Genomic DNA, 506,217 nt, shown 5'->3' with positions numbered 1-506,217 from the left:
CGACACCGTTGCATGCACCACCTCTTTCGTCGCAATTTCTGGCATGAGCCCGCTCCGCCACCCAGCCAACTGCTGGCCAGCCTGTCCACGTGAGCGGCTCCAGACCGCTGAATCCGTCTCGGCTTCGGTGTCGTTCGGGCTGGCGCCAGGGCGGTGATGTTCCATCGCTGCCAGCACCGTCGTCGCCATCACCACGGTCTCCTCACCGCTATTGTCGGCCTCACCCGCCAGCAAACTCATGCGACCCGCAGGCGCCATGATCGCCAACGCCATGCTTGTTCCTCCCCGTCCGCTGAGCGCAATCGATCCGCTTCGGCCAGTCTCGGGAACGATTGGCACCAACGCCGTCCCGAACCCCACAACCCTCTCGCAACCATCTCAGCAACCCCAGCAACCGCAGTATAACCCTCGCCTGCTTGATGACTGGGAGGCCAGATCGCCGCTCTCCGAGACCCAGAAGCTCTCTATTCTCTTCCTCAAGGAGAGGGAGGTCGATATGCAGCTAGGTGTAAGGCTCGTTCCTGCCTTCTTCGGGTCGCATCCCAATCCCTGAATCTCCACTGCCTTGGTGAACCTGTCTCTGAATATCGCTGCACCGCTGATCCGACAATACTCTTGTCCATCCTCGCCCAGTCGATCGATTCCAAGATCAGCAGCGACGATGGCAGGCCCAAAGCAGCCCTATCCAAGGAAACCAGCGCTTCGTCGCTCTCAACCACTGCGACCGATGTCGACCTCCTCTCTCCCAAGCCAGCCTTTGGCGGAGACCAGCCCCCGGGGCTTTCCGATGCCGCAGATATCCGCGAAGCAGTGGGCCAATCGCTGCTTTCCGAGCCCATCGAGAATACCCGCCAGTTCCTCGCATGGTTTTCGCGGATCGAAGAGGAGATGGAGAAGGAGCAGGAGGACATTTACAGGTAGCCCGCTTGGCCACGCCATGTTCACCTTGGATGTTTGTTGCCCCAGTTTGCCGATCATTGAGCTGCTCGCTCAATCTCAGTGTTCTTGTGAGCACGAATGTCGTCCCGGAGGCTCCTTAGCTCAGCCCTGGTCCTTGCATTGTCATGACGTGCTGCCTCCTCGCATTCATTTCCATCACTGTGCGTCATGGAACTCATCGAGGCATTCACACATCTGCGAAAGGCTTGCGGAGACTTGACGACCGTCCATCGACACGCTCTAACTGCCTGGTACACTTTCTCTTCATTGTTTCACCGCCCATTCGCCCTCGGCCGTAACCCTGGTCGCCTTGCAAACCGCCAGACTGCATCTCGACTCGATCCACGAATACCAGCGCAGCTGCAGCGACTTTCTCGTCAATATCGATGCAACAAAGCAGGAGCTCGCTGTTCTCGCCAAAAACTATCGCTTTGTCGAGGACAGGACAAAGGCCCTCCAACTTGCCTGTGAGACACTGCTGGACGAGCAGGTGAGCCGATCCCCCTGCCATCGCCTACAGCGTACCAGAAGCCATCCCTGGACCTGTGCCCACGCCTCGTGGCCTCTGGTTGCGGTTCTGACTCTTACCACCGTCGCGGCTGCCCACCTCTCAAGAACCATCTCGTCGAGATTGTCCGCGAAATCAGCGAGCGTCTGCAGTTCTACAACGAGCTGGAGCATGCCATGAAGCTCTTCAGCTCGCCCGGAAACTCTGTCTGTCTCGACCCGCAGTTCACGCCGATTCTGCGCAAGCTGGACGAATGTCTCGTCTTTTGCACCGAAAATGTACGAACCTGCACACCAATGCACTGCCGACCCGCTCCGCCGTCCTGCTCACCCTCGGATCCGAGTCTCTGGCCTAACAACCGCTGCTGGACGTCACTTCCAGATCCAGTACAGGGACTCGGAGCTTTATCTCATGAAGTTCCGGCAGTGCATGACCCGCGGCATGTCGCTCATCAAGATGCACTGCGTTGCCTCGCTCCGGGCACTGCTAATCGACATCAAGGAGCGGCTGTCCAACAGGGTAGCGACTTATTCTGGACCATAGCACCCGGCTTGGCTGAACATCCATCGCGCTTGTTGCCGCCATTCTTCTGATTCCTTGATTCTCATCGACATTCCCCACTGTCGCACACTATTCTGACCACCGGACTTGCAGGCGCCTGACGATGTGCTGCCGCCGAGTCTTCAAGTGTCCATATTTTACGTCAAATTCAAGACCCTGGCGGTCAGCCTCAAGCCGCTGCTCTCAGAAATTGAGATTCGCTGCCACGGATATAAAGAGTACGCAAACCCGGTCTCAGAGGAGCCTGGGGAGCGATGGCAATATCCATGGCAAACCCCGTCTGTCGCTGCTTGCCAAACTTTCCTCTGACTTGTCCACACCACCCTTGCATCGAACGGTACGAACCACTCGCCTTTATGTTGGAAGGTACCATCAGCTGCTTGCCGACTGCCACAACGCCTACTTTAGCGTGCGCCGTCAGCTCCTCAGCCCGTACATCATGCAGCAAATCAACGAGATCACATCGGCCGACAATATCCTTGACTATGTACGTTGCTGCGCCGTGTACTGGGTCGTGCGAAGACGGTGGCATCGCCCGATCGAGCTGCACTCCATCGCATGCTAACAGCTCGACTCGGCGACCTCCAGACCCAAAAGGGATGTGCATATATGATGCGGCTTTGTATGGACGAGTTCTCGTTGTTCTATCATTACTTCACCCAAGGAGAGACTGCACTTTTGTAAGTGGCACCGTGAGCGTGGTCGTTGTACTGAGCTGATTCCATTCGTCGACGGCGTCGCTCTGCATATCGTCGAGGTAGATTGCAAGGTTCGAGCGGCAGCACCAGTCGCGATACTTTGTTGAATTGCTCGTCACCTCTCGTATCCAGGGGCTTCCTCGAGTCGCTGTCAAACCTCCTCTACGACGAGCTCCGTCCCAAGGTTCTCGCCCAGACCCGTATCGATGTTCTCTCGGAGCTGTGTCAGACCTTGCAGGCCCACGCCAGCGCCGCCAGTCTGCCGGTCCCAGTTCCTGCATCAGAGCCCGAGGGTGACCAGCAGGTGATCCAGGAGGATCAACTGGCCGCCATCCGCCTCATCGCGATGAAGATCCTCCAGGACGCCCAACAGCGGCTGGCCTTCCGCGCGCAGGCGTTCATCAAGAGCGAAATTGAGGGATTCAAGCCGCGCGACCAAGAGCTTCTGATTTTGGCACGAGGCGGTGGCCGTGAGTACATTCGCAATCAATGCTGCATCGACGCTTGACAGGAGACCGTGTCATGGCCCTGCGGCCATCGAATGGCTCGAGTGGCAACATCGTATCTCTGTCTCTCAGCTTGCTGACCGAGCCCGCGGGGCATGCTTTAGTGCCAGATCCACACATCATCAACTCCTCCGTTAGTGTGGCAGCCATGCTTGGTCCACACAATCACCAGCCGAGCTCGAGCTTGAATGATGTGCCTGCCGTCCTACAGGTCACCGATGTCAGCGAAGCTGTATCCGAGAGCAACTTCCAGACCGCCAGCGCATCCGAAACCACACCTGCGGTCCCCAGAATCAACACCTCCATGCGCAAGAACAGCGCCACAAACTCGTTTGGCGCGCTGGTCTATGGCGGCGGCGAGTGGTATCCGACTCTCCAGAAGACGCTCTATATTCTTTCAAAGCTGTGGCACTGTGTCCCGGTACGTCTGACAACATCGTGCTTGTGGTGGCTGCGTGTGCATGTCAATGTGTACATCTGCCCATGTGTCCAAAGCGCCTTGCTGTGGGGGCGTTCGGCATTTTCGAGGGTAGGACAGGCGAGTTTCGAGTCATCATCGAGCTGCCGTGCCGAAGCTCACCCAGCCATCGGAAACGCTCATCTTTTCGCAACCACATGCTTTTCCAGGATAAAATCTTTGAGGACATTGCCGAGGAGGCCGTGGATCTTTGCCGCCAGAGCCTGATCCGCGCTGCCGAAGCCATCACAGCTTCGAAAAACTCCAAGCTGGACGGACAGTTCTTCTTGATCAAGAACCTGTTGATGCTGCGCGAGCAGATTGCTCCGTTCGACGTCGACTTTGTGCGCAAGGACGACGTCCTCGATTTCCCGGGTCTCTCGGGTGAGTTGTCGACGTGGGGTCTGGGATTGTAATCGAGTGGCTGGACAACGCACTCGGAAATGCTGCTGTCGTGTCCGCGATCAGCTCTCTGAGAGCGGGGTGCGTCGGGGCAGCACATTCGCATTATCCAGCAACCACGGCAGTCGCCACCGTGCCTGTCGAGGCGATTCCACTTTGGCTGGATGCGGCGGCAAGTGCGCCCTTCCGCGCCAGCCTGTTCTGCTTCACGGAAACACTCACCAAAGGTTGAGGCACATACCGACCACCAAGAGCGCTGCTAAACGCTAACCGTCCCGCTTGGCTGACCCTGGTAGAGGCCGTCTCGACACTCATGGTAAAGTCCTGGTCCATCTCGAACCTGACGACTATCAGCCGAGACTTGATCACCGCCGCATCGACACCTCAGCTCCTCGAGAACTACTCTGATGCCAAACAAGGAGTCGACAACGAGCTCAAGCGAGTCTGCGAGGATTTCATTCTCGAAACGACAAGGGCGTGCACCGAGCCCATTTCCAGCTTCATGCTCAAGGTCCATGCCTTCAATATCAAGAACGATGCCAAGCCTGCTAGTGCTCGGGAGCTGCTGATGCGACAGCCGTTTGCGACGCCTGGTAAGTTGGCGAAGCGGCGGGCCGCATGTCCAAGGACGGTGGCGCACATACTTCCAGATAGATCCTCCCAATGTGGGCCTTACCACGCTGCACTACGAGCGGCCACCACGCATCTGCGTGCTCGCAATGCTGCTGCGTTCGGCTCGACTCAAATACGATATCGTATGACGGCTCCATAGACCAAGTCCAGTTGGTGGTCGCGAGTCTCCAAGAGCTGCTCAAGAGCCGACTCGTCTCGACCCTCTCCAAAATGTCGGACTATCTCGGGGACAAGAAAACCGAAGGCATCCTGATTCGTGTGCTTGCGGTAAGTGTCGGAGCACCACCGCCAACGGAAACGTAGCTTGTTGCCCTGGACCTGCCACAGAGGCGCTTGGGAATCGGTCGTTGCAGATATTCGCTCTTGGAGGATGGCACGCCGAGCTCATCCTTTGCCATATGCATGCTCCTCCCGGCTGCGCGGCCTGCAACAGAACAATGTCCTGGAGCACTATCAACGCTTCTACCAGGTGGTGTTTGCGTCCTACGACTCGGAACTCTCTGGGACGATCATGACGGCAGGCGAGGCTGAGGCCCTGATTGACCAGATCTGCTCAAGCACCCAAAAGAAGCGAACCCCGAGCACCGACAGCTTCATTTGATCGCTGCGTGTTCGAATCACCTCAGCGATTCACAGGTGTGCAGACTCGGCTCGACTTGAGTCTTGGTTGGTTGCGCACCCCTCCACTCAAGCGGATCGATCCTATCGAGCCGTGACCTTTGTGCAGCTTCATCGCAGCCCAGCCCAGGCATATCTGCTCCTCCTTGCTTCTGCGTTTGAGTGTGTGCATTCTCTCTTGGCAGCAGCCACTCGCTCGCTTCGTCACTTGGTATGGTCGCTCAATCCCAGATGATCGGCTTGAAATCAATGGGCCAGCCCGCATTGCATCGGCATTGCATCGGCATTGCATCGGCATTGCATCGGCATCGCATCGGCATTGTATCGGCATTGTATCGGCACCAGATGCACTTGCGACCCGGTCCATTGCTGCAACATAGATGCTACTCTCGAGCTATCGAGGTTGGTCCGATACTTGTCCTTACCAAGCGACCGGTCCAGCCATATCCTCGCTGTGATCCAGCAGCTTTTGTGAATCTCTGATTGATCCCGGCAGACGAGCAGGCGAGATGGGGAGCGGAAAGCACAATCGAGGGCAGCAATACCCTCGGCTCAACCCGGCCGATAGAGCAGAATATCGGGGCTGTTGCTGCCGATCCAGAATGGTGTCATCATCCGCTCGACCCATCGATCACTGCAAGCGCCCCTCTGCCTCGGCCGAGCAAAGAGCTGCACTTCTTGACCACCACCCTTACTCGTCTGGGTATCGGTTTTGAAGCAGCCCGCCTGCCCGCCTTCCTCGCTGGGCCCCTTAATTCCTGGAGCTTGCATCGGACCGCCTCTTCTGCCGTCCCTGTCGCCGCTCGCCCATCCTGCCTCTGTCGCCCATCCCGTCGAGTCGGCTGCACAATGTCCAGCGATAACATACAGAGCACCTCGCGGCAGTCGTCGACTGGGCGCCCTCGCTCCCGGTCGGCAAGTGCATCGGTCAGCTCGAGTCGAGGCTGGAAGCTGGCCGAGAGCCCCGCAACGAGCACCCCCGACACCCCGCAAAAGCGGCGGAAGCTCAAGCCGCAGCTGCTGGCCACAATCGAAAAAACCAAGGTCCGGGGCAACGGCTACTTTGCCAAGGGAAGCTACTCCCAGGCCCTCACCGAATACAGCCAAGCCGTCTCCCTGTCACAGGTGTTTGTCGATGCCATGATGGAGGACGACTATCGAGAGCTTTCGTTTGTGGTCGCCAAGTCGGACGAGCCGCTCGATCCTCGCATCGTCGTCTCGACCCTGTTCAGCAACCGGGCAGCGACTCGGTGCCAGCTGGGCCTGTACCATGAGGCGCTGGAGGATGCCGAGCTGGTCATCAGGCTGACGCCGCTGTGGGGGAAGGTGAGTCCTGGACGCCATCATCATCGTGTTGGGCAGCGAGAGACGGACGGACGGAAGCCATCATCCTGGATCAGCGACGGCGCAATCGCACATTCACATTATACCCGATGCCGTTTTGCTTCTCTGTTCTCCACCCCATCCCCACCCGAACGCCTCTCACGGAACTCACAGGGATACTTGCGTCGCGGCGAAGCGCTGATGGGCATGCAGGACCATCGAAATGCAAAAAAGAACTTCCAGCGGGCTCTGAGTCTGGTAAGCCTGGTGCGAGGAGGCCATCCACCGAGCGACGCTACTGTCTTTGGGACCGAGGGCAGTCCCAGCCGCTCAATTCCCCGATGAGACTAGTGCTCCTGGGCTCTGGGCATGGTGTTGGTTCTCTGGACGATGCTGTCGTCGCTGACAGGACTCGTATCCGCTGTCTGGTTTGATGCCACAATGCCATCCACATGCTCCTGGAATCCGGCCTGGATGAATCTGGAATGTCCTGATCCGATCGCACCGACTCCAGCTGCAAGACGACGAGCACATCAAGGAGCGGATACAGCTTGTGGACATCTTCGAGGAGGATGATCGAATGGGTGAGTCGATCCGGGCCAGCTGCCATGTTGGACCTGCTGGCCTGTTGGGCCAGGCCACATTCTGCTTAACGGCATCGCCATTCGACTGACCTCCGTCGTGGTGCATCAGGATTCCGCCTGCATCAGCTCTCCGTGGGCAGGCACATATGCGAAAAGCGGGCGTTCTTTGCCCCCATCCAGAACTTGATCTGGGACTATGCCCTGCAGATGAAAAACTACATCTACATCATTGAGCACAAGGCCAGCAAGGAGTGCCTCGTTGTCGACGCTGTGGGTGATCCTATCGCACTGCCGGCACTGGAGCGCACCTGTGATCGAGATCAGACGACGGTGGATCGTTGGACTCTCTCTGACGACAGAACCTGCCTTTGACCAGTGCTGGGATATCGATGGCATCATCAAGTATACGGATCGCTTCGGCCTCAAGATCGTCGGAGCCATCGTCACGCACCACCACATCGATCATGGTATGGAGGGCTGCGAACCCAGCATCCATCGTCGGCGCTTTCCTTCACTATATCTCTGCCTAATGCTTCGGAAAAGGCTATATGAATCGAATCGAATCTTCCTAGATACTCTTCGCTCCCTGGCGCTGGCATCATGCTGACGCAGTTCTTTCCTCTGGACGCAAACAATTCCCTGCATCTACTACGACGATGCTGCAATCCCTCAGTCGGCGGGATACCCCCTCCGCCTTACGATCAGTACCGCATCCGAGTTGATGGACTTGCCAAGTTGCTTCGAAAGCTCCCCACAATCAAAGCCTACGTCAACCCCAGCGACATTCCGCAAGTCACCCAGGCCAACCCAGAGCTCAAGGCCGAGCGGCTCATCGAGACCTCTGATGACGCCATACTGTTCCTCCCGATGTCGAAAAACGAGAGCAGCAGCGACAGCAACAGCAACAGCAAAAGTGGCCGGCTCCAGTTGGCTGCAGCCGACACGGGCTCAACAGCGACATCGGAACCCCACCCAGAGTACATCTCCATCAAGTTCATCCACACCCCGGGCCATACCATGGGCTCGCAGTGCGTCTTGTTGAACCAGACCCGCCTGTTGAGCGGCGATACCCTCTTCATCGGCACGTGCGGTCGGGTGGACTTTAGCGACAGCTCGGTCGAGAAGATGTACGACTCGCTGTTCAATAAGCTCACGAAGCTCCCGCCGTCGACAGTGGTGTGGCCGGGGCACTCGTACGGAGGATCGTTCACGACCATCGAGGCGGAGACCGCCAACGGCATCTTGAGCCCAAAATCCAAGGACGAGTTCATGGATCAGTTCTGCAAGGCGCATGCCAGGAAGCACAGCCCAAACGACATGAGTCTGTAGAACCCCAGAGAGACCTTTCCTGTGTGCGTTGCAGCTTACGGGCGATCCAATAAAAAACGGGACACCCGGGTTTTTGACCATTCATCGAATATTTTGTTACCCAATGTTATCGCGCGCTGGCCATGACCATTCGCCACACATCCAACTTTCGCACCGCCGCATTGCGATGCTACGCCCTCATCCATAGCCTGCGCAAGGTCGCCTCCATATTCAGTGTATCCAAGAGCACCATCCATCGATGGCACCGAGGATGCAAGCTGGATGACCCATCCCGGGTCCCAGCTCGCAGATCCACTTTCTTCGAGCAGGCATGTCCAGTCATTCGCACCCTGATTGAACAGGACCCGTTCCAGACTGGTCCTGTGTTGCGATGCAAGCTCGAGTCCATCCTCCAGAGGAAAGTATCACTCTCACTCTGCCACACTGCCATCCACCGAGCAGGTCTCTCACACAAGAGGGCAACACACCTCTACAAGTCCAAGCGACTGGATGAGCGAGTGGCACAGTTCAGGGACCAGGTCCGCTCCATCGACCCGCGGCGATTCGTTTTTGTCGATGAGACGGGGATCAGGAGATCCATTTTCCCTCTTTACGGATACTCACCGAAGGGTGCTCCGCTTCGCCAGCGCAATCACATGAAACACAAGTCTGTCTCGGCTGCATTTGCCATCAACCACTCTGGTGTGCTGCATCGCATGTACATCCCCACATCATTCAAGACACACTCGATGGTCGAGTTCTTTGAGCGAGCGAGCTTCCCAGACGACTCTGTGATTGTGATGGACAATGTCAGCATGCACAAGACAATGGCTGTCCTGGACTGCATCGAGCGCCGAGGATGGTCAGTGATCTTCACCCCACCTGCTTCACCCGACTTCAATCCCATCGAAAACTTCTTTGGGGTTGAGTCCCCACCGATTTGGGGTTGAGTTCCTCCAATTTGGGGTTTAGTCCCCCAATCAAGCCGCCATTTTCACGCTCAAATCCCTGGCTTGAACCTCTCGGCGATTTTTGAACAGGGTCACTTCCCCAACCAGCCCGCAACGACGGGCTCCTGCTCTCGGGTATAAATGCCACACCTTCGTCCTGCTGCTTTCTTCCCTCATCTCGCCTTGATCTGATCATCGCGCCATTGTACGATAAAGAGAAGTCTCTGCTCTGACCAGTACCACTGGCAGGCATCCAGCATCCTCTGCCCCCATACCTCCGAAGCGTAAGGGTGCCGGTGATGGCCAGCCTCGGCCACCCAGGCCCAAGAAAGCCAAGTCACAGTCGGAGCCTGTCTCTGGTTCGTATTCTGATCTCACGCATGCTTGTTCATCTGTTGCTCCGTCGCTCACCACCACTGCTTCTGCAGATCCAATGGATGTCGATCCCACCGAGCCTGGTCCATCTACTTCCTCGAGTACCGGCAAGCGATGTCGCCAGTGCGATGGCACCGATCACGAACGTTGCAACACCAACAAGTGTCCAAAATATCACCCCCTCAAGAGTTCTGTCGTCCCACTCGTGGATGGAAGGTCATCCGCCCCTCAGTTCAGCTGCTTCAAGCAGACGATGGATGGCTGTTGTCTCAATCCCGCTCTCCGCGACAAGATCCAGGCCACCGTCGCAGCCATGACCCAGATTCAGTTCGAGGCATCCAGGCTGCTCAACCTGCACATCCTCCGGTGCATCGAGCAGGATCTTCCCGTCCCCGTCATCTCCAAGACCACCCCTGCTTTCATCCGTCAATGCTTCAAGATCGTCCAGGCCGGTGCCCTCTCCCCGACCGGGGACAATGAGAAATACAACGAGCATCTGGTCGCTTCCTTTCGCGACTACCAGACCACTCGGCACGCAGACCTGCCTCCGGCCCCTCGTCTGCCTGATGGTGCTCACAGTCAGCTTCTCACACTGGCTGTCAATGCCTATGCCACCAACTGCACCACCCACCTCGACCTGGCCTACTGGCGACTCCTTCGCCGCTTCTGCGCTGCCGTCTTCCCAGCCAACAAGCACAAGCACGAAGCCATCGAGGCCTGTCTCGAGCTCTTCGAGAAACCAGGGCAGACTCCACCCAAGGCCGATCTCGAGTTCCTCTATCCCGAGTTTGGCCACATCCTGGACGAGTTTCGGTACAGCAACGACCAGGACCGCTTCCGGGCCCTCCACCGCCTCTCATACCATGTGAGAATCCTCGCCCGAGACAAGATGGTCGACAATGTCCACAAGTGGATCGACTGTGACATGCCCGCCCTCCGAATCACCGAGCTGCAGCGCCAGGCCAAGCTGGACAAGCTCACTGCCAGAGGCATTCCCTCCGACGACAAGAGGTTCACCACGGCCAAGTCTGAGCTCGGCACCACCAAGTCCAAGATCAACAAGCTGGCATCCAGACTCAACTGGGCACTCAAGCAGCTCGCCGTCGACACTCCTCCGGCCGTGTGCACGATAGTTCCTCTATGCACTGCAAGGGCCAAGTATGTCAAGATTGACACCGTCACTCTCTGGGAGCTCCTTGACACCGAACAGCACCTTGGACTCACCAGGGACATGCTCAAGGAAGAAGGTGATGACGGCATCAACAACCAGGATCGTCTCTGGCGCAGTTGCTTCAAGTTGCGTAGTTCCCTCTTCCAAGAGCGGGACGTGAACAAGAAGCTGTTCAACTACGAGATCAGCACCGATGGCATTGGATGCACCATCGGTCTCGTCAAGTTTGTGCGTCGAACCGATCGCACCGAGACCATCGAGCCTCCTCCGACTGCCGAGCAGCGCATCCAGGCCCACATCGGTGACCCAGACCCCAACAGGACCACTTGGATTGGCATCGATCCTGGAGTCGGCTCCATCTTCACGGCGGTCATCCAAGCACCGGGCCACCAAGACGAGGTGGTCTCGTTCTCCAATGGCCACTACCAGCAAATGTGTGGCCATACGTCCAACACCAAGTGGCACAACACCATGAAGTATCGACTCAGCATCGAGACCTGGATGTCGACCACTCCCTCGCCCAAGGTGTCGTCCTCGGAGGCTTTCAAGGTCCATCTCACCCATGTCCTGCGACCGGAGCTTCGGGTGCAGCTCGACTTCCACCTTGGCAAGAAGGCCCGTCACCATCGCTTCACGGGCCACAAGAGGCGCCAAGTGGCCGTCGACAAGATGTGCAAGGCCGTCCTGAGGCACGCCCCGATACGGACCGATGTGGTCATCGCCTTTGGCAATGCATCATGGCGGCAGGGCAAGGGCTATGCATCCAGCCCTCGGAGGCAGCGGTTTGCTCGGTACTTTGAGCAATTCGAGCACCACCGACGCCGTCCCAATCACCATCATGGAAGCGCCAAGGTGGCCTCGACGAACGAGTTCAACACCTCGCAAGTGTGCTCCAAGTGCCTGGAGCCAGTTCGGTTGGAAGGACTCGATGCGCCCAGTGTTGCGAATTCCCACTTTGTCAGGAGCTGCAAGAATCCCAGCTGCCGGACAGTGTGGAATCGCGACGTCAATGCGGCGCGCAACATGATCACAGTATGCAGGTCGATTGTGGAGATCGGAGAGCGACCGGTGGTCTTCACTCGGAGGCTGCCAAAGTGATCTGTTTTTATTTCTTGTGGCTTTGCTAGACGCAAGCACAGCACATACTACATGTTCATGGAAACGGCTATATTGTCCCGTTTTTTTCTGAATAAAGTGTAATAGCACGGTTTTGTTCCCTCGCTTGACCCCTGTGCTACAGCTTCGGAGTGCACTTTCAGTTCCATTGTACCTGGCACTAACAGCGAGACTATGAGCAGAGTGCGGTGGATGGCCATGACCATCGCGCTTCCACTGACTGGTTCTGATGGCGGTGAGTCGGCGAGCTGCTGCATCCTGCGGTTTTCCCGGCGTGATCGCATCGGGTTATGGCGAGGCAAGCAGTGGGATCATTGCTATCCCTGCACTCTTGCTAGTGATCTACGGACCAGCGCTGCATAACTGCTGATACGAATGGGCAAAGCTGTATTGCGATACGGGAAAGCTGCATCGCGAGCATTTGTCTCTGATGTACTGCGCCCTGTGCGGGCTCACCCAACCCAGTGTCCGGTGCGAGAGCGCAGGCCGGCTCTTGGGTCGGTGGGAGAAAGTCGTCGTGGAGCGACAGCAATGTCAGAGCCATCAGACAGCACGCACCGTCAAAAGCCCTGGAGAGCAATAGACACTGCCGCCGCCGGGTCTGTCGAGTGCGAGCGATCCATAGCTCGAGTGCCCCGAGGGATATCCTCGATGAAAGTACGGTCGCACCTCTCCAAACCCGATGGGACGTCCTCGGATGCATCCGGCCGGCCTTGGCAGCAGTTTCACGTTCCCAGGCCCGCAAACTTGGCTCGCACGACCGCCTGCACCGGCTGTGTGATGCCTTCGCCCGTTGTGCCCAGCGACTGGCCATGTCGCCAGCCCATCGCCAGCAGCATCTTTTCGCCGATTCCTCCGACGGGAGCAGCATCCTGACCGACAACAGTTCCAGCAGCCGGCTTGGTGGAGTCATCAGCACCCCCGCCACCGCCGCTTCGTCTCTGGGCAGCTTTGGTGTGGACAGAGTCCTTCTTGGAGCGGACTCCCTTGCCCTTGCCGCCTTTGCCGCCAAAAGTCTGGACATTGCCAGTCATGATGCCGCCAGACTGCTCGATTACGCGGTCGGCAATCGTTTTCCAGTTTTCGGGCACACGACTGCTTCGGTTGCGGCACAGGATTGTGAGCTTGCGTTGGCCGCTGCCTCGCGCCTTGACCCCGATACCGTAGTGCTTGGCCATCCGAGCGACGAGGGTGCGCATGGCGGCCGGCATGGGTGCCAATGGAATGCTGAGGAACCCATCGGGATCGACGACAAAGTCGTGAATTTGCTGGTTGCAGCGCCGGAGCATGTTTGCAGCCTTGAGGTCGATGGCGTGTTGGCTGCCTTTCTTGCCCTTGAGGGCCCGCATCATGGCTTCGACCTGTTGCTGCATCTCCAGCCGCCGCTCCGCCTTCAGCGCACGCTTGTCCTTGCGCTCTTGTTTGAGAGCCTTTCGGCGCTTGCTCTTGCTCTTGCTGGGTTGGTCGGGAGACGGCAGACGAGGGTCACCATGTCTTGGGAACTTGCCGCGCAACACCTCGCGGAACTTTTTCTCGAGCTCATAGGCATCCAGGTCATCGTCGTCACTTGCGCGAGTCCACTTCGAGGGGCCACCTGCAAAGAATCGATCCTGCGCAATGAAGGTCTCTTCGTTGTCACGATCAAAGCCTGCAGCATCGTATGAGAGCGATGCCATGAGCCGCTGGTTGTAGACCGAGTCATCGTCAACATCGCCGTCATCGTCGTCATCGTCATCGTCATCGTCATCGTCATCGTCATCGTCGTCATCGTCGTCATCGTCGTCATCGTCGTCGTCAATGTCATCATTGGTGACCTTGTCGTCGCTGCCGTCGCTATCCCCATCTTCAGTTTCGAAAGCATGAGCGCCGCTGTTCATTTCCGTGGGTATGTCGCTGGCGTCTACCGACTCGAGGTCGCCATCGTCTTCGTCAGTGACTTCACCACTGGGTTTAATGCCTTGATTATCCTCGAGGTCGGTGCCAACGTCTTCGTCGGCTTCGTTATCAACATCAGCGCCATCAATGACCGACGCGCTACCCAGGGCCAGCACATCGCCCGAGGCTTCTATTTCGTCCTGGCCACTAGTAGCATCTTCGAGCTCCTCGTCCGTGTCCCGGTATTGGAACACGCCCTGGTCGTCCAGCTCCATGTCCAGGTCGTCCAGCAGCAAATTGTTGATTTGGTAATATTGTTCAAACGTGCCTGACTCTTCCTTGCCGGAGCCTTCTCCGTCGCCCTGGGGCATCGACAATGACGCGAGTGCAGCGTTGTGAGATAGCGTAAAGTCGTTGTCATCTGATATGTTCGCCATGTAATCCAGCATGACTGCCATTTCGTCCGAGTCCACGTCGGATTCGGCGCGATAGCTGGGGTGCTTCTTCCACTTGGATTTGGCTTTCTGCTTTTGCTGCTTTAGCTTCTGCTGTTTTTGTTGCTTCCAGTCGGCAGGCTGCTGTTTGTGGCCCTTGGCTGTCTGAGAATGGCGACCCGCTTCGTGCGGAGACCCCGATTGCTGGGCGTGGGATGCGACGGGCTGCTGGTCGGAAAGAGCCGCAGCCTTTTGCTTCCGGCCATGGCCTTCTCCTGGTGCGCTATCTGCATCGTGCTCGAGACCGGCAAAGGCGTTGCGAGACAGAGTGCGGCCTTGCAGATCAACAACTTCGTATCGACCGCCATGGCCGATATGACCGATATGGTTGTCATCGTCGTCGTCGATGAAGACAAAGCCGGGGCCGTCACCGGGGGCAAAGCCAGTGTTCCGTTGGCGATCTCGCAACTTTTGATTCCGCTTTTGGTTGTTGCGGGGTTTGTGTCTGGGATTGTTCTGAGTGCGACCAGAGGTCTGTGGGCTGGGCGGCTTGCCACGGACTGGATCGGAGCCGCTTCGGTTGCCCGCTTCGTCGCTATACCCGAGCGAACGGTCCGGCTGCTGGTGTCGGACCCGGTCGATGCTGGAGCCGATGGGACGTGCTTGGGGTTTGGGCCTGCTGCTCAAGCCGGAACTGGATCGGCCAGCGTCGGCTTGGACATTTCGGGAGTCAAACTTGCCGCCCTCTCTCTTCGAATTGAGGGGTACAAAGTCATCAGATGCGGATGCTTGCCTCTGCGGCAGGGCGACTGTGCTTGAGGCTCTGCTGGAGCCTCCGATGGGAGGCTTAGCTTTGCCTTTGGAACTGGCTCTGGAGGAGGAAGCTTGCGAGGGCGGCTGGATAGCTGGGGTTGCAACGGTGTTTGCTTTGCCGCCCTTGGCTTTCGAGTGCCGTTTCGGCTGTGGCAGGCCTGCGGGGATGGTCTGCAGCTGGTCTGCCACAACAGTGGGGTCGCCCAAGCGATCGATTACGAATAAATCATCCATGTTAAGGCTGGGTGGGTTGAGCGGCAGGATCGTTGGGGTGCGATCGAACGAGGGCAGTGGGAGCAGTGTGGGGCTGCCGACAGAATGTTTGGGCAGAAGAACGACGCCCGAGCGCTGACTCGATTGGATTCAAGCCGGGCTGGTTGCGATGGTTGGTTTGCGATGGCTGGCGGTGAGGTCTGATCAAGTCGGGTTGATCAAGTCGGGCAGGAAGCCAGGAGGCGCAGCGGGCGAAGGATCAGCAGCAGGCGGGGTCGCTGCGGCGCCGGTCGAAACCGACATTGAGAATGCGGCTTGGGCTGTCGCAGTCGCAGTCGCATGGTTGTGTTGGACGGGCGGGCGATGGCGAAGGTGCGCATCCGAGAGCACTGCAACGGCCCAGCATGCACACTGCTCGGAGGGAGACATGGTCGGCTCGGGCTGCCATGCCCATGGCTCGGCCAATGTCGTTGGCTTGGCCAATGCCCCTCTCGCTCCGGCCACCGTTTCCCCGCGATCAGCAAATTTGGGCCAACGGGGAAGGCTGGCATGGGCAAGTCGCCATCCACCCAAAAAGCCAACCAAGGGCGACAGACGATCCTGTGGACCGGTGGTGGTGGTGGTGGTGGTGGTGGTGGTGGCGCGGTGGGATGATCGCAATTCGATATCCACAAGTGGTGGATCTTGGGCGTATCTTTTGTCGCAGCTCTGCCCCAGAGCCATCCGCCGCCTCCGGAAAAAGAAAGGCTGGCTGGCCACAAGAGGCACAGAGGGTGGGCTTGTTACGGGGATATCCCATCACAAAGCCAGATCCCGAGACGCCCAACAAAGGCTTGGCCGCTGTGGATGAGGGGCGACTTGGTGAGCGCATCTGTCAAGGCATGTCAGTTGCCAACACTGGACGAACAACCAGCACAATCGATTCAGGCAGCGACTCTATTCGTTAGGGAAAGTAAATATGTTTTTATTGTACCAAATAGTCAACAGGATAAGATCCTGTCGCTCCGTCAGGTTGGATTAACGACCAGAAAGAGTACTAAACGAAGGAGCGTTATCGAGCAGGATTCATAGGGTGTTAGAGAAGAGAAAGTAAGATTCATAGACGATTCCAGTTGCAGTTTAGCATCGTGCGTATATCATAGACAAGTCGCGGATCTAAGGGCGAAGAGCGGAACTGGTGTGGGCAGGGTGGGAAGAGTGAGAGGGATGGGCAGAGTGGGAAGGATGAGCACTCTGGGAAGGATGGGCAGAATGGGAGGGGTGAGCACTCTGAGAAGGATGGGCAGAGTGAGAGGGATGGGCACTCTGGGAAGGATGGGCAGAGTGAGAAGGATGAGCAGAGTGAGAGGAGTGAGCACTCTGAGAAGGATGGGCAGAGTGAGAGGAGTGAGCACTCTGAGAAGGATGGGCAGAGTGAGAAGGATGAGCACTCTGAGAAGGATGGGCAGAGTGGGAGGAGTGAGCACTCTGGGAAGGATGGGCAGAGTGAGAGGGATGGGCACTCTGGGAAGGATGGGCACTCTGGGAAGGATGAGCACTCTGGGAAGGATGGGCAGAGTGAGAGGGATGAGCAGAGTGAGAGGAGTGAGCACTCTGAGAAGGATGGGCAGAGTGGGAGGAGTGAGCACTCTGGGAAGGATGAGCACTCTGGGAAGGATGGGCACTCTGGGAAGGATGAGCACTCTGGGAAGGATGGGCAGAGTGAGAGGGATGAGCAGAGTGGGAGGAGTGAGCACTCTGGGAAGGATGGGCAGAGTGGGAGGAGTGAGCACTCTGGGAAGGATGGGCACTCTGGGAAGGATGAGCAGAGTGAGAAGGATGAGCACTCTGAGAAGGATGGGCAGAGTGGGAGGAGTGAGCACTCTGAGAAGGATGAGCACTCTGGGAAGGATGAGCACTCTGGGAAGGATGGGCAGAGTGGGAGGAGTGAGCACTCTGGGAAGGATGAGCAGAGTAAGAAACATGAACGCTCGAGGAACCCTGGGAAGGCTTGTGGCATTTGCTCTTGGTGACGGCGGGGGACGAAGCAGTCAAGGTCGCAGTGGCCGTGGCCGAGATGGCCGAGCTGGCCGAGCTGGGAGTGACCGATGAGACGGCGACGCTGGAGCTGCCTGCTTGTTGGCAGATGGATGTGTGAGATGGATGTGTGAGATGGACGCGTGGGTGAGATATCGCAAACACTGGAACAACCTCGCCAGCATATCCACTGAAACAGACTTCCACAACGACATTCACTTCAGCAGCTACGGCAAAGTACACCACAAAGTCCCACCACCGAGCCCACCACCGAGCCCACCACGAACCATAGGGAGGAATGTAGGCAGCATTGACGGCGGTCGCGGCGAGAGCCGAGGCGAGCAGGACAAGGACCTTCATAGTGGTTCGACGACGGCGGGTTGGACTGCGGTGAAGAGGCCGGGGGAAGGCGAGGGCCGGCCTGCCGTGGTTTTATATCTCGGCCGCCATCTCCGCCCGCCCCCCAGCGACCTGTGTCGCCGTCGCATGGATTGTGGCGACAAGCAGCCTTTCGTTTTGCCATGGGCGCCATGAAACCTGTGCGATTCTGGTGGCTGAAGGCGGCCCAAAGGGGACACTGCGCCACGGCTCCGGATCCATCCACCCGCTCACTCGATCCAGCCACTCGATCCATGCGTGTCACGACATGCGCAGCTACGCCTGCGCCACGCAGCCGTCCATCGCCATCTCCCATTTTGCTTCATTCCTCCGTCCCTGATGCATTTGATTGCGTTCGTTCCCATCGTATTCTGCATCGTCATGATCCGCACTGGCCGCCGCTGGCCCGAGACGTCCCGGCCACTGCTCGCGGGCCGATTCGCTCTCTCAGCCTCGCCGGTGCCCATGCTGGTTCCCACAAGCAGACTCGCACATTCCAGCTCGACCGTCATCCAGATTCCGCAGTTTGCCGACTCGCTGTGCAGGCTGTTTCCCTTCGCGGCCGACCAACACAACCCCGTCGAGATTGTCAATCGCGGGAAAGACTACAAGATCCTCAACCCCGATCGCAACGTCCTCCACGACTGCTTCCGCTTCAACCGCCCGAAAAATGCCTGGCAGACCTATTCGGCCATGCGTCTCGAGGAAAAGCTCAATCTTCTCAGCGCCGACGATCACACCACGTTGCTTGGATATCTCACCCGCCATAGCCGACCGAGGCTTGCCGCCATCCAGGCCGACCGCGCCTTTGCAACTCTCTGCCAGTACCACCGGCCCGATATCCGCGATCACAACTATGTGCTCATGTGCCATCTCCGAAACCAAAACGATCTCCCTCGTCTCGCCGGGGCCTTCCGCAAAATCTACGAGCACGGCAACAAGCCCAACAGCCGGTCATTTGCCCTGCTGATGCAGTCGCTTGTGCATGATGGCCAACTCGAAGCCGCCCACTCGTTGTGGCACGAGATGTGGTCCGAGCTGCCATGCTCCGAGGCCCAGCCTGATCACTGGGCCATCATGATTGCCGGATACGCCAAAGCTGGCAACAGGAAGGCCGTCGAGGATCTCCAGCGGCAGTTTGCTCGACTGCGCTCCGACCCTGCCAGCGTTGTCCAGGATGCCACCATCCGGGCGTACGGATATCTCGGAGATCATGCTGCATCCGAGGAGCTGTTTTCCAGCCTGGCCAAGTCCAGCAGCGATCCGGCGCTGCAGCCACGTCTGGAGAGCTACGACGCCATCATCCATTCGGCCCTGCTGAACAACAAGCCAGAGGTCGCCGAATCGCACTTTGCTGCCCTCATCAAGCGCAACGCGACGCTCAGTCAAGCCATGTTTGGCCACACTCTTGACGAAGCCCGCACCCGGGCGCTCTTTGATCCGTTTGCCAATCTGGACGAGGATTCGGACGACTTTGTCGACGACCCCGAGGGCGTGGCTCCAAGGGGTCTGTGGCTCGCCGGCATTCAGCCGCTCTCCAGTACTTTTTACCATCTCATGGAGCACTATGCCCGGAAGGGGGACATTGACCGAGTCACGGAGCTCTACACACACCTGCGACTCTCCAAACTGTGGCTGCACGACTGCATCTTCCTCGTTGTTGCCACCTATATCGCCCGCAATGACCCTCAAAATGCCCTGCGATGGTACAACGCTGCCGTGGGTCCGCTGCGCTACCACCCGCCAAAAGCCCTGATCGCCTGGGCGAGCTCGGTTCACCCCGAACGCATCCGATCGTAGAAAGCCTGTGACTCGGCGACGCAACATCGATCTGTCGATCGCCTCGACAAGTGTGTCGGATCCTTCGGTTGGATTTTGCCACTGACGCAATCGTGCTGACGGCATTGCACCGTTACCCGGCACGATCTCAGTGGCTCTGGCAATTCGTTGCTCTGTCGGAAGCGGAGCCATGTCCCTTTAGGATTGATCCCAGAACGATTTGCTATCCAGCCTCCAGATTCTGGATCAGCGACTTGGCATCGCATATCTTACCACGGTTCGGCGGCGCGAATCGGCGCTATTCTGATGCAGAGCCATCAATCGATCTATCCTCGCAGGTGAACCAACGGCAGTAGATATGGACGAAATCTGGACAGACATGGAAGGAGACATGGAAGGAGACATGGAAGGAGACATGGGAAACCTTGAAATATACAGTAATGTGTATTAACACGCCGTGTGGCAGCCGCTTGCAGAACAGTTAGACACCACGGAGCTCAGTCTCACAATCGATTCTTGGCAGAGGCTGCATATGGAGCCAACATCGGACTCGAGGGACGTGGAATGACTTGGGCCAAGTGACTGGCACAGACGAGCGATCAACGCTCACAAATCAATTGCGCCCTGTGCGGGTGGCCGCGCTGGTCTCGGGATACTTGATCTTGAAGGACGAAGACGGGTCCAGGGGATCACCCAAGAAGCGAACGTGGTGCAGATAGTTGAGACACTTCTCGACAACCTCCTCCAGCGAGGGACACGGCGCCGGGTAGATCGAGCGGGTGTTGGCGTTGTCGATCTTGAAGGACATGTCCATCATCATGTGCATGAGCGGGAACAGGGCGTTGCTCTCGACGGCGGGATGGGAGTGGAAGGCCTCTTTGAACTGCTCGCGGGTCTCGAACAGGATCGGCCAGCCATGGTTCCTGACAATCTCAAACAGCCGGGTCTCAGTGAGGACACTGTGGCGAGTGAGTGAGTGAGTGAGTGAGTGAGTGAGTAATCAGAGTCAGGATCCACCATTCACAACACACCACACCACACCATATCACATCGCACTTCCCACCATATCGCACACCATCATACCACATCGCACTCCACACATTCCTCACCTGTGCTCCGAGTCGCTGATGTGAAACACAAACTTGGACAGGGACTCCTCCGAGCCGGCAATCTCGGCAACCACCTTGGCAACATGGTCGACGGGATCCATGGTCATCGTGACAGGAGTGGCGTGCGAGGGAGCAACACCAAGCTGGATGCATCCCTTGACATATCGCCAGATGTAGTCATCAGAGTTGGACACTGGAGCGATGGAGGGTGTGAAGGTGTCAGTTGGTGTCAATTGGTGGGTGAGTGGCACTCGGCAATCGAGACCATCGATTCATGGCCAGTCCGTGGGAATGAATGAGACATTTCCACCACACCACACCACACCACACCACACCACACCACATTCGACTCACCTCCGTAATGGCTGTCGCCAGCAATGACGGCTGGGCGAATGATCGTCACCGGCACTCCCCTCGATCGTGCCTTGTTGACCAGCTGCTCAGAGACCCACTTGGTCTGGCCATACCCGCCAGAGATGTTCCAGGCCGAGTAGATCTTCTCCTCGAGCGGCTTGTCTGCCTTCTTGGCCATCGGGATCGTGCCGATGGTCGAGATGTAGTGCAGCGGCTTCAGGTGGTGGGTTGTGGCCAGTCTCAGGGCCGTCGTCGTGCCGAGGACGTTGGGTCCCCTGAGTCTGTCATAGTCAAACAGCCAGTGGACCTCGGCGCCGTTGTGGACAATCGTGTCGGTCTCCTCGCTGATCTCCTTCCATCGCTCGTCCGAGAGTCCCCACTTGTCCTGCGACAGGTTGCCGCACAGTCCAACGAGTCGAGACTTGAGGTTGTGGTCGAGGAAGGCTCTCTGGCTCGGATCGAGGACCAGCTTCTGAGCCGTGCTGATGATGCGCTCGACAGCCACCTGCTCGTCCTTGGCTCGGACCAGGCAGTAGATCTTGGCCCGAGGGAACTTGTGGGCCAGCTCAAAGACCAGGAAGGCACCGAGGAAGCCAGTGGCACCGGTCAGGACGATGCCGCGAGGGTCCTTGGGATAGACAAACGGAGGAAGACCCTCGGCCGTCACACTCGCATCGTCGAGCTTGGCGGCCTCGGCAGCCAGATCAACAGTCGGGGGAATGAGGGGCTTGTCGTCGAGGATGTCGACAACCAGCTGGGCGACATCAGTCGGTGTCATTCCGTTCGACAGGAGGATCAGAGGCGATATCTCGACATTGAACTCGTCCTTGATGGCGAGGGCCAGACGACCGACACTCAGCGAGTCAAAGCCGACGCCGCCGATGTAGTAGTTGCGGCCGTCGAGGGCGGCAATGTCGATGATCTGGCTTCCAAGTGTGGAGATCTTGGCGGCAGTGCGGGACAGGGGAGTGTTGGCGAGTTTCAAACGAGGGTACTCGACCGACTTGCCGAACTGATCGACATTCTCGGCGATGCGCCTGAGCTTCTTGAGGTCGCGCTTGCCCGAGTCGTTGAAGGGGAACTCGTCGAGCTCGAAGCAGTTGTGGATCGGGAACTTGGCGACGTTTGTCAGCGCAAACATGTCCTCGGTCAGCTGCAGAAGCTCGGCAGGAGTGGGGTTGACCTCAGAGCCGCTTCTGCGGACAAAGAGCATCACGATCTTCTTCTCGGAGGTCTGGATGAAGGTGCAGTCCGAGATGACCTTGGACATGTTTTCGTTGGCCAGCTCCTCGAGGGCGTTGAGGTCGACATAGACGCCGTTGACCTTGATCTTCTGGTCGAATCTGGAGTGATGGTGTGAAGTGAGGGAATGGATGGCGTGAGTACTCGGGATGCAGTGGTTGGATGTGTCCTCAGGGTACCAGATGTGCACTCGCCATCAATGAGAGATGCAACACCCGGCCATTGATCACCTTCCGACGACAGTGAACTGGTTCTCGCCAACCATCTCGACCCAGTCCATGGTGCAGATTCGAGGTGAGCCATCTTCGAGGAAGCCGAACGAGGCGAGCTTGTCATTCGGATCGGCGGTGGTGAAGTTGGGATGGTCCTTGATGGGGTCATCCTTGTCGACAGCCAGAACGAGCACACCACTCTTGGAGACACTCTGGTCGACAATGTTGCCTTCCTCGTCAAAGAGGAGACAGCGAACGCCAGGCTTGGCCAGCTTGTAGACCAACTTCTCCGGAGTGGGCTCGGATGGGATCAGCCTCAGAAATGCCGAAGCACCTATTACAGCCGACTGATATTGTCCGCATCTGGTAAGTCTGCGTGCGCCATGCTCCTGGGTCTTTTCGAGCCAATTGCCGACTGTACCGTACCTCACTCGATGCGTATGCTGACTGCATTTCAGCATTTGGACACAGTTGTTTTGCTTGATCGAACAACGAGACAGGTACGAGCTCCGAGCCCATAACGACTCTTTTGACGTTTTCCCATTTGATTTCGGCGTTGATCGACTGAGCAATCCCAAAGACCATTCTCACAAATGACGGAGGCTACCGGCGGAAATGGTCATCAGCTTACACACTTTTCCAGCAGATGTGCTCGTATTCTAGTGCGCTTCAGCACAGGCCATAGCTGCCGTCGGGTAGCGGCAGTGCATACTCACCATGAACATGAACTCGAGGCCATCATTCAACAGCTCGATGACACTCAACACTCGATCCAGCTGGTTCTGGCTTGGCTTCGGAAACCAGAGAGATCCCTTCACATTCAGGGCACCCATGCAAAAGCCAAACGTTCCCAAGAAAGACGGCCCCTGGGTGTATGGAATCATCGTCAGCTGCCGTCCAGAGACACAGTGAGTCCGAGAGGACGAGCGAAACCAACCTGCGTCAATCCTACGCGACAGTAAGTCAAGCCAACAGAAGCACGGGTGGTTATCGCCCCAAAGTGAGAATACTTGTATCTGGTGAGGGAATCGAATAGCCCGCACGATTCAGTATGGGTAAATCATGTCAGCCCAAATCATTTGCCCGTTCACTTACGTCTTCGGAACGCCTGTCGAGTCGGACGAGATGATCAGAAAACCGGCTTACTCAGTACTGAAGTCTGCTCACTCAGGAGACTCGCAGGCAAGGTGGCACTTACCAGTCGTGCCGGAGGTGCATATGTAGGTAACAAACTCATCCAGAGGCTCGCATGCTTCGATAGAAGGTGTGGGTGCAGGTGCGGTACCGGGCTCCAAGAGCAATGAGGCGTCTAAAGCCATCACGCCTTCTGTCTTGCCCGGCTCGATCATATGGTAGAGAATGTACTTGACAGCATATCTGCGATACACCCTTGTTAGTTTCGCCAGAGACACAGTCACTGCGGCCGACCCAAGTTGCTCGTCATCCGCATAACTCGCTCCTTGAAACAAACCTCTGACAAATGACGCTGCGAGCATGTCCAGGAAGGTTGGGTGCGAAATTGATCGTTTTCCTGCGGATGCAAGCAAAACACATGAGATGCTGCATCGCCCGATGATTACGGAGACTGGGATCCGGCTTGGAGAGCGGGTCGCAGGGTTTATGTGTATGCTCACTCGTCACTGAAGCTCCCGTTGCAATCGCACTACCTACTTTCCAAGCATCCAGACGGCAAACGAATAGAAGAGCCAGTGCGCTTCGGTCTCGCAGTTGGTGCCGATGACGTCGTGGCCCTCGTCGTTCCAGCCCGGAAGGAGCTTGAGCTTCTGTGCAAGCGAGAACGCAATCTCCCAAACCTGAAGATAGGTATAGAGCTTTGGAGTGCCATTCTCATAAGTGTTGATCATGGGGGTCTTGGGCTCGTCTCGGGCTGTGTTGATGAGACACTCCACCGGGTGAAGCCACGGACCAAAGGCGGGGGCTGGTTGAGCGGGTTTTGGCTGGGACAGGAGGCTCTCGCCTGGATCCTCGTTGCAAAGGGTCTCAACCGAAGACGTTCTCGTTGGCATCGTGGCGAGCTCAGTGGACTTGGGCATATTTGGTCGCTAGGCAGCGAATGGGCTGTGCTCGAAGCGGTGGTGATGGCGGTGGTGGTGGTCGCGGCGAGGAGTCCGGTGGCTGCCGATGGGTCTATATAGGCGTTGCTATTTTGAAACTCATTCTGTTTGGGACCGACGAGTGATACCAAGCATCGCTGAAAATGGACTCACTTGGAGTGCGCACGCCGGGCATCCGCAGACAAGACCTGCGGCTTTTTTCTTTGACAAACTCTGATTGCTCATGCCGCTCGCTCTTTCCCGCACTGCAGTCAACCAGCTGGACCAATGGGCCGCAGGTCGAAGGAAAACATTGGCCTTGTGACGCTGCCGCTCTTTGCCAGACCCGCCTGTGACTCACTCAGCTGCCCCGATGGCTCAAGGCCATCAGCCTGGAGGCCATCCCCTGCAGACCCATCCAGGCAAGGGTCGCTCCTTTGCACGATCTGTGCTTGGGCACTGCCTCTCGCAAGCCGCCCGTCTGCGTATGTCAGATCCCGAGGGTACCGCCATCGACGAGGATGCAGTGGCACTGAGCCTCCATCGCCAGGGGGGTCGAGTCGGGGCCGCTTGCTTCAACCACCGCACTCGCACGCTCTCGTTGATGGAGGATATGAATGAAGACGACCATGGCACGGTCGGCTGCACCGGTAGACTCCCGCAGTTGCTCGCCCCGGAACTGCCATTGTTCCGAGGCCTCTGATTCACCGTCGATCGTGGGTCGACCCATCCACACTTTCTGACGCTGGGCACCGGTTCGTCCTTTGCCCTGCCCGAACCCATGTATCCTCGTCTGGATCGGCTCAGTCCTCAACCAGATTGACCCAGAGTTGATATTGGTGTGCCAGGGAAGCTCGGCGGCGAGATATGTCGAGCAGCTCAGATGCGGAATAGGTGAGATACCTTTCCGGCGGACGTCGCATCGATAGAGCACTCCCGCTCCCCACTCCCCATCGATGAGTGACAGGGTCGCTGTGTCGATCACCCGACCGTCGTACCTTCAGACATGCATCTCTCACTGTCACTGATCGAGCACATATCACTCCACCAGCGGACGCTGGCTTCTGGGAGAGACGTCGTCTGGAAATTCTCCCTTCTAGAGAATATGATAGCCGCGCCGGCATGCGAGTCCTGGCAAGCATCCAGCCCTGGCCCAATAGGCCGGAATCAGTCCTTTGGATGGGGCCCGATGACTCATATGACACTTCAGCCCGTGCCATTCATCTTGGCGGCACGGTATCACCCGACTCGCCGCTCATGGTGCGATATGTTGGCAAACCACTCGGCCGTCCGTAATCTTTATGACTCCAGTTTCTCACGGGACCTCATATATCGCGACGGCGTCCCATCATAACCGACAGATAGGAGCTGCTGGGGCATTGATATCCCATCTCAAGAGACACTCACTGCGCTTCCAGCGCAACGATGGGCAATCGGACCACACGAGTAGCGATATCGTGATCGACTCCATTGAACAACTCCATGTGTCGGTACTCGGATGCCTCGCATCTGCATTCGATGGCGCCGGTCCCTGACCTTGTTGCTCCCCACTCACCCCTGTAAATGCGGAGTTACAGCTCAAAATGGATGTATATCAGCCAAGAGTCTATGAGGTTGGTCTTTCTGCCGCATGTGTCGCTTCTGGTACAGCTTGCTCACCCGCTCTGGCCAGATCATTGCGGGTATTCCATGAAGAGACACATCCCAATATGCACAGTCAGCAAACCAAGGAGCAGTGCTCACTGTTTGGTCGGTATGAACGAGAGCGACATGGATGGAAGCCGAATGTCCAGACTCGAAACTGCCTCCAGCACTTGTCCCGGACACCGGTTTGCTCTGCGCCGCAGGACATCACGTCAGAATGACCCATAGGCGGCTATCGAGCTGCGATCTTGAGTATTCATCTCGCCCCCATCGTGCTCGGCTCTGCTACGCTCTACCCTGGATCATACAGGTCTTTTGAATTTCACCAAGTCGTCCGAAGGAAAGGCTCGATTGAGACTGTGGCTGCAGCGACCACTCTGCTCGCAGACAGACATCTCGATCCGCCAGGAGGCGGTCGAGTTTTTTGCTTCTCCTCAGCACTGCGAAACACTCAAGTCCCTGCAGACGACGCTGAGCGGGCTTCGGGGAGTACTGGTATGCACATTCGATGCTGGCGGTACTTGCGGTACTCACTCTGACGATGACGAATCGGCACACAGAAAGCACTTGCATCTCTATGCGGCCCAGCAGTTGCGTATAAGGAGTGGCACAGTCTGGCCCAGGTGCGAAATGAGCGTTGTTTGCATCACAGACTTGTGACTCCCTGCTGATGAGTGGTCCTGGCACCATCAAGCTATGCTTCGCTGCAATCCAAGCACATGCAAAGCTCCATGACCACCGCAGCATACCATTTTTCGAGTCGGTGAGCCATGGATGCATCCGAGTGCATACTGTCTGACGAGTGATCCATTAAGGAGGCTGAGGTGTCGTCACATAGAAGCCTCGATTGTGTGGAAGCCAATTTGCGTTTCGACCCGTCGATTTCATCGGCCACTCACTCGCCGCTGGTCTGCCATCGGCAGATCTCGTCGATGATAGAACAGGAGGCCATCTCCCGCGTGTTCTTCTCCATCCACGAAACTATTGACTTTGATGCCTCCGAGGTCGAGGGACGCACTGTGATCTGCTCGGGTGTCGATCAGGAAGTAGACAGGCTGCGCTCTGAATACTCCAATCTCGAGCAGCTCCTGGTGAGGACGGCCATGACAAACTACGCATCTTTCGCCCGAATCATTCATCAGTTGACTCACCCGACTCACTGCAGTCGCAAATCGCCCGCGAGATGACCGATCGTTTGGATCTGTGGCCGACCCCATGCATCAACGTCGTATACTTTCCGCAAGTGGGTGTGCCACAAGTCCGATCGAGCCGCTGTTGCTTCACATAACCAAAGCATAAGTGCGAGTCACTCATGTCCCACACGCAGCTGGGCTATCTGATTGCGATAGCGTCAGCGTCCTCGGGGACAGTCGACGGTCAAGTCGAGTCACTTCTGACGCTAGAACTGCTGGTGGGTAGTGACAAATCTGCGAATGCTGGATTCGCGAGTGCCAAGCCCGAGCGCACTGCCCACGTTTCGCTCGAGTGGCCCGGAATCGATGCGACAGCATCGACTTGTGGACTAGTTTCACCCGGTCTCATTTCCTTTGGGTGCAGTTCGAGACAGAGGCTTTCCGATACTACAAGAATCCAAGAATGCGAGGTAACCAGCGAAGGGATGCAACCAGCGCGCAAAACACATCGCACCAGCCATCGGCCTAGCATGTGCACCAACACAACTTGGCTGGGATGCAGAGCTCGACGACTCTGTCGGAGATCTGCACTCCATGATTGTCGATTCCGAGCTCCGCGTCGTCCAGGCTCTACAAGACGGCATTCTTGTGCACAAGCACACGATGCGCGAGGCTCTCGAAGCACTCTCCGAGCTTGACTGGTATGCAGGTCGCTGGGTATACTGACAAAGTGCATGTCCGGCCTGCCAATGGGCATGTGTAAACTGGCCTTTCAGAGATTCAAGTTTGCCCAGGCATTCTCGGCTGCCTCGATAGCGGTGTTTTCTGCTAACGAGAACGACGGCGATGTCTCAGCGCCATGTCCCTGGCAGAGGCTGCACAGCGATACGGATACATCCGGCCTGAGCTTAGCAGCGACCCTGTGCTCGTCGTCCACAACGGTCGCCATCCGCTGCTGGAGCAGTCCGTCGGCACTTTTGTGAGCAACAGCACGATCTTGGACGCTTCCGGTGGCAGACCTGCGTCTGCACCTGTAATGCTGCTCATGGGTGCCAACTTTTCAGGAAAGAGTGTCTACATGAGCCAGGTACAGGTGTAGAGGAGTCCGCAGTTGGATTGGTGTCGATAGCCTCTTCTAAAGTAGCCAAGACACTCATCGCCTAAATCTCCTCTTGGTTGCCCCACAGATTGGATTGATCACATTCATGGCACACATCGGAAGCTTTGTTCCAGCAGACGCTGCTCTCATTGGCATCACCGACAAAATCTTGACACGGATGGAGACTAGGGAGAGCCAAAGTCGAGTGAGTGGTTCAAAGCCGAGCTCCAGCCCTTTACTTCTGTGCTCAAATGGGCCCCGACTCTTTTCCGTGGCAACGCTCTGCGTAACGATCCAATCGTTGGGCTGGAGCATGATGCGACCAAGGGCAGCGTTCACTGATTGACAAGAACCCGCCAGAACTGCAGTTCGTTTCTCCTGGATGCCTACCAGGCTTTGCAGTGCCTGAGGCTCTCGACACATAGATCCTTGATCCTCATCGACGAGTTTGGAAAGGGCACCTTGACCACCGGTAAATCGAAAGTGCTCCACGCCTGAGACTGTAGCAAGCTTGGAGTAAGCGAACTCACAATGATGGCCGGACGAAACCTCGTAGATGGGGCCGGACTCTTTTGTGGAATATTGAAGCACCTGACACAACGAGCCCAAAGCTGTCCACGGGCGGTGGCCATCACCCACTTTCACGGCAAGTATGATCATCGTCGACAGGCACCTGTCAATCGAATTCTTCGGGAAAGCCACTTTGGATGCTTGAGCTCGACAGTTGCTCATTGCAAAAGTGCCTCGGGGCCCGCAGAAATCATGTCCAAGAACCTACTTTCAAGCGAAATCAGCCTCGGCTCTGTCAGCTGCCATCACATGCACATCATGCAGAACCCGACTCGGACAACCGAAGGAATCGTTTATCTGTACAAGTGTGTGTGCCGCCGACCCTGCTTCTGATGCTTCTGATGCTTCTGATGCCTCTGATGCGGCAGGCCGCTACCATAATTGTTCCCGCTGTTGCTCAAATGCACCCATGCACCTCTTGCCTGTCCAAGCCCAGTACTGCAACGCAGCTGACAACTGCGACTCGCCCACACTAGAGTCACACCCGGCCCTCCTTTGTCATCTTGCGGAATTCACTGCGCCAAGTTGGCCGGTCTTCCAGGCAGCGTCACGGATCGTGGTATGAGCGACTCAGCTGCCTCATGCATCGCACTCCGCTGATGACGCGCCTCTTCCAGCCCAATCCGTCGCAGATTCCCTGGCCGCAGGAGCATGCTTGGTTCCGCGGTCAGACCGAGTTGGATACGACCCAGAATCAATCCGGCTCGCACTTGATGCTTTCAGAACGATCGATCTGGACCAAAGTGACTTGACCGCTCTATGGGATCAAATTTGACACCGACACTCGCTCAGGGTGTCGTGGAAACACAGTCATACCCCCAATTGTGCATCGTACACTCCCTGAGCTCATTCATCTCGAGTGATATTGCCGAGGACCGCATTCATGTTGCTGCACACACACACAATGATCACGTGGGCTTGTGAACCCACCGATCTCCTCAAAAAAGCCGTCCTGCAGCGCCATTCCGCCCCTTCTCGTTTCTGCTGTTCGCCCGCCTCCCCGAGACGCTGGAAGCACCGAGGACCGCCGGTGTGTGTCTGTTTTCTGCGTCCGCCACAGTGTCTCTCTTGATTTCCCTGCATGGATCAACCTCGGCATCCCTGACACCCAAGCGATCGCTCCATTGTTGTTGCAGATTCCAATTCCAATTCCCAAGCGCAACCAACTTCTGACCGGCTTTGAGAATGATGGCGCTTAGCTCAGTTGCATCCACGGATCTCAGTACGCTTCCGATCACCGAGGCGGACCGCCTGAGGGCTGAGGAGGTATGTTGTGGCAGTGCCACGGTCTGATCATGTCGACCTGGCTCATAAGGAGAAGGATCTGCAGCATCCGGCACGACACCAGCAGGAACTTTGCTCGATGCACCAGTTCAGATCGGTCCAGTTCAGATCGGTCCAGTTCAAATTGGTCCAGTTCAAATTGGTCCAGCGCATCTACCCAGATCATTGCTTACGCTGATGAAGGTCGCTGGAGATGAGCGGCGTGTTCGACCCAAACGGCTGGACTGCCAGTTGAGCAAGCCAGCAGCCGCTGTTTTGGAGGCCCCGTTCTTGGGCAGTCTTTCTCTGAATGCTCATGACCCCTTCTGCATCTGCATCCACAGGAAAAAGAAAAGGCCAACAAACTGTTTGCCAACAAAAAGTATCATGAAGCCGCTGAGCGGTACACCGATGCAATCTCGTTCAATCCGACCGTGCCAGCATACTATGCAAACCGCGCTTTTGGTAGGCGAGCCGGGCGATTCACAATATCGGCATCGTGGCGATGCCACCGCTAAAGCCTCTGGCACTGACCATGTGTGGTTTCTGTGTGGACAGCCTACATCAAAGAAGAGTACTATGGCGCCGCCATCCGCGATGCTGACAAGGCCATAGAGCTTGACCCAGGGTAGGCGATCCGCTGTTTCCATGGTCTCGAGTGAGTGGTACTGATCCTGGCATCGACCTGACAATCCCCTGGCCGATTGCATCGATGTAGGTACATCAAAGGCTACTATCGGCGAGCAGTTGCCAATATGGCGCTGAACAAGTTCAAAGGTACGAGCCGTGCCACCCAACGCTGTTGTATTCTGCCGTACCGGCCCGCGGCAGGCTTGGTAGCATCCCACTCACACTGTCTTCGTTCACATGCTCACTCATGTCATCTCCGATGCATTCCAGAGGCCGTCAAAGACTTCCGGGCGGTGGTCAAGGTTGCCCCCAAGGATGCGGATGCAAAGCAGAAGCTCACCGAGTGCGAGAAGGAGCTGCGCCGCCAGGAGTTTGAGAAGGCGATCATGGTCGACGATGAGCACAAGGTCAGCATCATCAAGCAGCTCGGCGATCTCGAAGCCATCATTGTCGAGCCAAGGTGAGCCTGGTGGAAGCTGGCACCGATCAAGCATAAACGCTCCATGTGGTGCTCTGGTCGAGAGAGGGAAGCAGGGTGCGGACACATCCGACTTGCGCAATCGGCTTTGCATACAGAACGCGCGGCACAGCCACTCCCAGCTCATCATACGCCTGTGTGTGAACTCGATTGGATGCACTACCGCCTCCGCAGCTACGATGGCCCTCATATGACGGACGACGGCATCACGCTCGAGTTTGTCACCCAGATGATGGAGCATATGAAGAAACAGAGCAAGCTGCACAAAAAATATGCACTCAAGCTGATGATCGCGTGCAAGGAGCTGTTTGAGAAGCAGCCCCCAATCGTCAAGATCGACATTCCCGAAGGCGCCAAGATCACGGTCTGCGGCGACATCCATGGACAGTTCTATGACCTCCTCCATATCTTCGAACTCAACGGACTGCCCTCGCCCACAAACATGTACCTGTTCAACGGCGATTTCGTGGACCGTGGCTCGTTCTCGGTCGAATGCATCCTCACGCTCCTGGCTTTCAAATACCTGTACCCCAACGCCTTCTTCATGTCCCGCGGCAACCACGAAACTGACGACATGAACAAAGTCTACGGCTTCGAAGGCGAGGTCAAGGCAAAGTACTCGGACCTTACTTTCAAGCTGTTCTCTGAGATCTTCAATGCTGTTCCGCTCGGCAACCTGATTGGCGAGAAGATCCTGGTCATCCATGGCGGTCTGTTCTCGCGCGATGGTGTGACTCTCGACGAAGTAAGCCCGCACATTGATTGCAACTCTGCCACGACTAGACATCACAGCCGTCCGCTGCTGTGTCCTTGATCTCGCTGCAATCCCTGCGCAATGCCGGGCCTATCCGTCTGACCCAAGTGCAGTATCCGCTGAATTCGTTGCACTGACTCTCACGACAATGCCCTGCCTGTGCGCTCTCGACCTCCCTAGCTTTATGCCATCGACCGCTTTAAGCAGCCCGGCAACGAGGGTCTCATGTGCGAGCTGCTGTGGAGCGACCCACGAATGCTGCCCGGCCGTGGTCTCAGCAAGCGTGGCGTTGGCATCCAGTTTGGCCCAGACGTCACCGAGGACTTCCTCCGGACCAATAACCTGAAGATGATCATCCGCAGCCACGAAGTGAAGGACGAAGGATACTGCATCGACCACGACGGAAAGTGTAAGTGATGCTGCTGTGTAGTGGCAGCTACACAAACAGCCATCGACCAGTGGAAGGCGTAACAATCTTCCTGCTCTGATGCACATCTACATGACACCGGCACATGCAGGCGTCACCATCTTTAGTGCGCCCAACTACTGCGACAGCGTTGGCAACAAGGGCGCCTTCATCACCATCACACCTGATCTGGAGCTGAAGTACACCAAGTTCGAGGCCGTTCCGGTAAGCGATCCCTCGGTTTGACCGAGATGACAGCACTCTGGCACATTCTGGGGCCAATCGAACAGCGACGCCGCTATCTGAGGGATACTTCTCATTCGTCATTCTACTCCCAACGTTACCCGGAACTCGCGTCCACGATCAGCACCCGCCCGTGAAACCGATGCAGTATGCTGGACGGTTTGCAAGCATGTTCTAGAAGGGCGATCAAAGTCACAAAGCTTCGGCCTGGTGTCGCCGTGTACAGCCAGCGAGTTGTTGGGATAAGGCACGAACCATCGCCGAGCAACTACTGGAATCACCGCTGTGGCGAAGCATGTGCCAGGTCGAAGAACACAAATATGCCCGCACGGATACGTCATCCGCCCAACTTGTTGCGGCCAGCCAAAGCCAACACGACCAGAATCGGCAGCCGACATCCCAGTGAACTTTGGTGGCCTTTGAGCAATGCGCTTTCTTCGCCCACCTATGCCTGCTCTTCCTGTTTTCTCTTTTGACACCCTCTTTGGACTATCTTTGCATCGACCCTGGACTCTTCCCTGTGCCACTGAGACTTTCTTTCGCTTCACAGGAGCTTCTTTCACTTGAATCTGATATTCATCGCCCTTCCTTTCTCGAGCCAATAACTTGCTGCATCATGGGTTTTGCGCCAAAAGCTCCTGAGTGCGTGCGGGTTTGTCCCGAGCAGCGCTTGTTCTTATATTTGCAGAAGGATCGCCAATGGCTTACTTTTTTTTTGTTGTTGTTGTTGTTTTGAGCTGAGCAGCATCGCCTTTGGACATTTAACTCTCGACAACCGTCGTCGTTTTGCGTGCTCGTTGTTGTGTGGGTTTCTGGATCAGAGGTTGAACGGCACAACCAAGACAGTGACAATGAAGAGAGTTGACGCAAAATGCAGACACGGCTCCCATAGCGTTGGCTGCCGGTCATTACGTGGCATCGACATCTTGAGACCGGCCGCGAGCGTTCGAAGACGACGCAGACGGGCTCGATCTGTATCTTGATCTCGGGGTGCTGGCCGGCTCTGTGCTCAGGCAAACTCCTGCAGCACCGCCTGGACTGGCTCTGGAACCGAGTCCAGCAGAGAACGAGGGCTGACGTTATCGGCATCGGCGACGTCCAGACCGGCACCTGCGACACGACCGGTGGATGCAAAACAAGCGCAGATCGGAAGCCGAAAGTGAGAGGGACGTGGGCAAGAACCAGGAGCATTTCAAACGAGCAATGCGGCGACGACTGTACCATGAGCCAGAAGATACCGAATCGACTCAGTGTTGCCAAGCTTGATGGCCTGTGACGGGAACGACACCTTGGTGAGCGATCGGCAAACGTGCAGCTCGGCAGGCAATAGTGGCAAGTAAAGCGATCGAATGAACCCAGTCGAGCGGTTGAGGACTCAGTGGCCAACAAGCAACCGAAACCCCGATAGAGCAAGATCCTGCCCACCTCCAAGAGCGGGGTGCTGCCTGTCTTGTCCCGATGATTCAGGTTGGCGTTGCTCTGGGCAAGGATATCGATCATCTCCAGGTCAAGATTCTTGGTCGAGGCAAGAAAGACGGCAGTCTTGCCGCTGGCATCGGGCAGATCGACAGAGCATCCCTTCTCGATCAGCAGCTGGACGACGGCGGCGTGGCCGGGCGCTGGAGCCTTGGTGTGGCCGAGGACAGCAAGAGAAATGTAGGAAAAGTCGAGGAAGGATTCCTTGCGATTCAGGGATGGACTTGGCTCGGCAGAGAGAGCCTAGCCCAGCACATATCGACCGGGCAAAGGCACGGGATAACGTCAGCTCTTGGATGCATGGACAGCTGCCTGCTCTGATCTCCATGTGCTCTGCAGGCTGAGCACTGGTTCTGTCGAAAAAAAGCCTACCGCATGAACCTGCTCCAGATCGCCGCTAAAGCACGCCTTTCCGAAAGGTGACAGCATCTTGGCTGGGTCGAAGAAGAAAAACACCCCAGCGTACCACTTGCGGATCGCCGCTCCGTGGTTCTTGCCCATGAAGGTGGGCCGTGAGAGGAGACGGCGGACCTCGCTGGGGATGTATTGGTTCGGAGCCGAGGAGGACGAGTACATGGCAGAGCTGTGTGGGCCGAGGTGGTGCTTGGCAGGCGGCAGCGACGAGGAAGGAGAGGATATCGTTGTCGAGATGAGGGTGGAGACGTGGGCGAGGACGAAGGTGCGGAGAACGACCCACAAAGGCAAATCGCGAGACCAATGATCGAGCTGCCATGATGACCGGCAGCAGCAGTCGTGAGGACGACTCAATAAGGGCCGCTGGTGAGCCCCGTAATATATTTTGCCCGAGACGGAGTGTTCGATATCTTCCTGAGGAGCCATGCATCGGGGCCATGCATCGAGGCCATGCACAAATGTCCAAATCGCAACAGCAGTGTCGCTCTCAGACAACCGCCTCCATCTACATGTTCGACCCCCGAGTTCGTCGTTCACCGAGCCAGCAGTCCAGACATCCATGCCGACATCAAGGTGTCACCGAAGGGAGCACGGTAATTGTTGATTCTGGATTGAGGAGCAGCAGCTCTTGGTCTGCGTCTGCGTCTGTGGTGGCCAGCGGCCGGTGTGGCCAAAAGTGCTGTAGAAGCTCAATGAGCCCTGCGAGAGGCCAACCGAGGATCATCGCATACAATGGGATTGTCCCCGAGTCCGCACTGTCACCACCACATTTGTCTCCAATGCTTTCGCAGAGCTTGATGATGTCTTGCTTGCAGATCGGACACAGCCGAGTGTGTCGAGTGAGCCATTCGCTGATGCTGAAGGACCAAGTCAACTGCGTCAGTGCTGCAGTTGAAAGTCTGAACTGGTCCACAGTCCAGCCGACCACAATTGATGTGCTTCTCGACGTATCGCACCACTTACCACTGGTCATGGAACATGTGGTGGCAGGGTAGCCTCCGAACATGATTCCCACACTCAAAGTCGTCCATGCAGATGACACACGAGTCCTGAACGACTGTGCAGAATCCGCCTGGTGACGATACCTTGGTGGCAGGAGCAGAGGCAGCGTCAGGCGGTGCCGAGGCCCCATTCGCTTGCTCTGCGGCCAGACCCAGATCTTGCTCGGTCAGGACCTTGACTGGGATTCCGAGGCTCGTCAGCTCCACTGTCACGGGCGGCACAACGTCGCTGGAAACGTAAAACGCCAGTCGCCGATAGTAGTACATGTTGCGGCAGAGGAGTCCAAGACCAAAGAGAAAGGTCATGATCCAGGTGCTCATCAGGAACTCAAACAGTAAATTGATCAGCAGATCGTAGACGCCGTGGGTGAGCGGGTTGAGCTGATACAGGTTCTCGTGGACCCACTCGGGGCGGAGACCGAGGCTGATGCTCACGATCAGAAAGGCATCAGACTCGCCAAGCAGACGCACGGCCGTGTATGCCTCGCGGAGAATAGTGCCTTGGTAGTGGGAAAGGAAGGCCGACCAGATGTGGATTTCTTCAGCAATGCCAAGCGACTTCATCCGGATGAGCCCTCGGAGCCCATTCATATTGCCCGACGGGTGAATGGCCATGCGGTCGTAGATGAGAACACCTGAGAAACCGGCATTCTGGAGATTCCAAACCTTCACCTCGAACGAGCAAGACCCTCTCTCGACGAGAGCGACCCAGCGGATAGCCTTTTGGGTGGAGATGGCCGGCAGATCGATGTTGAAGGGGTAGCAGGCGCCAGAATCAATGGCGATCAGTGGGAATGTGCCCACGGAGGAGTAGTCGATCGGAGTGCCAAACTCGGCCTGGATGCCCATCATGGTCTGGTGCTCTGCCGGAATCTGGATGAGATCGTCGCTGATGGTGATGTTGACGAGCTGGCTGTAGTCGACCGTCTGGATGGCAGGAGAGGAAGAGCCGACATGGGAATGAACTGTGGATATGCCCAGCAGCAGGCCGATCCATCCGTGTGCTAGTCGGTGCATGGTGGTGGTGGTGGTGTGATGAGCAGAAGCAAGCGAGAGATGCAGAGCAGACTCGGGCTGTGGGTCTCGCACACCGTATCTATAAGGAAACGGGGAGGCGCAGGGTCTTTGAACCGAATAATGCCGATATCAGGTGGCATCCAACGAAACAGGGCGTTCTGCACAAAGCCAAAGGCAGGTCGGTGCTCCGCGACAGTAGCCGCTGTCTCTATCGGCCATCGGGAGAGGGATGAATATGGCGATCGGCAGGAGAGGCTATGCGCAGAGAGCAAACAAGACCAAGAAGACAATGCCAGACTCGACAATGCAGGACGACCGCAGTGTACTCGGGCCAATCACAGTGCCCAGCAGCCAAGCGCACTATGTCAAGCAGATGGACCATCCAGAGCCGCCCTGGTTGGCGAGCGAGTGCTCCATTGTCCCAACGCACGACCGACCGCAGCAGCAGGACCTTGTACTCTATCGCCGTCATCATGTGCCCCCCAAACGGATGTCGATCCTTGCGGACCATGAATCGGGTCAGATGTCACAGTGCGGCAACACAGAAATCAAATATGCCATGTTGTGTTGCGCTACTGGTGATGGCGATACGGTTGGACACGTTGGTTGGGCATGTGTGTATTGAAGATCCAGAAACAAAGAAGTGATCTTTGGCCTCAAAAGCAAGTGTCCCGTTTCGCGAACGCTGGTATCTCGATGAGGATCACCAATCATTATCCTGCCAACCCTGTCCAGATCGAGCAGGTCGGCTGGCGCTCTCGGCCTCCCAGCGCTTCAGTTCCTGTCCGTTTTCGCTCCAGCCCCAGAATCGGACTGGGGTGTTGATGATTGCACGTCGACGAGGGCCATGGTCAAGATCGCCGTGAAATTTGATGTTGGAGTCCACAAAAGTCGTCGCAAAGCGCGGTCGAGTATCGAGCATGGTTTGATCGGATGGGATGCCAGGGTGGTTGCATCAGAGCAGACACGAACAGACGAGAGGAGGGATCAGCGATCTTGCCAACTTGCTCCAGCTGTATCAATCGCAGCACAACGATCGAGAAGCCAGCAATGCGAGCGAACCAGCGCGTCGCCACAGCCAGGATGGCGATCTGAGTTGCCATTTGAACCGATCCATGTGTCTCGATTCGAAGCCGGTGCGACGATTGAGTCGCGACACCTCGTGCTGGTTATCTGGAGACACCGTCGACTCCAGTATGCCGGTCGTGCGATGCCTCGAAAAACACGACCTGGTCCAGAGTCCTGTGCCATACTGGAGCCCAGAATTGACCGACAAACAGGACAAGCTCGAACAGCTGACGAGCAGAATCGGCTGGACACTCAGATATCACGACTCATCATAGGGATTGAGAGGAGACTTACAGTAGGATCGTTTGCAGGCAACAGCAAAGCCCAGGGCAAAGAAGAAGGGCACTTGGACAAGCATGGAGCGGGTCAGGTACTTTCTGGGGACGGTAGGCGAGAAGTGCTCTGGATGCGGACAAGAGTGTTAGTATCGCTCGCAAAAGATGCATATCCAGATCCAGATCCGGATCTGGATCAGGACAGAGCTGATGCGGAGGTCGATGTCGCATGAGGAAGCTCAGGGCGTCGATCCGCCATGGCTCGGGTGATTGCATGGACGGGCGAGGATCAGCAGTCAGCAAACACGGCAGAGGGACAGATATGAAACAATCACACACCCCAGGCAATGTGGGCGGCAGGGAAGCCGAGGCCGATGGAGCTCATGACGAGGACGTCCGAGGCACGGAAGTAGGAGACCAGATCCTTGACGTGGGGCTCGGTCTCGATGACGGTGTAGGGAGTGTGGTCCGAGTCGGGGAGGCCGCTGAAGAACTTCATGATGCCGGCGGGTGCTGCAGATGTGAGCTGAGGGCGAGCTTTGGATCGGACGGCAGGGCAAATGGCCGGTCGAGGATGATGGATGCAGAGCGTCCGACGGCCGATGCAAGCGATGCGATGCGATGCGATGCGATGGACAGCGACGCAATCCAAAGAGCGCCCAAATGCCAGAAAAAGGAAAAAATCGCTTTCGAGGGCGAGGGCCGGTTGCAGCCAGCCGGGTGGTTGCAGCCGGCTGGATCGCGCACCGCCCACGTGTTCGGCGTCTGTGCTTGGCTGGCCTCGGCTGCCCCATGTCCGTCGCCATGTCCGTCGCCATGTCCCGACGAACGCACTCTCTGGCTGGACCGCCACTTGTCGCCAAGCAGGCCTCCGCAGGTGGCTGTTTATTCATGCACTCACTCGTTCGTTTCTTGCTCTCTGCTGCACCCACACACCCCGCAACAACCACTCCTCGGTTCCGATTCCACACAGCCAACACTATCAAGCTGACAGAGCTGCTCAGTAGTTCTCCTTGGCGACCGTGGGGAGGACCTCGTTGTCCTTCTTGATGACGCCCAAGTGCAGGATGCGATCTCCCGCCATCGCCACCGGATTGGAGCTGCGTCCGATTGTCTGATCGAGGGGCCACACAAGAATGTAAGATCGACATTATGATCTCGCACAGACAGACACATAGCCATGCAGCCCAAGAGCATTTCCCCTCCCCATGATATCGTGTGGAGTCTTATGGTAACCCCTGTATCCGCTCCGGCTCGCTTCGCTGTCTGTCCAACGCACACGATCTACGAGGGAGGGCTGTCCACTTACCACTCCGTGACTCGGCGAGTAAATCTCGTCCACGATGTTGCCAAAGATATTCTTGATCCGAGCAATGAGGTCGCCCTTGCGCACGACCGTGTTGACCGACGGATACACCTCGAGCACCCCTCCCGTTTTAGTGTAGATCCAAAAGCCGCGCGAACATATGATGGTGTTGGGCGGTGGCGGGATCACCGCGCCTTCGGCGGAGTTGGCGTTGATTCCGTCGGATTTGAACATGTTGAGATAGGACAGAATGCGCATGACACCCATGTACGACCACTGCACGTACTGGTTCTGGAGCAGCTGTGGGTTGCCGATTTCGACCGTGATGGCCTTGATACCGCGGGAGCTTGCAGCCGATCGAAGGGTGCCTGAAGTGGTGGAGATTTCAATGAGAACATGGGTTTCCGTCAGAGGCGAGCCGTGGTTATCTTGAAAGATCATCTCTTTACCAAGCCTGCCGCAGCACGCTCATTCCTCTGCCTCAGCTAACACTGATTGCATCCGTTTGTTCCCTCGCACTCCAATACATACCGTCTTGGCCACTGTTGTGAAGAATGATTTGCGGTTGCTGCAGCTTTGCCATGATGGCACTGACGGGGTCGTTCATGTCACTTCGTACATAGTATGAGTTGATCCGACCAAAGCTGGCGGTGTGCAGGTCGATCAAAAAGTCAAAGTGGTTGATGATCTTTGTGATGAGCATGTGTGCGTAAATCTGGCTGGCGGTGCCGTTCTCGTTGCCAGGGAACAGGCGGTTGAGGTCCTTGCCGTCGCTGAACTCGCGAGTGAAGCGCAGATAGCCCGGGACATTCACGCAGGGAACGGCCACAACGGTGCCCTTCAGCTTGTAAACATCAATGTCGGTGATGACTCGATGGATGCAAGGCACACCGTTGAGCTCGTTGCCGTGAACAACTGCCGTGATTCCCACCTATGAACCACAAAAGTATCGAGCATATGGTTATTCTAGCGATTTGAGGCCTGGCACCAAGAGGGAGACCCGGCCAGAGTGTGTGCAATCATCACTGCCTTTCCAAGAGCAGCTTTTGAGGCGCCGCACCAAGCGACTGTTTGCCACCTTTGATATGGCGTGCCTACTTACTACGGGTCTGATGCCAAGATAATCCATCGGGGCACACATTATGGGATAGCAAGTGGATCAGTGGCGGTACAACTCGGCGCCAGCGGGGTGTACATCCACTATCCGCACCCACGGATGCAGCAGCAGGGAGCAGGGAGCAGGGAGCAGGGCGAGTGTGTATCTGGAGGATCGTGCCCCACAGCCTGGCTGATGTGCGCTGTCATTTTGCGAGCAACCTACCCTTCTTCGCTGCCTCGCGCAATGATGACGGGCACCCGGAGCCACTCGGACAGGCCTTGCTTGACCATGTTGATCCAGAGCGTGCTGATTTTGCCGGTCGGAAACTCGGAGATTGCCAAAGAGTCGCGCACCGTCGGCGGAGGCACTTCGCTCTCGTTCTGGAATCTGGCGCTGAACACGGGTGGGCGATAGTGACGGGCACTATCCCAATACATGAGCGGCAGGATCGATGAGGCCTCGTTGAGATCCGAAATGCTGTGGGTGGAGTCGAGATCCTTGCCAAAGCCCCAGGCAGGCTGATCATCAAAGACAATGATGGAGCCCTTGCGGTGGATCGGTGGCCGCTGCGGCTCGCTGGTGATGGAGTCGCGGCGAGGACGGCGGATATCGGCTTGGATGATCAGAACCGTGGCATCTTGGTGTCCTGCAGATCACAGAGGAGGGGATTATCATCAAAATATTGATAGTCGGGTCGTACCGCAACCCGCCTCTCAGCGAGATAGGGCGACATTTAACAAGATCCAGCGATAGTTCGTGGCTGGGTCCGCACCTTTCCTCGACGGCTTGTCTTGCCCCGGGACAGGAAGCATGCCCTCAAAGTGCCGCGGCTTTGCCTCGTCCAGATCAGCCTTATTCAAGGGTGTCATGGCAAATCCCGTTGGATCGGACTCGTCGTGGCGCTCGCACGTCAGAGTTTCGCCAGGCAGGATCGTGCGCTCGCAGATGTCGCCGTCGAGTTTGACCTTGATGCCGCCGCTGATGACATAGACGATGGTGAAGGCGCCAAGGAGGATCTTGCTGGTTGGATTGGCGGTTTCGTCGTCGCTGCCGCGAGAGCGGGAGGACGAGCGATGGCGGCTTTGCGGCGTCGGAGTAAAGTTGTGGTTCTCGTTGCAGATGCCGTCGTCGCTCAGACCGTGCGGGCAGATGGTCTCGAGGCTGACCGACACCTGTGTGTACTTGCGATTGGCCATGAACGTAAGCAGCTTCAGCGGCGAGGATTTGACGTGGCAGGCCGTGGGCCAGGAGCCGTTGTAGGTGTATGGTACCAACGGCTTGAGTGGAAAGGCTGTCTCCTGGTCATTGTGGTGCAAAACGGCCGGCGCACTGATCGGTGTCTTGGTATGGGCGATGTAATCCTCGCCAGGGAGCAGAACCAGAGCCATATCGTAGCCAGGAAGCACCGAGAGCGAGCAGTTGTCGCGTACGGTACTCAAAGACAGTCGCCACAGGAACTGATCCTTCTCAAACTGGCGCTTGGGCGGATAGATGGCAACCTCGAGAGTCTCGCCGAGACCGTTCTTCCACGGAACCGTCCCGGCGTTGTCGATTTTGTAGACAGTGACCTTTGGGAGATCTGGCAGGAGGGAGGCAGGATGGCGACGACAGAAGGCAATCGAGCGCCGCCCGTTGAATCGAAGATGTAAGTGTGCGGCAGCATAGGAACGGCGCGGATGGTGCCACGAGCAGCCCGGAAAGTGTATGTGGGAAGACGGGTTCGATGGAGGACAAGCCGCATGAAGGCCGTGTCTCATGAAGGTCGTGTCTCATTCAAGAACCAGACCAACGGGAAGCGCTACCAACACCATGAGCACACTGATCCGCGACCATCGTGAACGCAGTCAAAGGGACATGAGCCGGTGCGGGAGCTATTGCGCTCGACAAGAGTTCCCTTGGCCGAAACAACACACAGAAAGCATCAGGGCGGCGGCAATCGCGCATTCATTCCATTCCGACACCAAGGTTTGCATACCAACTTTGAGACCCTCGTCCTGTCGCTCGAGAGACGGATCGTTGCCGTCGCCGCTGGACGAGACCTTTTTCATGTCTTGATCGCCGCCGTCGTCAATAGATGCCTCCTGATCGAGATCCACCAGAGTGTTGTTCATGGCTTCAGCGGAAAGAGGTGTCGTGGCCGGTTGGGCTAAGGGCTCGTCAGGGGATGGCTGGCCAGGGAAGCGGGCGAAACGAGTGGGCGAAGAAAGGACCGGTGCGGGCTGGGCGGCAACAGAGCTGGATAGATTTGGATCGGGCCCGGCGGATGGCTGAGCGGATCTCTGAAGTACTTTGCCGATCTGACGAGAGTGCAAGAACGACAAGCTGGATCAGAGACAGAAAGTGTGTGGAGTGATCGCGTGGAAGCAAGGATCAGTGCAGGGGATGAGCAAGAGAGTGTAGCGGGCGAGAATGCAGAAATCGCGGGGGGGAATGCGATAATGGAGCGATGCCGGGATGTGGAGTGCGTTGGACCAAAAATGAGACCCAATGGACGAGTGGCAAATCGACACCAAGCGGGCTGTGGGAGAGCAGCAAACAGAAGCAATAGCGAACCAACGGTAGTGGCCGAGTGGGGTAGTCCTGCAGATCGGAGGGCACGGAGCAGATGTGGGAGAACCCAGGAATGTGCCAGGGAAAGGGGGAGGCCTATGGGCGATGAGGGCAATTGCGGTAGTCGGAGCCGGCGATGATGCCGACAGCGGTGATTGGGGAGCAGGGTTTGGAATCAAGCGGGAAGCAAACCGCCCTGCCCCGCCCCGCCCCGCGCGGCCAGCGAGGAAGTGATCGAGAGGATGGGAGACGGACGGGAGGCGGATTGCCCGAAGGCAGGAGCAGGCCGATGCTGCAGAGAAGCTCTGGAATGACGATGGATTTGTCGGGACACACCTTGGCCGCCCAGCGGCGGATGGGTTCCACGGATGCAGGCATGACAGGGGAGGGAGCCTGAGCAACTTGGTTTTGGGTAAAGAGGAGGCAGTTGGATGATTGGAGAGGATGAGAGTCGAGCGATGGAAACGACTCTAATGGAGATAATTGCAATGGAAGCGATTTCGATGGAGGAGATTGAAATGGAGGCGATTGCGGACGATCTGCCGCAACAGGCGGTCGGACGACCGAGCCGAGCAGCCAGGCCGTGTGTTGATAGTGTTCGATATTGGTTGTCCGCAACAGTCCTCAAAGCCATATGTCGATGGGGATCCTGTGCGAAAGCGTCCGACAGCCAGACGGACCCAAACATGTCATTTGCACCGGAACCAAAGCACATTGCAACCACTTTAATACCAGTGTATGGCTCGGGTGAATGAGGATAGGAAGTGGCTCCAGCACAGGCCGGGGCTGTCGCTGCTGCACGACAAACCGAAATCAGTGGGCGGCATCAGGAGAATCCACATGCATTCACGGCTATGCATATCATCAAGTGCATTCACCCAGTGACGTCCACACATCCACATCCACATCCACATCCACATCCACATCCACATCCACATCCACATCCACATCCACATCCATATCCACATGGAGAGCCCCCATGAGCAGCCGTCCAGTGACACACACGTGACTCTTGATGCACTCGAGCCTGCCGACGCGCACTCGAGCCAGCGCCCGTTCATCAAACCCCATATGGGCATATGGGGGCTTCATTCGCGGCGCGCTCTCGCCCTGCCCGCCCTCGTCTGCTCTCGCCCGCTCTCGGCTGTCCTCGGCCTCGCCTCCTGGCAGGATTGGCTGGAGTGCGGCTGGCTGCTTTGGCTCGGCCGTGGTTTGGGCCGGTTTGGTCCGGTTTTTCTTTTTTCACTATCGAGAGCGCCTGCTTTTGTGTTGCTTGCGGCGCTGCCTTCTCTTGCCCTCCATCTCCCGTCTGCTCTCGCATCAGGAATTCGACAACGATGGCTGCTGTTCGTGCCTCTGCCCAACGCATCGACTGGACCTCGCTGAGCGCCAAGCTCAAGCCCGAGACCGTCGCCTCCCTCAACGGCTTCCGAAGACGGCACGCTGAGCTGACCAAGGTCGTTCAGGAGCTCAAGGAGTCCAAGGGCGCCATCGACTTTGCCCACTACCAGAAGGTCCTGAAGAACCAGAAGGTCGTCTCCGATGCCCAGTCTGCCTTCAACTCCTTCAAGCCCGCTTCGTATGACCTGAAGGAGCAGCTCCGCATCATCGACCAGGAAGAGGCCAAGGCTGTAAGCATCGCCAATCCCGTTTCTCCTCGTTTATTCCTTGTGATCGATCCACTCTTTTCGCATCCCGCTGCTGCGTGCACGTTGCGCCATACCGCCTCCCTTTCCACGGATATCCTCCATTTCATTCCCTGTGTGTGCTCATGTGCCGTCGCGCTGCCCAACTGCAAGCGCACGCCCAAAATGGTTTCCTCCGGCAACATATCTGGCGGATCGCCCACCGTGTCGAGTTGCTGTAACGGACTACATGCGATCGGGATATATGTGGATCAGAGATACGGTTCATCCCGGGACATCGGTTACGAGCACTGTGATCGAACGCGACACCGTCTCGCCTTGGGGCAACCGCACGGACGACGGAGGCCGAAACACCACAGTGTCGTCGCGTCAACATGGCCCCGTCAACGTCGCTTCCCTCCAGCCTTGCGGGCAATGGGCCTCTCTCCCACCAACTTGGTGTGGCCCTCTGTGAAGGATGCGCGGCGACATGGTATTCGGCAACAGTGGACACATCAGCGTTTGGCCGGAGCCGACCGACACATCGGGCGAGCGAATGACAGGGACATGCCTGTGCATCTGGATACAGCTGGACATCCCCGGATCTCAACGAGGATAGCCTGTTGCAGAGCTGTGATCATATCATCAGCACTTGCTTGCTCGATGTGAGCCGGCGACACCTCCTCCCCCACAATGTGCAACACCTCATTGTATGATATACATGCTCCACCCCCTTTGTTATGGTGTACCGTGTACAACAACGCTAACCGCTGGAACTCTGCTGTCATCTGTAACCCCCAGGTTGCCGATGCCCAGAAGACTGCTGCCAAGATCAACGCCGAGCTTGTTGAGCTCAAGCAGCTCCTCACCCACATCGAGACCGCCAGACCCGTCGACCAGCTCACTGTAGGATCGCGTTCCACCCAGCTTCACGCCTAGTCATCGCAGATGAGAGACACCGGTTTCAAACCTCTCAACACCCCTGTCGGTGTCACTCGGATCAATCTGGCTTACTCGCGTGTCTGTTTCTTCTCCAGGTTGATGATGTCGCCCAGGCCTTGCCCGAGCTCGACCAGACCGTCGCCAAGATGGTCAAGCGTGGACAGTGGACCATCCCTGGCTACTACGAGCGGTAAGCAGCAATCAGTCTGCCCTGCTTGCAGCAATGTGACTCGCACCGGCCGCCGCTTGATCTTTGCGGCCTGCCTGCCTGCTTGCTTACCCAGTCAGTCAGCCATCCCCGACCGAGATCCGGACTGTTGCTAACTGTATATCTACGCCCTGTCCGTGCTGCAGCTACGGAGAGTTCGTCGTCGGCCTCTAAATGCACCACCAGAAGCCGTTGCGAAAGCGTGTCTTTCATCGCGTGCCGGAGCCCATACCGCCAATACACTCATGTATTTTTGTCGTGACTCGCGAACCGTCTCGTGGACTGGCCCGAGGAGAGCTCTCGGATCCCGAGTGCGATCTCTTTGTCATAATGGAATGCCCTCTAATACACCCCCACATACATTGGGATGCCCCGATCGCCGATCCACCTGTGCATCCTGTGCGCCAGCACCGACGTACGCCACAGCTGCGGTCTTGGCGCACCGGGATGGGCACCCGCTTGGTCCATTTCCACATGGCCGTGTGCACCGCAATCGCAGTTCTGCTCAGCAACCAGCGTATTTATGGCGTTCATCTACCTTCGCCTGACACCATGGGCATGGGCATGGCCACGCACAACGCTCTCCAAGACACCACTGCCACGGCACATATGATTTGCGGGCATGTGTTGCTGCACTCCATGCATCATCTGGGCGTCTGGGCATCTGGGATCCCCATTTTCAGACGGGAGCGTCCTGTTTCTGTCTGAACACACTGTAATAGTGGAAGTCGTTGATGAACTGGTTGATGTTCTCCGTCCACGACTGGGTATCCTGTGGATCGTGAGTGGCAGCGAGGGAGAGCAAGGCACCGATCAGGTTTCGCATCGGACAGATCAGGTTTCACATCGGGCCGAGTGATCACACCGCTTTGTTGCATGTTCTCCATGGCATTACCTTGATTGCTACCAAATAATTCCGCAGCCGCTCGGTCTGTGCCTGGGTCAGCTGTCCTGTTGCATACTTGTCCAAGAAATAGCCGACGAACTTGAGAATTCAATTCCCGAGGCGCACCGAAAGGGGGGGGAGGGAAAGCGTGTTTGCACGAATTAGCAAAGAACCCCAAAAACTCAAAGTGAGGTTCACGTCGGGGAGCAGCAATCGTTCTCGGCTGCCGGGACGATCGTGCCGAATACCCAAATGCTCAATACATGCGGCGCTTGAGTACCCGAGACTTACGTTGTCCTGGAACAGCGTCAGGTTGGTGAGCACCATCTGCCCTACGCACGAGACAATGTCGTCGCGCAGAAAGTCGACGGACCGCTGGAGCAGGATCTCGAAGAAGAGCTCCACGAATGGAACAAGCATGGTTTGCTGGAAGTACTCCTGAGGAAGAACGAGGGCCGCAACACCTCAGTATCGATGGATGCGGATGGATGCGGATGGATGCGGATGGATGTGGATGGATGCACCATGCACAGCAAGCCGTCCGTTCCCAGACATTGACTCGACTGCTGCGCAAGTGCACACACAAACCTTGCTGAAGAGATTGCACTTGGTATTGAAGCTAATCAGGATCGACATGTTGTTCTTGAAAATCTCGACGTTGGACGTTCCAAGCGATCGTGCCAGTATCTGGACCATCCCCATAAACACAGAGCGCAACAGCCGCAGCGCCGTCGGATTCGAGTCAGCCGCTGCGCGACCGAGTCTCCAGCAATCTCAACCCCCCCCTGCTTGGACAACCGTCATGCTCTCGGACCTGACTTGCGCAACCACCACGGACTTACCCCGAGAAGCCCATCAAATTCTGTCGGATGCTCGATCCCGTCGTGGGCTTGGCCAATCATCCGGCCGACGCTCGACCCGAAAAAGTATCGCCAGTGGTTCAGGATGATGACTTGGATCAAGTTGTAAAATCGAATCCGGAGCTCCTCGGATGTGGTGTTCTGGAGGAGAAGAGACGAAAGTGAGCAAAGAGCAATATCAAGTTGTGCTCGCGACTCCACAACCAATGATACACCATCGTAACATCAGCAGCAGATCATCGGCACACCACCAGCGATCGGATTGCTCGAGCCCACCTCATCCTGAAAGCATCGAGGATGTAGATCCGTCACGCAAAGCTGGATCAGATCCGGCAAGAAGACCTCAAATGTCTTGGACGGATCCTGCATCAGACTCGTCAGGAACACCACGAACTTGTCCAGCACCAGATGGCCCGCTTGGTTCGAGAGCATCTGCGTCAGGCGGTTCTGGGTTGCCAGCAGCTGCAGGAAGAGCTGCACCGTCTCGTGGATCAGGTGGATGTTTTCCTTGCTGACTTGCTTCTTGTGGGACTCAAAGAGGTTGATGGTAAAGTCGAGGAGCGTGGGAAGTATATCTGGAAGGTTGTCGCATGGCCGTACATGAGTGAGTCCCAGGCAAGTGCAGCTCAGCCCAGCCCGATTCAGATGTATCCAGCCCAATGCACTCCAGTCTAGTCTCCAAGCTTCAAGCGTTCGCGAGCTAGCCGAATCTGCGTCCAAAACCACTCACCGTCGTCATTTGCAAAGGTCGACAGCAGGTTGAATGTGATCGGTACAAACTCCCGAATGGCACTGTAGACGACATTCTTTGCAGGCGTGCCCTCCGAGTTGACTGCACTCATGCACGACGAGAACGCCGTCAGGCAGTTTATCATGGCGGACCTTGACTGCGCTAGATTCGGAGAGACAACCAGACAGCGTCAGCATTGCCATCGCTCTCACAGTCCGCACTCGCGGCGCTGTCCCCCCCCCCTCTGCACATAAATGCTGTCGGTTCTGTATCGGATGAGCCCTTTGCGATCAAAATCGACTTGCCATTGCCAGTATTTTGACTCAGACTGCCCAGCTCTCGTCGGTATAGCGTCGATAGGGACTGAAAGAATTGCAGAAACCCCGATCCGCGCTGATTCCACTCCTGGTAGAAGGTTATCGTTAGCAGCGAAAGCGGCACGGTCGCTCCCACCGATGGCCAGCGGTCACCTGAAGCACTGCCGCTCCAACACCATTCTCGGCATTGCCCGCTGCTTACCGCGTCCGTGTTCTTGGCATCGGGTCCCAGGAGCACAAAGACATTAGTTGCAAAAGTATATCCCAGCCGAATTTTTTCCGAGTTCAGCGAGGTATTGGGCGAGACCGAGGCCAGGCTGTGCAGATTGCACAGGAATGACTGCACAAAGGCAAACTGGAGGGTGTTGCTGTATCGCACGGTCGAGGAGAGGGAGACGAGCAGCTTGTAACTCGCGATGACCGAGTCGGCATCCTGCAGTTTTGGTAACACGCGGACGGGTAAGAAGAGCATAATATCAGCGTGCATGGCAACACAGCACAGCACAGAGCACGGCCAGCTGTCCTGGGCAACGGCGATTCCCCGACATCACACAGTATGCACGCATTCTATGTGGCTATGCATATCTGCTTGTCATGGACAGCGACAGCACCCTCGGTGCACACGATCGATGGCACCGCCCTTACTTACAGAGCTTTCTGTGTACTTGATGCACGTCGTGAACAGCTGCTGCATCAGCGAGTGACACTGCTGCTGGTACATGGGCTCTTGGAGGGCACAGTTGTAAAACGCCGAGACCCAGTGGACATATATCGACAGCGTCCCGAGTGTCTTTGAGGTTCTATGCGGTGCATCCGTGTCAACGATCGCACAAGTGATAGTGGAGGGTACTGAGCGAATATAGGGCCTGGGAGGAGCAGCCACCGGTTACACCCGCCTTCCTCTCCGTTCTCAAACTCAATGGCACTATCGGCTTACAAGCTTCCGTGTGACTTGCGCTCGTGACAGATATCGAGGATCGACAGAAACTTTTCGATCAATGCGCCGGCGTGAGACAGTCTCTGCTGGAAGGATCCCGTAAAGATATGGGCAATTCGACTGAAGAGCATCAAGGAGAGCTCGAGGTCACGCAGGGCTGTGGTAGTATCCAGTATGTGTTCGTGATCGCAGAAACAGAAAAATAGCAGGGAGAGTGGTGAGATTTGGGATGGCCTTTGCAAGAGGCGTCGGCGGCATAGTGTGGCAGTGCTGGACAATGGATGGTGGTTTCACTTGGTGCCAATCAGCCAGCCAGCCCTTACCGTACTGGACATTGGCGCCGCCTGCAAAGACACAGTTACACTGCTGGTTCAGCCGAGTGAACAGATGCAGAACTATCTGGTCGGGGTAGAGCTCGCATGATTTGGCTGTCATCCCAATGGAGACAGATTAGTGAGCTGGTAACATGAGTTTGCATCGAGAGTGAGAGAATCCTAGGCGTGATGCCGCCGGTAGCAGTAGAATGGGCTTGCGCGTGCCGCTCACCAATAATGTCGAGACAAGGCTCGGAGAACTTTTGCCAGTCGCTCTGAGTCTGAATATGAGCATGCCCGAGTTAACCTCGTCTCCAGGGCGGAGCCACTCGCACGTTGATGGGCGAACCACTGACCTCTCCCGGGTCGATGTCGACATCAATATCCCTCAGCTCGTTGGCATTGTCCATGAACTGCAGCTTTCGATGCACCGACAGTGTGAGACTGCACAGACCGTTCTGATACCTGTCCAAACAAACGTACACCAAGACGGCCCCCTTCTGTTAGCAAGTCGCACCAACAACGTACCAGCAAAGCACTCACCCAAGTCGCCTGATCCATCATCGCGATCGCGACACAGTTGCTGCCAGTGGGTGTACGCACTTTGTGATACTCTCGGAGTTGCCTCCGTCCTTGGACTTGCTTGACATGAGGTGTTCAATCAGGCCATCCCAGATGCCGATGCAAGCGACAAACGACTCTGGAGAAGGCTGAGCAAGTAAATGGAGTGGATGTGGTGGATGTAGTGGATGTAGTGGATGTGTGGATGAGCAAAGCCTCCTTACTCGAACCTGCAAGCTGACACCAATGACAGGTATCATTCTTCCTCTCCAATGTCCACAGTAGCCATGTGTAGCTATACGCATACACCCACACACTCACACACTCACCCACCTGAACCAAGGTGAACTCGAACAAGAGCTGCAGGAACTCGGTCATTGGGAAGCTGGGTGTAGCCTCGGCCCGTCCGATCTGCTGCGCTACGAAGCAGACCAGAAAGTCTGTGAACTTTTCGCGGTACCTAAGACACGGCGGGGGATACAATGACAAGTGAGTATGGCCCGGGCGCAGGGCAGAGTAAAGCCAGCCCAGCAGAAGCAAAGAGACAGCACCAGACACCCAAAGTGGTGCTACAAGCGACACACTTGAGCCGACCTACCTTTCATCCACATCGCCGAGGGCACGACCGCCGGGCGTGCTCGAGTCCGTGATCAGAAAGCGCAAGAGCCCGCACACCTGCTTGGCCATGATCATCAGGTACTCGACAAAGTGGGTCGGAATAAACGCTCTCGAGAGCAGCTCGTTGAGGCACGACATGGCTGTCGTCCCGAGGGCCACCTCGGCATCGTCGTTGAGCTGGGCAAACTTGAAGATGATGCCCAGGAGCGGGCCAAAAAAGTCCGATTCCTTCGCGAGCGAGACCCACGAAAAGGACTGCAGGATGATCTCGAGGGCCGTCTGGGCCGCAATCATGTTCTCGCCCGTGATCTTGCCCTTGTGCAGGATCTGGCTCTCGTTCCGGCGCATCGACCCGGGAGACTCGACCGAGAGATGGGCCAGGGTCGGGGACGAGCCAATAGATGGCAGGCTCAACTGCGCTGGGCCTTTCGAGGGAGACAGCAGGCCGATTCCATACTCGGCTGCGCTTGGAGCATCGTCGGCCGGGCCATCAAACGGCAGCAGCACCGCGTTGACGACACAGTGGTCGTAGATCTCGACCAGGGTATCCTTGGCAATGGCGATGACGTTTGCGACCTGGTATCCCATCAGCACCTTGAGTTCGTTCTTGCGCGACGAATCGGCATCCTCGCGGGAGGAGACAAACTCCTCGACCACGGTCTTGAGCAGCCGTAGCCGCAGCGAGTTGCATGTGTCCTTCTGGATCGTATACAGGTCGTGGAAAAAGTTGGGCCACTCGCGCGGGTATTCGACCTTGCCGATATCCACCACAAGCTTGATGATTTTGTTGGTGACGTAGGCGGCAAAGAACCGGTTCTCGGTCTTGAGGGTGTTCCAGAGATACTGCTTTAGCTCCAGCCGAGTCGACGAAGGGAGCTGTTGCCACCGCTCGACGTGGAACTAGCAGTGCCGTCGCAGCATCGCGAGAGTACCAGCCAGCCCGTTTGAATGTTTGGATGTTTGGATGCATGGCGATGTGTATGAATTGGGGGCCCACAGAGCAGAATGGCAGCGCTGTCAGTATGGCGGCATGGATGAGGTGCACATGTCAACAGACCGGATCTGCCTCTGGCCGACCGACCGACCGCATGGGCGTTTGTAACAATCGCCCACAAGCAAACCATGCTCTCGCTGCCGAATATCGAGCGGAGGAGGCCAAGTCGATACCGCCATCATGCCGGGCCGATGCTATGCCAACAAAGCATCGTTCACGCGGGTCATGGCCATCGGCCCCGTGGTCGTCTTGTCTGCATCCGACGGACAGAAGCTGGTCCTGGTCCTGGACAGCCGCAAGCGACAGCATGTCGATCGAGAGCACCTACTTCGTACACCGAGAGGCAGTACCACTGGATGTAATCCTTGTTGGCCTGGGGAAGCAGGCCCTGGCAGATGGCGATGGCATCGGGCAGAGCCTTGATGACGATCAGCTCGTTTTCTGTCAGGAAAGCACCGATGGCGGCGCAGGCGAGCAAGGCGAGATTATAGATGGGTCAGTCGTACATATCACGGACGCTCGACCGCTGCATCGTCGCCCAAGAGATGCCGCCGATCGACCCAGCACCGGTTTGGGAATCCCAAGCAGAGTGTAGTGCGAGCAAGACCCATCCGATCCGGGATGCAACGTTGCTGACAGGGTGCAACATGGAGAAAGCCTGCATCGGTGCGATGCTTGCAGATCCGACTGGGTCGATACGGTCTGCAACGTCTGCGTCCAAGACAGGAGGGTCACCGTGCGGATGAAAGCGCAGGTGCGGATGCAGTACGGCCGGTGAAAGCCAGCCCAGAAGAGACCAGGAGCAAGCAGATGCACACCTATCTCCTTCTTTCTGGTGGCCGAACAGAGCGAGTTTTCAAAGTAGTCAAAGAGCAGGTTCTGGAGCTGCTGGATGTCGACCGACATGGTATCGTAGCGATCCTTGCGGGACTGGAGGCCGGGGGGGCGAGTGGTGGCGGGATGGAAGGGTGCACCCGGCCGTATCTGGAGGGGAGTTGGCGGCGGGTTCGCGCTCGTCAGCGGCGGATCGGGATGGAAAGGATTGGATCTGGCGAACCGGCGGACGGGAGGGTATGCTGGACCGGCTTGGCTGCTTGTCTGCCGAAATGAGGTGGAATAAAGGCGCCCTTGAGGTTCGTGGAGACGCAGAGGGTATTGTAATTGCTATTGCTATTGCTGGACTGACGGAGAGAAGGACGACGGATGTCCAAGACCCAGGCTGGCGATGTCCTGGGAGCAACGGCGGTTTGCCCAAATGCGGGGGCGTGACACGGGGCGAGCCGAACGCCCCTGAACCGAAGATTCGCCCACAACCAAGACGCAAACAAACACTCGAGGCCACGGGGGCTCTGCGCGGCCAGGGTGGGTGGATGTGCGGTTTCTGGAGGCCAATGAGGCCGGGGGGGGGGCAAAACAGAACCGAGCAACATGAGCGATCGAACCAAATGGCTCGCCAATGGGCCGGTGGAGTGGGGACATGTACAATTCTGGAGCGGGGGACATGCACACATTTGTGGAGTATGGCGACCAAGTCGGTGTATTTGGTCGTCCAAGTCGGTGTATTTGGCCATCTAGACGATCTGAAAGTCAAAGCCGCCCTTGATATGGGTAACAGGAAAGTCGTAGATCTCTCCAAGCGCTCCCTTGGGCTTGATGGTACCCTTGAGGGCAAGCAGCACCAGGGTGGCCCGCAGCTCGAGCATCGCAATGTCCATGCCGCCGCAGACACGAGGCGGGGCACCCCATATCAAGTCGGTGCCGGTCGCCTGGACAGAGCCGTCGAGGAAACGCTCAGGCTTGAAGCGATGGCCATCCTCGAGGGACTCTTGAGAGGTGACGGAGTTGCCGTGGATTGCAGCGGTCAGCAGGAACCCCTTGGGGACTTGGTAGCCACCGAGCTCGGTGGGCTCGTGGAGTTCACGGAACATATGCATGACGCCGAGAGCACGCAGGCGGAATGTCTCTTTGATCACGGCATTGGTGTATTTGAGGTTGCTCAGGTCGCTGGTGGTGAGGTCCGACTGATAGGAAAAGCCGGCGGCAAGGGCCTCCTCGCGGATCTTGGCAAGGACATCGGGGTTGAGCGAGAGATTGTAGAGCAGCTGGAACAGGGTAGTCGAGGTGGTATCGAAAGCAGCGAACCAGAAGCCCATGACATACCGGGCTTGCGACACGCTGCCGGAAACAAGGTTGTGCTGGAGCGCAAAAGAGATAAGCTGGGCCATGAAGTTGGAGTCTTTGAGAGCGTCGAGGTCGGGCATGATGGTGTGGATCTCGGCCTCAATGATTTTACAGAGGCGGCGATGCGAACGGATGCCCTTGGCGAAAGTGGGCGAGAGCAGCGAGCTGGCTACGACTGAGCGAATGCCAGCCGAGACATCCGCAAGGAGATCAAAGATCTCGGCTTTCTTCTCGGGAGAGACGTCTTTGATGCTCATGTTCAAGATGATGGAGAGCGGAATGTTCTTGACAACGTCCTCGGCGCGAATGTAGCGGCCGGCGGCACTAACTCGGTGCCACTCGTCGATTTCCTCGCGGATGATGCGCACGAACATGGGGGAGACCGAGGCGAGATAGCCCTTGTTCAGGAACTGGGCAAAGTTCTTGCGGAACTCGGTATGGGTCTTGCCTGTGGGACCTATCTGCAAAAACTGCTTGATGGTCTCAAAGCTATGGACACCGCCGCTCTTTGGCTCGACACGGAAGGCCTGCGAGGGGGGCGGATGGTTCCATGACCAGGACGGGACGATGGGGAATCGAGGATGACGGGGACGAGAACGAGGAGGAACGCAGATATGAAGAATGGAGATATGAAGGCATTTGGGGTTACATGCTCGCCACGGAGATGGTCAGCGCAGCAAACAGCGTCGCAGGAGTGGGATAAATGTGCAGAGAATGCGGTGGAGCCAACGGGCTCAGCCCATCTGGGGATTGCTGTTTGCCTGGCAGCATCCAGTCAACGCACCTGGCGACAACCCTCATCCGTGGTGAGGAAGAGAACCTTGTTGCCAAAGATCGAAGTCTTGAAGGTCGGGCCGTAGCGCTTCAGGCGCTTCTCGACGAACTGGCGAGGGTTCCAGATAAAGTCCAGGGTTTCGCCAACGACGGGAAAGCCGTAGGAGCCTGGGATGTGGCTCTCGGCATAATAGTGAGCAAAGAGGAAGTAGGTGCTTGCTCCGGCGATGGCGAGGGGAACGGCCACTCTCCAGGCGGAAGGGTCGATGCTGGCGAGGCTCAGGTCGAGGCTGAACAGCGGCATGGTGACGGGATGAGTGGGAGAAGGCAGAGGGCCAGGGCGAAGAGAAGGCAGAGGGCCAGGGGGAAGGTGCAGGCTCAAATACGGTGGCCGTTTCCCAAGATGACGGACCTGCTGGGGAACCGAATAGCCTGTTGGTTGATCGACAGCGACAGTGGGACCAGATGGCAAAACGGGAAGGGTGGATCCTGTGCGCGGGTCGGCTTGGCAAAGAGCGCGGATCGCGGAAAATCGGGATGGGTGGGTGTGCGATGTGGTCGATGGATTGCTGTGCGATGTGGTTGAATGTGTTCATGATCTCGATCGCCAAAAACCTGCTCTCCCGCCGGCCGAGCACACGCCAGAACGACTGCATCGCATGGCGGCTGATGCCTCGGGCGAATCGGAGCAGCGCGGGCAGACGGATTGGATCGGCAGGGCAGTTCGGAATGTCGTCGCGATTGCACCGGGGATGGAGCATCGGATACCAACGATGCATCATCTCAACAATACGACAAGTCACAATCCCAGCGACAGAGCATTACACCATTACATCATTACTTCATTACATCATTACACCATTACATCATTACACCATTGCAGCATCACAACATTGCAGCACCACACCATTGCAGCACCACACCATTGCCGCACTCTAACATCACACCTCTCCAACACCACAACCACCACAGCATTGTATCAACAGTGCGGCCCTGTGTCCGGCACGTTCGCCAATACCGCCCCGCCCATCAGAGGCACCATCAGACACAACGCCCCCCCCATCAGACACAACGCCCCCCCCCATCAGACACAAACGCCCCTCCATCAAAGCCACCGATTCGCCATTGCGACAATGCCGCGCCTGATCGTCAGGAGCGTTTCTGTCCACTCACATACAGCGCTTCCATCACCCCCGCCCTCCTTGGTCCTCTGGCGCCTCTGACCCTCCTATCCAGCCATCCATTTCCCTGGCAACCCTGGGCTGCACTTTTCCATCATCGTATCCATCCCTTCCATCATCACACCCACCCCCTCCATCTACCATCGCATCAATCCTCTGGGTCGCTCCGACTCTTCGTAACCGCTTTGCCAACAACGCTCCTGGGATCACCCCTCCCCGCATCCATCCCCTCCATCGCATCCATTCATCCCCTCTTCCATCAATCCCTTCCTTCCTTGCCCCTGGCTGCCCTGGCACCCTCCCGACCATGCACTTTCACTCCCCTGGTCGCACCCGTTCGTCTTCCCGGCCAGCCTCGCCTGGTCCGGAGCGACTCCCTGGGCCCCCGGTCGATCTTGCCGACCTGCGTCCTCAGTTCCTTGCCCCAGGCCACACCCCCGACCAGCGTCGTCGTCGTCTCTTTGACATCGAGACCGCTCCCACCTTCTACCCGACCCACGAGCAGTTCCAGAACTCTCTGAGTTACATCGAATCCATCCGTCCGCATGCCGAGCGCTATGGCATCTGCAAGATTGTCCCTCCCAAGGGTTGGGCCCCGCCTTTTGCCCTCGACACCAAGGCAAGTCCTGCCCCTTCCTGTTCTCCCTCCACCACAACCTCCTCCTCCTATCGGCGGTGCTGATCAGTGCGCCGGGACGCTGCCCATCACCAAACTCCGTGTCGAGCCTTCACAGCCGCTCCCTTTCTCGTCGGCCCCTCCCCTACCCCGACCACTCCTCTTGGGAACACACGGATCCATCGCCGATTGATAGGGGGCGACCTCCCGGATATCTGGACTCTGCTCTGGATGGGGCGATTGGCAGACGTGGAGCCAACTCGATGATCAGCCGTGACCCGTACTCCTTCCCTGTATCCGAGCCTGCTTTCAGCGACCGAGCTTCAGCATCCTTGATCTGGCTGCTGTGATCGCTGCTCCCCCGTCGATCCACAGTGCTGATCTTAGTATCCCTCCATATGGACCTGCACTTTCGTGTGGATGTGCATTTCCGTATGGATCTGCATTTCCGTGTGGATATACATTTCCCTCATAGATTTGTATCTCCCCCTTGCTATTATCCCTTTGACCTGGATTGCTCGCCAACCATGTTCGTAATGCGATCCCATAGCTGACTGCCCGACCTGCCTTTACTTGCTTATCTGCGGTGGCGCACGGCCCTCTCCGGGTTGTCGTTCCCCAACCAGACCTTCTTTGTCCAGCCGAGGATCCAAAACCTCAGCCTGACCGAGGGCCAGAGCCGCTCCATCGTCATGTACCTCGATCGGCTGCAAAAGTTCCACGCCCAGAGCGGCCGCCCACTCTCCAAGGTGCCAACCGTCGAGGGCCGTCCTCTGGACTTTTTCCGTCTCCAGGAAGAGATTCGGCGGTGGGGCGGACATGACGAGGTATGCCGCTGTTTGTCGCCGTTGCCGTCGCTGGTCTTGGCCGAAATGGACTCCTCCCCTCCAACAGCAATCCCCTCGGTCGCCTCTGCTCCAGCGGCCCGCTCTGCGGCAACCTTGGCTGCCGCAATGACCTTCTGCCCACCAACCAGTCCCCCCCCCCACCGACAAAATTGTCGGCCTGTCCACCAATGCCACTTTGCACACCGTCTCGCTGACCCCCCCCCTTCGTCATCGTGTGTTGTCGTTGGTCCGCCGCAGGTTACCACACAGAAAAAGTGGACCACTGTCAGCAAGGCCCTCGGCCTGAACGCCAGCACCTCAACCCCGTCCGTGATCAAACTTGCGTACATGCGATGGATCCTGCCCTACGAAGAGTACATTGACGGATACGAGAAGGCCGTGATGGAGAAGCGGAGGGAGAGAATGGAGAAGGGTCTGCCCGACATTCACGACGCCGATCCGTACAGCGCTCGACACGCCCGCAATACCCGCAAGAAAACCATGAGCAGCCATGCCAAAGGTATGCTCGCTCAGCTTCCTCTCACTGCGAGATTGGGTGATCTCATCCGGATGGACCCCCCCCCAAACAGCGGCCTGAGTGTCGTCCCGTTTGCCGCCAGCCCCGAATGAGTTGGAGCCGGTGTGCTGCACAGGACATTCGTTGCAGCCACGGATGCGTTTCTGCCACCCTGCCAACCGTTGATGCCCTGCAATCTTGCATGAGACCGTTGCTTCTGTCGACGGAAACGTGAGGGCTTTCGCCTGGACTGCCGCTGCGCCTGAAAAACTGACACCTCCCTGCACAATTCGCACCCTGTTGCATCACTCGTCCCATCCATGGTCGCCCCTCTCTTTTGGCGGCTGTTTGGTGAACGATCATCCCTCCGAACCATGCATCGCAATCTACCCTTCGCCAGAGACCGTCGTCAGCCCGCCCAGAGAGGCATCGAATAGCGAAGTCAAGCCCGTGCCGGGACAGGAAGTGAGTCGATACTGCACATACGATGCATTCTCAGAGCAAATCTCCGTACGCCAACGCATGCAGAGGGAGCGACATTGCCAAGAGCCGATACCTCTAACATGCGACGATGTGTGGTCCGGCGACGATGTGTGGTCCGGCGCCACCCATTTGCTTTCCTCCAACCGCAAAGCAGCGATGTGAAATCTGCCGCATGGGCGACCGTCCATCAAGCATGCTGCTGTGCGATGAATGCGACCGGGGCTTCCATATGTCCTGTCTGATTCCGCGCGTCAAAACCGTTCCGCAATGCGAGTGGTATTGTCCGAAATGCCTCAGCCAGATCGGCGACGACTACGGCTACGAGGAGGGCAAGCTCAAGACGCTCTCCGAGTTCCGCACCCTTGCCAACACCTTCAAGGCTAACTGGTTCCACAAGCGCCGGAGGGAAAGCAACATCAAACTGCAGCACGACCATCGCGGGCCGCTCTACATCACCGAGGACGAGGTCGAGCGGGAGTTTTGGCGTCTGGTCGAATCGCCCTACGATGAAGTTGTGGTCGAGTATGGCGCAGATCTGCATACGGTGGATCACGGGAGGTACGTGTAGCTGTCGTAAACTTGACTGCAGCGTGCGCTCGTCGATTCAAGGCAGGTCGTGCATGAGCGCTGTGGCTTGTCCTTTGCTCGGCGGAGCCTGGTGCCGACATGGCCGTCGTTGGCATCTGCGCGATCTTTGGGGCCTTCTCGATCACCTTTCCAAATTGCTGCGAGCGCCACTCGGAGCATCCGTCATCCTCGCTGCGGCGTCTCTGACATACTGCATCCCCCCCTGTTCCACGTCCCCAGCGGCTTCCCGACGGTGGATCGCAATCCAGATGATCCATACTCCAGTCACTCATGGAACCTAAACAACATTCCAACACTGCCCGAGTCGCTCCTTCGCAAGGTGCGCACGGACATCTCTGGAATGATGATTCCGTGGATGTATGTTGGCATGGTCTTTTCGACCTTTTGCTGGCACACCGAGGACCACTTTACATACTCGATCAACTACATGCACTGGGGTGAAACCAAGACCTGGTACGGCATTCCAGCGTCAAACGCACTCAAGTTCGAGGACTCGATGCGCAAGGCCTTCCCGGACCTCTTCCGGGCCAACCCAGACCTGCTCTTCCACCTGACGACGCTCGTGAGCCCCAAGGTTCTGAAGCAGGACGGCGTCGCCGTGTACGCGTGCGACCAGCGTGCGGGCGAGTTTGTCGTCACCTTCCCGCGGGCCTACCACGGCGGATTCAATCACGGACTCAACTGCGCCGAGGCCGTCAACTTTGCCCTTCCGGACTGGCTGCCGCATGGATACGAATGCGTGAAGCGGTACATGGAGTTCAAGAAGCCGCCGGTGTTTTCGCACGAGGAGCTGATCGTCAAGCTGGCCGTGGATGCGTCGCCCAAGCTTGCAAGCTGGTAGGCAAACCAGTGTCGACGCGCGCGTATCTGCATTCCACTGCCCTGTCTGCACACCGCTGTGGTATTGGCGCCCTTCATTGCCGCATATTGACCAGTGCGCTGCCTCGCATCCAGGCTTGCACCCCATTTCCGAACCCTAATCAACGCCGAGGCCCAGCAGCGCACACAGTTCTGCAGCCGCAACCCTTCGATTCCCACTGTTGTCGTCAAGGCATCGGAGGTGGAGCCCGATGACAACAACTGCGTGAACTGTTCCCGGCTCTGCTATTTGAGTTGCCTCAAGTGTCCCTGCGATCTGAGAAGATCCGCGTGTCTCACGCACCCAGAGTCGGTAAGATCTATGACCAAGGACGCTGGGGTTGAGCACCATATGAATACGTGAAGCTGGTGCGGGCCTCTCGGGTACGAGCTTGAGAGAAGGGGAATACGAATCCGGATTCTTGCCAATCTGTGTGTCTATCGTGGAGGCCCTCAGCCCCATGCCTGGAAGGAAACGGTGCATGTCTCCAAAACCGACAGACTGAGATCCACGCTCACATCTATAACTCCACACGTACGCATTCCCTTTCAGCTCTGCTCCTGCGACAAGTCAAATGCGTTCCTGCGTGTCCGCCTGAAGACAAGCGAGCTCGAGGCCATCTATGACGAGCTGGTCAATCTGTCGTCGGACTCGAGAGTGTGGCACGAAAGCTACGTCGACCTCCTCAATCTCTCCAGCAAGGGCCACAAGCCCAGAATCGACCACATCAAGTCGCTTCTCGACCCCTCGGCGCCACGCCACATCTACGGGGTTGAAATCAAGAATCTCGAGCACATGGTCGCCCAAGGAGCAGCATGGATCTCCCGCGCGCTGCCGTATTTCGACCACTTGGTCAGGGCCGACTTTCGGCACCCTCCAGCCCAGAAACTGCCGCCCGTTCCGCTAAGCGATCTGGAGAAGATCTACAACGAGGGACTGGCGCTCGCCTATACCTTCCCGGAGCTGGAGCAGCTGACCCGAGTGATGGACGACGTCCGGCGGCAGCAAAGCGAGATCAATGAGCTTCTGAATCGGCCAGCGCTTCCAGACTCCTTCACGGAGGCGCTGAATGGGCTCTACCAGGAATCGCTGGACTCTGGTGTGCTTATCCCCGAAGCGAGCGCCCTGATCCACCGTCTCGACGGGATCCAGCAGTGGCACCGCAACGTCCGTGGGTTCGTTGAAGCACCGTACCAGATCGAAAGTATCGTGCTCCACAACTGGATCAACGAGGCATCGTCGTTACGGCTTCCGGCCAGCTTCGAGCCGCTGCGCTCTCTGCTGCGCATGCGAGACCAAGCAGAGGCATGGAAGCGACAGGCGATTAAGCTGTCAGAGACACCGCCGCTGAAGATCAGCCAAATCGAAAAGATCATCAGGAACGGCGAGTGGCTCCCCATCCACCCCAATCCGCAGTACCAAGAGTTTGAGAAGCAGCTCAAGCGAGCCCAGACATGGTCGCTCAACGCCCTGCGCATCTACGACAAGCTGACCAAGTTTGAAATGGGCAAGCCCACCCGGTCCACCCGACCCACCTGGCGGCCGACGATGGGCGAAGTGTTGGAGCTCCTGCACAGCGCAAAGGAGAGGACCCCGATGGTGCAGTTTGACGAGGTGCCTCTGTTTCTACGGCACACGGACGAGGCCCGACAGTGGATCTCCAAGGCTTGGAGCACTCTGTCGTCGACCGGGCGTGAAAGCGAAGACATGACAGCCAAACTGATCGAGCATCTCCAGAGCGTCAATTCAAACATTGACGATTGTATTCGCAATGCCCAGAGTGGAAACCGAGTTTGCATCTGCCGCGGCCACGACAGCGAGTACATGGTAAGCTAGAGGGTCTATGATATCCGAGTGCGGTGCTCTCCCCCACCCCACCACAGTCCTGTCGGCCACTGCACCAAGGATCGGGCACGCCAGTGTTGGAGCACCGCCCCCCTCATCAATCTGTGTCCACTTCCCCCCTGACTGACACTGCGACTTTCAGATCCAGTGCCGGATCTGCGAGGAATACTACCATCTCAAGTGCCTCCGCATCGTGGACCGAACACCAACCGACCCTCGACAATACGTCTGCATGGTTTGTCGCATGGACACACAGGTGTATCGCCATGCAGCATGGCCGAACCTGAGGACGTTCGAGTCGTTGTTGGTGGATGCAGAGTCCCTAGCCATCGAACCGCCAGGCCAGCGGAAGCTCAGCAACGTTGTCATATCGGCGTCCAAGTGGAGCGATCGGCTCGCCGAGCTCTATAATGCGTACCTGTCCGCGGAGCCATCTGGTCGCCAAGCGCATCTTGAGATCCTCAAGGCGGCTCTTCGATGTACCCTCGGTATGACAGTCACGCTCTACCACCAAGTACTGCCGATCGTCTCAAAGCTGCCGTCCGCGGCGGCGTTGGGCCCGGAATCCGGATTCCACAATCGCGATCGCGACACCTACGATGACATGGATCAGCGCGGGCTTCGAGAGATCCGCGACGGCCGCGACGGCCGCGAAGTCCGTGAATCGCAGGAAATGCGGCCAGCCCGAGATACCCGCGATGGCCACGATGTCCGCGATGGTCGGGAGACTCGCGAGGGCTATGGCCGTTACTACCCGGCCAGCGCGGCCGACACGCCCATAGAGGATCTGCTCGAGCGCAAGCGTCCGCCTCCCGATGATTACGCAGAGAGACATTCGCCCGTGGTGAGCCACTGATAGCATCTGGTCCGCCTGTCTGCCTGTTTGTCTGTCTGCCTGTCTGCCTCTCTGTCTGTTTGGCTCGATTCTTGCCCGTCGACTGACTCTGGGGTGATCTGCCAGGATAAGCGACCAAAGCCCCACGAAGGTGATCGGCCGACTCTCCCGCACTCGTCCCTGCCCCACTACTTCCGCCAGCCGAACTCAGGGCCGCCTAGCGGGCAGATGCGTTCGCCAGTCGCGCCGAAACTCACCCCCGACCCCGAGCCATCGGCCTGGCCAGAATCTCTAGCGAGGCTGCACTTCACGACGATCTCGCCCGCTGTTGAGAGCCAACGACGACACCCACACCAAGTCCGACACTCACCCCATCCGCATGGATACTACGACGCCATCCCGAGTCCCCAGCAACAGCAACAGCACCAACACCAGCACCAGCACCAGCACCAACACCAACACCAGTACCAAACACAGTACCAGCACCAACATCCACACCATCACATGCATGGCTACAGTCCCAGCCCCGGTCCTGGCTACGGTGCGAGTCCCAGCCATCAGCAAAGCCCACGAATGAGCCACCCACCCCGTTTACTCGACCGCAATTCCCAATGGGAGAACGACCCACAGAGCCGGGGTCAGGGGCCACCACCATCTTCAAGCCCTTACTCTCCATACTCGGCGCATCCACCGATCAAGCGAGAGCCATTCGTGTCTTGAGCAGCCGGGACATGCGACACTGCTCAACAACACCCCCCTCCTTCCTCCATCTGACACTCTGTTCCAGTCTGCTGCGCGCTTGCGACGTTCTTCCTGTCGACTGTAATCTTTCCCTCTTTCCCCTTTATTGCGCTCCACCTGCTTTTTCTCGATATCCGTAAGCCTCACCGTGTCCGTGAAACGAACCAGACACTCATGTTGGTGAGATGGAACACTTGCTTCAGCTTTTCTCTCTGAATCCTGAATACACACATGCACGCCCATCGCCAGTCGGCCTTCCGCAGCATCTCGCTGCCCCATATCGCTGCGGGCGCAATGCGATAAGCCCATCCCAGCCGGAGATCATCGGTGCGGAGTCACAGCGGGCTGTTCGTGGGTGCCCCCAGGCAACTGCGGCAAAGAGCCGGATGTTCGAAGGCAACCTCGCACGGCATGGTGTGGGGCATGCGCCCCCGTCCAGCCACGCCTTCACCGCAACCGGACCACCCGCGCCTTCACCGCAACCGGACCACCCGCGCCGCGCCCCCCCGTATCTGGTGGGAACTTCGCACCCACGGCAATATAAATCGGCAGCATCGGCGGCCTCAACCCCATCCCATCACCGACCGCCTGTGCTTCCACATCTCCCCGGTCTTGAGACGAAACACCGATCTCAGTTATCCGCCCGCTCGCCATCATGGACTCCCCCACTCCCGCCGCCGTCGCTGCTGCTCCGTCCACCGCGGCTCCGTCCAAACCCGCCATTGCCGTTCCTGGTCCCGGCGGTCGCATCTATCAGAACTATGACATCAATCTTGAGGGTGCAAGAGAGCAGATCTCGGACATTGGTCTCGCTGTTGTCCCCAACGTCCTCAGCCCGGATGAGTGTGTCTCGCTGCGGGACGACACCTGGAGGGAGCTCAAGCGCATCACTCGCAGCCAGTTCGACTATGAGAACCCTAGCACTTGGCCGCAGTATCGCAGCAAGCTCAAGCCCCTCAGAGACATGCTGATGCACTGCGGCGATATTGGCCACATGCAGTCGCTGTGGGACGCCCGCCAGCACCCCAGTGTCGTCCAGGCGTTCGCCCGTCTGTGGTCCACCACCATGGACGATCTCATTTGTTCGTTCGATGGACTGTCGGCGCATCTGCCGCTTCCCAATGACGACAAGAAGATCGCCGCCGGGGCCTCGGGCACCCGAAAGAAGGGCCTTCACGTCGACCAGGGCCGCACCAAGGATGGCCTCCAGTGCATCCAGGGCCTGATCCCTCTGTACGATGTCCACTATGGCGACTCGTCGCTGCACCTCATCGAGGGCTCGCATCTCCACTACGACGACTACTTCAGGCGCTATCCCTTCCGCAACGACAGCGACTTTGTGTTTGTTAACCACCCCGAGTTCCACCTGAACCGCGGCTGCCGCGAGACCTTTGTCCAGGCCACCGCCGGCTCATTGATATTGTGGGACTCCCGTCTCGTCCACGAGGCCGGCTCGGTCCTGCCCCAGGCGCTGCGGGCGATGCCCAACAACCCTCGCATGGTCTTGTACATCTGCATGATACCGCGCGAGAAGGCCACGGAGGCAGATCTCCGGGGCCGCATCAACGCCTTCAAGGAACTTCAGACAACGTCGCACTACCCCGTTCCGCTCCAGGTTTTTAGCCCCATCCGCGGCTACAAGAACTTGAATCCGGTGCGACGACCGTTCTTGACGCCACTGGGCAGACGGCTCGTTGGATTCGAGAAGTGAGTCGACATCGAACAGGCGCGGGGGCAGAAGGGAGCGATTCGTGGGGGAGACAGGAGGGGGGGGGGACAAATCTCGAAACATTTGCTGGGATAAGTAGGATGAAAGCTTGCAATGGTTTGTGTGTCATCGTGGCTTGGTATGCGGCACAAAGTGGGGTTGTTGAGTGAAAGTGAGAATACGATATTCATTTTGGAAACAAGCAATTGGCTGTTTCGGAGAGGGAGTGGGGTATCATTTTGATCCAGAGAGTGTTCGGCAATCGCATTCCGCAGAGGGGATGGAATTGGGTATGAGGAAGGGTGATATTGGTGATGTTGGTTAGGTTGGTGGTTGCTTGGATCGTCGTGGTGTTCGGGTGAGAGTAAGAGTGAGTATTGGGGGGGGGTGCCCACCAACTCTGCGCTGATTTCGCCCGATGGACCAGACGATGTCTCGCTCGACTCGGCCCTCGGTGTTGAGCTTGAAGGTATTGAGTAATGGTCGGTCCCGGCGATGGCAGGTCGCTTGCCCTCTGCTTTCCTTTTGCGCCGGTACTCTGCTGCTCGCTCGCCGTTGTTCTTGGCAGCGAAAACGGTGGCGATCGAGAGCAGGTCGTCGGAGAGCTCCCTGGCAAAGCCGGCCTTCCCCCGCTCGCCCTCGAGAACCACGAGTTTCGTGCCAGCTTTGCGAAAGACGAACTCCAGGAGTTCTCGTTCAAAGCGACACAGCCGGCCGTGGTAGGTAACCACAACCTCCGAGACAGATCCTGCGTAGACGAGTTCCACAAAGATGTTGAAACCCTGCGCCCCCAGTTGAGGTCGGAATGGACGCACTTTTGAACGGATGCTGGCCAGGGCGAGGAGGATACTCTGCCCCGATTCAAGGTGGGCTCGTCCTCGTCGTTTCGTTTTATCAGCAAAGCCGGTGGAAATAAGACGGTGTCCAGAGTGGGCATGGGCCATATGGTGTCAGCCAGGCACACGGCCATTGACGAGAATGCGGGACTCGATTCCATGTTCGATTCATGCGGCAGTGCACGTGGCAGTGCAAAGAACAACGAGTCCAGCCAGCAAGCCATCGGATCGAGCCAGGCTTGTATGTGTGTGTGTGCCTTCGATGGCCAGTGCTTGGCTTGCCAGTGTTTGGCTTGCTTCGCCACTTCCCCCTCTGTCTCCTGTCCATCGCCATCACCCACTTGCCTCCATCCTGTCTCCGTCAACATGGCCAGCATGAACGAGCCTGCTTCAGCCACAGCATCATCTGCCACTCACCAAAGCCAAACTGAAGCCAGAACAACCTCGTCGATCCCCGATAACACCCAGCACTCACTCGAGCACAACCCAGACATCTTCACCATCATCTGCTGCAACGACAGCTTCCAGCTCGCACTCGACCACAGCACCATCAAGGCCCTGCTTCGAGTGTGCAAACGAGTCCGTCCTCTCCTGAGCTCCAAGGTGCCTTGTTTCCACACCTGGTGCCAGAAGTCAAGACTGTGTCATCCAGATGGACAGCTAAAGTTCGGCCTCACACCAAGCGACCAGATCGCCATCTCGCTGCACTCCGACGATCCAGGCACAGCCGACCGATCCTGGCTTGAAGATCTAGCCGATCAGGGCAACGCCGCAGCCTCGTACTTCCTGGCACGGATCCTCCAAGCTGAACAAGCTTGCAAGCCAAAAATTAGCTGGCCCAACAGAGAAAGATTCAATTCGAAATCTTCCGGCCTCTGGAGAGCGCAGCTCACGCCGGCCATCAAATAGCCCTGTTCCACTTGGCTGAATGCTATCGCAACGGAGTTGGAGTCGATCGAAACTATACCAAAGCTTCCCAGTTGTATCGTAGTCTTGCAGAACGCGGAATACCTCAGGCTCAAGTCGCCCTCGGAAGTTGCTACGAGAGCGGCGAAGGTGTCGAACAAGACTACGACTCAGCTATCGAGTGGTACTCAACGGCTGCTGACCAAGGATATGACAACATTCGCCTCCACATTGCATTCCTTCGTGGCTGTCTCGTTCATCGGCCATGGTGTCGAACAGAACGATGTCGATGCCCTTGACCACTGGCAGGAAGTCAGCACCCAGTCCACCGATCCGATCATCAAACCCATTGCCACGCATATGGTCGGATGGATGCACTACCTCGGCCGGGGTACCCAGCTCGACAAGCAGGAAGGCATCAAGATCATACGAGAGAACGAATCGGACGAGTTCAAGCTCGGGGAAGCGGAGTGCTGGACTGGTGGCTGGACTCCCTCCGAGTCACCTGTCGCCCACAAGTTCTTCGAATTGTGCCAGCTGGGATTGGAACATGACTGGCTCTGCAGTCATCTTATGGCTGTATGTCTGCTCCATGGATTCGGCACCACTCGGGATCGGATAGAGGCAGTTAGCATCATTGAGCAGCTCGCCAACAAAGGTCACAGCGACAGCCAGTACTGTATCGGTAGATGTTACTGGGAAGGCGCGGGGGTGTCGAGGGACTTCAAGAAGGCCTTCGAGTGGTACAGCAAGTCGGCCAACCGAGGCAATTCGTATGGGCAGTGGGAGATAGGCAAGTGCTACTACTGGGGACACGGAGTCACCAAGAACCACAAAAAGGCAGTTGAGTGGTATCGCAAGTCTGCCAAGCATGGCAATCGATACGGACAATACTACCTCGGCATCCGATACCTTTACGGCGAAGGTGTCCCCAGGAACATCGACACCGCCGTCTTCTGGTTCCGCAAGTCTGCCGATCAGGGTCTCGATTGGGCCATAAACAGACTCAGCGAACTCGGCAAGTGGCCCTGATCTCCGAATCCTCCAAGTTCTACTCCCAGTGATCCAAGTCACAATTATGAGTTGATATGCGCCCAAGCAAACTGCACTGCCTTCATCCGTCCCAGCCACCAGAGTCCCACAGTATATTCGACAGTAAATACATCCATGACTTCCACAAAGCAAAACAGTGCTGTTCCATATGAATCGCTGATGTTGATCGACCAACAGAAGCATCCGATGATTCGGCAAACTACACTCTACACTCGACACTCGGCATCGATCCTGGCTCTGCAGCCATTGATGTGGAGATACTCAGTGCCACCCAGATCGCCATCGCAACATGGCACTGTTGAATGCAGGCAGCAAGTCGATCAGCCTCTCCTATACCGAGACGTCCATTGTGGTTGTTTCCGTCGATCTCCACTATTCAGGAGTTCTGAGAGCGTAATTATCCAATTACACCCGCAATCGTCGATATCCACTTTACCGACTGGACATCAGATCCAGAACCTCACCCACAAGGCTAGAGGTGCCGCCGACAAGCCGGTAAAGCATGGAATGAGTCTGGGTCGATACTCGGCCAAGACGGTGGCGAAGGCGTTCAAGACCTTCGTTCGACCCATGCTCGAGTATGGACTGACCCTCGAAGTGCTCACGAAGCAGCAAGCCGTGATACTCAAACGAGCACAGATGCACTGTCTGACCCGACTCTTCAGAGTGGTGCGGAACACATCCTACGGAGCGATGCACCTCGGATGCGGCCTCATCACCCTGCCCAACCGCCCCAGCAGCTGATCGTGCTGAAAGAACAGCGCCAGCCGGACTACCCGATGAAGGAGCTGTTCAGGAACGGCTACTACCAGCTCACAGGACTACCAGTCAAGCTGCAGATTCACATCGATGACGCGCAAGGCTTCGACAGGTCAAAGGAACTGACTTTGGCCCGCATCAGGATGACGACCATGTCGGGACTGTGGGCCGAGCGAGGGCCCAAGAGATCGATACTATCACAACATGATGGTAAGATGGACCCTTGGTGCCTTTCCTGGACACCCAGATGAAGCAGAGCGAGAGGCCAGGGATGACGGCTCTCATCTCCCCCAAGCTGCCCGTTTGGTTGATCACTGCCTCCCTTCCCTTCATCATGTACTGCTAGGACCAACCAGCCCTTGAAAGGTTTGTCTGAAATACAAAATAAAAAACAAGCTTGTCCACTATCAACATCCGACCGAGGCAGCACCACGCCTCTGATCTGGGAGAATACTCTCGTAACTCAACACCAGCTGGGCGAATCGCTCCCAAGCACAATCGATGTCGCCTCTGTCACTCATGAGCTGGCCAGTCACACGCCCGATTGCTGTGCCAGTTGCGTGTTCAACAGCCGCGCAGCCAATACAGCGGGACGTGTGTCCTTCGCGATTCGGCGGATGCGGCGGCTTGTGATGCTCTTGGTGAGCCGCACAACTCCCCAATGGTGCGCGGCGTGGCAGTGCGTTGCTTGCACCACAAACGACGCCATGCAATTCTGTCCCACGAATGCCAGCCAGCTTCTGGGATATTGACCCCATCGCCACCCCTGTTCTTGCCGTCGATTTCGCCCTCTTCCCAACCACCCAGGGGGCAGCCCTCTTTGGCCGGTCTCTGCCCGTCTCCGCCTGCTTCCCCAAGTCCATCGGCTCGTCTCCACCAGCACCAGAACCATGTCCGAGCCAGCCATTCTCTTCTCCTACAACACGAACCAACCCACCTGGCAGATCCAGAGCCCCTGTCTGCCCCTCAACATGCTCTCCGCGGTTATCGGCCAGCGCCTCTCCCAGCACGAGCTGCAGAATCGCCTCGACGTCTTGACGCAAAACCTTACTGCCAAGAACAACGTCTTCCTCTTTGCCATCATGTGCCTCGGCTTTGGATCCTTCCTCGGCGGCATCATCTGGATCATTGCTGCAGGCGCCAACTTTGGATTTGGCCTGCCGCCTCCGTTCATGATCATGTTTCCAGGCATCATAGTGGCAATGATCGCGGGCAGCATCCGGCAGTTGTTTTTCTCTCGAAGTCTTGGGAGGATTGACAGCCAGCTGCCTGGACTGCTGCAGCAATTCAATCAAGTTGATATCCCCAAGGGTCTCCTGTGGGATCAGCACTCGACCAACGAGATTATTGAGACACACTACCAGAACGGCCGCAGGGTCAGTTCCGCCACTTCCAAAAAGACCTGGGTGGTGTCCCTCACCGTCCTGAAGCATCCTGGCGTATGAGATGACAGCTTGTACCAGCCTTTGATTGCCGGGGATGACAGTCCAGGGTCCGTGTCTGAATACAGAGCCGTTTGCCAGGCTGGTGTGAGTCCATACAATACCCTGGGACATTGGCGGGTTGGGGTATACGGAGGGGCTGGAGAGGTGAGGCGACCCTTGGCCAACACAAAAGCAGGCAGTTCCCCTCGGTTTGCCTGCCGAGCTCCTCATCGTTTCCTGCTCGACAATCGCCAGCCATGCTGACCACAACCAGCAACCAGCTCTATTCCTGCCCTGCCCACGGCACCGACCACGACCTGTTCCTTTCATACCAAGCCCAGACCGATGCCGACACTGTCCAGGCTTTGAAGGAGGTGCTCACCTCGGTCGCCCTCCGTCGATATGGCAAACCCCTCTCCGTCTTCCACGATGTCGACTGCCTCAACAATCCCAGCGACCCTCAAGCCGGTTCTATCAGTGCCCTCCCCACCAGCAAGGCCGTCTTCCTCCTCCTCAGCAAAGCCTCGATGGACATGATGAAGGACAAGGCCCTCTCCAGCCAAGAGGACAATGTAGTCCTTGAAATCAGGACCGCCCTCGACCTCAAGGATGCCAAACGCTCTCTCCCTGTCCTTCCCCTCGGTATCGCCACCAAGGAGACCAAAGATGGCATCGATGTCTTCACTCCCTTCCTGCCCTATATGGTGTCCCTCCCCGACGACCCTGCCCTTGCCCCCCTCAAGCAGATCCTCGGCAGAGTGAACCAGATCCAGTCCTTTGGCTTCCGTCCCGACCAGATGCACAAGCGAGTCTACCGCCTCCTCAACCTCGTCCATCCCATCCCACCCAACATGGATCTCATTACGGTCATCCATCGCAAATACTTTTGCGACTCCAAGTTCCGATTCGATCCCGCCCACCTCGACACTCTGCTCAAGCAACTCACCCTGACTGGCCGCGCTGTCATCTCCGGCATGGGTGGCATGGGCAAGTCTGTCCTCGCCATCCAGATCCTGTTCTTCATGATGGGCATTCTGAATGCGAGCAACAAGGACGACCTCCTCGCCATCAAAGCCGAGACCATCGGCATCAAGCCGCAGTACCGCCAGGTCTTCTGGCTCAACTGCTCGACTGAGTCGACCGCCATCGATGGGTTGTGCGAAATGTTTGATGGTGCAGTTGAACCTGACGAGATCAAGGAGTATGCCTCGAGGTTCCTCGCCAACACCCACGGCTATCTCCTGGTGCTCGACAATGTCGACGACATCGGTGTGGTCGACTCTGTGTTTGAGCACTCCAAGTCGGTCGGGTTCAGCGGCGATGTGGTGGTGACGACCCGGCTGGCCTCGCTGCCTCCTGGTGCATTCGTCAGTGCTCTCGAGACCAAGGCACCGAGCTTCCAGCACGATCTGCTCCGTCTCGGCAACTGGGACGACAAAACCACACTCGACTATATCATGTCGTCGTCGCCAATGATTGTCCAGCGACTTGTGTCAGACGAGGCCAAGAAGTCCCTCGACAACATCGTGGCCAAGATCAGTGGATATCCACTCGTCATCCAGACATTCATGACGTTTGCCGAGAACTACGACACTCCCCTGTTGGTGCTCGAGGCCACGTTTGCAGGAGCATTGGAGCTGCAGGATGGCGAGGACGACACGCGGTCGTCGCTCAAGGTGATTGTGGATCTGTCGCTGGACTCGCTGATGAAGCGAGGAGATGAGGGCATCGAGGCAGCCAGGCTGTTCGGTGCCCTCAGTTTGGTTGCGCCGACCAACATCCAGTTTGAGTTGATCAAAGCGATCGCCGTGAAGCTAAGGGCAAGAACCACGGCCACGTTTATCCTTGAAGAAGATGCTGAAGATGCCAACATCCAAGATATATTGGCGGATATACATGATGAGAGTGAAAGGCTTCGTACACTGGAAAACGCGATAGCAAGCATGATTGAAGGCGATATTGATGGTGAGTTGCACGTAGGTCTCGAAGAGCAGTTGATGGTGTCAATGTATGGAACTAACCTTCAATCACTCCACAGTCGCCGATTTGATCAAGATGATGGTCCAGAGCGGTCTTCTTCGAAGCGGAACCGAGGGACAGTACTCGACACACTCACTCACCCAGCAAGTTGCTCGAGAATATGTCCAAGCACACGAGGTGTTGGATGTCGAAATGATCGAGGATGGTACGGGTGAAGTCCTCCTCGAACTTATCGATATAACGGACTCGAAGGCACAGTTATTGAGCGAGCACCTCGATCAGTACGCCCAAAAAGCAGTGCCGCAAGTGTACACCAAAGAACTGCATTACCTGATCGATTCCCATGTTGCTCTATTGGCCCACGAGAAGCCTTTTTACACCAAGGCAATGGAGACGTACAAGAGGGTATTAGAGCGGATTGTGGCCTTCTATGGCACCCGCGAGCACCTCGAAGTGGCCAAGGCGTTGAATAACATGGGTGCAGTGTCAAGATCACAAGGACGTCTAGATGATGCACTTGCTTTCTACCAAGAATCCCTCGACATGAAGGTCAAGGTCTACGGCACTCGCGAGCATCCCGGTGTTGCTCAGACGCTTAACAATCTGGGCTTGGTAGCCAGCGACCAAGGGCGCCTGGACGAGGCACTGACCTTCTACCAAGAATCTCTTGATATTAAGGTCAAGGTCTATGGTACACGCGAGCATCCCGATGTTGCCTCGATCCTCAACAATATGGGCAATTTGGCTTGTGACAAGGGTTACTTGGACGAAGCCCTCACGTTCTTCCAAGAAGGTTTGGATATCACCACCAAGATCTATGGTTCCCGCGAGCACCCCGATGCCGCCCAGGTCCTCAACAATATGGGCTTGGTGGCCGTTGACCAAGGGCGCCTGGACGATGCATTCGCTTTCTTCCAAGAATCTCTTGATATCAAGATCAAAATCTACGGCACTCTCGAACACCCCGATATTGCTCAGACACTCAACAATATGGGTATGGTAGCCAGCGACCAAGGACGCCTGGACGAGGCTCTGGCCTATTACCAAGAATCACTTAATATTAAGGTCAAGGTTTATGGTACCCGCGAGCATCCCGTCGTTGCTACGACACTTGGAAACATGGGGAATGTTGCATTTAAGCACGAGCACCTAGAAGAGGCGCTTGTTTTCTTCCAAGAAGCATTGGCGATTTGGAACAAGACTATTAAGAACACCGAGCATATTCACGTCAAAACGGTGATGTCCAACATCGAGATCATCAAGAACAGAATTCGCGAGCACTCCCAGCTCCGTCAACTCTAACCACGCAGAAGGCGTCAACCACAGCTTGTCTTTGCATGAAATGCCATCATTTCCTTATTTTGAGGCACCGATATGACAACTGGCCAGGTGAATGCAATTGCCGAGCCCCTTGAGGGAGTCGATTGAAGATGAATGCTGATTAGGGCACACTGCCTGGTGTCGGATCGAGGGAGGATGGTCTTGGTCGTGCTCATCATCTGCGGCTGCAGGACGAGAATCGATGAGTGAATGTTGATAATGGCGTTGTCGAGTCATCGGATGTTGCTGTCGATCGATATGAGCGATGGATATGGGACAGCATTATTTGAATATGAGATCTATTGGGTTTCTTGGATGCCAAATACAACACCACTCGGCAAATATCGATTGATTGTAACCACTTTTCTGATCCACTCTTTGGTATCACAGTGTCTGGAATGGGTGTTTGCCGCGCGGTTGCTCGGACTACGGCTCGGTGATGATGATATGGCAGTTGGGAATGATCGATGATCAGGGCCACATGTCGAGTTCGCTGAGTCTGTTTATGGCCCAATCGAGGCCCTGATCGGCAGACTTGCGGAACCAGAAAACGGCGGTGTCGATGTTCCTGGGGACACCTTCGCCGTAAAGGTATCGGATGCCGAGGTAGTATTGTCCGTATCGATTGCCATGCTTGGCAGACTTGCGATACCACTCAACTGCCTTTTTGTGGTTCTTGGTGACTCCGTGTCCCCAGTAGTAGCACTTGCCTATCTCCCACTGCCCATACGAATTGCCTCGGTTGGCCGACTTGCTGTACCACTCGAAGGCCTTCTTGAAGTCCCTCGACACCCCCGCGCCTTCCCAGTAACATCTACCGATACAGTACTGGCTGTCGCTGTGACCTTTGTTGGCGAGCTGCTCAATGATGCTAACTGCCTCTATCCGATCCCGAGTGGTGCCGAATCCATGGAGCAGACATACAGCCATAAGATGACTGCAGAGCCAGTCATGTTCCAATCCCAGCTGGCACAATTCGAAGAACTTGTGGGCGACAGGTGACTCGGAGGGAGTCCAGCCACCAGTCCAGCACTCCGCTTCCCCGAGCTTGAACTCGTCCGATTCGTTCTCTCGTATGATCTTGATGCCTTCCTGCTTGTCGAGCTGGGTACCCCGGCCGAGGTAGTGCATCCATCCGACCATATGCGTGGCAATGGGTTTGATGATCGGATCGGTGGACTGGGTGCTGACTTCCTGCCAGTGGTCAAGGGCATCGACATCGTTCTGTTCGACACCATGGCCGATGAACGAGACAGCCACGAAGGAATGCAATGTGGAGGCGAATGTTGTCATATCCTTGGTCAGCAGCCGTTGAGTACCACTCGATAGCTGAGTCGTAGTCTTGTTCGACACCTTCGCCGCTCTCGTAGCAACTTCCGAGGGCGACTTGAGCCTGAGGTATTCCGCGTTCTGCAAGACTACGATACAACTGGGAAGCTTTGGTATAGTTTCGATCGACTCCAACTCCGTTGCGATAGCATTCAGCCAAGTGGAACAGGGCTATTTGATGGCCGGCGTGAGCTGCGCTCTCCAGAGGCCGGAAGATTTCGAATTGAATCTTTCTCTGTTGGGCCAGCTAATTTTTGGCTTGCAAGCTTGTTCAGCTTGGAGGATCCGTGCCAGGAAGTACGAGGCTGCGGCGTTGCCCTGATCGGCTAGATCTTCAAGCCAGGATCGGTCGGCTGTGCCTGGATCGTCGGAGTGCAGCGAGATGGCGATCTGGTCGCTTGGTGTGAGGCCGAACTTTAGCTGTCCATCTGGATGACACAGTCTTGACTTCTGGCACCAGGTGTGGAAACAAGGCACCTTGGAGCTCAGGAGAGGACGGACTCGTTTGCACACTCGAAGCAGGGCCTTGATGGTGCTGTGGTCGAGTGCGAGCTGGAAGCTGTCGTTGCAGCAGATGATGGTGAAGATGTCTGGGTTGTGCTCGAGTGAGTGCTGGGTGTTATCGGGGATCGACGAGGTTGTTCTGGCTTCAGTTTGGCTTTGGTGAGTGGCAGATGATGCTGTGGCTGAAGCAGGCTCGTTCATGCTGGCCATGTTGACGGAGACAGGATGGAGGCAAGTGGGTGATGGCGATGGACAGGAGACAGAGGGGGAAGTGGCGAAGCAAGCCAAACACTGGCAAGCCAAGCACTGGCCATCGAAGGCACACACACACATACAAGCCTGGCTCGATCCGATGGCTTGCTGGCTGGACTCGTTGTTCTTTGCACTGCCACGTGCACTGCCGCATGAATCGAACATGGAATCGAGTCCCGCATTCTCGTCAATGGCCGTGTGCCTGGCTGACACCATATGGCCCATGCCCACTCTGGCCTAGCCCTGCATCTTAGTGCCCATGATGTCGTCGATCGGCTCGGTGATAATGATTTCTCGCACTTCTGAACAACGAACCACCATCTCCATCGATGCCACCTGTTCATTTCCCCCCCCCCATACTCTAATCCACCTCAGCCCTACCCACGCAACTCATGGATCGCTTTCAGCCGATACCCCGACCGGTAAGCAGCATTCTCGGTGCTCGTGCCTTTCAGCTGCGTTGGTATAGTGTGAATCGAGGAAGGGCGTCCATGTGCATTTGTCTCAGGTCTGCAAAATGTGACACAAAGCCAACAAGGACCTTTAGCTCAGCGGTAGAGCAATCGACTGCAGATCGATAGGTCCCCGGTTCAATCCCGGGAGGGTCCTCGCTGCCCGGTTAGCTCAATGGTAGAGCGTGGGACTTTTAATCCCAAGGCTAGGGGTTCGAGTCCCCTATCGGGCGCCATATCGAATTTGCTATTTTGCTTCTGCCTCCCACATATGAACCATTTTGCCGCTCACTTTCATTTTTGAACTGGCTGCACTCGGATCGTGTCTCCAGTCTCTTTGCCCTGACGTATCTCGTCGACACTCGAGGTCTCCATCCTCCTCTCTGGCGCATTTGTCGTGTATTGTGACTGACCTTCCAGGCTGCGAGGGCTTTGACAACCAGGGACCATCCCAAACCCCGCTCACGACATAAACTTGCGCTTCTTGACAGCCTTGCCATCCTCCTCGGCAGTGCTCTTTTTGGCCTTCTTCTTGCGCTTGGTTGCCGCGATGGCATCTAGCACATCCACCATGGCCTTGTCTTTCTTGTCCTTCTTGCCTGGAGCTCCAGTAGCAGCTGGCGCCGTCTCATCCTCCCCACTGCTGTCCGGGGCATCGTCGATCTCCATGCGCTGAAACGATAAGTCGTCGCGACAGTCAGTCAACTTGGGTCCGAGGACAAGTGACCCGACTAGAAAGCATTGTCGACCGCTTGGTTGTGGGACACTGGAGCCTTACCGCAGAACCGCTGGCTGCTTTGCCCTTCTTCCTAAAGATTTGATCAATTTCATGGGTCACGTTCTGGAGCTGCCCTTCGGTTCCATCCGTGTCCAACCGAAGCTGGAGCCAGAGACATTCGTGGTTAGCCGTCCATTTCCATGTCCATTCCACACGATGTTTCCTCAGCGGCAACCGCTCCGCTCGCCTGCAAAGCTGCGCCATCGCTTACGTCAATGCCGGTGTTGTTATCTGTCTTGCGTTTCCCCTTCTCTTTCTTTGGCTTAGCTGCAGCTGCAGGCTCAGAGGCCGAGTATCCCAGCAGCTCCATTGTGCCCTTGTATCGTCCAGCCTCCTGCTCGGCAACCTGGATGAAAATTGGTCGAGTAATCGACCGCAATCAATGATAGGTCCAATCTGAGACGTCAACGCCAACGATGCTTTCACTCAGGCAAGGGGCAGGTCTGCCGTGGCCCAATATCAAAGTCACTCACCTGAACCTGGGCCACGTTGCTCGCACCGGGGGCTTTCTTCTGGAAGGCTTTGTCCTCGAAAAAGTCCTTCATCAGATCCTTCTTGCGCTCGACCCCCTCCTGCCGCTCAGCCCACTCCTCTTGGTCCTTTTTGTACCGGTCGATTTTGCAGTTCCGGAGGACAAACTTGCCATGGAAGTTGTCGGCAAGGGTCTTTTCGTGAAACAGCAGCTCCTCGGCAATTTTTTTCTGTTGCAGCATCCGGTACATGTGTCAGCAAGTTGGATCATCGATGAGGGAGGACCGCTGTCGTCTCATCGAGTGTCTGTGATTGAGCGTCTTGGGAACATTCAGCTGTAGCCTCGGCTTACCTTGAGGTTGATGTCCGAAACAAGCCAGATCTTGTCGATGATCCGGCTGCCGTACTTGTCCTTGGCGATCTCTCCGTACTTGCCCTCGAGCGCAAAAATGAGCTTGCGCTTGACTTTGATCGACACCATTGCGCCAGCAAAGACCATGTCGAGCACGCGACTGGCTATCGGATCGAACATCCACTTGAAAATCTCGTCGGTCGGCACGGCCAGCAAACTTTGTTGGTTGATGAACGCAAGGGCGGCAAGGGACCGAGCCAGGTCAGGGCGCAATTTCCCACAGTGTGGAGGCGTCGAGCAGCACTTGGGGAATGTGTGGGGTTTACCTATCAATCACAATCTTGTTGTGTTCCTCGGGGAACTCCAGCAGCTTTTGGAGGAATAGGGCACCTTGGATCTGATACTTGCGCGGGGTACTCGGATCGGCAAAGGCCTACAAGTGAACAAGACAGATCGCCGTGATCAGCCTCGCTGACGACACGAGATGAAATCGACGAGTGGAGCCTCCGTGTTGGCAGAGCGACGCGTGACCTGGGCAGGTGTCGGCCAACTTACCGGATATCGGAGCATATGAAGCAAGAGGGGCACAAACTGCTTCCGCTGGTCTGTAGTTTTGCAGTCGAATGCGGAGGTTATCGCCTGAGGCGGTTTGGTGGTGTGATAGAACATGTCAGACGCCCGAAATGCTGTAACAGCAATGCTCCACCCGTGCTGGCTGCACCTCCTAGCAACGCGCGAGTGACATGAGTCCGGCAGTCATTCGCAACATTGGGCCCATAGCCGAATTCCGCAACTGTGCCAAGCATACCTTGATGATTTCCTTGTATCCGCTGTTCTGACTCACACAGCTCTCCAACAGCTTAACGACCACGCCGCTTCGGTTGCCAACTGGTGATATGCACAGACGCGTTAGAGCAGCTGTCTCAGTTCGCGCAAAGCTCGGCCGAGGATACTCGCTTACATATCAGCCGGTCAAAGCTGCCTAGCAGCTCGTCCAATAAACTCTCAAGTTGGGCTGTATTCTTGACGCTGGATATCAGCTGCTGAACGACAAAGTTTGCCAGCGGATCTTTGGATAGCTCCTCAACTGATCCTCGGAAATATGTCGAGTAGAGATGCTGGTAGACCTCCACGCTGGCAACCTGCAACATGTTTGACGGCAGTGAGCACGGGGTAGGAACAAATCGCTAGTTTCGACACTATCACATCAATTTCGATGGAGCAGCTCAGTCACAGAACAATCCATGGCAGTCGAAAGCCAAAGTACCTTCAAAATTTTTTCCATCAGATGCGATCCGATTTGGTGCCGAATGAGGTCCTCGACAAACTGCACCTTGTCCCCACGCGGAGTAGCTGTCGGATATCGCAGATGATGTGACGTCAGAGCAGATGATGTGACGTCAGAGCAGATGATATGATGTCAGAGCAAACGATCGAGACGGCCGTTCACCACAGCGGACCCAGATCGCTGGGCGATATCGGTAGACCATACGCGGCGACCCGTGATGGTTTTTCAGACCCCAACGCTGATTCTTACAGTCTCCGTAGCCGAGCAGTCTGCCGATGAGCTTCTCCGAGACACCGTCAACGGAGATGAGCAGCTGCAATGCCATCATGCACGGGGTATCACAAGGAGAGGGGTTACAAAACATTCCTAGGAGCAAGCCCGTGGCTCCCACCTATCGAGAGATGGCATAGAAACAGTGGTCTGCTTCTGCGCTTTCCCCAACTCCCCGACGATTTGGCTGCTGGAGCATACCTGGAGAACCGGGTTGGCGACTGGATGGACAGCAAGCTCCTGCAGCTCCTTCTCGGGCAAGCTGTCGGCCACATGCTCACTAATATCCTTGAGCTTGTCGTAAAATTCTCGTGGAACGACTCGTTGGCGAGCTTGGTGTTGGGGCTTTAAGAGCAAACCCGCACAGCAAGGTCAGTACGTCAGCACTGCACTCGGCTGAAATATGCCCAAAGACTTGCTCAGCTGTCATGTCGGTGCCGTTGCCCAAGCATACAAATTAGTCAAAGTGTGGCTTACTCGCTCGCTCCAAGCATTATTGTGTCGCTGATTGTATTTCTTGGACTTGTTACTGCGTAGCTCTGCCTCGTTGTCCACCAGTGCCTCGCCCGACAGGAGATTCAGCAGCGCTCGGATCAGGTGGGATCCAAAAGGATCCGTCATCAAAGCCACCCAGTCGCCTTGTAGTTGCTGTCAAGCGCAGTGATTGTCAGTGAGTCAACAACCAGAAAAACACAGATGCACTGGCGGGGAACGATGGCGGCGAGGGAACATGCGGTGTCACTCCCGAAATTGGGCGCATTGTCAAAACAACATACCTCACACAGACCGATAAAGAACTCCTTCATCGTAGGGAGCTCTCCTACGTCTGCGTCTCCAACTGGCTGAACAGTCGACTTGCCGGTGGCCTGGATGATGCAGAGTGTTAACGCAGCCTCGGCCTGGATGTCCGGCAGAGTTGATGGGACACACAATTTCATATTCCCACCTCGCGTTCGACAATGTCAGAGCCAAGGTACATCAAAGTTTGGACAACATGGGAGGCAAACCGATGCCGAAGTAGCAGTGTAAATCTGGATCAAACAACACTGGTCAGGATGGCGTTCTGATGATGATGCACACTGAGGAGCGCTACACGATTCGTCCCTGACTAGGGGCACGTGCACATACTGTCCGTTGAGCCGGTCGGCAAAGAGTCGAATCTGGAAATCGTTCGAGGCCCGCAACAGCTTCTCCAGAATTCGAGATGTATCTGGATCCGTCGCCAGCATCAGCTCCTTGCCCTCGACTTCCTTGTAAATATTTTGGATCATCAACGCTCGGTCTGGGATAGGGGGGAGACGATAGAGAACTTGGTCATTGTTTGCTTCACCAGAGTCGCATGGTAGCTTCATGGATCGGACGAGCAGATTCGCATCCCCACCTTCCTCGCTGTCCTCCATTTCTTCGGACTGGAGCATCTTTTCAACGTGGTTGAAATACTCGGCCACTTCGACGGGCAGGCCACCAAAGATTGCGTATTCTGGCGTGAAGCGACTTCCGCGATTCTTTTTATCACCCTCGGGGCGGCCGTGCTCGGCAGTGTCGTGGCTAATCTCCTGGCGATAGTCCTGACTCTGCTCGTGGTTGAAGGAAGGCGCTTTCATGAAGGGCTTAGCATCGGAGGAGCCGCCCTTCCCTCCATGCCGGTAAGCCGGCTGCTCCTCGTATGCTTGCTCCTTATATTCTTCGTGGTACACTTCTTGCTCCCCAGGCTGCTCGGCATAGGAGCCCGCATGGCCAGTCGAGTAGTTGCCTCTGTCGCTGGTGCGTTCTCGGAAGCGCCCGGGATCGGTGCTTCTGGGTGCCTCATGGCGAGGCATCTGGATCTGCTTCTCCTTCTCCTTGGCTTGCTTTCCACCGCGCTTGCCTCTCCTCTTCTTTGCGACAGCCTCAGCCCCGGCGCTGGCTGCATGTGTCGGCTGCGATGCCTGTTGCTGGGGAGCAGGGCTCGGCTTTGCGGGGGTTGCTGGGATCTTGGCCTCGAGTGCGGCCTGCTTCTTCAGCTTGGCGGCCTTTCCACCTCGCTTTCCTCTCCTCTTTTCTTCAGTCATGGGCGGTAGCTGGCGACTTTGGAATGCTCGGCCCTCGCTGCTGGCGGGGTTGAATGGGCTGGAATGGGCTGGATGGGCTGGATGGGCTCGATGCCCTTGGGGCCGCACCAGCAGAGGCGACAAAAAAACGAGACAATTCAAGCTCCGCAATGAATTAATTGCGGCCGGCCACCGGCAAGCCACAACCCAGCCAGCCGCGGTCTGGTCATCCAGCCGGGACGGATCTTTGGCCAGGGTGAGCACACCATCAATTTTGGTTCAATACCGCTCGCAAGCTATAGCAGCATGCCGATATATCCTCAGGATTCGGGTAGCCATCAATATCTACGCCGTAGAAATCGCGAGAAGGAGCCAGCGACATCACTCTGGTCTCTTGGTCAGATCGCTGCGATCAGCTTGGCACAAGAAAGCAGCCGATCGCAGTTTATTCACATGTGATTGCGTCATCGTTAGGACGGCTGCCGCTGTCGCCACTACGACTTTGATGTGAAGTTCCACACGGAGCATGAGATGCTCGGCATTGGGTAGCGCTATAGCGGCTCGGACGAATGATCTTGCCAGCCGCTAATCGTAGAGATGAACGAGTCCATAGGCCAGAGTCCAGAAGAGGAGATAGCTGAACAGGCTTCCGCTCACTTCTTCCAGCCACACCTGGGTGCGAGAGGTGAAGTAAATCTTGTGATCCCACCCAGCCTTGGTCAGGATAATGAGCGCCGTCGTCACAACCGAGCACACCAGGTAGAAGAGGAATCCGGAGAGTCCTTGCAGGCCCAGGATACCGGCTGCGATGCCAGCAAAGGCGGCAAGCGACGAGCGCACGTAGATCAGGTACTGGGTGTTGTTGCGGATGTTCCTCGGCGAGAAGGCCTCGGAGAGCTTGAATTCCTTTGCCTGCGACGGTGCTGCTTGCATTGTGGCCGGGTCTGTTCGATTAGGGGACACGAGGGTCTGGGCTCGGCGAGGTTGTTCGCTGGCTTTGGTTGGCGACTGCGGTGAGGGCGCTTGTATCTCGGGGCGAAGCCAGGAAGGAGGGGAATCGTCAACGGCGCTGTCCCGGTGCAGAGGAATTGGTGCCCTGGCGTGAAGGGAGCGGATGTCGTGGTGGGTGACGAGATGAACGACGAACACAGATCTCCCTTCCAAATGCGTCGCTCGCGCCTTCTCATGGCCACCTCCGCGAAACCCAGCAACACTCCTGGCCGGCCAGACGGCAGCATTGATTGCAGCATCGATTGCAGCCGAGACAGAGACAGAGACAGCCTGCCGCATGATAGTCCCGCGACAGCCCACAGCGACCGCACATGCCACTGGATGATATTGACGTGATAGCGCATCCGGGACGAACGGGACGCTCTGTTTCCGAGACCGGATGATGACTCTCCGGTCTCATCTCTTGCGGCACGAACTATATTTTCGGGTTCACACTGGCAAGCCTTGGCTCATCACAAAGTGAGCGACTTGTCGCATCGGGTACCGTTGGTATGATGCTTGGCGACTCACTGCCTCCAGTATTGGGCCCACTGCGAGGAAGTGTATGGTTAGATGGGTTCAGCCAAAGAGACTGCCGCTCCGGCTTGAGTCCAGAGGCGGGGCCATCCCATGCCGCAAGACACTTGCCTGATGAATTCTCTCAATGACCTGTGGGAAGAGCGCGCTGACACTCTCCTGAATCAGGCCTTGGAAGTACTGCATGGCCTCGTCTTCGGTCAGATCCAAGCGGAACTTTTCTTGAACCTTGTTGTGATCGCATCGGAGCGCAATGTTGCGACGGTCGGTACAGTTAGGAACGGAAATCATGGCATTCCGCTGCGAACAAGGGCGTTAACAGCCTCTCGCACATTCGGTACCTTCATCACAGCTTTGTCGGGCTCGATGGCAATGTCAGGGATGTTGGCATTGACCATGAGCGAAAACAGGTTCAGGATCAAACTGGCCGACTTGCGGAGACTGTTGAATGCCGTGAAGCAGTAGCTCTGGAACTTTTGATAGTGCGGCGACGTTGCTCCGCCCATGGCCTCAACCATTTCCTTGCAGAGCTTCATCGGCGGCGGGAACGGCTTGGGATCGCGTCCAAGGATGAAGCCAAAGTCGACGTGGAAGAGATTTCCTGCGTTCCAACATGTACATAAGCACGCATCAACCAGAACGGCAGCTACAGGATCCGCCATGTGCCATCCAGCGTGCGTGCAATGCAGTCTTCATACGGGGTACAGAGGGATGAGGACAGGCCCCTTACCAGTTCCAGTCAAGAGCAGATTATCGAGGTGGCGGTCTCCCACTCCAAGTAGATAGGTGATTACACAGTAGCCAGCTATATTACAACACACCGCCAGACATGTCAGTAAACCGACGATTCCCATATTTGCCGTGCTATGTTGCTTACCGCAGCTCTTGATATACGTGTCCATGACTTGGGGAGGGAGGCCCATGGTATTGATGGAACCGCCCGTTGGGTTTTGCTCACGCAGGAAGGTGATCAGGTTGTTGTTGTGCTCGGCAAGCACCGTCGCCAGAGGCAGCGAGGATATAAACTGCACCATGCCTGTTCCACGGAATCGGTAGCAATCAGCGATGAGCCGGGGGGTGCCGTTGCTTCATCAGTGCCAAAAAAAACCAGCGAACTGAATGCCGCGACCGCTTGCACCTCGGCCTCGCTGCTTTCTACATCCTTGCCAGGCACAGATGCCAGCGACGTATACCATGGTCCGATCCAGTGGCCAGCACTTTGTATGGCGTCAGCTTGAGATCCAAGTTCTCTTTGCGCAGCAGCTTGTCCATCAGGGTGATGATCTGGACGACAAGTTGGTCCTGCCTCAGATCATCGCCTGTCTTGAACATAACCTATGCAGGGGCACCAGTCATGAGTCTGACCAAGTTGATCGTCCCGGATACGAGCATGCTACTTACAGGATACTCAGATCCGTCCAGACAGGTAAAGGTCAGCCGGAGCGGAGCCAGGGCACTCTTGAACACCCCGGCCTTTTCTGCTCAGGGAAATCGCGGTTAGTCTGCTGCCGCAGATGATGCCAGTTTGGTGAGGGTTGTATGGCTGGCCGTACCTGGGATGATGCCCGTGATCTCAACACTGGCGTCAAGCGGGAGCGGCATTGGCGGGAAAGACAAGAGTCCATTTTTGGGATCTGCGATGAAATTGATGAGCTTCTCGATCTGACATCAAGGTTATTGGGTGGGATTAGTATTGCCTCAAAGGCACCATCGAGCTTCGCTCTCGGCATCAGATCTGCGAGCTTCCCCGGCCGATCCAATACACACCTTCTTTGTGCGTGCCTCTCGAAGATTTCGGACTTCCCGAGAGAGCTTGTGGAGCACCGCAATCAACTCTCCTTGCCGCTTTAGGACATTGCGTCTGTTGGCGCCATCGGGCATCTTGCAAAAGTCAGAAGCGTTAGCATCGACAACAACAGCCTCGAACGGATATGTGTACTATGGTTACCGAGCCTGTGCTGTGCGCGGGATCATAGAGATAGGGCGTAGCTTCCAGCGACCGCATCTATCCCAAGCACTGGGGATCTGCCGGTTGCTGTAGTGACCGCTGGCGTACCTCGGTCATCGTGGACATGTAGTGAAAGGCAATTTTTCCGTACATCTTGCCGTAGGTCTTACATTCGCACTCGACCATGAGATACCTGTGGCAGTCCGCAGACGCTCAGCAAGCCCGTCTAACGATCCGACTCTCACGGTTCGAAATGCGCTCAGTGTCGGCAACTCGCTGTCTACCAGTGGAAGCTGCTGCCCAGCAGTGGATTCTTGATGGAGCGATCAATCAAAAACTCTGCGAGAGGAGACTCGAGCTTTGCCTTGCGATTCAGCTGCCCGTCGAACTTGAGAGCTTGCACAAGTTGCAATAGATAAACTTGCAACTCCTGTCGTATCGGGTTGGATGCACTGTGTCAAGACGGCCCAAGCCACGCCCTGATCTGGACCAGCAAACCCACCTCATCGTCTGCCTTGTGGAGCTGCATGACCGCATAGTGCCGAACTTTGGTGTCCTCAAATGCGGGCCCAAGAAGCTCAAGGGCGTCTTCGATATCGATGTCGACCCAGCCATGCAGGAGCTCTGTGGCTTGCTTGACCTCGACAGGATCGGACCAAGCAACACATTTGAGAAACTTTGTCAGAGCCTGTCGAGCACCGGTGCAGGCAAAGATATGGATGTGTCAGCGACTATCGGCAACTGTCAGTGATGCAGAATCGCGGACCGAGTCGGGATCACGCTCAGCGAGCAGCCTTACCTTCTTGTCCTTTGTTAGATAGAACCGGAACTTCCACAGCAAATCCTTCTCTTCGGTCGAAAGCGCTTGGGTCGGCGGATACCTGAGCACTCGCTGCGACAAGGATGGCAGGGAGACACATTGCACAAGACAGAGTCCATGTTGTGCTCTCGCGTTAGACGCACGCTCGGACAACATTGCATGTTCTGTTGTCCCGAACCGACCGCGCAGTCGGCTGAATCGGCAACGCTCAGTCCACAGACAGTCGGAGAGTCCCCATATCACTGCATCGCCTCAATGTGTCTGTGTGATGCATGGCCATCATCGAGCTGTACCTGCAGATCGTCTCTAAGCTTCGCATTCGGTTTCAGGTCGCGATCGAGTGGTCCATTGCGATGGCTTCGAACAAGCCGGCGGTGCTTGTCTTCGACGGGATTATCGCGGAACATTTCCGGGTCGTATATACCGGGAGAATCGGTCTCGCCCCTGGGGAAAATGCTGGGCGGAAGGCTGTATTGCTGAATCAAATTCGAGGAGAGGCGCATCAGTTTCTACCGTGCACCACTCTGAGCGGCTGCATGGCTGCCTACCTTTTCGTTGGACACCACCGGAAAGTCAAAGAGTGGAAACTCAACATAGAGATAGTTGTTTTTCGAGCTCATTGTCTCCTTCTGCAATATCAGAGTCGTATCGTTTAGTTTCGAGCCAACTGTGTGAGGGAGGGCTTTCGTTGGCTGTGCAAGCCGAGTCTCCAGGCATACTAACGCTGTTGACTTTCTCGATCTCGCGAAAGGCTAGATGATCGAGCCACTGGGATTTCGGCAGGTCGCCCTGTTCGTACTTTCGCATCAGCTGAGAGAAATAGGCCAGCGAGGTCCACAGAAAAGACAACACGAAATAGAGTGAATCAGTCAAGAGTCGGATACCATGGGACTGAACAGATATGTGGCGACCTTTGGTTTGTTGCCCACCGTTTCGAGACGATCCATGGGTGTCGATTTATCGTCCAGCTTGCATGGTGTCAATGTATTGACCAGACCGTCTCCTTCGACACCGGGGAACAGATAGAGCTTGTGTCTTCCTTTCTTGAGCACGCTATTCGGCGCAGCGACCAACAGTTAGCCACAAGGCCACGCCGGACCAACGGCTCGACCAGACGGCCGTTCCAGAGGCAAGAGATGCAGGTAGCCACCGGCTGCGAGCATGCTCTTGGGAGCAACGATGATGGGCACTTACTGGCTGTCTTCGAATAGAGGAACGGTAGACCCGCCGATGGGTCGTGCTTTCTTTGTCGTATGGATGGCCCAGACGGTAAAGGACAACGCCGAGCTCAGGGGCAAATCCCGATATTTCACTGGGATGACGAGCCACTCGTTCCATCTTGCTCGCCAAGGCATTTGAGGATTTGTGGGTGAGGGACAATTGCAGGCTACAAACCGGGAATTCCGTTCAAGGCCGTCGCCGTCACCATCGCCCAACCGATGCGAGCTGAGGGTCTGCACTCACGATTGGGAGCTCTGGTATCGGGTCCGCATGGGCATGGAGAGCGGCTTGTTGTCGGCAAAGAGCTGCAAGGTGACATAGGTATCGCTGCAGAGAGGCATCGGGTCAGGCCGAGGAGAGCATCATCAGCAGTCGACCAGGCTCGCTGCGAATGTCTGGCACAGTATCCAGACCAGCCAAACGCACGCTGGCGGCATACCTTGGCGACAATTCTGGACACAGCCTCAGGTATGGGTCGCTGATGACCAGCGACGGCTCAGCGCCGGTCAGCGAGCCTTGGAAGAAGCATCTGCAAGCCAGGGCAAGGAAACAGCGGTAGGCTCTCTGGTGAGATTAGAGCCCAGTGATTCCGGGCTTGGGTGCAGGCCGGATGCCCCGAGGCCACCCAGAGGAATGGATTGGTGGGCTGACGAGCAAGCACATCGATATTTGGTGCGGGTAATGGCGACCAGACATACACTTTGACACGGAGGTAGAGCGAGAGATCGCCCACGAGGCAATAGGAAAAGTCCTTGAGCTGGTTGCTGTTGCGTTCCTCCATCTGAGAGGTATTGGACTGGCGAGCGAGCGAGCGAGCGGATGAGCGGGCGGCCAGATGGCCAGACGGACACAGGGGAGATGGAGGCAGAGGCGCCAGAGCAGGGCTGGCCGCCTGGCTGGAATCATGATCGCGGATGACCTGCGTGCTGGCGATGCCCGGCCGATGTATCGACCGATACAGCCCAAGGTGATAGCCGGTAAGGCAGCAATGGAGGCGATCGGGAGTGGCTGATATTGGGCTGATCACATCCACTATCGAAGAGTCCAACAGAGCCACATGCAATTCAGCAGACTAACTCTGAGTGAAGACATCCAGTCGCTCTCCGGTCTTCACAATCGACCTGCACCGCTCAAAGCACCGCGCAAACCGCTGCCTCCTGGGACTGGATGCATAGCCCCTGCATTGAAGCCATAACGCATTTCCGATGGCAATCACCGCCTCGGTCTCCTTGGGCATGGCGTTTGGCCATGGTTGCAATAGGTGTGTGCGTATTGAGGTCCCAGAAAATAGTCCTGGTCTAAACAGGATGTCCCGTTTCAAAATAGGAACACTGTAACAAGCTCCCCGCTGACAGCGATCTTTCATCAGCAGCCCGATGGGAGATCACCGCCCTTGCTCTGCACGGAGAGAGAGGAGCTGTTTGAAACGCCGAATGTTCTTGGTCCTGAAAGAGAGCACAGCTGTTCTATCAGAATACACCCTGGTGCTCGTCACAATGTGCAGTGCGCGACAGCCAGACTTACGCCTGGTGTCTGAGCTCGAGCTCATCGGACTTGATCTTGGCGAGTTCCAGCACATCTCGGGGTATCTCAGCGAGTCGGGCAACATTCAAACTGTTGAGTGCAACCGATTCTGTCAGCCAAGTTGGCGGACTATGTTGTTCCCAGGCGCCACGATCGCCGCCAGCTCGTCACCCAGACCCGCGATCAGCAGGAACGTACCCATAGGATCGCTTTGCGAGGCCCGGTGTAAGCTTGTAAAGAAACACAATCTTCTCGATCTCGACGCTCTCGGGGTGATCTGGCAGCAGAGTTGCAAGCACCGGGCAAGGCAATTGGGATGTTGGTTAGACCCCAACTCGGATGCATGTCTCGCCAGATCGAGTATCAGGCACACGCCGAGACACGCCAGTGCATTGACGGGTACCTCCGTCCGCATCGTTATCTTGGATCTCGATGAAGCCCATGTGGAAGCAAGAGACGACGCTGCCCTGCTCGTCTTCGCGCTGCAGATCGCCAAGGGAAGGGTAGTGCGTGACGAAAAGCACACGCGCATGGCCGGAGAGCAGGAACTCGGCTGTCGCCCAGGCGATTGCAGTTCCATCGTGCGTCGATGTTCCTCGGCCGAGCTCATCGAGGATCACAAGAGACTTGGGGGTAGCCAGCCGCAGAATGTCCGAGGTCTCGGCGAGCTCCTTCATGAACGTGGACTCACCACGGACCAGATTGTCGGCGGCTCCCATCCGACAGAATATGGCATCAAAGAGTCCAATGCGGGCCTCTTCCGCGGGGATGTACGAGCCCTGCAAAGACACAATCGGGCGGGTCAGCAATACAATCTACGATCGATGCTGGCTTGAGTGTAGAGTGAGAATCAACTCACAATCTGGCACATCAGGACGATCAAGGCCACCTGACGGACATAGCACGACTTGCCGCCCATATTTGGACTGAATCGATCCGAGGGTTTCAAAGGGCAGGCAATGAGGTTGGTCAGTCAGGAGCACACACAGCTTGTCGAACAGCATTGGGATAGCGCACAGCATACCCTGTAATCAGCATAAACCGCGATCCGTCCTGGAGTGAAAGCGAGAGACAGGATCAGCGCACTGGTGAGTTTGAGTGCATGTCGACGGGTGGATTGAGGAAAATCCGGGCGAGACTTGCCTCGATCGATATGTCGTTGGCCACAAAGCCATCCACAAGCTGCTCGACGATTGGGTTGCGGCCGTTTTTGACCTGGATTGTCGCTGACTCGGAGGCTATCGCGGGCTTTACGTATCCTGGCTGGGACGCTATCACGGCTGATACACCGTGCAGCGGTAATGCTCGTTAGCAATGGCGCTGGGGTTTAGCGTCGCCGTGCGCTGTCGCTCGAGGTCGCAGTGACATCCACCTAGCGAGAGTAGACAGTCCAGCATGGCCAGATGATTGACTACGGAGCGGAACGTTTTCATGTGCTTCTCTGAGATTTCGCTGGCGATGTATCCAGTGTCAGCAGTGCTCACAGGCCGCATGTCGCCTGGTACAAACTGAGTCATTTACGTCGCTCAAGAAACGACGGATAGATACCGGAGAAATGCCTGGTATAGTTCGTTTGAGGCATTGTGAAGGCGCTCCTTGTTTCTCTCCAGTCGACGTAGTTCCTCTTCAAAACAGACAAACGATCAGCATGGGGTTGATACGAGTGGATGAGGGTTTCCAGTCCAGTCCAGTTCAGTTCAGTTCAGTTCAGTTCAGTTCAGTTCAGTTCAGTCCAGTCCAGCCCAGCCCAGTCCAGTCCAGTCCAGTCCAGTCCAGTCCAGTCCAGTCCAGTCCAGTCCAGTCTGGTTTGACCGACAGAGCCGAGGTTCTCGTCAATAGCAATGTGCATGTCTTGGATCAAGTCAGTCCAATTGAATAGACAAGTCGAACCGGTCTTACCGTTGACAAAGGCGTCGCGGAACCGAGACACTGCCTTGGTTCTGTCGGATTGGATAGACGCCTCGGTATCAGGGTGGTGGTGCGATAGCTGCAGAGTTCGAGCCGGAGCCCATCAAGTCATGCTGCTCGTCGGCGTGGCTCACACTGATATTCTCTCCCAGTTCTTTGGGATCCTTGAGACCACCGAGTTTGGAACTTCGATCAAGTACTAACACGACACAGCGGAGCAAAGCAAGTGTTTCAGGTCCAGAGTCCGAGAACCAATTGTGCATGAATGGGAGCGCAACCGTGGCTCTGTGAGGGCCAGCTTGTCCACAGTGCAGCGGTATGCTCTCATTGAGTCCGACCGGGTGTCGGCACAGCGGATACGATCGCCGAACTTACGTCGTTTCCAGAAACAGATACAAAGTCCATGCTTGGGATTCCAAACTGTTTCCGCAAGTCCACAACGTGTGCTCTCAAACCCGTCGCAATGTCGGTCGCCTCCTGGATCACAAAAATTTCATCGCCGTGGTATATGGAGCAATGTGGATCAGTGGCAACGGGATGCTGCCGAATTCTCCATCAGTAAGCGGTCATCTGCAGCGCACAATCCGTCTACCTGCTTGAGGTCTTGAATACTGCGCATATGCTCATCACATCGCCCGCCGATCGTATCGATGAGGAACTGCGATTTGTCATCGGCTTGAGCTGCCTCAAGACTCATCTTGGAGACCAGAAACATGGCTGGGGCATATCCCTCGGCAACGGCGTCAAATATCTGTCGGAGCAATTCAGACGGTGCGTCTACTGCACCCAATTGCTCGGACTGGTTCTTGATTTGGCCGAGGGCCATCGAGGCTACAGCACCAAACTTTCTAAAGCTATCGAGTGCCGAGTACAGCTCCACTGGACGAGATCGACCGTAATGGATCCGCGACAAGGACTTTTCGAGATCTGGACCGAATCGCAGGATTACTAAGCAGTGACAAACGGTAGCTCAACTTGACAGTGTCTGTACCTGGTATCTGGCAGATGAGTCCTTTCATCTTCTTGATCGCCTCGTCACCGTTGGACGTGGCCAGCAGAATCGCCTCGACAGCCTTGATTCTCAACTCGAGCAAGGCGGCATCCACGAGCGGTCGCGCGAGCCACCTGCGGAAAAGTCGGCTGCCAAACTTTGTTTTAGTTTTGTTGAGTCGGTGGAACAGACTGCCTTCTTCGCGACCATCGAAGCTATTGTTGAAGATCTCAAGGCTCGAGAGGGTGGTGGCCTGAAGCAGCATCTGTCCCAGGGTCGAAAAGTGGCTGAATTCGGCCGTAGCGGAGAAGACATTGGCCAGGTCGAACGGGCGCAAGTACTCGTAAATTGCGTGCATCACGACGACGACATCTTCGGGGAGATCGTGGATCTGCGAGTAGAGCGATGCTGTATCCACGGCTATGAGCAGCTAGCACAGGCAAACCGTGTGCGCAGCGACGTCTGGCGATATGCACTCCTTGGACGACTGCAGCCGGGGTTTCGCTTGTGACCCTGCATACCCTGCGTGTATCCCACAAGACTCACCGAGGGACGAGGCTTTAGCGACATCGCTATCCTCAGAGTCTTCTCGCTGCATCTGAGCCTCATAGAAGCTCAGGAGGGTCGACTTGGCTTTGGGATATGGTAAGAGCTCGCTTTTGAGTCGCTCTATCCGGATCTCGTCGCTGGGCCTAGACATCCGGTCGATTGGTGGGAGCATCATGCGTTTGCCACCAGCACAGGAATCAGATACACAGAAGCGATAGGACAAATCACACATCGGGATGTCAGTGCTGTCTTGGAAAGCACAAGCTGCACCTGAATCTCAAATTAGCCACCAGCTGCTCTGTGATCTGCGTCATGGGTTCGGCTGGGAGCAGAATCTCGCTTGGGCGGATGTGATTCAGACGGTTTTCCAGCTCGGCCCGCATGAATCCGTCCATGAACTGGTCATATATGATCTCTCCAGTCGACACGTTCAAGGCCTGGGGACACCAAAAGGGCCGTCAGTGGTCAAATCGCAGCTCGAAGGATATGTATCGACAAACACAGTCGAGGCCGAACGACGCAGCTGCAACAAGTCACGGTACCACAACTGCAATCGACACTTGGCCATAGACAGCTGACGTTTCTTTCGACTCTCGAAGCGACAAGATATAAGGCGCCGACGAGTCGTCGGGCTCGTCGTCTGAGTCCGAAAACTCATCGATAAATGTTCCCTTCGTGAACACTCGATGTAGCTTGCGTATGAAGGGTGCGTTGCGGTTATCGCCCACGGCTGTGGTTTTGCCCAAGAAGAGCGATATTAGGTCGGGGGGGGGGCTGAACGGCAGCGACAGCGCGCATAACATACCTTTCAACGCCGCGCTTTCCATCTGCTTGACGACACCGACTGTGTGAGCAGACGCGCTGATGGGTCAGAATCGGCATTGACAGCCTTGATCGAGACGCAAGTGCTCTCAGCAAACCATGGAAAGATGGGATCCATCGCACCTTTATAGCCAAGATGCACCAGTCTGTTATAATGTGGGGATTAGTGCACTGCAGCGACAACCCGGGCCCATCGATCGGAGACACAAAGGTCCATACTCGGGCCGGCAACAGACAAAGCCAAAACCACCCGCGCAGGGCCCAAGCGCAACCTACTTTTTGAGATGGACGTTCAATCGGAAAGTCGGCACGGATGCTGTGAACATGCTGTGGTCCATGTGTGCTTGGATGTTGAGTTCTAAGCCGATACAACAGGATTGATGAGCGTACTCCGGCACAGCAGCAACGTTTGCCCATGCTGAGCGAGAGTACCAAATCACCGCCGCGAATTGAGGGCAGCAGTATAGTCGAAGCGAGCGTCGGGTTGCGCGGCTTGCAGACGCATGTCCGTACCTTTGGCTGCAATCTGCGCCGCCGAGTGACAGACATTGTTCGTCAGAGATATTCGACAAAGCAGGACATGCAGCGCTAGGTGCTATTGGCATCCAGGGCCACTTGCCTTGGCATCTTCGTCAAAGAACCGATATCGGTATCCAACTTCCATCATCAAGATGCAGTCTGGGTGGCTCTGCTTGATTTCCAGGAACTGCTGCTCCAGCGGGGTATAGTTGCGAGAGAAAGGTCTCCTTCCAGCAGGAGACTTTTCCGACGCCCGCTCAGATGCCCGCTCAGATGCCTTTCCTCGGCTTCGTTCGAGGGATGACACCATGGCCGGCTTTCCAGTTTGCTCCGGGTCGACCATCTGTGCCTCGCGGAAGATTCGATCTAGTTTATCGGAGGACGGTGATGCCATGGACTCGTCGCCGATCACCAAGTTGATCGAAGAAGACACATCGTCAAGATCGATCGCTGTCTCTTCGGGAGTCGATGTGCCAGTCGTCTCGCCCCGGCCAAAGGCAAACTTGTGCAAGCTCCGTGTGCGTGGCGGCCGTTTGGAGCTCCGATCGGGATGGATTGCCGCTGTCGATGCAGTTGCCGGTGGATCCTTTGGAGCACTGCCGTGCGAGCCATCGCTGAGAGCATCGTCGAGGACTATGGCTTCGCCGGCGCTGAATCCGACACCGACGGGCTCCGCTTCCGTTGACGGTTTGGTCGTTCTTGAGGGTGGTTTCGGGAGAAAGAACGACGATATCGTGGGCTGCTGGAGTGCAGCCCTCTTGCCTCCGCCGGCCGAGGGCGAGGACGGGGTCTCCCGCTGTCGTTTCATTTGCTCCTGACGCTGCCGGCGGAATGGATGGCTTTGGACAGGCAGATGCGGGGCAGATGCGGGGCAGATGTGGGGCAGATGCGAGGCAAAGCCTGGTGGTCACAGCCATCCTGGGCGCTGCGCATCGCGAATTGGAATGGCACTGCTTCGGATGGACAAGGGCTTGGCCAGGGGCACCACGAAGCACCAAGGTTCCCAGCAGCCAACGCAGTCCACCAGCATGCATCATATCCACCGGGATGGTGCCATTTCTTTCATCCAAAGCACTCCCTCAGTTGCTACATATATCCATGATTCCATTCAGACTGTGTCAGTGATATCAAACAGAGCGCGGTATCACTTCTTCCCCTTCATTGTCTTGGGCAAATCGCGAGTCGAAGCCAGCTTCTTGCCGTCCTTGGACAAGCCCTTGTCTGGAGAGGGCTCTCTTTCTCTCGGATTTGGCATTGCCGGCTTCCTGTTCTTGTCATCCTTTTCTCGCTTCTCAAGCCCGACCTGGACCTTGCCCAGTCGCATATTCATCTCGGTGATCTCATGCTCCAGTTTGCCCTCGAGGTAGGCCATCACCAAGGCAATATGAGGCACGGCGGTCTGCCCAATAATTTTTGCTATGTTGGTTGGGTTGAGATTCACCGGCCGTAAATGTTGGGGCTCGGAGGACATCGGGGCCGGCTCCGGAGCAGGCTCTCCAGATGCGATCTCGGTTGCGGGCGCATCTGGGGGCGGCACGACTTCCACCAGCATATCTGCCGGAAACAACTCGTCGCTCCTGGGAGGATGAGGCATCTCTCCGCCGTATGGCTTCAATGGGGGAACAACGATGTATGAATCTATGCAGACAAGGTCGTAGGACAGAGTGAGCCCGACGCCGACTATATACAAAGAGCGAGTATCTCAATTCGGTCGTGAGAATCTGGGCACTTACCTTCAATCGCTTGGAGCTCGGCCTGTCTCGCAAGCTCTTGTTCTCGACACCGCTGCTCCTTTTCGAGTTCCTCTCGCTTGATAGCTTCGACGGCCTCCTGAATAACGATGACAACCCCGATAGTTTCAGAGGAGGCAAGCGCAGCGGATCACAGGCACCAGCAAGCTGCAGTCGTTCGAGGCAATGTCGCTCCAAGAGGAGCCGCATACCAGCTCAGCCTGGAGAGCCAATCGCTTCTTTTCATCCTCTTCGGCGAGGAATTCTTCCCATTTCTCGGCTGCAATTCCATTCGCCAGGGGCTGGAAGTCGAGCTCTCTCTCGGTTTGGCGCCGAGCCGCTGTTCGCATCAATTCTTGCGGTCTATAGAACACCAGCGATATCAACTTGATGTGCTTCAAGTAGCTGGACAGCAAACCAACAGTGTCAGCAGTACACCCGAGGCGAGACATGGCGTACTGGTCTTCTTTGGTCGACACAAGCGGCGTCACAATCAGTCACTCCTACTTGTCGGTAAAGTAGTCGATCAGCCAGACGGCCTCTTGGTTAGAGAGCGGGCCACGCTCCGGCCGTGGCCCGCCCGAGTCTCCATCAAATTCAAACTCGGAAGTCGAGTTCTGGATAGAAAACGATGCGGGGCTCTTTGGAATCGCCACGCTGCTTCGGCGGCGTCGGGGTGACCCGTACATGTCTCTGTCGTTGCGCGAGGGCTGGGTCGATGTTGTTGGGGCCATGAACATGTAGAGAAACGTCGTGAAGAGATCCAGCGCAACCTCGGGCCCAGAGTTCAGCGGGTTGACTCGTATGGTCTCTGGAAATGTAGAGCGATATGTGTGTTCGTCGGAGCAACCGAGCAGGCATTTGTGAGTAGGCACAGACGAGGTTCGGCGAGCGGCGATCTTGCTGCTGTCCACGCCACTCGGAATGTGGGTTTGGCCGCCTGCGACACGCCTACCAACGAATCGGACATGTGTGCTGTAGAGCATGGTGGCCCAGAGGGCAATCTGGTAGGCCGAGAACCCCTTCTCGTAGACATGTGTGTGGCATGCGAAATCAAGTGGTTAAGGACGATTGCCGGATTGGTCATGGCTGGGCGGAGCAACTGGAGATCCGCCTCAGAGTAAATGCAAGTCAAACAGTCGGCGCGGAGCGATCTATCAGCGTGCCTATGGCGCCGGACGGGATGCACGCAAACTGCATGAAAGGATATCGAATGGCCTCCATCATGTAGTGGGTGAGCACCACGTCGCGGAAGATGTCGTCCTCGCGGTGGCGGTCGTATTGGATGGGCCCGTCAGGCGGCGGCAGAGACGGGCGAGCGAGGATCCAGCTGGGAGAAGGAGGCTCTCTCTCCAGATGAAAGGCATTCGAGACAGCGTCGCTGGCAACGGGAGGCAACAGCGAAACGAACGTGGGAACGCGATGTTGGTCAGCCGGCTCGCGCTGTGATCCCAGCAGGCTTTGTGGAGATCTGCAGTGAAGACCGACAGACTTACCAGTAGTCGTCCTGGCGGCTTTCGCGCAGACACGCCATCAATGATTCGGTCGTGTCGAGGTCGAGACAGAGTCCGGCGAACTGACTTGCATAAATGCGGCGCTGCTTCCGCTCATTCTCGAGCTCCTCAGGCGTCTTTGGGTTCTCCTTGCGGCTCCAGTAGTAGTTGAATGCCGTCAAGGAGCTGTGAACCTGGTTGAGCTCGATATTGGAGATGGATGCGAGCTCATCGGTTGTTCCGGCGTTCGGGTTGAGGCGGGACTTTGCCGACTTTTTGCTCTTGCCCTTGGAGCTGATGCTAACGTTGGAGTGACCTCTGGATCCGGGGCGCATGGTGGTGGTGAGATGCGGTGCCAGCGCTGTTGCGGGCGATGCTGGCGCTGCAATGCAAGGCCGAGTCCAAGCGCGGGCTTTTTCACAGCATCGACCGCGATTGCAGCAACGACAGCCTGCCGATACTGATGCCGATATGGCCATGCCCGAGCATCGAGGTGCATCTGCATGGAAATCGGGCTTCTCGCGGTCTGCCGAGGGCCTTCTCGCCCAAGCGAGGCGGCGGCTGTTGGCTCTGCGCGTCCTGGGCGAGCCCGCCTTTGGGCCATCGGCGATCGTGCGGGTTCCTCTGCCATCTGTCTCGACGATCCGCCTTTCGCCATGGTGTCCCTCGGCGTGCAGCACCGGATAGGACAGGAAAGCTATGGCTCGGTCGAGGTGCAGGTCGGCAACAGCAAGCAGTCTATCGATTCGGCCGTCAAAACGCTGATAAAGTCCCAGGGGGTCAGCCCTCTTCTCGAGAATCCCTTGCAATCGGCGGTGGCAACGTTGCTGGGTTTGCTTGAGTCGGAGCGCCAGGAGACCCAGCTCGCTTCCGGTTGGTACCAGGCCGAGATTCGCACGCTTGTCTGATACAGCGAGCGGAGAGCAAATGACGACGGGCTAACAACTCTCATCCAATATAGCCCTTGCGCTGCCACAGGAGCAGCAAGCCGAAAACACCAAGGGGCTCATGCACCTGTACGGGGAGAGCACTGCGGCCTACCATGTACCGAGCGGAGAGGTACCCGATTGTTCCGCTTAGGCACTCGCTTTTCATGGCATCGTCAACCGAGCGTCGATGGGGCGTCGAAGCAGAGCAGTAGTTTTGATGCTTACCGATGCAACCCGGCACCGTCCAGCCCATATTCCCGGTCGCCTTGGCATATCTCGTCAACTCGTCGGACTATTCGATACTGGACACTCTACTCAACCTCGAGCGCACATACGGCCAGGCGATTGAGGCCATGTGGGCCAAGCGCGACGAAGGCATTGCCGAGATCCAAGTCAGGTATGATGTGCCCCGCTGACCTGCACTCGGCAGCCAACCGGCTCAGACAGACAGACCGTCCACCTGGTCGAGGGATATCGGATTGAAGAGCCGTCGCCAGCGCCTACTGTTCCCTGCTGTTGAACTTGTGCTTTGCTACCCACAGACACAGCCGGGAGATTGGAAGCACCGAACATACTCGCAGAGAAATCGGCTTGGCTGAAATGCTCTCCCGTCACAACGAGGTTAGTGGTTGCTTCAGCACCGGCAAGCTGGTTTGCCAATATCGACTCTGTTGGTATCTTCGCCTGTTTATGAGCGTGTCGATGACGCAAGGATATGAGCAGTGGTACGGTATGGTATCTCTACCAATGCACGCCATCGACGAGCGACTGATGGAACCGTCGCCGCCTGGATCATACAGGAACTGGATATCTTCAGAGCCACGATAGCAAGCGAGATTGAGGAGCTGCACAAATCCCAGCGCCAGGAGTATCAGGACTTTGTGGTCAAGGTCTACGAGGAAATGCAGCACCGCCTGAATGACGGAGCCGACAAAGGAAAGAAACTGCAGCAGTCCGAAGCAATAGCAACATTGGCTCCGGAGCCGGGGGCCAAGGCCGATCGGCCGGCCAGCGCCCTCGATCCCTCCGAGGTGATTACAACGGCCATCAAGAAGCTCGAGCGGCATCCGTCGATGGAAATCATGAAACTAGAAGGGGACGAGCAGCGGAGCCAAATGATAGCACAGAAAGCCGCTGTCCAGCCCGGACCTGCAGCCGAGGAAACTGATTCTAGTCCACAAGCACCCATTTCCCCTCCTCCAAAGCCCGAGGTATGCTTCGCTTTCCCAGGCTAGCAGCCGACTTGAGGGCATGGCCGCTTGCAGAGCTGGCACCCGCGCTGCATTGATCTGTCTGAGTTGGCTGATCTTTCATGATGCCCATACGCGTGGAATGGCTATGAACTTGCCTCTCTCGGACGCTGCTCTCCCAGCCTCCAGTCGACCCTCGTTTGGAGAAGAAGATATCGGAACTGTCGGAGATGGGGTTCTCCAAAGAAGAGAGCAGCGCTGCCTTGGAGATCACCGGACAGGACCTGGTAAGATCCCATGCGACTCTGGCCGCGATCACGCCACAGGATCGACATCGATACGCAATCTACCCGGTCATTCTGCAGCGATTGTGTTGGACCGCCGGTTGCTGACACACAACTCACTCCGATCATGCCAACCTTCAGGAGCGATCTATCGTGCTCCTGCTTGAAAATCCAGGCGTTGTTCAGCAGCACCTCGCCCAACGACAGACTCGCACACCGCAGCTGGCCCGGTCGACACCCAACCTACAGCAGTCCGCAGCTGGCCGCCCGAGCACAACAGCCGCACTTTCACGCGAAAGCAAGGACTCCGTATCGACGCCGCCGCTGCCGGCTCGTGGCGGCGTCAAGAAATCCCCCTCGACCTTTCTCGGCCGAGTGTTGTCCAACAGTGGTGGGTCGTCAGTAGGCTCTCCTGTCCAAACACCGCCCGAGTCGCCGTCGCTGGCGCGCAGACCCTTCAATCCTGTCGCCTTCCTCAAGGAGCAGCAACAAAAGCTCCAGCAGTCGTCGGCTGGAGCGGCGGCGACGTCGGGACTCAAGCACGTCTCGAGTATCTTTGGCAAAGCCTTTGAGGCCCTCAATGAGTCGCTGGGACTCGATGACGTTGACGGATCGGAGAAGCAGCGGTGCGTTGTTCACTTTGCTTTGTTTGAGTGCCCAAGGCGAGCTCTGGTGCTGAGGATTTGGGCGATGTGATCGAGGCAGGGTGGCATCGCGCATTGTATCATCTGCTCTGACCTTCATGGCATTGCACAAATCCCCCGGCTGTAGCTCTGCCTCTGTAAACTCGCCTTCCGGCGACACATCCAACGACAGCGGCGAGAGCTTTACCGTCCATTTCGGACAGCGGGTCCGAACTATCTACAACCTCCGGCTGCAGGTGTCCAGGATATCGGCGCAGTTTAGTCGCAAGCTGGAGCCGGAGCAGCAGGTGGCGTGCTTGACGCAGACCACGACGTCCCTGTACTCGGATGACCTGAGTGCGGCTATCGTCCTGCTGACACCACAGCAATTCGCGACCTATGCGTCCGGCAACTCAGCTAACAAGGGTAAGTAGGGCGCGAAGCCCCTGCGGGTATTTTCGATTGCTCAAGGCAGGTTGCAGCAGCAGCAACTGACCAAAGAACCCTTGCTGTCGTAGAACTGATTCGCAAGTGCCAGCGCTCGACCGAGTTTCATTTCAACGAGATCGACATTCAGCTGAAGGAGATCGAGCGAAGGCTTCCCCAGGACGAGAGGGGCCAGCCACTTCTGGAAGAAGGTAAGGAGCGAGGCGGCGCGGGCGACTCGCACATCAGCATGATTACAGCGACATGATGTCAGCACCGGTGCAATCTGTGCGATGTGGGCGGCTCATCCGGGGTCGCACTCCTACGGCTGCTTTCCAAAGGCGACTTTTTCATCACGAAGCACTCCAACCTGCCTCTGATCCATGTGGTCTTTCATCTCATCATTGGCGACGAATGTGAGTGGCTGGTTGATATGTCGAGCATGGCGACCTCGGTGGGCGTGGTTGATTGTTTGCTCGTTTGTAGTCATGGCTGCAGATGCTTGCTGGGGCGCCGGCGCGGCTGACACAATTTGCAACGGCGACCAGCGCTTCGGGGCGAGATGTCTCCTAGGTCACCGATTCTTGAAGGATACCGGAATATCCTGCGAACCTGCCACCGCTGTGAGATCTACAACGTCTCGGTGCCGCTGCTGCTCGTGCCAGACTTTGACTCAGACCCGCCGGCGTGCGTGGCCTCCGAGGCTCTGGTCCAGCGCCGCGGCGAGTACGTGATGAAGGCGACCAAGGGCTCGATGATGGAGCACACTCGATCAACGACGGCTGTGGGAGGCAGCAGCGGCAACGGCACCGCCGGCAGCTCGTTCACCGCCAAGCCACGAACGATCATCTTTTCGGTCCCGCGAGGAATTGGGCCGGTCGTCTATGCGGGTGTGAAAGAGAGGCTGTCGGAGATCTTTAGAACAACCTGATCGCAGCAGCGGACGTCGATCCCAGACCGATGAGAGTCGTCTTGGGAGACCCGGAGGAAGCCGACCGACAAGCATGCATTGTGCGATCTAGATTTGGGGCCGTGGGAATCATTTGCTCCTGTATTGTCCGTGTCCATGCGTGTACTGGATCTCGAATAAACACTCATCACATTCACAGATGTCCATGCTCAGGAATTGCCATCTCACGACCTCATGCCGTTCCAAACCCAGCGCCCCAGACTGGCGATAGAGGCGGTTGCGACGATGAGTCCATGCGAAACCACGGCGGCTGAACGACGCATCACATTCAAGGTCCGTGTTCGCAGCTCGCTTGATCCTTTCTGTTGTTCATGTCCACCATGCGAGCGCGAGCGCCGCAGTCTAGTTGAATCGGATCGGGTGTTCGGCTTCCCGGAAGGGCAGCAGCGAGCCAAAGGGCAGATGCTGCACCACCGGGAACTTCATCAACACCTCGGCAATGTACATCTTGAGGATGCCGCTATTAACTTTGGTCCAGGTGGGCACGCCAGAGATATCGTAAAGCAGTGGCGAATGCTCGTGGAACGGTCCGCGCTTCGTCTGGATTTGGTGAGGTTGTCGATGTTGATGGGATGTGAACGCCGCAGCGACGGACTGGGTAAGCCACTTGCGCAAGAGCCGGGTCCTCAAACTTGCTCATCGCATCGGACTGCTGGGAAGACGTCTCCAGCAATCCGACCAGGCTCTGTTGGAACCCGCCCAGACCTACCTCGTTGATGAACTTGATGCACCCAAAGTATAGATACTCCCTGTAAAAGTGGTCAACGAGCTCGACCTGCATGATGGACTTGGGCCGCAGTCTGGGATGATCTGGCGGGAGAAGGAATAGGCTCCGTGGTCGGTCATGCGATCGTGGTTGATGTTTCATTTGCAGCGAATGGCGCTTCTGCCAGGGTCTCCGATCTCGATATGTTCCTTTCAGGCTTGCGGTTCTCTTACCCTGAAGCTGGCCGCTGCCCCAAAAGTACGGCAGGAACTGGTGATCATCGAGGCCCCACACACCGTGCGAACCCGCGGGCTCGAGCGAGTACGTCGTCTGTATCTTGCGGACCAGATCCAAATACTTGACAAACACACGGGTGACCAGGGCATGGAAGTCGTCGGGTCCAACGACCTGCAGGATGTCGAGACACAGCAGGAATGCCACAAACGAGAGCTCGTGGCCGGATCCATAGTCTAGCCGCACAGAGTGCCCAAACGAGCCCGTAAAGTACGGCGTGAGCTCCTTGAGAACCTCATCCCTGTCGAGGGCAGGCGGGACCAGCGGCAAGAGCAGCGTCGAGACGTTCTGAAGGAGATCGGGTTGGAGAGCGGGCCAGCAACGGCCATGTATCCAGGAAGGGAGAGAGAGGCCTGACCGTCAGTCCAAGCCTAGCCGTCTCGACAGCCGGCTCATCGCACTGCCAGACAGAGCATCGACTCGTACCGACTCCATCTTCTCGTACCAGATCTTGAAGGCTCGGTTTCCGAAGCGTTTTGGGCCCTCCAGCGGCGGGATCTCGTCGACCCAGATGCTCAGCGTCGTAAGCAGGCCAACAAGATCCGACACAGCCTAGGGGCGCAACCCAGAGAGATTCAGCACACCATCCTGCATTGCCGTTTGGTTCTCACTTTGCCCGGTTATGCTGCGTTGCAGCGAGGACGTCTCTGGTCTGTCCGCGGTGGCGGCCCAGACAACAATCGCTGCCGTGCTGGCCAACCTTGGACTCGGCGCACGGATCCGAGATCTTCTTGTTCTTGACATGGACGTTCAGCACCTGCACAAACTCGACGAACCGGGCGCAGGCCTCGGACTTGAGCCAGACGGCCACGTCCTCGGTGGTGTGGATGCGCTTCGTTGGCACCTCGAAGGTGTGGTTGCTGTCGAGGGTCACGGCCAGACGCTGGTTGACGGGCTCGGGCGGCAGAGTGATAGGCACTGCCTGGCGGGGCGTTGTTCCCGGCGGCGGCATCTTGGGCATATAGTCCATGGCTGGAGAGGGATACGTGGTCGTCGACTGGGAGCGAGATGCAGCGATAGATGAATGACACTGGCAAAGGCGAGGCCTTTCGCGGGTTTGAGCAGACAAGGACAAGACAGGGTCCGGCGCCAGAGGGCCAAGCGGCCGAAACGGACATGGGGGCGGCTGGGTTGGAGTGGCATGGCAAACACTGAACATGATCATCGGTGGGTGTGTATTCAAGATCCAGAGCGAGGCAGCATTCGGGACCCAGAGAAAGCGACGGCCCTGGCTCAAAACGGGTACGCTGTTGAACAAAAAGTCGAGCAACGACAAGACAGGTCAAAGCGAGCAGAGCAAGAGCGGAAACAAAGAGCGCATATCATGGCACGGAGAGAGGGGGGATGGGGCGAGAAGTACACGAATGGGAGAAAGGAGATGAAGCAAGATTTTACTGCGGTGATCCAATAAAAAACGGGACACCCGGGATTTTGACCATTCATCGAATATTTTGTTACCCAATGTTATCGCGCGCTGGCCATGACCATTCGCCACACAACCACTCTCCAGAGGAAAGTTTCACTCTCACTCTGCCACACTGCCATCCACCGAGCAGGTCTCTCACACAAGAGGGCAACACACCTCTACAAGTCCAAGCGACTGGATGAGCGAGTGGCACAGTTCAGGGACCAGGTCCGCTCCATCGACCCGCGGCGATTCGTTTTTGTCGATGAGACGGGGATCAGGAAATCCATTTTCCCTCTTTACGGATACTCACCGAAGGGTGCTCCGCTTCGCCAGCGCAATCACATGAAACACAAGTCTGTCTCGGCTGCATTTGCCATCAACCACTCTGGTGTGCTGCATCGCATGTACATCCCCACATCATTCAAGACACACTCGATGGTCGAGTTCTTTGAGCGAGCGACCTTCCCAGACGACTCTGTGATTGTGATGGACAATGTCAGCATGCACAAGACAATGCCTGTCCTGGACTGCATCGAGCGCCGAGGATGGTCAGTGATCTTCACCCCACCTGCCTCGCCCGACTTCAATCCCATCGAGAACTTCTTTGGGGTTGAGTCCCCACCGATTTGGGGTTGAGTTCCTCCAATTTGGGGTTGAGTTCCCTCCAATCAAGCCGCCATTTTCACGCTCAAATCCCTGTCTTGAACCTCTCGGCGATTTTTGAACAGGGTCACTTCCCCAACCAGCCCGCAACGACGGGCTCCTGCTCTCGGGTATAAATGCCACACCTTCGTCCTGCTGCTTTCTTCCCTCATCTCGCCTTGATCTGATCATCGCGCTATTGTACGATAAAAAAAAGTCTCTGCTCTGACCAGTACCACTGGCAGGCATCCAGCATCCTCTGCCCCCATGCCTCCGAAGCGTAAGGGTACCGGTGATGGCCAGCCTCGGCCACCCAGGCCCAAGAAAGCCAAGTCACAGTCGGAGCCTGTCTCTGGTTCGTATTCTGACCCCACGCATGCTTGTTCGTCTGTTGCTCCGTCGCTCACCACCACTGCTTCTGCAGATCCAATGGATGTCGATCCCACCGAGCCTGGTCCCTCATCTGGTCCTGTCAAGCGATGTCGCCAGTGCGATGGCACCGATCACGAACGTTGCAACACCAACAAGTGTCCCAAATACCGGCCCCTCAAGAGCTCCGTCGTCCCTCTCGTGGATGGAAGGTCATCCGCCCCTCAGTTCAGCTGCTTCAAGCAGACGATGGATGGCTGTTGTCTCAATCCCGCTCTCCGCGACAAGATCCAGGCCACCGTCGAGGCCATGACCCAGATCCAGTTCGAGGCATCCAGGCTGCTCAACCTGCACATCCTCCGGTGCATCGAGCAGGATCTTCCCGTCCCCGTCATCTCCAAGTCCACCCCTGCTTTCGTTCGCCAATGCTTCAAGATCGTCCAGGACGGTGCCCTCTCCCCGACCGGGGACAATGAGAAATACAACGAGCATCTGGTCGCTTCCTTTCGCGACTACCAGACCACTCGGCACGCAGACCTGCCTCCGGCCCCTTGTCTGCCTGATGGTGCTCACAGTCAGCTTCTCACACTGGCTGTCAATGCCTATGCCACCAACTGCACCACCCACCTCGACCTGGCATACTGGCGACTCCTTCGCCGCTTCTGTGCTGCCGTCTTCCCTGCCAACAAGCACAAGCACGACGCCATCGAGGCTTGTCTCGAGCTCTTCGAGAAACCAGGGCAGACTCCACCCAAGGCCGATCTCGAGTTCCTCTACCCGGACTTTGGCCACGTCCTGGACGAGTTTCGGTACAGCAACGACCAGGACCGCTTCCGGGCCCTCCATCGCCTCTCACACCATGTGGGAATCCTCGCCCGGGACAAGATGGTCGACAATGTCCACAAGTGGATCGACTGTGACATGCCCGCCCTCCGAGTCACCGAGTTGCAGCGCCAGGCCAAGCTGGACAAGCTCACTGCCAGAGGCATTCCCTCCGACGACAAGAGGTTCACCACGGCCAAGTCTGAGCTCGGCACCACCAAGGCCAAGATCAACAAGCTGGCATCCAGACTCAAGTGGGCCCTCAAGCAGCTCGCTCTGGACACTCCTCCGCCGTGTGCACGATAGTTCCTCTATGCACAGCCAAGGCCAAGTATGTCAAGATTGACACGGTCACTCTTTGGCAACTCCTGGGTCCAAAGAAGCGCCTTGGACTCACCAGGGACAAGCTCAAGGAAGAAGGTGAGGACGGTGTCAACAACCAGGATCGTCTCTGGCGCAGTTGCTTCAAGCTGCGTAGCTCCCTCTTCCAAGAGCGGGTCAGGGACAAGAAGCTGTTCAACTACGAGATCAGCACCGATGGCATTGGATGCACCATCGGTCTCGTCAAGTTTGTGCGTCGAACCGATCGCACCGAGACCATCGAGCCTCCTCCGACTGCCGAGCAGCGCATCCAGGCCCACATCGGCGACCCAGACCCCAGGTCGCACCATTTGGATTGGCATCGATCCTGGAGTCGGCTCCATCTTCACTGCGGTCATCCAAGCACCGGGCCACCAAGACGAGGTGGTCTCATTCTCCAATGGCCACTACCAGCACATGTGTGGCCATACGTCCAATACTGAGTGGCACAACACCATGAAGTATCGACTCAGCATCGAGACCTGGATGTCGACCACCCCCTCGCCCAAGGTGTCGTCCTCGGAGGCTTTCAAGGTCCATCTCACCCATGTCCTGCGACCGGAGCTGCGAGTGCAGCTCGACTTCCACCTTGGCAAGAAGGCTCGTCACCATCGATTCACAGGCCACAAGAGGCACCAAGTGGCCGTCGACAGGATGTGCAAGGCCGTCCTGAAGCACGTCCCGATACGGACCGATGTGGTGATCGCCTTTGGCAATGCAGTCATGGCGTCAAGGCAAGGGCTATGCATCCAGCCCTCGGAGGCAGCGGTTTGCTCGGTACTTTGAGCAATTCGAGCACCACCGACGCCGTCCCAATCACCATCATGGAAGCGCCAAGGTGGCCTCGACGAACGAGTTCAACACCTCGCAAGTGTGCTCCAAGTGCCTGGAGCCAGTTCGGTTGGAAGGACTCGATGCGCCCAGTGTTGCGAATTCCCACTTTGTCAGGAGCTGCAAGAATCCCAGCTGCCGGACAGTGTGGAATCGCGACGTCAATGCGGCGCGCAACATGATCACAGTATGCAGGTCGATTGTGGAGATCGGAGAGCGACCGGTGGTCTTCACTCGGAGGCTGCCAAAGTGATCTGTTTTTATTTCTTGTGGCTTTGCTAGACGCAAGCACAGCACATACTACATGTTCATGGAAACGGCTATATTGTCCCGTTTTTTTCTGAATAAAGTGTACTGCGGTGTGGAAGAGAGAGAGGGAGAGCGAAGAGATCAGCAAACGTTGATCTGCGAAACGGAAGGAAGGACTCGAGCGACAGGCGAAACCAAGATCCAAGGATGGGATAGGATGTAGGGGCGGGATGGGGGTAGCCGAGGCGCAGTAGCACAGAGTGCAGCAAAATGGATGAAGAAAGGACATCTGCAAGTGCAAGGAGGGGGCGAGGCACAAGAAGAAACGAATAGGCAGCGGCGAGCGGACAGAACCGTCTTCAGCCGAAAGAGCGCGAGATAACATGATCCAGCAGAATCGAGATGAATATCGAGTGGGAGAGAGAAAGAAAGAGAGAGAGAGATATCCAGAGCAGTCAAATGGATGAAAACAAACGTAGTGTAGTAATTGTAATTGTAGTAATAGTAGCTATGACGAGAATGGGAAACAAATAACAGAAAGCAGGAGCCAAGCGATTCAAAGGAGCGATGAATGGAAGGAAGAAAAAAAAAAGGCCAGACTGGAGAAACAAGACCGTCCCCCCTTTCCAAAAAAAAAGGTTATGTACAATCGCTTTTGTGGTTCTAGTCGACGGTAGTGAGGGGAGGGGAGTTGACGATGCCAGGGTGTGGAGAGGGTGCGCAAAGGGTTCGCACTCGGTGCGGATAAGGTCAGAGGCGGAAGGAACAACAGACGGCTGGGTGGGAGGGGAGCGAGCCACACAGCCTTCAAGAAAGCCCATGACAGCGGCTCTGCGTGGGCTTCCCAGAGAGGAAACGCAGCGAGCGCACCGCTGGGGGGGGGCGGGAAAGAGATTAGGCCGCGCCGCCGGCAGCTTCAACAACGCTGTTGTTCTGGGCTTTTTCACGATCGGTCCAGCTGGCGTTCTCGCGCGTGTAGAGAACGTTGCTGCAGGGGCGGACGGCAATTGTTGGGGGAGGGAAAGGCTCCTCCTTGCCACGGTTGGGGCCGTTCGAGTAGAAGATCTTGGGGCGGTAGGAGGGGTCTTCCAGCATCACACTACAGAACGAGTCCCGAGCACGGTGTGTGAGCACGCAATGGTTAAAAGCCTGGCCAAATTTGGCACCTGGAGGTGATGACTGCCAGGGACAGGGTCGGTCCACAACCGACGGAGGCGGACGAGCGATGGTCGTCACCGGAAACCGACAGGGCAATCGTCTATCGAGACCCACCTCGAGTTACGGAACTTTTCGATGAGCGCGGCCTTGCCCTGGATGTTGGCATAGTTGAGAATGGCGCGCTTCTCGGAGTTGAAGCGGCTCCACTTTTGACCAACGACTTTCTCGGCAAAGGAAATGATAGCCTCGGTATCGATAAAGTTGATGAAGGCATAGCTGTGCGTTGTTGCAGCACCAGATGTTAGTAGTGTGCGCGCAGGATACAGGATACAGGATGCAGGATGCAGGATACAGGATACAAGCCAAATGATACAGGACACAGAATACAGGATACACTTACCCAACGTTGCACTTGTTTTTAAAGTCCATGCGCAAGTAGAGAAAGTCAAACTTGCCGTTGTGGGTGAGGTTGATGAACTGCAGCAGCATTTCCTGCAAAAATAGCAATCCCAGCAAGCCAGAGTCAGCGACACGCCACCAAGGCACATAAACGAACGTCCCCCCCCCGCCTGCCTCGTGAGGGAAGCAGACACACAGAGGCAGCCAAGTAGGGGCTGTGTCATGGACAATCGTGGATGTAGCAACGCACCTGAGTGTACTTGTTCGGAATGTTGCGGATCATGAACGTTGTCCTTGTATCCAGCCCATTGGCTGCAGAGGGGGGGGGCAACAGCAATGTCAGCAACGATAGCAAGTGCGACTGGCGTCAGAGGAGGAGTGAAAAAAGCTCAAAGAGAGTGTGGCAAATGCGCTCACCCCACCCTCTACGACTTACCGATGTTATAGAGATTGAGTTCGTTCCATTTTGGGGTGCTGGAAACGCTGCCGCCGCCTCTGCCGTTACCACCGCCGCCGCCGCCACCACCGTTGGGTGGACCTCCGCTGCCGTTTTGCGGATTGCCCGGGACCATGAGGGCACCGGGGTTGGGATAAGGAGGCGGCATGGGCATGTTTGGGACATAGCCGTTGACTGCCGAGTGGCCGTGCGAGTGCTTGCGCGAGAGCTGGCCAGCGCTCACGTTTCCATTCTTGTAGGACATTTCACCCATGCCGCCGCCGCCGTGGTTGCCATGACCGCCGTGGTGACCACCATGGCCACCATGGCCACCGTGGCCACCGTGACCACCCTTGCCGATACCCTTGCCATAGCCGGGCTCAATGTACGCGGGTCCGGGGTTGCCGATGCTAGGATCGGCGACAAGTCGATCTGGAGTCATCACATAGCCGTTGCTGTTCAGGCGGTGGAGCCGATATGCACGCGAATCATCGTCGTAGTTGCCAGATTGATGTTGCTGCTGCTGCTGTTGTTGCAGTTGCTGGTGGTGCTGCGACGGATGCATGCCCCCGCGGCCTCCGTTCTGGCGCGGGGGGTTGAAGACAACCGATTCGCTCTGGCCACTCGGGAATCCGCCCGAGGGAACCAACTTGACCTCCTTGGTGTAGAGGCCGTAAGGGAGATCGACGACGGAGGACGAGTGGTGGTGCGACTCTGAGAACGAGAGCGGGCTCGACCGACGACTCGACGAGATCGAGTCCTTGATGTACTGCGATCCGGGAGCCATGGCGGAGGTGTCGAGCGGAAACAGGTCGCCGGGGTTCACGCTGGCACCCATGCCCTCGTGGAGATCCAGGCGCGACTTGGAGTACTGATCGCGCGAGTACATGCTGGACTTGAAGAGGAGGTCTGGATCCGAGGTGCGGGGGCCCTTGTTTTCTGACATATCTGCGTACATACTCATCTGGCCAGCAGCGCCGTAAGCATAAGGTCGCTTTGGCATGCCGACGCCGGGGCCGTCGGACTGGATGGCAAGACCCATGGGCTTTGGGCCGATATCGAGGCCGGGCGGCAGGAACTGCGGCTTGGACGGATATGCGGGCATGCCAACGCCAAAATCGCTTCGTCTGCTGTGGCTGACGTTATACAGCGACACGGAGAGGACGCTCATCTGCAAGAGCAAATGCCCGATGAGTCAGCATCCAGTATCCCCACAACTTGAGCCCACGGATGCCAGCAAGACGGCGCTGCATGTCTTACATTAAACTCGAGGCCCTCGAGCGACTGGAGAGCGTTGTGGGCCGCGCGGGTGTCAAAGTACTCGACCACACAACAGGCTCGGTGGGCTGAGGACATTTGGTGGGTGCCGTAGCCGAGATCGTAGATGTCGCGGACATCGCCAAACCGCCGGAACAGATCCTATCGTACAGAATAGAGCCATGAGCGTGAGGATCGAATAGAGTCAATCGACCGCAGCTGCAGAGCCAGACGCAAGCGCATCGCACACACGCACAAAGCAGCAGCATCAGCAGAAGGCGTACCATCGAGACCTGGCTGTCCAGAGCTTGGGTTGACAGCCCCTGGATCAGCAACACACCCTGGTTGCTGAGCTGCTCGACACGGAGCGGATCCAGGAAGGCAAAGATGGTTGCCACATCGCCATAGTAGACGATTTCGCCGTAGCGCTCGATGATGCGTTCGAGAGCGTGCATCGCCGAGCGAAGGTCAAAGTAGACCACCATCAGGAAGTGATCGATGCGGAAGATGTCGCGGATGTATCCAAATTTCTGATGGACGAAAGTGAAAAGGCAGCAAGGATGAGTTGTGAGGGACAGAGATGGAGATGGGGTCAGCTTCCGGGGAGAAGATAAGCGCGGGTGTGTGGACTCGGTCATACGGCTGTTTACTGCCTACCTGACACAGGTCGACGAGGCGCATCTGGTCCTCGTGGAGTGACAGATCAATCTGCAGAATGCGCGAGGCCACGCGAGTAGATTCGCGGAGAAAGGTTCCGGCCGAGGAGCGCCGTTGGGGGGCAGGTGCCGACTTTGGGAGGACAGGGACATCGTTCCAGTCGGCGAGGCTGAGGCTGCCATAGGAGACGGGCGAGGAAGGCTGGCTCTGGGAAGTGAGCTCGGCACGCTGGGTCTCGCGACGGTCTAGCAGCTCCGGGCCCAGACCAATGTCGAACAAGCCCTTGGAGTCGTGGCGAGTGAGTCGAGACGAATCGGTGTCGGTGGGCGAGGGCCTGCGGTCTGGAGCGCGGGGGGGGGGTTTGGGCGAGATGTTAGAGTCAGATATGCATCACCAGGGCCCGATCGTGCCTCGATCGAAAATCGGATGCAGACACGACAGCAACGCACATACCATTGAGCGAAAGGGCCGACAGGCTCAAATCGTCGACCGTGTCCTTGGAGTTGACCGAGGACCATGGGGAAGTAAACGAGACCGGGGTCTAAAGCCAAAGAATGCAAGACAAAAGACAGACGAGAGGCAGGTTGCCCCACTGGGTCAGAAACACGAGCGATGCAAAGTTGGTTCGGACGCAGCACACCAAGGCGGCAGAGGAGGTGGAGTGAAGTGGGTGCGAACGGGAAGATGCGTACGCTGGGAGCAGTTGGGAATCCAGAGGGCGTATAGGGATCGTCTATACTAAGGGGCTTCAGATCATGTCGATCGAGCAGCGAGCCAGAGGTCTGGAAGGCCCGAGGTCGTGGTGCGGGGAGGGCAGAGGCAGAGGATCAGAAAACACGCCGGGATTCACAAAACACCAAAATGATCGAGACGGGTTGCGGCGGTGGTGGCGGAGGAGTTTGAGCGTTGCTAAGCGTGCTCGCCTGGTACGGGGGTATCGAGCAGAAGCGAATAGGATGGGTGCCATGAAGGCGGGTGCAGGACGGCTGAACCAAGAAGCTGGCCTGGGCAGCAAGAGCCACAGGGCCACCAACCAGGAACCAAACCAAGGCGCGGGAAGGGGCAAGAAGCAGGAACGAAGCTGCGGCCAGGTCGGGGATGCCGCCACAGCAATAATGCCACGATGCTGGTCGCAAGTAATGGGAGATGTGGGTCGTCGGCGATGCCGTGGGGAGCACACGGAAACGAAGCCAGACAGAGACGACCCAGAGCCCGTCGGCCTGCAGGGTCGAAGGTCAACTTGCCTTGTCCTGATAGACGTTCTTTGGCATTGGCTGGTCGTCGGTGCTGAACGGGAACAGATTTTGCTGGCCGAGGGGCTTGAAGGGATTGAAGCTTTGGTCGGGGGACAGGGGATTCCAGGTAGCAGGGGCGTTGGGAGTCATGGCTCGAAGGTTCAGAGGGTGCAGAGACAAAGCGAGCTGGGGGCAACTGGGACAGCAAAACGAGGCGAGCGGTTGACGAAAGGATAGCCGAGTATTCTGCCGGAGAAGGATGGCAACCCATGACGTCCAGGTAAATACAGCAAGTCTGGAATGCGCCCCGAATGAATGCCGAGTCCGCCTCGGATGGGCCCCGGCAACGGGCCCGACAGATGCTGGCGGCGCAGAAACAGCCGCCGAAGCGACGGGCTTGCAGTTCCTCTGGCGAGTGAGCAAGCGCAAGCGGGTGGCAACTTACAGGGCTCTAGGGCGTTGTGGATAAGGGTGCTCTTGATGATGGCACCGGTGTGGGATTTGGCTCTGGGCAGGGAAGCAGAAGCCAAGGCGGATATTGTGCAATCAAATGGAAAGCGCTGGTTTCTCGAGCGGGAGGATTCTTCCAGGTTTGCGTCGAGCTTTTGCTGGCCACTTCCTCGTTCTTCTTTTTTTTTTCTTCTTCTTCTTCTAAAACTGATAATCAACGGTATCCAAAACTATCGGGCAAAGGGGCACGGGTGAGGCGAACCTTTGCGGACGGATTGAATAAATACGAGAGGGGGATAGTAATCAAAAATGGACGATAGAGACCAACCGGTGGGAACAGGGCGAAACGACCGAGGCAACACACGCACACACACGCAAAAAAAGAAGGAAAGAAAGAAAAATAGGAAGGAAGGAGACAAGAGTGGCGGCTCTTCTTTCTATTTCGTTGAAGGTCAAAAACGAGAGCCGCGACTGGGAGGGAGGAGAGCCAAGGAAACTAAGGAATGATACCAAAAGGGCGAGCAATCCAATGGCAGCGACGGCTGAGGACGGGGTTGGCAGGGCGAGCGAGGCGGATGGATGGCAGACTGAGGCGACGGGCCAGAAGGGGCATCAACCGAGGGACAGGGAGGGGGTCGGCCGTGTACTCGGCAGGACCGTTTGGGCGGCAGCGACACCCAGGAAGAAGGGCACGAGAGAGCGGGAGCTCAGACGGGGACGAGCCGGCGGGGTGGTGGTACTGCAACAACAGCAGCACCGGGGATATTCCAAGGGCGGCGACGGGGACGGCCCACGGAGGCAGAAATTAAGGGCTGCGGCGTGCCGGAGGGGGGGGGAGGAGAGAGATTAGAAACCAAAAGAAGGCGAGTTCTCCGTGCAGGCCCGGCGGAACGAAGGAACCAACTTGGATTTGAGACGACGCCGAGCTTGAGCCGGGAAGTGCTTTTGCCGGCTGGCGAAAAATTTTTTTGGCTCGTTGCCCAGCGAAAAAAACGGTGGGAAAGCCACAGGCAGACCAACGCAGAAAGAGCCAGCTGGTGGCCAGCTGGTGGCCAGCCGGCGGGCTGAGCGAGGACGGTGCGAGGACGGTGCGAGGACGGTGCGAGGAGCGCACAAGGCTGGGAGAGAACGCTCTCGCTCTCGCTCTGGCCCACATGGGTCTGTGTGTGTGCTCGTGTTCTGTGTCGGACTGTGGCGCGGCTGCCGCACTGTCGCAGTGCAGCATGGGTGCCCTTGCTGTTGTTGGCGGATGCCACCCGCCCTCCTGGCCCTCGCCGTGCATCCAGCCTCACCCTGCGTCGCTGCGTGTCTGCATCTGCTCATCATGCATCGTGCATCGCCCGGCGTCTCCCTCGCTTTCTGCCTGCCCTCACCCTCTCGCCATTGCGCCTCGCCCGCACCTCGTCTGCTCTCGCCCGTTCTCGCCCTGTGCGCTTGAAAAAAATCCAGTGTAACATGCCTCAGGTGATGCCCACGCGCCGCACAGAGCAGCACGTGATATCGCCAGGGAGCGAATTGCCAGCAGCCCGAGGCGGTCCTTCATGTTCAGGACGAAACGGGACGGCGGTATCCTGGGTGTCTTCCACATCGGCCGCCGCATACTGCTGGTTTGAGGGAAGCGCAGCATCCAGATGCAATGCCTGCGACCATGGCCCCTACGAGGCAATTCCCAAAGACATTCACGGCATCTGTCTCCTTGGACGCGCTGCTTGGCCATGGTGGAATGGGTGTGTATTGGCATCTTGAGAACAGGGACAATCATGGCTCAAAAGACAATGCCCCGCTTCACTTGGGTGCCACTCGCACGTCTGGCGCGCTCAGTCGGCGATTTGGAACTTTTTGAGGTTGTGCATCTCCTCCAGTATTCGCTGCACCTCGTCGTCGTCGTGCTGGGACAGGCTGCTTGGCAGAGCACAGCATCGATCAGAGTGATATTTGCATCGTATTGCCGAGATCGAGGTGGGGGGCAAAAGTTGGCGTGGCTGGATAAGAAAGTGTTCACATTCTTGCTTCCGCCTTCCCATCGTCGCCATCGCGAGATTATGTTTGATCGTGTCCACAGTCAAGACTGCCCAGAGCGAATACTCACGTTGGAATCAGGGCCTTGGCCTCCTCGACGGTCTCGCAGCACAGATTGGCCAGCTGCGCCGCCTCAAACTCATGGTATGGCGGAATCGGAATCAATCTGCCAGCACGAGAAGCGGCAGTGTGTCGATCCAGACGAACAAGAACAGGAACGGGTGAGTCCAAGGCGAGAAACCAGGAGCCCATAGGGCTCATAGGGCTCATAGGGGGCCCAGAACACCAATTAGCTACTACCCGCACACGCATCGTCGCTGCAGCGAGGGAAGAGGAGTCTCAATGCAGTCCCGCGCTCGCCCAGAGGCAATACAGTACCCTCGGATCTCCTTCACCGTCTGCTTGCTCGTGAACTTGCTGAAGCGACTACAGTAGTCCAGCGTCTTTTGCATTATGCTGTGTTCCGGCGGGAGCGATGTGTGCCGAGTAGAGGGAGGTCAGTTGGGCGATGCGGGACAGCAGATATCGATGCTGGCACCACGCTTCTTGCTTCTCGGTTTGCCACCATCGTCGTTGCCATTTCCATTGCCATCGCCATCACGATATTTACTCTGAGACTGCCGCGCTTTCGGTTCCAAAGTTCTCGAGCTTCTTTTGCTTTGCGCCCTCAAGCAAGACACGGACTTCCGAGATCAGCACGCACGGCGCCGAGTTGAACTCTGCCGAGGGGACACGAGCACGACGCAACGGTCAGCAGCCGCCGAAGCTGGAGGTCATACGCCACCAGTCACATCGCACCCGATCCGGCTGCCTCGATTCCATAAGCCGTCTGTTCCTGATTGCCCGATTTCGAGGAGGCGGAGGAACAGTAGGAAGAGGAAGACCAACACGGCCAGTGGCGGGTGGCAGGGAGCGTCGTCCTGAAGCCACCCCTCAGGCTGATTTTACCTTCCCCGAGCTTCAGGAAGGAGGCATCCTCCTCCTCGATCTGTCCCTTTCGTTGTCGTCGCGACATGTGGATTCGAAGCAGATCGCAGGCGGACAGATGGAGCAGAGCTGAGGAGGCAGAGCAACAGATGGCCGGCGAGAAGGGCAGGTCCGTGGTCAGGTGATGTGTGTGTGTGTGGCACGTCGTTGGTGTGTGGCGCCGTCGGCACCAGCACCAGCATCAACACCAGCACCGACATCAGCATCAAACACCAGCTCCAACACCAACACCAGCGCCAGCATCGGCCCCGCCATGTCGATCCCCAACTTCCGTCAGATCTACCACGAGTTCCGCTCGCCCAAGGAGGAAAAGGACATCTCCAATGCCGCGGTCTTCAAGTTCTGCGCCTTTGTGCTGCTGTGTGCTGCCATCACGGCTGCGAGAAAGTCGTCCTTTCCAGCCGTCTGAAGCCCAGGCACACAGACGGGGATCGACTCGATAATGTATGGATCGCCAATAAGAAACGAACGCTGCCGTTATTTGCCTGCCAGTCCGCCGCCGGCGGTCGCATCGATCCGACCCGGTCCCGGTCCCGGTCCCGGTCGCAGGCTTGGTTGGCTGGACTGCCAGCACCTCTCCGAGAGCGAATCTGATTCTGCTGGAAGGCTACAACGAGGCCAATGGAGCCGGATACGCAATAAACCTTGCAAGGCCCTTGCAGGATCTGGCTGGATATGCAAATGCCTCGATGGTATGCCTGGGCGCAACGACCGGGCTGGTGGATGGAGAAACCTGCACGGTGACAAGCAAAGGGACAGCCCCAGCGGTGCGAGTGCTCATCCAGAGCCTGCCGAAGAGGCTGTGGACTGCCGGCGGCTACTCATCGAGTCTGTTGCGCCGGAAACGGCGGCAGGCGTCCAGGGGATGCTGGATGGCGCTGATATCCGGCAATGCAACAGAGACCGGCGTGGGGGATTTCAAGAGCCGATGCGAGGCCTGGTCGCCAGTCTCCCCCTCTGTTGCCCATCAGACCAGCCGGCCCAGCGACGATTTCACCACCGCCATGGCGATGCAAGGAGGCTCGACCGAGGCCTTGTCCGAGAACGAGAGGCTGATCAGGGAGGTCTATGGCATCGAAAAGGTGAGTGTCGGCCATATGCCCAGGGCTGCTCTTTGGTTTGTAGGGATGCAGACCTGGATGTCGATCCTCATCGATCCTCATTGATCCTCGCCGATCCAATCGGCTCACAGCGTCTGGTAGCGCTGCTGAGCGTTGCCAGTCAAGCCATCAATGTACTGTCGAAGGATCAGCCGATGCACGATGCCAAGGAGGTCTTTGAGCGGCAAGTCGGCTCGTTTCTTGAGATTCTGAATGTAAGCAGCGGACACAGCCGAGCATCGGCTCGACACAATCGATCGGTTGTATGGTGGCATGCCCACCCTCCGTTGGCACATCCCCCATGCTAACAGCGTATCATGCACTTGCCCATGCACTTGCCCATGCGCTTGTCCAGGAAATCCAAGCCGGCCTGCGCAAGCATATTCGCATCCTGTCGACCCAGGGCATCCTCAACTCGACCGGCACCACCATTCCGTATCGCGGCACCACCGCCGGCCATGAGAAGGACCTCGAGATCCTCAACGACGGCATCGAGATGATTCTGGAGCGGTTTCGGGCATCCATCCACCGGCTGGGCCAGCTGGACCTGGCACCGCTGCCTTCTGCACAGCGAAGCTGGCCGCTGCATCGTCACCATGGCGGCCTTGGAAGGGAAGGGCAAGAGAGCCTGGACGGCATGGAGGTGGAACAAGCCAGCGAGCAGGAGCAGCTGGGGATTGATTTTTGAATACAGCGCCGATCAAGTTGTCGCCGGACAATGGACAGCAGCCATGTGGACCTCGTGGGCGCCTGGCTCGACACTTGATCGAGTCGCTTGCATACCTGCCCTGGCCGGCTGCTGATCCCATGGCCTGGCGGATGCATGGCCGATGCCTGGTCGGTGCCTTCGTCCCCTGCGGGTCAAGCCAGGCCGAGCCAGGCCGAGCCAGGCCGGAGGGCAGCCGACCCTCTTCGGACAGCCAAGGGCGATGATCACGCCACGCACGATGGACGAAAGCAATGGCGACGAGGGGCAGATGGCGAGCAGGACGGGTGGTATTGCGCGAGGGGCAACAGAGGCCGACCGCCTCGAACGGAGTCGAAAGGCAGCACCGAGGAAATGACTGTATTCGATTCAACTGCCCTATTGGCATGTGCGAGTTGAATTAATGTCTATCACATCCAATAACATCAAATACATCGAATGATATCAAACACATTCAATAACATCAAACACATCGAAGGATATCAAATACATCCACATCCACATCCACATCCACATCCACATCCACATCCACATCCACATCCACATCCACATCCACATCCACATCCACATCCACATCCACATCCACATCCACATCCACATCCAATCCATCCCATCCTACTTGGCGATCCCCCCCGCGTGTCGCAGCAATGGTCACAGGGCCTGACCATCTGCCCCGTCATGCCGGCCAAGCCCGTCGTTGCTTGTGCCGCTCTCTCGTCGCCCCATCGCATACCAGGATCACTCGCATTTTGCCTGCCAGAACGACTCTCATTCGCCCACTGGGATCACTCGTTCGCCCTCGCCCCCCCCCGCTCAGCCTCTGTCGCCCACTCTCACTCTCGCTGGCTTTCCCAGGCTCCCACCAACCAGCATCCGACCCCCCCCCATTCCTTCCCACCAGCCGCAGTCGCCCATCACTTTCGGCTCAGCTTCGCCGTCGCATTTCCCACCGTCCGCATTCGTCGCCAGAGCAATCCACCTCGCCTGTGCCGCTGCGTCCCGCTCGTCGCCATCTCCCCTCCCTCATCTCCGACCCTTGTCTTGCTTCCCGCTCCGTCCGCGTCTGCTTTCGTCCACGCTCGATTCTGCCTCCTGCCCTTTTGTTTACCAACTCAGGCCCCAGTGTTTTCGCTCATCGCTCTGCCTTCCGCCGATCCGGTCCAAGTCTCCATTTCAAATCCGCACCGCACCCGTCCTTCGAAACACTCCTGCTTTCTTCCTCGTCTGTTTGCGTCCGCGTCGCATCACTCGCCTGTCCAAGTTTGTCCTGCTGCTCAAGTTCGGCCGACTCGCCCCGCAACCCCCACAACCACCTGCTCGGTCACCAAGCCAACCTTGCCCCCTCCATTGTCCGCCTGGTCCATATCTGCCCTCTCCTCTCCCATCTCTCTCACCCACATCCTCACCCACTCACCCATACCCCTCCTCGTTACCGACAGCGTCTGAATTGCCACTTTCTGCTCCACCCGAGTACCTTCTCTGCCTTCCCTTGATACGAATCTGACTTTCTGTCCGGACTCTGTTCTGCCTGAGCACCGTTCCCAGGTATGTTGCATGCGTGTCGCTGGCCTCGCTCGGCACCAATCCTGCAGAGCTCCCTCCCCACTACAACGGTCGCGGCATTGTGGATGGACGGGCGGGCGGACGGATGCAAGCCTGTTCAGAGGCGAGCAGGCCCGATGCATCCAACCCACCCAACACTTCGTTGCCATCCAAGCCAACTCACATACCATTGCTTTCCAATGATGCAATCCTGAATGCCACAATGTCCCAATTCGGGCTCTCTGTTCGTGCTGAATGCCATGTCGGTTGAATTGCCTGGGTCTGGCCGTGTCCCGAAAGACTACCGTCCCCTGTTTCCTCGCCCAGCGAAACCCAAGCCTCCACCCAAGCTCTCAAGCTCAAGCTCAAGCTCAAGCTCTCAAGCCCAAGCTCAAGCTCTCAAGCCCAATCCCAAGCAATGCTCTCGTGGGTTTCTTCCGTCTTTGGTTCCCAGCCCGCGGCCTCTGCGCCTGCCTCTGCCCCCAAGACCCCGGATACCCCCAAGGTTCCCGACATCGCGGATGCATCCAGTCAAGGCCAGGTCCTCCGGTCTGCATCGATGGATGAGTCGCCCACCCTCCAGAACCAAGTTCCACCCAAGCTCAAAGTCTCAAACGACGAGTGGATCTTCCTGGCCAAATCCGACGACGAAATCAGCATGAAGTCGCTTCCGGACCAGTTCGACTCGGACTCGGAAACCGAGCTGGCGTCCGGACCCGTCATCGAGACCACCCCGCCGGGCCCGGCCAAGACGCAGTCCGGCGACGAAAAGCAATTCCAGGTCAAGAAGACCCGCCGTGGCCGAAAGCGCAGAGGCCCTGTCTCGCCCACCGATGCCAATGGCCCCGCCCCCGAGTCCGCCGAGGCCGGTGCGTCGCTGCCTGCAACCCCGGCTCGGCATGCTGTCCGGGGCAGCAGCGGCTCTGCCAGCGCAAGCGGCTCCCCGGTCGGCCCTGCTCATCTGGTGCCTTCTGTGGGCTCGGGCGAGTCTGGCCCAGAAAGCGAGCCCGACCAAGACCAGCAGGAGCTGGACCTGTTGGACCTCGTCGACATGGCCCGCTCCCGCGGAACCCAGAAGCAGCGCCGCATGGACGCGCGAGCCGCATGGCTGGCTCAGCAGAAGCGGGTTGTCCGCCCGTCGTAACGACAAGCCGGGTCCTGCCAAGTCAAGCCACGTTTGTCCTGCCCTGACCTGCCCTGCCCTGCCCAGTCTTGTCCTGCCCTGACTTGTCTCCTGCTTGGTTATGGGGCCTGTCTTGGCCTTGACCCGTCCAGCTCTGCATCCTCCCCCGCTCCTGGCCTTGTATCTTGAATCCTTTTTTTTTGACCCGCGCCGGTGTTGTTTCGTGCGTCTTCTTCGTGTACATTGTTCCCGCTGCTTTCAGACCGCCGTTTCTATACCACTTGTGGCATGCTTTGGAGGGTTGTGGACCGCTGCGGCGTGTTCGCTCGTGCCCCTGATCAACGCCATTCCCAAGGAATGCCGACTTTTGCCGCTGCAGCCATACGACCCTCCCTCCTCCCAATTGGTGTCTGCGTGCGATCCCTCTGCCTTTTCCTTCTCTCTTGCCATTTTTTAAAAAACCTTCTCTGACCAAATATCCTGAAAGAAAATAACCCCCCTGCCAGCAACCCAAATACAATAACGAAAATACAACAGTCGCCGGGTATCCACCGCCCCCCACAACTCTGCACCTTGAGCTGCCGAGCAGAAAACATCATCCATCCGTCCATCCGTCCATCCATCCATCCATGTGCCCACGCGCGGTATCCGAAGCCGCAGTGTCATCAGATGCCGCAGCACCGTCGGATACCTGCGGCGATTTCGCCGAAACTTTGCCGCTCGGTCACCCCGCACTGGCGATTTCCGCCTTGGCCTTGTGTGGCGGCTGCCCCACCGCGCCGCAGCGCCGCACCTCGCAAATCCAGCCAATCAGCGGCGGGCGGCAGCGACCGCGCACGGCCACTCTGCACGGCCACAGGCCGCGATTTCCTTCCATGGCCTTCGGCGGCGCTGCCACGCACTCCGTGCGCAGCCGTGGCTCGCTAGGGCTTCCGGGTGTCGCACTAGGGCTTCCACAAATAGCCCTTGCCCTGTATGCTGCTATAAAGGCGTTGGCCCTCTGCCATCGCTTCTCCCGATTCCATCTGCCGAGCAAGTTTTTTTCTCCCTCGCTTCCCAACGGGCGCCTTCCCCTGTTCCTGCTGCCTATCCGCCGCATCTCTCAACCACCACCACCTCCTTCTCCTCCTCCTCCGACAAAAACACACACAGCCATGAGTGACTGGGACAACGTTACCGTCATCCGCAAGCGCGCCGAGACCCCCAAGACCGTCAAGTCCGATGCTGCCCTGAATGCCGCCCGTCGCTCCGGTGCCAGCATCGAAACCGCCAAGAAGGGCAGCGGCTCCAATGCCACTGCCGTCTACGACGCCGGCAAGATGGCCAAGGTCGACAACGAGACCGAGGTGAGTTTCTTGTGTTTCCCGCCGTCGGCGACATCTTTCTGTGGTTGTCCTTTTGCGTGATCTCGTCGGATGAGATCGGGTCAGATTGGACCGATCTGACCTGACCTGACCTGAACTGAACCGACCTGACCCCGGGATGCACGGGACGAACTACGTGTGTGCGATTACATTTCGCAGCATGGCTCTGGCCCGCTCGACCGAGTGCCCTGCCCCCTTCTCGTGCAATTCGCGCCGATCTGACTGTGCTCTGTCCTTCAATTCCCCCCCCCAGGACTTCCACGTCGAGAAGGTGTCCATGTCCGTGTCCAGGGCCATCCAGCAGGGTCGCCAAGCCAAGGGTCTGACCCAGAAGCAGCTTGCCACCATGATCAACGAGAAGCCCACCATCGTCAACGACTACGAGGGCGGCCGAGCACCCAACCCCAACCAGCAGGTCCTTGCCAAGATGGAGCGTGTTCTTGGTCTCAAGCTCCGAGGCAAGAACATTGGCGAGCCGCTCGGATCCAAGTAAAGAACGGTCTTTCCCATCACGGGGCGTCCCTCGACGCCTTGCATATCCGGGGTCTCTCTCCCTTCCCTCCTTGCCCCCCTCCCACCGACGCTCTGCTCTGCTCTGCTCTGGATCTATTATCGCTCCTTTCGTTCTGGCTTCTCTAATCTGGCATATAAAGTCCACTCCACCCACCCATATGTAAATAGCATCGCATCGCTATGCGGGCGCCATCGCTTGCGCTTCTGTCCGATCCCTCTCACCGTCTGGTTGTGTATCCACGCAGCTCTCTTCTCCCTTTCCCCTTCAACCGGTAGTTGCCTTCCCGTTCCCCGACTCTCTTGATGGAAGATTAGTTTCTCTTTTCTCTGTTGCGTCGCACGGGCCTGGCTTATCTGGCGGGCAGTTGAATACAACTTGTTCGGAACGAAACGAGAGAGACCGTCTTTGTGGGCAATCCAAGTGGATATGGTCGATTCGGTCATCTGAACAGCAGTATGGGTTCTCGATATCGAGATGGTCGGGCGGGCCCAGTCTCTTCGCCACCAGCACCAATTGGCGCACTGCGAAGCCAAAAATAGACCTCCTGATCGATATTGCATCATCCCCATCCAGAGCAAAGCCAGCCCCCGCTCGGTTCATTTTTCCCTCTCGACCTCGATCTCGATCTCGATCTTGATTCTCGCTACCCTCAAGCATCTCACTGAATCCGCCCCGTCCCGTCCCGTCCCGTCCCGCCCGGTCTCGTTTCGCCAGCATCGATCGCATGGCTCCTGGACCAGCACCCGCATGGCAGGCACCGCAGCCCACACCATCCATCGGGGCTTGCTCGGCGCTCAAACGCTTCCCCGACCACCGCGAGGCTCTGGCTCTGCTGGTCAAACTCTCCAGACATGTACGCATTCTGGGGACATCCGTCCAGCCATGACATTTGAAACCAGCACACCATCGTGGCCCTGTGGCCCTGTGGCCCTGTGGCCCTGTGGCCCTTTCTCATGTCATCCTCCGCCTCTCACCAACTCTCACTCTCACTCCTGCTCACAACCCAGGTCGAGCCCATCATGAAGAAGCGGAGCTGGACCGTCCCGAAACTCTCGGAAATGCTGCCCAGCAATCCGGCCTTGCTCGGGCTCAACATCAACCGAGGCCGAGAAATCAAGATCCGGCTGCGGCCAGCCCACAACGAGCGGTCGTTTCTCGACTTTAACGACCTGCTGGGCACAATGCTCCATGAGTGAGTGAGCCCGATGTGTTGGGTGACTTGAACGTACGAGTCGAGGATACGCCAGATCCAAGTTCGAATTCGTGGTCGCTGTATCCTGATGCTGTTTCCTGATGCTGTATCCTGATGCTGTATCCTGATGCTGTATCCTGATGCTGTGTGCGATGCCGCCCTATCCTCGTCCTCTCCGCTTTCTCTGCAAGACTCACTCATATCGGTAAGCGCCACAACGGCACCCCTCCCCGGTAGAGCTTCATCTATGCCGTCGCCTCCGATACTCTGCATTTCATTCCCAGGCCCAATCTCACACCCGGGGGAGGCGACTCCCTTGCTCCATCCCCTTCCTCTTCCAGTCCGCGGGCCTCACGATGCCCAGTTCAATGCCATCCTCGACTCCCTGCACGACGAGTACGATCTCCTGCTCGCCTCAGGCTTCCACGGCAACGAGGGCTTCCGGCTCGGCGGACGGGGCGTGCCGTTGTTCCAGGCTCGGTCTGCGGCCCTCGCTGCCGCCGAACAGCGGCTCCATCATGGTCGCTTTCCTCTGACACCACGATCCACACCAGGCACCAATGGCTCGGGTGTCGTCGGAACCGGATCCTCGGGCCATCGATTGGGCGGCAGCAACGAGATGAAGGAACTCGAGACCCTGCTCAGACCAGGAGAGCTGTTTTTGCTCTCTGCGGTCGAGAAGCGCCGGATGAAGCTGCCCGAAGGCGGATGTCGGTGCCTCGGCGGTGGCGACAACAGCAGCAGCAGCAGTAGCAGCAGCGTCGTCGAGATTGATGATGCGGACATGCTGGAGATCATCCGCATTGTTGGTGCCGCTGACCCCGATGAATATTCCCCTGATGTCCGTGTCATTTACGAGGATACCCCCGCTCCAGGGACCCACCAAGCTTCGGATGATCTCCAGGTCATCTCTGTCAACCTTGGAAGTCGGCAGCGACCTTCGGAGACCGGTCCAGGCAGCATCCCTTTCCCTGTGTACGTCATCGATGACGACCATGATCATGACCATGGCCACGACCATAACCATGACCATGATCATGACGACCCCAGAAGCCGGTCTGCCTCAGGACGAACGGGTCGCAGCACAGGACACATCCGACAATGGTCATGTCCGCAGTGCACACTCGATAACTCGCCGTACCTTGCGCTCTGCGAAGCATGCGGGTTCGAGATTGCCCCAAGTGCGGTGGCGGCTCTGTTGGACATGGGAATATCATGAGGCACCGCCATACATCGACCGGGAATTCGTCCGAGGCCGTGGCCGTCATCGCATGCAGCTCTCCATATATCCCTCTGGCCAACCCCATGATGCTTTCCTCGCTGGTTGTCGACCCAGATCGACACAACACGCAGTGTCGACAGAGTTGATGGCTCTGGACTCCTCGCAGTCGCTCTTCTGGGTGATTGTTACAACCCCGTTCGACCCGCTGTGCATCCCCAGGTAGCGGCAACATGAGACAAAGGCTCCATTACCGAAAATTCTGATCCAAGGGCCAAGCCATGCCACCCAGAGCCACGACGATATCCGGAAGCTGGAGTGGGAGAGGGGACGGGAGGCGGGGGGGGGATGGCAGAGAGAGAAAGGGAGAATCGCTCTCGTCCATTGCGAAAGGAACTGTCTGGTCACTCCTGTTGCTGTTGTTGTTGCTGGGGCGGCGACAGCTTGTCGTGAAGCGTATGGCAGAAACAACGGGAGGGAGGGTTCGATACAAAGCACGAGGGGAGGGCAATGGCTGTATTGGCTGGGATCAGTGGACGGGGTTGCGAGCACGGTGCTCCTCGATCTTTCGCTCGAGATCGGGGCGGAAGTGGCGGATCAAGCCTTGGACAGGCCAGGCAGCAGCATCGCCCTGTTTGGGAAAGCGGCAAGTGGGAAGGGTTTCGTTGGAGCAGGAAGGAGAAATCAGTCATCTGCTTCTTGCCCTTCTCAACACCCAGGCTATGGGAAGGTCCGCCCTGTTCCCACAGTCCGACGGACAGCACTTTCGATCGACCGCCGCTTACCAGAGCACAGATAGTGTGTCCTTCGATCTGTCGGGTCAGCTCCTCCATCATATCGATCTCGGCGCTCTTGGCCTGGCCAGCCTCGAAGCGCTTCATCATCTTGGCCAGCCAGGTGGTACCCTCACGGCAGGGTGTGCACTGGCCGCAGCTCTCGTGCTGGTAGAAGGCCGAGAGACGGGAGATGGCCTTGACCATATCGACGCTCTTGTCCATGACAATGACGGCGGCAGTGCCGAGACCAGACTGGTGGTCACGGAGATCGTCAAAGTCCATCAGCACGGTCGCGCAAATGTCCTTGGGAAGGACCGGGACGGACGAACCGCCGGGGATGATGCCCTGGAGGTTGTCCCATCCGCCGCGGATGCCACCGCAGTGCTTCTCGATCAGGTCCTTGAGCGGGATCGACATCTCCTCCTCGACCGTGCAGGGCTTGTTGACGTGGCCAGAGATGCAGAAGAGCTTGGTGCCGGCGTTGCGCTCGCGACCAAACGAGGCGAACCACGAGCCGCCACGGCGGCAGATGGTCGGGGCGACAGCAACGGTCTCGACGTTGGCGACGGTGGTGGGGCAGCCGAACAGGCCGACGTCGGCAGGGAACGGAGGCTTCAGTCTGGGCTTGCCCTGCTTGCCCTCGATCGACTCGATCAGAGAGGTCTCCTCACCGCAAATGTAGGCACCGGCGCCACGGTGGATGTAGACATCAAAGTCGTAGCCACTGCCGCAGGCGTTCTTGCCGATCAGGCCAGCCTTGTAGGCCTCGTTGATGGCAATCTGGAGGTTCGAGGCTTCGTTGTAGAACTCACCGCGGATGTAGATGTACGCGGCGTTAGCGTTCATGGCGCGGCCAGCAACGAGACAGCCCTCGACGAGCTTATGGGGGTCGTGGCGGAGGATCTCGCGATCCTTGCAGGTTCCGGGCTCGCCCTCATCGGCATTGATGACGAGGTAGCGGGGACGGGTATCGACGGGGCCACCGGGGGGCTTGTTCATGAAGCTCCACTTCAGGCCGGAAGGGAAGCCGGCACCACCACGGCCACGGAGGCCAGAGGTCTTGACCTGGTCAATGATCCACTTGTCGCCCTTGAGCAGGATTTCCTTGGTCTTGTGCCAGTCTCCGCGCTTCAGAGCTCCGTTCAGCTTGAAGTCGTGGCGGCCGTACAGGTTGGTGAAGATACGGTCCTCGTCCTTCAGACCGCCGTAGGTGCGCGAAGTGGCAGCAGCAGGGACCACTGTGGCGAGGCCTGCCCGAGGGACACGGACGGCGGCCGAGACGAGGGAGGCCTGCGAGGCAGCCAGGGAAAGGCTTTGTCTGGATAGGAGCATGTTTGGGCTGGGATCAAGATGGGCAAGAGTTAGTGCTCGAGATTGTCACAGGAGATCTGGTCTGTTGGGACGGGTTAGCAGCGGCCTGGCCAGGGCGATCACACGAAAGCGCAAGTGGAGCTGCAGGTGAAATCGATGAGGCTAACAGGGAGGTGATGAGAGGGCGGTCGCTTGGTAGGGGAGGAGCTGAATCGCAGGCGATTGTGGGAATCCGATGGTTGACACAGCCCGGCCGGGGTCGATCGAGCAGACAGGATGAGGCACGGAGTCGGGCCCGACGCTGGACTGGAATGCTTTTTAAAGGCGCATTCCATGGCTGCGCGGAAAAAACAGGCTCGGGTCGAGTCGCTCCGGTCAGGATCGGCTTGGTCGCCTCACGATTGTTGCCTCCAGTCCGCTCCAGATCTCCGTCCTGCGATATCGCGTTGGTCCTCGCAACGCTGTCCTGCGCTTCGAGTCAGCGCTCGACGCTTGTTGACCGGTGCCTGCGATCCGTCCATTCCTGCACAAGCCTGACGATGTTCTATCGGCGCAGGCGGTGTCCAATGCCGAGGCTGTGATTGTCTGCACCCTTGGATTTCTCCGCGTCCACGCCGGACTTGCAGGGATTTGCCGACGCGGGCGGGTAGAGTCTATTCCGTGCAGCTGCCCAAGCAATGATGCAGCACTGTTGCAAGCGTTGAATCGAATCGACTCGTCCGGAGAGTGAGGGTTGTTCCAGGATTGTTTGGGCGTAGATCCGTCGATGCAGCTATGATCGCAGTGGCAGGCTGTCGGATTCCAAGGTCTCGCAGCGGAGCTATGTGCGGAATCCGGCGCAGCTGCAAGATGCATAGCTTCCGGTGCTTATGACCAAGTGCTCGACGCGAGGACGCATGGCGAGAACGCAAGATCGAGGGCGGTTGCCACGAGGGCGTCGCAATGGCAGCCCGGGATGGCCATCCAAGGATCCAAGAGGCAGGCATCACAGGCATGCCCCCGAGCGCCGTCGAGCAAGACCGCAAAATCGCCCCTGGCCGGGCCGCTAGTGCACAGAGCGAGTGTTGCCGCATGGAGGGCCGGCGGCAGAGTCGGCGGCGTGCTTACCCAGATGTCAAACTTCGAGGCGGGCGTCGTCCCAGATGCAAGAGAGCAGGAACCAAGCGGCGCTGGCCTCTGTTTTCGTTTTTTGCGTTTGCGCGGAGGGCAAAAAGGCAAAGGCGCATTCCAGCCCGGGTCGAGTGCGGCTCGAGCCGGCTCCAGCCGGGCGTGTCAGCAGCGCGACACAGAAATCTGTCCCGGGTTGGGTCGGAGTTGGCTTGCGAGCCGCACCGAACCAAGTCCCACGACTCCATTGATATCCACCGACCAACACTGATATCATCGAGTCGATGTCGTTCGAGTCGAGGTCGTTCGAGTTGAGGCTTAGTCTCCAGTGGCACTTGAATTCATACAGGAGCCCAGCGATCGTATCGTCCCGCTCGTTTTCCTTGGCGGTCTCGTTTCCTCGCATATCGATCCGAGCTGGGTGTCCGCCCGCCTGCGTCCACCAACGTCCATATGGGTGGCATTATTCTGCATCTTTCCGTGTCTGTCATCACCCCACATCACCCCACACCCGCTCGGATCCGTTTGTGCACGGCCTTGTCCCCTCACTGTTTTGGCGCGGGCCGCAGCGAACGCTGCCTCCTCTGGTCCTGCCCAGCATGATACATGAACTGCGTGGCCTCCAAGGACGTCGCCACTTTTTGGCGGGAATTGACAGCTCTTGGCAACTCCGTTGCCTCTGTCTTCCCTCCGTTTCGCTCAGCATTTCACTCAGTATTTCGCTCAGCATTTCGTGGCCCGCGGTATCGCACCCGTCGTTCCCGCGCTCTCGATCAGATGCGGCTTACTACATCTGACGGAGTACTCGGAGGCGACGCGGCCTCTCCCATTTGCTGCATGGCCCCCACTGCTGCATCAAAACGATCATCCCGCCGCGGCTCGGGTATAAAATGGCCGCCTGCTTCGATCTAGTCCTCGTCACCACCCGCAATCTAAGCACCTTCGCCTCACCAAGCTTGCCTTGACACTTCTCTTTCCACCTAATCAACCGAATCTCCTCTGCCCAATGCATCTCATCAAGTCTGTGCTTGTTGTCGCCGCCGCAATCTTGTTTGCAGCTGTGCCCGCCGAATCCCGTGAGTAGTGGTCCGGCTTGAGTGGGATATTGGTGCTTCCGTTCGGTACTTCCATTCGGCGCTTCTGTTCGGTGCATCAGATCGCACGATGCTTATGCCGTCTGGCTGGCACTGCTCTGATCTATCGTTGACAAGTCCTTGCTAGCCTGTCACTTCATTGCTGCCCTTGCGCTGATCCACCCGTACTTCTTCCCGATCGGCACCAGAGTGCAGCAACGAGTGCCCCAAAGGCTACCTCGCTGTAAACGGTGTTTGCACCCGATATGGCTGCCGCGACGGATACTACTTTGAAACCGCCACGGCCTGCGACTGTGTGCCGTACTATCTTGCCACCGCTAACGGCTATCCTAACAGCTGTGGCAGCTCGTACTCGTGCACCCGCTGGACCTGCCTTGCCGACAACCTTGACTGTCGCTGCCTGACGGCTGTGTGCTAAAGAGCCGCTGCGATCATTGTACCCAGCATCGATGCGCAATAAAGTGTTATTTCGAAGCGATCTGCCTGCGACAGGAATCGATTGCGCAGACAAAGCCAGTGGGTAGAGGGATGATTCTTGTTCATACACAGCATATGTTTTCAGAGACTGATCGCGGTCTCCAGTGGGAGCGACGAAGCCGGTGATGCGCTGAGAGTAACGATCTCGGCCGGCCATTTGCGATAGCAGTTACCGCCTTGAAATGCCACATTCTACGGACTGGCCGAGCCTGCGCAAGCTTCCAAAGATCCGGCTTATTCAGCCTTGGGCCTCGGGATCGTACGAGTTGGATTTGTGTCTGTGTCGCATCGAATGACAGCATCCGAGTCGAGTTAGCTCGCGAGAGGAGGCTACGACATGCTCTCTGCACATCAAGCCGTCACAGTCGACTTGTGATTCATTTCTATTCATCCATGGGAGGGGGCGACACCGTCATGTCCCAGCACCAAACTTACTTTGGAACAAACTTGAAGTCTTCGGGGGCTGGACCCAGCAGCATCTCGCTGATCTTGACCCAATCCTGTGCGTTCGTGCTGCCCATCAATGTCTCCAAGTCGTCGCGACCGACGAATGGCGGGGGTCGCTGACCAATACGCTGCGGGAGTACCTCCAGGAGCCCGACGGGAACGTAGCGACACAGGAACGACATCCACTCGCACAAGAACCGTCGGGTTTTGTTGACGCCCTGAGTGTCGGAGCCCCAGTGCTCGAGGCCATGGCTGCAAAAGTCGCGGAGAATGTCGAGCCGTTCGCGCGAGGAAATGTCCCAGGTCCGGCGCTCCTTGATCTCGGTCATGAGCCATGGCTTGATCAGAGCACCTCGCCCCAGCAGGACGCCGTCCACCTTGTACTGTTCGATATTGTGGTAGTACTCTTCCTGGTTCATGCAGTCTCCGTTGCCAAAGAACGACATGGAGGATCCGGCGAGCTTGGCGCACTCTCCAATGTACTCCCAGTCGGCAGCCCGGGTATAGCGCTGCTGCTTCGACCGCCCGTGCAGCGTGACGTGATCCACGCCCCAGCTGACCAGCTTGGGCATCAGCTTGTGAGCCGTGGGTTTGTAGTCGACGATACCCATGCGAAGCTTAACAGTCACCGGTTTGGTCATGACGTGCTTCATGCCACGTACATATTCACCGACCTTGGTCGCCCGATCCATGAGCTGGCTGCCGGCGCCCATGCTGCAAACGCTGTCGACGGGACAGCCCATGTTGATGTCCACAAAGTCCACGTCCAGCTCGTTTTCGACAAACTCGGCAATCTTGACGATCTGCTCGACCTGGTTGCCGGTCACTTGGATGCCAAAGATGTCTTCAGAGACGTGCCGGCGAACCAGACTCCACTCGGTGTTTTGTCCTGAAAACAGGTTGCCCGCCAGGGCCATCTCGCCGCAGGTAATATCCGCCCCGAAGCGCTTGCAGATACGGCGGAAGGGGAGGTTGCCGACCGTCGTCAGAGGGGCGACGTAGAGTTTGCCGCGGAAGTCGATCTGCTTTCTCTCCTCCTTGCGTAGCTTGGTCTCCCAAAAGTCAGCCTCAAAGCGGGCGAGCTTGCGGCGGTGTTCTTCCAGGGCGGCATCAAAGATCTTGACTTCTGTGTCGTTGACGCCGAGATCATCGTCCAAATTGTAGCCAGACTCGGTCTTGGGCACAGGATCGGCCGCGAGCCTGGCGGTGGGCTCGGTAGGGTCCGATTGATTTTGAGACGAAGTATCCGAAGCATCAGCACCGCCAGCAGCGACGACGACAGCAGCTTGCTGCTCCTTGACGATCCGCTGGCGCTCGAGAACAACATCAATGAGCGCGCGTTTCTCCTTCTTAGCCTGGATGTTCCACTCGAGGAACTCGTCAGACTTTGGAGTCGGGTAGGTCTTCTCGCGGATGAGGCGCTGGGTCTCCTTCGACACTCGGTTCTTGATGAGATCGCTGAGCTGCGGCACGGATGCAGCCTTGGCCTCGTCGACGACGTCGGTCAGATCAGGCGTCGTGTGGGCCTGCGCGAAGCGGCACTTGATGCCGTAGGGGCACTTTCCAAAGGTGTCAAAGAGATGACAGTTGGGGCCAATGTCCTTCTCCTTGGCGGCATAATATTCCTGGATGTTGTGGGTGAAGCGGCACTTTTCGCCACGCAGACACGGCTTGCCCTGGAACAAGTCTACGCACAGCTCCAGATCGTCCCGGGAATAGGTCATGGGCCGGGTCTTGTTCTGGCCCTTGAGCTTCTTCTTGTGCTTGGGGTTCTGGTACTTGGCCTTGGAAGGCTTGCGATCCGTGCTGGATCCGCGCTCGTCAGCATCGTCGTCGGCAGTAGCTGGGGCTGCAGCATCGTCCTTGGGCTCGCCTGACTCGGGCTGGGGCTCCTCGTCGGCCTTGCGTTTGGCGGGAGCGCTTGGGGTCTCGAGTTCGATACTCTCTTGGAGATACTGTGCTTTGATCCGAACAACGCCTCGCAGCTCGGCGGCAACGGTATCGCTGGCCATTGGTGCTCAGCTGTCGATGGAGGAGGGAGGGGGCGATCGATCTGGGGCAATGTGCAGCAAGTCGGGTCAACCGAATGCAAGTCGCATTTTTTTTTCTTCTTCTGCAACACATGATCTCGCGTGTGTCCGATCAACGAGCGGCGGAACCAGCGACCAGCCCGGCCCTCTCTGTGTGGGTCTGGTGTTGGGCGGATCGGCCCATATCGAGGACCGCCGAAGCGGCCCGCGGCCCCAACCATCCGCAGGAGCCAGGTGCACGACGCAATCGTGCCTGTTGAGGATATGAATGTGTATTGATTTCTCAGAGGGAAGGAAAGAAAGGTCTGTCGGACGACCCCACAACAGACCAAAGATCGCCGTATTGGCCGGTCGCAGCATCGACCCAGCCGCATTGCCCGGAGGCACGAGGCGACCAGGGCGGCCATTTCTTCCGAAGAACCCGACTGGGTGGCCGCCGCCCTCTCGCCTGCTGCCCGTGCTTGGTCGAAAGCAAACTCGTGTTAGCAGTTGATGGTCTTGAAGACGTTGAATCCGTCCAGGGACGTGGTGATCATGGCGCCGGTGATCTGCGGGTGCCAGTGGATCTCCTTGATGGACTTTTGGCCCTGGTGGATGAACAGGAGCTGTGGCGGCACCGTGACCTGCTGGCCCTGGGCTCCCGAGGCAATGGTGACCTCCTCGTGGTCGGCTTCGAGCGCCAGATCCCAGATGGTGACCTGGTCATCGTCTCCGGCGACAGCAAAGACCGAGCTTTCCGAGGGATGCCACTCGATCGAGGTGATGGACTTGGAGTGCCAGTTGAAGGTCGCGGCAGGCTCCGGCTGTGCTCCTGGGCCAAGGCTCAGCCACTTGCGCAGATCCCAGATCGAAAACACACCCGAGTCCGAGCCAGAGGCCAGCAGATGGTCGGCGGTTCTGCAGGTCGAGACGCAGAGTTTCGCGGTCAGCATCCACTCGACTACACTGTCACTTATGCCACTTGTACCACTCCACAGTCCGCAGATCGAACACCTTGGGCGACGATCACCAGCCTGCTCTCTGGTCAAGCCTACCTGTTCCAAGAAATCACATTGACGTCGCTGTCATGTGCCAGGACACTGATCTGGGCCTTCTGTTTCGTTCTCGTGTCCCAGACTTTGATGGTGCCGTCGACCGAGGCCGAAGCAAAGACGCCCTTCTGTGTCGGCGACCACTGGATATCTTCGACCGAGTCTTGGTGGCCCACAAAGGCTTGGCTTTCGGTGACAAAGCTGGTTTCGTTGCTGGTGGTCATGTAGATCTTGTTTGAGCAATCGCCAGTAAGCAGCCTTGCGGATGGGGGTTGGTTGGTCGGAATCGGAGATTTCGCCGCAGGTGTACAACACGCCGTTTCAGGTCGGGGAAGGGGGGATGTTGGTGTCCGCAAGCAGCGAGGTGCCATCCAGAAGTAGCATATACTGTCAGTGGCGTGGCCGGTTGAATGCATCGGATCGGTGCTGGGTTCTCCGTTCCGTGGATATGCCTTGCTTGCTCCTGATCAAGGTGGGCTTACCTTCCAACACCAAGGGTCGACCAATCCATGGCATAGCCCTCCGTCTTGTGGTTGTTGACGGTGTAGATTGGCTTCAGATCCCGCGGCGCGGCCATGCCGGGGGTGTCTATCGAGTCCACGACCTCCGAGAGGTTCCAGATGTGCACCTTGCCAGTCTCGGCCCACGTCGAGACAATCTTGGCCTCGGGATGGGGCATCCGGCGGATCCGGTTGATGCCACCAAAATGGGGCACGGTCTTGGATTCCAGCAACGGATCATCGTCGAGGTCGTCGTTATCGTCATCGTCGTCGTCGTCCATGTCTTTCGGTTTTTGGATCGTATCCGGCCCAAGCACGGAGCATGGCATGGAAAGGCAGTATCGGGGTTGCACAAGCAGCGGGTCAGCTCGTGCTGTGTCTCTGGCGATCGCTTGGATTCCGGACTCGCACTACAGAGGCTGATGGAAGGCTGTGGCGATGGACTCACCGTTGTCGTCGTTCTTTGTTCGATGCAGCTGCGACATCTTCATGACGTAGATCTTGTTGTCCTTGGCTTTCTCCGCCTGCGAGCCGGCAACGATGTAGGCTGTGGCGGGATAGGTCGTGCGGTTCAAGCCCAGCTTGTCTGGCAGGATGTCAAAACTGAGGCACGGCCATTCGGCATTCATGGTGTGCAGCATGTCATAGGCGCTGTTGTCGGCAACGAGGACTTCGTCGGGACCGAGCTGCTGACCGGGCAGATACACCTATGAACCCGTCGCCGGATCGATTCCAAAGCACCATGTCACCACAGAGCATGATATAAATAAAGACGAATGATGCAGCACCAGAACGAGCACGTCAGAAATTGCATGGACAGCGAGGGCCCGAGCCCTTTGCGCCATGTTGACGGCAGCGTATGTGCCCTTCGAGTCGATCTCGATTGGGGATGGCTCCAGGACCGAGTCGCGAAAGGCACACCTACATTCAGCTTCTCCTCCTCCTCTTCCTCGTCTTCCTCCATGGGAATATCGTCGCCCTCGTAGTCTTCGTCGTCGCTATCGGGGGCCATGACGACTTCGCCCTCGTCGTCGTCCTCGATTTCGTCTTCCCAGGCATCCTCAAACTCGCCCATCTCTTCCAGCTGCTCGGCGGTCAGGCGGGCTGGCAGACCCTCGGTGGCCTTGGCGTCCTTTCGCGGCGAGTCTCCCATGGCCACATCCTGGGTCTCGTCGGCCTCGGCAATTCTCTTCTTTTGATTTGGCGGCATCGGTGCGTGTGCTGGGCGGGTGCTTGGAACGCTGACGGGTTGCTGGCTGTCGACCAGAGACCAAGACCAGGCCGGTGCTCGCGTCTGCGAAAAAGAAAAACGAGTGTGGCTTAGCCGGCAACCTCAGCCCGGCCAATCAGCGGCCGGTTACGGCTTCCTGCTGGGCCGACAACAACAACGGCTGCGACGATGGCCGGCACGTTTGCCTGTCGACACAATCCATCGACGAGAGCGGCTCGCCATTCGGCATCGGCACAGACCACTCATCAGAGAAAGCCACTCGTCTGCCGCGGCGATACGATCGACACGTTCGGCCGACACAGTCCAGCCATGCTGCGAATCCTCTGCCTCCACGGATACACCCAGAACGCTTCCGTCCTCCGCAAACGGACAGGCGTCCTGCGCAAGGACCTGAAGAGCCTTGCCGAGCTCGGTGGGTGCCGCCGGGTCTGCGAATCGGCTTGGTGGTGTGGGTTCGACCTGTCTCGTCTCGCTCGACTTGATGCGTAGATGGAAACCGCGGCATTTGGAGCCGCATCGTGCCCTGGCCATGCCGAGCCATCCGGCCCCAAACCCGCCCAGATATCATCCCTGTGGCTCTCCTCCCACCCCACTCATCCTTCGTCTGCATCCTGCCAGTGTACGTCTCTGCTCCGTTCGAGGTTGCCCAAGCTCCTTCGTTCAATCCGCAGGTATTCCGGCCTCCACCCACTGAAGGTGCGTCCGTCGCGCCAGCCGGACATCTCACAACCCCATGCATCCCCTGGCATTGGGATCGACGCCTCCATTGGCACTGAGATCGACGCTTCCATTGGCGCCGGCATTGACATAGAATCGCCAATCCGTCTGCTTCCTACCCCTCAGACGAGAAGCAGTGCACCTGGTGGAGGGCCAATTCTGAGGGTACCTTCTACGAGGGATATGAGGAAACCATCGAGTATTTGAAATCGTATGTTTTCACATGTGATTTCCGAGGCAGCAGTCGGCATCATTGGCTGAGAGCCGGGGCTGAAGACGATTTAGGCGACCTCGACCATCAGCACCGGTATCGTGGGCAGTCTTTGGAGACAGAAGACCACGGCCATGACGGGCCGCAATCGGCAGTGTGTCTGACGCTGAGTAAATCTTGCGCTGCGTGGCAGGTTCTGGCAGGAGCATGGCCCCTTTGACGGCATCTTGGGATTCAGTCAAGGTATGTTTCGGACCGAGCCAAATCCAGGCCACTTCGATGCCCATTCCGTTGCGCTGCTCTCTCACCGAGTGTCGGAGGGAAAGTCCCGATGTGCTGAGCCATGTTGTTCTCCACAGGCGCTGCGCTGGTGCCCTTGATATCGTACGAGCTCCTGCAGGCTGGTCTCGCTCCCCGATTTGTGGTCATATTCTCAGGGTTTCGATCGCGCTCGACGCAGCACCAGCAGATGCTCGTCGAGCACAGCATCTCGATCCCGTCGCTGCATGTCATTGGCAAGAGCGACGCCCTGATTGTCCCGTCGCGATCGGAGGAGCTCTCTCGGGTGTTCCATGACCCCAAGGTCGTCTTTCACGAGGGCGGGTAAGCAAACATAGCATCTGGCGTGTACGAGATCCGGCGAGACTCCTATCGAGAGCGGCAAGACAGCTCGGACCAGGTCGTATCGATATACGAGCACATCTGGAGTGTGCTAGGCCTAGTTCGCCTCGAACTTGCTGCACAGGACACCAGGCAGATCCAGGAGCATCCCGTACTGACTTCCACTCAATGTCCTCGTTGTCGCTCTGAATGCGCAAAGTCACTTTATTCCCACGGATGCCGACCAGAGAGCCATCTACAAGGAATTCATCGGCCAGTTTGCCACCAAGAGTTTGCTGTGAAAGGCCAAGCCTGCCGCAAGAAAGCCAAGATTGTTGTGAACAGGCCACCGGGCCTGTGCCCTCATCCCAGCATCCGCCGCTTGGTTCCTCCCCCGTTGCGAAGCGGTTGGGTGACTGCCGTCGCTCGGATCTTGTAACGATGAGTATCTTACGAATGGATCTCAACAGTGCTCTGGCCATCGTTGCCAGTCGACAGTAGGGTCGTGGCCGGGCTCGGCTGATCCATGCCATTCGGAACCGAGGCAGAGCCCTCTCTGCGCTCGCCGTTATCGTGTCGGGATGACTGCAGTGACCGATGCACCTCCCTGAAAAACCCGATCCAGGTGCGACTGCTTTGGGTGGCGGCAGTGCCGATGTTGTCGTTGGCATCGGCCCCGCTTGCGAGCGTCGTCTCGGAGCCGCTGCCAGAGGATGTGCCGGCCTGGAGTTCGACCACGTCCTGCTTGCAGATGGGGCACAGGCGGGTGTGCTTGGTCAACCAAGGATCAACGCTGAGATATGGAATGGGTGCCGCCAGACCAAGCGATGCCGGATCGGTGATGTCCGGCCACCACACCGGAACAACGATATCAACCGACCGCGATACAGCCATTCCAGACAGCATCGCCACAACGACGATGAATCCAAGCGACCGTTTGGCAGAAACATGGACGAGATAGGGCAGTTAGCAACCTGGTGACACTGTTTATCCGGGCTGGGACACCGTAACCAGGAGTGGCCTGTGATTCAAGACCCTCGCTGTTGTGGAAAGTAGCATCGGGGTGGCAGCCGTTGCCAAAGGGATGCACATGCGTTCATCGCATTCGGTTGGCCTGGACTCACCAAGTATCGTGAAAGTAGTGGCGACACGGCAGCTCACGGACCCGGCTGCCGCACTCAAATTCCTCGATGCATATCGCACAGCACTCTTTGCCGATGCTGAGGCCAAGCTCAAGGAGCCGCTCGTTCTCGGCCAAAGATTCCTCGGAGCGCCGGGCATCCAGGTCTTCGTTGGTGATGACTTTGATGGGCAAATCCACTGTCTTGAGCTTGGGCGGCACGGGGGGCCCCTGCAGCTCGTAGATAATGATGCGGCGGTAGAGCAGGTAGTTTCGGCAGATGGTCACCACCAGGCAGGTGAGAATCGATGCCCATCCGCAGAGGACAAAGACCGTGACCAGGAAGAAGATATCACCCCAGAACCCAGAGTCACCATGGGTGAAGTGGTCGGCGTTGTCGCGGTACCAGGACGGGGCAATGCCGGGCGATGCTGTGACAACCAGGCGGCTCTGATGGCCAAAGAACCCTTGGATGGTGGTGTGGGCTTCCTTGAGCAGCAATCCTTGAAAGTGTGAAATGAAAATGGACCAGATGTGGATCTGGTCTTGCAACTTGGGCTCTGAGCTGGCTGCCATGCGGACGGGGAGGTCGATTCCGGAGAGCGACCGCCGGCCGTCGTTGTAGATGACGGCTCCTGCAAAGCCGGCCTTTTGGATGTTGAGTACCTTGACATCGAACGGACACTTGCCGCGCATCACCAGCGCCAACCACCCGAGCGAGGCTTCCTCGCTGGCCGAGAGGTTATGTGGTTGGGTCCTAATGATGTTGCTGAAGCGAGAGTCTTTGTTGTTTGGCAGCGTGACGGAGAAGGGCTCGCAAGCATCCGTCGATAGTGGATAGATTGGGAAAGCTTGGGTCTCGGTCAAGGGAACCCCAAAGAGCGCAGGGATGCCGACTGTTGTTTTGTATCCCTCCGAGACCTCCAGGACGTCGCTCGTGATGGTGAGGTTGACGGTGGTGTCGAGTAGAACTGGTTTGTAGCTGGCACGGCAGCTGGCGATGCTGAGCCATGACACAATAGCGAGTGTCAGGATGAGAGACATGATTTCGACCCTGGACATGTACTGAGTTCTTGACAAGGAAGTAAGTGATTCTGAATCGAGCTGGACAGCAGGCTGGTTCGGTCAGCGCGGATGCGAATGTGGCTGCTGCTGCGATGGTCAGAGCGCTGGCGATGGGTTTCCAGGTTTGGCTTGGTGCCGCTGAAGCAGGATGTATATCGACAGAGTCGTCTGCAAATCGTAAATGTCGGTGCCAGCCAGCCTGAGACGGATGGGAGATGAAGTGGGAGGCGACCGTCGTTGCCGAGGGTGTATCTGCTCTTGGGGGCTTATCAGCCGCTTGCCCTCGCTGAGGACTCTGAGAGTTTGGCTGATTGCTGTTCGGAGGAAGGAAACGGTTCGGTGGATGTGCTGCCCTCCAGCACCAAACATTTCTGAGCAGACGTTTCCAAATCGAAGCGATATGCCCTCGAGAGGACGCAGGATGCCTGCGAGGGGGGGGGATACTGTGCGATCCGAGACGACGCAAACCTAATGCCTGACAAAGCTGCATGCGTTTGTGTGGCGATTGGAGAGGACCCTCGAGTATGCTGTTTGAGTTGGTGGGGACGCACTACCGCTAAGCAAAGGGATGATGCAGCAAGAAAAGTGATGTCAACTCGATAGTCAGAGAAGCGGGCGTTGAGCACACCGGTTGATTCAACTGTCGATACAGTGCCAATCAGCGATGCAAAGGCAAAACAACACTCGATGGCGGAGGAGGTGGCAATCTGACTGTGGGAACGATGTGGCCAGGGCGAGCTGCGATTGCGGCCGAAGGCGTGATGAGCCCTTGAACACTTTGGTCATTGTCCGAATGGTTTGTTACCCAATGTTATCGCGGGCTGGTCATGACCATTCTGTGATGCGGTGCAATACCATCATTCATAGCCAACGCAAAATAGTCTCGACGAACGAGTTCAACACCTCGCAAGTATGCTCCAAGTGCCTGGGCTGACCACTTTGGCAATCTCCGGATGAAGACTGCGAGTCGCCAGTCAGATCTGTCCAGATCCATCCTGATGTTGATCGGGGTGGGGCACGGTTGCTGCCTGCGCCGGTCTGTGCCCTCTCTCACCCCATCTGCCCGGATTCTCGCTTCCACACTATGAACCTGCACAACCAAGATCGTGAAATTCGGGTCGACGTTGTTCCAGGGTAACTTCACGCTCGCTTTATTGCATGATGTACTCTGCTTGTTCTCGGTCTGCACGCCAGTCGTCACGGCAGCCTCCTTCTCACGATTAATCTTGCATCGGCCATTCTGAAGCCATCGACTCTTCGTCGGCGAGGAAATTGTCACATCCTTGGATGGCGTCGAAGACTCGAAGGGCGTCTCGAAGGATCCTGGCTCCTTTGTGGTGACCACCCTGCGTCTGCTCTGGACATCGAACCGAAACTCCCGCCGTAACCTGAGTAATGCGTCCATGCGCTTGGGAGAAGGTGTTGGTGTTATGAGCACCAATTGAGACTCTTTCAGCCTCAGCGAAGCATATTTCGACAGCAGTACTTCCTGCACGCATGGGACATTGCACACTTCGTTCGCCATATCCTGCCAAAGCCAAAGTTGCGGCCTCGATCGATCCATATGCTCACTCCTCCCTTCATGCCGCACGCGCTTCCGTTCTGGGTATCCGAATCGAAAAACCAAGGTATTGGATACCACACCATTCGTGCCATCTCCATCCAGCGCTCCGAATCCAAGCTCTACTCCGCACGGGAGAGTCTCTGTCTATCGTGCCGGCAGCGCGGGAGCGATGGCAAGTTCGAGTTTCACTTCACGGTCCGTGGCGAAATGCTCTCGCAAGCCGGCTCCCTGTTTGCGACGGTGGTCGGGATGCACAGGTAAGCATTGATCCAGGTCAGCACTGGTCCAGATGTTCGCTGGTCTGCGTCTTCGCGGACACAGGCAAATCCGTCAGTCTGGACCTCCAACCGCACCTGGCTGACACAATTCCCACGCGTCGTTCATGTCGATGGTCCGTGGTGCTTGTCTCCATCCGCCGCACTCCATCCGCCGCAGGGCCTATTCCTCGAGTCGGGTGTATCGCGAACCCAGGCTCCGCAGCTTCGTAATCACCAACGGCAGTCTGAACCTCCTTCCTGGCGAGAACATTTGCGAGATCGTCGAGGGTGTTTGGAATCTCTCGAGCGAGAACGGCAACCTCGGGGTGCTGCACATCACCAACATCCGAGTGGTCTGGCATGCCGTCTCGGACGAGACGCTCAACTGTAGCCTCCCGTATCTTCAGATGGTGAGCGGGTGCCAGGATCGAATGAGCTCTGAGCTGATCCGAGACTTGAAATGCTACCCCACTTTCTCCCACAGCCGTTCTTCTCATTGATATGCTGTCTCCGCTGTCCCGCTGTCCCTGCGTTCCGTCCGTTCCCGAGACCAGAAACGCATAGTGACGCAGGCTTCAAAATACGGGACGGCTCTTGCGATCCATTCGGTCTATGAGCAGCGAACCATGGTTCTCGGGTTCCGCATCGATCCCGCCGAGAAACTCAAGAGAATCGCCGATCTGATTCTGAGACTCTGCGAGATCTATCACGAGATGCCGATATTCGGAGTCTGGTTTGAGGTCGATCCACAGTCCCAGGTCGGTGCGCTCTCTTCCTCTTCCAAATCGCGATTACAGTTGGTGGATATGTGTGGTCCAAGTGCATCCCGGTTATTAGACTCTTGCGATCCGATATTCGCTTCTGGTGGCTTCGAGTCACTCCTGCATCGAAACTACATCGACGCTGGTCCGGCACAACTCTGATCCAGACGCTGACTGAGTGTGTATATGCCGTCTAGGTCACCGAGCCCTCCGTACGCCAGTTCAAGACCCCGCAGGAAGATTTGGCCATTCTCGAGCCATCGCCGGAGATGGGCCACTTTGAGGTCGAGGACCCCACCCCTGGGCACGATGTGTCGCCACCACCGCCATCAGCGCCGTCGATCGTTTGGTCACCGGAGCTGGGCCTGGCAATCGAAATGCCTGCGCCAGAGCAGCCCTCAGTTTCCCAGCTCTGGAAGAATGCGTAGCCCGAGGTTCAAGGCAGCCCAGAGATTGTGCCAGCGGCATCGCAAAGTCACCCCGCGCCGATAGTCAGCGACGGCGTTGTTGTCTGGATTGTAGATTGTAAATGCACCCGTGTACTTGTCACCCGCAACCACCATTTCACAAGACTCAAACCTCCCCGCCAGTTGTCGAAGGGGGGTCAAAGTCCTGCTCTGTCTCCGACACGCTTGGATAGTTTCGGCAACACGGATTTGTACATTGTTCCCGCCCTGCCGATACGAGATATACAGATCTGACGAGCAAATAAGCAGCAGCGCAGCATGGTGTTTTGGTGTGCCATGATGCAAACGGCCCTCTTTGCATCAGCGACAAGGGCAGGACTCGGATCTAGCACTGGATAATCTCGAACGGGCCAAGCGGCTGGTTGTTCTTGAGCCGCAGCCGCTTCTCAGTCCGGGCTCGGTCTTTCAGATTGACTTGGCTGCGGTCCGCCAGGATCTGGGTCCCTTCCTTGCCGTGCATCTCCAGGATCTTGCGCCACGAGGTTCCGTGAATCCTGATCCCATCCTCGAGTGCCTGCACCTCTTGCTGGGTCCACGGGCGCGACTTGCGGCGTCGGACGATCTGTCGGCTTGAAGGGCTGGCTTTGCGATCCTCGCGTGGGCTATTGGTAGCAACCAGTGGGGTGAACTTGGGATGAAGCGGGAAGGGGCTCACGGCATACTTTTCGTCGTCAGAGGGCGGCGCTTCGCTGTCGCTGGGAACCGACATGATCGATGCTCGAGATTAGGAAGCGGAGCCGTTTGCAACGCGACGGAACTGGGTTGTGGCCCTATGTTGCAATCCCACGATACAGCCAGAGGAGTAACAGCGACAATGTGGATGTCTGCCCAAGGGACCGATCGCACCCACCTGATAGGATCGTTGTAGCTGTGGTCTGACTCGTTCTCGGACTGTGAGTCGATCAGCAGCGGCCGGTGAGGGTGATGTTGGCCATGTGGAGACTTTGGCGGGCTGGTGTGCGAGCGTCGGGCCATGGATCTGCGCTGCGGGGTGTGCACCTCCTCCCCGCCAGAGTCCGGTCGTTGCTGCATTGGCTTCTGCCGTTGCGGCTGTGACTGTTGCTGCTGCTGTTGCTGCTGCTGTTGCTGGGGTGATTGCCCTGCTCGCTCACGATCCAAGGCAAAGAACAGAGCCGACTTTTCATAGTACTCGTTGTCCGAATCGTCATACTCGTTGACCTCGACTGGGGCGTTATCGATCCTGGGCGAATCGCGGTGAGCAAATGCTGCTCGTTCGGGCACCGCCGGTGGCTGCGATCTGGCTGTGTGGCTTGATTCTCGCTGCTGCCGTTGGAGGATAGATGTCAATACCGAGGTCGACTCCATGCCAACCAATGGACAGAATGCGGTGAGAGGCTGTACCTGCAGCAGCAAAGGGAGTTCCATCTCGCCGCAAGTCAGGGCCAGAAAGGAGAATATCAGGTCAAAGAACGACACAACGGCAGCGGCTTGATCAACGGTGTATTCTCCGGATAGGATCTAGGCAGGTGGGGGGGGGGCGAAACAGCATGGGTTAGCGGTGGAGTAGTTTGCTGACTTGAACAACATAATGGACATCACGGATGCCGTCATGTATGCCGTCATGGACGCCGTCGTGGATGCCAGTGCGAGCACCAATACTGGCAGCAACATGGGCGTCACATCGGAGCAACCGACGGTGAGGTGGCTGGTTCAAAGCGAATGTTCGCTCTCCATACCAGATCGCGGACGTTGTTGCTGACGGCGTAAAAGTCGCGGGCGGGCATGGTGAGATGAGAGCTGGAGATGTCGTTGAAAGGAAAGATCCGATCGAGCAGGTCCTTGTCGGGCTCGGATTGCTTCAGACGGCGATAAACCTGCCGGACGTCAATGGCGGGTCGTCAGTTGCTGGTGGCTCCGGACGGCGCTGTGCCAAGCGAGGACGACGGCCGCTCCTGTCATTTGACAGTAGGGCATCCGGCTGGCTGTGCGCTATCGAGACGTTTGGCTGACAGGCAGACCCCGCCACCATCATCAGTCCGAGGAAACACCACCGCAGTCCCTGATCCAAGCTCCTGCCATGTCGATCGGTGGTATCGGCTTGAAGGTCGGTGATCCTTGGGCTGATCCGATGGCAGTGGTCTGGATCAGGATGGCCCAGCGCGCAGCCCTACCTGATATTTGAAGTGAGTCAGGAGGGCATAGTATTCCGGATCATCCCGCTCTATGTTCGGGATGTGCTTGTGCGAGACAAAGATATTGTAGGCCTCGGTCCAGACAGCGCCGCTGTTGTCGTGGGGCTTGTCTTCGAGCAGCTCTCTCAAGAGCATCGCCAACTTGAGTATGTGTGCCCGCGAGACCAGCACCGGATCAAAACTCTCAGGTGTGCGGAGACACTGCTCGAATGCGGTGCTGGCTGCAAAGCAGAGACGAGGGACACGGCAGGGCAATGGCAAAATCAGGTCAGGTCAGCAGGATCAGGAAACGGCCAGCAGAAGCCGATGGCCGACTGGATGAGGGTCTGAGATGGATTGGATGTCGATCGATGTCATGGATCGGCAGCAGTGAAGAGAAGCAGGGCGATCGACGATTGCGGGGCAGCATATCCGCGAGCGATGGTGGGAGAGGGGATGCTGGAGTCCATATGGATCGGGCCGGATAGCTCTCTGGACGCACCGAGGATGCTCTGGAGGTTGTCGTTGGCGACGCGCAGGGCCATTTCCTCGTCCCGGAGCCCAAGTTTGCTGGCGAGATAGCCTCGCACGGGCTGGCCAGTTCCGTCGGGAGCATGGAACTTGCGCACCAGCAGCACATCCAGAACGATGAAGAGCTTGAGATCGAGAGACAGCGAGATCGCATCCATGATCAGACTCATTCTCTTGCGGCACTGTCGTCGTGGCGGATGCGGTGCGAGCTGGTGGACGGGGAGGAACCGGGTGAGGCGGCCTGGGAGGGGGGAAGACGGAGAGCAAGGGCACGACGGATTTGGGCGGCAAAGAAAAGGCAGCAAAGCCGGGACGGCTGGCGAGGCCGACCAAAACCCAGACGCTGCCTTGGCCCTCCCGCCGCCCGGGGACATGCATTGCATCGGATCTCATCGCATCGCATTGTATTGCATAGCATCGCATTGTATTGCATAGCATCGCATTGTATTGCATCGCATTAACCCGGCACCGCCCGGGCATCCAGAGCAGCGGTCCATGTCGGGGCCGGGAGGGAAGTGTTCCTGTCCAGTCCCAGGCAACGACGTGACACAGGCCGGCTGCAATGCAACAAAAACCGTCGCATCGGGGCCAGGACAGGACCGCCCGGATCAACCACCGTCAAGCGCATCTCCAATTCACTCACTCCCGCTGCCCGGCTCGCATCGATAGTCGAAACAGCCATGTCCACCTCGTGCGGCATCGACGAGCCCGTTATGGTCAAAGGTCTGAAACCAGCCACGGCTCCTGGGGCGCTTTGGCTATCGCTGGTGGACCGATGCTGTCGATTGGCTCTGTTCATCGTCGCCGCCGATTGCGATGCACTGATTCAACTTCCTGCTCGGACTCGCTGTGTCTTTCGCCCGATCCGCCATGGTCTGCCCCGTCGACAGAAGCGAAGCCCGACTCCAAGATCTGCGCCAAATGCAAGATCGAGAGGGCGGTTGTTCTGGCCAGACGAACGATCTGGTGTCGGTCGGTATCGTATCCGCACGGAACCAGCGGCTCTCCGCCATCCGTTTCGGCAGCGCAATGTACCCTCTAGCTATCGCTTTACTCAGAATCAACTCGTGGGCTGATCCTTCCACCTTGGCAACTGTGGACCTTTCTTTCTTTGGCCTTATCCCATCTCCACTCGGACAGATCTTGCTTCATCAGCGCACTCATCCACCGCTTCCGCATGAATATCCTCAAGGGCAAGCTGGTCCCGAGCGTCATGGGCGGCCTCAAGATCATGATTGCCTTCTCGGGCGGGCCGAGCTCGAGGCAAGTCTCTGCCTGTTGTCTAGGGAGTGGGGAGGGCGATCGCTGTCGTTTTTCTCGCTCTCATTCAGCTCTCGGCACTGGCAATGGCGAAGTGAATCACTAGGATTGTGCGGACTGCCGCCTTGTATGGGCAAAGCTGTGGCAATTTCGCCGGGCTGTTGAGTACTAACTCGCTTGCCGCAATGGGGCCGTCACAACCATAGCACCCTGTTGCATGCGGTCAAGGATTTCCACAAGTCTGGCGATCCACGAAAGCCGATGCGATTCGGCGAGATCGTCGTTTGCCACATTGACGAGTCCGAGGTTATCCCGCTCAGCGAGGCAGAACGAGCGCTGATGGAGGAGGGCTTCGCTGCGATCGAGGACAAGTACTACAAGGTTGCTCGGGTGCCGCTCGAAGACGTCTTTGGCGAGGGCGATCCGGACAGCTGGCTCTCGTTCGCCGAGTCGGCCACGGCGGAAGGTATGTCAGGAGCACCACCATCAGATCACTCTGCGTCCAGTGTGTGTTGTTGTTGGGCACTGCCGCTGCATCACACTATCTTCAAACCTATACAAACCCCGACTCGCAGACCCGACCGAGACCAGCACTGTGTTCTGCAACACACACGCACACCCCGGTCTCATCCGGCTCATGCTCCATTTCTCACTTGCATCTAGATGTCGCCAAGATGCGGATGGTCCTGTCGTCGGGGTCGCTCAGCAACAAGGAGAAGCTCCGGGCTGCCTTCGGAGCCATCACCAAGATGACGTCTCGTGAAGAGCTGCTGCGATATCTGCGACACAAACTGCTTCTGCAATGTGCTCGGCGCGAGCAGTAAGTGCGATCTCTAGGCCCGTCGGTCTGCGCATAAAACTTGTCGCTTCAAGTCTGGCTCTAGTCTCCATGTCTATGGATCAAGCAGCACCGGTGTTTTCGGCTGAAGCGAGGACTGTGCAAGAAAATGCAGAGGCTTTGTTTCGGTTCTAACAGGGGTCATCTTTTGTGGCAACAAACAGGTGCGCTGTTCTTCTGCTTGGCGACAGCAACACCAGGCTGGCCATCAACGTGATTGCGAACACGAGCAAGGGACGGGGATTCGCCCTCCCTGTCGACGGTGCTATCGAAACGAACTGGTACAAAGGTGAGTGGCTCTCGGGCTGAGGCGTGGGTCTGTCCGGTTGCGACAACCATAGCCGTCCACAGTCGTTCACAGCCCACCATCCAACGCCGCTCGTGTGGTCCTATCCGATCTCCTTCATCAGATGTGACAGTCGTTCGCCCTCTGCATGACGTGCAGGCCAAGGAAATCGGCATCTTCAACCATTTCATGGACATTCGGCCTCCACTGTCGGTCTCGCTGACCTCAAAAATGCCCGTCAAGGCCAGCATTGACCGCTGCACCGAAGGTACCGCCATCGCCACAGATCTCCTCCGCTCAGCTCCCCGGGCCTAGGAGGGCGCTGATATGCTGTCGCTATCAGAAATCTAGATCGCTGCAATGTGCTTCGCGCCGCCCGGACTGGATGGTCTGACGGTGATCGCAAAGGCAGCTGACCGCCTGGTATGATGGTGCTCTCCAGAGTTTATCGTGGCGTTGCAAAAGGACTTTCCGTCAACGGCAAGCACTGTCACTCGCACAGCCCACAAGGTGACCACTCGGTTCACCGATCGCGATATCTTGCGCTGCTCCATTTGCGAAGGGTAAGTGGCGCACATGCCCATCTCATGCTGGGATGCTGCTTGCTGGTGCTGTTTGTCGCACCGGCTGTGGAATCGGTTCATCTCAAAGTCAACGATCGTGCATTCGCTCACTTCCTCCTCCTTATTTTCATGCGGCCAATACTCTACCCCCCTCCCTCTTTGGCCTCGGCCCTCCAGTCCCGTCCAGAATGATGCGCACCGCTGGCGCAGCCATCGAACCGTTGCAACTCTTCCGCCCCATCGCGACGACACCAGCGACAGCCCCGACGACCTCATCCGGCAGCTCTGCTACTCCTGTCAGAACCTGGCACGCGACATCAACCGCGACTTTATAGCCCCGACCTTTGTTCGGGACGAGTCCAATCTCGAGCGCCTGCGTGCCCGGATTTCTGACTTTATCCTGAGTGATGACGAGCAAGGCGATCAAGGCGATCAAGGCGATCAAGGCGATCAAGGCGATCAAGGCGATCAAGGTGATCAAGGCGATCAAGGCGAGCAGAGCGAGAAGAGAGCGACGGCCACCGGTCCCGCAGATGACGCGGTGATCAGCACGGCCGTCAGTCAGCCGCAGCAGCCGGCTGTGCGAATAAATGACATCGAGGACAGTCCAACAGGCACGAAGGCCCACCATGGCAAGCGGGCACCCAAGATTCGCAGCTCTCGCCGCTGAGCGAATCGTTAGTAAGCAAGTAGTGTAAGCAAGCGAATGAATATACACCATATTTATGTTTCCTGGCGAAAGAATCGCCTGGGGAGGCCTCTCCAGGGAGTCACTCCGTGAGATGCCATTTCCATTTATGATGAACTATATATTTCCAAAGTGAACAGCAGCAACAAACGAAAACGTAATCGAAGCACAACAGGCGGAGTTCTAGTGTGTATGCGAGGAGAGAGAGGGTGAAGAGTGGAGCCGAGTTTAGACCGGCCGCGAGGCAGAGTGGCGGTCGATCGGGTCCGTGTAAATGAGCGGGTGGGAGATGGGGAGAAAACGAGAAGATGGTTGCGGAAGGGCGGATATATATGGATCAATAGTTTGGAGAGATGAATAAATGGATGAGCGGGAAATGTGCCTGCACGCTGTTGCTTCGTAGTTCAGGTGTTTTGTTGTGTTGTGTTGTGCTTTCAGAGTCTCTATGAACAAACTACAGATGGCTTGCGATGAAATGATTGCGGTAAAGAAACAATATTGGGACGTGAACATGGATAGAGAAGGAGATATAGGAGCGAGAGATAGGAGAGAGAGAGATAGGAGAGAGAGGCAAAGGCAGTAGAGCACAAAGTAACAAAAGAAACCGAGGGGGGGAGGATTGATCCTGCGAATGGCCGCGTGTGCGGCGGTGCTATTGCTTCGGCGGGTAACCTGTGAGGAGCGGGAGCTTTGTCCGACTGCACGACATTGCTGAGAGCGAGAGTTGGTAGTGGCGCAGTACGATCTGGCAGACATGCAAGTCTGCGACGGGGGGGGCGAATAGATTGGGGTCTTGGTCGAGAGTGAGGGGCGGTATTGATGCTGGTACCGGAGGTGCTCGGAGGTTTTGGGATGTTCCCATCCATGACGGATAAGAATGGCGCCGGGCGAAAGGAAGAACATATCGAAGAGACACCGTATTGGGCCAAACTGGGTTTGCTGGAAGGGGCTGATCACGGCGGCAGTCGTTTCGCAACTACCTGCAGCAGGAAGATCGTCATTGACCAGGAGTTGGGACGGAGAGAGCAGACAAATAGAGACGCGCGGGAGAGGGAGACGCTGAGAGGAGAAGTTGAGGTAAGGAGGCGCACTGGTAGATCAAATGTGAGGCTTGTGTCAGACTCCGAAGGGGAGAGCCCCAGGCATTTAGGAGATGATGCAGTGCTTCTCACGATCGCGGGACCGGTTCTCGCGGTCGTTGCGGTCGCCGCGGTCGCTGCGATCGCTGCGTTCGTCACGGGCATATGGACTTGAGAATGGTCCTGGGATCAAGCTGGTGTCGGCACCCTCCTTCATCCAGGTCGACAGCAAGCGCCAGACCGTGATCCAGGCCCAGTCGACTTCGTGGGACCACTTTCCGCCTGAGGATGAGCAAGCCAGGATGAGTAACGTGGGAAGATGGTTGGCGGCAAGCGGAGGGAGGGATGGATGGAGTGATAGATGGAGGGATGGATGAACAACGGGGTTGGTAGTGGTTGACTACAGCAGGAGGATGGACACAGCCTGCATCCCTGTCGTCGCCACCAAAGCGCCTTCCGACTCTGCCTGCTCTGACTTACGGATGATCAGGAACTCACGGACGGTACCGACGAGATTCCGACCCATCGTATCGTACATGTCCGGGGTGACCTTGTAGACTGCGGGCAGAGGGGGGAGGACGGGAACGAAAGGGTCAAATCGATGCAGGCAGATTCTCCGTTGGCTGGGGGAAGCGCTATCATACGATGTGGGGGTCTTTGATCAATCGAGCAACAGCACAGTACGAGGCATGTGCCGCAGTGTGGATCAAACTCCGGTAACTTGCATCGGATACGTACTGTGGAAGTGCCGGTATCCGAGGTGGCGGGCGGCATCCATGCCGAGCTCCATGCGATCGACATCGCGGACAATCTTCATGAGGATGCCGGAGAGGGCGGCACTCTGGCGAAAGACGTCCGGGAACATGTGGCGGTACTCTGGGTTGGAGACGAACAGGTTTTCATAGAAACGCATGGTGAACTGAGTGGCTGGATTGGGCTTGGTGTTGGTGTTGCCGGTGACCTCGGAGCGGATGGATTGGGTATCGGAGTAGGGCTGCACATACGAGCCCATGGCCGGGCAGATGCCCGGATGGGAGTCGACGCTGCCGGCAAACGAGCGAGAAGACACCAGGCGATTGGGGACCTTGTCGGGAATGGTGTTGTAGGTCGCGATTTGGACGACCCGCCCATTTGCGGGGCTGGGATACACCCTGTGGATGGACGTGGCGGAGGAGGTTGGCGGATGGCGAGAGAGATTGGGGCTGGTGTGGGCCACGGGGCAAAATTCGGGCATGGGCTCATGAATAGGGGCCTGATGGATCGAGTCTCCGCAAGACGAGGTCGTGGGAGATGGGTCCCGGTCTTCAGGGAGCGGGGTCAAGATCTCGTTCCAGGTCTGAGAGTGTCGAGCCAGGCGGAAGAGCAGAACAGAGACGATGGTCGGTGAGTAAGGCGGGACAAAGCGCAGAACAACGAGGGCATGGTGGGAGCAAGACACACGGCGAGGCACACGACGAGGCACACGGCGAGGAGTGGCAGTAGCCGGGGGATAGAGTAGATCGAGATGACAATGTGGTAACAAGGCGATTTGTTGGGTTCCATGTCGATCGAAAGAGCAGTAACATCACGCGTGGTGAATACGCATGGTACGGCGGTGGTGAGACTGTTCGCAGGCACTAACCTGACGGATGATGATGCACTCTTCGCGAGTGGGATAGACGTAGTTCCCGCGGGAATTCATGGCGTCGAGCGGCGTGGGATGTGGGTATGGGATGTGCGGACGGGTGGTCGTGGCAGCAGGGTCAAAAGTCAAACGCTATGGCGATGGGCGAGGGCAGACCAGAGCAAATTATAGGCCAGACGGGGTGCCAAGACAGGGCGATTGCGGACGAGGCGATGGACGGTGGGTCGGAGCGACAGGATGACTCTGGTGCTGGGGCGGTGGGTCATCTTTTATGGGGGGGGGCCCATGGAGCGATGAAAATTTCTGACAACGGCCACGGGCGCGGCGGGCAGAGTTGGTGCTCGGCCCGGCGGACAGTCCTTGTGCCGGGGCTTTGTGCGGTACCGCAGTGGCGGCGTCTTTGCTGGGGAGGGGCGACAAGGCGCCTGGCCTGGGCGAGATTGATGTAGATGTAGATACATGAGTGAGATGTGGATTAATGGGTGAGATGTGGATGGGATGTGGATGAGATGTAGATACATGGGTGAGATGTAGATACATGGATTGAATAGATTCATGGATAGAAAGATAAGATAGATGCACACTGAGTGCTGCGCTTAACCATACCAGCAGGCAATGCCGGGTGGGCGGTGTCAATGGCGCTGTGGAGGAATTTGTGGGTGGCGGGCGGGTTGCGTTGCGGGAAAGGCGTTTGGATGCGCCGGGGATGCGGCTTGGAGGCATTGCGATACCGGTTGCCGTTGAATATGGGGCATCGAAAGCAGACGGCGGTGCTTCGGGGTGTTGACCACTCGATGCTAACAACAGCGATTTAACACTCAAGTAACTCTGGCGCTTAACACCACCCACGGCGCTTAACACCTCCCACGGCGCTTAACATTGCCCACAGCGCCTTGCACCCAGGAGGTACAACGGCCCCGAACGCTGCAGCCACTCGTGGCCAGACACCCACCGGCGGCGCACCGCAGCAGGTTTGCTCATCGTCCGTCACGCCCGTTGCCGATCGCACCACGTTCGCCGCTCTCGGGCCAATGTTGTCCGGGATATGCATCAATGCCTGTTGTCGCCGGCGCTGCCCCCCTTCCAGACATCGGGCCACGGCCCGCCCCCCAACCGCATCGTGCGTCCGGACGAGCGATGCCGAATGCATCATCCCGCAGCACCAGCAGCACCAGCAGCACCACCAGCACCACCAGCACCACCAGCAGCTCTGGGCCGCTGTCAGCCCGGGCATTATCGCTGTGCTCCTTTGGTTCTTGCTGCAGATCCGCCTCAATTTCTTGTCACCCGCTGGCGCCCCTGCTCTCGGCCATGCCTGCGATTTCTGGGCTTGTCTGCTGCTGCTGCTGCTGCTGGTCGCCTTGCTCGCGCTGGGCCGTTTTCCCGATGCCGAGTGCAGGCCCCCCGGTCTCCCCCAAGCCCACGCCTGGCTTCGATCACCGTGCCTTGTCGCCAGGACACCCCGCCCAAAGAAGGCCGGCCCTTTCCCGTCTTCGCTGGCCCGTGCATATGCCACCGCAAGCATCCCGCCAGTCGCCCACCAGCTTGCTTGCTCGCTTGCTTGCTCGCTTGCTTGCTTGCTCCCGCCCAGACGCACAGACACCCAGCCGGCGCACAAGGGGCACTGCGTTTCGCCATTCTGCCAGCCTCTCCGTTGCTGCTGACCGAGCATGACTCAGGGTCCGTCATGGCCACGTGTGCCTGCCCCTCACCCCTTTCCGGCAAGCGCCGCGCACAAGCCCTGTGGTGCCAGCACAGCCACAGAACCAATCACGTGACAAGAATGGCATCACATGATGCAGCGCATGCACAGGCACACTCCCGACACAGAATCGCTTCATTTCCCGCCCAGCCTGCGGGCCGCAGCCGCCGTCCATCCGTCCGCCCGCCCTTTGCCCATGAATGCGCTTCTTTCGCCCTCGTCGCAAAAATATCGCACCCGCTCCTCCCTGGCCCGTCGTTCTGGCCCGTCTTTCCGGCCCAACCACTGTCCGTCTCGGCTCCCTTTCGACCGGCACCGCGGTATGTGCTGCCGCTCTGTCGCCGCTGCCCAGTTTGCTAGGGCTCGATCCTGTCTGTTCTTGCAGCGCTGCGTTTACGCTGCCTGTCGCCGCCTTCCCCCTGGCTCCGTTCCGCCTCTGCGCTGGAGTCAGAGTCCATAGCCAAGCAGGGCGCTCGTGCCTGCAGTCCCTGGCTTCGCCGTCGGCAAGCGCTCTCGATGGCTTCTTGATCTCACCCGACTCTGCTCATGGTTCCGTCTTGTCCAGTCCACCTCTCCTTCCTCAGCCCGCCATGAAGCTGTCCCTCTTGTCTCTGGCTCCCAGCTTCGCCACCATCTGGGTCGGCCTCCTGGCTCCCTCCTCCGTTCAAGCCCAGGCCACCAACATCTCTGCAGCCCTCACAGACCTGTGTTCGCAGATGCCCGGCATGCCTGGCTGCACCCTGATGAACCTGTGTGCCCAGAACAGCAACGCCATCGCCAGCCCGTACTGCTCGTCGCAGTCGCTGTTCACCGACATCTGCGTCACTGACGGCATGGGTCGCATGTCTGGCTGCTCCTCCTACAACTCGACCTGTTCCTCCCAGACGTCTTCCTGCGTTTCGCCCTCTGGGATGCCCACCAGCCAGGGTCTGGCCCAGCAGATCTACTCCATCTGCACCTCCATGTCCATGACCAGCTGCCAGGCGTGCCCGACCCTGTCCCAGCCAAAGTCCTCGCCCCCGAGCTACTCGGACTGCGACATGTTCACCACCTACTTCAATCTGTGCAAGGAGATGCCTGGCATGCAGCAGTGCGCCATCTATTCCTCATTCTGTTCCGCCCATCCCGAGTTCACCCTCTGCCAGGTCTCCACCGCCCTTGACCCGCCCACGATGAAGATGTACTTCCACACCGGCATCCTGGACTATGTCCTCTTTGAGTCGTGGGTGCCCAGAACAACTCTGCAGTACATTGGCTACATCGTCGCCACGCTCCTGGTAAGCTTTGTGTACGAGGGCATCGTCGCCTACTCTCAGGTCTTGGAGAGCCAATGGAACCACCAGCTTCTGAAGGCCAAAGGTGAGTCGCTCCCGCCTGCTCGACTGTCCAAGCAAAGCCCTGGTCTGCTTCCTTGACAAGTGTCCTAACGATTTCTGCTGTTTATCGCACACAGGCGCCTTTGATCAAGAGCACTCGGTTTCCGCCAAGGGGCTGTCCGGAATCCAAAAGACCCGCATCACCCTCGTCCGCGGTGGACTGCGCTTCCTCACCACGACCCTCGGTTACTCCATCATGCTCATCACCATGACCTTCAACTACGGCCTGTTCTTTGCTGTCATCTTTGGCCTCGTTTTTGGTACCATGGTCTTTGGGCAGTGGAGCAAGGAGGCCATCACCAACCAGAGAATCCGCTTCTCCCAAGAGGCCAAGACCCAGTTCACGCTCACCTCGCTTCAGCAGGAGGACATCTCGGGCGACGACCATGCCTGCTGCCACTGAGCCCAGACGCCGAAGGATACCTGATCATTCGTGCTACACCTGTCTTACCCCCCTTTCCTTGACCACTCGACCAAAGACTCGATTATGGTGCTGTGATATGAACCCCTTCCATAAGTACCTTTGCCTCACTCCTTTACAACTTCCCAAAGCCATCTCCTCGCTTCCCCCGCTTTCCCACTCTTCCGTGGCCACGTTTCCGTTCTTACCACCGTTTCCCACACCCTTAAGCGCACTCGATGAGTCGCCGAGTGTCTGCCAGCTCGCCAGCGACACAGATGCTGGTTTCGGTGAATGCCGAGTAGCCGAAGGGTGAATAAAACTTTTCGATATGGCTGGATTGGCGGTGGTCCTTGATCCCACGAAATCCTCATATGTGCAACCGATGCAGCTCCTCTCAAAATACATCGCAACAAGTGTGAATCCAAGAGGGAAGTATCGTCTCTGGACTGCGGCTCCCTTTGCCTGTCGTTGGTCCGAAACGTGGCCGATATCTCAACGGCGACCGCTCGGGGAGCACTGTGGCTGCATCTCATCCTGATGCTGCTATGGGCTCTGGCACTCGGGGATGCCCATGGACAGCCGAGCGAGCAGTATCCCTGGTTGAGTGACGGCCGTGTGTGTGTGTGTGGACATATTTGTCCAAAAATGGCAACTGTTCTCGGCCTCGATTCCCGCCTTGCGACGAACCGCCAACCAACACGATTCTTGGGAGTCGTCTCCATCGCCGTCCCATCCGTCTCGTCCTGGATTCTGGATACCCGACTGCACAAACGCCAGCACCCAGAGCTCGACAGCGGCGCATCAATCGTCCGACAGTCCGTAATTACTATTTCAACTCACGCTCGGTCTACTGAGCCTCATCCCCAGCCGCATCCACAATCCTCTCCCCATGGCCAACAACGTCACCTCCAGCCTCGAGTCCATTCTGGGCCTGGTGCCCTGCGTGCTCGACTACATCGACTGCACCGAGGATCTGGCCTTTATCCAAGAGATCAAGGAAAAGTCGAGGCTAGTTGACGAGGCACGAAAGCGAGAGCTCGAGGAAGTCTCGTACCAGGTCAATGGTAGGGCGATCCCGATTTGCCTTGAATGGCCTTCTTTTGCCTTGGATGGCCTCCATTTGCCTTAGATGCTCGCCGAAGGCCCTTCACCGGTTCCTCTGAGCCTCATGGCCCCGGCCATTGGCTTGCTGGTATCGGGAGGATATATATCTGGTCATGGTCGAATCGCCCCACGGTCCGATCTTTGGCTCGAGTCTCTCTCGACGGCTGATGTTGACTCAGTTGCTGACCCGGAGACCCCCTTCCCAACCCAACTCTGGGCCCTTTGCTCGATGCCATCAATTTCACCCAATGTCGGTGTGGTGCGGTGTGGCACCTCGGCAGGTCTCACCCTCAAGCTCAATCTTGCTCAGGAGACCGTCAAACAGCTGAAGGCAACCCACGAGTCGGAGCAGTATATGGGCAAGATCATCGAGCTCGGCCGCAACCAGCTCAACACCGAGAAGACCACCCAGGATATTGAGAAGGCCATAGGATATCCTTTTTGTTACCTTCCTCCCCCTCCCCGCGTCGTCCCTCCACCGTATTGGCTGCCGACTGTGTTCTCGCCCGCTTGCATGGGCCCGGCACTCTGGCTCAGAGCGCAAGCATCGGTCGTTGATATCCTTAACTCTCCGTGTCCGACGGGCCGCTCCTTTCTCGAATACAGATATGGAAGAACAATATCGACTCATGACCGAGGAAATGAATCGTCTGGAGGAGGAAGAACGCACGCTACGGAACCAGCCCCCGCCCGCAGCAGGGTAGGTATCCGGTTTCCTCTGCATCCCCGAGAGACTGTGGTTCGACCAGGGCCGCGGTTCGTTCCTCCCTCCTCAGTTTCCTTTGGGTTTGCGTCGATTGGCATCTCCCAGAGGCCAGGGTGCTCGCTTGTATTGACTTTGCTACTTATTTATGTCCATTCGTCTCCATCCAGACTGAAGCTGAACATCTACCGCAAGCTGGGAGTTGATATGATCGAGGACGCCCGCGGCCATTTCAGCAGCTGCCAAGTGCGGTCGCCCATCCAAAACGATATCCACACCGTCGAATTCGACCCACAGTATTCCCAGTTCTTCTACGCCAACTACATCTGGGAGCTGGCATCAACATAAGCACATTCTTTTTTTTTTGCCTGCTTTTCTTCTCAAAGGCTCACTCCCTCGTTGCTGCCCCATACCTCCACACCTTCCCCTCGCTCACACACTCACATATCTTGACGCTGGGTCGAGCGTGAGAGAGTGAAGAGAGAGTGAATGTGCGGCAACGAAGGGAGGCATCAAAGATGAATGTCGTCCTGGCAGCGTGGCCGCCGCTCACTGACCAGCCCTCTGCACCGTCTGCACCGTCTGCACCGTCTGCACCGTCTGCACCGTCTGCACCGTCTGCACCGTCTGCACCGTCTGCACCGTCTGCACCGTGCTCCCCCTCTCTCCGGTTCTGTCGTCCCGCTGTCGCAATGTGATCTCGCTATCTCCATCCTGTTGACTGGCCTCTTTATCGCTCCTGTTTTTCGCATGGATGTCTCTGGTCGGGGTCTCTGGTCGGGGTCGGGGTCCTCCTCTCTCTTTCTCTGTGCATTCTCTGACCTCAGTCCGAATCCATCGCAGCGACAAATGAAAGCATAGATTTTTGAAAATCATCTTGGCCCTGGGGAATGGCCGCCTGCTCCCCCTACCCATTGGCACGCGGGCAGTGTCGTGATTCATGGGCCCTGTCGGATTCAGGATTTCTCAAAAGAGCACGGATTGTCTCTGCCCCGGGGAGCTGTGTGAAGAGATGTAAAGAGGTTGCTCAAAGTCAGAAGCGGCCGCTGGAGACGGGTGGGCAAAGGCGAACGAGTTGCGCTTCGACCACCAAAACGGAGGTTTCCCACGGCCTGTCCACCAAGATCTGCTCCGTTCCTCGCATTGCTCTAGCACGACTACCACCATTTCTCCAGCGGCTGCAATTGTGTCTCTCCACTGTCGCATTCTTTGATCCCTGCACCATGCCTTTGACCAGGCTTCAAGCTCCCCGACACCACACGGGTCTCCTCTGGGCGGTTGTCATCCTGGGCCTGTGGATCGCCCCAGCCAGTGCGCTTGCTCTCCGCCAAACGACCATCTATCTGCGAGACTTGGTCAACATCTCGATTGTTTTCCCTGGCGGCCACGTTGCCGACAGCACCATGGGTATTCCTTCCTCGTTCGGCCCCAAAGTCAAAACCAGGACCCAAGTATCGATCCAGTCCCTCTGGGATGCGTGTGCACCACTGCCCACTGCCGACCGACTGGACCAGCAAGACTCGACGGGCCAACAAGACAAGTCGCTGGCCGACACTCGTCCCAAAGAGCGGGTGGCCTTGGTGCCGATTGGCCCCTGTGCCTACGACGAGATGGTCCGGAACCTGCAGCAGGCCGGGTTCGCCGGCGCCATCGTCTACGACGCATACGAAAGCAAGCGCATCTTTCGCATGGACAGTGCTGGCGATACCTCCGACATTCGCATCTGGTCGCTGCTCGTCTCCTCCCGCTGGGCCCGTCGGGTCGACATCTTGCACTCACTCAGTTGGATCGATGAGGCCGACAACAGCAACAGCAACAGCAACAGCAACAGCAACAGCAACAGCAACAGCAACAGCAACAGCAACAGCAACAGCAACAGCAACAGCAACAGCAACAGCAACAGCAACAGCAACAGCAACAGCAACAGCAACAGCAACAGCAACAGCAACAGCAACAGCAACAGCAACAGCAACAGCAACAGCAACAGCAACAGCGATTCGCATGCACCGGCCCCTCGACACATCCTCCTCACACTCTCGCCAGGCGTCTCCGAGTCCTGGCTCCAGGCGCAGCTGCCCAACTTTGACGACGTCGCAATGACATCGCTATTTCGGATGCGTATCTATTGCATCTTGATGGTGGTGCTGTGGGGCTTGACGCTGCTTCTCACCGGGGCCGTCTATCTGCGAAACCGCTTGCTGTATGGCGAGTTGTTCATGGCCGACCAGGTCGAGACCGCCCCGCTTCTCCGTCCCGGCGACATCACCAAGTTCCCCTTGAAGATCATCAAAGGTCCCAGCGGCATCGACGGCATCGACGGCATCGACAGAAACATCAATGGCGACAGCAGCCACTGCAGCAGCAGCAGTGGAAGACGCAGCAGTGGTGACAGACTGGACGATCTTCCAGACGGCGATGTACATCGGCCGAGTCATTCGGGAGAGTGCGCCATGCCGGCCTGCGCTATTTGTCTCGAAGAGTTTGAGCGCAACTGTATGGCCATCGAACTGCCGTGCAGCCATCTCTTCCATCAAGAATGGTGAGTCCGAGTGACAAGAGGGCGTGGTGTGAGGAGGCCGGCGAGTGGTGTAATGATATCGGATAGGGAGGGGCCTCATAGCGAAGCCCATTGCCGCCTCAATAGCTGACTGGCCGCTGTCTCTCTGCGCTGCAGCCTGGAGCCCTGGGTCACAAGGCATACCGCCCAGTGTCCGCTCTGTCGAAGGAACCTCTTGATGGTGGTAACCACGGCCTCGTAGGCGATGGCGACGTTCATCTCCCGATCACTGAACGCCCGTTCCATACCCTGTTCAGCCAGCCCCACAACCGACAACAGGCACGGAAAAGAGCTACTCTCGCTGTTTCCAGCACCCCGGGGTTCCCACGAGCCAGTGCGCCTCTCTGTCTTATCATGTGGGACCGAATAACAATACTTATTGAGAAGTGGCCGGGACCCCAGCCGTATTCCGCTGCTCCTCGCAACTGCTGCTAAAGCAGATGACAAAGCTTAGCCCAGCACAACCAAGCGGAAGCAGGGCCGGGAGGGGAGGGACTGCCATCGCGCCATTACGCCTGTTCTGAGGCTTTGAAAGCCTTGTACTCCTCGTGCAGCTTGACTTGAGCATCGTATTCCTTCTGAAGCTTCTTACCCTTGGACTTGGAGATCTCTTCTCCGCCAATGTCGTGAGTGGGAAGACCCTGAGCGGCGGAAGAGATGGACGTCAATGCACCGTTCGTGAGGCGACATTGCACCCATCAGCACTCTCGGTCACATCCTCAGCGACAGCCGAGCACATTGAGCTTCCTGCGTCAACATGCTGTTACCCACCTTCTCGTCCCACTTCGAATACAGCTTCAGACCTTCTTCGTTCTTGAACATCTGCTCGGGGGGAGTCTGGCCCTTGGCCAGCTTCTCCAGCTTCTTTGCATGGGCCTGCTGAAGACGGGCCTCCTTCTCTCTTTGCTTCTGCTGCTCACGCTCGAGCTTCTCCTGTCGCTGCTTCAGCAACAGTTCCTTGTCCACAAGCTTGACCAGGGCGCCCTTGCCGTCTTCACGATCATCGAGCGCCACGCCCAGCTCGACGAGATCAATATCACGCAGCTTGTCGCAGAGCGCAAGCAGCTCGCGATGATCTGTTGACACGGTGTGGGGGGGGGAATAGCCATAGACGTAGGGAGTGTGCACAACGTAAGCACAACGAAGAGCCAAGAACAGCATTGCACCTGCGTGTGTATTCTCAGCACCCGTCGTTGGGCCATCTGGTAACTGCCGTGATCCACTTACCAGCCTTCTTCTGGGACAACTCGCGAATACCGTCACGGAAGCTCGAGAGGGCGCGCAGGTACGGCATGATGGCCTCGTCGGACTGAAGGGGTTGTAAAGGCACATGGGTTGATGAGCATGGTTTGGTCGTGGGCAATAATCCAAGTCGCGCTCGTCGATATACGTCTCGGTGTACATACGCTAGCCGCGGCGGATGCTGCCGAGTTGCCAATGTCGGCGTTGCCGTCACGAACGATGCCAAAGATTCTGCCGAGGCGAGTGATGTATTTGGCAACCTTGGCCAGGAGATCGGTGTTTGGGGTGTCCTTCTTCTCGGCAATGTACTTGTTGGTCACGGTGATGAGGTCACGGATCTCTTGCATGGCTGTGGGAGTGTCAAAGTTGTCGCAGAGGGCGTTGTGGATCTTGACCTGCGAGACCTCGAGGCTGAAAACAGGAGTACGGCATATTAGTGAGGAAGGCTGAGGGAGGGAGGGCGAGCGGTCCACGAATCGAGCTGTTGGTCATGAAACTAAATGCCATCGTTCTCAGTAGCCGACTGCGGCGTCTAACCTGGCAAGGAGTTTCTTCTCGAGATCGTGGAAGTTGTGGTTGCCGGTGAAGACTTCGGGGGTGCTCTTGGCGTCCTGGATCAGCGCCTTGACGTTGTCGAAGAAGTTCTGTTGCAGCAAACGCAGAGGGGTCAGGTGAGGGAGAGTGAGGAAGAGTGAGGGAGAGTGAGGGGATTTCTGCAGCGTATGGCGCGGATCACGGCCATGTCATTCGTCTGAATCGCACAATGTGTTTGGATACCAGTCTGTCCCTCGACACGCGGGTTTACAACGCTTGCTCCTTGTGCGCTCCCGTTCTTACGTTGATCACGGATTCGTAAGCGCGAGCTTCTTGCATCGAGCTCTCTTTGAAGTCCAGGACAGAGTTCCACTGGTGCAGCAGGAATAGGAATCGAATCTGCGTCGCAGAGTGCTTAGCAAGGGCTTCCTGAATCTTGACAAAGTTCTTCAGACTCTTTGACATCTTCTGGCCCTCAATATGGAGATGGCCCGCATGGATGAAGTAGTTCACCCACTGGTGGCAGTTGTAATGACCCTGGAAGAGATGCAAATATCGGTTAGTCGGCGAGCTGAGCTTGAGCTCCTCAAACTGCGCTGCCGCCAAAGCGTATACCGCTGTGCGGAGGGCAGTCGGAGGTCTTGTCAGTAGACACTGAGGGTCCTCAAGCCACCACTACGTCGACACGGGCTGGTCTCTCGCCCGTTGAAACACATCAGCGACAACAGAACCGCAACGCATCAAGACGTGCTGCCCTTCCACACATTCTTGACAGTGCCTGTGCGAGCTTTAACGAACAGCAGTATCCGCTACTTGCGATACACTGTCAGAGAGTCTCGCATTGGGGGGTGGGACCGAAGGGCCATCGTTGCAGCCAAAATGTTGCCACTGAGGCGACAATTTCATGAACCTTCCTGGTCTCCCTCCCCCAATATACTCTTGGATGTCGGGTACAGCAAGGACAGTGGGCGGATGCACTGCCTTGTCGATCGCCAGCGCAGCACCGAAGCAGAGCTGCCCGGACCATCCGTGCACCTTGAGTGCCATGTATGGCTGCCAGAGACAGTATGACCATCGCTGGACCACAGAGCCGCTCCCTGTGCAAGCCGCAGGTCCGTTTGCCTCAAGCGGATGCCAGCGCTAGTGCCAGTGCCGGTGTCGGTGTCGGTGCCTACCTCTGACTGGGCTATTTCATTGTCATGGTGCGGGAAGGCCAGATCGCTTCCGCCGCTGTGGATGTCGAGTTTCTCGCCCAGGATCTCGCCAGCCATGGCCGAGCACTCGATGTGCCATCCGGGCCGGCCCTCTCCCCAAGGAGAGGGCCAGGCGGGCTCTCCTGGCTTGGATGCCTTCCAGAGAGCAAAGTCCGACGGGTTTCGCTTGCCTTGCGGATGGCTGGTGGAGAGGTCACCCTCGCCCTCTTGCAGCAGCTTAACGTTGCCAGCAGACCAGGGTTCGAGCTTAGCATAGTTGTGGTCTGGATGCTTATCGAACTTTGCCGTGTCAAAATAGACGGATCCCTCGGATTGATAAGCAAAGCCATTGGAAATGATACGCTCGACAAACGACACAATCTCGGGAACGTATTCGCTGACACGCACGAGGACATCGGGGCGACGGATCTGCAGCGATCACGAGTGACGATGACGATGGCGATGCCATTGGAATCAACAACAAGCAGGTGCATGGTGCGGTATGCGGCAGTAAATATGCAAAAAGGGACTTTCAATCGCAGCGGCCATGCTGAATCATTCGGATGTCGTCGCGTCAAAGTCCAAGGCAAGCTAGCATACGCAATCAATGGAAAACAGTCTGACTTGAAGCAGAAACTGGCATCGGTATCGAACTTACATTCAGGGCATCCATATCCTTGAAGTACTCGTTTTCCCAGAAAGCAGCATAGTCGCGGAAGATGGCGGGATCGGTCACGGTCGAGCCCTTGATTGAATCAAGATAGAGAGAATAGACATCTCTGCTGGAGTCGAGCAGCGCATGGGCATGCTCTTGCCCTGAAGTGCCGCTAGCGATTTGCCGCTTGGCGAGCTCGATGGCTTCGTTGGAAGCAGCCTGTATGTGGAGGGTGGATACCAATGAGAGACGATCCATAGGAGCGATGGCCACGTCTGGGTTGACACAGCGCACGCGGGAACGAGTGTCGCCGGGCATTGCCTACCGCCGCCTTGAAGTACATCTGGAATTTGGGCTCGTCGGCTGGGTTTGGACCGCCACCGGTCTCGATCTTGGTGGCAAAAGCATCCCACTGCGACGCAGCGTTGGGATCGAACTTGGCAAGGCGCTTCTCCACAAAGAAATTCCATGCCTTGGAGACATCTTCGAGAAGCTCAGGAGTCAGGGCAGAGGCAGCAGACTTGGCTTGATCAAAGAGGTACTTGTAGCGGGCGTGCAGGATGATCTTGGACAGGGGGATATCATCGCGACTGGGTTAATGCTGTGGTATATGCATGAGCCGCTCGCAAGCGAGACCAGAGGAGATGCGTGCGACGGTCGGGTGGATCTAGATGGGGTTCAAAGCAAAAGGTGCTGTAGCATGGCAGGCGTAGCAATCCGGCGGATGCTCTGGGCAGCACACGAGCCGCTCGGGGGGGCTCATCGCTACCTTGTCGTCGATGTCGGTGATGTTCATGACATAGTTGATATCGTACCCAAAGTAATCTTCCATGATTCTGCGGAGAATGTCAAAGGTGATGTAGGCTCTGCGGTCGAAATGGTCGTTTGGTTGAGCACGGTGACCACAGTTTGTCGTTACAATAGTATTCGGAAGCACGTATGAACCGAGACAGCATTCGGGATCGAGTGTTGGATGATAGCGGGAATAAATGAGACGCGATGATAAAGCGGAAAGAGAGGGGTGAAGATTACGCAGCACATTCGGAAGTGCGTTAATGTGATGGAGGCTTGACGGGAGCTCCTCCAGGACACGCCAGATCATCGGATCCGATTGATGCGACAGGCAAACTGGGAGAAGGACGTTTCAGAAATGCCTCTGCCGACGTGCCCTACCTGGCATGACCCATGTGCGAGTCTGAGTAGACCGTGGGACCGCAGCAGTACCAAGATACCAGCTTGGATCTGGCCGGGATAAATTCCTCCTTGCCCCGGGTGAGCGAGTTGAGGACCCTGAGGTTGGCCTGGGAGGGCTCGGGCTTGTGCCACTTGGGCTGCTTGATCTGGGAGGCCGACGAAGACATGGGTGCAAGAGCGATCCAGACGGAAATGCAGAGAGGTGCAGGTGCAGAAATGCGCAAGACAGAAGGGCGTGCAGCCGGCAGAAACAGGAGGGACGGCCGAGCGATGCGTCGACGTGCAAATCCGATCATGCACCGGGGGGGGCAGGACGCAGATGAGGGAAGATGGGCGTTGGCGAATCGGCCAAGGACAGCGATTTTTCCACAACGAAGGCGATGAGTCCGTGCGCAGCCACGGTCACGGGACGAGGGCGGTGTCTCTGCGGGGCTTGTGTGAGCCACAGATACACAGGCGCAGCGAGGACGAGACGTGCGGCGAGAGATGCAGCGAGACACACACACACAAGGCAATCGCGCAACTGGTGTGACGCTGCGATGGTGGGACAGTGCGACGACGGTGCGTCGATGGTCAAACCGCGTGGCAGGCAGCACTCCGGCCGCTGGTTCGGCACTCAGCATCCGCATCAACAATCGGCCGGTTGATCGTCAACAGCGGAGCCAGATGGACTGGCAAGGCTGGAGACCGATCAGGGCTTGACCAGCAGAACGAGGCCAGAGCACGAGGAGGTGGTCGACTTGTGGGATGACGTGCATATCTGCAGCCAGATACAAAGATATAAGAGTGTCAAACATGCCCATGTGTTCCCACCGAGTGAACTGTTCGCTCATCGAACAGTGGATTTGCAAGCAGCTTGCTGGGCGAGGCAACAGCACAGCATCGAGGACAGCCGAGAGGAAGCAAGGGCACTCATTCAATGCAATTTGGCAATCAGCCAGGCCAAAGACGCTCTCCCCTGGCTGCCCAGACGACAAAAGGTGCTCCCTCACACTTTCCCCTCGTCGTTGTCTCGTTCGCCCTTTCGGCTCTCACCCCGCCTCTCCGCCATGCTCAGGGCCATCTCCTGTTGTTTTGGAGGGTTCACAGACCCGGTCGACGACCGAGATGTCTCCCAGCAGACCCCTATCTACCTCTACCAGCAGACCCACCCACCAGCAGCCCAACAGAGCCAGCCTCCTGTCTCCGAGCAGACCCAGGATGTCGTCGCCCAATCTGCTGACACTCAACCCCAGACCCAGACCCCTGTTTCCCAGCAGCCAAAGTTCCCTCCTCCGCCCGATCCGTTTGGCCCTTGGCTCCATCCCGTCGAGTGTCTCATCAACATGGCCCGCGATGAACCCGATGCCCTTCTGATCAACACTTACGAGAACGGTGCCTCGGAGCGACTCAGCTATCTCCGTGTGTGGAAGCAAGCCTACTCCATCGCCCAGGCTCTCAAGGCTCTCCCTGGCTGGAACGACGACGGCCACGAGGCCGTCGGCACCTTCTGTGAGGCCGAATCCAGCTGGATGATCTATTCGTTTGCTGTGTGGATGCTTGGCAAGTGAGTATCTCTGGTCTGTTGCAGCGATGTGATGTTGGGATGTGGAGCTATGAACATCGATTCAAGCAAGGGACATGTTCAACCCTTGTTCCGTGCCATGTCAAGGGTCGAGTCTCACCTGTCCTTTGAACTCCATCCAGGAAAACACTCAACTTTGCCCTCAACCTGCCTCCTGCCGTTCGCAAGGCCCTGTGCGAGAGGTTTGTGCTGGTTGCTATCGTTAGGATGAGCAGGCTGGTTCCTGCGTCCTGGGTTGAGCCAGCTTCTCTTCTGAGCTGGTCGACTGAGATCCTGACACTCACATCACCACCAACCGACAGACATGCGATCAAGTACATCCTCCACCACTACACCAAGCCCGGCCGCACCGAAGGCGTGACTCTGATCGATGCCGCCACCTTCCCTGTGTTGGACGACGTTCCGTCTCCATGTCTCGAAGTCTGTGAGCCGCTCGATGAGTTTGTTGCCTTTCAGTGCACCTCCGGAACAACTGGTATGTGAGTGGATGTGGCTGCTGACAAGCCAAAGTCCAGCCACAAAGGTCGAGCATGGGCAGTCAAACTCGGGATGGTGGCTGCATAGTTACGGTAGATAGCGAATTACCTGTTAGAAATGTATTTGACCTCTGTGTCTCAATCCTCGATGCTGCTCCCCTGATCAACCCAAAAGGCATTCCGAAGACGTAAGTGACCCATGGCATTGCATCCATACTCCTCACTCGGATCGAATGAAGGATCTCACACTCAGTGCCTTCTTGTGGTTCTTCAGATTCAAATTCCCTCACATTGGCGCAATCGCTGGTCGAGGTGCGCTGGGACTCGAGTATATAAGAACCGGGCTGTGCCAGGTAAACCGCAGGATTCTGAACAACAACAAATTTGACCCATCCATCTATAGATTGAGAACTAACGCGGAATTACCATCAGGCACCTGCTTTTACCGCAACTCTCACTATAATGCTCTGCACCCTGAGCCTCAAAGGATCCTTTTGGTTTCCAGAGCCCACACCCAACACCGTCGACAAAGTCAAGAGTATCATCGGAATGCTGAACGATGGCTTGTGGTATATGTATTTGGTAAGTTGGAATCATCAGCGACAAAGTACATTCGTTCCAGTGCGGACGTGTGGTACTCATTTGATGTTCTCCTCACAGACGCCCTCGTTCATGAAGATGATCATCAACGTTGCTCAGAGTCAGAATTCGAATGTCAAGTGGAATACGGTGAGAAAAATCGGCTTAGGTTCGGAGTTCGTCCCATCAAGCGTCGTCGCACAAGTCAAGAAGGCATTCCCCAAGGCTGGAATCCAGATCCTTTATGGATCGAGCGAGGTATAATTCGATTTGAGCAGCCTGCTAATGAGCTGCCCCTGAATTGTTTCTGATGAGAGCTTCATCTACAGGTTGGCCTTATTGGTGCCCTCTCGGTTTGCTTCCTCCCAGCCACCAGCCAAATCGTTCCAGACAAGTTGGTCTACAAGCTGGCCAAGCCTGGAGTGCGCTGTCTCCTCTTCGACGAGGAGGGCAACATTGTCGACCAAAAAGTCTCCAAGAGCGGTGTGCTCGTCTTTGCCGTCAACAATGACGACCCTGTCAAGAACCATCCCAACTTTGTCAACGCCGATCCAAACAACAAGCTCGCACCCTTCGGTTTCCTCGAGGATGGCTCACCTCGAATCTGCACCATGGACTGGGTCGAGATGGTCTACGAGAACCAGTTCACTGTCATTGGAAGGTAAGGTCAATGGCTGGGCGTTGCATCTCATTGATGGCGAGTGCACATCTGGTACCCTGAGGACACATCCAACTACTGTATCCCGGATACTCACGCCATCCACTCCCTCACTCCACACCATCACCCTCCAGATTCGATCAGAAGATCAAGGTCAACGGCGTCTATGTCGACCTCAACGCCCTCGAGGAGTTGGTTCTCGAGCACATGCCTGATACCATCAAAGACTGCACCTTTGTCCAGACCTCCGAGAAGGAGATCGTGATGCTCTACGTTCGTCGGAGCGGATCCAACACCGATATTGTTCCAAGCGAGATGATTCGTATCGTCGAGGACTTTTTTACCCTCAAGAACGTCGCCAAGTTCCCGATCCACAACGTCTTCCAACTGCACCAGTTCCCCCTCAACGACTCGGGCAAGCGTGATCTCAAGAAGCTCAGGCGTTTCGCCGAGCATGCCAAGTACTTCGGTAGGTCAGTCGAGTACCCTCCACTGACACTCGTCAACACTCCCCTGTCCCGCGCTGCCGCCAAGATCTCCACACTTGGCAGCCAGATCATCGACAACCCCGCCCTCGACGGCCGCAACTACTACATCGGCGGCGTCGGCTTTGACTCGCTGAGTGTCGTCCGTCTGGCCCTCGCCATCAAGGATGAGCTGGATGTCGAGATATCACCGATGATATTGCTGTCGAACGGAATGACGCCGCTCGATGTCGCCCAGCTGGTTGTCGACATCCTCGACGACAGACCGATGATTCCCCCGACTGTTGATCTGGCTGCCGAGGCCGCCAAGCTCGACGATGCGAGTGTGACGGCCGAGGGTCTTCCTCCGTTTGTCTATCCCAAGGACCCTCGCGGCATCGTCCTGACCGGTGCCACTGGCTTCCTCGGTGCCTTCTTGGTCTTTGAGCTGGCCCACAAGTTCCCTCGGGCCAAGATCTACTGCCTGGTCCGAGCCAAGGACGATCAGGAGGCTGTCGAGCGCATCATCAGCACGGCTCAGAAGCTGGTTCTCGATCCGAGCCAGAGAGCCTTCCTTGACCACAACCTCAAATCTCGACTCGTTGGACTGTGCGGCAACCTGTCGCAGGACAAGTGGGGACTCTCGGACGAGCGATGGAAGGAGATCGGCGAGGAGACCGACATGATTGTCCACAACGGCGCCGAGGTTCACTGGCTGTTTGACTATGACAGACTCAAGGGACCCAATGTCCTCGGCACTGCGACGGCCCTGAGACTGGCCACAACCCACCACCTCAAGGTGGTGCACTACATCTCGACCATCGGCACGATCCCGATGGCCAAGAAGTCAGACAAGCCGCTCGAGGAGAAGATCTACTCGGCCTGGAACATCTCTGGCGGGTATGGCCAGACCAAGTGGGTCTCTGAGCAGCTGGTCAACAAGGCACGATCCAGGGGAGTGCCGGTGACGATCATTCGCCCAGCCGTCATTGCTGGTGACAGCAAATACGGAGGTGAGTCGAGTGTGGTGTGGTGTGATGTGATGTGGTGTAGATGTCTCATTCGCTCACATGGACTGGCCATGAATCGATGGTCTCGATTGTCAAGTGCCACTCACCCACCAATTGACACCAACTGACACCTTCACACCCTCCATCGCTCCAGTGTCCAACGCGGATGACTACATCTGGCGATATGTCAAGGGATGCATCCAGCTCGGCCTTGCTCCTTCATATGCCACTCCCGTCACCCTGACCATGGATCCCGTCGACCATGTTGCCAAGGTGGTTGCCGAGATTGCCGGCTCGGTGGAGTCCCTGTCCAAGTTTGTGTTCCACATCAGCGACTCGGAGCACAGGTGAGGACTGTGTGATGTGGTGTGATGTGGATATGGTGTGCGATGTGGTATGGATGGTGGATTCCGACTCTGATTACTCACTCACTCACTCACTCACTCAACCACTCACCGCAGTGTCCTCACTGAGACCAAGCTGTTCGAGATTGTCAACTCCTTTGGCTGGCCCGTCCTCTTTGAAACTCGTGAAAAGTTCAAGTACATCCTTTCCACCAACCCCTTGTACAACCAAAATGCCCTGTCCCCCCTCATGCACATGATGATGGACATGTCCTTCAAGATCGACAACGCCAACACCCGCTCGATCTACCCAACGCCCTGTCCCTCGACTGTGCTGATTGCCAAGAAGTGTCTCAGCTACTTGAACCATGCTCACTTCCTTCCCAACCCCATCACGCCATCGAGCGAGCTGAAGGACGACGAGTATCCCGAAGTCAGCATCTTCACTCGCACCGGCCGCAACTGATCAGCGGACGGTGATTCAGCAATAGATTGATCAGGTTGTTTCGTCCCTCGTGCGTTCTGCTTGAGTCTCTTCTTTCATTTCCTTTCTTTTCATCTATAAACGGCGGATCACTCAATTGATCCGATCCCTTCGCTTCCAACATCCCGCAGCTTGTGGATGTTCATTCCTTTAGTGATCATGGACGTCCTTGGTCTTTGGTCGAGTCATGTTTGGTCGAGTCATGTTGGGCCTTCTGATGTGAACACGGTTGATTTTTCTTTGCGACCCGCTGTGGCAGGCTCTGAGCCATCTCGACAGACAAGGACCCAGTCTCAACCAGTGTTTCATATCCCGATTCCACTCTCCCGGCTCCATCGACACAAAGGAGGCTGTGTCTGCTGAGACTATCGGGAGCAGGAGTGCGTCCTCATCAACATCGATGACTTCGGAGCTGCCCTCCTGGGATCTATAAGAGTGACTGATTACCGGAATGGTGTATTTTACGGTTCGTTTGTCCAGGGTTGAAGCAAAATTGTTGTTTCCGTCGGCAACATAGATGTTTGGCGAGTGAGCATCATATCGAGGGCCGCGATTCATGATGGAGCGTCCACTGCCTGCATCCAGATTCTGTATCCATTGCTTTGTCTTGCCAAGCATATGGACTAAAAACCAGGCCCACTTTTCTTGATACACGATCAAATGATCTACTGCCTCAAAACATCGTGCGTTGGGCATGGCCTTCGCCTTGAGGCTGCCAGGATGCCTGGTGGATGGCTGATTGAGAGCGGCCAGCCATCCATGTCTCCGATTCTCCACTGGCCCTCCCAATCATGCTCGGGCAGATCCTGGTCCCTTGCCCCCGTTTTTTTACAGTTGGCCATTCGAGGGCTGACTGGCTTGCTGTACATACGGCACATCCCAGCAGCGGTCAGTGCATGCTGAAGCACGACAAATCTTCCGAGAGAGCAAGCGGACCCATTGATCCAGTGGAATCTACTCGTATCTGCATCAGTGCCAGCGGCCACTCGCATCTGCCCTCCCTCTTGCATCCGCTGGGTGAGGGATTGCTGCTTTCAGCCCTTAGACCACCCTCACACGCCCTCTCGGTCCCCTCATTGCTCACTATCTCATTCCGTCGACTGAGAATCGTTGCTGGGCATCATCGTACCCATTGGCTCTCTGGAGTCTTCGCGCACCATTTTGACCTGAAACCGGCTGTCTTCCATCCAGATCCTGCCACATCGAAGAGGCGACCTCAAGGAGCGCATTTTATGCCTCCAATAGAGTGGCCATGCACCCGTTTCCGCTTGAGCGCACATCGCTGACTTCAAAGAATGGACAGGCCGAGGAGAGAAGCGAGCCAAAGGATGAGCCGCGGCGGCAGCAACACCATTCGCCAGCTATCACACCGGATTTGGAACAGGAGCCAGCACCAGCAGCAGTACCAGCACCAATACCAGGGCCAGCATCGACATCGTCATCATCATCGTCGAGGCCTGCATCGACGCTGTCATCGGAGCCACCATCGCAGCAGTCTTCGCCCGCGTCGGCATCGCCGCGGACTTCTGATGCCTTGGAACCCAGGCATCCGGAAGATGCATCGACGGCATTCCGGGGGCTCGGCCATCTTCCGGCCTTGACGAACGCCCCAAAGCCTCCGCAGGACATGCTTAACGAGCCCAGAACCTCGCTGGCCCTCTCCAACATGGCTACGGCCACCTCCTCGCCTCGCTCCTCACGGACCTCGCCGCCCGTGGTGTTGAGACGACCACAAAAGCCTGATCTTCAAAACCAATTGACGCCTGCATCGGCAGATTACTCGACCGCAATGCGGCTGCAGTCAAAACGGCGCTCCTTCCATGAGCCGATGGACGTGGCTCTCCCCATCTACCACCGCGAGCCCTCGAGCGAGCATCTCCCTCCAAGCGGCGCCGTCGCGTTGGATGCCATCATCGGACGCAGAGAATCGGTCCGCCGAAAGAGTCTGGCGGTCAGTCTCATGGACCAGGACACCAGCAAGCTGTGGAAAGCACAAGGTGGGCTACGGAGGTCGAGAGCAATCCCCAAGGGACAGACGGTGGATGTGGCGAGGGCCATCATACCGACGTATCGGCGCTTGGGGGAGTGTCACATTGCGAGTGGGTAGTGTTCGTTGATGGGCTACCAGAGCCGGACGGTCTGTGGGCTTCGAGCCCATGTGGTATCGGTGTTGAAACATGAGGGGTGCCTGTGTGCACCGCTGTCAAAGTATGGGTGGTGAGAGCTTGACTACCAAGCAACGACAGGCCAAGCGACTTGGCGCTGCCGGAATGCAGATCACATAGCTGCGTGCCTAATGCGAATACTTTTGCATCGCTAATTGCAAGCAGAGGTCAAGACAGAAGAATCTCACATGCGAATGCGGCGCAAGTCCAGCATATTTGCTGCCTCCGAGGCTCAAGGAGGCTTCAAGAGCATTCTCACCCGAGTGAACGATACCTACGACCTGAACCAACTCACACCAACCACGGGGTTTATCACCATGCTTAATTCGTCCCGCAACTCTTGTGCGCGATCTTCTGCGGCAGTCCGAAGTATATCGGGCGATATTGGAGCAACATCCGCAACGGAGCTGGCCGTCGTGAAGCGTTTGGCGCCGCGGGACAACATGGAGAGCTTTTCGCCCGAGTCCCTGCCACCATCGGCACCGATAGCAGCCGGACGTGGGCCGCTCATTTCGATCCCCGATCCGGAGGAGGAGCTTCTGCAAAAGCACCCAGAGAAACTGGGCGATGAGATCAAGTCGGCACGCACACTGGGCATCAGCGTCGTCCACAAGCGCTCGCAGCTGACGACAGAGGCCCTCGAGGAGCATAACAAGAGCCTATCCAGTTTATCGAGCCTGATACAGCAGAAGCTCACCGACCACCACAATTCGCAGGAGAACCTGCCCCAGGAAGACCGGGTCCGAGCTAGCTCTCGTTCCTACCACAATCTCATCGAGGAACTGCGACGTGGTATCATTTCTCCACTACAGACCTCGGACGAGCATTTGAACAAGAGCCACAAAAGTCTTGCAGATGTAGTCGACCGGAGGAGTGATGAGACGCCAGAACTGAATCAGCATATGGAAAGAATGGCGAAAGCAAAAAAGATCGAAAACTGGATTGAAACAACGCACGATGCTGAAGACTGGCAGGCCGGAAGTGCGCCGGCTCTGGTGATAGAAGGCGTCTCTGATCGAGCACAGAGCCTCCCAGAGCCACCGAAACCGCCAGCGCAACTGTCCGCATGGTCAAATCTGTTGGTTGGATCGCCCACGACCCCGTTAATGCGCTCACGAGAGCCATCCATCAACCTCAATTCGTTACAGAGCTTTGGTTTGGACGACAAGCCACGTCTCAGTGTCAACGGTAAGCCCGCCAGCCAAAGATGTACAAGCGCAGATGTGCAGATGCGAAAAGTTGAAGAGCGGCTGCAAGCCTGATAGAGTTATCGTCCTTGGTCCGCACTGACTCATATATGCATCTATCTCGACGCAGCAAACTTGGGCCAGTCTCCGGACGCACAGTCTCAGGATGTGTTTTCTCCACACGACACAAGCTTTCGGACCTTCGACTATCCAGGCCATCCCAACATCCCGACCATCGAGATCGCTGGCGATGTCGAAGCAGAGATGTCCGATGCTGATCAACCCGACGGCGGTCGCGAGCGCGAGATCAACGTTCTGGATTCTCTCGCCGAGCATGGCGTTGTGTTCCAGTCACTCAGTCCTGGCCTCACCAACCGTGGCAGATCCAGCAGTGTCATATCGTCCATGTCGATCAAGGCCGGAAGCAGCCGCGTCAGTACCCATAAAAACCTGGAGATCCCGAGCGCACCTGTCTATCTGGACATCATTAGTCGCATGAAAGCCACGCAGTCACACGAGCACGGCGAAACGGAGAGCAAGCTCAAAGACATTGGAAGCGTGGTGAAGGTTCTGACTGAGCTGAAGAAGGCCGGTGAGAACCTCGAACTCGCGGTAAGAGTCTTTCCTCATGAGCCCTCGATGGCAACAGAGTCCCGCAAATTGACTGACGATCCTTCTTGAATGCAATCCCAATCGCTGGTCGGTGCTTTACAACATGGCTCGGATCCTGGTCCAAATTACCAGAAACAAACAGGTACTGGGGTACTGGGTGTTGGCGCGGCTGAGCCAAACGAAGGGGTATGGGTATGGGTATGGGTATGGGTATGGGTATGAGGGGCTCGCACTGCTCCTCGAGCTGCCAGACGAGGCGTGGTACTTGCTGTTGCTGACATGTCACTTCTGTTCTCCTCAACCCCCCCCCAGACACATCCACCTTGCAGATGATCCTCAAACTCAAAAAATGGGCCAAAGAAAAAGTCAACGCCAAGGAGAAAGAGCGACCGCGCAAGGAGTATCTTGCCGCAGTCGAGGCCCAGTCAGCCGTCGACGTCCCCCAAAACATCCACCTGAACCTCATCAAGGAGACGGTCCCGCTCATCGAGGGATTCGTGAAAACATACCGTCTGCAGCTTGGTGAGCGGCATGAGTACACGGTTGGATGTACGGAGCATCTCAAGAAGCTCCAGGACAAACTGGCAAGCGGCAGCTTTACCACGGACGACCTGATGAACGAGGAGGAGGAGACTATGGCAGCCAATGCGCTGGTCTTGAACATGCAGCACAAGATTCTAGCACGGAGCCACGCCAACCTCGGCAGCCATGGCAGTGTTGCAGACCACACAAATATTGGCAGCCGCGGGACTCTGGCAAGCAAGGCCGGTCTGGGAAGCAAGAATAACCTCGGCAGCAAAGGCAACATTTCGAGCCACACGAGCCTGGCCAGCAGTAGCGATATCATCGTTGCCAGCGCAATCTACCGGCGAAAGAGCAGTCGCAACATTGAGCTGCTTCAAAAGTCCCAATCCAGGACCAACAAAGTTGCTCCCATCAGTGAGTCTGGCGAGACACACGAGCGGAGAGGCGAAACCATCGTCCGGATGGGGTCGGGCACCGGATCCAGCAGGAGAGCACCTGTTACCCGAAGATCCACTCTAGGGGTCATACAAGGAGACGAGCAATTCAGCTACGCCACGACCGGGGACTGAGATTTGCAGTGGAGCCGACCTAAAGCACCCAGGTCTGTGCGAGCCAGGAGAAACATGTATCATACGGCCTGTTGGGGGGGGCCGAACGAGTCGCTTTGTCAGGAACACTCGATGTACGAAATACACTTGGCCCCGATCGAAGGGAGACGTGTCCGATGCCCGCCCTTGTGCAGCAGACAATTGCAGGGGTTGCATCACTGCTTTCGCAACCTAGAAGCCCAGAGGCATAAGTGGCTGGGGCTGAGCCCGGTCGCTGGGCACACCATGGCTAGCATTTCCAAAGTCAGACGCTGTCGATATATTGTGTGCCGCACCAAAGGATCGTGCCGCACCAAAGGATCGTGCCGCAGCAACGAAGCCCAACGAGATGCCAATCGCCATGTTGCAGACACAATGGTTGTCTCGACATTCTCATCAATGAGGATTGAGCTCCTATATTGCTTTGGGTCTGACGCGCTCTTGGTGCGGCCATACGCTTTCCGCATATCACGCAGGCGAGCACAAGCGAGACACTTGAGCCCCGTTCCATACCCTCTGGGTGTGTACCTAGGCGCTCTTCAAAATCTCAACGCGGGCGCGCAGTCGGATGGCATCGGCGTTCAAATGGTACAGGGCATCGTAGAGGGCAGCCTTGAAGCTTGCAGGACCGGCAACACGTCCAGACTCAACAGCAAGCTCGGCAGCAACACCCATGGCGACGATACCAGCAACCGTGGCGACAACATGGTCCTTCTCGACCGCGGCAAAGCTGGCCACGAGGGTCGTCGTTGAGCAGCCCGTGCCGGTCAGGGTTCCGAGCCACTCGTTTCCGTTGGAGGCGGCCACAGTCTGAGCGCCATTAGAGATGTAATCGGTCTTGCCCGAGATGGCAAAGACGTTGCTAAAGCGCTTGGCCAGGCTCTCGACAACAAACTCCGGCTGCGAGAGCGTTCCAACACTCTCGACACCCCGCATCTCGACGCCACCGCAGCCGGCAATGATGCCAACCTCGCCGGCGTTGCCCTTGACAATGTCGATCTTGTTTTCGGTCAGGAGCTTAAGGGTGGTTTCGGTGCGGTAGGATGTCGCGCCAGCACCGACTGGATCCAGGACGATCGGGATTCCCTTTTCGTTGGCCTGGAGCCGCGACGTTGCGTTTGGTTATGTGTTGGAAGCAAATTGCGGTTGTAAGCATCGAACACAGAGCCATATCGATATGCGTCGTGCAGACAGGGAGGGTGCCTGTAAGCACCGGGTATCATTCAAGGGCCATACCTGCTTGGCAGAGATGTGCATCGATTGGACCTTGGGGTCGTCGAGCGTGCCAATGTTGATAACAAGGGCATTGGAGATGCCTGTGATTTTGGCAGCCTCGTTGTGACTGGACCGAGGGGACAGCGCAGAGAACGTCAAGCGATGTCGGGCCCGATCAACCCGGCGGGTCGCATGTGCATGCGTTCGTGCGCACAAGCGTTCGCAGGCAGTGTCATCTTACGCATGGGCCATGACAGGAAGACCGCCAATGTGCAGAATGACATTGGCGGTGTCGTTCATGACAACTGTCGGGCGAAGGAATGAGAATATGATGGTCAGGAAGCATGACTTGTGCAGAGTGCTCGTGCGAAGACATTGACTCTGTGCCTTTGACATGCGCCTTTGACATCGCACATGGTCCGTTCGGTCAGATCGTCTACAGCCATGAGAAGCGGGGCACATTCGCCGCAGAGAATATGCAAAGACATCGACAAGCGGACTTCCAAGCTCGCGGAAACACTCTCCAGATCGACTCAAGTGCCCTTATAAGAGCCGTCTCGGACCCTGGCGATGGATCTCGGGAAACCCGACATGGTGGTATACATATTCAACCGCGTCCCTGCCAGAGGCGCAGACCTTACCGTAGTTGGTGATGTTGTGCACGAGAGGCTTTCGCTCACGCAGCTGAATGAATGCGTTGGCAATCTTGTCGACGAGCGCCTGTTCGGCATCGGGGCGCTTCCAGACGAGCGATCGCTCAACGGCGGCATGGGCCGTGCCCGAGACGATCGGACGGATCTTGGCCGCCAGTACCTGCGAAGCGGCCTTTGGGTCTTCCTTGGCGATGATGGCCGAGACGATGGCGACGCCAGAGAGTCGCTTGGCGGGCTTGTGGCCGCTCTTCTCGACGGCCGATTCCAACAGAACCTGCTCGACATTGTCGGCATTGAGGCCACCAATGGTCACGACAGGAATGTCGGTGTAGCGGACCGACTCAAGGATCGCCTTGACACCGACAGGGCCAAGGAACTGGTGGTCGTCGGCGTGCTTCTTGGTGCCGGTCGGAAAGACAGCCGAGGTGCCGATGTAGTCGGCCCCCTTCTGGATGGCATCCCAGGCCTGCTGCGGGTTCTCGACAGTCACGCCGAGGACCTTGGTCGAACCAAGGAGGCCACGGGCAATGTCCACCGGCATGTCGCTTTGGCCGATGTGAACACCGTCGGCGTCGACCGCCAGGGCAACGTCGATGCGGTCGTTGATGAAAAGCGGCACACCTGCAGCTCGGGTGATCGCAAGGACCTGCTGGGCGGTCTCGACGAATTCTTTGGTAGAGACATTCTTCTCGCGGAGCTGGACGAGGGTAGCGCCTCCCTCGATGGCAGCCTTGACGGACGAGGCAAGCGTGGTGCCAGCGGGAAGCAAAGAGCGATCCGTGACGAGATAGAGGGTGTAGTCAACTTGGGGTTTGGTCATGACGAGCAGATGAGCAGCAGGAGGATAGATCTGGTTTTGGGCCTGGGTCGATGAGCCGCAGACAAAGGTTGCGTCAGCGAGAAAGCCGCCACGAGCTTCGGCCACTGGGGGCAGAAACTGCATGCATCAGAAGGCGCGACAAGTACCAAATGAGATGCCGAGGGCAGACCGAGCGTCAGCGGTGGATCTGGCGAGTAGATGATGGGGGAAAGCCGGACGGTAAGCAACGAACGACCCGGCAAAACGGTCAGCGAACTGGGTCAGCAGGCTTGACGAAACGGCCAACCGTGGCGAGGAGAGAGCGAGGAGATAGCGAGAGGCTACGAGAAGCCGCGACGAGCGACCGAGAGCAACCGAGAGCGACCGAGAGCGCAGCAGAGCCGTCGCACCGCCACCGCCACACAGGCCGCATCGCCGCGATCGGATCGCCGGATGGCCAAAGCGCTTTCCTCGCCCGCCGTCGTCGCTCTTGCCGTCTGCTGTTGATCTGCCCACCCGCCGCCGTCAATCGACCCTCGATCCCAGCCCAGCTCAGCCGCGTCTTCGTTGCGGGTCGTCGACTACTTGAAGCCGCTCATCCAGAGACTCATCTCCTCCGGCTCATCTTTGAATCAGCCAGCACGCCAGCCACACAGCCATCCTTGATCATCCGTCTGCGCGATGGCCTCCCTCCTCGTCACCATCCTCGATTGGGTCGTATTCCTGTGGGATCAGTACTGGATCTGGGCCAAGTACCTATGGTGCCTCCTTCAGTGGGTAAGTATTTACTCCAGGCCTCGGGCCACTCGCTTGGGATTCCTGTTCTGCTCTGTGACTTACCAAACTTCCATATTGGCTGGCTGACGCTCCCGAACCCAACCGCGCCAGTATGCTTTTGAGAGCTTTCCGAACGAAACAGACGCCTGGGCAAAGTTCCGCCAGTCCGTTACCGTCATCGGTAAGAGTGCCACCGTCAATTTGCTCTCGCTCGTCGGCACTCACCGCCGATCGATGCGGAATGCCCCGCTTCGCCAAAGCGCGGTCACTTGTCAATTGGCGCTCTAACAATATTGTCGTCCGCTGATACCGCGCCGCCGCGTCTCTGCAGGCGATGATATCGCCTGGGGATATGGAGACTCGGTCGGGATTGGACAGATCCCAGGTACGAACACGTCGCCTCAGCAGCCAAAGCATGCGCATGAACGGCACTAATGCTGCAACTCTACCGCGCCGCTGTCGCTACAAACCCGACGAACGAATCAGGTATCGCAACGTATCTGGCAAAGCTCCTCTCGAAAGAGAGCAGTCTGAGGCAGTCGTGGCGGTTTCACAACCGGGGATATTGTGGTTCAACGACTCGCGATTGGTAAGTCACCTTGAAAGACAAGCACGCTGCGAACTCCGAGATGGCATATACTAATGGCGTTCATCTCTCGGTGCCCAGGCTGCCGCAGTCTGAACGGGTGGGTGTCGTTATGAAGCATGGGTGTTGGCTTGGACGCTGACCTAAGATCGTCGCGCCGACAGGCAATGATCGATTGGCTGGAGGCGGTGATGTGGGGCTCGTACACTGACGCCTTGCGATCCACAGAAACCTGGTGTCAAGTCCCTCCAGCTGTTCGATAAAACTTTTGCCTCCAAAAAGATCGAGGAATCAGCCGCCGTTATCATTGCCCTGGGCCTCAACGACGCCAGGTGGATTCCCTCATCGTTGCCGGTTGGGCATATTTGGGGCTTGCGCTTGATGTAGATTGTCAGCCTGTTGCCCAGACCGCTGTTCAGCTTTGCTCATGAGCACCAATATCATAGACCGCGAAGCGGGGAAGCACCGATCTCGCCAGAAGAGACCCTGGAGAACTTGATCGCCATTGTCCGAGTGCTCCGAAACAAGGGCATGGATGTCTACGTGTCCACGTTCCCAACGATGGGAGACTTGAAGCTCGATGGGAAGGAAGTTGCAGAGCAAAACGCCCGCAGAAACGAGCTCGTTCAGGAGTGGCTCAAAAAGTAAGATTGCTCTCGGCACAGCAGCGGAACAAACGACAGTGTCGATATGAAAGTATATGCCAACTTACCCTTTCTGACTGTCTTGATGGGTGGATCAACCAGCAACCAGACCGAAGGTGTCTTTGTCGGACCACGCCTTGACTCGTCCAACTATGAGTATCGACATCCCTCGTTGTTCTATAGAGATAGATACTTCTCGCTCAAGGTAGGCTGGTTAGACTGGCGTGCTAACCCGCGGTGATACGTTGAAGGGATGGTTGAATGCAATTCGGGCGGTTGGTGTGGGCGGCCAACATCATGTAGGGGGACAGCGGACTTATCGGTGCGCACCAGCCAGCCAGCACCGAAGTCCATGATATATAATGAGTATGTGCGCGGGTTATGATACTGAAACACGGTGTTGAATCGAAACTTTGCAGGGCTATGAGAAGTTTTCCAAGGATCTGGTCGAGATCATGCTCAGCCACTTGGTCAAGCGTGAGTTTGCTCTCTTCCGGAAGCATCTGAAGATGTGAGGGGCAATCTGGCGAGCCAATGTCCCCGCAGCCCGTCCTGGTGACTGCCTCTCCATCAGTGAAGCCGCCCCCAGCTCAAGGGAATGCAATAAAGATTCAGATAGACACTTTATGAAGACCATCTGCTCACTGAAATTAAGACAGCGGCGTTTATAGAGCACGAGAGAGAGGGCGAGGAAGGACATGTATGATAGGCTCGGGATGATAATGCTGGAAGCGATAGAATCCGAACGACAGAGGGAGCATCGCTGAAATGAGCGAGCGTTTAGTTCTTGATCGGGACACACTTGTAGGGCTTGTCACCGCACTGCTTGGGATCGCCAAGACCGAGGGACTGAGCGAGGATCTGGAAGACCTCGGTGTTGTCAACAACACGACCGCAAAGGTCGGCGATGGGGCCGTTGCAGTAGAGATCGACGGCCTGGAGGGTGTGGACCGAGGTGACTTCGCCTCCAGAGTTGCGGCCGTTGAAGTTGAGACCCTCGGGTTCGTCGGGGTCGACGCTGTTGACGGCGACGTTGGGATACTGCTTCTGGAAGAGACCGGTCAGGGCCTTGTTGCTGACGGCGGGGTTGCGGCCAAGAGGGTTGCCCTTGACATTGTTCTTGCGGATCTGGAAGTTATCGCGGCTCTGGGGGCCATCGACCTTGCCGCCAGCGAGCTTGTACTGACCCTGCCAGTTGGTGGGGTTGCCGTTGGCGTCGATGACAATGTCCATCCAGCCAGCAAAGTCGTACTCGCCGATGGCCATGCGCTTCTGGATCTGGAGCGAGTAGTCGGACGACTGGACGCCGGTCTGGCCGTCGAGGATGCTGCTGTCCGAGGTGGGCTGGTTGTTGAAGAACTTGGTGTCGACGGTGCCCCACACATCGTAGCCCTGGGCATGGTCGGCGGTGAGCAGGATGGCGGTCTGGCCGGGGTAGTGGGCGGCATCGTGGTCAACGACCTTCTTGACGGTGCGGTCGAGCTCGAGGAGATCGGCCAGACCACGGTCATAGTCCATCGGGTGCATCATCTTGTCGATCGAGGCAGCCTCGGCCATCAGGAACCAACCCTCGGAGCAGCGGGCGTCCATCAGGTTGATGGCCTTCATGACCATGTCGTCAAAGTTGGGCTGTTTGAGGGCGCTGCCGGTCAGGAAGGGAGAGTTCTTCTTGGTATCGAGGTTCTCGGTCCAGAGGTTGCGGTCGATCCAGGTCTCCATGTGGCCGTTGGTGAAGACGCCGAGGAGGGGGCCGTTGCCCTGGTAGGAGGAGAGCTGGTCCTTGTCCGAGACAAAGGTGTAGCCGGCGTTGGTGTAGTCGGCATAGTAGCCGGTGGTGGCATTGCAGGGGCTGGCGCCCTTGCACCAGGCGTTGCCGCCGCCGCCGAGGAAGACATCGGGGCGGACGGGAGGGGCAGACCAGGGGTACTTTGTGCTGTTGGCGCCGTTGAGGGCCTGGCCGGCAATGACGAGCGAGTCGGAGCGACGGCGGGTGTGCGAGAAGACAGCAGCGGGGGTGGCATCCCACAGGGCAGAGGTGGTGACGACACCGACGCAGACGTTGGGGCGGAGACGACGGAGCATCTCGGCGAGGGTCTCGACCTTGGGGTCGTCGAGGGTGTCGGCCGAGGTATCGGCATAGACGTTGAGGGCGTTGACCCAACCCTTCTGGCCGGTGTGGTAGGCGGCAGCCGAGTTGGCCGAGTCGGTGATGATGGAGTCGATGCCGTTGGGGGAGACCTTGCCGACGCTGCCGAGGTTCTCGAGGTTGAGGAAGCCGGCACCCTTGGCGAACTGATATGCGCAATATGCGATGCGTGGTGTGTGATGTGTGGTATAATGTGTGGTATAATGTGTGGTATAATGTGTGGTATAATGTGTGGTATAATGTGTGGTATAATGTGTGGTATAATGTGTGGTATAATGTGTGGTATAATGTGTGAAATGACCCAAGGCGGCGACAGAGTTAGAATGTGGAACCTGATTTCGTGGTCACCTTGGGCCACGATCATGGCCTTGGTCTGAAACTCCACAACAACAGCCACAACTACAACACTGATAGTCTTGACTCTTGCTATCGGCTGAACAGGCCGCTCCCACTCCCACTCCCACTCCACCGATGCCGCCAGACTGCTACGCAATCCAGATTCACACAACGTACCTTGCCGAACTTGGTGGGACGCGAGATGAAGCGCGCGGCGCTGATCATCGCGGGAGCCATACCGTCACCAATGAACATGACGGTGTTCTTGGCGAGGGGCTTGCAGTAGTTGCGAGTGGACCAGCTGGCCGAGACACGCTCCTTGCCAACGGCAATGGTGACCTGATGGTTCAGTGGAGAGTGGGCGAGGAGCGAGGCGAGGAACCAGATGGGGAACCAGATGGGGAACCAGATGGGGAACCAGGGAAGAGCGAGATGCCGAGTCAGCATTGGGCAACAGGCCGCCGTTGGCTGGCGATCTATGACACAGGCATGCCTGCGAGTACTGAGTGCTGGCAAGCACCGGCAGGCACTGGCAAGCATCGACAGACCCATCCAGCGACGCACGCACACGCGAGCACAAGACCTACGTTAAAGTCACCAGTGGTCGGCAGAGCAATGTCACGCAGAGCCAGACGGGTCACACCGACGGGGGTGGTCTTGGGAGGGTTGGCAAAGTACTCCGAGGCGTCCTTCGAGTAGGTGAAGTTCCAGGTCTGGGTGGTCCAGCTGGTTCCAAAGAACTGGTCCATGGGAACGCCGTTGATCTCGGCGATGATGCCATCAACAGAGGGGGAGGCGGCGTTGCCGTCGTTGTGCAGCTCGATCGAGATGTCAAAGTGCTGGCCAGTGACAAACTCGGCGCCATCGACAGGGACAACGGCCAGGTTGGAGCCCTGAGGGAGAGCGCGGTAGCGGGAGAACTGACCGGGGGTGGGGTTGGAAGGCTGGTACTGGGCAGCGACAGCGCTGACGGCCAGCGAGCCGACCAGCGAGACAGCAAGAAGCTTCATGACCATGGTGAAAGCGAGACAGAGTCTAGAGTCAGAGAGCCAGGTAGCAGAAGGGAGTCACTGTCGAGGCAGGGGACTGTCGGGCAGAGCTGGATCCTTGGCGGCTGGAGGGAGAGGATTCGACCATGTTATATATCAGCGGAGGCGGGGGGGATGGGCCTCGACTTGGGGGGAAGTGATGCACATGCAAGGGGAGGGGCGTCTCGGATGGCCACTCGCGAGGAGGCTTGGGAGGAGCGTGCAAAGACAGGGTTTTGCTCCTTCTTTCTGTTCTTGGGCCGGGCGAAGTTCGATCCTCAAGCTTGTGGATTCAGAGGCTGGATGCACGCGCCGCCGGTGTTTTGGCGAGCCAGAGACAAGCCGAGCCGAGCTGTGTACAGAGGCAGGAGAGGCCTTGTGATGCAGCACGGGCATCGGGCTAAAGTACACAGCCAGATCGAGAGGGCCTGCGCGTTGAACAGAGGCGCATGGTGCGGATCATTGGGAGTGGGGATGATGTATTGTGACAGGTTGGGTGTTGCAGCTGGAGTGGATGGAGTGGATGTAGTGGATGTAGTGGACGGAATGGATGCTGCGGATGCTGCGGATGTTGTGGATGTTGTGGATGTTGTGGATGTTGTGGATGTTGTGCTGGTCGGTTGGGCTGTTGGATAGTGTGTGTTGTTGGTTGGCTCTGCCACTGGAATCGCCGGTGACTGTGGCAAGAGGCAAAATTGTCAGCCATGGGAGTGCTGTGTCGGTGGGAGATGGGCTCTGTGAACAAGAAGCGCTCCGTGGGCCATCCAAGGCCGCTTGATCTTGCGACTCGTCCCCTCCCCCCACAAGGACACCCCGGGGGTGGCGGGTGGAGCGCTGTGCTTGGTCGGGAAAGGCGATGACCGCGCGGCACTCGGGGCCGTGATTGAGGAGCAGAACGGAGCCGCATCTCCACGGGATGCGCTGCTTGCCTACGGCGCATGCTTATCCTCGGTGCAGACGGCTCGCTGGACATGCTGGTCGCTGATGTCGCCGAGTTCGTCGGCAAGCAGAGAGTGGATCGGGCCCCGCGTGCGAATGGGAAGGGTACCTCGATGTATATACATGCCAAACCTGGGCTTGTTGGGTCGCTCATGGGCCGCTCAACATCAGCCCACATGCCGACAGCTCAACAGAGGAACCCCAAGCAGGCCAATCCACGATCGAGCTTCTCCCTGACAGTCGAGGGCGTGCGATCGGCTGTCGTTGTCCTGTCGGCCTGTGTGGGCGGGATCGGTTGTGGTGACGACGGAGCGAACACCCCGATTGGCTACAGCCGAGTGCACACGCTCAGCAACAAGAGCCCGCGTGCTTCCGCTCCAACGCACGCCGACGGTCTGTCACAAAGCGACTGAACAGGAACGCAAAACCTAGCTGTATATACAACGTGACGCCTTGTGCGGGTTGCGCCGATGGCCAGCACGCAGGCCGCTTCGCCCTGGCATCCTGCTCCAGCAGTCAAGGTGCCCGGCCTCGTTCTGAAGCTGGACTCACCACAGCAATCGATATGGTCGTCTGGCCAACGCTGCCCCCGGTGCCGCGCGGTCATCGCCTTTCCCGACCAAGCACAGCGCTCCACCCGCCACCCCCGGGGTGTCCTTGTGGGGGGAGGGGACGAGTCGCAAGATCAAGCGGCCTTGGATGGCCCACGGAGCGCTTCTTGTTCACAGAGCCCATCTCCCACCGACACAGCACTCCCATGGCTGACAATTTTGCCTCTTGCCACAGTCACCGGCGATTCCAGTGGCAGAGCCAACCAACAACACACACTATCCAACAGCCCAACCGACCAGCACAACATCCACAACATCCACAACATCCACAACATCCACAACATCCGCAGCATCCGCAGCATCCATTCCGTCCACTACATCCACTACATCCACTCCATCCACTCCAGCTGCAACACCCAACCTGTCACAATACATCATCCCCACTCCCAATGATCCGCACCATGCGCCTCTGTTCAACGCGCAGGCCCTCTCGATCTGGCTGTGTACTTTAGCCCGATGCCCGTGCTGCATCACAAGGCCTCTCCTGCCTCTGTACACAGCTCGGCTCGGCTTGTCTCTGGCTCGCCAAAACACCGGCGGCGCGTGCATCCAGCCTCTGAATCCACAAGCTTGAGGATCGAACTTCGCCCGGCCCAAGAACAGAAAGAAGGAGCAAAACCCTGTCTTTGCACGCTCCTCCCAAGCCTCCTCGCGAGTGGCCATCCGAGACGCCCCTCCCCTTGCATGTGCATCACTTCCCCCCAAGTCGAGGCCCATCCCCCCCGCCTCCGCTGATATATAACATGGTCGGATCCTCTCCCTCCAGCCGCCAAGGATCCAGCTCTGCCCGACAGTCCCCTGCCTCGACAGTGACTCCCTTCTGCTACCTGGCTCTCTGACTCTAGACTCTGTCTCGCTTTCACCATGGTCATGAAGCTTCTTGCTGTCTCGCTGGTCGGCTCGCTGGCCGTCAGCGCTGTCGCTGCCCAGTACCAGCCTTCCAACCCCACCCCCGGTCAGTTCTCCCGCTACCGCGCTCTCCCTCAGGGCTCCAACCTGGCCGTTGTCCCTGTCGATGGCGCCGAGTTTGTCACTGGCCAGCACTTTGACATCTCGATCGAGCTGCACAACGACGGCAACGCCGCCTCCCCCTCTGTTGATGGCATCATCGCCGAGATCAACGGCGTTCCCATGGACCAGTTCTTTGGAACCAGCTGGACCACCCAGACCTGGAACTTCACCTACTCGAAGGACGCCTCGGAGTACTTTGCCAACCCTCCCAAGACCACCCCCGTCGGTGTGACCCGTCTGGCTCTGCGTGACATTGCTCTGCCGACCACTGGTGACTTTAACGTAGGTCTTGTGCTCGCGTGTGCGTGCGTCGCTGGATGGGTCTGTCGATGCTTGCCAGTGCCTGCCGGTGCTTGCCAGCACTCAGTACTCGCAGGCATGCCTGTGTCATAGATCGCCAGCCAACGGCGGCCTGTTGCCCAATGCTGACTCGGCATCTCGCTCTTCCCTGGTTCCCCATCTGGTTCCCCATCTGGTTCCCCATCTGGTTCCCCATCTGGTTCCCCATCTGGTTCCCCATCTGGTTCCCCATCTGGTTCCTCGCCTCGCTCCTCGCCCACTCTCCACTGAACCATCAGGTCACCATTGCCGTTGGCAAGGAGCGTGTCTCGGCCAGCTGGTCCACTCGCAACTACTGCAAGCCCCTCGCCAAGAACACCGTCATGTTCATTGGTGACGGTATGGCTCCCGCGATGATCAGCGCCGCGCGCTTCATCTCGCGTCCCACCAAGTTCGGCAAGGTACGTTGTGTGAATCTGGATTGCGTAGCAGTCTGGCGGCATCGGTGGAGTGGGAGTGGGAGTGGGAGCGGCCTGTTCAGCCGATAGCAAGAGTCAAGACTATCAGTGTTGTAGTTGTGGCTGTTGTTGTGGAGTTTCAGACCAAGGCCATGATCGTGGCCCAAGGTGACCACGAAATCAGGTTCCACATTCTAACTCTGTCGCCGCCTTGGGTCATTTCACACATTATACCACACATTATACCACACATTATACCACACATTATACCACACATTATACCACACATTATACCACACATTATACCACACATTATACCACACATTATACCACACATCACACACCACGCATCGCATATTGCGCATATCAGTTCGCCAAGGGTGCCGGCTTCCTCAACCTCGAGAACCTCGGCAGCGTCGGCAAGGTCTCCCCCAACGGCATCGACTCCATCATCACCGACTCGGCCAACTCGGCTGCCGCCTACCACACCGGCCAGAAGGGTTGGGTCAACGCCCTCAACGTCTATGCCGATACCTCGGCCGACACCCTCGACGACCCCAAGGTCGAGACCCTCGCCGAGATGCTCCGTCGTCTCCGCCCCAACGTCTGCGTCGGTGTCGTCACCACCTCTGCCCTGTGGGATGCCACCCCCGCTGCTGTCTTCTCGCACACCCGCCGTCGCTCCGACTCGCTCGTCATTGCCGGCCAGGCCCTCAACGGCGCCAACAGCACAAAGTACCCCTGGTCTGCCCCTCCCGTCCGCCCCGATGTCTTCCTCGGCGGCGGCGGCAACGCCTGGTGCAAGGGCGCCAGCCCCTGCAATGCCACCACCGGCTACTATGCCGACTACACCAACGCCGGCTACACCTTTGTCTCGGACAAGGACCAGCTCTCCTCCTACCAGGGCAACGGCCCCCTCCTCGGCGTCTTCACCAACGGCCACATGGAGACCTGGATCGACCGCAACCTCTGGACCGAGAACCTCGATACCAAGAAGAACTCTCCCTTCCTGACCGGCAGCGCCCTCAAACAGCCCAACTTTGACGACATGGTCATGAAGGCCATCAACCTGATGGACGCCCGCTGCTCCGAGGGTTGGTTCCTGATGGCCGAGGCTGCCTCGATCGACAAGATGATGCACCCGATGGACTATGACCGTGGTCTGGCCGATCTCCTCGAGCTCGACCGCACCGTCAAGAAGGTCGTTGACCACGATGCCGCCCACTACCCCGGCCAGACCGCCATCCTGCTCACCGCCGACCATGCCCAGGGCTACGATGTGTGGGGCACCGTCGACACCAAGTTCTTCAACAACCAGCCCACCTCGGACAGCAGCATCCTCGACGGCCAGACCGGCGTCCAGTCGTCCGACTACTCGCTCCAGATCCAGAAGCGCATGGCCATCGGCGAGTACGACTTTGCTGGCTGGATGGACATTGTCATCGACGCCAACGGCAACCCCACCAACTGGCAGGGTCAGTACAAGCTCGCTGGCGGCAAGGTCGATGGCCCCCAGAGCCGCGATAACTTCCAGATCCGCAAGAACAATGTCAAGGGCAACCCTCTTGGCCGCAACCCCGCCGTCAGCAACAAGGCCCTGACCGGTCTCTTCCAGAAGCAGTATCCCAACGTCGCCGTCAACAGCGTCGACCCCGACGAACCCGAGGGTCTCAACTTCAACGGCCGCAACTCTGGAGGCGAAGTCACCTCGGTCCACACCCTCCAGGCCGTCGATCTCTACTGCAACGCGCCGATTGCTCGCCTCTGTCGTCGCGCCGTTGACAACACCGAGGTCTTCCAGATCCTCGCTCAGTCTCTTGGTCTGGGTGATCCCAAGCAGTGCTACTAAGCTCTGCCTCTCCGCTCTGCTCTTTCCTGTGTCCACTATTCATGCCCCCCCCCATGACGCTTAATCATATAGTTGTCGTTAACTGCAATCCCCGTGTCCTCTGAGCCTCCTAGGCCTCAATGTGGGCTCTATAGTGATTTTCGCCAGCAGCTCATGGGACCCACTTTCTGTTTGCGTTCATGTTTCTGTATGGACCGCGCTGCTCCCCAGCCAAATATAGACACGCCTTCATGACTCTTTCCCGTTCTTTGTGTGTCCTAAAAATATATATCTCTGTTGACTTACGCCCCTCCTGCTCGGCACTCTGCCGCTCGCCTGCCTTCGCTCTCCGTCGTGCCCTTCCAGCTCGGCTCGGTTCACTGCTCTTCCCGCTCCCCTGGCAGCCATGACGTCCCTCGATTCGCCTCCGATGCACATCGATGGGCTCCCCAATGAAGTGCTCGTGCATATCTTCTCGTTTCTCGCCTTTCGCGAGCAGTTCCCGCTCCTCGCCCGGGTGTGCAAGCGCTGGACCTGCGCAGTGTATCTCACTCATGTATGGCCCTGAATCGCTCGCTGCTTGCTCGGCAAGTCCACCGAAGTTGGCTGATCGGCTTCCGTTTCCCACGCTAACGCCACCAAAACACACTCACTCCACCGCATGCAGACACTCGTTGTCCCAGCGACTCCGCATGTAAAAGCCCAGAACATCAACGTTCTTCTTGCCCGGTATCCCCTCGTGAAGAGGCTGTTTCTGATCCCAAGCCCGAGAACCCTCTCGGAGCATGATCCGGACCTGCTTCACCAGATCGCAGCCCAATTCAAGGGCCATCCCAGTTTGATGGAGCTCTACTGTGGTAGCGACTACCTTGTGCCGAGTGCCCTGACACTCTGTCCCAGCCTCGCGATCCTTCGGCTCCCCCACATTCATCGTGGATATGACTCTGATGACTTTGACGGAGACGACGATTATGACGACCACGACGTCAATGCGACTGCCGGTCACAATGATGAACTCAGCGGCCAGATGAATGACTCCGCCATCGATCTTACCTCGATCACCGAGTCTCCCGCGATAGCTTCCGATGCTCCTTTTAGCCAGCTCACCCGCCACAATCACTGGTCGAGCGCCCACAACGAAGCCAAGATCAACGGCCGACGGAACCTTGGCATGATTCTCAAGTACGCCAAGTCTCTGCGTTCGATTGATATCGAGTCTCCGATCTTCTGGCGCCGCGATGCCCACCCCGGCGTCATTGATAACAATCAAATGCTGCGCAACACTAGTGTCCGGGATTCCCCATCAACTCTGGAGCACCTCCGTATCTCGTCCATGGTCAATTGGTCCTTGTCGAATTTTATCCGATGGCTTAGCCGGACGACTCCTGTGCTCCCTCAATTGCGCACCTTCATCTTTGATGCCGACTACACCGAAATCCCATCCGGTTTGTGAATCCGCTGCGCATGCAGTGATATGTATTTGTTGGTGGCGTTGGTGATTTGCTGACCAACGTGATGGTTCGGAAGGGGTGTTGGGTGAAGTAATGCATCGACGACGGCATCCACAGATTCGGGCTCTGCCCGTGTCTTGAGCGAGGATACACATCCCGATAGCATTACTCCCAGAGGCGATGCACTTCACACTGCTTACATCCAGCTTCGTTTCCAGGCTTCATTTCGTCGTTGTCCGCGGGCTGTCCTTGCTTGTCGTCGCTGAAGATCAAGTACGCCACTCTGTCAAAGTCGGCTGTCCACGACATCACGGCCCATCTCCGTCAGCTGGAACACCTTTCGATTGGCAAAACGGACGTGTGTTTCCCAAACCCATTCCAACTGCAGCAAGCCAGCGCCAGCAACCAGGATCCAGACGGTCCAGTTGGATATGGTCATCTGATCGAGTATTTGACCAGCTCCCTTCCACAGCTTCGGTCCTTGCACTTCAATCAGTGCCAGTTGACCTCTGTGCCGCTCTCTGATTTCCATGGGTCGACCGAGCCACTCACTTCGAGCTCGGCCCGAGGCTGCCCAGACAACGGATCCCATCCCCTTCAGTCGCTCAAGATATTTGATCATGGCATCGACCGTCCGACCTCGTTCGTGGTGCTGGAGACGTTGTTGCGATTCAAGCGACTGTCATCGATCCGAATCGATGTCCCCAGCGATCTCTTGCATGGCCAGAGAGCCGAATATCTCCGGACCCTGATCTCGGCCCGTAGCCAGCTTCGTCAGATCGAGTTTCGGTGCTCGTCACAGCGCTTCGAACACACACAACCTGTCGACACGACATTCGATCTGGAAGGCATCCAAGTCGCTCACGAGGGTCCTGTGCGGCCGGCGCTGGAGGCGTTGTCAATCTGGTCTTCGCCTGGGTTTCCCTCGATGCTCCTGAACGACCTCAGCGCTGCCACGTTGACGCGATTGCATCTGAATTATCTCCCTGCGCTCTCGACGATGATGACGATGAAACCGCTCTCATTCCCGTGCCTGCGCGAGCTCGAAATCAAGGCTATCACGCTCCTGGCGCACTCGATCTGCCTCAGTTTGCTGGAGTACTTGGTCCAGGATGCGCCCAAACTCACGTCCCTGAAGCTCGAGGCGCTGCATCGAGAGCCCACGCCTCTGGACCACACCGTTGTGTCCAGTCTCGGTGCTCGGTGCCCAGGCCTGCAAGATCTCAAGCTGTTCCACTTTACTATCGACATTGCCGTCATCAAGCAACTGCAGACAATGTGGTCCAGTCTTCACACCCTCGAGATCACCGGGCTCAACGCCGTCCCAACCATTACTCTGGCCTGGGAGCGAGAGTTCATGACCTTTCTCTTCAACCATCGCGGTCTGCGGCATCTCCGACTGTCGGCTGGAGTGATTCTGATTCCAGGCCTCAACTTGGCATGTGGTGGGGCCGCTGCTGAGCCAAGAGGCGATGTCGTGAGCCCGCTACCATCGGACCTGTCGGTCTTTCGAAGATACTCACACCTGGTGCGGGAGAAGGCGTGGTGGCTCGAGGAATGCGTCATCCGTGGTCGATAGCCAAACAAGCGCAAGCCGACTGATGGACATTGGTTTATGGCGGTGTCGGCGGCGTCGGCGGCCTGACCGGTGCACCACCTCGAGGACGGACAAGCATCGTTGGAAAGCGGCAGCCACCCAGCTGTGGTTGTGGTAGTGAATGCACTTCCCTGCTCGGGTTTCATGGGCTCGCCGAGAGGCGAAGGCTAGACGCAGCACATTTGAACAAGGATACGCCCTTCGTAAAACGAAACGGAACACTCGGCTATGGGCCAGGAGTGTCGCCTGTTCCTCGGTCCAGAATATACATCCATCTGGCATACAGTGTGGAATCGCGCCGTCGATGCGGGGTCTTGACTTGGGGGCTGCCGAGGGATCGATTTCATCACATATGGCTCGGTCTAGCAAAGCCATCACAAGCTACATGTTCAGTTCAAACAGGGCAATGTCCAATTTACTCCTGCCCAAAGTGCAAGATCTGTTGCTACGGAGTCGTGCCTTCCCCTCGACCGACGGATCTGGTACTCTGTTCATCAAACCTGACGAGCCCAGAGCCACAGTGCACTTCTGGATGAGCGGTACTCCTGAATAAACGGAGCTCTTGGATGAACTTTGCTCCTGGATGAGTAGAGGAGCAGCCCGACTACAATCCACGCATCTTTTCGTAGCACCGCCGAGTCGCCACTCTGATTTGCGGATGCTCACAGCGCAAAACGACCAGAAATGTGTGTTTCGGGATCCAGAGCGCATTAGGCACTAGTTTCAAAAAAAAACGGGACGTCCCCGCTTCGTATTATGTAATGCTGTACACTTTATTCAGAAAAAAACGGGACAATATAGCCGTTTCCATGAACAGGTAGTATGTGCTGTGCTTGCGTCAAGCAAAGCCACAAGAAATAAAACAGATCACTTTGGCAGCCTCCGAGTGAAGACCGCCGGTCGCCCTCCGGTCTCCACAATCGACTTGCATACTGTGATCATGTTGCGCGCCGCATTGACGTCGCGATTCCACACTGTCTGGCAGCTGGGATTCTTGCAGCTCCTGACAAAGTGGGAATTCGCAACACTGGGCGCATCGAGTCCTTCCAACCGAACTGGCTCCAGGCACTTGGAGCACACTTGCGAGGTGTTGAACTCGTTCGTCGAGGCCACCTTGACGCTTCCATGAGGGTGATTGGGACGGCGTCGGTGGTGCTCGAATTGCTCAAAGTACCGAGCAAACCGCTGCCTCCGAGGGCTGGATGCATAGCCCTTGCCCTGTCGCCATGACGCATTGCCAAAGGCGATCACCACATCAGTCCGTATCGGGGCGTGCTTCAGGACGGCCTTGCACATCCTGTCGACGGCCACTTGGCGCCTCTTGTGGCCCGTGAAGCGATGGTGACGGGCCTTCTTGCCAAGATGGAAGTCGAGCTGTACTCGCGGCTCCGGTCGCAGGACATGGGTGAGATGGACCTTGAAAGCCTCCGAGGACGACACCTTGGGCGAGGGGGTGGACGACATCCAGGTCTCGATGCTGAGTCGATACTTCATGATATTGTGCCACTTGGTGTTGGACGTATGGCCACACATGTGCTGGTAGTCGCCATTCGAGAATGAGACCACCTCGTCTTGGTGGCCCGGTGCTTGGATGACCGCCGTGAAGATGGAGCCGACTCCAGGATCGATGCCAATCCAAGTGGTACGGTTGGGGTCTGGGTCACCGATGTGGGCCTGGATACGCTGCTCGGCAGTCGGAGGAGGCTCGATGGTCTCGGTGTGATCGGTTCGACGCACAAACTTGACGAGGCCGATGGTGCATCCAATGCCATCGGTGCTGATCTCGTAGTTGAACAGCTTCTTGTCCCTGACCCGCTCTTGGAAGAGGGAACTACGCAGCTTGAAGCAACTGCGCCAGAGACGATCCTGGTTGTTGATGCCGTCATCACCTTCTCCCTTGAGCTTGTCCCGGGTGAGTCTAAGACGATGTTCGGTGTCAAGGAGATCCCAGAGAGTGGCCGTGTCAATCTTGATGTACTTGGCCTTCGCAGTGCACAGAGGGACCATCGTGCACACGGCCGGAGGAGTGTCGAGAGCGAGCTGCTTGAGTGCCCAGTTGATCCTGGCGGCCAGCTTGTTGATCTTGGACTTGGTGGTGCCGAGCTCAGACTTGGCCGTGGTGAACCTCTTGTCGTCGGAGGGAATGCCTTGGGTAGTGAGCTCGTCCAGCTTGGCCTGGCGCTGCAGCTCGGTGACTCGGAGGGCGGGCATGTCACAGTCGATCCACTTGTGGACATTGTCGACCATCTTGTCTCGGGCGAGGATTCCCACATGGTGTGAGAGGCGATGGAGGGCCCGGAGGCGGTCCTGGTCGTTGCTGTACCGAAACTCGTCCAGGATGTGGCCAAAGTCTGGATAGAGGAACTCGAGATCGGCCTTGGGTGGAGTCTGCCCTGGTTTCTCGAAGAGCTCGAGACAGGCCTCGATGGCTTCGTGCTTATGCTTGTTGGCTGGGAAGACGGCAGCGCAGAAGCGGCGAAGGAGTCGCCAGTAGGCCAGATTGAGGTGTGTCGTGCAGTTGGTGGCATAGGCATTGACAGCCAGTGTGAGAAGCTGACTGTGAGCACCATCAGGCAGACGAGGGGCCGGAGGCAGGTCTGTGTGCCGAGTGGTCTGGTAGTCGCGAAAGGAAGCGACCAGATGCTCGTTGTATTTCTCATTGTCCCCGGTCGGCGAGAGGGCATCGGCCTCGACAATCGTGAAGCATTGGCGGATGAAAGCAGGGGTGGACTTGGAGATGACGGGGACGGGAATATCCTGCTCGATGCACCGGAGGATGTGCAGGTTGAGCAGCCTGGATGCCTCGAACTGGATCTGGGTCATGGCCTCGACGGTGGCCTGGATCTTGTCGCGGAGAGCGGGATTGAGACAACAGCCATCCATCGTCTGCTTGAAGCAGCTGAACTGAGGGGCGGATGACCTTCCATCCACGAGTGGGACGACAGAACTCTTGAGGGGGTGATATTCGGGACATTTGCTGGTGTTGCTTCGCTCGTGGTCGGTACCGTCGCACTGGCGACATCGCTTGACAGGACCAGATGAGGGACCAGGCTCGGTGGGATCGACATCCATTGGATCTGCAGAAGCAGTGGTGGTGAGCGACGGAGCAACAGACGACCAAGCATGCGTGGGGTCAGAAGACGAACCAGAGACAGGCTCCGACTGTGACTTGGCTTTCTTGGGCCTGGGTGGCCGAGGCTGGCCATCACCGGTACCCTTACGCTTCGGAGGCATGGGGGCAGAGGATGCTGGATGCCTGCCAGTGGTACTGGTCAGAGCAGAGACTTTTTTATCGTGCAATAGCGCGAATGATCAGATCAAGGCGAGATGAGGGAAGAAAGCAGCAGGACGAAGGTGTGGCATTTATACCCGAGAGCAGGAGCCCGTCGTTGCGGGCTGGTTGGGGAAGTGACCCTGTTCAAAAATCGCCGAGAGGTTCAAGCCAGGGATGTGAACGCGAAAACGGCGGCTTGATTGGAGGGAACTCAACCCCAGAAGCGCATCGCACATTCAATCAGCCGTGGGAAGACATCTGGAAGCACCCTCCGAACGGCAGACTCAAACAATATGACCATCCCGGCCTTGAACCCTCGGACGCATTCAGCGCTCCTGCCTTCCTGTACTGGTGCTTCACAATCCCAAAGAAGTTCTCGATGGGATTGAAGTCGAGTGAGGCAGGTGGGGTGAAGATCACTGACCATCCTCGGTGATCGATGCAGTCCAGGACAGCCATTGTCTTGTGCATGCTGACATTGTCCATCACAACCACAGAGTCGTCTGGGAAGCTCGCTCGCTCAAAGAACTCGACCATCGAGTGTGTCTTGAATGATGTGGGGATGTACATGCGATGCAGCACACCAGAGTGGTTGATGGCAAATGCAGCCGAGACAGACTTGTGTTTCATGTGATTGCGCTGACGGAGTGGGACGCCCTTCGGTGAGTATCCGTAAAGAGGGAAAATGGATCTCCTGATCCCCGTCTCATCGACAAAAACGAGCCGTCGTGGGTCGATGGAGCGGGCCTGGTCCCTGAACTGTGCCACTCGCTCATCCAGTCGCTTGGACTTGTAGAGGTGTGTTGCCCTCTTGTGTGAGAGACCTGCTCGGTGGATGGCAGTGTGGCAGAGTGAGAGCGACACTTTCCTCTGGAGGATGGACTCGAGCTTGCACCGCAGCACAGGACCAGTCTGGAACGGGTCCTGTTCAATCAGGGTGCGAATGACTGGACATGCCTGCTCGAAGAAAGTGGATCTGCGAGCTGGGACCCGGGATGGGCCATCCAGCTTGCATCCTCGGTGCCATCGATGGATGGTGCTCTTGGATACACTGAATATGGAGGCGACCTTACGCAGGCTATGGATGAGGGCGTAGCATCGCAATGCGGCGGTGCGAAAGTCGGATGTGTGGCGAATGGTCATGGCCAGCGCGCGATAACATTGGGTAACAAAATATTCGATGAATGGTCAAAATCCCGGGTGTCCCGTTTTATATTGGATCGCCTGTAAATACAGGGTTGTCCTGGCTCCTTTTGTTTTCTTTCGCACGGAACGCCTGGGCTCCGCACCACCGGCATTCGATTGTGCATTATCAAGCGTACGGCAAGCCGAGCCCGAGAGCGCGCTGGGCAAAGTCGACCGACGCAGCCTCGACCGATACAGCGTCCGGCGAAAGTCGCACTTGAGCAGAGACGGCGAGCGGATAAATAGTTCTTGGCATGGGGCGCCGAGGAAATGGGCGTGACGATCAAGCGGGGCCCCGGCCGAGGCTATGGCCAGACAGGAGCGTGTATGCCAAAGAGATTGTTGGCAGCAGCATCCCGGGCGACGCATAGCAGAGGGCGGCAGGTCGGGGCAGAAGCGAGGACGGCAATCAAGGCAGCAGCCCCTGCTTCCTGAGGTAGTCTCCAAAATCGGCATAGAGTTGTAGTTTCTCTTCGTCGGAGAGGCTTGTGATGGCCAGATGGAGTACCTCGCCGACGGTGGTCCCGCCCGTGCCGATGAACGATTGATAGTACATGTACGAGAATAGGCCCATCAGGAACTGGCAGTCCATGCGGTCGGTGATGCCGCCGTGGCCGGGTATGGAGTCACCAAAGTCCTTGATCTTGAAGGCGCGCTTGAATCCCGAAGCGAAGAAACCTCCGAACGGAGCAATGAGCGAGGCAAAGCAGGCCATGACCACGGCGTGAAACTGGACGGGCGCAACCTTGACAAAGGTCAGCTGGTTGAGGATCGGAACGGGCTCGAGCAGCGAGTGCAGGGTGGCGGGCAGTAGGATTTCCCTTGGCACAAAGACTGGGTTGGGCGTGCAGTCGATGGTCGAGAGCGAGGTGGTGTGCAGATCGCGCACCGGGCAGATCATATACGGGTACTGCGACAGGAAGCCCGCAACGACAAAGCCAAAGACGAGGGTGCTGAAGAGGGCGCCGACAAAGCCCTCCCAGGTCTTCTTGGGACTGAGCCGGATGAGGGGCGTCCGTCCAAAGAAGAATCCAAAGATGTAGGCCATGATGTCGTTGCAGATCACGAGCGACACTGGCAGGACAAACCAGAACAGGCCCTCGAAGATGTTGTTGATGATAAAGTGCGACTGGCAGATGACGAGCAGCAGCGTCATGTGCGTCCAGCCGAACTGGCTGAACTGCGCCTTGTAATGGCCCTTCTTCAGGTTGATGACGAAAAAGATAAAGCCCACGCAGTAGAGGGCAAAGGAAATGAAGCGGTGGTGGGTGGCGAGCGGCACGAACTGCAGAAAATCAATGTAGAGCCGCTGCTTGCAAAAGTGGATGATGCTCTCGCCGTAGAGGAAGTAGTTGGTGCTGCCGAGGAAATACCAATGCATCGAGCGGAACCACGAGACCTTCTTTTCCCGCGGCAGCCGCACGTAGCCGATCGAGATGACTTCGAGATAGACGAGCGTCTGGATGACAATGATCAGCAGGACGACCCAGATGTGGCCCGCAGCCAGGACTCCGGCAAAGCCGCCGATCATGATCAAGGTCCACAAGGCCCGGACCCACCAGTTCCGCCATTTCTTTCCGGTCGGCTGGTCGACGAGCAGGGTTTCGCCTTGCGGTGCTGGGTCTGCGGCGGCATCGCCAGAAACGGGGCCGGACGGGGCCGGCGTCGATGCGGACGAGGGGCTTTCCTGGGACGGCGACGTGGAAGCCGCCTGGGCGGCGGGCTGCTTGCTGGCCATGACGTGCGGATATGCTTGGGCGACGCGATAGCAGACGACGGGGCGGATGCGAGTTGGGTGCCGGCCGGATACGATGTGGTGCGATGCGGATGCAGATGCGGATGCGGATGCAGATGCGGATGCGGGTGCAGATGCGAGATGGAGGCAAGAGGGCGCTGGGCGGACGGGATGGATCGGCGGCCAAGGTTGATCGGCGGTCAGATGTGCTTTGGCCGACCGGAGCCAATCGCCGCCGAAATAAATCAAACCAGGAAGAAAAAAGTCACGTGGGCGCTTGCTCCGACAGAACCAAGACCAAGACGATCGGCACCAAGACCAAGACCAAGACCAAGACCAAGACCAAGACCAAGACCAAGACCAAGACCAAGACCAAGACCAAGACCAAGACCAAGACCACGACCACGACCAAGACCACGACCACGACCAAGACGATCGAGCAGGAGATATCTCCGCCGGGACAGGCAGCACCCGCACAGACAGCAGCGCAATGGCCGACGTTACTGCAAACGGCATCGCCGCCACCACCACCAGCGACAGCAGCGCCCCTGCTCCCCGCGAGAAAAGATCGGGATCGAAGCGCAACCGCTCCCAGAGCCCCCAACCCGAGCCCAGAGAGGGCCAGTGCAGCTTCTGGGTCAAGGTCGGCAAGCACCTGCGCCGCATCTGTCCTTGTATTGCAGCCGTGCTTGCATCGCTGATATGCCCAGACGGCCGTATCTCCCTTTCCCTCCCGTCTGGCTGCCCATTCTGACACCCACGGCTTGCGCTGCATCAGAAAAAGAGAAGATACTGCAATCTCGGAGTCCGGCCTGGAGACCGATGGTGCGGCGAGCATGCTCCCCAAGACAAAACCAAGAAAGTCCATCGAGTGCCGTGCCCATATGACGGCAAGCAGTAAGTGCTGTCTGTTGCTGACGAGGCAGCTTGCACTCTCCGTCCTCACTAGCAGCGATATCCGTCAAGATGTCGCATTCCCGAATGTCGATAGCGATGACAAAACGGAGCACGATGCTTGGCTGTCAACTCAAACATCCCCTGGGCCATACCAGCACCATCCTCAACTCTCAGCTCGAGGCGCATATGAAACGTTGCAACTCGAGGCCCAAGCCACGGCCGTCCTGCTTCCGCGAGAATTACAACGTTGGACTGGGCCTCCCAGAAGCAAACGACAGCGACAAGACGGCCCGCGATCTGATGATGGAGATGTCCAAGGAAGAATTTGCCAAGCTCGTCGAGTTTGTCAACTCGGTGTATGACAAGGTCGTTGGCACCGACTTTCCGACTGTCATTCTGGACCACAAGGCCATGGATGCCCGAAGGTGCGTTTGTCGTGGCCATGGGAGTAGTTCGGATGCAAGGGATGGATGGATGGGCCAGAATGGATTCCAGAATGGTGGACAGCAATGTCCAAACCGTCGATCCTTCTAGCCGAGAATGCAGGCGGCATGTGTCTCAGCAGGCTTGATCAATGCCACAATGGTTCTGTCACTGCGAACACCATGGCAAGTTCCCCCCCCCATTCTGGTGGCAACATCAATGGAACTAATGCCGCTGACAACACACTCTCTACAGAAAGGAAACGCATGACGGCAAGCATGCCATTCAGCAAGCCTCCTTGATCGGACACATGGATCGCCTGGGGTTCTTGGAGCCCGAGACTGTCTTTGTCGAGTTCGGCTGCGGAAAAGGTTCGCCCCCCCCCATCTTCTGCAATCCTCCAGGTGCACGATCGAACTGGCCGCCGTCGGACTGACTCTGTACTCCTTCCTCGTATGGGCTTTGAAGGCGAGCTGTCCAACTATGTCCACATGGCCGTTGGCGATCCGTCCTACTATGTCTTGATCGACCGCAAGAACTTTCGCATGAAGGTATGTGTGGAGTGAGCGCACGAGGCGCCCTGGCGTGTCAGTCTTGGTTATTGAGGATGTCCGCGCAACAATATGCGTCCAATCTGATCTCGGACGATCTGATCTCGCACGATCTGATCTCGCACGATCTGATCTCGCACGATACACTCATCCATCGGTTTACTTTGGCGCCTGTGGCTATCAATCCGCCCGTTCTCGCCATGGCCGCATCCCAGTTCGATCGAGTGCTGAAAACAATGGTGTCGTCGTGGGAGCGCTATGCGATCGACATCAAGGATCTGGACCTGTCCAGGATCGAGCTGCTCAAGAATCACCGTGTTGTCGGCATCTCCAAGCACCTCTGCGGATCGGCCACGGACATTACTTTGCGCTGTCTGACGCACTACCTGAGCGACGACTCGTCCGCGTATCGTATCGTTCCTGCTTCTGTCCGGATTCTGTCGGCTGCTGGCGTTGCGGCAATACTCGGCCAGTATTCATCGCATGCAAGCGACATGGGTACATGTGGTAGCTTCAGCATCGTTCGCACAGCGCCTGCCACATGTTATTTAGACCCGACGTGACGTATCGTCATACTTTTGCTTGCTTCTGATCCTTCGTGCTCAAACATTGCCCTTCCTGCAATCGCCTTGATCAATCCTCTCTGCTTCCTCAGCAAGCTCGAAGGCGTCACCATTGCGCTGTGCTGCCACCAGATCTGCAAGTATCCCATGTACTGCAACCACAGCTTCCTCAGCGAGCACGGCATCACCGAAGATGTCTTTGGAAAGATGTGTGTCATGAGCACGTGGGCTGTCTGTGGCCAGCGACCAGCCGACGACGAAGCCGGCGACGATAGCAAAGGCAGCAATGAGGGCCTTTCGCATCAACAGGCATCTCGGGATACTCCCTCGGCCGAGAACCGAGACACGAGTGACAACGCCGACGAGGACCCGGACGAGGACGATGAGGGAGAAGGAATGAATGAGCGGCACCATCTCGAGGGCATCCCGCTTGCGGATTTCCAAGTCGAAGGGTAAGCGTGCACGGCGCGGTGGTGTTCGTGGATAGATGGCCCCGACACTTTTGCAGCCACATGCCGTCTCCACCGAGCGCTTCGTGGCCACAAGTGAGCAGCACTCGCTCATATCACATCCGTTTGCCCGTGCTGAGGACTACCCTCCTTCTCACATATGATGTGCCCATCACCTTCTCTACCTTCAAAACAACAACTGTGCGCTATCGGTATCGACAGCACCCACTGGTCAGGGCTTTCATTCGAGGACCGTGAGCGCCTCGGCTATCGATGCAAGCGCATCTTTGACGTCGGCCGCAAGCGATACCTGGAAGCCAATGGCTTCACCGTTCAGCTGCAATACTATGTCGAGTCCAAGACATCGCTCGAGAACCTGGGCCTGTTTGCGACGTATAACCCCGCCAAGTGAGAGTCGGAAGTGTCACACGACTCCGGCAGTGACACGGCTCCGGCAAGTGGCAGGGTCTTCTGGCGCCCCTACTCTGTCGCTATGGATATGCGGCGATGTCATCAATCGGAGGCCATTTACTTGTCACCATCGTTGGCAACGGCGGCTGACGACAACAGTGGCAGTGCGCTGGCACAATGAAGCCTCCCATTGACCGACACCACTCGCCCATTGCTGCATGTTCCCAGTCGCAAAATATGAGCGTCCCAGTTGCTTTCGAAGAAGTGTATTCACACGTGCATGATATGGCTATGCCGGGTCCAGGGTCCAGGGTCCAGGGTCCAGGGTCCAGGCTTGGGCTGAAAGGGAATGAGAATAGATAGAACAAAAAACAACGAGGGGAGGGGACGGAAGACGGTCACGACCGCACATACTCAAATGGCGGGAGGGAGAGGGGGAGCAGAGGCACAAAGCCAATCGCCGCATGACGGTTGCTCAAGCCTCTCCAGCGACCATCTTTCGGATGTCTTCGAGCGGATCGGCACCGATCGGCATCAGGTTGAACTTTTCGTTGAGGACCTTGACGATCGACGGGCGCAGGAACGCCGGGACGGTCGGACCCACGCGGATGTTTCGGATACCCAGCGATAGGAGCGAGAGCAACACGACGACGGCCTTTTGCTCGAACCACGAGAGCACAATCGACAGCGGGAGATCGTTGACGCCGCAGTTGAGAGCGCCCGCCAGCGCCAGGGCAATCTGGACGGCCGAGTACGAGTCGTTGCACTGGCCCAGGTCGAGGAGGCGCGGGATACCGCTGTCGCCGACATTGCTGTACTGCAGATGGTTGATCCGATACTTGCCGCAGCCGACGGTCAGAACTACAGAGGTGTCTGGCAGGGCGGCCGCGAGGTCGGTATAGTACGAGCGCTCACCCTCGTAGCCGTCGCATCCGCCGATAACATAGAAGCGGGTGATCAAGCCTGCCTTGACGGCATCGAGCACGGTTCCGGCGGCGCCAATGACCACCTCGCTGCCCCAGCCGACGTTGTAGCTCTCGGTCGCAGCCGTAAAGACGTTCTCGGGATAGCTGAACTTTGTCTCGGCGCCGAATCCCCCGAGCTTGGCTGCCATCTCAATGACGACCGAGTAGTCCGAACCGACAATGTGGGGGATCTTGGGCCAGCCCACGGGTCCGGCTGTGAAGATGCGGTCTCGGTACTCGTCTTTGGGCTGGGTGAGGCAGTTGCTGGTCATCAAGATCGGGCCAGGAAAGTGGCCAAACTCGATCGACTGTCGCTGCCAGGCAACACCAAAGTGGCCGGCAAGGTGGGGCGACTCTCGTAGCTTTGGATATCCGTGGGCCGGCAGCATCTCTCCGTGGGTAAAGACGTTGACGTGCACGCCGGTGCGGAGCTTGTAGTCGGCACACTGGGCAAGCAGGTCTCCGAGGATCTTGAGATCATGGCCGGAGACGAGGATGGCCTTGCCGGGAACGGGCTTGGCTTGGGCCACGGCAGGGCTCTGTGCGCCAAAGGTGTTGTTGGACTGGTGAAGCAGCTCCAGGGCGGTGATGTTGACCTGGCCACATCTCATGAGCATCTCCAGCACCTTGTCCATTTTGGCCGCCTGCGGCGACAGCAAAAACGCAAATGCTTCGTGGACATAGGCGTAGATCTCGGGGCGCTCGTTCTCGTACTGCAGCGAGTGATCGGTGTAGGCACAGAGACCCTTGAGACCATACACGAGCATTTCCTGGAGACCAACGAGGGCGTCGTTCTTGTTGGCACGGAAGCGACTGAGCACGCCGACCTTCTTGCCCTCGGCAACGAGGTCCTCGATGTCCAGGAGGGCATCCTGGCTCTGCTTCTTGACATTGGGCAGGGCAAGAACCTCGGCCGTGGCGCCGTACTTTTGGCACAGCTGTTCATATGTATGCTTGAGCTGCTCGGTACAGGTCGACGCGGTGCTGATGAACTCGGAGATCTTGGCCTCGTCAAAGTTGACGTTGGTCAGGGTCGAGAAGGTGGCAAGCAGGGTGAAGCGGTTGATCTTGGCGCTCTCGCGCTCCTCCGGAGCAGCACCGGGCAGTGTGCGGATGCGGTGCGCATACCAACTCAGTTTCTTGATGCACTCGATCAGCAGGTCTTGGAGGGCAGCGACGGTCGGGGTCTTGCCGCAGACGCCGATGGTGGTGCATCCTTTGCCTTGATTGGTCTGTCCGCACTGGAAGCAAAACATGGCACCCGAGCCCATGACGTCGGCAATGGGCTTGCCCTGGTCAACGCCGTCCTTGGCGATCAAGTCCTTGAGCTGGTTGTCCTCGTCCATGGAGCGGGAATACGCCTCGACTTGCCAGCGTGCGGCGTCTTTAAAGTCGCTGACGAGCGCATAGGCCTCCTCCGATGTCGACTCGTGGGCCTTCTGGAGGGCCGACACAATGGCGGACTCGTGGTAGACTAGTACGGTCGCCGATACAAGCAGCAAGAGGTATATCGGGTCAGAATGACCAAAGCCGATCAAGAGGCAGGCACATGCATATTGTCCGGCTGGTGACGGTGGTCGGTCGCACTGACGATGCGCACCAACATTCATTCGGAGTGTAACTCTGCATCCGCAGCACAGCGTCATATGGGAGGGGCGATAGTGTTTGGAGCTGTGAAGGATGTCGCAAAGAGCGATCAACAAGCAAGGGCCCAACGATACCCACCGGGAATGAGACCTCCGAGTCCACAGTAGAGATAGTATCCGTCGTTGTCGAGCACCTCCGACACCCTGGTCGGGAACTCCAGGATCTTGTCAGCCGGAGTGATGAACTTTGCTTGGTCGTGGGAGCATGCGGGAATGATCTCGACCAAGCCTCGGTCAACAAAGTCCTGGAGCTCGTCCTTGAAGAGATAGTCCTTTTGGGCATGGCGCATGCCATAGTACAGGCGGATACGAGATACTCCACAAGATGGATCCTGGTCAAGGAGGTGGGCACGGTGCTGAAGGATTCCTCGGAACACGGCAACACCAGTACCGAGAGCGACAGCGAGGATGGGTGTCTTTGGATCGGCTGGGAGACGAAGCAGGCCTTTCACAATCCTGGCCTCGACCACGTCGACATTGGGCTGGAGGTCCTTGAGGTATCCCGTCGCGACGCCCTGGAAGACAACGCTTGGATCCGTGGCGGACGACCATGTATCGCTCAGGAAGCAAATCTGGATCTGGTTGGGTGAGACCGAGGGTGCGGAGCAGATCGAGTAGAATCTAGAAACCAGTGATTGTGAAAGATACCGGGTTGGCGATGGAAGCCCGTGGTACTGTCGCAGAAACAAATGCCGCGCGGACAGCGCATGCATGGCACCCAGCGTCCAACAGAGGGTGTGGAGGCCGGAAGCCATGCCCACCGAGCGACCCTCCTTGTCTCATGCAGCGTAGCCATCAACGGCAGTGGAAGCATCCAATACTGCGCCAGTGGAAGCAGGCGTGAGCTGAACTCGGGACAGAGGCGTGCCTTACCTGGGCTGAAGCAAGGGGATGTTGCCCAGGAGATCCTCGAGGGTAATTCGAACACTCGGCCAGCGCTCGAGCGCATCGACCAGAGAGAAGGGCTGGCGCCCGGGGCCGCCGCCAGTCAATCGGGAGTACTCGCTGCTGGCGGTCATGTCCTCGGCAAAGTGTTCAATCTTCTCGGCTTCACCGGCGTCCTCAGCGAGGGCGGCGATACCCTCGAGGAACGAGCGCGAAGGTGGGGATGAGATGTCGAGATGCTGCGACAGCAGGCGATGGACCGACAGGAGGTTGGGAAGCCTCATGTCCTCGCCGATGGCATCGGTAGGGTCCAGCTCGACCTGAGCATTGGTGTCGAGACCCATGCGCTTGGCCAGGCGCTCGACTAGATGCGGGGAGTTGTGGCACTTGATCTGGATATGGTCCGTCAGGCCATAGCTCTGACCCTGGGGCAGATCAAAGGTCATGAGGTACACGGGACGCTCATAAGCAGCAGGGGTCAGGAGCTCTCTGCCGCTGACAGGGAGCTTGACGTAGCCATCTTGCAAGCGCTCGGCGATTCGGAAGACTTGAGTGGAAGGCTTGATGCTGTAGTGGCGGGGCAGCGACATTTTGGTATTGGAGCCGGTAAGCTTGACCCAGAGAGCTAGCGCGTGGGTGATATGCCAGTAGAGTGTGCAAGTCAGGAACAGGAGTAACGACAGCAACAACGGCACGCAGGGAGGGAGCAATATGAAAACAAGATCCGTTCGCAGCGGGCCTGAGACCGCCGAGACTTACTCTTCATCCAGGGACGGAAGTTGGACTCGTGGCCGTGCTCCGAGTACTCATCGCTGAAGACAGCGGGGGTGACCTCGAAGGCTCCAAGATCGAGCATCCGATCGCGGATGCGCTTGGCAGCGAGACAGAAGTTGCCCTTGGTGGTCTTGTTGCCCAGACCGAAGACGGTGAAGCGGGTTTGCTTGAGCTTGAGGGCATGGTTGGCGGGTATCGATGGAGGAAGGACAGAGTTGGTGAAGGGTGTTGGCGGGCGTGGTGCCTTGATGCGCAACGTGGGAAGACGAAAGCCCGTCGAACAACTCACCATGGAAGCCGGGTGGGACTCGTTGTTCAGCCAGGACCAAAACTTGGCAATGTTGTCGGGGAACTCGCCGTTGTAGAAAGTGGAGGTGAGGATGACGACGAGCTCCTCGTTTGGAAGGTCGGCTGGGTTGTATTCATTGCCGGTGCAGAGGCGGGCGTCGAAGGAGCGAGCCTTGGCAAAGGCATAGACGATCTTGGCGAACGCCTGGGTGGTTCCTGCAGCATTGAGGAGCAGGCGCGAGCAGAATGAGTCGGCTGAGACGGCTGAGACGGCGCGCGAATATGCGGCACGATGGGGAGCAGAGATACATACCGGTCTGCGAGCCGTAGAGAATAAGAAGCTTGGGGTTGGCCATGGCGGAGGCGCGTTACAATCAGCGTTACGGAGAAGGGCGATCAAGGCAAGACCAAAGGACAGGCTCGCCCGGCGGATCAATGGAGGAAGAAGGGCGGTGTAGAAGACCCGGAAGCTGGACGGTGGCCAAGAGAAGCGAGACAAACATGGGCTGTTATACCCTAGAGTGAGTCACGACAGCCGACGGACCCGACCGAGCCACCGCCGGTGGCGTCGTCTGCGCAAATTGTGCGGGCAAGGCGGAAGTAGTCATCAATGCGGGGCTTGTCGTGTGGGGGTTGTTGTGTGGGGGTCGGGGCTGGGCAGACATGCACTGGGGAGTATGCAAGACGGAGACGGGTGTGCGAGTTGCGCGGTGTGGATGTGGATGTGGATGTGGATGTGGATGTGGATGTGGATGTGGATGTGGATGTGGATGTGGATGTGGATGTGGATGTGGATGTGGATGTGGATGTGGATGTGGGTGTGGGTGTGGATGTGGTCCATGGTCTGAATGCACACGGCGAGCCCAGTCGAACAGCCGGGATGCATTGCTCTGTCCCGCCCTGGGCCGAATGGTCTTCGCGCCTTGGATCGACGCAGCCGGGGTCATGCCTTGTTGCTGTTTGGAGTCATTCGCAGGGCGGGCAGACTCCACCCTGTCTGTCCGTCTGTCTGCCCCAAGGCCACCCCGGTCCTCGGGGGAGAGGTTTGCTCTCGCAAACAAGAGAGCACTGAGAGTGTTGCTGAGAGCGTTGCCGGGAGCGTTGCCGAGAGCATTGCCCGACTCCCAGGACACAGGCCTGCGGATGGACTCCCTCTTGCTCAAGATGAGTCCGAGGTCAACCCGGGGCGACACAGGCCGGCCTTGTTGTGCGCGACCTGGAGCCCGGCAATGCCGCATATCGAGACTGCGGTGTGTCCTTCGTTCGGATGTTCGCAGCCACATGTCTGGCTGGCGCACCAAGACGCCACGCCATTTGGTCGTCGATCTCCTCAGCCATCGATATCCTCCAACCAACGAGGGAGAAATGGGAGGCAGCAACACGATACATACGCCTCAAGTTCTGGAACACATACACCACATTGTATGTGTGGCAAAAGGTCATGATGAAATGCGATGTATTTTGGTATTGAGCATGGCGGCCCATCGTGCACGGTTCTGTTGCGACAAAGCCCTTGGCGGACCCAACTCTTCCCCTCAGATCGGAGTCCTGGACACCTCTCAGGAGGGAGCACCCGCGATGGCTTGGTAGATCATGATGCCGTTGAGGACGGTGATGAGGGCGATTGATACGAACGAAAAAATGAAAATGAACCACGAGTTGGCAAAGCTTTTGCTGCCAGTCAAGTCTGTCCAGCAGCAGAGTCATAACAGAATCTGTTAGTAACGGCGTCCCCATGAACTTAACCCAATCACTGCTGCTCGCCAGCGACACCAGCCCAGTCCTCATTCCCACATGTTGCGTCGATTGAATCGGGCATGGTGACACTTGCCTTTCTCGGTTCTGAAATGCACCGACATGACCTTCTTGGACGACGAAAACCAGAGCAGTGGCCACAGCGCAAACGGCAGGCAGCCCGACAGCACGACTTGGGAAAGTACCAGTAAGCCATTGAGACCGGCGTCGCCCTTGACGATAACCACGATGACGGCCGGGATAATGGTGACGGTTCGGGTTGCCAGGCGACGAACCCAGAGCGGCCACTGGAGCTTCAGAAAGCCCTCCATGACGATCTGCCCCGCCAGCGTGCCAGTGATCGAAGACGACTGCCCGGAACATAGAAGCGCCAGAGCAAAGACCGTTGCTGCCCACGGGGCAATCAAACTTTTGAGCAGCTCGTACGCCGAAGGTATGTCGCTGATCTGCTGGTTGGTGTTGTAGAACAGCGCGGCCGAGACGATCAAGATGGCCGAGTTGACGTAGAGGGCAAAGGTCAGGGCAATAAACGAGTCGATGAACGCAAACGACAGGGCTTTCTGAACCTTGTTGGCAAAGCCGGGCGGGTTGATATATCCGTCGGCCAGCTTGGCTTCGAGGGGATCTGATGATCGGATCCGCCCGTCCACAGATTTGATGGGCACTTCGGGTGCCATGTCTTCTTGGTTTCGGCCGCTCACCGTCACCCGGGTTTCTTCCTGGGTACCCGACATGTTCTCGGTGCTGCATTCCTGCATGCGAGCGGGCTGCTGAACATCAACGGACTGCTGGAGATCCACGGACTGTTGGGGATCCACGGACAATGCACCGTCGACCGGGTCGGCCTCCTGTCGCGGAGAGCGATACTGAACCAGTCTCGAATGGATAAACAGGTTGTGAGGCATGATCGTGGCTCCGAGGATGCCCATGCCGACGTACAGAGTTGCCGGGTCGGTGAAGATGCTGGAGTCGAGAGGAAGGTAGCCCTTCAGCACATCCAGAGCGCTGGCCGAGCTGCGATTGAGCAGCATTCCGTAGCACACACCGACAGCCAGCACCATCGCAATGATGATGAACTCAAAGATGCGCAGGTATTTTGCCTGGAAGGTCGCCAGGACTACCAGCACATCAAGGGTCGTGAGCAGGATGCCCCAGACGAGAGGGATGCCCAGGAGAAGGTTCAGCGAAATGGCGGCGCCGATGACCTCAGCCAAGTCTGTGGCGATGACACCGAGCTCGGCAGTGACGTAAAGGACATAGTTGAGCCAGGGGTGGAAGTGCTTGCGACATAGCTGGCCCAGGTCGCGGCCGGTCACAACCCCGATCTTGGCGGCGAGGCCCTGGAATAGAACAGCGAACACATTCGAGAAGAGGATGACAAACAGCAGCTTGTACTGATAGGAAGATCCGCCTGAAGCGTAGGAGACGAGCGGTGGATAAGAACGGCATTGAGTGGGTCGTCGTACGGTTTCAGGTCATAGAGCAGGGCCAAGACATATCCGCAGGAAGGAGCAGCGTTCGCAGCTGGTGGGATTGGGGGGGGATGGGGCAGCGGCGGTCGTGTAGCCAACGCCAACGCACCTTGGAGATCAGTGGCCCAGTTTCCTGGATCTACAGATACGGAAGCCAGAGATCGAGTCAGAGTCGGTACGGGTTGTGAGGCATCGACAGCGCCATCTCTGCAGCCAGAGTAGCGGGGGGCTTCAGCCTGCTCAGCCGACACTTGCCCATGTATCCAACAGCAACGATATACCCTGGACCCATGAAGGACAACAGAGTCCTGACCCAGGAGGCCCAATCAAGACAGACTCGGTTGTGTCGTGGGCCGCGCTGGCTGGATGCCAGAGTGCATCCAGGAAGAACCTCGGGCTCGGCTGGAGCCAACACAGAGGGCATGGATGCGAGCGGAGCAGGAAGCAGCAGGATCGGGGTGGAAGCGCTTTGGGTTGAGAGAAGAGCAGCCAGGAGAGTGGCTTTGCTGTCGAGCACAGAAGGAAAGCAGCGACTCGGTCTGCACCCGGGTGACTCAGGTCGAGAAGGAATGATCGAGTTCGCGAACAGGCGGGTGGGGCTGGACACCCAAACGCAAAAATGCCGCGGGGTGCCTTATTTATATCCGTGCGCATGCCTTTGCCGCGATTGGGCGTGATTCCCGGCCCTGGGCTTGTCAATGGCCGATGGCTCCGTTGGCGCGGCGCACGAATGAGCCGCGGCCTGCCGGCTGCGGGGCTTGGTGGGCCAACCCGCACCATTGGAACACGGTCGTTGCCGCAGCGATTGGCTCGCGCATTCCGGAATCAAGTCCCCGGCAGCCCGGATGTTGCTGTCGCTATCAATGTCGCTATCAATGTCGCTATCAATGTCGCTATCAATGTCGCTATCAATGTCGCTATCAATTTCAATATCACTGCTTTGAATTGGGATGCGCCATCTTTTTATTCAATAAAAGAACCAAAAACCAAAGCAATACAAACAAATTACTGAAGCCACCTGGTCGATCTCTTTTTTCCTTCTCTCTCTTGTCACTGAGAGTGGAGGAAGCAGCGAACCAGAGGACGACAGCCTTTCTTACGCGCTAGGACGCTTCTATCAGTCAGCGTTATCTTGGAGGAGGAACGGGAATGAGAAAAGGGGAGTGGGGCGTGGGCGTTGAAAGTCGGGCATGGGATACAAAATCACATATTGGACAAATAGACAGGAGGGGGAGAAGGGAAGAAAACAAAGGCAGGCACACAAACCATACATAAGCGCATAGAAGCTCTTGATGGAGGAGGAGGAAGGGACGGGAAACTCAAGTTAAACGAGAGAACGCTGAGAAAGGACGGGAATACCGAATATATCACAGAGATTTGGACAGCGCTGAAAACACACGAGTCGCAAACGCTGTGTTTAGAATAGGGCTATAAGCTGAGTTTAGATTGTCTTGACGCCACCCTTCGATCTAACGACACAGACACTGCGAGTGGCGGGCTTGGTGGGAGTGGCAGTGGAGGTGAAGGTAGGAGCGTTCGACGAGGTAGCAGGAGGAGTGCACTTGGTGCAAGGGGTTGTAGCAGGAATCGAAGTCAGGGATTCAGTGCAGGGGGTGGAGGGAACATTAGGGGTGGTCGTGGGGGTGAAGGTCGGGGCGTTGGGCGAGGTGGCCGGGCACGAAGGGCCGCTGCAAGGAGCCGAGGTGGTGGGAGTAAAGGTGACGGTGACGTAGGACTGGGTGCAGATGATGGGGCTGCTAGTGGGAGTGAAGGTCGGGGCGTTGGAGGAAGTGGCAGGAGGGGCGGTGCACCGGGTGCAGGGGGTGTTGGAAGGAGTGGAAACGGGGACCGAGGTCAGAGACTTGGTGCATGGGGTGGTAGTGGGAACGGCGGGAGTGCTAGTAATGGTGTAGGTAGGGGCATTGGACGAGGTCGAGGGAGGAATGGGGCACTTGCTGGGGCGGACCGTGGTGGTGACCGGGGTCGGGGTGGACGTGTAGGTAGGGGCATTGGAAGAGGTGATCGACGGAGTACTCTTTGTGCAAGGAGTAGAAGTGGGAACGGTAGGGGTGCTCGTAGGAGTGTAGGTGGGGGCGTTGGATGAAGTAATGGGAACAGTGCTCTTTGTGCAAGGAGTAGAGGTGGGAACGGTAGGGGTGCTCGTAGGAGTGTAGGTAGGGGCATTGGACGAGGTCGAGGGGCAATTGCCGTTGCAGGAAGCGGTAGTGGTCGAGCTCGAGGGAGGAATGGGGCACTTGCTGGGGCGGACCGTGGTGGTGACCGGGGTCGGGGTGGACGTGTAGGTGGGGGCATTGGAAGAGGTGATCGATGGAGTGGCCGAAGGAGTGGTGGTAGCAGTCTTTGTGCAAGGGGTCGAGGTGGGAACGGGCTTGGTGGGAATGCATCCAGAGAAGGGAGCCAGATTGATCTGGATCGATCCGTTCAGGCAGTCCGCAAAGACGTTGCCGTTGATCTGGCCAGAGGGACCGTCGATGTGAGCCTTGGGAGCCAGGATGGTGCCATGGAACGAAACGTCGCCGATATGGACCCAGGTGGCCTCGTAAAAGTTCCAGATGATGTGGTTGCCGTTGGGAGCAAGGGATTCGATGTTGATGTTGGCAACGCCTGTGGTGGTGCCGTTGACGTTGAGGATCAGGGTGCCGTTGAAGGAGCTCTGAGAGTAGAAGAGGCCATCACACTGTGCGAGAAGGTTGCCGTCGATGGAGACGACCTCGGTGTCGAGGCCGCCGTGGAGGGTCAGCACACAGTCCTGGACACGAGCGGGGCCAGAGGCCCAAGTGCCGGTGGCGGGGAGGCTGGCAAGGTTGGACGAGAGGGTGTTGAGGTACTGGAAGGCTGAAGTGAAGTCCACAGGCAGCTGGTTCGGGGCAACTTGGTAGGGCTTGCATGGGTCAGTCTTGGGATAGAAGGAGGTGTAGTCGCTGGCGGGTTGGTCGGACTGGACGAGGATCAGATCGCCATAGGCAACTCGCACAGGGAAGCTGGGGATGCGAGACACGGGGCAGAGAGTAATGCGTGAGAATCGAGTCGGTCGCGAGGTAAGCTCACGAAAGGGCTGTGTCAGGCAGCAGCAGCGCGGGTGCACTGGGTACGCCGACAGTACCTCTTCATATCACCACCAACGGTGAGGGCATAGCGCAGGCCGGGGTACATGTTGTGGGCGCTCAAGGTAGAAACGATGGCGGGACAGCTCGTGGGCAAGCTACCAAAGTTGTGGAAGAGCTGGGCACCAAAGTCAGCAATGACATCAATGTCGCCGCCGATGGCACCTCGACCCTGGACATCTGAGCCGCGATCGCGAGCAAACAGGAAGGAGCAGTTAGCACCAATCGACGCGCCAAATTGTCTGCGAAGTGTGTGGGAAAGAGCGCGCGGCGGGGCAAAAGTACTGCAGTGACCGATCGAGGGCGCCTCGCCGACTCACCGGAGGTCGAGTTGAGGTAGTCCCTGGCGAGGAAGAGGTTGTACTCGCCCAAGGGCAGGGTGTAGCTCTGTCCATTGTAGGTGATCTGCGGACCCCAGACGGTGGTGTCCTTGCTGCTGCAAGCCAGCTCGGTCGCAGAGGCTGATGCCAAGAGGGCACCGAGGAGGGCAAACTTCTTGACAAGCATGGAAAGCGGTGGGGAGGATGGAGGAGCGACGGAAGGGGAGGAGAGAGGGGGGTTTGGATCGTCTGCGCGGCGTCTTGGACCTGCGAAGATGACGAGAAGGGAGGGCCGCAGCGGCCATTTATGCGGAAACCGGCTATATCGCGCACCCACAACGAGGACGTCGAGCAAGGCCGACACAGCAGCTCACCCGCGCATGCACCCACAAAGCCACGAGCCCACCGACCAACAAGCTCCCCCTCCTTTCCGATACCACGAGTACCCGAGGCAAGCGGCGCTCCCACAGCAACGCTCACCCACCCACAGCAACAAATGCACCCATCCACCCACCCACCAACAGCGACAGTTCGTTTGTGGGTGGGAGTCGGTTGCGTCCTATGAACAGGCGCAACGGCGCTTCCGACCAGCAACCGACAGCCCACAGCCGCAAACCCAGTGCGCCGGGCCAGGTGCTTGCCAGACTCGGGGTTTGCGAGGTGCGAGTGCTTTGGGGGACAGACGGACGAGTGTCCCTCGCAGGCAAGGCGGGCTGTGGCGTCAGGGCTGTGTCCATGTTCCCCCTTGCCGGCCAAACAAGGGTGCCGCCAGACAAGCGGCGGCGCGGCACCGCGAGGCGGGCAACCAAGTTGTGGCGGCCGACGGCGGTTGAGTCATCCATGATGCGGGCCGCAAGGCCGGGGCTGTGCCGCGCGGCTGTGGGGCGGAGCGGGGGGTGACCTGCCCATGCACCAATCGCAGCGGCGCCCCGTGGTAACATGGCTGCGTGCCATGGCCGACCCTCGCTGGGCAAAGCGCATCAAAGCGTATCAAAGCGCACCAAAGCGCACCAAAGTGAGCAACATCATGCCACGGCATGCCTGTCATCCTGCAAAGAGCATACTTGGTGAGCAGTCCGTCGACGCCGTGCTCGCTACTGCTGTTGCTGATGTTGCTGATGTTGCTGATGTTGCTGATGTTGCTGATGTTGCTGATGGTGCTGCTGCTTGCCGATTGTAGACGGCTGTCCAATTCCCACACCGGGCTCGACTCGTTCAGATCCGGGATCTCAGTGCTGCACCGATGCTGCACCGATGCTGTACCGATGCTGTACCAATGTTGGCGAGTCCCTCATGGATGCACGCTCTGGCCGCTCTCCCTGCTGATCGCTTTGGTCGCTCCGCGCACACCACTCGCCGCCGATGCCCAGCGAAGCTCGGGTCCGGCTATGCCCAATCGCGTCTGTTGATGGTCAGCTGTGAGGGAGCCAGGCCAGACCGCTGGCTGTGGAGTAGCAAGGCTGTGTTCGCCCGTCTGGTCCAGCAGCACGATCGCCTGCAACAGCCCGGATCGACGCAAATTTGCCCAAACACGCATGTTGGCTGTGCGTACCCCGAGGCCCGCCAGCGACGAGCAGAAGGACAGGCAGACAAAATTGTCGCAGAGAACAGATGGACTCTTTGGGCAGGCGATCAGACACTCGGATAACCAGCAGAGTCGCTTGGGCGGATCAGGTACCGTGGGCTGGCGCAGAGTGTATGGACAAGCGTGTGCTGAGCCACAAGAGAGCCCGAGCCAAGGCCAAATTTGCAGACAGCCCCTTGTGCGCCCGACAATGGCTGCGACAAGGCGAGACACGGTGAGACACTGCGAGACATGCTGAGACACTGCGAGACATGCTGAGACACGGCGAGACATGCTGAGACATGCGTAGACACACTGACAGTGCCGTGCTTGCTCAGATCGACTCCACGCAGCAGCTATCGATCAGCAAGATGCGATCAGCAGGACTGCCGCTCAAGCTGGCCGGCGATTGCACCGAGTCTCAATCTCAGGAGCAACCGATGATGTATTGGGCCATGTTCGCTGATAGCATGTCAAGATGCCAGAGCCAGGGCGGCCAGGACTTGATGGTCTGCTCAGGCACTTGACAAATCAGTCCCGCTCAGCCTCACTCGGTTTCACTCGGTCTCACTTGGTTTCACTCGGTCTCACTCGGCCTTGGCCTTGGCCGATGGCGTGCGCTTCTTGAGCAGTCGCCCGAGTCCCCAGGCACCCAGTCGGTAGATCCCGAAAGTTACGGCAGCACCGGTCAGTCCGAGGATGGCCATGGCCGCCATGACGGCGTTGGTGTTGTCGGGGAAGCTGTAGGCAGTGGTATCGCCGATGGCCAGGATCTCCTCAACAATGCTAGCGCCCTTCTTGACGCCGCCCATGACCTGGAATGTCTTTTGGAAGTGTTTGGAGCGGCTTGAGAAGGATGGGTCGCGCAGGATGGTGTGGAGCTTGTCCTGGATCAACTGGATCGTGGCAGCCTTGTCGGATGAGCTCATGATGTTCTTGTCGATCATGAGGCCGAGGCCAAGACGAACCGTTTGAGCCACATTGTAAGTTTGGTCGCCTGTGATGGATGAAGCGGAGTGTTAGCGACGGCGTCGTATGCAGTTGGTCCCGCACCATCTGTTCAGATCGCCTCCGTGCCAATGCTGGCATACCCACCAAAGAATGGCATTTCAAGCATCGGCGTGCCCGTCCAGAGACCCTCGGAGACGCTGTTCCAGCCGCCGTGGGTGAAAAAGATCTGGACTGCGGGGTGGTCAAGCACGGCAAGCTGCGGCACGAAGCTCTCGATCCGGACATGTTCGGGCCACTCCTGGTCGCCGAGCAGTTCCCTCAGGTTGTTCTGGAACACCTTCTTGAGCGACCACAAGGTCTGGAACTCGGTTGTAGCACTGAATGCCTCGTAGAATGCCAGCAGCGTCTCGTTTGAGGGCTGGGCGACAGTGCCGGTCGAGACGTAGACGACAGGGCGGCTGGCGTTGTCGAGCCAGTGCTTCAGGTCGGGCTGAACATCCAGGCTCTGTGCCTCAGGAACCCAGATACCGGCCATGCGTGCGCTCGGGACAGCGAGCTGTGCGGGATGGAATCCCCATGTGTTGCTGATGAGGTTGACAACGGGCTGAGCCGGCTTTTTGACCGCAGGTATATGCTGGGCCATTTCTGCTTTGACGGTGTGGTAGAGCTTGCGGCGCTCGCTGCGTCGCAGGTTCTGCAGGCCGACAGAAGCGACCTTGCTGAGTACATTTACGACGGCAGTGAGCACCGAGAACGTTGGATTCAACTCTCCATCAAAGGAAGTGATATAGAGGCTGTTGACAAAAATGCTGGCCGGATCGTAGTAGTTCTGGCTGACGGCAGTGTACACTGTATTCAGAAAAAAAACGGGACAATATAGCCGTTTCCATGAACATGTAGTATGTGCTGTGCTTGCGTCAAGCAAAGCCACAAGAAATAAAAAACAGATCACTTTGGCAGCCTCCGAGTGAAGACCACCGGTCGCTCTCCGGTCTCCACAATCGACCTGCACACCGTGATCATGTTGCGCGCCGCATTGACGTCGCGATTCCACACTGTCCGGCAGCTGGGATTCTTGCAGCTCCTGACAAAGTGGGAATTCGCAACACTGGGCGCATCGAGTCCTTCCAACCGAACTGGCTCCAGGCACTTGGAGCACACTTGCGAGGTGTTGAACTCGTTCGTCGAGACTACCTTGACGCTTCCATGATGGTGATTGGGACGGCGTCGGTGGTGCTCGAATTGCTCAAAGTACCGAGCAAACCGCTGCCTCCGAGGGCTGGATGCATAGCCCTTGCCCTGTCGCCATGACGCATTGCCAAAGGCGATCACCACATCTGTCCGTATCGGGGCGTGCTTCAGGACGGCCTTGCACATCCTGTCGACGGCCACTTGGCGCCTCTTGTGGTCCGTGAAGCGATGGTGACGGGCCTTCTTGCCAAGGTGGAAGTCGAGCTGTACTCGCGGCTCCGGTCGCAGGACATGGGTGAGATGGACCTTGAAAGCCTCCGAGGACGACACCTTGGGCGAGGGGGTGGACGACATCCAGGTCTCGATGCTGAGTCGATACTTCATGGTGTTGTGCCACTTGGTGTTGGACGTATGGCCACACATGTGCTGGTAGTGGCCATTGGAGAATGAGACCACCTCGTCTTGGTGGCTCGGTGCTTGGATGACCGCCGTGAAGATGGAGCCGACTCCAGGATCGATGCCAATCCAAGTGGTACGGTTGGGGTCTGGGTCACCGATGTGCTCCTGGATACGCTGCTCGGCAGTCGGAGGAGGCTCGATGGTCTCGGTGTGATCAGTTCGACGCACAAACTTGACGAGGCCGATGGTGCATCCAATTCCATCGGTGCTGATCTCGTAGTTGAACAGCTTCTTGTCCCTGACCCGCTCTTGGAAGAGGGAACTACGCAGCTTGAAGCAACTGCGCCAGAGACGATCCTGGTTGTTGATGCCGTCATCACCTTCATCCTTGAGCTTGTCCCTGGTGAGTCCAAGACGATGATCGGTGTCAAGGAGTTCCCAGAGAGTGACCGTGTCAATCTTGACATACTTGGCCGTGGCAGTGCACAGAGGGACCATCGTGCACACGGCCGGAGGAGTGTCCAGAGCGAGCTGCTTGAGTGCCCAGTTGATCCTGGCGGCCAGCTTGTTGATCTTGGACTTGGTGGTGCCGAGCTCCGACTTGGCCGTGGTGAACCTCTTGTCGTCGGAGGGAATGCCTTGGGTAGTGAGCTCGTCCAGCTTGGCCTGGCGCTGCAGCTCGGTGACTCGGAGGGCGGGCATGTCACAGTCGATCCACTTGTGGACATTGTCGACCATCTTGTCTCGGGCGAGGATTCTCACATGGTGTGAGAGGCGATGGAGGGCCCGGAAGCGGTCCTGGTCGTTGCTGTACCGAAACTCGTCCAGGACGTGGCCAAAGTCTGGATAGAGGAACTCGAGATCGGCCTTGGGTGGAGTCTGCCCTGGTTTCTCGAAGAGCTCGAGACAGGCCTCGATGGCTTCGTGCTTGTGCTTGTTGGCAGGGAAGACAGCAGCACAAAAGCGACGAAGAAGTCTCCAGTAGGCCAGGTCGAGGTGGGTGGTGCAGTTGGTAGCATAGGCGTTGACAGCCAGTGTGAGAAGCTGACTGTGAGCACCATCAGGCAGACGAGGGGCCGGAGGCAGGTCTGCGTGCCGAGTGGTCTGGTAGTCGCGAAAGGAAGCGACCAGATGCTCGTTGTATTTCTCATTGTCCCCGGTCGGGGAGAGGGCACCGTCCTGGACGATCTTGAAGCATTGACGGATGAATGCAGGGGTGGCCCTGGAGATGACAGGGACGGGAAGATCCTGCTCGATGCACCGGAGGATGTGCAGGTTGAGCAGCCTGGATGCCTCGAACTGGATCTGGGTCATGGCCTCGACGGTGGCCTGGATCTTGTCGCGGAGAGCGGGATTGAGACAACAGCCATCCATCGTCTGCTTGAAGCAGCTGAACTGAGGGGCGGATGACCTTCCATCCACGAGTGGGACGACAGAACTCTTGAGGGGCCGGTATTTGGGACATTTGCTGGTGTTGCTTCGCTGATGATCGGTGCCATCGCACTGGCGACATCGCTTGCCGGTACTCGAGGAAGTAGATGGACCAGGCTCGGTGGGATCGACATCCATTGGATCTGCAGAAGCAGTGGTGGTGAGCAACGGAGCAACAGAGAAACAAGCATGCGTGGGGTCAGAAGACGAACCAGAGACAGGCTCCGACTGTGACTTGGCTTTCTTGGGCCTGGGTGGCCGAGGCTGGCCATCACCGGTACCCTTACGCTTCGGAGGCATGGGGGCAGAGGATGCTGGATGCCTGCCAGTGGTACTGGTCAGAGCAGAGACTTTTTTATCGTGCAATAGCGCGAATGATCAGATCAAGGCGAGATGAGGGAAGAAAGCAGCAGGACGAAGGTGTGGCATTTATACCCGAGAGCAGGAGCCCGTCTGCGCGGGCTGGTTGGGGAAGTGACCCTGTTCAAAAATCGCCGAGAGGTTCAAGCCAGGGATGTGAACGCGAAAATGGCGGAGTTGACGTGATTCACACCCAGAAGCGCATCGCTCGCTCAATCAGCCGTGGGAAGACATCTGGAAGCACCCTCCGCACGGCAGACTCAAACAGGGTCACCATCCCGATCTTGAACCCCTCGGACGCATTCAGCGCTGCTGCCTTCCTGTACTGATGCTTCACAATCCCAAAGAAGTTCTCGATGGGATTGAAGTCGGGTGAAGCAGGTGGGGTGAAAATCACTGACCATCCTCGGCGCTCGATGCAGCACACCAGAGTGGTTGATGGCAAATGCAGCCGAGACAGACTTGTGTTTCATGTGATTGCGCTGGCGAAGCGGAGCACCCTTCGGTGAGTATCCGTAGAGAGGGAAAATGGATCTCCTGATCCCTGTCTCGTCGACAAAAACGAATCGCCGCGGGTCGATGGAGCGGACCTGGTCCCTGAACTGTGCCACTCGCTCATCCAGTCGCTTGGACTTGTAGAGGTGTGTTGCCCTCTTGTGTGAGAGACCTGCTCGGTGGATGGCAGTGTGGCAGAGTGAGAGTGATACTTTCCTCTGGAGGATGGACTCGAGCTTGCATCGCAACACAGGACCAGTCTGGAACGGGTCCTGTTCAATCAGGGTGCGAATGACTGGACATGCCTGCTCGAAGAAAGTGGATCTGCGAGCTGGGACCCGGGATGGGTCATCCAGCTTGCATCCTCGGTGCCATCGATGGATGGTGCTCTTGGATACACTGAATATGGAGGCGACCTTACGCAGGCTATGGATGAGGGCGTAGCATCGCAATGCGGCGGTGCGAAAGTCGGATGTGTGGCGAATGGTCATGGCCAGCACGCGATAACATTGGGTAACAAAATATTCGATGAATGGTCAAAATCCCGGGTGTCCCGTTTTTTATTGGATTGCCTGTAATGCATGACGCAGGGAACGCCGATGAGCTCGCTGAGCACATCGGCTGCCTGGGAACAGACAAAAGACCAGAAGCTCGTCAGGATCGATTCGTTGCAACCCAGCCACCCGCCTGCAACCTAGCTCACACATGGGCATTCAATGATGATGATCGCGCCGGTAGCACTCACAAGGCCGACAAAACCATCGCCGATGATGAGATCGACTGGGCCAGACTCTGCAAGCGCCAATCCTTGCTCCAGAATGGCGGTCTGGAGCCCAAAGTCTCGACCAACATGCGGACCGCTTTGACGGTGTTGAGGACGTTCGAGATCATGTCCGACGACTGGGAGATGAGATTGGAGATCATGGCCATGTTGTCGCTGAACGAGGGAGGCTCTTGGAAGGTGTGGAAGCGAATCGTCGAGTTCTGAGCATACTCAGGGACGTTGTAGCGAGTGGTCGTGACAACGGTAACATGGTGGCCACGGCTGGCCAGCTCGAAGGCGAGATTGACCAAGGGATTGGCATGGCCGGGGGAGTGAGGATCACGACGCTCTTTGGTCCGAAACCCAGACCAGGGTTGTGAAGGCGGTCCGCTCGGACGGCGACGAGCAGCCCAACGAGAACGGCCAGTGCAGCCGACAGCCAGCGAGAGTCGATCTTGAAGCGCATGTGCAGGAAGACGAGCAGGGATGTGCGTCTTGAAGAGGGGCGATTGTTGAGGTGCCAAGGTTTTTTGGACGAAAAAATGGGTTGCTGGGGTTGGCTGCGGGAGGATCTGCCCACGACCGCCACCGAACCCACGACGGTCTGGCTGCGTGGTTGGCTGGGCCTTGGGCAGCAGCATCAACGAGATCCCCAGCGGCTTCGACCCCGAATCAACGCAAGGGTGCGAGCGGGGTGATGTTGTTGGGCTGCGGGGTGATGTTGTTGGGTTGTGGGTGGCTGGCCGCATTGGAGCAACACATCGGCCCGAGGGCACCGGCAATGCGCGGATCCCGCCGCTCTCGCCTGATCTCGATTTTTCGGGAATCTCGAGAGCCGGCCGAGGCAGGAAACCTCACACCTCCTCCCAGCACCCCTTCCTCGCTGAGAGGGACCGGTCCCAGACCCACCCGACCGGCTCGCTAACCGAGCCATGCCAGAGGCGACTCTCGCAGTGCCCTCTCCCCCCGAGGCGCGAATCCCAAGAGACAGCCACTCGCCATCTGTCTCCCCCTCCCCCAAGACTGGAAGCGCTGATGGCGAGCCCTCAACAGGCGTGCAAGGAACAAGGCCTGAGCACCTCTGATGAACAGAGAGACTTCAAGACTCGCCGCGCCGAATGAAGATTGGGCCGGGAGGCAAACCTGGCCCAAGAGGACGCCCCTCCCGCAGATGCCGACCAACCTCCAACCGAAGCCATCGACCTCAAAGGCCTGATCGAAGCCTGTACCCAGGACCAGTCCACCTCGCCCGCCTACCTCGGCCACTCCTCCAAGCCTTGGAGAGAGAAGGTCCGAACTGGGCCGGGCTCGAGGCGCGCTGTCTACCCGAGATCTCAACTACCGCGCCGCAGAGATCTTGGAATCTCGCGAATCTCCCCGCGGCCGGGCCAAGACCCCAAGGGGCCTCCTCAGGGTAGCACAGCAATCAGCTAGCTCCATTGATGAGCTCAAGTCCCCGCTCAACACCGTGGTTGAGGAGATGTTCCCCAGGCTCCGGAAGACAATCATCCCTGAGCTCCGGCACACTGTGAAGTGCCAAGTGTTCAAGATGACAGCCACCTCGGCCTATCTGTTTGCCAAACAAGTCCCCGAGATCCAGCTCCGGTGCCCCAGCATCTTCGACCGTGGCCCTCAAGACATTCATCAAGGAAGGACTTGGGTTCTCGAGCTCGACCGAATTCATCTTCAAGGCGGCGCGAGTGCAGCGGGGGGGGGAGACCGAGAGAGTCAGAAAAAAAGCTGCTGCTCCCCCTCCCCGAACAACACGGTTGCACCAGCCTAACACTTGGAGCCATGCAAACAAAGAAAGCCCGAGAAAGCATCCACTGGTTCGATGGCTCAGATAAAGCTCTGGAGTGATTCTCTAGCATCGAGCCGTCTGGTAAGACCGTCTGAACCACAATGACAAAATAGCCTCGTTGGAACTGAGATGCTATCGCATCCGGTCCAGCCTGATGGATGCATCCCTTGACTCCCAGTTCTATCAGGACACACGCTGGAGCCAATTAGTGCTGCTGAAAGAGCAGCGTTATCCAGACTACCCGATGAAGAAGCTGTTCAGGGACGGTCACTACGAGATCCCCAGGCCATCTATCAAGATGCCGATCCACGTTGAAGATGCACAAAGCTTCTACCGAACGAAGGAACTGACTCTGACCCACACTGTGAGGGCGACCATGCCAAGAATATGGGCCGAGCGAGGGCCCAAGAGAGATCGATACTACCACACCATGATGGTACGATAGATATTGGGTATCTTTCCTAGGCGCCTGTATGGCCACTATCGACTGTGTCACCTGCACGACGGATCAAGGAGAGTTCGTTGCGATGTGTTGAAGCCACACCCAGAGCTGCGTCGGAAGAGGCGGTTCGCGGCAACGGACGGTAGACGAACTCAAGCTGCGGCACCCCGAGTGGCAAGAAAGCGGCCACGAAAAGGTCGGTCCGATCGATAAGCTCCTGGACCTGACGAACGTAGTTGGCTACTACGAGCTGGATGGCATGAGAAGATTCAACTGGCAAGACCCAGATATCCATACCCTGTGGCGAACTCTCCGAAGAGTGTTCAAGACGCTGATCATCGCCAAGCGGGCAAACCCCCCCAGGCGATAGGCGACACGGCTGAAGCAGAGCGAGAGATGAAGGATTATGGCTCTCATCGGACGCAGACTGCCCATTAGGCCAATTAGGACTCGATTTTTCAATTTTTCTTTTTCCCAATGTACTGCTAGCGCCGACAAGGCCTTGATAGCTTTTAAGTGAAACAGACCCCTCACTTGGCTTCCACTTCCACCAGAACACATACTGAAGCCAAGTGAGGGGTCTGTTTCACTTAAAAGCTATCAAGGCCTTGTCGGCGCTAGCAGTACATTGGGAAAAAGAAAAATTGAAAAATCGAGTCCTAATTGGCCTAATGGGCAGTTTGCGTTCGATGAGAGCTATATGCCCTCGTCTCTCGCTCTGCTTCGACCATGCCGCCTATCGCCTGGGGGGTTTCCACCCCGCCTTGGCGATGACCAGCGTCTTGAACACTCTTCGGAGTGTTCGCCACAGGAGATGGACATCCGGGTCTTGCCAGTCGAACATTCTCATGCCATCCAGCTCGTAGTAACCCACTACGTTCGTCAGGTCCAGGAGCTTATCGATCGGACCGACCTTTTCGTGGCCGCTTTCTTGCCACTCGGGGTGCCGCAGCTTGAGCTCGTCCACTATCCGTCGCCACGAGCCGCCTCTTCCGACGCAGCTCTGGGTGTGGGTCCGGCACATCGCGACGAACTCTCCTCGGCTCTTCGTGCAGGAGACACACAGCCGATAGTGGCCATACGGGTGTCCGGGGAAGGCACCGAGGGTCCATCTTACCATCATGTTGTGATAGTATCGATCTCTCTTGGGCCCTCGTTCGGCCCACAGTCCCGACATGGTCTTCGTCACGGTGCGGGCCGAGGTCAGTTCCTTTGACCTGTCGAAGCCTTGCGCGTCATCGATGTGGATCTGCAGCTTGACTGGTGGCCCTGGGAGCTGGTAGTAGCCATTCCTGAACAGCTCCTTCATCGGGTAGTCCGGCTGGCACTGCTCTTTCAGCACGATCAGCTGCCGCCAGTACTCGTCGAGGTAGAACTGGGAGCCGAGGGATGCATCCATCAGGCTGGGCTGGGTGCGGGAATATCAGCACCAGCGAGACCATCTTGTCGTTGTGGTCCAGACGGTCTTCCCAGACGGCTCGGTTCTGGAGGGCCAGCTGTTTGAGGCGGTTGGGCAGGGTGATGAGTCCGCATCCGAGATGCATCGCTCCATAGCATGAGTTTCTTATGATCCAGCACAGCGACACCAACAATACACTTACACGTCTGAGTATCACGGCTGGCTGTTTCGTGAGCACTTCGAGGGTCAGTCCATAGTCGAGCATAGGCCGGACGAAGGTCTTGAACGCCTTCGCCACCGACTTGGCCGAGTATCGGCCCGGGACGCTTTCTGCCACCGTGTTGATTGTGCTCTTGATGGCTTCCCATGCTTGGTTCATGGCAAGCTGTGCGTACGCCTGGCTGATGGGTATCTCGGTGCCATCGTGGATGGGCTGGAGAAGCCTCTCCATCTCGTTTAAGACTAGGCCGCTGACTCGCTCAATGGCGCTCTTGTATGTTTCCCACACCTCCGGGTTCTCGAGGAGTCTGAGGTTCCAATGTCAGTTGTCGGCTTTTGGGTACACACTCCTCGTGAGCTTCACAGTGGTCCAAATCAGGCGGTGGTCGGATATGAGGTATTGTCCCTCCATGCCCACCGCCCAGGATGTCTGTCCGACGACCTCAACCACCCGTCCGCCCGCTGACGGGGGAGAGAGTGGAAAACACCGCCCCGCTGACCCATGCCCGCCTCGATGTCTCTATATATTCCACCAACCCTGGTCGTCCTCTCCGCCTGCTCGTCCCGTCGTTTGTCTCGCCCCATACCTCTGCCGTCTCAGCAATGCTCACCATCGGTACCATTGCCGAGGATGCCATGTCCTTCGCCCAAAGCCACAGCACCCAGCTGGCAATCGCTGCCTCGGTGCTTGTTGTCTCGGGCATCTACCTCGTCCGGGAGCCACCTGGCACCCAGCGAAACCAGATCCCTGGACCCAAGGGCTGGCCCATCGTCGGCGAGTTCTTCACCGTGAGCAAGTATGAGTCCCATTTCCGAAGCCGACCTGCAGCGCCCCGGCGTCATCGTTCCCGTTGCTCTGGGTCGGATCCTGGTATCTCTTATCCAGCGCCACTCACACCCACCTCGGTCCTCGGCTCGCCGCAGACACATCTCCGAGCAGACTCTCCATATGTTCTATTACAATCTCGTGGAACAACATGGCCCTGTTACCCAGGCATCCATCATGGGTCTCCGCGATATCTCTGTGTCCGAAGTCGACGAATTCAAGGAAATCCTCAAGGGCGGCGACCAGTGCGCTTTTGCGCGGCCTCCTCGATTCCACAACACTCACAGGTTCGCATTTGCCGGGGGTCGAGGCGTAGCTGCTCGCCGTGCTCGAGGAGACTTTGGATGCCCAAAGAACCCTCCCCAATATCGCTACTGTCCGTCGTATGGTCCGTCGTATGGTCCGATGCAGGTCGAGCCCTTTGCCGCCTTCGATCAACTGGAACTCACCCATGAGCATACTCCGCGTTTGCTCGCCATCGCCAGGGGAATCGCTTCCTATTCCTTGTTTTTGATTTACGAAGCGGATCTCTGGAAGCGGCACCGAAAGGCCATTCAGCCATGCTTTGGTCCCGCGCAACTGAGAGCGACGGCCGAAGGCGCAAACCAAGTCGCCGATGTGCTTCCCAGAAGCTCGGGACATCGTCCCGGGTCAATCTGCACCTTGTCGCCAACGCGGCAGTGCTCGATATCCTGTGAGTCGACGCATCTTGCTTAATCCTGCCGCAACGCAGAGACGGTGCAGTGATAGTGGCTTGTCGGTGCCTGACCCCCATTGCTGGCTTGGTTCGCCTGCGAGATAGCGGCTATGTCATCTACTCCAAGGACCTCGGAATGACCCGTCGGCTGGATGACAAGGCTGCCCTTGAGGAAGCCTTCAAGCCCTACAGCCACATCGTCGAGCTCATCGTCAAGCGATTCATGTACCCCGAGTGGCTGTGGGATGTCATGGGCATCGGCGTCAAGGCCTGCGAGGCGGATGTCAAGTTCGTCAAAGATATCGCCAGAGACACGCTCCGGGAACGTCGCAGCTCGTCAATTCTGCACGAGCATCAAGATTTGCTCGACCGCCTCACATCGATGGGTCTGGAAGGAGATGCTGTAAGGATGTGTGGAGCAGCGGGATCTGTGCTGTGACCGGTCGGCTCGGTGATAATCACTTCCAGTGTCGCAGCTATAGCCACTGACTGGATCCGACCGTCACTCAACAGAAATTCACCGAGGAGGAAATCCTGGACGAAATATACGGTTTCTTCCTTGCAGGACACGAGTGAGTATAGTGCCGGCCCTGTGGGTTATCATTTGCAAGGCGCTGCCAAGTTGACATCACACTTTCGACAATATCACACTTTCGATGACATCCTGACCACAATCACTCGGCCTCGATCCCTCGACCAGGACCACGGCCAACATGATCACCTTTATACTGGTCGAGCTTATGAAGAATCGCCATGTCTACGAGCGCGTGCAGAAGGAGATCGACACTATTCTTGGACCCGACGGGGAACCAAGCTATGATCAGCTCTCGCAGTTCACGTAAGCCGATAGCAGGCGGATGCCCAGCAACCAGAAAGGCTCGCTGACGACGTACGGTCTATTTGCCAACAGGTATCTCGACATGGCCGTCAAAGAGACGCAGAGACTCCACCCACCAGCGCCGCTTATCCCGCAATCCAATAAAAAACGGGACACCCGGGATTTTGACCATTCATCGAATATTTTGTTACCCAATGTTATCGCGTGCTGGCCATGACCATTCGCCACACATCCGACTTTCGCACCGCCGCATTGCGATGCTACGCCCTCATCCATAGCCTGCGTAAGGTCGCCTCCATATTCAGTGTATCCAAGAGCACCATCCATCGATGGCACCGAGGATGCAAGCTGGATGACCCATCCCGGGTCCCAGCTCGCAGATCCACTTTCTTCGAGCAGGCATGTCCAGTCATTCGCACCCTGATTGAACAGGACCCGTTCCAGACTGGTCCTGTGTTGCGATGCAAGCTCGAGTCCATCCTCCAGAGGAAAGTATCACTCTCACTCTGCCACACTGCCATCCACCGAGCAGGTCTCTCACACAAGAGGGCAACACACCTCTACAAGTCCAAGCGACTGGATGAGCGAGTGGCACAGTTCAGGGACCAGGTCCGCTCCATCGACCCGCGGCGATTCGTTTTTGTCGACGAGACAGGGATCAGGAGATCCATTTTCCCTCTCTACGGATACTCACCGAAGGGTGCTCCGCTTCGCCAGCGCAATCACATGAAACACAAGTCTGTCTCGGCTGCATTTGCCATCAACCACTCTGGTGTGCTGCATCGAGCGCCGAGGATGGTCAGTGATTTTCACCCCACCTGCTTCACCCGACTTCAATCCCATCGAGAACTTCTTTGGGATTGTGAAGCATCAGTACAGGAAGGCAGCAGCGCTGAATGCGTCCGAGGGGTTCAAGATCGGGATGGTGACCCTGTTTGAGTCTGCCGTGCGGAGGGTGCTTCCAGATGTCTTCCCACGGCTGATTGAGCGAGCGATGCGCTTCTGGGTGTGAATCACGTCAACTCCGCCATTTTCGCGTTCACATCCCTGGCTTGAACCTCTCGGCGATTTTTGAACAGGGTCACCCCCCCAACCAGCCCGCACAGACGGGCTCCTGCTCTCGGGTATAAATGCCACACCTTCGTCCTGCTGCTTTCTTCCCTCATCTCGCCTTGATCTGATCATCGCGCTATTGTACGATAAAAAAAGTCTCTGCTCTGACCAGTACCACTGGCAGGCATCCAGCATCCTCTGTTCCCATGCCTCCGAAGCGCAAGGGTACCGGTGATGGCCAGCCTCGGCCACCCAGGCCCAAGAAAGCCAAGTCACAGTCGGAGCCTGTCTCTGGTTCGTCTTCTGACCCCACGCATGCTTGGTCGTCTGTTGCTCCGTCGCTCACCACCACTGCTTCTGCAGATCCAATGGATGTCGATCCCACCGAGCCTGGTCCCTCATCTGGTCCTGTCAAGCGATGTCGCCAGTGCGACGGTACCGACCACGAGCGAAGCAACACCAGCAAATGTCCCAAATACCGGCCCCTCAAGAGTTCTGTCGTCCCACTCGTGGATGGAAGGTCATCCGCCCCTCAGTTCAGCTGCTTCAAGCAGACGATGGATGGCTGTTGTCTCAATCCCGCTCTCCGCGACAAGATCCAGGCCACCGTCGAGGCCATGACCCAGATCCAGTTCGAGGCATCCAGGCTGCTCAACCTGCACATCCTCCGGTGCATCGAGCAGGATATTCCCGTCCCCGTCATCTCCAAGTCCACCCCTGCTTTCATCCGCCAATGCTTCAGGATCGTCCAGGCCGATGCCCTCTCGCCGACCGGGGACAATGAGAAATACAACGAGCATCTGGTCGCTTCCTTTCGCGACTACCAGACCACTCGGCACACAGACCTGCCTCCGGCCCCTCGTCTGCCTGATGGTGCTCACAGTCAGCTTCTCACACTGGCTGTCAATGCCTATGCCACCAACTGCACCACCCACCTCAACCTGGCCTACTGGCGACTCCTTCGCCGCTTCTGCGCTGCCGTCTTCCCAGCCAACAAGCATAAGCACGACGCCATCGAGGCCTGTCTCGAGCTCTTCGAGAAACCAGGGCAGACTCCACCCAAGGCCGATCTCGAGTTCCTCTATCCAGACTTTGGCCACGTCCTGGACGAGTTTCGGTACAGCAACGACCAGGACCGCTTCCGGGCCCTCCATCGCCTCTCACACCATGTGAGAATCCTCGCCCGAGACAAGATGGTCGACAATGTCCACAAGTGGATCGACTGTGACATGCCCGCCCTCCGAGTCACCGAGCTGCAGCGCCAGGCCAAGCTGGACGAGCTCACTACCCAAGGCATTCCCTCCGACGACAAGAGGTTCACCACGGCCAAGTCGGAGCTCGGCACCACCAAGTCCAAGATCAACAAGCTGGCCGCCAGGATCAACTGGGCACTCAAGCAGCTCGCTCTGGACACTCCTCCGGCCGTGTGCACGATGGTCCCTCTGTGCACTGCCACGGCCAAGTATGTCAAGATTGACACGGTCACTCTCTGGCAACTCCTTGACACCGAACATCGTCTTAGACTCACCAGGGACAAGCTCAAGGAAGAAGGTGAGGACGGCATCAACAACCAGGATCGTCTCTGGCGCAGTTGCTTCAAGCTGCGTAGTTCCCTCTTCCAAGAGCGGGTCAGGGACAAGAAGCTGTTCAACTACGAGATCAGCACCGATGGAATTGGATGCACCATCGGCCTCGTCAAGTTTGTGCGTCGAACTGATCACACCGAGACCATCGAGCCTCCTCCGACTGCCGAGCAGCGCATCCAGGAGCACATTGGCAACCCAGACCCCAACCGCACCACTTGGATTGGCATCGATCCTGGAGTCGGCTCCATCTTCACGGCGGTCATCCAAGCACCGGGCCACCAAGACGAGGTGGTCTCATTCTCGAATGGCCACTACCAGCACATGTGTGGCCATACGTCCAACACCAAGTGGCACAATACCATGAAGTATCGACTCAGCATCGAGACCTGGATGTCGACCACTCCCTCGCCCAAGGTGTCGTCCTCGGAGGCTTTCAAGGTCCATCTCACCCATGTCCTGCGACCGGAGCCGCGAGTACAGCTCGACTTCCACCTTGGCAAGAAGGCCCGTCACCATCGCTTCACAGGCCACAAGAGGCGCCAAGTGGCCGTCGACAGGATGTGCAAGGCCGTCCTGAAGCACGCCCCGATACGGACCGATGTGGTGATCGCCTTTGGCAATGCGTCATGGCGTCAAGGCAAGGGCTATGCATCCAGCCCTCGGAGGCAGCGGTTTGCTCGGTACTTTGAGCAATTCGAGCACCACCGACGCCGTCCCAATCACCCTCATGGAAGCGTCAAGGTGGCCTCGACGAACGAGTTCAACACCTCGCAAGTGTGCTCCAAGTGCCTGGAGCCAGTTCGGTTGGAAGGACTCGATGCGCCCAGTGTTGCGAATTCCCACTTTGTCAGGAGCTGCAAGAATCCCAGCTGCCGGACAGTGTGGAATCGCGACGTCAATGCGGCGCGCAACATGATCACGGTGTGCAGGTCGATTGTGGAGACCGGAGAGCGACCGGTGGTCTTCACTCGGAGGCTGCCAAAGTGATCTGTTTTTTATTTCTTGTGGCTTTGCTTGACGCAAGCACAGCACATACTACATGTTCATGGAAACGGCTATATTGTCCCGTTTTTTTTCTGAATAAAGTGTATCCCGCGTGTGGCCAGCCGCGACACACACATTCGGGGCTATCCTGTGGCGAAGGGGGTAAGTGCAGCGGATCGCTCGAACCGTCGTTCGCCTTTTGATGTGATGCGCTCTCGATATACAGAGCCAGAGTCTTTTTATCGCCCTCTTGTCGGCCCTTTGAGCGAGGGATCCTGAACGGATATGGGTCATATGCTGTTGCCGATATGTGCATCAACCCTTCGCTCGCCTCTCCGCGACCGGGGGCTTCGAGGACTCACCCGTGATTTGATCATCTGTCACTTGAACCGCAAGACCAACGTCGTCTTGGTTGTCTCGCACCTGCACCGCAACCCCAAGTACTGGAAGGATCCCAATACCTTCAACCCCGATCGCTGGAGCGAGCCGATAGTGCCTGGCAGCTTCTTGCCATTTGGCGATGGTCCGATGAACTGCATCGGCCAGAAAATGGCCAACATCGAAACCAAGGTGAGAGAAAGCAGAGCAGCGACGTTGGTACAAATATCTGTCCAAGCCGACGTATGCGCTGGCCGGGCATGATCGATCATCAGAGATATTTGCTAAGGACATTCATGTGCCCACTTTGCACCTCTCGCTGGTTGACCCACTGTTGACACACTTTCGCTTCTACTGCTTCCTTTGGCTACAACAAGGTGTTCCTTATCCGAACGCTCCAGCGGTATAACCTCAAGCTGCTCGACCCTAGCCAGCTCCGCATTATCTTCTCGGCCACCCAGGGCTACAAGGACGGCGTCGATGTCTTGGTCGAGAGACGAGTCCAGTAGTTGAAGATGCCAAACCCCTCTGGGACCATTTCAATGTCCAGTCCGTCGCTAGCCCGCCAGCTGTGACTCGGGTGGTTCCACCTTCGGCCTACCTTCCGCTTCCTTCTCCTACTCTTCTTCTTCTCTTTTGATTCTTCAAGCCGGCACTGTCTTTTGTAGTCCATTGCTCTTGCGCTTAGCGGCCTCACAAAATTCTCTCGGCTTCAACACACAAAAGCGACCGATTTGATCGAACTCGATGGTCTCAGTTCTTCAAATACATGTGCGATTTTGACAATTCAATCAGCGTACTTGATTGCCGCGTCGCCGCAACGCAGAGATGGGTGTGATGGATGTGATGGATGTGACGACAATATGCAAGGCCGGAAAGCGGCATCGGAGCATCGCTTGGATCTCGGAGTCGAGATGTCCTGATTTTCTTTTGGCGCGTGGGCGGATATGACGATGGCTTTATTGTTTGAAACTGATTGAGCCAAACACCTTGCTCGCATATTCGAGCGTCGGGTGGCGCTTGGGAGCTGCAGCGAATGGCCACGCCAGAAGACCATAAGCATCCTCGCAAGGGCAGTAGCGTTGTGAGGTGCGGGATCCCCGATTGCTTGCGAAGTGCGTGGCCGGTACAAAAGCCCATGCACAAGTTGAGCGACGGTCGCTTCTTTTCATTCGCGGATGCAAGCGCACAATCAGCGACTGGGATCGGCGTCGCCGTCAGCATCGTCGAACTGGTTTTCGTGATCGAGCTTGCCCTTCTTGCGGGGTTGGACATCGAAGACCGCCTCGATATGGCGCATGGCAGCCTGGTTAGTGGGTGAAGACGAACAGCTTAGCCATAGGATACATCCACCCGGACGGTGGCATTGCTCGATCGGTTTGGTCTCGAGGCGGACGCAAAGGCGATGCACATTCGGGCGAGAGGGTGACCAGGTTCGTGGTTATCGGTGTGCGCTTACCTCGCCCACCTCGCTGAGCTCGATATCATCACTCGGACCATAGATCCAGCCGTCCCCGTCTGTGCAGCGACAAAGTTAGTCCACGATCGACACCGCCTCGGCCGGTCAGCACGATCGATCTCACCTTCGCCCTCATCCTCATCTCCGTCCTCTTCGGCGTTCTTGTCAGGATGAAGTGACGCACACTCAGAGAGCGCAAGATAGATGCTATCAACTGGCACGGGAGACAGTGTCAGTCAAGAGCCGCCGGGGGGGGTGACAGTGAGGTCAGTAATATCCGCAGAGTGCCACAGGAGCCCTTCGAGGCAAGTAATTTGAAACGGAAACAATGGCGGCCTGGGCGGCACGGAGTTTGGCTTACGTGCAGTAGCATCGTCGGGAATCAGTCTCAGCTCGAAGCACGGCATATCGTGCATGTCTTCGTACTCGTCATCGTCGCCGGCTTCCTCGCCAGCCTCTTCGTCAGCATCATCGTCATTGGCGTTGTTGCCGTGGCTGGGCTCGACCTGCATCGCTTGGGCAGAGGCGGCGGTGTCGAGATCGGCAGACTCTTCGACTTCTTTGAACGGAAGGATGGTGGGAATGCGATAGCCGGCGGCATCGACGACCTCGGCGCCATCGAGCTGGCAGTAGATGCACGGCGACGAATCCACTCGATCGCCGGAGCGGGAGAGTGCATGCACCAGGATCGAGGGATAGTCAATGGCGATCGAGGTGGAGCTCTCGGGGTCGTGCCAGATCAGCTCGCTGTGGATCCGGGAGCAGAACAGAGTGTGTGCAGGGTCAGCTTCGACTATGCTATCAAGGACATTTCGCATATCATGGGGCTCCTGTGCGGAGCAGAAGCAGGGTCGGTGGAACAAGTGTGTGAACGTACGATTCGACGACATAGAGATCGCCCTTCTTGGAAGTGTCGAGCGAGAGCGCTGGAGGGTCGGGGTTGAAGGCGAGACGGACGTTCTTGTGGTGGAAGCGGATGATGGGCTGCGGAACAGAAGGATCAAAGTCCCGCTTGAGCGGGTTCGATGACGAGAAGAGCTCGGGCAGGCCTTGGTAGATCTGGATGGGCATGGTGCAGAGGGCTGGATGGAAGGAGAGGATGGCTGGGTGGTGGATTGGGGCTGGCCAGGTCATTGACCGGACTGTTCGCCAGATCATTCGCCAGATCATTCGCCAGATCATTGGCCCGCAGATCGTGCGCAGCCCAGCCGCATGGTGGCCGGCCACGCGCCAGCCGGCCACGCGCCAGCCGGCCACCTCCCGGCTCTTGGCGGCTGGCGACAGTCTGGCCACTTTCGCCCTTTCTTGCCCACCGACCACATCCCATCTGGCCAGCCTGCAGCTTGCCCGGCCCAGCAATGAACCACCCGATGGCCTTCCACGCCCAGCATGACCATGCCACTGGCCTGGCCCTGCACCATTCCACAGCCCAGTCGCTGCCGATCATCTCGTCGGCCACCGGCTCGCTGCAGGACATCCTGCCGGCTCCGGCGGCCGCTGGCGACCCCGAGTTCCCGCTCCTGCCCAACGGCGACATCCAGCTGCATTTCAGCTCCGTGCCGCCCAACTGCAACCACTCGCAGTGGCAATGGAGGGTCACCAAGACAAACACCCGCAAATCGGGCACCTATGTTAAGAACGCAAAGTGCCTCGGCGTCATGGTCTGCAGCGACTGTGGCGCTCTGCGCAAGATCGTCAACCATACCAACAACGGCTCGTCCGACAGCACAAAGTAAGTCTCGGCCGGCCCTTTGAGATCGAGCCGCCATCACCCTTTGCCGCCCACCGAGCGTCCCACCGAGCGTCGCCCACCAGCATTCCCCTGTTCTATGCTCCGGCCAACAGATGCATTTGGCTTGCATTCGGCACCAGCACGGATCCCGCGTCTCGCTTCTCATATCTGCCTTTGTTTTGTCGCATGGCAATTCCAGAAAATGCACGACCCACGGATGCAGCGGCGTCCTGACCATCAAAGAGTGTCCCGCACGGCAAATCCACCGGGTCGAGGCCGACGGATCCTACAACTATATCCACAGCGGCCAGCACAACCACGATCCGCCTCCGAACGTGCGTTATCAGCGCACCCTCAACCCCATGCGCCCGGCCAAGCCCCTGATGCTTTCCATCATACGCCCTGAGCCGCTGGGGCTGTCTTCGGTGCCGATGCTACAGAAGAAGAGGATCCTAATCGGCACCACAGGCTCCGTGGCATCCGTCAAGTTGCCCATGCTGATCAACGAGCTGCGGAAAATCTTTGGCGTGAGTTGCAGTGCGAACAGGGCCTGTTGGCGGCTGCCGTGCTGCGACCAGCTCCAGTGTTCGAGCAGCGCCTGGACTGCATCTCGCTCTGCTTGGAAGCCTCAGCGATTGCACGGTTGCAGTGCCATGACGCTGACTCTTTCCAAATTTGCTGGCCCCCAGGACTTTGTTGAAATCCGGGTCGTGGCCACCACTCCGTCGCTCCATTTCTTCAAAAAAGAAGACATCTCTGTCCCTGTGGTGACCGATGTGGATGAATGGAATGTATGTCGCCATCGCCCCGCCTTGCCCTGCCGCCGCAGCTGATTTCCTGTCTCTGATTCTGTTTACTCGTTACTCTCTTTGCCACTCCCACACTGGAGCAGGCGTGGAGTCAGATGGGCGACCCCGTGTTGCACATTGAACTTCGGAACTGGGCCGACATCATGGTTGTGGCCCCGCTGGATGCCAACACCCTTGCCAAACTGGCGGCTGGAATATGCGACAATCTGCTGGTGAGTGGGCCGGCTCATTTTCGAACAGCCAAGCGCGTCTTGACAGGCCGCAACCCCTGTTTGCCGGTTGGTCGTGCTCTGGAGACCCATCGTCGACCGGCGCGGACAGCTTCTGAGCTACTTTGTCGTTGGAGTTTGGCGGCCGTTTGAACGCACTACACCGCTGACGATCCACTGTCCTTCCATCGTAGACATGCACTTTGCGAGCCTGGGATCCCAGTCGACCGGTGGTGGTTTGTCCGGCTATGAACACCCACATGTGGACTCATCCGTTCACTCAAAAGCATCTGGATGTTCTCGCAGCCGAAGCAAGCTACATCATTATTCCACCGATTACCAAGACTCTGGCGTGTGGCGATACAGGTGAGAGTCGCTTCGCTCGCCAGTTTGGATGTCGCATTCGTTGCGGCTTACGTCGTTTAGGCCGCTGCCGTTGCTGCTTGATTGTGTCGCGAGGCCGCGCGTTCCTCGTCACTTGCTGATCTGCCTGGGTCGAAACGTGCTGTTCTAGGCATCGGTGCGATGGAAAACGTCGACAGAGTCGCCCAGAGAATCTACGAGATCTTGGAAGGCTGAGGGACCCCCCCCCGGAGAACCGTCAATCCGAGTCCCGCAGCATCGTACAGCCTCGCCAGGATTTGGGACGAGCGCCGAGCTCGTCGTTTCGGGCATCCAATGCGGGCGCCATCCTGATCTGTATCATGCCCATATACATCGCTCGCGCGACGAAATAGCACATTCTCCTGTTTTCGGTGGAATTCAAGCGCCTCCATCATCCACGGCCGTTTGCTGTGTGGCTGCTTTGTGGGTGTCAAACGCCGCCCCGCCACGTGAGTGGCTGCGCATGATCGCCCTGCGCCACGCCGCCGAGGTACAAAAACCCGACACCGCCGTTCGTCTCCTTCTCCTCCAAGTTACAACGGTTGCTCTATCTTGGGCGGATTGATGGCATGATGCTGTTTCGACGATCCGCCCATAAATATGCCACCAAGATGAACACCGAGTCTCGCAGATCGCTCATGCGACGTGCCCTATTCGCAGAGTGTTTTGAAGGACTCGAACAGATCTTGATCATGGGGAAAGCGGCGATCCACCTTGCCCCACGCGATCTGCCATGAGCACCATGTGGGGGGGGGTGTTGGGCAATCGGAGGCCGAGGAAGGGAAGGGAATATGAGCGGGACGGTCCTCCAGCCGCATCAGCCCGCCTCGCCCGGAGCTTTGCGGCTCTGCTTGGCCACACCAGCACTCATCGTTCCTGTGGAGCAACACCCGCTGTCGAACCAGCCCGCTGCCATGTTGCGTCGCTCGCCACCTCCCGCAGAAGCCGCCACCGGTGCGTATTTCTATTTCTCCATCTTGGCCTTGGACGCACTTGCCGTTGCTCTTCGTGCAAGCCCCTCCCGCGTCCTCGATCGCTATGGAGTATTCGCCATATATCAGCGATGATGAACCCGGCATCGGAGCCGAGGAATACCTTGATAGAGACTATGAGGCTGAATTCCTGTCCATGTCCGGCGAGACCCCGCTCCCGTATGCTGCCTCCGAGACCAGCGAGCCTGCAACGTCGGCCTTGGGCAGAGCCGGTGGCCTCGTCCAGGTGCTCTGCAACCCGGGCTTCGAAAGTACTGTTCGAGAGGGCATCCTCGGCCGTCTTGACCTGGTCTCCCTCTCCCGACTCTCCCGACTCTCGAAGGCTCTGCACTTGCTCTTTGAGGCCACCGACAGGTCGCCCTGGATTCCGGCTCTGTGTCGCTCGATGGCCCTCGCGCCCGGCTGTCTCCGCGGCCTCGGGCTTCCAGTCTCCACCGAGGTGGAGATACTCAAGGGCCTCGTTTGCTTCTTGAGTCGGCAGCGGGACCAGGACGGCTATCCGTATCCGCCCTCCCTGGCCGCACACCAGACCGAGCTCAAGATGTGGGATGCTCTATGCTTGAACAACGCCATGCGGCTCCGAGTCCAGAGAATTTGCAAGGAGAAGAACGCCATGCCGAGCCGATTCGCAAGTGCGTCCTTGAACCTTCCCAGTCTTGCCTCGCTCGAGGCTCGACCAAAAACTACATTCTCGTTCCTCGACAGCGCCCGCCTGCTCGACGATATAGGCCCCGAAAGACCCGTCACCCTGCTTATCGTCCGTCCCAAGCGCCACCCGCTCTTTATCCAGTCGCAGCTGCTCCGCCTGCTGCCCTTTGAGCGATTCCTCCTCGAGAACGATCTAGTCCAGAGCATTTCGTTGGGCAACTGCACGTTCTCGTCCATTGTCGGATGGCCACGACGCATGAGTCGGGTCCTAACCCTCAGCGCCATCACAAACGACTCGCAGGGCCATGTGTGGGACTGGGGCGACTTTCCCTCCATGCCGGCTCTCGAGGTCCTCAAGCTTCCAGAGTGTGTCGAGTCGTTCGTTGGATTTCCGGCATCCATGAGACAACTCAAGCGCCTCCACACCGATCACTGCGCTCGAGTGACATCCCTTATGGGGCTGCCTGCAAGCTTCTGGTGCCTGGAAACCTTCAATATTCCCCCCAACGTCACGAATCTCTTTGGATTTCCGCCTAACGTTCCTCTACTCACGAGCCTGCTGATGCGACACGTCAAACAGCTCACCAATCTGCAAGGTCTTCCGATAATGATGGGATCTCTCGAGAAGATCACGCTGCCATCCTCTCTGACAAGCATGGGCGGGTTTCCCGGAATCACAAACTGGATCCAGTGCCTGGACATGTCCGTGTGCACCGAGATGCACGACATGAGCGGCTGGCCGCGAACCTTCAGCGGGCGGATCTCCAAATTGATATTCCCCCCAGGGCTCAAGAATCTGCACGGGTTCCCGCCCGTTGTGAGCAACATCGAGTGCTTTGGGTTCCTCAAGTGCACCAAAATCAAGTCATTCCGGAACTTCCCAAAACAGCTCTCGGACCTGAAGAGATTGGAGCTTCCGCCGTCCATAACGCCGAAATTGCTAAACTGCATTTCGTTCTCGGGGCTTCCTGAGCTGGAAACGATCGCAGTCGACGCGAAAACGGCGACGAATGAATACGTCCAGGGAGTCATCGATGCGGTGCGCCAGTTCCATCCTGGACTCATCGTCATCTACCAGGAGTAGCTACTGTCCGTTTGGCCCTTCGCGCGGTGGTCAGTGCAGTCAGTGCAGTCAGTGCAGTCAGTGCAGTCAGTGCAGTCAGTGAAATCAGTGAGATCAATGAGATCAGTGCAGTCAGTGAGTACATTAGCTCCTTCAGTAATTCGTCCATTAGTTCATGCAGAGTTGGTGCAGTCGCTCCTCGGTGTTGTTCACCACATTAGTAGCCTGCGGGGAAAGTCGCAGGAGCGTCATTCAAGACCTTGACGAGTCTGACTGCACAGCAGCTTGAAAAATGTGTGGACAGCGCCGGTATTGCTTTGATATGGAAGTGCATTTCATGTTCTCGATATTGCGCCCCAAAGCCAAGAGATCCTATGCTGGCCCAGGCTGCGATGCCCCTCGCTCAATTGATATGCGCGATTGGGTCCTGCAGCGACACCCGGTCGTCCGGCAGCATCCGGCATCGTTTCGCCGGCGGTGCGACTGATGCACAGCGTCGTACCTCGTTCTTGCTTCCCGCGGGCCACATACAATCTTGGAGGTGATCATGCCGCGCTCATGATTCAGAGTCCCGGCCGACGATTCTGCCAGGAGCCGCCGTCCGCCCACCATCCCACAGGATCGGAGAAAAAGCCCCCCCCCAGCGAGCACGACTTCCTGCCCTCAGTCATTCGCTGAATTAAGGCCTGTCCTTGGTCTTGTCGCGCGATCCGGGACAATCTCGCATCTATCTGACCCATTTTGACCAACTCCAAAGCAATTTCATCTTTGCACTGTATTTGCCTACTCTCCCTTTCGTCAATTTCCTTTGCCCTCATTGAGAACCTCTGAATACTGGGTGCACATAGGCGCTTGTTCTAGCCACGCGGCCATATTATCTTGAAGCCATACCAACCCACTGACTTGCCTGCTGCGCGACGGTCTGCCTGACCAGAACCAAAGCCAGTATAGCCCGAGCCGACTCCCACATGAAGGTTGAGCCATACAAAGAGCTGAAGGACTCGGCCGATATACCCAGTCCGCTCGGGTCAATGACCTTTGAGCTGTCTGCCGCCGACCTCAGCACCATCTTCAATCCCTCCAAGAACCCAGAGCATCTGCAGACCCTCGGCGGCATTGAAGCGGTGGTCTCGGCCCTCAAGATCGATGTGAGCCAGGGTATTACTTCCAGCACTGTCGACGAGCGGAAGCGCGTGTTTGGAGAAAACACCCTTCCTCCCGTTGTCTCCAAGTCCCTCGGCCAGCTGATGCTTGCGGCGCTGTCAGAGAAGATCATGGTGAGTCGGCACACGATCGATTGTGTCTGGCATTCCTGTGTATTGGGTGGGAAGACCATACATCGGATATCATGCATTATTTGCCGCGCGCTGTCGCGTATTTCGACTCGGGGATGATCCAGCCGTGTCCTGGGCTGATGCAATCAAATTGAAAAGACGTCTACAGAGCGTCTCGAGGGCATAGCACTCACCTCCTGATGCGCCTCTTCACCCACAGATCATCTTGTCCATCTCTGCAGTCGTGTCGCTTGGCGTTGGCCTGTACGAGGACTTTTCGCCCAGCAACACCGAGGGTATGACCCACTGGATCGAGGGGTTCGCAATCCTTGTTGCTGTCGTGATTGTCGTCATGGCCGCGAGCATCAACGACTACCAGAAGGAGAAGCAGTTCCGGAAGCTCAATGCCCAAAAGGACGACAAGGTCGTCAAGGTAATATGGACAGCCGTCTGGTTGAGAGGGCTCGTCCAGAGATGGCTCGCCACTGCTCTCGAATGCTGCGATATAAAGTGTCGGAGCCTCAGTCTGACATTCGGTTTATTCACCTCCACTCGCAGGCCATCCGCGGAGGAGAGACCAAGCTCATTTCGGTTTACAGGTATCCCACTGCAAATACATAGATTTAAGTCCGTCCTTTCCGTGGCGCATCGACTTGGCTTCGTAGACAACTCGCTCAGATCTTTGACGTCGATCCATCTTTGGGCCCGCGGGGGATGATTTTTCGTCTTTGGCGCAGCATACTGGTTGGAGAAATCCTGGTCCTCGAACCCGGCGATGTGATCGTCGCCGACGGTTTGGTTTTGAGCGGTCTGCTCAAGTCAGACGAATCGTCGGCCACGGGCGAAAGTGACGCCATCAAAAAGTCGCCGCAGGGCGACTGTCTACTTCTCAGCGGCAGCAAAATCCTCGAAGGCACCGGCCGCTATATCGTCACGGGTGTTGGAACCAACTCGTTTTTCGGAAGGATCATGATGGGTACGACAAGGGCAGATGCTGAGGAAGCCCAGGCTATGATGCACGATCGCAGGAATCTCCGCGACTTGCCGTTGCGCTCCGAATGCATACCGCGCATATGAGTAACTTGGAACTCTCCTTACTCTGTGATCTGCTGCACTTCCCTGCGACTCTTTGTGCCGCTGTGGAACTATCGACTCCGGCGCCGCGATCAGCAATGCGAACCGAGACTGAGGAGACCCCGCTTCAGATAAAGCTTGACGGCGTTACCGAGAACATTGCCAAACTTGGATCTGCAACAGCACTTCTGATGCTCCTCTGTCTGCTCATCAAATACTTCATCACCGTCACGTCAACAACCGGGTTTGGCTCTGCCCCAGGGCAGCAAAACGCCACTATGACAGCAACTGCAATCATCAACATCCTGATCTCGTCCATCACAATCGTCGTCGTGGCCGTGCCGGAGGGTCTGCCGCTGGCCGTAACTCTGGCACTCGCCTATGCCACAACCAAGATGCTCAAGGACCGAAACCTTGTTCGAACCATTTCGGCGTGCGAGACCATGGGGAACGCAACGACGGTGTGCTCCGACAAAACAGGCACTCTCACTCAAAACAAAATGACTGTTGTCCGAGGCGTTATCGGATGTAACCTGCATTTTGGCAAGGCCGATATCAAGGACATTCCCAGCCGGGTTGGCCAGGTGGAAGGCGTTGGCTTTCGTGGGCTGGATGGTGCTCGCCTGCTTCGGCTGGTCATCGAAAACGCCGCTCTAAACTCGTCTGCGTTTGAGGGCTACAACGAAAAAACGGGCGAGAAGGGCTTTGTGGGCTCCAAGACCGAGACCGCACTGCTCGACTGGATTGTCAAGATGGGCTCGGACTATTCGCAGCTCAGAGCAGATCCCGCCAACCGAATCGTGCACGTCTACCCGTTCTCGTCCGAGCGCAAGTCCATGACGACGCTGATCATGGCGCAGGACGGTGATCACGTTGTGTACCGAGTCTTTGTCAAGGGTGCCTCGGAGATTGTGCTCAAGTACTGCAGCCGTATTGCCATCCTGAGTCAACTGGACGACGTGGAGCCCCCACGGATCGAGCCTCTGGACGAGAACCACATCCACGACATGGAGCGCCTGATCAAAAGCTATGCACAGCTCTCGCTGCGAACCATCTGCATGGCTTACCGCGAGTGGTCCAAGCCAGAGTTTGATTCCTGGATCAGCGGATCGATTCGTGAACGGATCCGAGAGGCCCGCCATGAGGAATGGAAGCAAAAGATTGATCGACAGATCGAAGAAAACGGCGGTGTGATCATCCCCATCGACGACGGCACTATCGACCTTGAGTTCCAAGACACGCCTCTGACAGACGAAGAGGTTCTGGCCCATCCCCTCGCTCTGGCTGAGCTGGGCGGATGCGATTTGATATGCACCTCTATCGTTGGAATCGAGGACCCGCTCCGCCCTGGTGTCAAGGAGGCTGTTCGAGACTGCCAGCGCGCTGGGGTGTTTGTTCGCATGGTATGACTTTTCAGCGACTCTGCTTTTGCACCTTCGTCAAGTGGAATCACATTGCCCCCCCTCGAGCACGGGCAGACGGTTGGTGCTCGCTTGATTTACATCGCTCTTGCATCTCTACATCATCGATCGTCTGTGTTGCAGGTCACCGGCGATAACATCATCACCGCCAAGGCGATTGCAAGCCAGTGTGGCATCTACTGTCGCGGCGGGGTGATCATGGAGGGGGCGCAGTTTCGCAACCTGAGTCTGGAAGAGATGGACGCCATCCTGCCGCGACTCCAGGTGCTCGCTCGCTCAAGCCCGACCGACAAGCAGCTGCTGGTCGGTAGGCTCAAGCACCTTGGCGAGACCGTCGCAGTCACGGGCGACGGCACGAATGATGGTCCGGCCCTGAAGATGGCCGACATTGGCTTCTCCATGGGCATCGCCGGCACCGAAGTGGCCAAGGAGGCTTCGTCTATCATTCTGATGGACGACAACTTTGCGTCCATCGTCAAGGCTCTCGAGTGGGGTCGCTGCGTCAACGACGCCGTCAAAAAGTTCATCATGTTCCAGCTGACGGTCAACATCACTGCAGTCGTGGTGTCGTTCATAAGTAGTTTGATGGATGCAAACGAGGGCTCGGCTTTGACAGCCGTGCAGCTGCTCTGGGTATGTCATTGCGCCGCGCCGACGCACCCAATGGCGAGCAAAACCAACAAGCAAAGACTTCTCCCCGCCCCAAGAGCACTGTGAGAAATCAAGCCTGCTTGAGCCTGCGCTTGGGCATCTGAGCAGCCACTGTGGTGAGGCTTCGTCGCTAACATACTATACCATATTCTCGGCAACCACGCACACAGGTCAACTTGATCATGGACAGCCTTGCTGCCCTGGTCTATGCCACGGAAACACCAAGCCGCGACTTGCTCGATCGCAATCCGGACAGCAAAGCGGCATCGCTGATCAACATCAGCATGTGCAAGATGATTCTGTTGCAGTCGGGCTTCCAGATCGCTGTCAATCTTTCCATTTTGCTCGCGGGGCCCACGCTCTTCACTCTGCCAGAGCTTCGCAATGCTGGCGGGATCCTCAACTCCTCGGTCTTGGTCACGGACCCACTTTATCCCATCATCAGCGCCGAGAAAGTCGTTCTCAAGACCATTCTCTTCAACACCTTTGTGTTCTTGCAGATCTTCAACCTGATCAAGTAAGAGAGAGAAGGGGGGGGGTCTGCGGGCCGGAGTTGGCATATTGGACAGCGTTGATCTCGCTGTCAGTGGGTGCAGTGGCGCACATGAGGAAATCCGTCTCGACGTTTGGGCAGCACGCACTCACTGTCGCAATACTCTGTTGCTCTCTGGTCTCCATCCATCTGTTCCCCATCCGTCTCCTCACTCTGTTGGCCACACAAAATTTGCTCTCGCCTCCCCTAGTTGCTGCCGCATTGACAACCAGCTCAACGTCTTCCGAAACTTCTTCCGAAACCCGATCGCAATCGGCATCGTCATCTTCATTGCCATTGGCCAGGCTCTCATTGTCCAGTTCGGTGCCGTGGCCTTCCAGACAACGCCTTTGAGCGGGGTGCAATGGGCGGCCTGCATCGTCATCGGATTCATCTCGATTCCGCTGGGAGCCATCATCCGCCTCATTCCCAACGGAATCTTCATCTGCTTCCGGTCCCAGGAAGCTTCCCCAAAAGTGCTTCCGCTGGGCCTCTCGGGGTATCAGCTGGAGCGAACGTCCGTCGCACGATCGAACCTCAGTCTCGTGGAGACACACCCACACCTCTCGCGCACAAGCACAACGACATACAATGCTATTCGCGGCCACAAGCGAACCTGAGCCGTTCTCGGGCTGCCGCTCGGTGGTATCGTTGGGGGGCCCTATTGTCCGTGCAAATCCCCCTCCAACGAGAGCACAGATCCTTCGGCCTCGCCTCGCTCTTTCTCTCTCAACACTAGATCTTGTGGACACAGCGCTTTGCACAGCAATTCAATAGACGACGTTTTCCGAGAACCAATAGTGGGCTGTCGGGACAGCATCTTGCTTCGGCATCAGCCGACACTCTCATTCTGGCTACTGACTCTGTGTGCAATTCCTGGGGAGGAAGGAAAGGGGGGGGGCATCAACCCCCACTTGGTCATTCACCATTTTTCAAGATAGTAACCGCAAAGTTATTTCTGTTCTTTGTATTCCAGACGTGCATGACGTGCCGCGCGATACCGTGACGTCGCGAATCGGCTGCTCATGACGAGCAATTGAGCGATCATGGAAGCCGGGCTGCCTCCTGCGTCGATCGTCGGGGTGACGGGTCTCCGATGGGCGGAGACTGGATCAGGGCTCGAACGGTTTCAATCACGCGATTGGCATCCTGTTGAGGCGTGACATGAGACGACATGAAATACACAACGTTGCCGAGGGGACGGGCGTAGACGTTGTGCTCGGTCCGAAGCGATTCCACGATAGCTTGGGCAGAGCAAGAGCCGTATCCTGCGAGTGCATCAGAGCCCAGGACATGGTACATTAGCCGTAGACAAGAGGCACGGATGCCGATATTATTGGTCAAGACCGAAGCCATGCCGGGCTCCATTCGTCAGTCGAATTAACTGTGCACCAGAGCACTCACCCCTCCCTCCCGCACACACTTACCCTTTCCATCCTCGGCAGCGAGTTCCACCGCCAGAACGGTACCGAGTGAAACAACGCCGTCGACGTTTGGAAGTCGCGATATGGCCAGACATTCCTGGGGTGGACACAACCGGGCCGCAAAGTGACGATTGATTTGCATGGCGATTTCGAGTGTTTCACCCAATATCATGGGAGGGGACAACAGACGTCCGCATGTTGACGGGTGTATGAAGCCGAGTCGTGGCGTTAGACGCATCATCGAACCAACACACACCGGATTCGATACTCTGTCGGCCGAGCAGACTTTGCCTCGATCGCGCACTCGATATGCAGCGCAGCTCAGGATCGCATACGCAGCAATCGCTGGCCGACGTACCTTCTCACTCCAGGTGTCGCGGATGGCTCCACGTTTGTAGAGGTCTTCGAGAAGATCCAGCGAGCGCGTCCCGAGCTCGCATCCAACGGGATAGGCCGTGTAGCTATGGCCATGAAGGAGAGCTTCGAGCTTCTCGTCACCAAGGAAGCTCAGGTAAACTTCCTCGGACGTCAGATTGACGCACAGCGGAGTCACACCGCCGGTCAGGCTCTTGGCATAGACGGCAATGTCAGGCTGAGTCTGGAGCAGCTCGCGGGCAGCCGAGGGATAGCCGAGGCGATACAGGCCCGTAAACACCTCATCAAACACAACGGGCACAGCAGCATGCCTATGGGTCTTTGGCAGCGCGCGCACCGACTCGACCAAGACACGCTGGAACAGAGGATCGATCCACTGCATGCCACCGGCGCCGAGGAGCACGGGCTCCAGGGTGAGGGCACCGAACTGGTGGCCGGACTCGATAGCGCTGGCGAGGCGCGCGGAGATGTGTTCTCGATACAGCCGAGCCAGAGCCGAACCATCGCGCAGAGTCGAGAAGACGTTGTCTCGGGTTGGAAGGACGAGATCGGCGGCGATTTCGGGCGTGCCTGCATTCTTGATGCACTCAGGAAGCCGCACGAGATACTCGCCGTTCTTGAGAACGACCGTGGGAGGGTCAAACCAGAAGCCGCGACCCTTGTACCTTGAATTCCGAATGAAACCGGTGGGTCGTGTGCGAGTTGACGATGCCGTTAGTTGGTTGGGTGTGTCAGCAAGGTGCGTTCGAGCGAACCAATAAATGGTGCGACAGGCGAGACACGACGCTATGCACGCCGTCAACGTCTATCGGCAACTCAGCTATCCGCGTTGGCACAAGCAGAAGCCGTAATCACGACCGAGCGCGGGCGACATGCACGGCGATCGCAGCCATCCGGGGTGTCGGAGAGCACCGGCTCGAATCGGTCTGTTGATGCGCACACTTACCAGTTGACCTTGTCGTTGAAGACGCTCTGGTCCGCGGCATCCATAGCGCCAATGGTGTCGCCGTGATATGCACCCTTGATGCCAATGACCTCGAGAGCTTTGTTGGTGGGCGCCGCAGCAGGGTCCTCTCCCAGCAGCTTGGCTTGGCGCTTCTCAAAGGTCTTGAAGGCCATCTTGAGGGCAACCTCCATGCCGGTGCTGCCGTTGTCGGTGTAAAAGACGCGTGTGGCCCACGAGTCGCCAAGCTGTTTCAGCAGCTTTTCGGCCAGCTCCAGCGCCGGGCGATGGACAACCTCTGGGAAGATGAGGTGGCCGTATCGACCGGCAGCATGGGCGGCAGCCAAAGCCAATTTGGGGTTGCCGTGGCCGAGAGCCTGCGTCCACCAACTGGCACAGGCATCAAAGAGCTGCACAGATGCTGCCGAGGGTGTGCCTGCGACAGAAACAGCCGACGAGGGCTGCTTGAGCGTCGTGTAGTAGTCGCCATAGGCCGAGTCGATGACGGTGGTCTCTCGAACGAGGCCATGCTGGGTGAAAGGCCACCAAATGGACCGCTTGCCGCGCTCCGCCATGCCCTCCAATTCCTGGATGCGCTTGTCGTGCTCGTCGATCAGCCGCGAGACCATGGGCCCCAATCGCTGAGCGGCCGTTTCGTAATAAACCATCATGTTGGTGGCATCGTGCAGATGCTCCTTTTCCTTCTCTGGCGGGATTGCGAGCAGATCGACAGGAGCATCGACATTGCGAGCGATGATGTCGTGGTTCTTGTACTGTTTGTTGTCGAACATGAGAACGGACGAGACGGTGTATCCACGCATCACAAGGGCTTCGTATGAAGAAAGGGTTGTTGAGATCCCGCCGAGCGCCGAGTCGCCGATCAGGACAATGGGCAGTCGCAGCGGACGATAGACATCGGACTGCAAGTTGCCAGAGGTCGACGGACTGTTGACGCCTGTTGGGCACAATACATTACAGGGCGATGGTCAGAGGAGCCGCCATGAATAGGCGATCGGCCGTCAGAAAGGGTCGATCAATAGCAGGCCGATGGACCCGCGAGACGATTCGGCAAGTCCACAGATGGAATATGCGCCCTTCCCCCGTGTTCTGCTGCAAGCCCTCACCGCCGGCTGTTTCTACGATGACGAACGGTGACCTGGATGCCGTTTGGGCCGATACATCATTCAGGAACTTCTGGACCGACTCAAGCAGCTGCGAATCCGAGATGGGCTTGTTTTCCTATGCAGAGAGGAGCCAGAGTGAGCGATCGCGGTCGATGCACGCTATGTGCTTGGATGGCAGCGGCCTCAATGGGTTTCATCGAGACGGTGCCGTGCTGGGCATGGCATACCCAGATAGCGGTCAAATGGGGACTGGCTGGTTCGTTGTAGGTGTATAGAGTGGCGGTTTCTGCGCCGGAGCAGAACATCTTGACATGTCTATCACGTACGACCGCGTCAGTTGCCGATCGGTACCGCCATCGTCACAGATAGCATGCTGTGATTTGGGAGAAGCCCAGTACACCAAAGATCATTGATTGCCGGAGCTCCCAAGCCGTGTGGGACTCGATATCCGCACACCAGGGCACACCAGGGCACACCAGGGCGGACTGGGATGCAACCGCAACCAACCTGGCGTCCGAGTCCCGCGGGAATCCGGTCTGGATCGGCTTTAGATAGAAGGCCTGGCGATTCAGAGCCAGGGCTGACTTGGTCAGCGCCGTTGAGCAAATGGTCTTGCCGACATCGGTGTTGGCAGCGAAGATCTGGTAGACCGGGAGGTTTCTCGAGATGGAGTTGATCCAGCGCGCCGACTCGGGATGCGGCATGGCTCTGGCGACAGTGAAAGGAAAGTGGATGGGGGAGAGTGAGGATCGGTGCAGCGGGATATAGCAAGCCCACAGGTCGACGCCCTCCCCCCAAAAAATCCGATATCGGATCTGCTGCACAGCGGGTCTCACCGTGGGTTGTTGTCGGGGTGCGATGGAGGCTGGGGGAAGGCAACGGCACCAGATCCCCAGCCCCAAGGGAGCCTGGCATCACTGCGCACGCAACACGGACACGTGGTTTGGCGCGAGCAGCAAGGGCCGCGCGGCGATTGGCTGCACGGCGGTGCGCAGCAGTGGACCCGAGCGCCGTTCCGTGTCATTCGGTGTCATGGCGGCTCAACAGGCCGGGTGCAGATGTGGCAAGCGAGGATGGGATGTGAAGGATGGGATGCGAAAGATGGGATGCGAAGGACGGGATGTGAAGGATGGGATGATAGTGGTGTTGCCGTCCACGAAGACCAGCAGGGGAATCCGCTGCCGACTCGCATCCGTGTTCGATGGCTGCGAGCCAGCAGCGGCGCATTCAAAAGTCAAAAGTCGAAAGACAAAGTCAAAAGTCAAAAGACAAAGACAAAGTCGAAAGCGCTCTGTTCGGGATCCAATCCGCATGGTTGATTTGCTCGCCGAGTGCGACACGATGGGACGGCTCACTCGTGCTCATGCTCACCCACTTGCCTTATCTCCTGCAATCACGCCGCCACCATGACCACATTCGCTTCTGCAATTCACTGTTGCGATTCGCTATTGCCTTTGATACGATGTTCACACGATCGCCGTCCCCCTCGTCCTCATCTCCATCGCGGCATCCACAATTACATTCTCAATCACTCTTCCCCACAGCCGCCTCGCCCGCTCTCGCTCGCCCCAGGCATCCCAGTCCCACAGAACGCCCCATCGCGCAGCCCCTCTGTTCCGTCTTCCGGCCGCCACGTCCCGTTGCCTCGCGGGTCGCTCCTTCCGCGCATATATCTGCCGCCCAATCTGCCCACCCGCCCGTGGTGTTCCTGTTCGACCATCGCCCTGAGACTCCCCCCGAGGCTTTCCGATCTGCCTCTTCCCATTATCCGCGCTCCACTCATCCCATCCCATCCCTTCCCGATCCCATCCCATCTTGATCCAAACCTCGCCTCAGCCATGTCTCGCTTCGCCGTTATCAAGACCCGTCCTTCGTGGCTTCTTGCCCGGACCTTCTCGACCACCCTGAGCACCCGGCTCGCGACCATTGGCCAGACTGCGGCAACCCCAGACAACGGCGCCGCCCACTACGCTGAATCCCCGCTCCGAAACGACTGGACCAAGACCGAGATTAAGCAGATCTACGACTCGCCGATCATGGATCTGCTGTACCATGGCGTACGTACCCTGCAGCAGCGCCGTTGCCAGTGCACCATCATTGTTACCTCGACTCGCCCCCGACTCGTGTCGCTGGCTGCTCTCAGCGATCTCGGCGATGCTGTTGGCCGATTGATTGCATATGCCTGCAATGTGTTTGCTCTCGACCTGGTGAGCCATACCGTCTTCCAAGCGACTAACGTGGTTTTCCGCCGTTATGTTGACTGTCGGTCACCTCACATGGCGCTGTCGATGCTTCCAACGACACCGTGACTGCTGCCGATCACTGCGACTGTGTATCCATTCTCCATAATGCTTACGTATCCAGCAAAACGTGCACCGAAAACACCATGGTGCTCGCGAGGTCCAGCAGTGCACGCTCTTGAGCATCAAGACCGGCGGCTGCTCCGAGGATTGCTCGTACTGGTAATCCCTCGCCACAGCATGCACACCCTTGGTGCTAGCGCTTCGGCACTTGATCATCGCCCTCAGATTCTCCGTACTGACGTTTCTTGTTCATATAGCCCCCAGTCGTCCAAGCACGACACAGCGGTCAAGGCCAGCAAGCTCATGACCGAGGACAGTGTTCTGCAGGCTGCCCGCAGAGCCAAGGAGGCCGGCAGCAGCCGTTTCTGCATGGTATGTTGCAGGTCTTGTTCCTGCGCTCCGCTGTCCGCATCCGATGGTTTGGCTACGCTACTCCGATAGTGTGTTGGTAGACAGCCCTTTCCAAGAGCGGTCGCTCAGGAGTTACTATAGCCCGCTTCCTTGAATCGTGGTTCCATGCTGATGCTCCGAGTCTCGTGCTTCTCTCCATCTGTTCCTTACACACATACCTCGTCGCCAATAAAAACCACCGTGCGTTTCTCCAGGGTGCCGCCTGGAGAGATCTCAATGGCCGCAAGACCAACTTCAACACCATCCTGAACTACGTCACCGAGATCCGTGGCATGGGCATGGAAGTGTGCTGCACGCTTGGCATGCTCAACGAGGAGCAGGCAAAGGCCCTCAAGAACGCCGGCCTCACCGCCTACAACCACAACCTCGACACCAGCCGCGAATATTATCCCAAGGTAGGTTCGCCCTCCTCCCGTTGCTCAAGCCTCGTCAGGCAGCGCCCCGGTGACTGGCTGGTGACTCATTCCAAACCCGCTGTGTTGGTCCGTGACCGTGCTGTGTTGGCGTGTCATGTTCCCTCCCCCACCAGATCATCACCACCCGCACCTACGACGAGCGCCTGGACACCATCGCCAACGTCCGGGATGCCGGCATCTCTGTCTGCTCCGGTGGCATCATTGGTCTGGGCGAGACCCCCGAGGACCGCGTCGGTATGCTCTGGCAGCTGGCGACCATGCCCGAGCACCCCGAGAGTGTGCCAGTGAACGCCCTGCTTGCTGTCGAGGGCACTCCTCTGGAGAAGCAGGAGGTGAGTGTCCTGCTTGAGAGCTTTTGACGGGTCCTCTCCTGTGTTCTTGAGTATCTCCAGCACTCAACCGACTCTATCGCACTGCTGCATTTGCTGCTGTTCGCCCGCGTCGACTCCCGGTCGTTCATGGCCGGAGCTTCTGTAGCGACAGCCGGGTTGCAGACGCCACAACTAACGCTCAATCCACCATCCATGTCGATTGTTTGATATTCAGCCCGTCAGCATCTGGGAGATGATCCGCATGATCGCGACCGCACGCATCATCATGCCTAAGGCCATGGTAGGTTCCTGATCACGCCACGGGAAAGGAAAGTGGCCGCACCGGTCGAGGGAGGTGCCCCCTGTTGCTATACGCAGAAACAAGCGCACATGTGACTGACGGACATAACCGCTGCCAATGACCAGGTTCGGCTATCCGCTGGTCGCGTTCGCTTCAGCCACGCCGAGCAGGCTCTCTGCTTCATGGCTGGTGCCAACTCCATTTTCACCGGAGACAAGCTGCTGACGACTCCCAACAACACCTTCACGGATGACGAGCTCATGTTCCAGACCTTGGGTGAGTGACGGCGTATCTAACACAAGCTGCTTGAAATCGCCGAGGAGACGATCAACATTGCTAATCTTCTGACTCGTGCAATCTGTGTTGCACAGGCCTGATTCCCAAGAAAGTCAACCTCCAGCAAGGCTCTGATAAGGCCGAGAAGCCGGTGTATGCCTCCAAATGCTCCTCGGGCTGCTCGCACTGAGCGTCCATCGCGACAATCGATCCAAATGCCTGTCCAGACTGCAGTAGGCAGCAGTCGGCTGTGATCCCCTTTACTCAGGGGGGGGGAATGAGACACTGGCCCACATGATCCTAACTCAGGCTCAGAGAGGAATGCTCCTGCTGGCCTCTGCCAAACACAATACACCCACGATCTTCTGGATTTGAGGCGGCAGTCGGCATCGCTGTCGATTCAGAGAGCCGGGCACCCGCCGATGCTGCCAAAGCTGCGTGTTGGGATCGGCTCTGCACCACACCCGCCGCACGGTATGCGTTGTGGCAGGTATCACCACAAGTGGTATCATCATGAGGACGAGCCGCTTGGCCGAATATCAGCCAGGCAGCAGCCAGGGTCATGATGGTATCAAGCTCCCTGCTCTGGCTGCATTGTGGCTATGCTGTGGCTCGCCGCATCGCACCGCCACCAATCGGTGTCACCCAGCCGTCCAATCCCGACGCGCCGCTCCGATCTGCTGCTCGAATCGGTCGGCTTCACCACATCGAGTCCCACGGATGGTCTCGCACATCGGCCTACATAACCCCAGCCGCTGCTGGTCGAGCCGCATCAGCCCAGCCCATTCCAGTTCTGTTCGGTCCTCCTCTAGCACCCGTCTTGCCTATCAGTCAGCCAGCCAGTCCGGCAACTCGCACCTGCCAAACACAATCCAGCCACAGATGCTCATCAAGTTTGTCGTCGACCCAGCGAGCGTTCCTCAAGCCGAGCACCCTGCCGATTCCCTTCGCGAGGATGATCACTTTCTCTACAAACGCAAGGGCCCCAGTGGTTCCAGCGGCGCTGGCAGCTCGGTCGTCATCGTTGGTGACCCTTCGTCACCAAGCTCAAGTTGGTCCTCGCAAGATGTCATCAACTGTAGGTACAAGACCGGTGTCGTTGCTGTTGTTGTCCGTGAATGGGCCCTTGCACTGACCGGCTGGTGTGCGAATGGATTGCACCGAGGGTTGTGTTTTGTCCTGGCCGGCAGGCCTCGGTTCCTCCATTGTGCCGATCCCGGCCACATTCTCTCCATCTCATCGCCCACTCTGCCATCCTCGCTCCGATGAACGGACTGAAATCGAATCAAATCCTATGAAATCAACTGGAATGAAATACAGTCGGATGGATCTGCCTCGGTTTATTTGGACTATCTGTTCTGATAGGTTTTCTGTTTTATTGCCGGCGCACAATTACCGATCCTTGCAGTACTGGAGTCGGAAGGTGGCTCGAGGCCCGCCGCACCGCAGCCAAGGCCCGTGTGGCAGCCGAGACGGCCAGAGCTGCCAAGATTGCTGGAAAGCGCCGGGCTGTTCCCGCCCCGGAGGGCCTCGTTGTCGAACAACCAGTGATGATCGCCGTCGACCCGCTCGAGCCCTCGACAAGCACGGCCCCGGCCAAGATCGTGCTGATTCCGGCCACGACCGACTCGCCGTCGATACAAGCCACCAATCCATCAAAAACTGCCCAGCCCGACGCCGGCCAGCATTGGCTTTCATAGCCACATTGAGCCTCACAATGTCTCGCCGTCTCATTTCGCCCCCCACCATAACACCTCTTATTGTGTGCCCACGGCCATGTCTCTCGTTTCTATTGCTCTTCTCGCTATGTATAGTAATGTATATATATTTCCACGGATACTCTGCGGACAGTCCGTCCATATTATCCATGCCCCCATCATTTACTCGCAATCATTGCCCGCCCCAGGCTTCATGCGCTTGGCTGGCTCGCTGTCCGGATTGGTCTGCATTGGCGGTCGCTGCTTGCGCTTCACGAGGCTTTGGATATCGTTGGAACGGGACTCTACAACGGAGGTGCTCGCTATTGAGGATGTTGCACTTCCGTCGGGAATGCTGCTGGTTACGACAGTATTTGGCGCCGTTTTGCTCTTCTTCTTGATCAAACCCTGAAGACTGGTGATTGTCGTTGCTGGGGCTGTGCTTGAGTTGACCGCAGTTTCATCCAAACCCTTTGCTTTGGGGACGTTCTCGATGCGAATATGGGAGCATGTGGTGCCCGGGGTCTCGCGGAACAGTTTGATCAGGCGGTCGCTGGATTGAACTGCATTCTGTTGGCTACTGTAGCATCCACTCCCAAGCTCCTTGGTGATGGCTTCGAATGCCTTGTGATCGCACAGGTTTGAGTCGGTGCATCCCTCTCTGGAGCGATCCATACCGCAACTCGGCTCGTCGGCGTTGTGGGCGGCTTGCATGCGCACCACAAAATAGCAAGTGGTCTGGTTCGACGACTCGCCTGAGCACTCGAGCATGTTGACCAGGGACTTGACCGTCAGCGTTGGCTTTCCGGATGGTTTGGCTGCAGTGCTCAGGGAATCGGCGATGATGCGGCCTTTCGGGTCGTCCGGGAACCGGGGAACCAGCACTGCCGCGGACCCGTGTGCTGGCCAAGGCAGCCCCCAGTTCCATTTGAGAACACATCCGGGGGCTTCAAAGAAGCGGCGGGCGAGCGCCTCGCCCTCGCCGGGGACGAGCCAGAATGCCTCGGATATCGGCTGCGGATCCATTTTGGCCATGGCTTGGTCCAGAGTCGACTTCCACCACCGAACGAGGCCGGCGCCGGGATTACTGGCGCGGTACTTTCCAGGGTTGAGCTTGGAGTCTGGGAACAGGTACTCAGGCATCGAGCGAGCGAATGTGTGGACCCAAATCTCCGGAGCCTGCGACTTGTAGCGATCGTAGAGGTGCTGGATGTAGCCAAACAGCGTCGACCGGGATATCGAATAGAAATCCTGACCCGCCGAGGCCTCAGAGCGAGCAAGGCTGTGGTCGAAGAATCCGGTCGAGTCGATCTTCTCGATATAGGCATGCACAGACCGAGCCGAGTCGGACCCGGTCTCGCAGACAACAAACTCGGAGACCTTCATGCCAAAGACAATCAGCGGAGACGAACCGACCTTGGAGATGAGCACCAGCCGATCCAGCTGCTGCGACGTGGATGGTTCCTCAAATAGCTGCGCTGGCGGATCCAGTCTTGCCGCGATGCAGTCTACACGCAGGGTGTGGCTGCCCAGAACATATTTCTGAATGGAGGTGCTGACGAACTGGCTCAGATCGCCTGTATAGTCGACGGTCATGGCTGCGTGGCTGCGTGGCCGCGTTGCTGGTCCAGATGCTCAGCGGGATCGATCTCGAGTAGGGTCTTTCCACCTGCCAGATGTCCCAGTGGATTCGACTTGGACGACAGATGCTTCCAGAGCGATGCGAGCAACGCTGGTTCGGATGGCAAGCGGTGTCGCGAGCCATGAAACGGGGCGGGATGTCATTTGCCCAATTTCGGAAATCACGTGCTGAAATCCAGCCCGGGTTTCTGATCAGCCACCAAGGGTGTGCCTGTGCAGAATCGCGATGCCGATGCGGCGCGCAACATGATTGCTGCGTGCATGGCGGTCATGGAGACTGGAGAGAGATCGTGAAGATCGGAGAGCGATTACGAAGATCAGAGAGCGGCCCGCGGACTTCGCTTGGAAGTGATCCGCTATGGCGTTGTTGGACAGGCAATCACATACTCCGCTGGCAAAAATGCAAATCGAACAGTGTCCCGATTGTTCTGCATATCATGTACAAGAGCACCGCCGTCGACCAGCGCAGCAAATCTGACTCCCTTGTGCATCGTTGATACTTCCGCCACACATATATGCACGGACACCTCTGCTCCGTATTGCCGAGGTCGGATGGGCAACCAGAGCATCATGGTACATGTGATTTGCTGCAACAGCTCCTGCAGCCGCCGCAGAGATTGTGCAATCAACCTCGTCAGCGGTGACGAGCCCGCCAGTGCTGAGCGACCGCCTCGTGCATGCTCGCGGCCAACACCCGCAATGCTGCGGGAAGCGAGCTGCTGGTTTCAGTGGATGTGATTGGGCCTGAATCGGCTCGCTGGATCCGACGTTGGCAGGACATTACATCACCCCAAGCCACTCACCCTTACGGAAAAAAAGCACACCGATGGGTCAACTGCCTGGCGGTACTCGCAGCACCCAGCGGCCTTGGTCGCTTTCATTCCCCAGCCAGAGCGCTCGTCTGTCGAGCAAATCCCTTTCCTTGCGCTCTGTGCGCTTCGGATAACCGCTTGCATTCGGAGCCCCGACGACGCTCTCGACTCAGTGCGTTTGCGCGTGGCCACCAGTTTCGTGCATCTTTGGATATCGGCTCAAAATGCCCGACAGCATCCGGGCCATGCACCAGGGCCCCAAAGATGCCAGCAATGGACCCAATACCGATGCCGGAAAGGACAAATCTGGCAAGGCCAGCAACGTCGACCCTCACCCCAAGCCCGGCGACACAGACAAGCGGCGAATCTTTGTGAACATGCAGCTGCCTCCTCCGTACGGCGACGAAAAAACGGGCCAGCCCATGAAGATATTCCCGCGCAATAAGGTCCGAACATCGAAATACACCATGTTTTCGTTCCTGCCCAAGAATCTGTTTGAGCAGTTCCGCAGCGTCGCCAACTTTTATTTCATCAGCCTCGTCATTCTGCAAATGTTTGGACCCTTCATGAACGTCTCGCCCGTCTTGACTGCGGCGCCGATTGCCTTCATCATCGCCGTCACGGCAGTAAAGGTGATGGTCTTGAGAACTTCGCCGCGTTGAGTCCGCCGTCTTGCGCGTGGGAGTCCATGTCGATCGAGCCAGCGTCGCCGCTGTTGGAGCGATGGAACAACTACCCACCACCACAGACTTTCTCTGACTGACCCCGCCGCCATGTTCAATAGGACGGCCTTGAAGATGTCAAACGCCACCGAGCCGACAACAGCGTCAACAAGGCCAAGACATACAAGCTTCACAACTGGGCCAACCACAACATTCACAAGAAATACCAGCACACTGTCCACCGCAGCGCGCGCCAGGAGAGTCACTATCCGCCCTTTATCGCCAGGAACGAGGACAGCGACAATCCGAATGCGCTTCCTCCCGACTTCAAGCCGGGCCAAGACCAGCACTGCTGGAGGCTTTGTCACTGGGAAGACATCAACGGTGAGATTCGTTGTCTTTGCGGAGTATCTCACACTGCTGCCGACACACGCGATGCAATCCATCCATGTAGCCAGACGGTTTTTGCCGGAAGTGGAGCACTGCGTCGAAGCCATCAGGCACTCATGCGGTGTGTTGATTTGCGGCCACTGACGCTCCCGTCGTGCCTTGAATCGCAAACGGACTTGATCCATGCGGCTTGGCAACGCCAGTCGGTGATTTTATATTCCTGCGCAACAACGACTCTATTCCGGCCGACCTGGTCATTCTCGCCACCAGCGAAGACAACGGCATCTGCTATGTCGAGACAAAGAACCTGGACGGCGAAACCAACCTCAAGGTGCGATTTGCCCTGCCCGACTTCAATTCGATCCGAGCCCCGAGCGACTGCACAAAGCTCAAGTGCTTTTTCGATACCGAGCCACCGTCGCCGAATCTGTACCAGCTCAACGGCGCAGCGACGCTGAATCCGGCGGTCAAATCGATCCGCGAGAGCACGGCCTCGAGACGCGGACGGTGGTCCAAAATCGCCCCTCCGGCTTCTACCGAGGGGTCGGCCGACAGCGTCGACAATGCAGAGGGCTCAAAGAGCAAAGTCATCCCCATCACTATCAACTCGACGATGCTCCGTGGCTGTGTCCTCCGCAATACTCAGTGGCTCGTCGGCATGGTGGTCTTCACCGGAGCCGAGTCCAAGATAATGATGAATTCAGGCGACACACCATCGAAGCGGAGCCGCATTGACATCCAGATGAACGTTCAGGTCAGTGCCACACCATCGCCGAGTAGCAGACAGTGAGGTGTGCGCGCTGGCGTGACTTGGTGGAATATTTACCGACATGAGCGGCTGCAGATTCGGGCCTTGGCTAGGTAGGAACGCGCAGAATGCAAAGGGAAGCTAGCACCCTCACACATATTCCGATCCTCCCCCGGCTCCGGCCGACACTGTCATTGACTCTCTGTAGGTTCTGCTCAATTTCCTGGTCTTGGTGGCCATGTGCACCATATGCGGCATCATTCAAGGTGTCTATGCCGGGTCCTTCATTTTCGAGGATGCGCCCTTTGCCCCCGAGGGAGGAAAAGACACTCTATCGAGCTCGCCAGCCTTCTCGGCCTTCTTGACTTTCTTCAACTGCATGATCATGTTCCAGAATATCATTCCAATCGCTCTCTACATCAGTATTGACATTGCCAAGAGCGTGCAGGTACGGCTTGCGAATGTGTAGAGTCGGTCGCTTTCGATTTCGAGAAGCATTTGCATCTGACCGCCGAGAAATCACACCCAAGAAATCACAACCGAGACAGTGAACTCTGCGCCGTCGCATCCCTCTGACTCTTCAACGACTTTCTATTACCACTCTTGCCTGCCAACGTCGATTGCTCTACGCCCCATCTGCCATTCCAAAGTCACTCTTTATCAATTTTGACGAAGACATGTATGACCCCGAGTCCGACAAGTCGGTCGTGCCGCAGTGCTGGAACCTATGCGATGACCTTGGTAGGTGGCCTGCGTACTTTGTTGACACCCGCGCATTGTGCATTTGTGGCATCGCTGTGGGTTTGCGGGAGACATATTCGCAACATTCGTCATTACTTGCGCACTGACACGAGCGGAAATGAACTCTGCGACTACCTGGCACGCTCTGCGACGACCCGACTCGCTCTGTGATCGCACGACACAGGACAAATCGAATATATCTTCTCGGACAAGACCGGCACGTTGACATGCAACGTCATGGAGTTTCGCAAGTGCAGCATCAACGGTCTCAGCTACGGATGCGTCTTTACGGATGCTATGGAGGGCGCCGCCGCGCAGCACGAGTCACCGGCCGCGATCGCCGCAATGAAGAAGGAGCAGGAAGAAGTGAGGAAGCGGACCGAGGAGAACATGAGGCGCAAGATGGAGGCAATGTTCGACACCAAGTACATCTCGCCCAAGCTCAGTTTCGTGGACGAAGACATCTTTGCCGACTTGGAGGAAAACGACGTTCAGGCCGTCAAGATCCGCGAGTTCTTTACGCTCCTTGCGGTGTGCCACACCGTCCTAGCCGAGAAGCTGCGCGACGGAGGGATCAAGTACAACGCACAGTCACCCGACGAGGCGGCGCTGGTTTCGGCCGCAAAGGACATGGGATTCACGTTCCTGAACAGAGTCGAGAACCAAGTCGAGGTCAATTTGCTGGGCGAGTCCCGCATCTACACTGTCCTCCACATCCTCGAGTTCAACTCGGATCGCAAGAGAATGTCGGTGATTGTGCAGCGGCCCGAGGGCGAGCTCGTGCTGCTGTGCAAGGGCGCCGACAGCATCATCTACGAGCGACTGTCGTCCGCGGTCGATCCAGAGCTTAAAGAAATCACATCGGTGCATCTGGAACAGTTTGCCAGCGACGGACTCAGAACCCTCTGTCTCGCATACCGGATCATACCCGAGCACATCTATCGCCCGTGGGCGGCGCGGTTTGCGCAAGCACAGGCCCTGATCGTCAACCGTGACCAAGAGGTGGACTTGATCAGCGCCGAAATCGAAAAGGACATGGTTCTCATGGGAGCGACAGCGATCGAGGACCGACTGCAAGATGGAGTCCCGGACTGCATAGCTACCCTAGCTATGGCTGGCATCAAAATCTGGGTTCTGACGGTAAGCGAGGACGACCCAGATCAAATGTCTCCTCATGTTCCGTTGCAGCACCGCGGTGGCGGGTGTGGGTGTAAATGCGGTGGCGATGACTCGAAGGACGATGAACCAAGGCTGTATCCGCGAAACTCGGTGTCTCTAGAGACAGCAGGATGCTTTGGCGCGGTGGTGGTATGTGTTTTTCCACCCACGAATTCCTCATAACCATGGATGCCTACAATCCTGTTTTCCCTCCCTCGATAACACATCAGGGCGACAAGATGGAGACTGCGATCAACATTGGATTCTCGTGCAACCTTCTCAAAAAATCAATGACCCTTATCGCCATCCGGGCGCACACGATGGAAAGCACGTACAACCAGCTGCTCGAGGCTCTGCAGACCTTCTGGGCCCCCGATGGGTCGATCATCCAGGGCGAGTCACATGCCCTCGTCATCGACGGCGAGTCTCTGCGATATGCCCTGAGTCCCCAATGTCGCTCGTATTTGCTGGAGCTAGGTTGCCGCTGCTGTGCGGTCGTTTGCTGCCGCGTCAGTCCTCTCCAGAAAGCCAAGGTGGTTTCGCTCGTGCGAACAGGACTGGTACGTGTCCTTGTCCACGTCCCCGATGATAGAGCGAGGTTCACTATAGCTGCATGGGTGCTCGCGATAGAGTCGCGGGATTTCCGAGCCTAAACCCAAACCCAAACCCAAGTCCAAGTCCGTGCACTGACATGCTTCGACGTGAATATCGACAGGGGGCCATGTGTCTTGCCATCGGAGACGGCGCAAACGACGTCAGCATGATCCAGGAGGCCGATATCGGCATCGGCATCAGTGGCAAGGAAGGATTACAGGCAGTCATGGCGAGCGACTATGCAATCGCCCAGTTTCGGTTTCTGTCGCGGCTGCTACTGGTGCATGGCGGGTGGGCATACGTCCGAACCTCTGAGATGGCCTTTCAGTACTTTTACAAGAACGTCGTCTGGCTTTTCATCTTGTTTTGGTACCAGTTTGACTGCGGGTAAGTCTATGGGGGCGGCATCCTATCTCCGAGATGCGGCGCCTGGAACGACTTGGAAGTGCCTCTGGGCTGCAGGATTCGGAAACACCTCACGACTTGAGTGCCACGGGTGCTCTGCCTGCTGGCAGCCACCCACCCACTAACCGTCGTCTGTCCCGCTAACCATGGCTGTGGAGCTAATATTGTTCATCTGGCTATCTATCGGCGTCGATCGCCTTTGGACACAGATTCACTGCCGACTACATCACAAACTTTACTGTCGGCATGTTCTTCAACACGTTCTTCACGGTGCTGCCAAACATGTTCCTCGGGATCTTTGACCAAGACGTCAACGATGCTCTGGCAATGCAGGTGCCACAACTCTACGGGAAGGGAATCCGTCAGTCGCTCTACACCATGGAGCGTTTCTGGAGCTACATATTCGATGGCGCCTACCAGTCGATTGTGTGCTACTATTTTGTTGTTCTACTGTACTTTGACGCCACAAACAACTCCGAGGGCTACGTCGGCGACCATGACTCGATGGGGAGCATCATGGGTGTGGCTGCGGTGATCATCACCAACATCTACATCGGCCTCAGCACTTTCGGTTGGACCTTTGTCACCTTTCTCGGCTTGCTGGGCTCACTCGGGATATTCTTGGTGTACGCGCTCATGGACACCACGAACCCCGACAGCACGTCATTTGGGCAGCTGCAGTACTTGTGGTGCCAGCTCAACTTCTATGCCATCCTGGTTCTGATGGTCACAACGGCGTTGCTGCCCCGGATCACATTCAAGTTCATTCAGCAGCTATTCTGGCCTTCGGATACCGACATCGTGCAGGAAATCCAGGCGTATCTATGGAAACGCGGCGACGTCGTTGATTTGGACATCGAAGCTCGGTATGCTGACGGCGCAGAGGTCGACGATGTTGTGTCAGATGAGCAGCTTGCCAAGATCACGGAGAGCTCGGCAGGGCTTTTGGAGACGCTAGCACGGAAGACTGCCAAAGAAAAGGCCGTCAAGGACAAGGCCGTCGAGGAGCCGCAGCCAGCGGGTGGAGAAGCATACAGAGAAGGAAGCGAGCCGTCGATGCGCAAGGAGGTCTCGTCGGCCACAGGAATTCAAAGTCGAGCAGCAAGCGATGGCGTGATGTCACGCAGGACGTCCTCGCTGGTCAAAGACTCGACGAGCATCCAGAAAGACCTGGCGGCTCTGGCCAAAGAGCCCTCGAGCATGATCAAGGAGTCGTCTGGCATCATGCGGGATCCATCGGGCGTCATCAAAGAGACATCCGGTGCCATCAAAGTGCCGTTCGGTGCGCCGGAAGCCCTGGCCGCTTTGGACGATTCCGTCGCGCCCAAAGAAGCGGCTCTTGGACCAGAGGCCGCACGCATATCCAAGCTCTCTGCTGAAATGCCCCAGCCGATTACAAATACGGCCATCGGAGAGTCTATCAGCTCGCCGAGCGCCAAGCATAAGGGGCCGGCACCGCTCACTTTGCTTCAGACCAAAAGATCGCAGTTTGTCAAATCCGACTCGACGCCGTCGAACCTTACGCCATTTGGACAGAGTCAACCCAGCGCCACGACGCCGACACCGCTGAGAACCCCCGATGGGTTTGCATCCACCCTGGAGCTGAGTTCGCCAATGGTGAACAAGAGCGTGATGGGCATCAACATCCAGACGGACTCGCTCGCTCGGTCCGTCTCGATCTCGAACAAGTCGCCGCGGAACCGAGCCGATCTGGCCGGAACACCGCGGGCGACCGGTGCGTCCAAAAAGAAACTCGCTATCTCGACCATGTCCATCAACAAGCTCGACAAGCAAATGAAGGCATCCTCCATCGTGTTCATGGGCACCGACGGGCTGACGGAGACGCCCCATACGGGCTTTTGCTTCTCGCACGAGGGAGGCATGACCAGCGTCATCACGCCGATCAGCGGGACCAAGTAAGTGACTCGGCTCACAACAGCGATAGATGCCTCTGGGGCGTGCGATGCGGGCTTTTCTTTTTGGGGTGGACGCTGTCCTGTGGCTGAGTTTGGAGTGGTGACTGACGAACTTGGTGCCGATGCTGCCGGTTGAACGAACCAGACCCAGCTTTGGCAATAGCGAAATGGCCACACCAATGCCCTCGAGCGGATTTCGGCCGCCGCTGCCGCCCTATATCGCAAGCTCAGCGACAACACCGATGATTGCCAGCCCCCTCAAGCAAAACTCGTTTGGGGCAGTTGGATACCGGGAGGCCCGGATCTCGGACTACTCCGGACGAAGCTCGGAGGTGGCCCAGGAGTCGGATGCGGGGGTTGACTTGGCGTCGTCCTACAAGCGATCGAATCTTCGCAGCTCGGTGCATACCGAGATGATCGTCGAAGCTCCGGCGCTCCACGAAATCGACTCGGAGAGCGATCTGACACCGGAGCAGGCCATCCGGCCTGAGAAAGTGGCTGGAGACGCGAGCGAGCAGCCAGCGACTCAGGAACAGAAATGATGGGGGAGGGAGGTGCTGATAGGACAGGCACAATGCCGGCCGAGCGGCCGCCGGAGCGAAAGTAGCCAACACGCGATATGGATTCAGCTGAGACGCCGCAGTGGTGGTTGTGGTGGTTGTGCTGGTGGTGCTGGTGGTGCTGGTGGTGCTGGTACTTCGCTCCCACCCAGGAGTTCCCACGGGCCGATGGCGACTTGGGTGCGGCATTGGTGCGAATCCGACACGTGTCCGACACCGCCACAGCGGTCTGTGCAGACACACTGTGCAGGGTGGCGCGCACCACGCCCTGACACAGCACTGACACAGCACTGACACAGTGCCGACACAGTGCTGACACAGCGCACCGCCGCACGCGCGTCGCGTTACTGCTGCGCACGGCCCCGATTCGGCGCTGCACGCGCACGCAGATCCGAATCTTCCAATCGCCTTGGCCTTGGCCGCCTGGCGCCGATTCGCCTCCTGCGCCGAACCGATCCTTGCGGGCGAGTCGGTGGGTGGCTCTTGGTCTGCCGATCGAGTCCGCGGGCTTGCTCTTTCCTCCTCTGCATCAACAGCAATCCCATCTCGCCCAGGAAGATCTTGTCTCGCCCTGGAAGATCCTGCTTCGCCCTGGAAGATCCCGCAAAGTCCGTCTGTGCATCCCCAGCCACACCCAAAGCCAAGCCCCCAACAGCCCAAGCCAAACTCCCAACAGCCCAAGTTCTTCTCTGATCGCCACTGCCCAGCTTCTCCCATGAGCCAGCCAAGACATCATCGATCGAATCCATCCGAGCAGGCCCCGCTGCTGCCTGCCGTCCAGGAGAAGCGCGAGCCCACTCCGTTGCCGTGGATGGGCGTCATTGTGGTCTCCATCGTCCTCTTCTGCAACAGGTGCGTCGCCGAATCTGTCGCCAGAGCCCATCCGTGCATCTGCTGTATCCCGTAGCCTGGACGCTCTGCCAAAGCTCATCCCCACCAATCGTGTGTCTCCAGCTTCGTCACCACAGTGCTCTTGCCCTTTGTCACATTCATGGTCGAGGACTTTGGCGTGGCCAAGCGGGAAGAAGATATCGGACGGTTGAGGTGGGCATTCCAGTCCGAGGGGTCCCTTTGCAAGCCCTGGGGATTTCCAATGCCATTCGCTTGCCGTAACCTTATCCGCCACATCCTCCGAGTGCTAACACAGTCCTCTTGCAGTGGCTATATTGTCGCTTCTTACATGCTCGGCCAGCTGTTCTGCTCCTACCCGTGGGGCCGGCTGTCGGATACATGGGTAAAGTACCGGCGCTGCTCGTCTGCGGCCAAACGCCGTGGCCTGCCTGCCTCGCTCGATATTCGATGAATGTCGACCTGCTGCCATGTCCTGCTGCTCGTGTCCTGCTTCTTCCACTATCGGCCGATTCTGGACGAGCTGACTTATCTGCTGCGTGCATCCCTCTCCGCCGCCACTGTCTCGTGCTATTCAGGGTCGTCGTCCCGTCCTGCTGATGGGCCTGTTCGGCGCCAGTATCACCTGTCTTGCCTTTGGCTTTTCGCCCAACTACCATGCGGCCCTGGTCTTGCGCATGTTCTGCGGCGCCATCAACGGTGTCGTCGGCGTCACCAAAAGCTATCTCAGGTACCTGACTCGGCCGCATGCATCCTTGGCTCGGCCACATGCGTCCACGGCCGGGCGACGGTGCTCCACAGCCAGCACCGCCGCTCTCTCACCTAATGTTTGCGACAAGTCACAGTGGATGTCTGGCTTGCCTGCCAGCATCTTTGTCTGACAACCTCTGCTTGGTTCTAACTTCTGCCTCATCTCTCTGGCTTACCATCATCGATCGGCGTCTTACACTCGTCCAACCGCCCGCTCCCTTCAGCGAGATCACGGACGAAACCAACCAGTCCAAGGGCTTTGCGCTTCTCGGACTCAATCGTGCTTTTGGACTCATTGTTGGCCCTGCAGTCGGTGGGTGTTTCAGAGCCCATCTCGCATGACTGTGTGTCGACCTCATTCTCAGCAGCGACGGCTTTTGGATTTTGGTCACGGACGGCCGAGCGCAAAGCGATTAGCTCACGAGCATTGTGTCGGGCAACAACCGCTGACCATCTCCCCCCCCATACGCCTTGCCTGCCAGGTGGGCTGCTGTGTCTCCCAGCTAAAAAATATCCCCAGTACTTCCCACCTGGATCCTTCTTTGACAGATATCCGTACTCGCTCCCGTGCATCGTCGGTTTCGTGATTGCCATGTCGGGCTTTTGCGCGGCCTGGTTCGTTATCAAGGAGACGCTGCCCCCTCGGACTGCTCTGCTGAGCATCGACGACCGCTCCGAGTCGGATGAACTCAGCGATGCCGAGGCTAACCAGCTACTGGAGGGCCCAAATGTCCAGCATCTCCCCGAGTCCCTTGCGGTCGAAGGCCCCGCCCTCCATCGGGTTGAAAGTACAGCCAGCGATACCGACTCGATGTTCCGCCAGCTCATATCTGATCCCAACGCCAGGCGCTCGTCCGAGACTCAGTCACCTTGGGAGCGACTGAATCCCTTCAACCAGATCCGCCGGCTCTCCTACCGCCAGGGCTCTGGTCTAGACAGCTCGCGGCTGCATCGCCTGCACTCGACGTCCTCGGCTGGATACGGCGACCGTGACGAAAGCATCATCGATGTCCCCGTACCGCCCTCGACCTCAATCTTTGCAGTTTGGCGATACAAGATCCGCCAGGCCTGGCGTAGCTTTGTCTACTCGACCTTTGCACCGCGGTCGCTCTTCAGCCGCCCGTCATACGATCAACCCGACTCGGTCATGACGCTCATGCAGGACCGGCGCGTGTTCATCAGCATTGCCCTGTATGCCCTCATCTCGGGATTCTACATCCAGTGGGACGAAGCGCTGCCTATGTATCTGCGGCTGCCCTACGCCAAAGGCGGAGTCAACTTTGACACTACCCAGATCGGCTTTGTCTTTTCCTTTGGCGGTCTGACGCTGATCGTCTATCAGCTCTGGCTTTACGCTCCAATCGAGCGGCGGCTCGGTGCGCTGCTCACCTTCAGGACCGGCATCTTGATGACCATTCCGGCCTTCCTGATCCTGCCGTCGGTGTCTTGGCTCTATGTGACGGCTGGAGTCGATCAAGCCATCGGAAGCGACGAAGATGGCACAAAGCCCATACAGTGGTCGCTGTGGACGATGCTCTTTATCCTCCAAGGACTGCGGACCATGTTTGGGTTCCAAGGTAAGACTGCTGTGCCTCGAGCTCGTCAGGCGCGCTTGAGGCCCTTCCAACATTGCCACGGCTGCAACCACGGTCGCTCTGGGCAAGGACCCGAGTTGCTTGAAGTATATACCCGGATGCCTGGAGACTCCTGTGGCGCTGTGATCGACTCTGTCATTGCGAGACACGCATTTGCACCCTTGATTCTAATGCGACTGTCGCCATTCTACAACGACCTGTCGGCTCTGCACCGCGGCCCTCTGTTGTCCTTGAAATGCTCTGATGTCAACCATGCAGCCATGACAAGCACATTCATCATGGTCGCCAATAGCACCACCGCTCGCTCCAGAGGCTCCATCAACGGACTTGCCCAGACCTTTGCAGCCATGGCTAGGTAGGTGCACAGTCGCGGCCTTGTGTCTCGATCTCGCCGACAACAGGGTCGCTGATATGCGGGCGGCCCCTGCTGATCCACCCTCGCCCCTGATTTGGTTTGATTTGGTTTGATTTGGTTTGATTTGGTTTGATTTGGTAACCTGTGCTCTCGCTCGACAGAATGGTTGGTCCCATCATCGGTGGCACGCTCTTCAGCTGGTCTCTGGACTCGAGTCGGGTCTTCCCCTTCGACTACCACTTTGAGTTTTACTTCATTGCCCTGTCAGCGGTGAGTACCGGCCAGATCCGCTCATGCAGAGCTTGGATGGCGCCTATGTTGTGCTGTTGTGCTGTTGTGCTGTTGTGCTGTTGTGCTGTTGTGCTGTTGTGCTGTTGTGCTGTTGTGCTGCCCAAACCCCTCCGCGTTCCAAGACGCTGACCACTATGTCGTTTCGACGGACAGATCTTCACCTACGTCGTCTCTCTTTACATTGACGATGAAATCAACCACCGTCGATTGGAACTGATCTGAATTACTGAGTGTCGATGCTAGCCTCGGCTCAACAGTCCTTCCTCTCTCGTTTGACCAATGGCCGACGCGGCGCAGCACTTATGCATGTCGTCTCCTGGCCAAGCATTTGACTGGCTTTCTTTCCGGGCCCCTCTTCCCCCCGTTGTCTTGGTCCGTGGCATCTGTTTATGGAGGCCGTGTCGAGCTGGGCCACACGGGGAGTCTCCGAACAGCCTCTCTTGGCAGAGGAAGGGAGAGGAGGGTGAGGAAAGAATACGAACCGTAATATGATGGGATATACCGTGGGTTTGAGCTGGTTGGCATATTTATTCTCTCACTCTTCCCTCTTCAATCACGACTCATGCAGCCTCTTCTGCCCGTACACTTCATGAATATATCTCAGGGGCGAAGGCACTTGCCTTTCCACCCGCTCTTCATCAGCCGAACCGAGTCGGTTCGTTCCTTGATGCGAGATCTGTGCTGCGGTAACCACTTTGTAGAGGTAGGTGCAATATGTGCATCATATCATATATTGACGCTCCAGTTTCGTGTTGGCAGAAGGAGCTGGGGACGTGGTGCATGAACTCGATTAGCTTGGTGGAGTGGAATAAGGAAGGAGTCCATTCGGGATCAAGTGCAAACCCAAAAAGAAGTTTGGAAAACGAGGAGGGAGGGAGGAAGGGAGAACTAGTTACAACTCAGTGGGTAAAGTTGGTGGTGACAAGAAAGTAAAGATGGACAGAATGCTCGATAGCCGTCGATAGAATCGATAAAATGCTTGATAGCTGTCGACAGGATCGATGGGATGGATCAATCGGACGGATCAATCGGATGGATCAATAGGACGGATCAATCGGATGGACCGATGGGACGGATCAATCGGATGGATCAATCATCAAGACCCAGTCTCGATGGAGAGAGGAGTGCGGTTCAAGGTGTGCGAGTGACGACGACGGCGCAGGGTGCGTGGTGGACGAGGTGGTCGCTGACGGAACCCATGAAAGCCCTGTGAACGAGAAAGACATCCAATGACAGGTCAGTACACCATCTGGCAATGACCTTGGAGTCAAATTGCCACCACCAGGCCAGGGGCGGCGCGGATCTGCGATGGCGAGAGCATTCGACTATTTGGCTGCCTGGCTAAATAACCGCCTGGCTGAGTGACTGACCTCTTCAAAGCACCCATGCCGCGCGAGCCCATGATGATCATGTCGGCCTTGATCTCCTCCAGCTTGACGATGATTTCGTCGCGCGGATCGCCGCGCAAGGCGATGGCGCGGCAGGAGATATTACGCTTCAGGAGTTGGCCACCGAACTGCTTCAGCAGCGAGTGGGACTCGAGCTTGTTCTGTCATCCAATGATGGGGGGGGGAGAGGAGAAGCAAAGGAGGAGGGATGGGGAGGGAACTATGTCAGATAACGATGCGAGTCGCGTAGACACCAGCCTCCGGACTCCAACGCATATCTCCGTCAATGCTACAAAGGGGGTTTGGAGGGTGAACTGGTACACGGGCACACTTACGGCCTCCTCGATTTCGTCAATGCGATCGGAAAAGTCCATGTACGAGAATGCCGTCGGGCGGCTGGCTCCGGGGAAGGGGCGGACGTTCAGAAGGACAACCTGGTCACGGGCAACGTCAACGACGTTCTCAAGGGCCCAGTCAAAGGCATATGCGCTGTGATCTAGAGCACGGCGACAAAGAAGTCCGTGTTAGTCACAGACAGGAAAGGAGGCGGGGAAGGGAAGGAGAAGCCGGTGATGTACTGGCAGTAACGGTGCTGAGAACCACGAGCGTGAACAAGGGCGACAGCAGTTACTCACTCGAGTTGTCGATGGCGATGGCAATAATTCGCTTGGGCTGCTGCTCGAGGTTGGGTTTGACAATCTCTTCATGGACAGATTCGGGAAGCGTCGCGACAGGAGCAGGAGCAGGAGCAGGAACAGGAGCAGGAGCAGGAGCGGCCGGAGCAGCAGAGCTCTCGAGAGCAACCTGAGCAGGGGCGGCAGCGTCGTCGGAAATCATGGTGGCGGGAGCAGGAAGAGCGACTTGGAAGGAGTTGCGGGATCGATGCGATCTGCAGGAGAAGGTGCTGGAGATGGTGAGGCAAGCAAAGGTAACAGTGCTGGGAGCAATGTGCGCTGGATGGTGGAACCTGGCTGATATTTATATCGGCAGATGACCCAGCGTGAATCACCTCCAACTCACCAACAGTCAGCGCGGGAGACACGCCGGGAAGAGGCCCGGCGAGAACAGCCGAGAAGAGCTGCCCATGTCGCTCACGAGGCAGCCAGCAGACAGCGCTGAGATCCTGACATGTGCTGCATCGGCCTGCATCGGCCTGCAGCATTGGAGGCCGATGCAACCGCAACCGCAACTGCCTCCGCCGCCGCCGCCCCTCCGCTTCCGAGGTTTGGATTACGATCGAGCAGGGTCAGGGCCCGTCGACAAGTGGACAGATACTGAGTTGTATTCGGCTCGCAACAGCGGATCGCAACAACAGATCACAACTCACATCAACGGATCGCAACAACGGATCGCAACAACGGATCATGGGCTCGCATTCGCAGCCCATCGGGACGAGGCTGCTGTGACGGTTACTCTTGAGGCCCCAAGCTCAGGAGCGGCGAGTCCCGGTGCCGCATCCGCACTTTACTTGTACGGGACGGTCAGATCCATGCCGTTGTTCAGCGGAACGATCTGGTTGGGGTTGATCTGGATGTGGCTCTTGTAGTAGTGTGCCTTGATGTGGACCATATCGATCGACTTGTCGATGACGGGATAGGTCTGGTAGATCTGGCGTGCCCAGCGCACGATGTTGGGGTAGGACTTTTCAATGAGCTTGAGGTTGCACTTGAAGTGGCCGTGGTATACGGGATCGAAGCGGATGATGGTCACAAAGAGACGCAGATCCACAAGAGTGAAGCGGCCACCTGGCGGATCGCAGCACGGCAACAATCCGATGGGAGAGGACAGTTAGCGGCACGGAGTGGTGATGCCGGCGAGCAATGACTCTCGGCTGGCTGCGGTAGAGTGACAACAATTGCTCGCTGCCGATGCAGCCGTCATGTACCAACGAGGAACTCTTGGCTGCTGAGGATGGCTTCGACCTTGTCGAGAGACTCAAACAGATTCTTGCAGTGGTTCTCGTAGACAGCCTGGGCGGTGGCAAATCCGGTCTGCAGAATACACAGTCCGACGCAGTGTCAGCCCCCGGATCCTATCAAGGCCTCATCAGCCAGTCGGCAGAGGAGCCGTACGACTCATGCTGGCCACACCCACAGACCTTGTAGACGCCGTTGTTGATGTTGTCATAGATGAACTGGTTCATCTCGTCAATCTCGGCACGGAGGGACTCGGGATAGAGGTCGTCGACCGAGGGATTGACTCGCAAGGCGCCAAACTCCGAGTTCAAGAACTTGATGATCTCAATGCTCTCGTTGCTGACGATGGTCTTGGTCGCCTTGTCCAGAAAGATGGGGACGGTATAGCGGCCCTGATAGTCGGGCAGGACGGTGTGGTAAATCTGGCGCAGGTTCTCGGCGTTGAAGATGGGATCCAGATCCGAGCCGGGGAAGTTGGAGAAGAACCAGCCGTCCTTGGGCATAACGGGATCAACCGTGGTGATGGTGATGGAGTCCGTGAGACCCAGGAGGAGGATGGTCATGTAGACGGACGAAGCCCAGGGGCAGGCTGTGTCGAGACGCAGCGGGTCAGCCTGCTGGCGGCAAGATCACAGCAATATCAACAGCGATAGCAACAGCAACAGCAACAGCAACGACCGGCCGGCTCGCCAGCCTCACCCTTGGAGATGTAGACATGGTAGCGATCTTTTTCGACGGGATACTGCTGCGAGTCCCTCTGGACAGCGCTTCGGAAGCTGGAGACCTGTCGTCGGAACTCGCCGTCGTTGCTGGCCCACTTGTACTGGAGAGACCCAAAGGGCGAGCCAGATAGATCCAAGGAGCAAGGCCAAACATGAACAAGATCCGACAGGAGCGAAGCCAAAGCATCAGATAAGCGGTTCTTTGCTTGTCGCAGATGAGACACCATGGAGCCAGCCGCAACCCAGGACCGCTTACCAGGGCGGCATCGGCCTTGGCAGCAGTTGCAGAGGTGCTCATGGTCGCAGCAAATACTCGAGAGGGGAAATGTCGGATGGTGGGGCGGTGGAGGGCAGAGAGCAGCGGACGCATCGCAAGTGCGGATTGCATCGAGGATGGGTGCCGCGTGAATATAAATTTGGCTTGTGATGACAAATACATCCAGGGCCGTCTGCGGCTTTCCTCCTCCTCGGGCGCTGCTGCTGACATTCTGCGCTGACGCATGCACGCCCGACAAGTGGGTCCAGCAGACCGACGGGCTATTTCGATGCCCGGCCGGCCGCATCGACATGGATCGACACAGATCGACATGCATTGACATGGATCGATGCGGGTCGATGCGGATCAACGTGGCCTGCATGATATACGCATTGCCTCCCGTGATATCACATTCTATCGCATTATATCGCATTATATCGCACGGCATCGCACGGCATCGCATGGCATTGCAGGACTCCTCGGTCCGTTCGCGCGAATGCTAATCCAACCACCGCTCGGCGGTATGATTGTCCCAGGCCGCACCCGCTCTATGTACCTGCCCCGCGACACAGCCGCGACTGAGCATTGCTGCTGCCGTCCACGTGCCCGGGCCGCGTCCTTGTCCCGCCTGCCTTCTCGCCTGCCTTTCTTCTCTCTCTCCTGATCTTTCCCCACCGCCTCGGTCTCATCTGCCGCTCGCCTCCATCCATCCATCCAACCGTCTGTCGCCCCTGCGCTGCCCCGCCTGCCCGCGATGGAGATTCCCCAGCGGGCTTCGTTTGCCCACGTCGACCATATCATGGTCGCCGACTTTGACATCGACAAGGGCGCATCGCTGACTCATCAGTATCCCACCAAGACCGGAACGCATGAAAAGTAGAGCATCGCCCTTCTCACGACGTGCTGTTTGAGACTTCGAGGGCTGCCGACCGTCGTATACTCGAGCAAACGGCCACCTTGCAACTACAGCTACAACTGTGACAGCGTGCTGCCGCCACAGAGATACATGTGTGAACGGTTCGATAAAGCCGATACCTTCGGCTGGCTCGGCTCTCACACCTCACGCTCACCCCTGTCGCTTTCTTCCCGGCTCTTGCCCCCCCCCTACCAGCATCCTGGCTGAACTGATGCTGCCCGATGGGGCTCATCTTCGAGATGAAGACTGGACCATGTTTTTCATCAACCAGCCAACGCCATCCGATAGCGTATGTTTTCCCGGCCGTGGCTCGCTCGGCATCGGCACCATGAATCTCGCTCTGATCGTCAGGCTCTTTCCTCCCCCAGGACCAGAAATATCGACCCCTGGTCGCCAAGAACTCGAGTCTGTGAGTGCCGCAGATATCTATCTTGTCGGAAACACTCGTGGGCGGCTCGTTCAAGCATCGCGGATACCCAACAACCCTTCGATCCAATCCTCTCATTACTTGCCGCCTCTGCGTCGTGCCTGCCCCTGGCACCCATCTTCTGTTCTGGCGCTGACTGACTGTCTGTCTGTCTGTCTGGGCTTTGCTTTGGCTATGCTCACCTCGCATGCCTTTCTGGATGTAGGAGCGTCCGTCCGACGATTGGAGTTCACGCCTACCGCTGGAACCCTGCCAACCGAGGTATCGATGCCGGCACCCATTCATCCTCAGCCTATCGCGTTTGCTCACTTCCGTCAGACGACCCAGTCCCGTCTCGAGTATTGATCTTGGTCTCTTTTGCGCTTCGCCGATTCTGACCATGTGTCCCTCTCGCTTGCGTCCCGCTACAGAGTGGGTCCCGATTACGCCGTCGGGCCTTACTGTCGTAAGACTCGAGCACAAGCGTCTCGGCTTGTGGGTCGAAGGATGCTCGCAAAAGCTCGCGGAAATGTAAGCAGGCGGCTGCGGCGATGTATGGGTGCTCTCCAGACCCTGCCATGATTCACTCAAACACACACCGAAAGCGCTGACGCATTTCATCCGACAATTGCAATCGATGGGCGTTCAGCACCGACGTTTACACCGAATACCAGCTTGTCGAGCCCCTATGTGTGTGCGTCTTTTCAGAAAAGACAATCTACGGTCAGTAGCAAATCTATCATTACTATTTGCGGTGTGAGGTTGGATCCTCTCTGCTCCTGCGACTCTTGCTGCAATCGTTGAATGTACATGCTACCACACGCTGCCGCCGTTGCTTCGATGCTGACTCCAACGGGAAAACTCCCCATCGCCGTCATCGTCACCGTCACAATCACCACCGCCTTCGTTCCGACAGGCTTCCGTTTTGAGAATGAGGACGACGAAATCCTGATGCTCAATCACATCGACGAGCACATCTCGACCACAGGGCGGTATGCGCCAGAAGAAGGTATGCCTCGTCTAATTCATCGATCCAGCCCCATCCACCAGCCGCAATCAGCTTGACCAACATCGATGGTTCTTCCGTCCCAGATCTGCCCCCTCCCCCACCCTCGGGCAAGCAAGGCAAGCCCCTGATGTATGTCCTGAACCTCGTTCGAACAAAGCATATTGCCGGCGCACGACGAGGCGCTCAAATCAAGGCTATGGCTGTGGCTTCGCGCCATCAGTGGGTGCATGTGTTCAAGGTATGCGCATCCCTAATGCAAGACGGTATTCCTTTGCCGAACCTGCCCATCCAGATGCTGGCTCGCTCTGAACCGGCATTGTTGCGTGTAATTCACACTTTTCCGACGCCTCCGCCTGCTGCTCCAGCCTCTCCTTATCATGGCTCTTGAAGCCTTCTTCAACAGCCCGACCGAGGACATCATCGCCGAGCTCTTCACCTCAATCAACAACATGGACCTGTCCCCAATGCCCCGTCTGAGTCTGATCGAGCGCATGATCATCCGTAACTCCGAGGACCGCACTCTGTTTGAGGAAAAGTTCAACGAGGCCGAAGAGCGTACGCGCACGCTCTCGCTGCCCCGAAGCCAACGGAGCGACCGAGCCGACAAGAAGCCTGAGGGTGGCGACTTCATCCTCAACCGCATGAAGAGCATCAAAAAAAAGAACCCCGGCAGCCACTCGCTTCAGGCCAACATCGGAACAATCGAGCGCACCAAGCAGAAGAGCAAGTTCAACAAAGATCTGCTGTATTTCGAGGCCCGGGTGGACTTTCACGGAGTCCGAGTGCCCATCAGAGTCCCTTTGGCGGCCCTGCCAGAGGAGATTGGCGACGTAAGCAGCCGATTCGCCTCTGTGCACCGAGCGTCCGATACCCGCAGTGCTAACTTCCAAACGTGCTTCCCTCACACTTTGGTTCATCCGCAGTTCTCAACCGCCAAGTTTGTCTCAACGCTCCTGGCATCTGGGATCATGATACCGCCTGTCAACGACCAGACCCAGTACCAAAACGGCGTCCCTTACTACTGGCACCCTCACTTGGACTGCGGAAGCGCCACACACGGACTGATTGTGCTGCTCAATGCCCTCTTGACCGAGAAGCGCGTGCTGTTCATGGGCTACCAAAGACCCGCCGGCGATGTCGCCAACTACGTTCTCGCTGCGTGTGCGCTCATCAGCGGAGGCGGCTCGCTTCTGAAGGGTATTTCTGGACGCTGCTTCCCCTATATTGGACTGGCCGGACTGGACACGCTTTTGTCGGTGTAAGTATCGGTCATCCAATGGCGCTACAACGCCGGCAATGTGTCCGAGATCGCAACGGTTGGCTGTCCCGCGATCTAATTGAGCATATCACCGCTGTCCAGGCCCGGTTACATTGCCGGCGTCACCAACCCAATGTTTGAGGAGCAGACGGGCTGGTGGGATGTGCTCTGCGACATCAACACCGGTAAAATCAAGGTGTCGCCCAAGCTGGAGATCCTGAGCGGCGAGCGCGAGCCCCCCACGCTCCCCAAGGATGTGGAGTGGTTCAAGGCCGGTGCCTGGGAAGGAGACGCGGATTTCATCAAAGAGGTATGTCTAATTGCCATCCATGAGGTCCGTTCTTGGCTGCCATCAAATCTTGCGTCCGAGGCAGCCTTGGCTGCGGACTACTCTCTAATCCCGGTACTCCCCTCCATACGCCGCCCAGATTTCCAACCTGATTCAGTCCCACATGGGCGAGATGTACATCCGGCAGCGCTTCTACGACCGCATTCGCCGCATCCTCGATGTCGCCGCCACCGTCGAGCGTGATTTATCCGAGGACGGCACCACCGAGATTGGCCTCAACAAACGCGATCTGCGCGGCAGTACAGCCACCGAGGGTCTCAGCGTCGGCTTTGGCACCTACTTTGTCGACGACTACGCCAAGAAACGCGAGGTGATGATGCTCAAAAACACAATCGAAGGCTGGAGGAAGACCACAAGCTATCAGAGGTTCAAGAAGGTGGGCATGGTTGCGCGCCGTTGAGCTGCCGAGCTGCTGCTGCTGCCGTTCACCAGGACACATCCTCGCATTTCCGGACCTTGCTCGTCGGCTCTTATTCGTGTGCCCCCTCCCCGCGCATATCCCACACAGTCCTTCCAGACAGATCTGCTGCGACGCAACATCCATGGCATCGACCCGCGTTTCGTCATCTCCTGCCTCAAGATCGGCCGCGGTCTGACCGAGGCGCAGGCTGTCAAGATCTTTGTGGCGCTGCAGGATGAGATCTGTGCAGGCAGCGACGCAGCGGTGCTGGAGCTGCTTGCACTTCTACCGCAGGCCATGGGTGGCTTGTACCCGATCGCCACCGGACTGTTCCATCCGCGCTGGGAGGTCCGCCGATCCACCGTCAAGATATTTGGTCGCCTGGAGTGGCATGCGGTACGTCTGTCCTCGAGGCCCTCCCTCGTTTGCGTGGTTCGGGCGCAAGCGTGCTCTCCCTGTTGACTGTTTCCATTGCTGTGACTTGCCGATCCTCTAGAACGGCTCAAAGTTCATCCAGCAGCTCAACCCATTCATCTACCTGGCTTACAAACGCACGGCGCGAGAGATCGCCATCGCCGAACCCGAGCACTTTGAGACGGACTCGAACGAGAGCCTCTCGCTCGAGGAAGATGCTCCTGTCGAGACCACCAGCTTCCAGGCCACACAGGCCACACAGGCCACACAGGCGCCGGTGACCGTCCAGCCCAGCCGACTTACTGCGTCGCACTCGGGGTCTAACCTCCAAGCAAACGTGACCCAGAGCCAGCCGGGATCGCTTGCCGTGCCGCTTCAGATCAATCGCATTTCCGCTGCTCGAATCTCGCGTGCCTCTGGCATGTCGTCGCGGATGCGCCAGACGGTCAGCATGCTGATCGAGGGTGAGCACGCCCAGGAGCTCCAAAAAGTCCTGCAAGCCTCGATCTCGACCACCAAGATAGAGCCTACGTCCCAGCGAACATCGGTTGTGGCTGCCCGGTCCGAGACCGGGCCCCAAGTCGAGCCCGAGTTTGTCCCCCCGCCTGTCCCTGACCAAGGCGAGGCCTATCCGGGATACCAAGCCCCTGCACAACCTGCCACGGCCTACTACCTGGAAGGAGAGGGCCAGTTGTCCTGGCAGAACAGCATCAAGGCCGGAGCCGCTATCAAAAGCTCTCTCCATTCCCCCGTCAGCGCTGGATCGGGAGACGACATCAAGGGCGCCAATGGTGCTCTGCCTGACTATGTTATCGCTGCCATGTCCGTGAATGCCACTGGGCCAGCCCAGCATAGCCCAGCTCCCCTCATGTCTACCCCTGGGCATCAGTCGCCGCAGCTGCAGCTTTCGTCCATCCGACCAGCGCCGCGCCCCGGTCAAGCCGAGTCCAAGGATGCTAAGGGCAAGCCGAAATGGTTCTCGTGGAAGCGCAAGGACAAGGGGTCGGACCAGGGAAGCAACGCCTCACTCAACAACCCGCCGGCTGACAGCGCACAGTCCGAGCAAATGAGCGAGGTTGTCAAGAAGATCCTACAGGCCCAGCAGGAGCGGCAGGACGCCCTCAAGACCAAGCTCGAGAACCTCAACCAGCGCGACCGAGAATCCCCGCGTATCCAGATGGTCACGATGGAGCCGCAGGCCTGGCACTCGCCCAGCATAGCCGCTGCCCACCTGCCATCTGAGTATGCAGAGCCCAAGCAGCTTGACAGCGACCACGATGATAGTGCGCTGGCATTTGCAAAGCCAGTCTTTGCGAGCTCCTCGTCCTCGACTTCCCTCCACAGCCTTGGAGGACATGGCGCAAGCAAATTCGATGACGATTCGCTGTCCCGAGCCAATCGCTCCCGCTCGAACAGCGTCCAGAGCGGCCGCAGCATCAACACCCAGAACTCGTACACCGCCCCTGCTGGCCCTGTTCCGCCCGTACCCTCTTTGCCGACGGTGACTCCCAAGAAACTCAGCGTAGCCGTCAAGCAAACGGTCACGCCGATGTCGATGCGAACACCAACCCAGACCCAGCGGGTGATCCAGCGCAGCGCATCGGACACCACCTTCTCGTTCTCCAAGGACAAGCTTGGAGGCGACATGACCTTTGCCGAGGTGCAAGCCAAAACCATGGCCGAGAGCGGCGAACACGCCTATGTGCCTACGCCGCCACCTCTCTCAAGCGGAATGCATGATCCCTCCTTCGAGTCGCTCTCCAGACGAACGGGCGTGGGAAATGCCTCTGTCCTCAAGTCCGAGCGGCCTGTGAGCAAGGCTGCCAAGGTTGTTACTCCGATCACAATCCGCCGCTCGCAGTCTCAGTCGAGTACAGGCGCACCTACGCCCAAACTGTCGACCACTCCGGGTCCAGGTCGCGCCCCAGAGAGCCGGCCCTCCCCGGTTCTCATCAAGACCAACTTTGCGCCCCCGGTCATGCGTCAACTGAGCATCAAACAGGTCGAGACCCCGATTTCTCAGACGACTCATTCCCCGCTGACCACCACGCCGATCAACAAGTACCCTACCCCTGGCTCGGAGCGAGGCGAGTCCATCGAGGCCTTCATCGACCACGCCTTTGAGCTGGGCCCACCGAGCGCACATGTCGAACCTACTCGCCCTGGCCCCGCCGTTGAAATACCTCACTCATCCGAGGCGTCGTATGGCCAACCGCTCACTCGCAAGAACACGGCGACAGCAGCTACAACGCACGCGGGACCTGCACCACGGGCGGCTCCACAGACCGCTGTAGTGTCGGCGCAGCCAGGGATGGTCAAGCGCTCCCTCTCTGTGTCCTCAGCCACGGCAACGATCAAGACGATAACGCCGGTCAAGCTGAGCAGCTCGACCCACGTCGCAAAGCCCCATACCATCGTCCACCACCAGCATCCGAATCAATACGGCCCTGTCGACGGCACTGCTGCCGGCCAGCCCGCTGGCGAGCGCATTGTGATAACCAAAGGGTCTACTGCACCCCGCGCAGTCGGGATGCAGAGGTCCAACTCGGGCTCCTTCCGAGACCCCAAATCGTCCTAGCGAAGCTCTGACTGTCGGCTATGAAGCGGCTCTCTCAACCCGGCTGTCCGATATCTGCACCGCCGGCTCGACCAACCACCAATGGTGTCTATTCCAAGTGATTCCAGTTGCGAGGTTTCCTTTGCCGACGGTGGTCTCTGCTGCGACAATTTACTGCCCTCTATTCCCACGCCTTGGGGTCGTCAGCGGTCCTTCGCACCCGCTCTCGATCTTTCTCACCCCCCGCTTCTCCATAACAAGTCCTATAGACGCTTTCTGTCTGCGTGGCTGTCTTTCAAGCGCCCAATACTTCTTTCGCTGTTCTGTCACTGCTGCTAGCCCACTGGTGGTCCCTCGCTGGTTCCGAAGCTGCCCGGAAATCGGGAACGGGGCCAGACAATTGGCGGAAACCGTGTGATTGTCAAAATACAACCCAGCTGTTTGCGACCCCCTCCCAGCTCCTTTGGGCTCGCCGATACATGGACACATCAAAGGAGCCCGTCTGGGATCACTGGTTGCGGGTCAGGCGATTCTTGGAGTGGGCCAGGCGCTGACACAATTGGCACCGGCATGAGAACCCGTACATGTGCTGAAGCCAGCCGTTGCGCTCTTGATCGCTTTTGAATTGATCAATGTCGGTGTACGAGATGAGCAGCTCCTCGCCCTTGCGGATGTCTCTGACAGTCTGGATCTCGATGGCGTTCGAGTCTCTCCAGAAGGGATGGGCGTTAGGCACGCAAGAGTGGTTGAGAAAGGACGACAGGATATACAGGGCTGCCCCGGCCTGGTCCGGCAGAAAGACCCGAAAGACGTTCAGATTCAGCATGGTCATCTTGCGGGCGTACCAGGGCAGAGAAAACAGCTCGGCCTGGCCGGGCTCGGTGAGGATGCACTCCTGGATGCGCCGGTACGACGATTGCCAGGTCTCGGGAATGTGCGCCGGCTCGATCTCGTTGCCGTGGACGAGCTGGTTGATGAGGACCATCGAATCGAAGCTGCCCTTGGTCGTCAGATCATGTAGGATGCGCCCGATGATGTTGGTGATCAGGATCGGGAAGGAGCCGTCCTCTTCTATGTGCCGGTACTGGAGATCGCAGAGCTCCTGGTAACGGGGTCTGGTGTCGAAAAACTGCGATGCCGATGCCGATGCCGATGCCGATGCCGATGCCGACAAGACAAGACAAGACAAGACAGGACACCACAAGATAGGAACTATGAGGCCCAGCTCGGCTATCGATAGGACGGCGCAAGTGGAGAGCAGAAAGCCCACTCCGAGCAGAGGATATCAAGTGCGGCAGCTACTCACGGCTTTGTATTCCATGCTCAACTGCGAGAGGTCGCATGTGCACTGGGGCGAGCTGGGGACATTTGGTTTCCAGCAGCGATGGCATCGGTTCTTGCGATTGGAAGGAGGTGCCCAACCCATGTTAGAAGAAAGGGTGATCCGCATAGCTCCCGGGGCACCCGACAGCGAGGCACCGGTGCATCTCCAGAAGCAGGGCCGCTGGGGCGAATAGAGTGATCCAAGCCCGCCGAATGACACTCCCTCCTTCCGAGATTGCTGCAGAATCGGCGCAGAAGCCCCTGGTCACCTCGGTGTCTCGCAGGACCTCCGCAAATGGGTTCTCCACGATGATGCTTTCACCCGCAGGAATGTTCCTCATCGCATAGATGCCGCGACCCGAGGTGGGTGAAACCAGCACGTCGATCGCATCTGCAAATGGGCTCTTGGACAGGTTGCGCTCGATCTGGAGCCCGAACGGGTGGTCGGCATCCGGGTGAAGCGACGATAGGCTTCGTTGGGTTTGTCCGGTGGTGTGGAAGCAGCGTCTGATCCGAATATGCGGCGATGCCCGGGTCAGTCTCGGCGACAGCATGTTGGCGAAGGAGGAGACGGCCGATGCATTCCAGATCCAGGGCGAAAGCCGGGCCAAGATCGCGCGCGGAAGGGATCAGAAACCTCTTGTCGCCGATGGATCCGCTCACTTGGACTGGGGCGCGGGCTCATGCACCCGCAAGTCATGGCGGGCTTGCAAGTCCTCAGGAGAGCGCACGCACCACCGCTGCTCGCCTCCACGCCTTGGTACATCCGGTGGGCTGCTACTGCACTCCATGCGCAACTTAGCTACATCGCTGAGGAGGCGGCCTGGCGATCCCTTTGCTGTCCGCGACGGCTCCGAGTTGCTGCATCCCCGAGCCGTACCGGCATCAGACTATGATGATGCCGGCGAGCTTGTTCCCCGAACCAAGCCCGGAATCGTTGTGCATGGCCACATCATCCCGTCCTTCTCGAGACGTGTCGATCTCACCCAGAGCTTGCAGGGCATCAAGGGCATCAAGGGCATCAGCGCGGACGCTTTGGACGCAGAGTGCAAAGGTGAGAAGCCGAAGCAAATGGCACTGCTGCTTGACCGGCCCTCATGTCGCCATTCGCGCTTTGACCCGGATTCCCACCCCGCACGGCAGCATGGATCCGGAACATCGATGTGCTCTTCACGGCCGGATGCATCGCATCACACTCGTACGAGTCCGAGCAGACGCTGCCCGTGCGCATCAACGTCTTCCCACCCGCATCCGAGACCTTCCCGAAGCGCCATGTCGTCACCCTGGCAAGCCCCACAACCGACATATTTTTCCACTGGACCTTGGAGATGACGCCCTTCAGCTTCAGAACATACATCCAATCGCAGGGCTGGCGGCTGGATCCGCATGAAATGGAGGAGGCTTTCGATGGATTCGGCGAGACCATCTGCGACCGTGTGCGCGAGTGCCTGGTGTGCCCCAAGAGGTAATGGCCATTCCCACCAACTGTCGCATTCCCACAGTCCTCCTTCGGAAACGTAACGCATCGCGGCTCGCTGGTGCCTTCCTCCAGATTCGGGGTGTACTTGCAGATCAACAACGTCGATCGGACCGCCACGCTCACCTTCTTCGAGGTCGTGCTGGAATACCGACGTATCAAGCTCATGTCGGTCGATTTCCGCGAAACCGATTGGGAGAACATCAGCGCCGATATCCGATATGACTACGACCGGATCAAGGTTTGACTTGATCGCTTCCCGCGTGAAGCCCCGTTGCTAGAGGGGAGTTACTGGCGCACGATTTGAGCCGGCCTTCATGGCCGTGCCGCTGCAAGATGTACTGATGGCCGTCTGTGGACTCTCTCTTGATCTCAGAACCACAACTCGCTGCTCCGGACCTCGCTTGTTCAGACCGTCGATTTAGTCTCGAAGCATCACCCTGAGCTCTTGATTCTGGCCGCCTGTGACGAAGAGCCCGTGCCTGTTCGTCAGGCGCACACTTGGATCGAGCTCACGCAATCGCTGCTGAGCCCGCGAGTGCAGAAAGGCCTCTACGAGAACGGCCGGCCCGCGGCAGCAGGCCGCATCCTGTCGATGGAAGAGCGAAACATGCGTCTGAAGCTGTTTCTGATGGTGACGGAGCCTCGAGAGGACGATGTTGAAGGTGCGTGTGATCCGAGCACGAAATCCGTGGACGGGCAAGATACGCAGTGCTGGGTGCGCAAACTAACCGCCGCTCTTCCGGACATTGGACTTACAACGCGAAGCCATCTATTCCAAGTCGGCTGAATGCAAAGTGCATGGCGAAGGAGAGCCGGTCCGCGAGCGGCTGGTATTCACTATCCATGCAAAGGTGATGACGGGCGCTGGCACCATAGCATCGACAAGGCATGCCTGCACCCATCTTCCTGGACAAACATCCTTCCACGAGTCACAGCGACAACACCGAGAGCAAGCTTGCTCACGCCGGCCTTATCACTTGGCATCCATTTATCTTGCACAGGGAGAGAGCCGAGAAAGCGCCGTATACTTCCTCACCATCACCAAGAGCGACGATATATTCTTCCACTTTACTTCACAGGACATCACCCGCAACAAGTTCCTTGATCTGACGAAGCGTCTGAAGGTTCTCCGGGGAAGCGATGCAGACACTTCACCAAGCGACGAGCCGTTCCGCCATTGCCGAAAGACCAAGGAAGGTGATGCGGCCAAGTGCGAGACACTGGGATTCCACCCAGACGAAGGCATTGGAGGCGTTTTGGGTGTGATTGCCGGCGACTGTCTGAGCGGTCTGGAGGAAGCCCCTGACCGGTAAGCCAGCGGGCGAAGCGGCTGCAAGAATGGCGACAGATTCGATCGATGCTGCATCAAAGTTGATAAGTCATGTCTGCCACTCTGGTTGTGCGTCTTCGCCAGCTTCTGTCCGCAGGATCGTCGTCGACTCGCTATCCTGGATGCGCTTGGTCGCGCTTCTCGCCATACTCTCTTCTCATACACACACAATTTGCACTTATTTTTCGATGATCGACTCGTGTATGACGGCCATATTTGGGCGAGAACCGCATCACAAATAGGTACGAGTCAGAGTTTGATATCCAGCATGTGCCGCGAGTCCACGCCGAGCAGGAGACCTTTGGCTGGAAGCGGCCGGACCCAAATCCGCCCCAGCCACGGCGAGCCGTCTTGAGATTCAGCGAGCAAGTCCTCTTTACCACGACGACACTGCTGGAGCTGGAATTTACCGAAACTTGTGTGGAGTCTCTCAAGGAACAAGTGCAGAGCCGATATGCGCGGATCAAGGCAAGTTACTGGCGATGTCGGCTGAGGGGGGGAGGGCTGTGGCTGTGTGTCCAGGAGGATCCGGCTGACAAACTATGCAGGGGAGCGAAAACACAATCCGCTGTGCTATTTGCATCAAAGGACTCACTTGCCGGACGACCCGCTGCAGACCGAGGTTGATGCGACGCAGGCAAGGCTCGATCTTTTGTGCGGCGTCATTCGGCGACGCAACCCCACTCTGGCCATTCTTCTCAACAAGATCCCGGTCCCTCCGACCTTCACCAAGATCCCGGCCTCGCTCCAATCGGTATCAGCGTCGATGTCGATGCCGACGCCTGGAGCCAAAATGTCGGCCTTAGGTGGCAAGGGCTCTACGCGGCTGCCGTCGCCCGAGCGCATACGACGAGACCACTGGGACGACGCTCCGGCCCATCCGATCCTGATGCATCCGACCCGCATCCCGATTCAGCTCAAGGACATTCTCAGGCCGCCTCGGCGCCGCGGAGTATCCAGAGCAGCCACTACCCGGGCTACGAGCGACTACCGGCACCACTGGAAGCGTGAGGAGGTTGGCTTATCGAGCTACCCGCTCAGCTACGGCGACATGGGCGTGGGGGGCAGCATCCTGCGGTCGTCGGTGGATCCCACAAGACGCACGGACCACAGACGAGGTCGTAAAAAGCCTCCCAAGGTCGTCCAAATCCAGGAACCAGTGCCAGGCGCCCACGAAACCAAGAAGGCACCCTCGTCCCCCTCGTTAGTGTCGCGGGTGTCCCGGCCGCTCTCAGCCCTGTCGGAGACGATGGAGTCGGGTAGGAGCGGTCGAGGCAGTAACAACCATGGCGGTAGTGGCGACCGAAACCAGACGAGGATGTCTCCGAGCCCAGGACATTGGTCGCCGAGCAAAGGACATCGATCGCCGAGCCCGAGAGGTCGATCGCCCAGTCGACCGGCGGCCCAAGCCCGAGATCGGATCCGAGAGGACCGCAAGTCCCCCGCGATTCCCATGAGCCCAACCAAACCTGAGCGACCCAAGTCAGCACCGAGTCGATCTGGCCAGGCGGCGGCGGCGGCTCCGATATCCTCTCGGATGTCGAGGCGGTCAGCAGCAGCAGCAACAGCAGCAGCAGCAACAGGATTGACGGCAGTGTCAATGAGGCAGTCGCCGATATTGTCTCCCGCCCTGCGTCCTGTTGCTTCCATTGCCCGGCCCGCTCCAGTATCGCCGATTCTCAAGTCTGCGTCGCCGCTGGTGCCACCGGCCACGAGCCCGGCTGGGACACCAATGACGACAAAACGAAGAGGAGTGACATGGAGCCGACCAGGTTCGGCGGCATCGAATTGGGCACCGGTCACAGCACGATCGACCGTGGAGACGGCAAGCAGACCCACTTCTCCTGGCGGTGTTCGGGATCCCAGTCAGCAACTTGAAACGGGGTACTTCGATCGGCGCGGTGCAGCCGTCAAGGGTCCCTATCCATCGCATTCGCACCAAACAGGGGCCGAGAGAGCGCCGAGGCTGGGGCGTGGCTTCTCCCCTGCGCTCCTGTCGGGACCAGAAGGACACCGGTTTGACTGGGTGAACACGTAGAGTAGGACCATATATAGAGATGTATATGCACGCTATAAAAGATGATCATGCACCGAACGAACGAACGGCACGCCACGCCACAGGCACGGCGCAAAGGGAAGCGGGACAGAGCGGGGCGAGGAGGGGAGGGGGTGAGGGCGAGGCTAGGCGAGACGAGGAGGGACGGGATCCAGACGAGCGCTCTCATCGGGCAAGCTGGAGGGGGTGGCCATGCCGTCAGATCCAAGCAGCAACAAGAGCACCAGGCGGGCGACGAGCGGAGCAGGCATCCTCAGCGAGAGGACAAATAGAGCTGGGAACGAAGATACCAAAGCAAGCACAGACAAGAAAAAGAGAGGGGAGGGGGGGGGTAAAAAACAAACACAAAAGACGAGCAGGAAGGAAACAAACGAAATAAAGCGGGAAGGGGTGGGGGAGGAGGGTTGATGAAGGACGGAGCAAGCGGAGGAAAGCATGGGTCGTGGACGCAAGACGGAAGCGAAACTACATAAAGTACATAACCTTGGTCAGCTCGGGCTTGACAGTTCCGTAGTTCATGACGCGCTCGCCAAAGCTGCTCATGCCGCTGCTGGCGACCGAGTTCAGGCTCATGGTGCTCATCTTCTTGCGCAGCTTCATGGTGACGTCGTTGGCCGAGGTCGCGCCGCCAGGGCCGATGGGTGAGGCGATGGCGCCGGTCATGGAATAGACACTGCCAGCCTCGCTGACGCTGGCGCTCTCGCTCCAGCCCTCACCCGTGGCGTGGAAACGAGCACGGGCGGCGACCAGGTGGGCGTAGTAGGCAGGAGGACAGACCGACACCGAGCGCGTGGCACGGCAGTACAGGTAGCACAGTCGGTAGGTGAGCTCTTGCAGGGCGTCGGGGAAGAAGCGATTCTCGTCGTAGAGAACGTGGTAGTGCGTGGGCTTGGAGGTGCCCTGGAGACCAGGGTGGGAGCACAGGTAAAAGTCAAACTCGGACGGGTGGGTGACACCGGTCTCGATGATTGTGCCGGGCAGGACGTTGCCGGACTTGTCCGAGTCCTCCTTGCGGATAGGGAAGAAGCGAGCGTGGTGGCGCTTCTGGACAATCACGTAGGTGATGGTCGGGCGATAGTTGGGATCCAAGACCGAGCAGGCGCGCTGGATGGCCTCGACTTCGTTGCGCAGGACCTCGCCGAACTGGCCCTCGGAAACGCCGTCGCGATAGAAGAGAATGCGATCGGGCTTGGCACCGCAGGTCTGGTAAAAGGTCTTGAGCAGCTCAATGACCATGCCGGTGAGATCCTGGATGCTGTCCTGGCGGCCCTTTTGAACGCGGATGGCGGCGGCATAGCGCGAGCACTGGGCATCCATGGAGCCAACGAGAGCAGCAATCGACTGGGTGGACGAGGATCCGGGGGCGGGGTGCTGGATTGGCGAGCAGATCGTGAGTGGGGAGCGTGATCATTGGTCATAACAGAAAGAGCATCGATTGTGAGTATCATGGGCGACAAGTACAGCAACGTCCGACCGCCAACTTGCAGGCAGGGGGGGGGCGCGAGCAATGCTGAACACACGATCCAAAGCCACTTACAGTTACATCGGCGCCAAAGACAATGGTAGGGCGTTCGCTGATGAAGGGAAGCTGCGTGTTGGAGAGGTACGAGTTCATGCCGCCGAGCTTGACGTTGATCTTGAGACAGACGTTGGCACAGTACTGGCGCTTGGCCGCAAACATGTGCTTGGCCTGAATGCACTGGGTAGCAATGCCAATGACCGTGTCGGAGACACGCTTGATTTCGGCATAGAGCGGCACACCCGTGTTGGGCAGCACGCAGACAATCAGCTGGGGCCGCTCCTGGAACGAGTTGCCGGCCACCATGTAGGCGTCGATGAGGGTCTTCTCGACGTTGCCCTGCGGGTTGGCATACGAAATCGGAGGCTGACGGTTCTGGATAAAGACACCGCACTCTTCGCAGGTCTGCACCAGAAGCGTGACGAACTTTTGGACGGCGCCGACGGGGTAGTCGGCCTCAGAGCCAAAGGCAACGACGGACCAAGAGCGGATGATGACACCCTGGGCCACCATCTTGTCGCGGAGGTTCCAGGCGCCTTCACGTGGGGTGATGACGGGCTCCTTGGAGGCGGGATGGTACGAGATCGAGGGCGCCGGCAGCACACGGGCATTAACGATCGCCATCTCGTGGCCAATCTGCACACCAAAGTCCTTGAGGTAGTCGTTGTCGCGCTGCTGCAGAATGGTGATGCCGGCCGAAATCTTGTTGGAGCGGACGTGCGGGGGCTGGCAAGTGAACTTGATCATCTCGGCCGTCTGCGCACGCAATGAACACCGACGCAGCACGAATGAAGAACCGGGTCAGAGAATGTTGTTGCAGACAAGCGAGACCAGCGGCAGGAGACAGGAGGCAGTAGGGGCAGAGGTAGCAGGCAACTGGGGGCTGTTGAGCAGTCGCAAGCAATCGCTGAAGCGATTTCGAGCACACACAGGACGTCGCGGGCAGTGGGCATCGGACCACAGCCGACCATGGCAACATTTGCTTACCTGGCGCTCGTTCAGCTTGCGCAGATGACGCTGGCCCGGGATGATCTCGCAAACCTCCAGCGGAAGGTAGACGTGCTTGCTCGGATCGCCGACAACCAAGCACGGCAGATGAGGGAAGTACAGGTGGCGGTTGTATTTGGCCTGGAAGTAGCTGGCAACCGACTCTTCGGTGCCGGTCGCGCCCGTGGCAGCATCTTGACCGACGACGAACATGGTGCGGTTGGCGGGGGTGCTGGTGAGCTTGGCGATGCGGTATTTGCGGCGGACCTGGCCACGATGGGTGACGACGACCTTGAGGCCCTTGAGGGTCTTTTCGAGCTTCTGGCGATCCTTGTCTGAGAGGATGGAGCGAAGCTCGCCGGCGGATTGCTTGCCGAGGATCTTGGCAACAATCTCGACGACGGGGCCTGGGTAGACAAAGGAAGGGGGAGTGGGGTGAGCAGAGCAGTTTAACAAACGGAGACGATCGAAAGTGGCACGGCTCGATGGCGTTTGATCGACGTCGAGATGGGGGCCAGGTGAATGAATGACATAGACGAAGAGGAAAAGAGGGCCAAGGACAGCGGATGAAGGATTCAAGATAAGCTGCTTGCTAGATCGTCGAGAACGCAACACATACCCGTCTGATAAAAGGCGGTGGCGGAGACATCGAGGTTGATCAGCATCTGGCCGCGGGCAGGACGCAGACTCTGGTGGAATCCCTGCCAGAGCTGAGCACCGTTCGCAATCATGGCGGCCGAATCGGAGGTGTAGAAGCAGCGGCCGACGGTGGTGTACATCAGAGAGGGACGGTGGCGGAGGAGAATGTCGAGGGCGCCGATGGCATCCAAAGGAGTTTCCGAGAGACGGCCATCCAAGAACAGGCTGAGGCGGGACATGTTGATTTCGCCAATCTTGGCAATGGTCAGCTTGAACTTTTTGGAGCTGCGGCAGGGAGGAATCGTAAAGAGCAGCCCGATAAGAACGCTGGCAATAAGCACGGGGTGACCCGGCGAAAGCGACCCCTAAATTTCGGTTTATGGACAGCTGCGCCTGTCTGCTGACGCGCCACGAACCTCTTGCGACCATCGACCAGATCCGTCGAGGTGTTGTCGGTAGTCGACAGGGTGGGCACAGGCTGGGGCGAAACTGGGCTTCTGGGCTTGGTCGGAGAGCCAGTGCCAGTGAGGCTAGGGCTGAAAGCGACCGACCGACCGAGAGGGGACGTCGATCAAGTGGGCGATATCAAGGCGGTCGATGGAGGGGCAATGGAACAGCCGAGGGAAGGGCGTGATATGGGGTCGGGTGGATGCACAGCAGAGCCGATTTGAAGTTGGTGAGACATATTGTGAGCGTTTGGGCCAGCGAGGCGAGTGTGGGGAAAACGGGAACTCGCCCCGGGGCTCATCAGGAGGTACTGGGAGAGCGCTCACGGGTGCAACATGCGGCAACAGCACACCAGCAACGCCAAACGAACCTCTTCCAATCCTCGTCCTCATAGTAGTCCAAGTAGTAAACAACGGAATCAGACTCCATGGGAATGGGTCTGGATGTAAACATGTGCTTTCGTCCGTCATAGATGGGTCGAACGCCGTTGAGGGTGCCGGCGATGATGGAAGCCTCCTCCCAGAGACGGATGACCCTTCTGTTCTTGGCGGGAGGAACATCGGGGTAGATCGTGACCTCGTACTGGTGGACGTTTTGGTTCGGAAGGGTCAGGATGGGGAAGAAGTTGGAGCGGACCTGGATGGGCCGTCCAGAGCCACCGATGCCAGGTCGGGTGGGGAACTGGAGCATAGTGCTTAGAGGTTCTGGGAAAGGGGGGGGGTTGAGGCCTTTGGGGGGGGGTTTGATTCCACTCTAGTGAAGGGGCGAACAGGGGTCTGTAGGGAGGCGGTGCGAGCGTTGTGTCAGCGATAATCAAGAGTGCGGCATGACAGGGCTGCGAATCAGAAAGCGACGGAACAGAGGACAGAAGACAGAAGAACGGAAACAGAAGCATGGCGGGATGCGATCGGAAGCCATCGCAGGGCCGATGATGGCAACAGCCAGGAACGCACCTGAGCGGAGGTTGGGTTGGGGAGAAGCGTGAGCGGCAGAGAAGATATTAGTATGGATGGTGCTGAAGCTCGCCGGGGCAGAAGACGATGGGAAAACGGAAGCCAAGGACAGACGAGACCGAGGGAAGGGCGATGGAGAAGGCAGCCAACAGGGTCCAGCGGGGAAGAGGAGCGGGAGAGAAACGGCGGTGGGAGCGAGGAGCAGACGGAAATGCCCAGCAGAGCGACGGCGGCCACGAAGGTCACGACGGCCACGACGGCCGCGACGGTAAGGCACTCGGGGATAAACAAAGGTCGGACATGGCAAAGACGGATTGGGCGATCGAGCATGAGCGGCATGGGGAGGGGGATCCGAGGATGTCCAGGCGGCAAGAGGGGATATGGACGCAGAAGGGCGGCCACATTGGGTCGTCCGTATGTGCAGCCAGAGAGCCAAGCCAGGGTATCAAATCGAAGGTATGAAAGGCATCAAGAGCATCAAATCAAATATCAAAAGTATCAAGCCAGAGTATCAAGCCATCTGGGAGCGTTACCTGTTCCAAAAGGCCCTCCGTTCACTCAGGTTGCGCTCGGGATGGAATCGAAAGGCGACGGCGAGGCAAAGCCGAAGAAAAATGGCGATCCGGCGGCGTGGCCTCGGTGCGCTCTCGGTGCGCTCTCGGTGCGCTCTCGGTGCGCTCTCGCCCGGCCCGGCGAGGACAGCGCAACAGAATTGTGTCACAACAGAAGCCGCACAGAGAAAGCAGGCTCCCCACAGTCCGAGCCACGGCACACAATGGCGCCAAAACTCGCGTCCGTGAAACCGTGTGCGGCGCGCGGTGCCTGATTTGGCAAGCAGCTATGCAGTGCTGTCCGAACGAAGTACAGACAAGATCGCGTTACTGAACAGGATAATGTGCCATGTGCGAGGAAATGAGACGGCGAGACATTGTGAGGCTCAATGTGGCTATGAAAGCCAATGCTGGCCGGCGTCGGGCTGGGCAGTTTTTGATGGATTGGTGGCTTGTATCGACGGCGAGTCGGTCGTGGCCGGAATCAGCACGATCTTGGCCGGGCTGTGCTTGTCGAGAGCTCGATCGGATCGACGGCGATCATCACTGGTTGTTCGACAACGAGGCCCTCCGGAGCGGGAACAGATAGTCCAAATAAACCGAGGCAGATCCACCCGACTGTATTTCATTCCAGTTGATTTCATAGGATTTGATTCGATTTCAGTCCGTTCATTGGAGCGAGGATGACAGAGTGGGCGATGAGATGGAGAGTGTGGACCGACGTGAGATGGGATTACTTGGATCGGGATCGGCACAACGGAGGAACTGAGGCATGCTGGCCAGGACAAACACAACCCTCGATGCAATCCATTCGCGTGTGCAGGAACATCCTCGGGGCTGTGGGTGGCGAGGCCGATCGAATCGGGTGGCAGTGCGACACAGCCACTTGCTCAGCCACCACGGCCCTGTGTCGCCAAACGCGTCTCCACTCCGCGTTGGTGCGAGGGTGTCGTGTCCTTCTGCGCACACACAGAATGTTCCAATGTCGTTGCATCCTGTGCCGCGCTCTCGCCACATGACCCAGAACGACGAGGCTGCGTCTTGTGCTTTTATGGAGCTCATCAACAACTTTGTCTCACGATCGGACCTCCTCAACCTGAAGCAATGGAATCTCTTGTTTGTCTTTGTCGATGTATTCGCTCTTGAAAGCGGAGCCGGTCAGTTTATGCAAGCCCCGTCCAGGTTCCAACTCGACTTCAGCAAAACCAATGTGCTGGTCAACATGGAAGGATTCGACAGCACCGGAAAGTATTCACTTGTGCGGTCCACCAGCTCTTGGGCCTCCAGTCTCTTTTCCAGAACCGCGCCCCATCCAAACGGTAACTCCCTCACCCAGAAAGCCATGGCAAGCGACGACAACTTCACCATCTTGGATTGCATTCCACTTGGACAGTCACTTCGCGCCATCGAGCTGACCCCCATAGACCCTCGCTCTGTCCACAGCACCATGGGTCGATTTTCCACCTACATCCAACCGGGTGTCCTCCAGCATCTCGGCGACAACGTGGCGGCTTTTGCAAACCAAGTCCTCCTGCTGGATCCAGCCTCGATTCCGCCCACTTCTTCTGCCACACCTACCAACTCATACGGCACTGCGACTTCGATTGTGATACCGGGACAGTATTATGCCTCGTTCTTTGATTGGTTCATGGTCACCACATCCTTCTCCACCATCGGTATCGCCACAGCTGCATCCGCGGGGTGCTCCGTTGTCATCATTGCTCTCGTTGGATCGATCTTCAAGCGTCGGATCAAGATCGGTACTCGCACCATCCAACATGTCCTCAAGGATCTGCTCATTGGCTTGGCTTGGCTGGTTACCAAATCAGTTGCTGCATTAGCTGCTGTTTTAATAATGACACTCATTTCTGGCTCGACTTTGCCATGGAATTCACCATTCCGATTCGCATACTACATGGTGTTCCAAGGTCTTTCGGCCGTCGTCCCTTGGGCTGCGATGAATGCGGTATTATTCCATTATGAGATGAAGCGATCCCACCATGATGGCCAAGATACCCGCCTGACCTGTTCGTGTCGTTACTCAAGCCAGTACCTCCATCCTACGAGGATATCGAACTCGCCGATAGGGAGCACCCCGAGCAGCTCCCGATGTATGAAGTCCCGGTAGCGCCGCCCGGCAATCTCGCTGCGACCAACACACATGCCTCGAATAGTGTCCCCGACTCTGCCTCGTCCGAGTCGCATTCCAACGCCGATCTGGTGTACTTTGCCGGGCCTCTTGCCAACTCGGCTCTGTCGACTGCTGGAACATCCGAGTCCGTCGATGCCGATGCTGCTGTGGGTTCTTCTGCCAGAGCCACCGACACAGTGCCAGTCACCTCCATCGGCCATCCCGCATTCTCGAACGATCCTCCTGCTAGACCCCGCTTTGTCTATGGATACGCCAACTTTATCGATCTTGCGGTCCTCGCCATCTTCCACACACTCATGTGCATCGTCTCAGTGTTCATCTTCCCGGACATTGCCCTCATCCCAGTGGCCAGCCTCATCGTGGTCACAGTGGTCCTGTTGCTCGACCTGGCCTACGTCCACCTCGAACAGCGATTGATTGAGCCTGAAGACAGCCCGCGAAACAATGCACGCACACATCAAGGCACTGGGCCGTTTGGCAGCGAGCGTCGACGATGTGTTGCAACACTCATTTACTTTACTTTCCGACACGTTATCCTGCTGCTGCCGCTGCTGGTTGTCTTCCCGATATTCATGACTACGAGCGAAGTATTCGCTTATAACTGCAGTATCGTTCACTCCCAACCCCAGCATCGTCCTTCCTGTGTACAGTGTACTGTTGCTGATGCCGAATCTTGATCCGTTGATGCTGTCGCTCAAGAGCTTCCAGAAGCCATTCGCCATTACGCACCGGCATTCTCTATGCCGTCCTTACATTTGGGATGGTTTTGCTTATTCTGGCCTAGTGCAGCTGATCCCCGACGAATGCTGCATGTCTTCTCATCCTATCTGTCACGAACTGAACTTAGGGCCTGCTCACACTGTCCCCATTCGGGGTTTGGTTTCGATCGTTGGAGGATGCGACTCCAAATACAATTGGACGAGTGACATCGATGGTAATCGACTCTTGCACCTCTTGATTCCATGATTCGGAGAGTTGCAGAGAAGAGGACAGAGCTTGGCTTGTGCTGATACGCCGAGACCCTGGATGAGAGGGATTGAAGGACTGCTCTTCCCTTCCGGTCGTTCGCGGATGCCGAAGGAGGGCTGTTGGGTGGGTGGATGGAAGGCAGGTCAGCCCACGCCACCCATCGGTTGTGGAACTGCATTAGTCCTTGGTGCTACTGCATTAGCCTGTGTTACTGCATTATCGGAGCAGAGACAGACACCCACAGATGCCACCAGCGACAGCCGAGCAGCGACAGCCAATGCCAGAGTGGCAGGTGGGACCACTCGCCCCAGGTTCCACAGACGCGAACCCCGAACCAGTCATGGCCATTCCGATCGGCGAGGGGGTGAATCTGCATGCCATACCACATCCCACATCCCACATCCCACATCCCACATCCCACACCCATCCCGCCGCATCTCGTCTTGCCTGCCCCTTTCCCTCTCCTCGTCCTCTTCCTCCCCCGATCTCCCCTGCTCCGTCGCATCCGCCACCAAATGGCCTCGAGCTCCAGTCTCCCGGCCAAGTCGTTGATGGATGTGGATGTCGATATGGATGTGGATGACACAACCTCGAAAGGCCCTGTCCAGCAAACCCAGCCCGAGCCGTCAAGGCACGGCACCCTCCAAACCAGCCGACTCCCTTGGTCCCTGGCTCCATCCCATCGAGTGTCTCATCAACGGCGCCCTGCGACGATGCCCGATGCCCTCCTGATCAACACATACGAGAGCGGTGCCTCCGAGCGACACTCCTATCGCCAGGTGTGGAGGAGAGCATACTCGATCGCCCAGGGGCTCAGGGCCCTCGCCGGCTGGGACGACTGCAGACCACGAGGTCATCGGCACCTTCTGCGAGTCCGAGGTCAACTGGGTGTTCTATTCCCTTGCAGTGTGGATGCTTGGCAAGTGAGTGCTTGCTTGGATGCGATCGAGGGCGAGTCCCGCTGCATCCTGTCGTCTGCTGCTTGCTTGCTCCACACATCCGCCACCAGCACTGTCGATCCAGTGCCATCGTTCATGCTCTGTCCTGGCTTGTGATGCCCTGACTCTGCGATTCTCCCTTCTGGCTCTGTGATCCTCCCGACTCTCCTCGCTCGTTCCTGACCACCATCCAGGAAGACAATCAACTTTGGTCTCAACCTGCCTCCGGCTGCCCGAAAGGCTGTGTGCGACAGGTGTGTGGTCTGTGGGCATGTCTGGATCGTCTGTGGGCATGTCTATTGTCTATGAGATAGTTCGACCTCAGAAGTGATGATGGCGGCAGAGAGGGTGTCGATTGATAAACAGCAGCTGACAGGGCTGCATCCATCCAGATACTCGATCAAGTATATCCTGCACCACTGCGTCAAGCCCGGACGCACACAGGGAGTGACTCTTGCGGATGCATCGACATTCCCGATGCTGGACGACATTCCCGATGCTGGACGACATCCCACTGCCCTCGCTTGAGGCGTGCGAGCCACTCGATGAGTTCATTGCCTATGCATGCACTTCTGGAACAACAGGTATGGATGGCTGCCAGAGCATCCGCCAGCTATGTGTCTGGGTGGAGTGCTTGATACATCGGATGAGTGGCGCATCTGATGGCATGGCACGAGCGAGCAAGTGTCTGTGGGTCATCACAGGATATGCATGATGCTCATGGTGGTTCTTGGTGCTCCTCGACAGGCATCCCCAAGACGTAAGTGGATCGAGACAGTGTACTGAGCACAGTCCGAAGCGATTCAACGGAGATCACTGACCACTCTCTGTTCATAAATGTGTATCAGATACAAGTATTCGCACTTTGGTCCAATCACCCTTCAGAGTTCGGTTGGAATCCTCAATGCCAGTGTCGGACTCTGTCAGGTATGGGCTACTTTCGAGAAGGCTTGATATTATGCTTGATCATCAACTTACTCCTCAAACTCCACAGGCACCGTCATTCACTATGACGCTGGGTCTCTTCTTGGCAACTCTCAACCTCCGAGGGTCAGCATGGATTCCAGATACAACTTCAAATCCTGTCGAGAAAGTCCGAAGCGTTTCCAAGATGCTCAACGATGGTCTCGAGTTCATGGGATTGGTATGTAGGGAACTACGCAGTATTCCATTTGTATCGAGCTGTGACTAACCAAGATGCTCTGTTATATTATCAGCCTCCCTCGTTCCTCAAATTGATCATCGGAGTCGGAGTGTCGGAAAACAGGCACATCGTTTGGCGAAGAACAAGAAAGATCCTTCTTGGGTCCGAAATTGTGCCTCGAAGCGTCGTTTGTGAAGCCAGACGCCGCTTCCCAAATGCCGAGATTCAGTCCGTTTATGGTTCAAGTGAGGTAAGACATAATCAAATTGTAAAATTAATGTGGTCCTAAACCATTCGACTGACTCCAGCAACGATATGCTTTGTCAGTCTGGTTTGATAGGTGCCGGAGCATACTTCAGTCTCCCAGCCGATGCCACCGAAGTCCCTCCCACACTTGTGTACAAGCTCTCCAAGCCAGGAGTCCGCTGCCATATCATCGACGAGCACGGCAACTTCATCGACAGAAGGTTCTCCAACAGCGGCGTCCTTGTCTTTGCTGTCGATCCCGACCATCCGGTCAAGGATCATCCCAGCTTTGTCAACGCCGACCCGGACAACAAGATTGGATACTTTGGCTTCCTCGGCGACGGCTCTCCTCGTGTCTGCACCATGGACTGGGTCGATATGGTCAGCGAGAACGAGTTCACTGTGGTTGGAAGGTGAGTGCGATGCAGAGGCACTGTGTCGGTATGTTGGCTGCGATGTGGCATTCATCTCCTGCCTCACCACCACCCACCCAACACTCATCCAATTGCCATGTATCGACCTCACACACTTCTCACCCACATCACCCACATCACCTCTCACCACATTCCCATCTCACCACATCATCCCTCCGCATGCACCACTCCAGATTCGACCAGAAGGTCAAGGTCAACGGCGTCTATGTCGACCTCAATGCCCTCGAAGAGCTTGTCAACCAGAGCCTGAGCCACTCGATCGCCGACTGTGCCTTTGTCATGACCTCCGAGAAGCGCATCGTGATGCTCTATGTCCCCCAAAGCGGCCCTGCCATCCTCCTGAGTCCCGCCAACATCATCCTGATGACCGAGGAGCTCTTTGCGCTCTCGAACATCGCCAAGGTCCCGATCCACAACTGCTTTGCGCTCGAGCGATTCCCCTTCAACGACTCCAACAAGCGCGACCTCAAGAAGCTCAGGCTGTTTGCCGAGAATGTCGAGCAGTACACTGCGTCGGTCGTCTATCCGGCTCTCAGGATCGACAACACTCTCCTGTCCCGCGTCGCTGCCAAGATCTCTCAGATCGGCAGCCGGGTCCTGGGCAGGGCCGCCCTTGATGGCCGCAACTACTACATTGGCGGTGTCGGCTTTGACTCGCTCAGCGCCGGCCGCCTGGCCCTGGCCATCAAGGACGAGCTGGATGTCGAGATCTCGCCGCTGATCCTGCTGTCGAACGGAATGACACCCACCGATGTCGCCCAGCTTTCCATCGACATGCTCGACGACAGACTGATGGTCCCGCCGACCGTGGATCTGTACCAGGAAGCCGTCAGGTTCGACGATGCGGGTGTGACGGCCGACGGCCTCCCTCGGTTTGTCTATCCCGACGATCCTCGCGGCATCGTCCTGACGGGGGCCACTGGGTTTCCTCGGCGCATTCCTGCTGTACGAGCTGGCCAGCAGGTTCCCCAGCGCCAAGATCTACTGCCTGGTCCGAGCCAAGGACGAGCCGGCCGCCATCGACCGCATCTTTGACACGGCCAGCAAGCTGATCCTCAACCAGCAGCAGATGCACGACCTCGAGCACAACATCCGTCCCAGGATCGTGGGTCTTCCCGGCGACCTGGCACAGGACAAGTGGGGGCTGTCGGACGAGCGATGGCAGGAGATCAGCGAGCAGAGCGATGTGATTGTGCACAACGGTGCCGAGGTCCACTGGCTCTACAACTACGAGGCACTCAAGGGCCCGAACGTCCTCGGCACGGCGACGGCATTGAGACTGGCCACGACCCACCACTTGAAGCCGCTCCACTACATCTCGACGATCGGCACGCTGCCGATGAAGGGCTCGGCCCAGCCGCTCGAGGAGCGAATGTCGCTGAACTGGAACCTCTCTGGCGGCTACGCACAGACCAAGTGGGTCTCGGAGCAGCTGGTCCACAAGGCACGATCGAGGGGCGTGCCGGTGACGATCATCCGACCGGCCGCGATCGTCGGCGAGAGCCGATACGGAGGTGAGCGAGTGGTGATGTGGTGATGTGGTGATGCGGTGATGTGGTGATGTGGTGATGTGGTGATGTGCTTGGTGAGTCCTCGGCCGACACTCACTCACTTTCTCCATCTCTCTCGCCACCAGCATGCAACGTTGATGACTACATCTGGCGATATGTCAAGGGATGCATCCAGATCGGAATCGCTCCCTCCCATGCAACCCCCGTCACCCTGACCATGGACCCGGTCGACCATGTGGCCAAGGTCGTCACGGCGATTGTGGCCTCGGAGCAGGCCCTCTCCAACTTTGTGTTTCATGTCAGCGACTCGGAGAACAGGTGAGGATGTGGCTCATGACATGCTGGGGGAGCAGCGAGTGAGAAGGAAGGGCATGGATAGAGAATGGATGGGACAGCACCGGCTCACCACACCAACCCATCACACACCAACCCATCACACACCAACCCATCTCACACCGACACCCCATGCTCAGCCTCATCGCCGAGAAGAAGATCTTTGAGATCGTCAATGCCATGGGCTGGCGAGTCATGTTCGAGACACGCGAGCAGTTCAAGATCCTGCTCCACTCGGCTCCCTCCATCGAGACCAACGCCCTGTTCCCGCTGATGCACATGCTGATGGACATGTCCGTCCAGGTCGACAACCCCAACACCCGCTCGATCTATCCGACACCGAGTCCCCCGGCCGAGAAGGTCGTCGAGCGATGTCTCCGATTCTTGGACCGTGTGAAGTACCTCCCTGCTCCGCCCGAGCCTGTCTCGCCGCTCCAGACGGACGACTATCCCGAGGTCAGCGTCTTTGGCCGCACTGGCCGCAACTGAACGGCACAGATGTGCTGGACCAGGCTGCACCGATGGGTTGTCCTGAGGCATGGCCAGCAGTGACCGGCAGTGGCAGTTGATGCACTGCACTTGGACGGCCCTCGGTGCTTCACCCAGAGGTCTCACCAGTCAGATCCTGGTTGCTCGACCACACCATCGATCCAGTGTCCTCGACTGAGTCCTCGACTGAGTCTCGCAGCAAGCACACTCCTCCTTCTGTCGTTGCTTTGTATTGTGCTTGTTCTTTCCATCTCCGCCCCAACCTTCCCCTGGGCTGTTTCCCACTTGATATCCACTCGCTGTTCTTCTCGTTTGTCGGTTGTCTTGTCTCGGTTGTCTGTTTGGCAGAGTATGACTGGGAGTATTGCACCATCATCGCCTTCATGCCACTCAATACAGCGACGCTTTCTTTGACTCGGCTGAGCAGTCATCGCCAAGTCCCAGATTTCCACCCAAGCTACTCGAGTCGGCAGACTTGGAGTGCATGTTCGCTGTGGTCATCATGAGCCCATTCAGGGAACTTGCTATCTGCTCCTGATCGTTGGCCTCATGCACCGTCCCAATGACATGTGCCTGCTGGCCTTGCTCCTTCGGACGAACCCTGGCAATATTCGCGACTTTCCAGGGCACTCCGTCTCGCTGGCCGGCATTCAAGACGCATACAAGCACACCGATGCTGCCACCAGTGTCCGAATCGTCTTGATTGCCTCGGCCACCGTCACCGGCTCTGTCTGCATCCGTCGCATTTCACACATTGCCCTTGCCCGGTCCACCCATGTCGCATCTCTCGCTTCCACCGCCTGCACAGCCCACTGCATCCCCAGCCTGTGCTTCGCCCGCTCTGCTCCCACCTGCGATATCGAGCCACTTGCTCTTTGGTTTCGTCATCGACATCGTCCTCCACTCCGAATATGCCCCGCTCCCGCTGCTGCTCAAGTGTACCAGCCTCGCAAGGCTGTATCGATATCGATACGATGACGGCCACTATCTCTGGAAATGCCACATCTCCAGACTCATCCAGGTCCCGATAGCTGACCTCTGCGATGCCCAACTCCGACGATCGCTCAAGGCCGACAGCAGAGACAGCGACTCCATCGGCCTGGATGAAGTCTATGGCCATCATGGCATCGGCCGACGAGACTCCCCCTCCTCCGAGACCAATGCGCTGCTGCCATCCAGGCTGAAGGAGGCCAGCATGTCCTTCAAACACATTGCCCTCGGCTGCTTTCGCTTCTTCGCCCGCACCTCTGCCAAGAGTGCTCCCTGCGAAGATGCCTTTTGGAACCTTGTGAGCTCGGACGAGACGCTCTTCCGGGCAGCGATGCGAGCCTGCTTAGAGCGACACCATCTGCTGATGACCCGCTGGCCGTATCTGCATGCTGCATGGGCAAGCGAGTTTGGCAGCCTGGGTCGAGATTCCGTCAACATCTGGAACAGGAGCATTTCGTCGCTGCCGGACTCGATGGCCTCGTTTTCGGCCCTGTCGAACGTCCGGGTCGAGAACAACCGTCTATCCAGCCTGCCCCACACCATCGGCAATCTGACGGCGCTGACGGGCCTGTATCTGCAGAACAATCGCCTCGAGGCTCTGCCGCCGTCCTTTGGATTCCTGCGTTCCCTCGAGCATCTCAACCTGCTGAACAACAGGCTGACAACCCTCCCAGAGTCGTTCGGGCAGCTCCGGTCGCTCTCGGAGCTGTTTCTCCAGCGACAGGCTGGCCTTGCCCGGCTGCCCGACTCGGTGTGCGAACTGACGTCGCTCGTCAATCTCAGGCTCGAAGACAATCGTCTGGCCACCCTGCCGGCCAGCTTTGGCCGTCTGACGTCGCTGCAGTTCCTCCATCTTGAAAACAACCGGCTGGCCGGCCTGCCCGAGTCGTTTGGGGATCTGCGTTCGCTGCGGTACCTGCGGCTCGAGAACAATCTGCTGGCGGCTCTGCCCGAGTCCTTTGGCCGGCTTGTGCACCTCCCCGAGCTGCATCTCGACAACAACCGCCTGGAAGCACTCCCGGAGACCTTTGGCCAACTGGCGTCGCTCTCCGAGCTCCATCTCGAGGGCAATCGGCTGCGGCACTTGCCCGAGACGTTCGGCAATCTCGCTTCGTTGGTGCGGCTGTACCTGCAGGATAATGAGCTCGAGCGGCTCCCAGAGTCGATCGGCAGGCTCGGGTCGCTGCGGTACTTGTACCTCAAGAGCAACAAGCTCCGGGCCCTGCCGCCGTCGCTCGGCGAGCTGACGATGCTCCCCGAGCTCTACCTCCAGAACAACGTGCTTGAACAGCTGCCGGTGTCGTTCTGCCGGCTCGGGTCGCTCACGAAGCTCAATCTCCAGAACAACCGACTGAGTGCTCTTCCGGACGAGATCGGCAACCTGTGCAGGTTGCGCATCCTGAACCTGCAGCACAACCGTCTCACGGCCCTTCCAGCATCGTTTGTGCATCTGCGGGCGCTTTCGAAGCTGTGCCTGCAGAGCAACCGTCTGGAGACCCTGCCCGACGACCTGGGCTCCTTGCAGGCTCTGACCGACCTCTACATCAACGAAAACGGAATGCAGACGGTGCCGCGATCTGTCCAAACACTTTCGCCGCGATGCAGGGTCTTCTTCTACAACGAAGTGCGTCCGCTGGATCTCCGGTCGAGCAGATACTGATCTGGACAATGAGCCGAATTGTGGCTGGAAGAGCGGGATGGACATGATGGACATGATGGACATGATGGACATGGAGATGGACATGGATGTACAGCGTGTTGAAGGAGACATGGTATCTCAGACACAAACACGCCTGGCCGAGAGCGACCAAGTGGGCGACATCGTTTCCATTGGCCCCGTGGAATCTGTCTGTGCAAACCCCGATATCTCACCGGCCGAATCCATCGTCATCGAGCGAGCGCCGATCGATGTCGTTCAATGTGGGCGGTTGCATTCACCAACCAACCGCGGACAAACAAAAGTATCAAGGCGGCCATGCTCGGAACAGTGCATCCCCTTGGCCGACTTGGGCTGCTGAAACAGGGCCTGGCGTCCATCCCCAGAAATCCAGCCCGCCGTTCCGCCACCACAAGCCCAGCGGCGACTCGGGTGGATTGCAACACCGCCAGCCGGCCAATCGACAGCGCAGCAGACAATGTACCTTTGTCGAGCGCGGGTCCTGTTGGGCGTGCGCTTCAGCAAACGTGGCCCCGAACCAAGTTCGGCTTGCCGGCTGCTGCCGCTTCTCAGGCTCCTCGTTCCCTGCGCCCAGGCCGCCGTTCTGTCCCTGATACATCTTGCTGCTCTGCGTCCTCCGCCAACTCCTCGTCCTCTCTGCGGTCCGGTCTTTGACTCGTTCGCTTGCTCCTCGTCCCATGTCTCCAGGCGACCCTCGCTCCAGAATTCTGTTAGTCCGGATGTCACACAAATCTCTCCAAAGGCGGCTTTGGCTTCTGAGCAGGCGGGTGCTGCCATTGATCGTGCTGTCGCTGCTTCTGACTATCGGCATCGTCGTCCTGGGCAGGGCTGTGGCCAGGTAGACACCGTCCCCTGCTCTGCATGCAAGAGTGAAATAGTTACCAGCCAGATCCCGCGACTCCTGATCACCCGGATCGCTGCATCCCTCCCCCTGGTGGAGCTGTTCCTGGCTTCGCTCGCGGCTGCGGCGCCTCCCGCCTGTCTTCTGACCCATCGATACCGCCAACATGTCCAGGGAGACTCCAAACGCAGACTTTGTGTATCAGCCCGAGTTCAGAGTGAACAACACAGACTCTCCGACTGTGCCCGTTGGTTTGGCAAATCCCACGGTTGATCGACTGCTGGACCTGTTCGAGTTTAGCGACAAGGTCCAGCTCCGGGAAAACGACATCTATGGCCTGTCCAAGCGCTGCCAGCTCTTCCGTGATCTCTTCGGCACCATCTATGACTCCCGTGGTGGCCTCTATGTCGATGCTGTCTTTCAAGCCGGTGGAGAGGAGAAGTTGAGGAGGGTTCGGGATGCTGTGAGCAAGATGGAGTCCTTTTTGTATCCCTACTTCAGCAAGGACTACCACATCCAGACGCTCACCGGGCTCCTGAGGAGCTACAATGGCCAGCGTGGCATTGTCATCTCCACCGGCAACACCCATTATCGGTATGCCCTCCATCTGATTCAATCCCTCCGCATGGTCCTCAACTGCACTCTGCCTATCGAGGTATTCTACAACGGTGTAAAGGACCTCAGCGCCAACAGAGCCGCGGCGCTGAAAGCGATCTCGGGTGTCCGAGTTGTTGATCTCTCCAAGATGCTCAACCCAGTCGGCATCGGCGGCTGGTCCATGAAGCCCTTCATGATTCTGTTCTCGTCCTTCAGCGAAGTGATCTTTATGGATGCCGATGCCCTGTTCCTGCAGGACCCAGCGGTGCTCTTCCAGCAAAAGGGATACATCGAGACTGGCGCGGTGTTGTTCCGGGATCGCACTTTGCTGCTGCAGGACATTGCCGGAAAGCGGGTCAACTATACCCTTAGCATCGTTCCGAGCCCGTCCGACAAGGTTGTTCACGGGCGCCTCTTCCGCAACATGAGCACGGACGAAGGCGACTCAGGCGTCCTGGTCTTTGACAAGGCCCGAACCTTCCATGTTCTGCTTCTGAACAGCAAGATGAACACAGACTACTTCAAGAAGGACTTTTACAAGGCCTTTCATGGTGAGTGCAGAGAGTCATGGCATAGCCTGCTTCTGTGCCGCTGCCGCTCGTTTGGGGGTCACTATCGGCCGACAGCGGTCGTCGCTCGAATTGCATCGCTGGAATTGCATCGCTGACGTGCTCTGGGCGCCACCATTCTGTGTTCAGGCGATAAAGAGACCTTCTGGATCGCATTCGAAGCCATGAAGACCCCTTATTTCATGAGTCCGAACGGAGGCGGCGCCGTAGGGTTTCTCGATCCAGACAACAACTATGTTTGCGGCGGGCTCTACCACCCCGACGAAAACAGACAGCCCCTCTGGTTCAACGGTGGCATTGTCCCCAACAAGCGCTTCGAAGGCGACGACGCATTCAATCTGACACACTGGGCGACAGACTCCACGTGGCACAACGTCAGCTGGATCACCGATACGGAGACCAAGCCGAGCTGCATGAGGCCTGCCAAGTCTGAGGATATGGGCTTGCTCAAAGGCCCATATGCCGAGGCCGCCAAGGGAATCATTCGGGTCTGGAACGAGGTTGTCAGGCCACTGACGACCTGAGACCTTCTTCAACAAGCGGTCAAGTTCTGTATACTCAGTGCTGAGAGCCTGTTCGGGTTCTTTTCTGTGCTGTCAGCAAGCATATGCTGCAGTTTTGTCATCAAGTCATGTCATAGTCTTGGAGCCATGCAGAGCAGCTCATCATGGTTTCATCACATCCACAGCTGCAGAGTCCCCGCTGGAGGAGGAGGCAGCGGCGGTGTTGTCCACTTATTTATGAATCAAATCGATCTATATCGCATCATATCGAGACTGCATCAGGAGAGCGAGAGCGAAGCAGCCGAGCACCCCAGGGCCAGCACATACTTTCTCGTTTGAGTGATACAGAAAGCGCACTCAAGGACAGGGGATCGTTTCCAATTGACGCTTTTGCAGCGTAGTTTACAGGCAATCCAATAAAAAACGGGACACCCGGGTTTTTGACCATTCATCGAATATTTTGTTACCCAATGTTATCGCGCGCTGGCCATGACCATTCGCCACACATCCGACTTTCGCACCGCCGCATTGCGATGCTACGCCCTCATCCATAGCCTGCGTAAGGTCGCCTCCATATTCAGTGTATCCAAGAGCACCATCCATCGATGGCACCGAGGATGCAAGCTGGATGACCCATCCCGGGTCCCAGCTCGCAGATCCACTTTCTTCGAGCAGGCATGTCCAGTCATTCGCACCCTGATTGAACAGGACCCGTTCCAGACTGGTCCTGTGTTGCGATGCAAGCTCGAGTCCATCCTCCAGAGGAAAGTATCACTCACACTCTGCCACACTGCCATCCACCGAGCAGGTCTCTCACACAAGAGGGCAACACACCTCTACAAGTCCAAGCGACTGGATGAGCGAGTGGCACAGTTCAGGGACCAGGTCCGCTCCATCGACCCACGACGGCTCGTTTTTGTCGACGAGACAGGGTTCAGGAGATCCATTTTCCCTCTTTACGGATACTCGCCGAAGGGTGCTTCGCTTCGCTAGCGCAATCATATGAAGCACAAGTCTGTCTCGGCTGCATTTGCCATCAACCACTCTGGTGTGCTGCATCGCATGTACATCCCCACATCATTCAAGACACACTCGATGGTCGAGTTCTTTGAGCGAGCGAGCTTCCCAGACGACTCTGTGATTGTGATGGACAATGTCAGCATGCACAAGACAATGGCTGTCCTGGACTGCATCGAGCGCCGAGGATGGTCAGTGATCTTCACCCCACCTGCTTCACCCAACTGCAATCCCATCGAGAACTTCTTTGGGGTTGAGTCCCCACCGATTTGGGGTTTAGTCCCCCAATCACGCCGCCATTTTCGCGTTCACATCCCTGGCTTCAACCTCTCGGCGATTTTTGAACAGGGTCACTTCCCCAACCAGCCCGCGCAGACGGGTTCCTGCTCTCGGGTATAAATGCCACACCTTCGTCCTGCTGCTTTCTTCCCTCATCTCGCCTTGATCTGATCATCGCGCCATTGTACGATAAAAAAGTCTCTGTTCTGACCAGTACCACTGGCAGGCATCCAGCATCCTCTGTCCCCATGCCTCCGAAGCGCAAGGGTACCGGTGATGGCCAGCCTCGGCCACCCAGGCCCAAGAAAGCCAAGTCACAGTCGGAGCCTGTCTCTGGTTCGTCTTCTGACCCCACGCATGCTTGGTCGTCTGTTGCTCCGTCGCTCACCACCACTGCTTCTGCAGATCCAATGGATGTCGATCCCACCGAGCCTGGTCCATCTACTTCCTCGAGTACCGGCAAGCGATGTCGCCAGTGCGATGGCACCGATCACGAACGTTGCAACACCAACAAATGTCCCAAATACCGGCCCCTCAAGAGTTCTGTCGTCCCTCTCGTGGATGGAAGGTCATCCGCCCCTCAGTTCAGCTGCTTCAAGCAGACGATGGATGGCTGTTGTCTCAATCCCGCTCTCCGCGACAAGATCCAGGCCACCGTCGAGGCCATGACCCAGATCCAGTTCGAGGCATCCAGGCTGCTCAACCTGCACATCCTCCGGTGCATCGAGCAGGATCTTCCCGTCCCTGTCATCTCCAAGTCCACCCCTGCTTTCATCCGCCAATGCTTCAAGATCGTCCAGGCTGGTGCCCTCTCGCCGACCGGGGACAATGAGAAATACAACGAGCATCTGGTCGCTTCCTTTCGCGACTACCAGACCACTCGGCACGCAGACCTGCCTCCGGCCCCTCGTCTGCCTGATGGTGCTCACAGTCAGCTTCTCACACTGGCTGTCAACGCCTATGCCACCAACTGCACCACCCACCTCAACCTGGCTTACTGGCGACTCCTTCGCCGCTTTTGTGCTGCCGTCTTCCCAGCCAACAAGCATAAGCACGAAGCCATCGAGGCCTGTCTCGAGCTCTTCGAGAAACCAGGGCAGACTCCACCCAAGGCCGATCTCGAGTTCCTCTACCCGGACTTTGGCCACATCCTGGACGAGTTTCAGTACAGCAGCGACCAGGACCGCTTCCGGGCCCTCCATCGCCTCTCACACCATGTGGGAATCCTCGCCCGAGACAAGATGGTCGACAATGTCCACAAGTGGATCGACTGTGACATGCCCGCCCTCCGAGTCACCGAGCTGCAGCGCCAGGCCAAGCTGGACGAGCTCACTGCCCGAGGCATTCCCTCCGACGACAAGAGGTTCACCAAGGCCAAGTCTGAGCTCGGCACCACCAAGTCCAAGATCAACAAGCTGGCATCCAGGCTCAAGTGGGCTCTCAAGTAGCTCGCTCTCGACACTCCTCCGGCCGTGTGCACGATGGTCCCTCTGTGCACAGCCAAGGCCAAGTATGTCAAGATTGACACGGTCACTCTTTGGCAACTCCTTGACACCGAACATCGTCTTAGACTCACCAGGGACAAGCTCAAGGATGAAGGCAAGGACGGTGTCAACAACCAGGATCGTCTCTGGCGCAGTTGCTTCAAGCTGCGTAGTTCCCTCTTCCAAGAGCGGGACGTGGACAAGAAGCTGTTCAACTACGAGATCAGCACCGATGGCATTGGATGCACCATCGGTCTCGTCAAGTTTGTGCGTCGAACCGATCGCACCGGGACCATCGAGCCTCCTCCGACTGCCGAACAGCGTATCCAGGCCCACATTGGCGACCCAGACCCCAACCGCACCACTTGGATTGGCATCGATCCTGGAGTCGGCTCCATCTTCACGGCGATCATCCAAGCACCGGGCCACCAAGACGAGGTGGTCTCATTCTCGAATGGCGACTACCAGCACATGTGTGGCCATACGTCCAACACCAAGTGGCACAACACCATGAAGTATCGACTCGGCATCGAGACCTGGATGTCGACCACCCCCTCGCCCAAGGTGTCATCCTCGGAGGCCTTCAAGGTCCATCTCACCCATGTCCTGCGACCGGAGCTGCGAGTGCAGCTCGACTTCCACCTTGGCAAGAAGGCCCGTCACCATCGATTCACGGGCCACAAGAGGCGCCAAGTGGCCGTCGACAGGATGTGCAAGGCCGTCCTGAAGCACGCCCCGATACGGACCGATGTGGTGATCGCCTTTGGCAATGCGTCATGGCGACAGGGCAAGGGCTATGCATCCAGCCCTCGGAGGCAGCGGTTTGCTCGGTACTTTGAGCAATTCGAGCACCACCGACGCCGTCCCAATCACCCTCATGGAAGCGTCAAGGTGGCCTCGACGAACGAGTTCAACACCTCGCAAGTGTGCTCCAAGTGCCTGGAGCCAGTTCGGTTGGAAGGACTCGATGCGCCCAGTGTTGCGAATTCCCACTTTGTCAGGAGCTGCAAGAATCCCAGCTGCCGGACAGTGTGGAATCGCGACGTCAATACGGCGCGCAACATGATCACAGTATGCAGGTCGATTGTGGAGATCGGAGAGCGACCGGCGGTCTTCACTCGGAGGCTGCCAAAGTGATCTGTTTTATTTCTTGTGGCTTTGCTTGACGCAAGCACAGCACATACTACATGTTCATGGAAACGGCTATATTGTCCCGTTTTTTTCTGAATAAAGTGTAGGATACTCTGCGTCGATTTCAATAACGGTGACCTTCCAGCTCCTGAGCGAGATCCGGGGATGGTGGCCACAGGTCAAGAGATCGACTGGCGACGGGACGACCAGGGAACCCATTTGGATTTGGATTTGGATTTGGATTTGGATTTGGATTTGGATTTGGATTTGGATTTGGATTTGGATTTGGATTTGGATTTGGATTGTACTGTATTTGGATTGCACTGTATTTGGGAAGGCTGAGCGACGTACATACTCCTCCCTGATGCACTATATAGCGCATTGATGATCTATAGAAACAAGCGATGACTACAATAGAACGGGCGCGGGGTGATCAACGTGGTGCAGGGATGCGGCAGAGAGTAGAACAGGGTGGTGGGATCTTCTTGGCAAGATGGGGCGCAATAGGGATCGACACGGCGGAAATCAGCCATCACGGTACTTGGAGAGCGGTTGCTACTCGATGATACAGCATCACCACTGGTCCCTCCCCCTTCTCGAGCCACACCACGGGCTCCCCCTGCCCACTTTTGAAAGTACAGAATACAAAAATGGGTCCAGACAAAGAGAATGTGTGAATCGAAGGGGTGATGGGAAGGAGGAAGAAGCAGGTTCGACATATCTCAAATCTAACAAAATTCACACCGAGAAACGCCCGGTGTGTGAGGCAGAGCAGTCGCAGACATCTCGAAGGGGGGGGGATGAGTCTCGCATGGAGCACCTCAATCTCGGCAAAGAATCAGAATCAAAGGAACAGGGTGGGAATGGCGGCGAAGCTTGCTGTTTGGAGTCCCCTTGTTCGGAGAGAACGGACGATGGGCCTTCGAGATTGGGGCAGGAGAGAGAGATCGATGCTTCCCTTTACTTGGTGGTGCCTCGGCTCAGGAACGAAAAGAGTGTCTGCGAGACACTCCGCTTCAAACGCGGCTTTGCAGCAGTGGGCGTCAGCGGCTCGGGACTCGGAGGCTGCTGGTTCCGGTTCTTGGGATCGATCTTGACCTTGGTAACAGGCGATGTGCGCTGGCCCCAGCCACCTGATGGCAAGCATACACAACCGAGTCAGTCGCATAGTGGTTCACAACATGAAACGAGAGCTGAGTTGCTCGGTCATAAAAGTCGACATGCATCAAGGGATGCACGTCAAAGGAACGATGCAAGAGATGCCATTAAGGCTGGTGGGACTCTGAGACAGCACGCCATCAAGACTGAGATTGTCGGACAACACCATCACATCTTGGATGCAAACGCCATACCTGAGCCATTCATGTGGATTGCATGGAGCGTGGTGTGGCGTTCGAAAGCAGCCAGGAGACGCTTGGTGCCCGCAGCTTCGATGGAGTTGCCTAAAAGTCGGTTGTTGGTGGAAGTGGGCGAATCGATACGCAGAGGAGCGTGTGAGCGATGCTTGCAAAGGTACATCCAACACACCCACCCAGCCACAGCTTTGCTGCCAAGAGCGGACAGATCGCGAGACGCAAGCGTCTCTGCTGCAGGAACTGCCATAGCCTGTATGCTTCAGACATGCGGGAGCTGCCTACCGATTAGATTCAGTGACTTGATCCGGGTGCTGGCCGTGAGACACTCGGCGAGGAACACCGCACCCTTGTCCGTGATGTCGTTCTCTGAAGATCGAGGGTGTGCGTCAGGAGTGCGCATGCGCTTGGTCTACCAAGCCCACATATGTCGCCACCTTGGGCGGAGTCCAGCAGATCCGGTTGGTGAAGGTGTACTCACGGGTCAGATCGACGTCCGTCAGGGAGGTGCTGCCACGGATAGCAAAGCCAATTTCAATAGCACCGGCGTCTCCAAGAGAGTTGCCTGGTCGTTCGAGCCATGTCACAGAGGGAATGGTGAGCATCACATGCGCAACTCTACGGCAAGAGCAGCACAGTGTGCCGCAAGCATCGGTGCATCAGCCGGACCAAAGTGGGCGCTCTACTTCCAGTGCCATGCTCTGGCAGCAGACTCTCTGAGTCAGGACGAGCCAAGCAAAGCCGCAGTCGCAATCCGCTTCAATAAGGACCGTGGCACACTCACAGTTCAGTCGGAGAGAAGTCAGGGTGGTGTTGTGATGGACGAGGGTGTTGGCGATTGCCTGAGCTCCAACGGGCCCAATACAGTTGGCTGCGTACAGGAGCGACGGTGTGGTTGAAGACGTCGTGGAGCAGTCAGTAAGGCTCACTAGGGGCCGCAGTATGAGCAACCGAGGCCATGAGGCGACCCACGACAGCATCCCAAAGCTGACGCCACTCACAGCTGAGGTCGAGTTCCTTGAGGGTGGTGTTCTTTGACAGGGCCTGGGCAATCAGCTTGGCGCCTTCGTCGTTGATGCCGTTGTCTGTTTTGTTGTGGGTTACGGTACAGGGGATTATCAGCACACCGACGAGTCCGCTGCAATACTGGGCAAGATCTACCCTGAGCTAATGCAAACAGAGAGGCAGCATCGCAATCGTGTATCCTTACAGCAGAGCGTCAGTGATTGGAGTGACGAGTTGTGCTCGAGCAGCTCCATAGCAAGGGCCATCTCGGAGTCCGAGAGCTGAATCAGCGAACAGTTGCTGTAGCCCCAGCTGCCAAGCAGAACCTTGGCCTGCAGCGACTCTTCAAAGATCTTGAGGCATTCCAGGTGCTTTTCCTTGGACTCTGTGAGAATCTCCTCAGACTCGGAGGCTGCTGGGTTGTGGAGCATGGGGTGGAAAGAATGAGGCCAATGACGAGGACGGAGCCGACGGAACGGTGGTAGAGTGTGGCGATCTAACAGCGCGGAGATGGAATCTTGGCGAAACACGTTGGCTCTGCGAGAACATGATTCGCACGTACCGGTTGAGCTGTAGCCAGACTCTCGGCGTGGATAGCTGATGTCCGACTTGAGATCCAGGTCGGAAAGCTTTCGCCAGCGGTCCTGGGCGGCCACAGGGCGGCGGCGCACCTCCATGACGGATTTTTCCTGGGAGGACAGGTGGACCTTGCACGGATACTGGAGCTGGTCTTCGCGCACAACGCTCTTGGTGGCGGGGCGGCTGTACTCGTTGGAGCTCAGCATCTGCTGGCGAAGCTGCAGCTTTTCGATGGCACGCCAGAGCTTCATGCGCTGCTCCCAGTCGGCAATGCGCAGGATGATCTTGAGGTCCTCGCTTGTCATTTTGAGCAGGTGATTTCCAGTCAAGCTATCTGTTGACAGAGAAACGCCAAACACGGACAAGGACGGACAAACATAGTGGCAGATATTGGGGATCATGACGGGTACGGCAAATACAGCCATGGAGGATGTACCGATACAAGGACATGGAGTGGGAGAAAGAAACTATCAGCAGGTGTCGATCGGGACTGGAGACAAGGTTGCGCTGGACAGATCGGTGGCGAGCGACATGCTGGTCGACAAGCAGAACCCAGAGGACAGTCGCGGTCTTACTGTTCAGGTTGGAGGAGTGCAGCGAAAATCCGTTGAGATGCAGCCAGGTGGCGACATGCAGACCGGTCCAGGTGCGGACGTTGTATGGCAGGGTGGTGTGCTCGATGGGGATGTCGGTCTCATCATCGACGCCATTGTCGGCTACCGAGTCGTTCAGGACCTCTTGCAGAGTCAGCATCGTGTGCGATATGCGGCTGGGACTGGTGTGGCTGGATGCAAATGGGCGCAGGTGCAGGCAGGTGCAGGCAGGTGCAGGCAGGTGCAGGCAGATGGAGGCAGATGCAGGCAGATGGAGGCGGGTCGACTGCGAAGGAATCAGGAAGCAGAGACGGGCTTGGGGAAACAGGAGAGACCCGATCGCAGATCAGAAGGAAGTCTGGGCGGACGGAGCACGCCGCTAAAAAGGACGGTGCCGGAGGACAGGACAAGGGCGAAGGGCCGGCGCGGCGCAGCGGACGTGGACGCGGCTGTGTGACGCGGCTGTGTGACGCGGTCGCACGCAGCGCGGCAATGGCAATGACAGCTGGACTGCGCTGTTGCTGTCGACAGAGACTGCGACGCTCGCCGTGTGTCACCGCCGCCGCCGCCGCGGTCGCGCATGACGCCACCGCCAAACACGTTTTGGGCTGCCGCTCGCGTCGCACCGCCATGCGCGTCCCACCACGTTCCTGTCTCGTTGCCTGAGCCCCCAAGCACGCTCCTGGCCCCGTCGTGACTGTTGACGATGTGCCTCCAACGCCACCGCATTGCTATCGCCAGGAGGCCGTGGCCATGCTGCAGATCGACCACATCTCGACTGCATCCCGGCACGAATCTCGACCACATCTTGACCACATCTCGAACGCACCCCGGCACGCATTCGTCGCTCGGCTCCAAGGCTGCCACGACCCTCATGACCAGGGCCGGACAGGTCGCCACACCATCCTTCCCCTGCAACGTGCTTGCTCAGCATCTGGCGCGGGCCGTCTGCCGCTGCTTGTTGGCCCGTCAGGCTGGCGGCCCAGCCGTGTTGGTGTGCCGCTTGCGCAGCCAGGCCCACCCATCTCCAGGCCGGGGCGATCTGTACTTGCATCGGTCCAGCGGTCGTGTTTGCATGATCTATGCCTTGGCAATCTCGCCAATCTTGCGGACAAACTGCTCAATGGACGTTGCCCTGACCTCCCCCTTGGATGACTCGCTCTCGGCACCCTTTTTGGCAGCCCTGTCGCCGCTCTTGCGCTTCTTGTTGTCGCTTGCTGCCGGTTGCGGGTCTTGCTTGGATGCGGCGATGGCATCCTGGGCCTTTGCAATCACGGTCTTGCTCGCTTTGCTCTTGAAGATCGCGTGGACCTCGGCGTCTTCGGTCTCGAGAAGCGCCAGCAGAATCAACGACAGGCGCTGTGTGTGGTGCGGGTCATGCGCCGCCTGCCCGATCCAGAACGGAATGTGGTCCTGGATCTTGGCTGTCACTGCCCGAGCAAACTGGATCGACTGCTCCGAGCGCGCAGGCTCGCTGGACACCTCTTGGCTTTCGCTCTTCTTGCCGCCCCACGACCCCGCAATCATGTCTTTGACGATGCGCGAGGCGGGGAAGTGGAGAAAGACGTGGGTGTCGAGATCCAGACCCTCTTCGGCCTGAGCTTTCTTGGCAGCCGTTGCCTCGGCGTGGAGCTTCTTGATGGGATGGAACACTTCGCCAGAAGCCGCTCCTGACTTGTCCTCGCCGGACTTCTCAGCCTGCTTGGCTGATCCGGTGCCCTCGACCAACGCGGCAACAGCCTCGATCAGGGCGGCCTTGTCTCCTGGTGTGCCATGAAACAAGTTCGGTATCGTGAGTGCCTGTGTGGCCTGTGTGGCCTGTGCTCCCACATCCCGCCCAAGACGGTACTAGGGAACCCCTCAGTGTGCGCTCCTTCTGCAACAGCGATACCGCCGTCGCTTCCCACACCCAACTGCCCTTGCCGCCTACCCGCACGCTCCCTGACACAGCGGATACGAACCTTGACTGGTCCGGAAGAGCTCGAGCAGAACCTGCGAGCCGTACTTGTCGCGAATCAGCAAATTGGCGTTCTTCACGGCCACTGCTATCAGCGGCTCCGAGATGGCCTCCAGCATCTCAGCCCGCCGCTGGACATCGTCCTTCTTGGATGTCTTGGCACGGACCTCGTCCAGCTGGGCCATCTCCTTGATGATGTATGCAGGCTGGTATTTGGGATTGCGGCCGCAGAGCAGGAACAGCAGCACACGGCTTGCATACTGGTCCTTGGCCAGGTCGAGCAGGTTGCCCTCGCCGCCAGCCACAATCGGCGTGCCGGCTACCAACTCGCCGACGACCGCCTTCTTGAGCAGGACGGTGTCGTCCACAGAGTCAAAGAGCGTCAAAAGAGCCACATGTCCGTACTGCTCCTTGGAAATCTTGATCACATACTCCTTGAACGACTTGATGATAAGCTTGCGATCCTTGGTGGTCGAGTGCAGGATCACCAGCTGGCAAACTTGTGAGCCTTCGCGGGTGTGCAAGATCGAGGCGAGGTGTTCCTTCACCAGCGTAATCATCTCGTTCAGGCCCTTCTCATCGGTGAGTTGCATGTACTCCAGCAGGGCTCGATGGACGATTGTGTATGGGCCAATGCTGCTGAAGCCCTTCTCTAGCAAGCCCGTCAGACTCTCGCGCAGATGTTTCACGATCGACGGCTTCTTTGCGGGATTCTCCTGGACAATCGTAAAGACGCTCTTCGAGCCCTTGCTCTTGAAGATGCTAAACTCTGGGCCATAGAACTCCTCGATCAGCGCCGTTCGCTGCTGTGCATTCGCAAACTGCGAGTAAGCTTCTTCCAGCACATGCGATGCGTCGCGGTGGCGAATGAGCTTGCGAACATTGCCGTACAGCTCCGTGATAACGTTGTTGCGATATTTGGGGCTGGTGGGGGACCAAGTGCAAGCCGAGTTTGCAGATACGGGTCAGAAACTCAACCGCGGATCCGAGTGCTGATTTGGGCGCCTTTGGGATCATGCTGTGCCCGTGGACGGCGCTGCGTTTGCAACAAAGCTGCTCTCGAGCACCCTTTAGCCCACATTCATTGTTCCTGCGCCATAACGCCATCGTGTCGGGCTGTTCCTGCAGCGTGACTCACCAATAGTTCAAGATCTTCGACACGATAAAGCGCCCATACTGGCTCTTGGACAGCTCGGCATAGTAGCCCTTGAGCTCCGCAGCCACAATGTTGCGGTCGTCCAACGTGCCGTACTTGAGAATGGACTGCACAATGCGTGAGGCATCGTGCTTGAAAATGATCTGTGGGGCACCATCGGTCGCATGGAGGTCAGTTAGCTCATGATCACACCACGGCCCATACAAATGCACCAGCATGCCACAGGCAGTTGCAATCCGCCCTTTCTATCCTTACATCGTGGATCTTGCCGGTGACCAGTCCCATCATCTCCTCCATGAACGGCGCGCGCTCCTTCGCTGTCAGCTTCTTGACCCGCAGTCGCTCCCAAAGCTTTTTGATCTTGAGCACAAGCGGCGCATTGGGCTTCTGAGCCTTGCGCTCGAGGAGCAGAGCCTTCTGGCCCTCGCGATCTGGCCGAGACTTTTCTACTGCGGGACGAGTTGCCACATCGACTTTGGGGTTAGAAACCAGAAAACAGGCAACAAACCCGCTCATAGGAGCCTCACGAGTATTCGGACAATACATTTTTCATCCTAGAGCACAAGTACCGCTGCCACGAACCTGACTTGTCGTCCTCGTCATCCTTCTTGGCTCGCTTGGCGCCGCGAGGCGAGGCCCCCTCGCCCTCATCTTCGTCTTGGCCATCGTCGTCTCCATCGATCTCATCACCATCGTTGTCGTTGTCGTCGTTGTCGTCGTCGTCGTCGTCATCGTCGTTTTTGATGTTGCTGTCATCAGACTCCCAGCCATCGTCCGAGTCGCCGTTGTCGTCCGCGCCGTCCTCGGCTTCATCCAATACCTCGTCCTCGGGCTCCTCCTGGACCTTGGACTTGACATGTGCCTGGCTCTTCTGCTTCTTGGCAATGGTGCCCGTGTTGGATTTGGGCGGCGCGCTGGATTTGCTCGCTTTGGCGAGCTGACTCGACTTGCTCTTGGCCATATTCACAGGATGCTCGCTTTATCGAATCGGTGCGGATTTAGGTGGAGGTTGCGGTGATGAGCGGCAACCGAGGGGAGGCAGAGGGCCGGCTGATCGAAGCTGCTTGAAAATCGATCTGTACAGAGCAGAATACCCGTGGTGTGGAGGTGCTGCTGCTATTGCTGCTGCTGCTGCTACTGCTATCGCTGTCGATGCTGCTTTTGCTGTTGCTGGCCGAATCGAAGAGATGTGCGTGCCAGACCCTGTCGCTGTCGTCGATCGCCTGGTGTGCTTGACCGATTTTCGCCTTCCGACACTGCTTCGTGTCTGGGGCAAAAAAAAGTGCGCCGCTTATGTCATCATTAATTTCATCGCGCCGCGCATTCGAGCCGCCGGATCAAGCCGCCCGTCCCACACACACACACGCGCGTGCCTCCCCTCATCCCTGCTTTGGGCGGCCTGGCTGACTTGTCATTGATCTGGCGGCCCCCGAACGCACCCATCCGATCCTCTCAGGTCTGGCCTGGCTGAGCCACCGATCCGACGCAGCAGCAGCAGCGGCGACAGCAGTATCGGCAGCAGTATCTGCAGCAGCATTATCCGCGCACACTCACACGAATAGTCCCTGTCGCATCCCACCAACACCTCTGTCTGATTAGTCCATCATGTCCATCATTTGCCAAACCCGTCTGGCCGAGGAGCGAAAACAGTGGAGAAAGGACCAGCGTACGTATCACCTCGCTCCGGCAACTGTCTGTCCGGGAAGGAACCGACCCGGTGGCGTCCAAGCACCAACAGACACAGTCGTGCCAGGACTATTCCGGTCAGATCGGCTTGGCTGCCCGGAGGATGGAGATGCGATTGGCGGTGCTCGTTCTGCCATGATGTCTATGCCTCGTTCTGCCATGATGTCTATACCTCATGTTCCATCGTATGCCTTGGCGATCCGCATTCTCCAAATACTCACCGACTCGACCTGCGATCTCCCTACTACGACATGCGATCTCACCGTGTACGACACTCTTCCGATGGACAACGCTATACTGCTTGCCTGGCACTTCCTCCTCGATCGCCAATCTCACGCAACGAATCCCACGAACCCTCGGATCATCCGATCGCCAAATTTCATTGCTGCGATATTGCAATCTTGTCTTTCCATCATCTTTGCGACCAGCATTCGGCTTCTATGCCCGTCCCGAAAAGGATAGCAACGGCAACCTGAATCTCATGCGGTGGAGCGCCGGCATTCCTGGCAAAGCCAACACCGACTGGGAGGGTGGCCTCTACAAGCTCGTCCTCATCTTCCCTGAAGACTACCCCCAGAAGCCGCCAAAGTGCCAGTTTGTTGCCAACTCAGGCCTGTTCTTCCATCCAAATGTCTATCCGTCCGGCACCGTCTGCCTGTCGATCCTGAACGAGGAGCAGGACTGGAAACCCTCCATCACCCTGAAGCAGATCCTTCTGGGCATCCAGGATCTGCTCGACAGCCCCAACCCGGACTCGCCAGCCCAGCACGACGCCTATCTGCTCTTCAAGAAAGACAAGGAGGCCTATCGTGAGCGAGTTCGGCAGCAGGCTCGCGAATACAGCAACAAGGATTAGAATGAATGCACTCGTCCCGGATCTTACAACGCTGGAGGCAGTCGGGGCCAGATGCCTGCGCGAGGGGGGCGTCCATCGGGTCGATGACTTTCCTCCTTGGCTATGCGGTCGCCACCCCGCTGCATACCCGCCGCCTTTCTCCGTGCTGCCCTTTGCATGACGCTGGCATCGGCTGTGCCCTCGATACCGCCACTCCGGCATCCCCCTTCCGCCCCCCTTCTCCGCCTGCCTCTCCTTTACGTGAGACAATAAAACGATATCTTGCTGAGCCAAATTACTGAGACGCTCTGTGCTGTGCCATGGGTCGCTTCTCGGACAAGTCGTCGCCAGGAACTTCCATCCGAAGCGAACCGATGGGAGAGGCGAAAGGCACGAACAAGAAAAGGACTCACTCCGAGAATCAGCCACTGCTCGAGGATATCGGACGTCGCTCCAAGCGTCTATCCAACTCGTATTTCCGCTGTTTGATCAAGGTTCAGGCAACCGATCTCCCACCAATACGCTGCGCACCACCATCCGTTGCCCAACGAGCATAACATATCAGTGGCCAGTCGTGCGGAACCTTAGTTGTCGTCCATCTCGTCTTCCAGGTTCTCATCCAGCTGCAGCAGATTATCCATGGCATGCAGGGTGTAGTCGATAAGGTAGCTGCCCGACATGAGCTGGTCGGCGTGCTGGTAGTGCCTCTCGGTGTACGGCAGCAGTGCCTCGAGGATCTCCTTGGACTTTGCCAGCCCCAGAATGCGCTCCTGAGGCAGCTTCTCCAGAACTACACGAAGAATCGCCTGGCTGGTCTGTGAGTGCTTGGTGTTGGTGTTCCAGTCTCGGACGTAGAGCAGAAGCAATTCGATCTAGTCGGCGCGCCCACAAGAAAGGGAATGTATCAGTCTTGAGTAGCATTTGCATTTGCATTTGCATTTGCATTTGCATTTGCATTTGCATTTGCATTTGCATTTGCATTTGCATTTGCATTTGCATTTGCATTTGCATCGCTGTTCTTTCCACTGGTTGTTCAGGGCAATGCAGAGCACCCATCGGCAACATACCTTGTCGTCCTCGAGGTTGCCGAGCACCAGCTCCAGAGCCTTGGATCCAAGCAGACTGTCGGAATCATCCTTGGCCTCGATCAACTGCGAAAAGATCTTGAGCAGCCTCATGGGCTGCCGGAGTTCCAGCGCCAGCAACACCGCGTTCCGATAATCCTTCTTCAAGAGGAAGTTGGAAAGATCCTGCTCCTTCAGCACCTTGTTTTCGTTCTCGGCCTGCTTCTGCTCCTCTTTCTCGATCGTCACGTCCTTCCACAGATGAATGGCCGAGTCGACGCCGCCAGAGGCAATCTGCTTCTCGTCCTTGCGCACAGACAGTGCCCACACCTACACCGGGAGCAGTGTTGGAGCGCGATTAGATAGAAGGATGTATGCAAGTTGAGACAGCCACGTCTGCCGGAGCATGCAGTCATTGTTTGGCTCGGATGGCATTGACTGACCTTGTCTTCGTGCTTGTCGAGAGTCTCGACGCACTCGCTCGTCTTGATGGTCCAGAGCTTGACAAGACCGTCGGAGCCGCTCGAGACAAGCTGCATGCCCATGGAAATGAAGCGCACCCGGAGCACAGAGTTCAAATGCCCCTCCAGAGTCTAGCGAGCCCAAAGTATGGATGGATGAACGGTCATGTGGGCATGTCCGGCGGCGTATGGTCAGTATCGGCTTCAATAGGTTTCCTCGACAGCAATCCCCCACAGGCCCGACGCGGTGCTCCTCCAGAGACCGGCCGACTGCTTTACCTTCAGACAGGTAAAGTCGCGGATGGACCATAGTTTGATGGTCTTGTCGCCAGAGGATGTTGCCAGGACTTGATCGACAGGTGAAAATTCAACGCACCATACACCGCGCTTGTGGCCCTTGCAGACGCCAAGCAGGGATCCGTCGCTGACCGACCAGATCTAGTGACAATTCAATATTGCCAGCAGACCAACAAGCGATCATGCGTGAATACAGCGTTCACCGAGCACTCCAACCATTTCACCCTGGGTCCAAATCGCGGTACACCCGCCGTTCCAGCAAGGCTTTGCTGACCTTGGCAGTCTTGTCTTGTGAGCCGGTGGCAAAGACCTTGTCGTTCGGGGCAATAGCGATTGAGTTGATGTCCTTTTCATGAGCCTGGAACGTGTAGAGTGTCTTGAGCTTGGCAATGTGGTCATCGGCTGTGAGGAGGCACACATGTCAGCGAACCACAGCACATCGCTGCCACCATGCGACGTACGAACAACAGGGTCGCAGCCGAGTGTGGACTCTGCGCACAGGATCGCCAAGCCCACCTATCGTAGACAAATCCCAGACTTTGATCGTTCGGTCCTGCGAGCCAGTTACGGCGAAGCTGGAGAAACGACGAGAAAATGCAACGGCGCCAACAGCTTCTGTGTGGCCAACGCATTCACCGACACAATCAAATCTGCAAATCGTCCCATTGACAGGATCAGCTATCTGAACAGCAGCAATCCATAGTACAGCAAAATGGTCCTTGAGCGCGACTGCGATCAAAGGCAGACATCATCATCGTCATGGCCAATAGCGAACGGAATGGCACTTACTTGGAGTGCTCGTTCATCCGCCACACCAGGGCGCGATGGTCCTTGGAGCCAGAGATCAGTAGCGTGCCGTCCGACGACTTGTCGAGCGAGATGACCATCTCCTTGTGTCCTTGGAGGATCTCGCAGTCAGTGGTTTCCAGATCAAAGATGCGGATCTGGATGATGGAGGGCAACGATTCATTGAGAATGACGCCCACTTCTATGAATGTTGTCGATGGCAGTACATCGGTCACAGGTCCAAACCGATCACGACACTGCACGTCCCTCTCCCTCTCATCTGTTGGCTCCTGGTAACGACGTGTGAAGGGTGGGGACGAACCTGCTCGCTGTTGGTGGCGACGGCAATTTTGGTATGGTCGGGCCCGACAAAGGTAGCGTCCAGGATTTCATCGTTGTAGCCCACAATTTGCTTGACTTTATCGAGAGTCGTGCCGTTGAAGAAGAACAGGTTCTGGTCGCTGGTCACCGCCATCAGTTGGTTCCGTGACTTGAGCAGTCTGGACGAGAATGCATGAGTATACATCAGCTATCGGCACATTCGGGCGATTCGCCCCCCTTATTTGACCGAGCCCGATCGTGATTAAGCTGCAATCATGTTATCGGTGACTGCAATCGATCGGGATGCATCCAAGCCGCCACGACATCCCAGTGTGCTACTTACTGAACATCCATAATCGTATGACCGCCGATCACACCCGACTTGTCCTGGGCAACACACTGACCCGTCCTGACGTTCCATATACGGATGAAGCCTGAGCGGAGCAGGGAACAATGCACGCACCGTTTGAATAGCGCTCCTTTGACGAGGACGTCCATAGCCAGACGCTGCTCGTTGGACAGGTCGACGGGACAGGCAGGAAGAGCAGCCAGCGGAAATACCATACCTTTGTCGCCTCCAGTATAAATGAACAGATCGTCCTTGGATGCTTGCACGCCGTGGGGAGCAGCCGTCAGAACACCGACAGCCTCAACCGACTGCGAGAAGGACAGGTCCATCGGTTCCAGCAGAGCAGTGACGGTGATTGATGGCGAGTCAGCAGCCCGTTCAAGCCAGACGCTTTCCGGCCATGACAATATCGAGAGGGCGGAGGGATCGCATCACGATCATGCTGGCGACTATCTTGCAAAACACGCTCGGCTCAACTTGCCTCGAGGATGGGAAGCGTCTTGAGAAGGTTGCCGGACTTGAAGTCCCAGAGATTAACGACTTTGTCGCGAGCGCAGCTGATGAGCTGGCTGCCATCCTTTGTAAAGTCCAAGCCACGAATGACACTGACATGCGAGTCGAGCACGGAGATGCACCTGGGAGACCCGAATGCCATCAGAAGACACGATGCAAACACAGATTAGCGCCATGTCCAAACGCCTCTCGAGCCATGCAATGTTTGGGCGGCGAGGCTCCCAGGTCCACCTCATCACCATGAACAGCACCAAATACACCCACCACCCATCGCCCATTGTCCACCGCCCGTCCTCACCGCTTCTCGGTCAGATCCCAAATGCGAATCGTGCAGTCGTCCGCGCCAGAGACGAGTTTCAGCTGTTTGGCATTTGGATGGAATTTGACGATGGAAACGATGCCGCTATGGCCGGTCAGGTTGTGGGTGCAGAATCCGCGATCAACGTCCCAGAGCTTGATTGTGCTATCGGCTGAGCCCGTGGCCACCAGGGTTGACGTGGGGTCAAAGTCCATGGTCAGGACAGGAGCTTGGTGAGCCTTTGAGCCGTGTCGCATTCATGGCACATATCACAAGGTTTGCCCGAGTTTTCGTTACAGATTCAAGGCATCAGTCCAAACATCGGCGAATATTTGATGAACGCACGCGATCCAGGCGACGAGGTCAATACGAGAGAGGAAGGGCGTGTTCGAGGACAGGATCGTTAGGAATGTTTCCCTTGGAAGCGCTCACGACGCCCCTCCAGCAGACCCGGCGGTGTCTATTTTGCCCACCTTCCAGCTCCGGATCTCCTTGCCGGTTGCAATCTCCCATATTCGGAGCAACAAACTTCGGCTCGCTGTGACGAGATGGTTGCCCTCGGGTCTGGCGACCAAACAGGTCACAACATCGGCCTCCTGCGGAGAGTGTGTCGATGAGACAGAGTCAGCGGGCCTTGTTAATCATCTCGGTGTGTTGATTGCCCAGGACTAACCGGTGGGAGCGGTACATGCAGCGCTCATTGCATATCCGAGGGACCTCTGGGTAGCCTCGCACGCCGCCGTTCCTCGGCTGCTATGGTGACATTCGGAGGATGCCTTGCGGCTGCAGCAGCATTACCCCTTCAAGAGTATGGACGATCTGACCGCTCTCCAGGTCCATGATGCGAACGTCCTCTCCGATGGTGGTGATCAGGGTCTTGTTGTCCTTGGTGACAACGACTTTGCCACCGGTGTAGATCTCCTCGAGGCTCTTCTCGATATCGAAGCTGTTGATCGATTGCGAAATGACCGCGCAAGCACACGGGAGCCACCACGCCGAGAGTGATCGCCGTCGACAATATGCAGGCATCATCGTATCGAGGGGTTGAATTGTCGCATCGGAGTGGATAAAGTTGGCACCGATCGAGATTGTTCAGTCGGGCGTATATTCAGCAAGCGCACATTAGCAGAGTCGCATACGATGCAGAGCATTTCAGCGCGCTCGTTACCTGGATTTGAGGTGAACGGGCTCGCTCATTGTGTCTGTTTTTCAAAGTTGGTTCGACTTGCTGTGGAGGACTGGTCTGCATCGGAGCATACATTGAAAAACGGCAGCAGGGCATCAATCGACAATGTCGATGGGGTTGGTGATGTCGTTTGCGTCGCGATCACTCATACTGCTGGCACCGGCTGGCCAAGCAAGGCGGCCCTGCGTCTGGCTATCACGCACCTGGAATTTGTGCAGCCGGTTGGTGCTCGGAGCTCGATCAGTGCTCGCTGCTCGATGCTCGGAGCTCGACGACTGGGAGGCGGGCCGTCCTGATGTGCGATGCGATTTGCGTTTCCAAAAAAAAACAAAAAAGTCGCACATTATGTAATCCACACACACACACACACACTGATGCACATGCAGATCCATTTGCTCGGGGACAAGAGCCCAGCGATGCCTGGTGTCGACGATCGCAACCACTGCAGCGCACCATGCCCGAGGACGTCGAGGCGCTCAGGACAAAGGCAGAGGTCTCGGCGCATCTGGCCCGAAAGCTCGTGGACAGCTGGCTGCCGGCCGAGGCCTCCACGAACGATGGCGCTTCGACTGCCGCCAAACCAAAGTAATATCCGCATTTGCTGCTTACTTGCCAACCACCGATGGAGCTATGGCGATGATTCGTTGCCCCGGAACCTGCAAGTGCGGCGGGATCGATGCGTATCAACATCCGATAATGTGCATCGACATTGGTCCAGGCACTCGACTGGTTCTGCCGCGATCTGATCCTCCCCCCCCCTTACCGCTTGCTTGATAGACTCGGCAGCCTTTACAAAACACCTGAAAACAAGCGAGCGAGGCTGGCAGACGTCCAAAAGTCAGTTGCTGCCAAGAAGAAGAGACAGGAGGAAGCCCAGATTGCTGCGGAAAAAGGTAATATATGATGCTGGGCCCAGAGTCGCTGCCCTCTCTCTTGAATCGTTGTCAGCCCTCGATTCACACATCGTTGCCCCCACTCTTGGTCCCAGCCCTCAACGATGGCGAAAGCCGAGCGGCGGCCGTAGCATCAGCATCGGCAACGCCAAAAGGCTCGTCCAAGCCAAGGGCCCAGGTAGTGGATGTCTTTGCGTCGTATCTCAGCAAGACAAAGAAGAAGAAGGCAAAGTAGAATGGACGCTACCGATCGGAACACCGGCAAGGGAGCAAGAAGTCAAGGACCGATCTATGTATTTGCTCACAAAGGCTGGAGTGATCTGGGCTTTTATTTCAAGGCCAGGGTCAGGGCCCGAGGACAATGCTCGGACTGGTCAACACACACGGCCTGGGCAGCCGGGATCGGTTCGGAGAGGGCGGCGGTCTAGCATCCACCACGCAGGGCCAGAACGAGATGCAGGACAGAGCCAGCCTCAACGTTGTAGCTTACGACGCTTCGGTCATCGGCCCTATACCGAGGCGGCGGAAATATAATATGGCAGTGGTTAGGCGATGATGGCGATGATGGCGATGATGGCGAGCATGAGCGTGCGTCTGGGCAAGATCGGCTGGTCGACAATTAAGGCTGCGGAGCGATACATACATTTGCTTTCCACCAAAGATCAATCTAGCAAGATGGTTGGTAGACGGAGGTGTACGTTAGTATGTCCGCGGCGGGAGCTGTTGCGTTGGAAGGCTGCGGCTCCAGCGGTCGGCTGCGAGCCCGAACGGCCCCGGATACGGCATGTCGCAGCTCGGCGAATCTCGGTGCAGCTTCCAGTTTCTTGAGCTGACGATGCTTCTTGCGTCCCGGTGATCTGTTACATTATCCGTCACGCTCTCACCTCTGCTGAGCAGGAGGAATGCCTTCCTTCTCTTCAACTCTCTCCTTGATACGGCCAATCTGTCGAGCGGCAAGAATCAGTGGCGCAATTCGCCGTGCGTTCACACCGACAGAGATGCCAACCAGCATGAAATGTGCCAGCACAAGCCAAGGGGCCGAGTGATAATCGACTTACGGTGTCTGACGGCTCGATATCGATTTCGATCTGGGTGGTCCGGACAGAGGGCAATGGTGATGCCGGGTGATACCGGATGGCAATGCCAGATGCCGACGGGAGGCGGCTCGGTGAACACCAACAGACAACTACGGGGCGGGCTTGCCGGGAACTGGCAGGGACGTTCGATTGCACGGCAACACTCCACGATTCAGTCTCACCTCCTTTCCGGTAAGGGTCTGGGGAGAGAGTAGCCGTGGTCCGGCAAGACAGAGCAGGAGTTGATGTCAGCCAGGGGAAAGGCCAAGCAGCGTTCGGCGACATAAAGACACCGTGCAGAAAATGTCCAACGGACCAAGGACGTCGAGGCCGGCGACCTCGGGGTGGCCCGGCAGCGTGCACCCTACCTTGACCTTGATAAGCATCTTGGGAGGCGTTGTCTGTGATGATAGAGGGCAGAGGCGACGGAGATCGAACGAGAGACGAGCTGGTGCTGGCGCGGCACAGACAGGCTTTTGAGGCCGTGGCACAGCGAGCCAAGCGCCGGCAGGTCAGCGACCGATCTGCAGCCGATCCCCAGCCGATCTGCCGCCGATCTGCATCCGCACCGGCCTCCTGCCTCCCCCGCATACCTGCAGCCATGAGTGCCGCCGAACAGAGAAAGCTGCTGGAGCAGCTTATGGGCAAGGAAGCTCTCGGTAAGGCCTGGCCACCATCGCGGTAGCCAAACGATCTCTCAACTCTCGCAAGGCTGCCTGCGTTGTAGCCCTCGGTATCAGTGCTGCACTGACCTTCCCTTGCCTCGTCGATCACGCCGGCAGGCGGAACCCCCGATAATCTGCGTTTCGACGACCCCAAGGTTTGCAAAAACTACCTGTGTGGATGTAAGGCCATATCTGGGAGGCAGTCGAGCATCTCTGTCGTGCACTTCCAGGCGTTTCCAAACACTTGTGCGGGTCAGGATTTGTCTGACGCACCTTGTTGCTCTATTTGATCGAATGACTTTCGATCGGACTGGCCAGTATGTCCTCATGAACTGTTCACGTAAGTTTACCAAAGCTTCGGATGGAGCACTGTCAGATTGGGGCTCACATGGCTGCTTCTCGACGACGATGAGTCGCTGACGCTTCATCCCTCCCTTGGTTGTCTAGGAATACGGTATGTCCGGAGCACCGCGAGATGTTCGAGACGAGGGTGAATGGGAGGACCTGCTTGGCCGAGATCAGAGGATGGCCACGATTATCTGACGATCTGTTCGCTTGACCAACTCGTCGATACGATTCAGAAAATGGACCTCGGTAAGTGCGCCAGCCGAGCGATCTCGCTAGTTTGCAGCATATACTTTGCCTCCTCGTCCGCAGTATTTCTTTTCCGTGATGGCAGAAGGCTATCGTGATCGCTATCCGGTCTGGGCTGGACTGCCCTTGCCGCAGAGCTGACATCCCCCCCCCGACTGCATCTGTAGGCGCCTGTACCAAAATCCACTCGGATAAGCTGAAGAAGGACTACGAGGATGCTCGCAAACGAGACCGGAATGTGAACTACGAAGAAGAGTGGTGCCGAAACATGAACGAGTTTATTGCCGAGTGCGACCGAAAGATCCATAGTGCACAAAAGCGTCTGGACAAGAATCCCGAAGACGCCGGCATCAACATGGCAAGTGGCGGCAAGATGGCTGAACAAAGCGGACGCAAAAGCATCTCTATGAGGCACTGCCGATGCACGAAGCGGAATAGGCTCGTTGCCCACAGGGGGAAAATAACCATTCTCGACTCTCCTCGACAGATGAAGGAGATCGCCGATGCCAATGCCGAGATCACGTCTCTGGTCGACGAAACTGAAAAACTTGGTGTGTTGGCGCGCCGGGCGATGCACTTTGGTTTCGGTGTGGCTGTAGCTCCAGGTCATCGGTCGCATACATCTATATTGTGACTCGTGCTCACTCTCTCATCATAATCCACCCACCGCCAATGGCCTGCAGCTGAAGATGGCGAGGTTTCCAATGCCCTGCGGGTTCTGAAAGATCTTGAAGAGATCCAGGAGCGGAAGGCCAGGAAAGAGGTGCGCCTGATTGGATTCACTTCAATGCGCGTATGCATGTCAGAACAGCCTTGGGTTGAGTACCGCTTACGCTCGTCCATGTGTCCGTAGCGGGAGTTGAAGCAGTATATCAGCAGCGAAACCACCTCGCAGCAACAGAAGCTGCGGGTCTGCGACGTTTGCTCTGCTTTCTTGTCGGTGTTTGACAGCGACCGCCGGCTAGGTAACGTACTGTTTGCGTGTTGGTGGGAAGCAACACACCCTCCAGCAACAGCGTCAATCCGATAACGATGCGTAGATGTGGTCTGGTCTGGTCTGGTTTGGTCTGGTTTGGTCTGGTTTGGTCTGGTTTGGTCTGGTTTGGCGTGGCCAAGTTGCCCTTGCCTTTTCACATTCTCCATATTGACTCTGCTGTATATGGTGGACTGGCCCAATCGCAGCGGATCACTTTGGCGGAAAGGTAGGCACGGAGCTCCATTGGCCCAGCAGATTAGGCTGTGGTTTGTTCAGGCAATTGCCAGGCAATAGCATGCTAGTGTTTTCGAAAGGCGTATACGTCTCATCCAGAAGCTAACGTGCTTGGGCCGGACTCTAGATGCACTTGGGTTACATGAAGATCCGGCAGACTGTCAAAGAACTCCAGGAGAAAGGCGTCAACCGACGACGAGATGCGGGCCGAGACGGAGGCCGAGACGGAGGCCGAGACGGCCGAGAATTCCGCGACCCTCGGGACTCCCGAGACTTCCGAGACCCCCGAGACGATCGCGGATATCGGGGCGGTCGATACGACGACCGACGACGCGACGAAGGCCGACCCAGATGGCGCTCGCGCTCGCCAGAGGCCCGCCGTCGATCTCGCTCGCCAGGACGAAGACGCTACTGATCCCATCGCAGTGCAGACACATCACTGCGCCGTCTGCGCAACGGGCTTGGGAATGAAAAAAAGTATCCTTCGGAAGCAAAAGCGCTCGAGAAACTTGCGGAAACTGCACCAGGAAATGCACAGCAGCGTGAATGCCGACTGTTGACGGATGCGAGTTTGACAGCACCACAATACAGATCATCCAGGATCGTTGAGAATTGCATCGATGCTTGCATTTTAGCATGGAGTGAGATTGGAGACATGGTCGATTCCCGCGAATATCATCAGAGGCGGCTGTGGCTGAAGAGGCTTCGTTTGCAGGCTGGCTGGGATCAAGGGAGGCGCAGCAACACAACGGAGATGATTCCGATCTTGACAACTGGAATCGAGGCGGGGCCAGGCGCATCGTCGGTGCGGGATGTGCTGAGTTGCTCGCAGATGATTGTGCCGCTGCATGTCGTGCGGAGGTTCGGCACGTAGTCGACCTGATCCCTGCGAGACTTCATAATGATCGAATCATGTCGATCATCGCGGTGTGAGCGGGAGTGCCGGATCTCATTGCTCGCTTGTTGTACTCGGATTCGATGGCAGAGAGCAAAAGCTCGATGGCAGTGCTGAATATGGACCTGAATAGGGTGTCCTTGCGGTTGAGCTTGATCACGGAGTATGCGGAACATCGCTGGGAACACCAGTGTATGTGGCAGTGCAGGGTAACACCGACTCCAGCCAGCAAATCATCGGATCGAGCCAGGCTTGCGTGTGTGTGTGTGTGCTCGATGACCAGGGTTTGGCTTGCCAGTGTTGGCTTGCCTGGGTCTGGCTTTCCTCTCTGTCTCTTGTCCATTTGCCATTATCGTCACCAACGAGCATCCTTCCAGCATCCATCTCTCGCACCATGGCCAGCAGAGCCATCATCAGCCCCGCTCCCGAGCGTCCGTCCTGGTACATCTCGCCCAGCGACATCACCGACCGCTCGGCCAACCCCATCGGCCGCGGTGGCTTTGGCGAGGTCTTCACTGGCACATACTTTGGCTCCAAGGTCGCCATCAAGCAGCTCCTTGGAAACCACAACAACCGGGAGCTCGCTGACTACAACCATGAGATCGATATCTGGAAGCAGCTCAGCCACCCCAACATCCTCCCTCTGCTCGGTGCCTGCGACAAAGACGATGACGGCAACCCGATTCCTCCCTTCATGGTCTCGCCCTTCATGCCCAACGGCACCCTTCGCAACCATGTTGCCAATAACAACGTCCCACTCAAGGAGAAGCTCCGTCTCCTCTTCCAAGCTGCATCGGCTCTGGCATATCTCCATTCCCGTCGCATCATCCACGGCGATCTCAAGGCCCTGAACATCCTCCTGGACGGCCTGAACAACGCCGTCGTCACCGACTTTGGCCTCTCCCGCACCAAGCACACCTCTGCCTCGCTGGACCGCAACCGATCCATGGGCCCGACCGGCGGTACCGATGGATATATTGCACCCGAGATGCTGGACGACGATGATCCCAGTGGCACCACCATGAAGACCGACGTCTATGCCTTCGCCATCACAATGTATGAAGTCCTCATCGATGCCAAACCCGTCTGGGTCACCAGCAACGGACAAGCCATGCTAGGCCGAGCTATCGAACGCATTTCATGCAACGGCAAGCGCCCCAAGCGTCTCGATGGCATCCCCGACGATATCTGGGCCCTCATCGAACGCTGCTGGGCCCAAGATCCCGCCGCCCGCCCTGCCTTCACCGAGATCCTTGCCGTCCTCCAGCCATACGATCTTGCCGATACTCCTGTCCTCCCTGCTCCCACCCGCGTCAGGATCCCATCTGTCCGCCCACTTGCCAGCCATTTCGCCACTCTCAGCGTGAACAACCAGCCCCCGTCCCAGTCCAGTCGGCCCGCCGAGTTCGTGTTCGATGGCATCAAGAGCACCCGTCGCCGACTACCTGGCGTCCTATTGTCCCGCGTCAAGCAAGGTGACCCCGCTGCCTGTCTCAATGCTGCCAAGTTGGTCTCGGAGGGTCTCCCTGCTCGCCACAAAGATTGGAAGCTCGCCGCCCAGCTCTACAAGGCCGCTGCCGACCGCGGGAGCCTCGAAGCATCCTTCCAGATGGGCTGGCTCGGTTTCCTTGGCGTGGGAATTCCCCAAAGCGACCGCAGCGCATTGTGGTTCTGGCAGGAAGTCAGCACCAAGTCGGATGACCAGGTCCTGAAACCCATCGCGACCCACATGGTCGGTTGGATGCATTATCTTGGCCGGGGAACCCAACAGGACAAGCGGAAGGGTGTCAAGATCATCCGAGACAACAAATCGGATGAGTTCACACTTGGGGAAGCCGAATGTCTGGCATGGTCAGTTTGCGACAGAAAATCGAATTCATCAGCGGCCCGCAAATTCTTTGAGCTATGCCAACTGGGATCAGAGCGCGACTGGTTGTGCAAGTATCTCTTGGCCATGTGTTTGTTCCTTGGATTTGGAACCACGAAAAATCAGACCAAGGCAATGGGCGACTTCGAACAACTTGCCAATGATGGTCGCAGTGACTGTCAGCTCGCAATGGGAAGGTGTTTCTACGCTGGTTGGGTGGGATCGGAGGATCACAAGAAGGCATATGAGTGGTGTAGCAAGTCGGCCGATCAAGGCAACTCGTACGGTCAGTGGATGGCTGGTGTGTGTATTCTCTGTGGATATGGAGTTGCCAAAGATCTCACCAAGGGAAATGCGTGGCTCCGCAAGTCGGCCGAGCAAGGCAATCAATATGGTGAGTTTTGGTTCGGCAACTGCTTCCATTTTGGCCGTGGTGTCCCCAAGAGTATCGAAACTGCGATTTTTTGGTACCGCAAGTCCGCCGACCAAGGCCACTGGGATGCCATCACCATACTCAAGTCCCTCGGCAAGTGGCCCTGATCTCCGAGCTCCTCCCGATCCACTCCCGAACAACCATATGGTAGCCAAGCAAAACGGCCCCCACACCGATCCCAGGCACACCGACATCATCTGCCTCTACGTGTCGGTGAGAGTCGCAATTTAGGTTGTCTCGAATCGGCTCAACCATCAAACTAAAGTTCTTTACTTTAATCTCTATTGTACTTGCCACGATTTCGCCAGTTGAACTTGGTCTCCTCTAGCAGGCCAATCTGAGGACCAAATCCCACCACTCAAACTGCCACAAATCCATACACTCATATAACCAAAGCACAGCGCCCACATCAAGCGCCATTCCCAACGATTTATATTGTGAAATGGTTCGGCAGTCTTGAGAAGATTATCGAGGTGCTATAGATGGCATCGCGGACTGCCGAGTTGAGGACTGCCGCTCCGACAACCAGGGTTGCGAACTCAGATAACATGGAGAAAAATCAAAACAAAAAACACAACAATGCAGATCATCACAAACCAACAAAACCCTGAGTGGCTCTCTGAAGTGGTGGACCTCGTGACTCTCGTCGGCTGAGCGCTTCTGGCGAGCTCCGCTCTTCTGGCCTCAGCTCTTCTAGCTTCCTCAGCTCTTCTAGCCTCCTCAGCTCGTCTAGCCTCCTCAGCTATTCTTGCGGCCTCAGCTATTCTTGCGGCCTCAACTCTTCTGGCTTCTTCGGCCATTCGGGTTTCTTCGGCTATTCTGACTGCCTCGGCCCTTCTAGCTCGCTCCTCGTAATAGCCTTTGACCGAGGAGCTCTCAAGGACGGCTTTGGCTCGAATTTCTCCCTCGAGATCGGATGAGTTGTTGAGGTAGTTGGAAAAGGCGATGTGGATCTCGGGGGTGCTCAGGTACATGGGCTACGGAGCACGATTCAAGTTAGTCCGAGTTTGTGAGCATTTTATGCGACGGCTGGACCTACCAGAATATAGCAGATACGGAGTTCGTTCGGCCAACCGGGACAAAGGGGGACCTTGATGGAATGGTTTCCGTGGCGAATCCACTGGGGAGCTTTGTCGATGTTAGCCCACTCGGATGGTGCAAGCATGATGGGCTTTTTGGACGCTGAGACAAAGTCAGTTGGATTTTCGAAGGAGCGAGAAAATATTTTGTCATGGTAGGTCCAGATGATTTGGTTGTTTGAATAATCGCGGGACAATATCGAGTTGCCCTGTTCCGAAATGATAACGGAGTTCACACCATCATTGTGTTCTTCAAGAGTTTGTTCCAAACGATTGGTTGTGGCATCCCAAACTTTCACCATCTTGTCACTCGAGCCAGAAACAATCCACTTGCCATCGGGCGAGATCGCCACGGAGTTTACACTTTCGGTGTGTCCTTCGAGAGTGGACTGCAATAGGCCAGTGGCAGAGTCCCAAACTTTCACCGACTTATCATTCGAGCCAGAGATAATCCACTTCCCATCATATGAAATGACCACAGTGGTGACAGTATGGGTATGTCCCACGAGACTGTGCTGCAACTTCCCCGTCAAAGCATCCCACATCTTGATGGTTTTGTCCCCCAATGCAGAGACAGAGGCAAACCACTTGCCATCGGGGGAAATCACAACAGAGCTCACAGCGTTTGCATGTCCATCAATGGTGTACTTCAGACTGAAGGTTGTGGTGTCCCATATTTTGATCCTATTGTAGTCACCTTGATCGACAATAGCAACAAAGCTACCATTTTGCGAAATTGCGGACGTATGGACCTTGGTCTTGTGTTCAGTGAAGGTTCTCATGATCTGGCCAGTGCTAGCATTCAGATGCTTGATCGTGCAATCGACCTCCACAACCACGACATTCTCGCCATCGGCCGAGACCATTATGGAAGAGACATCCGGGTGTCCTGAGGAAGACCAATTCATTTTGCTTGTTGCAACATCCCACCGTTTGATTACCCCAACTTTTGATTTCGAGACAAACCAGGTTCCATCCCGCGAAATCGCAAGCAGGGCTACTTCTCCCGGTTGTCCTTCGATTGATGGCTCAGGACTGTCCCAGTGGCGTTTGACACCCTGGGTCACCAGGAACGGGATCTTGCCTTCAAGTCGGGCAGCGTATTTCTTGTAGATGGCTGTATCCTTGGGTGTGAATGCATACCCCGAGTTGTAGACCTGAGGGGCACTCTTGCTGATCGGATCGCCAAACTCGCGGACGAATCTGTGTGTGTCCTTGACCAACTCTTGGGCCGTGTCATCGAAGGCGGTGCTGGGAGTCAAGGCGAGTGTTTCTTCCAGCGAGCCAAGCTGGGTTGCGAATTCCGGAATCACATGAACCAGCGAGCCGGCTTCCAGCCAGAAGAATACATGACTCGTCAAGAATCGGCCAAGCAGATCACTGAGATTTTCCGCGCGATACTTTTTCCAGATCTGCCGATCGAACGACTCGTCGGTGGCGCACCACACAAAGTGTGTGATCCAGTGGGCAACGCTGTATCGGAGCGACGGTGTAATCTTGGCTGCGACCCTAATCTCGAGGTCTGGGATGTTGTCGTGAAAGTCGAAGATATCGCAGATGTTGATCACAGGCTCGTGGGAGAGGATCACAGATAGGCAACGTGAGGCGAATGTTACGTGGAACTTGGGGGAGACATGGAAAAGCTCGCTGGCAGACTCGTCTCCGAGCAGATAGGCAACAATCGACTTGTGCTTCTGAGCCTTCACCATCAAGCTACCCTCCTTATCGCGGCTTAGTTTGCCGGGATCGAGAACGGGTCCAAGTTCCTTGACGCACCGACGGACGATTCGGATATCAACTCCAAAGAGGTCAGCAATCATTCGGATGTTCAGAGGAGACTGCGATATGGCGATAGCCGAGATCAACAGAGGGAGCTGCTGCTGATTGCGGGACTGGGCATAGACGTTGGTGAAGGCTCGTTGGGAGTGGGCATTATCGGTACCACCGATAGCTGCAAACCACAGATCAAACTCATCGTCGTAATCATCGTCCGAATCGAAATCGTCATTCTCATCGTTGGTAAGCAACTCGGGCATGTCTGCAAGGAAGGGGACGGAGACGGGCTTGTATGCCAGGATTGCGGAAGAAGGTGTCTCCAGAGTGTGGGGCGCAAGCAAAGACACTGTAGCGGTGGAAGCCTCGAGGATTGGCTGGAACGACTCCAAGCGACGAGGGGCGATGATAGTGGGTCGTTGCACTACGTCTTGAATGGGAGAAATCTCAGTGGACTGACGGAGGATAGCAAGGATTTCGGGAAACTTGGGTCGCATGGCGGGATCTTGGTGCCAGCAGCGCTCGATGAGGGCACGGATGTCGTCGGGGATGTCGTCGAGACGCTTGGGACGGTTGCCTCGGAGGACTTGGCGCTCGATGGCTGTGGGTCTCATTGGCTGGCCGTCGGCGGTGACCCAGATGGGCTTGCAGTCGTTGAGGACCTCGTACATGGTGATGCCAAAGGCATAAATGTCTGTGGTTATTGAAGATCCCATGGGGTCGTCATCATCAAGCATCTCCGGAGCCATGTAGTCAAGGGTGCCGCCAGTTGGCTGGTCGCGGCGAGTGCGGTTGGCCGTGGCCGAGGTGTACTTGGTCCTGGCCATGCCAAAGTCAGTCACGACGGCATTGGATGAACCATCCAGCAGCACATTGAGGGACTTGAGGTCGCCGTGGACAATGTTGTTGCCGTGGAGATAGGCCATGCCAGAGGCGACTTGGTAGAGGAGGCGGATCTTCTCGCCATAGGGTCGAGGTTCGGTGGCGGAGAAGTGGCTGTGGAGGGTGCCGTTGGGCATGAAGGGCGAGACCATGAAGGGCTTGGCGGTAGTGTCGCAGGCACCAAGTAGGGGAAGGACATGTGGATGAGTAAGTTTGTGCCAGATGCCAATCTCACGACCAAAGTCGGCGAGCTCGTTCTGGTTGTAGCCTCGATAGAGCTGCTTGACAGCGACAGGGGCACCATAGTATGAGGCAGTGAACACCTCGCCAAAGCCGCCGGCTGCCAGTGGATTGGCCGACCAGTCGGTGATGGCATCCTCGGGGATGTACCAGGGTTTTTCGATCATGGTTCGACAGAAGGAAGATGGAATGAGGGCAGCTGCTGGCGAAACTAAACGGGATGGGGACCAAACCGCCTTGGGAGGGCGACAATTCTTGGTTTTTATCTCCCGATTTCGGCCGTCAGATGGTGGCGGAGATGGGTGTTCCATTTGATCAAATGCGGAAATTGCAGAGAACACAACTTTGATTGTTTCATGTTGTTGACGCGATTCTGAAACACTGTGTTATACGAGATGATTCGAATTTGGAAGACCCCGCCTCATCTGGGAGATTTGACGAATGGCATTGGCCACTCCAGTCTGTCGCTTTGTGCTTGGCTGTTTTCTGATCTCGCCTATTGTTTGTGTGCAGCCGCCAGGTCCTTTCGCCCGCATGTCGGCTCTGTGCGATCCGCTCAGTCCTTCTGGGAGATTCTGCATCGAACCATGCGCGTTGTCGTCCTTTGGCGAGGCGCTATCGTTCGTTACTCCTGATCCATCGCCCGGCCTCGATTCTTGCGGGAGCCATGAGCGGCAGAGATATCAATCATCTGCCATGGAAACCAAGTCTAACATGTCGGCCGCCTCGGCGTCTGAATATACAGCAACAAGGCAGCCAGATTGCCATCAGCGAAGCCACAGCCCGCAAGTCCATAGACGACGCGTGGAGCATCTTCAAGACCACGATCGACCTGATCGCCAGCGAGACCATCGGAAGCGCCAGCATCAACCCTGGTCGGATCGAGGGCACACAGGGGCCCGAAATCCGACGCCTGGAACGAGAACGGCGATGCCTGAGCAGAATGCTCGCCCAGACCCCCGAGTACGACACGGAAGAGCTGGACGACCTGCGTCGTCAGCTCCGGTCCACGAGAAAGGCCATCACCCAGCTCAAGCGCAAGAACGGCATACGGTCATGGAAGGAATCCATGGCCACCATGGACACCCAGAAGTGCTCCGAGATGACCAAGACCATCGGAGCGATGCGCACGAGGAAGGAGAGGGAAGGATCACATCTCTTTGACAACTCGGATCCGACTCTCGAGAAACTCGTGGTGCACTTTGGCAAGGTATCCTCTGCCTCGCAGGACAGCGGGACAGAGTACGACAGAAGTATAACCCCACCACCCCTGAGCACGGAGGCGACCCTCCTGCCGCCCGACAAGCGGCTCCCAGAAGTATCGCTGGAGCACATCCAAGAGACCATCGAGAAGGCACCACGCCGCAAGGCAACGGGATCCGACAAGATCAAGAGCGAAATGCTCATACCAGTCGCACCAGTGATAGCCGAGTGGCTCCGCCTGATCATCATGGCGGCGCTCAAGGCCAGTGTGGTGCCAAGCGAATGGAACAGCGTGCTGATCCACCCAGTGTACAAGCAGAAGGGATCGACCCTGGACCCGGCCATGTATCGCCCTATCGGTCTCACTCAGACTTGCAGGAAGATCGTGGAAAGGATCATGCTCCCCTTCCTGGCAGAACAGGCAGGAGACATGGACGTCGCCCAAGGCGGATTCCGAGCCAGACGAGGAACCCTTGACCAGATCGTCGCCCTGGACACCCTGATCAAGCACCACAAGATGAACGGTGAGGAGTACTCTCTGATCTTCCTCGACATCAAAGCCGCCTATGACACAGTATGGCGCGAGAGACTTTGGACCAAGCTCAAGCAGCGAAGAATGAACGGCATCACCCTCGGCTTCCTCAAAGCCATGTTTGACCGGGTATCCATCCAAATGGTCAGCAAGGGCCGAAGATCCAAGCCAGCATGGCTCCGGAAAGGACTGATCCAAGGATCGGTGCTGAGCCCACTCATGTTCAGCGCCTTCATCGACGATCTACCAGGACCGAATGGTGACCAGGACAAGAGAAGCAGCATCCAACATGGCCAAGATGGGCCTGACCCTTGGGAACCTCATGGCCAAGACACTGACGATTGCATACCGCACGTTCTTGCGGCCAATGATGGAATACGGCCTCGCCCTCGACGCCATCCCAAAGAACGAACAGAAGCGGCTCCACCGGACACAAACCTTCTGCTTGAACTTACTGTTCCGCACCGCTCGCACGACTTCACACGGAGCACTGCACCTCAATTGCGGATTACCCACGATGGCGACAAGAGCCAAGGTCCTCGGCATCCAATGCCGAGCACGATGGGAAGACGTCGCCACACACGACGACAAGATGATCGCCCTCATCACCCGCTTTATCCGATCCACGGCGATGAAGGACCAGCCATACCTTGGCAAGCCCTTCTACGAAAGCATCCAATGGAACCTGACCTGCACCCGCAAGGAGAAGAACGCCACGTTCTCGATGTCCATGGCCTTTGCCAAGGACGACGACTCGACCACGGATCGCACACAGATTCTGTCGGTCAAAACACTCATGCTGACCCACGATGCCCGCACATCGTTCAAGCGAGGACAGCAGCTGACGGCTGCGTGCACACCAAGAACAAAGATGTCGGGAGTCTGGACCCAACTTGGACCAAGCATCCCACGAAGACTACACGTAGTAATGGTGTGGTGGAGACTGGGGGCATTCCCCGGGCACCCACACGGCAAGTACCGCCTCTGCAAAAAGTGCAAACGCAACGGCGAAGGCCGAATCGAGCTGAGCAGATCCCACGCACAGACGTGTGTGGATGAGGAAGACACCTTGGACGCCCTGGTACAGGGCTATAAGGATATTTTCACTGGATGGACCGAGCCCGAGACCGAAGGTGTCGGGCCTATTGATAAATTGTTGGATATGCTGGGAGAGGTTGGCAAGCTGGAAAACGAAGAACCCATCGTGGGACAGGCCTTCAACGGTCTGTGGACTGATCTGGAACAGATCTTCCATACCCTGATGTGGAGACTCGCTGGATGGCAAGCCAGGCCCGGCGACATTCCCGAGTGGGACTTTTAAAACACTCGATGTACTCCATGAAGCGCGAGATGCCGGGGACCACGGGGTCCTGATGGCTAGCGCACTGCGGTTGAAACGAGTGCACAATGAGAGCGAGGGCTGATGTGAGGGATGGGATGATGTTGGGCACTTGCGACCCAAGAAGTGCCTCCTCTTTCCGAGGCGGTCCCTGACAAACACAGTCCCAATCTCGAACATGGACGAACGGCGCCACCCCACTGCCACAAAGTGTTTCATGTGGCAATATTGGGAGGACTGAGCCACCCTGTCACCCCAGAGGCAGCTCGCTCTGTCCATCCCTTGGCTGCCTCGGTTTCTGTCTCTCACCATCCTCCAACCCCGTCCAGCCATGTTGACACCCACCAGCAGCCAGCACTATTCCTGTCCTGCCCACGGCACCGACCACGATTTGTTCCTCTCCTACCAAGCCCAGACTGATGCCGACACTGTCCAGGCTCTGAAGGAGGTGCTCACCTCGGTCGCCCTCCGTCGATATGGCAAAACCCTTTCCGTCTTCCACGATGTCGACTGCCTCAACAATCCCAGCGACCCTCCAGCCAGTTCTATCAATGCCCTCTCCACCAGCAAGGTCATCATCCTGCTCCTCAGCAAGGCCTCGATGGACATGATGAAGGACAAGGCACTCTCCGACCAAGAGGACAATGTCGTCCTCGAAATCAAGACCGCCCTCGATCTCAAGGATGCCAATCGTTCCCTCCCTGTCCTTCCCCTCGGTATCGCCACCAAGGAGACCAAAGATGGCGTCGATGTCTTCACTTCCTTCCTGCCGTACATGGTGTCCCTCCCCGACGACCCTGCTTTTGCCCCCCTCAAGCAGATCCTCGGCAGAGTGAACCAGATCCAGTCCTTTGGCTTCCATCCCGACCAGATGCACAAGCGAGTCTACCGCCTCCTCAACCTCGTCCATCCCATCCCACCCAACATGGAGTTCATTACGGCCATTCATGACAAATACTTTTGTGATTCCAAGTTCCGATTCGATCCCGCCCACCTCGACACCCTGCTCAAGCACCTCACCCTGACTGGCCGCGCTGTCATCTCCGGCATGGGTGGCATGGGCAAGTCTGTCCTGGCTGTCCAGATCCTGTTCTTCATGATGGGCATTCTGAATGCGAGCAACAAGGACGACCTCCATGTCATCAAAGCCGAAACCATCGGCATCAAGCCGCAGTACCGCCAGGTCTTCTGGCTCAACTGCTCGACCGAGTCGACTGCCATCGATGGACTCATCGAGATGTTCCCTGGTGTCAAACCCGATGAGATCAAGGAGTATGCCTCGAGGTTCCTCGCCAACACCCACGGCTATCTCCTGGTGCTCGACAATGTCGACGACATCGGTGTGGTCGACTCTGTGTTTGAGCACTCCAAGTCGGTCGGGTTCAGCGGCGATGTGGTGGTGACGACCCGGCTGGCCTCGCTGCCTCCTGGTGCATTCGCCAGTGCTCTTGAGACCAAGGCACCGTGCTTCCAGCACGATCTGCTCCGGCTCGTCAACTGGGACGACAAAACCACACTCGACTATATCATGTCGTCGTCGCCAATGATTGTCCAGCGACTTGTGTCAGACGAGGCCAAGAAGTCCCTCGACAGCATCGTGGCCAAGATCAGTGGATATCCGCTCGTCATCCAGACATTCATGACATTTGCCGAGAACTACGACACTCCCCTGTCGGTGCTCGAGGCCACGTTTGCAGGAGCATTGGCGCTGCAGGATGGCGATGACGATACGCGGTCGTCGCTCAAGGTGATTGTGGATCTGTCGCTGGACTCTCTGATGAAGCGAGGAGATGAGGGCATCGAGGCAGCCAGGCTGTTCGGTGCCCTCAGTTTGGTTGCGCCGATCAACATCCAGTTCGAGTTGATCAAGGAGATTGCAGAGCAGTTGGAACTCAAGACCGAAGGTGAGTTGCGAGTGGATCAAAGTGCAATCAATGGTGTCAGTGTATGGAACTGACCAGCCCATCTGTCCACAGTGACCGATCTGATCAAGATGATGGTCCAGAGTGGTCTCCTCCGAAGTGGAACCGAGGGACAGTACTCGACACACTCGCTCACCCAGCAGGTGGCTCGAGAGTACGTCCAACGACATGAAGACCTGGATGCAGAGGCAATTGAAGATGCAACTGGTGAAGTATTGATCGAGTTAACCGAGTCGATGGATCTCAAGGCACAATCATTTGCGGAGCATCTCGATCAATACGCCGAATATACAGTGCCAGAGGTTTACACCAAGCAACTGCATGACCGGTTCGAGTTCCAAGTTGCCACATTGGCTATCCATAAGCCACTCTACACCAAGGCGATGGAGACATACAAGAGGCACTTGGAACGAGTTACGGTGCTTTTTGGCACCCGCGCGCATCCTCATGTTGCCATGACTCTCAATAATATGGGTGAAGTGGCAAGATTCCAAGGACGTCTAGATGATGCACTTGCTTTCTATGAAGAGTCACTCGATATCTATGTCAAGGTCCATGGTACTCGCGAGCGTCCTGATGTTGCCGGGACACTCAGCAACATGGGTATTGTGGCAAGATCTCAAGGACGTCTAGACGATGCACTTGCTTTCTTCCAAGAGTCACTCGATATCTTTGTCAATGTCTATGGTACACGCGAGCATCCCAAAGTTGCCATGGCCCTCAACAACATGGGCAATTTTGCTTATGGACAAGGACGTCTAGATGATGCACTTGCTTTCTATCAAGAATCGCTCGATATCTATGTCAAGATCTATGGTACACGCGAGCATCCCGATGTTGCCTTGACTCTCAACAATATGGGTGAAGCGACAAGATCCCAAGGATGCCTGGACGATGCACTTGCTTTCTTCCAAGAATCACTCGACCTCTATGCCAAAGTCTATGGCACCCTCGAGCATCCTCATATTGTCACGACCCTCAGCAACATGGGTATTGTGGCAAGTGACCAAGGACGCCTGGGCGATGCATTTGCTTTCTACCAAAAATCACTCGATATCACGATCAAAACCTATGGTACCCGCAAGCATCCTGATGTTGCTTCGACCCTCAACAGCATGGGTAATATGGCAAATGATCAAGGACACTTGGACGAAGCACTCGCCTTCTACCAAGAATCCCTCGACATCAAGGTCGATAACTATGGCACCCGCGAGCATGCCGATGTTGCCATGACCATCAACAACATGGGTAATGTGTTACGATCCCAAGGACGCCTGGACGATGCACTTGCTTTCTTCCAAGAATCACTCGATATCTTTGTCAAGGTCTATGGTACGCGCAAGCATCCTAAAGTCGCCGGGATCCTCAACAATATGGGCTTGGTGACAAGTGACCAAGGACACTTGGACGAAGCACTCGCCTTCTATCAAGAGTCGCTCGATATCTATGTCAAGGTCCATGGTACTCGCAAGCATCCTGATGTTGCCTCGACCCTCAACAACATGGGTAATATGGCAAATGATCAAGGACGCCTGGACGAAGCACTCGCCTTCTATCAAGAATCCCTCGATATCAAGGTCGATAACTATGGCACCCGCGAACATCCCGATGTTGCCATGGCCCTTAACAACATGGGTGCAGTGGCAAGTGGCCAAGGGCGCCTGGACGATGCACTTGCCTTCTTCCAAGAGTCATTGGCAATTTGGACCAAGGCATTCAATGACCCCGAGCATCCGTATATCCAGATGGTTATGGGAAACATTGCTGAAACCGAGAAACAAATCATCGAGCGAGCCTAGGAGTTTCGATATCAATCCTCGAAGAAGCTGTAGTATTAGCACGATAAAAGATGTCCCTCATCGTGTAGCTGCCCCATCCTTTCCTTATCAGCATTGTGAATGTCATATCCCTCCTAGTGTGATGCTGAGTCGTCGTATTGTCCAATAACATTCAAGGGCTCGTTTCCACCCGCCCCATAACCTTTTGGCTCTACAAAACGATCCTTTTCCCACTGATCCTTTATGTTGTCGCGCAAGTCCAATGCGCGCTGGCCATGACCGTTCCTTCCTGCAATACATTCGCCATGTGTTCGATGGAGACATGATGGACAAACAGCTGTACTTCAGCCTGACCCGGCGACGGCGATTCAAGCGACTCGATCTCCAGGTGTGCCCACAGTGCCGGGAAGCCAAGCGACTCGAGAAAGCCGAGTATCTTGATATCGATACACTATGGAGCTTCAGGCCTCTGAAGTCAGAAAGTGACCGTCCCGTTTCTTTCTGTATTGACTGCGGATGCAATATACATCGGACTCTCTAGACAGCGCCGCGCCGACGTAATTTCTCGACATCCAGATTTCGGGCCAACAGGTCGCTCGCTGTGCTTTCTCGGCGTTCGAGCTCCTATAGTGGTGGTGGGTCGCCAACACTACTTGGCAAGTCTGAGTCTCCCTGGGCTGACTGCGTATCCCTTCCCTTGCTTGCCTGAAACTTCCCCAAAGGCAGCCACAAACCGGCCACTTGGACATGCTGTTTGACCATGGTGGATAGGCGTGTATTCTTGATCGAGAAAAAGTGACATGTCTGACCCAAAACCAGTCCATGGTGGAGTCACCGTCCCTCTAGAACAGTGCCCGAATGAGTAGCAGCCGCAGGCTGTTCCAGATATACATAATCCAGTCGAGCAGTGAACCTGGAGGCTCGGGTGCAGGCTTGGATCCAGCAGCCTCCCGGCGAATCGTCCCGGTTGCCCGGGCGGAGGATCTGAGGTGGGTGGCGATAGAGAGCTTGACCAGATCGAGCTGCGACAGCGACGATGCCAGGAACCAGGCTCGCACCCCTCCGTCGGCCGACAGGTCTGCAGTCGGCTCGCCCACCTGGATCCGGACTTGGTCGGCCGATGAGGGCTGCTGAAACTGCATACCAAGTGTTTGGCAGAGCAGGAGGACGGCGCTTTCCATGAACCCATCGCCAGCGCTCTGGGTAAAGACGGCATCGTCCAGAACCCAGACAACCTTTTGCCGGGGAGACTGCCGGGTCAAATCGACGAGCTGAGCCAGCCCCAGCAGAAACGGCACAGCGCCGACATGCTTCTGGTACTTGGAAACGAACTGCGAGACTGCATGCAGGTCACGCTCCGAGAGAACTTTGGCATCGTTTGGGCTGCGGTTCTCCTGGAGGAGTCGCTCGAGCTCCGCCGAGAGGTGATCCTGGTGAGTGCGGTGGAAGGCTTCCCGGGCCAAGTTCTTGATGCGGCCCAGCCGCCCGGGATCAAGAGTCTGGAGAGCGACTCCAGACTGCGGGTCGATGCCGAGCTGAGCTAGAAGCGTTTGCGCCTGGGATTGCTGCTCGCGGGGCAAGCTGTGCAAGCCGTCCAGATCGATACGGGTTCCAGACGGCGACGAGTGGGCTTGCTCGGCCAGGGAAATCGCCAGCTCGAGGTACGGGGTGTTCAGGCTGAACGCCTGCTGACAGACTTGCTCCCAAAGGGCATAGATGGATTCAGGCGTCTGGGCCATGTCGACGGAGGGATGCCGAGCCGGGCGGGCCGGATGCAAACTTGGTGCCGAGGGAGAACGGCAAATCCAGATCCAGCACGGGCGACCCCGGAAGGATCGAAGCGGTGATCGAAGCAGCGACACAATGAAAAAATTTCTTGTTAAAAAAATGAGCGAGAACGAAAAAACGCGCTCTCGGAGCCACCTCGGTCGGCGAGAAGAGCAGTCTCTGGCGAGAGACCCCCGAGGGAAGGCGAGAAGCCTCTCGCCGTCACACACACACACTTTGCACAAGGGAGTCAAACACCTCCCATCGACCATCCCAAGAGGGATGGCAACCCCGAAGTGGACTGCCCAGAATATGGGCGACCCGGCATCCACTGTCGAAATGCACAAGGAACAGTGCGAAATACTTACAGTCTATCCAGAAAGAAACGGGACAGATCCCATTTCTGGCTTCAGATGTCTGAACCCGCTGACTGACTTGTAGGCCCAGCGGGCAGGCCATGGCATTGCACTCCTGTCTTCGTTGGCAATCGCTTTGTTTTGGTTGGTTTGGGAAGCACAGTCTTGAATACACCCGGTCGATCTCCTGTGGCGATGATCGACTGGCATACCGAGATCATATTCCTGGCTGCATTGATGTCTCGATCCCACAGCGTATGGCAGCTTGTACAGCTCCGTACATAATGTGGTTTCTCGACATCAAGATACTTGGGTGACTCGAGTCGCTTGGCTTCCCGGCAATGTGAGCACACCTGGGACGTGTTGAACTCGTTCACCGAGCACACATGGATCTTGGAGACGGATCGGTCTGGTGGTCGTCTCTGGTGGTGGGTGAACTGCTCAAAGTACTTGGCGAACCTGAGTCTCCGTGGGCTGGAAGCATATCCCTTCCCCTGTTTCCAGATGCATTCCCAAAGGCAATCACCACTTCGGTCTCCTTCAGTGCCTGGTCGATGACTTGCTTGCACATCTCGTGGACGGTGCGCTGTCGCTTGCCGTAGAGATCGAGTCGCTTGAATCGCCGTCGCCGGGTCAGGCTGAAGTACAGCTGTTTGTCCAGCATGTCTCCAGTGAACACATGGCGAATATATCGTAAGAAAGAAGGCACTCCAGGGATCTTGGGGCTCGGTGTGGTGCTCATCCATTTCTGCAGACCAAGGATCTTGTGGGTGCTCTGGATCCACTTGGTCGCTTGGGTGGTGCCAGTTCGATGCTGGTACTCCTTGTTGGAGAACGACACGATCTTCTCGTTGGCACGCTGTGCCTTGGTCACCTTGACACCGTCTCGCTCCTGGATGGATGGTTGACCGGGTGCTCGAATGACAACGGTGAAGATCGATCCTACTCCAGGGTCGATCCCAATCCATGTGGTCCGAGAGTCGTCAATGGGACCGACCCTGGTCTGGATCCTCTGCTCGGGAGTGAGTGCGCTCGTCTTGTCCGTGGATTTTGGTTTGGCATCAGGGTCCTTCTTCTCCAGGATCTTGTACTTGAGTGTGGTGATCGAGCACCCGACTCCATCGGTGGTGATCACGCAACCAAAGAGCTGCTTCCCCTCTTTCCTGACACCAAAGAGTCTCGGATCCAGCTTGAAGTTGGTCTGCCAGAAGGTCTCTTGCTTTGTGGTGCCATTGACCTTGGTCTTCAGGTCGTCCCACTTGAGACCAGTGCCAGTCTGGTATCCAAGGATTTCCCACAGTGCTCTGGTGTCGAGCTTGATGTACTTGGCTCTGGCATCGCAGAGCGGGACCAAGGTGCACTGTGCTCGAGGGACATTGTGTCGCTTCTTGGTCTGGGCAAGTCGATCGGTCAATCGCTTGATCCGCTTCGTGTTGATGGTGATCTGCTTGCACACCTCCTCGTGCTGGGTCTGGAGTGCTTCGAGTCTGTCAGCCCCGATGTGGTGGATGGGTTGACACATCTCCTCGTTCAGTCGCCCGCGCTCTCCTTTCAGAACATCGGTATCCCTCGCGAGCCTGGGAATGATCATCTTCTGAAAGACCACCATGAAGAGGGCCTCCTTCAGGTGGGTCAGGCGAGAGACTTCACTGGCCAGAATTGGTACGACTTTGTACAGGTCCTGGTGGCTTTCGTACCGAAACTCATACAACTGGTCGGCATGGTGGGCGAAGGATTTTCTCAGATCACCGAGGAGTGTCTTGGAGAGGGGATTCTCCATCAGCTTCATGCACTCATCGACGTGTGTGTGCCGTTTCACACCCTTGGGAGCAATCAGGGCCAGGTTGCAGTATCGACGGAGGAGAGACCAGTATCGATCGAGAATATGGGTCTCACAGTTGACTGCATAGGTCTTGACAGCCAAACCAAGGACCTGTGACCCAGTGCCCTTTGGGAGGGACACTGGAGGCAGGATACACGATCCACTCCATGTACTTCGGTACATCTCATATGTGTCGAGGATGTGCCTGTCTTCTTGAGTCGTGCCTTTCTTGGCACTCACTGTTCCTGTCTGCACCATATTGAAGCATTTTCGAACAAACGCGGGTTCACTCGACGACACAGTGGGGAGGGTGATGCCCTCGTCCAAGCACCGCCTGAGATGCAGCTCCAGGAGACGAGATGCTTCGTACTGCACTTGAGTCATGGCTCGGACAGTCTCCTCGATCTTGTCGTGCAAGGTGTCGTTCTTGATGATGGCATCGAGAGTGCACTTGATGATTGAGTACTCGGCCTTGACTTGCTCGTTTGGGCCACAGTCAGGCAAGGTAGAGCTCCAGAGTGTTATAGAAACGGCACTTTGGGGTGTTGCTTCTGGTATGACCCTCTTCCCCGCACGTGGCACATACAGGGACCTTGGGTGCTTGGCTGACCATTTCAGCGACCGAGGCAGGGCTGCTGTCGATTCTGGCTGTGCACTTCTTGGTGAAGGGCCTAACATGGTTGGTCAGGCCACAGGCACGACACGATTTGATGACGGGTTTCTTGGCCACAGGAGAGTCATTGGGTGATCCCGGGTCGGGATCGGGGGGTGTCTTTCGCTTGGGAGCCATCTGGCGAGAAAATAGCAGCGATGGCTGGTTCTGCCCTTGGGGAAGAAAAATTCTCCTCAAAACCAGCGCATTTTGGGCTGGCAGTGATACTGTGCAGTGGCGTCCTTGATTCAGATCCAGAAACGCATCGCTCGCTCAATCAGTCGTGGGAAGACATCTTGTCAAGGTGAGTCTTGCCTGATAGCCAAACGATCATGTCATCTCGCTGACACACAGCCACGCTTGACTAGGTTTCCAACCAGAGAGATTCAGATGGTGGTGGTTCTTGTCCGCAATCGGAGTGGAGCTTCCAACAATGATACAATTGGTCATTCCTCCACACCAATTGCCCACCACCACCGTCAATCGGCTCAAGGTGATACCAAATGCCGTCAACCGACCATGGCCGGATTCCAACTATTGCTGCTCCACATACAACGTGACTTTCAGGTGACCGAGATGAGCAGCCGCGAGGGGCCGGAAAATATTGATAGTGCGATTTGTCAGGCGCACGAGTTTTCCCTGATTACCCTGGATATTTGACCGCCTCATCCGCCCCACTCTCGCTCATCCTGCTCGCCTGCTTGCCTACTCGCCTGCTCCCACCATGCCGCCGATCGCACGAAACGAACGACCCTTCGATGTCATCCGTGAGTGCCCGCCCTGTGCTGTGGCCATCGTCGCTGCAGATCGAGGAGTACTTTGTTGATCGCGTCCATTGATCCCACCTGCTCCGATACGGTTCGCATGATCTCCAAACGACGGACATTTCCCTGCATCAGTTTGGTATGCGCACCATGCTCTCGCCGCATCGGACTGCATTGCAATTGCACTGGGTCACATCGTATCGCCTGAGGCTTGCCCTCCGATCGCTGGAATGCCGCCCATGGCTTCCGTGCGATCCAAGGAAACTACAATTCACCCTACCCCTTGCATCTCAGGGGTGCCACTGGCTTCACCGGCCAGTATGTCGCCAAGCATCTTGCCCTCAACGGCCCCGCGGTCAGTGCACATTCCCATTGCATTTTTTGGGTCCTGAACACCACCACAGACACATCGATTCAGCATGCGCTCGCTGGGGTGGATTATGCCCAAATCAACTATTTGATCGCCACCAGCAGTTTCCATCGTCATCTGTGCTGATGCTGCCCCCCTCCTCCACCCAATGACAACTAAAGGGACTGAAATGGGCCATCGCCGGCAGAAGCGAGTCGAAGCTCATTCAGGTCCGAAACAAGCTCATCTCCTGGGCTGGAACCAAGGTCGAGGTAGCCACCCAAAGCCAGCTCTTCAAGCACACACGGGTCTTGCTGCTCGAACGCCTATTGGATATGTCGCTGACAGCTTGCTTTTATGTATTTTTGGCGCTCTTGCTCATGGGAATGATGCCAGAATCTGCCGATCATCATCGCTGATTCGGGTGACTCTGCCAGTCTGGATGCCATGGTTGGCCAAACTCGGGTGGTCGCATCGACTGTTGGTGAGTTGGATCGTCAAGGTCGACAATTGCATCGCCAAGGTCGACAATGGCATCACCCTCCAACCACAGCATCGCAAGACATATGCTGCATTTGGCTGATCCGTTTCCGTCCGCTAACTCCCTGCAGGGCCTTTTGCAATCTATGGCTTTCCGCTTGGTACGTTGCCATAATGCATATGCTGCCCGCAGCACTGTTTGTCAGGCAGCCCATCTCTGCTTGCCGCTGAGGTCGGCAGTCTGAGCAAGTGGTACATACTCACCGTTGGACTCGATCGCTCCCCATCTACCACCACTGCATTCTACAGTGGAGTCGTGCATCCGAATGAAGACTGATTATGTCGACTCGACCGGCGAGACAGACTTTGTCAAAAAGGTCAAAGACCTGCACCATCAGCAGGCCGTAGAGGCCGGCATCAAGATCGTCAGTCAGTGTGGCTTCGACTCGATCCCCTCCGATCTGGGTGCGCTGATGTGAGACCGTGAATCGGTGTCGGAGAGTGTACCGCAGTTCAGGTCGACGGCTCGTGAGCCAAATGAAATGTTCTGCCAGCATCGCTTGGTATGCTCTGTGGACTCACTCGCAGCTGTCGGAATTGCCCCTCCTCGCCTCGTCATTAGGATCGCCGACCACCTTCGCACCGCCCACAAAGCCTCCACCACATCGATCCAGCTGGTCAACAAGGTGGCCAAAGGCGGTGTTTCCGGAGGAACCATCGCCTCGGTGTGCAACATGTTCTCCAAGCCCATCAAGGAGCTTCGCGAGCTGCTCGATCCCAGGATCCTGATCCAAGATGATTTGCCCGAGTCGATCGCGCCAAAATCCAAATCCACCTTTGTCGAATACGTCCCTGCTCTCAAGGCTTGGTGTAGCTACTACTTTATGGAGGGCACCAATATCCCGATTGTCCTTCGATCGATCGGACTCTTTGCAAAGCGCCACATTGACCAGGCTGCCCAGGCGTCGTATGGAAACAACGTTATGTATCAGGAAATGATGGTGGCGCCGCTCTCCGGAAACGTCATCGCGGCCTTCATCCTGTCGTTTGTCTTCAAGTTTGGGGCGGCGCTTTTGTTTTTGATTCCGCCCTTGCGAACGTTGGTGCAGAGGCAGTTTCCAAGCGGAGCCGGGCCAACGGAGGAGCAGGTCGAGAAGGGATACTGCCATATCGAGCTCCTTGGCGAGGGCATAACGGACGAGGTAAGAGACAGCGCCCCAGGTTGTGACTGTATAAACCAGCGCCCGTGGGGATTAGCAGGTTGCTGGTGTGACCAAACGACTTGTCCTGGTTTGGACAAGGCATTGCATGATTGGAATGTGCTGGGGGAGGTTGATACTGCAAATGATGAGGCAGTCGCGCTGACGAGGTACCGACTCTCTGGCACCAGGCCGCCAAGCCCGTCAAGGCTCGCGGATCCATCAAGACCGAGTTTGATCCAGGTGAGGCACCGTGGACTTGCATCGTGGCGTCGCACCTCCCTCTGTCTCTCTGTTGATGGTGGGCGCTGTGGCTTGGGTTGGCCAATCTCCTGCGCTCGACCAACGCTGCAGCCGAATCTGAACCCTCGTTGCTGCGACAGGATACGGCGAAACTGGCAAGATGGTTGCCGAATCTGCCCTTTGCCTCGCCCTCGACCGGGGCAAGCTCGAGACGGCCGACCCGGCAGTCGTGGGACCGTTTGCGCCCTTCCGTGGAGGTGTTCTGACCCCTGCCACGGCCATGGGCATGGTCTTGGTGAACCGCCTTCGAAGGCAGAGGATGGAATTTGCGGTGTCGTCCGCAGACCAAGCCTGAGTGGCACTCCAGGCCTCATTTTATCACGCGTGAGACTCTACCATTCTCTGAGATGGCCAACTTCCCTCATCCTCTTCGGACTTTGCTGTCCCTATATTCTTCTCGGGCTGGTGAAGTAGCAGTATCCTCACCATTTTGAGTCTTGCTTCCTGTTGAACTGCTGATCGCTGGCCTCTTACAACGGGAGAAGTATCGACAAAATACATTGCAGATGATCCCATCTCCATCGTTTGGATTGTATGTGGTCGATGAGCAAACTTATCGCCCAGAAACAAAGACGGTGACGTACAACAACCGCACCCAAACCGATGAATGCTCGAACGCATGAGCAAGCACAAATCCCAAGTTGCAACACGGAGCCGTCCACAATGTATTTCTGATCTTCGTTTGTTTGTCATTTGATGTCGTTCGATTGTTCGTACTCGAGCGATCTGTGCGGACCAATGGATTGCATATTTCGGCGCTCCGCTACTCCGAGTAAAGTATAGAATGGATTGGGGAGGGGCGACAACCTTCGCGATTCGCTAGTAGGATTGGTGTCAGACATGGCATCGTTGCTGGACAAGCCTTCACTCGTAGTTGGCCATGGCACTGGTATTGGCCATGAAATCAGAGACAGTCCATACGTTCGATGACTGCCGGCATGGCGGAAGCGGCATCCGACCAGGGTGAGGGTGGGGATCTGCAAGTCAGTTTCCGGGCACAAATGACTCGGAATGATCACGTTTGGCTGTGCGGCTGTTGCGACAATGCCATCCATCCATCCATCCATCCATCCATCTGTGGGCCACGAGCCCTCCCAATACCGGCTTTGCTTGAAAAAAGAAAAGTTCAGCGAATGACGCACCTTGTCGACCATCATCTTGGAGTCTTTGGTAGTCTCGGCATGCAACTGGTCATGCAAAACAGTGATGTGCTTGACGATCTGCTCGATCCCGGTGGTGGGCGAGAGATTCTCGCACACTGAAATGTCAACAGAAAGGGATAGGAACGAATACGTCTCGTCAGGAGGCGGATGGTATGATCGCGTGGGTGCTTGTGTGTGAATGGCAAGGTGAATCTCTTCCGGCTCGAGCGTACTTAGGATATGGCTGTTGAGCTTCTCGGCCACTCGCTCGCGCCGCTCCTGCGAGAGGTATTCGGCCATGGGCGAGCTTTGTGGATCGGCATAAGCAATCAGCGACACAATGTCCTGCAGGATGGCCACGTAGCTTGAGTCGAGCGTGCTGAATTGGCCGAGCTCTGGGACGACAGGGAAGATGATAGGTGTGGTCAGGAGGAGAGCCGACAGAGACGCATTACGATGCCGTTGCGCTGCCGCTGCGACCCGATGCAACCCGATGCAACCCGATGCAACCCGATGCAACTCCGACACCAGGACAGAGTCTCCGCGAAAAGCACCATAGCGTCATGCAGGTCCATGATCAGGCCGTCGCGTGCACATTCGCACGCACCCGCATGGGCAAATGTCAGCGCGGCCTCGGCGGAAGTCTTGGTGAGCTCGATAAACTCTTGGCACTTGAGATCGAACAGAACTGGAAGGGCCGATGGATAGACGCTTGTATCCAGCACGCAGAGCGGCGCCGTGGTGCAGATCTGGATGGCCTCGCGAACGTTTCCCTCGAGGACGAGGGAAAAGAGCCTCTTCCTCCAAAGCAGCGAGCGATCGGCGGGCTCGGCTTTGAGAGACGGCGACGCGGAGAGCGAGGCAGAGGACTGCGAGAATGCCACGGCCGTGTCGGCATAGCAGTGGTGCAGCAGATACTCGTGGATCATCTGATCAAATGTTTTGTTTTGGAGGGCAAGCGAGGCGAGCGAGTCGTTCTTTGTGCCCTGGAGGGAGCCGGCTTTCTCTGCGAGGGACGGAAGCGTCATGATGCCAAAGCGCAGGGCGACAGAGAATAGCAGGAGATGAGGGCGTGGGAGGTGGCGAGGCTGTGAGATCAGTTGAAGCGCTGGCGTATGAGCGTATCGATTCAGTTAGCGAGATGAGCGTATCGATTCAGCTGGCGAGATGAGGATGCTGATAATGCCGATGATGCCGATGATGCCGATGATGCCGATGATGCCGACAGAATGGCAAACCTCCGATCGATGCCCAGCGCGTCGGAGATGCGACGCGGCTCTGGACGCAAACCGGGACGGACAAACCCGGGACGGACGATACGCCACGTGCACAGCCACCCACGTGTGCGCCGCGTGCACAGAACGCACGGAACGCGCACACACACACAGCGCTGTCTTTGGCTTGGCCGTCTGGTCTTTTGGGGTTCTCGTCCTGTCTTCCCTCCTCTGCTCTGTCGGCGCCATGCAGTCTATGACACAGGTACGCCGTCCTGGCCCTCGCCGCTGCTGCTCCTGCTGCTGCTACTGCCGCCTGGATACCCGGGCCGGTTGCGGTGTTGCTGCAGAGGCCTCTGTCGCCTCGCTGTGCATGCTGCCACCCGCAGGGCCCTGCCCCGGCAGGAGTGCGTCGGTTGCCCTGCACCCTTCCCCCTCGAAACATCCAAGGAGACGAGCTTCCCCCTGGCTTCGCTTCGCTTCGTGCTTGTTGTCGCTGGCCGGCCTACTGACACTGACGTTCTTCGTTCACGCACACGCCTAATCTCACCCACTCGCATCGCGGGGTGCCATGCTCCATCTACCGCTGCCATCATGCTTGGGGGGGGGTGTGGCAGAACAACCTGCCTCAGTCCGAGACCCCGGCTCAAGCCTCCGAAGGTATCTGCCCCAGTGCCTGCATGTATCGCTTGCTCCTCTGCCCTTGAAGCTCGCATCGATTCGTCCGTCGCCGCGATCGTCGTGCACGGCTGCAATCCATCTCTCGCTCGTATCGCCACATTGGGTCCTGTCTGGTTTGGGTCCGGCCCTGATCTGTCTCTCTCGTCTTTCTCCCTTCCTCCCTCTCGTGGCCGTGCCTTCGATGCCCCCAGTGAGCCACATCGAAGCCCTGCTCCCCGATCTGGGCCTGGAGGTCGAGTCGACAAAGCTCTACAAATGGCAAATCAACAACTGGTCGTCGCTGAACCAGTCCGACCGAGTCCACAGCCCCGAGTTCGAGTGCGGTGGCTCTCACTGGTGCGTTCCTGACTCTTACCACACGAGCCGAGCTGGCTGCTATCCTGCCCTTCGATTCGGTGGCCAGCCTCTTGCCGTTGGCTGATCGGACAAGCACACCACCCAACCCCTGACCTGTCTCGCTCTGGGAAGTGGTGATGCGAAAAGTCACAAGTGGAGATCTGTCGAGGAACCGGCTCTCGTGTCGCTAACGCCAAACACAACACCCCTGATCTATCCAGGAGAGTTTTGCTCTTCCCCAAGGGCAATCGCACTCCAGACAGTCTCTCGGTGTTCCTCGAGTCCGTCGAGGCTCAGACGATCCAAAAGCCAACAAAGTGGCATGTCTGCGCCAACTTTGCCCTTGCCATCGCGAATGCAGACGACGACACCATCATCAAATCGTCCCGTAAGCGCTTGGCTGCCGCGTCTGCCCCTCTGCTCTGCCCCGCTTCGACAGCTCTGCCTACACAGCTTAGTGCAGATCGCCCCGCACCCTGACCATCCTTATCGATCCTCCCGCCGACGGTCCTCAGACGTTCAGCACCGTTTCAGCCCAAGCGAGCAGGATTGGGGCTTCAACACCCTCGTCAAGCAGAGTCTCCTCTTCCAACCCATCGAGAACTTTAGCCGCCCGATCATTGAGCAGGATCGAGTTGTGATCATTGTTTATATGCAGATCATCAAGGACTCCACCGGAGTGCTCTGGCACAACTTTGTCGAGTAAGAGTCTCGTCAACAGCGCATACGCATCCAGAGCCTGCTGTGCAGAAATACCATGCTGGTGGCGCTGTGCGACGGGCTCTGGTTGGTGCGTGTGGGTGTGCTCGGCTTGCTTCAGCCTGAGCCACAGGCGATGGCCGCGACTGGCACCCCTGGCAGCGATCGCCGTGGCCGCTCGTACTGACTTTTGGCCGATCGGTGTCCGTGCTGCTGTGTTTCTCTGGTTCTGGTTCTGGTTCTTGCGGTTGCACAACTCCCCGTCATCAGCTACGATTCCAAAGAAGAGACCGGCTATGTCGGACTCAAGAACCAGGGTGCAACCTGCTACATGAACTCGTTGCTGCAGTCGCTCTATTTTACCAACGAGTTCCGAAAGGTAGACCGTCCGACAGCCGCAGCCGTCCGGCATCAGCCACCACTGGCGGATTCTGCGCATACGCAATCGATACGCTGAGCGGCACCCAGCGCACTGAATAGTGCAGCCATCCTACCGCCTCTTCACAATGCTTTGAAACCCCGCCATATTTTGGCCTTGGCGGCGCCCGACTGTTCTGAACGAGGTGGTACGTCAATGCTAATGCCGACTCCTTTCGCTGGATGCGCCAGGCTACATTCCAGATTCCCACGGAAAACGATGACCCCAACAAAAGCACCGCCCTTGCGCTGCAGCGCGTGTTCTACAACCTCCAGTACTCCTCCGAATGCGTCGGTACGTTGGGATAACAGTCTTTCTAGATCCAGCACCGACTGTTTGCCGTCGCCGCCGTCCATGGTACCGGTGCTGTGCGCGAGCATACTTGCTTATTTTCTTTTCCGCCTCTGCATCCCCAGGCACCATCGAGTTGACAAAGTCCTTCGGTTGGGACATGCACGACTCATTCATGCAGCACGACGTCCAGGAGTTCAACCGTGTTCTCCAGGACAATTTGGAGAGCAAGATGAAGGGCACCGCCGCCGAGGGCGCCATCTCGAGACTGTTTGTTGGCAAGATGAAGAGCTATATCAAGTGCATCAATGTCGAGTACGAGTCGTCCCGCACCGAGGACTACTATGGTACGCCCGAACTGCATTCCGACTTGCCCAATTGTCTACGATCACAAACGCCAAGAGCCTCCCTCCTTCCCTCGTCGCCGGCACTGGCCCTGCACTTGGATATCTCCGCGCCTGTTTATATCTGTCACTGGGCCGTGATGTTGGAACCCCCGTTCGTCTGTCGCGATTCGGCGCTGCTCGCTTCTCGCTGTTGCCTCCCTCGTCTTTCAACCCGATCAATTCCTCCCCCCTGAACGCTGCGCTAATATGTGCCCGTCCATACCAGACATCCAGCTTAACGTCAAGGGATGCAAGAATCTCACTGAGTCGTTCCGAGAGTACGTCACCGTCGAGACTCTTGAGGGCGAGAACAAGTACATGGCCGAAGGACATGGCCTCCAGGTGCGTGGGTGAACTGTGCACCGACATTGCCGCTCGATCCTCCCACCCCGCCCCGGGATCGGCCCGGTGTCAGTGCTGCCGTGATACGCAACCAATAGATTCGGTCTGCACTGGATCGTCCACGGCCAACTCAGCTCCGCCAGATGTCGTGGCAGATCTCTGAAATCTCCATGTATTTCAATCTACTATTTGGATCGGTAGGATGCCAAGAAGGGCGTTATCTTCAATAGCTTCCCACCCGTCCTCCATTTGCAGCTGAAGCGCTTCGAGTATGACATGATGAAGGATATGATGGTCAAGGTAAGGGGCGCTACCGGTCGCGCAGCGGCTTGTGGGTGGTGCTGTGCTGTGTTCGTTGCCATGTTGTGTTCTCATTTAACCCACACGCACTGCCAGATCAACGATCGCCACGAGTTCCCCGAAACCATCGAGCTTGATGAGTTCCTGGACCAGAGCAGCGCCCCCGGCCCCAAGCAGACGTATGCCCTCCACGGCGTCCTTGTTCACACCGGCGATCTCCATGGCGGACACTACTGCGCCTTCTTGAAACCCGAGAAGAACGGAAAATGGTTGGTGCCAGCGATCCTGTGGCTCGTTCTTTGGCCGTAGGGGAAGCGGATGATTGGCCAAGACGCCGGGCACTGACATGGCTTGCCGCCCTTCAGGTTCAAGTTTGACGACGATCGGGTCACGCCCGTATCCAACCGCGAGGTCTTTGAGGACAACTTTGGTGGTATTCCCGACGCCAACCCTCAGTTCAAGTCCCAGTTCAGATCCGCGCGACACAGCTCCAACGCCTACATGCTTGTGTACATCCGCCTCGACGACATCGACCATATTCTTGCGCCAATCAGCGAGCACGATATCCCCAGCCACGTTGGTGACGCCATTCAGAGGGAGAGAGAAAAGCTCGATTTGCATAAGAAGGAGCTCGAAGAACGCCACTTGTATCTCACCTTCAAGGCACAGTATCTCCTCTGCAGCAACACCTGCCGAGCTCATTTTTGTGATATATGTGTGAAGGCGCAGACAGCTGCTCGTCGAGCTAACCGTGTTTTACCAACAGGTCATCAACGACGATGCTATCCGAAAACATCACGGCTTCGATCTGTGGAACTTTGAGGAAGCGGACTACCTCGACAGCGAGATTTTCTCCGGACGAATCAAGAAGGATCAGCCGGTGCACAAGTTCAAGGTAGGCACACATGGTGCTTTCCACGGAGCTGGCAGGGATCCGAGTGCGAGACGCTTTGTCACAGAGACTATGAGCTGTATGTCGGTTGGTCTCTGAGCTCTGTGCGCCAACCTTACATTGAACTGCTATCATGCCCAGGCCCTGGTTGCAGAACGCTTCCGTATTCCGCCAGAGCAGATCCGCCTGTGGTCCATGGCCCCCCGCCAGAACAAGACCGTCCGGCCCGATATGCCTATAACGGAGGGCGACGATGAGAACCACACGATGGAGCAGATCCGCGACAAGTTCGCCAAGGGCTCCCATGAGCTGCGCTTCTATCTTGAGCAGCCCGACTCGGCTCTCCAAGGCGTGTCTGGCGGCCAGGTATGTGTACCTCTCGAACCACACTCACACAGCTTCGATTGATCCGGCAGTAGTCTATGACTGCGCAGCAGCGGCGAGTTGCCTGTGAAGCTCTCGATGCTATTTCTGATATGGGGGGGGGCTTTCTTGATTGGGATGACGAGTAGGCTTCCTTCTTCATGCCAAAGGACGAGAACACTCCCGCTGGATACTTCATGATCTTTCTCAAGTACTACGACCCCTTCAAAGCCAGGATGGAGTGAGTCTCAAGCCGACCCACCCTGCTGTTGTCGCTGCTATGTCACACGATCATCTGGGCAGGACCTGTGTGATCTGACCATTTTATGTCCCGTGCGGATACACACAATCTCCTTGGTTGACGCGTATGTATCGAATCACCGCTCAGATTCATCACCAAGTTGTCGGTTAAAAACCGGGAGAGTCGAGTTACAGATGTTATTTCCATCGTCAGCAATGCCATGGAATTGCCTTCTGGCACACCCCTCAGGATTTACGAGGTACGTGGTCTTGCAAGCGTAATGGGCTCAGTCAGTATTCGATGAAAACGGCGCCGAGTCCGCTGCTTGCTGTGTTGGCTGCTGTTACTCACCCCTTCGAATACCGTTTGATTCGACAGGAAGTCAAGCCCAACATGATTGAGCTGATAAAGATCAAGTCGACTTTCAAATCTGCAGAGATCGGCGATGGCGACATTCTCTGCTTGCAGCCAGATCTCACTCCCCAAGAGTAAGTGGCGTCTCTCTTGTCTCTCAGAAGCGGCACTCGAGGACATCGCGTCTATGCGTTGACTGGTGCCGCCTGTCATCAGCGCCGTCCTACGTTTTCCTGATGCTCAAGCCCCTCACCATCCCCCTCCGCTGTTCTCCCGTTTATCTCGGCCTGGGAAACAGAATTGAGCGTCTCCCCGATCCAAGCCTAGCCACAGTCCCTGCCTACTTTGACAGCCTGTTCAACCAGATCACGGTCCTGTTCCGTGAGAGACAGAACAAGGACGGCAAGTCCGACATCCAGCTGCAGCTGTCCCGCAAGATGCCGTACAATGTGGTGGGTAGCACGGGCGATGATGACCACAGGAATGAGGAAATGACCGGCCAAGATCGATCCCGTGCCACAGCCGCTGTCCATTGTTCTGGCTGGGTCGTGGGTGTGAGAAGAGCCGAAGCGGGATAGGAGGGGGAGGCTGGGAGCTGAATCTACCTGCGATCAGTTGATTATTTATATGTCCTGATGTGTGACGAATCCGGTATGATGTCTCTGATCCCAGGTTGCCACCAAGCTTGCCGAAGTGCTCCGCGTCGACCCTCTCCATCTGCGATTCTATCAGACCGATGGCATCCGCGCTCCGATCAAGCACCAGAACATTCTCCTCCAAGAGATGCTGCCGGCTAGTTTCCAGCACGTCGGATACAACAACAGTGGATACTTTGGTGGCGGCTACGCCCACCCCATCCTCGCCTACGAGATCCTCGATGTTGCCATCACCGAGTTCGAGACCAAGCGGATCGTCAAGCTTACCCTGGTGGACCAGCACCAGCACGAGACCGTATGTTCCTCCTTGCCGTCGATGGCTTGGTGTGCCGCGGGGGTGAAGGCAGGGCTTTGTGATCAGCGGCGGCCTGCGCGGTGGCCTGCACGGTGAGAGGATGGACAGTCACAGGACGAAGGACGTTTTTGGAAGGGCGGTGGCAGTGTTCTGAGCTCTGTCGCTGCCATCAAAACGGATTGGTTTGGAGAAATCATATCCCCTCCCCTCCCCTCCCCTCCCTCCGTTGGACTCGATGATTCATCCAGCAGGCATGCTCACGCCGCCACTTTGTGCGCTCGTACCTTACATCCACAGGGCCCTGTCGATGTGCTTATTCCCAAGGAAGCCTCGATCAAAGACTTGGTCTTGACCTTTGCGGCCAAGGCCAACGTCGATCTTAGCCACATCAGCAAGCCGCTCGTTTTCGAAAACCTGTTTGGCAAGTACGGCACCACCTACACCCTTGACCAGCCCGTCTCGAAGATTCCTGACCAAATCCCGCTCTATCTGGAGGTGGGTTGTGCATTCAAACGCAGATCTGTCTTGTTTCCGATCGGGATCCTGCCGCATGTGGCCCGAACGCGCGCGAGCGAGGAACTGCTTTGAGTCGTCTGAACTTTGCTCCAGTGTGTAGCATCGCTGCCCCAACTCGTACTGGTCAAAGATCGAGCGAGCATGCTGACTATTTGTGATCCATGGCGATGGCAGGACACCTCGGTTCTGGATGAAGTTGGACCCGACGATGTCGTCATCAAGGGCTTGCACCTGTCCAAGGAGCTCAACCGCTCCCATGGCCTGCCCTTCCATTTTGTCTGCAAGAAGGCAAGTAGCCCACGAGATCGGCCCCATATTTGCCCCTGGTCGACAGACCAGCTGTTGCCTGGCTAAAGGAGGGGAAGAGTCTCTCTCCTTCCATCGCATCGCATGTCCCTGCGCTTTGCTGCGACCACTCCACACTCCCTCCCTCGCCTCGGCTACACCACGTCTCTAGGATGAATTGCCTCTCCGTCTCCAATCCCGATTTCTCACCATCTTGATGTGTCACCATCTCTTGCAGGGCCTCATGGCGGCCGGAGTCAAGAAGAGCCTTCAAGAGCGCGTCGGTCTGAATGACAAAGAGTTTGCCAAGGTCAAGCTATTCCACGTCCAGGCCAGCCAGGTGAAGCCTATCGAGGATGGTAAGTCCGCGATTGTCTGCTTTTGAAGCGTGCACCGATGATCATGGCAGCGATCCGCTTGGTCCAGCAGAGAGGGAATCAATATGGAGCCGCCCTCGATGCAAGGTTGCATGACGTTCCGATATCAACCCTCCTTCCCATCCTTTCCTTGACAGGCGACATTTTGTCGGATCTGTTCATCAACGAGTTGGACTACCTCGGCTTGGACCACCCCGATCGCAGCGCCAAGACTTTCAGCTACGAAAAGGCCATCAAGATCCATGTATGTAGTCTTGCGTGGCCTCGATCGCAACAGCACAATTCACCTAGAGGACCAGTATCGCGGGGAGAACGAAGGCGGTTGAAGTTGCCAGCCGTTGCGGCGCACTGCCACAGGGGGTTCGCATGAACTGCACACGCACGACGGACGAGACTAACCGAGCTCGTATTATTTCTTTTTGTGACAACTCCAGAACTGAGGGGAGACTGTTGGTTCGCGCCGCAAGCCACAAGCGATTCCTACTCTCCTTCACCCCACCCACTCAACACGGATCATCGATTTGTGGGAAGCATTGTGTGGGCGGAGACTTTATCCAATCGAAAGCGTGCGTGGAGGTGAGCAGGGTATAGGGTATTGAAGGGAAAGCCTGCCGAACGCAAAGAAACCGACACATCCAGCCTCTCCCCCCCCCTCCAGCATGGTAGCTGTTACCGGAGCCGATGTACGTGTGCAAGTTGCTTGCACTCTTTTCCGTACACTTGCAAATCCAAAATAAAAGATAACGGAGCGACGTAAATGGATGTATTGCAGCGGCGTGGTGGCAACGAAGGTGAGGAAGGAGAGGAGCTGTGTGGATGAGACGGGCAACCGAATCGGGTTCATCGACGCGGACGAGAGGGAAGAAAAGGAAACAGCGGAAAACAGGGGCGTTCGATGCCACCAAGCAGCGTGAGCATGTGTGCGGGATGCAGATACAAATGGGGGCAGACACAGATGAAAACAGCAGATCGAGCCACAGACAAGGTGTCGTCCAACAACGAGAAACCAAAGCAGAAGGGAAGGAGGACGCAGGATAGGGCCACCATCCACAATTCACAGCCCACCCGAATCCATCCACCCGCTTCGTATGCCAAGTGACAGGTGCGGGTCACAGATCATCAACTTTGCTTGAGAGGGGAGAGGAGATGGAAGAAGGGAGGAGAGAGACGAGAGACCTCCTCCTCCTCCGCTCGTTTCGAGCTTTCGCTCAGTTCTTCTTTTTCTTGTCGGTGCCATTGGGCTTGTTGCGGGCAAACTCGGTGAGCTCCGCAACCAGCTTGCGGAGGGCATGGAGATTGGCGTCGCCAGAATAGTAGACGTCGCAGCTCGGGAGGCGATAGCTTGTGCCGGTCTCCGACACCAGCGCAAACTCGATCCTGAAGCGAGCAGCAAGAGGAGCGAGGGTCAGTACCAAACAGAGACCGGCGGGGAGTGCAAGAATGGCTATGGATTGCTGTGGATTGCTGTGGATTGCTGTGGATTGCTGTGGGTCATTTGCTTACCTGTAGCCATAGACTCCCCGACGAAGTTCCACGCGCACATTTTCGACCTGCGGGACAAGCAATCGCCAGACAGATGTTGCTTTAGAGCCAGTGCAAGATGTACCAAAGCCAATATCCTGATTGCAGTTGCGAGATCGCAGCTCGGATGTGCCGTGGAGGACGAAGCAACGAGGGTACACATACGGAGACAAGCTCGTCCAGCTGGATACCAACAGGAGTGGATAGAGGGACGATCGAGTCAGCAAAATCTCGGATCGACAGATCGGCCCACGCCGTAAGAATCATGTTGGACACACAGCCAGCCAGCCAGCCAGCCACATCGCCCAGCGAGACATCCAAAAGCAGACACTGCATGGGGCTGGAGAGGTCTGGCCTGAGATGCACGATGGTGCCGCAGACCAAACTCGGCTCGCAACATCGCTCCAACCGTCAGATTTAGTGCTACACCCCCCCCCTGCACGAGGTCCCGTGGACGACGACGTACCGGCGCTCCTTTGATCCACTTGGTGCGGATGAGGTCCGCCTTCTTGACCTTGATGGTGTTCTTCTTCTGGTTAATGGTCACGGTGAAGGTATCGTCGAGCACGGCGAAGGCGACATACAGTGCCACGCTGGCATTCAGCGCAATCTTCCACCAGTGACGGGTGATGTCAAAGTTTTCGGTGCGCATCGTCGAAAACAGGATAAACAGCAGGCCGATCAACAGGACCACAGCCGACCAGACATAGTCGCGGGTTTCGGGGCCGTTGAGGCGGTAGACGAGCAGCGACGAGCTCTGGCGCACCACCCTGGGCTGGATGACCTTGTTGCTGAGCTTCTTCCACAGGACCCGGAGTTGGCTGAACATGGCTGGCAGACGACGATTGAGCGACTCGGCGATTTGGAGATTCGGGCGGGCGAGCGAGTGGGCGGGCGAGCAGGCGGGAGCGAAACAGGCTTCGGGGCGACGAGTGGCGACCGATGCAAGATCGCAAGCCGCGGGTTTTATATGCCGGCACGCCCCTTGCCCGTCGCGGCCTTTGTCGCCGAGCGCGTGCGCCGGACGGGCGAATCGCGTGTCGGGGCTCGCAGCACGTGCGCGCCGGCCGCTTGTCCCAGGCGGCTCATGGCGACGGCCAGGCCGACCGCGGCTCCATGCGCCTGGGCTTGATCTTGGAACGGCCTCCGATGGCAGAGAAACAGGGACACTGTCCCGATTTTAGGTTTTTTCTTTCCTGGAATGACTATACAGCAAAAACAAGATCGCTGGTTACCGCCGCCAAGGCTCCCAGCAAACAACGCATCAGCAAAACAACGCCTCGTCGGGCGGCATCGAGCAGTAAGGCACAGTCGAGGGCGCATATCACAGCAGCAGGTGAATCATGAGAGAGAGAGAAGAAAAGAAAACGGCCGCAATGAACATTGGTGCGGAGATGGTGTCGACGAGGTGATCTTCCGTTGCAAACAGGATGGCAACTTCAGGACGCGCGCGTTGTTCCTGCTTGGTATCTTTCAGACACAATCCGTCGCATCAAAGTCGGTGAGAATCCGTCCGGGATCGGTGTCGCTCAGCGATCGGGCCGCCTCGGTTTGGTCCATGCAATGCTCATCGGTGACCAGGCGCGCTGGTGCCCCTATCGGAACTCGTATACTGTAACACGGAGCATTCTTAGTAGTCGCAAGCACAGCACGACGTCGCCGAGATGCATCTACTCGGCTCGTCAACCAGGTTTCCAGAGACAGTGTGATGGGTAAAGGTCTCACAGACTGTGAGCAACAGCACTCGAGCTTACCCCCAAAGTGCCGCTCGGACTGGTGGCGGAGGCTCAGTCGTTGGAACTTCTCAGAGCTCTTGTGCTGTTGTCGCAGAAGATAGCGCCCCACGATGATGTGGTGAGGAAGATGTTGGATACCGATAATGAGTTAAAGGGTAGCGGGTATCAGAGCGCGTATCAGCGGAAACTGGAAAGACTCGGATCGGCCACAACAAGACCAGCGCCGAGTGGGAGTATCCGGTCAATGTGCTGCCTTTGCCAGACTCTGACAAAATCTCGCCAAAGGCAATTTGTTTCGAGACTCGGGCTGGCGGCGCAGACAATACCGACATAGTAGTATCCAACAAGTGTCCCAGCGGTTCGGTCGTACGCAATGTAATAGAAACCTGCAAACGAGGCACCGGTGATGGTCTCGATACGGTGGTCTGGGACCAGAAAGTGCTCCTGCAAGTACAGCCCGTTTGTCGTGAGATTAGAGGCTGAGCAAGTGGTGGTGACGAGTCCCTACGGTTGCCCATGCACTCAAACACGGCGATGCCTTGCCTTCCATCGCATAAAGAGTACATTCGCATTCGTGTTGTCGCACTGAAAGTTCTCTGAAGCAAAGCACTCTTGGTAGGGCTCGAAGGCTGGGAACTTTGTCTATCCATAGCGGTGTGCGGGCAGGAATCGTCGGTCGAAGTATTAAATCCCATCGCCATTCCGTTGGACAGTTGGTTAGTGGATTTGCATCGTTTGATGGAGTTGATCGGCCAACGAAGCACCAGCGGCGAGCGAAGAGGTGTCGTGAGTCAGCCAGTTGCACGCTTATGATGCCGATGTGCCGACGTGCCGATGGACTATCATGCCCGCATCGGACACAGAGACATCGAAAGTTGGCCAATTGTCTTCCAGCCTGCAATCCGAGTCTCACCCCCCCTTGACACTGCCTCAGAGCTCCAATGACACGAAGCCATACCCAGTGCATGCGATCGACGTCGGCATCGGCATCCCACTTCTTGGTCAGAAACGAGTAGCGATCGCCGACAATCTCTGCCTCGAAGAACGTGCAAAGCGTGGGCCATTCCTGGATGGCCGCCGGAAAGCAGAGACGCTACGATCAGATCAAGGCACAGTTCCATGCGATACAATGGCTGCAGCAACAATGTCGAACGGCGATCGCACTCGGGCCTGCAAAGGAGAAGGAAAATATGGGCTCCCTGGGTTGGATCATGGCACCCAGACACACCTCTGTAAGTCCCTCGATATGCAGATATCCGCAGAGGAATGACGTGTCCAAATCGACATGCTGTGGAGTGGAGGAGACCTTCCGATTGTTAGCCGAGGATCAGGTGTGGATGGATCGATAGAGTGCCCACATGGCGGTGGAACGACACAGGATCGATCCTTGAGATGCATTCACATGAGTCCGGCTGGCGAACGACCACAGTTTCGCCGAATCGCAGGATCGGCATGTCCGGAGCGAGGACATTCTCGTATCTGCTCCGCTCAACACACCTGTATCTGGACTGTAACATTGTAGCTACAACGACCGCTCTTCTGGGTGCCCTGAAATCGGGAGCCCGAGTAGAGATGGCGGCATTCGCGGTTTCGGAGCCGAGCCTTCTGGGTCGGAGAGAGGGTATGTGGGGTGTCTGGGGACGGATCGGTCGCGGGCGGTGGTAAGGGGCGATTCCAGTTCATGGAGTGCAGCTGGAGCCGGCGTTTTCGCTCTGCGGTGCCGGGCATCGAAGGCTGGATGAGAGAGGCGAGAGCCTGTGCCAAGCTGAGCAGAGGTACGGTCTTGGGGAGAGGGGCGATCGAGCAGCCGGCTCGATTGGCGGGAAGGTCGAGGACACTATGAAAAAATTTCTTGTTAAAAAAATGAGCGAGAACGAAAAAACGCGCTCTCGGAGCCACCTCGGTCGGCGAGAAGAGCAGTCTCTGGCGAGAGACCCCCGAGGGAAGGCGAGAAGCCTCTCGCCGTCATACACACACACACTTTGCACACACACACACACACACACACACACACACACACACACACTTTGCAAGGGAGTCAAACACCTCCCATCGACCATCCCAAGAGGGATGGCAACCCCGAAGTGGACTGCCCAGAATATGGGCGACCCGGCATCCACTGTCGAAATGCACAAGGAACAGTGCGAAATACTTACAGTCTATCCAGAAAGAAACGGGACAGATCCCATTTCTGGCTTCAGATGTCTGAACCCGCTGACTGACTTGTAGGCCCAGCGGGCAGGCCATGGCATTGCACTCCTGTCTTCGTTGGCAATCGCTTTGTTTTGGTTGGTTTGGGAAGCACAGTCTTGAATACACCCGGTCGATCTCCTGTGGCGATGATCGACTGGCATACCGAGATCATATTCCTGGCTGCATTGATGTCTCGATCCCACAGCGTATGGCAGCTTGTACAGCTCCGTACATAATGTGGTTTCTCGACATCAAGATACTTGGGTGACTCGAGTCGCTTGGCTTCCCGGCAATGTGAGCACACCTGGGACGTGTTGAACTCGTTCACCGAGCACACATGGATCTTGGAGACGGATCGGTCTGGTGGTCGTCTCTGGTGGTGGGTGAACTGCTCAAAGTACTTGGCGAACCTGAGTCTCCGTGGGCTGGAAGCATATCCCTTCCCCTGTTTCCAGATGCATTCCCAAAGGCAATCACCACTTCGGTCTCCTTCAGTGCCTGGTCGATGACTTGCTTGCACATCTCGTGGACGGTGCGCTGTCGCTTGCCGTAGAGATCGAGTCGCTTGAATCGCCGTCGCCGGGTCAGGCTGAAGTACAGCTGTTTGTCCAGCATGTCTCCAGTGAACACATGGCGAATATATCGTAAGAAAGAAGGCACTCCAGGGATCTTGGGGCTCGGTGTGGTGCTCATCCATTTCTGCAGACCAAGGATCTTGTGGGTGCTCTGGATCCACTTGGTCGCTTGGGTGGTGCCAGTTCGATGCTGGTACTCCTTGTTGGAGAACGACACGATCTTCTCGTTGGCACGCTGTGCCTTGGTCACCTTGACACCGTCTCGCTCCTGGATGGATGGTTGACCGGGTGCTCGAATGACAACGGTGAAGATCGATCCTACTCCAGGGTCGATCCCAATCCATGTGGTCCGAGAGTCGTCAATGGGACCGACCCTGGTCTGGATCCTCTGCTCGGGAGTGAGTGCGCTCGTCTTGTCCGTGGATTTTGGTTTGGCATCAGGGTCCTTCTTCTCCAGGATCTTGTACTTGAGTGTGGTGATCGAGCACCCGACTCCATCGGTGGTGATCACGCAACCAAAGAGCTGCTTCCCCTCTTTCCTGACACCAAAGAGTCTCGGATCCAGCTTGAAGTTGGTCTGCCAGAAGGTCTCTTGCTTTGTGGTGCCATTGACCTTGGTCTTCAGGTCGTCCCACTTGAGACCAGTGCCAGTCTGGTATCCAAGGATTTCCCACAGTGCTCTGGTGTCGAGCTTGATGTACTTGGCTCTGGCATCGCAGAGCGGGACCAAGGTGCACTGTGCTCGAGGGACATTGTGTCGCTTCTTGGTCTGGGCAAGTCGATCGGTCAATCGCTTGATCCGCTTCGTGTTGATGGTGATCTGCTTGCACACCTCCTCGTGCTGGGTCTGGAGTGCTTCGAGTCTGTCAGCCCCGATGTGGTGGATGGGTTGACACATCTCCTCGTTCAGTCGCCCGCGCTCTCCTTTCAGAACATCGGTATCCCTCGCGAGCCTGGGAATGATCATCTTCTGAAAGACCACCATGAAGAGGGCCTCCTTCAGGTGGGTCAGGCGAGAGACTTCACTGGCCAGAATTGGTACGACTTTGTACAGGTCCTGGTGGCTTTCGTACCGAAACTCATACAACTGGTCGGCATGGTGGGCGAAGGATTTTCTCAGATCACCGAGGAGTGTCTTGGAGAGGGGATTCTCCATCAGCTTCATGCACTCATCGACGTGTGTGTGCCGTTTCACACCCTTGGGAGCAATCAGGGCCAGGTTGCAGTATCGACGGAGGAGAGACCAGTATCGATCGAGAATATGGGTCTCACAGTTGACTGCATAGGTCTTGACAGCCAAACCAAGGACCTGTGACCCAGTGCCCTTTGGGAGGGACACTGGAGGCAGGATACACGATCCACTCCATGTACTTCGGTACATCTCATATGTGTCGAGGATGTGCCTGTCTTCTTGAGTCGTGCCTTTCTTGGCACTCACTGTTCCTGTCTGCACCATATTGAAGCATTTTCGAACAAACGCGGGTTCACTCGACGACACAGTGGGGAGGGTGATGCCCTCGTCCAAGCACCGCCTGAGATGCAGCTCCAGGAGACGAGATGCTTCGTACTGCACTTGAGTCATGGCTCGGACAGTCTCCTCGATCTTGTCGTGCAAGGTGTCGTTCTTGATGATGGCATCGAGAGTGCACTTGATGATTGAGTACTCGGCCTTGACTTGCTCGTTTGGGCCACAGTCAGGCAAGGTAGAGCTCCAGAGTGTTATAGAAACGGCACTTTGGGGTGTTGCTTCTGGTATGACCCTCTTCCCCGCACGTGGCACATACAGGGACCTTGGGTGCTTGGCTGACCATTTCAGCGACCGAGGCAGGGCTGCTGTCGATTCTGGCTGTGCACTTCTTGGTGAAGGGCCTAACATGGTTGGTCAGGCCACAGGCACGACACGATTTGATGACGGGTTTCTTGGCCACAGGAGAGTCATTGGGTGATCCCGGGTCGGGATCGGGGGGTGTCTTTCGCTTGGGAGCCATCTGGCGAGAAAATAGCAGCGATGGCTGGTTCTGCCCTTGGGGAAGAAAAATTCTCCTCAAAACCAGCGCATTTTGGGCTGGCAGTGATACTGTGCAGTGGCGTCCTTGATTCAGATCCAGAAACGCATCGCTCGCTCAATCAGTCGTGGGAAGACATCTTGTCAAGGTGAGTCTTGCCTGATAGCCAAACGATCATGTCATCTCGCTGACACACAGCCACGCTTGACTAGGTTTCCAACCAGAGAGATTCAGATGGTGGTGGTTCTTGTCCGCAATCGGAGTGGAGCTTCCAACAATGATACAATTGGTCATTCCTCCACACCAATTGCCCACCACCACCGTCAATTGGCTCAAGGTGATACCAAATGCCGTCAACCGACCATGGCCGGATTCCAACTATTGCTGCTCCACATACAACGTGACTTTCAGGTGACCGAGATGAGCAGCCGCCAGGGGGCCGGAAAAAATTGATAGTGGGAGTCTCTCGGGTGACCAGCGAGCGGGGCGGGACGGAGCGGGAGGGACTCGCTCGCTTTGGCCGCTCGCTTTGGCTGCAGACGGAGGGGATTCGCAGCCAGAGTGCTCATCGAAATTGATAGTGATATCCGCTGCAGATGCTCGTTGGGAGCGACGGATAGCGGATGATTGGGCTCGAGGCCGATGGGTCTAGTCCTCTGGAACTTATATCCCTGGGTGCCCGTCGAATCGAGTCGGTCCAAGACTCTAATATCATCGGTCAAGCCCATCACCGCAGTGCGAGCGCTCATCGATGGCATCCGGCAGACGATCGATCGATCGACGCCATTCAATCCACACATTTCGCCTACAATCAATCTAGAAAGAAACGGGACAGTCAATCTCTGGCATCAGCGACACAAGTCTGCTGATCCATCCAGTGAGAAAGCCATGCGATTGTTTCTCGACCCGTTTATATTGAATTGGCTCTACACGTTATTCAGAAAAAAAAAACGGGACAATATAGCCGTTTCCATGAACATGTAGTATGTGCTGTGCTTGCGTCAAGCAAAGCCACAAGAAATAAAACAGATCACTTTGGCAGCCTCCGAGTGAAGACCGCCGGTCGCTCTCCGATCTCCACAATCGACCTGCATACTGTGATCATGTTGCGCGCCGTATTGACGTCGCGATTCCACACTGTCCGGCAGCTGGGATTCTTGCAGCTCCTGACAAAGTGGGAATTCGCAACACTGGGCGCATCGAGTCCTTCCAACCGAACTGGCTCCAGGCACTTGGTGCACACCTGTGAGGTGTTGAACTCGTTCGTCGAGGCCACCTTGACGCTTCCGTGAGGGTGATTGGGACGGCGTCGGTGGTGCTCGAACTGCTCAAAGTACCGAGCAAACCGCTGCCTCCGAGGGCTGGATGCATAGCCCTTGCCCTGTCGCCATGACGCATTGCCAAAGGCGATCACCACATCGGTCCGTATCGGGGTGTGCTTCAGGACGGCCTTGCACATCTTGTCAACGGCCACTTGGCGCCTCTTGTGGCCCGTGAATCGATGGTGACGGGCCTTCTTGCCAAGGTGGAAGTCGAGCTGCACTCGCAGCTCCGGTCGCAGGACATGGGTGAGATGGACTTTGAAAGCCTCCGAGGACGACACCTTGGGCGAGGGGGTGGTCGACATCCAGGTCTCGATGCTGAGTCGATACTTCATGGTGTTGTGCCAGTCGGTGTTGGACGTATGGCCACACATTTGCTGATAGTGACCATTGGAGAACGAGACCACCTCGTCTTGGTGGCCCGGTGCTTGGATGACCGCCGTGAAGATGGAGCCGACTCCAGGATCGATGCCAATCCAAGTGGTGCGGTTGGGGTTTGGGTCACCGATGTGGGCCTGGATGCGCTACTCGGCAGTCGGAGGAGGCTCGGAGGTCTCGGTGCGATCGGTTCGACGCACAAACTTGACGAGACCGATGGTGCATCCAATGGCATCGGTGCTGATCTCGTAGTTGAACAGTTTGTGATTGATATCCCGGTCACGGAAGAGGGAACTACGCAGCTTGAAGCAACTGCGCCAGAGACGATCCTGGTTGTTGACACCGTCCTCACCTTCTTCCTTGAGCTTGTCCCGGGTGAGTCCAAGGCGCTTCTTTGGACCCAGGAGTTGCCAAAGAGTGACCGTGTCAATCTTGACATACTTGGCCCTTGCAGTGCATAGAGGAACTATCGTGCACACGGCCGGAGGAGTGTCGAGAGCGAGCTGCTTCAGTGCCCACTTGATCCTGGATGCCAGCTTGTTGATCTTGGACTTGGTGGTGCCGAGCTCAGACTTGGCCTTGGTGAACCTCTTGTCGTCGGAGGGAATGCCTCGGGCAGTGAGCTCGTCCAGCTTGGCCTGGCGCTGCAGCTCGGTGACTCGGAGGGCGGGCATGTCACAGTCGATCCACTTGTGGACATCGTCGACCATCTTGTACCGGGCGAGGATTCCCACATGGTGTGAGAGGCGGTGGAGGGCCCGGAAGCGGTCCTGGTCGCTGCTGTACCGAAACTCGTCCAGGACGTGGCCAAAGTCTGGATAGAGGAACTCGAGATCGGCCTTGGGTGGAGTCTGCCCTGGTTTCTCGAAGAGCTCGAGACAGGCCTCGATGGCTTCGTGCTTATGCTTGTTGGCTGGGAAGACGGCAGCACAGAAGCGGCGAAGGAGTCGCCAGTAGGCCAGGTTGAGGTGGGTGGTGCAGTTGGTGGCATAGGCATTGACAGCCAGGGTGAGAAGCTGACTGTGAGCACCATCAGGCAGACGAGGGGCCGGAGGCAGGTCTGCGTGCCGAGTGGTCTGGTAGTCGCGAAAGGAAGCGACCAGATGCTCGTTGTATTTCTCATTGTCCCCGGTCGGGGAGAGGGCACCGTCCTGGACGATCTTGAAGCATTGACGGATGAATGCAGGGGTGGCCCTGGAGATGACAGGGACGGGAAGATCCTGCTCGATGCACCGGAGGATGTGCAGGTTGAGCAGCCTGGATGCCTCGAACTGGATCTGGGTCATGGCCTCGACGGTGGCCTGGATCTTGTCGCGGAGAGCGGGATTGAGACAACAGCCATCCATCGTCTGCTTGAAGCAGCTGAACTGAGGGGCGGATGACCTTCCATCCACGAGTGGGACGACAGAACTCTTGAGGGGCCGGTATTTTGGACACTTGCTGGTGTTGCAACGTTCGTGATCGGTGCCATCGCACTTGGGACATCGCTTGCCGGTACTCGAGGAAGTAGATGGACCAGGCTCGGTGGGATCGACATCCATTGGATCTGCAGAAGCAGTGGTGGTGAGCGACGGAGCAACAGACGACCAAGCATGCGTGGGGTCAGAATACGAACCAGAGACAGGCTCCGACTGTGACTTGGCTTTCTTGGGCCTGGGTGGCCGAGGCTGGCCATCACCGGTACCCTTGCGCTTCGGAGGCATGGGGACAGAGGATGCTGGATGCCTGCCAGTGGTACTGGTCAGAACAGAGACTTTTTTATCGTACAATGGCGCGATGATCAGATCAAGGCGAGATGATGGAAGAAAGCAGCAGGACGAAGGTGCGGCATTTATACCCGAGAGCAGGAACCCGTCTTTGCGGGCTGGTTGGGGAAGTGACCCTGTTCAAAAATCGCCGAGAGGTTCAAGCCAGGGATGTGAACGTGAAAATGGCGGCGTGATTGGGGGACTAAACCCCAAATCGGTGGGGACTCAACCCCAAAGAAGTTCTCGATGGGATTGAAGTCGGGCGAGGCAGGTGGGGTGAAGATCACTGACCATCCTCGGCGATCGATGCAGTCCAGGACAGGCATTGTCTTGTGCATGCTGACATTGTCCATCACAATCACAGAGTCGTCTGGGAAGCTCGCTCGCTCAAAGAACTCGACCATCGAGTGTGTCTTGAATGATGTGGGGATGTACATGCGATGCAGCACACCAGAGTGGTTGATGGCAAATGCAGCCGAGACAGACTTGTGCTTCATGTGATTGCGCTAGCGAAGCGAAGCACCCTTCGGCGAGTATCCGTAAAGAGGGAAAATGGATCTCCTGATCCCTGTCTCGTCGACAAAAACGAATCGCCGCGGGTCGATGGAGCGGACCTGGTCCCTGAACTGTGCCACTCGCTCATCCAGTCGCTTGGACTTGTAGAGGTGTGTTGCCCTCTTGTGTGAGTGACCTGCTCGGTGGATGGCAGTGTGGCAGAGTGAGAGTGATACTTTCCTCTGGAGGATGGACTCGAGCTTGCATCGCAGCACAGGACCAGTCTGGAACGGGTCCTGTTCAATCAGGGTGCGAATGACTGGACATGCCTGCTCGAAGAAAGTGGATCTGCGAGCTGTGACCCGGGATGGGTCATCCAGCTTGCATCCTCGGTGCCATCGATGGATGGTGCTCTTGGATACACTGAATATGGAGGCGACCTTACGCAGGCTATGGATGAGGGCGTAGCATCGCAATGCGGCGGTGCGAAAGTCGGATGTGTGGCGAATGGTCATGGCCAGCGCGCGATAACATTGGGTAACAAAATATTCGATGAATGGTCAAAAACCCGGGTGTCCCGTTTTTTTGGATTGCCTGTAATAAACCGCTGTATCATCAGCATCCAATCACGACTCGGCCATTTTTCGAGAGCCGTGGCCGGAGCAAGGTCCCTTCATAGGCAAGCTTGATACTCTCCAGATTCATCGCTGCCCGCTACTTTGCCTGGGCCGTCGCCTGAATGCCTATTCCCTCTCCCCATATCGTTTCTCAATCCTGCTTCTCTGTCCATCCTCTCTCTTCGTCACCCAAATATGAAAGTCCGTATCTCCGTCGGTACGTGGAACATGAACGGCAAGGTCGATTTCCAATATCATTCTCCCAAACTCGGGTGCTATTATGCAGGTGGACGACGAGGCAAGTCCCAAACAACGTATTAGTCTGCTCCCTGTTTCTCATGATATCTGTACTCTTTGCTCGCTTCGTTATGCAGATCCCACAAACCCAGAACATGGACAGTTTCCTGTCGACGAGGGATGGCACCGACGGCTTTGACCTCATTGTCGTTGGGGTGCAGGAATGCCAAAGAGCGATCGACGCCTCGTCCGCCCAGGACGCTTGGGATAAAAAGCTCCTCGAATATATTCTCTCCGACCACTGCCTTGTGAAGTCGGAGTCGCTTGGAGGAATCCACATCGCTGTGTTTGCCAGACACGAGCACATCGCCCTGATATCCAGTAGGTCGACGCCAGCGCCGTTTCTTGCACAGTTCAGCATCGACCCCGACGATCACAGTGCATCGTCAGTTGGACCATTGCCCCGGAGCCACATCCGTTCTTTGCACCGCAAACTCCAGATCGGATGCAAAAACACATTCTCATCCATCCATCGTCCACATGCAGACATCCATACACATCGCGTTCCCACAGGCGTCGGGAACGTCTTTGGCAATAAGGGCGCCGCCTCGATCTCGTTCACATTCGCCGGATCGTCGTTTCTGTTCGTCAACAGCCATCTGACGGGTAAATACCCCGCCTGTGTCCCTGGATTGCACTCGGAGCCACCCTGGCCTATATTCTGACCCTGTAGGCACAACACTGATACCACCCCCGTCGAGTAGCGCACCAGGAAAAGACGGTCGAGCGCAATCAGGACTACCTTCGCATCCTCGAGAACCATCCACCTTTGCAAAAATTCTCGCTTGTTGTCTGGTTCGGGGACCTGAACTACCGAGTCGAAGGAACTCGCGCAGTTGCCAACAAGCTACTCGCCGACGGCGCTCTCGAAGTGCTGCTCAATAACGACCAGCTGCAAACTGAGATGAAGAAGGGAAACTGCTTCCATGGCTTCATCGAGGCACCCATTCACTTCCTGCCCACATACAAGCTTGACGTGTATGTATTCATGCCATAGATTGGGAATCACTTTCCGCTGATGGATACCGCCCCCAGTGTCCTGGCAGCACAGGCGGCGACTCTACGAATTGGATGTGCCTCTGATGCTTTCGGGCCCTCAATCTGCAGTATCGTCTGCGGCACGCCTTGGACTAATGGCCACATGCGACTCTTGATTGAACTGCTGTCGTCAGCGACTCTGCTGCTCCTTTGCCGCCGCAGGCGGCCCCAGAGGAAACCGACACGGTCCCTCCATACGATTCTTCGGCCAAGCAACGGATTCCCTCCTGGACCGATCGCATTCTGTTTTGCTCCGAGCCCTGGGTCACGGTCACTCCGCGGATATATACCAGCTGCCCCAAGATTCGCGGATCGGATCACCAGCCTGTTCGGGCCGTCCTGGAATGCCTCATCCATCGGAGCTCGGTTTCAAATTTCCATAAACAAAAGCAGCAGCCCAGCCGAGTCTGCTTGGTCCAGTGAGTTGCAGCAGTAGGCTGTACCTGAGAATGAGCACGGTCTCGGAGCAGCATGTCTTGAATATATTCGTCGACAATATGTGGTAATGGTCGGATTATCCAGCGTGATCAGAACGGAACAGCACCTGATTGCGTACTCTCGCACTTCGGCCCTGCCTGCTGTCGGATTGGGTGAGTATAGTCGTGAGATACAATACGTATTCGGTCGTCTGGATAAAGCGTTGTTCTCAGTGTCAAGACAGTCGCTCGCTGTGACTTGGATGCCTCTGGTAGCAGATCTAGTTGTATTCGCATCCAGAGAAACGTGACAGCCCTGGTTCATAACCGGGTGTTCCGTTTCGTTCGGGGTGATTCGACATCCCCTCGATACCTCACGACCAGGTTCCATCGCCCGCCATCAAGTTGGCGCCCAGAAGCGCCATTGGCGCTTTCCTGATTGTCTGTCTGCCCTTCCTGTGCTGTTCTGCCTTGCCCTTCCAGTGCTGTATCGTTCTGCCTTACCTTGCCTGTCTTCCCATCAAGTAGCTTTCTCCTTTCTCCTGATCGAAGCAATCCTTCGAGCCCGACACGCGCACTTTCCTTCCCAACTGCCCAGCATCTACCCCCTCGCAATGATGGCCGAAAAACAAGGCGGTAAAACCCAAATCAGCCCAACATCGCCCGAGTTTGCGTATCTCGAATACAACCTGCAGCTCACGCTGCATTCCTCCACGGCCAAGATCGTCAGCGCGTTCGCCATCTCGAACCCGCACCTGGGCAATCAGTTCGAAAGGAGATGCAAGGCAAGCTATGCGTTGCTCCGCGCCGGCAACTGGCACGATGGTGATCAGCTCGCAAAACCAGCCGACTGTAGACTTTCCAACCCACCAACTCGATCGCTTCAACGTGACCAGATTTCTAACATCCGCGCCCCAAATTGCCTCCCGATCGATCGTGTTTGGGCGCGATGATCGTCCATGATAGGACATCTTGGTGCTGCCATGCTGGGTCGAGAGCTCAGAGTTGATTGGATCCAACACTGAGGAGGAGGTCATTCGACGGGGGTTTTATCTCACTGGTCAAGAAGGAATGAAGTTTGCCGTGGGTAGTCTCCTCAGGAAGATTCGCGCGGTCGATGGTGAGAGCCCACAGCGAACAAACGCATGCAACGCAACGCTGCCTCGGGACTCGGTGGGAACTCACGCGCTGCACACATTTGCAGGAGTTAAGGGTCAAGGCGGCGACTCGGCAAAGAACCTGCGCAAGGCCATCTTTTGCCGCATCGGCGTTGGACGAGCGTACGTCTCCAGCGAGGCTGGATTGGACAAGAGGGCCATTCCAGATGGTTACGATAGCTTCTACATCCATGACGGTACGAGCCAAAGCCTGCTTCTCTGGGGATTGGAGCGGTGCCGACAATCACCGAGATTGACTTTCCTTGCGCCGGCCAGACGACCAGTCGAACAGCAACTCTGTCACCAGCGAGGGATACTACCATGAGTACTATCTCAAATCTTCGGCGCAGGTCTTGCCCCAGTATCTGATTCACTACGACTACGACGCCAGGCGGGAAGTGGCCTCGCGCGAGGTTCGGCCAGCTCGCTGCAGAATCGATATAATGTCAGCAGGAGATCGCCCAAGCTGCTTGTCCTGAACCACAGTCTGCCTCGTCCACGCCCGCCAGAAATCCAAGTGCGACAATTGTGAGAAGGAGGCCGCCGTCGTTTACTGCCAGTCCGACGCTGCCAACTTGTGCCAAGATTGCGATGCCCAACTCCACGTTTCCAAGCTGGCCTCGCGGCATGTTCGCACGCTGATCGGGAAGGTAAGAGAGCGCCGTCGACACCTTAGGGGTTATTTGAAGCAGACCGAATAGCGGTGCGTATTCCGGTCAGTGTTACTAGCGCGAGCACCGCACTCACCCCTGACTTTTGTTGTGAATGCCTGGGGGGGGGGAACCAGGGTGCCGATGTCTTTGGACACTGCCGTCACCACCCCGAGAAGAAGATCGAGTTCTTTTGCAGCCAATGTCATGTTCCAGTCTGCGTCTACTGCAAGATGGTTGGCAATCATGCCAACGGAGAGGCGGCCAAGCATCAGCTCGTCAGCGTCTCGGAGGCATACCACACGGTGCTGGAGGAGGCTCAGGCGGTATGAATGACATCTGCACGCCCGTCGCTTGATGGATGGACTCGCATTTGGCCTCTTGACTCACTCGCCTGGGCCTCTGGCACCAAACCTATAGCACGATCCGATTTTGCATGCCCGCAGGTCCGAAATCACCAACCAAATCGCCTGCATCAATGCGCGTGCCAGGGCTGTTGAGAAAATGGCCTGTGTGATCGAAGGACAGATTGAGGAGATTTACAAGAAAGCGATGCTGGAGCTCAAGACTGCCGCCCAGAATAAGGTGGGGCTTCTTCCAGAAGGCCGTGGCCGTGGTGATTTGCCAGTTCAAACGTGGTGCCCCAAGATCGAGTGATGCCACTGGCCAGACCTTGACAACCCCCCCCTGGATACCCCACCATGCTCAAAGCTGCTGCCTCTGACCCTCCTGCTTTCATCCATGCCCCATCCAACATGTTCTTGGATAATATCCGTCCCTCCCTCGGCCACTGACGGTGGACAAACACATTCTGAACTCTCCACGATTCCGTCACAGCTCAACGTTCTGCTCGGCGATGAAGTCGAACTCAAACGGCAGTTTGGCGAGATTGCGATGCTGGAGGAGTTTCTGAAGTACCAGCAGTCTGGCGAGGCCACCCAGTTCCTCTTCAGCTGGGTCAGGCACCAGCAGCTCCGCTCCGAGCTGCACGACTTTAAATTCTTCCGCGAAGACATTGATGTCGCACTGGACCTGAAGGTGGGCGGAGAGTGGGTTGCTGGTCGGTGCGGTTGTGTTGGCGAAGCACTTGATTTGGTTCAAGCAGCCTAGTTGCTTTGCTGGAACGGGTAAAATCGCTCACCCGAAGCTCCGTTTGACGCAGGTTGTCGGTGGCATCACGATTGCGACGGAGGAAAGCTTCAACTCTACTCCAGGGCCGCATTCACCGGCCGTCCCCTCGGGCTCGCCCAGCAAGTGGGCAAAGTCCAATGCAAACCTCAGCCCCGTAAAAGATGTAAGCGTTCAGTTGGCAGCGGTGAAGGCTTGCACGACGAGACAGCGCCGTCGCAGCTTGCCGATTCTCACACAGACTCGCTCAGGAGCCCCGACATGCCCCTCGACTCCCAGTTTCGAAGATGGGTCAGAACGAGCGCCGTGTGCAGAGAAGAACCTCGGTGAGCCTCGAAAGCAATCCGGCGAGGCGCGAGGATTGGATGGATGTTGATATACTGGCTCATCGCTTAACCCCCATCGGATATTCAACCACGATCGCTTGGACGATACCCATCCGCCGATAGGACTTTTTCGCAGAGACCCTGGGGACATTTGACCAACTGAGCATGAATATTGCCCCTTCGGCCGAAGATCTTGGTTATGGCGGCTATGACGACGCCAGCTCCGTCAATGACGAATGATGAGGACAATGTCAGGAGAAAGCTGCGTTGGAAAACGCAAGCCAGTTGGCCGGACAGCAAAAGATCGAGAGCGCAAGCACTGCTCTTTGAATGAATGGAAGTAGTTGCTGACTATAATGCACCGCGCATATCGACTCCGTTGTACCCGCAAAGAGCAAGTTGCAAAATGCAGAGATGCAGAATACAAGGATGCAGAGATGCAGAATACAAGGATGCAGAGATGCAGAATACAAGGATGCGGATCGCATCGCTGGTGCCGCACTCTTTCGCCTGCGAGATCTTGGTGTCAATAGATGGGCTCTCCAAAGACCTCGCTGATGCAATCAATGTCGTCTTTTGACAAGTCGGGCCACGACAGAACCTGTAGATCTTGTCGCATGTGCGTCTCGCTCGAAGTGCCGGTCAGGGGTGTGATCCCAAGCTGGATGACAAACTTGAGAAAGACCTGCTCTGGCGTTGCGTTGCGCTGTGCGGCAATCCGACGGACAGGCTCCGAACGAACTGCCTCCGGGTTGCCAGTCAGAGTCCAGAAGCTTTGATAGACAATGTTGTACTCTCGGCAAAATCGACGGATTTCTCGGTCGTGCTGAGTCGACTCGTGGAATCGGTTTTGGACAACCCGGGGCTTGACCGAGGCATCGGTCCACAACTGTCGAAGATCTTTGAGGGAGTAGATGTTGCTGATGCCGAGCATGCGGACGACGCCTTGTTGGTGGTACTCCTCGAACACCCTCCAGACCCTCATGGTGGCTTCGTGCGTGCGCAAAGGCGAATGAAGGACAAGCGAGTCGAGGTACTGGAACCTCGCCAGCGAGAGGTCGACGGACTGGCGCACCTGCTCCTCGAGAGGGGCATTTCGGTCGTAAGGGGTGGTATCCGGGTCCTGACCTGGGTTGACGAAGATAACAGTGGGAAATGCGGCAGGTCAGAGGGTCAAGTTACCGAAAGCCATCAACGAAACTGTGATAGAATCGAGAGCGGCCAGGTGTCGCAGGATCGCAGGATCGCAGGATCCGAGACCCCCTGATCGAATTTGGCGTACCGCCCGGCGGAGTGAACTTTGTCTGCAGAAAAATGTCCTTCCGCTGGATGCCAAGAGTCGTTGCAGCCGTCTTGATGGCCTCGGAGACGAGATCCTCGCGATAGTGGCGGGGCTGGCAGGCGGTGTCGATGGCAGAGTATCCAGCCTGCAGCGCCTTGAGGACCAGACCCTGGGTTAGCTCCTTCTTCCACGCCGTTCCGTAGATGATGCCGGGTATGCTCATGTTTGTCGGGGGGGGGATAAGTGAGGTCGATAGCGGCTCCAGTGTAAGGATCGATGGCAAAGGCAAGTCAAGGCAAGGCAAGTGCCAATGAACAGGACAAGACCAGGGTTGATATGCAGCCAGTCTGTGGCTACCATGCAGCCAGTCTGTGGGTACCATGCAGCCAGTCTGCAGCTGCTCTGTGGCCGGCCAGAGCTGGCTGGAGCCGTGCGCAGGCGCGGGTTTGCTTCTGATCGCAAATCCGCCGTCGATCACCGTTTGGCTCGGTCAGTCCGCGATCCCTGAGCACCATGGCCATCCTGGCTGCCCTGACGTCCCGAGTCTGCCCTTCTCTCGGCAGCGCCCGCCAGACGCTTGTCGCGGGCAATGCGTGGTGCCCTCGTTTCAAGCCCTGCCGATCTCGCATTCTTGCTGGGCTGGCCCACTTTTCGCAAGGTGTGTCGTCGGTGCCAACACCATTCCCTGGCCAGCGCTACCGTTCGGCGTATGATCTGGAGATGCAATTGCCATGCGCTTACACTCAACGAGGCTTTTGCTGGCTGATGGGTGCTCGATGACGAGTCTTCTCCATGCTAAATCGAGCAACGATCGACTCTGTTTCAGCCAAGAATCCGGAGAGCCTCACCGTCCTGGACCGCGAGTACCCAACCGACAGCTGGATGAACATTCCGCCGTCGATCCTTGCAAAAACCGTCTGCCGCCTGCACCTCCAGCCCGGACACCCGCTCAATCTGCTCAAGGCTAGGATCGAGGACCACTTTGAAAAGTTCAGCAAAGACATTGGCTCCAAGGGCTTCCGTGTCAAGGACTCTCTCAATCCCATCGTCACAGTCGAGCAAAATTTCGACGATCTCTTCATCTCCAAAGACCATCCTGGCCGCCGCCCCACCGACACCTATTACGTCAACGAGGGCCATGTGCTGCGAACGCATACCTCCGCCCATCAGCGCGAGGCTCTCCGCACCCGCGATGCTCCAGGCTATCTCGTCACAGCCGATGTTTACCGCAAGGACGAGATCGATACAAGCCACTACCCCGTTTTCCATCAGATGGAGGGCATCTACACCTTTGATCGCGCAAACCTGGAGACCGAAGCTGCGCTCCCGGCATCGCTCTCAACCCCAGCCAACGTCGAGGTCACGGGTGCCAAGGTCTGTTCGGAGACCAATCCAGGACAGGATGTGCACACCCTCCGCGAAACCGAGCTTGTCGGTGCTCATCTGCGCACCTCGTTGGAGTGCATGGTCCGCAACATCTTTGACGACCCGAACCTCCGAATCCGCTGGAACGATGACTACTTTCCTTTTACCGCTCCGAGCTGGGAGATGGAGGTGTGGTACCAAGACAGATGGATGGAGCTCTGTGGCTGCGGCGTGATGAAACAGGAGATCCTGGATAAAACAGGTTCGTTTGTCTGTGGAGCTTGTGCTTCGACCTCCGTAGCAAGGACCACGACCCAGCGTCTCTGGGTGGAAAGCGTCTGTCTCTAACGTCGATCTACCACGGATGACGCACATCGGTGTCCTGACTTTTTCCATCCTGCACTTTGATGCGCAGGCAACGAGAGCCGGATCGGATGGGCTTTTGGCTTTGGACTCGAGCGAATCGCCATGGTGCTCTACGGGATTCCCGATATCCGACTCTTCTGGTCGATGGACGAGCGCTTCCACTCGCAGTTCAAGAACGCCTCCAAGAGCTCGGTGGTCAAGTTCCAGCCCTACTCGAAGTACCCGTCGTGCTACAAGGACATTTCGTTCTGGTGCCCCGAGAGCTACCACGAGAACGAGTTCTCGGAGGTGGTTCGTGAGGTCGCCGGCGACCGGGTCGAGACCGTCGCACTGGTATGGATCCGAAGAGCCGACTTGGTGGCGTTACTGGTGCTGAACTCGGCGGCGCAAGGACCAGCTGTGGGCCAGAGTGCTATGTTTGTCTGGCCACTGGCTCATGCTCCATACGGCTGAGCGACTGATCTTGATCCCGATCTCTCCCTGAATCCACCCCTTGACCAGATCGATAAGTTTACCCACCCGAAAACCAAGCGAACGAGCCGATGCTACCGAATCCAATATCGCGCCATGGACAGGTGAGACGCGAGGCAAAGTGGAGTTGCAAGTGGCTGCTGGCCAAGGCCGACTTGTTCTCGACTCGGGCGAATCCCTTTTCCCGATATTGATCGTCCTGCGACACCTTTGGCAGGACCCTGACCAATGAGGAAGTGGACTCTATCCAGGAGAGTGTCCGGCAGATGGTCAGTGACAAGTGCGGTGTCGAGCTGCGAGGATAAGCATCGACCGCCACAAACCGAGACACACCACTGCTTGTCGAGTCGGATGCTTGCTTCCCATATCCCACAGCCCGATTATACGACTTGATGGACACTGCTATACGCTGGCGTGGGATATTCTAGAGCCCATATCGACCGTGCCGAGACAGCCCGTGAGCGAAGCGCCTGCTTGAGCCCCTGGACAGTAAACGAGATCGTTGCTGCCCGAGCTCAAAACAGAGTGTCCTGTTTCGTTTTAGACATGCTGTAATACACCCATATGAGCCCTGCGAGCTCAAGGAATCTGCGATCCACCGACCACGACGACCGATGGCTGGGACCGCCGCGCCGATGGGCTTGGACTGTCTGTGGCGCAGTGAAATCTGACTCTCACATGATCACGCCGTTTCTTGTGCGGTTTGAGCTCGTTTCTTGCGACCAGTCCAACAGGCACGTCCAGGCCACATCGACAGCCATCGCCGCTCAAGACTCGCACCCATGAGGATCGCCATCGAGGGGTGCTGCCACGGAGAGCTCGACAACATCTACGAGGCTCTGGTCCATCTTCAGAATGTCAACTCGTGCAAAATCGACCTGCTGATCATCTGCGGCGATTTCCAGGTACAGCAAAGCGATACCAAACGCCGGCAGATCGTCCAGCACTCCCCTCCCCCCGATGCGAAACGCTCAGACGGCGGGTGGAACTGCTCCTCGCCTGGTCCTGTCTGCTCGTCTGGCGGATCACTTTGCTAGTCCTGCTGCTGGTCTGATGCATGACTGTCCCGGACAGCCAGTGGCATCGCCTGATCAGTGCCCTTTTTGCTTTGTCGCCAGTCTATCCGGAATCTGGCCGATCTAGATGTGATCGCATGTCCCGATAAGTACAAAAGCATGGGCACATTTTACCGTTACTACAACGGAGAAAAGGTTGCGCCTATCCCAACCATCTTTATCGGCGGAAACCACGAGGCCTCCAACTATCTGTGGGAGCTGTATGTGCCCACCACCGTCGCACTCGTCTGAACGAGGCGACCGTCTGCATCGCTTCGACACAGCGCCTGTGTGGACTGGGCTCAGCGATCGGGCCCAGATATCGGGTTGCTCATCGGTTCACGTCTTGTCTCTTGCTCTTGGAATGGCACTGCCAGCTATCATGGCGGTTGGGTCTGCCCGAACATCTACTTCCTGGGCTTTGGCGGCGTTGTCAACTTTGGTGGCCTTCGCATTGGCGGTCTCACGGGAATCTACAACCCAGCACACTACGACAAAGGTGCGGCTCTGCATTACTACTGGCTGCAGTCACGAGCTGGCTGCGCCCTCGGCACTCAAACGAGCCCGGCGCAGACTTCAGGGATGCAGCATATCCGCGAGCAAATGCAGCGCAACTGCCAAAGAAAACTTACCATCTGAATCGGCAATCTAGGCTTCTTTGAGACCCAACCTTTCAGCAACAAGAGCTGTCGAAGCATCTACCACGTGCGAAAGTACAACGTTTATCGCATGGCGCAGGTAAGCATCCCTGGCCAGTGGGGTCGCTGCTGTTCCCAATCCGACCCTTGAGCTGCTGGGCTGCCGCAGGTCGGCGAGGATATGCGCCCGTGTTGATCGCGTCGCCTTTTGTTCGCAGATCCGTCAACCTCTCCACTGCTTTGTTTCGCACGACTGGCCGAATGGCATCGCGGCCTACGGTAATGTGCGCCGACTCTTGAAACTCAAGCCGTATTTTGCCGACGAGGTGCGTGCCTCCACAACAGCTCGGCAGAGCCGCAGGCATTTTATTAGATGCCGCGGCAAGTTAACAGCATAACATGGCACATGGAGTGAGCAGTGGCTTCTCTTCCATATCCTGGACTCGCTGGCTCATGTTGCCTGTTTGTTTAGGTTCGGACGGGCACCCTGGGAAGCGATGCCAACCAGTTCCTGCTCAAGCGCCTCAAGCCCTCCTACTGGTTTTCGGCGCACTTGCACGTCAAGTTTGCCGCTGTCTATCCGCACGAGCCGGAGCACCCAGGTCCCGAGAGCGCCCAGCCAGAGAACCCTGACGAGATCCTCATTTCTGATAATGAGGATCGAGACGACAATACAGCGCCCGACGAAGGTGCCAGCAGCAACAAAAAGGGCGAGGGCGAAGAGTCCACCCTCGACACCAGGCCGACTTCGTCTGAGCAGCAAGCACAGCCGAGTGCGCCTTCCCGCCGAGTCACACGCTTTTTGGCTCTGGACAAATGCCTTCCTCGCCGTGATTTCATCCAGGTCGGTTGAAGCCGCCGCCTGGTTGTCTGCGCAACTCTTGCGATCAAGCGATGACGCCACAAACTAACAGTCTAGGATCGCCCTGCCTATGCCGCTCAGGTCATGGACATCCCTGAGGTCGAAGGAAGCGGCCCTTACGAACTGCACTATGATGAAGAGTGGCTGGCCATCATGCGAGCAACCCACGAGTACATGTCGCTCGCCTATAACCAAAAGTCACTCCCAGACGATGCGACGATTCGAGCGTGAGTATGAAACAAACTCCATCAAGTGCAGTGCAGACTCTGATGCTGGAGTCATACGCATCGGCAATGTCCCGCCCACGCCGACACGCGTTGACTCGATTTCATCCAAAACGAACCAGTAAAATCGACCAAGAGCTGCAGTGGATCAAAGAGAATGTGTCGTCCAAGCCCAACGGTCTCAAGGTCCCCCTTGACTTTGTGCACACTGCTCCCAAGCACAACCCCACCAGCCAGCCAATGCGCCAGCCTGAGAAGTTTGAAGCACGTAAGCGGTGAAGAGCGATGGCGGTGCTGGCTGCGATTGCGGCTGCTCTGGTGTTTATGTCCGTGACGGTGGGATTGGCGAACATGAAATCCACCAGGATGCTGTTTGGGTGAATGGGAAAATGCCAGGACCGGAACATGCCAGGATGGGCTCCCAGCACCAGTGTACCGCCGAGGACTGCCTCTCCGCGGCTGCGCACCCGCCATCTCGATCTCTTGATCCTGCTCGTCCTTCTCACCCACGCTGAACCTCCGACCTCCTTTAATTGGCCATCTGTCACCCAGTCCGACCCTGCTGCAACCCCCAGACGCAAGCTCTCTGTGACTTGATTCAAATTCCCAACCAAATCAACCCCAATGGGATCCGCAGCTTCAATCGCGAGTCTGGCGGTCGTACTGCGCCCAAGCTACCTCCGCCTAAAATCCAGGCTGCGACGACAGAGTCCGCAAAGCGTGCGCCTCTCAAGCTGCCGCCGCCCAAGAGCAACTTATCTGCAAACGCACCTGGCGACGAAGCCTCGGCCTCCGCCCAGGAACCCTCCGTTCCCGACCCAGAGCCGGAGACAATGGACACCGCTCAGCTCGATCAAGTTGATGAATCGTCGCGCACTGCCGACGATGTTGGCGATGCCGACAGTGCTGCCAAGGCCGTCGATGCACCCATCGACGACGAGGCTGCTAGCACCCCTCCGAACAAGAAGCAACGGCTTGAGGGCATCGTGGAAGATGCTCCGAGTGAGCCAGTGGATGCTCACGATGCTTAGCTCGTATGGCAGGCAGTAGTAGCAGCCTTGCCATCCGAATACAAACCGAGTCCACCATCTATTCGTCGCTGGCGAATCGCACTATAGTCGTTGATAATGCAGCGCAGCAGATGCAACATGTCCGTACATCCAGCATCCAACACACAGCGTCCAGCGGGCCGAGCATTGTTCCTGGCTATGCAAACTGGGCTGCCCGCCCTCGGACAGTGACTTTCTCCAGGAACCGGGCAGCTTGGCAGAGCCGCTCATGTTGTCGTTGGCGCCGAGTCTCGTCGGTTCGAGGGCCCCGCCGAGCTCGAACCCTGCGACGGCATGACTAGCGAGACCGATGAGCGCTCGCTGCCGCCCGCTCTCCGGGGAATGTCTGAGTCGGCCTCGAACTTGCGAATACGCAGCCGATAAATGATTTCATCGATGCACAGCTCCACAAGACAGTGATTCCGCATGATCGAAACCTCTGGAGGACAGGTTGCAGAGTAGCCAGTCAGGGCAAAGCAGTTGGGCAAAGCAAAGCGGTTAGCGCAGACAACCAACCGAGCCGGGGCAAGTACGCCGTTTGTCCTGCCGACGAGCACGGGGACTGCCGTGACTGAGGGCAAGCACCGATTGTCCAAACTTACTGGGCCAAGTGGCTCGCTCGCCTGTAATCGTATAGTTCACGAGCATGTCCGAGTCGGGGTTACCAACAAGCCGGGTGTAGTCGTCGGGAGAGATGTCTGGAACGATCGTGATGTCGCCGTAGTACCGCTGCACGAGAATCGCTTGGACCCTGAAGAGGAGGCTGTTCCCGAGCCCAAGCTCCGAGAGCTGCATATGGCAGGCAGAGTCGTTGGCGGGCAGCGTGTGAATACCCAGCATGAACAGCGCATAAACGGGCACTGAATCTGCGAGTGCTGCACCTGGTATAGACGGTGATGTGCCTCGGACCGAATCAGATACGAAAGCTTGGATGTGAGTTGGTCCACGGTGGATGGGCTGAAGGTATCCTGCATAAATGGGACAACATGGGGATTGACTGCCACCATTACGCATGCGATCAGAATGGAGTCGAGCGACACGTGCAAACGGTATGGAAAGGGATTGTGGAAGCAATCAGTGGAAACACCCAGTGGAGTCAGTCGAGGCTTATCGAGTGGTGCGTGCTGCAAAAGAGTCGCTCTACTACATCACACCATTTTGGCATCCACGTCTCGCCCTGAGCTCGGCAGAACGACCATCACCTTGACTAACGATGAAGTGGTTGACGTTGAAAAGCTCAGACAGACGCGCGATCGGCAGGTCGCTGAAACGCATAGCAACAGAGGGTGGGCCACATAGTAACAAAGCGTAAGTCGCGGCGGCCCAACCCGAACTGCCTACCCGCAAGCCACGATCACAGCCGCAGCTTTCCACACATACTTTTCGACAGACCCGTCGATCCACTTGTGTCCGGACGGGTTCCACTGGATGATCTTTCCGTTTCGGTCCTTGGCCATCAGAGGCGCGGATTTGTACACATATGGAATGGCACATGACGCCGTGCTGATATCCGAGAAGAATGCACTCACGAGTCAGCTCGAGACAACGACGGAGTCCGGAGCAAGGAGCTGGGCGCAAGCAGACAAGACACCTACACAGCTGACCAAATGATCTGCGACAATAGCGCATCAAATATGGGTTGGGCTCAGTACAGGCATCGAGACAAGGCGGCCTCTCGCCGGCGCGGTACGTTCTGCGGGATGCGACACCCACGGCAACGCACCACGTTCGGGGCAGTGAGGTAATTCAGCAACTTGGGCATTTCAAAGACAGTCGACGTGCTGACGGTAATGTTCAGCACCCTCCGGGTCTTGTTGAAGGCTTCCTATGATTTTGGCGGATCCATCAGCATGCATATAGACCACAAAGTGGGAAGGAGCAGCTTGCTGGGCACAGCAAATCTCCTGCCGGTTACCAGAAATGTGAGGTCGCCAACGTTGTCTCGCATGGCTTGGACAAAGACCTGGACGTCAAATACTACGCCTAGAACATAGGGAGAAACACCCCCAGGCAACAAGACAAGTAGAGAGGATTGATGTGGGCACATCCAGTGTCAGTCGCTCCCCGACCCCTTACAACAAACTGAATACGGCCATCGCCGCCACCGCGAATGATCAAGTGCAGGATCGGCCATCACCGTCTTTCAGTATCCGAAGAAGTCGTTTAAATATGTTCCCGTGATCTTCCGCCGATTCGAATACATTCTGTAACAGCGGCACGAGCGCCAGTTAGTACTCGGTATCGTAGTATCGAGAGTATCGTGGTGTCCGATGGCCGGGACCGATGGCCAGGGCCAATGGATCAACTTTTGGCCGACCCAGCCTCCACCCACCAAATTGAGGGTGTCCGGCTCGAATATGTACGGGACCTCAGAGTCCGTCCGGGTGCATAGCACAGCGGCGATGATGGCGCCGCAGGAAGAGCCGCTGATGATGCGTGGGAGAAGCTTCGTCTCATAAAGCGTTTTGATGACGCCGACATGGGTCAGTCCTGTGGCAGTCATAGAAATGATCGTAGGATCCAGGGGAGGGGGGGCCGCAATAGGGAGAGAGTGAACCGAGTTCAGCATCTTGGAAGCCGATGCGACTGGTAACTGTTTGGTCGATGCGTTACTTGACTACTATCGACGAACTACCCAGCACACACACGATCATATTCTCGTCGTCGCTCATTTGTGACCTCACCAAAGATGGCCCCTCCGCTCAGTAGAAGGGCAGTTCGTCCATATGACTTCTGGATGCTAAGAAAGAGATCGAGCTTGGATGCATTCGGCAGGTCGTCCGACTCGGTGTCGCAGATGATATTGAGCTGCTTGGTGACTTCTTCGATGTAGTCTTCGATCAGCCGCTTGGTGCCAATATGCGTATGGCCGTACAGCTGGCGACAGACAGTGACATGAGACTTTCGATAGAGTCGAATGTAGGCAGCAATCCCATTTGCTCACCAGATAGTGCGACAGTGCGACAGCAGGATGGCCCCGTCCGTATTGAGGCAATATGGCAGTGGGTCCGCTGGCCGATGATGTTGCTGGATCGTCCGAGACAAGACCTCCGTCCTCCCACATGAGCCCAGATTCACTCACTTTGTGGTTTCCCATGTTCCCAAGATCCCTGTTCAGGCTCGTCCGGAGGAGAAAGATCATCGATGATATGTCGCCCGAGAGGCGGGCCTTCTTCAGCGAGACAAGGCGCTCTTGAATAAGATGGTAGTCGTAATCCGGCGAAACAGGATCTGATTTCCACTTTTCATTTCCTGTTCGAGATCAGAGTCCAAGTTGCAGATTGACGGATGTATATATGGATGGATGTATATGGATATCAGTCGGACAAGCGAGATGAGGGGCTTGGTTCGTCGTCGGAAGATGGATGAGCGTGTGCAGGAAATCAATCGTCTCATCCATCCATTGCCGCTGCACACACCTTCGAGATCGTCGAGGACCAGCGAGGCAGCCGCCCATTGCTCATAGTTGGTAGCCCGATCCTAAAGAGTATCCGAGCTCGTCAGCCGCTCCACTTGTTCATCAGCAGTGGAGCCGAGTCACTCATGAGCCGAAACCACCAAGCCAGCTCCAGACAAAACCTACACGTATGCGCTTGAAATACTCGATGGTATCGTTTTGGTGGAGCATGGCCAGGTAGATTTTCTGGCGTGTGAGGTGTGGGGTGTTAGCAAGACCCGATGGCCACAGGCAAATGGTGACCAGCGGCACCTGTCCGAAATATGTCCGGACGGCAGCACTGCATTGTCCGCGTTGAATAAATCAGGAGTATCCAGTCGGGCTGATGTTCAGGGGTTGGGAGATGCCATCGAGGGCACCAATGGCGGAGAGGCGGCATCCAGGGGACAAATGGCACCCCCCTCGCATCATCTGTCTTGGGGGCTCGGCGGTCATCCGGCCTCACCTTCATCCAAAAGCTTGAGACATCGCTGACGATCATGCCCGCGAGCGAGAGCAGGTTGCGGAAATGAAGCGCCAGCCGAGACTCTGGCGATATTTCCGAACTGTTCACAACGGGGCCAAGAGTGACGGTTGGGGACTGCGACGACCGCAGAGGATGGGCTGGATCGGCATCGCTGTGGGCATTTGGGCCGAGATTGTGGTTGCTGGCGCCGATGCCGGTGCTGGTGCTGGTGTTGATGTGGATGGGACGAGGCAGCTTTGGGCTCGAGAGACGCGACGGCAGCGACGACATTGCAGAGGCAAAGCCAAAGACGGAGCAGGGACAGCACAGGACGAAGGGCCCCAGAAGCAAATGATAAGAGAATGAGATCTGTGATTCTGGCGGCTCGGATCGGGCGGGCAAATATGGCCGGCCAGCGACTGCTGGGGACTCACAGGCAGAACGGGGGCCTGCTGCTGGACCATGCTTTTCACGTGCGGGGACGCTTTGATCTGATCATCACCATCGGTAAACAGCCAGGATACAAGAGAGCAGGAAGGACTCATGTGCAGATAGCATGGTGTGTATTGGAATGCCGTCTACACCGACGTCATGGTGATGGTCAGCACCCTGGTCTCGCGGTTGAAGACTGCCTCGCCGAGCTCGGTGTCGATGGCCCTGGGCAGACGCAGATCCAGATCGTATCGCTCGGGTGAATGGAACAAAAGTCGATCGGACTCAATGTCCACCGTGCAGCTGCGGGTGGAAGTCTGTTTGGACGTGGATGCCGAGCAGGTTTGGGACAGAGACATGAGGAGCTTGTCGATCGGGCGACGCATCCCTCGATACAATGCATCCAAACCAGCGCAGATGCTACTTACGAGATCAGGCAACTCGATGGTGGCAATCACGTCGCTTCCCTTGACGACCAGGTTGTGCTTGGGCTCTTTCAGGCGACGTAACGCTTGTGATGACGAGGATGCAGTCGCAGCCGGTGAACCTCTCAATCTCTGAGCTGTCGCCGAGGTCAACACCGGATTGATCTCAGAAATCTGGGGTCGCTGCGTCCGCCGAATGATGTGCTTGGAGAGCTGGCCCTTGGTTTTCAGCTTTGGCAATGTGAACTCTGCAGGAGTTGATGGCGAACGGATAGCATTCGCCAGCGAAACGATACGGAATGAGCGCAGCCGCCGCTTGGGCATGGTGGGTGTCGACAGGGCCAAGACGCTTCGAATCGCCCCACGATGCCTGGTGATGATCGGTGTCGTTGGGACAACAGGGAGGACAATGATTACCTCGACTGAGATCCAAACGATGCTTCTCCTCAACCCACTCCATCGACAGCTCGACCAGGAACAGCTTGAAGTCCTCGTCGGCCATGCATTTGAGGAAGGGCTGCGTGTTGATACACGCATCAAAGACAAGGCAGGCCCTGCCGGCTGGAGGATCGCCATAGCATCAGTATGAGCACGGCAGAGCAGTTTCGAGAGGGAATCTCAGGCCCGATCGCTTACACTTGTCCTTTTCGGCCTTGGGACCCGAGAGTGAGAGTGGAACGCGGAAGGCGGTGTTGTCTTCGGCATTCAGCGCCCGACGAATCTCTTCGTCGGATGCCAAAGGCGGCGGAGGGATTTGCTCGCTGTGGCAGAGGTTGATGAATACCTACAAGGGCAGCAGCACGAGCATCAGCATCCACCAGGACATGCCCAGAGTGATCGAAAGCACGTTCGGCAACACCAGCAGCTCCGTCGTCGGCCAAGTCTCTCTTTATCAAGCCCTGTCTATCTTCTCGAGCGAGTACATCTTGTGCGAGATCTGCGCCTCGGCGGCCGAGCAACGCCCAGGACCATCGCCAAATGGGCATGCTTCATGCGTCTGACCTTCAGCCCGGCAGCCCAGTCGCCAACTTCGGTTTGGTTGAGGGTCTTGACGACGAACCCGGGCTCGGGGACAACTTCAAAGGCTTTTGGATGCTCGTCGGGCTGGGCGAGCGGGTCGGCAGGAAGGCCGGAAAGGACCTTGGCTGCGAGCTCTGGGTTCTCAGACATGGTTCTGAGAAAGTCCTGGAAGGACGGATCAGCCATCTCGTCGGTTGGCTGTGAGCGGGATGGCTGCGTGGCGGACGCCAGAAGATCCTCGATGGACATGGCGACGGGGCCGTGAGGGAGAGATGCGAATCGGTGTGTGCGTGAGGAGGGGGGAGTGAGGCCAGGTGTTGTGTTGAAGCGATCGGCGATGGCGGGACAGATCAGGGCCAAGTGTGGGCGATCGGCCATGAGGGTTCTGTGCCCGAAATGGCGGTAGCCCAGCGGTGTTCCCTCGCATCGACCACCGCCTTGAGCAGAGTGGTCTACAGGCTGCCCCGGGCCAACGGTGCGATTGGCGATGGCGGGGCTGCTCAAGGTCCCGGGCGAAGCTGGGTTTCTGCAGACATGCTGGTTGTATGTATTCAGGACCTCAGAAATGGGTGTTCCAGGGACAGCCGGATCGAAGATGTCCAAGGTACCCAAAGGCACACATTCAACCAAGAGCCATGCCCCCTCTCCCTCTTGTTCAAAGTGGCCAGCCGTCAATGGGATCATGTGCTTTTGATTGCAGTGGTATTTCGGATTGTGACTACAGCAATGTTCGCTGAAAACCCCGGGGCAGTCGGGGCGCCCGGTATTTTCGTCGAAGGGCTGTATTGACCTCATGCACCTCCCCTATCGGAACATCTCTGTGTTTCTAAAGCTGGAATTGTCCGTGATGGACGACTTGTGGGCCTTGTATTCCATAACGCAGTTTGCAGGCAGATTCAGAACCTTCTTCAGTGTATCCCTATGGCAGCACCGAGTGTCGCAGCAAGTTACGGTGGTCAGCAAAGCCGTCGGCTCGCCCAGTAGATGCTGGCAGCCTCTCAGGACTGTGTCGGCCGGATCTCCAGCCCATTCAGTGTGCCAGTGCGCCGGGTCGCATGCCTCCAGAGACACAGAGGCGGTTCATGACCAGAGGTCCGGGTCAAGAGCACAGCGAGAGCACAGGCACGAGTCATCCGAAAAGCGCAACACGGCAACATACCTGATTTTCAAATTGACTCGGCTGTCATCAGCATTCCTGTTCCACAGGGACAAGATGTCCTCCGAGTGGCGGATCGATATAACGGCCCCACAAATCTCATCCCCGACATCGAACTGGTCGCCGATTAATGAGATGACCTGGGATGCGTGGGGCATGGACACAACATGGGCCAGAGCAAGGAACGTATGCTGGTCAGGACACTCGCATACCTTGCAGCGTGCGAGCTCGTTATCCTCTCCTTGCCCATCCAACGCTGCTCCGCGCAGGTACATCAACGTACCAAGCTTTCCCAGTAACGAGATGCAAGTCCCTTTTTTAGCCGCACCTGGAGGCCACGCAGAACAACAGGTTAGTGGAACACTGGTCTCGCAGATGACCAAAAAGCGCACCCTCATCCGTGTGATCGTCGGCTCGATCGGCACACGCTCGCATGAGGACTCGAGCTGATTTGACTATCGAGACTGCCTCAAAATGCCGTGCTGGTACCCACAATCCATTTTCCACCCTTGATGTTGTCTTCCCAAATGGGACGCAAGCCCGATTTGAAGAGATGATAGTCGCTGATTGTGGGCAAATCGTGCGGGCGGTTGAGATGGCTGTACACGGCCCAAAACTCTTCGATCTGGCAGGACACGGGCAGGACACGGGCAGGACAGGAGCAGGACGACATGGTCAGCCGCAGGTTTCCCGCCACAGAATGTACGGCAAGGGTGTTGGTAGACAGCGATGCAGAGTATGCTCCGGAAAGTCCCTCAGCCGATCCGGCAGGGCTGCGACGCTCAGAAGTGGTGATGCGGCGAGACAGACGGTTCCGCACCGATGCAAATCCGGCAATGCGCTTGATGGCCGAGTTGTAGTCCTGCAGCTTGGAGCCTGGTTCTCGGTGCATGAACCTGGATGCGAAAGCGGCCACAAACACACGGTCAGCATCTACCGTCGACAAGTCCTGCAGTCCTGGAGTCATGAAGGAAGTGGATCCGACCGATCCAATCTCATCGGATCACAGCACATCCTGTTGTATCCTTTCGTGTCGGGGGGATCACATCCTGCCACATCGAGTAAGCCACGCCGGCGACTCGGCTGGACTGGGCCAAAGCGCCTTGAAGTAGAGGGTGTGTACACGGCAGCGCTTCGATTGCGTACAGCCAATCGACCGGAGCATGCACCTCGAATCCTGGTGTGGGACAGTGTGGGGAAGCCAGCGGCTGCAGTGACAGAAACGCACCAAAACGCCCATCCAGACTTCAGGAGGTGGCCCTTGGATGGAAAGGGAACTATCAGCTCTGGAGACGGCTGGGTGGAGTCTGCGATGGTGGTTTCAGCAGAGCCGTTGGACAGCGATGTCGGATTGTGGGACGAGTGCATGGCTTGAGTGGGCGAGTCGGTCGGGTGGTTGGTCGGGCAGATCGGGCGGGCAAACGGGAGAGAGGCCACAGGCGAGATCGGGCAGGCTTGTGCGGGGCTTGCGGGCGACGGATATGGGTGGGCAGGATGCAGCAGGGCTCTGGGCGACAGACACCAGGGCCGGGGAGGAGGAGGGTGAGTGGGGGGGGGCGATGGACGACAAATGCGATCGGAGACGAAGAAAATTTTTGCCATCCAAAGGACTGGCGACGACGAACACGAGAGCAGGGAGGCGGCGAGACGGCGGGCGAGACGGCGGGCGAGGAGCGAGAGAGAGCAATGGATGACCCACGAGCAGCGAGAGGCAGCGAGACGGCAGCGAGGCCGGAGCGAGAGCGCGGCGAGATCCATGTCGCTCGCGATCGATATCGATCCGCGGACGATCGCCATGCCGTCACCGAGGCCGTCACCGAAGCTGCCATCCAGGTTGCCGTCCAGGCTGTTACCGAGATCTCCACCAAGACTTCCATCGAGGCTGTCTCCATGATATCCCCCATGATATCCCCCATGATATCCCCCATGATATCCCCGGTCCATCGGCGGCTGCTTTCCTCAACGCCTGCGCATTGGCACAACAACCCGCTGGTATGGTGCTGCTGTCTCCGTGCGATCGGCGGCCTGGCCGCCAGCGTCACCATCCTCACAGTCTCCAACATGCTGCATGCTCCATGATCCAGGGCATCCCCGCTGCAAAATCAGCACCACCGTCGCTGCCTCGGGCTCACAAGGGGCTACCGGCTCGGACAAAGATCCACGGCGTCGGCCACATTGTTGCCGTTGCATCCGGCAAGGGCGGCGTTGGTAAATCGACGACAGCCGGTAAGGATTGCAGTGGGTCAGCTACAGCCGGTGCACTCTGCCGTACCATCGCCACCGCCCAGCAGTCAGACTTCTCACTCGTGCATCTCGATGCCATGCAGTTAATCTCGCCGTGGCTCTGTCGACTCTGGGCAAGAGCGTCGGCCTACTCGATGCGGATCTGTTTGGGCCGTCGATTCCCAAGATGATGAACCTGCAGGGCGAGCCAGAGATTGTCCAACGACCGGGCGTGCCAAGTACGTCGAGTTTGATCTGCAGATGCAAAGCATGGCCGGTCGCAGGGCTCGCGTGCTGCTGGGCGAATGTGGAATGTCGACCACGGCCGTTGCATCTTCCGCTGCGGATCTCACTCGATGCGATGCGGCTCACATGCGAATCCCGTCGTCCGTGCCGTATCCAGTATCGCTTCTTCGCCCGCTCACCAACTATGGCGTCAAGTGCATGTCGATGGGGTTCCTAGTCGGCGCTGATGCCCCGATCGTCTGGCGAGGTTTGATGGTTAGTTTGGTGTGCGTTGCGCCTTGGCCCGGTGATGCCTGCCTTTACACCAGGACCGATGGGAGATGCCAACCAGAGGCTTCGTTGGACAAGATAACCCACTCACCAGGTCGCCGCTGCTGCCGACGTGCCAGGTTATGAAGGCGATCGAGCAGCTCGTGCGGCAGGTGGACTGGTCCGACACCGATATCCTTGTCGTCGACATGCCGCCGGGCACGGGCGACACCCAGCTCTCGATCACACAGCTGGTGCCTCTCTCGGGCGCCATCATTGTGTCAACCCCGCAGGATGTTGCTCTGCTGGATGTCAAGAAGGGCATCAACATGTTCAAGAAGGTGGACGTGCCGGTGAGTCGGTCGGAAGCAACCAATCTGCCACCTGGCCTCGCTATATCATCCGCATTCGTGCCAGGCAATCGCCGTGCTAATCGATATGGCCTGGCTTCTTGTGCGGCGCAGATCCTGGGTCTTATCCAGAACATGAGCTACTTTATCTGTCCAAACTGCTCGCACCCGTCACACATCTTTGGCAAGGACGGCGTCGCCCAGACCTCCAAGGACCTCAACATCGCCATGCTGGGCGATGTGCCGCTCGATGCCTCGGTCTGCGAGACCTCGGATGCAGGACAGCCGATCGTGATTGCCCGCCCCGACAGCGAGCACGCCAAGGTGTACCGGTCCATCGCCCAAAAGGTCATCGACAAGCTCGGCATGCCCTAGAACTCGGAACTGGTCCGCTGCGTTGGGGCGACCGGCAGGCTTTTCGGCGGCCGCAAAATGGACCGGATCTTGCTTTGGATGAATACACATGTCCGGGAAACTACCATGCCCGCCTCGATTCGTTGGATCCATCGACTGCTGTCCACCAGCGACGCATCGATATCGACTGACAGCCCTTGTGCTCCCCCTCGCACGATCGGCTGACACCCATGGTCTGTCCGTCTCTGTTCAGTCCACCCGCGCAGCCCGCCGCGGTTTTTGTTTCCGGCTGCTGCCCGGTCCCTTGCTCGATCCCCTGGCCTCCCGAAACGATCATCGGCGCCACCAAGCCCCTCGCTGGGTTGCAAGTCCACCGACAGCCCGCCTCGCCCGCCTGGCTGCTCTTTTCTCTCCCTCGCCAGCCCAATGCTCCTCTGCCTGCGCTGTCTGCTCGACTCTGACGACGAGCCCGGTCCATCGCCGGCCAGCAACCCTCCGTATTCGCCACCGACCATGACGACCGCCGATTCCTCCTCGGCCCAACAGCACGCCAGCCCTGCCGAGGCTGTCGCTGCCTCTTGGCGACACCCGCTCGAGGCCCTCATCAACCTCGCCCGCGACGAGCCCGACTGCCTGGCAATCTACACCCACGAGAACTCCTGCACCGAGACCTTCAGCTACCGCCAGACCTGGGATCGAGCGTACTCGATTGCACAGGGGCTCAGGACCCTGCCCAACTGGTCCGAGGACGACAAGGTCGTTGCGCTCTACTGTGAGCCCGAGACCCACTGGGTCTTTTACACCTACGCTCTCTGGATTCTTGGAAAGTAAGCGTCTCCCGAGCCGCCCGGCTCAGAGCTGCATATCCCGGAACCATGGTCGGGGCAACGCCCAACGCTCCATGATCCAGGCAGCAGAAACGGCAATGTTGTCCCCCACGACGGGTCTTGCTCCTTGCGCCGTGCCTGCCATCTGGTCGAAACGCTGGCTCTTTCCACCCCTTCCCCACGGCCATGCTGCTGCTGGTTGTCTGCCCTCCGCTCTGCCCTCCGCTCTGCCCTCCGCTCTGCTCATACCCTCGCTCCTCATTCTCGTAGGCAGGTCATCTACTTTGCTCTCAACTGGCCAGCCACCGTCCGCAACCATCTCGCCCAGAGGCAAGTGTCTGGACCCCTCCAGCTCGTCGCTCCCTGCCCCCCCCACGACTCGTCCTTGACCTCCAAACTCAGCCACTCACATGGGCTACCGCACCCGTTCCAGATTGAACATCAAATACGTGCTCTATGGCCTATCCAAGCCCGGCCGTGTCCACGGCTCGGAGCTCATCGACGCCCGCACCTTCCCCTTGCTCGAGACCATTCCCGAGCCCTCGCTCGCCGTGTGTGCGCCCCTGAACGACTTTATTGGCTTCTTGAGCACTTCCGGCACCACAGGTGAGTCCTGCGCTGCCTCGGTGCAATCAACCATTGATATTTATCAAGCTTGTGCTAACGATCAGCGTCCTGGATTTCTCTTCCAGGTATTCCCAAGACGTAAGTAGCCTATGATGGCCAGCCATGTCACTGCTGTTGCCCTCCCTTCGTCGATATCAGCATGCTCCAACACACCCGCCCGCCCCTGTAGATACCCGGTCGCGCACAAGCTTGGATTGTCTGTCCGTTCGGCGATGGATCTTCCGTACATCCGCCAAGGTGTATTCCAGGTATGCATGGTCTCAGCCCTGGATCCCCCAGGGCATTCAGTCGAGGCATCGGGCCAAGCGCCACCTCCGAGCGCTGACAGCCGTTCCATTACTATTACTGCCCTTCTCATCACCTTGCGATTCTGTGCTGTCCCTCTGTCGCCGCACTGCCTCCAGGCACCCTCGTTCACCGCAGCCATGATGACAATGCTGCTGACGCCCAACATGAAGAGCTCCATGTGGTTCCCAAAGCCGTCGCCAAATATTGTCGAGAAGGCAAAGGGCGTCGTTGCCCTGCTGGACGACGGCATGGACTTTGTCAAGGCGGTAAGAATCCAACAGCTGCTGTATCATCCGACATGTCTGGGAAGAGACGGTCCATGTGGGCGATATGGCCCGCTCGACCACCAGCGGCAAGCGAAAGCTGACTCGGCTGATGCACACGCCATGCAGACTCCCTCCTTTATGAGGATCGTGTTCAAGACTGCCCAGTCGATGCGGGAGCACGTCCAGTGGCCCGAGGTCAAGTACGTCGTCCTCATGGCCGAGATGATTCCAGTACCTCTGGTCCAGCTAGCTCGCGACCTGTGCCCCAATAGCATCATCCACTGCGGATACGGCTCGAGCGAGGTAAGTTGTTGGGAAAATAGGATGGCTTTCGTGGTAGCGACGCTGATTAATTGTGCCGAGAGTCCGCATCGACTTTGGTCGGAACGCGCCGTTCTGATCCTGCACTTGCATCTCTCTACCTTCTGTTGCTACTGCCATCAGGCTGGCATTATCCAGGCGTTCTCCATGTGCACTTTGCATCCAACGGATCCGGTCCCCACCAAACTGGTGTACGTCTTGCGCAAGCCAAATGTGCGCTGTCTTCTTGTAGATGACCAGGGCGACCCAGTAGCCCCTGAACCCGGCAGCACCGGCATTCTCTGTCTAGCCGTGCCCAAGGAGGATCCCGTCCGCGACCACCCCAACTTTGTCCACTCCAACCCCAACGACAAGCTGGCATCCTTTGGCTTCCTGGAGGACGGATCTCCTCGCGTTTGCACTATGGACTGGGTCGAGATGGTGGGCGAAAAGTCATTCTCGGTGATCGGAAGGTAAGTCGTATTGGTCGTGCACATGGCACCGTACGCACGGAGGCGCTGACTCGACGATTCTGTTGCTTATGCACGTGCTGCCCAACAATCTCCAGAGTTGGAAGAAAAGTCAAGGTCAACGGCGTCTATGTCGATCTCCAGGTGCTCGAGGACCTCCTCGTGTCCAAGATGTCGGGCTTAATCTCGGACTGTGCCATCATGCAGACCCTGGAGCTCAAGATTGTTATGCTCTATGTCCCCAAGGAAGGCAACGGCCCTCGCCTGCTTCCGCGCCAGATCCTCGACATGGCCGAGACCATCTTCAAATTCGAAAACATCTCCAAGGTGCCCATCAACAACTGTATGGAGTTGCACGAGATGCCCTTCAACGAGTCCGGCAAGCGCGACCTCAAGAAGCTCAAGCGGATTGCCGAGCGCACCGACACCTACGGGCTCGCCGTCAACTACCCGCCTCTGCTTGTGGAGGACTCGAAAGAGTCCCGGATCGCCGCCAAGGTCTCGCGGCTCGGCAGCGAGATCCTCGAGGCCGAGGCCCTTGATGGCCGCGACTACTACATTGCCGGCGTCGGCTTTGACTCTCTCACCGTCGGTCGCCTGGCCCTGGTTCTGCACCGAGAGTTCGATGTCGACATCTCCCCCGTTGTTCTGCTCTCACACGGCATGACGCCCAAGAATGTGGCCCACATCATCATCGACATGCTGGATGACCGTCCCTTCAGCCCACCCACGCTCGATCTGGCTGCCGAAGCCGCCAAGCTCGACGACTCGACCGTGACCTCGGCGCACCTCCCTCCGTTTGAGTTCCAGGCTGCTCCCCGAACCATCCTGCTGACCGGCGCCACTGGGTTCCTTGGAGCGTTTTTACTTGCAGAGCTCTCGCGCAAGTTCCCTTCATCCAAGATCATCTGTCTGATTCGCGGTACCGACATTGCGCACGCGACCGCCCGTTTGCGCGAAACCGCCGAGATCCTCCTGCTGGAAACCCAGCTCGTGGACCAGTCCGAGGTTATTTGCGGCGATTTGTCCAAGCCTCAGTGGGGGCTCTCGGACGAGAAATGGGCGGAATTGGCAGAGCGCGTCGATGCCATCGTCCACAACGGCGCTGAAGTGCACTGGCTCTACAACTACGAGCGGCTGATGGACGTCAATGTCGGAGGAACACAGGCGGCTCTGCGACTTGCCACCACTCACCACCTCAAGCCGCTGCACTACATCTCGACCATCGGGGCCATTCCGAAAACCAAGCCTGCGGACAATTTTGTCCTCGAGAAGGTTTATCCAGACTGGAACGTCTCCGGCGGTTACGCGCAGACCAAATGGGTCTCTGAGCAGCTCATCGAGAAGGCTCGCTCGCGCGGTGTGCCTGCAACGATCATCCGGCCTAGTATCATTGCTGGCGATAGCGTGCACGGAGGTGAGTCAGACTCGGCCGGTCGAGCACACGGACATGAACAGCACTAGACTGCTAACTCATCGCGCCTCTTTTACCTTTGTATGTGTCCACAATGACATGCACCACCGATCCTATCACATGCACTCGTGGTTCCCTCCAACCCCCCGGACTGATCTCGCGCTTGCTCAGTGTCCAACGTTGACGACTACATCTGGCGCTATGTCAAGGGATGCATCCAACTTGGCACTGCCCCGGCCCATGCAAATGTCGTCAAGCTCAGCCTGAGTCCCGTCGACCATGTCGCCCGCATCGTGGCTGAAATCGTCTCGTCGGAGATCGCTCTGTCCAAGTTTGTGTTCCACATCAACGACTCTGCATTCAGGTACATATCGTGGTGCACGCAGCCAGCGGCTCGCATCTGGTAGCTGGCTACGGTCTCGTTTTCGTGCGAACATGCTCACGCCACCCGCCGCCGTTTCCTCCAGTTTCAGCGAACAAGAGCTCTTCCGCGTCGTCGCGAGCTACGGCTGGACACTGATTACCGAAAGCCGTGAGAAGTTCAAGAAGCAGCTCTCGTGGGCCAGCGATGCCGAAGCAAACGCCTTGTTCCCGCTGATGCATGTCATGCTGAACATGTCCTTCGATGTCGACAACAGCAACACCCGCTCGGTCTATCCCCATCCCAGCCCGGCTGCTGCTGAAACCGTGTCCAAGTGTCTCCGATATCTCATCAAGATTGGCTATTTGCCCAAGCCGGGCGATGTGTGTCTTATCGGCGACGATGCCCCGACTAACGCTTTGAAGCCGTTTGGCCGAACTGGCCGTCACTAAGCCACAAGAATGGCCTTCGTTGCGCTGTCGTTTCGATTCCGCTTCATTCTGGTTTCTTTCCATTTGCGTCGCCCCTTTCACCTTCCCAATGTTGTAGCTTTTTGTTTGGCAAAAAAAAAAAAAGAAACGAGGCATCTCCTACTTGAAGCCAATAACACAAACATTGACTTACATCACCCTGGCTGGCAAAGAATATCCACCAGATGGCCAACTAGATTGCCCATGTTGGACCGGACCGAGACAGGGGCGAGAATGATTGTTTGAGCAAGCCACAGCCAAATGCAACATGTCCGTCGTCTTTTGCCTCCCTCGTTCGCTTCCTGCACTCGAACTTGACAACAGCAACAACGACGCTCAAGATGGCTGATGGTGAATGAAAGCGTTGCCGACTGAAATGATATGTAATAGACGACTGACTCGTGGTTGCCGGGACCAGACGACTTTGACGCTTTCCTCAAGCGGCATGGGCTCGGGAGGAACAGGAAGCGACTTCTGGAGAACGAATGCGACACCATCGACTCGGTATGTGCTGCTGAAGTGGTCGAGTGTGGTCGCTGTCCAGTGGCTGATTCTATCAATTCGAAGATCCTTCGTTTGCCAGATGATGAAATGAAAGCAATTGGCCCCACACCTGGGGCCGTCACCAAGATCAAACGAGCCAAGCAAGGCCATCAACAGCAATCCATCACCGCCCCTGCTCCAGTTAGCGCCCCTGCCACCGAGCGAGAATACAACCCGCCTGTCCTCAACCCTGAATGGACTTGTGCCAACGGCTTCCATATCCACGACATTTTCATCAGGTTTGTCGGTGGCGCTTGTTGTTGCCGATGATCCATTCACATTCATCTCGCATCCATCTCATCGATATTGCATCCATCCAGCTATCGCGTGGCCAGTCAGGAGGTGACTGCTGTCAAACTCCACTCGGCCCTCAGTGTTGGCCGTGTCGGCGAGCAGCATCCCTCCCATATCTACCTGGATGTCCGTTGTCTCGAGAACGGACTGAACTGGGAGGATGGCTTTATGAACGGCCTGGCCAACTCCAAGGTCTTTGTGCTCCTCCTCTCCGAGGCTGGACTCGAGAGAACCAAGACTGCCGACACTTGCCCAGACAACCAGTTCCTCGAGGTGAGTGTCGTCGATCCAGTCCAGCACCATCATCACCATCCACTCGCCATCCACTCACTGACGATCCTATCCCAGATCGAGCTGGCTCTGAAGCAGATGAAGGAGACCCAGAACACCCGCTCTCCCGTCCAGATCCTGCCGATCCTCATCAAGTCCAGTGCGATGATCGACGGCACCAAGTACACCAGGGACTGGTTCCCCAACACAATCGACTTTCCCAATGCCATCCACTGCCACAGAGCCAGTCCCTCCAAACTCGGCCAGATCAGCCCTCCCCTCACCGTGCGCCAGACTCTCGAGGAGTTGCTCAAGTTGCAGGCGCTGATTGCCGCCGACGACTATGCCGTCACCAAGTGAGTGTGTCTGTGTCGGACTTACTGATGGCATCCATCAGTCCATTGATGCAGACCATCCAGATGCTGACTCACACATCCACAGACTCGTCCCCGAGATCCGTGAGACCTGGAAGAAGACCAGCCTCGTTGCCACTGTACCAGCCTATCTGCCGAGTGGATCGACTGTCCTCACTGCCAACGAGGACCACGCCCTGCGACTCCTCCTTGATCCTATCGACTCGGCCCTGGACAGGGAAGCACTTGAGCATCTGTTTGTCGAGGGCACTCGCCAGTGGCTGTTCGACCAGACCATCGAGTGGACTCGTCTGGTCTCTGAAGAAACAAGGGTCCTGTGGGTCAATGCCGTTGCTGGAGTGGGCAAGTCTGTTGCTGCCGCCCAGATCGCCAACATCCTCCAGGCAAACGCACAGCTGGTGTCGGCCCTGTTCATCAAGTACAACGACATCCGCAAGAGCGATCCACGAGTGGTGTTAAACACCATCGCATACGGTCTGTGCAAGTGGTACTCGCCGATCGGCCGCAAGCTCCTCGACGCCGGTCACAAGAAAGACGACCTCGACAAGATGAGCATCTCCGAGCTGTTCAAGGCCTTGATTGAGGATCCACTCGCGGCTGTCGGTGGCTACAAACCACAGGAAGCGATCGTGATCATGGTGGATGGACTGGACGAGTGTCATCCCCGCGACGAGATCCTCGGGTTCCTGGCCAGTGGACTGCAGCGACTGCACACAAAGCATCCGTGGCTCAAGCTGCTGACATCCCGTCCCGAGGACGATATCAAGGCAGCATTCGATGGAGTCCCGACCAAGACGATCGAGCCCTCGAGCGAGGAGAACATCCGTGATCTCGAGGTGTACATCCATCACCGACTGCTAGTGCACGGCACTCTCATTGACTCGGACCGCACCGAGGCAGTCGCCATCCTGCTGGACCAGTCCAAGACATTCGTGTGGATCAACCTGATCCTCAACACCGTCGATGCAGCATCCACAGACGGCCCGGTGACACTCGCCACGATCAAGGACATCAACGACAGCGCCGCCGATGTCGGCCAGCTGTACCACAAGACATTCGCCAAGATCCATTCGCAGTCGAGCCACCCGGCCGAGTCGGTCACGGTGGCGTCGGCGATCGCCACGGCCCAGTCGATCCTGACCCCGCAGATCATCGCCGATGTGTTTGGACTCGAGATCGGCGTCGTTCGCGAGTGTCTCACGAGCCTCACTCTGGTCCTCGATCCTGGCGCCAATGGACTGGGTCCCCGAGACAGCCAGTCCACCAACACCGAAGTCAAGTTCAACCACAAGTCGGTGGCGGACTATCTCCTCGGCGACACATCGACTGGCCATCCATGGCATGTGTCGGACTCGTTCCACACGGTGTTTGCCAAGGGATGTCTCGGAGTGATCCTCTCGCACGAGCCGGTGATCAACATCTGCGAGATCTACGACTTTCACGACAAGATCGCTGACCTAGAGGACAGGGTCGCAGCCAAGATCACACCGTCGCTGCGATACAGCGTCGCCCACTGGATCACACACTTTGTGTGGTGTGTGGGTGGAGTGGCCGAGTCGAGTCCGGTGTGGCAGTCGGTCGAGATGGTCGATGTGGCAGCGGTGCTCACTCGGTTCGTCAAGACACATGTGTTCTTCTGGCTCGAGTGTGGGTCGCTCACACATGTGGTCAAGCCGATCATCGAGCAACTGGCTGTGCTCCGAGGAGTGATCACAAAGGCACCCAGCACCATCGTCGACGACACCACGAAGGAACTGGTCAAGGACACGTATCGATTCATCCGCGAGTTTGCCGATCCGATCATCAAGAGTGCACCACAGGTGTACAACTCGGGGTATGCATTCACACCGAAGGAGACGGCGATCTACAAGACATATGCCACCCAGCTCGAGGACAAGATCCCGTTCCTGGTCACGGCTGGTCCAGCACCCACCTGGGATCCGTGTGAGATGACATTGACTGGTCACTCGAGCCAAGTGAATTCTGTGGCAATCTCGCCCGATGGCAAGTGGATTGCCTCTGCCTCAGACGATGAAACTGTCAAGGTGCGTAGTGTTACCACGGGTCAAGTCAGTCGTAGCCTTGAAGGGCACATCAAGCCCGTAACCTCGGTGGCGATCTCACCCGATGGTAAATGGATCATCTCTGGGTCATACGACAAGACTATCAAAGTGTGGGATGCCACCACTGGCCAGATGGAACGCACCCTCGAGGAACACACAGGCGCTGTGAACTCCGTGACGATCTCACCCGATGGCAAGTGGATTGCCTCCGGTTCCGGCGACAATATAATCAAGGTGTGGGATATCAACTCGGGCCAAGTGAAGCACACTCTCAAGGGGCACACAAGTAATGTGAGCGTCGTGGTCATTTCATTCGATGGATTGTGGATTATCTCTGGCTCTAACGACTGGACCATCAAGGTGTGGGATACCGCCACAGGCCTGCCGAAGCACACCCTCGAAGGGCACACCGACTGGGTGAGCTCCGTGACCTTCTCCTCCGATGGCAAGTGGATCGTCTCTGGCTCGGATGATGCGACCATCAGAGTATGGGATTCGGCCACCAGCCAGCCGAAGCACACCCTCGAGGGACACACGGACAGTGTGACCTCTGTGGCGATCTCACCCGATGGCAAGTGGATTGTATCTGGCTCGAATGACAAGACCATCAAGGTGTGGGGCGGCATCACAGGCCAGCTGAAACAGGCCCCGAGGGCCACACCGGCGATGTGAACTCTGTCTGATCGAATGGCTGTTCATTTGCGAGTTGGTTTCGTACACTCGCCAACTTCCCTTTCATCCCGCGCATCTGGCATTCCACAGTGTGTGAGTTCAACAATGGCTGTGAGTGTCCTTGAAGAGTAGCAGCGGCCTTGGATACACTGGGACACCCCGTTTTGAGCCATGACGGGGTTTTCTTCTGGAACCTGAATACACCCACCCACTCATCGCAATCATGGCCAAACACAGCACCCTCGATTTCCGCATCGCTGCACTGTGACCGGTGGTCTTCACTCGGAGGCTGCCAAAGTGATCTGTTCTATTATGGCATAGTTAGACGCCTGCCGTCGCATACTACGCTGACAAATGGGTTGTGGGCAAGTGTCCCATTTCCCCCTGAATACAGTGTAAAGTCCACACTCTCCATGTCGAGATCGGGAGCAAGTTTGTGTCTGGAATCCGCTTTCGAGGGCGCGCTGGCTTCACATTCGCTGCTGCTGAACCTGCTCCAGATCTCCCTCTGATCGCCCAGCCTGGATCTGCATCGCATCCCGACCAACCAACGCCGGGACTGGACATGGTCGACATCTTCCAGACCATTCTGGACCACCACCACCAGCATCACGGTGTCCGACAGCGCCTCGATGAGCATGGACAATCAGCAAGCCAGATCCAGATCCAGACCCAGCATCCAAACCCACGCCCCCTGGATCCGTTCGATCTGGCCCACAGCAGTTCACGAACACCCGCGATGGCCTCGTGGGAGGAACTGCATCGGCAGTGGAGCGAGCACATCAGCGGATCGTGGGCTGCCCATCTGAGCCAGCCGACATCGCTCCATCCGCTTGGTCCCGGGGAGGTGTGGGGCGCATTGATGCACGAGTATTCCTCCGGCATGGGTGTGTCGGTGCGTATGGCACTGCTCATGCTGCAGCGATGGACAGATCGGATGGCCTGGCCTGGGTCGGCGAGGGAGTGGTAATGTCTGCTCTCTCGGCGCCGTCATTCCCGTCGCCGAATCTGCCGCTTGGCTCCCCGCACGGTTGACCTTCGTCAAGGATCCCATTTGCTCTGCCGTGCTGCATCTCTCCGCACCCCGCTTATTCTGACCTGCTTCACCCGGCTCGCTCGTCCAATCTATCTCACTCGGGTCTGTATCGGCCCAACCCCTCCAGCTCGCCGTTGCCTACGAGACCTTTGGATCGACTGGACCAGCAGCGGACCCTTCGATAACCACAGCCACAGCCGCAGCTCCACTCAACCTTCCCAACAGCATGCCAAATCATCCCACCACACCGAGGCTTCGTCCACGGGCAGGCTCTCGCTCGTCGATACCATCCAACCCTGAGGATCGAGTCTCCAGCTCCTCCGAGCCGCCCAGCCGAGACGAAGGCGGCTTCAAGCTTGGAAAGCGCAAGAAGGGGGTCGCAAAACAGGGTCGCTCCAAAAACAAAATCCCAAGCAGCCTCGACGACCTGACCCTTGCCGACATCATCCAGGATTGCTCTGTCCGGGTGCAACGGCGATCGGGCACGGCGAACGCAAGAGAGCTGGCTCGTCTCTTGGAGGCTCTGCGACTCGAGCGAACCAACGAGAGAATCCAGGATCAGAAAACACCTTACCGGTATATCGATGTAAGGACTCTGGCCATCGTCTGGTGTGCTGGTGCTTGCGGACCTGATCAGGTGTGGAACTCGCATGTCCGGCGACTCCCGCCTGATGATCGATCGATCCACCGTGCTCACTGGTGGCTCATGTCTACACCACCGACCAACTCATGCTGTGGCTCGGCCCCATCGTGCGCAATGCAGATTGCTGCAACGCTTGCTGAGCCAAAGGTATCGGGTCTCCATCGAGTGGTCTTCCCACTGCGAACATCGGACATCATCGCCGCACAGCGGTTTGCGCGCAAGTACAACGGCAACATCGAGGTCTATCTCGCCCGGGACGTTGGCGTGAACGACCCAATGCCCTTCCTCCGGAGAAACAAATGGAGCAGTCTGTACGAGATTCATATCGACGATACCAAGTTGGTGAGCAGCTTGTGTCCATTTTGAAGAACTTGAAGTGGGCTCGACCAACTTAACTTGATCGATTCTGGTCAGGGGAGTTGGGAATCAGAGTTGCCTTGCCTTTGATGCAGCGCTGACGCACGCTCTATCTTGAACGACGATCCAACTGTCGACTGGACGACTGGACGTTGAAATCACATTCTCAATCAACGATCTATACCGCCGAACGACCAACTTGAACCTTCGAACAATTGTGCTGCACCAAGCCCGCCAAAGGACTGTCGCAAAAAATCCTCGTTGGAAGCTGCTTGTCGGCCTTCAACCTGAGCCAGCATCTTGGCCAGGCACTCGAAGAGGCCTTGCACCACAAACGAGATCTGGTTTTGTTCTCGGTGATATCTCCAAACAGCCCGATCCGGGTTCCAAACACGCCCAAGATGGTGGTGCTCTCGGTTGCCTATGACGAAGACAAGTATATGCTGTTGCTGAGCGAAGGCGCAACAAGCTCCAAAGTGATCGGCGCCGCTGAACCACAGGCACCGGCACAGGCACAGCCTCCAGCAGAGCAACCCGTACTGGTTTCGGAGACTGCCCAAGAGTCCAAGAGTGTGCTGTTTGGGCACAGCGAACCAGAAGAACAGGCTGCAGCCGACGACCGAGAGAGTAGCGTTCCCATGGATGTATCGGACGGAGAGTACACGGCAACGGCAACACCGGCCACCGCAGCGGTAACAGTAACAGGGGCAGCAACAGCAGCAACGGCAACGGCAACGGCAGCGGCAGCGGCAACGGCAACGGCAACGGCAGCGGCAGCGGCAACGGCAACGGCAACGGCAACGGCAACGGCAACGGCAACGGCGGCTCCAGCGGAAGCATCGCTCGATCAATCTCAGTCTCCTATAGCCACATCGCCACCCAGACCCACAGAGGCTCCTCAGGCCGAGCTGGAAGATGAAATCGTCTCGCTGGTGTGCCCAATCGGCGCCACCCGTGTGCTCTACCCTGTCAGCGGAATGAACTGTCGGCACTTCCAGTGCTTTGATCTGGCGGTATGGATCTACAACGGCGCAATACCATGGCGTCAGCTGTTGGTCTTGCGGTCTGGTGGACTTGCTGGCTCTGGACAGTACCTGTGCTTACACCGCCCCTACCGCCTCTCTCGTATGCACCCACTCGGCTACCGACCGGCGACGGCTCCTTTCTGCTCCGACGTTGCGACGAGCAATCAGTCGTTCCTGGTCTCGGCCAATGATGAAGACGAGCGGCGCTGTCCAGTGTGCCACATCAAGATATCTCCGGACGAGGTTCGTCAAAGCGTGGGGAAGGAGGAGGAGTATATAGGTTTTGTTCTCGCGCCTGCACGGAGCAGCTTTCTGATGGTAAGGCACCCTCTTTTTGATGTTGTCGACGGGATGATGCGTGCAGGATCTCCGATTCAGCAGCGCCTTCTTCCATCTCTTGCTCAAGTTTCCAAACGTCACGCGCTTCTCAGTATCAGCGAACGGGACCACCTTCCGGCCCTTGGCAAACATCAAATTGTAAATATCACTGCTTGTTTTTGTTCGGCCTCAGAGAACGCTTTTGTCACAGCCGCGCTTCTGCTACCACCATTGCTGTCTTCTCGGCGCGAAATCACGAGGGGGGTGCAGTGGCCGATGAATGAGTAAATGACTAAATAAGGGAGGAAAAGAAAAACAGAGCAACGTGCACAGATTTGACATTGGGCCGCCGAGCTTTGGTGCTGCACAAAGCAAGATCGAGCATGGCATGGTCGGCGGCTCCAGTTCACAGACAACGGCGAGTGATACTTCATGCGATGATAAAGATGGTGAAGCAAGGGTGGGGTTTGGGCCACCATGGACAGCCACGAGAGTGAAGGACACTGGAGTGGTGGCTTGAGTGGGGTATCCTTTCGGCCGCATTCACGGTCTGGGTGGGCAACAACGATACCGTCGTCGCTCGGCCAAGAAAGCCCGGCTTCATTGGGAGACCTTCATTTCTTCTTGCGGGAGCCCACCGCGGCTTTGCCCCTCGCCCTGGTCGAGGTGACACCGACCCTTGCCTTCCTCGGGGCCGAGGTGTTCATCCTCTTGTACTTTTCTGGATTCATGCTCTTGGCCATTTTCAAGTAGGACCGGGCTCTGGACGCCTCCTTCTCATCGGACGAGGTCTGCAAGAGCTTGCCAAGACACTCCCATGCCTCGGCACTGTTCAGTTCGGTGGCACGTTCAAAGAGTTTCACGGCGATCACCTCGTTTTTGGGAACCACGATCCCGTCCCGGTAGCAGATCCCAAGATGGACGGTGGCGTCTGGGTCGTTGAGGGCCTGGCCTTGTTGAAAGAGCTGAACGGCTCGATCCTTGTCGACATCTACGCCCCTGCCATCAAGATAGCATTTTCCGAGGGCGTTGTAGACACGGGGATCCGGATCGTCCGCCTCGATGCACCTTCTGAAGTAGTGGAGGGCCACACTGTGGTCTTCCTTGACTTGGTGAAGGCCGCTGAAGTAGCATTCGCCCACTTCATACATGCTTCGGGTATCCCCGCGCTCGGCAAGCTTCAAGTGGTGCTGGAAAAAGGCATCGTCTTCGATGTCCTGTCGATAAATGGTCAAGTTTCGCTTGGCCATCTCGTTTCCTTGCGCCGCGCTCTTTTCGAACCATTCCTTGGCCTTTTGGTAATCTTGGATGACTCCAACTCCATCGCTGTAGCTAACGCCAAGGTTGTTTTGGGCAACGGGATGGCCCTCGCAGGCAGCAATCAAATTCCATCGGAAGGCCTCGCTGTGGTTCTTCCGGACGCCCGTGCCCGCGGAGTAGCATTCGGCAATGTCCTTCTGCGCTTGTGCGTAGCCATGGTTGGCGGCACGAAGATACCACCGAGCCGCCTGCGTGACGATGGCCGTGACGCCGGGCTCACCGAAGAAATAGATATCGGCCAGCTGCGCTTGAGCCTTCCAGAAACCTTGCTTGGCGCTTTGCTTGAGCCAGACCAATGCCTTGTCAATATCCTTGGTCCTCAGCACCAGACTGGCTTTCTTTTTTCTGCCGTCGACATATGTGTAGTCGACACGAGTGTCGCAGCCGTTGGCTTCATCGCCATTGTAGTAATACATCCCCAGATGGAACTCTGCAAGGGCGTCGCCCTGGAAGGCGCTTGCATGGTAGAGGTTCCAGGCGTAGCCAAAGTCTTGCTCGACGCCTTGACCTTCTTCGTAGCACATGCCCAGACAGAACTGCGATGGCGCAAAGGAGTGCGAGTGGACGGCCTCGGTGTAGTACTTGGCAGCTTGGCGGTAGTTGAAAGCGGTGCCGTGCCCAAAGTAAGAGCAATCACCCAGAAGATGGATGGCAAAAGCTCGGTCCAGCAGGGCGCCGCGTTTGCACCACTGAAGGAACTCCTTGGCCATCTCAGAGTCGCAGCTGAATTTTCTGGGATCATCTCCTTCAGAACTGTATGCAAACAGCTCTTCAGCAAGCTTGAAGTTCGAGCAAAGCGACTGGCGGTAGTAGTAGGACGCTTGATCGCTATCCTTTTCGACACCGACGCCATTGAAGTAAAGGAAGCCGATGAGAAAGGCCGACGGGGGGGTCAATTCATGCGACGAGACTTGCTGAGCCCTCTGAATCAGCCGCTTCAGATACTGGACCGCCTTGGGGATGTTCTGCTTGACCGCCCAGCCGATTAGGTACATCCAAGCTAGGATATATCGTGACTGTAAGTGGCTGAGCCCTTCCGAGCAGTACGAAAGCAGCGCCAGCGCTCGAGGGTTGGGGTCCGCTGCTGTTTGCGCGTCGACGTTCAGCAGCATCACCGAAAGCCTGAAGAGAGCCTCTGGATTCCACTGCCTCAGAGTTTGGTTGGTGGAGAACCCGAGCTGTATCCAAAGGGGCACCATGTCGGATCGATGAGTCAGCAGCGGATCCCGACCCGCCAGTAGTGGCTGTGTGCAGAAATCGACCGAAATGGTCGGACAGACCCCATAGCATCCCAAGCAACAGTAAGGAAGCCGCCACAGACGAAATCAATGCGGAAGGTGGCGAGTATCTGCCAACTTACATGCTCCAACTCCGTCTTTGTAAATCCAAAGTTTGTTACGGTGTTATATCGGCTCAGAGCATTCTAACACAATGCAAACTATGATCAGCGTGGCGATCAAGATGATGTATTGACTCAGCAGGAGCACCAGAGTCGTGGTAGCTCACCTGTTCGTTCTCGCCATCAGTCAGAACTACCTCAGAGTCTTCGATCGGCCTAAGGTTATTGAGGAGGTACAGGCTCTTGCCATTCGCTCCGATGAATTCACCCTCCTGGGTGAAGCCAGATGTATCATCCAGAGAGAGTTCAGAGAGAGGGTTAGGCCCCATCGAGACCTACATGGGATTTGCACCGACCAAGCAGCGGGTCCATACATCCAGGCGGAACTAATGAACGTCGACTTGGGCACACAACACTCGAACGGAGCCTACGCACCTCATCTGATGGGTCGTCCATGCTCATGTCGTTTGGATGCTCCAAGACCGGCACGATTGTGGAGCATCCAGAACCGTGGTCTCCTGTTGCGGTACGATGGGCTTTTTCTGGGTTTGCGCGCTTGGCCGGTGAGCGACAGGGGGCTGAGTGAGTCATCGGCTGATCAGCAGCGTCGGTAGCGGAGTCGGAGCCGTGATCGGATTCATCGCCCGAGGAGTCGCTTTCGCTCGAGTCATGCGAGTGGTTTCCATCCGAGGAGTGGCTGGCGTCGCTGTGTTCACTGGCGGGCGACTGGGGCCGGGTCGGCTGATGCGGCGGCTGAATGGCTGTGGCTGGTGATACCAAGTTCGCTGTGGAGCTAGATCCCGGTGAGTCTGGAACGATGCTCTCCGGGGTCGCGATCGAAGCTGCTGCTGGAGCATGGGGATCATGGAGATCATGGAGGACCGAAGGTGAAATTGACGGCATATCGGGTCCAAAGTCATGCATCTATTTGCAAAGGAGTTGGTCAGAAAGGAACTGAGCATCGAGCGGGACCGCAGTTTTTCAACGGAGAATCTGCCGGGAAGAAACGCCAGCGTTCGGCTAGTCTGCGCCTACATTGATGTCGAACATGGAGCCCGCTGAGAGCAGAGAGCTGCTTGCGATTTGAGAGTCGAGCAGGTTTCCCACAACCATGGACGGCGGTTGGTCCGATAGAGCAAACGCAGAGTTGGTTAAACCCGCCTGGGCGGCCAAGACGAGCCGCTCGCGTCGAGCAGCCTTGAGAAACCGATTTGCGTGGCCTACAGCCAAGCCGCATCCCAAAAGCTCGTCTCGGCTCATGTCCAGCAACTAGATGGTTACCATTCCCCGCCGCGAGAGACCAGATCGATGGTGGCGTTTCGGATCCGGGCGAAGGAGCGGATGGCGGGATAAATGTAAGCAATGCAGCTGAGGTAGGAGGGCAGAGGCATGTGGCGGCTGGCGCTATAGCGACGGTTTGGAGAAGCACACGCAGCTGAAACAAGAACAGAGACTGACCACATCGAGGGTGTCGAAGCCTTGGGCTAGCAATATGGAGATGTACGGAGTGAAGTTGTGCCTTGTGAGCCAGGATCTGACGGCGGGCGTTTCGTCCTGCATCTAACCGACGGCGGGAATAATTTGGAGCATCAAAGCGCGATGTTGTTGAGATATAATGAGTCCAGTCGATGAATTATCCAGAGAGAAAGCAGGAGGGCAGGGTGAGAATCAACCCGAAGCAGACGATGACGAACTTGGTGTCGGAAATCCGCACCGGGCATCGCGAGGAGCGAGACGGCAGCCAGAGATGCGTGGAGCTGGTTGCGAACGTACCATCGGAGGCAAGACGACACACAGGGGGCGGGTCGGAGGGGAGCGGTGAGTGCGAGTTGGAACAAAAGTTTGCCCAGCGAGTCCGGGAGATGGACAGGGGGCGGGAGCCCGACAGTGCGGTAAAGATCAACACCCGAAAGCGAAACAGCGCCCTGCGGTGAAGGCCAGGCACGGAGGAAAAAAAAAAAAAACAAGCGGCGAGGGGGTGGGCAGAAGACTGGAGTTGGATTCAAAAGACGGGGCCGAGAACAGGAAGCGAATGGGACTGCCGCCGCCAGATCGTCGACAGGCCAGACGAGACCGGTGCGATAGACAAAAGGGACTCGGCGATAGACAGAGGGGGTTCCGCAATAGACAGAGGGGGTTCCGCAATAGACAGAGGGGGTTCCGCAATAGACAGAGGGGGTTCCGCAATAGACGCAGCGATCGATGCGGCGATCGATGCAATGGATGCAGTGGAGGCAGCGAATCCGGCAACAGATGCAACGGAGCAGATGCGGCAAGAACCCGCCCCAACGGCCTCCCAAGCCCCACGAGAGACAAGGGAACAGGCATGATCTCGGCGGCAACCCAAGACCAGCCCAAGACCAGCCCAAGACCAGCCCAAGACCAGCCCGCGGCTCCTCTCTCGTTCGATTGTCCCTCATCGCACCGCCGGTCGGCCACTGCCATGTCTGCGTCGCCTCCTTCGGTCTCCGCCTCGCCCTCCTCGTCGCTGTCGCAGCCACCGCTGCTGCCGTCTCAGGCAGCCGCTGCCGACCCTGTCGCCCAGCGGCTCTCGCAGCTCACCGCCCAGCTCTCGGACCGCTTGTCCAAAGCAGAGGAAACCATCATCCAGCTACACAGCGTCACCAGTTCGCTCAAGGTGAGCGTCCAGACCACTTGTTCTCTCCGCATGCTTGCACTGGCACCTCAGCCTTTGCCAGAATGACCCGCTGTCCGTCGATCGTCCCTTGACGGTCAGCATGCTGACTGCAGAGTCTCGTGCAGGAACAAGTCAAAACATTCAAACCAAAAGCTCCGGCCGCTCAGGGTAAATCGACACTCGACATAGGCTCGTCGGATATCACGGCTCGGGGGCTATCAGTATCGTGAGGCGGAAATCGGCAGCCTGGCAGCATCAATCCCACCAGCACACTAATCGTCAACTGTTGATCGTGCCCAGCGGTTCCCGACTCGCCCCTGGACCAAGTCCGCAGCGAAAACATGGTGCTCAAACAAACAGTCAAGCAGTACGAGCAAGCTATCGAACTGATCATGACACAGTTCCGCAAACAGACGGTATGCATTTGCTGGTGGTGGGGCACTGTTCTCGCAGAGACCGAGTCCGGATGGATTGGTTGGTGCTCGAAGCAAAGAGACAACATCGACCCAGACTCATGATCGCATATCGTCCAGGCATTTGTTGTCGCAGAGAAAGCAGCTGTCCGGGAACAAGTCCAGGCCATGCTCGATGAAATGCAGGTGGGTCCGCTCGCAACAGCGCCGCTTGAGCCGAGCAGCATTCAGCGAGACTGACCCTTCATGATGCGGCACCGGTCGCCCTCCAGACTGAAATCCACACCCTACAATCCGAGAAGGCGCTGCTCGAAGCCGATCTGTGTCGGGCTCACACAGCCATCCGAGAGGCACTAAGCCAGGACTGCGACTTGGACATGGCCGCTGCGTCGCAGGCGCTGTTGCGGGAGAATGAAGCACTCCGGGAGCTGCTTGCCCTCAAGCAGCCCGAGCAATCCGTTTAGACCTGATCACTTGGGACACGGCCATGCCTCTGCTACCAATGATGATAAAGCCGGCGCCTTCAACACCAAATACATGTGGAGCCTTGCGACATGGATACATCTACTCGGCTCGGCACGAAGTCAGTCGCAAAGCTGACGATACAGCGCTCCTGCATCCAATACGGGTATCTGATCGTTCGAGGCTACACCACACCCGCTTCCATGAACATGTAGTATGTGATGGCATGCGTCTAACTATGCCATAAGAAATAAACAGATCACTTTGGCAGCCTCCGAGTGAAGACCACCGGTCGCTCTCCAGTCTCCACAATCGACATGCACACTGATCCCGGAGTGCCAGCGGTGAGTGGTGCTCTTGGACATACTGAATATGGAGGCAACGTTTCTCAGGCCATGGATGAGGGCGAAGCACCGCATCACAGAATGGTCACCACCAGCGCGCGATGGTGTTTGGAAACGAAATATTCGGTCAATGACCAAAAACCAAGGTGTCCCGTTTTTATTGGAATGACAGTAGCAGAAGAACCCGCGATCCGGCATAGAATTTCCCACGCACCGCCGGCAGCGACACAGGCGCTTTCGACTAGAGGTCCAGATGTTCCAACCCCGACGACCACTCCTGGACATGTGCGCATTTGAGATCCGGAAGGCCAACAGCGGTGCCAACAGCGGTGCCAACAGCGCTCTGCTGCGTCCTGGGGTGGTGGGTGCGACACCCTGGATCGCCTCGGACCAGCACCGCGACAATGCACAAGGGCCCACCGCCAAGCCGAGGAGGGCTGGCCTGGATCAATGGGATGATTTTCCGTCTTGGGTTTGCCAGCGCAGGCTTTGCGCTCTCGCCCGCATCGCCCACATCATGAACTTGGACACTGCTACCCTCGCCCTGGGAGGCGCCGTCGGCAAGTTTGACGATGGCAATCCACCGCCCCTGTTTCGCTGCTCTTGCTCATCCGTTGCACTCGTTCTGCTGCAGCCCTCGCCGGCACGGTTGCCTACCTCAGATCTGCCCCTGAACCGGACATCCACCCGGCCCACCTCCGAAGCCAGAGCGATGTGAGTTGACCACATTCCCACTCGCAATCCTTGGCGGGCGACACTTTGCGAGAGCAGCTTTGCTCCGGTGACTCCGTGGCTGCCGAGCCATGACGGCATTCGCCCAGCCAAGATTGACCTCCTTTATATGCGGCCGATCTGCAGATTGCCCGAACCCGAGTTCAAGGCGAAACTGCCATCATCCGAAACAGAGGCACTCCAAACGGCGTTCCGCTGCTGCGAACCTCGAGCAAAGGCGACTGTCTGACGGTCTACGGTAGGACCTGGCGATGGTGGTCACGATGGCGACGGAAAGATGCTATAGCCATCTTCGTTCACTTCCACCTCCTTGTGCCAGTTCAGGCCAGCAGATTACAGATGCCGCTGTGGTGCAGTCCTCATTGTGTTGATGTGGGCCTCCTCCGTTTCTCCCGCAGAGCTGTTCCAGTCCTCCCTGAAGAACAACTCTGGCAAGCCTTATCTCGGCCATCGTGTTGGCGCCGGACCATATGAATGGATTACTTATGGTGAGAGTACCGCAATGGCATCGTGGAGGCAGACATGATGGGTGGATGGGTGAATGGATGGATGGATGGCTATGCAGGGCTCTCGCAAACCGAGTCATTCCCAGTGTGCTTCCGCCAGATGAGTGATGCTAATGTACATCGGACCATCATGCCATTTCCTCGTCTCGCCGCCCAGACCAAGTCGCCGTCCGGGCCACCAACCTGGGCTCGGGACTCTGCGCCGTCGCTGGTCTCAAGCCCGGCAGCTCCGACAATGTGGGCATCTGTTTGCAGAACTCACCAGGTAGGCCGCGAACCCGCATTCCGAACGATCTATCTGCTCTATCATCGGCCCGGCGGTCTGATGCAGCTGCCTCCTTTCCTATCCAGCCTGGTTGGTCACCGATCTCAGTAAGTGTGCGAACATGGCCTTCTTGGGTCGAAATCGTAGCGACCGGCTACAGCTTTTGGAAGGGCATTGCACCCGAATGCGTATTGCACCAGAAAACGCATTGGGCTCGAAACCGCATTGCACTCGAATCCCACCACACCCTGTCGCATTGGCGTGCTCTCGACCGTCGTCGCTGATGTCTTGTTGGCGATGCCTCGTCACTTTGGCTGCCGTCAGGTTGCGCGAGCTACAGCCTGGTTTCGGTTCCGCTCTATGAGACCTTTGATCAAAACTCGCTCGAGTACATCATCAACTTGACCGAGATGAAGATCGTCGTGTCCTCCTCCAAGAACCTGGATCGGATCTTTGAGCTCTTGAAGAAGTGCCCCCAACTGAAGGTAGGTGATTATGATACAGCTCGATTGCATGCATGGAGAGGGGGTATTAGAGAGCAAGTTCTCCATGACCGGTGCAAGATGACCAGCGCCGCGCCCAGCAACTTGGCTGTGATGGCTGATTTCTTGTTTGTCAAAGGCCATCGTCGTTACAGATGCGGAGACCGTATCGGCAGATCTAGTTCAGAGGGCTGCCGAGGACTCGGCCAAGATCCTGACGCTGGCCGAGGTCGAGAAGTGAGTGTCGCGGCACACAGCACTTGACAGGTCGATGCCCAACACTGAGGCAGCATGGGATGCTCTTTCCCCTCAAACGAGGGAAGGTAGCTTGTCCTTGAAAGTCGATAGTCGCCGATGCAGTTGACTCATGTATCATGTACTTGCTCCAATGATAACACAGGATCGGTGCCGGCAATCAGCTTCCACATGTGCCTCCAAAGCCTAGCGATGTCTTCACGGTACGTGCGCATCGGCTATCGTGAGCACAAGCGGTCGTATTTGGAGCTGTATTGCTGTTGGTTAAGACCCACATTGACTCGCTGTTCCAGATCTGCTTCACCTCAGGAACGACCGGCAGCCCCAAGGGCGTCATTGGTCTGCACAGTAACGCCGTCGGTGAGTTCAGGCAGCCTTCAGAGCACATCAGACATCCGCACACAAGGACCTGACTCATTTGTGCATGGATTGTGTTGTTCCTCCGAACTAAAACCCTCACCCACTCCCACCTTTTCTCGCTTCACAACACCGCACACCTGGCAAATTGGCTATGGCCGATGCAAGCCTGCATATTTGGCATCGTCGAAACGTTCCCCAAGGAGCTGGCATTAACCGACCAGGATCGCCATTTATCGTTTGTATGGACCCCATTCCTTTGCGACCGACGCCATTGTTCGGGCTCCTGAGCCATCGGCAAATCTGACCCGCGTCTGTCTTGATTACAGTTGCCCTTGGCGCACAACCTTGAGAGAGCCTTGACCTACGCCTTCACCTACTAGTAAGCCCATTCAGCAGCTCTCAGCTTGCTTTAGCACGCCGAGGGATCCTTTATAGATGAGACGATGTTACCCCTCGACCAACCGAATCAGCTGACCCACTCTTCTACGCCTTGGCGACCGATAGCGGCATGCAGATTGGGTTCTACCGCGGCAGCATTCCCCAGCTGTTTGACGACTTTGAAGCTTGTCAGCCCACGGTATGACTCGCGTTAAATGATGGCAATACCCTGGGCAATGATGCGACGGCCCGTGACCCGTAATAACCATATTATTGGCCTGTGTCCGCCGAATCCGTACCGCAGTTAACGCTTTGTGCCTGTGTCATAGGTCTTCCCGGCCGTTCCGCGCCTCCTCATTCGACTCTATGACCGCGTGAAGCTCCAGATTTCTCAATCCAGCCCCATCGTCAAGATTCTCTTTGACTTTGCGTACGCGCAAAAGCTCAGTCTCCTTCAGAGCGGCTGGTGAGTCGTCAGTCGGCAAGCGCAGCCATAGCCGGGAGGCTGAAGAAGTGGGCTTTGCCTTAGCTCCTGACCGTCGCCTGACTGTATTGATCGTCTATTGGTTGTATTGATCGTTGTAGCGTTAGGCGAGATACTATCTGGGACAAGATTGTTTTCAAGAATATCCAGAACAAGCTTGGCGGACGGATCCGTCTCATGGTAGAGTTGAATCGACCCGACGCATACTGCCGAGCCTTGCCGATAGATCCAAGATTGACGAGACATGCGCGAGACGGGGGCGGAGGTGGAGGGAGAAGTAGCGTGGGTGCGGACGCCATCTTCGACAGACAGCCTTACAAAGAGAGGAATTGACCATGCCTTCTTTGATTGCTTGACAGCTCACGGGATCGGCTCCTATTTCGCCCAAAGTCCTCGAGTTCCTGCGCATTACCCTTGGCTGCCCAATCATGGAGGGCTACGGCTTGACGGAGCTCTTTGCAGGAGGATGTGTGACGATGGTGTACGACCACCTCCAGCCCTTTGGAGCGCACGTTGGTGAGTCTGACTGAAGAGTATGCAATCCGGCGCGAGCTGATGCGAGCTGACGCAACCTGGATGTCCCAGGACGCTTGAGGAGACACGGTTGAGTCTGGATGCGACCGACCCGTGGCAGTGCAACTCATCTGTAGCACTATCGGTTGCGGATACAGTTGACTGCACTGAGCAACAATAGCTTGTTTGAATGATACTGACCCAACAGCATCATCCGATGCTGGTCGCATTTGATCAGGTGTTCCATTCCTTTGCAACGAGGCCAAATTGGTGGACGTGGCCGACCTGGGATACCGCGTTGACGATCAGCCCAACCCTCGCGGAGAGGTTTGTACTATAGCAAAGGATTTTGAGTGGTTGAGAACCCGAACTCTGCGGCCTCGCTGTAGCATTGGCAACAGCGATGAGCACCACAAATATACCCCCACGACTCGAGAAGCCAACGGTGGCGCTGGTGGATTGAGGGATTGATGGATTGATGGATTGATGGATTAATGGATTAATGGAATGCTAATACCGTCCCTTTCTCAGCTCTGCTTCAGAGGAAACGCAGTTACTCCAGGTAACCAATGTTGCTCTGGCCTGTCTGGTCATCCTGTGAGGGACAGTCGACAGGGTTCTTCACAGCACGGAAATGAGCTTACGGAGGGAAGGCAGTCAACGCTGCTGCATGTTGTAAACTGGGTCGTCCCCGTGGCTCCGCTGATCATTCGATGCACCTACAGGCTACTACAAGAGCCCAGAGCTTACTGCTGCCGCATTCGATGAAAACGGATGGTTCCACACGTGCGTTGTGTCTGCGATACTGATATGCGTTAACCACTGTGTCGATGGATAGGCACTCGGATAGCCCATATGGCCGACTGACTAACTAACTGACTAACTGACTAACTGACTGACTAACTGACTGACTGACTGAATGGCTTGTTCCCACCATCAGGGGTGATGTCGGCGAGCTCTTGCCCAACGGTACCATCAAGATCATCGATCGAGTCAAGAACCTCTTCAAGTTATCCCAAGGCGTAAGCGTCTGCCCTTGATGTCGTTGCACTTTTGGGCCGTATATCGACCAAGCACGATTGATTTGTGGCGATAGCTGCTGCGTGTGCCGGGTATGTTGCGTGGATGACTAACGGCTCTGGTTCTCGATCGGCTTGCCTCAGGAATACGTGGCGCCCGGTATGTGTGGCAGAAAATGCAAGAATAGCAAGGGCTATTTCGAGTAGCGTGTGGATGATGCACCATTGGATATTGCAAAGCGCCGTGCTGATACATCAGCTGCCACGGTTGACTCTGGGAATTACAGAGAAGGTGGAGAATGCCATCAAGAACAAGTAAGTGTGGAGGCTCCTACAGCGATGGCTCATGCCTCGGCTTGATGGCGGCTGTTGGAGCGCTTCGTAGCGTCTTGTAGGGCTGGTTGCAATGCAGGACAGCCATCCGCCGCATTGACAATCACGCAGGGAGGTGCTGATGGCAACGCAACACTCTGCCAGGTTTATCGGACAGGTGTGGATTCACGGTGACTCTTTGGAGTCTTATCTCATTGCCGTAGTTGTTCCCGAGCCCGACACCGTCCTGACCTGGTAAGGCGACCTGGCTGATACGACTCGTCTGAAGCGACCACGCTAAACAATGCACGAAGGAAGCCGATCATCGCGAGTTGGTGTTGCTCGTCGTATCGATTGCACCCGTGAGCCGCATATGACTCAAATGAGATGTCTGAACAGGGCCAAGCACAACGGACTGGAGGGTAAGTCCATGGCCGAGCTGTGCGAAACTGAGGCTTTGAACAAGCTCATTATGGACAGCATTGTCGAGTCTGCCAAGGAGGTAAGCCGCCACCACAGTCGATCAATCTGCTTGCGACGAGTCTCGGTTATGGCACAGGCACGATCGTAGTAATGCGAGTGGGACTGCTGCTGATGCGACCGCGCTGCTTCCGCTCACACAAATTTATGTGCCTGCTGTATGCAGCACGCCCTCAAGAGCTTCGAGACTCCGCGACGCATCCATCTCCATCCTGATCTCATGACCCCCGAAAACGGGTTGCTGACTCCTACGCTCAAGCTCAAGAGGTAGGTGATGTGCACCCACCCAAGCTTGTAGCGATGGATACGTGTGGTCTTTGATCGCTGAGCGAACCTAGCATACCATGGATCAACGGGCACTGATGCCATAATTCGCTGGATGGTATCAGAAACGTGCTCAAGACTCATTTCAAGACCGTCACTGATAAGCTCTACGGTCGCGCCAAGTAATGCGTTTGCAAGTCGACAGCCTGTACCAGAAGTCGCTGCCCGGAAGTGTCTGGCGTGGCTACTGGAAATGCTGGCCGTTTGTTGGTCTGACAGCACTGTGATGTCGGGGGCTCGTGTGTCTATCCTTCAAGAATCAAGACCGAGCCCCGTTGTTTGCACGGATGTGGGACGCGGGAGAGATCGGGATTCGAGTGCAGGGAAGAGGGTATGATCGCAAAGGAAGAATGTATGTATCCAACACCCTCTCAATCACACACGGGGCCCTGTCGACATTCGAGAGCGATGCCGGGGTGTTTTGTTGGTTCAACCCGACGGCTGGTCTGGACCAGGCTTGGCGTTCTTGGTTCGCAGCTGGTTGGGAACGAGACGGAGTAGCGGTGTAGTGGAGTGTTTCTCGTACCAACCCCTGCCTGTTGTTGGTTTGAGGGAACACAGTTTTGAGATGATTGCAATGAGTAGGCGATGTGTTCAGGTTCCAGAAAAAGCAACTGCCCTGGCTCAAAACGGGGGTGTCCCATTTCGCTATGGGGACACTGTAGACTATTGTGTATTAGGTCAGGGTGGCGAGAAAGCAACAGGTCTGTGATTATATAACGCCGGCGTTGGGTCTCATTAGAGGGCGGAGACTCGAGAGGCTGATACGGTACGCAGTCGGTGGACCCGGGGAGTGGCGCTCTAGATGACTGGGAGGGAAGGGTCCGGGTGGGGAACAAACATAAGTGACTTGACAACAATATTGAGCGGAGGAAAGACCTGGGTGCTGCCTTGGTATGGATTCAGATAGTAGGTGCAGTTCGGGACGTTGATGCCGTTGACGATGTTGATATTGCAGTTGGCCGTCAGCACAGGGAGAACAGGGTTCGAGGGATTGTACTGCTGACAGCCCCAATCTTTGTAAAAGTCAACAGAGTAGCCCTGAGGAGCAATGGTGCCAACCCTGTTGACGATGCCATCGCTGCCGGCTGAGAATCCATAGCAAGTCGTGATGGGGTCCGCGGTCTGAGCTGCCTGGATGCTGGTCCAGGCCGACGTTCCGCCACCTGGAGGAATATTACCGACGAGCTGGACCGCTGTTGGACGTCACGACAAGTGGATCGCCGTCCGAGTTAGCGTGCACATCAATTCTTCCAGGCAACGGGTTTTCGCCGGGCGGGAATGTGATGGGGCTCCCCGTCGTCCAACAGTGTGCTACATACCTCGACAGCCGTCGCCACTTGCAATAGCAACGACGTTCCCGTTGCACATTGCTGCTCGCTTCGCACGAGTAGGTCTGGCCGCCGGAACGAGAGCGTGTGCACATGGCCAGGCTGGAATGCCGCCGCAATGAGGATGAAATCGACCCGGATCGGAAATGTATAATAACCCGTAATCAGCAACATAGTTCCAGCATCAGAGAAATGTATGTGTCAATGTCGCCCACGTGGCAGTTATGAACAGAAGTGCTTACTCTGGGCTGACAGCAGGACAACAAGCAAACAGGCGGTAGAACGGAAGCTCGGCATGTTATGCTTGTGTGTCGGAAAGAATTGAGCGATGGAACGGATGGTTTGGAAGATCGACCAGAGCTTGACCGCAGGCTTTCTGGATGAAATATACTGAGAGTACAGGTGCTTCCTGAGGGGATATCTCATTTATAGCCGCCTTGGGGGAGAGAAGCGAGCCTGCGTTCCATGGAAGACTTCTGAAACGAACGCTATTGATTCTAGATAACACGGACGACGCTGCGCAAGGCTGGCTCCGAAACTGCTCCGGGGCGGGCGACAAGCTGGAAGAACAATTGCTTGTAGCTCGATGGCCATCGACTCTCACGGGGATCCGATCAAGCGACTGCAAGCGACTGCAAGCGACTGCAAGCGACTGCATGGAGACGGGCGAGAACGAGAGAAGGTTCGATGGGCATGCAATCAGGGGCACCGGAATCGCGACGGTGACACACGGTAGAGTCACGGGAGCAGCCGCTGCATCACGTGCATCACGTGCATTGCGTGAGCAGCGCCAGAAATGGCGCACAGCCACGTGCCGCTGGGCATGTTGCACAGAGGCACTGCCGCTTTTGGCGACCGCAGTCGCCTGAGCCTGCACAGCGACCTCTCCGAGACCGACATGACCGAGGAGATATGAATGGAAGAGGACGACGAGTCGACGGATGAGCTGTTGGATGTCGCTGCTGGATGTCGCTGTTGAATGGCGCTGTTGAATGTCGCTGTTGTTCTCTTGCCTGGGCTCGGTCTCGCTCCCCGATCTCGCTGCTTGCAACATCTCTCTCGCCGCCATCTCGCCCCCGCCTCGCCCCCGTCTCGCTCGCCCAGCCACTCTCGCCCCAGCAACCAGGTTTTTGCCTTCCCTGACCTTCCTCGTCTGTTTTCTGCCCCCCATCTTCTTCCCTCATTGCTCACATCCGTCTCCCATCCTCATCGTCCCTCGCCATGGCTACTGAATTCAAGGACGTCGACATTGCCGTCATCGGCGGCTCCGGCCTCTACTCTCTCGAGGGCCTCACCGTCCTTGGCGAAGTCAACCCCCTCACTCCCTGGGGCCATCCTTCTGACAAGATCGTGGTCTGCCAGACTCCCCACAACACCAAGATCGCCTTCCTGGCTCGCCACGGCCGTGGCCACTACGTCAACCCCTCCGAGGTCCCCACTCGTGCCAACATCGCTGCTCTCAAGCACATTGGTGCCAAGGTCATTCTGGCCTTCTCCGCTGTCGGCTCCCTCCAGGAAGAGATTGCCCCCCGCCACTTTGTCATCCCCTCGCAGCTGATCGATCGCACCCGCGGCATTCGCCCCTCGACCTACTTTGAGGATGGTGTCACCGCCCACGTCGGATTTGCCGATCCCTTCGATGCCGAGCTGGCCGATCTGATCTACGATGCCTCGCTCTCGATCGAGGGCGTGACCTTCCACAAGGACAAGACCCTGGTGTGCATGGAGGGTCCTGCCTTCTCCACCCGAGCCGAGTCCAACCTGTACCGCTCCTGGGGCTGTGACATCATCAACATGTCGGCCATCCCCGAGGCCAAGCTGGCCCGCGAGGCCGAGATCGTCTACCAGATGATCTGCATGTCCACCGACTACGATTGCTGGAAGACCCACGAAGAGGCCGTCAGCGTCGAGGCCGTCATTGCCAACCTTGGTGCCAACGCCGACACCGCCCGCAAGCTTCTGCTCAACCTCCTCCCCACCCTCGAGGACAAGGTTGCCAAGGGCGAGCTCAAGTCCATCGCCACCCTGCAAGGAAGCAACCGCTTTGCCTGCATCACGGCCAAGGAGAAGCGTAACCCCGAGACCGTCAAGAAGCTCGACTACATCCTGCCCGGCTACTTCTAATTGCCTATGATCCACAGGCGACATCATTTGGCCCGCTACGCGCCCTTGCCCGATGGTGCACATCAAATCGTGACTTGACCCGGTCACAACTCCCCATTGAACGTAGTTTTATTTCATTTCTTCTTTTCTCGAAGCCAGGCATCATGCGATGCATACAACGTTTCCAAAATGAAATGGGACACCCCCGTTTTTAACCAGGACAGTGCTTTTTTCTGGAACCTGAATACACCCACCCACTCATCGCATTCATGGCCAAACGCAGCACCCTCGATTTCCGCATCGCTGCACTGCGATGCTACTCGCTGCCCCGCAGCTTGCGCAAGGTCGCCACCATCTTCAGTGTGTCCAAAAGCACCATCCATCGCTGGCACTCCGAGGCCAGTGTGCAGGTCGATTGTGGAGATTATTTCTTCCCCAAGGACAGGACCAGCCATCGTCGCTATTTTCTCGCCAGATGGCTCCCAAGCGAAACACACACCCCGACCCCGACCCAGGATCACCCAGTGACTCTCCTGTGGCCAAGAAGCCCGCCATTAAATCATGTCGTGCCTGTGGATTGACCAACCACGTCAGACCCTTCATCAAGAAGTGCACAGCCAGAGTCGACAGCAGCCCTGCCTCTGGCTCTGCCTCGGTCGCTGAAATGGTCAGCCAAGCACCCCCTCCAGACAATCCCAGTGAGGACACTGCCTTCCCAGCCCTCGTGGTCGAGATTCCTGCACTGTGCAAGCTGCCATACGCTGTGGGATCGAGACATCAATGCCTCAAGGAATATGATCTCGGTATGCCAGTCGATCATCGCCACAGGAGATCGACCGAGTGTATTCAAGACTGTGCTTCCCAAACCAACCAAAACAAAGAGATTGCCAACGAAGACAGGAGTGCAATGCCATGGCCTGCCCGCTGGGCCTACAAGTCAGTCAGCGGGCTTCAGACATCTGAAACCAGGAAGGAACTGTCCCGTTTCTTTCTGGGCCGACTGTAACAGATGGGATTGCATGTCCTGGGTTCGATAAGACAACCACTTCCGCACCGTTTCGGCGTCGTGGCCATACGACGACAAAATGCAACGGGTTGGCCTGTGGCTTGAAACCATCTGCCGAGCGTGCAGATACTTTTGGATCGCTCAGAAGCAGGCCAGTGCGCATTCCCGTACTTTTTGCATGCCAACCAAGTGGTTGGGTACGGTAGAGCTTCTCAGTCCTGACGAACCCGGATCTCGGTGGGATCGATGGGGCACAATTTCAGTTTCCTTGGGTGTTGCTGGTCAAAGTGGATATGTCTGCAATGTGTCTACGAGCGACCCTGGTCGTGACACTTTCGCCGCGGGAAGGAGCAAGGTTTGAGCAGGTCCGGCGGTGCATGGTCAGGCCAAATCGCATGCTTTTCGCGTCGGTTCGAAGCACTGGGCCGGCAGTGTCCACGCAGGTTTCTTTTTTCGCTTGGCTCGGCGCGCACAAGGCGAGCGGCGCGGTCGCGATCTCGGCCAATTGGCAGGGTGGGGCGGAAAGCCACAGCAGGCTTGTCCTGGACAGCCACACCCCGTTCTTTGACCCACAAAGACGCTCCCCTCGCCCTTTCCCCTCGTCATTTTTGTCTCGTTTCGTCCTTTCGGCTCCCTCCTCGCTCTCCTGCCCTCATCTGGCTTTGGCATCAACACCTTCGTCGCCCTCACCCCGCCTCTCCGCCATGCTCAGGGCCATCTCCTGTTGTTTTGGAGGGTCTTCAGACCCGGTCGACGGCCGAGATGTCTCCCAGCAGACCCCTATCTACCTCTACCAGCAGACCCACCCACCAGCAGCCCAACAGAGCCTGCCTCCTGTCTCCGAGCAGACCCAGGATGTCGTCGCCCAATCTGCTGACACTCAAACCCAAACCCAGACCCCTGTTTCCCAGCAGCCAAAGTTCCCTCCTCCGCTCGATCCGTTTGGCCCTTGGCTCCATCCCGTCGAGTGTCTCATCAACGGCGCCCGCGACGAACCTGATACTCTCCTGATCAACACTTACGAGAGCGGTGCCTCGGAGCGACTCAGCTATCTCCAGGTGTGGAAGCAAGCCTATTCGGTCGCCCAGGCCCTCAAGGCTCTCCCTGGCTGGAACGATGACGGCCACGAGGCCATCGGCACCTTCTGTGAGGCCGAATCCAGCTGGGCGATTGGCTCGCTCGCTGTGTGGATGCTGGGCAAGTGAGTATTCGCTATTGGTGCGGTGTGATAAATGCTGTTGTGATGTGAGCTATGAACATCAATTCAAGCAATGGACATGTTCACCCTTGCTCCGTGCCATGTCAAGGGTCGAGTCTCACCTGTCCTTTGAACTCCATCCAGGAAAACACTCAACTTTGCCCTCAACCTGCCTCCTGCAGCCCGCAGGGCCCTGTGCGAGAGGTTTGTGCTGGTTGCTATCGTGAGGATGAGCAGGCTGGTTCCTGCATCCTGGATTGAGCCAGCTTCTCTTCTGGGCTGGTCGACTGAGATCCTGACACTCACATCACCACCAACCGACAGACATGCAATCAAGTACATTCTCTACCACCACACCAAGCCCGGCCGCACCGAAGGCGTGACTCTGATCGATGCCGCCACCTTCCCGGTGTTGGACGACATTCCATCCCCGTCTCTCGAAGTCTGTGAGCCTCTCGATGAGTTTGTTGCCTATTTAGGAACATCTGGAACAACTGGTATGTGAGTGGAGTATGAGAGTGCCTGGGATTGCTGACAGAGTAAGCCCCAGCCACAAAGGTCGAGCATGGGAAGTTGAGCTCTAGCGGTTGCGACAGTAGATGACAGACATTGAAGCAACGGTTAGAAACCTATTTGACCTCTGTCTCAATCCTCAATACCGTTTCCTAATCACTCAAACAGGCATTCCGAAGACGTAAGTGACCCATGGCATTGCATCCATACTCCTCACTCGGATCGAATGAAGGATCTCACACTCAGCGGATTCTTTTGATTCTTCAGATACAAATTCCCTCATACTGGCGTAATCACTAGTCGAGGTTCTCTGGGACTCGAGTATATAAGTACCGGGCTGTGCCAGGTAAGACACACGGTTCTGAGCGACAGAGTTGAGCCATCCATGGATTGAGAACTAACACGGAATGGCAATCAGGCACCTTCGTTTGGTGCAACTCTGGGCTGGATGCTTTGCGCCCTGAGCCTCAAAGGATCCTTTTGGTTTCCCGAGCCCACACCCAACACTGTCGACAAAGCCAAGAGTATCATCAAAATGCTCGATGATGGTTTGTGGTATCTCTTTATGGTAAGCTGTAAGCGCCATTGACATTCTCCTTCATTCGGGTACTGACTAATTGTTTTTCTTTGATACCATCCTCTCAGCCACCCTCGTTCATGAAGATGATCATCGACGTTGCTCAGAGTCAGAATCCGAATGTCAAGTGGAATACAGTGAGAAAGATCGGCATGGGCTCGGAGCTCGTTCCAGCGAGCGTGGTCGCACAAGTCAAGAAGGCATTCCCCAAGGCTGATATCATATCCACATATGTATCCAGCGAGGTAAGTGTATGCATATCGTATTATCACCGCGTCATGGTACTGAATCAATCAATTATTCTTGTTCTAGTCTGGCCTTATCGGTGCAATTACGATTTTCCGTCTTCCAGCCACCAGCCAAATCGTTCCAGACAAGTTGGTCTACAGGTTAATTAAGCCCGGTGTTCGCTGTCTCCTTTTTGACGAGGAGGGCAACATTGTCGACCAAAAAGTCTCCAAGAGCGGTGTGCTCGTCTTTGCCGTCGACAAGGACCATCCCATCAAGAACCACCCCAACTTTGTCAACGCCGATCCAAACAACAAACTCGCACCCTTCGGCTTCCTCGAGGATGGCTCACCTCGAATCTGCACTATGGACTGGGTCGAGATGGTCTACGAGAACCAGTTCACTGTGGTTGGAAGGTGAGTCAATGGCTGGGTGTTGCATCTCATTGATGGTGAGTGCACATCTGGCACCCTGGGGACACATCCAACTCCTGTATCGAGAGTACTCACGCCATCCACTCCCTCACTCCACACCATCACTCCAGATTCGACCAGAAGATCAAGGTCAACGGCGTCTATGTCGACCTCAACGCCCTCGAGGAGTTGGTTCTCGAGCACATGCCTGATACCATCACAGACTGCACCTTTGTCCAGACCTCCGAGAAGGAGATCGTGATGCTCTACGTTCGTCGGAGCGGATCCAACACCGATATTGTTCCAAGCGAGATGATTCGTATCGTCGAGGACTTTTTTACCCTCAAGAACGTCGCCAAGTTCCCGATCCACAACGTCTTCCAACTGCACCAGTTCCCCCTCAACGACTCGGGCAAGCGTGATCTCAAGAAGCTCAGGCGTTTCGCCGAGCATGCCAAGTACTTCGGCAGGGCAGTCGAGTATCCTCCTCTGAAACTCGCCAACACTCCCCTGTCCCGCACTGCCGCCAAGATCTCCACACTTGGCAGCCAGATCATCGACAACCCCGCCCTCGACGGCCGCAACTACTACATCGGCGGTGTTGGCTTTGACTCGCTGAGTGTCAGCCGCCTGGCCCTCGCCATCAAGGATGAGCTGGATGTCGAGATATCACCGATGATATTGCTGTCGAACGGAATGACGCCGCTCGATGTCGCCCAGCTGGTTGTCGACATCCTCGACGACAGACCGATGATTCCCCCGACTGTTGATCTGGCTGCCGAGGCCGCCAAGCTCGACGATGCGAGTGTGACGGCCGAGGGTCTTCCTCCGTTTGTCTATCCCAAGGACCCTCGCGGCATCGTCCTGACCGGTGCCACTGGGTTCCTTGGTGCCTTCCTGGTCTTTGAGCTGGCCCACAAGTTCCCTCGGGCCAAGATCTACTGCCTGGTCCGAGCCAAGGACGATCAGGAGGCTGTCGAGCGCATCATCAGCACGGCTCAGAAGCTGGTCCTCGATCCGAGCCAGAGAGCCTTCCTTGACCACAACCTCAAATCTCGACTCGTTGGACTGTGCGGCAACCTGTCGCAGGACAAGTGGGGACTCTCGGACGAGCGATGGAAGGAGATCAGCGAGGAGACCGACATGATTGTCCACAACGGCGCCGAGGTCCACTGGCTGTTTGACTATGACAGACTCAAGGGACCCAATGTCCTCGGCACTGCGACGGCCCTGAAACTGGCCACAACCCACCACCTGAAGCCGCTGCACTACATCTCGACCATCGGCACGATCCCGATGGCCAAGAAGGCAGACAAGCCGCTCGAGGAGAAGATCTACTCGGCCTGGAACATCTCTGGCGGGTATGGCCAGACCAAGTGGGTCTCTGAGCAGCTGGCCAACAAGGCAAGATCGAGGGGAGTGCCGGTGACCATCATCCGCCCAGCCGTCATTGCTGGCGACAGCCAGTACGGAGGTGAGTCGAGTGTGATGTGGTGATGTGATGTGGTGCAGATGTCTCAATCGCTCATATGAACTGGCCATGAATCGATGGTCTCGATTGTCAAGTGGCACTCATCCACCAACTGACACCAACTGACTTTCACACCCTCCATCGCTCCAGTGTCCAACTCTGACGACTACATCTGGCGATATGTCAAGGGATGCATCCAGCTCGGCCTTGCTCCTTCATATGCCACTCCCGTCACCCTGACCATGGATCCCGTCGACCATGTTGCCAAGGTGGTTGCCGAGATTGCCGGCTCTGAGGAGTCCCTGTCCAAGTTTGTGTTCCACATCAGCGACTCGGAGCACAGGTGAGGACTGTGTGATGTGCGATATGGTGTGCGATGTGGTATGGATGGTGGATTCCGACTCTGATTACTCACTCACTCACTCACTCACCACAGTGTCCTCACTGAGACCAAGCTGTTCGAGATTGTCAATTCCTTTGGCTGGCCCGTCCTCTTTGAAACTCGTGAGAAGTTCAAGTACGTCATTTCCACCAACCCCTTGTACAACCAAAATGCCCTGTCCCCGCTCATGCACATGATGATGGACATGTCCATCAAGATCGACAACGCCAACACCCGCTCGATCTACCCAACGCCCTGTCCCTCGACTGTGCTAATCGCCAAGAAGTGTCTCAGCTACTTGAACCATGCTCACTTCCTTCCCAACCCCATCACGCCATCGAGCGAGTTGAAGGACGACGAGTATCCCGAAGTCAGCATCTTCACCCGCACCGGCCGCAACTGATCAGCGGACGGTGATTCAGCAATAGATTGATCAGGTTGTTTCTTCCCTCTTCCTTTCTGCTTGAGTCTCTTCTTTCCTTTCCTTTCTTTTCATCTATAAACGACGGATCACTCGATTGATCCGATCCCTTCGCTTCCAACATCCCGCAGCTTGTGGATGTTCATTCCTTTGTGATCATGGACGTCCTTGGTCTTTGGTCGAGTCATGTTTGGTCGAGCCATGTTGGGACTTCTGATGTGAACACGGTTGATTTTTCTTTGCGACCCGCTGTGGCAGGCTCTGAGCCATCTCGACAGACAAGGACCCAGTCTCAACCAGTGTTTCATATCCCGATTCCACTCTCCCGGCTCCATCGACACAAAGGAGGCTGTGTCTGCTGAGACTATCGGGAGCAGGAGTGCGTCCTCATCAACATCGATGACTTCGGAGCTGCCCTCCTGGGATCTAAATGAGTGACTGATTACCGGAATGGTGTATTTTACGGTTCGTTTGTCCAGGTTGAAGCACCCAGACGCGGAACACTGGCACTGGTTTGATACAAAGCTCTGTACAGATATGAGTCGTCGTTGCATTACTTGCATTCGAGAATAAAGGAGAAAGCCCTGTCCATTCAAAGAGGCAGATCTCTGAGGCTTGTGGGCACGGCGAAATTTGGCCGGAACTACGGTCCGGTTAGTCGGAGAAGTTGATTCGGATGGATCCGGAGTGGGAGCTGGCCGCCAGAATCTGGCTGCTGGTGCCGGAGCGGACGTGACCCTCGATCGACTCGCCGGGGATACGGCGCTTGCGGCTGTCAATGGTAACCTCGCCAGAGACATGAATGCCGCCAACGGAGGTCTTGAGATCGAAAGTGCCTTGGTAAGCCTGGCCGCGAACATCAAGGACAATGCCGCCATTGGTGTTGGTGGCCTTGAGGGCAAGATTGTCGTTTCCATCGGCAACATAGATGTTTGATTTGATGTTTCCGTTGACAGTCACGGCAGACCAGCTCGATCCGGCCCAAAAGTTTCCAAAGACATTTCCGTTGACGTTAGCGGCGTCAATCCTGTCGGCATCGACAAGCTGTGGGTTGAAGTGGCGAGTGAGCAGCAGATCGAGGGCCGCGCGATGCGCGATGAAGCACCCACTGCGGGTATCGAGGCTGCAACACTGCGGCTGGTTCGTACCTCCACAAAGAGGTTTCCGTTGACGAGCTTGAATGATGCAGTCGAGGATGACAGTTGCTACGGAGGTGCAGACAACGCAGCGGTTAGAATCCTGTTGCAGGCGCATCTCGATGTGGCGCATCCCTCTATGCTTACGTTAATAGAAACCTCCCCGTTAACGTTGTGGATGGAACTGGTGGTGGCTATGATATCTGATTCCTGGATGGCCACAAAGGAGAGATCGTGAGTCGGCCGGCGAGCGTTGTGTTCATAAGCGCGATCGCAGACGGTACTCACGGCCAGATTGATGTTTCCATTGACGCTGGCAAGTTTCAGATCTCCGAGGCGGAGGCGCTGGTTGTGGAAGCCGTCGATGGGGCCGGTGCTCTGGACACTGAGGGCGAGCGACTCCTTGGTGCCTTGAGGCAGAGTAATGCGAGCAGCGACATAGATGACGCAGTGATCCCGACCATGCGGAGACCGGCGGTGGTTTGGGGTCTGTGACGGCCGGCATGGTAAGCAAGTTCCCAGATACTGTAGAAATGGCATGCGAAAGCTTGTGGCGGGCAGGTCAAAGACTCACCTTGATGGTCAGGGACAGGGTCGTCTCGCTGTTGACGACTTCGCGGCTGATGTCATCCAGGCACCGCTCGTGGGAGACGTGGTAATGCGACTCGATGATGGCGTTGGTTTCAGAAGGATCCTCGTTCACACGGAGGGAAACGGTGGAGATCTGCGAAAAGTAGATCGGTTGCTTCGCAAGTCAGCGACTGCCGGAAATGCGCATCTGGCTGGTCCCTGGTTGGACTGGACAGGCGATCTTACCGCATAGCCCTCAACAACGAGAGCGATGGTGTCCAGGCGAGTGCCATCGGCGACGATCGGGTCGTTGTCGGGATAGACTGGGATCCTGGCTTCAGGAACGAATCGGATTGGCTCTTCAAACTCCTTGGAGGGGTCGATGTCACTGCTCGGCCAATCGTAGTTGCCGGTGAAGAATCTGGGGCCGCTCCAGACGTGGTGCTATTGGAGAGGTTTGAAGGGACGCAGTGTAAGGACACGGAGATACGGCATCGTCGGTGACGATTTGTGAACCGCATCAAGAAACGGAGTGGGAGAGTATGCGCGGCACTCTACCGGGAAGATGAGCGAGGAGAGAATCCACAGAGCAATGAACCAGCACAGGAGTTTTCCTGCTTGGCATCCCCTTTTGCGGTGGCGACACTCTGTGTGCTCGACGATCGGATTCACCACAATCGAGACGGAGCTGGGGGACTCCCGCTGAACGGCGGCTTCGTTGAGGAGGGGCTGCTTCTCGGAAGAAGGGTAGTAGCTTGGAGGCTGGTTGTGGGCACCGCTGTCAGACATGATGGCGCAGCAAAGCAGAACAGGAACGGAGGGGACGTGCGGGACAGCCGAGAACGAGAAGAAGAACAAGAACAAGAAGAGGCCAATCGATTGTGAATGCTGTTGCTGCTGTGGTTGACGATGCTGTTGCTGCTGCGGTTGATGATGATGCCTGGGCCCAGCCTGGGAAAGTGCTCCTTTTGTATCACTCGGGCTGAGCCCACGCCAAGGGAAAACGCCAAGGTGGCCAATGTCGCACGCGAGTACACGTGATATCCAGTAATCCCCGAGCCGGGGCGGATGGCACGTGCATCAATATCCCCATACATGGATTGTGCGACATTGGCGTCCTGGCCAATCGGCGCTGTGCTCGCCTGGGTTTCGCCGTTCAGACACCGCCGCAACCCTCTCCACACAATCCACCACGGCTCCTCTCGATCGTCATCGCTTTCGCCGTGCTCTCGCCCCTTGGCCACCGCCGTGTCGCATATCAGAGACTTGAGCACAGAAAGCATAGGCATATCCCAAGCCATTTATTGCTCCATCCTGCGACCAAGCCATTTTTGCTCCGTCCTTCAACCAAGTGACAATGTCGCAACACATTGTGGATCTGACCGGTGACAGCGACTCGGACGCCTCTCCTGATATCAAGCAGCGTCACAATCGGCAGGTCATACTCGATGATGAACACGACGAGCACGGCAACAGCGTCCAGCTCGTCCCTGATGGAGCTCTCAGGGAGAGATCGAATCAGGCCCCTCGGATCGTCCGCCCCCAGAGCCAAGAGACCCTCTGGAGCTCGGAATTCGCCCCTCATCCAAGCAAAGTGATCCAAAACATGCGCCCAGTGTCCCAGCCGCACCAGAAGCAAGCTTCCGCCGGAAATCCGCGCCCGGCGCTAGGCTCCTCCAGCACTATTAGACCCCCATCAGCTGCCCATCAGCAAAGCCGGCCCTTCTCGACTCCCTCCAAGGAAAACCGATATGGCTACGGCTATGGGTCTCAGCCCGGCAGACCTGACTCCGACGGCACTCCCTTCGCCCGAAGCTATCGAAACGACCAGGGGACCAGCTCGTCGTACGGGCGAAATGGCGGTAACCCCAACTTTGTGCGTACACCAGCTGTAATATGCTCGCAATCGTCAAGCTCCACAGCTGCAATCGTGCTGCCGCTACTTTGCGTGTTGCGACATTGCGCTTTCCTGGCTGGGACTATTTGCACACATGTGCACCCAGATGCCAAAGCACGAGCTGTGGGGTAGCGTCGCTAACCCCTTCCTTTTTCGATCCAGAACCCCAACCAATTTCCATACAATTACGTGCCCTCGCCTCAGCGCCCACCCGTGATAGTGAGCAAGTCGAGCCTCGATCGTAACGGCCGATCCACATCCCGGCCGGCCGAGTCGAGAAACATCTTTTCATCCCACTCGACCTTCAGCAACCCATATTCGATCGAGCCCATCGATTATGACGCCCAAATGGAGCGGATTCTGCGCCAATCCGCGCCCACCCGGGACGCCCAGCGATCTGGACCACCGAGATTCCAGCCAGAAATCGAAGTTCCTGAGAGGAATCTGCTCGAGCTGTTGGAGAGGTGGGATATCAGCAGATGATGTTCATTCCTCTAGCAAGTCGGTGTCTCTGAGAACTGACAATCCTCTACAGTATTCCCGACGACGACGAGACCATTCCTTACCATGTCCAGCCCAAGGACGTAAACGTCACTCTGCTCCGCCACCAGCTGAAAGGTCAGTGCTTGTGCTAAGAGCAGACGACGCCGCTGCTGCCGCCGCCGCCGCTCAACTTGAACTGATCCAAACCAATCTCGTCAATTTGATCCAATAGGCGTGGCCTGGATGAAAGGTAGACAGCTACACAATGGCAGCAGCCAAGGATGCGCCGTTGTTTGTCCATCTGGTCTGACAGGGTTCAGTATTGAGCCGAATCTATCATCGCTATACTGATACACATGAGTACTTGTCACCAGAGCGCGAGGAAGGCATCAACAAGGGCGGTATTCTTGCAGATGATATGGGTAAGACCTGTGCAACATCTGGTGGGGTTACGAGGACCGTCTCAACCACTTTCGCCGCTTGCTACCGTATGCCTCAAGCAATCTGAGCTGATGTGCCTTCTTGACGGTTAACCAGGCCTTGGGAAAACCGTCCAAACGATCAGCTTGATTGTCTCGAACCCTTCCAAAGACCCGGCATGCAAATCAACTCTCGTGGTGGCACCGCTCGCATTGATTCGTCAGTGGGAGAGCGAGATCAAGAGCAAGACAACCGATGGCCTTCTTTCTGTCCTTGTGTACCACGGCAGCGAGCGCATCAGCAGTAAGCTTTGGATGACAGCGGTCTTCAGACCTGGCCAACACGGGGCTTTCTTTGGCGCCTGTAAACTGAATATTGTCTCCCTACCCCAGATATTGAAACGCTCAAGACTTACGACGTCGTCATCACAACATACAATGGTCGGTATCTGTTCCACGAAGCGATACTGTCCACTGCTGAATCGCGAATCGAGCCCTGCTAACTATACCTGCTTTCAGTGCTGACGGGCGAGTTCCAGCCGCCAGCCAAGGATGAACGAGACCTGGACTCGGAGTTCATCAAGCCCGGCAAGGACTCTGGCCCGCTTTTCAAAGTGACTTGGTATCGAGTCATTTTAGGTACTGGAGAGCCTTCGATAGCTGCCAACAGCACCATGACGTGGATCCACCTGGATGCAGCAGCATTGTGCACACCATGTATCCTGATCTATTTTCTGAACTCTTCACCAAGACGAGGCCCAAACGATCAAGAACAAGTCCACAAAGGGCGCTCAGGCATGCTGCGCTCTGTATTCCAACTATCGCTTCTGCTTGACCGGAACGCCAATTCAAAACAACCTTGATGAGTTGGTAAGATTCGTGGTTGCAGCCCACCTTACTGGCACTGTCCCACGACCGGTATCCTGAAAGCGGGCATTTCGCATCGTACCGTGCTGGCGACCATTTGATATCCCATCGTGGCGAGAACATTGCCTACGAAGGTCGATCATTCTTGAGGGAGGGCCATGATGAGCTGGGTAGATGCTCCCGATGGCAGCTAACCACAACGACATCTGGTGGAATTGTTCGGTGGGCGTCAACAGTACAGTTTATTCAGGTTCTTGAGGGTCAAGCCCTACTGTGATTATGGTGAGATGTCACTGGTCGCAGTCACTGCCCCAAAGGCCCGCCGGCACCAGCAGAGCCGCAGCCCCGCGAAACTTGCATCGATGCTTCTGGTTGTCTTGATGGTCGCACTGACTGCTGTATTTGACCGATGCCAGCCACGTACAAGAGGGAGGTGTCCGATCCATTCAAACAAAGCCGGCCCAAGACCGCCATCAAACGGCTGCAGATTATCCTCAAGGCTGTGATGATCCGCCGAACAAAGTTCTCCAAGCTCGAGGGCAAACCGTTGTTGAACTTACCCCAACGCAAGGTCGAGCTCAAGACCATCCCGTTTTCACTCCAGGAGCGCCGGTTCTACGACTCGCTCGAAGATCGCATGAGGAGAAAGCTGGATGCGTACATGCAGGTCCGCAGCTTGGCCGTGCTCAGAGCAAATATTGACGCATGTCTGTGGCAAGCTGAGCTGGATCGATAGTGAACTAGTGCTCGAGTTGGTACTTGTCCTGGCAATCTGTTCATCACGGCGAGCACATTAGCATTAACCTCGGTTGCTGTTGCGCAATTCACTCCGCAGGAAGGAAGCATGGGCACCAACTACACAAACGTTCTGTGTTTGCTGCTGAGGTGATTGAACTGCGTGTATATCTGCAGACGCAACGGCGGCAACGGCATCGCACGAGACGATGGACCGTGCGTCTGAGACACTCTGCGTGCTTGTCGCACGACTAACCGCAGCTCTGCCGGGGTATATAGACTGCGGCAAGCTTGCAATCACCCTAAGCTTGTTGGTGGACAACAATCGGCCGAGAGCGACATCGGGCCAACCAAAGACGACAACGAGGAGATCGACGATCTCGCAGCCATGCTTGGATCGCTTGATGTCAACGTCAGGCAATGCAGGATTTGCCAAGAGCCGTAAGTAGCTGGTTCTATGTCGGCTGCACTCGCATCACGAGTTGTTGCGACGCTTGTGAGTTGAGCGGCAGCGGCACGGCAAGCGACGGTTTCCAAGTAGCATGGGGGTCAGTTCCCAGTCCAATATCGGCACTGCTGCAGATGATAGCGGTGATGCAGCATTGATGAAGTTACTTGCTTTCGCCAGACTCCCTGCTGGGAAGCCTAAGGGCGAATGCGACACCTGCAGTGCATCGGTTTTGGCCAAGCAGCCCACCCAGGAGCAGCTTGTGACATCAACCAAGATCGAAGCGGTAAGGCATTCATGTTTGGGTGTGCGTGGCTGGAAGCAGAAAACAAGGACAAGATGCGCAGAAGGATGACATCATTGACTGAAACGGCCAGACTGTTGTCCTCAACGACTCCACCTGTCCCAGACTAAGTGTGCCCTCTAAACTTGCACATAGATGCTCGATATTCTCAAGAACACGGCCAAGACCCACCCTGGCGAGAAAACCATCATTTTCTCGCAATTCACCTCGATGCTGGATCTGATCGAAAATGCCTTGAAGGAGAACGGCTTCAAGTACTGCCGATGTATGTTGTTCCGCGCTACCGTGTGTCTTGACTCTTCCAGAGACGAGTGTGTGGGTGCTGTTGATCGCATTGCCGATTCTCCACAATGGTTTTTGGTTGGAGTACCGCGCCGTTGATATGTTCCATGACCCATTAATGCATCGATCCAGACGACGGTCAAATGAACAATCAGAAGCGAGAAGACAGCTTGAGGCGAATTCGTGAACGACCCGAGTACACGGTGATGCTGATTTCTCTAAAGTGTGGTATGTATCGATTTGTCTTGGATACTGCATTGAGCCACTTGCTTACCACCTCAGGGGTCTCCGCGCCGATGTGAATGTTAACTTCGCGGTTGCCTTTGATCAGGTTCCCTGGGATTGAACCTTACGGGTGAGGTCACGTCGGGAGCAGGGAGACTGTTTGTGCACTTGTCTGAGGCAGTAGCTCCCTTCGCCCCCTCAGTACAGGACCCATACCTTATTTTAACCGCCGTTTCCCTGTCTGGGGCTGCTCTCGTGGTCTATGTAGTTGCAAATCGGGTGCTCATGATGGACATCTGGTGGAACCCCGCTCTTGAAGACCAGGCCATCGATCGAGTGCATCGGTATGTGACTTGCTGCTGGCCAATATCGTGCGACCTCGGGCTGTTTAGCCACGATGCTGTTTCTATTGAGTTGTCGGCATGCCCTAGGAAGCTGTAGAGGTGATGGCAGCATCGTTTCCCTCTGCATCACGGTGTCTGAGATTGCTCTATCCTTATACAACGAACAGCATTGGCCAGACGAGGGATGTGCTTGTCACCCGACTCACAATCGTCAGCACCGTGGAGGATCGCATCCTCAAGCTCCAGGAAAAAAAGGTATGGGCGCAGCCTCAGGGAGCCGAGCCGAGCCGAGCCGAGCCGAGCCAAGCATAGCCTAGCAGAGCCGAACAGAGCCGAGCAGAGCCGAGCAAATGCTCAAGATGGGGACGTGTGATGAGTTGCCTGTCTGCACCAGCTTTCCAAATGCTGATACAGTGTGCTTTTGGCCGCGTGCTCTCCCAGCGCGAGCTGATCGAGGGCGCCCTTGGGGATAGCATCGGCAACATCAAGAAGAACAAGAAATTGAGCGTACAGGAGCTCATGATGCTCATCAATGGAGGCGAATGAAGCGCGGACGAGGCCCAGCAGTCAAACCCACCTTCTCATTGTTTGATCCCGGTCTGACCACCCGATATGTGTGTAATACTTTCGTATTTTTCCTCCCTTCCCCTTGCTAAATTTGCCGGCTCGTATATACAGAGCTTATACACTGGATCGGTGTGATCTTTTATTATGGCCGGGGACACGGGAGTGGGGGGAGAGTGGCAGGAAGCGGGCTGCGGAGGCAGGGCCTGACGACTGTGGCTCAGGACTCCTCTTCGCTGTCGCTCAGAAACTCAGACACGTCTTGAGACCTTTGGGCCAGCTGGATCACCTCGCTTGTGATGGGTTTGGCTCTTCGACTGATGCCGGCAGTCGACAGAGTCGATGTGGACGGCGTGCTCGAAACAGGAGAAGAATTGGTAATCATCTTGGCAGGCGGGCGTCCGGAGGGCCGGCCCTTGGGCACGGAACTGGCTGGTTTGGGTTCTGTCATCAGCGAGGTAATGAAATCAGTACAGGAGTCACAGTCCGGATATGGAAGAACATGGGGCGGTCGAGGAGCGACGACGCAGCGCCAAAGCATGAGGAGCTCGCCGGGCCGGCGCCATTGCACCACCCAACCCGATTCCGAACGAGCAATCTGCCCATCACGAAGCCTTTTGGGCTTTCGGCGTACCATCCAAAAATGACAGCAGAGTGTTCTTCACGCCCTTCTTCCGGCTCTTGCCGGCAAGCCGGATCTTGGGCGCTTCTTCGGCGTCGCTGCCGTCGTCGTCGGTGCTTGACAAAAAGTCGTCATCTCCTGCTGAAATGTCTTCTTCTTCTTCTTCCTCCTCCTCGTCGTCTTCGTCTTCGTCCTCGTCCTCGTCGTCGTCGCCTTCATCATCGTCGTTACTCGCCTCTCGATTTTCCTTGGCGTTGCTGTTCCCGCTCTGGTTTCGTCCACCCATGGACCCATTGGCAAAGCCGGCCGAAGCAAACTTGAGCGCAGGATAGCTCGGTCCACCCTTCCGCATATCGGCGGGGCCGCCCAGTCCCTTGGTAAAGTCCAAGCCTGACAGAATAGGCTGATGGAATGATTCGGGCTTGAAGTTCTTGGCAATGTCGGTCAAGGACATGGTCGTTCGGTTGGCACGCGAGAAGAGCTGGAACGTCGATGCGAGAGCGCCGGTCGATGTCGACGAGCTGCTTCGTTTCAGAGGCGGCTGCTTGGCCGGCGGCGCCAGTGTCTTTGACACTGCTGTTACTGCTGTTGTTGCCGCTTTTGTTGCCGCTTTTGTTGCCGCTTTTGTTGCTGCTGCTTGTATTTCGGCTGCATTCTGGGAGGGCTTCAGGATCGATCGCAGCTTTGGAGCAGCATCAGGAGCCGAGGGGTTGAGTTCGGGGCTGTTGGGCGCATCGCTGAGGGGCGGCGAGTCAAACAGGAGCGTCTGTGACGAGTACTCGGGCGACTTGTCTCTTGGACGGGACTGCGATGAGCCGCTTGCCTTGCTTGACCTTGTTTCTCGGCGGCTAACCACCGCGTCATTCCGACGCTTCGTTCTGCCTTGAGTCCAGGTATCATCTTTGCTATGGCTACTTTCATCGTCCTCGTCTTCGTCTTCATCCTCGTCTTCATCCTCGTCTTCGTCCTCATCCTCGTCATTGCCATCGTCCACATCGTCTTGGTCGTCCTCATCTTCTTCGCCCTCGGCTTCGTCCATCGATTCATCCGCCTCCTTGTCGCCATCTTGAGGCTGATGACGGGGTGCGCTTTTCTGATTGCTACGTTTTCCAAGAGACAAAGCATGAACAACTCGGCCACTGCGATTCTGGCTGTCGTCAAAATCCTCAATCTCGTCTTTGTCGCTCGCATGACCTTGGCCGTTCGGGATCTCCTCTTGGCTGTCGACAGAGTCGCTGTCGTCTTCCGCACCATTGCCCTCGCCAGCGTCTCTCTTGATGGTTTGAGAGTCGCTCGGGCGGATGTGTGGCGGCTGGGTGACAGGCATGGGTTGCGGGGTGATCGGCGACGGCGACAGTGGAAGCAGCCGAGTCCGTTTGTGGTTGGGAACAGCGGTTCCGGCATGCCCATTTTTGTCGTCAGCGTCAGCGTCATCGTCGCTACGAACACTGCGCTTCTTGCTGGATAGATTGGTGGTGGACGTCGAGGACGATGACACTCTGAGACTGCCAATGTGGGATTGAGTCACCATATCCTTGATATTGCCCGATGCGCTGGGAGCTGAGGGGGCCGGCTCGGGTGTTGCTTGCTGAGGCGCAACGGAGGCCCTGGCCCGCTTGCCACTGTCCGCTTTCAGTATCGGAGATGTCGAGTCGCTTTCATCACTCGAGACGGCCGGGCGACGTGCAGTATTGACACTGAGGGCAGCCACAGCCTTTGACAACCGGGACGAGCGAGCCGACTGCATGGGTCGTGCTTCCAGTTCTTGAGAGGATTCGTAGGAGCTAGGGGCCGCCAAGTGCGAGCGAAGACCAGGACGAGCCCCTTGAGATGCCGGCTCAAAGTTGTCGTCGCTATCGTTGCTGTCGGTGTTATCGTCGTCACCAGCTTCAAAAGAAGATTCATCGGACTCGGTGACAGTCTCAGTGACGCCGACCGAATCGTCGTCTCTGTCGCCATCGCCTCTGTCGGCAGTCTCGTCAAGTCCATCGAGATCGTCACGCAGGACGGTTGCTTCTGAGTCGCTGTCGTCGGGATTTGAATCAGGCCTGGATGCGATCCTGGCTCTAGAGCGGCCGGCATGGGTACCGGGAGGGCCGGCTGGAGCAAATGCGCTTGCCTTTGGCGGGTATCGCAGGACAAGAGTGCGGGGAGGAGGAGGAGCGACAGACAGCATCATGGTAAGTGCGACAAATCTTGGAGGCACACATCGAAGGGTCTCTGATTCGGCCATGTCAAGGGCGCAGCCTCAGGTGACTAGACACCCCGAGTCATCAAAGTAGAGAGGTGCTTGTGGACGCAAGAGTGCAGAAGCGACACGGCGGCTGCTGCGTCGTCAGTAATGTGTGCGGGTGCGTGCATCGACTTGGAGGTACTCACCAGATTGGCGGTGCGCGGATCGGTCTGGCTTAGGACTGCAGTGCTCCTTCGCGCTGCGCTGCGGGTCATCATCTTGGGTGGGTCGGTAGACTGAGTCGGCGTGGCTTGAGTTGCAGGAAATGGAGTTTTTGGTGAGGTCTCATCGAACGCACTTGGGCTGCTCGCCGAGACGGAGGGAGATTCGGTCTTGGCTGCCCGCGCAGAGATGGCCGCGGGAGCGGGTTTCTCACTTTGGCCGGGCTTTGCCTTGCCTGTCTCGCTAGAAACCGCACTCGGCAACGAGATTGAAGAGGCTCCTTCACCTGGGTCCCTTTGGAGACCAGTAGGACTAGTCTCCGACTTGCTGGAATCGGCGAGTTTCTCGAGCGCCTCCAGGGCCTTCCGTCGCTTTGCCCGACGACTGCTTGTCTGAGGAGGCGCGGCTTTGGGCTCGGTCTCGGGTGCAAGTTTGGTCGCGGCAGTGGGCTGACTCGAGCTGTGCGCGGTATCCCGGGTCGTGGAGGTCGTTGGCAGCGCCCGGCGTGTGGGTGAGCTCGGCTGCGTCTGGGACGGGGCACGGCGGGGCTCAAGTTTGGACGTGTCCATGAGCTCAGGCGAGGACGGGGCAGAGAGCGTGTGCTCGGCGGCTGCGTTTGCATTCTGAGACAGAGGGAGTGAGCCGGTCACAGCAGCGGTCGTCACCGACAGGGGAGGAAGCTTCGCTGCAACAGCGGCCCTCACTGCCGCGATCGTGTTGGCGATCGGCGCTGATTTGCTTGGAGCCCGGGTCTGCACCACATTAAGGGGGACAGTCTCTGCTTGAGCAACTGTAGTCGTTCGTGTCGATGACGCAGCCGCGGGCTTGGGGGCCGTGTGAGATTCTGCTGCCCCGATCCGTGCAGATGTAGTTTGAGGACCAGTCACTGTCTTTGGATTGGACGCAGAGACGGATGCCGCTGAGCTGGACTTGGAGGGAGCTGATGATTTGACAACGGCCGGAGCTTTGGACACGGTCGGTGTTGTCGATGTCGATGAAGCGCTGGATGCTGTCGCGACCGTTGATGCTACTGGTGGCTTGGGTGCTGCTGCTGTTGCTGTCTTGGGTGCTGTCGTTGCTGTCTTGGGTGCTGTCGTTGGTGTCTTGGATGCTGTCGTTGGTGTCTTGGATGCTGCCGGCACGGTGGGTGCCGTGGATGCCGCTGGTGTTTTAGCGGCGGTGGTCTGGGACTTGGTGCTGGTGGGTGTAGTCGTCTTTCCCTGCTTTGTTCGCGCAGCCGTTGCGACCGATGGTGTGAGTATTGAGGGCGAGTGAAGCAACTGCTGACTCGCCCTGACGATCGCACTCTGGATTTCATCAACGCTGGCCCCAAGTCTCTTGACGAAGGCTTGGGATGGCGCCAGAGCGTCAGTGTCCCTGACCTTGTCTACACTCGATAGAATAACATCCTCGTCATCGTCGGTGCTTTCCACGGTGATTTCCGCCATGCCCGAGGGCTGGTGGCTGCGCTCATTCAATGAGACCAAAGCCGCTGAGCTCGCTGCCGAAGCAGATGAGTTGGATGAGTGCGTGGTGTGGCCATCGGCGCTTTTCGCTGGAATCGAGGCAGCGAGACCAGATGACTTGTTGGAGTCTACTGTGCTCTGTCGCTTGGTTTTGACACTGCCTTTGTTTGGGGCAGCCGCTGCACCAGCGATGTTAGACTCTGCTGTCCGAGTTGACGGAGTTGAAAGCGGCGCTGGCTTGGGAGGGACACTCGGCGATTGCGTCGTTTTCACAGATGAGGAGGTCGTTGGCGGGAGAGTGACGACAATAGACTCGTCACGGCCAGGTGCAGTTGCGCTGGTCTTGTTCTGAGGCTTGAGGGCATCGGGGCGAGGGGTATCTTCGCCAGACTTTACAGATCCTCGATCGGCCGACCGCGGCAGCTTCGAACTTGAGCTGGTGGCTGTGTCGTAAAGTGCGACTGCTGGAACCGAGGTACTAATCGGCGAAGCCTCGATGGGTGAACGATCAGCGGCCACAGGTTTTTGGCTGTCCGCGCGCGCCTTGGCGGCCTTGGCGGCCTTGGAGGACTTGGTCGCTTGAGGAGGAGGAGCTCGAGCCGGAGCACCAATAGGAGCGCCAGCCGGAGCACCAATAGGAGCGCCAGCCGGAGCACCAATAGGAGCGCCAGCCGGAGCACCAACCGGAGCACTAGGTGTGGTCAGCGTGGAAGATTGATCTACCATCGAGGGGGGCTTCGGGCAAGGCGTACTTGGCCGAGCCAGGACATCAGAAGCTGGGTCTGGTGCAACTGCTTCGAATCGAGTAGACTCAGTGACATCGGCGGCGAGTGATCCTGCATGAGGAGTCGCGGAGGGGGCGGGAGGCACAGATGCAACCGCAGCTGTCGTCGATGCGGTCTTTGGCCGTTTGGCTTTCGAGACTGCAGCGTCGTCAACAGTCACAGAGGTAGCGGTGGACGGCGGGACAGACGACGAAGCCGTCGACAGTTTCTGCTGCTGTTGCTGGGATTGTTGTTGTTGTTGCTGTTGCTGGGGTTGCTGTTGCTGTGGTTGCGGCTGTGGTTGCGCCACAGGCTGTTGGGTTCGGTCCTTGAGCTTCCGCTTTTTTGACTTGGCAGAGCTTGGGTTGATCGACGGCGAAGTGGCCGGAGGATTAGCAGGTGGGGTAGCGCCAGGAAGGGAGCCGGCCGAGGCCGGGGTTGGCGTTTTGAAATGGGGAAGGGCGTATGGATAGGAATCGGGGACCGCGAACGGCTGAGCTGGCCAAGCGGTAGGAGCCATGGCTGGTGGTCTGGCGAAATTAATCATTGGCCGCAGAGGGATTTGCTGCGAGACGACGGGTGGCTGCCAGGGTATTATGGGCGGGGGCGCTGCGGCGATTTGGGACGGCGCTGTGAACCGAATTGGCTGTGAAATGGGGTTGGCAGCTGTTCTGGGCTGGCTCTGTGGTGGAGCGGATTTGACAGCAGCAATAGTGGACGCCGATGGGGCTGCGGGTTTTGATTTACCAGCTGCTGCAGGCTGGCTTGATTGTGGAGCGGATTTGGCAACTGCTCCGGGCTGACTCGATTGTGGCGTGGGCTTGGCTGCCGCTGTAGGCTGGTTCGGCTGTGGAGTGGTTTTGGAAGCCGCTATGGTCGACACTGGTGGGGTAGTGGGCTTTGGCTTGACAACCGCTGCAGACTCACTGGATTGTGGTGTGGGTTCGGAAGCTTCTGTGCTAGGCACTGGCGGAGCTGCAGTCTTTGGCTTGACAGGAACATCGTTTGCGACGGCGACAGGAGACGGTGGCCGAGGGGAAGGCGTTGGTGGAGTGGCATCTGGGGTAGCGAAATGAAACAGTATCGTGGTTGTGAGCAACCAAGCTTGCGAATTGGCTGGATGACAGTGATACTCTCGTTCGATGGCAAGCACAACACGGGGACCAGAGGAAGCTCATCGTAGCTGCGACTGTGATAAATCGGCGTGGCCGATGTCTTTCCCATGTCAAGAGACAGGATCGGTGGGAACCGGCCGAGCACACAGGTCATCTCATCGAGAACGGGTACCATGCGACGATGCGAACGACGGGGGCACCTTTTGGAACAACAATGACGAGATAGATGACTTCATCGTCCACGAGGCCGTAGGAGACCGGTAGTTCCTTGGCGACAAATGTTCCCCGCGAGTTTTGGAGAAAACAGCGGCTTTCAGGGGAACTGGAGCGGATCGAGTGCCGTTGTGGATGATTGGATAGCCGCCAAAGAACAGTGACACCAGCGGACCGGGCGATGGAGACACGCAGAGTTAGCGGCGCAACAATCCGGTGAGCGAACTCGTGCGAAGGAGGATGTCGTCCTGAAACATGGACGGCCTCATCGACAGCGGCGAGGGGTCGGACCCTGAACAGCGGGAGCGAGTGTGCGTCGCCAAAGGGCAGCCCCACACGGATGGCCTACATCTCATATGGATCCTGGCCCAGTTGTTTCCGGACGGCGTCCCACATCTTGAGGGTGTTCTTCTCGAGCTCTTCGATCAGCGAGAGCGGCGGACAGATGACGAGAAAAGGCTTGGCGGTGGTGCCATCCAAGAAGGGTGAAGGCGAGAGTGAGGCGGGAGCCTGGCTGGGCGAGTCGCTGTCCTCGTCGGAAGCGCCTTGGTGCCGGTCGGACTGGGGAGTATCAAAGCGACTGCGGGAGGCATGGAAGGGCGAGATGCCGTACGACGACGACGGACGATGGACCGAGCGGGATCTGGATCGTGAACGTGAGGGAGAGCGAGTGCGCGAGCGGGACGATCGGGTGGCGACCGACAGATAGTCCTCGCGCTGGATCTCGAGGACGGAGGACTCGACTTCGGGATCGTGGGTGACGATGACGTAGGCATGGAACTTGAATGGCAGAAAGCCGTCCATGCGCTGGAGCTGAGCGGGCTGGTTCTGAACGACCATGGAGGCGCCGAGACGAGAGGCAGCGGGCGGTGTGGCCTACGATATGCAAAATGGAGTGCACAGGATTCGATGCACAGCGCGAGGATGCAGCATGCGATATCCGGGATGCGATATGCGGTGCTCAGTATCGGGGGTGGAGTATCCGATATGCAGATCAGCGGCGAGCGGCGTGGAAAGGTGCGACAAGGCCGTGTGGTGATGGGTCCTTGGGTATGTGCCTTCCGCTGGGCCGATGTGCTCGGGAAGAAGCAGCACTCGGCGCAATCCAATGAACACCAACAAAAAAGAAACGCCCAGGATCCAATCGAGATCATGTGACATCCACATGGCTGCGCCACGGCAAGTCCAGCCCGCCACACCCAGCGCGAGCAGCGGCCGAGAGAGCGAGCGACGATGCGATGCGATACGCCTGCTGGGGCACGCGGATGCCGCGGGCATTGGGTCTGCCGGTCCTGATGTGGGGGGGCATCGGCGCTTGGGGGGGTGTGGTGTGTCCCATTGTCTGCTCAACACACTGAGTTGCTCTCTGCGAGAAACTGAGAAGCCGAGAAGCCGAGAAGCCGAGAAGGCGAGAAGCCGAGAGGGCGAGAAGCCGAGAAGGCGAGCAAAAAAACGGCGCTTCCCTGGCTGCAGCCAAAGCCATCCGGCTCCAGCCGGGCGGCAGTCTCGGCGAGGGTGGGGGAGAGGCAGTCTCGGCCAATAGGCAGCGCGCCCGGGCGGTCTCGCGACGCTCTCGCGGCGCTCTCGCGGCGGCCTCGGCGCGGCCTTTTCAGCGGCCTTTTGGGCAAAACCTCCTGGTCCAGACGTGACCTGCATTCGCTGCTCTCCTGGTCAAGACGTGACCCACCAGACGTGACCAGCCAGCAAAAGACCTGCTCTCCGGCTCGCCATCGCTGCCATGTCCTCCGACGACTCCCATCTCGCCGACCGCGTCGACGATCAGCCACCCGCCGAGGATGACCTGGTACGCTGTCGTCGCTGCTGCTGCCTGCTGCCTCTGCTGCTGCTGGCCCCCTGCTGTCGCTGCTGCTCGGCTCCTTCCCTTGCAGCCAGTCCCCGGCCTTTTCCTGGTTCTGGGTCCTCGCTGTCGCTGCACCCCTCTCGTCACCGCATGGTCCCTTGTTGGGCTGCGAGCATCGTCTCGCGAGCACCATTTTGTGGGCACCCTCCTGCGAGCACCCTCTTGCGAGCACCATCTTGCGAACATCAACGGCCAGCATCGATCTCCTGCTGGCCTGGACACTCTCTTTCACCCGCCATTCCCCTCTTTCTCCATCATGCTCACCCATGAGCCCTGGGTCTTGCCGTGTCGGCTCGCGGCTGCTGCTGCACCGGACGGCTCATGCCTGCCTGATCGTCCCATCCGGCCACAACAACTGGTTCTGATCTATACGCAGAGGTGGAGCTGCCTCTCCTCACACCGTATTGCCTCTCCTCACTCACCGTACTAACCACCTTGCCCGTTTTCTTGGATGCCACAGAACCCTCTCCCTCCCCCTCCCTGCAAGCAGTCGCCATCTCTGGGGCATAATGAGCCCCCCAGCGCCAGCACCGCCTCAGAGTCGCCATCTCCAAACCAGTCCGATCCCTCCTCGGTCGAGCAAAACATCCACCAGCATCTGCTACACCACCAGCTGCAGCTCCAGCAAGACCACCCCCAGGACTCCCACCACGATCTGCAGCAGCTGGCACAGGCCGCTCAGCAGACCCCGCCCCAGCTCCAGCATCTGCAGCAGCACCAGCTCTCGCACATCTCGCAGCAGCTGGCCCTGCACCAGCAGCAGCAGCAGTCGCAGCAGTCCCTGCATCAGCAGCTCCTCCTGGCCACATCCCTGGACAAGGATAAGCTGGCTGCCGGGTAAGTCTCCTCAGCCGCTCTGGTGCCCTGCTATTGCCTCGCTATTGCCGGTCGCTTGGCCGTAGCTCGCTGCCCCTTTCGGATAGGCGCAAGTGTCGGCCAAACGTCCCCCCCCCTATTAGATGCCCTCCCCCATCCCTGAATATCCCTGCAACTTCCGACCTGTCTGACACCATTCTTCCCTTCTTGCTTCACCTCTTTGTCTGCAGTACAAGCCCCCAGGCGCTTCACTACCAGAACGCCATCTACGGTGCCATCGCCGAGTCTGCTGGCTCTGCCGGCAAGCCCCCCGTCGGCTCAGACGAGTGGCTCCGCCTCCGACGAGAGAACCACAAGGAAGTCGAGCGCCGCCGGCGTGAGACCATCAACGATGGCATCAACGAGCTCGCCAAGCTTATCCCCGAGGGCGAGAAGAACAAGGGCCGCATCCTCAACCGCGCCGTCCAGTATATCATCCAGCTCAAAGAACAAGAGCAGTCCAACCTCGAAAAGTGGACCCTGGAGAAGCTGCTGTGTGAACAGGCGTGCGTACTCTTTGACCCCTTGCTGTGAGATGGTCCCGCGACAGCCTGCCTCTCCCGCACACCACAGATGATGGCTATCTTCGGCCTGTTGCGACGCAACCGTCGCCGTGTACTGGAGCGATGCAGCGAATCAATACTTACCCACCCGATTGGCTACACAGCATCCAGGAGCTGAGCACCCAGGTGGACAACCTCAAGAACGAAAACGAGCAGCTGCGTGCTGCCATGGCCGCCATGGAAGAAACTCCCCGCAAGCGCTCGAGTAAGCAACGTGCCGGTGATCAGCCCGCCGATGCTCGCGTGTTGTTTTGCTGCCCAACCGGATGTGTTGTCTGTGGCGATCTCGACTCACTCTCTTGTTCTCGCCTCTGCTTCCTCTGCCCCGACAGGAGAAGAATAAAAATCCTGTATATACGGCTGTTCCAGAAATCCGGTGCTGTCGCCAAGACATCAATGCTGCCGATCGCCCAAAAACAGACTGAAGCCCTTCTGACCCGACTCTGCGCTTTTGGCGGCCGTCGTTTGTTCGTGGTGGAGGGAACGGCAACCTGTTCGAAACCTCCCATTTCGGAATATCCTGCGCAGGGCACCTGGCTCGATCGCGGCTGCTGGAATTGAGCCCATCTCCTGTATTCGCTGTGAATCCACTCCGCTGCGGTGCGAGGCAGCCATTTCGATCGTGCCAGCATACGCCTTACTCTTTGCCCACTGGCCCGGTTTGCGCATGCGCAAGCGCCAACTGGCTCCATCTTCTTGCTCCTTTGATCTTTCTCGTGTGCCTGTCCAAATTTTGTGAATCCGTTACCAATACATATCGCTCTCTCCTTTGTTCCTATCATTGCTGCTCATGTGTCCGCCACTCGAGGGCGCGAGTCAGTCGGTGATTGCCGGTTCAACAGATCCCGACATTGCTCTCTTTGGCCCAATTTGCGCAAGACATGCTGTAGATCTCTCTCCGTGAATCCGACGGCCGGTTGTCAAACCAAAGCGGTCCAGAAATACTGGGGCATTCGCCGTGGGAGCAGCCTTCCGCGACGAGAAGCCTCACGCTGTGCCATTGTACCTGCTGCAGCATTGCAGCGATCCGCCTCGACGAAAGAGTCATCCCCGGGCCGGGAAACGAGTTGCCGGCTGCAGCCCAGCCGATTTCGACCGGCTCCGAGCTGCGGGGCTCGTGGGATCGTTTGAAGGGCCGCTGTTGGCTGCTCGTCTCCAACGAGAGCGCGGATCCTCGTCAGAAGCAGCGATGGCCCCGAGCACCCCAAACGACTCTTTGCTTGATCGCCCTTCAAGCACTTGCTCTCCCTTCCCCCAGCAGCTGCCAGCCAGCAAAGCAGCGGCATCTCTATCTCCCAGCCACCACTCGGCCAAAGCCTTACCGACAACCAGCTCAGGCCGTGCTTGCCGCCCACTCGCCACAGCCGCGATCTCTGTCGTTGCTCTTCCCAGTCGCCGCTGCCCCAGGCCATGTTCGATCTTGCTTCACGCCGAGCCAACAGGCCCATTGACGTCCAGGAGGCTGCCCGTCTCTCGGCCAAGAAGAGACAAGAATCTCCTCCGGTATGCTGCCAATCCATGTGGCTATGCCCCTCCTGCTTGGCGGGCACAACCGTTTCTGGCTCAACAGGGCCAATGCATCAGCATCAGCATCGGCATCCGCATCAACCTCGTCCCCTCCCAGCGCTGCTACTTTTGTGTCTTGGATCATCGTCCTGAAACACTTATCCAAATCATCACCCGCTCGCTACCGACCGAATGATTTCCTATTTGCTCCAGCGACCAAAATCCTGGGCACCAAGAGGCTTGCCCGACACGACCGCCTCTGCTTCCGACTTTGCTGCCGCCGACTCGACCATCCAGACAGCGGCCGAAGCCGAGCGGCTCTGGAGCCAGGGCAAGCGTCTCCAAGCGATCGAACTCTACGATCAGTTTCGCGAGTCGTTCCTTCGTCTCTCTCGCTGAGTCGGCAAGATGGCCGGGGCTGGAGGGGGAGGTTTTCCGTGGGCAGATCGGGCCGGAGGCTGCGAGTGCTGGTTCAAAACCAGCCACAAGGCTATACATACGATCGCAGATCGCTCCGGGCCCGGATTCTTTCACGTCGCTGGTCCCGTTTCGACGACAACGCACACTAATTGGATATCTTTTGGCTTTGTTCGTGTTTACAGAGTCACTCCTCAGGATATCAGGGCGTATGCCCTCCGAGGTATCGCCCACCACCGTCGCGGCGTGGATCATCACCGGCCTCGAATTGCGCTCTCTATTTGCTTATTGGACACACCACCCCTCCCCGATCCGCGCCGAGGTACTTTGGCCGATACTGACGAGCAACCCGTATCGGCACCGCCCTCTGTCTCGACCACAGACTCGGCTCTCAGGCTCACTTATATCAGTGGATTGACCGACCCGTATCGCATCCTGGAGCAACTCGAAAGCGTCCTGTATCATCTGGCCGAGTGAGTGTCGTCGATGGCTCCTGCTGTCATCAAAGCCTTGGTCTGCCGCATTGCAATCCGAGCCTCTGGAGCAGTTGCCCACATTGGCTGTTGCGTTTCCCATCGATCATGCAAAAGGTCCCCCCCCCAATCGACCCCATCATGACTTGCCCCTCACCAACCAGCATACGGCCGTTTCGACAGGTATCGGGAACTCAGCAAGTCGAGCGCCGTTGGTGTCAAATATCTTGAGCTCTATGACCATGCTCTCCGAGCCATCCGAAAAAGTATGTCATGTTGGCGATCTCAGCGATCCGCCCACCCGTGCATCCTCGACCGCATGGGCTCGAGTTACGATGTAGATGATGTACCGGCTCCTGTCGGTGTTGCTTACCCTTGCACTTCACCACCACTTGGAATGTCAGTCCTCCAGCCTACAGAGACAGCTGTTCGCGCCGGGGCTCCCGTCCCAACCTTGAAGCCGGATGTAGTCAAGATGCTGGTCACTCTGTTGATGGATCGAGAGGTGATCTCGTCGACTGCTCGGCGTCAGAGTCTCTATGATGTTCTGCTCCTGACCAAGCAGGCACACGAGTACGTAAGGCGGGTCTCTGCCGTGGCACTGCGCTGTGCTGGAAGGATGCTTCGTTTACACCCGCAGCTCTGACCTGTACCGTGCTGGATTTCTGGCTTTCTCACCGACATCCTCTCTCCAAACGGTCCGATCAGGGTATGGATTCATCTTCAAGTTCACCTCGACGCCTTTGCCTACGATATTCCATGGCTGAGGTACCTGGCAACCATCATCGACGATCTCGCGCGCCGCTGGCTCGAGTACTGTAGCGCGGAGGAATACCCAGCAAAGTCGCTGTACTTTCACCACGACCCCGGACTTGAGTCATCCCTTTCGATCCACCACGCCATCGTCCTCGGGCTGTACGAGCGATGTACAGGCACTCGCGAGTAAGTCCACTGATTCCGTCCAAGCACTCGGCTTGTCGTTTGTGGTTCGTTTGTGCCACGGGCTCGAGCCCAAGATCGACTGACCAAACTACTGCTTGCGTGTGCGCCATCAACGATGATGGTTTCGATCGCGTCTGTCAAATAGGACCCTCGATGATCTCGAAGCCGCCATCCGAGCCTTCCACCAGACTCTCGACCGATTTGAACTCGACATGGATCCCGAGTCGTACTCTCGCGCGATTAGACAGGTCAGTAACCAGAGCCACCGTCTTTCTCTCTTGGTCTCTCTCAGATCTTGTGCGCGTTCTGACCGGACGCTGGTGTCGATCGGAGCGCTGGACTCATTTTGTGCCACTCACCCTACACCATCACGGAGCAGGAATGGGTGGCTCAGGCAGCCATGTTCGATGCCATGTTGATTACCCGGCAGCTCGGTACCGCGACAGGCGCTCTGGCGGTGCTTGATGCCAACAAGACGCAAGCTCGAGACCTGTTCAACATGCTGCGAACAACGTGCACTGGTACGTGGGCTCCTTCCTTCCTGCATATCCCCCCCGGCGCTGCTGACCACCCGCCGACACATTGGATCGTCCTCCAAGCCTTTACACAAGTGGGGGGGGTGTTCGTCATTCTCAGTCCTGCTGTTTCCTCTCGAACGCACTATGGCTCCTGGGTCACCGACCCCCCACCATGGGGTCGCCTCTGCATCATTATAACTCGCCCCCGTCTCACCTTCCTTCCCGAAACAGTGCAATCCAACAAGGACTTCACATCCTATTACGAGCAGCTGGCTTCGAGTCGTCTTAGTTTCTCCTTCCATACTCTTTTCGCAGTCGTGCGATTCTTCGGGCTGGACTGGCTGGATGTCAAAACACAAGACCTGCACCAGCTCCCGGCCAACCAGAGCGAGCCTGCAAGCCAAACCGGGTTTCCGTATTTCCCTTACCACAAGGTGACGGACTCGGACCTGGTCTTTTGGTGGATCCCGCTGAGCCATCGCACCGAACACGCCATCCAGGACATCCAGAAGAGCGAGCGGCTGCGTGAATGGATAAGGCGAGGCGAGCTGCACAAGTGCGACAGGTCCATCCTGGCTGATCCTTGGGATCTGGAAAGGTAACGTCTTGCTTATGAACTAGCTGGGAATCGGCCGTGGGTGCGAGCCGCATCGGTCATGGTCGTCCGGTCGTCCGGTCGGTGCAGGCGGAGGTGAAACAGTGAACCGACCTTCACTTGAGAAATCGGGTGAATCGTATTCACTGTGCGAACTATGCAAAGCATCGGGGCCAGACGATGCTGATACTGTTTCACTGACGGGTCTCCCTCGGTCCATCGCATGTGCTTTCGTTAGAGCGGTCCGTGTACTCGGTTGGCATCTCCTCGATGGTCTGGACGACTCCAAGCTGTCGGACCGATCTCTCCTGTCCGAGTTGTTTCCGTCCTTGGCGCTCCGTCCAAAGGTGTGTATCGTCAGCGATCTAAAAGTTGTGTCCTGCCGCACTCACCTCCCGCGCTGTTTGGACCGATGGCTCACCACTGCACTTTCCACTTTCAGCCCATCGATTCGCAGCTCTCCACGGTCCCAACGGAACGCGACCTGCGCCCGACCCTGGCCGACATTGAGGCGTTCTTCCTTCTCCTGATGCTTCAATGCCAGCTCAAGTGCATTCGCGACGGCGGTGCGACCAGCAAAGCTGGAATCATGTACTTGGCCAGCATCGGCTTCTGGAGACCGACAGCGCTCCAGATCCGATTCTGGCGCTCATGTCTCATCAAGTATGGCAACGTAAGTCGCTATTGAACTTGGCTATCGGCGAATTGATCCGCTCCTCCGCCGTTGCGTATCTGCTATTTGATCAGCCCGCTTGTATACGCATCATCAAGACACCTCGCATGGGCCCGTCACTGGTCTCGGATACCCACCTAACCTCCTACAACCTCGTTTCCCGTTGCTGATCTCACCGCGTGCTTGTCTGCTCATCTGTGATAACAATGCCGCCAAGACCGCCCGCTTGCGATCGTCCATGTCCTTTGAGAGCGACTGTTTGCCAACCGCAGAGATCGTCCAGGCGCTCTACGAGATCCGTAACACCCGTCCGCCTGTGCACATACCCAAGGCTGCCGACAGAATTTTTGGCTCAAAGAACAGTCGCGGTCAAGCACCGCCTGTCACCCCGACTGTGGTTCATCCTCAGCTCGACTATTGCCTCGGGGTAGTCTTTGCGGAGCTTGCCCTGCGCTACCGACTCGACCGATACGACGAAGCCCGATTCTACCTCCATCGATACGTCGACAACTCGCCCAATGCGCAAGCCAGCGCGCCGCCAATCCCTGCTGCCACCGGCCCCGGTGCCGACATCGTGATCGACCGGAACTGGCTGCCTCGAGTCGACGCCACGTCCATCGGCCATGCTCGCACGACCCTGGATGAGCTCCAGTTGCAGAAGCAACAGCGGCCCTTCCACGTTGTCATGCCCGAGCACGCTGCCGATGACTTTGAAACCAGCAGCGTCATCGAGACCGACAACATTCCCCCTGCGCGGTCGCTCAAGTACGACCGAGAGGATATCCGCACCAAGAGCCCAGAGCGATCCCCCGTTCACGACACGCTTGGCCTCCAGAGCAAGGGCATCAGTCCCCCTCGTTTGTCGCCATTTGTTACCGGCACCCGACCCACCCCTGGCAAGTCAGGCTTCTCCAAAGTCAACAGCAACTCCAAGAAGCTGATCCAGTCGCCGTACAAGGGCCTGGCTTCTGCCCCAGTGATTGCCTTCAAGCCCATGACCCCCAACCCGCGCGACGTGGACGATCTTGCCTTGGACGTGGCACCCATGACCCTCGACAACAGCCACATCCTCAAGAGCCCGTCGTATCGTCGCCACATGATTCATCCTCGCACTCCGGACGGCATGCTGCGGCCCGACACCTCATTCGCAATCAGCCCCATCAAGAAGACCCTGGATTTCTCCGCATCCCTGTCAAGCAACCAGAGCCAGTCGAGCGTCGAGGCTGTGCCGCTGTCCAACAGCCCTGCGGCTGCACCTCGCGGATCCAGAGTCGACGATGTGCGCGGCACCGGCCAACGACAGCTCCGATTTGAGCCCATCGCTGTCAGCAAAGAAGACAGTCGCAGCGACAAGGACGGCGATGACAGCGACGACGACGGTGTCTTGGATGATTATGACAAGCTCAGTGATCAGGAATCAGACGACAGCGAGATTGGTCGAGGTATCAACCAGGTAGGCATCCTCCCTCTTCCCCGGCAGTCAGCGTCCCAACTTTCGTTTCTTAAACCTGTCCGAGCCAGTCCGAGTCTCTGCCGTTCCGTGGGCATCTGCCGCCCCTAACTCTGTGCTCCACCTGTCTTGCTTCACCGATTTGCTCACCGATATGATCCTTTCAGGGGGTCTCGCGACGCCAGCGCCTGCTGCAAAAGATCGGCATTCGCTAGATGGCTTGGTACTCAGCGTCCCAATACACTTGACCGAATGGATCTCCGCATCAGTCGGTTGACATACAGACTGCCCCCCGGGACCGCCATCTGCTCGCCGCAGTTGTATTCTCTGCACGAGCGAACGAGCTTGGCACAGAGTCGGTGGAGATGCGTATATTCATAATCGAGCAATCGACCATGGACCTCAACGGGACGCCTGTTTTGTTTCATGAGCAGTGTAAATGACTGACGACCCGCTACGGTCCCGAAACTCCAACACATGCCGCACCATCTGGGCCCAAGCAACCGGATTCCCACCAGGGGATAGCAGTATCGCTGGCGGAGAGCCCGAGAGTTGCAGCGCCGATGGAGAGCCTGCTGTTGGTGCCGGCCCCTCCTGCCGCTTCCGGAACAGTTCCCAGCGATGGAGCAGAATCGCCAACTGATGTTCGTCCATGAGTGCCTTGGTGGCCCGGGCGAATGCCCGCTGGTAGCTGCCGGTCTGTGAATGGCCAAGAACCCATTCCTCGGATCGCTCGAGCCAGTAGAACGACGACGGGCTGTCGATCACCACAAGGCCATGGCGACTATCTCCGCTGCTGCTGTCGTCCCCATCGCTGCCTTGCAGATACTGTGAGAGATCCGAGTCCAGGTGCGATTCGACAATGTCACCTGTCTGTCTCAACGCCCCAAGTAACGACAGCGGCGATGATGGACGGAGGATGGTGAGTCGGCCGAGCGATTCGGTCAGGACTTGCTCGATCTCGTCTGGGGTCAGCCGCGACTGGGAAAACGGATGCGAGCCGAACGGTGTCGGAGACGCCGCCGAAGCCGCTGGGTATGATCGAAGCGCTGCTGCAGATGAATTATAAGCAGCTGCTGAGTGCGGTTTGGACGAGTTGACGGCTGCCGATACTGGAGGGTCTTGAAGAGCAGCTCTCATAAGAGCCTTGAGCTGGGTCATGCTCCATGATGATCCGCTGCTGAGCAGAACCACTCGCTGCCCTCGCCCTCCAACCCATCTTGGAGGGAGTGGGTGGAATGAAGGTCGGACCAAGCACTTCGGCAGCAGCGCTAAAGCCAGGATCGCCTTGAGACAGCAAGAGTATCCCATGGACAGAGAGACGAGCACATTAGACACTGTATCGTCGCTGAGGTTTGGGTTGAAGGGCATCGGTCAAAGCATGGCACGGCACAGGATTTGCGATTCCAGCAATCGGCGATTGCGACGGCATGGCGGATATTGTGATATGAGGCCGCAGCACGCAGGATGCCAGCAATTTTTGAAACAATACGACAGCCTAGCGGAGCACATGCAAGCGTACCAGCAGAGTCTCGACCGAGCCGCATCCAGGGATTCCGACCAGATCACACATCTGGCCAGGCAGCAACTCAAAATCCAGGGGCAACGACGAGGACGCTTGCATGCGTTGGTGCGAGAGGAGCGATCCAAGCAGAAGACGGTCTGATCGGGAGATGACGGGCTCATGCTGTTGGATCTGACGCCGGTGTCGGGAGTAGAGCTGGAGGGCTGTTTCGCAGGCAATAGTGGAGAGTTGATGATCGGCCATGGCACGGAGCGGGCGGCAAGATCAGGGCAGACTTGCTGGTCGGAGCTTTTGGGAGTTTGGGATCAAATGATGGAATGCCGACGACGGCATGAGCACCGAGATGCAGTTCATCTTGGTTCGGCAGGGAAGTCCGAGCGTCCGACAATGGCCAACCTTGCAGAGCCGGCGGTGGCAGATCAAGATGCTGAGTCTACTGACCTCGTCTCAGTCGATACCGGCGACGATCCAAACAGGAGCGCGGGCAGCGAGCGGCATTCTGGGGCCGGCAGCCGATGCAGCGGCCGGCAATCCCTGCCTCTCCATCTGTGCTTCTCTCACCCGATCGTCACAGCAGCCGCTGGCTCCGCATCCGAAGCATCATCCACAGGCCTTTGCGAGTCCGGTAGGCCAGATAGGCGGCAGTCCCTGTATCGACGCATTAAATAACCACAGGGCTCATGTCTGCACATCATCTAGGGATGATCTCCAACAGCGACATTCTCGTTCGCGTACAGTTTGAAGTCTTTGGCAAGGTCCAGGGTACGGCTGCCCGCTGAACCATTTCGCAGCGAGCAGAGGGTCTGGTTCGCCCGACGGTTGGCTCTGCGGCAGCGATCGCTGGGATAGGACTGTTTCGAGCGCTTGCTTATCAGGACTTTGATACCGGAACGCGGATGCCTCATCCTCCGATCTATGCGAAGGTGTCTTCTTCCGAAAGTTTACACACGGCAAGGCCATTGAGCTCGGCCTGGTTGGTTGGTGCAAGAACTTGCCCAGTGGGACAGTCCAGGGAGTCGCCGAAGGCAAGTATCCTCAGAATCTGGTCTCGTGGCATGGCAAGCCCGATACTGACGGGGTTGCTCTGATCTGTTCACGAACTTGTCTCCAGGTTCCGAGACCAAGGTCGCCATTTTGTGAGTATTCTGGCTCGCACTCCGGTCTGCCTCGGCCCCGCCGACCTGATTGCTGATTGCTTGTTCGTATCCTGCCACATAGCAAAGAATGGGTCTCCAAAACCGGGTCTCCAAGATCCAGAATCACAAAGTGCGAGTTTTCGGGCGAAGAGATTATCCCGACCTTGTCCTTCAGCACTTTTGAAATTCGAAAGTAGCAGTGCCTGGTGCAGCCGATCGCTCCGCAACACGAGCCAGCCGCCAGCCATGTTTGTTCTGAGTCGACTCCCTGACGACCGACAATGAATGCAAGAAATGCTGCTGTGGTCCGCACGAAATGGCTTTGGCCTAGCGAGACCCTGGATGAGAGGGATTGAAGGACTGCTCTTCCCTTCCAGTCTTTCGCCGAAGGAGAGCTGTTGGTTGGGTGGATGGAAGGCAGGTCAGCCCACGCCACCCATCGGTTGTGGAACTGCATTAGTCCTTGGTGCTACTGCATTAGCCTGTGTTACTGCATTATCGGAGCAGAGACAGACACCCACAGATGCCACCAGCGACAGCCGAGCAGCGACAGCCCATGCCAGAGTGGCAGGTGGGCCACTCGCCCCAGGTTCCACAGACGCGAACCCCGAACCAGTCATGGCCATTCCGATCGGCGAGGGGGTGAATCTGCATGCCATACCACATCCCACATCCCACATCCCACATCCCACATCCCACATCCCACATCCCACATCCCACATCCCACATCCCACATCCCACATCCCACATCCCACATCCCACATCCCACATCCCACACCCATCCCACACCCATCCCACTCCATCCCGCCGCATCTCGTCTTGCCTGCCCCTTTCCCTCTCCTCGTCCTCTTCCTCCCCCGATCTCCCCTGCTCCGTCGCATCCGCCACCAAATGGCCTCGAGCTCCAGTCTCCCGGCCAAGTCGTTGATGGATGTGGATGTCAATATGGATGTGGATGACACAACCTCGAAAGCCCCTGTCCAGCAAACCCAGCCCGAGCCGTCAAGCACGGCACCCTCCAAACCAGCCGACTCCCTTGGTCCCTGGCTCCATCCCATCGAGTGTCTCATCAACGGCGCCTGCGACGAGCCCGATGCCCTCCTGATCAACACTTACGAGAGCGGCGCCTCCGAGCGACACTCCTATCGCCAGGTGTGGAGGAGAGCATACTCGATCGCCCAGGGGCTCAGGGCCCTCGCCGGCTGGGACGACGCCGACCACGAGGTCATCGGCACCTTCTGCGAGTCCGAGGTCAACTGGGTGTTCTATTCCCTTGCAGTGTGGATGCTTGGCAAGTGAGTGTTGCTTGGATGCGATCGAGGGCGAGTCCCGCTGCATCCGTCGTCTGCTGCTTGCTTGCTCCACACATCCGCCACCAGCACTGTCGATCCAGTGCCATCGTTCATGCTCTGTCCTGGCTTGTGATGCCCTGACTCTGCGATCTTCCCTCCTGGCTCTGTGATCCTCCCGACTCTCCTCGCTCGTTCCTGACCACCATCCAGGAAGACAATCAACTTTGGTCTCAACCTGCCTCCGGCTGCCCGAAAGGCTGTGTGCGACAGGTGTGTGGTCTGTGGGCATGTCTGGATCGTCTGTGGGCATGTCTATTGTCTGTGAGATAGTTCGACCTCAGAAGTGATGATGGCGGCAGAGAGGGTGTCGATTGATAAACAGCAGCTGACAGGGCTGCATCCATCCAGATACTCGATCAAGTATATCCTGCACCACTGCGTCAAGCCCGGACGCACACAGGGAGTGACTCTTGCGGATGCATCGACATTCCCGATGCTGGACGACATCCCACTGCCCTCGCTTGAGGCGTGCGAGCCACTCGATGAGTTCATTGCCTATGCATGCACTTCTGGAACAACAGGTATGGATGGCTGCCAGAGTATCCGTCAGCTATGTGTCTGGGTGGAGTGCTTGATACACCATATGAGTGGCGCATCTGATGGCATGGCACGATCGAGCAAGTGTCTGTGGGTCATCACAGGACATGCATGATGCTCATGGTGGTTCTTGGTGCTCCTCGACAGGCATCCCCAAGACGTAAGTGGATCGAGACAGTGTACTGAGCACAGTCCGAAGCGAATCAACGGAGATCACTGACCACCCTATGCTCATAAATGTGTATCAGATACAAGTATTCGCACTTTGGTCCAATCACCCTTCAGAGTTCGGTTGGAATCCTCAATGCCAGTGTCGGACTCTGTCAGGTATGGGCTACTTTCGAGAAGGCTTGATATTATGCTTGATCATCAACTTACTCCTCAAACTCCACAGGCACCGTCTTTCATCGCAACTCTAAATCTCTTCCTGACTGCACTGAACCTCCGAGGATCAGCATGGATCCCCATGGCAACTCCGAATCCAGTTGAGAAAGTCCGAAGTATTTCCAAGATGCTCAACGATGGTCTCGAGTACATGGGATTGGTATGTAGGGAACTACGCAGTATTCCATTTGTATCGAGCTGTGACTAACCAAGATGCTCTGTTATATTATCAGCCTCCCTCGTTCCTCAAATTGATCATCGGAGTTGGAGTGTCGGATAACAGGCACATCATTTGGCGAAGAACACGAAAGATTATGCTTGGGTCCGAAATTGTGCCTCGAAGCGTCGTTTGTGAAGCCAGGCGCCGCTTCCCGAATGCCGAGATTCAATCTGGATATGCATCCAGCGAGGTAAGGTTTCATCTGATGACAGGTGTAACAGGACTGACTGCTTCTCGACTGACTCAAAACAACTCGTTGTGTCAGACTCTGTTGATAGGAGCCGCTGCGTATTTCAGTCTCCCGGCCGATGTCACCGATGTCCCTCCCACACTTGTGTACAAGCTCTCCAAGCCAGGAGTCCGCTGCCATATCATCGACGAGCACGGCAACTTCATCGACAGAAGGTTCTCCAACGGCGGTGTCCTTGTCTTTGCTGTCGATCCCGACCATCCGGTCAAGGATCATCCCAGCTTTGTCAACGCCGACCCGGACAACAAGATTGGATACTTTGGCTTCCTCGGCGACGGCTCTCCTCGTGTCTGCACCATGGACTGGGTCGATATGGTCAGCGAGAACGAGTTCACTGTGGTCGGAAGGTGAGTGCGATGCAGAGGCACTGTGTCGGTATGTTGGCTGCGATGTGGCATTCATCTTCTGCCTCACCACCACCCACCCAACACTCATCCAATTGCCATGTATCGACCTCACACACTTCTCACCCACATCACCTCTCACCACATTCCCATCTCACCACATCATCCCTCACCCACATCACCTCTCACCACATTCCCATCTCACCACATCATCCCTCCGCATGCACCACTCCAGATTCGACCAGAAGGTCAAGGTCAACGGCGTCTATGTCGACCTCAATGCCCTCGAGGAGCTTGTCAACCAGAACCTGAGCCACTCGATCGCCGACTGTGCCTTTGTCATGACCTCCGAGAAGCGCATCGTGATGCTCTATGTCCCCCAAAGCGGCCCTGCCATCCTCCTGAGTCCCGCCAACATCATCCTGATGACCGAGGAGCTCTTTGCGCTCTCGAACATCGCCAAGGTCCCGATCCACAACTGCTTTGCGCTCGAGCGATTCCCCTTCAACGACTCCAACAAGCGCGACCTCAAGAAGCTCAGGCTGTTTGCCGAGAATGTCGAGCAGTACACTGCGTCGGTCGTCTATCCGGCTCTCAGGATCGACAACACTCTCCTGTCCCGCGTCGCTGCCAAGATCTCTCAGATCGGCAGCCGGGTCCTGGGCAGGGCCGCCCTTGATGGCCGCAACTACTACATTGGCGGTGTCGGCTTTGACTCGCTCAGCGCCGGCCGCCTGTCCCTCGCCATCAAGGACGAGCTGGATGTCGAGATCTCGCCGCTGATCCTGCTGTCGAACGGAATGACACCCACCGATGTCGCCCAGCTTGCCATCGACATGCTCGACGACAGACTGATGGTCCCGCCGACCGTGGATCTGTACCAGGAAGCCGTCAGGTTCGACGATGCGGGTGTGACGGCCGACGGCCTCCCTCGGTTTGTCTATCCCGACAATCCTCGCGGCATCGTCCTGACGGGGGCCACTGGGTTCCTCGGCGCATTCCTGCTGTACGAGCTGGCCAGCAGGTTCCCCAGCGCCAAGATCTACTGCCTGGTCCGAGCCAAGGACGAGCAGGCCGCCATCGACCGCATCTTTGACACGGCCAGCAAGCTGATCCTCAACCAGCAGCAGATGCACGACCTCGAGCACAACATCCGTCCCAGGATCGTGGGTCTTCCCGGCGACCTGGCACAGGACAAGTGGGGGCTGTCGGACGAGCGATGGCAGGAGATCAGCGAGCAGAGTGATGTGATTGTGCACAACGGTGCCGAGGTCCACTGGCTCTACAACTACGAGGCACTCAAGGGCCCGAACGTCCTCGGCACGGCGACGGCATTGAGACTGGCCACGACCCACCACTTGAAGCCGCTCCACTACATCTCGACGATCGGTACGCTGCCGATGAAGGGCTCGGCCCAGCCGCTCGAGGAGCGAATGTCGCTGAACTGGAACCTCTCTGGCGGCTACGCACAGACCAAGTGGGTCTCGGAGCAGCTGATCCACAAGGCACGATCGAGGGGCGTGCCGGTGACGATCATCCGACCGGCCGCGATCGTCGGCGAGAGCCGATACGGAGGTGAGCGAGTGGTGATGTGGTGATGTGGTGATGTGGTGATGTGGTGATGTGGTGATGTGGTGATGTGGTGATGTGGTGATGTGGTGATGTGGTGATGTGCTTGGTGAGTCCTCGGCCGACACTCACTCGCTTTCTCCATCTCTCTCGCCACCAGCATGCAACGTTGATGACTACATCTGGCGATATGTCAAGGGATGCATCCAGATCGGAATCGCTCCCTCCCATGCAACCCCCGTCACCCTGACCATGGACCCGGTCGACCATGTGGCCAAGGTCGTCACGGCGATTGTGGCCTCGGAGCAGGCCCTCTCCAACTTTGTGTTCCATGTCAGCGACTCGGAGAACAGGTGAGGATGTGGCTCATGGTATGCTGGGGGAGCAGCGAGTGGGAAGGAAGGGCATGGATAGAGAATGGATGGGACAGCACCGGCTCACCACACCAACCCATCACACACCAACCCATCTCACACCGACACCCCATGCTCAGCCTCATCGCCGAGAAGAAGATCTTTGAGATCGTCAATGCCATGGGCTGGCGAGTCATGTTCGAGACACGCGAGCAGTTCAAGATCCTGCTCCAATCGGCTCCCTCCGTCGAGACCAACGCCCTGTTCCCGCTGATGCACATGCTGATGGACATGTCCGTCCAGGTCGACAACCCCAACACCCGCTCGATCTATCCGACACCGAGTCCCCCGGCCGAGAAGGTCGTCGAGCGATGTCTCCGATTCTTGGACCGTGTGAAGTACCTCCCTGCTCCGCCCGAGCCTGTCTCGCCGCTCCAGACGGACGACTATCCCGAGGTCAGCGTCTTTGGCCGCACTGGCCGCAACTGAACGGCACAGATGTGCTGGACCAGGCTGCACCGATGGGTTGTCCTGAGGCATGGCCAGCAGTGACCGGCAGTGGCAGTTGATGCACTGCACTTGGATAGCCCTCGGTGCTTCATCTGGGGTCTCACCTGGCAGATCCTGGTTGCTCGACCACACCATCGATCCAGTGTCCTCGACTGAGTCCTCGACTGAGTCTCGCAGCAAGCACACTCCTCCTTCTGTCGTTGCTTTGTATTGTGCTTGTTCTTTCCATCTCTGCCCCAACCTTCCCCTGGGCTGTTTCCCACTTGATATCCACTCGCTGTTCTTCTCGTTTGTCGGCTGTCTTGTTGTCAGATTTCTCGTCAAATTTATCGTCATCTCTCGATGGAATTATGCGTTTCCTCCGTGCAATATCCGTGTGATGATTATCGTCGACCAAACGTCCTGCTGTTTGAACAACGAAGTTGCCATCCATAAGGATCGGTCAGCAGCCGGCTATGACATGCCCTGCAAACACTTGCTATTTCCTCCCTCCTCAATCATGAAATGGGACAGTTCTATTTGCAACTTACAGTCTATCCAGAAAGAAACGGGACAGTCACTTTCTGGCTTCTGAAGCCCGCTGACTGACTTGTAGGCCCAGCGGGCAGGCCATGGCATTGCACTCCTGTCTTCGTCGGCAATCTCCTTGATTTCGTTGGTTTTGGAAGCATGGTCTTGAATACACCCGGTCGATCTCCTGTGGCGATGATCGACTGGCATACCGAGATCATGTTCCTTGAGGCATTGATGTCTCGATCCCACAGCGTATGACAGCTTGCACAGCTCCGGACAAAGTGTGGTTTCTCGATATCAAGATGCTCGGGTGACTCGAGTCGCTTGGCTTCCCGGCAATGTGAGCACACCTGGGATGTGTTAAACTCGTTCACCGAGCGCACATGGATCTTGGAGACGGATCGGTCTGGTGGGCGTCTCTGGTGATGGTGGAATTGCTCAAAGTACTTGGCAAACCTGAGCCTCCTGGGACTGGATGCGTATCCCTTCCCCTGTTTCCAGGATGCATTCCCAAAGGCAATCACCACTTCGGTCTCCTTCAGTGCCTGGTCGATGACTTGCTTGCACATCTCGTGGACGGTGCGCTGTCGCTTGCTGTGGAGATCGAGTCGCTTGAACCGCCGTCGCCGGGTCAGGCTGAAGTACAGCTGTTTCTCCAGCATGTCTCCATCGAACACATGGCGAATGTATTGCAGGAAGGGATCCAACCCAGGGATCTTGGGACTTGGTGTGGTGCTCATCCAGCGCGTCTTGGGCTGGAAGCGATTCCCACAATGGCGTCCTTGATTCAAATCACAGAATGGTCGTGGCCAGCGCGCGATTGTATTAGGTAACAAAATATTTGATCAATCGTCAAAATCACGGGTGTCCCGTTTTTTTTTGGATTGACTGTAATGCGGCTTCTTTGAAGGTCTGCATCTGAGAACAGACGGGCTGCTGTTCAGTCACTTCGATCGACTCGCACACGGCGATCGTGCTGCTCGCCACATTCACATATCGAGCGCAATGAACGACCGCTGCAGATGATATCTATGTGTATTTCCACCCGAAAGGAAGTTATGGACGCAGAGTGCTCCGCTTCGCTTTGCGAGTGTTGTGCTGCGGCTTTCGAATCCTCCACAAAGTGCTGGATTCAACTCGTCCCGCCGGAATACTTGGCCATGCTCATGCTCGGGTCGGGTTCGGTTGATTAGAGTTCAGTTCCATGTGTGGTTGGATTTCGTAATCTCATATGAGTGTCGTTCAGGGGGCTACCAGCGGCCGCCTTGGCGGCATCACCGAAAATGCCCTGCTGCTGGTTTACAATTTCATTTTTGTCTTGAGCCTGGCCCAGTGGTGCGTCGATGTAGTTCTCCGGGATGCAGGAGACGAGGCCGACCACGCTCAGCCAGAAAAGGACACCAAAGGCGAGCCCGAAGATCTTTTCCATCGCGCTGTGGAAGTACAGACCCGTCACAAACAGCATGCCAATCCACAGGAGTTGGAAGAGCATCATCAACGCAGAGAGCACCTTGGCGACTGGCTGACTCCATGTTTGTCGAGAGATCGTGTGGCTCATTGTCACGTCCTCCTTGTAGATGGCATCGAGAGCACTGCTTTCCTCAGCGATGCACAGGAACGCAAAACTGAGAAGGCTGTTTATGTCATTCCCAGCAAGAAAATCTGTCAGTGTGCGGAGCAGACCCGACGGACTCACAGGCAGGATTGCGAGGATTCAAACATTGCAGGAAAGCCCATGCGTGCGGGCTGAATATGTCGCCGAAATTGCATGTCGTCAATGAAGTATCAACTCACAATGCGTGGCCGGATATCTCGATTCCGTCCCATACAGACTCGCCCTTTCTGCAGGAGTAGGGGTCCGCAAAGGAGGCATTTCGGCATTGCCCCAGGAGTCTATCGGAATGGTGCATCAGGCGGCTCATGGTGGCCCAACAGAGCGTGGCCAAAACCCAGCGAACGAGGCCTCGGAAGGCAGCTCGGGTTTTGGAATTGAAGTGGTTGAGTGCCACGGACAGCAGCAGCAGCAAGCTTGTCCAAAACTGCAGAGAAAACCACCCCGAGTGTAAGTAGGTGATATCTGATCAAAGCTTGACAGGGCTCTGTCAGAGATCAGCCGGGCACGGTGATTGAGGATGTGAGGTGGGAACTGTGCGATTGATATGATGCGCTGCAGTCTGCAAGCACCATGTTAATCTCACCCAGCCCTTCTTCACAAACCAGACGTTGAGGAAGTTCTTGGAGTTCCTGAAGAAGCCCTCGACTGGAGAAGCGGCGAGGAGTGATACGACAGAGGCGTTGGCCAGGGCGACTCCGATCCCGAGGACGGATGCCACAATTATGAGCGCCTTCCGCTGCTCGTGCTTGAGCACTGGCCTGGGCATGGCGAAGATGGGCTGTGTGGGTCAGATCGATCGGTGTTGCTCGCCAGGGGCACCTCGCTGGTCGGGTTGGAGATCGCTGGCTGCAACGACCAGGCCCGACACGTGCCGGCCCAGCCCATTCCACGTGATCATCAACCGTGGTCATGTGGCTCTCGACACACACATGATCCAGGGCAATCTCCGACAATACGAGCATCCATCCAAGCAGCCACCCGAGCAGCCATCCGAGCAAGCGGCTTTCCAAACGACGCTGCCCCGCATATCATTTGGCCGTCCAGGACGTTCTTCGCGACCACCAGATCGCTGTCATGCCACACCACGCCAAGCGAGCGATCTGTGGCCTGGGAATGCAAACAACAGACGCACAGATCGTAAGCCCCCACACACTTTCGCCCGCCGCCGATATTCCATCTGGCTCGTCGCATTTGAATAGTCCAGCGAATTCATGCTATCTACCAGTGCTGACGTTTTATGTCTGCAGTACAACTGCTCCAACGTGTTTATCAGCACCGCACAGTTTCAAACCCAGCCCCGAAACAGGCTCTGCTCCACCTGCAACACATTTGATCAGGCGTGCCACCAAAATTGCTGCACGCTCATCAATACGGTGCGTTTCTACTGTCGAGATATGGGATTTGTGGGTCCGGGAAGCAGTGCTAGTGCAGTCCTCTTGGTCTGATCCGTCTTGCAGAACACCTCCTCGCTGTCGTGCATCTGCCCAGCCGACCATGCGGGCCAAGATTGCTCCTCGATCCTCCCATGGAGCTGTACCATCGCCCGCACTAGCCCCGCTACCACATGCGATGTCTGGACACCGGCCCTCCAGCGAGCCCAGTATCAAGGCTGCCCGGTATTCAATGACTCCCAGCCCCTCGCGAACTTTAGCTTCGCCATGAGCTGCAGTAGCTCTCGAACGCCATTGATCCGCGGAGTCTACAATCGCTCGACGGGCAGGTACTCGGACGGCGTATTTTCGTACGATATCAGTACCGCCAGGGTGAGTGCAGCGCAATGGAGACCGAGACGTAGCCGTCGATTATGGATCAATTGCAGCCCAGGAGTGAATCATCAATTCCCTGTCATCGTCGGCCTCAGAGATCTCCATCTGTCTGCATCGATTCGATCCTGCTTTCGATGTCAGCCCGGCTCCGGCATTGCTATTGACGTTGCTGTTGTCGCATGCCGCTGAATCCCTCGCCCCCGATTCAATCTCAACGCACCTTACCACCAATGTCCACCTTGCCGTCTCCGACGAGCCCAGCTCATCGTTCAAAGTGCTTATGGAGGAGTCTTTCAGATGAGGGCGTTTGACTTCAACCGGCCGACCGCCAGTGTGAACGTGACTAGTGCTCCGCTGCTACTCTCCGAGCTGGTGGGAAACAGCTCGATCTCCTTCAGCGCCAATCTTTCGGATACTGTCGCCCAGTCGTCAAGGATGGCAGTGGGTGGCCAGATCTATTACGAGGCCAGCAAGTATCTGCGGTTTGCATCGGAGCGAACCAGGCTGTTCTGTTGTGCGTCGCATGCTTGTCTTGGGTTTGACCATCCTGCAATTTCCCAGGGCTACTATATCTTGCCGGTTTGTCCCCAGCCATCGCGAGAGGCACGATTTCGTTCAAAAGCACCGATAGCGGGCAGGCTTCGGCCACCAGAACGGCGGTGCCGCTCTGGCTTCCGATCGTGACGAGCCTCCTGTGTGTGGCAATGCAAGTATCGGTCCATTGCATTCAATTGCATTCACTCGCATCTGATGCTCGTTGAGTCTTCGAGTATGTAGCCATAACTGTGGTTGCTCGCATGGTCCGCGCTCTAACTCCATTTTTGTGCTTTGCGTGATAGTACGAGCATCGTCCTGGGTCGGTTTTTGCGACACAGGCTCGAGGCATTCCAGCGCTCCCGGCGAGCCCGCCAAGTTCCTGTGCTGTGAGCCCTGCTCGTTCTCGCATCCATGATTCGCCTGGCGACAGCGAGCCAAGTAGTACCCCCGCAAAACCACGCTCGCCTCGGAATCCAAACCGTTGACCGCCTGCTCCTTCATATCCATTCGCCCGCTCTCCAATACACTGCTGGCTTTATTGATTCTTCGCCCTCTCTGATGCTGTCCACGATCGATGCGCTTGCGACTGCGAGCTCTGTGGAACCCGCCTCTCTCGCAGGCAAATCGGTTGCTTTCACAGAGGCAATAAACCACCCAAGTGCTGGTGGCGGCTACGACGCCATCTCGCCGGCTTCAGATACATCCACCCGCTTCGAAATCACAACCTCGACGCCTTCGCCGCACATCTACTGCACTCGCAGTCCGCACGAGCCATCTCCAGCGCGCACGTATCCTCGGTCTGGCTATGGGCCGGCGTGGCAATTGACCCTGGGTGAAGAACTGCGGCGCGCGGCGGGGACAAGTTCCCACAACCCAGACCCAACCCACAAAGCCAAGCCTGTCCAGGGATGCACCGGTTCGCCGGCCGGTCACTATAACGTTGATGCACCGCCGGCTGCCCTGGTTCTGCGACCGGCGAAAGACCAGCCGGCACCCTCTGGTCGACTCGGCGCCGCCAAGGCCGATGCATATCCCAAGGGCAACTTGCTGGCGTATTTGAATACAATAAGCCGCCCAACAGACGCTGGCGGCCAGTCGTTCATCCAATTGTCTGATATGAACTCGGCCGCGGATCCCCAAGCAGGCCCTTTGCAGGGCATCTCCAGCACTCTCCCGTTGCCTGTCCAAACCAAGTTGCCCCACGCCCGTCACGATCTCGGATTCTGGTCGCACTTTATGATTCGGTAAGTATCTCGTGTCTGCGGCACCACACCAAGCAATGCTGTGATGAAAATCTAATTCTTCGTGCTTCCCGTCGACCTATTGACAGCGGTGCGTCCTTTGGGAAGAGCCACAGACTCGCGAGAATCGGAATCGTACTCCTGACAGTGCTCTTTGTGGCTGCGGTCGCCATTCTTGTGTGATACATCGAGTCGTAGCGCTTTGGTGGTGAAGCCCTTGCCGTCATCTCGGGCCTATTTACAGCGGATTCGGACGCCTTCACACACGAATGGCTTGTGGGTTGTGTGGGTTGTGTGGGTTGTGTGGGTTGTGTGGGTTGTGTGGGTTGTGTGGGTTGGATGAGTCAGACGACGTTGATCGGCACCCAAGCCCCAATACACTTTATTCAGAAAAAAACGGGACAATATAGCCGTTTCCATGAACAGGTAGTATGTGCTGTGCTTGCGTCAAGCAAAGCCACAAGAAATAAAACAGATCACTTTGGCAGCCTCCGAGTGAAGACTGCCGGTCGCTCTCCGATCTCCACAATCGACCTGCATACTGTGATCATGTTGCGCGCCGCATTGACGTCGCGATTCCACACTGTCCGGCAGCTGGGATTCTTGCAGCTCCTGACAAAGTGGGAATTCGCAACACTGGGCGCATCGAGTCCTTCCAACCGAACTGGCTCCAGGCACTTGGAGCACACTTGCGAGGTGTTGAACTCGTTCGTCGAGACTACCTTGACGCTTCCATGATGGTGATTGGGACGGCGTCGGTGGTGCTCGAACTGCTCAAAGTACCGAGCAAACCGCTGCCTCCGAGGGCTGGATGCATAGCCCTTAGTACATGCGATGCAGCACACCAGAGTGGTTGATGGCAAATGCAGCCGAGACAGACTTGTGCTTCATATGATTGCGCTAGCGAAGCGAAGCACCCTTCGGCGAGTATCCGTAAAGAGGGAAAATGGATCTCCTGAACCCTGTCTCGTCGACAAAAACGAGCCGTCGTGGGTCGATGGAGCGGACCTGGTCCCTGAACTGTGCCACTCGCTCATCCAGTCGCTTGGACTTGTAGAGGTGTGTTGCCCTCTTGTGTGAGAGACCTGCTCGGTGGATGGCAGTGTGGCAGAGTGAGAGTGATACTTTCCTCTGGAGGATGGACTCGAGCTTGCATCGCAACACAGGACCAGTCTGGAACGGGTCCTGTTCAATCAGGGTGCGAATGACTGGACATGCCTGCTCGAAGAAAGTGGATCTGCGAGCTGGGACCCGGGATGGGTCATCCAGCTTGCATCCTCGGTGCCATCGATGGATGGTGCTCTTGGATACACTGAATATGGAGGCAACCTTACGCAGGCTATGGATGAGGGCGTAGCATCGCAATGCGGCGGTGCGAAAGTCGGATGTGTGGCGAATGGTCATGGCCAGCGCGCGATAACATTGGGTAACAAAATATTCGATGAATGGTCAAAATCCCGGGTGTCCCGTTTTTTATTGGATTGCCTGTAAAATCCGCCACTCCATGCATTTCCTGTTCGCACAGGGGCACCCAGGGAGATGATGAGATCCACTCGGTCGCTGTTGGCCGAGTGTGTGATATGATCCGCCAATGCCGTGTTACATCGTTTCCAAAATGAAATGGGACACCCTGTTTGGAACCATGACAGGGTTTTTTGCTGTGACCTGAATACACCCACCCACTCATCGCATTCATGGCCAAGCACAGTACCCTCGATTTCCGCATCGCAGAATGGTCAAGGCCAGCGCGCAATGTTTTGAGGCAACAGAATATTCGGCCAATGACCAAAACCAGGGTGTAATTTGTCCCATCGTTTCTTCAACACGCATCCAGCATATCGTGTTGACGGTCTGTCCATGACATCAATTGGTCAGTCTATTGATATATTATCTTCAAAGGAAAAGAAGAAAAAGTGAACATCTTCAAGGAGGGTGTGCCCTGGAGTGTCGTGCGGTGGGAGAGTATATCAAGAATTGCGATTTGAAAGCAGCAAAGGACACTCACACAGAGTGGTGTATGGCACACGGTGCGGGCCAGACAGGACCGCCAGTCTGTGTGCACGGAGAATAGAGCTTATGAAAGGTCCATCAAATCATCAAACACCAAGGACTCGGATGAGAGCCCAAGTTGCCCATTGTCGCTGGGGAGTTGGCTGTGTTGGTGTACCCGATGACGACCGGCAGGAAAGGCTTCGGCGGGCGACGCTGCTGGCTGCACTGCAAATGGTGTGAGAGTCGCTTGTGCTGTCGACACATTTGCTATCACAGATGCGCTTGCGGACCCGGTGACCCCGGCAGGAGACTGCTGCGTCGATGGCGCCACAGTTATGTCCAATGATGGCGCATGTGCATCTAGGACCATGATCACGTCGCTATCTGACCCCGTCAGGTCAATCGGAACACACTGCTGCGCTTGTTGGGATACCGAGTCTGGTCCGGGAAGCTGTGTCGTCCTTGCGCCTGGGTGGACTTCACCAACGAGCGGCACGATGGCTTGTGGCATTGGACGGATATCACCCATCGTGAGCGGGTTATATGAGAATGATGAGATCGCCGCACTGATCTGCGGTTTCTGGGAGGTCGTGGATGACAGATGAGAAACATCGTCGGGGCCCTTGGATGCCGTCCTCTTGAGTTTTGGAGTGGACTTGAAGCACAAGTGCCGGTCCGCATTGGGCGTTCATGATAGAAAGCGTGAGTGAGATGGACGAGTGGAGCAATGCAGTCCGATGGGGCTGCAGCAGCATCGGTGACACGGAGCAGACGCAACGAACCCTGGGCTTTCCGTCCTTTGGCGATCCTGGCCTGGTCGAGTGCTCATCCCCGGAGGTTGGGTCCTGTGGTTGGTATAGGGCTCAATTTAAGAGTCCTGGTTGTGCGGTGCCTGTATCGACGACCACCAGCAATGATCCTACCGTTTTTGAAAGCTCTTCCTCCGTTTTGAGGCGCCACACAAGAACCTAAAAGCGAGCGCAGTGAGATGGATGGGGCCTCTGGAAATGTCGGCGAGCCGGTCGTAAATGCGACATGGAATGCCATCGTACCTTGTCTGTCTGCCGGCGCTCCCGGACCGCAATCTCGGATATCTTGGCAACCGTGAGTCCTTTGTTGACCCGAAGCCTAGGAGTAGATCCAAACCGAATCAGTTGTGCGCAGAGTGCCCTTGAGCTCGTTATAGCAGACTGGGGGATCTGTCGCAGCATTGCGTCCTATCGCGACCTAGCGATCGCACTCACTTTTCCTTGAATTCCTCGGCCAGCTGGATTTTACTCTTGTCACTGCCTACCACGGACTAGGACACCGCGCGCGAGGTAGATCAGTATAGGGCACGTCGGTCTGGTATCCCAAAACCCACTGCCGGCGATGCGAACCAGCACAGGGATGGAGGAGGGCCGCAGGCTTTCATACCTTGATGAGTTCTGCGAGAAGTTCCGAGGGAAAGACCGTGCTCTTGGTCCGCCTCGAGGGCGACCGGACCGTCTGTAATCCGCCGTTGGCATTCAATCGCTCCTTATCATCGCCTGTGCCGATGGGAACACGGGCCTCGAAAGGATCGAGTGAAATATGCAGGTCTTTGGGATTCAAGAAAGACAAGGCACAACGGCCGCAAATAAGGAATCACACCAGCATGTGAGTGGTGCGCCGTCCCAGGGCTGCATCGTGTCGCTCATGGCCTACCTCCAAAAACATGGGCAGCCATATCGGCAAGGAGCGCCTGTGAAGACAGACTGCCGATGGTACTCTCCCAAACTGGGCCGACAATGACTGGCACAAGAGGCTCCAGGCGGCGCCGTTTTGGGAACATATCCTTCGTTTTGGCTGTGTTGCAATGCATCGTTGGTCAGGTCGGCATTGGCTGGAGTAAGCGCTGCTTTCGTCGTATCCTGACACTGTTGCGCATCACATATCGGACTTGGCGACATACAACTCGGTGGGAGGGCTGGTCGCGGGCATACCTTTTTCGCCAAGGTTTTCGTCGTGCTCGCCTTCGTCCTCCGAGAGATACCCGTGAGGAACGAGCCAGCCGTCCTGCAAGGTTTGCATCGCGAGGGCAGGGTGTGAGATGCGGCGGGACAGACATTGGCGCCAAGCGTCCGCGATTGCCGTACCTCTTCTTCGTCGATATCCTCGGCTTCATCCATATCCTCATCGTCCTCTGACAGCGAATCCAGTGCCTCTCCAGGCTCGTCTTCTTCCCAATCCTCCTCGCTATCCACGTCATAGTCAAGGACGGTCACATCGCGAGTATAAGGCGCTCTCGGAGAGATAACCCTGGATCGCTTCGACCATGTACCTGAAGCGAGTTGGAGCAGGCGTAAAACTTGGTAAGGAGCCAAGCCGAGGGATACTGAAGCTCTGGGCTAAAGCGCAAGTAATGTGGCAGAGCGGCTCACCAAAGTACGCCGGGCGGATGTTTTCGCCAAATTTAAGGAACTTGAGGCGTCTGTAAATGTATCCGACTTCGTCACTGCCGAGTTTTCGCAGGGGCTTTCCAATATACTGTCGCGGTTTCTTGCACCACGATAGGAACTGGCTTTGGACATCTGCATCGTCAGAGAAGCAACAGTGAGAATTCGTTCAGTGACTGAATCGAGTTGCACAGAGTTTGCATGAGCGCCAGCAATCTGCATCGAGTCCATGTTACAAAACCTTGAGAGGAGGCCTTGGGACCGTCAATAGGCGATTCACAAAGCAGGGGCGCATTCTGAGCACCCGAGCGAGCAATGAAGCGGTTGGTTGGGGCCAGGGTAACATTGTTGCGCACGGTGAAGGGCTGGAAGGAGGCGTTGTACTCGGTCTTGAGCACATTCTGCCCGGTACCCTCATCGGTCTTGTCTCCTTCGACGGGTCTGATGGTGTGAAAGAATTTGGAGATTGGCGTGTACTGCGTCGGGGTGATCCGCTTCTTTTCATCCTCTTTCTTGGGCTGAGCGATGCGAAGGTATATTTTAGCAGAGCGCCGAACAGGCATGCCGCCTTTCGGGCTGGCAGAGGCTGCCGGCTCTACCTTTCTCTCAAGCGGCTTGTGCTTCTCTGAAACGATGACTTTGGCCTTGCCCTTGTTGCTGCTGGCCTCAGGGAGAGCAGCAGCACTCTTTGTCGACGGTGCGTCATCTGGCACATCTTCAGTGGCATCCACCATAACAACGTCGCTGGAGACCTATGATTATCGCCAGGAGGAGGGACCAGGGGGTCGAATTGAGATGGGCGATCAGCGTCATGTGGGCTGGCCTATCGACCGACATGCTCACTCGAAAATGGCATACTACAGCAGTTTCTGCATTCTGGCCAACAGCGTCGCCGAGATCGCGGATGCAGAACGACAGTGATTCAGTCTGCACCGACCTGAGGCGACCTATAGGTGTCCGTGGCGCTTGCGGATCGGTCCTGTGGAATGCAACTGGGTCACTCGACGTCCAGAGCTGCGCAGTACCGTAATCGTAACCACAGATTGAGGGAACCTACCACTTCCACCGGCGCCGGAGCGACATCGACAGCAGCGCTCGGCCGGCCCCGTCGCTTCACAGCCATGAGCCTGCCCTTGTCCTCGGAAGGGAGGGCGTCGATTATAGCCGTAATTTCTGCCTGAGCCTGGGTTGGAACACAAGGAGATAAGTGCGTTGCTTCGGAAATTCCCCAGAGCGACGCATAGGCTTTGGGCAGAGCTACCTTTTGTCGTGCGCGTGTTCGCTCCTCAATGATGCCTCGCAGCTCGTTGCTGAAGTGGTTACGGTTCAGGACTTCCCACCTCCAGACTTGAAGGGCCTGTGCGTTTGCGCCCGATCAGCAAAGTGAAGTGCCGTCGCGACCATACGGCAGCTTAGGCCGAAAGAGTTGGGGATATCCCTCATGCCTTTGCCTTGTGGAGCTGCATTTCTCGAGGCATATCTGCTGCGTAACGCACGACACCAACGATCCAGTCTGCGGATGCGCTTACCTGCGGCGCGCTCGGCTCGGGATAGCCGTAGTTTACACGGCTGGCGATTTTGCAGATCACCTGCGAAACCACCTCCTTGGTGATCAGACTTTCTTTGTCTGTCTCCAGTACCACGGAGCAGAACGAAATGCGTGCATTAGCAAAGTACAGCCATCATGAGCAACAGAGTGCTCGTCGCTGTCAGAGGCAGCGTGCTTGTTCACAGCCTCACCTGAGCTGTCGCCAAAATCGGGAGGAGAGAGGTGGTCCTTCACAGACACAACCAACTTGTCGATCGTCATGTCGCTGAAGGAAGGACACACGTGTCAATGTTGTTTCGGGAAGTCGGTGATGCCGCAGCTTTGAGCATCGTACCTGTCCTGCACAAGCATCGCGAGCAGCCCTTCGTATTTTTCTGGAAACTCGGCAAGGACTTCGGACTTGTCCTCCATCCAGGTGTGAAACGACGCCAGCCCTATGGACACAGAGTATACAGGTTAGTGACCTCTCATGGACACATGCGCCGGCTACAGTCGGGACGGGCGCGGCTTCTGGCCACCTACCAGCGATAACAGATTGGTGGCGGGATAGCGGAAGCTTTTTCTCGTTGAGGACAATCTTGCCCCCTTTGAGCTGGGCCATGCTTTTTTCTTTGCCGGAGGTTGCCGGAGCACTTTCCAGTGGTTCCGCTATTGGGGCCTAAGCCGGGGAAGCGCAGAACAGCATGTACGGGTGAACATGAGTGTCGATCATTTCGCTGGAATCGAACGGGCATCTCGGTAGTCGCATGCATGCATAGGAAACCCGGGAGTAGCAAGCTGATTGAGAATATCAAGATCATGATGACGGTCTGCATTTCGCTTCGACAGCCAGGATCAGCCCAGCCCGAGCAAAGATGCAGGCCACTGGTAACCTACACCAAGACCGACACTCTCGTGAGTCACAGCTGGGCGAGGTTCTGTGTTTTCTGGTGCAGCATGGGCCGATACAGCCTTGTCCATCGGGGTCGATGACATGCTGGCTGGCTCGGTCGCCTCGAGTACTGCGTGCGACTGTTTGGCCTTCGCAGGCATTGGAGGCTTCACTTCAGTCGGGGCTGGCGATTCTGCAGCTATGGCCCTCTCAGGCACCACCGAATTCTCCATCAACCGTGCTGCTGTCGACACGGGAAGCGTCGCTGGTGTCGATGTCAATGTCGGTGTCGGTGTCGCCGGCGACTCGCTTCCGGAGACCGTGATCGGGCTTGCCGTTGCTTCGATGGGCTGCTTGGGCGCTATATCTGTCGTTGGATTGGATGTCGCATGAGTCCCGTCACCAAGACCCTGTTCGTAATAGAGCTCCTCTGACAGGAGTGGCCGACGAGCCCTGCTCCAAGATCCAAAAACGTACTCTCTTGGCCTTTCTTGGCGGGCTTGATGTCGATGACAACCTCCGGATGTGGCCCGTCCCTAGCCATCTTCAAGATTTTCTGTCGCTTCAACTCGGCCGCCTCTGTAGATCGGAAAAGGGTTGTCAATGCAACGGCCGGATGATCTAGCAGCCGATCCTTCGCAACTCAGGCGAGCTATATTCCGCGCAGATCGGGTGCTGTTGGCTGGAAGGCAATACATGGGCTGCTGCCCCGCGGTTGCATCAACCTGTGAAAGCGGGTGCGGCCAAGTACCGGCCCTGTGCTCACAGCGGCTATGCAGGCAGGCGACTTTCAGAGCCGGCTGCGGGGACTCACCCTCGGCGTCATCACGAGCCGTTTGGCTGTCTGCTTGCTTGCCGGGTCGATGCGAGGGCAACGGCGGCGACGAGCCTGCGGCTGGCTTTGCTCCCGTCGACCCGCCTGCCAAGGCACCCTGTCTCTGCGACGCCTTGGCAATCGGCTGGAAAAACTGGTGCAGCGTCGTTGTCTTGCGTTGCGGCGGATCCATGATTGCAGACAAGTCCGTTCGTCTTGCTGGCTGCGTGGCTGTTGGGTAATATGGCCAAAACGCGACAAGCCAGGCGGATGGATCCGGCTCGAGTGCGTGCCGCGCCACGTGCCGCGCCACCGAGTGCTGCGCCATAGTATCATGCTGCTTGGCCGCAACTGCCCCTCCGCTCCCGCCCTCCTGCCCGTCCATCAACCCGCCCTGTCTCGGCCTGCTTCGCCTTCCGAGCCCGGTCCTGCCGACACCCGCAGAAAAGAAGCTGCCCTGCCCCTCGCATCGGCCCCCGTTGCTGCCTCCCGGCCCAATGAATCTTCTCTCCCTCTCCAATTGCATCCTCATCGGCATCCTTGTCGATGTCGATAAGCCCGCTGAGGTCGTCCGGACCTGCAAGCGGCTGTGGCTGCTTGGACGGAGCCCTTCGTTCAAATATCGATGGCTCGTCTCTCGGCCAAGGGTCCTCAACGACCTCTATGGCAACATCCTGAAATGGAGCCTTGAGCAGAGCACCGTACGTATCAGGCGCCTGAGCTGCCGTGCGCTTGGTCCAGAAGGGATGCTCCGAAAGCTCACGCAACCAGCCGTTTGCTCTGACCGTCCGTCGTGTTTTCTCTCTATACCCATGTCTCTATCCTGTCTCTATCTACCGATTTCTACGTGTCATTCTCGATCCCGCTCTGTTCGCCGCATGCAGTATCTCCAAACTCCTCTCGAGAAGGAGCGACCCTCCGTCCCCATCAAGTCCTTCCCAGCCTCGCTGCTCACGCCTGACATCTGGCCCTTCCTCATCGCGGCATGCAAGGAGACGAGCCTCTACTTTTCTCCCCGCTACCTCAGCGACCACACCGTCTCTTTGAACCACATCATCTCGCTGGACCATTTTTACCACAACGCTAAGGACGAGACGCCCTCCATCCTGTTCCTCATCCGCCCTATGACTCTGTTCTTCTTGATCGTCAACAATATGGAAGAAGACGCTCGGCGCCTTCTCTCGGCCATTGGGTATACCGAGGACTCGGTCCTGGCGCCCATTTGGATGAGCATCATCAGTGAGACCATCATTCGATACCGTGATGGCCAAGACGGACAAGCCCAACTGCTCAGTCTTGTTATCGACCAGCTCCGTCAAAGCGCCGCGAGCCCACCTCCGTTTCCCACCGTCGAATACCTGGAGAGCTCTATAACCCAATCACTCTGCATCAACGGTTCCGTGGAGCTTCTCGACCGTCTGCGCACCACCTTCCACTGCATCGAGCGCCTTATACAGGAGTGGGGATTGCAAATGTTGATTGCTGCTCAGCTCCATCACTGGGAGTTTGTCCAGTCCGTTCTTGTCCGCTACCAGCAGCTTGGCCCCGACCAGGCACCGCCAAGCACGTTCAATTTTGGCCACATCATCTCTGAAGCCGCAAAGGACGGCAACTATGATCTGGTGGATCAGCTTATGCTGACCGCCCGCGAACGCTTCCCCTTTGCCGAATTTGAAGGAATCTGGAACGAGACTCTCGATGATGCCATCGAGTACGAAGTCCACCCCCTGGCCGTGTGCCTGATCCAGACGGCACCCGCCTGCTGGGACTTTGAAAACCCCCGCGCTATGGGCCACATCGGAGCCGCGGCCCAAGAGGGCACTTGGACCCGCCGCGAGGTTCTAGATTTGCTTCTCACCAGCATTTCGGGGCTCGACGGATACTCCAGCGACGTCACCAAGACAGTCATGAACTCGATTCACGAGGCCTCCTCGACCCACTACCAAGCCGTCGTTTCGCAACTCGTTGCCATGTGCACCACCGGTGACTATGTCTTTGAAAAGGCGTGCGAGCGCGGCCAAGTCGTGGATATGAGCTTCGCGCTGGCCTGCCTGCAGTCGAAGAGCTTGTCCGGAGACTTGCTCGATGCTCTCCAGACAAAGAATCTGTTCCATCATCTCAAGCATGCTCTCGCCAACTCTCAGCGACTCAAGACCGACATCGAAGCCGTCAATTTTATACTGAACCTCTATCAGGCCTCGGATCTCATGCCCTCGCCTTCGGCCAGTAGTCGCAAGGCGTGTCAGCAGCTGCTCGAGCGAGTTCTCTTTGCCGCCAAGCAACCCGAACTTGACCGGGGTGGTCTGGCTGAGATCATATTGGTGCTTTATGACAGCCTCTCGGATCAATCGCCATCCACCAAGCCCTCGAAAAGCAGCGATCGCCTGTTGCCCTTCCTGAACCGCTATCTGGTCAAGATCCATGCAAGACATCGAGAAGCCATCTCCGAAGGAACCGCCTTCCACCGAGAGTCGGCCGAGTCGGTCCTCAAGGCGTATCTGGCCCGGATTCTCGTCGCAGATGAACTGGCCCAAGCCAAAATCCTCCTATCCCTGATTATAGATGGCCAGTACGAGAGCATTGTGCTGCTGAAGGACTTGGGCGTCCCGCTGTCCGAACGTCTCATCGGGTTTGAGCACCGACAGAACTCCGAGCCCTCCCGCGACAACGAGAACAGCGATGATGAGGATGATGGGGATGATGAGGATGAGGACGACGACGACAGCGAGGCTTCAGATGTCGAGACTTCCTTAGGAGATCTGCATCGGCGATTCGAAGCCTACACTTCGGCTGGATATTGCGTCGATGTCGCGCAGAAGTGCATTGAGTTGCTGCGCCGCCAGCCTCAGGACGAAGCCAAGCAGGACCCGGCCGCCTGCTTTGAGGATCTGGCCAAGATCGGATACATTTTCCAATCAGCCCAGCTCGCTGCAGACGCCTCTGCAATCCGTTTGATCGCTCGGCACTTTATCGATCGCAAAGCCTTGATCCCGGACACCGTTTCGACCAACCTTCTGTGCTTGCTTGCCCTGGCCGGATATGCTGACGAGGTCAACGAGTTGCTTGACTTGGGGCTTGCCACGATGGGAACTATTGCGCCGCTGACACTTCTTGAGTATCGAGCACTCCTGAGCCTCGAATCGATCATCAAGAGCTTCGAAACCCCTGACCCCTCGATCGAAAGCCTCGCGCCGCTCCTCCGGGGAATCTTTGCCCCGGGCCAGAATCTGCTCTCTCGCGAGATCCTCGTGGACACAGCGCGCTACATTGCCAAGCGGGAGCTTTCTCCTGTGGATAGCTCACCGAGCACCATCATTTGCAAGGCCTTTGAGATTCTGCAGTTGATCCGAGCCGTCAATGTCCCGCTCTCGGAGTGCTCTGCAGCCTCCGACCTCTTGGTGATTGCTCTGTGGGAGAAGCAGCCTCAGGTGGCCATCAAGATCATCACTACCGGATCCAGCATTTCCCGTGTCACCCCGGCTCGATTCAGCAGCTTGTTGGAGCTGATCCGCAACCCCCTGGCCGGCGACACGCTGGGCAAAGACAAAGAGCTGACCGATTATCTCGAAGCAAGCTTCCAGGCCATCAAGGGCACCTCATCGCCCGTCGCCCCAGACACCGATGCGACCCTGGCGCTTACATCGCTTCTCTGGCGCACCCAGTACACTGCTTTTGAAGCCTCCTTTGCCCGGTCGCACCACTCCTTTAGTCTGCGACATGGATGGGTCGAGCACTGGCCCACCGTTACATGCGATGGATGTGCACAATTCCCGCTGATCGGCCGGCGCTGGAAATGCAACGACTGCGACGACTACGACTTGTGCGATGACTGCTACGCGAGGCGCGACGAGCATCACGCCGACTTGGCCTCGCATACATTCCGTCACGTGGAGTCCAATGGTTCATTCCTCCTCAATGAGATCACCAACTTGCTGAACGCCGGATTGCCTCTGTCTCCGACCACGGTCATGGATCTGCTGCTGCTCTCGGCTTACCACGGAGACGCAAATACCATGGATCGTATCCTGGCTTACCCCAGCTGCATCGGAGCCGTGTCCCCTGCCTCCCTCACTAGCAACCAGGCTGAACCTTTGCTCCTGAAGCTCGTCAACTACCGATACGTCGTCAACGACATTGCCAAGTCCAGACAGCTCCTTACCCTATTCGATGCCATCCTTGGCGCACTCCAAGCCAGATGGACCACCAGTGACCACAGCCAGGTCGCATCCCGTCTATTTGAAGCCGCAATTCGATTCGAGGACACCCAAGCTGTGATGTGCCTGCTCAAGTACCTGAAGCCGGATGCTGCTGCGCTTCGGCTCGCTGTGTCGGGCTGGCTGTGGCAGATTGCCTGCCTCTTGACCAGCGCCATGGATTCCTCCGTGGATGTCGACCTGATCATTGACGAGGTCGTCAAGCATCTGCGATACGGATCGTCAACGCCATCCCGACAAAGCGTGGAGTGGCGAGCAGCCGAGCCCTACATCAAGATGCGAAACCGATCCCTCAGCGAGAGCGAACGGGGTCAAGTGTTGAACTGTCTCCTGCGCATTCACAGTACCTTCAATCTCTCTGCGGATGTTGCAGTGGCCGAGACGACGTCGCCGGAGCCTAGGCCTTCCAGTACGAATGAGTTCTGCCGCAAGCTCATCTTTGAGCTGCAGGCCCATATTGGCTCTCGGCTGACACTGCTTGTTACCCGCCTGAGACGAGCGGCCGTCGTATTCACACCAGTCAGCGTCCTCCTCATCGAGTCTCTGAACTACCTCCTGCCGCGCGGAGCCGTGCACACGCCGGGCGAACCAAAGTTCATCACGCAAGAGGAATTCAGAGATTTGCTCGTTGCTCTCTGCGACAGCGCCTCTCTTTCGGAGGATTACTTTTACAGATCCTTTGAAGAGGTGCTCCAAGCATGTCCTCCCGAGATGGCTCTGGAGCTTGAGCTGCCACGGCTGCTGATCGAGACCATGGGCTCGGTCACAGAATGGGTCTGGCCAAGAGAAGGGACAGTCCATCGCGAGTTCAAGCACCTCTTTTACTATCTGGCTACTGCGCCGGCTCGTAACATGGATCTCGAAAAGCTGAAGCCGATGATCATGAACCCTGCGTTCCAGTCCCTGCGACTGCTGGACGGCCCGGAAGATACCAACGACGAAGCTGCGGAAAGCGGTGAAGGCCAACAAGATGAAGAGATGAACTCCTTTGATGACGATATGCCATTCCAGTGCCTCGGCGACCTGCAGACCTTCTTTGTCGACGCCGATGATGCGGTCCGCGGCACTCGCGAGCTCCAGACCTTTGAACAGCTCGCTCAAGTCCATCATGCTCCCTGGGCCATGGTCCAAGGCGAGACGACGATCCTGGACCACATCATGGCATGGCTTGGTCGGGATGAGGCCTAAAGCGCATCCAAAGAGACACACGACATCCTATTTCGAGCCGGGGTCGCCACTTTTGTTTTCTTGTCGTGAATACACATCCATCGAATGTCCACCAAATGTGCTTGCGGTGTGTGCGGTGTCTGGAGACGTGCGACTCGCTCAATCCGACTGTCTTGGTACCGTCCACACTCTGCCAAGAGGGTGCGCACCATGGCAAGAGCCGAATGCATGCGCATCTCGGCTTGTTTCCAAGGGCTGCCGGCTCGCCACATGTGGCAGTGCATCTCGCCAGGGTGTCCGTCACGTGCATCTCGCCAGGGTTGTCCTCGTCGACCACGCCCTGGCTCATCAGGAACCGCCGTTCGTCAGGATCGCCCCACGACTCCCAGCAACACAACCACCCCGGGCACGTATCGACCCAGCCGATCGACACACTCCAGCTCGAGCCGTCTGATTCCACCCCCCCCCGCAAGCAGCCTCTGCCGATCGCTACAACCCACGTTTTCATCCTCGTCGTTGTCCCAAGCCAATGTTCCTCACAAGATCCGAGTACGACCGCGGTGTCAACACTTTCTCGCCCGAGGGCCGTCTCTTCCAGGTCGAATACGCCATCGAGGCCATCAAGGTAAGCTGCCGCTGCCGACTTTGTGGAGTCCGTCCATCCTCCTCGACTCTCTGTGAAGAGCGACATCCTCTTTGGTTGCTGTTTGGAACAATCGGTCTGGGCTGCAGTGGCATCCCGCCGCCTCTCTCCCTCTCTCTTCAATAGCTGCTCCGAATCGCTCATCAAACCGCTGGCTTTCTGCCTCGCCCGTGCTTCACTCCACGCTCTATCCCTTTCCAACAGCTTGGATCAACCGCCGTCGGTATCCAGACGTCCGAGGGCGTCATCTTGGCTGTCGAAAAGCGAGTGACTTCGACGCTCATGGAACCCAGCTCGGTCGAGAAGATCATGGAGATCGATTCGCACATTGGCTGTGCCATGTCTGGACTGGTTGCGGATGCCCGAACCATGGTCGACCACGCTCGGGTCGAGGCGCAAGTAAGCCCAGGGCGATGGGCCGCTCGCTCGCTTGCGTGCCTGATTGCTTTCCTGCCCTCGGCAGATGCGGTGTCGGGGAACTTGTCTGGATCACCTTTGCTCTGTCGAACCCGCACTGACTCCCGCTACCATTGCCCTTCGCCACTTGACCTGGGGGTTGTGATACCTCCATTCAGAACCATACCTTTGTCTTCAACGAGAAAATCAAGGTTGAGAGTCTGACCCAGGCCGTCTGTGACCTCGCTCTGCGATTCGGCGAAGGCGCCGATGGCCAGGAATCCATCATGGTGAGGCGCTGTGCTGTGTCGTGAAGAAGTCCGTCTGCCCAGCCTCCTCGGTCATGATGAGGCATGACGGGGGCCGGGATTGCTTGTTGCTTGATGGACTCACAGAGCTCTTATTTGTTGCGATGCTTGTGACGACTGTGCCCCTCGTTTAGTCCCGTCCGTTTGGCGTCGCCCTTCTGATTGCCGGCATCGACGAAAATGGCTGCCAGCTGTAAGTAGACTGGGTACGGCCCTGTATCCCATGTGTCCGTGGCCTGGACCGAGTTGGATCGACATGGACCGAGTTGGATCGACATGGATCGACGATTGGCTCCATATTCAAGTGGCTTGCCTTGTCTTTTGCGCTTGGGTCTGGCTCCGAGGCATAGCAGGTGTATTTGAGTCTGCTGGCCCAATTGTGGCAGCCAGCTCTCGTATCAATGCTTATCATCCCCCTCTGCTCTCGCACCATCTATCCATCGATCCGACCATGTTGATGTACCGAATAGCTACCATGCTGATCCCTCGGGCACGTTCAGCCGCTACGATGCCAAAGCTATCGGCTCGGGCTCGGAGGGTGCCCAGACTGAGCTGCAGGAGCAGTACAACAAGGTACAGCATGTTCAACTTGATGCTTGGCTTGATGCTTGGCTTGGCCTGATGCTTAGCGACTCAGATGACCGTCGAAACTATCACGGTCGCGATTCTGGCCCCCCCCCATCGCACGATGATTCTAACACCGGTGCTGGATGCACAGTCGCTGACCCTGAAAGAAGCCGAAGTCCTGGCTCTCAAGGTGCTGAAGCAGGTCATGGAAGAGAAGCTCACGGCCAGCAACGTCCAGGTCGCATCGGTGACCCCACAGCGCGGCTTCCGGATCCACGAGGAGTCTGAACTTACCGACACAGTCGCCTCGCTGGTCTAAACGGGAGAACAGCACAGTAGCCTCGGCAGCCTGCTCACGTCCACTTACCCCCAGCGGCCATCCTGAAAACGACACACCTTGGTCTTGCCTGCCCCGCTTGCTACCCCCCCCCTCCTCAGCTTCACACACGCACCTACATCCTCTCCGCATGCGTCGACCAGCTCGCGCAGTCTGTCGAGCATGGGCAGCGGCATCATCACAGATCCAACATTGCCCTGTGTTCCCACGCCTTGATCCCTTTCCTCCTCGGCTGGTTCGCTCCAATATGATCGAAATTGACGAAACGTGCTGAGCCAAGTGGCAGATATGTCCCTGGCCAAAGGGTTGATGGCATTGCTGGAGCAAAGGCGGCACGCGCGGATATATTCACATAGGCATCGAGTAACAGGCCGGGTGGCCCGAGCGCGCGGGGGAGGGTACTGCCGGTGCATGGGTAAAGGGAGACGGGAGGAATGCAAAGCAACGGAACAGCCATGAGTGAGTGAGGAGGAAGGGAGTATGATTTGGGCCCAGAGAACAAGGCTTGCTGAGGGCCAAGCGAGAACTACGGCTCCTCCATGGCGGGATGGAGCCGCTCCAGTTCAAACTCGTCCGCCCGAGGATCGTTTGCCCGCGTTCGCTTCGAGGCCGCAGCAGCGGCAGCTGCGTTCGACGGCCCGGACGTCAGGTCCAGAGCGCCCAGCGGGTTGCCCAGGGTGATTGGCCGCAGCTCCATCTGCATGCACAGGTACTCGCCGCCGAGGGACATGCCGACGAGGGACAGCACAAAGTTGATCCACCACAGGAACGAGTTTGGCAGCTGCCGGGAATAGAGCGTGCAGATGATGAGGTGGAAAAAGTGCAGGGTGCTCGCAAAGTCGAGGCACAGCTTGGCGCGTTGGACGACAACGAGTAACGAGTAGCTCCTGAAGTAGGGCCACGTCGGCGTTGGAATGGGTCATGGCGAGGACCAGAGGGGAGAGGGAGAGAGAGCGAGCAAAATCAACAACCAGAGATAGTCAGCGGGACCAGTCAGAGACGATCCGCAGTAACTCGGACCGCAACTCCTCGTCGGCCGCTTGGGGCGAGGGAGGCCGAACCGATCTCCCAGAGCGACGGCCGGCCAGGCAACGACCTTGCCAAGTGATGATGCTCGAGAGAGCGACGGGTGACGCTGCTGATGGGACATTGACGAGCGGCTGTTTCGGCTTACCCGATACACGAATTGAGCAGGAACGAGAAAAAGATGGCCCAGCCCAGGACTGTGTCCGTCCGGATCTCAGAGGAGCCCAAGATGTGGCGAATGGTGACTGAGGAGCCGGTCAGAAGCTCCATGACAAAGATGATGAGCGACAGCGACAGATAGTAGAGACATTGGAGCGTCACTGCTCGGCCAGACCCCGGGGATATCCAGGGAAAAGGCCCAGTCCAAAGCCACAGATGGGTTGATGCATATCCGTCGACAGGGACAGCGGATCGGATCGGATCGGATCGGATGGGAATAGATCAGTCAGTTGGATGAGCGAGCGAATGATGCAGGCTGAGGAGAGCCGGCCCAAGTCTGAGGCGAGCCCGCGCGATGGGCGGTTGATGGTGGGCGGCCAGAGGAGGAGGGAAGGGGGGGATATCGAAGCCGGATCTCGACACCACCATCCGGCAGCTCGGACAGCGTTGGACAGAAGCCGATCCAAAGGCCGGCGTGCTTGTCGCAAGACTTGGATTCCTTCCTTCTGTTCGTACCATGGTCGAGACCGTGCAACCCTCCCTCGGTCCAGCCCTGGATGGCCAGGACAAGAGTGACGCATGCAACAGAAGCGAAGCTCGTGGCCGCTCAAGATAACATATGGCGTACCTATCTGTGCCACGATAAGAATCGGGTCAAATGACGAAAGCCGATACGATGAATTGGACATGAGGGCTTGATGGGGCGCAGAGAGGCGGCGGCAGCGGGATAATCACAGAAACAGACAACAACAGAGACGAGGGGTTGCGCAACTTGGACAGGATTCGAGGCGATGGAATCTGCCAGGGTCGATACAGCTGGAGCAGTTGTGGGAGCGATCGCCGAGGGTGGCCGAGCCGAGAGTGTCGCCGGAGGCTCTTGGACGGGCAATCGCAGGACGGACGGCAGGATGGGCGGCAGGGTTGACGACGATCAAATCAATCGATCGCCAAAGGAGGACCAAAACGAGAGGATGCGACCGAGACGGCCAGCGAGGCCGAGATGCAGCCGAGACGGCCTCTCGCTCTTGTCGCCGTCTCGCCGGGGCTTCCCGATCCAGCAAAAATCGCACGCGCATCCGTTCCCGAAAAACGAAAAGCCTGGACCGCCGTTTCGTCCGGGCTCTGTCGCCAACCTGGAACCCTCAAACGCATCCCAAGGCCATCGTCGACCACTACTGCCTCCCCGCACGGGCGCCATTGCCGGATTCAAAAGTGCCCGTCCGACGCTGCCGCACCCGGCAATCCCCCTGATATTCGATCCCCCACCACCCTGTTTATGCATCCGCACCCGCTGGCGGATTCTGGAGGATGCAACGCAGCCACACCGAGTCGGGCTCCTGGCTTGCCCTGGTTCTCGTTTCATGGTCCCTGTCGTCGTGGCTCAAGGCCGCGCTCTTGAAGAGAGATATCGACCCGGTCACCCAAACGGGTCTTTTTGGCGGTGCCTTGGCCGACGAGGCACTGCCTCGGATGCCGCGCTTCGACCGCCGACAGCGCTGGAGTCGCTGGGCAGCAACCTGGATCGATCTGCTGCGGAGCACACGGGCGACGTCGCAAGAACAGCGGCTGGTGTTCGGCTATTACTTGGCCGTGGCCCACATGGCTCTCAGCGTGGCCAATGTCGAGGTAAGCCTGGGCGTGGATGGCTTGCTTGGTGTCAGGCATCGATGCCGATGATGCTGCGGTGCACACCCCGGATCCTGGGCGAGCAAGCCAGAGTGAGCAAGCCAGGGCGAGAGACCAGCAGCCCCCGCCACAAGCAATCCACGGCGGTGGCCGCCAAGCCGCATCGCCAGCAATCCTCTTTCATGAATCACGTCATGGATCCCTTCATGGATGGCTCCATGACAGCTTTCATGAACGCCGCTGATCGCCTACCCCTGATGGGGGTGTTTCTTGCAGCTCCCGCACAAGACGAATGCACCGGCCGTCCGGTCTGCCTCGGGCCGGCTTCTCTGGCTCTATGCAATCTGCGGCTCGCTCGTGCCGGCTCTGCTCGACGAAGCCGTTGGGCTGCTGCTGTCGATACTGTGGTCGCCGCGAATCCACTCTGTCAAGGGCATTCCGATGACAGCACCATGTCTGCAGCAGAACGGGGGCAAGGACCGTCGGCCGAGAAGCTCATCCTGTCCAGTCAGTGGTGCCGTCCTGGCCAGCAGGATTCCCTGTCCCGTGCGGCCTCGGCGTGCCGTCTGTCGATCGGGCAGCCCCCTGGCCGAGCGAACACCCTTGCCGAAGGAGTCGCCCAAGTGTTCTGAATGGTCCAAGCGCACCGTACGGCCAAGCCCTCCTCGATACCCGCAGCAAGCACACACAACGGATCGGTTGGCCCGGTTCGAAGGTCTGGCAGCAGCGCCGGATCAGCCAATACCGCAACCACCGCAGCCACCGCCCGGACCAGGATACCTGCACAGGACTCTGCTCGGCCTACAGCCATCGACCAGGCAACAGCCGCCCTCTCAGCGCCAGGACACCCCGCCAAAGCACGCTGATCCGAACGAGCCACCGCCGCTCGACAACTCTGACTGCCCAATCTGCCTGGGATCGTCGTCGTGCTCGGTAGAGAGTCTCGAGCGGTTCTGCAAGGCCGCGAGACACGTAGCTCACACCGAGTGCATGATGTCGTGGTACTCGACCCAGCGCGACGAGCGCTGTCCGGTCTGTCGGCGAGACCTGGCCATCACCGCGATTGATGATCGCTCGTGGAGCCTGAGCCAAGGCCGCGGGCGCTGGTGGGGCCTGTGGACGATCGTCCAGGCCAGGTGGGACTGGAGCCGGTTCTGGACGAGACTGGGGACGCACTATGGGGTCGTTTTGCTGGTGCTGCTGCTGTCGCGGCTGCCGAGGACAGCGACGAGGACAACGACGAGGAAGCGGAGAGCCGCCGGACATCTCCTTGGAGGGTGAGCGAGAGACTGGTGGTGGCGGGAGGAAGAGGAGACACCGAAGACGATCGACGAGGTTGGTATCGCCGACGGGTGTCGACAGCTGTAACAAACAACGCACACACATGATACATATCTATGCCACATCCGCCGAAACGACGGAGGCAATGGTGGAGGTGGCTCGATGGAGGTGGCTCGATGGAGGTGATGGCCCTGGCAAAGGTGCGAGAGACCGGAAACCGCTGGTGGCGGCAAAGCATTCGCGTGCTGAAGTATATCTGAAACGAAGCATCCAGAGCAACATACCATTGACGGTGGCCAACCAGGCGAGCAGAAGATTAGCTCCGAGCATGAGGGACGGCGTTGATCCTGCAGCAAGGGCAAGGGCAAAGGCAAAGGCAATGCCGACACCATCGCCCGCCTTGCAGCCGATGGTGTTCCAGCAACAACGACATTGTCGGCAGTAGTCGCGAGACACCACTCCCAAGCAGATCCGCAGGCGCCCAACTCATCAGACAGTGGAGGAGGTCTTGACGAGATGCTCAACGGGACACCCGACGAGGCACCAGAGGAAAGCACCGGCCGAGGGTTGCCGGGATGCGACAGTGGCATCAGGGCCGAATCCGGCGGGCCGCAGAGGCCATCACGCCTGGGCGGTGCCGGTGGTGTTGGGCCGAGTCGCCGGCAGCATGACAGTGCCGCGGGACAGGCCTTTGGAGCCGCACAGCAGAATGACGGGGTCATGCTGGATCATGGCGTCCTATGCGGGAGATGACCGAGGGCAACCTGGCAGGGAGTGCTCCAGAGAATCGGGCAGGGAGGGCATTGGGGGGGGGAGCGGGCTGGTCGGGCAGGCGGCGGTCGCGAGGACGAGGGCGGCGGGGGGCCGGGGAAGAGCCGTGAGTCATGCGGGCAGCTCAGCGGACAGGCGGGCGGTCATGACCAGATCCGAGTGGACGCGGATGGCTGTGCCTGTGCGGACGCATGACGGGGGGGACGGACAGCGGAGCGTCGCCATGACGCGAGGCGGTGGAGCGCCTGCCCGGCGGCGAAAGGCGAGTTGAACATCATGTTGTGGACGTAGTGAAGTACGACGACACGGAGACGATCGGCACGCTGAATATCACGCATCAAGTGCCGATCGGTCTTTGGCATTGCTCCATGAACGGCCGCCCATCCATCCATCCATCCATCCAGCCATCCGTCCATCCAGCCCAACCAACAGGGGCCTGCCACGGCCCTGTCCGCAGACGCAGCCAGGCGCCCCCCGCGCGCTGATTCGTCCCATGGCTCCATGTCCGCCACGCCTGCCTGCTGGCGGGCAAGGCGGAGCGAGTGGCCGCTAATTGCCGCCCGACCAATCGCTGCCGCGACGCTCGGTGATTGGATCCGCGCGCGCCCGCTCCGGCGCTTTTGATTGGGTCAGCCGACCGACTGACCCGCCCGCTGCGGCCGCGTCATTCGCCGGCAATGTGACCCGCTGTTACCGCAGCCGTGGCCATGCCGTCCTGCGCGCGGCTGCCCAAACAGCCAGGCGGACGCCGAGCCGAGAAGAACGGGCTCCTCGCCGAGGCCGCCTCGCTTGCGGAGCGAGCTGCGTTGGAGTTGGGGTCCGGCGGTCGCAGACGGGCGGCGGGATATGGAAGATGTGGTAGTGGCATCGTGGGATCGAGAGTGCGACATTGTGGGATCGAGAGTGCGGCATTGTGGGATCGAGAGCAGCGCGATACGCATGGTGCGGATGGATGCAGGATAGATCGAAAGCAAAGTGATATCGCGATGCAGGCGTGGGATCGGCTCGCGAATACCATCGCCGAATGCGACAACGACTGCAGTATTGGCCTTCTCCGACCACGGCGGAGGCGATAGGAGTTTTTGCGACCCGCTTCTCCGATGCCGCTGCTTGAGCAAATCGCTTGAGGGCGCTATGGTCCCCGTCGGGACGGGCAGCACGATTTCAGACCCGGGAACATGAAACCGCCGCCGGTGCCAGGCCGCTCAATGCGAGTACTGGCACTGCGAGCACCGCCAGCGCAAGCAATGCAAACCAATGCAAATCAACGCAACCATTGAGATCAATGCGACCGATGCGACTGATGCGATCTGTGCAATGGTCGATAATGCCACTGCCACTACTCTGTCGACTGTCGCCCCCTCTGTTCCCACAGCAGTGCCGTCCATGCCATCCGTGCTTTCAACACTACCAACACCATCAATACCATCAATACCATCAATACCATCAATACCACCAACACCATCAATACCATCAATACCACCAGTGCCATCAGTGTTGCTGCCACCGGGGCCAATGCTCGTCGCCAGAATATATATTACTTCCGCCCACGCGGACTGCCCTTATCTCCGGCACCGCTTTCGGCTGCGTTTCATACACTTTGGCTCCATGCCGTTGAGTGAATGCATTCGTGCATATTCCCACAGCTGTGCCCGACGCATTCCCACACAGCCCTCATTCCCCGCACTCGATGCCACTCTCCCACGGCTGCATTCCATGCACTCCTGCTGCCCACTCTGGCTCGCTCAGCATCCTCGCTCGGGGGCTCCTCGCCATCTCGCTTCTCCCGTCTCGCTGTCCTCGCCTGCACCCCGGCGCAAGCTCTGGTCTCTCTTGTTGCTGCTGTCAGCTGTTGGTGTCAGATGTCCCCCCTTTCCCCTCGCCTCGGCCACGCTGCTTGCTTGTGTAGTCCTGTTCATGGCCCTCGTCTCGCCGCGCCCTTCTCGCTCGCGTTCTCGCTCCACCCCAAAACTTTTGCCCTCTATTCACTCCTGCTGTGCTCTATTTGCTGAGCACTGGCTTCATGTGTGTTGTGGGGGGGGGGTCATCGACGATCGCTGCTCCTGTGCAAAAAATTTTTTTCGGAGGGAAGGAGGGGGTTAAATAGCCCATCGGCCCCGCATTGCCATCGGCCGTTTTCTCTCCATCCTTTGCCTCCTCCCCATCGCCGACCCTATCTTTCGGTTCCACGCCATCTACCTTTCCGAGAGACCTACTTCTCACCGTCGACTAGGTAATGTCTGGTCTCCATCTGGTGTGCTGTCGCTTGCCGCCGGTGCTGCAATCGCTGGCGCTTCTGCCTCGATTCTGCGCTCCGGTGTGGTGACGGGCGGGCATGCTTGCTGGTTTTGCATCAATTCAGCGCCGGGCTGGTTCCAGGGTTGGTCTGGCTTCGGTTCGGCAATGGTCTTGGTTTCTGCTGCTGCTGGTGCTGCTGGTGCTGCTGGTGCTGCTGGTGCTGCTGCTGTTGCCTGCTTGGGCTCCTTGAATCGGTCAGTTGCGGAATAGCCCTCGGGCATCATTCCAGACCGTCAATGGAGAGACGCATTACGCGGCCTTCCCACAAGGATTGCCATGTCCTGCGCTCTCTGCTCCATCACACCCGGCGTCGGCCCTGTGGCCGCACGGCGTTTGCTCACCCATCGCAGTCCGCTCACGGCGGCCATTCGGTGGAGGTGCATTCCTCGTCGCCGGGTGCTGCTCTGTGTCGGGGAAGGTGGTGGTTCGCCTCCGGCAGAGCGGCCGATGAGCAGGCCCTTGGATCGTGCCTGGACGAGCTTTTCCTGGCCTGTGGCCTGGAGAGCTCCGGATAGGCTCCCACCGTCCATGTGGTCATCACTCCGGCTGGCCGATCGCTCGGTACTTCCTGCGATCGCCAGGTTTCCCGGAGTGCTTCAGCAGCACAGTTTGCTTCTTCTCCGCTCCGCTTGCCCTGCCCTGCCCAGCCCGCTGCCCGCATGACCCGCCAGGCTCTCTCGATCTGCTGAGCGGGCTGCCTGCCTTTCGGGTCGACTATGGCACTTTTCGCCTCTGCTGATCGTTGATCGTTGGTCGTTGATCGTTGGTCGTTGATCGTTGGTCGTTGATCGTTGGTCATTGATCACCACGACTCTGATGCTAACCGCCCACTATCTGTCCATCACTATCGCCCACCATCTGTCCATCACTATCGCCCACCATCTGCCCATCACTACCGCCATGTCCGCACCTTCCGCTCTGGCGGATCCTGCCCACTTCTCTCCCTCCTCGCATTTGCATTTGCATTGCCGTCTCGCCTGTTTTCGTGTTTGCTGGTATGTTCGCGTCGTTTGCTTGGCAATGCTGACTTGTCGTCAACTCTCCTGTCTCGTCGCCTTGATCATGTTTACTGCCTCGTGGTCCACCGTTTGCTCTCTACTGCCTGCGGCTCGCTGTCTGCGGTTCTTCTCTCGCCATCCGTCCATCCCGACTGGTCCTGGCCATGTAAATGACTCACTGTTGCCTCCCTCGCCCGTCTGCTCCGTGTCGCTCCTTGATCCTCTCCCCCCTTGCCGCCACACACACACACGATCGCTGTCATCATGCTGGCTCACCCTTGCCTGCCCTTTGCATCATTCGCACTCATCCGCCGATCCTGCGCACTGCCCCGACGCATAAATGCACCCGGCCGATTGCCTCCGCTGGATCCCGCATCCATCTGATCGGCCTGGTTGTCTTGATCTTTCTCCTGATCACCTCCCCTTCTTCCGATCCCGCCTCACGGTCTGCCTCCATCGCCTTTCTCCACACGCCCTTGCCGGCTGACCTGACCTCCCCTCCATGCAGTCCCTCATGCCTACCCCCGCTGCCGGCCAAAAGACTACCACAGACGATCTGAAATCGAGCCTGAAAATGCTCTCCGTCAACAGCTCCCAGGGTCTCGCCTCGGTCGAGAAGGCTTTCCCCGACTACATTGACAATGTCAGCACCATCGGAAAGAAGGATCAGTCAAAAACCATCAAGGCCCTGCAGGACTGCATCGACCAGGCCAACAACAACATCCTCCTTGCCCAGCCCTTCCTGATCGCTGCCCTTCCCGCCATCCTCAACGCCTGCGGCGACAAAAAGTCCAGCGCCGAGACCCGCGCCAAGGCCGAGCTTGCCGTCAAGACCATCAACGACAAGATGTCGCCCAACTGCCTCCGCGTGGCCCTCCCCCATCTCCTCAAGGCCACCGACGACAGCTGCCGATGGCCCACCCGTGTTGCCGCCCTCAAGGCCATTGCCTCCTTTGGCGACCACGCTCCCGAGCAGCTCGGCTTTGCCCTGCCCGAGGTCATCCCCGCCGTCTCCAGCTGCATCGTCGACCTCAAGCAGGAGGTCTCGGAAGCCGCCGAGCAAGCTCTGCTGGCTGCCTGTGAGGTCGTTGGCAACCGCGACATTGAGCACCTCACTCCCCACATCCTGCAGTCCGTCAAGCACCCCAACGAGGTCCCCGAGCTCATGCACAAGCTGGCCGGCGTGACCTTTGTCCAGTCCGTCGAGTCGCCTGCCCTGGCCATGGTCACCCCTCTGCTGATCCGTGGTCTCGCCACCCGCGCCAAGGCCACCGTCCGCCAGGCCGCCGTCATCATCGAGAACATGTCCAAGCTCGTCGACCACCCCATCGATGCCGCCCCCTTCCTGCCCTCGCTGCTGCCTGCCCTCGAGAAGGCCGCCGACATCCTGTCCGACCCCGAGGCCCGCGGTGTGGCCGAGCGCTCTGTCGCCCAGCTCAAGCGCCTCAGCGCCGCCGTCGACGAGGCCATGCAGCTCGAGCAGCACATCGACCCCGCCCGCGTCCTGGCCGTCATCAAGGACAACGTCAAGACCGCCGCCTCGGAGGCCTACCTGACGCACATTGCCGACCTGTGCTGCTCGCTCATGTCGATCCGCAAATTTGACGAAGCCCACTTCAAGGAGGTCGAGGACCACCTCGTTGTCGTCGTCAAGGACGCCAGCGTCGCCAAGGACGTTGCTGCCGTCCTGGCCCGCGAGTGCGAGGCCATGGCCAAGCCCCTCCCCAAGAAGGACGAGGAGGAGGACGACGCCGAGCAGCTCTGCGACTGCCAGTTCACCCTGGCCTACGGTACCAAGATCCTGCTGCACAACACCCAGCTCCGCCTCAAGCGTGGTGCCAAGTACGGTCTCCTGGGCTCCAACGACTCTGGCAAGACCACGCTCATGCGCGCCATCGCCAGCGGCTCGCTCGAGGGCTTCCCCGACGCTTCCGAGGTCCGCACGGTCTTTGTCGAGGCCGACATTCTCGGCGAGCTCTCGCATCTGTCCTGTGTCGACTACATCATGGCGGACGAGCGCCTCAAGGACTTTGACCGCGAGAAGGTCCTGGGCGTCATGGCCACTGTCGGCTTCACCGAAGACGGCAAGGCCAAGCCCACCAACCCCGTCTCATCGCTCTCGGGTGGTTGGAGAATGAAGCTCGCCATGGCCCGTGCCATGTTGCAAAACGCCGATATCCTGCTGCTCGACGAGCCCACCAACCACTTGGATGTCATCAACGTTGCCTGGGTCAAGAACTACATCAACTCGCTCAAGAACGTCACCTGCATCATGGTCTCGCACGACTCGGGTTTCCTGCGCGACTGCTGCACCAATATCATCCAGATCACAAACCTGAAGCTCAAGCAGTTCCGCGGCAACCTCGACCGCTTCATCGAGCTTAACCCCGAGGCCAAGTCGTACTTCCACCTCAAGTCCTCCAAGCTCAAGTTCAAGTTCCCCCAGCCCGGACCCATCGAGGGCATCAAGTCGCGCTCGAGAGCCCTCATGCGCATGACCCACTGCTACTACACCTACCCCGGCAACAAGAACCCCACCCTCCACGACATCTCGATCCAGGTCTCGATGGCCTCGCGTGTCGGTTGTGTCGGTGAAAACGGTGCCGGCAAGTCGACCATGATCAAGGTCCTGACGGGCGAGCTCGTTCCCCAGCAGGGTGATGTCTGGATGCACCCCAACGCCCGTATCGCCTACGTTGCCCAGCACGCCTTCCACCACATCGAGTCGCACCTCGAGAAGACCCCCAACGAGTACATTCGCTGGCGCTACGAGTTCGGAGAGGACAAGGAGGCCCTGGTCAAGGTCTCGATGGTCTTTACCGAGGAGGAGCAGGCCCTCCAGAAGAAGCCCTTCGAGGTCAAGGATCCGCTCAGCGGCAAGATGGTCAAGCGTGTCGTCGTCGACGTTGTCGGCAACCGCCGCACCAACAAGCAGACCGGCGAGTTTGAGTACGAGGTCCACTTCACCAGCGACGCCTCGGCCGAGGGCCCCTACCTCGGCGCCAAGCTGCTCGCCAAGCAGGGCTGGGAGAAGGCTTGCAAGGCCATTGACCAGCGCATTGCCCAGAACTCGGGTCTGACCCGCCGCGCCCTCTCTGCCGTCAACGTCGAGAAGCACCTCAACGAAGTCGGCCTGGAGCCCGAGTTTGCGTCGCACACCCGCATGGCTGCCCTCTCTGGTGGCCAGAAGGTCAAGGTCGTCCTGGCCGCTTCGCTCTGGAACGAGCCCCACATCATGATTCTCGATGAGCCCACCAACTACCTCGATCGCGAGAGTCTGGGTGCCCTCGCTGCCGCCATCGAGGACTACCAGGGCGGTGTCGTCATCATCTCGCACCACAACGAGTTCGTGTCGACCCTCTGCACTGAGGAGTGGGTCATGGACGCCGGCCACCTCACCACCAAGGGCCAGTCCGGTTCCTGGATGGACAAGCAGGACGACAAGATCAGCGATCAGGTTGTTCTGGAGTCGATTACGGATGCCACCGGCAACACCGTTGCCGTCAAGCAGAAGAAGAAGATGAGCAAGCGCGAGGAGAAGGCCTACATGAAGACTGTCAAGGCCAAGATTGCCAACGGCGACGAGCTCGACGAGGACGAGGAGGAGTTTGCCTATGCCAACAACCTCTTTGGTTAAGCGGCTTTTGCCTCGATTCGGTTGCGTCCTCCCCGTCCCCTCCTCCTCCTCCCCTCCTCCTCCTCCCCTCCTCCTCCTCCCTCCCTCCCCCGCCACCTTGCCTTTGCCCTCCTTCTGTATGTAATTGCTCCGCGCTTGAACTTTATTTTGCTGCCCAGCCATATATCCTTATTTGACCCCCACAGCGCTCACAATGCGAAACCCAGGTGACTTTTGGCGAGAATGGCTGCTCTATTTGTTGGTTTTCGGGATTCTGAATACATTGATGCCAAGCCATCATTCCACAGTAACTTCTAAGCTCAGCGGAATGTGATTCTCGGGGTTCGCTCTCAAACACACAACGTTGCCTGGTGGATGGACGGAGGGGGGGGGGAAAGGTCTTTGTTTCTTCTTGTTATGGGCTGTATTCAAAGTGTCCAACGTTGTTTCATGAACAAACTACATTCACGTGGAAGTCATACAATGATACACACAGATCATTCCCCCCAAGAAGGTGGGGCGGGCGAAATAGAAACCGGAGGTGGAGAGGGCAAATGATAGGGAGCGTGTGAGTCTGTGGGAAGGGGGGAGAGGAGTATATAATCCCAGAAACGGGCTCAAAGCAGGAGAGGGGGGGGGGCTCAGAAGATCGCGAGATCTGACGATCAGAACAAGTCGGCGCGAGGTGCATCAGGACTGATGGGGTGGGTGGGAGAGGAGGGGCTCAGGCTGAAAGGAAGGAAGGAAGAAAGAAAAAAAGGGGGCGAGTAAAGGATACAATAAACAGAGCCATCGTCCTGTGTCGGCCTTAGACAGTACTGTTCTTGAGATAGCACGTCTTGCAGTACGGCTGGTCGTCAATCTCAAAGAACGTCTGGGTCGCCAGGTTTCGCTGGCATTCGCGACAGTTGAAATGCTCGATGTGGCTGGTCGAGGGCGACGGGGGGGGTTTAGGAGGGGAAGATGGAGAGGCAAGTGTCAGTGAGTGGGACGAAGAGGCAAGCCAGCGAGCAGTAACCGCAAAGCAGCAGGATTGAAGCGCCTCGTGGTCGAGGTGCGACACTCACAAGTACGACTGCGACTCCAGGGCAATCAAGACCTCGCCATCGATGTGCTGATGGCATTCGCGACATCGGATGACGTTGCCGCGGTGCTCCAGGCAAAAGACTTGGTCGCCGAGGGTAAAGTACTCCTTTCCAGCCAGCTGTGAGCCGCATTGCTGAAGATGAGGGTGGGTGAGGAAGAGTTAGCAGCACGCCATGAGGCCACATGGCCAATCATGTCTGAAAGGATGCTGTCAGGAACCGGGAACCGCGATCGGCAGCCATGTGCATCGGACACCGTCCGCCCGCTGGCTGGCCGTGGATCACACTTACATCGCAAGTCCGGCAGTCAACGTGAAAGTTCTCGCCGTTGACGGTAAAATACTCGGTCTGGATCAGCTCCTTGCACTTGGCACAAACCAGCCCAATCTTCCACAGGTAGCAGTTGCGGCAAAAGATCTGGCCTTCGTACGGAATCAGCGTGGACGTCAAGTTGATTCCGCACGAGTTGCATATCAGGCACAGGGCATGGTATCGTTTGCCGTCCGCCTCGGCGATCGGGCCCATGATCGGTAGGCCGCAGCCGTTGCATTTGTTGTCGGCCGGCCGGGACTTGATGTGTTCTTCGCAGTAGAGGGCGTTGTCGGACAGGTACGCGTTGGTGTGCTTGAGCGATCGGTGGCACTTTGAGCAGTTAAAGTGGGTAGCGAGCCATGTTCGGGACTCAAAGTTGACCACGGCCGTGTTCGGCGGGATCGCGCCGTTGCAGCAGAAACATGTTGTGATCAGGCCGATGGAATTGGCTGTGAACGCAGACGACGTCCCCGAGGATGGGTCGCTCAAGGCCGAGTTCATCGATGGTGTCGGGTGCAGGCTCGGAGCCTTGTGTAGGCCGGCATCGAGGGCACCTCGGCTGCGATGGCTCTTGAGTCGAATGTTGGCCAGGTCCAGGCGGATCTTTTCGAGAGCCTCCTTGGGCAGGTTGCGCTTTGTCTCGGCAAGAGGGCCGCTCCGTTTGCCGGACGAGTCCGGAGACCCCGAGATCAACTGCGGCGAGTCGCTGCCGCTGTTTCTGCCGTTGCTTCGGTGGCTGTCGTGGGACACGCGATCCAGGGTTCGGACCATACCCGAGGCATCCTTGGCCAGATCGACAGAGTGCCGGAAGCTGGATCTGCTCAGGCGAAGGGCAGGTCGCAGGAGAGTATATGGGTTCGTCGGTCAGGACCAACGCACCGAGGACCAAACAATGTCCTGGGGGACCGCAGACCTCCATCACTCGGCGTCAGCTCACCTCTGTCCATGGATTGCTGTGTTGTTGCTCATGGAGGAGTACGCATTGACCATATTCTCGGTACTGATCTCATGCTCCAGCTCACCCAGGGCTTCCGTGGGGAGGACATCCTCGCCGATCACAAAGGGCGTGGTTGGCAGCACAATCTTGGTGAACGCCGCCTTCTCTTCGAGTATGCTCGCAACGCGCTGAAGCTCGATGTCGAGATTCTGGACCAGGGGCGTGATTTGGGCCTAGATCGGCACCAGACGACAAAGGTGGATGGATGAATGGAGATAGAGAGAGAGAGAGAGAGAGGGGTCAGATTGCTCCGCATGGCGATTGCCGGAGCTGGCGGGGAAGATACTGCGGGTTGCCAATGAGTGCAACGAAACAAACGGTGGCGCCTGTCCACATCAAGGCAATCTTACCGATGCATATTCGGGGGCGGTCATCTTGGAGATCGAGCGGCTGAGGATCCCATACAGCTCAGACGCCTCTTTGTCGCAGTCGATAGTGTTGACCACTTCTCGTTGGACAGGCTCAAGCACCTGCTCGTTGGGACTCTGTGGCGATAGGGCGTTGGGTTCGCAGAGGCGACATCAGATTGAGCTTCAGCTACAGCCGGAGGAATAACGACGCCCCAATTGGACAGCGACGTGAGCATGGCAAGCGGTGCACCCAAGTCAGCACTTACAGAGATCTCATCGACGTATGTCTTGAGTCCTTTCATACGGTCCAAAATAAAGCTGTTCATGACCTCCATGCACTGCTCCTTCTGGCCAAAAGTCACGAGATTGGACATGTTCTGCAGAACTTTGGCCGAGAGCACCAGCGTGCGGTTGGAGCGCGCATCGAGCGGGGCTGATCCGTCCAAGCGGCCACGATGCAGAAACGGCAAGGTCAGAACTGTTCTGTCGTTGCAGATAGAGAATGTCGTTGCCTGCTGCACAGCCGACAGACAGCCGCAAAACTACTGCAGCCACGACGCGGGCAGGAGACTTACGGAGGTCGATGCCGAACAAGCGGGGGCAGAGGACCGCAGGCGCAAAGAACCGCAGGAAGATGAAGCCTGTCACGGAGGTGTATCGAACGTTCTCGGTGTCGGAGAACCGGTCCTGGACTTCGTTCTGAATGAACTCGAAAATCTCACGAAGTTGTCTGTAGAACATTCCGAGCAGCGCGAGTGAGTCGCTGGGGCACCAGGAACATGTATACTGCCATTCACCGCCATCAGCCTCGATGGTGGACGGCCACGATCGCGGGATGACGTTGGTATTGCTGTCGCCGCTGCTCACCCTGGGAAAACCCCAAAGCTTCCAAAGATAGCTTCGGTGATGTGGAAGTTATACTGGGTCAAGTTGCGGATATTTTCTCGAAGGACCTTGCTGTCGGCCTTCTCGAGTTTGACAGGGTCGATCTGGACAGCGGCGCGAGCGCGACAGTAGAGCAATGGCGGGACGCCGAGCAATACCCCGTCGGAGCGATTACATGTAAACGTGTGAGTCTACAGCAGCACGACGGACGCCAGGCCGACTCATTTGGCACGATCGACAGAGCCAAGAGGCTTCACTCCAAATTGGCAATGCCTTTGGTCCGCGCCAGGCGCCTACCTCGCAAGGCTGGTTCTTCTCGATGATGTTTTGGAGCACGCCTTTTAGGACCGACTGGAGGTAGTCTGGAAGACGGATGCAGGTGGTGTCAGGAGCGACGGCACGAGTAAGGGGTGTCTACGCGGGCAGCGATGACTGGGGTCTCGAGGCGATTCCCAAGACACACTTACTGAGTCCAACGTGCTTCATGTAAACATCAAGAGCCTTTGAAGCCATAGAGTTGCCTCTGAAGAGGGTCTTTGCCGACGCTAGCGCCGCAGACGAGCCAGGAAACCAGAACGAGGGAGAGAGAGGAGTTGCAGCTCTGTTAGCACGCGGTCGACGGGGTTCGGGGAACCATCCGAAAACAGCACAGCTCGACGGACGGTGCTTGCCGCCACCAGACTCACGTGTGTTCCGGATTTCATTGCGGAGAAGCATTCTCAAGAAGTGGCCGATGTTGCCGTTGGTTTCAAAGATCCGGACCTAGAGTACGACAGCGTCGCAATGTCTGTGAGTCGACGCGCACAGGTGGACTACAGACGCACACAGGTGGGCTACAGACGCACACAGCGCACCCCCGTCGAAATGGCATTCGATATCGAGCAGCATGCCAACAGAGCCCGCTCCGGGTGCAACGATCGTGGTCAACGCCATATACACAGCTACACAGGAGGCTGATGAGTACACACCAGGCATTTAGCAGCATCTTCGCGCTCGGGGCTGACTTTTCCAATCAGCATCAGCAAGGCATAGTCGTTTTGGTAAAGAAGGTTGAGCATGGGCTCGTAATATGGCAACGGAAGCACAAACGACTCGTTGTACTGCCACTTGATCCGGATGGTGCCTGCAGCGTGTCGGGGTGGCTGTGTCAGCAGCTGGAAGCAGCGGTGTCGCCAGCCACGATTCTGGCGCAGCATGCAGCGCCGGCGCATCATCGGATCCTATGAACCACCGCTCTCGGGCTGGAAACCCCAAGAGTGCCGTGGCATCGTACATACCTGCGCTGCCACAGCTGGGGTAAACGAGATCTCGACATCTGTAGTGGCTGGAAATCTGGCATTCGGAGCACTGCAGGTGGCTCTCGACAAGGATGCCGCCGCAGTGGATGCAGTATGCCATTGCGGTGCGAGATTCGAAAAAGGTATGTGCCCGTCGATCGCGTCCGTATTCCGAAGTCTTGGACTGGAGGGCCTTGATAAGCGCTCGTGGACGGTTCCTCCGCTCTTCTTCGGAGTGAAGCTTCTTTCTGAAGATGCCTGAGGTTGTGTATTGGATTCATGGGTGCAGTGAACCCGACGACAATGTCAGCAAACAGATTGCTTCTCCAACATCGCAGTTGTGCCGCAGGGGTATGGTTGAGACCCACCTTTCTTTTCATCCATGGTGATATCTGCATCGATGTGGGGATTGGGTCCGCGCACGTATGGGTTGTTGGAGTGAGTATCGATTCACAGCGAACGCCGCTAAATCCCTGGCAGAGCGCTAGGCGCACGCTCGCCGAGTCGGGCTACTGCATCGATCGACTTACGGGGGCGTGGCAGCAGTGGATACCACCGATCCAGCCAGGCACTCCGACTCTCCTTGGTCTGCTCAACGATTTGAGCCACAGGGACAGTCAGGTGGCCCAGGAAACACTGCATCTCACTGTCGATCAGATTTTCGTTCCTGTAACGTTCGCGAATAAGTGCAGTTTAGAGAAAGTGACGAGCGGACTGCAGGCCTCCTGATTTGCCCGGCAGTCGTTGATACGAGGAGGGACAGGGCGCGATCGTGCACAATATGTGGCTCTTACCAAACCGAAACGTGCAACTCCTGTTCAGGCTGGCTAGACTTTAGGGGGCTACACCGCACGGAGCGACGAGCAGAAAGAGAGTGTGTGTGTGAGAGAGGGAGAGTGAAAATGCGATCAGTCGAGCCCCTGATTTCGGCGACAGCGGGCGGTGGCTTGCTCTAGTGATACGAACAAGATAAATGTCTCAGCAGAGAACACTGGATCGCGCGTCGGGGGCTGCGTCTTGGTTTGCTGGGTAGACTCGGCAGAAGGATCGGGGAGCAAATGCAAGGTCACGAAAGGCCTCGGGGCATCTGCGGACACATGGGGAGTAACCGGTTAGTTGACGCAGCGATGGTTTGTGCGGATCTGCAGTCCGTCACAGACAGGCCGTGCGGACAGACGATCAATCGTGAAAGTCGATGCGGAATACTTAGCGTGGCCAACACATTCTGGCAGGCTGGGGGGGGGGAGGCGCAACAACCTCTGCCTACCTGCTTGTGGGGCCAGGTTACGAGCTGCAATCACTTGAACAGAGACGGTTGCCACGGCCCGCTCCGGGGGCATGGGCGGATAGTATCTAGCCGTTGTGGTTGTAGTTGTGGTTGTGATTAGGACGCACATCGGAAAGCAGAATGGCGGATGGCGGCTGACGGGACACAGGAAACGGCGCCTACCGGCTTCTCAAACGGATCTCGCCATGGGCCGATCCTTCAGAGCCGTTCGACATCAAACTAAACCACTGGTCGCCATCGTTGAGCAAATGGCATCGAGGAAGATCGAGCTGGAAACCGGACGAGGCAGAGCAGAGCCAGTAAGCGAGCCGAGTTTGTTGGCTGGCACGGTACAAGCGGCTCCGAATGGCCAAGATGCCTGACACTACCTTGGCGATCGGGGTATCGGGCATGTTCTTGAGGCTGTTCCAGATGACAAAGCTGAGCTTTCGGAGATCATCGAGGTCCTCAAAGATGAATTCCTCGCTCTGGCGATGTGAACGGTTGGGCGGTGTTCAGTGCGCTGACCACAGATCGTGCAAAGATGCGCTGGGCGGATCGTGGGAGCCGGTTGCGGGCACAGCCCAGGCAAGCACAGCCCAGCGGAGGGATAAGGCCACTGCCACCCAGCATATCGGCCGACAGGATCATGACCGTTTTGAGGCTGCTGGCGGAGGGGGACTTGCATGCTTGGCGTTGTTCTTACCCAGAACGGCAAAGATGTGTTCCAACATACGGCCGTCTTGACTTCGGTCCTGGCGCGATTATCGAGCTGCAGGATGCAGTATGGGTTGCAGATGTCATCTGCAGGCCCAAACAACAGGTGACGGCGTAAGCTAGGTGCTATGAGGCGAGCGCCGCGTGGCTCCATCAGATTGCTGGGATTCTCGTCGCAGAATGCCCAAGCAAGCCATCCAGAGGACGATCCTGACGAGACCGACTCGGCGAGAAGGGGATCAAGGACACGGCGACGGCAATGCAGTGTGGCGGCACCGATGACATGGAGAGTGGCCCAGCACTAGGCTGTCTGGCCAGATTTCAGCAGGATGCCGAAGGAACCAGAGCCTGGGGAAAGGACGCAAAGAGGCTGATGCGAGGCTGATGCGAGGCTGATGCAGGTCGACGGCATCGGGGGGGGGTGTTGGAGGTACCGGAGGCAAGACGGAGTGGGACAGACAGAGCGGCTGCAGAACAGAAGCGAAGGTGTGCTCGTACCTCTGTGGCCGACGCTGGGCGCCCTGAGGTGCTTGGCCTCGATGATGCGCACGCTGAGCTTCTTGCTAATCGAGACTTCAGACATGATTCAGAGGAATTGCCACCGAGAACGCAGGGCGTTTCAAGGACAGGGGACAGCGGGAAAGAAGATGCAGGCTTGGCGACGGAGCCGACGAGAGCTATCGGCCTTATGGCGGCAGGGCAGACGCAGGGTAGATGGATAGCCAAGATGGATAGCCAAGATGGATAGCCAAGATGGATAGCCAGATGGACAGCCAGATGGATAGCCAGATGGACAGGCAGCGGGTCGGGGGAAAGACGCCAGACCCAGAGCGAGATGCAGCCGGGGGAGAACAGCGCCAGAGGACAGAGAAACGGCCGTTGTTGCAGTGCGGGCGGCCACGAAAAAAAGGCAGCCGCGTTCTGTGCAATCGGCGGGGCGGTATTGCCACGGGGCGGCCGATACGGCGCCGTGTGAGCCGGGGTGGGCGGTGGTGGTTGGCCGTCAGGGGGGGAGGGCGAGCGTGGGAGTCGAGGGAATGGGGCAGCCCACGCTGCGGGTGGGACCATTGGTGGTGTAAGTGGGACTAATGATGGTGCGAGGAATGAATGGCATCGCCGGTCTGGCTGTTGGATAGCGTTGATGGACACCGCAGCATTAGACTCGAGGAGAATGCCACCGTTGCGTCTGTGCTTTGGCTGCATGGCATGGCATGGCATGGAGGGTGCTCTCGCCCGTCTGGCCGCACGAGCTGCACGAGCTGCATGGCGACCGGTCCGGGGCAACTGGTCCAGGGCGACTGGTCCGGGCGGCTGGCCCGGGGGCCGCCAGAGCACCTTCATTGCTGGTCAGCCGAGGGCCGCGTGCCGGGAACGAGCCGCTGGCCGCAGCGATCGCACGATCCAGGGCCGCCCCGGCGAGCTGCTTGCTGCATGATCTGCTCTTTGAATCGCTGGATCATCCGCTCGTTGAATCGCTGCATGATCTGCTCGTCGAATCGCAGGACTCGCTCGTTCGATTGTTGGATCAGTTCCGGTGGCGATCCCTGTCACAAGCCACACGGGCCGGTGGCGCTGCTTCTGCCGACCACATCACGTGCTGTCCCTCCCGGCTTCGTGCCAGGAGTCGAACCGCCCAAACGGCACCCATCACATCGCATCCATTGCATCCATCGCATCAACCACCACATCAACCGCATCAACCGCATCAACCGCATCGACACTTGCACACCACCCCCATGGAAGATCTCTCTGCGCCGAGTCTGGCCGAGACGGGCGGCTCCTTTGGCTCGCTCGCCGACCTGGCCCACAAGCGCATCGCCACGTTCGCCTATCTGCGGAAGCTGCACGACGGCAACTCGTATTATCTCTCAACGGTGCTCCTGCCCAGCGATGCCCTGGTGAGTATGCTCGGGCACTATCTGTGCTTGCGCAAAGCTTCATCCCTGCCTGTCTTCTTCCGTGCAGCGCCTTTCTCTGTGCAGCATCTGCCTCCATGCTGTCGCCCCTTGGCAGGAGCGCTTTGCTGCAAGCCAATGGTTCCTTGCAAGCTTGCATTCGTTGGACTCACCACCGACTCCTCTACAGGCGGTCCTCTACGACAACACCAAAACGAAAAAGAGGTTCGCTTCCGTCTCTTGGCCCGGGTGCATCTCGCCCACTGCACACCCAATCCCGATCCCGAACGAACACGCCTCGCTCGTCTGGGTCGCCATCCCGCCCACAAACGCACTCACCCTCACATGCACCCCTTTCCGATCGATCCGCCAACAGGGCCATCAAATGGTTCAATCTCGGCCTCAGCTTGGGCTCCCTGCTGCTGGTCCCAAACCACATCGAGTTTCTGAAAGCAGCAAACTCGGTCATGATGGACTACGAAGCCGATATGGAGTCGTCGAAGCCTGGCCTGGTACCGTCTGGTGTCGCTGCATCCGATCCGATCCGATCCGATCCGATCCGACGAGCTGCGAGAACGGCCTTCAAGATGGCGTCGTGTGCTGTGCTGCGTTGCTTCAGAATGGTGGATGTGTTTGCTGACCAGCTTCACCTGTCTCCTGTCCGTCCCTGTCCCTGTCCCTGTCCCTGTCCCTGTCCCTGTCCCTGTCCCTGCCTTTTGTTTCATGCCATCCGCTTCCGAATGTGTCCCAGACTCGGCTCTTCTCCGCAAAAAAGTCAACATCCGATCTGCAGAGTGCAGCTTTGGGAGGCTCGAAGGAATCGCTGGCCCTGCCCGCGTCTCTCCTCGAATCGGCCCAGCTGGTAATACCATGTCGTCCATATTGTCCATGTCGCCCTGTACCCTCCGATGTGGCCAAGACTCTGGCTTGTTTGAGCAGCATCTACCCCGCTGCTGACCAACAGATTTTTGCTCGCCCTTGACTCGCCCCTGCGACACCAGCCATTTGAAATTGACTACGTCCAGGCGCTCTCGGCTCTCTGCGACATCTTCATGGCCTGCTACAACAAGCTCATGGAGCTCGAGGAGCTGGAGCAGAGTACTGTGTTCCTGGAGGGTCTGCTCAAATTTGATACCAGAGCCAAGGTAAAGAGTCTGTTCTCGCCCTGCTCATGCCACTGTCGCCGCTCGCAAACCGCTCACAAACACCCTCGCAAACGGCAGCTCAGTGCCCAATTGTCAATGTTTGATTTCCAAGCATGTGTCTGACCGCATTCAATGCTTTATCCCACCGATTGCTCTTCTCAGAAAATCATCGGATTGGTGCTGCTGGACGTGGACCAGCTGGCAAAGAACTTGCTGCGCGAGGAGCTCGAAATCATCAATCCGACAAACACCCTCTTTGGAGAGGATGTGCGATAGAGGCGGGTGCGGCCGCCACCGACACCGACACCGACACCGACACCGACACCGACACCGACACCGACACCGACACCGGAATTTCTTGCGATGGGAGGCACCGCTGTCCCCGAACTGTCACCGCCCTCAATACACTCATTTCGGAATGCTGTTTGCGCGACCATCGCAGGGGGGGGGGGCAATCCATCAATCGTCTATTCTCTACACTTTTCTGGATCGGGACTGGCTTCGGCGATCGACACGACCATTCTCATCAAGAGTGTCATTGGATTAGCGGCGCTTGCTTTCTTCGGGTTCAGTCCGCCGGCCCAGGAAGGCCCAAAGAAGAATTCTATCCATCAACAAAGTCCTGCTGCAGCTCAGAGACAATTTTCTGGAAGAGCTGCTTGCGTCGCGACGGAACAAACATGCTGAACCGATGGAACAGCTCAAACGTTGTCGGCAGCTGCTCCAGATCGGCCGCTCGCAAGCCAAAGACCTGGGCCGCCCCGCGCAGTGCCAGCTCGGCTTTGATGTACGGAACAAAGATCTCGCGGATGGCTGTCAAGAGCCCCTCGACGGTGACGGCCTGCTGCTGGTACTGTTCGATGGCATGGCGGATCTGGTCCCAAGCAGCGCGCGAGAGCACCGCCCTGACCTGGGTCGTGCCAGCAGATACATTGTCAGCGAGCGAGCGACGCCATCAAAGCGACGCCATCAAAGCGACTGTGAGAAGCCAAGCGTTGCCAACTCGTCCCCAATATACAACTGTCTCTACCACCGCTTTGCAATTCGCCTGCCTCCGTCCGAATCAAGCAACACGGACGATATCGGCTCCTTCACAGCACTGGGACTCACATGCTGTTTGTACTGGAGCGCCGGTGCGAGCGGGCCACCAGATTTGCGCTTGCGCCGGGAGGAGTCCTTGCTTTGCTTGACACTTTCGACAGCGGGCTGGCCAGACTCCTTTCGCACCGCGATTGGATCCGTCGGGTTGGCTGGGGTTGGTTCGACCGTTGGTGCGACAGCACCCTTGGTGACAGTTCGCTTGTGGCTCTCGCTGGACTCCTCGCAGTGCATGTTCATTCGGGACAGCGAGACGTCCAAATCCGTCTGTCTCGTCAGCCCTACGGCCCCGTGTGTCTCAGATACTGCCTGCGGCTCTTTGGGAGCAGAGTCATGGGTCGAGCGTGCCGATCGCGACGGCGCCACAAGTGCTGTTGGTAATGGCGCTGCAGCGGAGAGTGGAAGCGATGATATTGGTGGGGCTGATGCCGCCGGTAGCATTTGTGCAGGTGGCATATGTGTCGGTAGTGTTGGTGGTCCTTGGATCGATGACGACGATGACGACGACAGTGACGATAATGACGACACCGCCGATGGTAACAGCGACGGGTTTGCACGGATCGCCGCGGATTTTGGCAACGCATGAGCGCTGGAATAGGGCTCGGGTCGTCTCTGCTTCCGAGCGAGCTGCTGTTTGTGGAGGACTTCGAGCAGCTGCCGCTGCTTGGCCGAGTCGATCTGGTCAACCTTTGCCGAGAGCATCCGGGTCATGGCTTGGGAGTACCCAGAAGAACGCTCACCACTCGGTCGCGGGTTGTGGGCGGTCCATTCGACGTTGGCAACGCTGGTTGTCAGAGGCCTGGGTTGCTTCGTGATTGCCAGCCCGGATGCCGGTAGATGAGGAGGTGGAGGAGGGGGCATTCGGGTTTCCAAGCGGGGTACGGCAATGGGGTTGGGAGTGGCAATCGCCGGGGGCATGTTTGGCGGGTCCGCAGCGACAAAGTTGGTACCGAGGACTTTGGGGGGCTGATGGATCCCGTCAAGATCCAGCCGCTGGAGAGTACACCAAGCAGTCAGCACAGTCGACAGGGCGATTGCGTCTCGGCCACCAGCGCTCGCATCGTCCGCCCCCCCCCCGTACTCCAGAGCAGTGCGGTTGCCCATTCATACCTTGACTCGTTTGAAAAACTGAGAGATGGCCTGCGCTGCTTGGCCAAATCGGGTCTGTTGTTGCACGCACATCCCACAGAGCGCAAGTGTCAGCATCACCCTCGGGTCGGCAGGGCGGAGTGCAGGCCGGCATCGGACTTACGAGCTTCTGGACATGCGGACGGATCCATGCAGGCAACTGCCCGAGCTGCTCTGCCTTCTGAAACCTAGTTGGCAAGATGGTGAGCAAAGTAGTGAATCAAAATGCCCCCCCCCGGATGCTACCGGCACCTTGCGCCGATCCAGACAACAACAAACCTCTCGTCGCAAAGGATGATCGCGCCGTAGTCCTTGCGGTGGCGAATGCTGTCCAAGACAATCCGGCCAAAGTGAGAATCATGAAACAGCCAATCAGATTCATCATCCAAAGCCAGCCAAATCGCCAGTCCAATGCGGGAGCGGAACAGCGAGGCAAAGCCGGCATCGAGACGTACACGCGGCCGACGGCTTGATTGACCGCCCGAGAGGCTGTTTGCTTGTACCAGCTCTGGCCTGAGATGTACATGTGCTGCCAACAAAAGTATCGCGGCTTGAATCAGGGCCGACGAGCTCTCCGGTTGAGTCGACACATGGTGCACCAGGTGAGTCGACACAGGTATACCGGTTTCGCACCTGTTTTCCTTGACTCCGCGCGTTCTGTCGGACTTCGTCCAAGTAGTTCTTCTTCAAGTTGACCTTGGGGTCCGTAGTAGCTGGATGTTGCAAGACCGTTGGTATCGGTGCAGCGAGTCAGTTTGTGAAACTGCGACTATACAGGCTGGCGGGGCTTGCACCCAGTCTATCCGCATTGCGAGACGCCATGGGCGATGCAACAAAGCACAAAGGGGAGACCGACCATCAGCAGTTCCCACGGCATACCTGAAAACGGAATGCCGCATATGACAACGGCTCGTCCGCGAGCATCGCTAAAATCCAGCCCCTCGCTGGCTTTCCCCCGACAGACCGCAAAGAAGACGGCGCCGCCAAAGCGGCCATCGTTGAGCTTGTCATAGAACTGCTTCATGGCCTGAGCACCAGCATGGAGAAGCCAAGGTGTCAGACCAACAGCACCATGTGCTGTGTCGAGGCACGAAGTTCGCTTCCGTCGCCCCCCCCCAGTAGAGTGCGTGAATCATACCTCTCCGAAATCCTCCTTCCCGCGTGGTTCTATCACCAAATCCTTGTGCTTCTTGATTCTGTTGATGATGGAGTTCCCGCCGGTCAGGGGCTAGATCGTGCGGGACAGCAAATGGGCAAATGGCCACCATGATACGTGTGAATGAGAGTGTCCTGGTGGGCATTGAGGCGGACGGAAACGGGCACGGGCAAGGCAGCGACATGGGCATGAGCAAGTGAGAATTTCAGCTGCATTGGCCGGCAAATACTCTCTCATCCCCCCCGAGTCACTCACGACCTCCCGAGCCACTCACGACCCAGACTCCATACCGGAATAGCCCAGTAGTCGCAGCAGCTCTTCATCGCAGCATACGAGGGAAAAAACACAAGCATGCCGTCGGGAATGACGACCACAAAGTTGGCCAGCATACTGCCGAGCTCCTGGATGTACTCGGGATTGTGCCGGTTGGCATAGCTCGAGTTGAGGGTTTTCTCGGACGGCCCCCGGCTGAGGGCTAGCACCAGCATTTGCTGCGGATCGATGATATGCGGATTCTCGAGCCGATATGGGAACGGTCTGGATGAATATGGTAGCAGTTGGTGGCGGGGATCGGGTCAATACGATTGCATCGACGGCTGGAGCACCATTGTCAATCCTGCATGACAGTCGGCATCAGAAGCTTACATTCCCATTTCCATTGCAAAACCATCCAGAGGATTCTGTCGCAGCAGAGGAGAGCGTGGAGTATCGTATCAGCAACGCATGCTGCCAGGCCTCTTGAAGAGACTGCCAGCGTGGAGAGTGCATATCCGCCAATATGTTCCAATGTCCTTGGCGAATGCGCCATTCTCTCGCGTGCATGGGCGGCTCACCAGTGTGCCAGAGGCCATCACGATCGACCGCACCCCGTTCTGGGATAGATCTTTCATGACAACGCCTGCATTCATGCACCAAAAGTTGATCACTAGATTCCCGAGGCGCCTGGTCTTGCTGGACCGCGCTTCGCCCGCTTTCCAGGGAGCGGCGGCGTCCTCGGATACTTCTTGGATAAAAACCTGAATCGTCCATCAAAGCCACGAATCGCATCAGTCGCTATCTCGGGGCCACTGGGAGGAGAGTTTTGGAGGGGGGGGTGCACATACAAAGCACAGTGCCGCTCACAGATCCGCCTCGGAATACCTTGTAGCTCTTGCAGGTGTCCGCGAGATCGGCGCTGCTTCCGCGAAACGCCACCTCAAGGGCGCTTTTGAAGACATAGATCCCGGCTGGAGGAGGCTGCGCCTTGTCGTTGCCACCTGCATCCCGCAAAGGCGGCAGAGTAAGTATTTGATCGTGGTACAGGGGAGGGAAATGCAATGGCAAAACTATCCCTCCTGTCCACCAAACTCGTGGCGGCGCTTGTTGTTGAACCTGAGAGTCCACCACATCAAGGTCATCGACGTGAGGGGCGGGACGATTGGAAACCTACCCTCGGCCAAGAGCAGCGACGCATGGCTCAGGATAGCAAAGAGCGGCTCGATCGTCGTAAATGTGATGCCCAGCTTCGAGAACAGCTCAAAGATGAAGCTTCCCTCTTTGAGGACCTGGCGATTCTGGTCGAGCTCCTTGGACACGGTCGACAGCTCTGCTTCAAATCTCAGGATGAGATCTGGAGCCACAATATGATGCGCGCATTGGAGCGAAGACGATATTAGATCAGCGATGGATGATTCAACAGTGCCCTGGGCGTGGCTGTGTACACACCTTCGACCTTGGCAAAGTCCGATACCGAGGGTTCGTCGACAGGGTATAGGGGCGAGCTTGCAATGTCCTGGCATCGCCGAATCTCGATAATGGCATTGGCCAGATCGGTCGGCGTGAGCTCAAACGACGCAGCCTCTGTACAGGCACTCTCCTGAAGCGAAGGAATTGCTGCAGATCAGCGCCTGTTCAAACTACTGACACCCGCTGACAGCGATACACTGCAGATGGAAGCAAGTGGGTCGAAGCGAGCAGATGGAAGCACCAACCATGTTGTGCGCCTCGTCAAAGATAATGACGGCATTACTGAAGGGGCAGTCGTTGTAGCGGATGCAGGGAGCGGGTTAGGCACAAGAGCATGTCGCTACGATGGATGCGCTGAGCACAGCCATTGACATGCTGTTGCTCGATAAAGCGGCCATGTGCCAACCTCAGTGTGATCCCTAGCGACTTTCTCACAAGCGGGTCGATCAGGTAGCTGTACGGAACAAAGACAACTTCGGCGCCGCGAACATTGTGCTTGGAAATGTAATATGGACAGGCCCTGAACAAGAACCATCGAGCAATTCAGAATAGAGGATGCGTTGTCGGTCTGCTCCAGCAAGCAGCACCAAAAGATTGCCCGCATTTGATCTATTTGGAATGCGGACGTACTGATGTTGAGCGCCGCGACTGACAAGCTCCTCGATATCCAGGATGCTGTGGGCGAATTCCTGTCGGTGGGCAACCACTGACAGAGCGACGGGTCAGCACAGGAAGACGTGGATCGTTCAGAAGCGAGCAGACACTCAGCAGCCTCATTCCTCACCATCGACCCGTCGGTAGAAGCTGCAACTCTCTGTCCTGATGCTCTTGACGCACTGGGCAGACATGATCGACGACGAGGGTGCGTTCGAGATCTGTGGATGAATGCACATTTGATCCCGGCTGCCGAACGGAGCCATCCGCGGTCTGTTCATTCCGGACATGGTGTGGTTGTCGCAGAGACAATGGCGGTTAGCTGTGGAATCGTCATTGACGCAGAGACATTGTGCACTCTTGATAGCACGGTGATATTGCGGCCCAGGAGGGTCGTCATAGTGGTATGAAGACATTTGTTGGCGGACGAATGCGAACCTGTATGATGTGTTTCGCAATTCATGGATCGCCTGTGTCAGTTGCGAGTGAGTTCTTGAGGAAAAATAGATCGTAGGGACTGCCTCTGCTCATGAATATTGGGAATATGGCCATAGTCTTAGCAGTCCTTGTAGATACGGATGTCGAGGCAGCGGGTCGATGCGATTGGGTTCGTACCGGCAGGTGGATTCGGATTCGATGCTTGGCCGGGCCCGTCGACTGCCCGACGATCCAAGGAGGCTGGCTTGTCCCTTTGGGCGAGCCGGCCGGCCGACTTTTGGCTCCGCTGAGATCTGGCCAGGAAAGCCGATCGCCAGGCCAGGGCGGCGCACAACAGACAGACGGTCTTGCCGGTCCCGGTGGGCGACTCGATCAGCGCATTGTTACCCTGTGCGGCGGCGGAATCGTCAGCGACGTTGGAAGAGAAGCCACGGGAGACTCGGCAGGAGGAAGGCTGCTCCTGCAGATCCTGCTGTCGGGTGTTGCTGGAGGGGGGATGCGAATGCGGAGCGGCCTACCGTCTCGAGCGCACCAATGACCCGCTCCATGAGCGCAATCTGGCACTCGTAGGCATCATACGGGAACTCGACTTGAATGCCCCGGATGGTGTATGTCGGCATGGCACCGGGACAGCAGCGGGGATGACCATGGCAGAGCAGAGCAGCCGACGGCGATGGCCCAGAAGGCTGGGTGCGAGGGGGAGAACTGCGCAGCGCGATCCTGCAGATACAACTATCAATTTTTTCCGGCCCTCTCGCGGCTGCTCATCTCGAATATGAATACACGCTGTAGACCAAGATGCAGCAAAAGTTGGAATCCGGCCATGGTCGGTTGACGGCATTTGGTATCGTCTTGAGCCGATTGACGGTGGTGGTGGGCAATTGGTGTGGAGGAATGACCAATTGTATCATTGTTGGAAGCTCCACTCCGATTGCGGACAAGAACCACCACCGTCTGAATCTCTCTGGTTGGAAACCTAGTCAAGCGTGGCTGTGTGTCAGCGAGATGGCATGATCGTTTGGCTATCAGGCAAGACTCACCTTGACAAGATGTCTTCCCACGACTGATTGAGCGAGCGATGCGTTTCTGGATCTAAATCAAGGACGCCACTGCACAGTATCACTGCCAGCCCAAAATGCGCTGGTTTTGAGGAGAATTTTTCTTCCCCAAGGGCAGAACCAGCCATCGTCGCTATTTTCTCGCCAGATGGCTCCCAAGCGAAAGACACCCCCGATCCCGACCCGGGATCACCCAATGACTCTCCTGTGGCCAAGAAACCCGTCATCAAATCGT

At 57.3% G+C, this 506,217-nt stretch overlaps 133 protein-coding genes and 2 non-coding genes across 135 annotated transcripts in view; 73 read left to right on the top strand and 62 right to left on the bottom strand.

The window, feature by feature from the left end:
* The window catches only part of BJ171DRAFT_508682 (Sec34-like family-domain-containing protein), a 5,738-nt gene extending 131 nt beyond the window's left edge, over positions 1–5,607 (top strand). The window contains exons 1-14 of the mRNA XM_053111319.1: positions 1–508; positions 634–917; positions 1,264–1,429; positions 1,555–1,725; positions 1,829–1,966; positions 2,102–2,226; positions 2,375–2,495; positions 2,597–2,688; positions 2,839–3,176; positions 3,317–3,633; positions 3,840–4,053; positions 4,368–4,664; positions 4,844–4,971; positions 5,138–5,607. The exon at positions 1–508 is cut by the window's left edge and continues 131 nt beyond it. Coding sequence (XP_052965986.1) covers positions 239–508; positions 634–917; positions 1,264–1,429; positions 1,555–1,725; positions 1,829–1,966; positions 2,102–2,226; positions 2,375–2,495; positions 2,597–2,688; positions 2,839–3,176; positions 3,317–3,633; positions 3,840–4,053; positions 4,368–4,664; positions 4,844–4,971; positions 5,138–5,305 — 2,829 coding nt within the window. The 5' untranslated portion in view covers positions 1–238 and the 3' untranslated portion in view covers positions 5,306–5,607. The remainder of the gene's footprint in view (positions 509–633; positions 918–1,263; positions 1,430–1,554; positions 1,726–1,828; positions 1,967–2,101; positions 2,227–2,374; positions 2,496–2,596; positions 2,689–2,838; positions 3,177–3,316; positions 3,634–3,839; positions 4,054–4,367; positions 4,665–4,843; positions 4,972–5,137) is intronic.
* Positions 5,608–6,659: 1,052 nt separating this feature from the next.
* On the top strand, positions 6,660–8,642 carry BJ171DRAFT_508680 (beta-lactamase-like protein). Its single transcript, XM_053111318.1, has 5 exons — positions 6,660–6,903; positions 7,160–7,229; positions 7,339–7,499; positions 7,606–7,696; positions 7,903–8,642. Exons 1-5 carry the CDS (start codon positions 6,847–6,849, stop codon positions 8,556–8,558), a joined length of 1,035 nt encoding a protein of 344 aa, XP_052965985.1. The 5' UTR covers positions 6,660–6,846; the 3' UTR covers positions 8,559–8,642.
* A 4,232-nt stretch (positions 8,643–12,874) lies between these two features.
* BJ171DRAFT_424951 (uncharacterized protein) lies at positions 12,875–13,438 on the bottom strand (the record flags this gene model as incomplete). The annotated part of the gene is made up of 1 exon (XM_053107692.1): positions 12,875–13,438. One exon carries the CDS (start codon positions 13,436–13,438, stop codon positions 12,875–12,877), a length of 564 nt encoding a protein of 187 aa, XP_052965984.1.
* Positions 13,439–18,231: 4,793 nt separating this feature from the next.
* Positions 18,232–20,076, top strand: BJ171DRAFT_508633 (uncharacterized protein). Its single transcript, XM_053111317.1, has one exon. The coding sequence runs from the start codon at positions 18,260–18,262 to the stop codon at positions 19,676–19,678; it is 1,419 nt and encodes a 472-aa protein (XP_052965983.1). The 5' UTR covers positions 18,232–18,259; the 3' UTR covers positions 19,679–20,076.
* Positions 20,077–20,079: 3 nt separating this feature from the next.
* On the bottom strand, positions 20,080–24,760 carry BJ171DRAFT_599796 (male sterility protein-domain-containing protein). Its single transcript, XM_053114961.1, has 11 exons — positions 24,246–24,760; positions 24,046–24,105; positions 23,773–23,951; positions 23,670–23,682; positions 23,512–23,590; positions 23,291–23,440; positions 23,001–23,177; positions 22,593–22,921; positions 21,121–22,463; positions 20,767–20,959; positions 20,080–20,616 (listed from the first exon to the last, which is right to left on the bottom strand). Exons 1-11 carry the CDS (start codon positions 24,626–24,628, stop codon positions 20,271–20,273), a joined length of 3,252 nt encoding a protein of 1,083 aa, XP_052965982.1. The 5' UTR covers positions 24,629–24,760; the 3' UTR covers positions 20,080–20,270.
* Positions 24,761–26,993: 2,233 nt separating this feature from the next.
* BJ171DRAFT_568692 (muts domain V-domain-containing protein) lies at positions 26,994–30,059 on the top strand. Its single transcript, XM_053113527.1, has 12 exons — positions 26,994–27,035; positions 27,196–27,363; positions 27,438–27,515; positions 27,567–27,683; positions 27,830–27,875; positions 27,968–28,106; positions 28,261–28,492; positions 28,593–28,709; positions 28,865–28,976; positions 29,061–29,150; positions 29,262–29,379; positions 29,551–30,059. The coding sequence occupies exons 2-12, from the start codon at positions 27,205–27,207 to the stop codon at positions 29,672–29,674; spliced, it is 1,332 nt and encodes a 443-aa protein (XP_052965981.1). The 5' UTR covers positions 26,994–27,035; positions 27,196–27,204; the 3' UTR covers positions 29,675–30,059.
* A 926-nt stretch (positions 30,060–30,985) lies between these two features.
* Positions 30,986–33,374, top strand: BJ171DRAFT_622764 (Metallo-dependent phosphatase-like protein; the record flags this gene model as incomplete). Its single annotated transcript, XM_053115453.1, has 7 exons — positions 30,986–30,999; positions 31,056–31,114; positions 31,238–31,427; positions 31,620–32,190; positions 32,380–32,608; positions 32,718–32,830; positions 32,973–33,374. The coding sequence occupies 7 exons, from the start codon at positions 30,986–30,988 to the stop codon at positions 33,024–33,026; spliced, it is 1,230 nt and encodes a 409-aa protein (XP_052965980.1). The 3' UTR covers positions 33,027–33,374.
* A 483-nt stretch (positions 33,375–33,857) lies between these two features.
* On the bottom strand, positions 33,858–36,756 carry BJ171DRAFT_599794 (uncharacterized protein; the record flags this gene model as incomplete). Its single annotated transcript, XM_053114960.1, has 6 exons — positions 33,858–33,958; positions 34,070–34,118; positions 34,274–34,567; positions 34,697–34,907; positions 35,470–35,595; positions 35,702–36,756. 6 exons carry the CDS (start codon positions 36,754–36,756, stop codon positions 33,858–33,860), a joined length of 1,836 nt encoding a protein of 611 aa, XP_052965979.1.
* A 602-nt stretch (positions 36,757–37,358) lies between these two features.
* On the bottom strand, positions 37,359–38,743 carry BJ171DRAFT_508610 (NADH-ubiquinone oxidoreductase complex I, 21 kDa subunit-domain-containing protein). The gene is made up of 3 exons (XM_053111316.1): positions 38,439–38,743; positions 38,119–38,226; positions 37,359–37,569 (listed from the first exon to the last, which is right to left on the bottom strand). Exons 1-3 carry the CDS (start codon positions 38,596–38,598, stop codon positions 37,460–37,462), a joined length of 378 nt encoding a protein of 125 aa, XP_052965978.1. The 5' UTR covers positions 38,599–38,743; the 3' UTR covers positions 37,359–37,459.
* A 356-nt stretch (positions 38,744–39,099) lies between these two features.
* On the bottom strand, positions 39,100–42,615 carry BJ171DRAFT_582667 (uncharacterized protein; the record flags this gene model as incomplete). Its single annotated transcript, XM_053114206.1, has 7 exons — positions 39,100–39,213; positions 39,409–39,773; positions 39,937–40,336; positions 40,508–40,514; positions 40,727–41,150; positions 41,277–42,083; positions 42,480–42,615. The coding sequence occupies 7 exons, from the start codon at positions 42,613–42,615 to the stop codon at positions 39,100–39,102; spliced, it is 2,253 nt and encodes a 750-aa protein (XP_052965977.1).
* A 1,664-nt stretch (positions 42,616–44,279) lies between these two features.
* BJ171DRAFT_508605 (uncharacterized protein) lies at positions 44,280–46,212 on the top strand. Its single transcript, XM_053111315.1, has 4 exons — positions 44,280–44,685; positions 45,481–45,585; positions 45,717–45,811; positions 45,976–46,212. Exons 1-4 carry the CDS (start codon positions 44,392–44,394, stop codon positions 46,001–46,003), a joined length of 522 nt encoding a protein of 173 aa, XP_052965976.1. The 5' UTR covers positions 44,280–44,391; the 3' UTR covers positions 46,004–46,212.
* Positions 46,213–53,256, bottom strand: BJ171DRAFT_508603 (armadillo-type protein). The gene is made up of 19 exons (XM_053111314.1): positions 52,865–53,256; positions 52,375–52,487; positions 51,033–51,952; positions 50,768–50,894; positions 50,477–50,583; positions 50,230–50,338; positions 50,106–50,154; positions 49,883–49,987; positions 49,560–49,716; positions 49,272–49,422; positions 48,825–49,055; positions 48,611–48,710; positions 48,306–48,467; positions 47,852–48,150; positions 47,558–47,716; positions 47,304–47,402; positions 47,007–47,153; positions 46,725–46,814; positions 46,213–46,601 (listed from the first exon to the last, which is right to left on the bottom strand). Exons 1-19 carry the CDS (start codon positions 52,950–52,952, stop codon positions 46,509–46,511), a joined length of 3,306 nt encoding a protein of 1,101 aa, XP_052965975.1. The 5' UTR covers positions 52,953–53,256; the 3' UTR covers positions 46,213–46,508.
* A 300-nt stretch (positions 53,257–53,556) lies between these two features.
* On the bottom strand, positions 53,557–55,477 carry BJ171DRAFT_508601 (cytochrome P450). Its single transcript, XM_053111313.1, has 2 exons — positions 55,012–55,477; positions 53,557–54,754 (listed from the first exon to the last, which is right to left on the bottom strand). Exons 1-2 carry the CDS (start codon positions 55,303–55,305, stop codon positions 53,618–53,620), a joined length of 1,431 nt encoding a protein of 476 aa, XP_052965974.1. The 5' UTR covers positions 55,306–55,477; the 3' UTR covers positions 53,557–53,617.
* An 820-nt stretch (positions 55,478–56,297) lies between these two features.
* Positions 56,298–63,747, top strand: BJ171DRAFT_599788 (uncharacterized protein). The gene is made up of 11 exons (XM_053114959.1): positions 56,298–56,756; positions 57,425–57,625; positions 57,884–58,145; positions 58,543–58,607; positions 58,780–59,183; positions 59,433–60,050; positions 60,168–60,384; positions 60,625–61,899; positions 62,060–62,761; positions 62,879–62,903; positions 63,157–63,747. Exons 1-11 carry the CDS (start codon positions 56,490–56,492, stop codon positions 63,327–63,329), a joined length of 4,209 nt encoding a protein of 1,402 aa, XP_052965973.1. The 5' UTR covers positions 56,298–56,489; the 3' UTR covers positions 63,330–63,747.
* A 333-nt stretch (positions 63,748–64,080) lies between these two features.
* BJ171DRAFT_508596 (uncharacterized protein) lies at positions 64,081–65,232 on the top strand. Its single transcript, XM_053111312.1, has one exon. The coding sequence runs from the start codon at positions 64,149–64,151 to the stop codon at positions 65,202–65,204; it is 1,056 nt and encodes a 351-aa protein (XP_052965972.1). The 5' UTR covers positions 64,081–64,148; the 3' UTR covers positions 65,205–65,232.
* Positions 65,233–69,406: 4,174 nt separating this feature from the next.
* Positions 69,407–70,292, top strand: BJ171DRAFT_508592 (uncharacterized protein). Its single transcript, XM_053111311.1, has one exon. It carries the CDS (start codon positions 69,417–69,419, stop codon positions 70,011–70,013), a length of 597 nt encoding a protein of 198 aa, XP_052965971.1. The 5' UTR covers positions 69,407–69,416; the 3' UTR covers positions 70,014–70,292.
* A 113-nt stretch (positions 70,293–70,405) lies between these two features.
* Positions 70,406–73,545, top strand: BJ171DRAFT_134481 (uncharacterized protein). The gene is made up of 2 exons (XM_053105660.1): positions 70,406–72,144; positions 72,218–73,545. Exons 1-2 carry the CDS (start codon positions 70,437–70,439, stop codon positions 73,459–73,461), a joined length of 2,952 nt encoding a protein of 983 aa, XP_052965970.1. The 5' UTR covers positions 70,406–70,436; the 3' UTR covers positions 73,462–73,545.
* Positions 73,546–73,950: 405 nt separating this feature from the next.
* On the bottom strand, positions 73,951–75,034 carry BJ171DRAFT_424904 (uncharacterized protein; the record flags this gene model as incomplete). The annotated part of the gene is made up of 2 exons (XM_053107690.1): positions 73,951–74,481; positions 74,729–75,034. Coding segments are annotated over 2 exons (837 nt in total), but the record flags the coding sequence as incomplete, so codon positions are not given.
* Positions 75,035–76,101: 1,067 nt separating this feature from the next.
* BJ171DRAFT_t138 lies at positions 76,102–76,173 on the top strand. Its single transcript has one exon. It is a non-coding gene; the product is annotated as a tRNA-Cys (tRNA).
* Positions 76,174–76,177: 4 nt separating this feature from the next.
* On the top strand, positions 76,178–76,249 carry BJ171DRAFT_t139. Its single transcript has one exon. It is a non-coding gene; the product is annotated as a tRNA-Lys (tRNA).
* A 409-nt stretch (positions 76,250–76,658) lies between these two features.
* BJ171DRAFT_134469 (armadillo-type protein) lies at positions 76,659–81,328 on the bottom strand. Its single transcript, XM_053105659.1, has 17 exons — positions 80,557–81,328; positions 80,304–80,457; positions 80,122–80,206; positions 79,952–80,041; positions 79,653–79,823; positions 79,377–79,520; positions 79,155–79,218; positions 78,885–78,970; positions 78,579–78,759; positions 78,426–78,505; positions 78,173–78,256; positions 77,944–78,050; positions 77,618–77,834; positions 77,268–77,495; positions 77,006–77,140; positions 76,795–76,868; positions 76,659–76,688 (listed from the first exon to the last, which is right to left on the bottom strand). Exons 1-16 carry the CDS (start codon positions 81,224–81,226, stop codon positions 76,851–76,853), a joined length of 2,514 nt encoding a protein of 837 aa, XP_052965968.1. The 5' UTR covers positions 81,227–81,328; the 3' UTR covers positions 76,659–76,688; positions 76,795–76,850.
* Positions 81,329–81,597: 269 nt separating this feature from the next.
* On the bottom strand, positions 81,598–82,346 carry BJ171DRAFT_508559 (Rab5-interacting protein-domain-containing protein). The gene has a single exon (XM_053111310.1). The coding sequence runs from the start codon at positions 82,136–82,138 to the stop codon at positions 81,791–81,793; it is 348 nt and encodes a 115-aa protein (XP_052965967.1). The 5' UTR covers positions 82,139–82,346; the 3' UTR covers positions 81,598–81,790.
* A 186-nt stretch (positions 82,347–82,532) lies between these two features.
* BJ171DRAFT_508558 (kinase-like domain-containing protein) lies at positions 82,533–87,587 on the bottom strand. Its single transcript, XM_053111309.1, has 21 exons — positions 87,420–87,587; positions 87,161–87,250; positions 86,965–87,048; positions 86,695–86,838; positions 86,430–86,553; positions 86,224–86,310; positions 86,049–86,129; positions 85,794–85,976; positions 85,480–85,572; positions 85,183–85,368; positions 84,965–85,110; positions 84,789–84,873; positions 84,500–84,613; positions 84,286–84,394; positions 84,134–84,210; positions 83,926–84,067; positions 83,610–83,768; positions 83,463–83,537; positions 83,074–83,333; positions 82,844–82,960; positions 82,533–82,746 (listed from the first exon to the last, which is right to left on the bottom strand). Exons 1-21 carry the CDS (start codon positions 87,500–87,502, stop codon positions 82,723–82,725), a joined length of 2,463 nt encoding a protein of 820 aa, XP_052965966.1. The 5' UTR covers positions 87,503–87,587; the 3' UTR covers positions 82,533–82,722.
* A 237-nt stretch (positions 87,588–87,824) lies between these two features.
* BJ171DRAFT_508555 (muts domain V-domain-containing protein) lies at positions 87,825–93,925 on the bottom strand. Its single transcript, XM_053111308.1, has 22 exons — positions 93,135–93,925; positions 93,029–93,041; positions 92,792–92,873; positions 92,639–92,661; positions 92,499–92,537; positions 92,236–92,423; positions 91,964–92,130; positions 91,691–91,836; positions 91,145–91,552; positions 90,746–91,080; positions 90,529–90,630; positions 90,288–90,352; positions 90,145–90,185; positions 89,794–89,869; positions 89,618–89,697; positions 89,389–89,525; positions 89,270–89,298; positions 89,105–89,171; positions 88,649–89,024; positions 88,444–88,522; positions 88,246–88,335; positions 87,825–88,166 (listed from the first exon to the last, which is right to left on the bottom strand). The coding sequence occupies exons 1-22, from the start codon at positions 93,840–93,842 to the stop codon at positions 88,106–88,108; spliced, it is 3,312 nt and encodes a 1,103-aa protein (XP_052965965.1). The 5' UTR covers positions 93,843–93,925; the 3' UTR covers positions 87,825–88,105.
* Positions 93,926–94,178: 253 nt separating this feature from the next.
* On the bottom strand, positions 94,179–96,592 carry BJ171DRAFT_599781 (uncharacterized protein; the record flags this gene model as incomplete). The annotated part of the gene is made up of 7 exons (XM_053114958.1): positions 94,179–94,672; positions 94,768–94,864; positions 94,977–95,169; positions 95,272–95,575; positions 95,720–95,789; positions 95,902–96,145; positions 96,261–96,592. The coding sequence occupies 7 exons, from the start codon at positions 96,590–96,592 to the stop codon at positions 94,179–94,181; spliced, it is 1,734 nt and encodes a 577-aa protein (XP_052965964.1).
* Positions 96,593–96,847: 255 nt separating this feature from the next.
* On the top strand, positions 96,848–100,750 carry BJ171DRAFT_508553 (uncharacterized protein). The gene is made up of 11 exons (XM_053111307.1): positions 96,848–97,130; positions 97,219–97,316; positions 97,435–97,583; positions 97,729–97,807; positions 97,987–98,397; positions 98,559–98,663; positions 98,802–99,286; positions 99,432–99,709; positions 99,802–99,921; positions 100,051–100,125; positions 100,258–100,750. Exons 1-11 carry the CDS (start codon positions 96,914–96,916, stop codon positions 100,638–100,640), a joined length of 2,400 nt encoding a protein of 799 aa, XP_052965963.1. The 5' UTR covers positions 96,848–96,913; the 3' UTR covers positions 100,641–100,750.
* Positions 100,751–102,705, bottom strand: BJ171DRAFT_508551 (uncharacterized protein). Its single transcript, XM_053111306.1, has 5 exons — positions 102,380–102,705; positions 102,106–102,231; positions 101,619–101,967; positions 101,389–101,489; positions 100,751–101,219 (listed from the first exon to the last, which is right to left on the bottom strand). The coding sequence occupies exons 1-5, from the start codon at positions 102,647–102,649 to the stop codon at positions 101,022–101,024; spliced, it is 1,044 nt and encodes a 347-aa protein (XP_052965962.1). The 5' UTR covers positions 102,650–102,705; the 3' UTR covers positions 100,751–101,021.
* A 4,294-nt stretch (positions 102,706–106,999) lies between these two features.
* Positions 107,000–111,652, bottom strand: BJ171DRAFT_622714 (RNA recognition motif 2-domain-containing protein; the record flags this gene model as incomplete). The annotated part of the gene is made up of 12 exons (XM_053115452.1): positions 107,000–107,459; positions 107,633–107,794; positions 107,919–108,010; positions 108,168–108,229; positions 108,354–109,524; positions 109,614–109,772; positions 109,895–110,140; positions 110,268–110,608; positions 110,721–110,808; positions 110,960–111,049; positions 111,260–111,393; positions 111,508–111,652. The coding sequence occupies 12 exons, from the start codon at positions 111,650–111,652 to the stop codon at positions 107,255–107,257; spliced, it is 2,895 nt and encodes a 964-aa protein (XP_052965961.1). The 3' UTR covers positions 107,000–107,254.
* A 2,014-nt stretch (positions 111,653–113,666) lies between these two features.
* Positions 113,667–115,135, bottom strand: BJ171DRAFT_508509 (HRDC-like protein). The gene is made up of 5 exons (XM_053111305.1): positions 114,920–115,135; positions 114,582–114,690; positions 114,350–114,427; positions 114,042–114,137; positions 113,667–113,851 (listed from the first exon to the last, which is right to left on the bottom strand). The coding sequence occupies exons 1-5, from the start codon at positions 114,984–114,986 to the stop codon at positions 113,770–113,772; spliced, it is 432 nt and encodes a 143-aa protein (XP_052965960.1). The 5' UTR covers positions 114,987–115,135; the 3' UTR covers positions 113,667–113,769.
* Positions 115,093–117,236, top strand: BJ171DRAFT_508506 (uncharacterized protein). The gene is made up of 4 exons (XM_053111304.1): positions 115,093–115,650; positions 115,859–116,040; positions 116,151–116,273; positions 116,414–117,236. The coding sequence occupies exons 1-4, from the start codon at positions 115,401–115,403 to the stop codon at positions 116,744–116,746; spliced, it is 888 nt and encodes a 295-aa protein (XP_052965959.1). The 5' UTR covers positions 115,093–115,400; the 3' UTR covers positions 116,747–117,236.
* A 1,488-nt stretch (positions 117,237–118,724) lies between these two features.
* Positions 118,725–119,450, top strand: BJ171DRAFT_475569 (uncharacterized protein; the record flags this gene model as incomplete). Its single annotated transcript, XM_053108789.1, has 1 exon — positions 118,725–119,450. One exon carries the CDS (start codon positions 118,725–118,727, stop codon positions 119,448–119,450), a length of 726 nt encoding a protein of 241 aa, XP_052965958.1.
* A 1,009-nt stretch (positions 119,451–120,459) lies between these two features.
* BJ171DRAFT_508500 (multi protein bridging factor 1-domain-containing protein) lies at positions 120,460–121,697 on the top strand. Its single transcript, XM_053111303.1, has 2 exons — positions 120,460–120,775; positions 121,047–121,697. Exons 1-2 carry the CDS (start codon positions 120,584–120,586, stop codon positions 121,284–121,286), a joined length of 432 nt encoding a protein of 143 aa, XP_052965957.1. The 5' UTR covers positions 120,460–120,583; the 3' UTR covers positions 121,287–121,697.
* A 187-nt stretch (positions 121,698–121,884) lies between these two features.
* On the top strand, positions 121,885–123,859 carry BJ171DRAFT_134111 (WLM domain-containing protein). Its single transcript, XM_053105658.1, has 4 exons — positions 121,885–122,160; positions 122,315–122,499; positions 122,691–122,704; positions 122,841–123,859. Exons 1-4 carry the CDS (start codon positions 122,032–122,034, stop codon positions 123,716–123,718), a joined length of 1,206 nt encoding a protein of 401 aa, XP_052965956.1. The 5' UTR covers positions 121,885–122,031; the 3' UTR covers positions 123,719–123,859.
* A 388-nt stretch (positions 123,860–124,247) lies between these two features.
* BJ171DRAFT_475566 (uncharacterized protein) lies at positions 124,248–125,826 on the bottom strand (the record flags this gene model as incomplete). Its single annotated transcript, XM_053108788.1, has 2 exons — positions 124,248–124,349; positions 124,504–125,826. The coding sequence occupies 2 exons, from the start codon at positions 125,824–125,826 to the stop codon at positions 124,248–124,250; spliced, it is 1,425 nt and encodes a 474-aa protein (XP_052965955.1).
* A 2,019-nt stretch (positions 125,827–127,845) lies between these two features.
* On the top strand, positions 127,846–128,451 carry BJ171DRAFT_599773 (uncharacterized protein). The gene is made up of 2 exons (XM_053114957.1): positions 127,846–127,988; positions 128,195–128,451. The coding sequence occupies exons 1-2, from the start codon at positions 127,919–127,921 to the stop codon at positions 128,422–128,424; spliced, it is 300 nt and encodes a 99-aa protein (XP_052965954.1). The 5' UTR covers positions 127,846–127,918; the 3' UTR covers positions 128,425–128,451.
* A 2-nt stretch (positions 128,452–128,453) lies between these two features.
* BJ171DRAFT_508496 (tRNA-dihydrouridine synthase 3-like protein) lies at positions 128,454–131,028 on the bottom strand. The gene is made up of 2 exons (XM_053111302.1): positions 128,919–131,028; positions 128,454–128,761 (listed from the first exon to the last, which is right to left on the bottom strand). Exons 1-2 carry the CDS (start codon positions 130,940–130,942, stop codon positions 128,722–128,724), a joined length of 2,064 nt encoding a protein of 687 aa, XP_052965953.1. The 5' UTR covers positions 130,943–131,028; the 3' UTR covers positions 128,454–128,721.
* Positions 131,029–131,442: 414 nt separating this feature from the next.
* BJ171DRAFT_424804 (WD40-repeat-containing domain protein) lies at positions 131,443–133,566 on the bottom strand (the record flags this gene model as incomplete). The annotated part of the gene is made up of 5 exons (XM_053107687.1): positions 131,443–131,857; positions 131,995–132,249; positions 132,474–132,774; positions 132,940–133,198; positions 133,417–133,566. The coding sequence occupies 5 exons, from the start codon at positions 133,564–133,566 to the stop codon at positions 131,443–131,445; spliced, it is 1,380 nt and encodes a 459-aa protein (XP_052965952.1).
* Positions 133,567–134,031: 465 nt separating this feature from the next.
* On the top strand, positions 134,032–135,552 carry BJ171DRAFT_582641 (alpha/beta hydrolase family protein; the record flags this gene model as incomplete). The annotated part of the gene is made up of 6 exons (XM_053114205.1): positions 134,032–134,134; positions 134,341–134,418; positions 134,566–134,650; positions 134,844–134,893; positions 135,010–135,253; positions 135,471–135,552. The coding sequence occupies 6 exons, from the start codon at positions 134,032–134,034 to the stop codon at positions 135,550–135,552; spliced, it is 642 nt and encodes a 213-aa protein (XP_052965951.1).
* Positions 135,412–137,414, bottom strand: BJ171DRAFT_599769 (uncharacterized protein; the record flags this gene model as incomplete). Its single annotated transcript, XM_053114956.1, has 2 exons — positions 135,412–136,043; positions 136,375–137,414. 2 exons carry the CDS (start codon positions 137,412–137,414, stop codon positions 135,701–135,703), a joined length of 1,383 nt encoding a protein of 460 aa, XP_052965950.1. The 3' UTR covers positions 135,412–135,700.
* Positions 137,415–138,519: 1,105 nt separating this feature from the next.
* BJ171DRAFT_582639 (COS41.4) lies at positions 138,520–140,445 on the top strand (the record flags this gene model as incomplete). The annotated part of the gene is made up of 6 exons (XM_053114204.1): positions 138,520–138,569; positions 138,682–138,827; positions 139,064–139,256; positions 139,435–139,666; positions 139,811–140,014; positions 140,215–140,445. 6 exons carry the CDS (start codon positions 138,520–138,522, stop codon positions 140,443–140,445), a joined length of 1,056 nt encoding a protein of 351 aa, XP_052965949.1.
* A 65-nt stretch (positions 140,446–140,510) lies between these two features.
* Positions 140,511–143,413, bottom strand: BJ171DRAFT_508489 (uncharacterized protein). Its single transcript, XM_053111301.1, has 6 exons — positions 143,119–143,413; positions 142,617–142,858; positions 142,182–142,319; positions 141,847–141,963; positions 141,335–141,768; positions 140,511–141,179 (listed from the first exon to the last, which is right to left on the bottom strand). Exons 1-6 carry the CDS (start codon positions 143,315–143,317, stop codon positions 140,810–140,812), a joined length of 1,500 nt encoding a protein of 499 aa, XP_052965948.1. The 5' UTR covers positions 143,318–143,413; the 3' UTR covers positions 140,511–140,809.
* A 346-nt stretch (positions 143,414–143,759) lies between these two features.
* BJ171DRAFT_508488 (uncharacterized protein) lies at positions 143,760–146,824 on the top strand. The gene is made up of 10 exons (XM_053111300.1): positions 143,760–143,870; positions 144,038–144,119; positions 144,288–144,410; positions 144,614–144,873; positions 145,071–145,227; positions 145,410–145,534; positions 145,656–145,799; positions 145,974–146,094; positions 146,272–146,540; positions 146,568–146,824. The coding sequence occupies exons 1-10, from the start codon at positions 143,828–143,830 to the stop codon at positions 146,762–146,764; spliced, it is 1,521 nt and encodes a 506-aa protein (XP_052965947.1). The 5' UTR covers positions 143,760–143,827; the 3' UTR covers positions 146,765–146,824.
* Positions 146,825–147,806: 982 nt separating this feature from the next.
* On the bottom strand, positions 147,807–149,708 carry BJ171DRAFT_134041 (globin-like protein). The gene is made up of 4 exons (XM_053105657.1): positions 149,483–149,708; positions 148,600–149,197; positions 148,342–148,419; positions 147,807–148,143 (listed from the first exon to the last, which is right to left on the bottom strand). The coding sequence occupies exons 1-4, from the start codon at positions 149,540–149,542 to the stop codon at positions 147,929–147,931; spliced, it is 951 nt and encodes a 316-aa protein (XP_052965946.1). The 5' UTR covers positions 149,543–149,708; the 3' UTR covers positions 147,807–147,928.
* Positions 149,709–151,412: 1,704 nt separating this feature from the next.
* BJ171DRAFT_508485 (Ctr copper transporter family-domain-containing protein) lies at positions 151,413–153,374 on the top strand. The gene is made up of 3 exons (XM_053111299.1): positions 151,413–151,507; positions 151,753–152,546; positions 152,641–153,374. The coding sequence occupies exons 2-3, from the start codon at positions 151,778–151,780 to the stop codon at positions 152,964–152,966; spliced, it is 1,095 nt and encodes a 364-aa protein (XP_052965945.1). The 5' UTR covers positions 151,413–151,507; positions 151,753–151,777; the 3' UTR covers positions 152,967–153,374.
* Positions 153,375–153,906: 532 nt separating this feature from the next.
* BJ171DRAFT_134029 (Spc24 subunit of Ndc80-domain-containing protein) lies at positions 153,907–155,208 on the top strand. The gene is made up of 4 exons (XM_053105656.1): positions 153,907–154,030; positions 154,287–154,502; positions 154,675–154,770; positions 154,944–155,208. The coding sequence occupies exons 2-4, from the start codon at positions 154,300–154,302 to the stop codon at positions 155,119–155,121; spliced, it is 477 nt and encodes a 158-aa protein (XP_052965944.1). The 5' UTR covers positions 153,907–154,030; positions 154,287–154,299; the 3' UTR covers positions 155,122–155,208.
* Positions 155,209–155,996: 788 nt separating this feature from the next.
* On the top strand, positions 155,997–157,678 carry BJ171DRAFT_568661 (uncharacterized protein; the record flags this gene model as incomplete). Its single annotated transcript, XM_053113526.1, has 4 exons — positions 155,997–156,555; positions 156,817–157,042; positions 157,292–157,312; positions 157,448–157,678. The coding sequence occupies 4 exons, from the start codon at positions 155,997–155,999 to the stop codon at positions 157,530–157,532; spliced, it is 891 nt and encodes a 296-aa protein (XP_052965943.1). The 3' UTR covers positions 157,533–157,678.
* BJ171DRAFT_508477 (tRNA synthetases class I (C) catalytic domain-containing protein) lies at positions 157,679–162,477 on the bottom strand. The gene is made up of 11 exons (XM_053111298.1): positions 162,128–162,477; positions 161,724–161,820; positions 161,280–161,519; positions 160,958–161,173; positions 160,282–160,728; positions 159,410–159,643; positions 159,110–159,216; positions 158,737–158,983; positions 158,558–158,639; positions 158,102–158,406; positions 157,679–157,971 (listed from the first exon to the last, which is right to left on the bottom strand). Exons 1-11 carry the CDS (start codon positions 162,442–162,444, stop codon positions 157,840–157,842), a joined length of 2,424 nt encoding a protein of 807 aa, XP_052965942.1. The 5' UTR covers positions 162,445–162,477; the 3' UTR covers positions 157,679–157,839.
* Positions 162,478–163,151: 674 nt separating this feature from the next.
* On the top strand, positions 163,152–167,793 carry BJ171DRAFT_133964 (male sterility protein-domain-containing protein). Its single transcript, XM_053105655.1, has 11 exons — positions 163,152–163,694; positions 163,835–163,894; positions 164,015–164,187; positions 164,364–164,376; positions 164,463–164,541; positions 164,621–164,770; positions 164,849–165,025; positions 165,097–165,428; positions 165,560–166,902; positions 167,054–167,246; positions 167,361–167,793. Exons 1-11 carry the CDS (start codon positions 163,198–163,200, stop codon positions 167,707–167,709), a joined length of 3,366 nt encoding a protein of 1,121 aa, XP_052965941.1. The 5' UTR covers positions 163,152–163,197; the 3' UTR covers positions 167,710–167,793.
* A 739-nt stretch (positions 167,794–168,532) lies between these two features.
* BJ171DRAFT_508454 (uncharacterized protein) lies at positions 168,533–172,931 on the top strand. The gene is made up of 6 exons (XM_053111297.1): positions 168,533–168,744; positions 168,919–169,724; positions 170,058–171,080; positions 171,210–171,691; positions 171,824–171,833; positions 172,004–172,931. The coding sequence occupies exons 2-6, from the start codon at positions 168,980–168,982 to the stop codon at positions 172,783–172,785; spliced, it is 3,042 nt and encodes a 1,013-aa protein (XP_052965940.1). The 5' UTR covers positions 168,533–168,744; positions 168,919–168,979; the 3' UTR covers positions 172,786–172,931.
* A 136-nt stretch (positions 172,932–173,067) lies between these two features.
* Positions 173,068–175,744, bottom strand: BJ171DRAFT_508453 (Hydroxyethylthiazole kinase family-domain-containing protein). Its single transcript, XM_053111296.1, has 5 exons — positions 175,638–175,744; positions 174,660–175,533; positions 174,260–174,323; positions 174,040–174,145; positions 173,068–173,901 (listed from the first exon to the last, which is right to left on the bottom strand). The coding sequence occupies exons 2-5, from the start codon at positions 175,489–175,491 to the stop codon at positions 173,332–173,334; spliced, it is 1,572 nt and encodes a 523-aa protein (XP_052965939.1). The 5' UTR covers positions 175,492–175,533; positions 175,638–175,744; the 3' UTR covers positions 173,068–173,331.
* A 231-nt stretch (positions 175,745–175,975) lies between these two features.
* On the top strand, positions 175,976–178,104 carry BJ171DRAFT_508449 (SGNH hydrolase-type esterase domain-containing protein). The gene is made up of 9 exons (XM_053111295.1): positions 175,976–176,247; positions 176,359–176,428; positions 176,579–176,632; positions 176,734–176,836; positions 176,915–176,933; positions 177,062–177,165; positions 177,280–177,477; positions 177,580–177,682; positions 177,897–178,104. Exons 1-9 carry the CDS (start codon positions 176,152–176,154, stop codon positions 177,990–177,992), a joined length of 843 nt encoding a protein of 280 aa, XP_052965938.1. The 5' UTR covers positions 175,976–176,151; the 3' UTR covers positions 177,993–178,104.
* Positions 178,105–178,109: 5 nt separating this feature from the next.
* BJ171DRAFT_508448 (alkaline-phosphatase-like protein) lies at positions 178,110–181,121 on the bottom strand. Its single transcript, XM_053111294.1, has 3 exons — positions 180,547–181,121; positions 180,137–180,298; positions 178,110–179,769 (listed from the first exon to the last, which is right to left on the bottom strand). The coding sequence occupies exons 1-3, from the start codon at positions 180,973–180,975 to the stop codon at positions 178,258–178,260; spliced, it is 2,103 nt and encodes a 700-aa protein (XP_052965937.1). The 5' UTR covers positions 180,976–181,121; the 3' UTR covers positions 178,110–178,257.
* A 2,165-nt stretch (positions 181,122–183,286) lies between these two features.
* BJ171DRAFT_133915 (alkaline-phosphatase-like protein) lies at positions 183,287–186,412 on the top strand. Its single transcript, XM_053105654.1, has 3 exons — positions 183,287–183,830; positions 184,127–184,288; positions 184,656–186,412. Exons 1-3 carry the CDS (start codon positions 183,402–183,404, stop codon positions 186,132–186,134), a joined length of 2,070 nt encoding a protein of 689 aa, XP_052965936.1. The 5' UTR covers positions 183,287–183,401; the 3' UTR covers positions 186,135–186,412.
* A 107-nt stretch (positions 186,413–186,519) lies between these two features.
* Positions 186,520–189,235, top strand: BJ171DRAFT_622702 (uncharacterized protein; the record flags this gene model as incomplete). Its single annotated transcript, XM_053115451.1, has 3 exons — positions 186,520–186,669; positions 186,781–187,558; positions 187,771–189,235. 3 exons carry the CDS (start codon positions 186,520–186,522, stop codon positions 189,141–189,143), a joined length of 2,301 nt encoding a protein of 766 aa, XP_052965935.1. The 3' UTR covers positions 189,144–189,235.
* A 4,381-nt stretch (positions 189,236–193,616) lies between these two features.
* BJ171DRAFT_508398 (cytidylyltransferase family-domain-containing protein) lies at positions 193,617–195,444 on the bottom strand. Its single transcript, XM_053111293.1, has one exon. The coding sequence runs from the start codon at positions 195,356–195,358 to the stop codon at positions 194,030–194,032; it is 1,329 nt and encodes a 442-aa protein (XP_052965934.1). The 5' UTR covers positions 195,359–195,444; the 3' UTR covers positions 193,617–194,029.
* Positions 195,445–195,761: 317 nt separating this feature from the next.
* On the top strand, positions 195,762–198,939 carry BJ171DRAFT_508397 (methyltransferase TRM13-domain-containing protein). The gene is made up of 8 exons (XM_053111292.1): positions 195,762–195,998; positions 196,134–196,252; positions 196,408–196,677; positions 196,931–197,046; positions 197,144–197,226; positions 197,442–197,632; positions 197,882–198,241; positions 198,461–198,939. The coding sequence occupies exons 1-8, from the start codon at positions 195,846–195,848 to the stop codon at positions 198,648–198,650; spliced, it is 1,482 nt and encodes a 493-aa protein (XP_052965933.1). The 5' UTR covers positions 195,762–195,845; the 3' UTR covers positions 198,651–198,939.
* Positions 198,940–198,945: 6 nt separating this feature from the next.
* BJ171DRAFT_508396 (Prismane-like protein) lies at positions 198,946–203,675 on the bottom strand. The gene is made up of 6 exons (XM_053111291.1): positions 203,521–203,675; positions 203,209–203,423; positions 202,905–203,091; positions 202,134–202,770; positions 201,340–201,881; positions 198,946–201,088 (listed from the first exon to the last, which is right to left on the bottom strand). The coding sequence occupies exons 1-6, from the start codon at positions 203,561–203,563 to the stop codon at positions 199,125–199,127; spliced, it is 3,588 nt and encodes a 1,195-aa protein (XP_052965932.1). The 5' UTR covers positions 203,564–203,675; the 3' UTR covers positions 198,946–199,124.
* Positions 203,676–204,646: 971 nt separating this feature from the next.
* On the bottom strand, positions 204,647–207,033 carry BJ171DRAFT_562178 (natural resistance-associated macrophage protein-domain-containing protein). The gene is made up of 4 exons (XM_053113256.1): positions 206,690–207,033; positions 206,544–206,573; positions 205,039–206,373; positions 204,647–204,894 (listed from the first exon to the last, which is right to left on the bottom strand). Exons 1-4 carry the CDS (start codon positions 206,856–206,858, stop codon positions 204,767–204,769), a joined length of 1,662 nt encoding a protein of 553 aa, XP_052965931.1. The 5' UTR covers positions 206,859–207,033; the 3' UTR covers positions 204,647–204,766.
* A 342-nt stretch (positions 207,034–207,375) lies between these two features.
* Positions 207,376–210,142, bottom strand: BJ171DRAFT_599751 (uncharacterized protein). Its single transcript, XM_053114955.1, has 3 exons — positions 209,880–210,142; positions 209,559–209,739; positions 207,376–209,436 (listed from the first exon to the last, which is right to left on the bottom strand). The coding sequence occupies exons 1-3, from the start codon at positions 210,064–210,066 to the stop codon at positions 207,876–207,878; spliced, it is 1,929 nt and encodes a 642-aa protein (XP_052965930.1). The 5' UTR covers positions 210,067–210,142; the 3' UTR covers positions 207,376–207,875.
* Positions 210,143–211,644: 1,502 nt separating this feature from the next.
* On the bottom strand, positions 211,645–212,929 carry BJ171DRAFT_459967 (uncharacterized protein; the record flags this gene model as incomplete). The annotated part of the gene is made up of 3 exons (XM_053108428.1): positions 211,645–211,678; positions 211,782–212,440; positions 212,539–212,929. 2 exons carry the CDS (start codon positions 212,927–212,929, stop codon positions 212,031–212,033), a joined length of 801 nt encoding a protein of 266 aa, XP_052965929.1. The 3' UTR covers positions 211,645–211,678; positions 211,782–212,030.
* A 3,867-nt stretch (positions 212,930–216,796) lies between these two features.
* On the bottom strand, positions 216,797–217,836 carry BJ171DRAFT_508352 (uncharacterized protein). Its single transcript, XM_053111290.1, has one exon. It carries the CDS (start codon positions 217,780–217,782, stop codon positions 217,012–217,014), a length of 771 nt encoding a protein of 256 aa, XP_052965928.1. The 5' UTR covers positions 217,783–217,836; the 3' UTR covers positions 216,797–217,011.
* A 3,499-nt stretch (positions 217,837–221,335) lies between these two features.
* BJ171DRAFT_599747 (cytochrome P450) lies at positions 221,336–223,410 on the top strand (the record flags this gene model as incomplete). Its single annotated transcript, XM_053114954.1, has 8 exons — positions 221,336–221,691; positions 221,819–222,007; positions 222,132–222,186; positions 222,350–222,414; positions 222,523–222,820; positions 222,931–222,989; positions 223,118–223,255; positions 223,328–223,410. Coding segments are annotated over exons 1-8 (1,080 nt in total), but the record flags the coding sequence as incomplete, so codon positions are not given.
* A 3,655-nt stretch (positions 223,411–227,065) lies between these two features.
* On the top strand, positions 227,066–227,887 carry BJ171DRAFT_133795 (cytochrome P450). The gene is made up of 2 exons (XM_053105653.1): positions 227,066–227,448; positions 227,634–227,887. The coding sequence occupies exons 1-2, from the start codon at positions 227,164–227,166 to the stop codon at positions 227,763–227,765; spliced, it is 417 nt and encodes a 138-aa protein (XP_052965926.1). The 5' UTR covers positions 227,066–227,163; the 3' UTR covers positions 227,766–227,887.
* Positions 227,888–228,185: 298 nt separating this feature from the next.
* On the bottom strand, positions 228,186–229,812 carry BJ171DRAFT_508302 (regulator of volume decrease after cellular swelling-domain-containing protein). The gene is made up of 5 exons (XM_053111289.1): positions 229,593–229,812; positions 229,077–229,462; positions 228,840–228,929; positions 228,716–228,774; positions 228,186–228,562 (listed from the first exon to the last, which is right to left on the bottom strand). The coding sequence occupies exons 1-5, from the start codon at positions 229,784–229,786 to the stop codon at positions 228,449–228,451; spliced, it is 843 nt and encodes a 280-aa protein (XP_052965925.1). The 5' UTR covers positions 229,787–229,812; the 3' UTR covers positions 228,186–228,448.
* Positions 229,813–230,878: 1,066 nt separating this feature from the next.
* Positions 230,879–232,044, top strand: BJ171DRAFT_558815 (flavoprotein; the record flags this gene model as incomplete). The annotated part of the gene is made up of 5 exons (XM_053113174.1): positions 230,879–230,974; positions 231,137–231,238; positions 231,340–231,468; positions 231,660–231,831; positions 231,980–232,044. 5 exons carry the CDS (start codon positions 230,879–230,881, stop codon positions 232,042–232,044), a joined length of 564 nt encoding a protein of 187 aa, XP_052965924.1.
* A 343-nt stretch (positions 232,045–232,387) lies between these two features.
* Positions 232,388–234,919, top strand: BJ171DRAFT_508299 (uncharacterized protein). Its single transcript, XM_053111288.1, has one exon. The coding sequence runs from the start codon at positions 232,888–232,890 to the stop codon at positions 234,571–234,573; it is 1,686 nt and encodes a 561-aa protein (XP_052965923.1). The 5' UTR covers positions 232,388–232,887; the 3' UTR covers positions 234,574–234,919.
* Positions 234,920–235,549: 630 nt separating this feature from the next.
* BJ171DRAFT_443039 (PMCA-type calcium-translocating P-type ATPase) lies at positions 235,550–240,296 on the top strand. The gene is made up of 8 exons (XM_053108108.1): positions 235,550–235,829; positions 236,047–236,259; positions 236,385–236,425; positions 236,564–236,802; positions 236,997–238,303; positions 238,445–238,954; positions 239,143–239,489; positions 239,716–240,296. Exons 1-8 carry the CDS (start codon positions 235,584–235,586, stop codon positions 240,122–240,124), a joined length of 3,312 nt encoding a protein of 1,103 aa, XP_052965922.1. The 5' UTR covers positions 235,550–235,583; the 3' UTR covers positions 240,125–240,296.
* Positions 240,297–240,436: 140 nt separating this feature from the next.
* On the bottom strand, positions 240,437–244,400 carry BJ171DRAFT_133744 (pyridoxal phosphate-dependent transferase). The gene is made up of 7 exons (XM_053105652.1): positions 243,878–244,400; positions 243,598–243,685; positions 243,371–243,485; positions 242,250–243,201; positions 241,287–241,968; positions 240,932–241,025; positions 240,437–240,772 (listed from the first exon to the last, which is right to left on the bottom strand). The coding sequence occupies exons 1-7, from the start codon at positions 244,072–244,074 to the stop codon at positions 240,549–240,551; spliced, it is 2,352 nt and encodes a 783-aa protein (XP_052965921.1). The 5' UTR covers positions 244,075–244,400; the 3' UTR covers positions 240,437–240,548.
* Positions 244,401–245,009: 609 nt separating this feature from the next.
* Positions 245,010–247,758, top strand: BJ171DRAFT_508291 (biotin synthase). Its single transcript, XM_053111287.1, has 8 exons — positions 245,010–245,427; positions 245,735–245,832; positions 245,931–246,045; positions 246,279–246,479; positions 246,614–246,832; positions 247,047–247,112; positions 247,238–247,388; positions 247,484–247,758. The coding sequence occupies exons 1-8, from the start codon at positions 245,209–245,211 to the stop codon at positions 247,576–247,578; spliced, it is 1,164 nt and encodes a 387-aa protein (XP_052965920.1). The 5' UTR covers positions 245,010–245,208; the 3' UTR covers positions 247,579–247,758.
* A 562-nt stretch (positions 247,759–248,320) lies between these two features.
* On the top strand, positions 248,321–249,174 carry BJ171DRAFT_508290 (uncharacterized protein). Its single transcript, XM_053111286.1, has 2 exons — positions 248,321–248,470; positions 248,709–249,174. Exons 1-2 carry the CDS (start codon positions 248,344–248,346, stop codon positions 249,086–249,088), a joined length of 507 nt encoding a protein of 168 aa, XP_052965919.1. The 5' UTR covers positions 248,321–248,343; the 3' UTR covers positions 249,089–249,174.
* A 23-nt stretch (positions 249,175–249,197) lies between these two features.
* On the bottom strand, positions 249,198–250,812 carry BJ171DRAFT_508289 (histone acetylation protein-domain-containing protein). Its single transcript, XM_053111285.1, has one exon. The coding sequence runs from the start codon at positions 250,679–250,681 to the stop codon at positions 249,269–249,271; it is 1,413 nt and encodes a 470-aa protein (XP_052965918.1). The 5' UTR covers positions 250,682–250,812; the 3' UTR covers positions 249,198–249,268.
* A 1,103-nt stretch (positions 250,813–251,915) lies between these two features.
* On the top strand, positions 251,916–258,840 carry BJ171DRAFT_562172 (uncharacterized protein; the record flags this gene model as incomplete). Its single annotated transcript, XM_053113255.1, has 11 exons — positions 251,916–252,170; positions 252,323–252,584; positions 252,794–253,056; positions 253,171–253,344; positions 253,547–253,786; positions 253,989–254,079; positions 254,264–255,219; positions 255,468–255,797; positions 255,953–256,218; positions 256,446–258,152; positions 258,298–258,840. The coding sequence occupies 11 exons, from the start codon at positions 251,916–251,918 to the stop codon at positions 258,692–258,694; spliced, it is 4,941 nt and encodes a 1,646-aa protein (XP_052965917.1). The 3' UTR covers positions 258,695–258,840.
* A 587-nt stretch (positions 258,841–259,427) lies between these two features.
* BJ171DRAFT_424865 (major facilitator superfamily domain-containing protein) lies at positions 259,428–262,774 on the top strand (the record flags this gene model as incomplete). Its single annotated transcript, XM_053107689.1, has 11 exons — positions 259,428–259,564; positions 259,667–259,756; positions 259,871–259,946; positions 260,140–260,291; positions 260,536–260,624; positions 260,794–261,058; positions 261,428–261,779; positions 261,828–261,888; positions 262,165–262,261; positions 262,423–262,531; positions 262,706–262,774. The coding sequence occupies 11 exons, from the start codon at positions 259,428–259,430 to the stop codon at positions 262,772–262,774; spliced, it is 1,497 nt and encodes a 498-aa protein (XP_052965916.1).
* Positions 262,775–263,258: 484 nt separating this feature from the next.
* BJ171DRAFT_562171 (uncharacterized protein) lies at positions 263,259–264,941 on the bottom strand. The gene is made up of 4 exons (XM_053113254.1): positions 264,576–264,941; positions 264,276–264,436; positions 263,923–264,101; positions 263,259–263,759 (listed from the first exon to the last, which is right to left on the bottom strand). Exons 1-4 carry the CDS (start codon positions 264,775–264,777, stop codon positions 263,684–263,686), a joined length of 618 nt encoding a protein of 205 aa, XP_052965915.1. The 5' UTR covers positions 264,778–264,941; the 3' UTR covers positions 263,259–263,683.
* Positions 264,942–265,204: 263 nt separating this feature from the next.
* On the bottom strand, positions 265,205–266,948 carry BJ171DRAFT_508279 (glutathione S-transferase; the record flags this gene model as incomplete). Its single annotated transcript, XM_053111284.1, has 5 exons — positions 265,205–265,685; positions 265,826–265,931; positions 266,039–266,445; positions 266,556–266,679; positions 266,835–266,948. 5 exons carry the CDS (start codon positions 266,946–266,948, stop codon positions 265,405–265,407), a joined length of 1,032 nt encoding a protein of 343 aa, XP_052965914.1. The 3' UTR covers positions 265,205–265,404.
* A 640-nt stretch (positions 266,949–267,588) lies between these two features.
* On the top strand, positions 267,589–271,172 carry BJ171DRAFT_424905 (stabilization of polarity axis-domain-containing protein; the record flags this gene model as incomplete). Its single annotated transcript, XM_053107691.1, has 7 exons — positions 267,589–267,710; positions 267,946–268,055; positions 269,282–269,403; positions 269,531–269,995; positions 270,089–270,423; positions 270,526–270,826; positions 270,870–271,172. The coding sequence occupies 7 exons, from the start codon at positions 267,589–267,591 to the stop codon at positions 271,170–271,172; spliced, it is 1,758 nt and encodes a 585-aa protein (XP_052965913.1).
* A 3,235-nt stretch (positions 271,173–274,407) lies between these two features.
* BJ171DRAFT_133632 (uncharacterized protein) lies at positions 274,408–276,108 on the bottom strand. The gene is made up of 3 exons (XM_053105651.1): positions 275,736–276,108; positions 275,450–275,539; positions 274,408–275,272 (listed from the first exon to the last, which is right to left on the bottom strand). Exons 1-3 carry the CDS (start codon positions 276,018–276,020, stop codon positions 274,652–274,654), a joined length of 996 nt encoding a protein of 331 aa, XP_052965912.1. The 5' UTR covers positions 276,021–276,108; the 3' UTR covers positions 274,408–274,651.
* A 147-nt stretch (positions 276,109–276,255) lies between these two features.
* On the top strand, positions 276,256–279,733 carry BJ171DRAFT_582599 (uncharacterized protein; the record flags this gene model as incomplete). Its single annotated transcript, XM_053114203.1, has 9 exons — positions 276,256–276,520; positions 276,610–276,931; positions 277,019–277,184; positions 277,320–277,608; positions 277,712–277,776; positions 277,948–278,255; positions 278,519–278,717; positions 278,893–279,535; positions 279,669–279,733. The coding sequence occupies 9 exons, from the start codon at positions 276,256–276,258 to the stop codon at positions 279,731–279,733; spliced, it is 2,322 nt and encodes a 773-aa protein (XP_052965911.1).
* Positions 279,734–280,797: 1,064 nt separating this feature from the next.
* Positions 280,798–284,614, bottom strand: BJ171DRAFT_582598 (Piwi domain-containing protein; the record flags this gene model as incomplete). Its single annotated transcript, XM_053114202.1, has 6 exons — positions 280,798–281,703; positions 281,870–282,607; positions 282,839–283,245; positions 283,458–283,762; positions 283,894–284,013; positions 284,295–284,614. 6 exons carry the CDS (start codon positions 284,612–284,614, stop codon positions 280,798–280,800), a joined length of 2,796 nt encoding a protein of 931 aa, XP_052965910.1.
* A 7,570-nt stretch (positions 284,615–292,184) lies between these two features.
* BJ171DRAFT_508258 (male sterility protein-domain-containing protein) lies at positions 292,185–293,666 on the top strand. The gene is made up of 3 exons (XM_053111283.1): positions 292,185–292,825; positions 292,948–293,140; positions 293,296–293,666. The coding sequence occupies exons 1-3, from the start codon at positions 292,381–292,383 to the stop codon at positions 293,642–293,644; spliced, it is 987 nt and encodes a 328-aa protein (XP_052965909.1). The 5' UTR covers positions 292,185–292,380; the 3' UTR covers positions 293,645–293,666.
* Positions 293,667–297,308: 3,642 nt separating this feature from the next.
* BJ171DRAFT_508253 (mannosyltransferase putative-domain-containing protein) lies at positions 297,309–299,273 on the top strand. The gene is made up of 2 exons (XM_053111282.1): positions 297,309–298,301; positions 298,449–299,273. Exons 1-2 carry the CDS (start codon positions 297,320–297,322, stop codon positions 298,841–298,843), a joined length of 1,377 nt encoding a protein of 458 aa, XP_052965908.1. The 5' UTR covers positions 297,309–297,319; the 3' UTR covers positions 298,844–299,273.
* Positions 299,274–303,693: 4,420 nt separating this feature from the next.
* BJ171DRAFT_582592 (uncharacterized protein) lies at positions 303,694–306,422 on the bottom strand (the record flags this gene model as incomplete). The annotated part of the gene is made up of 9 exons (XM_053114201.1): positions 303,694–303,866; positions 304,086–304,175; positions 304,371–304,454; positions 304,567–304,650; positions 304,870–304,956; positions 305,087–305,170; positions 305,296–305,505; positions 305,653–306,003; positions 306,245–306,422. The coding sequence occupies 9 exons, from the start codon at positions 306,420–306,422 to the stop codon at positions 303,694–303,696; spliced, it is 1,341 nt and encodes a 446-aa protein (XP_052965907.1).
* Positions 306,423–307,305: 883 nt separating this feature from the next.
* Positions 307,306–310,613, bottom strand: BJ171DRAFT_508210 (armadillo-type protein). The gene is made up of 5 exons (XM_053111281.1): positions 309,958–310,613; positions 309,631–309,824; positions 309,358–309,518; positions 308,224–309,143; positions 307,306–308,025 (listed from the first exon to the last, which is right to left on the bottom strand). Exons 1-5 carry the CDS (start codon positions 310,334–310,336, stop codon positions 307,343–307,345), a joined length of 2,337 nt encoding a protein of 778 aa, XP_052965906.1. The 5' UTR covers positions 310,337–310,613; the 3' UTR covers positions 307,306–307,342.
* Positions 310,614–310,798: 185 nt separating this feature from the next.
* On the top strand, positions 310,799–312,197 carry BJ171DRAFT_508207 (ubiquitin-conjugating enzyme/RWD-like protein). Its single transcript, XM_053111280.1, has 3 exons — positions 310,799–310,831; positions 310,975–311,041; positions 311,490–312,197. The coding sequence occupies exons 2-3, from the start codon at positions 310,981–310,983 to the stop codon at positions 311,915–311,917; spliced, it is 489 nt and encodes a 162-aa protein (XP_052965905.1). The 5' UTR covers positions 310,799–310,831; positions 310,975–310,980; the 3' UTR covers positions 311,918–312,197.
* BJ171DRAFT_599726 (WD40-repeat-containing domain protein) lies at positions 312,198–317,479 on the bottom strand. The gene is made up of 16 exons (XM_053114953.1): positions 317,375–317,479; positions 317,154–317,228; positions 316,784–316,931; positions 316,459–316,581; positions 315,986–316,224; positions 315,656–315,809; positions 315,392–315,482; positions 315,169–315,259; positions 314,827–315,004; positions 314,508–314,662; positions 314,235–314,368; positions 313,993–314,120; positions 313,701–313,859; positions 313,404–313,553; positions 312,964–313,290; positions 312,198–312,768 (listed from the first exon to the last, which is right to left on the bottom strand). The coding sequence occupies exons 2-16, from the start codon at positions 317,180–317,182 to the stop codon at positions 312,481–312,483; spliced, it is 2,394 nt and encodes a 797-aa protein (XP_052965904.1). The 5' UTR covers positions 317,183–317,228; positions 317,375–317,479; the 3' UTR covers positions 312,198–312,480.
* A 678-nt stretch (positions 317,480–318,157) lies between these two features.
* On the bottom strand, positions 318,158–319,799 carry BJ171DRAFT_133476 (ubiquitin). Its single transcript, XM_053105650.1, has 7 exons — positions 319,734–319,799; positions 319,509–319,613; positions 319,323–319,340; positions 319,123–319,152; positions 318,949–319,007; positions 318,708–318,731; positions 318,158–318,573 (listed from the first exon to the last, which is right to left on the bottom strand). Exons 2-7 carry the CDS (start codon positions 319,524–319,526, stop codon positions 318,489–318,491), a joined length of 234 nt encoding a protein of 77 aa, XP_052965903.1. The 5' UTR covers positions 319,527–319,613; positions 319,734–319,799; the 3' UTR covers positions 318,158–318,488.
* Positions 319,592–322,220, top strand: BJ171DRAFT_508195 (LUC7-domain-containing protein). Its single transcript, XM_053111279.1, has 11 exons — positions 319,592–319,799; positions 319,923–319,985; positions 320,124–320,145; positions 320,253–320,259; positions 320,387–320,399; positions 320,567–320,757; positions 320,887–320,950; positions 321,083–321,162; positions 321,253–321,364; positions 321,582–321,601; positions 321,737–322,220. Exons 1-11 carry the CDS (start codon positions 319,742–319,744, stop codon positions 322,022–322,024), a joined length of 918 nt encoding a protein of 305 aa, XP_052965902.1. The 5' UTR covers positions 319,592–319,741; the 3' UTR covers positions 322,025–322,220.
* Positions 322,221–322,836: 616 nt separating this feature from the next.
* Positions 322,837–325,177, top strand: BJ171DRAFT_133466 (kinase-like domain-containing protein). Its single transcript, XM_053105649.1, has 2 exons — positions 322,837–325,013; positions 325,113–325,177. Exon 1 carries the CDS (start codon positions 322,899–322,901, stop codon positions 324,909–324,911), a length of 2,013 nt encoding a protein of 670 aa, XP_052965901.1. The 5' UTR covers positions 322,837–322,898; the 3' UTR covers positions 324,912–325,013; positions 325,113–325,177.
* A 2,716-nt stretch (positions 325,178–327,893) lies between these two features.
* Positions 327,894–328,945, bottom strand: BJ171DRAFT_622611 (kinase-like domain-containing protein; the record flags this gene model as incomplete). The annotated part of the gene is made up of 2 exons (XM_053115450.1): positions 327,894–327,921; positions 328,005–328,945. 2 exons carry the CDS (start codon positions 328,943–328,945, stop codon positions 327,894–327,896), a joined length of 969 nt encoding a protein of 322 aa, XP_052965900.1.
* A 3,077-nt stretch (positions 328,946–332,022) lies between these two features.
* BJ171DRAFT_133450 (uncharacterized protein) lies at positions 332,023–335,624 on the top strand. The gene is made up of 3 exons (XM_053105648.1): positions 332,023–333,756; positions 333,829–334,325; positions 334,584–335,624. Exons 1-3 carry the CDS (start codon positions 332,184–332,186, stop codon positions 335,571–335,573), a joined length of 3,060 nt encoding a protein of 1,019 aa, XP_052965899.1. The 5' UTR covers positions 332,023–332,183; the 3' UTR covers positions 335,574–335,624.
* Positions 335,625–336,038: 414 nt separating this feature from the next.
* BJ171DRAFT_508140 (uncharacterized protein) lies at positions 336,039–337,415 on the bottom strand. The gene has a single exon (XM_053111278.1). The coding sequence runs from the start codon at positions 337,289–337,291 to the stop codon at positions 336,395–336,397; it is 897 nt and encodes a 298-aa protein (XP_052965898.1). The 5' UTR covers positions 337,292–337,415; the 3' UTR covers positions 336,039–336,394.
* Positions 337,416–338,354: 939 nt separating this feature from the next.
* Positions 338,355–339,491, top strand: BJ171DRAFT_508131 (uncharacterized protein). The gene is made up of 2 exons (XM_053111277.1): positions 338,355–339,179; positions 339,210–339,491. Exons 1-2 carry the CDS (start codon positions 338,596–338,598, stop codon positions 339,271–339,273), a joined length of 648 nt encoding a protein of 215 aa, XP_052965897.1. The 5' UTR covers positions 338,355–338,595; the 3' UTR covers positions 339,274–339,491.
* A 1,362-nt stretch (positions 339,492–340,853) lies between these two features.
* Positions 340,854–343,539, top strand: BJ171DRAFT_599718 (Saccharopine dehydrogenase-domain-containing protein; the record flags this gene model as incomplete). The annotated part of the gene is made up of 9 exons (XM_053114952.1): positions 340,854–340,920; positions 341,208–341,268; positions 341,445–341,534; positions 341,659–341,746; positions 341,874–341,903; positions 342,052–342,217; positions 342,365–342,944; positions 343,133–343,184; positions 343,325–343,539. Exons 1-9 carry the CDS (start codon positions 340,874–340,876, stop codon positions 343,537–343,539), a joined length of 1,329 nt encoding a protein of 442 aa, XP_052965896.1. The 5' UTR covers positions 340,854–340,873.
* Positions 343,540–344,022: 483 nt separating this feature from the next.
* On the bottom strand, positions 344,023–345,603 carry BJ171DRAFT_133419 (CTLH/CRA C-terminal to lish motif domain-containing protein). The gene is made up of 4 exons (XM_053105647.1): positions 344,994–345,603; positions 344,620–344,781; positions 344,387–344,502; positions 344,023–344,174 (listed from the first exon to the last, which is right to left on the bottom strand). The coding sequence occupies exons 1-4, from the start codon at positions 345,412–345,414 to the stop codon at positions 344,109–344,111; spliced, it is 765 nt and encodes a 254-aa protein (XP_052965895.1). The 5' UTR covers positions 345,415–345,603; the 3' UTR covers positions 344,023–344,108.
* A 223-nt stretch (positions 345,604–345,826) lies between these two features.
* On the top strand, positions 345,827–353,789 carry BJ171DRAFT_459923 (uncharacterized protein). Its single transcript, XM_053108427.1, has 24 exons — positions 345,827–345,865; positions 346,218–346,260; positions 346,473–346,617; positions 346,839–347,005; positions 347,133–347,319; positions 347,587–347,695; positions 347,926–348,028; positions 348,151–348,372; positions 348,638–348,753; positions 348,955–349,053; positions 349,150–349,322; positions 349,419–349,716; positions 349,820–349,948; positions 350,087–350,311; positions 350,458–350,549; positions 350,697–350,808; positions 350,928–351,037; positions 351,202–351,355; positions 351,576–351,854; positions 352,152–352,349; positions 352,545–352,658; positions 352,894–353,014; positions 353,170–353,276; positions 353,467–353,789. The coding sequence occupies exons 1-24, from the start codon at positions 345,848–345,850 to the stop codon at positions 353,470–353,472; spliced, it is 3,327 nt and encodes a 1,108-aa protein (XP_052965894.1). The 5' UTR covers positions 345,827–345,847; the 3' UTR covers positions 353,473–353,789.
* BJ171DRAFT_599715 (uncharacterized protein) lies at positions 353,776–355,542 on the bottom strand. Its single transcript, XM_053114951.1, has 4 exons — positions 355,020–355,542; positions 354,719–354,736; positions 354,536–354,582; positions 353,776–354,409 (listed from the first exon to the last, which is right to left on the bottom strand). Exons 1-4 carry the CDS (start codon positions 355,380–355,382, stop codon positions 354,241–354,243), a joined length of 597 nt encoding a protein of 198 aa, XP_052965893.1. The 5' UTR covers positions 355,383–355,542; the 3' UTR covers positions 353,776–354,240.
* Positions 355,543–356,012: 470 nt separating this feature from the next.
* On the bottom strand, positions 356,013–358,083 carry BJ171DRAFT_133354 (vacuolar import and degradation protein-domain-containing protein). Its single transcript, XM_053105646.1, has 7 exons — positions 357,787–358,083; positions 357,518–357,577; positions 357,248–357,355; positions 356,833–356,931; positions 356,620–356,733; positions 356,308–356,371; positions 356,013–356,165 (listed from the first exon to the last, which is right to left on the bottom strand). Exons 1-7 carry the CDS (start codon positions 358,015–358,017, stop codon positions 356,149–356,151), a joined length of 693 nt encoding a protein of 230 aa, XP_052965892.1. The 5' UTR covers positions 358,018–358,083; the 3' UTR covers positions 356,013–356,148.
* Positions 358,084–359,109: 1,026 nt separating this feature from the next.
* BJ171DRAFT_508107 (uncharacterized protein) lies at positions 359,110–360,249 on the top strand. Its single transcript, XM_053111276.1, has 2 exons — positions 359,110–359,937; positions 359,968–360,249. Exons 1-2 carry the CDS (start codon positions 359,354–359,356, stop codon positions 360,029–360,031), a joined length of 648 nt encoding a protein of 215 aa, XP_052965891.1. The 5' UTR covers positions 359,110–359,353; the 3' UTR covers positions 360,032–360,249.
* Positions 360,250–366,015: 5,766 nt separating this feature from the next.
* BJ171DRAFT_475510 (Endonuclease/exonuclease/phosphatase) lies at positions 366,016–367,003 on the top strand (the record flags this gene model as incomplete). Its single annotated transcript, XM_053108787.1, has 4 exons — positions 366,016–366,241; positions 366,434–366,526; positions 366,622–366,902; positions 366,956–367,003. The coding sequence occupies 4 exons, from the start codon at positions 366,016–366,018 to the stop codon at positions 367,001–367,003; spliced, it is 648 nt and encodes a 215-aa protein (XP_052965890.1).
* An 894-nt stretch (positions 367,004–367,897) lies between these two features.
* On the top strand, positions 367,898–370,875 carry BJ171DRAFT_622590 (uncharacterized protein; the record flags this gene model as incomplete). Its single annotated transcript, XM_053115449.1, has 9 exons — positions 367,898–368,199; positions 368,579–368,728; positions 368,808–368,944; positions 369,041–369,181; positions 369,319–369,507; positions 369,602–369,766; positions 370,019–370,219; positions 370,344–370,475; positions 370,759–370,875. The coding sequence occupies exons 1-9, from the start codon at positions 367,989–367,991 to the stop codon at positions 370,873–370,875; spliced, it is 1,443 nt and encodes a 480-aa protein (XP_052965889.1). The 5' UTR covers positions 367,898–367,988.
* Positions 370,876–371,161: 286 nt separating this feature from the next.
* Positions 371,162–372,140, bottom strand: BJ171DRAFT_558800 (NADP-dependent oxidoreductase domain-containing protein; the record flags this gene model as incomplete). Its single annotated transcript, XM_053113173.1, has 2 exons — positions 371,162–371,763; positions 371,918–372,140. The coding sequence occupies 2 exons, from the start codon at positions 372,138–372,140 to the stop codon at positions 371,162–371,164; spliced, it is 825 nt and encodes a 274-aa protein (XP_052965888.1).
* A 268-nt stretch (positions 372,141–372,408) lies between these two features.
* On the top strand, positions 372,409–372,786 carry BJ171DRAFT_508054 (uncharacterized protein). The gene has a single exon (XM_053111275.1). It carries the CDS (start codon positions 372,431–372,433, stop codon positions 372,695–372,697), a length of 267 nt encoding a protein of 88 aa, XP_052965887.1. The 5' UTR covers positions 372,409–372,430; the 3' UTR covers positions 372,698–372,786.
* Positions 372,710–374,424, top strand: BJ171DRAFT_424832 (uncharacterized protein; the record flags this gene model as incomplete). The annotated part of the gene is made up of 4 exons (XM_053107688.1): positions 372,710–373,544; positions 373,698–373,981; positions 374,150–374,223; positions 374,337–374,424. The coding sequence occupies 4 exons, from the start codon at positions 372,710–372,712 to the stop codon at positions 374,422–374,424; spliced, it is 1,281 nt and encodes a 426-aa protein (XP_052965886.1).
* Positions 374,425–374,901: 477 nt separating this feature from the next.
* BJ171DRAFT_424962 (Metallo-dependent phosphatase-like protein) lies at positions 374,902–376,905 on the top strand (the record flags this gene model as incomplete). The annotated part of the gene is made up of 8 exons (XM_053107693.1): positions 374,902–375,024; positions 375,238–375,395; positions 375,552–375,673; positions 375,827–375,912; positions 376,031–376,138; positions 376,285–376,414; positions 376,604–376,656; positions 376,756–376,905. 8 exons carry the CDS (start codon positions 374,902–374,904, stop codon positions 376,903–376,905), a joined length of 930 nt encoding a protein of 309 aa, XP_052965885.1.
* A 1,081-nt stretch (positions 376,906–377,986) lies between these two features.
* Positions 377,987–382,223, bottom strand: BJ171DRAFT_599710 (acyl transferase/acyl hydrolase/lysophospholipase). The gene is made up of 15 exons (XM_053114950.1): positions 381,850–382,223; positions 381,531–381,590; positions 381,367–381,427; positions 380,892–381,199; positions 380,632–380,824; positions 380,280–380,437; positions 380,085–380,151; positions 379,863–379,930; positions 379,671–379,772; positions 379,543–379,559; positions 379,328–379,450; positions 379,150–379,211; positions 378,829–378,944; positions 378,550–378,736; positions 377,987–378,386 (listed from the first exon to the last, which is right to left on the bottom strand). The coding sequence occupies exons 1-15, from the start codon at positions 382,138–382,140 to the stop codon at positions 378,175–378,177; spliced, it is 2,025 nt and encodes a 674-aa protein (XP_052965884.1). The 5' UTR covers positions 382,141–382,223; the 3' UTR covers positions 377,987–378,174.
* A 168-nt stretch (positions 382,224–382,391) lies between these two features.
* On the bottom strand, positions 382,392–384,218 carry BJ171DRAFT_508045 (pre-RNA processing PIH1/Nop17-domain-containing protein). Its single transcript, XM_053111274.1, has 5 exons — positions 383,709–384,218; positions 383,343–383,490; positions 383,124–383,267; positions 382,710–382,954; positions 382,392–382,598 (listed from the first exon to the last, which is right to left on the bottom strand). Exons 1-5 carry the CDS (start codon positions 384,102–384,104, stop codon positions 382,428–382,430), a joined length of 1,104 nt encoding a protein of 367 aa, XP_052965883.1. The 5' UTR covers positions 384,105–384,218; the 3' UTR covers positions 382,392–382,427.
* Positions 384,219–384,253: 35 nt separating this feature from the next.
* BJ171DRAFT_508043 (translation initiation factor eIF 4e-like domain-containing protein) lies at positions 384,254–386,458 on the bottom strand. The gene is made up of 6 exons (XM_053111273.1): positions 386,111–386,458; positions 385,703–385,778; positions 385,376–385,507; positions 385,166–385,210; positions 384,886–385,022; positions 384,254–384,645 (listed from the first exon to the last, which is right to left on the bottom strand). The coding sequence occupies exons 1-6, from the start codon at positions 386,248–386,250 to the stop codon at positions 384,531–384,533; spliced, it is 645 nt and encodes a 214-aa protein (XP_052965882.1). The 5' UTR covers positions 386,251–386,458; the 3' UTR covers positions 384,254–384,530.
* Positions 386,459–386,795: 337 nt separating this feature from the next.
* On the top strand, positions 386,796–388,319 carry BJ171DRAFT_442987 (P-loop containing nucleoside triphosphate hydrolase protein; the record flags this gene model as incomplete). The annotated part of the gene is made up of 6 exons (XM_053108107.1): positions 386,796–386,874; positions 386,967–387,108; positions 387,210–387,344; positions 387,509–387,606; positions 387,741–387,953; positions 388,065–388,319. Coding segments are annotated over 6 exons (922 nt in total), but the record flags the coding sequence as incomplete, so codon positions are not given.
* Positions 388,320–388,529: 210 nt separating this feature from the next.
* BJ171DRAFT_133235 (male sterility protein-domain-containing protein) lies at positions 388,530–392,605 on the top strand. The gene is made up of 9 exons (XM_053105645.1): positions 388,530–389,131; positions 389,402–389,461; positions 389,565–389,737; positions 389,824–389,836; positions 389,928–390,006; positions 390,163–390,312; positions 390,439–390,615; positions 390,757–391,085; positions 391,181–392,605. The coding sequence occupies exons 1-9, from the start codon at positions 388,731–388,733 to the stop codon at positions 392,544–392,546; spliced, it is 2,748 nt and encodes a 915-aa protein (XP_052965880.1). The 5' UTR covers positions 388,530–388,730; the 3' UTR covers positions 392,547–392,605.
* A 4,709-nt stretch (positions 392,606–397,314) lies between these two features.
* BJ171DRAFT_507999 (uncharacterized protein) lies at positions 397,315–397,799 on the bottom strand (the record flags this gene model as incomplete). Its single annotated transcript, XM_053111272.1, has 2 exons — positions 397,315–397,692; positions 397,752–397,799. Coding segments are annotated over 2 exons (244 nt in total), but the record flags the coding sequence as incomplete, so codon positions are not given.
* Positions 397,800–398,659: 860 nt separating this feature from the next.
* Positions 398,660–401,311, top strand: BJ171DRAFT_133183 (uncharacterized protein). Its single transcript, XM_053105644.1, has 4 exons — positions 398,660–399,165; positions 399,343–399,564; positions 399,810–400,847; positions 400,969–401,311. The coding sequence occupies exons 1-4, from the start codon at positions 398,806–398,808 to the stop codon at positions 401,083–401,085; spliced, it is 1,737 nt and encodes a 578-aa protein (XP_052965878.1). The 5' UTR covers positions 398,660–398,805; the 3' UTR covers positions 401,086–401,311.
* Positions 401,312–401,373: 62 nt separating this feature from the next.
* Positions 401,374–405,485, bottom strand: BJ171DRAFT_133179 (uncharacterized protein). The gene is made up of 7 exons (XM_053105643.1): positions 405,355–405,485; positions 405,040–405,141; positions 404,617–404,850; positions 404,017–404,505; positions 403,749–403,853; positions 403,603–403,665; positions 401,374–403,420 (listed from the first exon to the last, which is right to left on the bottom strand). Exons 1-7 carry the CDS (start codon positions 405,355–405,357, stop codon positions 401,537–401,539), a joined length of 2,880 nt encoding a protein of 959 aa, XP_052965877.1. The 5' UTR covers positions 405,358–405,485; the 3' UTR covers positions 401,374–401,536.
* Positions 405,486–405,920: 435 nt separating this feature from the next.
* On the top strand, positions 405,921–407,369 carry BJ171DRAFT_507995 (uncharacterized protein). The gene is made up of 5 exons (XM_053111271.1): positions 405,921–406,219; positions 406,345–406,387; positions 406,520–406,635; positions 406,753–406,818; positions 406,905–407,369. Exons 1-5 carry the CDS (start codon positions 406,025–406,027, stop codon positions 407,094–407,096), a joined length of 612 nt encoding a protein of 203 aa, XP_052965876.1. The 5' UTR covers positions 405,921–406,024; the 3' UTR covers positions 407,097–407,369.
* Positions 407,370–407,862: 493 nt separating this feature from the next.
* BJ171DRAFT_507994 (long-chain-fatty-acid--CoA ligase 5) lies at positions 407,863–414,149 on the top strand. The gene is made up of 26 exons (XM_053111270.1): positions 407,863–407,998; positions 408,073–408,152; positions 408,297–408,408; positions 408,569–408,658; positions 408,834–408,941; positions 409,028–409,048; positions 409,266–409,426; positions 409,563–409,660; positions 409,824–409,881; positions 409,972–410,038; positions 410,204–410,277; positions 410,365–410,417; positions 410,543–410,615; positions 410,746–410,882; positions 411,002–411,080; positions 411,260–411,416; positions 411,652–411,740; positions 411,945–411,975; positions 412,139–412,199; positions 412,354–412,435; positions 412,577–412,592; positions 412,720–412,747; positions 412,910–412,999; positions 413,144–413,246; positions 413,391–413,491; positions 413,614–414,149. Exons 1-26 carry the CDS (start codon positions 407,956–407,958, stop codon positions 413,672–413,674), a joined length of 2,073 nt encoding a protein of 690 aa, XP_052965875.1. The 5' UTR covers positions 407,863–407,955; the 3' UTR covers positions 413,675–414,149.
* A 1,898-nt stretch (positions 414,150–416,047) lies between these two features.
* BJ171DRAFT_507991 (nucleoside phosphorylase domain-containing protein) lies at positions 416,048–417,247 on the top strand. Its single transcript, XM_053111269.1, has one exon. The coding sequence runs from the start codon at positions 416,101–416,103 to the stop codon at positions 417,001–417,003; it is 903 nt and encodes a 300-aa protein (XP_052965874.1). The 5' UTR covers positions 416,048–416,100; the 3' UTR covers positions 417,004–417,247.
* A 1,313-nt stretch (positions 417,248–418,560) lies between these two features.
* Positions 418,561–423,227, top strand: BJ171DRAFT_133105 (male sterility protein-domain-containing protein). The gene is made up of 11 exons (XM_053105642.1): positions 418,561–419,189; positions 419,331–419,390; positions 419,511–419,683; positions 419,868–419,880; positions 419,967–420,045; positions 420,118–420,267; positions 420,345–420,521; positions 420,589–420,920; positions 421,049–422,391; positions 422,539–422,731; positions 422,825–423,227. Exons 1-11 carry the CDS (start codon positions 418,693–418,695, stop codon positions 423,171–423,173), a joined length of 3,366 nt encoding a protein of 1,121 aa, XP_052965873.1. The 5' UTR covers positions 418,561–418,692; the 3' UTR covers positions 423,174–423,227.
* A 618-nt stretch (positions 423,228–423,845) lies between these two features.
* Positions 423,846–425,686, bottom strand: BJ171DRAFT_582557 (uncharacterized protein; the record flags this gene model as incomplete). Its single annotated transcript, XM_053114200.1, has 6 exons — positions 423,846–424,235; positions 424,340–424,396; positions 424,475–424,816; positions 424,902–425,051; positions 425,144–425,341; positions 425,456–425,686. The coding sequence occupies 6 exons, from the start codon at positions 425,684–425,686 to the stop codon at positions 423,846–423,848; spliced, it is 1,368 nt and encodes a 455-aa protein (XP_052965872.1).
* Positions 425,687–427,289: 1,603 nt separating this feature from the next.
* Positions 427,290–431,621, top strand: BJ171DRAFT_133056 (SNF2 family N-terminal domain-containing protein). Its single transcript, XM_053105641.1, has 18 exons — positions 427,290–427,412; positions 427,510–427,527; positions 427,652–427,699; positions 427,815–428,000; positions 428,090–428,137; positions 428,216–428,335; positions 428,448–428,566; positions 428,800–428,845; positions 428,980–429,230; positions 429,399–429,448; positions 429,578–429,739; positions 429,927–430,032; positions 430,186–430,315; positions 430,465–430,560; positions 430,664–430,687; positions 430,826–430,901; positions 431,069–431,156; positions 431,375–431,621. The coding sequence occupies exons 2-18, from the start codon at positions 427,521–427,523 to the stop codon at positions 431,555–431,557; spliced, it is 1,740 nt and encodes a 579-aa protein (XP_052965871.1). The 5' UTR covers positions 427,290–427,412; positions 427,510–427,520; the 3' UTR covers positions 431,558–431,621.
* A 5,685-nt stretch (positions 431,622–437,306) lies between these two features.
* Positions 437,307–439,105, bottom strand: BJ171DRAFT_599697 (uncharacterized protein; the record flags this gene model as incomplete). The annotated part of the gene is made up of 3 exons (XM_053114949.1): positions 438,390–439,105; positions 438,028–438,149; positions 437,307–437,771 (listed from the first exon to the last, which is right to left on the bottom strand). Coding segments are annotated over exons 1-3 (1,077 nt in total), but the record flags the coding sequence as incomplete, so codon positions are not given.
* Positions 439,106–439,701: 596 nt separating this feature from the next.
* Positions 439,702–442,100, top strand: BJ171DRAFT_507952 (uncharacterized protein). Its single transcript, XM_053111268.1, has 5 exons — positions 439,702–439,844; positions 440,362–440,738; positions 440,948–441,262; positions 441,424–441,524; positions 441,652–442,100. Exons 1-5 carry the CDS (start codon positions 439,779–439,781, stop codon positions 441,660–441,662), a joined length of 870 nt encoding a protein of 289 aa, XP_052965869.1. The 5' UTR covers positions 439,702–439,778; the 3' UTR covers positions 441,663–442,100.
* A 240-nt stretch (positions 442,101–442,340) lies between these two features.
* On the top strand, positions 442,341–448,157 carry BJ171DRAFT_507950 (uncharacterized protein). Its single transcript, XM_053111267.1, has 14 exons — positions 442,341–442,822; positions 443,039–443,190; positions 443,428–443,465; positions 443,625–443,715; positions 443,899–443,981; positions 444,120–444,288; positions 444,424–444,657; positions 444,803–444,905; positions 445,037–445,178; positions 445,407–445,773; positions 446,009–446,117; positions 446,213–446,443; positions 446,661–447,896; positions 448,061–448,157. Exons 1-14 carry the CDS (start codon positions 442,730–442,732, stop codon positions 448,106–448,108), a joined length of 3,096 nt encoding a protein of 1,031 aa, XP_052965868.1. The 5' UTR covers positions 442,341–442,729; the 3' UTR covers positions 448,109–448,157.
* Positions 448,158–448,250: 93 nt separating this feature from the next.
* On the bottom strand, positions 448,251–449,916 carry BJ171DRAFT_133004 (uncharacterized protein). Its single transcript, XM_053105640.1, has 3 exons — positions 449,860–449,916; positions 449,416–449,706; positions 448,251–449,180 (listed from the first exon to the last, which is right to left on the bottom strand). The coding sequence occupies exons 2-3, from the start codon at positions 449,659–449,661 to the stop codon at positions 448,296–448,298; spliced, it is 1,131 nt and encodes a 376-aa protein (XP_052965867.1). The 5' UTR covers positions 449,662–449,706; positions 449,860–449,916; the 3' UTR covers positions 448,251–448,295.
* A 203-nt stretch (positions 449,917–450,119) lies between these two features.
* On the top strand, positions 450,120–450,751 carry BJ171DRAFT_582551 (acylphosphatase domain-containing protein; the record flags this gene model as incomplete). Its single annotated transcript, XM_053114199.1, has 4 exons — positions 450,120–450,180; positions 450,342–450,395; positions 450,530–450,554; positions 450,637–450,751. 4 exons carry the CDS (start codon positions 450,120–450,122, stop codon positions 450,749–450,751), a joined length of 255 nt encoding a protein of 84 aa, XP_052965866.1.
* A 694-nt stretch (positions 450,752–451,445) lies between these two features.
* On the top strand, positions 451,446–456,052 carry BJ171DRAFT_475488 (male sterility protein-domain-containing protein; the record flags this gene model as incomplete). Its single annotated transcript, XM_053108786.1, has 11 exons — positions 451,446–451,849; positions 452,057–452,116; positions 452,255–452,427; positions 452,591–452,603; positions 452,692–452,770; positions 452,838–452,987; positions 453,061–453,237; positions 453,313–453,644; positions 453,877–455,216; positions 455,371–455,563; positions 455,704–456,052. The coding sequence occupies 11 exons, from the start codon at positions 451,446–451,448 to the stop codon at positions 456,050–456,052; spliced, it is 3,270 nt and encodes a 1,089-aa protein (XP_052965865.1).
* Positions 456,053–457,393: 1,341 nt separating this feature from the next.
* On the bottom strand, positions 457,394–459,003 carry BJ171DRAFT_507929 (inositol phospholipid synthesis and fat-storage-inducing TM-domain-containing protein). The gene is made up of 3 exons (XM_053111266.1): positions 458,785–459,003; positions 458,381–458,625; positions 457,394–458,220 (listed from the first exon to the last, which is right to left on the bottom strand). The coding sequence occupies exons 1-3, from the start codon at positions 458,965–458,967 to the stop codon at positions 457,776–457,778; spliced, it is 873 nt and encodes a 290-aa protein (XP_052965864.1). The 5' UTR covers positions 458,968–459,003; the 3' UTR covers positions 457,394–457,775.
* A 5,602-nt stretch (positions 459,004–464,605) lies between these two features.
* On the bottom strand, positions 464,606–468,678 carry BJ171DRAFT_582548 (chromatin assembly factor 1 subunit A-domain-containing protein; the record flags this gene model as incomplete). Its single annotated transcript, XM_053114198.1, has 17 exons — positions 464,606–464,629; positions 464,790–464,865; positions 464,982–465,037; positions 465,154–465,317; positions 465,424–465,564; positions 465,702–465,774; positions 465,855–466,039; positions 466,140–466,289; positions 466,396–466,672; positions 466,754–466,906; positions 467,212–467,337; positions 467,416–467,511; positions 467,684–467,781; positions 467,895–467,968; positions 468,038–468,137; positions 468,226–468,361; positions 468,580–468,678. 17 exons carry the CDS (start codon positions 468,676–468,678, stop codon positions 464,606–464,608), a joined length of 2,028 nt encoding a protein of 675 aa, XP_052965863.1.
* A 1,080-nt stretch (positions 468,679–469,758) lies between these two features.
* BJ171DRAFT_507920 (uncharacterized protein) lies at positions 469,759–475,061 on the top strand. Its single transcript, XM_053111265.1, has 2 exons — positions 469,759–470,089; positions 470,273–475,061. The coding sequence occupies exons 1-2, from the start codon at positions 469,886–469,888 to the stop codon at positions 474,788–474,790; spliced, it is 4,722 nt and encodes a 1,573-aa protein (XP_052965862.1). The 5' UTR covers positions 469,759–469,885; the 3' UTR covers positions 474,791–475,061.
* Positions 475,062–475,133: 72 nt separating this feature from the next.
* Positions 475,134–477,286, top strand: BJ171DRAFT_507918 (nucleophile aminohydrolase). Its single transcript, XM_053111264.1, has 6 exons — positions 475,134–475,394; positions 475,617–475,811; positions 475,988–476,098; positions 476,251–476,309; positions 476,587–476,689; positions 476,835–477,286. Exons 1-6 carry the CDS (start codon positions 475,299–475,301, stop codon positions 477,000–477,002), a joined length of 732 nt encoding a protein of 243 aa, XP_052965861.1. The 5' UTR covers positions 475,134–475,298; the 3' UTR covers positions 477,003–477,286.
* Positions 477,287–477,333: 47 nt separating this feature from the next.
* On the bottom strand, positions 477,334–479,183 carry BJ171DRAFT_507915 (integral membrane protein S linking to the trans Golgi network-domain-containing protein). Its single transcript, XM_053111263.1, has 3 exons — positions 478,834–479,183; positions 478,195–478,366; positions 477,334–477,907 (listed from the first exon to the last, which is right to left on the bottom strand). Exons 1-3 carry the CDS (start codon positions 478,892–478,894, stop codon positions 477,547–477,549), a joined length of 594 nt encoding a protein of 197 aa, XP_052965860.1. The 5' UTR covers positions 478,895–479,183; the 3' UTR covers positions 477,334–477,546.
* A 111-nt stretch (positions 479,184–479,294) lies between these two features.
* Positions 479,295–481,169, top strand: BJ171DRAFT_132850 (uncharacterized protein). The gene is made up of 2 exons (XM_053105639.1): positions 479,295–479,831; positions 480,108–481,169. Exons 1-2 carry the CDS (start codon positions 479,514–479,516, stop codon positions 481,110–481,112), a joined length of 1,323 nt encoding a protein of 440 aa, XP_052965859.1. The 5' UTR covers positions 479,295–479,513; the 3' UTR covers positions 481,113–481,169.
* Positions 481,170–481,535, bottom strand: BJ171DRAFT_132847 (uncharacterized protein). Its single transcript, XM_053105638.1, has one exon. The coding sequence runs from the start codon at positions 481,440–481,442 to the stop codon at positions 481,227–481,229; it is 216 nt and encodes a 71-aa protein (XP_052965858.1). The 5' UTR covers positions 481,443–481,535; the 3' UTR covers positions 481,170–481,226.
* Positions 481,536–485,753: 4,218 nt separating this feature from the next.
* Positions 485,754–488,816, top strand: BJ171DRAFT_424968 (elongation factor EF-3; the record flags this gene model as incomplete). The annotated part of the gene is made up of 1 exon (XM_053107694.1): positions 485,754–488,816. The coding sequence occupies one exon, from the start codon at positions 485,754–485,756 to the stop codon at positions 488,814–488,816; it is 3,063 nt and encodes a 1,020-aa protein (XP_052965857.1).
* A 662-nt stretch (positions 488,817–489,478) lies between these two features.
* BJ171DRAFT_132827 (uncharacterized protein) lies at positions 489,479–495,959 on the bottom strand. Its single transcript, XM_053105637.1, has 21 exons — positions 495,675–495,959; positions 495,358–495,456; positions 495,152–495,258; positions 494,969–495,054; positions 494,668–494,788; positions 494,496–494,543; positions 494,232–494,368; positions 494,070–494,093; positions 493,702–493,959; positions 493,393–493,547; positions 493,111–493,186; positions 492,892–492,969; positions 492,722–492,786; positions 492,407–492,528; positions 492,115–492,269; positions 491,806–491,972; positions 491,540–491,674; positions 491,130–491,362; positions 490,172–491,009; positions 489,863–490,014; positions 489,479–489,721 (listed from the first exon to the last, which is right to left on the bottom strand). The coding sequence occupies exons 1-21, from the start codon at positions 495,837–495,839 to the stop codon at positions 489,604–489,606; spliced, it is 3,339 nt and encodes a 1,112-aa protein (XP_052965856.1). The 5' UTR covers positions 495,840–495,959; the 3' UTR covers positions 489,479–489,603.
* Positions 495,960–497,366: 1,407 nt separating this feature from the next.
* On the top strand, positions 497,367–499,076 carry BJ171DRAFT_507906 (uncharacterized protein). Its single transcript, XM_053111262.1, has 6 exons — positions 497,367–497,583; positions 497,771–497,805; positions 497,957–498,092; positions 498,332–498,442; positions 498,582–498,725; positions 498,888–499,076. Exons 1-6 carry the CDS (start codon positions 497,422–497,424, stop codon positions 498,999–499,001), a joined length of 702 nt encoding a protein of 233 aa, XP_052965855.1. The 5' UTR covers positions 497,367–497,421; the 3' UTR covers positions 499,002–499,076.
* Positions 499,077–499,172: 96 nt separating this feature from the next.
* Positions 499,173–505,672, bottom strand: BJ171DRAFT_507902 (helicase C-terminal domain-containing protein). The gene is made up of 22 exons (XM_053111261.1): positions 505,443–505,672; positions 505,102–505,312; positions 504,925–505,009; positions 504,617–504,759; positions 504,463–504,538; positions 504,239–504,352; positions 504,078–504,114; positions 503,812–503,962; positions 503,537–503,716; positions 503,248–503,363; positions 502,941–503,123; positions 502,753–502,787; positions 502,398–502,644; positions 502,090–502,179; positions 501,831–501,978; positions 501,585–501,664; positions 501,407–501,480; positions 501,231–501,278; positions 501,076–501,139; positions 500,934–500,987; positions 499,836–500,816; positions 499,173–499,635 (listed from the first exon to the last, which is right to left on the bottom strand). The coding sequence occupies exons 1-22, from the start codon at positions 505,542–505,544 to the stop codon at positions 499,330–499,332; spliced, it is 3,525 nt and encodes a 1,174-aa protein (XP_052965854.1). The 5' UTR covers positions 505,545–505,672; the 3' UTR covers positions 499,173–499,329.
* Between the last annotated feature and the right edge of the window lie 545 nt (positions 505,673–506,217).

This window comes from Polychytrium aggregatum (assembly GCF_025602895.1).
Source record: "Polychytrium aggregatum strain JEL109 chromosome Unknown BJ171scaffold_22, whole genome shotgun sequence".
NCBI classification, from domain to species: Eukaryota; Fungi; Chytridiomycota; class Chytridiomycetes; order Polychytriales; genus Polychytrium; species Polychytrium aggregatum.
Note: the sequence above shows the minus strand (reverse complement) of the source record. Positions and strands in the feature narration are given on the sequence as shown.

What these genes read in the sequence shown, in the direction of transcription:
- BJ171DRAFT_508680 (XM_053111318.1), top strand. Translation starts at nt 6,847, where the DNA reads ATGGGCATGCAGGACCATCGAAATGCAAAAAAGAACTTCCAGCGGGCT. An exon ending in CGAGGAGGATGATCGAATGG is followed by an intron (nt 7,230 to 7,338) that starts GTGAGTCGATCC and finishes GTGGTGCATCAG; the next exon opens with GATTCCGCCTGCATCAGCTC. An exon ending in AGTGCCTCGTTGTCGACGCT is followed by an intron (nt 7,500 to 7,605) that starts GTGGGTGATCCT and finishes GCCTTTGACCAG; the next exon opens with TGCTGGGATATCGATGGCAT.
- BJ171DRAFT_508633 (XM_053111317.1), top strand. Translation starts at nt 18,260, where the DNA reads ATGATCCGCACTGGCCGCCGCTGGCCCGAGACGTCCCGGCCACTGCTC.
- BJ171DRAFT_599796 (XM_053114961.1), bottom strand. Translation starts at nt 24,628, where the DNA reads ATGCCCAAGTCCACTGAGCTCGCCACGATGCCAACGAGAACGTCTTCG. An exon ending in CAGCATACGCATCGAGTGAG is followed by an intron (nt 22,922 to 23,000) that starts GTACGGTACAGT and finishes GGACAATATCAG; the next exon opens with TCGGCTGTAATAGGTGCTTC. An exon ending in CAGTTCACTGTCGTCGGAAG is followed by an intron (nt 22,464 to 22,592) that starts GTGATCAATGGC and finishes CCATCACTCCAG; the next exon opens with ATTCGACCAGAAGATCAAGG.
- BJ171DRAFT_568692 (XM_053113527.1), top strand. Translation starts at nt 27,205, where the DNA reads ATGATAGAACAGGAGGCCATCTCCCGCGTGTTCTTCTCCATCCACGAA. An exon ending in AAAGGGCACCTTGACCACCG is followed by an intron (nt 28,977 to 29,060) that starts GTAAATCGAAAG and finishes GAAACCTCGTAG; the next exon opens with ATGGGGCCGGACTCTTTTGT. An exon ending in GGCCATCACCCACTTTCACG is followed by an intron (nt 29,151 to 29,261) that starts GCAAGTATGATC and finishes CGGGGCCCGCAG; the next exon opens with AAATCATGTCCAAGAACCTA.
- BJ171DRAFT_508610 (XM_053111316.1), bottom strand. Translation starts at nt 38,598, where the DNA reads ATGAAGTTCTTCAGCGGCCTCCCCGACTCGGACCACACTCCCTACACC. An exon ending in TGCCGCCCACATTGCCTGGG is followed by an intron (nt 38,227 to 38,438) that starts GTGTGTGATTGT and finishes GTCCGCATCCAG; the next exon opens with AGCACTTCTCGCCTACCGTC. An exon ending in TGCCTGCAAACGATCCTACT is followed by an intron (nt 37,570 to 38,118) that starts GTAAGTCTCCTC and finishes TCAACACCCCAG; the next exon opens with TCCGATTCTGGGGCTGGAGC.
- BJ171DRAFT_508605 (XM_053111315.1), top strand. Translation starts at nt 44,392, where the DNA reads ATGGCTGCTGTTCGTGCCTCTGCCCAACGCATCGACTGGACCTCGCTG. An exon ending in ACCAGGAAGAGGCCAAGGCT is followed by an intron (nt 44,686 to 45,480) that starts GTAAGCATCGCC and finishes TGTAACCCCCAG; the next exon opens with GTTGCCGATGCCCAGAAGAC. An exon ending in GACCCGTCGACCAGCTCACT is followed by an intron (nt 45,586 to 45,716) that starts GTAGGATCGCGT and finishes TTTCTTCTCCAG; the next exon opens with GTTGATGATGTCGCCCAGGC.
- BJ171DRAFT_508603 (XM_053111314.1), bottom strand. Translation starts at nt 52,952, where the DNA reads ATGTCGGTCGACATCCAGCAGCTCCAGAACCTGCTCTTTGACTACTTT. An exon ending in CTCGGCGATGTGGATGAAAG is followed by an intron (nt 50,895 to 51,032) that starts GTAGGTCGGCTC and finishes GCCGTGTCTTAG; the next exon opens with GTACCGCGAAAAGTTCACAG. An exon ending in GCCTTGTCTCGACATTATTG is followed by an intron (nt 49,988 to 50,105) that starts GTGAGCGGCACG and finishes TTGGGATGACAG; the next exon opens with CCAAATCATGCGAGCTCTAC.
- BJ171DRAFT_508601 (XM_053111313.1), bottom strand. Translation starts at nt 55,305, where the DNA reads ATGCCGCTGTTCAGCCTCGACCTGAGCCTCGCCAGCATCGACCCTTCC. An exon ending in CGGATGAGGGTTGTCGCCAG is followed by an intron (nt 54,755 to 55,011) that starts GTGCGTTGACTG and finishes CCCCCCTCGCAG; the next exon opens with GCCTTCCGTGTCGAGCCAAA.
- BJ171DRAFT_599788 (XM_053114959.1), top strand. Translation starts at nt 56,490, where the DNA reads ATGCACTTTCACTCCCCTGGTCGCACCCGTTCGTCTTCCCGGCCAGCC. An exon ending in CATGAGCAGCCATGCCAAAG is followed by an intron (nt 58,146 to 58,542) that starts GTATGCTCGCTC and finishes ACCCTTCGCCAG; the next exon opens with AGACCGTCGTCAGCCCGCCC. An exon ending in CAGAGAGACATTCGCCCGTG is followed by an intron (nt 62,762 to 62,878) that starts GTGAGCCACTGA and finishes GTGATCTGCCAG; the next exon opens with GATAAGCGACCAAAGCCCCA.
- BJ171DRAFT_508596 (XM_053111312.1), top strand. Translation starts at nt 64,149, where the DNA reads ATGGACTCCCCCACTCCCGCCGCCGTCGCTGCTGCTCCGTCCACCGCG.
- BJ171DRAFT_508592 (XM_053111311.1), top strand. Translation starts at nt 69,417, where the DNA reads ATGGTGCGCGGCGTGGCAGTGCGTTGCTTGCACCACAAACGACGCCAT.
- BJ171DRAFT_134481 (XM_053105660.1), top strand. Translation starts at nt 70,437, where the DNA reads ATGCTGACCACAACCAGCAACCAGCTCTATTCCTGCCCTGCCCACGGC. An exon ending in GATTGAAGGCGATATTGATG is followed by an intron (nt 72,145 to 72,217) that starts GTGAGTTGCACG and finishes ATCACTCCACAG; the next exon opens with TCGCCGATTTGATCAAGATG.
- BJ171DRAFT_134469 (XM_053105659.1), bottom strand. Translation starts at nt 81,226, where the DNA reads ATGACTGAAGAAAAGAGGAGAGGAAAGCGAGGTGGAAAGGCCGCCAAG. An exon ending in AATGGAGGACAGCGAGGAAG is followed by an intron (nt 80,458 to 80,556) that starts GTGGGGATGCGA and finishes CCCCTATCCCAG; the next exon opens with ACCGAGCGTTGATGATCCAA. An exon ending in GCCGACCGGCTCAACGGACA is followed by an intron (nt 80,207 to 80,303) that starts GTATGTGCACGT and finishes TGTTTGATCCAG; the next exon opens with ATTTACACTGCTACTTCGGC.
- BJ171DRAFT_508559 (XM_053111310.1), bottom strand. Translation starts at nt 82,138, where the DNA reads ATGCAAGCAGCACCGTCGCAGGCAAAGGAATTCAAGCTCTCCGAGGCC.
- BJ171DRAFT_508558 (XM_053111309.1), bottom strand. Translation starts at nt 87,502, where the DNA reads ATGGAGGAACGCAACAGCAACCAGCTCAAGGACTTTTCCTATTGCCTC. An exon ending in AGATCGAGAAAGTCAACAGC is followed by an intron (nt 86,130 to 86,223) that starts GTTAGTATGCCT and finishes CTGATATTGCAG; the next exon opens with AAGGAGACAATGAGCTCGAA. An exon ending in GATCACGGGCATCATCCCAG is followed by an intron (nt 84,211 to 84,285) that starts GTACGGCCAGCC and finishes TTCCCTGAGCAG; the next exon opens with AAAAGGCCGGGGTGTTCAAG.
- BJ171DRAFT_508555 (XM_053111308.1), bottom strand. Translation starts at nt 93,842, where the DNA reads ATGAAACGACAGCGGGAGACCCCGTCCTCGCCCTCGGCCGGCGGAGGC. An exon ending in GGACTGTCTACTCTCGCTAG is followed by an intron (nt 89,526 to 89,617) that starts GTGGATGTCACT and finishes ACGGTGTATCAG; the next exon opens with CCGTGATAGCGTCCCAGCCA. An exon ending in CTCGAGCTCAGACACCAGGC is followed by an intron (nt 88,167 to 88,245) that starts GTAAGTCTGGCT and finishes GCTCTCTTTCAG; the next exon opens with GACCAAGAACATTCGGCGTT.
- BJ171DRAFT_508553 (XM_053111307.1), top strand. Translation starts at nt 96,914, where the DNA reads ATGGTGTCCCTCGGCGTGCAGCACCGGATAGGACAGGAAAGCTATGGC. An exon ending in GGAGACCCAGCTCGCTTCCG is followed by an intron (nt 97,131 to 97,218) that starts GTTGGTACCAGG and finishes CATCCAATATAG; the next exon opens with CCCTTGCGCTGCCACAGGAG. An exon ending in ATTGCCGAGATCCAAGTCAG is followed by an intron (nt 97,584 to 97,728) that starts GTATGATGTGCC and finishes TGCTACCCACAG; the next exon opens with ACACAGCCGGGAGATTGGAA.
- BJ171DRAFT_508551 (XM_053111306.1), bottom strand. Translation starts at nt 102,649, where the DNA reads ATGGACTATATGCCCAAGATGCCGCCGCCGGGAACAACGCCCCGCCAG. An exon ending in GGGCAGCGGCCAGCTTCAGG is followed by an intron (nt 101,490 to 101,618) that starts GTAAGAGAACCG and finishes TTCTCCCGCCAG; the next exon opens with ATCATCCCAGACTGCGGCCC. An exon ending in GCATCAAGTTCATCAACGAG is followed by an intron (nt 101,220 to 101,388) that starts GTAGGTCTGGGC and finishes CACCAAATCCAG; the next exon opens with ACGAAGCGCGGACCGTTCCA.
- BJ171DRAFT_508509 (XM_053111305.1), bottom strand. Translation starts at nt 114,986, where the DNA reads ATGTCGCGACGACAACGAAAGGGACAGATCGAGGAGGAGGATGCCTCC. An exon ending in CTTCCTGAAGCTCGGGGAAG is followed by an intron (nt 114,691 to 114,919) that starts GTAAAATCAGCC and finishes TCCCCTCGGCAG; the next exon opens with AGTTCAACTCGGCGCCGTGC. An exon ending in GAAAGCGCGGCAGTCTCAGA is followed by an intron (nt 114,428 to 114,581) that starts GTAAATATCGTG and finishes GCCGGAACACAG; the next exon opens with CATAATGCAAAAGACGCTGG.
- BJ171DRAFT_508506 (XM_053111304.1), top strand. Translation starts at nt 115,401, where the DNA reads ATGTATGGATCGCCAATAAGAAACGAACGCTGCCGTTATTTGCCTGCC. An exon ending in AGGTCTATGGCATCGAAAAG is followed by an intron (nt 116,041 to 116,150) that starts GTGAGTGTCGGC and finishes ATCGGCTCACAG; the next exon opens with CGTCTGGTAGCGCTGCTGAG. An exon ending in CGTTTCTTGAGATTCTGAAT is followed by an intron (nt 116,274 to 116,413) that starts GTAAGCAGCGGA and finishes GCGCTTGTCCAG; the next exon opens with GAAATCCAAGCCGGCCTGCG.
- BJ171DRAFT_508500 (XM_053111303.1), top strand. Translation starts at nt 120,584, where the DNA reads ATGAGTGACTGGGACAACGTTACCGTCATCCGCAAGCGCGCCGAGACC. An exon ending in AGGTCGACAACGAGACCGAG is followed by an intron (nt 120,776 to 121,046) that starts GTGAGTTTCTTG and finishes TCCCCCCCCCAG; the next exon opens with GACTTCCACGTCGAGAAGGT.
- BJ171DRAFT_134111 (XM_053105658.1), top strand. Translation starts at nt 122,032, where the DNA reads ATGGCTCCTGGACCAGCACCCGCATGGCAGGCACCGCAGCCCACACCA. An exon ending in TGGTCAAACTCTCCAGACAT is followed by an intron (nt 122,161 to 122,314) that starts GTACGCATTCTG and finishes CTCACAACCCAG; the next exon opens with GTCGAGCCCATCATGAAGAA.
- BJ171DRAFT_599773 (XM_053114957.1), top strand. Translation starts at nt 127,919, where the DNA reads ATGCATCTCATCAAGTCTGTGCTTGTTGTCGCCGCCGCAATCTTGTTT. An exon ending in AGCTGTGCCCGCCGAATCCC is followed by an intron (nt 127,989 to 128,194) that starts GTGAGTAGTGGT and finishes GATCGGCACCAG; the next exon opens with AGTGCAGCAACGAGTGCCCC.
- BJ171DRAFT_508496 (XM_053111302.1), bottom strand. Translation starts at nt 130,942, where the DNA reads ATGGCCAGCGATACCGTTGCCGCCGAGCTGCGAGGCGTTGTTCGGATC. An exon ending in GACTTCAAGTTTGTTCCAAA is followed by an intron (nt 128,762 to 128,918) that starts GTAAGTTTGGTG and finishes GATGCGACACAG; the next exon opens with ACACAAATCCAACTCGTACG.
- BJ171DRAFT_508489 (XM_053111301.1), bottom strand. Translation starts at nt 143,317, where the DNA reads ATGAGTCTGATCATGGATGCGATCTCGCTGTCTCTCGATCTCAAGCTC. An exon ending in CAACCTCCAGAGCATCCTCG is followed by an intron (nt 142,859 to 143,118) that starts GTGCGTCCAGAG and finishes TCTGCTTTGCAG; the next exon opens with CCAGCACCGCATTCGAGCAG. An exon ending in TGACTCACTTCAAATATCAG is followed by an intron (nt 142,320 to 142,616) that starts GTAGGGCTGCGC and finishes GACGTCCGGCAG; the next exon opens with GTTTATCGCCGTCTGAAGCA.
- BJ171DRAFT_508488 (XM_053111300.1), top strand. Translation starts at nt 143,828, where the DNA reads ATGTCCACCTCGTGCGGCATCGACGAGCCCGTTATGGTCAAAG. An exon ending in CAATGTGCTCGGCGCGAGCA is followed by an intron (nt 145,228 to 145,409) that starts GTAAGTGCGATC and finishes GGCAACAAACAG; the next exon opens with GTGCGCTGTTCTTCTGCTTG. An exon ending in CGAAACGAACTGGTACAAAG is followed by an intron (nt 145,535 to 145,655) that starts GTGAGTGGCTCT and finishes CTCCTTCATCAG; the next exon opens with ATGTGACAGTCGTTCGCCCT.
- BJ171DRAFT_134041 (XM_053105657.1), bottom strand. Translation starts at nt 149,542, where the DNA reads ATGAATTCCCGCGGGAACTACGTCTATCCCACTCGCGAAGAGTGCATC. An exon ending in CGGATACCGGCACTTCCACA is followed by an intron (nt 148,420 to 148,599) that starts GTACGTATCCGA and finishes CTCTGCCCGCAG; the next exon opens with TCTACAAGGTCACCCCGGAC. An exon ending in CCGTGAGTTCCTGATCATCC is followed by an intron (nt 148,144 to 148,341) that starts GTAAGTCAGAGC and finishes GCTCATCCTCAG; the next exon opens with GCGGAAAGTGGTCCCACGAA.
- BJ171DRAFT_508485 (XM_053111299.1), top strand. Translation starts at nt 151,778, where the DNA reads ATGAAGCTGTCCCTCTTGTCTCTGGCTCCCAGCTTCGCCACCATCTGG. An exon ending in CCAGCTTCTGAAGGCCAAAG is followed by an intron (nt 152,547 to 152,640) that starts GTGAGTCGCTCC and finishes TATCGCACACAG; the next exon opens with GCGCCTTTGATCAAGAGCAC.
- BJ171DRAFT_134029 (XM_053105656.1), top strand. Translation starts at nt 154,300, where the DNA reads ATGCCATCAATTTCACCCAATGTCGGTGTGGTGCGGTGTGGCACCTCG. An exon ending in GATATTGAGAAGGCCATAGG is followed by an intron (nt 154,503 to 154,674) that starts ATATCCTTTTTG and finishes TTTCTCGAATAC; the next exon opens with AGATATGGAAGAACAATATC. An exon ending in CAGCCCCCGCCCGCAGCAGG is followed by an intron (nt 154,771 to 154,943) that starts GTAGGTATCCGG and finishes GTCTCCATCCAG; the next exon opens with ACTGAAGCTGAACATCTACC.
- BJ171DRAFT_508477 (XM_053111298.1), bottom strand. Translation starts at nt 162,444, where the DNA reads ATGATCGGATTTGCACGTCGACGCATCGCTCGGCCGTCCCTCCTGTTT. An exon ending in AGATGTACTTCAAGGCGGCG is followed by an intron (nt 161,174 to 161,279) that starts GTAGGCAATGCC and finishes CTCCACATACAG; the next exon opens with GCTGCTTCCAACGAAGCCAT. An exon ending in AGGATATGGATGCCCTGAAT is followed by an intron (nt 160,729 to 160,957) that starts GTAAGTTCGATA and finishes TGATCGCTGCAG; the next exon opens with ATCCGTCGCCCCGATGTCCT.
- BJ171DRAFT_133964 (XM_053105655.1), top strand. Translation starts at nt 163,198, where the DNA reads ATGCTCAGGGCCATCTCCTGTTGTTTTGGAGGGTTCACAGACCCGGTC. An exon ending in CGCAAGGCCCTGTGCGAGAG is followed by an intron (nt 163,895 to 164,014) that starts GTTTGTGCTGGT and finishes ACCAACCGACAG; the next exon opens with ACATGCGATCAAGTACATCC. An exon ending in ATCAGCGACTCGGAGCACAG is followed by an intron (nt 167,247 to 167,360) that starts GTGAGGACTGTG and finishes CACTCACCGCAG; the next exon opens with TGTCCTCACTGAGACCAAGC.
- BJ171DRAFT_508454 (XM_053111297.1), top strand. Translation starts at nt 168,980, where the DNA reads ATGCACCCGTTTCCGCTTGAGCGCACATCGCTGACTTCAAAGAATGGA. An exon ending in CAAGCTGTGGAAAGCACAAG is followed by an intron (nt 169,725 to 170,057) that starts GTGGGCTACGGA and finishes AATTGCAAGCAG; the next exon opens with AGGTCAAGACAGAAGAATCT. An exon ending in GCCACGTCTCAGTGTCAACG is followed by an intron (nt 171,081 to 171,209) that starts GTAAGCCCGCCA and finishes ATCTCGACGCAG; the next exon opens with CAAACTTGGGCCAGTCTCCG.
- BJ171DRAFT_508453 (XM_053111296.1), bottom strand. Translation starts at nt 175,491, where the DNA reads ATGACCAAACCCCAAGTTGACTACACCCTCTATCTCGTCACGGATCGC. An exon ending in GCACAACATCACCAACTACG is followed by an intron (nt 174,324 to 174,659) that starts GTAAGGTCTGCG and finishes TTCGCCCGACAG; the next exon opens with TTGTCATGAACGACACCGCC. An exon ending in TGCACATCTCTGCCAAGCAG is followed by an intron (nt 173,902 to 174,039) that starts GTATGGCCCTTG and finishes TCGCGGCTCCAG; the next exon opens with GCCAACGAAAAGGGAATCCC.
- BJ171DRAFT_508449 (XM_053111295.1), top strand. Translation starts at nt 176,152, where the DNA reads ATGGCCTCCCTCCTCGTCACCATCCTCGATTGGGTCGTATTCCTGTGG. An exon ending in CCAGTCCGTTACCGTCATCG is followed by an intron (nt 176,429 to 176,578) that starts GTAAGAGTGCCA and finishes GCGTCTCTGCAG; the next exon opens with GCGATGATATCGCCTGGGGA. An exon ending in CGGGATTGGACAGATCCCAG is followed by an intron (nt 176,633 to 176,733) that starts GTACGAACACGT and finishes CGAACGAATCAG; the next exon opens with GTATCGCAACGTATCTGGCA.
- BJ171DRAFT_508448 (XM_053111294.1), bottom strand. Translation starts at nt 180,975, where the DNA reads ATGGTCATGAAGCTTCTTGCTGTCTCGCTGGTCGGCTCGCTGGCCGTC. An exon ending in CGACCACTGGTGACTTTAAC is followed by an intron (nt 180,299 to 180,546) that starts GTAGGTCTTGTG and finishes CTGAACCATCAG; the next exon opens with GTCACCATTGCCGTTGGCAA. An exon ending in GTCCCACCAAGTTCGGCAAG is followed by an intron (nt 179,770 to 180,136) that starts GTACGTTGTGTG and finishes TGCGCATATCAG; the next exon opens with TTCGCCAAGGGTGCCGGCTT.
- BJ171DRAFT_133915 (XM_053105654.1), top strand. Translation starts at nt 183,402, where the DNA reads ATGGTCATGAAGCTTCTTGCTGTCTCGCTGGTCGGCTCGCTGGCCGTC. An exon ending in CGACCACTGGTGACTTTAAC is followed by an intron (nt 183,831 to 184,126) that starts GTAGGTCTTGTG and finishes CTGAACCATCAG; the next exon opens with GTCACCATTGCCGTTGGCAA. An exon ending in GTCCCACCAAGTTCGGCAAG is followed by an intron (nt 184,289 to 184,655) that starts GTACGTTGTGTG and finishes TGCGCATATCAG; the next exon opens with TTCGCCAAGGGTGCCGGCTT.
- BJ171DRAFT_508398 (XM_053111293.1), bottom strand. Translation starts at nt 195,358, where the DNA reads ATGGCCAGCAAGCAGCCCGCCGCCCAGGCGGCTTCCACGTCGCCGTCC.
- BJ171DRAFT_508397 (XM_053111292.1), top strand. Translation starts at nt 195,846, where the DNA reads ATGGCCGACGTTACTGCAAACGGCATCGCCGCCACCACCACCAGCGAC. An exon ending in TGCCCATATGACGGCAAGCA is followed by an intron (nt 196,253 to 196,407) that starts GTAAGTGCTGTC and finishes GGGCCATACCAG; the next exon opens with CACCATCCTCAACTCTCAGC. An exon ending in AAGGCCATGGATGCCCGAAG is followed by an intron (nt 196,678 to 196,930) that starts GTGCGTTTGTCG and finishes CACTCTCTACAG; the next exon opens with AAAGGAAACGCATGACGGCA.
- BJ171DRAFT_508396 (XM_053111291.1), bottom strand. Translation starts at nt 203,563, where the DNA reads ATGGCCAACCCCAAGCTTCTTATTCTCTACGGCTCGCAGACCG. An exon ending in AGTCCCACCCGGCTTCCATG is followed by an intron (nt 203,092 to 203,208) that starts GTGAGTTGTTCG and finishes CATGCCCTCAAG; the next exon opens with CTCAAGCAAACCCGCTTCAC. An exon ending in ACTCGGAGGTCTCATTCCCG is followed by an intron (nt 201,089 to 201,339) that starts GTGGGTATCGTT and finishes CGACCGTACTAG; the next exon opens with TCTACCACGAGTCCGCCATT.
- BJ171DRAFT_562178 (XM_053113256.1), bottom strand. Translation starts at nt 206,858, where the DNA reads ATGCCCTCTGTGTTGGCTCCAGCCGAGCCCGAGGTTCTTCCTGGATGC. An exon ending in CGTTGCTGTTGGATACATGG is followed by an intron (nt 206,574 to 206,689) that starts GCAAGTGTCGGC and finishes CCGTATCTGTAG; the next exon opens with ATCCAGGAAACTGGGCCACT. An exon ending in CTGGGCCACTGATCTCCAAG is followed by an intron (nt 206,374 to 206,543) that starts GTGCGTTGGCGT and finishes CCTACGCTTCAG; the next exon opens with GCGGATCTTCCTATCAGTAC.
- BJ171DRAFT_599751 (XM_053114955.1), bottom strand. Translation starts at nt 210,066, where the DNA reads ATGCTTGTCAAGAAGTTTGCCCTCCTCGGTGCCCTCTTGGCATCAGCC. An exon ending in CTACCTCAACTCGACCTCCG is followed by an intron (nt 209,740 to 209,879) that starts GTGAGTCGGCGA and finishes ATCGCGGCTCAG; the next exon opens with ATGTCCAGGGTCGAGGTGCC. An exon ending in GTTGGTGGTGATATGAAGAG is followed by an intron (nt 209,437 to 209,558) that starts GTACTGTCGGCG and finishes TCGCATCCCCAG; the next exon opens with CTTCCCTGTGCGAGTTGCCT.
- BJ171DRAFT_508352 (XM_053111290.1), bottom strand. Translation starts at nt 217,782, where the DNA reads ATGCGGCCAGCCACCCACAACCCAACAACATCACCCCGCAGCCCAACA.
- BJ171DRAFT_133795 (XM_053105653.1), top strand. Translation starts at nt 227,164, where the DNA reads ATGGGTCATATGCTGTTGCCGATATGTGCATCAACCCTTCGCTCGCCT. An exon ending in TGGCCAACATCGAAACCAAG is followed by an intron (nt 227,449 to 227,633) that starts GTGAGAGAAAGC and finishes GGCTACAACAAG; the next exon opens with GTGTTCCTTATCCGAACGCT.
- BJ171DRAFT_508302 (XM_053111289.1), bottom strand. Translation starts at nt 229,786, where the DNA reads ATGCCCATCCAGATCTACCAAGGCCTGCCCGAGCTCTTCTCGTCATCG. An exon ending in GATCTCTATGTCGTCGAATC is followed by an intron (nt 229,463 to 229,592) that starts GTACGTTCACAC and finishes CCGGATCCACAG; the next exon opens with CGAGCTGATCTGGCACGACC. An exon ending in AGATGAGGATGAGGGCGAAG is followed by an intron (nt 228,775 to 228,839) that starts GTGAGATCGATC and finishes GTCGCTGCACAG; the next exon opens with ACGGGGACGGCTGGATCTAT.
- BJ171DRAFT_508299 (XM_053111288.1), top strand. Translation starts at nt 232,888, where the DNA reads ATGGAGTATTCGCCATATATCAGCGATGATGAACCCGGCATCGGAGCC.
- BJ171DRAFT_443039 (XM_053108108.1), top strand. Translation starts at nt 235,584, where the DNA reads ATGACCTTTGAGCTGTCTGCCGCCGACCTCAGCACCATCTTCAATCCC. An exon ending in CGCTGTCAGAGAAGATCATG is followed by an intron (nt 235,830 to 236,046) that starts GTGAGTCGGCAC and finishes CTTCACCCACAG; the next exon opens with ATCATCTTGTCCATCTCTGC. An exon ending in TTTCGGAAGGATCATGATGG is followed by an intron (nt 236,803 to 236,996) that starts GTACGACAAGGG and finishes CGCCGCGATCAG; the next exon opens with CAATGCGAACCGAGACTGAG.
- BJ171DRAFT_133744 (XM_053105652.1), bottom strand. Translation starts at nt 244,074, where the DNA reads ATGCCGCATCCCGAGTCGGCGCGCTGGATCAACTCCATCTCGAGAAAC. An exon ending in CCGCGGGACTCGGACGCCAG is followed by an intron (nt 243,686 to 243,877) that starts GTTGGTTGCGGT and finishes CGTACGTGATAG; the next exon opens with ACATGTCAAGATGTTCTGCT. An exon ending in CATCGTAGAAACAGCCGGCG is followed by an intron (nt 243,202 to 243,370) that starts GTGAGGGCTTGC and finishes TGTGCCCAACAG; the next exon opens with GCGTCAACAGTCCGTCGACC.
- BJ171DRAFT_508291 (XM_053111287.1), top strand. Translation starts at nt 245,209, where the DNA reads ATGTCTCGCTTCGCCGTTATCAAGACCCGTCCTTCGTGGCTTCTTGCC. An exon ending in CTCCTCTGGAGAAGCAGGAG is followed by an intron (nt 246,833 to 247,046) that starts GTGAGTGTCCTG and finishes TTTGATATTCAG; the next exon opens with CCCGTCAGCATCTGGGAGAT. An exon ending in TCATCATGCCTAAGGCCATG is followed by an intron (nt 247,113 to 247,237) that starts GTAGGTTCCTGA and finishes GCCAATGACCAG; the next exon opens with GTTCGGCTATCCGCTGGTCG.
- BJ171DRAFT_508290 (XM_053111286.1), top strand. Translation starts at nt 248,344, where the DNA reads ATGATCACTTTCTCTACAAACGCAAGGGCCCCAGTGGTTCCAGCGGCG. An exon ending in CAAGATGTCATCAACTGTAG is followed by an intron (nt 248,471 to 248,708) that starts GTACAAGACCGG and finishes AATGAAATACAG; the next exon opens with TCGGATGGATCTGCCTCGGT.
- BJ171DRAFT_508289 (XM_053111285.1), bottom strand. Translation starts at nt 250,681, where the DNA reads ATGACCGTCGACTATACAGGCGATCTGAGCCAGTTCGTCAGCACCTCC.
- BJ171DRAFT_562171 (XM_053113254.1), bottom strand. Translation starts at nt 264,777, where the DNA reads ATGATTTCCGACGACGCTGCCGCCCCTGCTCAGGTTGCTCTCGAGAGC. An exon ending in CATCGCCATCGACAACTCGA is followed by an intron (nt 264,437 to 264,575) that starts GTGAGTAACTGC and finishes GCCGTGCTCTAG; the next exon opens with ATCACAGCGCATATGCCTTT. An exon ending in GGCATGGGTGCTTTGAAGAG is followed by an intron (nt 263,760 to 263,922) that starts GTCAGTCACTCA and finishes TCTCGTTCACAG; the next exon opens with GGCTTTCATGGGTTCCGTCA.
- BJ171DRAFT_133632 (XM_053105651.1), bottom strand. Translation starts at nt 276,020, where the DNA reads ATGCTGTCGCCGAGACTGACCCGGGCATCGCCGCATATTCGGATCAGA. An exon ending in AGGTCCTGCGAGACACCGAG is followed by an intron (nt 275,540 to 275,735) that starts GTGACCAGGGGC and finishes TCCAATCGCAAG; the next exon opens with AACCGATGCCATCGCTGCTG. An exon ending in TGAGCATGGAATACAAAGCC is followed by an intron (nt 275,273 to 275,449) that starts GTGAGTAGCTGC and finishes TCGGCATCGCAG; the next exon opens with TTTTTCGACACCAGACCCCG.
- BJ171DRAFT_508258 (XM_053111283.1), top strand. Translation starts at nt 292,381, where the DNA reads ATGCACGACCTCGAGCACAACATCCGTCCCAGGATCGTGGGTCTTCCC. An exon ending in CGGCGAGAGCCGATACGGAG is followed by an intron (nt 292,826 to 292,947) that starts GTGAGCGAGTGG and finishes TCTCGCCACCAG; the next exon opens with CATGCAACGTTGATGACTAC. An exon ending in GTCAGCGACTCGGAGAACAG is followed by an intron (nt 293,141 to 293,295) that starts GTGAGGATGTGG and finishes CCCCATGCTCAG; the next exon opens with CCTCATCGCCGAGAAGAAGA.
- BJ171DRAFT_508253 (XM_053111282.1), top strand. Translation starts at nt 297,320, where the DNA reads ATGTCCAGGGAGACTCCAAACGCAGACTTTGTGTATCAGCCCGAGTTC. An exon ending in CTTTTACAAGGCCTTTCATG is followed by an intron (nt 298,302 to 298,448) that starts GTGAGTGCAGAG and finishes TTCTGTGTTCAG; the next exon opens with GCGATAAAGAGACCTTCTGG.
- BJ171DRAFT_508210 (XM_053111281.1), bottom strand. Translation starts at nt 310,336, where the DNA reads ATGGCCAAGAGCAAGTCGAGTCAGCTCGCCAAAGCGAGCAAATCCAGC. An exon ending in TCACCGGCAAGATCCACGAT is followed by an intron (nt 309,519 to 309,630) that starts GTAAGGATAGAA and finishes GGTGCCCCACAG; the next exon opens with ATCATTTTCAAGCACGATGC. An exon ending in GCTCTTCCGGACCAGTCAAG is followed by an intron (nt 308,026 to 308,223) that starts GTTCGTATCCGC and finishes ATGGCACACCAG; the next exon opens with GAGACAAGGCCGCCCTGATC.
- BJ171DRAFT_508207 (XM_053111280.1), top strand. Translation starts at nt 310,981, where the DNA reads ATGTCCATCATTTGCCAAACCCGTCTGGCCGAGGAGCGAAAACAGTGG. An exon ending in ACAGTGGAGAAAGGACCAGC is followed by an intron (nt 311,042 to 311,489) that starts GTACGTATCACC and finishes CTTTGCGACCAG; the next exon opens with CATTCGGCTTCTATGCCCGT.
- BJ171DRAFT_599726 (XM_053114953.1), bottom strand. Translation starts at nt 317,182, where the DNA reads ATGAGCGAGCCCGTTCACCTCAAATCCAG. An exon ending in TCGTCCATACTCTTGAAGGG is followed by an intron (nt 316,582 to 316,783) that starts GTAATGCTGCTG and finishes CACTCTCCGCAG; the next exon opens with GAGGCCGATGTTGTGACCTG. An exon ending in TCGACAAGCACGAAGACAAG is followed by an intron (nt 313,291 to 313,403) that starts GTCAGTCAATGC and finishes CTCCCGGTGTAG; the next exon opens with GTGTGGGCACTGTCTGTGCG.
- BJ171DRAFT_133476 (XM_053105650.1), bottom strand. An exon ending in ATATCGAGCCGTCAGACACC is followed by an intron (nt 319,008 to 319,122) that starts GTAAGTCGATTA and finishes GCCGCTCGACAG; the next exon opens with ATTGGCCGTATCAAGGAGAG. An exon ending in ATCTTTGGTGGAAAGCAAAT is followed by an intron (nt 318,574 to 318,707) that starts GTATGTATCGCT and finishes GCCTCGGTATAG; the next exon opens with GGCCGATGACCGAAGCGTCG.
- BJ171DRAFT_508195 (XM_053111279.1), top strand. Translation starts at nt 319,742, where the DNA reads ATGAGTGCCGCCGAACAGAGAAAGCTGCTGGAGCAGCTTATGGGCAAG. An exon ending in TATGGGCAAGGAAGCTCTCG is followed by an intron (nt 319,800 to 319,922) that starts GTAAGGCCTGGC and finishes TCACGCCGGCAG; the next exon opens with GCGGAACCCCCGATAATCTG. An exon ending in CGGATCACTTTGGCGGAAAG is followed by an intron (nt 321,602 to 321,736) that starts GTAGGCACGGAG and finishes GCCGGACTCTAG; the next exon opens with ATGCACTTGGGTTACATGAA.
- BJ171DRAFT_133466 (XM_053105649.1), top strand. Translation starts at nt 322,899, where the DNA reads ATGGCCAGCAGAGCCATCATCAGCCCCGCTCCCGAGCGTCCGTCCTGG.
- BJ171DRAFT_133450 (XM_053105648.1), top strand. Translation starts at nt 332,184, where the DNA reads ATGTTGACACCCACCAGCAGCCAGCACTATTCCTGTCCTGCCCACGGC. An exon ending in GTTGGAACTCAAGACCGAAG is followed by an intron (nt 333,757 to 333,828) that starts GTGAGTTGCGAG and finishes ATCTGTCCACAG; the next exon opens with TGACCGATCTGATCAAGATG. An exon ending in CACTCGATATCTATGTCAAG is followed by an intron (nt 334,326 to 334,583) that starts GTCCATGGTACT and finishes ATCTATGTCAAG; the next exon opens with ATCTATGGTACACGCGAGCA.
- BJ171DRAFT_508140 (XM_053111278.1), bottom strand. Translation starts at nt 337,291, where the DNA reads ATGGCCCAGACGCCTGAATCCATCTATGCCCTTTGGGAGCAAGTCTGT.
- BJ171DRAFT_508131 (XM_053111277.1), top strand. Translation starts at nt 338,596, where the DNA reads ATGACAACGGTGAAGATCGATCCTACTCCAGGGTCGATCCCAATCCAT. An exon ending in AGTCTGTCAGCCCCGATGTG is followed by an intron (nt 339,180 to 339,209) that starts GTGGATGGGTTG and finishes CTCCTCGTTCAG; the next exon opens with TCGCCCGCGCTCTCCTTTCA.
- BJ171DRAFT_133419 (XM_053105647.1), bottom strand. Translation starts at nt 345,414, where the DNA reads ATGACGCTTCCGTCCCTCGCAGAGAAAGCCGGCTCCCTCCAGGGCACA. An exon ending in GCTGACATTTGCCCATGCGG is followed by an intron (nt 344,782 to 344,993) that starts GTGCGTGCGAAT and finishes CTGTCGTCCCAG; the next exon opens with AGCTCGGCCAATTCAGCACG. An exon ending in CCAAGATGATGGTCGACAAG is followed by an intron (nt 344,175 to 344,386) that starts GTGCGTCATTCG and finishes CCATGCCGGCAG; the next exon opens with TCATCGAACGTATGGACTGT.
- BJ171DRAFT_459923 (XM_053108427.1), top strand. An exon ending in TGAAGGATATGATGGTCAAG is followed by an intron (nt 349,054 to 349,149) that starts GTAAGGGGCGCT and finishes ACGCACTGCCAG; the next exon opens with ATCAACGATCGCCACGAGTT. An exon ending in ACCAGCACCAGCACGAGACC is followed by an intron (nt 351,855 to 352,151) that starts GTATGTTCCTCC and finishes TTACATCCACAG; the next exon opens with GGCCCTGTCGATGTGCTTAT.
- BJ171DRAFT_599715 (XM_053114951.1), bottom strand. Translation starts at nt 355,382, where the DNA reads ATGTTCAGCCAACTCCGGGTCCTGTGGAAGAAGCTCAGCAACAAGGTC. An exon ending in CGGGGAGTCTATGGCTACAG is followed by an intron (nt 354,410 to 354,535) that starts GTAAGCAAATGA and finishes TGCTCGCTTCAG; the next exon opens with GATCGAGTTTGCGCTGGTGT.
- BJ171DRAFT_133354 (XM_053105646.1), bottom strand. Translation starts at nt 358,017, where the DNA reads ATGCCCGGCACCGCAGAGCGAAAACGCCGGCTCCAGCTGCACTCCATG. An exon ending in ACGTCGATCGCATGCACTGG is followed by an intron (nt 356,932 to 357,247) that starts GTATGGCTTCGT and finishes CGCTATGGATAG; the next exon opens with ACAAAGTTCCCAGCCTTCGA. An exon ending in CACTTGTTGGATACTACTAT is followed by an intron (nt 356,372 to 356,619) that starts GTCGGTATTGTC and finishes CTGCGACAACAG; the next exon opens with CACAAGAGCTCTGAGAAGTT.
- BJ171DRAFT_508107 (XM_053111276.1), top strand. Translation starts at nt 359,354, where the DNA reads ATGACAACGGTGAAGATCGATCCTACTCCAGGGTCGATCCCAATCCAT. An exon ending in AGTCTGTCAGCCCCGATGTG is followed by an intron (nt 359,938 to 359,967) that starts GTGGATGGGTTG and finishes CTCCTCGTTCAG; the next exon opens with TCGCCCGCGCTCTCCTTTCA.
- BJ171DRAFT_508054 (XM_053111275.1), top strand. Translation starts at nt 372,431, where the DNA reads ATGGCCATCCTGGCTGCCCTGACGTCCCGAGTCTGCCCTTCTCTCGGC.
- BJ171DRAFT_599710 (XM_053114950.1), bottom strand. Translation starts at nt 382,140, where the DNA reads ATGTCGTCGCTGCCGTCGCGTCTCTCGAGCCCAAAGCTGCCTCGTCCC. An exon ending in GGTCCTCGACGATCTCGAAG is followed by an intron (nt 381,200 to 381,366) that starts GTGTGTGCAGCG and finishes GATCTCGAACAG; the next exon opens with GAAATGAAAAGTGGAAATCA. An exon ending in AGCCGGACACCCTCAATTTG is followed by an intron (nt 380,152 to 380,279) that starts GTGGGTGGAGGC and finishes CCGCTGTTACAG; the next exon opens with AATGTATTCGAATCGGCGGA.
- BJ171DRAFT_508045 (XM_053111274.1), bottom strand. Translation starts at nt 384,104, where the DNA reads ATGGCCGATCGCCCACACTTGGCCCTGATCTGTCCCGCCATCGCCGAT. An exon ending in CAAGGCCGAAAAGGACAAGT is followed by an intron (nt 383,268 to 383,342) that starts GTAAGCGATCGG and finishes GCGATCCTCCAG; the next exon opens with CCGGCAGGGCCTGCCTTGTC. An exon ending in TCGTTTGGATCTCAGTCGAG is followed by an intron (nt 382,955 to 383,123) that starts GTAATCATTGTC and finishes CAACTCCTGCAG; the next exon opens with AGTTCACATTGCCAAAGCTG.
- BJ171DRAFT_508043 (XM_053111273.1), bottom strand. Translation starts at nt 386,250, where the DNA reads ATGCACTCGTCCCACAATCCGACATCGCTGTCCAACGGCTCTGCTGAA. An exon ending in GCATTGCCGGATTTGCATCG is followed by an intron (nt 385,508 to 385,702) that starts GTGCGGAACCGT and finishes GTGTCCTGCCAG; the next exon opens with ATCGAAGAGTTTTGGGCCGT. An exon ending in CTCGTTACTGGGAAAGCTTG is followed by an intron (nt 385,023 to 385,165) that starts GTACGTTGATGT and finishes CACGCATCCCAG; the next exon opens with GTCATCTCATTAATCGGCGA.
- BJ171DRAFT_133235 (XM_053105645.1), top strand. Translation starts at nt 388,731, where the DNA reads ATGCTCCTCTGCCTGCGCTGTCTGCTCGACTCTGACGACGAGCCCGGT. An exon ending in GCTCTCTGGATTCTTGGAAA is followed by an intron (nt 389,132 to 389,401) that starts GTAAGCGTCTCC and finishes TCATTCTCGTAG; the next exon opens with GCAGGTCATCTACTTTGCTC. An exon ending in GCGGATACGGCTCGAGCGAG is followed by an intron (nt 390,616 to 390,756) that starts GTAAGTTGTTGG and finishes TACTGCCATCAG; the next exon opens with GCTGGCATTATCCAGGCGTT.
- BJ171DRAFT_133183 (XM_053105644.1), top strand. Translation starts at nt 398,806, where the DNA reads ATGCCAAATCATCCCACCACACCGAGGCTTCGTCCACGGGCAGGCTCT. An exon ending in ATATCGACGATACCAAGTTG is followed by an intron (nt 399,565 to 399,809) that starts GTGAGCAGCTTG and finishes TGCTGCACCAAG; the next exon opens with CCCGCCAAAGGACTGTCGCA. An exon ending in TCAAGATATCTCCGGACGAG is followed by an intron (nt 400,848 to 400,968) that starts GTTCGTCAAAGC and finishes TGATGCGTGCAG; the next exon opens with GATCTCCGATTCAGCAGCGC.
- BJ171DRAFT_133179 (XM_053105643.1), bottom strand. An exon ending in GCTTCGACACCCTCGATGTG is followed by an intron (nt 404,851 to 405,039) that starts GTCAGTCTCTGT and finishes GTAACCATCTAG; the next exon opens with TTGCTGGACATGAGCCGAGA. An exon ending in GCTCCATGTTCGACATCAAT is followed by an intron (nt 404,506 to 404,616) that starts GTAGGCGCAGAC and finishes CTTTGCAAATAG; the next exon opens with ATGCATGACTTTGGACCCGA.
- BJ171DRAFT_507995 (XM_053111271.1), top strand. Translation starts at nt 406,025, where the DNA reads ATGTCTGCGTCGCCTCCTTCGGTCTCCGCCTCGCCCTCCTCGTCGCTG. An exon ending in GCGTCACCAGTTCGCTCAAG is followed by an intron (nt 406,220 to 406,344) that starts GTGAGCGTCCAG and finishes AGTCTCGTGCAG; the next exon opens with GAACAAGTCAAAACATTCAA. An exon ending in CACAGTTCCGCAAACAGACG is followed by an intron (nt 406,636 to 406,752) that starts GTATGCATTTGC and finishes CATATCGTCCAG; the next exon opens with GCATTTGTTGTCGCAGAGAA.
- BJ171DRAFT_507994 (XM_053111270.1), top strand. Translation starts at nt 407,956, where the DNA reads ATGAACTTGGACACTGCTACCCTCGCCCTGGGAGGCGCCGTCG. An exon ending in CTGGTTGGTCACCGATCTCA is followed by an intron (nt 409,049 to 409,265) that starts GTAAGTGTGCGA and finishes GGCTGCCGTCAG; the next exon opens with GTTGCGCGAGCTACAGCCTG. An exon ending in GCGGACGGATCCGTCTCATG is followed by an intron (nt 411,081 to 411,259) that starts GTAGAGTTGAAT and finishes ATTGCTTGACAG; the next exon opens with CTCACGGGATCGGCTCCTAT.
- BJ171DRAFT_507991 (XM_053111269.1), top strand. Translation starts at nt 416,101, where the DNA reads ATGGCTACTGAATTCAAGGACGTCGACATTGCCGTCATCGGCGGCTCC.
- BJ171DRAFT_133105 (XM_053105642.1), top strand. Translation starts at nt 418,693, where the DNA reads ATGCTCAGGGCCATCTCCTGTTGTTTTGGAGGGTCTTCAGACCCGGTC. An exon ending in GTTTGTGGTATCTCTTTATG is followed by an intron (nt 420,268 to 420,344) that starts GTAAGCTGTAAG and finishes CCATCCTCTCAG; the next exon opens with CCACCCTCGTTCATGAAGAT. An exon ending in ATCAGCGACTCGGAGCACAG is followed by an intron (nt 422,732 to 422,824) that starts GTGAGGACTGTG and finishes CACTCACCACAG; the next exon opens with TGTCCTCACTGAGACCAAGC.
- BJ171DRAFT_133056 (XM_053105641.1), top strand. An exon ending in AAAACAACCTTGATGAGTTG is followed by an intron (nt 428,567 to 428,799) that starts GTAAGATTCGTG and finishes GGGCGTCAACAG; the next exon opens with TACAGTTTATTCAGGTTCTT. An exon ending in TCAAGCTCCAGGAAAAAAAG is followed by an intron (nt 431,157 to 431,374) that starts GTATGGGCGCAG and finishes CCTTGGGGATAG; the next exon opens with CATCGGCAACATCAAGAAGA.
- BJ171DRAFT_507952 (XM_053111268.1), top strand. Translation starts at nt 439,779, where the DNA reads ATGTCCTCCGACGACTCCCATCTCGCCGACCGCGTCGACGATCAGCCA. An exon ending in CACCCGCCGAGGATGACCTG is followed by an intron (nt 439,845 to 440,361) that starts GTACGCTGTCGT and finishes TGGATGCCACAG; the next exon opens with AACCCTCTCCCTCCCCCTCC. An exon ending in AAGGATAAGCTGGCTGCCGG is followed by an intron (nt 440,739 to 440,947) that starts GTAAGTCTCCTC and finishes CTTTGTCTGCAG; the next exon opens with TACAAGCCCCCAGGCGCTTC.
- BJ171DRAFT_507950 (XM_053111267.1), top strand. Translation starts at nt 442,730, where the DNA reads ATGTTCGATCTTGCTTCACGCCGAGCCAACAGGCCCATTGACGTCCAG. An exon ending in AGAGACAAGAATCTCCTCCG is followed by an intron (nt 442,823 to 443,038) that starts GTATGCTGCCAA and finishes TATTTGCTCCAG; the next exon opens with CGACCAAAATCCTGGGCACC. An exon ending in TCTCCGAGCCATCCGAAAAA is followed by an intron (nt 443,982 to 444,119) that starts GTATGTCATGTT and finishes TTGGAATGTCAG; the next exon opens with TCCTCCAGCCTACAGAGACA.
- BJ171DRAFT_133004 (XM_053105640.1), bottom strand. Translation starts at nt 449,661, where the DNA reads ATGGCCGATCATCAACTCTCCACTATTGCCTGCGAAACAGCCCTCCAG. An exon ending in GCTCGGTCGAGACTCTGCTG is followed by an intron (nt 449,181 to 449,415) that starts GTACGCTTGCAT and finishes TGCTGTCTCAAG; the next exon opens with GCGATCCTGGCTTTAGCGCT.
- BJ171DRAFT_507929 (XM_053111266.1), bottom strand. Translation starts at nt 458,967, where the DNA reads ATGCCCAGGCCAGTGCTCAAGCACGAGCAGCGGAAGGCGCTCATAATT. An exon ending in GGTTTGTGAAGAAGGGCTGG is followed by an intron (nt 458,626 to 458,784) that starts GTGAGATTAACA and finishes TTTTCTCTGCAG; the next exon opens with TTTTGGACAAGCTTGCTGCT. An exon ending in GAGATATCCGGCCACGCATT is followed by an intron (nt 458,221 to 458,380) that starts GTGAGTTGATAC and finishes TGACATAAACAG; the next exon opens with CCTTCTCAGTTTTGCGTTCC.
- BJ171DRAFT_507920 (XM_053111265.1), top strand. Translation starts at nt 469,886, where the DNA reads ATGAATCTTCTCTCCCTCTCCAATTGCATCCTCATCGGCATCCTTGTC. An exon ending in GGAGCCTTGAGCAGAGCACC is followed by an intron (nt 470,090 to 470,272) that starts GTACGTATCAGG and finishes CGCCGCATGCAG; the next exon opens with TATCTCCAAACTCCTCTCGA.
- BJ171DRAFT_507918 (XM_053111264.1), top strand. Translation starts at nt 475,299, where the DNA reads ATGTTCCTCACAAGATCCGAGTACGACCGCGGTGTCAACACTTTCTCG. An exon ending in ACGCTCGGGTCGAGGCGCAA is followed by an intron (nt 475,812 to 475,987) that starts GTAAGCCCAGGG and finishes ACCTCCATTCAG; the next exon opens with AACCATACCTTTGTCTTCAA. An exon ending in ATGGCCAGGAATCCATCATG is followed by an intron (nt 476,099 to 476,250) that starts GTGAGGCGCTGT and finishes CCCCTCGTTTAG; the next exon opens with TCCCGTCCGTTTGGCGTCGC.
- BJ171DRAFT_507915 (XM_053111263.1), bottom strand. Translation starts at nt 478,894, where the DNA reads ATGTCCAATTCATCGTATCGGCTTTCGTCATTTGACCCGATTCTTATC. An exon ending in TCTTATCGTGGCACAGATAG is followed by an intron (nt 478,367 to 478,833) that starts GTACGCCATATG and finishes CTGGCCGAGCAG; the next exon opens with TGACGCTCCAATGTCTCTAC. An exon ending in CTGCTCAATTCGTGTATCGG is followed by an intron (nt 477,908 to 478,194) that starts GTAAGCCGAAAC and finishes GCCCTACTTCAG; the next exon opens with GAGCTACTCGTTACTCGTTG.
- BJ171DRAFT_132850 (XM_053105639.1), top strand. Translation starts at nt 479,514, where the DNA reads ATGCAACGCAGCCACACCGAGTCGGGCTCCTGGCTTGCCCTGGTTCTC. An exon ending in TCAGCGTGGCCAATGTCGAG is followed by an intron (nt 479,832 to 480,107) that starts GTAAGCCTGGGC and finishes TGTTTCTTGCAG; the next exon opens with CTCCCGCACAAGACGAATGC.
- BJ171DRAFT_132847 (XM_053105638.1), bottom strand. Translation starts at nt 481,442, where the DNA reads ATGCTCGGAGCTAATCTTCTGCTCGCCTGGTTGGCCACCGTCAATGGT.
- BJ171DRAFT_132827 (XM_053105637.1), bottom strand. Translation starts at nt 495,839, where the DNA reads ATGGAGCCACGCGGCGCTCGCCTCATAGCACCTAGCTTACGCCGTCAC. An exon ending in CCCCAGCTGTGGCAGCGCAG is followed by an intron (nt 493,548 to 493,701) that starts GTATGTACGATG and finishes GACACGCTGCAG; the next exon opens with GCACCATCCGGATCAAGTGG. An exon ending in AGCTTTGGGGTTTTCCCAGG is followed by an intron (nt 492,270 to 492,406) that starts GTGAGCAGCGGC and finishes AATGTTCTACAG; the next exon opens with ACAACTTCGTGAGATTTTCG.
- BJ171DRAFT_507906 (XM_053111262.1), top strand. Translation starts at nt 497,422, where the DNA reads ATGGAAGATCTCTCTGCGCCGAGTCTGGCCGAGACGGGCGGCTCCTTT. An exon ending in AACACCAAAACGAAAAAGAG is followed by an intron (nt 497,806 to 497,956) that starts GTTCGCTTCCGT and finishes ATCCGCCAACAG; the next exon opens with GGCCATCAAATGGTTCAATC. An exon ending in AATTTGATACCAGAGCCAAG is followed by an intron (nt 498,726 to 498,887) that starts GTAAAGAGTCTG and finishes TGCTCTTCTCAG; the next exon opens with AAAATCATCGGATTGGTGCT.
- BJ171DRAFT_507902 (XM_053111261.1), bottom strand. Translation starts at nt 505,544, where the DNA reads ATGCCGACATACACCATCCGGGGCATTCAAGTCGAGTTCCCGTATGAT. An exon ending in TTGACGAGGCGCACAACATG is followed by an intron (nt 503,963 to 504,077) that starts GTTGGTGCTTCC and finishes CCTTCGCTTCAG; the next exon opens with GAGAGTGCCTGTACAGAGGC. An exon ending in TTTGCAATGGAAATGGGAAT is followed by an intron (nt 502,645 to 502,752) that starts GTAAGCTTCTGA and finishes ATATTCATCCAG; the next exon opens with ACCGTTCCCATATCGGCTCG.